At 37.2% G+C, this 576,716-nt stretch overlaps 1 protein-coding gene and 1 non-coding gene across 5 annotated transcripts; one reads left to right on the forward strand and one right to left on the reverse strand.

Moving 5' to 3' along the window:
• Nucleotides 1-19,635: 19,635 nt before the first annotated feature.
• PRKD1 (protein kinase D1) lies at nucleotides 19,636-385,305 on the reverse strand. Of its 4 annotated transcripts, XM_077938769.1 has the most exons (20): nucleotides 384,685-385,305; nucleotides 256,375-256,519; nucleotides 178,479-178,617; nucleotides 108,636-108,767; nucleotides 106,255-106,415; nucleotides 99,130-99,153; nucleotides 80,911-81,121; nucleotides 80,706-80,783; nucleotides 78,153-78,357; nucleotides 76,289-76,412; nucleotides 74,737-74,814; nucleotides 72,282-72,561; nucleotides 70,582-70,634; nucleotides 68,019-68,091; nucleotides 65,702-65,808; nucleotides 43,039-43,200; nucleotides 42,397-42,495; nucleotides 40,859-41,126; nucleotides 21,442-21,527; nucleotides 19,636-20,612 (listed from the first exon to the last, which is right to left on the reverse strand). In XM_077938769.1, the coding sequence occupies exons 3-20, from the start codon at nucleotides 178,591-178,593 to the stop codon at nucleotides 20,394-20,396; spliced, it is 2,475 nt and encodes an 824-aa protein (XP_077794895.1). In that variant the 5' UTR covers nucleotides 178,594-178,617; nucleotides 256,375-256,519; nucleotides 384,685-385,305; the 3' UTR covers nucleotides 19,636-20,393. The 4 variants fall into 4 exon arrangements, with proteins under 4 accessions (XP_077794895.1, XP_014998959.1, XP_077794896.1 ...); XM_015143473.3 differs by lacking the exon at nucleotides 256,375-256,519; XM_077938770.1 differs by lacking the exon at nucleotides 99,130-99,153.
• Nucleotides 264,459-264,561, forward strand: LOC114679803 (U6 spliceosomal RNA). Its single transcript, XR_003731903.1, has one exon. It is a non-coding gene; the product is annotated as a U6 spliceosomal RNA (small nuclear RNA).
• Nucleotides 385,306-576,716: the final 191,411 nt, after the last annotated feature.

Raw genomic sequence — 576,716 nt, forward strand, 5'->3', positions numbered from 1 at the left:
AGCACTTTGGGAGGGCGAGGTGGGTGGATCATTTGAGGTCAGGAGTTTGAGACCTTCTTGCATCTGCTGCTTTTTGTCTTCAACTCACCTATTCTTCATATTTTAGGGTGGCATATTCCACCCAGGCAGGGACCTTTCTGGGCCTCAGTATTTCACACCTGCTGCAGAAGCTGTTAGGCCCTTCACATGCAACTAGAAGGCCTTACTCTCCAAGTCTAAATTTGAAGGAGAAGAAATGATGAGTATAAACACCAGCTTTGAGGCACATTCAGAATGAACTCTTGTGATCCTTCTCCAGATCTTTGTCTCTTACAAATAAACACAGTCTTACTTAAAATTCCCTGCACACTTTTGAGAAACGTTAAGAATAGTTGAAGAAAGAAAACCATGTCAAGGATCTTGTGTTCTAATTAATTTTGCCATTGGATCTCTTAAAATTAGAAGGCAGGCCCTGTGCTTTGGTGTAGCATGAGTCAAATTGGTTGTGGTGAAAAATCACTTTTAAAAAAGTGTCTAGTTCATTGCATAGTTATACTTTTGGAAAGCATACTAAAATGAATTGCTATAAGAATAAAAAAAAAGGACAATAAAATAGAATTCCGATTTTTTTATTATTATACTCAACAGCATAAAATTACTAAATTATTTTAAATATTCCTAAGCATTTACTTTCCATTTTTGTACTTATTTTGTAGTGCCCAATGACCAGCCCTACTCCATAGATTTCACTTTGTATAACACTACTTTAGTGTCTTGATTAGAAAGTTAATTTTATGAATACGTGAAAGCTACTGATTGTTTTTAAGTAAGATTTTTTTTTTTTTTTTTGAGCTGGGAATGATTCCTGCAGAAATCTCTCTTTATGACCTTCTCTATTTAACATTAGAGGTTTAAAATCTGGGGGTTGGGAGGAGGAGAATTGTGTGAATAAATTCAGCTGATACGACACACATTTTTAAAGTATTAACGGGGCTTTCTAATTGTTTTGATTCCCAGAGTATTTCCTTGGCCCATCTCAGAAGTAGTAATATCACCTCATTGTCAACTAATCCTTATTTCTCCCTGCACTTAGGGTAATATAAGTTAACCCAGTAACAGTAACAATTAGGCTCAAATTTTTTTCCAGAAGTGTGCAACATCATGTATGCTGAAACAAAACCAAACAAAATAGAGAACCTAGAACATGTGTAGTGACTAACACTTTGGACTCTGGAGGCAAAGTACCTGGATTCAAATTCTGACCCCATTAGCAATTAGCTATGTGATATTGGGTAATTTACTTAATATCTTTGTACCAGAATTCACTTATCTGTAAAGTGGAAATACATAGAATGTCTACCAAACTCTCACAGAATTATGACAAAGGTTAAATGAAATGCTTGAGTTTTTGGCACCTAAGCTACCTAAGTATTACATATTATTATTATTGTTTGGACATTTATATTAGGCTCTAGACTAAAGCATACTTTCAAGATTGGTTCGATGACTAGGACTCAAGAAATCTAAACTTTGGTTTCTGGTTACTGTCAAAATGGGGTAAACACATTCCACCCTGTCTCTTCTCCCAAATTCAACTAAAAGCCCTCAACATACTGCATAGGGCAGCTATCTGAGGATACTGAAGATTAAATGGTAGCAGGCCTAATGGATAAAGAAACCAGAACTTGAATCATCACCAAATCAGCAATGAATTGCCCATTCTAATTCTCTAGCATCTTCTGGAAATGAACTCAAAGACAGCCTAAAATGTGGGAGTGCCCATTGAATGTCAGCAGGAAAACCTCTAAGAGAAACTCTATTTCTTGACTAAGGAGCAGAGATGAGGCCCACTGCGGTGAGAGAGAGTGGGGAAAACTCGTGTTGTCATTTTTCCTCCTTTACTGTTGTTTCTCACCCGAGCCACCAAGGCAATCCTGAAACAGCTGTGACAGCAGTGGCAGTGACAGTCAGGCAGTCACTAACAACTCTGAATGAGGGAACCCTTTTCTTTGGCCAGAAGAACTGTGGTCCCAAAAGTATGAAAGGTGACCCATTGTTTCTTTTTCTCTAGGTATCCTGCTGGTTGATCCTGGAGAAATTCAGAGTCATAGTAATTATGAAGCTGAGCAGAAAATCTTAAACTCTGGCTTTCTAGCCAGAAGATCACAAAAGGGATTTCTGAAAAACAGAATGTATGAGGAAGATCACAGAGAGGAGAGAGCTCAAGAAAGTAACTCCGGAAAGTTGTATATAAACTTTTGGCCTCGGTCTCAGGTTATAATACCTAGATCTGACTCTATTCAGCTTATTAAAGCCTTTGAGAACTAGATTATGGGGTAAACTACCTGGGTCCTAAACTGACACTGGGTGATGCACACAAAAGACAGATCCAAATAGCACTGCAAAGATTTTAAAAACTGAACCAATTTCAGAATTATAGCCCACAGAAGGCAACTAGAAATTTGCAGCCTGAATTTAACAGGATCAATTAAAGACCACTAAAGTTAAGAAACAAATAAAACAATCAATATTCTCCGTAACATTTAAATAAGACAAGAAATATAATATTTGAAATATTCAGGATAAAAATCCAAAAGTTACTCAACATACAGAGAAAAAAGGAAATAATAACATCACAAAAGAAAAATGACAAAGAACAGATGTCAATCCTGAGTGGCACAGATATGGGAATAAAGCAGCTATTTTAACTGCACTCTGAGATAATGCCAAATACTCTTGAAACAAAATGGAAACATAGAATTTCAGCAGAATGATAGAAAACATAAAAATGGAATCAAAAGTAAACGTGAGAACTGAAAAATGACAATAAATAAAAACTCACCTGATGGATTCAAGAACAGAATGGGGGTTGCCAGGTGAAATGGCTCACACCTATAATCCCAGCACTTTGGGAGGCCGAGGTGGGCGAATCATGAGGTCAGGGGATTGAGACCATCCTGGCCAACATAGTGAAACCCCATCTCTACTAAAAATATAAAAATTAGCTAGGCATGGTGGCATGTACCTGTAGTTTCAGCTACTGGGGAGGCTGAGGCAGGAGAATCACTTGAACCCGGGAGGCAGAGGTTGCAGTGAGCCGAAATCACACCATTGGACTCTAGCCTGGGCAACAGAGTGAGACTCCATCTCAAACACACACACACACACACACACACACAGCGAAAAAACAAAAAACAGAATAGGACAGAGGAATTAGTCAGGAAACTTGAATATAGGTCAATAGAAAAAAAAAAGATTAAAAATAACAACAACAACAACAAAGACTGAGGAATATGTGGGACAATAGCAAAGGCTGAAGTTTGTGTTATTAGTATCCCAGAAAGATAATAGAAGGACTATGTTTCAGAGAAACATGGTAATTATAGTAGACAAATCCCTCCCTTAAACTCTTAAAATGTGTATGATGATTGAAAGCAATTATTATAATAATATAATGTGGTTTTCAATATATGTACATATAATGCCTATTAAAACCACCACCACATAAAGAAAGAAGAGTAAAGGGAACTAATAGGTAGTAGAGTTTCTATATTCCACCTGAATGGTAAGATATTCAAGTTTTACATGGACCATGAAAAGTTAAGTATGTATTTGATAATCCTTAGATCAACCACTAACCAAACAATACAATTATAAAAGTAAAATACTCAATAGACAAACTAAAATAGAATACTAAAAAATATTCTAATAATTCAATAGAAGGCAGAAAAGGGAAATAAGGGAATAAAAAACTGAGAGAAATAAAATTTTAAAAATGACACCATGGTAAACCAACATCTAAAAGTATTAATAATTATATTAAATTTAAATAATCTGAATATAAGAACTAAAAATATATATAGCAGATAGAAGAAAAAACGCAAGACCTACCTATTTACAAGAAATTCATTTTATATAATTATTTATGTGGGTTTAAAATAAAAGAATGGAAAAAATATACTATGCAAACACTAACCACAAGAATTTAGAAAAACTGAACAACAACATCAATCAAGTAGATTTAGTTGACATTTGTGGAGTGATCCACCCAACAAAAATAAAGATACTTTTCAAGTACACATGAAACATTCTCAAGGTCAGTCATATTCTTGGTCATAAATAAATACTAACAAATTCAAGAGAATTAAAATCATACAAAGTATATTGCCTAATCATAATGGAATTACAATAGAAATCAATAACAGAAAGATACAGAAAAGTCTTCAAATACTTGGAAAGTAAAGAATACACTTCTAGGCTGGGCGTGGTGGCTCACGCCTGTAATCCCAGCACTTTGGGAGGCCGAGGCGGGCGGATCACAAGGTCAGGAGATCCAGACCACGGTGAAACCCCGTCTCTACTAAAAATACAAAAAATTAGCCGGGCGCGGTTGTGGGCGCCTGTAGTCCCAGCTACTCGGGAGGCTGAGGCAGGAGAATGGCGTGAACCCGAGAGGCGGAGCTTGCAGTGAGCCGAGATCGCGCCACTGCACTCCAGCCTGGGCGACAGAGCGAGACTCTGTCTCAAAAAAAAAAAAAAAAAAAAAAAAAAAAAAAAAAAAAAAAAAAAGAATACACTTCTAAAAAATTCATGGGTCAAAAAGAAAGACTAAAGAACAGTTAGAAAATGTTTTGAACATAAAAAAATTAAAATACAACATACCAAAATTTGAGACACACAGCTAAAGCAGTGCTTAGAGGGAAATTTATAGCATTAAAATGCTATATTAAAAGTAAAAGTCTCAAACCAAAAGTGTAAGTTGTGGCATAAGAACTTAGAAAAAGAATATCAGATAATCTTGAAACAAGAAAAATAAAGGAAATAATAAAGCTCGACCAAGAAAATTTAAAACAAGCTGGGCCAGGTGATTCACACCTGTAATCCCAGCACTTTGGGAAACTGAGGTGTGCGGATCACCTGAGGTCAGAAGTTGGAGACCAGTCTAGCTAACACAGTGAAACCCCGTCTCTACTAAAAACACAAAAATGAGCCAGGCATGGTGGCACGCGTGTGTAATCCCAGATATTCAGTAGGCTGAGGCAGGAGAATCACTTGAAGCTGGAGGCAGAGGTTACAGCAAGCCGAGATAGGCCACTGCACTCCAGACTGGTGACAGAGTGAGACTCCATCTCATAAAAAAGAAAAAAAAATCAAAAATCAATTAAATTAAATGTAAACTTTGGTTTTTTGAAAAGATCAATGAAATTATGAAATTGATAAACCTCTAGAATAACAAAAAAAAAAAAACAAAGAGAAGACACGTTGGCAAAAACAGGAGTGAAAAACAGAAAATCATTGCAGACTCCTCATATTAAAAGCATAACAAGGAAAAAATACAGATAAATTTGTGTGCGTGAATTTAATAACAGATGAAATTGGTCAAGAAATATATAAAAATGAAAAGAAAGAAAGTCAACTATACATGCACATGACTGTCTGTGTAGCATATTCTAAGGAATATACAAAAAGCTCCAAGAACTTATAAGTGCAAAATAGTTGAACAGGCACCTCACAAAATGAGGCATACTGATGAAAAATAAACACATGAAAGATATTGAGTGTTATTCGCCAACATGGAAATGCAAGTGAAAGTCACTGTGACATACCACTACATACTGATTAGAAGAGTTAATAATTTTTAAGTGGCAATACCAAATGCTAGTGAGAATGCAGAAAAACTGGGACTTTCATAAATTGCTGATGGGAACTCCAAATGATGTCGACATTCTGAAAAACAGCTTGTTAGTTTCTCTTAAAGTTCACATGCAACTTACCATACAATAACCCAGCAATCCTACTCATGAGTATTTAACCTAGAGAAATTATACTTATTGCCACACAAAAATTTGTATACAAATATATATAGCAGCTGTATTAATGATCAATCCAAACTGGAAATAACCTCAATGTCTTCGAACAGATTAATGGATAAACAAACTGGATACATCCATACAAGGGAATACTTCTCGGCAATAAAATAAATATACTATTGATTAACAAACAACACAGGTAGATCTGAACGGCATTATGCTGAGAGAAAGAAGCAAACCTCCAAAGGTTACATACTCTGTGAATCCATTTATATGGGATTCTGAAAAAAACAACATATAGGGATGTAGCGCAGTTCAGTGTTTTTCAGAAGTAAATGTGGGAATATATTTGATAATTAAGGAGTAGTACAAAGATCTTTGGAGTGATAGGACTGTTCTGTATCCTGAATATGGTGGCAATTATTCTAATCTAAATGTGTTAAAATTCATAGAAATGTATACCAAAAGGGGTCAATTTACTGAAAATTTTAAAATAATGATAAATAAATATGAATATTGTATATGTTCATAATTTAATGTTCAACAATGAAAGCAAACTGTGGCAATTTCATTTATCAATTTCTCTTGTTCAGAGATATAAGAAATTATGTTTTATTGCGGTACTCATAAGATTAATGAGATAACGTTCGTGAAATGTTTTGAGCTCCTTAAAAGGAAGTTGCCATACAAATATAAAGTGTTGTATTCATTACCCAGGCACTAGTTTTTTATTTTGCTTGTATGCTGAAGCCTATGATCATCTTCATTTTTCAAGTTATTTTTAATGAATTGTAACAATAAAATGTGGTAGCCAAGATATACAATGAAACTCATGTGTTAATGAGGCTAAAACTTTGTAATTAGAATTTGAAATATCAGTCTGTCCAAAGATAATTGGCTCTAATGATTATTTCTCTATGTACACAAGCTACAATTTTTTGAAGCCCAAATGTGGCTTATTCTTCACAGTTTTGCCTACAGAGCATACTTCAAGCTGGTATCTCCTCTGAGATGTCCTTAGCTTATCTGGGTTTCTGAATGAGGGAATCAAGTAAAAAGAAATGAAAGTCTGATAATAAAAGAGTACACTGCCTTCAAAATAAAGTAATAAAAATGCAGTCAGTTTAATTTGGACTCTACTTCTATTACTATTTTTAAATCATTTAATCTATTTATGAACATAAGCACAACTTAAAGATATTATTTAAATTCATGGACTCCAAACCAAAATTGTATAACCTTTTTGTTAATTACAAAATTTAAAAAAATCCACAATTCCTCTTGTCAAAGATCTCCGGTACTTATTCTGGACTAAGTATGAATGGTTCTTTCTGATATTTGAGGCTATCTATTTGATATCTATCTCTGCTTAACCTGGACAATGTTATTTCCTGAGTCTACCTTTATAGGAACGCAACATTTCATTAGGACCTTTCCCCCACGCATGTTAGGTTCATTATTCCTTCTGTATTTTAGTTCAAGTGATGCTCCTGCTTCTTTGCCTCCATCCAGAGGAGCAAAAACTCCTGCAAAAAATCTAGTTTGTTAGAGATTTTATATGAGACCTACATATATGGGTCACACTCAGGTATTTGTCTCTAGCAATCCCTGTCTCTGGGAAGCTAGTGGAATCCAGTAGTCAACTAATACTAGATATTATCTACCTTCAGGTGTGGAGACAAAATTATGAGGAGAAAATAAAAATAATCCATTCGAAGTTCCTTCATAATTGAGATCACTCAGTATTTGAAATTGAAATAAAGCTCAACCTCAGTTCTCTGAGCAAGCTAAGCTCAGTATCTCTAAAAGAAAAGACTCAGGCCAAGCATGGTGGCTCACGCCTGTAATCCCAGCACTTTGGGAGGCCAAGGTGGGTGGACGACTTGAGCTCAGGAGTCTGAGATCAGCCTGGGCAGCACAGCAAAACCTGTATCTACAAAAAATACAAAAATTAGCTAGGTGAGGTGGTGTGCCCTGGTGGTCCCAGCTACTCGGGGGCTGAGGTGGGAAAAAAAATATTGGGGGTGGGGACAGAGTCTTACCCTGTCGCACAGGCCTGGAGTTAGTGGTGTGATAATAGCCCACTGCAACCTCAAACTCCTGACTGAGGGATCCTCCCTGTCAGATTCCTGAATGGCTGGGGTCTACAGGTACACACCCCTGCACTTGGCAACTTTTATTTTTTACTATTTTTTGTAGAGACAGGGTTTTGCTTTGTTGTCCAGGCTTGTCTCAAACTCCTGGGCTCAAAGTGATTTCTGCTTCAGCTTCTCAAAGTGCTGGAATTACAGATGTAAGCCACCATCCCCACCCAATACATTCTTTAAAACCACATAAGACATGAAGATTCTTCCATTCTCAGAAAAAAAATCTTAATTCAATATCTTACTATTTCACTTAAGGTACAGAAATAAATTTACAAAAAATGTTCACACTTTACATCAGGGAGTAGCTCGTAGTCCATATTCACTAAAAGAAACTCTATTCTCAGAAGTTCCTAAACACATTCTATGATACAAAAGAGGTCTACATAAGGATATGAATTTCCTTTTTCAAAACAGCATTTGTCTTAGAGAATTAGAAAACATAAAGAAAATTGAAAATATTATTCAGCAATCCCACTTCTGGGTATATATCCAGAGGAATTGAGAAAGGTGTTGAAAAGATATCTGCACTCCCATGTTCATTTCAGCATTATTCACAAAAGCCAAGATATGAGAGTAACATTAGTATTCATCAACAGGTTAATGGACAAATAAAATGCAGTATATATACATGATGAGACACTACACACCCCAAGAAAAGAAAATTCTGTCATTTATGACAAAATGGATAGACCTGGAGGACATTATAAAAGTGAAATGAGTCAGACACAGGAAGGCAAATATTGTATGATCTCACTTATATGTGAAATCTAAAAAACTCAATGTCGTAGAAACTGAGTAGAAAGGTGGTTACCAGAGACTGAGGTAGCAAGTAGAGGGATGGGGAAAGTGGAGATGTTGATGAAAGTTTACAAAGTTTCAGTCAGACTAGAGGAGTATGTTTTAGTGATCTGTTGCATTGCATGGTGACCACAGTTAATTATAATTTGTCGTATATTTCAAAATTGCTAAAAGAATACATTTTTAAAATCCTTACCACCATAAAGAAAGATAAGTTGGTGAGTTGATGAGTGTGTTAATTAGCCTGATTTAATCTTTCTACCATGTACACATAGATAAAAACATCACATTGTTTTCCATAAGTATACATAATTATTGTCAGTTAAAAATAGATAAATTTATATTAAAAGAGTTGATAAAATGTATGCATTATTGATATACTGTTATTGAATTGCAGTTATTGTCATTGCAGTTCTACTCCTGAGTAGAATAAGGCTCAGTGAGTTTAAAGTAGTTTGTCTAATTTCATACAAGTCTCGAAGTTAAGACTTGGACCCATCCAAATTAAATCATGGCTTTCATAAAAATTTATAAATTAAAACATATGTTAGAAGATATCTTGTTTAGATTCTTGTCTTGATATCAAAATGAGAAATGAACTCAATGAGGTGAAAATTATATCAAAGCCCTGACATTCATTTCTATGGTCCAGAAATCCATGGGATCCCTGGAGATTTTATGGACATAGTTCCACATTTTCAGGTATCTTTACAGTAGCACCCCACTCCTGGTACCAATTTACTGTATTAGTCTGTTATCATACTGCTAATAAAGACTTACCCAAGACTGGGTAATTTATTAAGTAAAGAGGTTTAATTGACTCACAGTTGCACATGGTTGGGGAGGCCTCACAATTATGGCAGAAGGTGAAGGAGGATCAAAGTCATGTTTTACATGGTGGTAGGCAAGAAAGCATGTGCAGAGGGGAACTCCCCTTTACAAAACCATTAGATCTCATAAGACTTATTCACTATCACGAATACAGCACGGGAAAGACCTACCCCCATAATTTGATTACCTCCCACTGGGTCCCTCCCATGACATGTGGGAATTACAGGAACTACAACTTATGTTTTAAAGGGAAGCAGAGCATAAAAGTTCAGAAAATTTGCAGATGGAGATTCAAGATAAGTTTTGGGTGGGGATATAGCCAAACCATATCATTTCACCCTGACCCCTCCGAAATCTCATGTTCTTAGATTTCAAAACCAATCATGCCTTCCCAACAGCCTCCCAAAGTCTTAACTCATTTCAACATTAACTCAAAAGCCCACAGTCTGAAATCTCATCTAAAACAAGGTAAGTTCTTTGCATCTCTGATCCTGTAAAATCAAAAGCAAGTTAGTTATGTCCTATATACAATGGGGTTATAGGCGTTGGGTAAATACAACCATTCCAAATGAGAGAAATTGGCCAAAATGAAGGGACTATAGGACCCATGCAAGTCCAATATCCAGTGGAGCAGACAAACCTTAAAGCTCCGAAATGATCTCTTTTGATTCCATGTCTTATGTCCAGGTCACACTGATGCAAAAGCTGGGTTCCCATGGTCTTGGACATCTCTGCCTCTGTGCTTTGCATGGTACAGTGCCCCCTGCCCTGACCCCCCTCTTCTGGCTGCTTTCATGGGCTGGTGCTCTCTGCAGTTTTTCTGGCACACAGTGCAAACTGTCAGTGAATCTACCATTACGGGGTCTGGAGGACAGTGGCCTTCCTCTCACAGCTCCACTAGGCAATACCCTAGTGGGGTCTGTGTGGAGGCTCTGAACCCACATTTCTCTTCTGCACTGCCCTAGCAGAGGTTCTCCATGAAGCCTCCACCCCTGTAGCAAACTTCTGCCTGGACATACAGGCATTTCCATACATCCTGTGAAATCTAGGCAGAGGTTCCCAAACCTCAGTTCTTGACTTCTGTGCACCCACAGGCTCAACACCATATGGATTCTGCCAGGACTTGGAGCTTGTACCCTCTGAAGCCACAGCTCAAACTGTACCTTGGTTCCTTTTAGCCATAGCTGGAGCAGCTGGGATGCAGGGCACCAAGTCCTCAGGCTGCACAGAGCAGGGGGCCCTGGCCCTGGGCGACAAAACCATTTTTTCCTTCTAGGTCTCTAAGCCTGCGATCCTAGAACTGCCAACAAGGTCTCTGACATGGCCTGGAGACATTTTCTCCCTTGTCTTGGTGATTAATATTTGGCTCCTCACTACTTATGCAAATTTCTACAGCCAGCTTGAATTTCTCCTCACAAAAATGCCTTTGTCTTTTCTATCACATTGTCAGGCTGCAAATTTTTTGAACTTTTATGCTCTGTTTCCCTTTTAAACATAAGTTCCAATCTCAAACCATATCTTTGTGAATACGCAAAACGGAATGCTTTTAACAGCACCAAAGTCACCTCTTGAATGCTTTGCTGCTTAGAAATTTATTCTGCCAGATACCCTAAATCATTGCTCTGAGGTAAAATTTCTGCAGATCTCTAGGATAGGAGCAAAATGCTACCAGTCTCTTTGCTAAAATGCAGCAAGAGTCATGTTTATTCCAGTTCCCAACAAGTTTCTCATCTCAATCTGAGATGGTCAGCATTTGGTCTAAGCCATTCAACAAGTCTCTAGGAAGTTTCAAACTTTTCCCCATTTTTCTGTCTTCTGAGCCCTCAAAACTGTTTAAATCTCTGCCTGCTGCCCAGTTCCAAACTTGCTTCCACATTTTTGGGCATCTTTACAGCAGCACCCCACTCCAAGTACCAATTTATTGTATTAGTCTGTTCTCATGCTGGGAATAAAGACATAGCTGAGGCTGGGTAATTCATAAAGAAAAGAGGTTTAATTGGCTCACAGTTCCATATGGCTGGGGAGTCCTCACAATTATGGCAGAAGGTAAAGGAGGAACAAATTTACATCTTACATGGCAGCAGGCAAGAGAGCATGTGCAGGGGATCTCCCCTTATAAAACCATCAGATCTCGTGAAACTTATTCAGTATCAGGGAACAGTACAGGAAAGACCTGCTGCCATGATTCATTTACCTCCTACTAGGTCCCTTCCACAACCCATGGGAATTATGGGAGCTAAAATTCAAGATGAGATTTGGTTGGGGTCACAGCGAAGCCATATCAGTACTTTATTAGTTTTTGGACCTCACGGTTTTTGTAACACGAAGACATTTTCATTTATCTTGTAGATAACTGTGAGCAAAGTCTTTGAAAATTTCAAAATATGTGAGTACAATGATGAAAGCAATTTGGAGGAAAATAAATCTGGCAGTGGAGTGTAGAGTGCATTAGAGGAAGAAGAGCCTGAAAGGTTACACTTAGAAGTCTGTAGTACAATTGATTTGAGGCTAAAATAACAAATGTGATTTCAGATCTGTTGAATTTAAAATCAGGGTGGGATCTTCAGATAAAAAAAAGTTCTATCAATTTGTAGAGATGAAATTGGATTGTACTTTTGGGAGTGAGGTAATAGCTGAGTTCATGGAAATAAATCATTTCAGAGGAAAAAATATTGAAAGACAAAATAAGAAAACATTAGGAACCACATACAGAGGTAGGTGTGAGGAGTAGATTAGTGTTTGCTGAACTGCAATATATGCCAGCATTTTGGCTAAGAAATTTAAATATGTGTCTACTTGCTATCCCAATTGCACTGTAAATTATGTATCATCATAGTCCTACTCCTGAGAAGAATAATGCTCAGAGACTTTACAGTACTTTGCCTAAGTTCACACAAGTCTTGGAGTTAGGATTTGGATCCATACCTGTCAAACTTCAAAGTTCATGCCCTTTTCATTACCTCATCAAAACAGATGGAGGCAGGACATCAGAGAAGGAAGCCCATAGGGAATACGGGAAGTAACCACATCAGTATTTTCATCTACTACATTGCCAGCACATAAAAAGTGGTTGAAAATATTTGTTGAATGGCTAAATAATAATAAACTATCACTTACTGAAGCTGTTATCAATGCCATGGGACAAATATTCACTGTTTTAGATTCATTATTCCATTTAATCTCTTAAACACCCTGAACAAGACATGACAGTACAGTGTTCTCATTATCACCCAGAATTCAAGCCAAGTTTTATCTGTCTACATATTTGGGTTTTTAACCTCTACACTATATTGAGAAAATTGATCAATATTAAGTTAAAGGCCACTGATCATTCTTATGAGAAGAGATTATTGGTGACAAAAATTAGAATTTTAAGTCTGTAGAACAAATTTATGACAGGAGTGTGACACAAATTTATCTATGGAACAAACCGTCACATGTATCCCCAAATCTAAAGTAAAAGTTAAACAAAAATAGGATTTTATTTTATAGGCTATACACACAGAAAACAAAGAGAAAAAATGGGACAAATTTGGAAGAGAAAGACAATATAGAAAATGTTTGCTAGAAGGATAAAGAAGATCCATGCTGACATATGTATATATGTGCATGTGTGTCTGTGTGTGGGGGAGTGTGTTTGACTGAGCTTATAGAAAATCAAACAATAATTTGTTGTTAGAAACCAAACACACCAAGAACAATTGGTGACTGTGGTGGTGGAGTCTGTTTCAATGGAGGTAAGAAAGCATAAGGAGAAGAGTCAGTTAGAAGGGTTACTCAAATTAAACAAACAAACAAAACCAAAAACAGTTTTTTCACTGAATGTGCAAGAAAAGTTTAGAGTGAGTTGAAATAGAAACAACTCAAAACAGGAAGACAAAAAAAAAAAAAAAAGAAAAAGAAAAAAGGAGCTCACAATGCTGAGGAAATTATGCAGAATAGTTATCCCTGGTGCTACATTTTTGTATATGGAAAAACAATTCGGCAGGTCCTCGTCGAATGGCATGCTGCCGTTAGATGAGATTAGCTCTTAGGGTTTAAAGGTTTATGTGAGCTATATCTACACCCACTCATAGATAGAGAATGCTTTTACCCACTCGGGTACAGGGAGTCATAATGTTCAGACACTCAGAGCCCAAAAGAGGAAGAAATGGATTAAATGTAGTTTTTAAATTAGATGGTTTACTTTCAAGCGAATTAACATTTAATGACCTGATAGTTTAGTAGCTCATCATGAGAAATCTGAAAACAAGAAAAAACTTGGAATTCTCTGAATATTTCTAACTCATTTTGTATTTTTATTTCTAATAGATTATATAATTTTTGTTTAATGTCTTATGAACACTCTTAAATTAGTTTAATATTATAGTCTCTGGGGACTTCTAGAATAGTACCATGAAACCCTCAGCAAATCCTTTCCCAAAGGGCAATGACATAACTGGAAAAATTGTTGAAACAACAATTTTAGGACTTTAGAAATTGGCCAAGAGCAGACGCCAAATTTCTAAGCATTTATTCGAGAAAACTACTAAAACTAAACAAGAATAATGGGAATCTACGGCCTTTTAGCTTGCTCTCATTCTCCTCTATTATCTGCACTCTGAAAAGGTAGTTCTACTAGGGTGAGGCAGGCTGGGAAAAACAAGGAACCTTGCTAATGGAGGCGGCTGACAATAGCAATGTCGGTTGCAAACAATCATGGAAGGACAACGTTGCAACTCTCTGTAAGTTGGAATACTGATTCATGGAAGGACAATGTTGTAGCTCTCTTTAAGTTGGAATACTGATTCATGGAAGGCCAATGTTGCAACTCTCTTAGTTTAGAATACTGATTGGGGCAATGAAAATACTAGCAGAACAATCAGAAATTTAATAGGAAGATACAGATAAAGTTTCTACATATCCCTGGTGGCTGAAAGGCTACACGTATTTACAAGGCTCCATACACACTCAGAAGAGACTGAAGAAAGCCTTAGGCATCTACTCTTCCCTGGCTGAATGTAAGGCCTTGCACACACAGAAAGTAAAAGGAGCTGGGGGAAACTTATTAACTGTTTGAATTTAACTCACACTTAGATACACCAGAAAAGTGCAGAACTTTATTGGTTCAAGGCACTTAAACACGATGTCTGAATTATTATTGTTTGATCACTAAGCTATTCTGTTATAGACATGGCTCCTAGGCAGCCAGATTTAAAAATAAAAACAACAACAACAACAAAAAATTAAAAAAACAAAACACCCACTAGAGACATCAGCAGCTGCCAAGTATGGGGAAGATAGATTCTAGAATTAATTTTGGAAAGTTACTAAACAAACAAATAGCAACAGCAACAGCTACTGTGGAGGCGGGGGGTGGGGGGGATGGATCACAATACAGAGTTGCTATGATACATTATGTAAAATATCCAGTTTTCAACAAGACATGAAGAAGCAAGAGCAACGTGTGAATGCATACATCACACTTTGGGGATTTCAATGGAAATTGTCTCCGCTGAGGTGGAAAAGAGAGGGAGAAGACTCAAATGTTGGAGCTAATAGACAGACTTCAGAGCAGCTATTAAAAATATGCTTTAAAGACTTGGGAGAACACATTTAAAGAATTAAAGGAAAGTATAATAACAGTGACTCAGTCAATATAAAATATTTCTAAAAAAAGATAAGTGTATTTCATAATAAAATAGAACCAAAGAAAGAAAAAGTTACCAGAGGTGCTTAACAGCAGATTTGTTCTGGTAGAAGGAAGAATCAATGAAGCTGAAGATACATCAATATAGATTATCCAATCTGAAGAACAGAAGGAAAAAGAATGAAGAAAAATGAATGGAGCCTCAGAAACCTTTGCCACTCACCAAAGCATTCCAATTTATATGTGATGGGAGTCCCAGACAGAGAAGATAAAAAGGGAGAGAAAAGTCTTTGAAGAAATAACAGCCTAATTTTTCTCAAGTTGGATGGAAAGCTATTTATCTACACATTCAAGAATTGCAACAAACCCAAGTAGGCTAATTGCAAAAAAAAAAAAAAAAAAAAAAAAGAAACAAACAAACCAAAACACCTGGACTAGACACATCATAGTTAAACTGTTGCAAGACAGAGAGAAAATATTGAAAGCAGTGAGAGAAAAGCAATTCATCACATGTGAGGAAACCACAATAAGATTAAAGGTGATCTTTTATGAGAGATAATAGAGGTTAAAAGGTGGCAGGATGACATATTTAAAATACCGAGGGGAAAAACATCTGTCAATGAATAATTTTATGCCCAGCAAAATTTTACTTCAAAAACAGAGGTGAAATAAAAACATTGCCAGTTATACAAAGACTGGGCATTTGTTGTTAGCAGACCTGCCTCAAAGAAATGCTAAAGAAAGATATTCAGGAAGAATAGAAATGACGCTCAATAGATAATACCTTTAATCTACATGAAAAAATAAAGAACAATGGAAAAGGTAAGTAAATGTAAAGGAAAAAATATTTTTCTCCTTTCTTCTCTTAACTGATTTAAAGAATAATTGCATAAAACAATATTACAAAGTGGTTTCAACACATACAACTGTAGTATCTATGACAATAACATCACAAAGAAGAGTGGTGGGAATGGAGCTATACCGGAGCAAAGTTTGTATATGTCACTGGAATTAAGTTAGCATTAATGTGAAGTAGTGATAAGTAAATATGCATATTATAATCCCTAGAGGAATCATCAAGAAAATAACTAAAACAAATCATAAAAATTCAACAAAGGAATTAAAATGTTACACTAAAAATATGTATCTAGCACAAAAGAGGCAGTTAAAGAGGAGCAGGGGAACAGAAAAGACAGGAGACATAAGGCAAATAAATGGCAAAAGGATTAATAGGCATTAATTATGCCTATTAATAATCAGGGATAATTAATTATTAATTAATTATTAAGGGAGGGGGCAGAGAGAACAATGCTTCAGGCAATGTGGAAAGATCAGAGATGAAAGAGTGTGCTACCTTTTGGCAATTAAAGGCAGCAGACCCTTCTCCATGGGCCTTAATGTGTCTTCTGATCAACTAGTATTTGGTGCCTTAAGATGGGCCTAACCAAAGGGTATGCAAAATTTACTTACTTTATGAAGGTCATCAAACTGAATATTGATTGGATAATGAATGAAGAGAGCAGGGGACAGATGGCTTTCTTATTTTAATCACTGTACTTATTATATACATTCAATGAAACAGCTGACCATATATTTCTCAAAAGTGTCTCCATCAGAGTGGGTACTCACTAAACTCAATGATTATTTCTTCCTTAGGGATAATGGACATATAAAAAGCATCACTGATAAAAACATTTCTCTCAGGGCTGTCCCCTTGCTCAGGCCAAAAGCAAGAACCGTGGTAGTTTGCTCTAATGGTTCTGGATACATAGAGACTAGCAATTTTCATAGCAACTTGGGTGAGCTGACAATACTGTTGTTTGAGGAAATATTACCTCTGTGACAATAATAGAGAACACATCTTTCCTCAAATCAGTTTGTCACTTCTTTTACTTTTGTCATAATGATAAAAGATACCTTTTCTGCACCAAAAATGCTAATCTGCATCTTGTATTAAATATAAGCTACTCACCTGTCCATGTTATTTATTATAACATACCACGGATGTGAAGTGGGCAAACTTATTGCTGGTATTTAGTACAAAAGTGGTTGCTGATTTACTACAATTGGAGTCCTTGCAACTTCACTAATATTACTGGTGGTGGAAAGCAGCATGACTGTTAGTGGCCCACTTTTTCCCTTGACATTGGCAGTTCTTTTCTCATTCCTTTGCTTGATGACACTGCAGTATAGGTGGTGTCAGCATCATTGCCACACAGAGATTCTTTTTACATAGCTACTCTGAATGCAGCAGGAAAGGCCTGTTCACTACAAACTGCTGAAATAGTTTGTAAGGGTGCCCCCCAAAAGGCTAAAACCATGGTCTTGCCATAACATGTTCTACTGTTACCAACTTAATCCTTGAAAGTATTTCTTCTCTTGGTTTCTGTAATATTACTCCATTTCATTCTACCTCTGAAAATTCCTTTTCAATTCTCTTATTCTGACTGATCCTTCCATATCAATACTTCTCAGGTTTGTGCCCTAAGACCACTTTCCTATCATTATATTTATTTTCCCCCAGGGATGAGTCATTCCCATTAACATGTTGTGGGCTGTTGACCTTCAAATCCCTATCTTCAATTCCAGATTTCTTAAACCCCAGACTCATATCTAACTACTTTTAGAACATTTCAAACTTGGGTGTCCTATAGGAACTTCATATACAAATGTTAAAATGAGAACTCACTCCTTCTAAATCTCTAACTTCTGATTAATAGTTCCTTTCAGCTTAAACAATGCTGGTTTCCTGAGATTTACACAGAATAAATCCCAAACACCCAGAATAACACACAAGAGCCTCCAGATCAAGCTCATCACCCATTTCTACTGGATGGACTTCTTCAGTTCTTCCTTACCTTTATTCTTCTGTTATAAAGAGGTAGTTTTGTCTTTGTAACAGTCCTCTTTGGACCCTCATTTCTTCATTCATTCAGCCAGGTATATTCCTATAATTTTTTCTAGTTCTGCTCAAACACATCATTCTGTTGCTTTCTTCCTCCATTATTAACTGTTCTCCATGATGCCTTATACCTTTACATCTCATTTTCTAAAAGCACCAACAATTTGTTTATTCAGGTCTATCTAAAAAATTTATTTTGTGCAGGGACCATGTCTTATTCACATTTCAAAATCTTAGAATCTAGCAAAGAGTTGTGTAGAACAGATGCAAAATAATTTTTTGCTGCATGGATAATTGACTTCTGTGTGGTTTTATAATGTACAGTAATATTTTGTTACTCTTGCCAATCATCAAGGATTCTAGGATATTTTATACTATATGGATAATATTATCATAGTTTCTTTTCCTATAATCTTTTTAGAATCCCATACCAAGCAAGAAAAGTTATTGATTTCATTTTATATTGCAGCTGATGAAACATAGGCATATAAACTATATAAATTATAATTCAAACAATAAGCCTCTAATTTATATTATGCCCATTTGAAGAGGGAAGAAATTTATATGCTTCCACTCCTTTTCCATTTTCCTGAAATTGCTTAGAAAAGGTGTCATAGAAAAGGTGTCAGTTATATTCCTAGGTTGGCAAGACAGTTATTGTCTTACTGATTAACATTCTATTCTTTCAAGTTGATGGTACATGTATGTATGCTTGTGTATGCGTGAGCACACGCACACACACACACCCTACCCCTGGAGAAAAGCAGATAAAGGAACTTTTAAATTTTTATACTTGTTAAAGTTCAATAAAAATACAAAACAGAGACTAATCACTGGAAAGATAATCTATTGTCCCCTCATTCCTCCAAGTGGAAAGAGTACAGTCTTAACATACTTATCTAATATATTCGAGTGTTTCACAACTCTTGTAACATTCTTCCAAACATTAATTACAGTTTTTTTTTTCTGTTACATAGTATGCTATTCCCATCCTGCTACTAAGGAAAACAACCCACATTATTCACATTATATACCTAAAATCTGTTAGGTCCAATTAGTCTTCTCCAGGCTATAGAACTTCACTTGAGATGTCTTTCTGTTTAGGGATTACTTTCTAGTCTTTACATGCTTTTTTGGTTCACCTTAGAACCATCTTTAGATAATATGAAAAGAAATCAGATCTGATATTCTAATAAATCTCTAGCTTATATTGACTAAATCAGGAAGCTACATTAAGATGCTATTTGCAATATTCCAACTACTCAGAGTCATCCTACCTATCCCTCCAAGCACTCGGTTTGGCTTTGGTCACTTTTCGCTTTGAAAGCTTTCCTTTCTATTAGAAATTAAACCACATGCAAGACAGGAAAGCTTCACTCCCCTTTGAAACATACGTTTACTGCTTCAGAGTACATAAAACTACATTCTAGACTATGAGTTTTTTTCCTGCTGTTTGAGCAGACACTTCTGCTCCTAGTTGGCCTGAAAACCCTAGTGTGAACTATGAATGAAAATAATTCAATCAGGTGGACACATATCTTGACAAGAATATTTTTTATTATTGAAAAATACACAAAGGTGAAAGGTTGCTGAGCAGCTGATTTTCCATAGTACAACAGAGTATTATAAGAAAGAGGGAAATGTATCTGTTATATATGGCAGTTTACATTTCTAAGGCATTTAGGCTTAAGAGCACTAAGTCTTGCACACCAAGGTGCATTGTCTTGAGTTTAAATATACTGAGGCACACGAGGCAGGCAAAGAATTCAAAACTATACATTAAAAACTTGTTCATGCATTTGTGTCTTAGGATTTTATTCCCTACCCTCCTCATTCATTTTTTTTCCACATGAGTTTTGGAGTTGTTCATAGAACACTGGAAATAATCGACTCTTCAAGAGTTTGTTTACAATGACAACACCAATGGGACAAACCTAACAGAACTACTTCACAGATACGTTCTGTCTCTTACCAAAATGAGGCTCCAGTAAGAAAAACACTGATTTGCAAAGGCACAGTGGAGACAGGTTTAATGCATTAAATATAACATGAATCATTCACAATAACAAGTTTCGTGTTTCAGGGAACTTTTGTTAATACAACACAGTTGGTCACACAAAATACAAATGCTTCTGTTGATTTGTCTTGGCAACTCAGATACATCAACAGTGCTAACAGTTTAACAGCTTTGTTCTCATCTGACAGAAAATAATGGCAGTTCTGCAAGGCAAATGTTAAACCTGACCGTATGTATTTATTAGTTCCACAGTGTTTTGACAGATTATAGAAGATGGAACTCAGAGGAAGCTGACACGCTCACCGAGGGCTTTCATTTCTGTTTCTTCAGTCTCAGGACTGTCACTGTGGCTAGCACTTGGATTGATCAGGTGTGTGGGGTACTGCAGCCCCTGCTCGCCTGCGTACTGCTCCCACCTCAGGTCATCGCTTTCATGGGTGATATAGCGCTCCCCGATTTTGCATTCCAGCTCTCGCAAATCTAACCAGGTCTGATAGTCCTGAAGAGGAAATTCCAAAATATTACCATAGAGATCATTATGACTCAACATGCTGTGTCATATGATGTCAGTTTCTGCAATCTATGAGTTACCCTTTTCTTTCCACTGTAACAGCGCTGAATCTTTCATCACGCATCCTCAAGCGACAGCGTCGGCACCAAAGCCATCCTATTTGCCTAACCTTTGCAAATACATACTGTTTATAGGATACCATGGATCAAAGAGTGGGCAATTAATGTTTGTAGTCAAGCAACCAGGAATGTCGGTATTCCTTTGAAATGTAATGCCTACAAATAATCCTTCAGTATTTCAGAGTATTAGTTTTCTAAACTTTAAATTCAATGTGAAAATAATAAATATTTACGTGAACAGAAGCACATGCATATACTTCGTATTTGCCATGCATTTGTTCCATACATAATAACCTAGCATTTAAAAATATAGCTTCTAAATGAGTACAGTGCATGACCAGATGGGCATCTATGTGTACATTTATCAGGATTACACATACAGATGCTTTTGAAATCTGGTCGTCTGAGGTCTGTTATGATCCTTGGTTTATTTATTTATATTTGGTTTTGCCTTTTGGTTTTGGGTTGTGTATGTGTATGTGTGCATGTATCTCCTCTATCAAATTATCCTGGTAGAGAAAAATGTTTAGAAACACTAAACTGTTATTAAATCCTATGAAGTTGCATGCATTTGAGCAAATAAATTGATATTAGAATAATCACACCTTAAAAATTATTGCAAAAGATTTCTAAATATCAAAATCCTATAAATATTTAGAAGCTCATTCAACTAAGAAAACTCAATGATTGTTGTTTACCTGTAGCCAAGGGTGGCTCAAGGTCTTATCCACACTGTAGCGCTTTCTCATTTTTACTTGCAGCAAATTGTTGATAAGATCAATGGCTGAAAAAAATTATCAGTAAAAATAGATGACAAATCTGTAACATATGCCTAATTCATTTATAGTTTATTTCACATCTGCTATTTCACACAGTTAAATGCAGCATAGTGACAAGGCACTAGAATAACAAAAAAAAATCCTCTTAAGAACACTAAAACCTTGGCCTTGGCTTTCATTTATTTTGGATACTAAAAAAAAAAAAAAAAAAAAAAAAAAAAAAAAAGAAGTTAGAAGTAATTATGGAACAGTATGATATGAATTTCAATTGGTCTACTAACACTTTATTTCAGAAATTTTGTTTATATATACATCATTTAAACACGTCTTACAATATGGGCAGGATAAAACTAATATTCAAGATAAAGCATTTACTAATTTTGTGATAAAACATGCTGAATGTTTGAATACACACAGTGGTTCACACAGTATTGAATTAATGACAGACATCTGAACATCATATTTGTATGGAAAAAATACATCATAACACGGGTAATATGGATCATATCTCATGATAAACTTGGAGCCTGAAAATCAACAACCCAAGAAGAAAACACTTTAATTGCTTTCACTTTGCTTTTGCTTTAAAAAATAACCAATCTATTGTAACTGTATCAGCCTTCATAGACTTTCTAGAGGAAGACAGGAAAGAAGTCTATTTAACAAGAAATGTTCTCTGAGGGGTTAGAACCACAGTCCCTCCGGCCTAGTACTCTACTTGTGATTGGGGGTGTCTGTGAGTGTAATTTACGAAGAAAAAGTAATACTCATAATTATCTAGTCTGAAAATCATCCTAGTTACCCACAGTATCACGCAATGGAGTTCTCACTCTCCTTTTCTGGACATTACATTTTCAGTATATGTCATTAATAGTTCATTATTTACTGAAGTCATTCCCTTACACTTCTCATTCTTGTAATAACTTCCATGTTTCTTTTTTTGAATTTTAGTATTTTCTTCCCAAAAAGAGCTTAGTGAAATCTGCCAACCTAATGGAAGCATTTGTATTTCAAAGAGTTAATTTTCGCCCTTAACCTACCCTAGGCATTATGTCTGAAAGATGGCTCTTCCTACCAAAAATCTTAATCAAACAGGCAGCTGATAAACAAAAATGAAAATTAACTCCTCATCTTCCCCAATCACCAAGTCTTGAATAGGCAGCTTTGAATCCACTTTTCGGTGTGCATCAACCTGTATGGACCTGAAGATACAGACTGTCACATGAGACGAGAGGGACAAAGAATGCTTCCTTCAATCAGAATCCTTCCCAGTGTCAGGAAAAGAAAAGTGACTTCTACAGTCTTTTGGTAATTGAGAATCATATCTCTATGGTGCTACTACTCCAAGTATTTGCTTGCCCCGAAGGGCTGTAGAGTCAAATACCAAACAATTATTTGGAGAAACGAAATGCAACAACATACATTTAACTGTTGCCTATGCAACTAGGATACATGAGGAAATACAGTACTTAGTACATTTTCATATTCCAAGCATGTGTTCTCAGAGAGCTTTTGAACGCATAGTTCTCTCTGTGAACTGCGTATAGGGCATGTGCTTTAAAATATCCATTCACATGATTTACTCACTGGTGAGTAAAGTGCACCTTCCATTCTTGCTGCTGTGAAACCACACGGCAAAAATGGAGGCCAAGGAGTGAAGGGAGAGCTTATGTGCTATTGCAAGCATGCTGCAGCATTACACTGCCCCAGACACTGCAGGGAATACATTCATGATGTTAATTCACTCATTCTGTTCTGAATTCTATAATTAGAAAGGCAGGAGTACAGTAACTCAACAAAAGGTCTGGTTTGTGCCCAAACGGGCCCCAACAGCGAACCACACTGCATAATGGGGAGGGAAGTACTATCAGAGGGGAAACGAGAAGTGTCTGAAGGGAATGGAATAAGTGAAAATGAAAAAATTGTTCTGCTGAATGAAGCATACAATCATTAGTCTGACTACGCCACAGTACCCAACCCAAGTGACCTCAATAAGCACAACAAGGCAATGACAAGTACCTCCAAGAGAAAATGGTTAAGGATATAAGGAGAGAATTAGAGGAGATACGTGTGTGTACAAATAAATGTGTATGTGTGTATACATTATTTTGTGGCTTTTGGAAGCACACAACAGAAATAATGAACTATTAAATGTTAGCACCTGTAGCTAAATGTTGGGACCATGGTGTTAGTGAGAAAATAGGTCCATCATTTGTAGATGAGAATTCTGTTCTACTTGTTACTTTTCTGGAACTCTTAAAACATCCTTTTTATTAATCAAGTTGTATACAATCCAGCATTAACTATACCATCCAAAATGCATTTTGCTAAACATTTTTGAACACAGTCTAGAGGTTTTTTTTCCTTCCAATATTCTCTTTACTGGCCATGTCTACATTGCTACAATATTCATGTAATAAAATTGTCTCACATGTGAGACAAAATTGTCTCACATTATGTATGTATAAATCATTCATTTAACTCTTCATTCACCAAATCTTCCTTAATTCTTGTTGGCAATTATTTATGAAATAAAAAGTTAATGATCAAGCCCTGGCCCTGAAAAGCTCACAATCTAGTTACAAAGGCACGTGCATGCCCCTCCCCAGACCACAGATTATATCATGACACAACACACCATTTTGAATATCTGACCTTTAATTAATATCCTACTCAAAGCAAAACAAAAAAAAAGTGTTTTTATAACCTACTGTCATTAGTCCTATTTATGTTTTAGATGCAATGGAGAACTTTATTCTATATGACAATTCTTTACATCTTTGGAGATGGTGACTCATTCCCCTTCATCTCACCTCTATAGTTCCTTCAGATCTTTAGCCTCCTTAGTCCTCCTGTAACCTCGATTTTAATATTCACTAGCTTTACTCAATGTCCCTGTTAAAATTCAGTAATCATCACTGACCAACATTTTCCTCATTAATGGCCAATTTGATTTATACACAAATATATTATTCATATAGCTTAGGATTCAAGGGTTTTCATTCTTTTAAAAAAAATTACATTCATATTCTTATTTAGTCCGTATAACAACCCCCTGAAAGTAGTTATAATTTTAATCTCCATTTTATATAAAAGGAAAACCTGAAGCTTCAAAAGGCCATGTGACTTGGTTAAAGTCAGACAGCTCCTTGGCAATAGAGCTGAATTTGAAACCCGGGGGGAATGGACTTCAAAGCCTGTGCTCTTAAACACTACGGCAGACTGCAGCCATATTATACCATTAACGCATCATTGTAAGTGGATAACAATCTCAAAACTTAACTAATTTTTTTTGTTTTTACAGTCATGATAAATTCTTAGTTATGTTTCCACCATACTTTTATGTGCTTGAATGCAAGGATGTGTGTATATGTGTATGTGCATCTCTGAGACCATAGCTCTGAATGTGATGACACCCTTGTATCGTTAATTCTCCTAGCTTTCTGTCACGTCCACACCGAGTAAGCCCATCTGCTATGTATTAATATAATTATTAAAACTTTTTTCAGGATAAGGCTTAAACATAGGGCTTTCTGACTCTATCACAAAAACGCATTACCAACTGCCAGGCCTATTAATTATTCTCTGAGCAAGCCTTAAAAGCAGGCAATGCTTCCTCCTAGAAGTATTCCTATGTAGTTCATATTTACCATCTTCTCCAAAGGCTATTTCAGGCAATTTTTTTTCCCAAATGCTTTATCATTGAGACACATCGGTTCTTGGTAAGACTCATTCTACCAATCTGGTAATCCTACTTAAAAAAAAGTGCAGTCATTCTGGAATAATACATTTTAAGTAAATTAACACTGACAAATACTGACTTTCAGTCATTTCTTTCTAAGGGCCAAGATTTGCTTTCTAAATATTTGCAAATCATCTATTTAATCATTCATTAATTCTAGAATTTTGTCAAGGATAAATACTAAGCTTCTTGTTGAATAATTTCAGAATCCATTCTTTCCCCCTTTTAGAAATTCTACTTGTCTTAAATACCTTGGTATCTCTCTCATTTTGTCTATGATTTATTAAACATTACCATGGCTCTAAGAGCACATCTGTTAGTTTCTTCAATATGCAGTGTGTCCAGCTCTGAACGTTTACCCATCTCATAGCTGCTACTGAGTGCATTTTTGTGATACTTTCATTTCCCATAGGTGCCAGCTCCCAGCAGAGACTGTCATGTGTAATTTATCAAGGATAAAGACACTAAGACAAGGGAAAGGGGAAGCCAGTAGTAAAGGAGCAGTCAGTCTAGTAAAGCTGGAGAAGTCACAGCAGTCCCAGAAGAGAGCCAACAATGAGGGGAAAAAAGCCCAATGGGGGTCTGGAGTCCAGTTCCAAAACTAAAATCAAAATTCAGAATTTAGATCTAGAGTGAATGTAGTAGGACATGCCTTTGGAACTGCAGGAGAGTAGGGGAGAGGGACAATGGGAGTGACAGATACAAAACTGGGCCATTCTATCAATTCCTCTCAAAAACAAAGTAAAGGAGAAAGGGAACACGGTGTGGCTACGGGAGAGAGGGAAGTAAGGAGTGGAGCAGAATGAAATGTCATAATCTGGCACAGCTGCAGATTAGGATGCTGGTGCCCAAGTGGGGAAGGGTAGCGAAATGCTGAAACTCCAGTTACCTGTATCTCCACAAGGAGCTGGGTCCGTCAGGAATCTGGAGCCCTATGCAAAAGAGACACTTGGGGAAGAATGTCTCAGAAATTCTTGGTACCCTGTACCTCCTTCTATAAAAACAGCAACAGGACTATATCCAAATACCTAGGTTTCTTGGGGTAAGATGTACTGCAACACAGTGCGGTCTTTTGGTGGTTTCAGGCAATAAACAGATGACGTTTAAATAGCAGAGATGGAACAAGGGCCAAAGCAGTAGGGGAAATGAGAATCCTTTATTCTCTTGGGTTCCCTGTATCTTCTTCCCCTACTATTTTCTCAGTTTGAATACCCCCAACCTCCCACCACTTTGTTCCTGAAGGACACAGGAGTAAAACAGGCAGTGGCTAGTTCATCATTCTTTTTGCAGTAAACATGACACCAACCTTTTTGAAGAGCAGTATAATTATTTTCTGATTATAACTGCTCATTTATTCTGGGGGGTGAGTCTTTCCAACATTATTCTGAGAATTTTACTATCTTTATTCATGCTTAAGCTCAATCCTCTCCTTCCATCTTTTTAATACCTTGTCTTATCTAAAGTTTCTTAAATAGCCACATCCGGGCATGTGGGAAGTCCTTTTTTTTACTCTTCTTATGGAAAAATTTTAAACAATTGTATGGTGTAAATTTCCATTTAAAAATTTTCTCCTCATGAGCAGAGTTTTGTGCTTTATAAAATGTCTCTAGCCATAGATTCACAATAATGTTCCCTACAAATTATAAAAAAAAAAGATACCTATTTTTTGAAATCTAATGTTTCTTTTGTGCTACAATAAATTTTTGGCTAACACAGTTACTCTCCTTCTAACTTCCTGTACAGCATTTTTTCTCCTTGCCCTATCAGTTTAGAGACAAAAATGTCAGGAAAGCAAAGAGAAAATTTTATCAAACATTCTCTTTTAGCAGAATGGGACTTTCAGCAGATATTAGGATAGCTGAAGTCTGTGTAGCCTATTTGCTAGGTGCACAAGGATACCTAAACAAAGACAAAATCAAATGGTATATGCAGGTGCAGAGGGCTTTATGTTTTAAGATGAAAAGCAGCATTCCATCAGAATATGATATAGATTCCATTTTTTTCTAACAATAACAACAAAATACAGAATTATATTTGAAGTTGCACAAACTATATTGCAGTCATTCTCCATTTCAAGGCAAATACCAGTGTGTGGACACAACAGGTTCTGTGTATGCAGAAGGTAGATTTGCAGGTGTCATTGTTGTGGCTAAACTGAAAGGCATCCAAAGCTTGCAGAAAACTCTACAAAAAAACTGTAACTGGACATGCTTAAATTCTTAATAGGTTCCCCAGGTCACACCTTTCAATCATGTTCCATTTCCCATTTTATTTTCTTTTATTATTTCAATACATGCCTATCTCCCCACACTCTCATCATTAGATTTTAGCTCCTTTAAGGTCACACAGATTGGGTACTCATTTTTTGCACATAAGTTTTACAAATATTTTAAGTAAAATATATTTAAACTACAATGCATTAGAAAAATGCTTGCTAGGTAGCATTTGGTAGACTGAATATATTAATTAGAAATTTAAATAGCCATTTTCTTAGCTCTAAATTTCAATACCCATATTGTATGCATATGGTTTGTATATTTTGGCTAAAAATATTTCTGGATGGTAGGGCATCAAAACTCCACAAAATACAACAGATCATAAGATCAGTGACTTCTTTTGGAAAATCAGAATGATGCTTAGAGTAACTGCCATGCAGATTATGTTTATTTTACAATGTGTATTTTTCAGGCAGGAAATCACCTGTGAAACCGCAAGGCTGATCTCTTTTGTCAAGACACAATACATTTTTCCCTGACTTCTCTCCATCCCAAATTATTCAGGTATCTTTTCAAAATAGAAACCAGATGAGAACAATCATTCTGGTGATAGAGCCATTGCCAATCAACCTTCAAGCTCTTTGCCTTTAGGCAAGTGTTTTCTTTTTCCCTTTCAATTCTGCCTCACTGCCTGTCACAGTGTAGTGCTTAGTACTTCTCTCCCTTTGGCTTGCTTCATGCTGATGGGAAGTTGTGTGTTTATTTTAAAAATCGTTTTGCAACCCTTCACATTCCAGCTCTCAACTCAGCATGCTGTTGCTCAGCAACACTAACTGGGACGCTCCTCTCAGGGACTGAAACCAGAGGCTGCCGGCAGCAAACAAGGCCACTGGAAATCATCATCTCACTCGCTCCGGAGTCAATTACTGGAATCCAATGAAGTGCAAGACCTTTAGAGACTCGAGTAGGCATCCTTCCTTTTTCAGTTCTTTCCTCTGTAGAAAGTTATTCTATCAATGGTTACTCCTTTGCTTTTCATCCAATTTCATTTCCTCCTGAAAACTGGGGATATGATCTTGGAAATCATAAATTGTTTAAACACAACCATACAGCAACCTCCAAACTGAAGCCCAATTGATTCAAACTTTAAAGAAGAAATCAAAATATATTTATATTATTCCGATCGTGTTCATATTGGACTTTGTTTCATTTTAATGAACTATGCATATGGTTTGCATAATTTGGCTAAAAATATTTCTGGATGGTAGGGCATTACAACCTTACAAAATATAACAGATCATAAGATCAGTGACTTCTTTTAGAAAATCGTAATGACGCTGACAGTAACTGCCATGCAGATTATGTTTATTTTACAATGTTTGTTTTAATGGACTGCACACTAAAATCCTTTGGGAAGTTTTATTTTTAAATACTGATACTCAAACCAAAGGTCAAGTGAAAATCTTTAGGAGAGGATATTGATATTTGTATCAGTATTTGTAGAAGTGCCTCAGGTGTGTGCAGCTAGAGTTGAGCATGACTGTGCTAAGTAGTGTTTCTCTGACTTTTACATACATATGAAAAATAGTTAAGAGATCTTAAACTGAAGATTCTGATTTGGTAGTTCTGAGGTGGGGTCTGATAGTCTGTATTTTAATGGCTACTAGGCAATCCGATATTGCTGGACTTTAGACCACATTTTGAGTAGCAAGGAACTAGAGATATGAGAATATTGATAGTGGTTAAAAACTGGCTTAATATTGCCCAAAGGGCCCCTGAATAGATGGACATAAATATACAGAAAGCTATCTAATCACAGAGGTATCTGTCCTCAGCTCCATCTTGTTCAGTATCTGGAATGAAGAGATAGAAGGGTTTAAGCATAATTTCTGCTCAGAAGTTGCCAACACGAAGAGCAAACAAGTTGGATTACACAAATAATTTCCCAATAACTACAGACTGGAGCAATGGGCCATGCTAGTAAATAACTTAAAGGAGACAATTGAAACTATGTCCTCTATTTAGGTCCTTCTCTCTCAGGCTCCTCAAAAGGACTAAGTACAGAATTGGAAAATCTGGCTTATCAAGAATATATGTAAGAATGAATTCTGGGTTCTAAATCCACAGTAAACCCAGTATGAGTTTATTTATTATACCCAAATCAAATGTTATTTTATGTTGTGCTAACAGAAATGTGTACTTTGTAATGAGGGAAGTAGTAGTTTCACTTTACTCTCTCTGTTTCGCTCTTGTTGCCCAGGCTGGAGTGCAATGGCATCTTGGCTCACCGCAATCTCTGCCTCCAAGGTTCAAGCAATTCCCCTGCCTCAGCCTCCTGAGTAGCTGGGATTACAGGCAACACACCTGGCTAATTTTGTATTTTTAGTAGAGATGGGGTTTCTCCATGTTGATCAGGCTGGTCTTGAACTCCCGACCTCAGGCGATCCGCCCACCCCGTCCTCCCAAAGTGTTATTAGAGGCGTGAGCCACCATGCCTGGCCCACTTTACTCTTAATTAGACTCATCGACCCTTAAGTCAGATCAGTCCTGAGGTTTGACTATAAGAGAACGTAGATAAAGCAGAGAGTGCTTCTGCTACAGTGAACAGGAGGGTGAATATAAAAAACTAAGTTGTGCAGGAGAAGAGAAGGCTAGGGGAGACATGATGACTGCTTTCAAACCTCTGAGATGAATCTTTATTTGGAAAGGGTTTGGGTTTGTTCTATCAGTGTGTATAAATACATGAACATTTTGTTCATTGTTTTGGGGTCAGATTAAAAAGACACTGGGCTGCTCATGAAATTGTGTATTTTCCATCACTAGAACAATTTAATAATATTCTAGATAACTACTCAGTGGGTTGGCACTTGGGAGCAGTATAGGGGTTAGATAAGATTTTATTTTGAAGCATTATTCTTTGTTGTTATGGAAGAATGCAAACTTACAGAATATTTAACCTTTGTTGGTCCTCTATTCAGACATCTCCACACATACTCAGGTGTCATATATTTCAACTAAACTATGATGTACATTCAGAAGTGAAACTTTAACTTTGTAACTGAAATATACAGGAAGTATTTCTATTTTGAATGGCAAATAAGCAGCCAATTTTGAGCATTTACAATGCCAATGTGCTTGCTAAAACCTCTGAGCAGTTTCTCTCTATAAATATCATTTGTTAGAGAAAATCTCATTAACTGTATATTACTTGCTATCAAAATAAATGATTCTTTTCCTAATGGGACATGCTTTGCAGATATTACCTTATTTGGATTTTGAAATATGTATACATAGGTATATATGTAAAAAAATCACTCTACTGGTAGATATTTTTCAAAGCATTGTATGCCTTTGGCTCATAATTGTAAAGTTCCTACTAATTGTATAAAATTAATATTCTTTTATTAAAATTAAACATAATTAATTCCAGAATCTTGAGATTGTTTAGAATGTTAAACCCCATTGGAGGTTCTGACCTCCACAAGTCACTTTATCTTATCAATTCTGATTAAATTTCCTGGCAACTAGTCAGCATTTTTAAGCAGTTCACTGGCTAGTCTCCTCGCCTCTCCTCCATGCCGTTATGTCTGACAGTGTGTTAATATGTTGACAAATCAATCTATTCATAAATATTCAGCAGGCTCGCTGGATCTGCAAGGCTCATAAACTGTTACAAACACAGTTTAATTATTAAAATGACAATTGTCTTTCTTTTGTTTCTCGTACCATTGGATTTCTGGGTCTCATCTACCCGAGCCTTATTTTCAATGGGGTTATTTTTTTGTTTTGAACAATATGTTGTGAAAGAGGGACCTACAGCTGGTTCCTTTTCATGGCAAAGTGCTACTTCCAACTTAAGTGTTTAGCGTTCTGGAACACTGTTGGATTTTGAAAACATACCATGTGGTAATGGTGCTAGGCTTTTATTTAGCTTTGCTTTGTGTTTGTACTGGCTGTATTTTTCAATCTCCAATTTCTAGAGAAAAACACACTTGTGACCAATTTTATTTGAATTTACCAAGTTGAATGGCAAAAATATTTTAAATAAAATTAAGATGCCTTGATAAATTTAGTGGTATATTATGATAGCCATTCTATGCCTTGAGATACCATGTATTCTATATTCTATAGTTGAGGATTGAGACTAATTGGAAGAATAAATTATAGCTGTGCTTATCAGGAAAAAGAAGCATAAATACTACCATGGAGGTTGCCAGAGCACACCAGTGGAAGGAACTTGCGTCGCTGTTTGCATCATCACAATCTGATAATTCTGCCTTTAGTGCACTAAAGGCACTAAAGGCAGAATTATCACATTATGATGCACTAAAGGCATTTCCTATGCCTTTGCATTAAACCTAAAGTGTGTGTGTGTGTGTGTCACCAAATGTCAAGGCTTCCTGTCTGGTCTCAATTCCTGAGAATACCGACTAACCATGTGACTCTGAAGCTGAGCAGAAACAACTCAGCAGGTGACTCGGGAATAGGTGCTTCTTCAGACTTCACCTGAGAACACAGAAAATGATCTTTTGTCTGCAGGGGTCAGGGGCTCATTGTGAGACAATTTCCGAGGCTGCCTCTGTGTTGATTACTGCCTGCTTGCCTCTCTAATGGCATATAAAGGAATATCATAACTCAGAAGGAAAAAAATTGCAACTTCTCTGGGAATCTTCATGGTCCATTACTAACCTTCCTCAAATTTACTGTGTATCTCTAATTGAACACATCAATTCAATTTGATAATGGAAATGTACTATGACTCTAACAAATGCTTTCCAATCCATCACTACAGGTCTGTCATCATTTTCCTAGTGAAATGACTTGCACTGAAGCAAATTATATCTCACTTGACCAACTTTACAATTCATATCGCTTGGTTATCTGTGTCATTTCTTTTCCTCTAAGAATAAACTCTGTGGAAAACAACAGCTATATAATCAAGTCAGCTGTAGGGAAAAATCATTTACGATGTGGTTAAAATTCTGAGCAAATAAAGGAATGTAGGAAGACAGAATTCATTTGACCTTCACACTTGACTATTCTTCTTTGTGTGGACATGATAGTTGAGTGACTGAAGATTGCATCTTTCTTCAACTGCTCAGTCACACTGCAGCGATTACAGAAAAAGAACTGTAATCCTACAGCTCCTGAGTGAATATTTACATATAAATTATTATACATTATTTATTTCAAATTTTAGACACCTTTTAGACTATGCATGGAAGAATTAGAATTCTACAAAAGGTTGTACTCTATTTACTCCATTTATCTTTCACACCATGACCTTTTATTAGTTTTTTAATGAAAGTTATTGTATGCACCTGATAAAGGATCTAAATCAGTAAGACATGTACAAAAGCAAAAACAAAAACAAAAACAAAAAACTCTTATATCTCATCATTGGACCTGCTTTCTAGAGACTACCTATTTTAAATATTTAAAATTCTTCTTCTAATTAGCTCCATACCTCTAAATAATAAATGCAGTATCTTCTATACTTGTTTCATTGACCCTAAACTAGTGCTGCTCAAAGTGATCTAGGAATCAGTGCTGGTCTGAATTGTTTGTAATCAATCAATGATGAGATAAGTATATAAAGTGAGACTATGTCTTTGGAAATTTTTATAGCTATTTAACATTGCTGTCACATTTTAAATACATTTTACAAAGTACTGGTCCATATGTTTAGAAATTGAAATAAAACTGGTCTTTATCACAGATAGTTTGAGAAGAACCACTTTGAAAAAGTGTGATTTCTTTCCATCACAGATGAATAATTTCATTCCAGTTTTTCCTATCTTATTGTTTTCCTCTTTCTCCCAAATAATTTAGATATGTTAAATTATAGTAGTGGCCACCTTTGTAACTTAGAATCGTGCCTGGCACACAGTATGGAGGATATTAGATAATCTATGTGATAGTTACTAAAAACTTTAAGCTTTGGCCGGGCGCGGTGGCTCAAGCCTGTAATCCCAGCACTTTGGGAGGCCGAGACGGGCGGATCACGAGGTCAGGAGATCGAGACCATCCTGGCTAACACGGTGAAACCCCGTCTCTACTACAAAATACAAAAAAACTAGCCGGGCGAGGTGGCGGGTGCCTGTAGTCCCAGCTACTCGGGAGGCTGAGGCAGGAGAATGGCATAAACCTGGGAGACAGAGCTTGCAGTGAGCTGAGATCCGGCCACTGTACTCCAGCCTGGGTGACAGAGCGAGACTCTGTCTCAAAAAAAAAAAAAAAATAATAATAATAATAAAAAATAAAAACTTTAAGCTTTGATGGTTAAATTTTATGTTAAATGATACACATAAACACACATAACACCACTCATTTACTTTGGCAGAATCCCATCATGAACTCGGTGGATGTGAGAGCTCTTACGGCTCTCTTCACTTCTTTGTTCTCCTTATTCCTGGTGTTGTAGAAGTTTCATTATTCATATTCTTTTGCATAATTATAGTTAACTCAGACATGCTTGGTTTACAGGTCACATAAAACTTAAAATAAATAAGCAATATGTAGAGTAAGTTATATATAACTATTAACTGATAAATTCTAGGTTATAACCCTTACCTCCTATAGCCTGTAACCCCAAATCTTTAAACCTATACCCAAAGGAGAATTTAAGTATTAAAGAGATTCTCTTTTCCTACATTCCTTTATTCCACTTATTTATTTACTTTTTGAGACCGAGTCTGGCTCTGTTGCCCAAGCTGGAGTGCAGAGGCACTTGCACCCTCTACCTCCTGGGTTCAAGTGATTCTCCTGCCTCAGCCTATCAAGTAGCTGGGACTACAGGTGCGCGCCACCACGCCTGCCTAATTTCTGTTATTTTCAGTAGAGATGGGGTTTTCATGTTGGCCAGGCTGGTCTTGAACTCCTGTCCTCAGGTGATCTGCCTGCCTTGGTCTCCCAAAGTGCTGGGATTACAGGCATGAGCTACCATGTCCAGCCCCTACAATCCTTTAATTGCTTAAAATCGTGACACATATGTTAGTTGCATCTTTATTGTACACGACTTTGTTATAAAACTTTTTGTACTTCCCTGGAGTTTATAGTTGTTTCTTCTTTATTCCTGACAAAAGATACTTGTGCTTTTTTCTGTATTCTTACTATTTTTGTGGCAATCTGTACTAGAATATATTTGACATTTTGAACAAGTTACATGTCCTGATATTATATATCTGATAAAGATGATATAGATACAAAAATATTTTAGAAATGACAGAAATTTATAAATGATTTTATAAATTTTATAATGTATCTAACTTTGAATATCAGAAACTTAATTCAAAATTGTTTTAGAGTTCTAGGTTATTTCAGGGGATCTGGGCTCTAGAGCAGCAGTTTTGAAAGGGTAGTCCATGGACCATGGACTTCTTATGCTGTCAGTACAGAACAGCAGTTTAAGGGGGTAGAGCCTGGGAACTTCCATTTTTAACTAGCTCCTCTAATTAATTGCTGGCATGCTAAAGTTAAAAAAAATGTCTGCTATAGATCTATAGCTAGGCCATGACAGGTTGTTTAAAATAAGGCATTATCAAAGAGGCTCTTTGGCAAAATTATTAGAAATCTCCTGCCTTACAAATATTCTTGTTTTGAGTAATAGCTCGTTTTTCCATTTTGAATTTTTAAGCTCCACACCCCTGCGACCTACTTCTTAAGTCATAGACTGAGTCTTGCTTGCAATTTTCTGAGGTTTTTAGCACTGTCTGGGATTTACCCTTATGACATACCAGACACTACACACATGAGGGATATCTTGATCTATTTCTTGTTCTTGTTTTTAAAAATATGATGAAAGGAGGGGCATGCTGGTAAACGATAAGGTGCAATTCTCCTTAGTTGTACCTGGTCATCTAAAAATATGTTAAAGTGATACTGAGCTGCCCTTTCCACAGATAAAGTAAATTTAAAGCGAATGTTTAAAAATAGGTACACAAGTTCTTTCAAGGAACCGAGAAAGGTAACAAAATGAATGTGTTGACCACTAAGCCTAACCCAGTATGAGATAAAGTTGGAGATGAGGCAAGGCCACGTCTAATTACTGATGGGTAGTGAGGGATATACTGGATGATAACGAATGACCACTGACACGGCCATAATGATGAAATGAAATATGGTAGAATATACAACATTGCCTTAGGATAGACTGAAATGTTCCCACACTCTTTCACCATGATGAGCTAGACTCTCCTTTTGTGCAACTGTTTGTAAACATATAATTCATGCTGGAATGTTTCATTTGTATGCATGCATTTTTATATAGTTATATATGCATAACTATATATATGATGTATGTATGTATTTTGTTATATATTGTTTATAATGTATTTATTTTATAATAATTTATATTACTTAACTATAGTAAGTTATACATAAATGCATTCAGTTATATATCTATACACAATTGTAGTTTTATATATATGAATGCTTACATTTATAAAAAACTAAATACATACATACAGATAGACAGAAGAAAAGATTGTAAAGTGACTGGGACATGGAAAATGATCAATATTTAAACTAATATAGACATGCCAATCACTGTGCTAAGCAGTTTCCAGCACAATCTCATTTAATACTTACAATAACCCAGTAAGGTAGGAATTAGCATCACCATATCAGAAAAGAAAACTGAGACCTAAGAGAACAAGTAATGTGGATGAGATCACCAAGATACTAAATGGTACAGCTCACAACTCAGTTCTTTATCACAGTGTGATCCTATTTCCCAGTACTTTTAGAAATTATTAAAATTCGTGTTACTACTCTAGCTCTATGCCTGTGAAAGCATTTTAAAAATTTAATGTGACAGCATGGCTAAATCCATTAGAAAGATAATCAAGAGGATGCCAATATCCTGCATAAGAGCATCTGCATTGGAGCCAGCAGACAGGATTTGTACCCTGGCCCAACCCAGACAAGCTACTTAACCCTCTATGCCTGCATTACCTAATCTTCAAAATGCAAACAATAATAAAACAATCCTCTGAGTAAATACTCAAAGGCTGGGGTGATTAAACAAATTCACATATGTAGTGTTTAGAATAGTGCCTGGCTACAGGGCAAATGCTGTAAAAGTGTGAGCTAGTCATATTTTTTCTTTCATCATTTAATTAATTTCACTATCTCCATTTTACTGGAAGCACGATTTGGTAAGTTTTCTTCAAATTTTCTCTCATTTTTCAAGTCATACCTTATTTTGCACCCAAAACATCTATTTTTATAAAGGACATCTGTTAATGCTTTTGTGATTGTTTTTAGCCTAGCATCTTTTCCCTGCAGGAACTTCCTTCCTCCACCTGGAGGTTGTCATCATCATCCATATGGCCAATCAGAGCCAGGCTCCTGGGGCTGCTGAATGATTGTTCCCTGGGTATTAAGGGAGTTAACCATAGCCAATCAGTGCCCCTTCCAGAGACCCTACAGCTATGGAGAGATGATCCCTCTTCCACTCTGATTCATGGACAATAAGCAGCACATAAGCTTGGAGCTGCTAGGGTATCATTGCTTTAAGAAGTCATCTTAAAGTAAAGCAGAGGTGAGAGATGGCGAAACAGTAACACTTGAGCTTTAAGATCTAGCTGAATCAGAGGTTTACCTTTTGGACTTCCCAGTTGCATGAGCCAATAAAGTATCTTATTTGCCTAAGTTAGAGACAGGTTTCTGTTATGTAAACACAAGAGTCCTGTTAATTCATTGATAAAGTATTATCAGGCATATATCCAGAATGCCAGTACTCAGCTTATTAAATCATCTTAGCAGGAATAATTAATGAGCAAAATATTCTGTAGCTTCCTAAATATCAAGCCATAAGAAATTAGCACCCTTTTGGTATACAACAATGTATAGTGTAAAGAATGGAGACAAATTATAAATGATTTCCAGTCTAAGCCCTTGATTCCAAGGTCATGAAACCTCTCTGGGTTCTCTCTAATGCAGATACTAAAGCAAATCACTTATCAGAGGATTGCTGTGAGGATCAAGCAGTGCAAGGACTACTCAAGCACCCCAATATATAGGTATCATATTGTATCAAGTCAACATCTAAAATAACAGAAAAAATTCATAATAAAGAAATTTGTAATTCTGACACATCTATGCAAGTTATTAAGATCTTAGCTTACAACATTTTCTTTTGCTTTTTCATACCAGGAAAAAAAAAATACATTACAACTAGTAATATGTCCAAAGAACACTAAGGAATCCTGCACATCGTTTCTAAAATGATACAATCAATTTTTGGTTACCAGCCAGGGCAAGTGCTTAGTGTTCTGCTGTCTTCCTTCTGATGCAAATTCTTGGCTCACGCCACGCCTGCCTTTATAGATGCCTTTCATAACCTTTATCTTATTCAGTCTTTGTTAAAACCGCATTATGTAGGCGGGAATCATTTCCCATTTTACAGATGAGGAACTGAAGCCCAAAGAAGGTAAGTGATGACTACTCAGAATGGCAGACAGGACTCTCTATCTCAAACTACTCGACTGTTGACATTTTATTTTTGGCAAAATCATGGAGGTGCTTGGGTTTTTATTTCCCCGGATCTGGATTCTTAGTGTTTCTGGTGTGGTTTAAAGTATCCTGAGACTAAAAATTAATCTAATATCAGTTGTGACCACCTTGTGCCAGATACTATTAATAGTTTTGCTGGTGTGTTTGTCAGGTCCTACATGCTTAAAATTAAAATTATTTGGTCTCAACTCCATTATAACTTCTAATGATGGAATTATTTGTTCTCAATACGATAATGGGATAGAACCTGGGCCAATAACTACTTTTGTGACACCTTAACTGATATTATGATGTAATTTAACTAACTTTTCTCTATATTCAAGCATGAGTTCTATGCATACATCAGCAGCTAGATAACTTTTTTTGCCATCCAGAGCTTTAGTTCGCAAACAGTATAATGCCTGTGCCTCAAAGGCAAGAGTGAGCCATAAGGAGGTACTGAGTCATTTGGAAAAGTGAGGGTTCTATCTCCCATATGAGCTGGTCTCCATATCACTTCATCTGAGTGGTAGGAAATTTTTAGTGCTTAGACATTTCCATAGCCAAGTAAAATGTGTACTTCCTAGTCAAATATAAATGCCTTTTGAATTATCCTGTATAATTCCCTCTCGCTAAAATGCTATGTCTCTTTCTTTCTATTCTTCACTGACTGGCCTAAATTCTATCTCCTCTGAAAGTGGAGTCCTAACTGGTAAAGTCCACAGTGATTCTCCTTCCCCTGAACTTGGAGGCTCTGATTTTCCACCTAGGTAACAATTCAAGGAAATAAATTATTATTTTATCCAACATCACATAACTCGTCTCCCCAACTAACATTCAAGTTCTGTGAAGCACATCTGATGTTCTGTCCTCTACTTTCGTATTACCTACTGCGTACGTGTATTGTGGTTTCCCAACAAGTGTTTCCCGAGCCTTTGATATCTAGTCCTCTGGTGTCTATTACTAGTGATAGTTAAAAGTTCATAATCTGTAACTGTTCATTTCTGGCCTGATAGGTTTTGTCTTAATAGGCTATAGCTATATAGCAAGTCAAATTTTCACAAAAGCAGAGAGAGGGGCATCATTTGTTCCACTACTCCAAGAAAAAGGGTTTAAAAACGTGAAGGTTATTTCCCCAACGCCCAGTTCCTGTAGAACAGGAAAGTGTCTGATTGGCTTCAGTGGTATTCCAGATTTGCGTTCTGATAACAGGATCAACTTATTTTGCTGGATCTCTGAATGAGCAGTATCAGGCATAATGGTGAGCTCTATTTAGATGTAATGTTTCCTAACAAGGGTCACAAGGTTATTTGATAATTCTGTCTCCTGAGAAAGAAACATAATTACACTTTACTTTTCATCTTTGTTGAATTGTGAAAAATGTTTAATTATTCCTTTGGCAAACATGGTAGTTCTTTTGTAGGCCGCAGTTTCCTTTAAGATATATCCATCTACCTATGATTTACAACTAATTAGAGGATGTTAAAGGTTGTTGCTAATGGTAACTTACAGCTCTGATAATGGATAGCTCTTGGCATTTAATATCAATAGCAGTCTAAGAACTTAATTTCTCCTAGGCAGTTTATACATTCTTTTCTCATTTCTATACCAACATATGCAGTAACAGACATCACATAAGAGATGTTTACAAATGTACTAGCCTTTTTACATGGTGAACGTCCGAACAAATAGAATGAACCTAGAATGAGATATTGCCGGTAAACTAGAAAAGAAGTAGGGCTACTAGTGAAAGGAAGTATGTTCAGACTACCTGGGTATGAATTGTGCCCCTGCTACTTACTAGCTTTGTATTTTGACCAGTGGTGTCACTTCTCTCTCTCTCTTTTTTTTTTTTTTCTTTTTGAGACAGAGTCTTACTCTGTTGCCCAGGCTGGAGTGCAGTGGTACAATCTCGGCTCATTGCAACCTCCGCCTCCCGGGTTCAAGTGATTCTCTTGCCTCAGCCTCCTGAGTAGCTGGGACTACAGGTGTGTGCCACCATGCCCAGCTAATTTTTGTATTTTTAGTAGAGACAGGGTTTCACCATATTGGCCAGGCTGGTCTCGAACCTCTGACCTCATGATCCACACTTGAAATATAGCCACCATAGTAACACCTATTTTATGGAATTTTTATGAGAATTAAATACACTCCAACGTATGTTAACGGAGGAACTCGTTTCCGAAGTACTGAATGAGTCACTTTTTCTGCCCTGTCAGCCCCTGCAATTTCTTTTAAACAATCTTTTTTCCTTTAAGAGGAAGGAAGTGATTATTAAGAATATAACTCTAAACAATGCAATATTGCCAAGGTAATCTATTCTAAAGAAATCATCAGAGATATATATAGGAATGATACATCAGGATGTTCTAATACTAAACATAAAGAAATAACCTAAAAATTCCAGGGGAATGGCCAGGTAAAATATTACACATATTTTAATGCCACAGAGAGAAAATCAGTAGACAAAGAACTTGGTATACTAATATATGTAATATGATCATTAAAATATCAATATCATAACATTCCTGTGTTGACAATAGTTGAAAAGTTTTTAACACAGAACTAGGCACATATAAGTAAGCCTTTACTAATGATTCATTATTACCATTATATTAAGGTATAAATATTTATAAGTTCTAATGAAATGAGCCAAAATACATTCTCTCTGGTTGTTCACTTATTTCTTAATATATATAACCCAATTTCTGTTATATGTACTTGTCCCACCCAAATTAATTCGTGTCTTTGTGTTTCCATTCTGGTGGGCACTTTACAATGAGCATTTATCAAGTTAACAATTTACAATTAAATTAATTTAAATTAATAACATAAATACATAAGGATTAGATCATTATCATTTTTGAATGGAAGATATTACCTTCATGAGAGATTTCCTTCCAGGGATTTGGTGGATACATGAAAGCTGCATTCTGAATTTGATCGTGTATGTCTTCATCTTCATTAAATGGGAATGTGCCACTTAGGCTTACATAGATGATGACCCCAACAGACCACATGTCGAGAGAGCGATTGTAGCCCTTGTTCCTAAGGACCTCAGGAGCCAGGTAAGCTGGGGTACCCACCACTGACCTCCGGAAAGACTTCTCTCCAATGATCCGGGCAAAACCAAAATCACAGAGTTTCACCTGTTGATAAAAGGATTTGCAGAAATACTCTGTTCGCAATTGTGTGTGTATCTTAGTTCATGTTCACCAGATACAACCATAATATTTTAAATACTTCACCTTTACATGAAATGATATGGATTTCTTAAAGTAATAGCTATTTTCTATTTTAGGTATTTGAAGACAGTGGTTTATGTAGTGATACAAAAGTATGTTTTCATTCATAAAAATATCATCTAAACAGTCTCCCTTGGCAGGGCGCAGTGGCTCATGCCTGTAATCCTAACACTTTGGGAGGCTAAGGCAGGAGGATTGCTTGAGGACAGGAGTTCAAGGTCAGTCTAGGCAACATAGAGAGACCCCCATCTCTACAAAAAATTTAAAAATTAGCCTGGCATAGTGGTGTGTGGCTATAGTCCCAGCTATTCGGGAGGCTGAGGTGGGAGGATTGATTGAGCCTGCAAGGCAGAGGTTGCCATGAGCTGAGACTGCACCACTGCACTCCAGCCAGGGGCAACAGAGTGCTCTGTCTGAAAATAAATAAATAAATAAATAAATAAAATAAATAAAAATAAAAATAAATGAAAAAAACAAAACAAAACAAAAAACAGTCTTCCTTCTCCAAAACCCGAGAGACAAATATGAAGAAGGTAAGTGTACTCAGAAGTGGGTAATATTGTATACAAGGCATGAAAGCATTATGCAAATCAGGGAAGTGATGACCTTCACTCAAGGGCTTATTATGAGTAGAAGATGAAGGATAAGTACAAAGATGTGTCATGTCATCCACAATAATCCTCAAAATTAGCTCTGCACGGGCACATATATAGGCAGGACCGGAAGGTGTTAGGGAAGCAAGGCAGGACAGTCATCTCAGTCAGGTCACTTTGGATCTATAATTCCCTGCAGAGAGCTGGTTTCCCACTCTCTAAGTTGAGGAAAGGAAAAAAGTTTTGCCCTTGTCCTTGAGAACAACAGTGAGGTTTAATACCTTGCCCATTAGTGAGCTGGTAACATCTCTGGGACTCTCAGGTGTTGTCACTCAGGCCACTTCTAGAAAAGCCAAAAGGCATAATGAGAAGGAACTTTTGTGTATAATTAGGCTGGCTTCACCAAAAACCACAAGGCCATAGTCCCAAAGGTATAAGAAGGTAACAAATGGATAAAAATGAATAGAAAACACTTGCAACAAATAAAGGTTTTAAGGGAAAAATGGAACGTGACAAGATGCCACATGGAAGCCAGCGATGCTGTCAACTGGCTTTTTGCTGAGAGAGGCTTTTATACTTGCCTGAGGAAAAGGATCAGCTGATGCTAGCAACACATTTTCTGGTTTGAGGTCACAGTGAACGATATTTTTAAAATGAAGGTGCCGCAAAGCCACGAGTATCTATAAAGAAGAAAAATCACCAAAATAATTTCATTCCAGTTTATTAATTTCAAAATGTCTGCTACCAGTTAAAAGGCCAAGAAAAAAACTGACAATGAACATTCAAATTTCTTTATGTTAAAGACACTGAAATGAGCTAGATTAACATAGGTTTCTAAATAAATTTCAATGAAAAAATTATCCTATGATGGTATTCATACAGCAGCCAAGACAGATGTAGATAAAAGACCTATATCTAACAGGGACACCCATTCTTAAATATTCTCAAAGAATCAAAACTAAACCAATGTACATTTTAAATTTTCATGAGAAGTGTGAATACATGGACCTGCAAACATGTTACTAATTTGGTATACTGTAGAGTCTGATTAATATAGATATAAATCACATAATACCATAAAGCCACTACAACCTTTTCTAGTGTCGTTTAGACTGGAAGTAGGGACTAAACAACAAAGGCTAGAAAGCTGTGGTTAAACAGTGATCACACTTGATATTAAATATTGTATTTTTTCTGTCTCTAGTCTCTAATTTATTTCTTACCTGAGTAATTAAAAACTTCGTTATGTGCTCTGGCAACCTGCCCTTTTCACTTGACAAGATCATTTCCAGCATGTCTCCATGGAGTTTTTCCATAACAACAAACACTCTTTCAGGCGTCTCAAACATACACTCCAAATTTACAACACCAGGGTGATGAAGGTTCTATTAAAGATAAATAAAGCACTTGAAGAAAATGAGTTTTTTGATACTGTTTGGCAAGCTCGTTGATTATACAAAACTGTTCAAGCTTAGAGCTATAGAGAAACCCACACTTAAGATTTTTAACACCTCTACATTCCACATGTGCTGCCTTATATTTTTGAAATTCTAATGTCTCCAAAAAATACATCTTTACTTTCCATGCATAGTGAAATTATTTCCATGTGAAAAAATCCAAGTTCTAGCACAGTGAATTGCTAATTAGGTTTTAATTAGAATACCATATTGAGAAATCTATAATTTCTTAAGATCATCCCCAATATTAAACATACTGTCCTAACTAAGCTTACTAGGCTATTTCTATACAACTGGTAGAAATCTAATGTAGTAAAGATGAAATTTATACATGTAGTGCATCGGGCCATGCACTGATGAAGTACCTTAGTCAAAACCTTTTAGAAATGCTTTGCTACTGGTACTGGAGGCTGCAGTTTTTGACAGAAGCTTTTATACTAAGTGAAGATCATAAAAACAGCCAAAAAAAAAAATTGAGCCTATGCTTTGTCTATGATACCATCCTACCTGCTTGGCTTTCAAGCATGAAACAAATATAGCTAATCCTTGAGAAACACAAATTTGAACTGCATGGGTCCACTTATATGTGGATATTTTTCAATAACCACAGTTGGCCTTCGGTATCTGTGGGTTCTGCATCCACAACCAAGTGAGGATTGAAAATACAGTGTTCACAGGATCCAAAACCCTGCGGATAAGGAAGACCAACTTTTCCCACAGGGAAGTTCTGCAGAGCCAAATGTGGGATGTCAGTATGCATGGATTTTGATATCTGGGGCGGGGGTTCTGGAACAAATCCCATGCCAATACCAAGGGACTACTGTATTTCCACAATAAAGTAATGATTAGTAATGGTAAGCAGCATTTTGCTTGACACATTAATTGCCACATGTGTCAAGTAAAATTACTCTTAGTATTAGATGATCCCTTGTAATAATGCTTAAATCTGAATGCTCTTCTGGGTCATCGACAAATGCCTTTGATCATTTGACCTTTATCTTTTTTCTCCGCACAACAACAAATCCTAACATCACAAAAATAATTATATATTCCACTTCTATCCCAATGAGCAAGAGAAGAAAAAAATCATCGTGAACAAAAACTACCTAAACAAAAAAAGCAGGAACTAACTTAAATGTGCTAACAGCTGAAGAGAGAAAAAAATTAAATGCTTCTTTATTTTAGAAAAAAAATCTCAGTGAGTGATAAAATTGTACGTAAAATGAAATTTAAAACCTGAAATGGCTCACTGTTCAGAAACCTCACAGATGGATGCTGGGTGGTGAGCAGCAGAAGGGGCTGTGGGTGAGTCTACATTGTTGTAGTTGTCCTCTCGCTACCACTTGCAAGGAAAGCCTGGCATCAACTGGATATAGAACCAGGCTATGGCTAGCAGGAGATCTGATGATGGTAAGTTGTTTCTTAGAGAGTCCTTTTTCTACTTTGCCCATTTTGATCCCTGCCTCAGGCATCCGACGGGTCTCTTTGATTCTGATGCCTTGGGGTCAAATCATACAGCATAATAGAGCCATGGAATTGCAAGTTTATTATGAATGTGATCTGAGCAGATGCCTATACATCTACTTAATAGCCTTTAACCTCTAAAGGGCTAGAGTCATTGTTCTTTAAATCGTTGCACTGTTAACTGGTCAAATCTGGCAACTTCGGATAGACCTCACCTCCTGAGTTGCTCTCTCCTGGTCAGAGCTGAAGCACATGGAGAGAGCTGGGGTTCACAAAGCTCGTATTATCAACCCTCTTACTTTACTTTTCCTGACTACTTGCAAATAAGAGCAGATATCCAGATGGCTTTGAATATTATGGGAGGGCCAGTTGCTAAGGAGGAGACTAATATGACCATATACACTTGTTTGATAGGCACTATGGAACATGTGATAACATTGCTCATACTTGAACTTGTGCCCCAGGCTGTCTCATTTCCTTTTCTTTATATGCCTTTCCCTGTTAGAGAAGCCACACTAACTGCACAGACCACTGGCCTTTGAATTGTCAACGGTCTCAGCTGTCCTCTTTTAATCAATAATCATAGCATGAGCTTTAAGGATTACATGAGTTCTGCTAGAGTTCTGATTCTCCTAGGACAAGTCCACTATGAGATGTCCAAAGTACACGTTCCTCTTTGAGCATCTTCTTCATTCTTTTATTTTTCTATTTAATATAACTGTAAACACTTAAGCAGTGTTCTGGGGAGTCTGGCTTCCTTAAATGGCTAAGGTTTGCCATATGGGTGGGAAGCAGAAGCAATGAATAGGAAAGGAGCAGAGCAACAGAAGTAGACAGGAAGGGTAGGTGTACTCTGTGTGTGTGCAGAGGAAAAACTAGTAAGATGAACAAGAGATAAAGGTTAAGGGAGAGTGACCTCGGGGGCCCAGGGAGGGCAGGGAGCACAGGAGAGGTGTTGGAGCTGCACAGCCTGCTGCTTCTGCTGATCTTAGGTTCTGAAAGCTGGAGAAGAGGGGAGAGTCGTAATGACTGGGGAGCCCTCCTAATTAAATTATCGGAATGATGTGATTCCTTATGTTCCTCTACCTGTATTCCTCTTTTTTTCTTTGTTTTAAATGGAGTTTCACTCTTACTGCCCAGGTTGGAGTGCAATGGCAAATCTCGGCTCACCACAACTTCTGCCTGCCAGGTTCAAGCGACTCTCCTGCCTCAGCCTCCCGGGTAGCTGGGATTATAGGCATGTGCCACTGCGTCTGGCTAATTTTATATTTTTCGTAGAGATGGGGTTTCTCTATGTTGCTCAGGATGGTGTCTGACTCCTGACTTGAGGTGATCCACCCACCTTGGCCTCCCAAAGTGCTGGGATTACAGGCATGAGCCACTGCACCTGGCCAGTACATGAGTTCTTAGAGACTAAAATCCTTCACTCAATTTATTCCTTTTTCCTACTCTACGACATGACCGGAGGTGCCCCTGTACAGAGGGTAGAACTTTAATACCTGTTGATTTCCAGAATTGGGTATTTACAGAATGTTCTAAGTCAAAAGTAAGGGACAGATTAATGACAGTGTTTATTCACTGTCAACTATTTTGTGCTATGTTCACTGTCAGCTCCGAAGGGCTCTACAAATGTTCTCTAATAGCATCTTGATGTAAAGGATAAAGGAACATTTTGTTATTTCCCAATAATGGGCTTTGAATGTGGTTAGATATATAGATTTTTAAAAATACATATTCAATGAAACCTCAGACTCAAGGCCAAGTATACACAACTGATAAAAAGAAGTCTTAGAAAACTTTAAATTCATTTCACTTGGTCCTTGCTCTTTTATGAGCATATTTATACTTTACAGTTTTCCCAAAGTACATATTGAATGACAGCTGAAAAATCTTCCCAGTAGCAAAGTGATTTTGCTTTATCTGAAGAGTTGATATACAACAAGTTTATTTTAACATTTATTGTATATGGTTGAGACAAGGTCATCATAGATACTTGCTTATGAACTCTATTTTTTCTTGCATTGAAACAAATGACCAAACTTGCTTTTATATTTGATAGTAACAAAAGAAAATAAAACAGAATACATAGATCATGACTTATTTAGTCAAACTTCTTATACTGCACTGATAAGAATATGTCATTAGCCTACAGAATACATTTGAAGACTGGAAATAAGAAAAAAGTTTTAGCTATTATTTCTCTATTTTCATGCGTAATTTTTTTTTAATACCTTAAGTACAACTTTAAGATAAGTTCAACCAAGGTGGTCCATGTGACTTTTCATGAACAGTTTTAATTTTTCATATAAATTATGAAATAGCCTTTAAACCATTTCCTCCTAATGTCCAAAGTAACAGAATTATTAATAATTTTAAAATGGCAAGAAGACTGCAACATCAACTATGGCATAGTAGTGTGCAAAGAGATTTTTGCCCAACTTCTCAGGCTTTCCACAGAAATGCAGATAAATTTCATGGCAGAGCAAGCTACTACAGGACTCTCTGGCCATCTGTTTGTTGCATTTAAGTAATTTAATTTTCAGGAAATGAAACATTTGGCCAAGTACAGGAAAAAATAGTGTCCATTCACACATAACAGATTGATGACATATCCACGGGGTGAATATAAGTTGTTTCGAAGCCTGGGAGGAAATATCATTTGTAGATAAAGACAAAAACTCTCCTGACCCAAGTTGCCTAGAAAATGTGTATATAATCAATGGAAATTAGTCACTGGAAGCAAAGACTTTTATAAAAGTAATATCTCAAGAAAATAAAGAATTGACTAATTCTACTTTTTTTGTGTATATCTAATTCTCATTTATATTTTTTGATTTGTATTAAAGGATATTCTTTAATATTGATATCTAAGTACTAATATTTTTTAAGCCTAACATTGTTGCTTTATTGTAAATCTAGAGTTTATAATTTATTCCATATATGTAGTTTCCACCTTCTATCTTTAGGATTATTCTACTCAAACATATGAGAGGTAGGATAGACGAGAATTAGATTCAACCTATCTTTTCAACAGGTCTTTAGGAGCAGTGCAGTCTTAATATGGGGACTTCTGACTAATTTTCTGTCAAAGAACAAACTGACTTAGTTCATAATGAGATAGAAAAACTAAATAAAAATGTGATGAGCCTAGGATCTAAATTCTAAATGGCATGCAAATCAGAAGGAAGAATATTCCATTACACAATGGAATGGGTGGGGGCATGAGGTACAGTACTGAAGCAGTGGCCTTGTTGACTCTCATTCCTGCCAGTTTGCCAGGGTCAAGAGAAGAGCATACCTTCTTATCCATTTTCTAATTACAGTCTCTTATAATTTATGCTTCATGTCATGGTCTTAGAAATCACAATACTTTAATACCTTATTAAAGGGAAATAGACTATACTTACCTGATAGAGACTAAAAAGTCATCTTGCAGAGAACAGACAATTATAAAAGTACTTGTTAAAGATGATACCCACATTGATATAGTAAGATCTCCTAAATTCCACAGTCTTATATTCAATTGTCTTTTGGGTATGTTCATTTAAATGAACGAGGTCCAACAATGAAATCAGTGTCTCTCCACCCAAACTTAGTCTTCTAGTATTTCTTCAGTTGGTGAATGGTGAATCGCCTAGGTCAGCAACCTTGAGCTCATCCTAAATGCTCACTTCTCTTTCATTTCCAACAACCCACTGGTCTCTAAAACTAATAGAGCCCACTTCCTTCATCTCTCACACTGACGCCTTACCTTCATCCTCACCACTGCTGCCTGGTTTGAGCCCTCATCTCTTTTATAGGGATCCGCTATAGCATCCCAACTGATCTTGCCTTAGGTCTTGTTCTCCAACCCATTCTTCAAAAGCTGCCACTGTGATCTTCCCAAAGGTGATTCTGATGTTACCATCTTGCTTCAAGCCCACAAGTGAATCACCACCAACTTCTGGATAAGGTGCCTAACCTTAGTGAGGCATATGAAACACTTCAATGTCAGCTCCTTTTTCTCTTTCTGCTGAAGTATTTCTCCAGCTTCTTCTCTTCTTCACCCAAATATCCACCCTTTTTGTTGCCACCCTAAAACCATTTTTATACCAAGCCACACTCTCTCCTTTCTATGTTTTCATACATACTACCCTTCAGCCTGAACACGAACATTTGTCTGGTGTGAATATTCAGCTGTCAGGTAGCTTTCATTGACTCTCCCAGTCTGTCTCGGATGTCTCTCTACTCTCACTCTTTGCTATAATCCCCTTTCGTAACACTTATCCTATCATATTTGATTATTGGTGGACCTATTTGTCTTACTTACAAGACTACAAGCTCCATAAGGGCTATAATTTATCATTTTGTATTCCCAGTCAGTGTAAGTCTAGTGGACTGGTACATACTAAATATTCAACACAAGTTTGTTAAATTTGATTGAAAGATGAAGAGTCTCTCCTTCTCCTTACTTTTCATTAAGTGAATAATATTCTTTAAGATTTCCACAGCTTTTAGATATGCTAGTACATGTTTGACATACTTAGTGACAGTACATTTTGCATCAAATATGATATATGGTGACAGCCTCTCTTCAGAAAAAAATACAGTACATGGCTTTTTAGTTGAGTTCTCTGAAATCTGTTAGTAGGAAATTTCAGGATTCTGAGGACAAATATGCTCATAAGTAATGATTTTTTTTTGGAGACAGATTCTCACTCTTGCTCAGGCTGGAGTGCAGTGGCACAGTCTCACTTCACCACAGCCTCCCCCTCCTGGGTTCAAGTGATTATCCTGCTTCAGTCTCCTGAGTAGCTGGGATTACAGGTGCCTGCCACCACGTGTGGTTAATTTTTGTATTTTTGGTGGAGATGGGGTTTCACCACGTTAGTTAGGCTGGTCATGAACTCCTGACCTCAAGTGATCTGCTGGCCTCGGCCTCCCAAAGTGCTGGGATTACAGGCATGAGCCACCCTGCACCTGGCCAGTAATGACTTTTTTGATAAATACTAATAATATGGATGTGACTCTGAGAGATGCCACCACTGATGAGTTGCAACGATTTCCCTAGGACCAAGGATATGATAAAGACAGTCTCTTTCACTTTCTAGGTACAACCCCCTCAAAATCTACCAGTTTTGATCAGTGTTTTTTAAGATTTCAACATCTTTGATAGGAAGAAACATGATTTTCCTACTACCTAGGAGACTGGTATTTGTTTAATATCTGCTCTTAATAAGGAGATACTTTAGATTCAGATCATTCTCAAAAGCCACCAGGAAACAGTTATCAACAAGAGATAAGCAAAGTAGTAGCACAGTCAGGATATTCCCTTCCCTCCATGCCAACCCTCCTTTACATTGTGAAAACATTACTATGATTCCATCATTGTCCTGAGAATGAGAATAAAGAACTGAAAATGGGCTATTCAGATGATAATGGTCACTGTACCTCTTTTACTTCTTACTTAGAAAAGGTCTTTCAACTCCTCTTATTTTTTTATTTAACCCAGAACAGGTATGACTACAAGTAAAAGCCTGGAGACCTGGAGCTTAGTTTCAGGAGCAAGTTCTCTGAAGACAGATGGCCTGAGTTTGAATTCCAGCTCTGCCTCTTCCCAGCTTCTGCCTTCAGGTGAGTTATCTAAACTCTGAGGTGCTTCCAATTCTTATATAAAATAGGATGATAATAATGTGTCAACTCATAACATAGTCAGGTCTTATTAGTTAATGTAACAAAATACTTGGAATTGTGCCTGGCACATAGTAAGGGTTAGTTATTATTACTGGGTAAATATTATGGCATTTAAAAATGATTTGGGCCCAATGTCCCTCTTTAGCTTGATAACTGAGAGTTTACAGTAAGCCACAGAGAAGAAAACTTCCTTTAGCCTTTCACCCAACAGAGGCTGTATCAGATTAAGTATAAACTGCCACAGACTCGCACCTTCTAGTTAGTCAATCCCTGTCTTTCCCCTTACTGTGTGTGTGTTTTATTAAACAACAAATTTATTAGCTCACAGTTCTGTAGGTCAGAAGTTTGGTGAGCTCAGCTGTTTTGACTGGTCTGGGTTTCATAGACAGAAATCAAGTTGTTGGCAAGCTGCTCTCTTATCTGGAGGCTCTGAGGGGGAGAACCACTTCCAAGCTCACTCAGGTTGTTGACAGAGTCCAGTTATTTGGGCTGCAGGGGTGAGGTCCCTGTTTCCTTGCTGGCTGTGAGCCAAGTGTCTGTCTCAGCTCCTTGAAGCTGCCTGAATTCCTCATGATGTTGCTCCCCACATCTAACCAGCTACTGTGCGTGGAGTCCTTCACACACTTCGAATCTTTGTGACTACTGCGTCTCTTCTGCCTCCAGTGGGAGAAGGTGCTCTGCTTTTACGGGCTCATGTGATTAGATTGATCACACCTGAATAATCCAAATGACTCTTCCTATTATAAGGTCTGCAACTTTAATTATACCTGTAAAGCTCCTTTTGCCACCTCAGGTAACATATTTATTGGTGCCAGAGATTAAGGTGCAGACATCTTTGGCGGTGCGGGGGTGGGTGGGAGAGCATTCTGCCTACCACACCATACAAAGTCTCCACGATTTGGTCTGCCTAACACATTCCTCAATTCTAGGGCAGGAGTCTTTGTCCTTTGGAACTGAGGGAAAGAGTTCACAAACAACTGTAATAAGATTTATTTATTAGTTATATTATTTATAAATGAACACGTTCAAATACATTCAAAAGTAAAGTGAACACTATAAAGACATCCATGTATCTGCCAATCTGGATGCATCCATTTTGCCAATCTGGATGCATCTACTTTTTCACACCTTGCTTTTTTTCTTTTGATGTATCTTCAGATGGAAGACAGTATCTTTATTTGTGAAGACATAAAAGGCTTCATATTTTATTGGAAATTGTAATCATTTCAAATAATACAAATTAAAGAACAAAAGGATACCAGTAAAACAAAAAGAATACTCATACTTAATCCTCATTTAGTGAAAGAAAAATAAACTTTCAGGTATTAAAATCTTGCCCAACTTACATATTACCATTATAGTTCATTAATATTTTATACTAACATAAAAATCTTTTATTTTATTCTTATGCAGTTATGTAAGGGAAAGATGAATGAAAGGGAATGGGAAAAGTAGGCTGCTTTTTCTCAGATAATTAAAAATATGAAGCCCAAATTATACATTTTTCTCAAGGATGGTTACTTTTCTCCCTTTTTTCTTGTTGCTAACCCTAAGGTATTTTCAGGATACTATGTAACTTACTTATGAAGACGTTTTACTATAATAACATAATTATTTCCCATCATGGGGTACTTTGCTGTGTTTTCAGAGCTCACTAATGGCAGAGGTGCTTCTACTCTGAGGTCAATTAAGGGAAAGGCTGTGTGTTGTACCACATGGAAGTTCTCCTGGTCTAAAGTGAGAACAGAGGTCATTTGGTTATTGCCTATGAACACGTCCCCGTTTCATCTTTGGCTGGCAAAAAGTTTACAATTAAAACAGGATTATTCTTCATTAATCATCTTTTCGGGGGTAGCATGGTTTTGAGAAATTTCATCTACAGTATTTTAGAAATTCACATTGATATTAACTTAGAACAAATTATGTTAATACGCACTGTCAGAGGAATAAATGCACACGACATGACTTCAACAAGACCAAATAGAACAATCTACCCTCTTGTGAACAGGTGTCACTGGTTGACTGTTATATCAATGAGGTCATGATCAAATTTAACTCACTGGACTCTGAGAATTCAGAAATTCTCACATCACTCCTATTGAGAACAGTTTGCTCAAACCATCCATTGGAACTAGAGTATAATTCTACTTTTGTTGTGCCACTAACTAGCAGAGATTTATCCTGGTTTAATATAGTTCAAAATTTTGTAGAAAAAATAGTAAGTTGAAGCATCTCCATTAACTGTTAATGACAACATATATATTGTGCCCTCGTATCTAGAAAGGGAGTCAACTTTGAGGTGGCTAGCTTATAATGCACAAAGTATGATTACAATGTTTTCATCCTAAATTAGTTGTAGTATTGTGCATTCTGTTAAGTAAAATTGGCCCCAAGTGCTGGGGAGAGGTGAGGACCAATTCAATGTTTGCACAGCAAAATAAATCACTTGAGGACTAATCTGTGTGTGTGTGTGTGCATATATATACACATATATATATATTGTAAAATTTTTTGAGGCAGAGTCTTGCTCTGTCAGCCAGGCTAGAGTTTAGTGTTGTGATCTCCACTCACTGCAACCTCCGCCTCCTAGACTCAAGGAATTCTCCCACTTTAGCCTCCCAAGTAGCTGGGACTACAAGCGAGCACCGCCACACCCAGGTTTTTTGTTTTTTTTTTTTGTATTTTTAGTAGAGACAGTGTTTCACTATGTTACCCAGGCTGGTCTCCAACTCCTGGCCTCAAGTGATCCATCTGCCTCAGCCTCCCAAAGTGCTGAAATTATAGGCATAAGCCACTATGCCCGGCCAACATCCATGTATATTCAAAAACCTATCCACACACCTCACAGTCATTCTTCATTTCATACATTCTAGAAATGATTCAATCTAGATTTAGATCCAGGATTGCTGCAGACACATGATAAATATAATGAGTCCTCTCTTTTCCCTATAAAAGGAGAAGTAGCTAAATGTAGAGGGGTGAGAGGAGTATGCAGAAAGCAACACTTATAAATACTCTTTCATCATCTTTCATTTTTTCTAGCCTTTTTTGACTTTTCCACATAGAAATAGTATAAAAATATTTGACATTTTCTACCCATCACCAGGCATCCTTCAGAAAAGATGAATGGAAAATTTTAAAAACAAAACCAATCAAGAAAATGAGAAAAAAGCCACAGACTGGGAGAAAATATTCGAAAAAGACACAAATGTCTTTGTGATATAGAACTATTATCTAAAATATACAAAGAACTACTAAAACACAACAAGAAAACAAACAGCCAGATTAAAAAATGGGCCAAAAACCTTAACAGACCCCCCTCACCAAAGAAGCTATACAGATGGAAAATAAGTACATGAAAAGTTGCTCAGTACCAGATGTCATCAGGGAAATGCAAAATAAAATACCAGTAAGATACTATTATACACCTATTAGAATTGCCAAAATCTGGAACTCCAACAAGGCCCAATGCTGGCAAGGATGTGGAGTAACAAGAACTTTAATTCATTGCTGGTGGGAATATAAAATGGTACAGCAACTTTGGGAGACAATTTAGTAGTTTCCTACAAAACCAAACATATACTTAATATACTATCATACTTCTGGGTATTTACCCAAAGAAGTTTAAAACTTACATTCACACAGAAACCTGCAGAGATAATTGCCAAAACCTGGAAGCAACCAAGATGTCTTTCAGTAGGTGAATGAACAAACTGTGGTACATCCAGGGAATATTATTCAGTGCTAAAAGGAACTGAACTCTCGAACCATGAAAAAATATGGGGGAAACTCAAATGTATATTACTAAGTGAAAGAAAGCAACCTGAAAAGGCCACATACTATGTGATTACAGCTATGTGACATTCTGGAAAGACAAAAAGAGAAAACTATGCTGACAATAGAAAGATCAGTGGCTGACAGGGGTTGGGCTAAAGGATGGTTGAATATGTGAAGCACAGACGACTTTTAAGGCAAGGAAAATACTCTGTACGATACTATATGATGGATATATGTAATTATACATTTGTCCAAACCCATGGAAAGTTCAACATCAAGAGTAAACCATGATGTAAACTATGGACTTTAGGTAATTATGATTTGTTAAGGTGGGTTCATCCACTGTAACAAATGTACCACTGTGGTGGGGGAGATTCATAGGGGGTAAGGTATACATGTGTGGGGGCAAGGTGTATATGGGAAATCACTGTATCTTCCTCTTAATTTTGCTGTGACATTAAAATTGCTCTAAAAAATAAAGTCTTTTAAAAATATCACTTTAAATAAAAGAAACAATAAAACCCCAGTGAAATCTAGATGCTCTAAGCCCATCATCTGGACTCATACACTGAGGAATCATTGGCATTAATGCCTGTAGATGCTTGAATTCGATACTGTAATTTTCGGGGTGGGGGGAGTGAGAACTCAAGAAAGATTCACATAGCAAGGATCTTGTATGCATGCATCCCAGTTCCCACCTTCTAACTCCCAACCAAGGTCAAAAGAGTGTAATGTTGGAAAATCAGCAAAAAAAAAAAAAAAAAAAAAAAGGCCACAAAAGCAGAAAATTAATGACTAATTCATTTCTAAAAATTTGGTGTTAATAAACATTCCATTCTTCAAGTATGACCCCCTTCCCTTCATATCATTATTGGGTTTGTGTTTAGGAGACACAGAATATTAAAAGTGTGAATTATTACCAAAAAATAAAAACCACTGGAATCTACATGAAGCTGTTTAATTGTTTACAAAAATTGAAAAATGGAGCAAATATTTGGATTTTTCTTCTACTTGGCATGAAATGTCTGGAAATGAAGACACCTATGGAAAACTTTTTATTTCCTGTTAATCTACCTGGCTGGAAACAGTAACACAAAAATCCAATCTAGGCTTGGCATTAGATTTTAAGTGTAATTTTTGACAAATCCTATTACTGTAGTATAGCTTCTACATTTAGATGTCAGCACACCAAAAAGCATAACATTCCATGATGTGTTAAATAATGTGTGCAGACACATAATCCTTCAGATGTATTATATACCAGATAATGGTAACTAAAGTGAGCATGTAGGGTCTACTGGACAAGGTTAGATGACAGAATAGTATGTGCAAAAAGTCAAATGGTAATACCTTACATCTATATAAGCTTCTGTGGCAAAATGAGTTTAACTAACATATTCTTAAAGTTAAACAAGTTTCCAATTATGGGATTTCTCAGAATTGTTAATAAGTAAAAGGCTATGTTTACTTCTAAGACACGAGTCTTAGAACATTTTCCATACACAACATATACAACATTTTCCAAATTTTCTTGATGAAAAAATGTGCTTTCGCCCCTTCTATGAAGGAGCTCAAAAGACTAGTGTTCTTTGAAAGATATACTGGGAAATAATGATTTTTGAAATGTTTTATATAGGATTTAATTTAGTCCCCAAAAACTCCTATGAAGGAAATAGACCAAGTCAGCATGATTTCCAATGCACAGTTAAGGAAACCAAGTTTGAGAGAGATTTACTAAAAAACGGAAAATTTTTACTTGAAACCTAGCCTTTTGACACTTAACTTTTCACTATGACTTAACTTCTAACAGAATATCTATCTGGAAAATTTTCTAAATTAATTTTCTTTTTCTTATAATAGATAGTTGTTTTTCTCTATTTTAGACATATATATATATATATATATATATATATATATATATATATATATATATAAAACCTATACACTTTATTTTTGGAACATGCAAAAGACTGTAAGATTTCCTTAGAGCTCCAAAACATGTCTTGCCTATAGAAACAGTTTCATAAAAATCCTTCATGTAATAAAATGCAAGGAATGAAATATTTGAAGAAATATAGTACAAATTAGATGAAACAACAGAAATATAAACCAACATCTCAATACACACTGAAAGAGAAAGCATCCACATTTTGCACATTTTCCTCTAGAGAAATAATTGATTTCTTTGTGATTTAAAAAGAAGTCTCTAGTTTCCAAAAATTTTCATTTTCCCGTGCAGACTTAGCAAGATTATTCTCTGGTTTTCTGTCATAATTATCTCCTCTCTACTTACTCCTGATCATCCAGAAGATATTTAATCTTGTTCCATGAAGACAAGTTACTATGTTTTTTAGACAAAAAAAAGAATGATGGTAAGAAATGCTCTATTCTTTTATTGCCATGCCCTGCAAATCTGTATCCCCTGGTTCCCTCAGCTGTGGCTACATATTTCATTCAACAAATATTTCCTGAGTGCCTACCAGGGGCCAGCATTATGCTAAGGCATGTTCAGCTCCATCCCACTTAAAATTTTTTCTTGCCTTTAAACTTTCTTCTCTGTAATACATAAACCCAAAACACTGATCTGATCATAACAATTTCTTTTTGAAAACTTTTCAATAATTCATCATTGCCCAGGCATAATAAAATCCAACTGACTTGGTAACATATCAAAGGTTCTCCACGAACTCACACTAAGCCCATTTCCTCGTCTCATTGCAGGCTTTGTCCCACTAAAGCAGTCTCCAAACTAAGGAAGGCATACTCTGGGAGAGAAAAAGGAGTTTTTACGAGATATGTGAGCACAGAGATGGTTTTAAGAAAATCTGTTTTGTTTACGTTTGTATCCCTACTATGTGGAACACGCTGGCCATTCAATAATTATACTTTGAATGAACACATGCATGAATGAATCCTAACAGTCCACACATACTCTTCTAATACAGATCTGTCTAAGAATATCCTGTGGTCTGAAAATTTTCCATCCCGAAGTTTGCTTTCATGATGATTTTTCTCCAGTTTTCTAAAAGGAAGGCATGGATGTCATATATTCCAAATATTACTAGGGTGCTTTGCCATGGGGAGAAAAATACTTTCTTCCATGGGGAGAACAATAATGGGAAAATTTGAAATACTGTGTTGGTATGAAGTAAATGACCCTAATGAATTAGAAATCAATTCTTTTGCAACTTAGTTTCTAATTCAGGCTTTCAACAATAGTAAAGAAGGATTTAATGGATTTATAAACAGAGGGAGGATTAAAATGAACTTCTGAAGATAAATATAAATCACTGAGGTTTTTCTTTTTTTTACAACTCAGCTCCTATATTTTAAAAAAAGGAATAAAATTATTTCTGAACCCTGTCTCATTTGAGTAACAAGTAATGTTCACTCACCAATTTATGAACTAAATTTAAATCAATTTCATTAAATAATGCATTTCCAGTGATATTTTAATTTTTATGTTATACAAGCATAAAGATTTATAGAATATTTATCTTGCTGAATAATATCTATATAGTTATATAAGTAATAAGTGACAAGAGTTATGATAATAAATTAATCATGGAGAATATTTTAAACATTTAAATGTTGCCGTCAAGAAATTTAAAAATACGCACATGTACTTTTGTTTTTGAGACACAGTCTCTCTTTGTCGCCCAGGCTGGAGTGCAGTGGCATGATCTTGACTCACTGCAATCTCCGCCTCCAAGGTTCTCCTGCCTCAGCCTCCTGAGTAGATGGGACTACAGGCATGTGGCAACACGCCCAGTTACTTTTTTTTTTTTGTATTTTTAGTAGAGACAGGGTTTGCCATGTTGCCCAGGCTGGTCTTGAGCTCCTGAGCTCAGGCAATCTGCCCGCCTCAGCCTCCCAAAGTGCTTGGATTACAGGCCGGAGCCACCGTACCCAGCCGATATACACAAAATTTTATTGCAAAGAATTATGAAAAGTAGGGCAAGAAAAGACTTTAAAGTATAAAAACTCATTAAATTGAAATATAATTCTGTGGAGAAAGTGGAATAGGTTCAAGGAAAACAAGGAATGTTGCAAAATGTACTGTTGTTAAAGAAAAGCCTATTCACGTATTTTAAAAAATAGTTGATAAAGGGTATCAAACGTCTATAATATTTATATTATAATGGGTACATTTAAAGGAGTGATATGACAGCTTTATTGTGAAATACCAATATTTTCCATCCACTAGAAAATTAAAACAATTTTTGACAAAATAGTTCTAGATGCCAACTTAAAAATACACAAGGAGGTACAAAGTTTTCAGAATTCTTTTTGAGAGCACGTGAAGAAAAATGTTTGAAGATCACTCTTATAAAATAATCCAAAGTTTTCCGCTCAGCTTTTCAAAACTGTTTATGTTGCTGAGGTGGTTGCTTGGCCCTAACGACCCTTTCCACCGTTTCTCTGCCTATGAAAACCGCATGAATCTTTCCAGGTTTTGCCAATGCCAGGCTTCTCTTCAAAGCTCTCCCTGAATCTGTGGTAATCCATGACTTCTTCCCCTGTGCTTCCACAGCGATTCTGACTTCTAACTACTTGTATCTGACTGCCCAGAGTATCAACATTTTAAAGGGTTTTATTAATGTTTATATGGCCCGAAGGCCCAGCAAATCACTTTGTATAAAGGAATGAAAGGCTTCACAGGTACTGTCGAATGACTTAATATTTTCATTAATTGAAGGAAGAGTTCTTGCCTTCTTGAGAAATTGGAAGAATGATAGAAAAATACACAAAGGGAGAGAATATCTTGTGGGGAAAAACATTAGGGTCACATGTTTGGCTTTAGGCTGATTGGGTTCGGGTGGGGGCAGCACAGCAAAGTGGAGATGTCCTAAGGATGGAAAGTGAGACTGAAGTGCCTGTGGAAGACTGGACTCAAGAGCTGTATTAAGGAATGGCCTAAGAGATGACAGATGACTCTCTCAGAATGGATGACCTCGCTCTGGGAATGAGCTTCGAATGTGCGTAAATCCTTTAGATGAATGGAGGGAGAAGTTTAGGAAGATAGAGGAGTTAGCAAGGAAGGAAAAGTTGGTTCTGGTAAGTACAGGGATGAAGTGAGAAGAGAGATTTAAAAAGGAAGGAATGAGCCTTAGAAATCAAGGGTATGGCAAAAAAAGAAAAAAAAAAGAAGCCATGCATTGTCGTGTATTTTCTTTAAGAAAGGTGTAGAAATCAATGACAAGAGGGGAATTTATAAACAAGAAATGAAAGAAGAGCAGAGTACAAATTTGAAATGTGGCAGAGATTTGACCATAGCTATGAGAGGCAGCCTAGACAAATCAAGACCACACTTTGTTGTTATCGTTTATGGCTTTTTTCCAGGAGACAAGGTCTCACTCTGTTGCACAGGCTGGAGTGCAGTGGTGTGATCATAGCTCATGGCAGCCTTGAATTCCCAGGCTCAAGTGATCCTCCTGCCTCAGCCACCCAAGTAGCTAGGACTACAGGTGCATACTACCACACCGACTTAATTTTTTATTGAACAATACAGATTTATTGTCTTACAGTCTGGGGGTTAGAAAACAAACATGGGTCTTACTGGACTAAAATCAAAGGGTTGGCAGGGCTGTCTTGTTTTCTGGAGGTTCTAGAGGGGGATCTGTTTTCTTCCCTTGAATTTGAGTACCAAAAATGCTAATGTGAATATTTCACACCTTTTAAAAATATTTTATTTTAGGTTCATAGCGTTTGTTATATATGTGAATTGAGTGTTGTAGGGGTTTGGTATACAGATGGTTTCATTATCCAGGTAATAAGCATTAGTACTCAATAGGTAGTTTTTCAAACCTCACCCTCTTCCCATACTCCTCCCTCAAGTAGGACCTAGTATCTACTGTTCCCTTCTTTGTGTCCACATGTACTCAGTGTTTAGTTCCCACTTATACGTGAGAACATGCAGTGTTTTGTTTTCTGTTCCAGTGTTAGTTTGCCTAGGATAATAGCCTCCAGCTCTATCCATGTTGCTACAAAGACGTGATCTCCTTTTTTATGGCTGTATAGTATTCCATGGTATATGTGTACCACATGTTCTTTATCCAGTCTACCATTTTTTGCCATTTAGGTTGATTCTGTGTCTTTCCTATTGTGAGTTGTGAGTTACCTCTAGGCTGGTCTCTAACTTCTGGCCTCAACTGATCCTCCCACTTTGAGAGGGATTATAGGTGTAAGCCATTGTTCTGTTTTTAAATGAAGACAGACTTGGATGAGAAGAGAATATAAACCAGGAAAGTGGAGGTAATTTTATGAGATAAATACAGGAGAATAATTTATGAACCATAAAATTCATTTTTTCTACATTCTGTATTCTATATTCAGTACTTTTAAAATTCCAAAATGCTTTCATGTATTATCAATAGGAGCTCTAGTATTGTTCCTTGTATCAATAAATGAAAGTTACAATACAAGAAAAGGGGAAAAATATTAGTGAATCCATTAGAATTTTATGTACATGTATTTTTCTTAACCTTCATATGCACTGTGATATTCTAAAATTAGAAAATAAAAATTAGTTATGACTGAATAAGTCTGTTGATTTAAATTATAAAATACATAAAATATATCATACTAGTGTTATTTGCTTCAGATTTTAACCTTCTAACTGGCCTGGTGCGGTGTCTCATGCCTGTAATCCTAGCATTTGGGGAGGCTGAGGTGGGAGGATGGCTTAAGTTCAGGAGTTCAAGGCCAGCTTGGGTAACATTGTGAGGCTCTGTCTCTACCAAAAAAAAAAAAAAAAAAAAAATTAGCCAAGCCTAGTGGGGCACACCTGTAGTTCCAGTTAATCAAGAGGCCGAGGTGGGAAGATTGCTTGAGCCTGTGTCAAGGCTGCAGTGAGCTGTGATCATGCCACTGCATTCCAGTGAGATGACAGAGCAAGACCCTTTCTCCCAAAAAACAAAAAAAGCTTTTAAATGCTCTAAGATATATTTGCATGTCCTTATGAAGGTCACTTTTCTGTGATATCCTTAATAATCATAAAACATCCTTTTATTTTTATCTTGAAATGAATAACAGAAAATTCAAAAACAATATACACGGGATGATGGAAATGTTATGAAATAAGCTTAATGTCTACAGTAATTTTTTTGTTTTGAGATGAGTCTCACTCTGTCATCCAGGCTGGGGTGTAGTGGTACAATCTCGCCTCACTGAAACCTCTGCCTCCTGGAGGGTTCAAGTTATTCTCCTACCTCAGCTTCCTGAGTAGCTGGGACTACAGGTGTGCACCACCACACCTGGCCATATTTTTGTATTTTTAGTAGAGATGGGGTTTCACCATGTTGGTCAGGCTGGTCTCAAACTCCTGACCTCAGGTGATCTGGCTGTCTCGGCCACACAGCGTGCTGGGATTACAGGCATGAGCCAGTGCACCTGGCCAATATCTACATTAATTAACACCCATTGAAACATAATAATAACAAAGTATTTACAGATAATGAAAATAGAGCTATTCCAAATGGTATGAGATATAAATGATATGCCATTAACACTTAGAGTTGCCTTAATTTCAATTATTCAAAAATATCTAATGAGTTTAGTTTTCTAATGATTAAATCAGATCTTGGAAGGCCTTCATCTAAGTTATACAGAGAAAATGAAATGGAAAAAAAAATGGAGAGCTCTACTTTTTCTCACATTCCCTATTTACACAACTTTGAAGTCTTCTACAAGCTCAGGTGCTTTTTCACAAGAACAGAAACAAATCAAAATTTGATCTGAGGACCTAGCAGAGCTGAATGAGGAGGATTTTGCCCCACTGGCATTTCAACCCACATGGTCGCCTCTGGAGAACAAGGAGGAGGAAGGGGGAGGGCAAAACTTCTTAGGCCCTACTAGGGCACCAGCTTCCACAAGCTAGAGGACCACAAAGTAGAAGACACCAAATGCTTCTGGATATTACCTATTTATATGCAGAGGATTAGAATTTTATTTCTCAAGATTAGTAAAAGAAAATCTTCCTCTCCATTCAATTGACTTCAATCATGGTACTTTTTTTTTTTTTTTTAACATATGAGAGTTAGTGAGTTGGAAGCCAACCCCCACTCCCATCCTCATTAATATTTTATCTCTTCAGGTGCAAAATGGTGAGCTCTAGTTTTAATAATAATATAAAATGACACGGTGAGGGTTTCTGCAGAGCAAACACACAAAATCCTTTCTAACTAACTAACCAGCCTTTTGCTACCTAGTTGGATACTACGAATGTCACTTTATATGATAAGATGGTGTTTCTGTACAACTTTAATTAATTAATTCAACAAAAATTTATTTAGCAGCTGATGTATGCCAGGAACAATTTCTGGCAGTGGGGATACATTATTAAACAAATCAATGGTAATTGTCCCCCCCGAAGTGTGTATTCTAGTGGTAGGGTCAAGGTTGACAGTGGTGAGAGGAACTTGCAACAAATATAATAAATATAATTCTATAGCAGGTTAGAAAGTGATAACTGCTACAGAAAACAAAACATCAGGGTAAGAGAAGTATGGAGAAGGGGGTTTGGACTGCAATTTTAAATAGGGTGTTAGAATAGTGCTCATGTATCTGTAGAGAGTGATATATGAGCAAGGACTCAAAACAGGTGAGCTTGAACTTCACTGTCTTGGGATACTGAATTACTATCTTTCCTGAGAGACTAATGTATCTGACAATGGTAAAACGGAGTTCAAAAGGGTTTCTTTCTCTCTCTCTTTCTGTCTCTCTCTCTCTCTCTCTCTCTGTCTCTCTCTCTTCTCTTCTCTCTTTCTTTCTTTCTTTCTTTCTTTCTTTCTTTCTTTCTTTCTTTCTTTCTTTCTTTCTTTCTCTTTCTTTCTTGGTTTATTTTCATTTGGGAGACATGATTAGTTTCCTATTCTTGATGGACATATTTTAAAATAATTGGCAGTTTTATAATAAAGCATGAACTACTGAACCTAGTATCTGTATATAATTAAACCAAGCCTAGACATGACCCATTGTACAGGTTATGAGATTGAAAATTCAATACATAAATTTGTTGCAAATATCCAACTCAGCATAACTAAGCATAGCTGAGTGATACAATTTAAAGACCCATGACAGCAAAGACCTGTGTGCCTTTGTCCGTGCTGTATCTCCTGGACCTAGAACAGTGCTTGGCTCATCATATGTACTCAATAAATACTAGTTTGATGAATAAGGCAAAGAATGGTTAGGGGCAGTGAGGTTAAGTATAAGTAACGGAAACTTTTGAGATTTCAGGCTATCAGAGATGTTTGACCTTTTCGTGTGCTCTAGGAGCAGAACTGGACTTTCAACCTAACTAAACTCTTTAGAAAACCTTATTATGATGAAGATTTTCCAAATGTATATTTATTGCATCTGAGTTGTCTGCATCTAATATTTTAGAGCCGTGGTCCCCAACCTTTTTGGCAACAGGGATGGGCTTAGTGGAAGACAATTTTTCCAGGGGAGCACGGTGGCAGGAGTGGGGGAGGGTGGGCATTTAATTCTCATAATGAGTGCACAACCAGAAGATCCCTTTCTTGCACACTTCACAATAGGGTTTGCACTCCTATGACAATCTAATGCTGCTGTTGATCTGACAGGAGGCGGAACTCAGACGGTAATGCTTTCTTGCCCACCACACACCTCCTGCTGTGTGGCCCAGTTCCTAACAGGCCACGTATAGTTACAGGTCCACGGCCCGGGGACTGGGGACCTCTGTTTTAGAAGAGGAATTGGGAGGTAGTTTATATTTCAGGTGTATTTTTCTCCTTCCTTCCTTCCTTCCATTTTTTTTTTTTTTCCAGGAGTCTTGCTCTGTTGCCCAGGCTGGAGTACAATGGCATAATCTTGGCTTACTGCAACCTCCACCTCCCAGGTTCAAGTGACTCTTCTACCTCAGGCTCCCAAGTAGCTGGGACTACAGGCACCTGCCACCACACCCGGCTAATTTTGTACTTTTAGTAGAGATGGGGTTTCACCATGTTGGCCAGGCTGGTCTCAAACTCCTGACCTCAGGTGATCTGCCCGCCTCGGCCTCCCAAAGTGCTAGGATTACACGTGTGAGCCACCGCGCCCGGCCGTATTTTATTTTTCTACCTCTGGAATCAGTTGCTGATACTGTGTTGACAGACTTGGGGAAAGCCAATTAAAAGGCCAAGACACAGAAAATTAGAACCCCAACATCTAGTTAGTTTTCTGCAATTGCAGTAAAATAGAGAAAGATGTAACCGTGTTAACCATGAAGCTCTCTTCTACTATCGTATAATGAAGAATAAATATCTCCTGTACACATGCTGACTCTGGATTCCTTCCCTGCAATAGTATCTTCCTTCAGGAGACCACAGTGAGGTGGACACTGGAAGTGCAAAGGCCAGGTTAGGAAAGATGTCATTTACTAGAGTTTCAGATGTCATCTGCACCTCAATGTTCCAGTTGTTTGTAACTGATTAACAGACACTAAGCCATGAATCCATTAATTAGTATGTTCACATCCATGGTTCTTTTCTTCCCCATGTAAGCATACAGCATTGTGAGTTCTCTGTGCTACATTAGTTGTCTAGAGCCACAAAAACATCATCTTTAGAAATTCCAAGTCCCAGAAAAGTCTATGTTATTTTTCTCTGTATAGCAGGCAATATTTGTGGCTGTCTCTGTGTACATGAGCTCCTTTAGGGCAGAAATCATATCTTTTTCAGCTTTTTATTATATGAAACTCAACAAATGGCAGTTAAATGAAACTACAAATGAAGAAATGAAATGTTCTGTTTTGTGGAAAAAACTGTCCATTAAAACGGGGAATTAAAAATCATGACATGCTTGCACGAGAAGTAAAAAATTATGTCAGTTATATAACAACAGGAACTTATCAATGATCTCAATTGAGTATCCTAGATAGCCACGATGACTACATTTAGCAAACAACTGCTCTATTTCCCTTTGGTCTGCAAAAAAATTTTAATGGTGACAAAAATCTTTATCGCATAATATATTTTATTATCAAATTCTGGTTTGAAAAAAGGGACTGTTATTAACGAGAGAAGTTAAGTGACATGCTCGATGTCAAATGAAAGGCTTACAGTGAGAGACAAAGAGGGCATTAATAACATCAAGATGATCTGCTTCTCAGACACATCTCACTCCCGTAACTGATATGCTGACAGTTACACACCCAATTCATATAATTATCACAGCACAAAGAAGACGTGTTTATGACAGCAAGGTCATTTGTAATATAAAATAAAATGGTCTCAGCATGTCCACTACGAGTAAATGCTGAAACATTACCCATTTAATGAATATTAATTATATACTGAAACCTAGAATTAAATACATAAAAAAGAACAACTGCTGCCTAGACTCAGGAAAGACACTATTCAGGCAAGTTCTGATACTTGATCTGCCGTTTCAATTATTTTAAAGTGTTCCCAAATATTTACGCCACAGGTTTTTAGAGAAATTTCTTCGCTTTGCAGAAGTAAAGGATGAGGGATTTTCATGCCCTTCCCCTGAATGAGAACCAAAGAAGTACCTGTAGGATTGCAACCTCGTTACGAAGCTGGCTTTCTTGTTTTGTTGGAAATCGTAATTTGTCAATGATTTTAATAGCTACATCTCTTCCTGTTTTACGATGTTTTCCTTTAAAATGAAAAAGGGGAGCATTAGTATGTTATTAAATAGGATCTATCTTAAAGAACACTAAAATTTGCAAGGACATTTAAAGAAATGATAAACATATTTCACTGAATAAATTAACATTTCTAAAGAGCACTGACTTACACATATATATAAAGATTTCATTATTCTAAATCAAATATGTGCTTTAAAATTAGCCATAATTTAGAACACAAAAGAATTGGGGTATTAAAACCTATATGTATCAACAGCCTGGTATTTTTTACACAAAAATGTATGTCTTAGAAACAGAATATTGAGCTACTTAATACAGAAAATATTTGTTTTACCAGTAAATTAACTCCCCTTTAGAAAGTATAACTTTAAAGTCCTGATAAGATAATGTATGTTATAGGGGAAAGAATTAAAGTCTTGGCTCTGCCACTTATTAGCTGTGAGCAAATCCCTCACTCTTTCTGAATTCTAGGTTCCTCATCTACAATGAGGAGAAGATTGGATGAAAGAAGGCATATAAAGTATACAAAATACCCTGGTAACTATGCACACTCAAAAAATGTTAGTTATCATAATCATCATCATCACCACATAATAGGCCCTTTATGTGTATTACACCTCATTTAACTACTGCAACAAACTTTTCAGGAATTCTACGGGGCACCCCCAAGTTCTTAACTTCTACACTACTATATTGTGGTAGGTAGCAGTGTTAACTGAATCTGAAAATAAGAAATGAAAATGAATCAGAAAACAGAAATGGAAAATGGATCTAATTACTCAAACTTTTTGGTTACATACAAACGAACTTGAAATTCCAGTCTTCCAACACTTGTAAATCTAGTGTTCACTCACCCGATATCCCACTCTCACTATTCTTTCTCTTTCCAGACTGTTTTCCTTCACTATCAAATCAGCTTGTGTTCATGTTCTCTACTTCCTTAACATCATTTCTTACTCTATGATTGACTGCAGTCTCTATTTCAACTCAGCCATTTTCCTGCAAGTACTTTTTTCAAGGCCATAACTTCTTTTGTCTCTACTCCTCCATCACTGTAGTACTTGACCTCTCTTCGAAGACTCTTCTCATCTACTTTACCCCATTTGTGTCTAATCTTAAAGTTTCAGTCTTCCATGTGGCAGCCTCCTCCTATTCCTGGTCTTCAGTGTTGGACGTCCCAAATTTTGTGGCATCTGGTGGTCTCTCTACTCTCATTTGTCACCCTTGTCTCACCCCTATATGATGTGCAGTTATGTATATTAACCATGATCTATCTACCATAATTTTTTTTGGCATGCAACTATTATACTGTAGAGCAATAATTGAACAAATTGGTCCCCTCTATTATACAGTTATGCATTAACAAATGGTACAATGGTTAGTGGCTCATGATAGGTTTCTCATCAAAGAAACCACTGGAGCATTTTATAAGACTCAACATTACATTGTAAAATAGAGTAGAACTTAATTACCTTTTAAATTAAAAAGTACAATATTATATGGTGATAAATAAAACTGAATGGAACATTGTGATTATATCAGAACACTCAACCTCACCACAAGAAATAATTTCTTACTGATAATATTAAGGAACTGAAAGTTATGAGGTCATTTTACAGGGCAAATAAAGCATTAATATTAAATATTTTTTAAAGACTTGAAAAATATTCTTTAACTGGCTGGAATCTAAAATAGCAGAAGTTAGAATAATAAACTTACCAAAGAGCTTGACAATAAGAAAATAGGTAAAGACTTGATATTTCACCTCAAAAATTAAAAAAAATTCAATCCTTCAGGAAACAAATATATTGTTAAAGACACTGGAAGGTTAAATTTTGTTTTGTCTACTAACATGAATGGACTTCTGATCAAGTATGCCAAAAGAAAATGGAATTAATTTGTTTACAAATCATAACTTCCTTGTTTTCTCAATATTTTGTCTGATATTCCAAACTTCTTCAGTACTGTGTGTAGAGTTTGTCTATATTAAGAAAAAAGGTTTTTCGGGAGTATGAAACTTTCTCTTTCAAAACAGAAATATACCAATTTTCCAAGTAGGAACTATCTCAAAAAATTTTTTTAAAGACAGAACACAGAAAGATACACAGAAATATATATACATAGGTCTTCCCTTTTATGTGTTTCCTGGAAATATGCTTTTAAAAATATAACTAGCGAAAACTTTAAGTTCATAAAAATGCTCAGTGAGATAACCTACCTCCATAAACAATTCCAAACTGTCCAGAACCCAGTACTTCATCAGGAAAAATCTGATATACTGTGCTGATGTCCTAGAGGTACAAGTCCAATGAAAAAAAAAAACATGAAGCAGAACAAAACATGAGTCCTAAAAATTAATACAATTCTATTAAATATATTATAAACATTAAATATTTTTAAAATAAATCAGAAATGCTAGAAATCTGAGATGACTGTAATATTCAAAGCACATTCTTTTTTTTTTTTTTTTTGAGATGGAGTCTCGCTCTGTTGCTCAGGCTGGAGTGCAGTGGTGCAATCTCAGCTCACTGCAACCTCCACCTCCTGGGTTCAAGAGATTCTCCTGCCTCAGCCTCCTGAGTAGCTGGGATTACAGGCACGTACCACCACGCCCAGCTAATTTTTGTATTTTTAGTAGAGACAGGGTTTCACCACGTTGGTCAGGCTAGTTTGGAGCTCCTTACCTCGTGATCTGCCTGCCTTGGCCTCCCAAAATGCTAGGATTACAGGTGTGAGCCACCATGTGTGGCCTCAAAGCACACTCTTTAATTAATGTAATAACATAATGTTATGAAAACTATTCTGATCTTAAGTGGCAGAGGTTTTCTAATGTGCTAGCACATATGTTTCATTAGAAAGAAAGATGACTAAAAACCATACAATGTGATTTACTATAAGTATTAAAAAAGATATTTGCCTGTTGAGATGGCTATTTGGAAATGTCATTAAATAATCACGGTTCCCAATCACATGTCTGTGTGAATCCTGATTCCAACCACTTCTCCCCGTATGACTAGAATGAAAAGGTTGCTCCCTTATTAGTCACTCACATGCAGATGAACCTAAAGTGACGGAAGAGGAGGCTGAATCACTGTGAGTGAGCTGGAGAAGCTGCAGAAGGATGGCAACCCATATGAAATTCTCATCTGTGAAGTAGCTAAACTCGTCCAATTTCATCACTTTGGGAGCTAACAAGTTCCAAAAGTCTAATGCTTTCTCTTTGAAATAATAACTGTTAAATAAAGCATCTTTTAAATCTATGTTTTATTGTCTGTGATTTCATGCTGACGAAATCACAAGGTAATACTTTTTTCCTTTATATATTCCTATTACATCCTATCAGATTTTCCACCTATCTTCTACCCTTATACTTGACTTTATTTTTTAAAGTCCTTCTGCACATTCTGCACATGTACCCTAGAAGTTAAAGTATAATAAAAAAAGAAGTCCTTTAATATCAAATCCTACCCTCTCCATATCCTACAAATCCTTATCTTTTTCCTTTGTTCTTCCCCCTAGAAAATAACTACAAGTTGTCTCCATCCTGTGATTCTTCAAAGTATCCAAGGATGAGTTCAAGGCTGTCTAGGGACAAGACAAGTAATATTAATACTATTCTATTATTCTGATTTCAAGCTACTTCATCTGTTAAGAGAAGTGTTCTTTAGGCTTTCTGATAACTCAATGGCCGATCCAAAATTTTCAGTAGACAACAGTGGCTGAAGAGAGTGGAACAACTCCACAGCTATCAGGAATTTCCCAAGAGGCTTATAGAATAACTTGTATTTCCTAAAATGTCCCTGGCTAAGCAAAGGCAATAGGAGTCTGCAGAAAAGAAATTTTTTTAGGAATCTATCTCATGATTGACAGCACAAGAATTTATCTAACCTTCACTATAAAGTTTACCTAGTCCTCTCTAATTCGTATTTGCCTGTTTACTTTATGTCACTTTAATGTAGGCTTCAAAGATAAAGTAAGGATGAATAGAGTTTCATGAAGTTAATTTTTTAAACAAATTTTTATAAACTATAAGCTGTAAACTGCATTCTTTTGGCCATAGGTACAGCAGGTAAAATAGAGAAAAGGGTCTGGGTCACAGGAGGAGGTAGAAGGCCTTATTACTTTTTGGCTACTTGCCTTAGGGATAAAATATAACAAATAAAGCAAACATTTGACAGACTGTAAAATATTTCATAATATGGCTGATCTACAATTTTCAAAAACTAAGCTGCAAGGATGGAGTTACGTGGCACAGGTGACTAGGGTGCTAAAATGAGAACCCATAAGATTCGATTTATGCAACTTTCTTAAAGTCTCCTTGATGTGTACAAGTGACTATAAGAACATTTGCAACTCCTTGTCATAATACAGCACTTCTAGGTAGCAACTAAGGAATGAGAACAATGGCATTTTTAAGCTACTTATGCAAAGCAAGAAATTTATCTTATTCTGCTGCTGTATTTATTTTACTGTGTAATATCAACCATTAAAATTCCAGTACCAAGAAGGGCAAATACGTGAGAAATCAGGCATCACATTATGATTGCCTAGCTGAGATAAACAGATATTTGACTCTATATTACAGAATTGATTATAAAAAAATTACTAAACAAATCTATATCATTTAATGTTTCTAAAATATCACAGAAAAATATCCAAATTCTATTTTGCTTTTCAAAATTTACTAAAAAAATTAAAATGAATTTTAAAACCTATTTTATGATGCTTTTATTTTCCAGTAATCACATTACCAAGTTTTATATTAGTAGGTACATACTTACCACATTTTCTTGAATCTGGCAATTTGATACCGAAATACTCACAGAGATATCTCCTGGAAATGCATGTAAAACAATATGCACACAAAAAGTCAGTAAGAGAGGTGATAGCAACACAAGTAAATACATGCTTACAAATCATCCTGCAAAAGTGGTTTTAAATAAATCACAGCAATTAGGGTTTTCTAAGAAAATGTCATTAGAATATTTATTTCTTTTCAAAATTACATATTCACCATACTTGGTTTTGAAAAATAACATTCTGTGAATTTAGGGTTTGGTGCCAGAAGGACTTGGATTCAAATACTGGCTTTGCTACTTCACAGCTTTGGTACAAACTCGGACAACTTAATCTCGCTCGAGAGACACTGATTTCCTTAGTTGTAAAACAGGCCAATCGTTAAAGTCTACCTGTTGGAATTGGATTAGGCATTAAAATAGAGATCTTATGTAAAGTGCTTAGCACCAAAATAGGCGTATATATTCTATTAATATGTATTTTGATTGTAGAGATAAACTAAAAAATTATGACACATCAACAGATAACACTATAATGTAAAAAACCAGAGGTTAATTCATAGGTTTCATTATAAGTAACTATTACGAAATTTAAAAATAAATGACTTTTTTATTCAAATATTTCTCTAAAATTTCTTCTTTAAAATTTATCCTCAATACTGGATCTAGGTTGCATTTTAGCAAATGTATCTCATTCAATTAATGAACAGAGATTTCTTCCTGGGATAAAATGATCAAGAATTACCAATTACCATGTACTCTGCACATCAAATTACCATATCCTGCACAGAATACTAGGTGAGGTGTCTTTAGGGAAACTTATTAATTCAGATTTGCAAATAACAAGACTTGCACTCCATGTCAAGCTAAAGTTGACTAGATTTCTTTCTCCTCTTCTTTCGTTCGTTCGTTCGTTCGTTCGTTCCTTCCTTCCTTCCTTTCTTTCCTTTCTTCTTCTTCTTCTTCCTCCTCCTCCTCTTCTTTTCTTCTTCTTCCTCTTCTTCCTCATCCTCTCCATCTCCTTCTATCTTCTTCTTCTTCTCTCACATTCCATGTCAAGCTGAAGCTGGCTAGATTTCTCCTCCTCCTCCCCCTCCCCCTCCTTCCTCTCCTCCTTTTTGCCCAGGCAGGAATGCAATGGCTTGATCTTGGCTCCCTGTAACCTGTGCTTCCTGAGCTCAAGCAGTTCTCCTGCCTCAGGCTCCAGAGTAGCTGGGACCGCAGGCGCATGCCACCATGTCTGGCTAATTTTTGTATTTTTTTGTAGAGACAGGGTTTCTTCATGTTGCCCAGGCTGGACTAGAACTCCTGGGCTCAAGTCCTCCACCTACCTTGGCCTCCCAAAGTGCTGGGGTTAGAGGTGTGAGCCACTGAGCCTGGCCAGATTGCTTCTTCTTTTACAACCAATAGCTCTAGAGGTCTGTAATTGCCTAATACATAGTGTTTATCTGAATTTGTTAAATTTTAATATAAAATACCTACAATAAAATAGGATAATTTAACAAACTAAACATCTTAGTATGTGCAGCAGCTTTTATTTAGAGACCGTACATTCTCCAATAAACTAAATCATCCCCAAGGAGTCTTTGTTCATTCTGTTCTTAGGAAGGACAGGGCACATGTTTACTAAGCAATGGGTAGGCACATGATGAGCTTTGGGCTGATTAGAAAACTGGCAGACTCACTGTGCAAGTTGGTTCCTGTACCCACGGACGAGCCCTTGGGAATGACGGGCATGAGGGCATGCTGGATGGCTATCTCCCACATCCTGGCCACATCTGCACCCACGCCACTGGTGAGGACACTGTTATTTGGTGGTGGGCTGGAAGGATTGAGCACATTTTCTCCCACATAATACACTACATTTGCCGTAGTGATTTCAAAACAATGAGGATTGGCCCCATTAGGAATTAAAGCTGAAGTTTTTGCTGGTTCCAGAGATAAAATTTCAGATAAAGGAATTTCCTGTGAAAGAAAAAAAGTGCTAAAGGTAGTTTACCAAAAGTATGTAAACTTTCAAAGAAAGTTCATGCCAAGAACATGTGAAAAATGACATCACAAATAACCACCATTTATATAAAATAGTTTTAAACTATAAAACACAGAATATTGCTAAGCCAAATTTAAAAAAATAGCTTTACTATGGGAAACCTTATTTCCTTTTTCTAGAAAATGTGACTTTTTATGCTATGTTCATGTGGCAAGAGTAAGTATGGTTAGGAATAATGAGTTTGAATCTTCACCACAATCTAAGACTTAGAAAATAAATGATAATTTTTATAACAGTGAGGTAGAATCACAACACTTTTGAAATGCATTTAGGTAGACATGGCTATTTTTAAATTTTAACCTATTCTTTAAGGCACTCAATACATGTTAATGTAATAACATAGCCAAGTGAATAGTTTAAGTGAGGACAACTAGACACTGGTTTTAAAACGGTCTTTTTTTTTTTTTTTTCTGAGACAGAATCTTGCTCTGTCACCTGAGCTGGAGTCAGTGGCGTGATCTCAGCTCCTTGCAACCTCCACCTCCCGGGTTCAAGTAGTTCTTCTGCCTCAGCCTCCCAAGTAGCTGGAATTTCAGGCGCCTGCCACTACACCTGGCTAATTTTTATATTTTTAGTAGAGATAGGGTTTCAACATGTTGGCTAGGCTGGTCTTGAACTCCTGACCTCAAGCTACCCGCCTCGGTCTCCCAATGTCCTGGGATTACAGGAGTGAGCCACTGTGCCCAGCCATTTATTTATTTATTTATTCATTTATATTTATTTTTGAGATGGAGTCTTATTCTGTTGCTCAGGCTGGAGTGCAGTGGTGCAATCCTGGCTCACTGCAAACTCCGCCTCCTGGATTCAGGTGATTCTCTTGCCTCAGCCTCCTGGGTAGCTGAGATTACAGGTGCATCCCATCACGCCTGGCTAATTTGTGTATTTCTGTAAAGATGAGGTTTCATCATGTTGGCCAGGCTGGTCTAGAACTCCTGACCTCAAGTGATCCACCTGCCTCGGCCTCCCAAAGTGCTGGGATTACAGGCATGAGCCACTGCGCCTGGCCAATAGTCATCATTTTTAAGGCAATTCATATTAAAAAAAATTAATCACTACTGTGTCTTCCAGGAAGTATGCAGGGACTAAAAATAATAACTTCTAAAACAAACTTTTAATTTTAAAATTAGTGAGGTTTCCATTTTCTGTGACAGCTGTGTAAAATGGCTATGGAGAATCAAATCAACCATTCCACAGTCTGCATTCATTTTGAAGGACCACGTATCTACCCTTTTCTCTCTTTTTTTTTTTTTTTTTTTGAGACAGAGTCTGGCTCTGTTGCCTAGGCTGGAGTGTAGTGGCGTGATCTCAACCCACTGCAAGCTCCGCCTCCCGGGTTCACGCCATTCTCCTGCTTCAGCCTCCGGAGTAGCTGGGACTACAGGCGCCCACCACCACGCCCGACTAATTTTTTGTATTTTTTAGTAGAGACGGGGTTTCACCGTGTTAGCCAGGATGGTCTCGATCTCCCAACCTTGTGATCCGCCCGCCTCAGCCTCCCAAAGTGCTGGGATTACAGGTGTGAGCCACCGCGCCCGGCATACCCTTTTCTCTATGAAGATTTTTTTTTTGGAGTTGTGTTTTTCTGGGTGATATAATATGCCATATCTGTATTACTTAATGTAGAGGGACAGAATAAAAATTGCTGCCATTTTTTTCTCTAGAGGAAAGTGCTCTTTGTGAATACTGACAAGCATGGAGAAATCATACAATGTTTCTTCCCTCCTGGCAGTGTGCTAGATGCAGTGGATATCAGGAGTTTACTTTGAGCTTATCTGCTGTGACCATTAATTTTCTAGTTAAATCACACATCTTTGCTAAAATATTCATTAATCTTTGCCTCCCTCCTTCTCCCATCATTCCATGGTACCAGAAGCACTCCTTGGGGAAATGTAAAATTCACAGATGAATCAAGGGGTCCCAACCTGAATCCCAAGAAATTTGTAGACTGTAGAAAAGAAAAAAAAAATAGCTCCTGGAGGAAGCACAAAAATAGTCACGTTTGTTGGATGTATTTCCTATTTCTTACACTCTACATTCCCAAGAAAAAGCAGTAAGAGGTATGAAACTCCAAAGAAAGAGCCCCCTCTTACCTTGTAGTACCTGCTTCCTGTGTCATTTTGAAAGAGGGTAATACATTTGCTATCCAATCTCCAATAGTGCCGTTTCCGCTGAAACACAAGTTAGATCCAAGATCCTTTTTAAAAAACTTCAAAAATATCCACCATTAATAAAACAAAAAGATTTCCCCAATGGGGACATAAGATTTGAGAGTGGAAAGTGCATGGGCTTTGGAAAAGGCAGACTCATGCTCAATTTCAGGCTCTGGAGGCTATTTAGCCACATGTCTGATAAGTATCTGGATTTATGTTACAGGGTTGTGAGTAATAAAGAAGATGAAGTATTAGCACCCAATAAGAGCCTGGCATTTAGAAAGTGCATAGTAAACAGAAAACATCATTTTTAAGCTTATTTCACTGCATGAAGGGCTAAAGGCAGATGTATAGTTTATAATAAAATAAGGTTTACTAGGAGATGCAATGTTTATTATTATTATTTTAGGACATAAGAAATGCCATGCTGATGGAAACAGGTATTCTCACTTCCATTGGCAATGGGCAAATTCTGAATGTTAGAGTAGAAGTAAAGAATATTTTGCTGGACAGTAAGTTTGACTCCATGACATCAACTTAAAGTCAGGGGAATGCATCAAACAACCAACTCTACCTTCTCTCCAGCTCACTAGAAATCTAACCACTATGATTTGGTGATCAGGTCCTTCTTCACTGTAGGTATATTTTTCAGGATTTTAGGTTGTGTGTGTATTTTTATCTTATAAAAGACCCCAAAGCTCTATTCTGCTCTTCTTCTCCACAACCAATTTCAGGCCAGTCAAATATATTAAATATATTACATCATGTCTAAAAAGAACTAGGAGGTATTCAATTGAGCCCTATAATATCAGGTAAGTCTTCTCTCTCTAACAGAGATGGTCAAAATTATAGATAGATCAATTAGATTATAGGTGTCTGCTTATCTGTAGTGATCCTTTAGGTAAGAGATGAGAAAAGCAATACAGTAAAATAAATCAGCCAATTGTCAATTTAACTTTGAAACGTGAATCAAGTTGTTCTCTCTTATGTACACACACAACTTCATTCATCAACTATTAAGAAAATCTGGAGACATGAACACTCAGGATACAGGCTTCCAATGTTCCTGAATGGGTCGGTTCTTCAGGGAAAACTCAGTTAAGGACTTAGGAAGTATAAGATAGTTATCACTGTATTATTCTCTGCCTAGAATGCAGTATTTCTTATAAAATTCTAAATTGCAGTGGAACGTTCTGAAAGCACATACTGTGGCTTCCACAAGTACTATAAAATGGCAGGTAGACATCTCAGGTAATCAAGGTCAATGAATTTGTTTGCCTGAAATTGCTTTCCACATTTTTTCCTAACTCCATTGCTTGCTCAACTACATCTGACACCCTGAGACTGTAATGCACCTTACCTAATCCTGTGTCATGCCTGTGCTGAGGTTTACTCTGAGTAATGAAGGCATCTCACAGCCCTCACAGGACATTAGCAACTCCTCTAATTAAAGCTAGCAAGGCAAGAGAACATTGTTCCCTGTGGATCTTACCAGCGTGTCCTTGCTGGTGTAGTGGACCATCCATCCTTCTTTCATGACTGTGCTGCTTTTCCTCTTCGTGTGTTTGACAGACTGCACTACTCTCATGAGTGGGATATTGTTGCTTGTTGATGGACTTGAGAAGTCAAAATATTGTAGGAGAAAAATGTTTTCAGGTACATTTTATGTATTTTCATGCATAAAACCTTATGTTAGCTAATCCAAGTGAAACTTTACAAAAATTCACATCTCAATTTTAGTAAAACATATTGTCAGGCACCATGGTTCTGAAAGTGGGTTACTCTGAAGAGTGATAGGCACTTCATTTGTACACCTTAAAAAATCCCGGCCGGGCGCAGTGGCTCACATCTGTAATCCCAGCACTTTGGGAGGCCGAGACGGGTGGATCACGAGGTCAGGAGTTCAAGACCAGCCTGGCCAAGATGGTGAAACCCCGTCTCTACTAAAAGTACAAAAACATCAGCCAGGCATGGTGGCGGGCGCCTGTAATCCCAGCTACTCCAGAGGCTGAGGCAGAGAATTGCTTGAACTTGGGAGGTGGAGGTTGCAGTGAGCCGAGATTGCGCCACTGTACTCCAGCCTGGGTGACAGAGCAAGACACCGTCTAAAAAAAAAAAACCCAAGGCTGGGTAATAAGCACCTCATCTTTTGGGTTGAAATATATGGTGTTCAGTTTTCAGGTCAACCTGAGGAAGAATACTTCTTAGTCTACTGAGGCCACACTATTCAGACTCACACATGAAAGCTTATTTGCTTATTTATTTCCTATTATAGGTACATTATCAATCATTTAGAGATTACATTATTCAACATGAATTTTTAGTTTCTCGCATAATGTCATAATAATTGGAATCTGCTAGTCTCTGTTTCTTCCTCTCTTCATCCCTCCCTCCTGGTCCCCCTCCCCACAACATGAATATATATGTTATTTCACCCACTTCTCCCACCCCCCACCATGCAAACTCTTTGGCACTAAAGAAGTGTATGTCTTCAAAAGACAGGTCATAAGACAATTATTTCCCACTATTTTAAAAATGTTCATTATGCCATTAAATGGAAAAAAATCATTTCATTGCTCTACTCTCATGAACAATTTCTGTTTGTCAATAAACATGGCATTTGTAAAATGGACACAAAAATTTCAATAGGCTTTATGATATAAATCAGAGACTAGGAAACATTTTCTGTAAAGGGCCAGGTAATAAATATTTTAGTTTTTGCAAAAGACCTAACTTTACCAATATAGTGCAAAAGCAGCCAGAGACAATATGAATGGGCACGGCTATGTTCCAATAAAACTTTACTACAAATTGGGCAGCAGTCCAGTCTGTCCTGGTGGCCACATTGTGCTGACTCCTGATATAAAAAGTGGGGATCATCCAGTAACCAAAAGCAAAAATTAGATAACAGATATAAAATTGCACATACTTCTGAAATAATATCAAGAACAGTGAAGTATACAGAGACTATGATATTTGTAACAGGGGCCAGCTAATAAAATAGATGATGTCTGCTGAGTTTGATCTTGATCTTTGTTGTTTCTACACAATGAGCTTCGAATTAATATTAACTTAGTAATAAACTTGTGGATGGCAAGCATGAGCATCTCTCACATGCAAAAGAAAATGGGTCAATGAATGAGGTGATGCTAGGAAAGGATGGAAACCACACTTCTCCCAGGGAACCCAGACCTCCTAACTTCAAAGGCTCTCACCTACAGCACACAGCTCATTCATAAGAAATTAAACATGTACTTCACATTTCTACTATAATCTATTAAAATATCAAAGAGGTTTAAAGAGAAAATACTGCTTGGGGTTCCCCCATTTGCTGAGGCTGGCAGTACTGCTCTCACCTGATGGTTCTGTTGGCATCCTCGTGGTCAGGGTCTGGATCTTGCATCTCACCACTGTCATTCTGGCATTCTGCCATTGCCATCTCTGCATCTTGGACCATTGCTTCTTCCATGTCATCCATGAGCCTACTGTTCCTTTCACTATCATTGTCATCACTCCCTTCTTCCATGACCACATCAGACTCTGCCCCAGGGCTAAGCAAATCTAGAAAATTATTTTGACCCATGAAGATAAGCCTGGAATCTTGGAATCAGGGCTTAAGAGACAGTCAGGTGATCCTAAAACAAATAAACTGGAAGCCCCAAAAAGGCAGTTCTGTGAAGAGATTATTTCTTTTTTTTTTTTTAACTTTTAAGTTTAGGGGTACATGTACAGGTTTATTACCTAGGTAAACTTGTGTCATAGGGGTTTGTTGTACAGATTATTTCATCACCCAGGTATTAAGCCTGGTACCCATTAGTTATTTTTCCTGATCCTCCCTCCTCCCACACTCCAACCTCGAAGGGCCCCAGTGTGTGTTATTCCCCACTATGTGACCATGTGTTCTCATTATTTAGCTCCCACTTATAAGTGAGAACATGTGGTATTTGCTTTTCTATTCCTAGGTTAGTTTGCTAAAGATAATGGCCTCCAGATCCATCCATGATTTTCAATTTCCTTTTTTATTTCAGTTTATAAGCATCTTAATTTATGAGAGGTTGAATATGTAATTTTATAGGTAGATGCTCGTTTTCCGTTCTTCTAAGCCTGAAAACATGAAAAGTCATGAAAAGCCTTGGAAGGAAGCCAAGGCTGGGATAGAGGTAAAATGCTAGAAGGCAAAGTGATACCAGGCCCCAGTGACTGGGAAGCTGCTCATATTTTAGAAACACAGCCCTGGTGGGAAAAAACATATTTACGTAAGAGGATGACAGAAACTTTCACATGAAAAAAGACTCAAGCCACTGATTCTTACTATTGGAGTAACTTTGAAAATCACGAATTCCAATATATTAAATTGGTCACATAGTTACAGCTTTTAAATAAGACATTTGATTTTTTTTTTTTTTTTTTTGAGACCGACTCTGGCTCTGTCGCCCAGGCTGGAGTGCAGTGGCTGGATCTCAGCTCACTGCAAGCTCCACTTCCCGGGTTTACACCATTCTCCTGCCTCAGCCTCCCGAGTAGCTGGGACTACAGGCGCCCGCCATGTCACCTGTCTAGTTTTTTGTATTTTTTTTTAGTAGAGACGGGGTTTCAACGTGTTAGCCAGGATGGTCTCGATCTCCTGACCTCGTGATCCGCCCATCTCGGCCTCCCAAAGTGCTGGGATTACAGGTGTGAGCCACCGCGCCCGGCCGACATTTGATATTTGAAGTAATATTGAACCCTGTCATTATGCAGTTGATGGTAATGGTTAAAAATTATAATCACTTACTGATGCAAAGTACTCATTTTAAAATTAAAACATAGATTAATGAGAGACTCTAGCCTGCCAAGCTTGGAAAATACACATTTTACCAGATTTTTCTGCATGTATGAGAAAATACCATTTCAAAGTAATCAACAACATCAAAAACTGTTCTGCTTCCCCTTTGTTATAGTTATCCAGTACACACTGACATTCCCCGAGCCTGAACAAAGTCAACACCACATGCCACAGAAAGTGGGACGATCGCCAAGCTTTCAATTTTGGCAGCTAATTCATGAATCTCCAAGCCAGAAACAAGTGTGACAATGTTTTCCTGGAGAGCTCTTCCTTCTTCTTCTTTTCGGTACAGTATATATTTCTTCTAGAGAAGAAAGTTCTAGAGCAAGGATACTCATTCATTCTTCTTAGTTCATCATTCATCAGCTTCTTAGTAACAAAAATACTCAACTAAAAGTATCTGTGGTCTTTTATAGCCATTTTTCTTTCCAGAGGAATTGGAAAACTGGTAGCAGACTAAAGGTACAAAGAAGACCACTATCTGCAGAAAAAGCTAACCTGGGATTCTAAGTCAAATATTTTGGTAGTGATCCATTAGCATGCTACCTAGGAAGAAAATGTAAGCTCTTTGTTTAGATATGGCATTTTTCTTAGCAGTCCTTCAAAGTTAATTTATACAGTTAGAATTTTCTTGAAGGAATAATGCCAAATATAGAAAATATATCTATTTTTTTGTTGGCTGACAAAGTTCCTTTTATTATTAAAGATGACTGAAATGAGAAGGACAGAGGAAGAGACTGAGAGCTACAACTTGTAGGCAGCCCAACAACATCCACATTTCTGGGCAAACTAGGATAAGAGTATAAGAAAATAAAGCTGTGAAATAAAGTATGGCTACCCAAGTTTTCAATACTAGCTGCTCACCATGTAAAGATCATGAAAGGGTCTTTGACTGTTATCAAAACTCCATGGATGCTTTTCTATAGTAAAATAGAACAAACACTGGCCATAATTCACTTTTGGACTGTGTCTGAAATATCTGAACCAAAACCAGAACCAAACCCAAAAACCCCAACTAAAATCATCATCACCACACTCTCTAATAGGGAAGAAGCACAGACATGACAGCTGATCTTTTACCTACCTCCATTAATAGTCACTTCGCCAAGGCAGTTGTTTGGTACTTTTGGTGCACAACGTTTATGGCAGTTGAATCTGCAATCTAATCCCAGTGATTTTCAAACAAAACAAAATGAGAATTTGTCAGAAAGAGAAGTGGTAACCAGAAAATACTTATGTCAGATGAATGAGGGTGATCAAAGTTTGACAGGTGACAAAATCATCCTTACCTTTGCACTGCAAGCCCTGCCTGAAAAGCCCCTTCAGAAGCTTCTTGCAGTACTGGCATACTGTGGGCCGGGTGTAGGAGTGGATGACAAATGTATGCGGCACTTTAACTTTAGACATCAAAATCTTGTCAAGTTGAATTGGTCGTCCAATGTATGATTGAGAATTTGACCTCTTCTCTCGACCAATAAATGACTCTGATGGTGATTTTTGCTACATTTTGGAAAACAATAAAGGAAGTAAGATGTAAGAGGCTATTTGATTTATATATTTATATATTTTAAGATCTCGGTTTACTCTTGTATTTAGTACTTTGATGTTTAATAATATGAAAGAAATAATACTATATTTCTGTTAATTAATATAATTTACTTGCTTTCTCCATTTCTATTTGAGTTACCTTGCTTGTATAATCTTAAAAAAAGAGAGAGAATTGGAGATCAGAACATTTAAACATGATTTCTAGGTCTTTCAAATATGTTTTTGCTTTAAAAAAGTGGTTCTAATACAGAAATACAAAGTTGGAGGCAAATAAACAGTGCACATATACCGTTGACATTTTCTACAGTATTACATGCACATGGTTACAAAATGCAAGCATTTAAGACAGACAGAAAATGAAAAGTAAATGCTTCCTGTTTGCCCTACATGGTACTTCATTGAAAAAATGCTGTAATCCCAGCACTTTGGGAGGCCAAGGCGGGAGGATCGTTTGGGGTCAGGAATTCAAGACCAGCCTGACTAACATGGTGAAACCCTGTCTCTACTAAAAATAAAAAAATTAGCTGAGTGTGGTGGTGCACGCCTGTAATCCCAGCTACTCAGTAGGCTGAGGCAGGAGAATTGCTTGAACCTGGGAGATGGAGGTTGCAGTGAGCCAAGATCGTGCCACTGCACTCCAGCCTGGGCAACAAGAGTGAAACTCGAAAGAAAGAAAGGAAGGAAAGAAAGAGAGAAAGAGAGAAAGAGAGAGAGAGAGAGAAAGGAAGGAAGGAAGGAAGGAAGGAAGGAAGGAAGGAAGGAAGGAAGGAGGGAAGGAAGGAAGGAACGAAGGAAGGAACGAAGGAAGGAAGGAAGGAATGAAGGAAGGAAGGAAAGGAGGGAGTGAGGTAAGGAGGGAGGGAGGGAAGGAGGGAAGGAAGGCAGGCTTACAGTTCCTTTGGTTTGCCTAAAGAAAAAAAATAAACATGATTTTAAATTTTTCCTCAGCCATACAACAAAAGATTTGTATTACCAAAAACAGAACTAATATACTATACAAGGAATATAAAAGTGGATGTTTTGGATATAATTATATCTCTGTGCTCTCTTGTCCGTCATTTTGGAATTATTTAATCAGTTCAGTATATAGATTTTAAAAAATTAAATTAACTAAAGTTAACCATGTTTTCAATTTTTTGGATAATTTGATGGTACCTCTTATATCCTGTGATCTATTTGAGAATAAATATATCCCATCAGAATAAATGTATTTTAGAATCATCAGAATAAGATAAACCGAATTGCTTTTGAACCGTTGTTATAATTATATATCTCATTTACATATCTCAGTTATTAAGTTCCTACTCTATAGCAATAACTGTGTTAGGTGCCTTAAAACATAGGCCTTATTATCTACAGTTGAGGCATCTAAGCTCATAAAGTTTAAATAGATACCTCTGGGTCAAATGCTAGTAAATAGTGCAGCCAAAATGTGAACCTACATTTGTTTGCCTCCAGAGCCCTTGTTTTATCACCACTCTCGGTTAATTTCTAATTTTAAATGATTACTGATAAGACAAGCAATAAATCACATTTACAAAAAATTTCTATCCCTTTCAATCCCTATCTGCACCAAAAGGTTAAATACTATTACCAAAAGTGAAAACTATTATTTTCACATTCACCAGCTACAGTAAACTTAAAATGAAGTTCTACACAGGAATATTAGGCCTACAGCTACATTCACAAGTATAACTCCATAAAGAAAAACTGTAAAGCATAATTATTCTGGAAAGGTTCAACTCTTGCAGAGAAGTCTAGGGAGATTATAAAAATAGCCAAAGGTTTGCCAAACCAGAATCATGAATATATTGAATAAATACCTTCAATGGAATTAAACAATAATTAAATCCACAGGGTAAGGTCCCTGTTCTAGTGTCCTCTAGTAACTGTAGCCAATGGGCCAGTTTTAAGCATAGACTAAAATGAAAATGATATTTTTCCATAGTTGAAAAGTTTTAACACTCAGAATAAAAGATAACCTGATGTCACACTTTCTTAGCAGATTTAACACGTTATCAGATTTGGAAAATCCTATGAAAAGCTGAACAAATCACTGTTCAGTTACTTTCCTTAATTTAAGATACCTAATTGAAGGCTGTGCTAACAGAGTCAGTTTGACATTTACTATACCATGGTGCAAATTCATTAGAAAAGCAAGAGGGAATCTAGTAAACTGAATATTTTCTTTTCATCCAACATAAACGCTGCCATAAACTATAAGAATTAGAATTATTTTTGAGAGGTTGTTTCATTTATTACCTTCAAGGCAAGATCATGTAAGAAATTTAAAAATATTCCAAGTTTAGGCAAAAGAAATTAGCTGTCACTCTGTAGCCCAGAGACTATACTACACACATATTGGGGCAATAATCAGGTTTACACAGCCAGCCACATGTGTCCTTGGCACAGAATATGTAATTTATAGTGTCAGAAATTAAGATTTTAATAGCATTAATAAACAGTGCCCTCATACCATTCACACCATTTTAAATTTCAAAATCAGAGAGCAATCCAACTAGACTTATCATTACCTTTTCTTATAGTCCCAAATATAAGTGATCATTTTCAATATGGCCCATATTTCTAAATGAAAAAGTAAAGCTTTAAATCTTGACACAGGGTGCATGCATAGTAACTTATCTTGTAGAAATTCATTTACTGCTGGAAGGAGACTGTTTGAGTCATTTAATTTTACTAGATAACAAACACCTTGGGAAAGGGAGCATGGAGAAGCTGTCTGAAGTTCTATTTTCATTATTCAATTCTATGTTTCTGGGAGTGTATACACACACATTTGCATGTGCTTTCCCTAACACGAGGCAAATCTAAAGTGCGAAAACAAAAAAGAAAAACTGTGTCATTATCTGATGATTTCCTGTAGGGTTTTTATCCTTCCTTCAATCAAAAATGTAAAACAAGGACTTTGTTGATATATAACAGATTATTAAAAAAACCAACTGGCTATGGAATAAGGCCATTACCCTGTAATATATATTTATCAATATTTACCTAAATGTTTAAGAACCACCCTTTCTGTAATACTGCCATCATCCCTTTAAAAATATTTCTTCTTTTATTTTTGTTTTTTGAGATGGAGTTTCGCTCTTGTTGCCCAGGCTGGAGTGCAATGGGGCAATCTTGGCTCACTGCAGCCTCTGCCTCCCAGGTTCAAATGATTCTCCTGCCTCAGCCTCCTGAGTAGCTGGGATTATAGGCATGTGTCACCACACCCAGCTAATTTTGTATTTTTAGTAGAGACGCAGTTTCTCCATGTTGGTCAGGCTGGTCTCCAACTCCCGACCTCAGGTGATCCTCCCGCCTCGGCCTCCCAAACTGCTGGGATTACAGGCATGAGCCACTGCGCCCAGCTGGCGAAAGTATTTCTAATGATGTGATCACAAACTAAGACTTAAAGATTTTCAGAATCAATGACACATTTTGTCATTAATAATTAATAACCAGTTGTTATTTTGAGCAAAAATATAAAATTCCAATTATTATGTGAAGTTTTATGTGAAGGCATGTACACCATAAAGCATAACTACAGTATGTTTTTGTTTAATATATCAAGCTACAGAGCAGGCAAAAATTCAGAAATTAATAGTTTTAAAGGAAATGATACTTTAAAAAAAATCTCATTGATCTTTGGATTTTAAGATAATTTCAACAGGAAACTAGATAGTAATTTGAATCATAATGTTGACAGAAATAACTGGAAATTTTTGCATGAAATGCATTATTATACAAAGTAAAGAGATTTCATCATATACCAAGTGTATATGTTATAAAAACTTTATTATACATAAATAAAATTCAAATTCTTCATTAACTTACTACATTTTCTTGCCTTACTTTTATATTTACTTACAATGTGCACAGTACTTTAGAGTTTTAAATAACACCTTTCTTTAAAGCTAACTACAATAAAGTGAAAATTCTTCCCTACCCATCAACACTACTGAAGGTTTTACTGGGTTTATTAGGTTAACTAAATGGTGTTTAAATTAATTTTCACTCTTAGTTCCTATTCCAATTTGACCCCATGTAGTTGGTGAACCTGAAAAATCTGCAGAATGATTTTTTTTTAGCGAGAAGAGGAGGGAAAGTTGAAATGCTTTGGAACGTCTGTTTTATTCTGCTTCATTAATATGTTCAGAGAAAAAAATGGCTCAAAACTTAAAGAGCACATTTAAAATTTCGTTTTCTATAACTATGGGAAACACATATAAGAGAATGCATTTTTAAAAATTTTATATTTTTATATTAGCCATATGTTCTATGAATTGGAGGAGTTTGGATCAACTTACAGGTGTGGAACTTTTGTAAGAATTGACATCACTGTAATATGGTATTGAGATAGATGCATATAAATGATTTGATTTGACAAATTATATATAATGACAAATATAAAGGTATTTTTTGTGTTAGAAGTGTAAGAGTTAACACATCATGCATGGGAGATAATATGAGAACATAATGATGAAAGTTGTATTTTAAAGCCAGGAATAGAGATTAAAAAAAATTACGGAGATCAATTTTTTTTTTAGTTTGTGGTTTCACAAAACATCTTTAACATTCTTTTATCAAGTGTTTCATTTTAAATTACTGCTAAAGCTGGAACTCTGTGCACTGAACACCTACTCAGAGAGACAATGTATCCTGCTCTTCTAGAGACTGAATTTGTTTTTTAACCTAGTGTGCTAAATTAATGACTCAGCAAGTTTGGAACCTTCCCAGGAAATGATTGCTTAGATGACATTGTGGAAACTCCAACTGCCAGCACGTCTTTAAACATTTAACAGGACTGAAATAATTTCCCAACAAGGTATATTCCACTTAGCAGTTCAAAATGAACTCTCTTCATGAGTTAAGCTAGAAAACACAGAAGAAAAGTTGCCTTTACTTGTGGTTTGTTTATTGTCACTTGTGTAAAAAAATCAAACATAAAATTCTCTGAGATAAAAGTCACTTGACAATAAAAAATGATTCAAATGAAAATGTGTGCATTATTAAAATATTTCTGTGTGTTAATGAAAATTCATTTCACAGCCACTCACTGTGTCTGGAGTTTGGGAGACAACCTCCCTTTAAGTTAAAGAGAAATAGAAAGAGAATACTTTAGCATACACTCGAATATCTCTTTATGGATTTGTCTGAATCGTTTGATAATAAGCTCCTATGGAAGAACAATGTTCATGACAAACAGTAAGAAGTTTCACCTGAGATAAATATATGTTTTCAAGAAGTAAATGCATAAGATTATTTCATGAGACATTTCAATAGAAATATTTAATATACAGGCTGTACTAAAAGATTTTTACAATTTAAAGTTACATAAACGGTAACACTGACATACTTGCTTTACAGGATTTCAGTTTTAAGAGAGGACACCTGGCTAAGGAATGTTTTCCACTGCAAATGTTCTGTACTTGTCTGCCTGCTCCTCGCCCCGACTTCAACATGAAAATCTGTGCAAAACTCTTCTGCTACCAAACTCCAACACTTAATAGGCTGTTCATATTAATGGGTGGTCCTCAGCATCAAGGATGCAATGGGGAATGGTTGAGACTATAATAATTTGGAGAGGACAGTGTCACTGTAAAAGGGATGGCTACAGCTCAATTAGTTCTAACAGCTGCCCTGTGAATATGTAAATCCATTGTTGATGGATTTTTTAGTTTTTCAAAAGAAGCAGGGAATGTAGGTGTGTTATAAAATAACTTGATCCAGATGTTAGCAACTGAAAAAAGAAATTTAAAAACTTTGTGCCTGTCAGTTTATCTGGGGACTAAATCTAGTTCAAATGGAGATCTTTGAGGTTATAAGAAGTGTTTTCTATCATTATCTAGTTCAGTCAGAGACCTTCATATATGCCAAACTATTTTCATAGCACTTTACATGGATTTCATTTATACCTCATGTATAAATAAACTATAAATACAATAATTTATACATTTTATACAACTATTTTCATAGCACTTTACATAGATTTCATTTATTTATACCTCATGTATAAACTATAAATACAACTATTTATACATTTTATACAACTATTTTTATAGCACTTTACATCAATTTCATTTATGTATACCTCCATGTTACACCTAAAGAAACTGAATTACTGAGAGATTAAATCATTTTCCCAAGATCACACACTTGTAAGTAGCAGAACTATGAATTCAGGTAGTTTTGCTCCAGATAACAATGATTCCTTTCTCCTTTGATACTCCCCCGCTCTCACATTCCTTGATTTTATGCTAATATAGAAAACAGCAAATATTTTCTTCCTCTCAGTCAATCAGGACGACAAAAGAGACAATAAGACAACAAGAACAATCAGATAGTAGTGTGTTTTATGTGCCAAAAATGGAATGCAGAATATCATGAACCCCTTAACCTTGACCTACAGAAGAGATTTCTAACCAGCTTGTCTGTGCTTAGATGATAGGACCTGAGTCATGTATGTTTTCCAGAACACGGTAACTAGTGGAATAAAGGGCTGCTATTCCATAAACATCACTCAGTTGGCTGCCTACTTTCCTATTCAGGTGTTATTATGCTTAAAAGATACTAGCATAACTATGCAAAAATAGACGCAAGCCAATGTTAATCTTTTATCCCAGAAGTTTCAAGATCTAGCATTTTGGACTATCATTCAAAGAACAGTGCTGAGTAACAGCTTAAGACAGTTCTCTCCTATTGCCATCGAGATGGATCTATCGAATTTAGCAAGTGTTTCCTGGGGAAAATTTTACCTGAAAGTTCAATTCAGAGGCTTCAGGACTTATAAAAATGAGGAAATAACATGCTCTGTGCCCAATTAGTTTACTAGCCAGTACAGTCCTAGGCACAGCATAACTGTTATTATTGTTGTCCTTTATATTTACTCTTTCCCTTTTTCATAGATGGTTTCCTCCTTATTCTTCAGATTTCAGTTTCCATGACCCCTTCTCTGAGAGGCCTCCACACCACCTAACTTATTGCTTACTCCCACTCCATACTCTATTACTCTCTCGCATCATCCTGTCTCCTCCAAAGTCATTAATGCGGCATGCAACTGCATTTACCTATTTGTTTACTGGATTTTTATTGCCTCCCTTCAACAGAATATAGGTTCCAGGAGGGCAGCATCTTTATTATTTTGTTCATCATTGTATCATCAATTTCTGGAATACTGTGTCACAAAGAATAAGTGCTTTTATATATATATATATATACACACACACACATACACACACATATATATATATATATCAAAGTTTGAAGGAAAGATAAACCATATTCATGGTGGAGGCGGGGGGTCATTCAGAATGGGGGTTTCCTGAAGAAAAGACATTTGCATGGACCCCAAGGTGAGTCTTGACATACCATGACTATGTTGAGTATTATTAGTAATTAAAATTTTGTTCGTGTGTGGGGTGGGGAGGAAGGAGGGATGGCTAATGGGTGCAAAAAAATAGCACAGTGAATAAAACCAAGTATTTGCTATCACAACAAGGTGACTATAGTTAAAAATAATTTAACTGTGCATTTTTAAATAATTAGAAGAGTACGATTGGATTGTCTGTAACACAAAGGACATATCGTTGAAGTGAATGGATACCCCATTTACTGCGATGTGATTATTAAACACCACATGCCTGTATGAAAATATCTCTTATAACCCAAAAATATATATACTTACTATGTACCCACAAAAATTAGATAGATAGATAGATAGATAGATAGATAGAGACATAGATAGATAGATAGATAGATAGATAGAGACATAGATAGATAGATAGATAGAGACATAGATAGATAGATAGATAGATAGATAGATAGATAGATAGATAGATAGAATCTTTCAGGACAATTCAGTCCCATCAATCTGCAAACTGTCCAGAGATTTCTTTTTTGTACTTCAAAACTGTCCATCTCACTTAGGGATGATGACCTAACCTGCTGTCAGGAAAACATCGCTGTGAACACTCAGTCTGAGGCTACTTTCTGAAGCAAAAAACAAACAAACAAACAAAACAGAAAGAAAAACCCCACACAGTCATCTGTAACAACACCTACATGAATATATGACCTCTCACACAGGAGTGGGGATTTTCCAGCACAGAGTTCTTTGACAACAGAAAAATATGAAACCCCTTGAGAAATGGAGTTCATATAGGAATGAACATGTTTCCAGGCACTATAATTCAGGCAGTAGAGAGTAGGGTGTTTGCTGAGTTTCAGGTTGTTTGGTGGTATTCTGATTATCCCTTGAGCTACCTGTCAAATATCCTAAATATATAGAATAATAAATAAAAGCTAATCAACACCTTTTCATAACAGTAAAAGGGTGGCTACTGGGCAAGTAAAAAAAATATGTGCCCACTGCTTAGCGGTGACAGATACTGTGTTATACCGTGGAGAATCCATATCTTAACATATGCAGCAACTTGTGAAAGCTTTCAAAGTAATAATATATATGATCTCTTACTAAAATACAAGGGGATCTAGATTTGCTGAGTGCTAAAGTAATCGTGGAAGTTACATTAACTTTTATATTGCCTCACTCTTCTCAAGTAAACCAAAATGAAAGGTAAAGGAACCTTGATATTTTCTTTTTCTTTTTTTTTTTTGAGACGGAGTCTCGCTCTGTCGCCCAGGCTGGGGTGCAGTGGCCGGATCTCAGCTCACTGCAAGCTCCGCCTCCCGGGTTTACGCCATTCTCCCGCCTCAGCCTCCCGAGTAGCTGGGACTACAGGCGCCCGCCACCTCGCCCGGCTAGTTTTTTGTATTTTTTTTTTTAGTAGAGACGGGGTTTCACCGTGTTAGCCAGGATAGTCTCGATCTCCTGACCTCATGATCCGCCCATCTCGGCCTCCCAAAGTGCTGGGATTACAGACTTGAGCCACCGCGCCCGGCCAGGAACCTTGATATTTTCTTAAGTGATCTACCCATTGCAGGGAAAGCACCAGAATTGTTCAAAAATTGTGGCAAATTACATGTACATTTCCAGTGAGGAAGAATATAACTGCATGTCAACTTCTACTTTGGGGCTTTAAGTGTCAGAAAGTGAAATGGAGGGTAAACAGATTATGTGGGAAAACCAAGGACAGCAATGTTAGAGGTAAGTATTCCCATAGTATTTGACATTGCCTGAAGAGACAGGGACTTGACCTGAGTTTATGATCTCACTGGAAAGCTGAATGAAATAGTCTGAAAAGAGACTGTGGCATTGATTACTGCTGCCTTGGAGACATCGAACAGCTGGGAAAGTATGCCATAAACACAGTCCTAGGCCACAAAGGCAAAGCCTCTCCCTTCAAAAATGGCCCATAAGGATAACTTTATAGTGTTGCAGGAAATAAGGGGCCAGAGAGACCAAATAGGGGTGCAGGAGAGTTTATTTAAGGTGTACACTGGCTTAGTGGACATGTGTCCTGAAAGACTGAGCACCAGACAAAGAAAGCAGTGGCCTTTTAAGCAGTTTATGGCAGGAACTACGTGATGCAGGAATGAGGCTCACAGAAGCAAGAACAAAAGCAGTTAATCATTAGGTAACATTCTTATGATTCAGCTTATACACCTTGGGAAAAACATGTCCTATAACTTATGCTCATCTATTTTTTGACCTTGCAGCTGCAAAGCAAGAAGAAAAACAGAAACTTACAGACCTTACAAAATATGTGGGAACAAGATAAGGTTAATTAATGTCTTACAGTTTTTACAGAAAGGCGTTAACATTCTTTTATAACTTTTACTTCAAGGGGGTTCACCAATGCCTTAGAGCTAAACTTTTTATTATTTTTTCTATTTCACAAGGACAATCAATTCTTTAACTTTTCTGCTTCAATCCCCCCTTTGGTGCTCTGTGTAAATGATGTTTAATAAAGAGCACCACAACTTTTTGGCTTTTTTTGAGTGGGTACATATTTTCTTTGAGGCAAGGCCCGGTACGTACTTGGTTAAGGCCATGATTTGAGTAGTAGTATGCTTTGTTACCATTGCCTCTACAGTTGACTGGATACTTTTGATTAATAGAGGCAGGAGGCAAGGGAGAACTAGACATCTTTTAACTATAATTATAAAGCTTTTTATTAGAGTCTTGAAATTATCGAAAGACAAGAATCATTCACTAAAATGTGAATCTGGGGATTACTTTTTCCAGGTTTGAACTGGGACATGAGCAAATTTAACCATTTTCCCTGGGCCTGCCTTATAGACACTGTGTTTACCATGTGCTGGCCTCACAAAGTCTTTTATAAAACTGGCTGGGGCTTTTTTTTTTTTTTTTTTTTGAGATACAGTCTCGCTCTGTCGCCCAGGCTAGAGTGCAGTGGCGCGATCTTGGCTTACTGCAAGCTCTGCCTCCCGGTTCACACCATTCTCCTGCCTCAGCCTCCCAAGTAGCTGGGATTACAGGCCCCACCACCATGCCTGGCTAATTTTTTGTATTTTTAGTAGAAATGGGGGTTTCACTCTGTTAGCCAGGATGGTCTCGATCTCCTGACCTCATGATTCTCCCACCTCGGCCTCCCAAAGTGCTGGGATTACAGGTGTGAGCCACCGAGCCCGGCCTGGATGGGGCTTTTATCTGCACCCTGAAGCACCTTTGATATTTTTTTGTACATTGATTTTTTTTTTTTTTTGCCATTTCTTAAATTTTGCAGGAGTATCTTTTGGTATCTCTGCAGCTGCTGTAGTTGGGCTGCCTTATTTGGGTCCCAGGGGCGGTCCTTTTGTTCCTTGAGAGTTATTTGTATGACTCTGGCATGGCCAGACTTGGGATGGCCTGCCTGATTTTTTGAGCCTTTTATTTTAATTTCTTGCAGTTTTGATTGTTTTTTCCCAGGTGATACTGGGGGTGTGTATTTCTTTGAGCTTGATTTTTTAGAGGCAGTTAGCCTTGGTAAAGGGGGGCAAATTGGATTGTAAGGAGGAGGGGTCTTTATTCCCTCAAGTAGTTCTTGCAAAACTGGTTTTTCCTGTGGCTTTCCTTTTGTCTCTGTGTTTGCCGGTGAAGTTTTTATTTTTGGTTTGGTTTGTGTTATAAGTTTTTGGGATTTTTTTTTTTTAATTTTGTGTTTACTGGTGAAGTTTTTACTTTATTTTTGTAGTTGCTAATGTAGTTGGTTTTTTTTGGCTTGAGCTGCAAGACTTTTGTAATAAGGTGCTAAACAGTGCTGTATTTAGCTATGAGTTAATGTAAGGAAATTTGGTTTGAATGTCTTGACTGTTTTTTGACTTTGGTTATTACCTTAAATACATGGCTCATTGTTTTTTGTTTTTATTTATAGTGCCTTTGGCTGGTCATTCGACATTAAAAGAGGGTTATTTTAATTCATACAGAGTTTTCAGCATTTGAGGGGTTAACTTGGCCTTTTAATTTCCCATAAAGCCCTTTTTCAAAGATTTTTAATATGCATTCCAATGGAGTGGGTTTTGACGATTTTCCTCCCATTTCCTCCCAGTAACAACACAGCACATTCACTTTTCCTTTCTTTTTAGACCAATCAGACCAGTTGGTCTTACACTTTGCTCAAAGCATACAGCCTCTACTAAGAGACCTGTAGCCTTCTACATGTCACTCCTCACGTTGGTTCCTTCTGGAACTGTCTTTATCACACACACTCACACACTTTCCTGTTTCCAGCTCCCTTTCCTGGTTGGGGTAGCGAGTCACTCTCGCCACCTCCAGTTTCCTAGTTGGGGTGGCGAGCCACTCTCGCCACCTCCAGTTTTCTTTTCCTAACTGACTTAGCAAGCCACTGTCGTGTCCTGTCTTGTTGGGGTGTGAGTTTCATTCAAATTAATGAGCCACTCTCGTTGTCCCCAGCCCCTCTGGGTCAGATTAGTTGTCACTCCCCTGGAGGTGATCAGGCTTCCCTTCTGTCCTTAGGGACAGGTCCTGCCTCAGGTCCCAAACCTTACCGCGGTTCAGATGTCTGTGTGCTGCTCCTGCTACCATCCAGGAATCCCCTGTACAGGCTCCATTGCACTGTTGGGAAGAGCACCAGGACATGGGAGGGCCCATCCCCTTTCGAGCTGAAGCTCTCCCGTTGGCACCAAGGTTCCCAGGTCTCCCCTGTCCCGAGGCCTCAGTCTCACAGGCAAAGGAGACGGAAATCTGCCATCTCCAGTCCCGGGTTTTGGCATCAGAAATGTTGCAGGGAATTAAGGGGCCAGAGAGACTGAACAGGGGTGGAGGAGAGTTTATTTAAGGTGTATACTGGCTTAGTGGACATGCGTCCTGAAAGACTGAGCACTAAACAAAGAAAGCAGTTGCCTTTTAAGCAGTTTTTGGCAGGAATTACGTGATGCAGGAATCAGGCTTACAGAAGCAAGAACAAAAGCAGTTAATCATTAGGTAACATTCTTGAGATTCAGCTTACACATCTTGTAACTTACGCTTATCTATTTTGTGACCTTGCAGCTGCACAGCAAGAAGGAAAAGAGAAACTTACAGACCTTACAATATATGTGGGAAAGAGATAAGGTGTCTTACACTTTCTACAGAAAGGCAGTTAATATTCTTTTCTAACTTTTACTTCAAGGGGTTCACCAATGCCTATTACAGCTAAACTTTTTATTATTTTTTCTATTTCACAAGGACAATCAATTCTTTAATTTTTCTACTTCAATAGTACATTATAGAATCCTAGCCCATAACACTCAATGTCAAACAGGTAGTGCTGTGTGTGTCTGTGCTCATGTGCTTCTGAAACAACATGGTAAGACCAAAGACTATATTTTAATGCAACTTAATTACAAAAGAGAAAGAGACAAAAGATAAGAGACTTTTTTCCTCTATCTATCCCACACCCCCCAAAAAGCTTTGGGTTTTAAAAATATAGAAAAGCACTCACTCAATGAAATTATATCACTCAAGTGATATTTTCAGTGCATGACTACACAAAAATAGATACCACTAAACACTTGGCTATTTAGAGAAAGAGGCATATTTGTTCATAATTCCCAGACATTGTCTCATCTTACATTTCACTATATTTATTATCAAAATGGCAACATCGTCACTCTTTTTGAGAAGGCAAGAAGGAATTCATCTGATTAGATTAAATCAAGTATCAGAATACTATGTCTAAGGGGTTGAGTAAAATAATGTATCTAAATATTTGTGAAAAGACACAAATATTTTAAAGGCTGAATTTTCCCTAGTTTCTAGAAGTCTAATTTATAGCACCAATTCCAATCTTCCACTCTCCTCTCTCCTTCTCATTATTATTTCTTCTATACAAATCTTTCTTTTTTTTTCCTGGGTAGGCACATTCATGAGGACATATAAACTCTGGAAGTGAACATAAGTAACCTTTTTTCATATTTTTATTTATTATTTTATTTATATATTTATTTTTGAGACAGAGTTTTGCTCTTGTTGCCCAGGCTGGAGTGCAATGGCTGTGATATCTGCTCACTGCAACCTTCACCTCCCAGGTTCAAGTGATTCTCCTGCCTCAGCCTTCCGACTAGCTGGGATTACAGGCATACACCACCATGCCCAGCTAATTTTTTGTGTTTTTAGTAGAGATGGGGTTTCACCATGTTGACCAGGCTGGTCTCGAACTCCCAACCTCAGGTGAGTCACCTGCCTTGGCCTCCCAAAGTGTTGGGATTACAGGCGTGAACCACCGTGCCTGGCCCTTTTTTTCATATTACTCAGGTAGCAGTTCAGAAGTTATGAGCAGTCAGGAATTAAGGGAGAAGAGACTTAAATCTGTCCCAGCCTAGAACATTAGATGGATGCAGATGCCCACTAAGTAAATGCCTGTGCTTCGTAACAGTGGAAGGCTCTGTTTTGTGTCTTGTCAGGGGTGCTATGGAGGTCATGGTACCTTGCCTGAGAGTTGCACAGGACCTTCAGAGTTGTTACTAAAAATCTGATAGCTTTTAAGACCTACATATTAGTAAGTGTGGGGCAATTGGTATATGATGCCAGCCCCTCCCAGCAGGGTTCATGAAGAACTCTCTAGTAGTATTCACATTTACAATCACACATCTGCAAGGTTTTGTTCAGAGCATGAACAAACTTAAGAATGGACATATATGATAAGCCAGGCTTGTGGAATGAAATCACGTAACAGTAACTCAAAGCAGGCCTCACAATCTTCTTCATTTTACTAAAGGACACTTTCCCCAGAAACTCACTACTGCACAGTCTCAGGAAGCAGGGAAGTTCTGGTTAAAAAATTTTTGGACATCTTTCCTCACTGAAAGTACATATTGCCCAGGTTTGAATTTGAAAAACTAGTTTATACAATCATCAAAGGAAAATGTGTAATATCTGGCAAATGTACTACATGGGTGTCATGGTGCATATTTAAATGGAAAAATGACTTTTTAATTCAGAGAAATCACCAGGATTCCTGGAATTCCAGAACACGAGAGGTAAGTCTCTACCTCTAAATAGACTTTCACTACATTGAAAAATATCCTGGAAAATGTTCACCTGGGCAGTAAATATCATCATAGTTAAGAAATAGCTTTTTGTCCATTATTTGCATATTTGAAAAGAAACTACTTTGACTATTATAAAATGTATCAGGATCATATCTAATTATAGATAGAAAATGCAATGCTGTATTCTCTTGTTTTCATTTTTTAAATAAATGAAAACAGTAACTAAATGAATCATTTTTGAGGGGAGATTTTCTATGAACGTATGCAGCCTAGCACTCATTTTAGTACAATCCGTGTCTTAATTACATGTGAGTCAGTAAACCTGTATGAAAATAATAGCAGTTTATGGCAAATTGTTATTTAGAAAATATGCAACCTCACATAAAATGTTAAACTGAATATTGTCCAAATTTCATAAAATTAAAGGATATAAAATGGTCAAACACAGAGAAACCTTTTAGAATGAGTGATTTATTTCCTAATAATTTCTGTAAGGTGGCCTGAATGTTAAGAATAACCAAAAAGATTAGGCTAGAAGCATTTAATCCCAAGAAAAAGAAGTTCTCATTTAATCCCAAGAAAAAGAAGTTCTCTAACTTCAAAGCTAAATTAGTAGATAACACCTTAAAGTCACTGAAAAACATTTAAGATAACTTTAGTAAAGCTATTTAATTTTTTTTTTAAGTCCGTCATGTAAAAAATGCTGTGTCGTCAATTATATCCTATGGTCACAAAAGTCATCCAATATCTTAAATTCTGCTTCATTTTCTACTTTGACTTCAGCTCTTTTACCTCAAGAAAAGATCATTCTCGTCAATCGCTTGACAAAAATATTATATTTAATCTGGCCGTGTTGATTTATTTTCAACATGTCTCCATATGGTTAAGTCTCTATATGGTAAGCAAATGAATGAAAATATGTCTTCTCCATGTTAAAAAATCAATATGGGAAAAGACATAAAAAACATACAGATCATAGATTGATGGAGGATAACAGTCACAATACATAAAGACTATAAACCAACAAGCAATTCAATGGAAAAAGGGAAAGGCAATTCACCACAGCTGAAACACAAATGGTCAATTAATGTATGAAAAGCCTTTATTCTCTCCAATAAAGATATATATAGTTAGGCACAGATTATATATATTTCAAATTAGCAGCGAGGAAAAGCCTTTTAAAATATTGACAACACCTGTTGTTGGGAAGCATCTAAGGAAATGGAAACTCTCATATACCATTTTTAGTAGAGTTAAAAATGTAAACTTTTACACTTTTGAATAACTATTTTTTTAAAAAAATAAAAGCAGTATAACCTATTTGGATTATAATAATATTATCTACTAACTCATTCAGTAAATAATTTTTATTTTTATTTTATTATTTTTTTGAGACAGTCTCACTCTATCACCCAGGCTGGAGTGCAGTGGCATAATCTCGGCTCAATGCAACCTCTGCCCTCCGGGTTCAAGCAATTCTCATGCCTCAGCTTCCTGAGTAGCCAGGATTACAGGTGTGTGACACCTGCATGGCTAATTTTTGTATGTTTTTAGGAGAGGCGGGGTTTCACCATGTTGACCACGCTGGTCTTGAACTCCTAGCCTCAAGTGATCTGCCTGCCTCGGCCTCCTAAAGTGCTAGGATTACAGGTGTGAGCCACTGTGCTTGGCCAAATAAATATTTACTCAGAATTAACTAATGCTTTTACAAATATGCAAAAAATACGTAGAGATGCTTATTTTTTGCATTATTTTCAAATTTAAAATGGAAACAGGAGGAGAGATTGGTTACATAAATCAATATATTTCATTGTAATATAATACCAGGAAGCTTATACAAAGACATATACTGTATTTACTTGTTGGTTTATGGTTTACCTATGCAAGCTCCATGAAGGCAGATAATTTATCTATTTTTGCATACTTGTGCACCTCAGGGTTACAGACATAAAAGTGTAAACTGACCAGGACATGCTGAACATGGAGCAATGGCCAGGTTTCTATAACCATTCTGCTACTTGCACAACTGTCACTAAGACATTTCTCTGAAGAAATTTTGGTCGAATTTTATGCATCAGTTTCTTCCAAGACATTTATAAAGAGAAAAGTCTGTTATCTTTTTGACAAACTAGACGTAAACAAAGTTCAAGAAAAATAGCTCATGCCGAAAACACATCTTATTTCCATCAGGAGCTAGCCTGTGAAGGCCTGGTTGCTTTTAATTTGTACGACTTGCACAGAAAATCAGACTACTCTTCAGTCCTCCTTTATGCAATCTGTTCCCAACTGCAATGTGGGAGAAAGAAGTGAAAAATGTTTCCCGTCCTTCTTTGGCTTTATGCCCAAAGGATTATCTGAAGGGAAAGATACTAATTCACATTTAAAATTATGTCTAGAAGGCATTTTAAATTACAAACCAAATTTACAAGACTATAAAAATTACACTCACCTAGCTTTCACACTGGACTTATTCTAAGTAGGACACTTTTTGAATAAGAATGATTTTCCAAAAATAGAAATTTACTATTATTGAAGCAGATGTCTTCATCCTGTAGCTTATGAATCAGAAATCCTGACTCATCAATCTTAATTAACCCAGAACATGTTCTAGTTGTGTTTTCATTAGCTTCCTTTGTTAGAGTTACCTTAACAAATCCATCTTAGAATGCATACTAATAATAATATTTAAAATTTATAGTCCCACGAGGGAAAATAACAGTATGTCAACTCTCAATTGACCAAGATACAGAAATAAAAGACACTAAACATTCACAAGTCAACTGACCAAAACAAACCATCACAAGAAGAGCACTGTTGTATGCTCTAATACTTGACCTAAATACTTCTCCTCTATGTTCATATAATTCATTGCTTAAGATAGAAAAAAGGCCAATTTTGGAGGGGGGCTTAACTAAAACCTTTTTTGAAGGAAATTTGTGTCTTTTCCATATATAATTTCTGTCTTGATTGAGAGACTGACATTTCCATTTGTATACCATTTTTAAAAAACAATAGATTGTGATAACACAAAAGGATGGAAAGATGCTTTATTGAAAAGGTAAGTTCAAGAACTGTAAATAAGCAGTTACAGCCATCTTTAGGCAATATACTGGGATGGCGTCCTCACTTTGGAGGCCTCTGTGGTACCTGGGATTAGGACATAGTTCCGATGTGCATGCGATTCATTTAACATAACGTCGTATAAGTGAGGGCTGATGTAGTCTTCTTTATTCTCAACGTGTCTGTTCAGTTTCATTAAAAAAACACCAATGTTATGAAATCAAGCAGTCACAGGGCAAAATTTGACCTGACAAACCTAATTCTATTACTCTAATGACTTCATTGGCCTTCAGCTTATTGGGACTGTGAAAAGTTAAACATAACCACAAAAGCAAGGAAAACCTGAGGGCTTTCTGTGGGTCAATGTGTTGAATTTTGAGCTAAACTTTGACCTGATTATTCTCATAAAGTCAACACAGACAATTGTCTGATGTCAGTCTAATATGCTGGTTTGAAAAAGATAGTGAAGCAAATTTCTAGTGCCAGGTAGCATTAGTACCTACCTCAAAGCCAGGACTCACAGGAGACTGAAACATGAAGTTGTAAGAGCAAAAAGCAGGCAAAGGTGCAGAATCAAAGGAGAAAAAGACAGGAAAACGTTATTGGATGAAAGTAAAGCACATTATTCAATAATGTTTCATATAGGCATGTTTTAAAAGAAAAGCAAAATGTTATACTAATCAGTCTTTATAACTACAGAGAATCTGAGTTGGAAACTACATTTAATATTTAAATGGAACTATAGACACTAAGTAAAAATTGCAAAAATAGTTTACAGTTGTGAGTTGGTAGATGTTAAAAAAAAAAAAAACAACTCTACTTGTCATGGTCTCAGTGATGAACGATGGTTCTTTCACCTTATTGAAAATAAATTACAGTCAAAATGAAGCATTTTTGACCTTTAAGTGAAAGATTAGATTTTCTTCACAATAATTCATATTCTCAATGGGAAAAGAAAGAAAAAGGTCATCAAAGTAATCAAATGATACAAAGTTGTTAGATGCTTGCAAGCAAGAATAAGCTGATGAATAATCAGTAGCAGTCAGTGGTTTCCAAACCTAGAAAGTCCAATAGCGGGTTAGAGTTTTAAGGAGAAAAGTATGTCTATGGTGTATTCTTTGTTCATTTTACAATCTTTGTTGCATATAATTATTTTCTATCTGATTCCATTCAAGGTTGAAATATAATTCAAAAGCAGTAAGGTTACTCTGAATGATTTTTTAAAAGACAAGAGGTAATATCAATGAAAAATATGACAGAGCTTAATTAAGTAGGTAACACTTAACTGGTAATTTAAATTGTGTATGTTGTTTTTCATCTCTGTTCTCTCAAGCTTTTTTGGGGCAGCTCTATCTGATAACTAGAAACCAAATCAAAACTTCAATATAGTTCACTCTTTTTCTTAACAAAAATGCATGACTGAGCTTTGAAATGTGATTTTTTTGCAGTGTTGAATAAAAAACCCCACATTGAGAAAAATCCTAGTATCTGTTTTTTTTTTTTTTTTTTTTTTTGAATCCTCAGTCCTCATTTGAAATCTGCAGCTAACCCATTTTATCAGAAACTTTGGAAAGTCATGAGCATTTAGACTGAAGTTCTACCAAGACTGATTGGTTATCCAGTATTACCTGCTACAGGCTGGGTGCGGTGGCTGACGCCTGTAATCCCGGCACTTTGGGAGGCCAAGGCAGGGGGATCACGAGGTCAGGAGGTCAAGATCATCCTGGCTAACATGGTGAAACCCCACCTCTATTTAAAAATACAAAAAATTAGCCTGGCGTGGTGGCGGGCACCTGTAGTCCCAGCTACTCAGAAGGCTGAGGCAAGAGAATGGAGTGAACCCAGCAGGTGGAGCTTGCAGTGAGCCAAGATTGTGCCACTGCACTCCAGCCTGGGTCACAGAGCGAGACTCTGTCTCGAAAAAAAATACAAAAAAAAAATACCTGCCACATTTCTGGATTGACATGAAGCATGTGCAGAGCTCAAGGGCAACAACCACTCATTTGAAAATAACCAAACATGAGTTTCAGGGAAAAATTATAACCTTGTTTGCAGGTATTCTTAGGGCACATTCACATGCAGAAATGGCAAAGTTGGCTCTTTGGGAGAGGAAATCAATTTCTTCATTTCCAAAGTAAGATATTATCCTTGCCATCTACATATCTGATATCCAAAGTGTATGTATTTTCCCCAGTTAGCAGCCCTGAATATCTTTTTTCTGGGCTGTCATCACAATTCAGCTTCATTTTTGAAGCCCATATTTGAAGATGGTCTATGCAACATGCATTCATGTACTCATCCTTCTAAGTTATTGTTTCCCAGAGTGCATGCGTTTCCCACACAATATTAATGGGTTTTATGAGAAAAGGGTTCCATGTTGGAGTGGATTTAAGAACACTAATTTCAGCACTGTCAGACTTCTTAGACCCTTAATTATGCATAATAATTCCTAGGATGCCCAATATTTAGATGGACCAAGAAGCATTTCATAATCTTATTTGACCAATATTTTTTTCAGAATATTTTATGGGGCCATTATTTTTAAGAAAAACTTTGAGAAACACAGAGACAGCTCTATCTTTTCATCTTGTTATCAAGTTAGAATCACCAGAAATGTCTATAATCACCAAAGAAAAGAGAGCAACCTGTTTCATTCCTAATTTGTTGTAAATTATACCACAGTTTTGTTTTTGTTTGGTGTTTCCCTTAAATGAAGGTCATATAATTACAGTTTTGTATCTGTGATGAAACTACTGTAGGTGACAATGTTTATTATGCAAATGAATACTAGAATGTATCCCAGGATGATGTGGCATATTACTTTTAATTTAGCACCCAAAGAATTTATTTCCAATTATTGAATAATGTAAATTTTATAGCTCCATTTTCTTTTAATTGACTGATGGGAATCTTATAACATAATGTATTAATTATTATGATATAACATTTCATTCTTTTCTCACATGACCTGTGTTGAAGAATCTCAATGACTTTATAACTTGCTATTTGGAGATCTATTGTTATTATCATTTTAAAACATTTTTACTGAGGTACAATTCATATGGAATAAAGTATACAACATTCTAGGTGTATAGCTTCATGAAGTTTTGCATGTGCATAAACCCATGTAACCTCTGCCCAGATCAAGATATATAATACTGCCAGCATCCTAGAATGCTCCCTTCTGCTCCTTCCCAGTTGACATCCTACCTTAGTTTTATTTTGAAGTATCTTGCCATAAATTGGTTTTGCTTGATTTGAACTTCATATACTGGATTCATAACTATGTACCCTTTGTCTGACTTCTTTCTTTAAATATCATTTTGTGGGATTCAACAATGTTGTAGAGTGAATCAACAGTTCATTAATTCCATGGTTGTATCATTCATACAATCCATCGTATGACTACATCACTATTGGATTCTAATTTTTAGCTATTATGCATAAAGATGTCAAAAACATCTTATAACATATCCTTCTGTCAATAACTCTCTATATTTCTCTTGGATATATACCTGGAAGTAGAACTGGTGAGTCACGCCATATGCATGTGTTCAGCTTTACAAGATAACTGCCAACAAGTTTTCCAAAGTTGTTTGGGCCAATATACAATCCCAGTAGTAGTGTATGTACATTTAGTTGCTCAGTATCTTCCCCAGTACTTGTTATTAACAGGTGCTCTTTCAATGTCAGACATTCTGATGCAGACATAGGTCATTACAGACTTAACTTTACAGTCCTTGATAACCAATGATGTTAAGCACATTTTCATGTTTAATTGTCTACCTTGTAATGTGCTGGTTAAGTATATTGCTATATTTTAAATAATGTTGTCTGTCTTCTAACCTTTTTGTAAATGTTCTTTATGTGCTCTGTATATGAGTTTTTATATGATATATTGTATTGAAAATGTCTTCTCCCACTCACTTTTCTGTTCTCTTAATGACATTTTGATTAAAATGATTTCTTAGTTTTAATGATACCCAATTTATCAATCTTTTTCCATTGTCATCAGTGATTTAAATCCTGTTTAAAAAAGGTTTTCCTACTTGAAGTTCTTGTAGATATACTTTCTGTGTTACCTCCTAGAAGCTTCCTATCTACCTACAACTGATTTCGTGTATGGTATAAGATAGGGTCAAGATTCTTCTTTGCCATGTAGATATCCAATTGGTCACAGAAATGTTTGTTGAAAAGACCATTCGTTTCTCACAGCAGTTTTTCCCTTGTCATAAATCAGTTGGTCTGTGTATGCACATACTTTCTGGACTCTATTTCATCGGTTAATTTTTCTGTCTTTGTGTAACAGCACATTGCCTTAATACTTTATACTTAACTTTATGTAATGCTACCTTGTCTTTACTGCACCTCTATAATATGTTTGGCAATTCTCTGGTTTGTTCTACATCAGGGGTGCTCAACCTCAGTACTATTGACATTTTTGGGCTGGATACTTCTTCACTGTGGGAGGCTGCCCTGTGTATTGACCTCTCTGTAAGTGATCACTCAAATCCAATATCCTTGGTTCTCTTGGGCGCCTTCAAATAGTGTTTTGTTCTTTTATGTCGTATTTTATTCGGCTTTTATCATTGTCCCTCATGGGACAGTTTATCTGATTAAAGTTTTCCTTTATACCTAGGAATAGACCTTCTAGAACAGATTATTATATTGTAATAACTTTTTACCTAAGACTAACTCTTGCCTGGTGTGGGTTCAATTGGCTTTGACTTTTCCCAAATACTACAAGAACACATGTAAATAAAATAAAAAGATGAGTAAAACATATAGAAATAATAGAATCATCTAATACTAACTTCCTCTACAATTGCCCAAAAGTCCATAAAATTGATATAATTTGATAAATAAACTTACAAATAATGATACAGTGTATTAATGTGTTCCACTTAAGGATCCGCTGAGTGTTTCTTGTTTCCTTCTAATACTGATGATAGTTTACAAAAAAAAAAAAAAAAAAATCCATGCCCACAGAACTGTTATAAATTGACCATAGTTTGGATTTTTTGAAAGATGGACTGCTTTATGGATGGCAAAATGGATAGTTTACTGCCAAAGTTGATGACAGTTGAAGTTTGTCATGTGATCTATGCTGTTATAATATTTTTTCTGTCTTAACGTTAGAGAAATCTGAGATTGAATTTCTGTGCCCAAATGGATAAACAAACAGAATTACCAATGTTGTAATCTGTATCTGAAAAAGGAATTTTATAGTCAAAATAGGTGATCATTTATGGAAAATATAACTTTCTTATATATGAGAGAAAATATACTTACTATGGCAGATTTGCAAAATGGATGGTCTAGTGGCATTAATGAGCAATGCCGTCTTCACAAGGGTCAGGCCATCATTCTTTTTGGAAATGGAAATTATTCTTTAGTGTATATAGAACCCAAAGGTTTTACTATTATTGCCATAATATCACTTCTTATTAGGCACCCACTATAACTTTTAAACTATAGTTATTGGTGTTATTGGGTTGAAAAGGGACATAGGCATGATACTCCCAGTGTGCCTTGGTCGAACAGGGTGCTTTTGTTCCCATGTGGAGTGAAGACATGAAAGGGAACAAAGGCAACATGTAAATATGTGTCCTCCTCAAGGTGGGCCAATGTTTCCTACTTTCTCTGGGATTGGATAAAAACAGAGACAACCAGGCACCCCATAAGGACACAAAGGGCTTTGCTGTGTTTAAAACATGATTCTGAGAACCAGTGTGTCAAATAGTGTCACAAACATTACTTCCAAAGGCATTTCTCATTTAAAGTTTACCTGAAGGCATTTTATACAAGGTTATGAAAGCTTATGACTCCCATCTCAGTAGCTTTAAAAAGTGCCTTGTGGCTCCAATATTTTCTCACTTAGTAAACATCTGATTTGATCATAATTTTACAAGCATTCTTGACAGACACAGTTAAAGTCTAATTTTAAAAATATGTATTTATAAAATAGATTTTAAGTATTTTACCAAAAAATTTTAATTCACCATTAAATTTCAACATTTTATGTAATGTACCAAGTAATTCAGATAATTTAGTAGTTATTTAATTTGGTTACATAAAGCAATAAAATAAGTTGGTTTAAAAACACAAAAATCTGTGTTAAATTATACTTACATAAGCTAAATTAGATTTATATAGAAACCATACATTTATATACATATATGCATAATTTACAATTTTGTTTCTTAAACTTATTTTTAAACGTCTATCTTATAAACATCATGACTCACAGCAGCTATACTTAAAAGCAAGAGTAACTGCTGTAACTTGTAAAATCACTAATTGCGAAAATTCAAACTCAAAGAACTTCTGAGCTGAGAAGATGACACAGGATTATTTTAAAACACAGACTTTGACTTAAGCACCTTTCAGTAAGATTATCATAATTTCAATTAATAGAACTTTATGGAATAACATATGGTAACGCATACACATTCTGAATAGGTACGAAGTTATAATATGTTCTTCTAGTTATTGGTGAAATTTAGTACCTGCCTTCTCCAACTAGGTTCACTTAATGATGTACTGAAAACACAAAAAACTCCTAAAAGAGAGCCCTATAAAAGAGTATAGGATTTTCCTAATTATTAATATAATTCATTTGACTTATACTCCTGGCTTACGCTGTAAAAAAAATTTGGTAATATAAAGATCACGATAGCAAAAATTTTTTTCCAAACAGGTAATTTATATAACTTCTTATACTTTTTATAGATGTCTTCAGAATTTATTACCACTCTTCACTCCAAGAGGGATCTATTCAACCTAAATGTTTTAGTATTTTCAAAATTTTTTTCGAATTGATTTTTACAATAACAGGATTATGAAGCATCATTGTAATATCCACTGGGAGATAGAAGGGGTAAATATGGGAAATTTAAATCCTCAAACTATTAGCCTATTTCAGAATGTGTTTTTATTTTAAATAATTCACATAATTACCACAATTTTTATTTTGTTTTGAATGTTTGGAAAATCCAAATTTAACTTTCTTAAAGAAGAATATTAACCATATCCATAAGATGTGTGTGCATGTGGGGGGGCGGGTGTATATATATACACCCACACACACAGTCTAAAGCTAATGGAAATATTTAAAGTGTTAAGTCCTAATTTTCTCACAGGACATATCAATCAGTTTTTGACAATAAGCCTGCATGTATGCCAATATGCCAAGCAATAAAGACATAAAGACTTTCATGGTTTCACAAGAGCAAATTTCAAGTTTCCTCTCAAAATAAATATTCAGCCATGCCACAGATTCCTCTAATAATCTTCAGAGAACATTTTGTATCTCTCTGGTTTCCAAATTTTGACAAGCGATGTTTTGCAACATTAACACATTAGTTCGTGCTGCTCTGGCCCTGTGACCACGATAAAACCTCACATATTTTACAATTTCCCTAAGCTCAGAGATAAAAGCAAACTCAAAACTGTTGGATATTTGATGAGGCACTGACCAATCTACAGCACAAGCCCCGAAGAAACACTGTCATTAACACCCTGGCTGCATTCTCCCTCCTAGGGCCCTGTCTTGGATTGACATTGCTATCACATCATCCCACAGATTTCTCATGTAAATGGGGAAATGGGTAAACAGGAGGCCTTACCAGAAGGGGCTCATCAGGGGCACTGGTAGAGAGTTCAGCAGATGATGTGCGGATGGTGCTGAGCCCAGTGAGGGAAACATTCGAGAGTCTTCTCCGCCTCACGCCACTGCAATTGTTGGGTATTTTAAATGCACATCTTTTATGGTAATTCAGACCACATCCTGGAAAGGGAAAATAAAAATTATTTTTGTTGAGCCATAAATTAAAAAGTGATTCCAATATTAGTGTAAAGTAGAATTTCAAAAAAATAGTACAGCTTCCGTTTTTCTTGAGGGTATTTGTAAATTCAAATTTTCTTTTGAATATTCTCTGATTTTTTTTCCCATTTGTTAATGGGTTTTGAATTCTGATCTTATTGCACAAGTTCAGGAACTATACTAGTTATCATTTTAAAAAAATGTTCTGTGATATAACAGAGTTAGGCTTTAAGGGATATAGAAATTAACTCAAATTAGATTATCTGAGCCACTTTTAGCTGCCACAAGTTCAAATGTGAGTGGACACATAAAGGAATATTAATCACAGCACATCACAAGTTTTAGACAACACTAATTTGAATCTGGGTCTCATAACTTGCTTGTCTACATGGCCTTGAACAAAGTTTTCACCTCAGTTTTCTCATCTCTAAAATGGAGGTAATTCTAAAACCTTGTAGAATTACTAAGAAGATATATAAAGTACCTCACATGCTGGTTTCCACATGGTAGGTGATCGATAATTGGAAACAGATTTCCCACCTAGGCAAGTGTCAGTGTCCTTTCAATATTTTTACTATTCATATTCCCCATGTAGCTGGAGGCCATTACTTAGAACACAGCAGTCCGGACAAATTTTCATAAAACTACATTTTAGGCAGAGTTTCTTCCAGTTCATTGTCTCCTAGCTTCCCTCCTCACAGAGAGAAGTTCAAAAATTGCAGATAGCTTATTTGTAGGTTGTATAATAAATGCTCAGTTATATTTGTCAAAGTTCAAAGAGCTCTATCCCTGCCCTCCCAATCCAAAGAGAATAGAGTACATTTGCACAAGTTTTAAAGATTATATCATGGTGTCCTAGTACCTTGAATTGTGCAGCTCAAAATGTTCTTTCCACATTATAATAAAACTATGTTGTTGGTGCAGAAATGCGGGTACATGTTCTAGTTCGCGACTCAACAGCTGAGTGAACTTAGATGGTTTAATTTCCCAAATCTCTGCTCATTTCAACAAATGTGTATTCAATGTCTACTATTCCAATTTCTGACTTACTTACTAGGCAAATTTTATTTTTAGTTGGCTGATAAAATATCGAGCACCATATAGGGGTGAAACATGTCCACATGATAAAGGAGAAAAGATGTGAGAATAAGGGCTCCCAGGTCAGACCAACTTTGTTCAAGACAGGAAACTTAAAGAAATGAACAGAAGACAATCCATGTACCCCTAAATGCCTGGAAGATACTTCCGAGGGAGATACTGCTACATTACTGTAGAGTGCACAACATAAGCAGATAGCTCCAGCATGCGTTATTTTTTATTTTTTACTATTTTATTAGCTTTAGGTGTACAAGTGGTTTTCAGTACATGAATGAATTATATAGTGGTAAAGTCTGGGCTTTTAGTGTAGATGTCACCCAAATAGTGTATGTTCATTGCACACAATAGGCAGTTTTTCATCCCTCAGCCACCTCTGAACCTCCTGCTTCTGATTCTCCAATGTCTATTACACCACACTCTGTGCCCCTGTGTACCCACAGCTTAGCTTCCACTTAAAAATGAGAACACACAGAAATTGGTTTTTTGTTCCCGAGTTACTTCAGTTAGGATAATGGCCTCCAGTTCTATCCAAGTTGCTGCAAAAGACATTATTTTGTTCTTTTTCATGGCTGAGTAGTACTTCATGGTGTGTGTGTGTGTGTGTGTGTGTGTGTATATATATATATTGTGAACTGTATTCACAATTGCAAAGGTATGTAATCAACCTAAGTGCCCATCAACCAATGAGTGGATACAGAGAATGTGGAGTGCATACACGCACACATACCAATGTATATACATGTTTGTATATATGTGTGTGTATGTATATATGTGTATATATACATAGATCTATGTAAATAGGTGCATATATACATAGACTTATATATATAGGTGTATATATAGATAGATCTATGTATGCACACATACAAAAAAACCATATTTTCTCAACCGAGTAGATGAAAATAAATGTATATATATGCACATATATATGTGCGTATATATATGTATATATGTACCACATTTTCTTTATCCACTCATTGGTTGATGGGCACTTAGCTTTTACATGTCTTTGCAATTGTGAATTCTGCTGCGATAAACATAGGAGAACAGCACACATTTAACTTGCATGGGAAGAAAATAACTTACCCTCACATTTAAGACCTTGACGCACCAGCCCCCACAGCATTTCTCCACAGTGATCACAGAAAGCTGGAGCTCTGTATGAATGAACAAAGAGGGCGTGGGGACGAATCTGAAAGTCTTCAAAGGTGGCAGAAGCTGTAAAAATAGTGACGTTGAAAAGTAAATTGAATAGGCACTCTGATCTGTAAATAAAAAGTATGCAAGATAATAAATATGCCAGTACAGATATAACTCTCTAGCCAAAGTTAGGGAAGATAAGATGCAACAAAGCTTGCACTTTCAGCCATTAGACATTATTCCCAGCCACAGTTTTACAGTTGGTGGCACAGCAACCATCTCTCTTCTCCTCTTCCTGCTTGATCAAGTTTCAGACCACTTTAAAAATGGCCAAAAAACTAGCAGAAAGCATGAATGAAAGTATAAGTAAACCTGATTTACAAATATCTGATGATACTTAAAAAATATGTTACTTTTTATCTTACTTAAGTGAACCAGAAAGGTATTCAAAAATATTAATGAAAAGAAAAGTTGATGAATTGAATTCAGACAGATCTGAAAAATAGTACACTTGAGTATGACCATGAAGAAGTACATTACAGGGTCCAGCTGAAAGACAGATATAAAATATGAGTGGCTTCCTTATATAGGGATAGAGCTGTTTGAACTCTTGGGCAATGTATAATAACTAAGCATTTAAATCATGACTGAGCAACAACCAAGCAGCCACTTCACCAACATGCCAAAGAGAGGGATTTAATACATACACTGGTGAATTGCAGTCCATTCTGAGAAATACACCTTAATCAACCATATTCATGTTGTAGGGAACTTTTTGGTGTTGCTTACTGTTGCTTATTCTGTATGGTACTCATGCAGGATATTAAAATCCATTTTTATTACATTTTTCCATATGATATTTTTTATTATATTATAAAAGTGGTTTGTGCTTTTTTTGTTGTCAAGAAATAGAAAGGTATAGACAGCAGAAAGATTAGCTTTTTTCTCAACATCCTAATGGAAAGTGGTGGATCTTTCCAGACCTATGTGCATGCAGTAAGCCTGAGGTTGAGGCTGCACAGTATAGCACCTGGCAGTAAGAAGACCTGGGGGAAGCCTGACCTTTACTGGAGTGACATCTCAATAAGCAGAAGCCTCAGTTTCTCATACCTAAAAAGAGACAGTCTGTCTGATGACGACTTCTCCATTCCCTTAAAATTTAAACTTCCATTAATGTAAGAACAGAACCATATGAACTTAATTTTGTAAGATTTTATTTTAAGATAATTTTGGGGAAAACTGAGGCCTTCAATATATTCCTTGTCTTCTGCTGTCCTTTCCTTTCCTCCTAAATTCAAATAAGTTTAGGAAGTTGCATATCACATTTCCCACTTCAAGATCCACAATATAATTGTCAATGCTTACTCCAAGTAGATCAGGAAAAAAACTATGGTTTGGGTACCAATCATCTACTTTGGTGGTTTGGTCAAAATGTGTCCAATTGGGAGAATGCTAAATTCTCTTTAAAATTGGTCTCTCATACTCATGTAGAAAATTTATTTTTAAAATATCAAAGAAAATAATCAAAGATAAAACTTTATGCCAATTCTTAACTTCTAGCTTCTCCCCTCAGTCCCAAAATCATCCCTCCAGACCAAACAACTATGACAATAATATGACAATGATTAGTTGAATAATTACTGTAGTATTCAAAATAAGCAACATTAGAATTTGACAATACGAATACCAAGCTGGATTCAGACATTTTTGGAATTAATGAGAAGGAATATAAATAATTAAACTAAAGATTTTCAGTGACACTCCCCCAATTTATGCCAGGTAATTTCTTTTTTATTTTTTGAAGAGGATTAACATTCATAAGCAGTTAGCACCCTTGACTTATGTTTAAATGCCATATTTCTAAAGTTCAATTTTAATATTCTCCTGTTAATTTTAGAATAATTAAATACATTTTAAAAATAAAACTACGCAGTGTGGTGAGGTTTTACATCCATTTGAAATCAAAGCACAACATCCATTCATTATGAATTTACCTGTTCTGCACCCTGGGGGAAATCAGCATTAGTTGAGAGTATGCATGCCATCTCGCCTAATCACAAAATTGCACTTCACAGATAATCACTTAGCACAGGAAAACAAAGTGAATGCTGTAATTCCATTTCATTTAAGTTTAGGAATCAAAATGGACAGATAAGAATAGGAATATTAAAGTGTCTAAAGATTCTAAGAGAGGAACAATGGGCTATCTGTTAGTCTGTCATAATCAATCAGCCAACCTAAATTAAAACCATATGACAGGGCAACAAACTAAACACAATAGGCCCCTTATACTGGTATTTGTGTCTCTCTGATTTGCTCTATTCACAGCCTATTGTTATACTCCAGTGTGCAAGAGAAGAGAAAATGACATGCTTTTCTTAGTCATTGAGCATTTGAAACAGGTAATTGAGCCAAAAACCCTAAGATAATCAGTTCTTTAATGGTTCATTATAAATTGTTGCACAAATGGAGTAAACTGTTTGGTTAGCAGTACAGAAGAAATAAGGCTTCTGAAGCAAAATAATCTCTGAAGGTCAAAATTATTTGCATAGTAAAATAAAATAATGTCAGATCTTCCAAGATTTTCAGTACTGTTTTTTAAAACTGGTAATTTTGTCAATGGGAGAAGCATAAACTCTTTCTGGCTATGACAAGTTGGGACTGATATAATGAGAGGAAATGCTTAAGCAATCTGTAAGGTAGTTATTATGCCTACCCCCATTTTACAGATGAGAAAACTGATACTCAGAAATTAAGGAGCTACACTAGGTAATACAGAATCTGAACTCAGGCAGTCCTGACACCAGAACCATATAAACTCTCTCAGCCACTATTACTCAACTTATATTTCTTTGAGTATTTAAACACTATGGATTATAAGCTGTACCTTTATTTTATGTATCACTGAAAAATATTTTTTAGAGAGTGCAATTAAATATGTATAAATCATAACCCCTTGTAACACGCATTATTATCTTATAACAATGTTGGGAAAATAAGAAGCCATGAAATAAAGTATACAAAAAATGTATCCAGTTCTCAAGATCAAAAATTCTTTTAGTATGCTTTTTGCATGAGCTCCATGTTTAGAAATCCTCCTTTCCAAACAAATTGAGGAACAGTAATTGGTTTTTCAACTTTTACAAAAGTCAATGGTAATGATACATAGGTGAGCTAACAGCCAACTGAAGCTTTGTGTCCACATGATAACATGTCACTACATTGAATTGATTAGTTTGTTCTGTTCCAAAGCAAAACACTTTGAAGTTTCCAAAAGCTGTGAAGCTTTATTGTGGGCAATTTTTATTTCTTTAGTGTCTAGAATATTGAAAATAGTTTCTGGATACCACTCCTACACAAAACCACATACTTGCCATTTTTAAGGTATTCTGTAGATTAAAAACAAAACAAAACAAAACAATATTGGCTGGGCGCAGTGGCTCACGCCTGTGATCCCAACACTTTGGGAGGCCAAGGCAGACAGATCACCTGAGGTCAGGAGTTCGAGACCAGCCTGGTCAACATGGTAAAATCCCATCTCTACTAAAAATACAAAAATTAGCTGGGCATGGTGGCATGCACCTGTAATCCCAGCTACTCAGGAGGCTGAGGCAGGAGAATCACTTGAACCTGGGAGGCAGAGGTTGCAATGAACCAAGATCGCACCGCTGCACTCCAGGCTGGACAACAGAGTGAGACTCGTCTCAAAAAACAAAAAACAAAAACAAAACAAAACAAAAAACCAATATGTGAAATGTGAGATTAATTTGAACAACGGTTGCATGAAGGGAGACTCTGATATAAAACTGGCTTGGAGAGACTGGGACCAACAGAGAAGCAGGAAAAAATGACCAACCTTGGGGGTCGGCCATATCTTCTTTAAACTTCCTTTCATTCACCCATAAACACACATCACTGGTGGAATGATCACTACTCATAGTCAGTTTATTGCATTTGTGAATATCTCAAATTATTAGAAAGTTCTTTCTATTGAGGCCCTAATATACTTCTCTAACTTTTACTTACTAATTACAGTGCTAAAAGCAAGCCTTTAAAAATAAGGCATTTTTATGCATTTAAGGGAGCTCATGTAAGTAAAGCAGTCCTAATAATTTCAAGCTAACATAGTTTATTTATGTTATGTGTTATTAATATATCTAGAATCTACTAGGTAATATAGTATATGTTGAAAATAGAAAAAGGACTAAGGAACGATATCTGTAGTTGAAAGTTGAAAGTCAAAATGAGGATGACAGTTCCATGTATATTTATAATACCAAATGCAGGGATGGAACACAAGACAAAGGGTGGCTAAGTCTGTCTAGGTCTGTCAGGGAAAGTTTCATCCAAGAGAGGAATTGTACAGAATCCTGAAGGTTGAATAGTATTTTGAAAAGCAGAGAACAGGATAAAAGAGGGAACATTTCTATCTAGTCTGATTTTAACTATAAATAACATAGGATTGTCTGTATATTTATTTACAGTTATTGTGGGTTCTTGACACTTTATCATCTTTGGTGCACTGTCAGGGTAATCAGTAAGAATGACTACAAATTGTCCATGAGGCAGGGAACTGAGAGATGACAACAGATCAATTCCACACTATTGTGACCCAGGTGTGTGACGGTGCTTGTAAAATTAAGCTTGCACATGTCCATACTCCCTCCCCTCCACGCAATACACACATACCCAAACCCCAAGGTTGGTCATTTTTTCCTGCTTCTCTATTGGTCCCAGTCTTTCCAAGCCAGTTTTATTTCAGATTCTCCCTTCATGCAACCGTTGTTCAAATTAATCTCACATTTCACATTTTTGTTATACCTGAAAACATCCTCACAACTCTCCAACAACAAGAACATTCAATAAACTCCTGTAGAGGGACTTGCAATAACATCTTTCAGATGGGTGATGAAATGAAGGGCATCTCCATTTTTGACTTAACATCTGACCAGAAAATTGTTAGTGAGGTGCAATGATGGGAATTTGGGAGGCTGTGAGTATATCATCTCAGAGATCATAGTAGTCAAGAGAAAAAAATGTATTTAGATATGTTGACTAGGCAGCTCAGAAGTTTCTGGGAAGTTATTTCCTAAGTTTGTGGTTAGAGATTAAAAAAAAATATGGCTACAAGAGAAAAAGGTCTCACAAGCCAGACTGAGAACACAATAGCAAGTTGCCCTAATTAGGAAGAAAAGGGAGTGGTAACTAGATAAATGATGTGACTGCCCAGGGAACTGTCTGATAAGCTCAGGTTCACAAAAGTAAAGTATCAACAACAGAAGGAGCAGCACAGAGTCAGACTGAATGCAAGTAAGTGGCTCCAGCCAGAGAACCACCCTAGGAAGGCCAAAAGAAGGAAAAGCTGAAGCTTTTTAAAAGCTAAAAGAGAACAGAAGGGCTTTCAGCTGTGTGTTTCATGTGGAAAGAATGAAGCAGAGATAGGCCTCAAACACAGAAATAAATAGTTTAATGAAAACAGACAAAATAGAAAAAGCTATTCGATTATATTTTCGTTTTTATCTTTTCTAGAAAAATAGATCATCGTTAAACTAAAAGAAAAAAAATAAGAAGTAACATATCAAGAAGAAAAAAAAGTCTAGGATGGATGAGAAAGGGGCTTTAAAGAAATTATTTTCAATAGGCCCAAATGAATTATAGACGAGTACTTAAAAGCTTATTTTTGACTTTAAGTATCAGGAGAACCCGCTCCCGATGTTTAACGTGGGTTTTTTTCCATTTCCTAAGTGTCTCGGCTGGGTTGAGAAATAAAGGGAACAAGCACAAGAGAGAGAAATTTAAAGTTGGATGTTGGGGGAGACATCACATGTCGGCAGGATCTGTGATGTTCCCCTAGCTGTAAAACCAGCAAGTTTTCATTAGCGATTTTCAAAAGGGGAGGGAGTGCACGAATAGGGTGTGGGTCACAGAGATCACATACTTCACAAGGTAATAAAATGTCACAAAGCAAATGGAGGCAAAGGAGATCACAGGACCACTGGATGAGGTGAAATTAAAATTGCTAATGAAGTTTTGGGCACGCATTGTCATTGATAACATCTTATCAGGAAACAGGGTTTGAGAGCAGATAACCTGTCTGACCACAATTTATTAGGTGGGAATTTTCCTCCACCTAGTAAGCCTGGGAGCACTACAGGAGACCCGGGCTTATTTCATCCCTTCAACCATAAAAGACGGGACGCCTTAAAAGGGGCCATCTATAAGCCTACCTTCAGTGCACGTTCTCTTTCTCAGGGATGTTCCTTGCTGAGAAAAAGAATTCAGTGATGTTTCTCCTATTTGCATGCGGCCAGTTCAAAGTTACTTCTCTTGTTCCCTGAACATCGCAGTTATCCTGTTCTTTTTTTAAGATGCCCAGATTTCATATTGTTCAAACACACATGCTCTACAAACAATTTGTGCAGTTGATACAATCACAGGGTCCTGAGGCAACATTCACCCTCCTCAGTTTAAGAAGATGACGGGATTAAGAGATTTAAGTAAAGACAGGCATAGGACATCACAAGGATATTCACTGGGGAAGTGATAAGTGTCCATGAAATCTTCACAATTTATGTTCAGAGATTACAGAAAAGACAGGTGTAAGAAATTATAAAAGTATTAATTTGAGGAACTAATAAATGTCCATGAAATCTTCACAATTTATGTTCTTCTGCCCCGGCTTCAGCTGGTCCCTCCGTTCGGGGTCCCTAACTTCCTGCAACATTTAAGAAAACATCTATCTCAATATCCTAACAGAATGATGTTTGCTTAATGAAATTATTCTAAAGCCCTTTTGTAAGAAGAATAGAACATATTCTAATAAGAATAGAAAAATGTAACAAAAGTAAATAAATTCTGCTCTACTTGCTATTAAAATATTCTATAAAATGTTGATATTTTAAAATATGGGTGGCTGTGAAAGACAAAAGAGAGAGATCAGTAGGCTAGAATTAGTGACCCAGAAATCTATTCTATGTATATATCTAAAATATAAGTCTTAACGGAAATCAACGTCAAAGGTGGAGATATCATTTAAAAATAATTAACAAATTGGCCAGGCGCGGTGGCTCATGCCTGTAATCCCAGCATTTTGTGAGGCTGAGGCGGGCGGATCACGAGGTCAGGAGATCGAGACCATCCTGGCTAACATGGTGAAACCCCGTCTCTACTAAAATACAAAAAATTAGCTGGGCGCGGTGGCGGGTGCCTGTAGTCCCAGTTACTCGGGATGCTGAGGCAGGAGAATGGCGTGAACCCGGGAGGCAGAGCTTGCAGTGAGCCAAGATTGTGCCACTGCACTCCAGCCTGGGTGACAGAGCGAGACTCTGTCTCAAAAAATAAAATAAAATAAAATAAAAAAATAATTAACAATTAGTAACGATTAGCAATATAGGGGAAAATACTACTTGAAACAATATTTCCTCTCTTATACTAAAATAATTACCTGCTGACCAAAAAGTTAAATGAAAATATAAAATCATAGAAAACCTAGAAGAGAACAGAGTGAAATCTTATTAAATCTCTGGTGACAAGATGACTTAGAAACAGGAGGTCATAAATCTGCAGTGATGCAAGAAATCAAATGAGAAAGACTCATTAGCATGATCATGTAGGCACTACCGGTTGACTTGCCAAGGAGTCATATAATAGTCTCTTTAATTTAGCATAGTTAGAGTAGATTTATTTATAATAATTATATATTCTAGGTTGCAGAAATCTAATTATGCTTAATAACTCCAGGTATATAGAACATAATTACTAACATTCAAGGAGAGATCCCTAGGCAGTTTTGGATTCCAGACAAGCAGGTAACAAGGCCTATGTTCTATTATGAAAATTAAGAAAGTTAACATGTATTTACTTCTCAGAAAAAAAAAGAAAATTTTTTTTTCATTTTTTAAAACCAGAAGGATGCACCGGGACAGCAGGAGTGTTTGATGGCAGGGCTAAAGCCTTGCTCAAGAAATAGCTTAGGATCTACTCATGAACCCACAGAGCTGTTACAGTTAACACGTGAACGATCCTTTAGTTCTTTTCTAGGCAACTGAGCTCTATGGCTGCTGCAAAACATCTTCTTGAGAAGCAGCAATGCCTCCTGCCAGGAAGATGTTGCTTGAATAAAACAGATACAAAATATACACAGTTATTATCTGTCCATTAAAATAAATAAATTTATTTTTAAAAGCTTTATAAAAAATAAAGTTATTTTTACAAAATGGAGCCTTATGTAGCTAAAGGACGAGAGAGCTATAAAATGGGATTATTTTATGCCATCTACCTCCATACTGAGTTGGCCAAGGATACTCTCCTCAACATACTTTTTCTCCAGCCATTTCTAAGAATGCTTCACTGTCTTTCACGTCAATCTCTCCCTCTGTTTTGCATACACACTTCTCAGGTAGCCACGTTCCACCCGACCCACACCTCAGCTCAGTGTCACCTATTCTAGGATATGCCTACCCCCACCTGCAGAAGACTGCCCTCTTCTCTGTTTCATAGCGTCCTGGACACTTCTGTCATAAAATGTATCACTGAATATTGCCACCCCTTAATTGTTTATTTGTTCACACATAGCATTACACATTGCAAGACCACAACTTCTCTAACTGCGCATGCACATATAAAAGTGATTAATTCTCATAAACATGTTGCTTCCCTGCAGTTCTAAGGCACTACATTTTATTTAAGTCTCAGTAATCAGTAAATACAGTATTTCAAGTTCAAAAGTAAAGTCCATCAGAATAATATCTTGGATCACATTTTTAAAAGTGTCTAGCATTGCCTTCCAGAGATGTTTTGGCTAGTACCTTGTTATTCTAAGTGCAATATGGTGTCAGTAGTGATAAAAAGCACGGACAGAGTGCCAGGGAAGACCTGGGCTCTGATCCTGGTCACAGCAAATGCATGACCTGGGGGAAGTTACTTCACCTCTCTGAATCTCAGTGTCCTTTTCTATAAAACAGGCTTCGTGTAATGAATCTCACTGGATTATAAGGAGGATATAAAGTAATTAGTATCATCCTTAGCATACTAGTGGGAGCTGTCACAAAGAGTTCTTAGCACAAGGATGAAGTATATGGGCTTTGTGGTCAGAAAGACCTGGGTTTGAATCCCAGTTATTATTAATAATAATTATTGGCACAATCATCATTACTAATGAAGGGGAATGCTGTTTCTAAGTCTGTTGCCAATTCAGAGCCCTTAAAAACTAAGGGCTATAAAAACTAGCATTATTTGTTCCTTCTACTACCTTATAAAGCCTATGTTTCCACTCCAGAGGAAACTGCTCTTCTATCTACTGTTCTGGTTAACATTAATTAAATGGAGCTGGGTCCATAGGGCTGTGTCTAGTTCCTTCCCTAAAATGAATCAATTAACAGTTGGGAATTGCAGTGGGGAAAGAAGGGTCACCATATCCTGATGTGACTGAAAGACAAATGCCACAGCTGGAAAGAGATTAGAGAGCATCTTAGGTCAAGAAAGACTATAAATGGTTGCCCCATGTGTCCAACATAGAGGAAAAAGAAAATTAAGTAAAAATGTCATGGAGTCAAATTCTAGCTAATGAGTACAAGCACTGCAGGCACCCTGAATAGAGGGAAAGAAAGGTCAAATCTGTTTTTCTTAGAAAGCTCCATCGTGTACAGGAGGCTTTATACCTTTAAAAGGATAATGACCTAATTTACATGAGGAACACCAGCATGCAAATTACCTTTAAACTTCTTACAAAAGGTTGGTAGACAAAGGCTAGGTACAGTATTATTCAGAAATATTCTGATAGGCAGCAGGGCTTCTCAGGACAAATAGCATCACTGTTGTCAAATACAATACATTTGCAGTTACAGACACAGGACGAGGTTCTATGTGCTTTTACTTCAAGTTGCTTTAAGTCTCACTGTACTTTTCATACAAACAGATGCTTATTTTTGATTCACGAACAACAAAACCTTTAAAAGCTGTGAAATATTCAGGGTATACCCACTCCAGAAGAAGCAACAGTTCAACAATTGCTGAATCCAATTCAGCGCTGTTGGCCAAGGAACCTGCTGTGTGCAGGAATTGTCCCAGTTATGGCTCAGGGGCACTGAAAGGAGGGAACCTTGGTAGTTAGAGACTCCCCCTATTCTTCATGAAGAACAAAGCTGACTGATTCAGTTGGTCCACTCTGGTTCATTAGAATAAAAGAAGAACTTTATGAAAAATCTGATTTTCTGCTTTTTCATCAGGTTGAGATAACAGCTTATATAAAGTAAAATTTATTCCTTTTTGTGTACATTCTTGACAAACACATACACACAACTGAGGACCAAAATTGAGATCCAGAACAATTCCCAAATTTTCTGTGCCCCTTTGTAGACAATCGCTTCCGCATCCCCATTCCTCTGACCATCACTGATTTATTTTCTGTCCCTTATCTAATGTATCATACACATGTAACCTTTTGAGTCTAGCTTCTGTCGGTATAATGCATTTGAAAGTCATCTACATCGTTGTAGGCATGCATAGTTCATTACATTTTTTTTGCTGAGTTGTATTTCATTTTGTTAAGATCCTACTGCTCATCCATTCACCAGCTGAATCCTTTCAGTGGCATCAGTTTACTCATTCACCTGGGAATTAGGGTAGAAGGTCAGCTAGGATTTGTGGAAAGCGGAGATCAAGTCAAGAGTAGTAGGCTCCAATGAGGTGGAGGTCAAAGGAGTCTCCCTATGTTGCCAGGCTGAGTGCAGTGGTGCCATCTCGGCTCACTGCAACCTCCGCCTTCCGGGTTCAAGCGATTCTCCTGTCTCAGCGTCCGGAATAGCTGGGATTACAGCCATGTGCCAAGCCCAGCTAATTTTCATATTTTTAGTAGAGACAGGGTTTCACCATGTTGGCCAGGATGGTCCCAATCTCCTGACCTCGTGATCTGCCCGCCTCGGCCTGCCAAAGTGCTGGGATTACAGGCATCAGCCACCGCGCCCGGCCAAGTTCAGTTTTTGACCTGTTAAGTACAAGGTGCAACTGAGATAACTGAGATATTCAGGTAGGGGTGGATGAAAAGTAGGCAAATAAATACATAGGGTACACAGCAAAGTTTAGATTTAGAGTAGGACATGGACTACAGAGTTAATCTGGGGGTCATCAGTGTCACAATAGTAAATAAAGCCATGTGAATTTATGAGATCCTCTAGGGCTCTCATTTTCCATATGGTAGCCGCTAGCCACATGTTGTTATTCCAATTTAAATTAATTAAAATTTAATACAATTAAAATTTCAGTTCCTCAGTCACACTGGCTACATTCAAGTTCTCAATAGCTACATGTGACCAGTGATTACTAAATTGCAGAGTGCAGAACATTTCCATGATTCCAGAAAGTTGAACTGGACGCCACTGCTCTAAAGAGAGAATTTAACAACAGCAACAAAAACTTTGGACTACGTAGCCAGCATATACGACATATTAATTTTTCTCCATTTATTTGATAAGCTCAAGTTTAATTTTTATTCTTAAATTTTATTATTTACTTACTGAAATTGGCTAACACTTATCGAGCACTTACTTTTAGTCAGATTCTGTGTTAAACATATTATTAATTTTATTTAAACCCCCAAACTCCGAAAATGAGTGCTATTATTTTCCACTTTTTATAGATGATGAAATTAAGGATTTCAGTATGGATAAATTAGGCTACAAACTAATAATAGGGAATTTCTGGAGAATAATTTAGATCAATCCAGGCCTACACATAGATCAATCCAGGCCTACACATGGATTTTCTAAGTAATCATATCAACTGCAAGTAAGTATCACTTTGTCCTTCTCCAGTATTTCCACTTCATTTCATTTTGTGGTGTTAACTCCATTTGCAAAGAACTTCCTGAAGAATGTTAAATACTAGTAAAGTATTTAACTTTAACAAACAGTCCTGTTTTGTTGTTGTTGTTGTTTGTTTGTTTTGAGACAGGATCTCCCTCTGTCACCCAGACTGGAGTGCAGCAGCGGGATCTCAGCTCACTGCAACCTCCGCCTCCCAGATTAAGTGATTCTCCTGCCTCAGCCTCCCGAATAGCTGGGATTACAGACATGTGGCACCATGCCAAGCTAATTTAGTAGAGATGGGATTTCACCATGTTGGCCAGGCTGGTCTCTAACTCCTGGCCTCAGGTGATCCACCAGCCTTGGCCTCCCAAAGTGCTGGGATTACAGGCATATGCCACCGTGCCCAGCCCAGTTCTTTTTTTCTTAACCTTGAATGGACTGTGCCTTAGATTATCTAGTTAAACATGATGCTGTTGATTTGAGTTAGTTATTCTTTATTATTTTGAAAGGGGACATTTTTATTTCTAACCAATGATTTTTCACTGTAAGTTGATGTTGAATTTATAAATAATTATAAAACTCATGCTAGATTATAAAAACTGATTCACTAGTAATGTCAAATCATCTTATTTCTATAATAACTTACTTGGATATTTTATATTATTCTTTTGTAAGCTTATTGATTCCATTTTTTTCAAACATTTTATTTAGAATTTTTGCATCCAGAAGACAAAAATAAAACATCATTAATTGCATGTAGGCTCCAAATTCAGATATCCCTGGAATTTATGTACAATTTTGCCACTAACTTGAGGAGTTAGTAGTAAATTCCTTGATGTCTCTACATCTTGGTAAAAGGCTCATTATCACATGTAGTGAATACTAAATGCTCATAAACATCAGCTATTCCATAAGTGGACAGGATCTATAGTATTCTTTCCTTTTCTTGTACAGTCTTTTCCAGCTTTTGGGTAGTAAAATTCTGCAATGTTTGAATAATTTATTGGACAAGTTTTTTAAATTGTATGCATTCTGGAACAGTTTCTGCTTGTGTTTGACAGAAATTTCACCTAAGGTTTCCTGAAACAGTGCTCTCCGGGTGAGAGGGGCAGGTGGGAACTTGGTACATCTTAAACACATTTCCAACTTCAAAGTGTTTCAAAAGTTTCCAATTCAAATTTCAAAAAGTATGTATGTGCACATTTTAGGGTAAAGAGGACATTCCAATGATTGAATTCTCACAATCTAAATTATAAAGTAGGTATGTTTCTAATAAAATATATTTCAATACTTAACTAAATTTAATTGTATCTCTGATAAAAAAGAATGCATTTTAACATATATATGCAGGTCTAAATTAATAAACTGATTATTTGCATCACAATGTAATTAGCACACATTTAACATGACAATCCTAATTTTAAAGCAGAAATATTATTAGAAATGATAAGTAAGCATTAAAATAAATATTAAAAACAGAGGACAATTTGTATACTAACTTCCAGCTTTAGGTAAGTAAAAAGTTTCAACCACTATTAAAAGCTGCCTGTTAATCAGAAGGCCACAGGGCAATCATTTTCTTGGACTCTTTTTTAGTATTTGTCCTAGACAAAAGTGATAAAGAAAAAAAGTATAAAACTCTGAAAACTAACCAAGTGCTGCATTTATTTTGTAAAAAGCTGATAAAAATGAACCTAAAAATGGAAATTTAAGATGGAAGAAAATTTAATAATAAGCAAAGAGTAGATTAAACATGTACCATATGGCAACTTTAGCCCATCTTCCTAAAGTGTGCTGTAAACATAACATTAGCATAAACGATTCTGAGCAAAAATGTTCCAAAAGGTGATTTTGCCTGTGGGTTTTTACATTTGGTAGAGCTTTGATGTCATTTTCAAAAGCCATTGTTCTCAGCACTCAAAGATTGTATCTAACCTTCAATTTTTTTGGCTCCTTCCACATTTACAGTGACATTCTCTGGATTATTTCAACACTCAGCATGATAAAACTAAACAAATACAGCATTCTCCAGCATATTTAAAACAAAGTGGAATTCATATTTTATTTAGTAGATTCATAGTCAACCTTCTAGGATTATATATTCTAGCTAAAGAGCTGTGATAAATCTAATAACAAACAAAACAGGTCAAGTAAACTATAACATAATATAAGTGAACATGGATTTGGAGATTGTCAACATCAGGAAGAGATGCAGGCAAAGAAAAGGGAGGGTATAGAGAAAGATTAGCTGTAAAAGATGAAGGAAGATACAAATCTTTTTTTTTTTTTTTCTTCTGATCTGCAGTCTCACTCTGTTATCCAGGCTGGAGAGCAGTGGTGCAATCTCAGCTCACTGCAACCTCTGCCTCCCAGGTTCCAGCAATTCTCCTGCCTCAGCCTCCCGAGTAGCTGGGAATACAGGCATGCACCACCACGCCTGGTTAATTTTTGTATGGAAGGTACAAATCTTGGCTGGAACAAGAAAAAGAATTTCTTAGGAAGAAACACAGTGGAATAAGGCGCAGAAGAAGAAAAAATGTGGGAAGTGAGGGGTACTGAAGGAATCAACATCACTGCAAAGGAAGGTTAATAAAGGTAAGCAGTGGTAAAGACTGTGGTTCAGTGATTTGGAATTCGCTGATGGACAACTTTAGCATTTCAAGTTGAGGATTTAGAATGCAATAACATAGTCGGGAGTCTTTAAAAATGTACTATCATTTATTTTAGTTAAAAGTATCACACATGTAAAAGAGCACATATAACAAGTACAATTTAAAAAATAATAACCCCAATTGTACTCTCCATACAACGAAAGTAAAGGACACACCATTATCTTTGAAGCTGACTTGTGATCCCCTCCCCAACTACGTAGATTAAATAGAGAAGTGTCAGTGTTTAGTGAGTATTATTTAAGAGGATATAATGGGAGATGCAGAAAGAATAGAGACACTTTAGAGACGAGTAGGAATCCTGGTTGGCAGGGCTCGGTGGCTCAAGCCTGTAAACCCAGCACTTTGGGAGGTCGAGACAGGCGGATCACGAGGTCAAGAGATCGAGACCATCCTGGCTAACACGGTGAAACCCCGTCTCTACTAAAAAAAAATACAAAAAACTAGCCGGGCAAGGTGGCGGGCGCCTGTAGTCCCAGCTACTCGGGAGGCTGAGAGCAGAGAGGCAGGAGAATGGCGTAAACCCAGGAGGCGGAGCTTGCAGTGAGCTGAGATCCAGCCACTTCGCTCCAGCCTGGGCTACGACTGAGCGAAACCCCGTCTCAAAAAAAAAAAAAAAAAAAAAAAAGAATCCTGGTTGCCTTAAACTAAGCAACAAGAGGAATATATAAGAAAGAAAAAAACCTACAACGCACTGTTACTAAGTACGGAAGGCAAATATGACTCCATTTGTTGTTTATCTTGCTTCTTTGTTTATTGTTGGGGTTGTTTTAGGTTGGCTGATTTTTGCATGAAAGAAACAAAATACTGGTACTACTAACAGAAATAAGAGAGGAATATTTGAAGGGAAAGCCCATGTTTTAGACCCACGGTTGAGGGAATAAGACATTTAAGTGTGAAAACTCCATTAGCAGAAGTAAATTTAAAATGAAGCCAAGATGAAGCCCAGGGGTTCAAGAAACAATTTCTAAAAACTGCCTGTTGACGAAGATGAGACAAATGAGTCTTTTGAGATATAAAAAATCAACCAAAGAGTTCAGATTTGAGGTTGGAGGGCTAAGAAAGAAGTAAATGGAGGAATCGATTGTAAGATGTGAAAACACGGGGAGGAGGAGAACCAGGAGTACTCAGTGTCACAGGTAAAGAAAGAGGAAAGCCTTTGGAAAAGGATGAATTGGGTGGACTAAGAAAACACTTCTATATTTTTTACCATCTGGTTAGTTACAGATGCTTGTAAAAGGGAGCAAAGGAGCTGAATCCAGCCTACTGCAAATGAGAAAGAAAAAGGTGAGAGAATAAGAGATGGTCTAGGGACTTCTTCCATTATTTAAAACTGTAAGAAAAGCTTGTGTTGTTTTAAGCCAGTAAGTTTCTCATCATTTGTAAAAGCAGCAAAAGAAAATTAAAATAGACAAGCACTGTTTCATTTATTTCCTCATAGCTCTGTTGAGTTCTATATTGGTATTCTGGGACAAATTTCCTGTTGCAAATAAAACAAAGTTTTCTTGTGTCTTTAAGTGGGCTTCCTGGCCCTTTCTGTCACTTCATGAAAATGAGAATATGTGGTGAGTTAAAAAGCTCAAGAAGCAAAAGGAAAAAAAAAATAGGAGAAGTTAGATTACTGGAAAATTTATTTTGCTTCTGAGTAATCACAATTTTATTACATTTATGTGTTTCCATAACTGAGATGAATAATATTGTCACATGGGATGAAGGGAAGAATGAATAAGCTGTGTGTGTCACTGTTATAAAGAATGTCTGCATGGGACCAACTCTCCCTCCCTCATGTACCAGTCAGGGCTGGCTTCAAATGGCCTTATGACCAGCATTATTCTCCAATGCATCCTGAGGAATAGGAACCAAGCAGAGGCATTTATTACGCTGAAATTATTAGGAGGGAACTTAGATATGTTAAGTAATTATACACTTAAATATCTTCAAATAAAATAAACAATAATATCACTGAGAAAGGCTTCCTTTTTTGTCATAGTTACATTGTCCTGTGTAAAAACCAAACTCACTCTCATGGATCATAGCTTTAATTCTTTCCTTTTGATTCCAATATGCAATTTATATTCCAGCATTCACATACTTAATGGTAAAAATGCTTTTAAAAGGATTAGTACAAGCCAATAATAACTAACAGTATGCTGAGAAAATGAACAGTTAAGCTTTCAAAATTGCTGAGTATAGATGGCAATTCTCAATTACACTACCAGTGACATTTTCCTTAGCAAAAATCTACGCTGCATCTAAAGATAATGAACAAATAGAAAGTGAGAACTAGAAAAATGGCCATGGATGATTGTACATAATTTGGTATCGACTGAATCATAAAGTCTGTGTGTCTGTACGTGCTAGTATTCTTGTAATTGAGAATTTAGATATGCAATTTGACTCCTGGTTTTTGTTATAATAGGTCATCCAAAAATTTAAACGCCACATCTGGGAATATCAACGTGGCTTGGTGACTATGATGCACTTACTTACTTAGCATCAGTTAAAGTGGGTATACTGAACTATAAACTTTGGTAGGAGAGAAGATACAAATTAGAAGAATTTCCTTCAACCTCTATTCCAAGGCTTTATTTAAAGCCTCCCTACTACTTAAAGTATAAATCAGGTTCAGAGTCTCATTAACATAATTTTATTCTTTTGTAACTTTCAAATATTCTGAAAAATTAGCTCATATCCTTCATGTAATTGTACCGGGCTAACCTTTCCTGAATCCCACTTTCATCAATATCCCTCCTTGCTTTATTAAATGGCTTTATGTTTCCCACTATATTATTCATTCAGAAAACATTTTTTGAACAGCAGTTACAGGAAAGACACAGTTTTAGGAAGCAGCAAGGAAACAAGAAAAATAAAATACCATTCATGTGCTCATGGCACTTAGGACCTAATAGAAGATAAAAAAATGTATAAACACAATTATAGGTAGAATGGGACAAATTCTGTAAGAATAAAGGGGCAACTTCATGCAGAACTTGGCATCTCAGCTGAGTCTTAAAGGGTAAATGTGATGCTTAAAATGCAAAGCTGGGAGGAGGCAGGCATTGTAGACAGAAAGACATGCCCAGAGTCAAAATGCAAAGGGCAGTTGAAGGAGTATCAGTTATTTAGTTTGGCTGGTTAACAGAATGCCCAAAGGATATGTGTGCAAGTGTGCCAGAGCAAAGCTGGAAGGGGAGCCAGGTCTTGTGTAGAAAGGCCTGGATGCCTGCTTAAAGAAACTATTCAGCAGACAGTGAACGGGAAAGCACTGGAGGCTTCTGAGCAGAGATGGTGTGAGATCATGGCCAGGTTACTGGAAGACTGATGTGCAGGATGGACTGCAGAGAGGAAGGATTGCAGAGAAGATGGACTATAGAAGAGCGAGGACACTAGTCAGAAAGAGTTATAGGGTTCCCATATGGGGCTGTAGCAATAGAAACAGAAAAGATAAAAATAAATGCAAGCTATAGATTTGACAACTAATATGATGAGAATTGAAAAAAGCAGTCAACACTGACAATGAGATCTTACAACTGACCAGGAACCAATTGGTACCATTAATGATGAGTGATGACCAGCAGGAGATGTGAGTTGAGCAGAAGGAATGATAGGCTCTGCTCTAGATATGTTCAGCTCCAGGGCCAGTGGGATATCCAAGTGGAAAAGTCCAGCAGATGTCTAGAAATGTAATTCAGCACAGAGGTTAGGGGAAAGAGTAAAATTGTTCTTAAAGACATGTGTGTGAAAAAAAATCACCAATACAAAGAAGAAAGAAGCCAAGTGAAGTTCTTCTGAGCCAAGTAAAGAGCCATAAAGAGGAGGCAAGAATTCAAGGGATGATAAAAGAGAAGTAATATCCAAATAGAAGGGTTTAAAAACACTATCAAATATGGAAAAGATGACTATTGGGTAAAATATGGACTGAAAAATAATACAAAATAACATTATTATGCATATCCCATGGCATGGCTACATAGTGCAAATGCAGGCACTATGTTAAACACTTTATATGTTAGATCTTATTTAATCCTGATCCCAGACCATAGCCAGGTTGATTTTTGTGTCATTGTCAATCAACAAATAAGAAGTCTAAGGCTTTTGGAATTTAAAGAATCTGTCCTAGGACATAATGTTATAAGTATGGACAGAGCAGAAATGAGCCTAGTGGTATCTGAACCCAATGGCCATTTTCTCACAATTAACAAACCCCTATGCCCAAATGTCCTAATGCCATGGGATTTCCTTAGCTAAAATGTCCCTCACACTCCTCAAAACTAGCCCTGAGAGTCTAGTTCAAGAACCATCATTTCCACAAAGTCTCCCCAGACTCTTCCAGTATTTTTTCTTTCGAATTTTTTTTTCTTTTTTCTGAGATGGAGTCTCACCCTATCGCCCAGGCTGGAGTGAAGTGGTACCATCTCGGCTCACCGCAACCTGTGCCTCCTGGTTTCAAGTGATTCTCCGGCCTCAGCCTCCCAAGTAGCTGGGATTACAGATGTGTGCCACCACACCTGGCTAATTAGAGAAGGGGTTTCACCATTTTGGCCTGGCAGAATGTTCACAGCATTCGGTCTTTGAGACATAGATGAACATTTAATTATATGTCATGTCCTATATTTTGCACCAGTAATTTAAGTCTATTGTTCTTTTCTGAACTAAATAGCTATCTCCTTCAGACATTTTTATCACCTTTCATATTTCTTCTGTATCCTACGTAGCAAATTGTCAGTGAGTGAAACAGCATGCCCAGTGAGGAAACATTTGTTATGAATCAACTCATGTCTTCAGATTCTAAATGAAATCAAAATTGCACTGAGGGTTAATCAGGCAGAAATGTCCCCAGCTATATGTGTTTACCAAGATGATTCTAAGACAACAGAAGGATAGTCTCAGTCTGCTAAAATGTGCAGGCCTGAATGGACAATGACTAGGAAGGAAAGACAGTGTTCATTGGGCAGGGCTAAGGCAGGCTGCTCCTTGCTAAAAGTTCTGAAAATATACTTGGCTTCTCCTGCAGTTACCACACCCCTGAGATTGTTAGCAAATTAAGGCATGCAATTTTTCCAGTGGACTAACAGCTTAAGCTTAGTTTAGATGGTTTTCTTGCCTTTCGTGCTTGATTTCTAAATTCCAAAAGAACCTTCTCCCCCTTTATAGAGCGTATTCTACAAAAAGCATATCTCAAACAAAGCTTTATTATTATTGTTTATAGGATGGAGTCCTTCTTTGGTGTAATGTTTGGACAAACTCTAAAATGTAATCCCTCGGATTCCCTGGCTTATATCTATTTGGCAGCATTTCTCAGGCCTCAGGGCCAATGTGGCTTCTTGCCATTTCCCATTCAAAGTGAGAAGAGTGGTCCACTTGGTAGAAGCTTGACTGCCCTCGGGGTTAGGGGCACCTTATTTGTATACAGAATATCTAACTTGATGACTGCTAGGATGCATGTCTTTCTCTTGCATTGAGTGCTTGTTTTCAGCTTGATTAAGTATACTCCACTATGTTATTCCAAATGTATCTGAGAAAGTGAATGCCAAACTAAATGCGTTTAAAAGGGTGCTTCTTTCATCATCTGCAGGGAAGCTTCATTCTGATAAAAGGGATAGAATAGCACATTGAAACATCAGAAAATCTTTGTATTAGTGAAAAAAAAAAAAGACCATTGCAAGGGAAGCTGATCTTCCACACTCTTTTAGGGTAACAGGAGTATATTATTCAATTTTGGCCTCACCTTATTTGAGATTCTTCGAACTGAACAAAAATGGGGATGGTTAAAATTCCAAATATTGAGATACACATTCTAACATATTTTCCAGTAAAGGTGATATATTTTTGGAGGCCAATAGCATTCTTTGTGGATCTTTGGTTTAATATTTTAGAAAGATGAGCAATTATAACTCAAAGAATGAGCAAAAGATGTATCTTTATCCTCATCTGTGTGTATGTGTGAACAGTCTTTTCTATGCAATACTGGACCAGCTAACTATAACTCAAGTTCAGATGTTTATGCTTAGGAAAAAAACATTTCTATTTTGGACTGTATAAGCTCTCATCAGCATTTAGTTTTAGAAATAGAAACTTTTTTAACTCAGAATTTCTAACAGTAAGACAGATTCTCATTTTGATGATGATAGCTGATTTGAGGAAAATGTTTATTTCCATTTTAAAGTCTTCAAAAACGCACATATAATATCTTTCCATAGTAACAGTATTATAAGGGGGGAAGACACGATGCCGTTTTGGATTTGGTTTGCACAATTCTTATAAAAGGCTTCCTACTTTCTTTAATAGTTTTGTGAAAATCCTTTAATAGGATACAGAGGCCCTGTCCCACTGATAGCTTGAAACCTCTCTACGCTTTCTTCTTTATTATTTGAATCATTTGGGGTTCTCTTTGTATAAATGGAGAGTGTGGTCCACAACTTGGCTGGTGATACATTTGATGTGCCCAACTCTGACTGGATGGACTTGCGAGCACCAGGATCCTCAAACAGCGCCTGAGGTGGAAGCGTCTAGGTGAATGACCACAGGCAGTGTGGTCAGTTGGGAGTGAGGGGCCTTAAGCTCTACACTCTGGCATGTTATCTAGCTACTCTTGGTAGGCAATTGACAACTGTGCTTCTTTAGCCATCATCTCCACACTCAGGGTACTCCAGATACCCACTTCTGATGGCTGCATTATATTCCCATTGTTGATGCTAAGATGTCAGCTTTCCTCCTGGAGGTTCAGCCTCAGAAACTAAACTGGGGCCAGGCCCTTGCTATTGTCTGATAGGTGTTCTACTCTAAAGAACGCAAGTTCTTAGATTCCAGGTTGAGGGCTCTGCCAGTATGCCACGTGACTCTACTAGCCCCCTACCAGGTGTATGACCTTGGATGATTAGTAGACTGCTCTATACTTCAGTTTCTCCATCTGTAAAGTGGGAGTGATAATCACATTACTTACTTAAGGAAATATTTTGAGGATTACTTGTAACATCATTGAGATAGTCCTTGGCAAACAATTAAGTACTCCAGAAGGAAATACATTATTTTCATTGCTGTTCTTGCTACTTGAGGTTAGGGTTGATGTGGATCATGGCACAGAACTTACCGCTACCTGACTGTTAACAACATACCATGACTTTTTTTGTCACAGCCTTCTTCTACCTAGCTTCTAAAGCTCAGTCTGTTTTACTTCATTCTCTATATCCTTCCCAGGTTCTGTGGCTTGCTGGCCTAAGTCCTCCTGGGGCAAAGGTCATGCTCAGGTCAGCGACCCCAACTCTGTTTTTCTTAAGGTCTGGTGTCTGGTATTGTCTGCAACATATTTCTTTTAATACCATGAACTTAAAAAAAAAAAAAAGAACAGAACAGAGAACTTGCATAGTATTTAAAAACACACTCTAATCTCTTATGATGATATATGAGGAAAAGCAAAGTGCTTGCGGTAATTCTACCAGCACTACTAAAGTCCAGCTGAAACCAGTAATCTTCAGATTTTTTATGGGAAGAGAAATTGGTTGAGATTAGGAGTGGAGAGAAGAGAAAAGCGGAAAATAATGAAATATATACTTATCTCTTCAGAGTAGCTCTATAAGCTAGGTATACCAGAGACTCAAAAAGTTTTATTAATTTCTTCAAGGTCAATAGCCTGAAGCTCAAGCTCATCTAAGACTCCAGCACAAGTCGTTGCAGAGACAGTTAAGCCCTTGAACAGTCTGGAAGGGGGGCCTGAATGTGGGCCGACCTTCTGGAAGTTGTCTTTTGTTACTACAACCGCTCTGACACGCCACTTAGAAGTCCAGAGATATCTAAATACCAGCATTCTCTTTGTTAAATGAGTATTTATGTGCCTTTGTCTTCTGATCATCTTCCCTGTTAACACAGTAACTGCTTAAGAGTCTAATGTTAAAACCAACCACACCTGGAACAACAATTTACCCACATCTAGTGCTCAATATCTGTCACTGGAATGAGTAGATGAGCACATAAACATGCCCTCATAAGCATGTCCATTTGTCTATCCATTTGCTGTCTTCCAGACCAATTCATATCCATAATCTGATTTCATCTACCTAATACTTATATTAGTTTCCTATTGATGCTACAGCAATAGGACTGTAAACTTAGTGGCTTAAAATAAAACACATTTATTATTACAGTCCAGGAAGGCAGAAGTCCAAAATGGGTCTCAGTGAGCTAAAATCAAACTGTCAGCAGGCTGCATTTCTTCTTCTATTATTTCTTAGAAATCACATGTTTTCTTACCTTACCAGCTTTTGCATTTCTTGGCTCATGGCACATTCCTCCTTGGAAGCCAAAAACATTAGGCCGATCCCTTTTCACCCTATCGTCTCTCTGATTCTCTCTCTTCTGCCTCCTGCCTCCACATTTAAGAACCCTTGTGATTACTTTGGGCCCGCTAGGATAACCTCCCTCACTTAACATCAGCTGACAGCAACTTAATTACATATACAACCTTAATTCTCTTTTTTTCATATACCCTGACAACTTCACAGGTTCCAGGAAGTAGAACATGGACATCTCTGGGGTACCACCATTCAGCCCATTGTACAACTTTACAAGGTAGGTGGGGGTGGGAGTTTCTCCTGGTATGGATTAGGAAAATGAAATGAGAACAATTGAATCCTTTACCCATGGCATAGTTATAGGCAGTGGCAAAGTCAGAACTACAAACTAGTTATAGTGATATCCAGTGTAGTAACCTAGTATTCCTACCACGATCCCTTTTATTCCTTAAACTTTAAGAAGAGAGGCATAAATTAAGTCAAGATGGATTAAAGACTTAAATTTAAAACCCGAGGCCGGGCATGACGGTTCACACCTGTAATCCCACCACTTTGGGAAGCCAAGGCAGGCCGATTGCCTGAGCTCAGGAGTTCACGACCAGCCTGGGCAACACGGTGAAACTCCGTCTCTACTAAAACATAAAAAATTAGCCGGGCGTGGTGGTGTGCCCCTGTAGTCCCAGCTACTCAAGAGCAGGAGAACTGCGTGAACCCGGGAGGCGGAGGCTGGAGTAGGCGGAGACTGTGCCACTGCACTCCAGCCTGGGCGACAGAGCGAGACTCTGTCTCAAAAAAAAAAAAAAAAAAAAAAAAAAGAAAGAAAAAGAAAAAAGTAAAACCCGAAACTATACAAACCCCAGAAGAAAATATATGCTATACCATTCAGGACATAGGCACAGGCAAAGATTTCATGATGAAAATGCCAAAAGCAATTGCAACAAAAGCCAAAAAATGACAAATAGGATCTAATCAAACTAAAGAGCTTCTGCACAACCAAAAAAACTATCATCAGAGTGAACAGACGACCTACAGAATGGGAGAAAATTTTTGCAATCTACCAATCTGACAAAGGTATAATAATATCCAGAGTCTATAAGAAACTTAAACAAATTTACAAGAAAAAAAAAACATTAATAAGTGGGCAAATGACATGAACAGACATTTCTCAAAAGAAGACATTCAGGCAGCCAATAAACATTTTTTTAAAAAAGCCTAACATTACTACTGATCATTAGAGAAATACAAATCGAAATCTCAATGAGATACCTTCTCATACCAGTCAGAATGGCAATTATTAAAAAGTCAAGAAACAACAAAAAACAAGAAACAACAAGGTTGCAGAGAAAAAGGAACACTTTTACACTATTAGTAGAAGTATAAATTAGTTCAGCCACTATAGAAGACAGTGTGGTGATTCCTCAAAGATCTAGAGTCAGAAATACCCATTTGACCCAGCAATCCCATTATGGGGTACATACCAAAGGGAATATAAATCATTCTACTATAAAGATGCATGGATGTGTATGTTCATTGCAGCACTCTTCACAATAGCAAAGACATGGAATCAACACAAATGCTCATCAACGATAGCCTGGATAAAGAAAATGTGGCACGTACATATCATGGAATACTATGCAGCCATAAAAAGGAACAAGAGCATGTCCTTTGCAGTGATGTAGATGGAGCTGGAAGCCACTATCCTCAGCAAATTAATGAACAGAAAACCAAACACCACTTGTTCTCACTCATATGTAGGAGCTAAACAGTGAGAACACATAGACACAGGTGGGGGAATAACACACACTGGGGCCTATCACCGGGTTGTAGGAGGGAGAGTATCAGGAAGAAAAACTAATGCATGTTGGGCTTTATTCCTAGGTGACAGGTTGATCTATACAGCAAACCACCATGGCACACGTTTACCTATGTAACAAACCTGCACACACTGCACATGTATCCCAGAACTTAAAAGTTGAAGGGAAAAAAAAAAAAGAAGAAGAAGAAGAAGAGAGGTCTCCCTCTCTTCTCACTTTCTAGATAAGGTCATCCACTCCCATGGTTTAATTACTCTGTGAATGTTTATACCCTCCAAGTCCACCCCTACCCCCAATATCTGCCACAAACTTTAGATTTATGTTATCAGCTATCTACCACACAGTTCGTCTGTTCATTTCACAAGAGCCTTCAATGGAATATATTCAACACCAAATTCATCAAATTCTCTAAACCTGTTTCTCTTCTATGCTTATTTTAATTTTGTCAAATTCCCACATCAAAACATGGGTGTCATCCTTACTTCTTTCCACTTTTCTGTCTCCAAATACTCAGTATCCAAAACTCCTACTTCTCAAATCGGCTTACTTTTCTCCAATTCTACTTCTGTGAATAAAGCCACCATCATCTCTTACCTAAATTTCTGCTTCAGTGTCTCTTTCCCCTGCTTCACTCTTCTTGCTTTTCCAATCTGTTCTCAACGCTAAAGCAAAACTTGAAGCAATGCTTGCATGGATAATGGTATGACCCTTTATGTAATCCTTCAATCTGTTGATCTGTTTAAACTCATCTAACTCTTCTAATCTTGGGACTCCTCTCCCCAGCACAATTTGGATTCTCCTATTTTGTGACACGTATGTGCACTCTCTAGGTTCTGGCCTTTCAGTATCTCAGAATACTCCCATTCTCACACTCTCATCTGGCTAAATCCTAGTCATCCTTCAGTTTTCAGCTTAAACTTCATTGGACTTCTCTTAACTTCTCTTTTCTCTTCCTTCTGGATAAATATCTCCCCCATGTGCTTGTCTTTACTGTGGTAATCTATGATAACTGGTGAATCATTTAGTTTTGACTTGAACAACTGCAGGGCTGTCCTGAGCACCGTTTTATCCTCAGGCTTAGCACAGGGCATGGCATCAAGTACATGGTCAATACACACTTGTAACATGAATAAATGACATGTTCAATTATATTAAGTTCCAAATTCAAATGCAGGGCGAGAAGGAGCCCAGTCATTTTTAATACAATTCTATTGGGTTCATACATCTAGTTGTCCCTAGTTTTCTGACTCCCTAAAACTCCCACCCAAACTATCTAGAACACCAGACCAGTTCCCATGGCCAGTGGTTCTATACAGCCCACTTGTGATTAACTTGTGTTTGCACATTGAAATCACCTGAGGGACTTTTAAAGTATATCCATGCTGGACCTATAGAAATTGATTATGTCTGGGGGTGGGGAAGTATAGGTATTTAAAACAGTTCCCCAAGTGATTGTAATGAGCAGTCAAAGTTAAAAACCACTAATGTGTAATTTTAAAATACTCCCATGACATTAAGGGCTTTCTGAGAGTACGTGGTCCAAAGTGACCTCAACAGCTCAAAGTCCATATTGCCTTGCAGAGGATGGCTAAAACAATTATTAGGTTGGTGCAAAATTAATTGCACCCAAAGTAACAATTGTTAGGTTGGTGCAATTATTAGGTTGGTGCAAAAGTAATTAGGTTGGTGCAAAAGTAAAACCACAATTACTTTTGCAACAACCTAATACAATAACAGCATCTCCTACTAGGGCTGGTGCTTTGAGGGGAAGAATTAGTTGGATTAGGTATATACAAAGTGTAAAAAGTGATGATCACTTAATATTTCTATAATTAAAACAAAGATTCCTGCTATTTGTCATCACCATATCACAAACTTTGAAGATATATTTAGAATGGTCTAAGCTGGAATACAAGTTATGGGAGCTAAAAAAGGAGGTTTTACCCTCCCCACCATCTATTTTAGTGAAGAGGCAGCCTTCTTCCAGGGCTTTTGAAGATGCGAACATACAATTTTAGGTCAGTGCTCCACCAGAACAAGTAACATATTCAGCTTTCATGGATGTGTACAAATTCAATATTTTACATGTGAAACTTAACCCATATTTTGAGTCCAACTTAAATATTCCTATGTGTGAGTCATTAATTTATTGAGTTACCCCCCTTATAAAAGTGGGTCATTTTAGAAACATAAAAATCTCTTTAAATGGAGTTCAGAAAAACTTCCTGTTCCTTTTTTAAAATGTAGAGGTCCTTTAGTTCAAGTGCACCTGTTGGATGATTCCATTCCTGCCATTAAATCTCCCTGTGTACACGGTTAAATACAAACTTAAATGCCCCTAGCACTTCAGTTTTTGTCAGCATTTGACCTCAGTTGTAATACTGAAAGCCAGATAACTCTATGACTTAAGCACTGGGTTTTAATGAAGGAGAAACTTTCAGAATGGTCATCCTCTTAGTTGTTTTTTAGGAAAGAATTGCTTTTATTTACAGGTGGGAGGGAAAAGAATTACAAAATTTGGTGGCCACCAGAAAGAGGAATGTAAAACTGTTTGGTAAGAGGGGGAAATCTGAATATTTTCCTTTTGTAATTAAAGTTCAGTTTAAATGTGTATTACAGGAAACATGTACCTGCTTAAAAAAAAAAGATGGCATCACCTTCCACATCTTCACTAATTCAGATTACTCTGAATGCTACTTCACAGACACTTAATTCACTCATCCTTCCCCTTTGCCCTTTCAAAAAACAAATGTCATCATGTCCTTATAGGGGGCCTGATAAATAAAAATTTTACAACTTTAGAAGTTATTTGAGATATAACTTGGCCAAATAACTGCAGTACTTTTTTATGTGTTGGCTAATATTGATTCATTTCCTCGTAACTAAACTGTAAATCACAACAAATATCCACATATAAAGAAGTGAAGTATAGGCCATATGCAATAAGGCAATTATCTTATGGCCTTGACATTTCCTAAACGATTGCTCAGTAATACAATGCATGATATATTTTAAAATCTGTTAGTTGGTAAATAATTTCGGCATTTTTTGATGCAAATGAGAAACATCTATTATTTACTTAGAAACAATTTCTAGAAAGTATCTGAACTCAACAAACAGTGCAGTTCTGGTATTCTTACTAACTGGTTAAATTCTAAAAATGTTGAAACTCATGTTGTCACAGTTTAATGTTGATATTCAGAAAATACCTCTTCTAAGTCAGAAATTTGGAACTTTCAAGTGTTTTGTGTTCTAAACGCTATCAGGTCTCAATTTTGGTGGCCAAGGATTGTTGAGAACTCTGTTAAATCTCATATTATTTGCTGCGAGCTTGGGTCAAATCAGTCCATTTATTTCCCTAGAGATGTAAAAAATGTAAATTTCCATATTATAACAAATATTAATCCCATGGAACCCAGAAATCAACGCAAAAAAATGGCAGTGTAAACTATGAAAAATAAGTTGCTACTGAGATTGTTGGAAAGTTTGAATGACTTTGTAAACTGTTACACATAAGAAAAAAGTCTTGATATAATCAATTCCAAATTTCAAGCAGGAATTCAAGTCTTCCATAGACTGTAAGCACTTTATGACATCAGTCAAAAAAAAAAAATCAACACCATGGCTAAAAATCCTGATATCATTACAATAAGGACAAGTAAATTTCAAATCCATATTATCTTGTAAGAAGAAATTACTGTCTGAGGATAAGACTTTATAGGTCATCCAATCCAACCTCTCAACATTATCACTCACAGACCATTACCCAGATGGTTTCCCACAATAGGCAATTTATTTGCTCAGAAAAGAACTTACTCCATTTTGGATAGTCTTTTCAGTAAGACTTTTCCACAGGCTAAGCCAACATATGCCTCCTACTGGTCTTACTTGTTCTTACTATAGCTATAGAAGCTAAATCTCATCCTTACCCTTTTTAATAAATCTTTCAAATATTTGAAAATATGCATCAGCCTTCATAGGAACCCTCCACCTTCTACAGTCTGAATCTCTACCTTTGACAGGAGGAGACTCTAGATCCTCCAACAGTTCTTCCTACTGTTTCTAGGTTTTTGCCAGGCAAGCATCCTCTGTAGAATATCACAATTTATTGAAATAATGTTAAAAATGTGGTGTCCAGAACTGAAAATAATACATGTTCCAACTATGCAGAATACAGTAAAATTGTTATCGCCTTTCTTCTATGCTAACAAATAACCACTTTCATTTTCTAGGTAGACATATCACACTGTTAGTTCACATAGAATATGGGTCAGCTAAACCCACTATTTATTTGTCACACACTTCAGCTTAAAAAAGTTAACTTGCCCAATTATGAGACAGAACAGACTTTGCTTAACAGCAGCTTAATATGCCACGGGTGAAATTTCTTGTGGACCATTTCTCAATGTTCTGATATTAAAGGATGAAAAGGTTGCATTCTTCTAAGCAAGAAATATTTACTGATCATCTACTATGTTCCAAAAACTGTGAAGCACTGAAGATAAGGCAGTGAAAAATAACAGATAGAGATGTTTCCTCTAGTAAAGACTGCATTCCACTGGAGGAGACAGATAATTTAAAATAGATTAATACCTAATAATGTTAGGTAGTGATAAGTATGAGGAGAAAATATAAAGCAGGAAGCAGGGCGATGGCAAGTATCAGGGATTCTTAGACAGAAAAATGTTGGAAAGGGTGGCCAGAGGACTCACTGAGAAGATGCCATTTGAGTAAGAATGAGAAAATGCAGAGTGAACCAGGTAGATGTTTGAGGCAAGAAAATTCCAGGTAAAGGGAACAGCATGCACAAAGACCCAGAAGCGGGAGCAGACTTGGTGTATTCAAGGATTAACAAAGAGACCAATGAGAGAATATAAAGCCATGTAAGTCACAGTCTTAAAAAGACTGCCGGGCCAGGTGCAGTGGCTCGCACCTGTAATCTCAGCACTTTGGGAGGCCCAGGCGGGCAGATCATCTGAGGACAGGAGTTGAAGACCAGACTGCACAGTATGGTGAAACCCCGTCTCTACTAAAAATACAAAAAAATTAGCGGGGCGTGGTGGTGGATGCCTGTAATCCCCCCTACTCAGGAAGCTGAGGCAGGATAATCGCTTCAACCCGGGAGGCGAAGGTTGCAGTGAGCTGAGATCCCGCCACTGCACTCCAGCCTGGGCAACAGGAGGAAAACTCCATCTAAAAAAAAAAAAGGACTGGCAATTGGTATATCTGTGAATGAATGAGGTGGAAAATAACTGTAGACATTTGAACAAAAGAGTGACATGATCCAGTGTATAATTTAATCTGGTCTTCTAGCTGTTGTATCAGGAGTAATGTGCTTGATGGCAAGGGCAGAGGCAGGTGAGAGTTGATGCTGACTTGGACCAGGGTAAAAGCAGCAGAGGAAGCGCGAACTGATATGTTGAATGGAAAGTAGATACAATTTGATAACAGAACAGAGGTAGAGTATGAAAAAGAGAAAGCAAAGATGACTCCAAAGTTGTAGACCAAGCAACAGAAAGCCTGAATGTGCCATTTACTGAGATGGGAAGAGCCTAAGAGCTGCAGGTCTGGAGGAAACTATAAGCAGTTTGGTTTTGGGTACGTTGCCTTTGCAAAGCTTCTTAGACATGCCAAGCGGAGATGTTGAGTTAGAGGAAGCCGGGTATGAGAGTCTGAAGCTAAGGAGAGACATTTTTAAACTGGAAAGAGTTTAGAGTTAATCTTTAGGGAAATACCAGAAAAGAGAAAGAGTGCCAGCCAATGCAAACTGGCAAGTGCTATTGCAGATTTTAAAAAGGAGAAACAAAGAGAGAAAATGACAGATCAATAAATGTAAAATGAAAATATCTGGAATGTCAGAGGTTGAGAGCATTTTACAATAAATGTAAAATGGAAATTTTTGGAATATCAGAGGTTGAGAGCATCTAGGGGAAAAAATAGTAATTAGGTGATCAGTTTGAGCCAGATAAAATCACTTTTTCTTAGGAGTGACTGAGTCTTACATTAGTCTTCTTTTGCAATTTCGAAAGATAAAGCAATAACTAGCAAATAACGCACTGCATTTTCAGCAAATCGCATGTTAGAGTGACTCAGGGTAGTCTAGTAAGTTAAAAAACAAAACAAAGCATGAGCTGAACATTACACAGATAGAACAGATGTCTATCTCCGTGAAATTATCTAGTAATAGAGTCATGAACTTAGCCTATATATGTGCATATGTACAAAGTTTTTATTTTTTATTTTTCAAATCAGTATCTTAGATGAAGAGATAAAATGCTCTTTAGTATAAAATATAAAAGATATGCAAAGCTAGAAAAGGACAGTTGTTTATAAGATATGAAAATCAAGTTTCCCAAATTTGAAATAAAATTTGGATTACAGACTAGAGCTGATTCCTATGTTTCACATTTTCTACTAGGTTCATACTTTAAAATGCCTATAAAGACTGCTAATCATTATGGGTTCCTTTTTGTGATGATGGAAATTTCTAAAGTTAGATAGTGATGACTGCATAACTTTGTGAATATATTAAAAACCACTGATTTGTAAATTTTATATGACTGAATTTTATGGTATATGAATTACATCCCAATAAAATGTTTTTTAACTATCTCTAAAACTTGGCAGGAAATAAACCAAAATAAATGAAGTAAATCACTTTCTGTTACTTCAACAATTCTGTTTGAAATATTCAGTCATCTCAATTTGTTGTTTTCTCATTTCCTAGACATGCAGTTTCTGCTAAATATTTCTGGATTGTGAGAGATATAATTTGTAATTACAAAAATGAGTGGTAACTTATACTCAGCTTCCATGGAAGGAAGATGCTGCAGTGGAGGTGACTGTACTGAACAGAGGAGTTCAAGAACCATCAGAACAGAGGCCACCTACTTCGCATAGTGGCAACCACGGGATGCCGTGCTTGAGTGCCATTTTCCTTTGGATTTTCAAGAAAACCCTGGAGTCCAGTTTTTTATGTGAAATCCCTATAATTTTTTCATGTCTTCCCTGATTGTCTAAAAAAAGAAGCTGTTTGGGCCCAAGATATCCCATCTGCAGGTCCTATCTGGCCCATGCACTGACAGTTTGTAACCACATTTCAAAACATAGTAAAAAAAAAAAAACAAAAAACCAAACACCACTACCACCACCAACAAAAACACATGTACCTATATTTAAATCCATTCCTACTCTGACAATGTAAGTTACATTCACGGTATCACAAACTAATACATATAGTTATATCTTTTGAAAACTATTCTTCTTACACCATCTTTCAAGGCAAATGAGCTCTTATACTCAGAGAGCAAATAACAGCATTAGCACAACTCCTAACGTTTCTATAGCATAAACGAATACATGTACACAAGACTAAACATTTAATTAAAAGCTAAACTTTCATCTGAATAACATTTTCTAAAATCAGTGTGGTGTGTGTGCATCATGTATGCAGATTTGCTTTTACTAACATTTTAAATTCCACAAAGTAGTTTCAGGACAGTCACTGCTTAGCAGTGTGTTAACCCACTGCAAACATCTATTTTATTAAAATTTATGTGCAAAATCACTTTTTGGGAAAGGCAATAACATTGTAATACACAATGTTGTTTCATGAATTGGACTAAGAAAATTTTAGAAGATCACACTTTAGTTCCTTTTCATTTTTTTTTTGACATGATTGTGCTTGAATTTCTCCAGCAATTTCAGCAAATGTATTTTTAACTTTAACAAACAGTAAGCTTTAATGTATTCCTGTTTGACATAATGAAATTGTATAACTCCCACGACTTTCTGCTTTTTTGATATTATATAAGAACCCTGTAATTTTATATGCCAGAGAAGACAGAGCACCTGAGAATAAATGCTATTCAAACTTGTAGAGCAATATCTGAAGATGCACTATGCATTTCTAAAGTAACCTGAGGTCAAAATTCACAAGAAAACAAGAGATGTTCAAATAAACGTTATTGAAATGTGTTTTTCTGATTACATCTTATCTTTCAAATTTTCCCAAACACTGTTGTCAGTATTCACATGGGATCTGTCAATGCACAGATGTTTACAGCACTAACCTATTGTCTCCCCACTTCAAAGAGTTGGGTATTTGAAATTAAGTTTTGGAAAAATTGAAAAATGACATTTGAAACATAAACAAATGTTTATAATCACTATTATCTGGATAATCACATATGATATACAACTTTTTAAATTGTTAAAATTAAGCAAACTATGGATGGTTCTCCAGGATGTCATTTTTTAATGAAGGGAGCAAAAGTAACAAGTATAACAGTATTATTTATAAGGAAAGCTTTTTTTTTTTTTTTACAGTTTTGAAATTTCATAAAGCAAGCTTTATCAAGCTTGACAAGGGGGAAAAGAGGTATTAAAAGTTACTTCTTAAGGAAAAATCCTAGATGGTAGATACAGATTGGCCTTCTAACTTAATTTCTGCTTTCCAGGTTGTCATGTAAGTTTAAATAGTACAGAAAACCCTAACTTTTCCAATTCCTTTTTAGCTCTCAAATAATGAAACTCTTTATTACTCTCGAAATTGGTAGAGGGCTGGCCCTCCTCTTTAGAAGAATGTCATCCAACACCTTCATCTGCTTGCATTTAAAGCCATTTGATAATGTAAGCGCCTCCCAGACACAGCTCCATGCAATGTGCGACAGAGCTGCTTGCTGATTTGTGAGTCTTGACAATTGACTTAATCATGGTCTCTTTTCCCTAAAATTAAGGACAAAATCAATAGCATCCAGGATCCTATTTAAAAATACATCACAACATTCAGCCTGCACTGACCTTATGAAGTAAAAGAAACTGTTTGGGATGAAGTAAATAATGCCTTTTCCTGTTAGATGCTAAAGTGCAAAAATAGATTCTCGTTGTTAAGTATAGCCTTTGACAAAGTGCAACCCACGGAATACAATCTGCTTACTCTTTTACACTTAATGCCATGAATACTGCCATGTCAATCACTACAGATTTCCTTCAGTCTTCCTTCTATTATATAGCATTTAATGGCAATGACATATCAAAATTTGGTTACTGATAGGCACTTATCATAGTGGATTTCTAATTTGTTGCTAATATCCTTATAAGAAGTATCTCTACATGTGAGAGTATTTCTAAAGAGTAAAAATGAATTGCTTGGTCAATGAGTTTTTGTTTTACAATTTTTGAAGAGTACTATCAAGTTGCCTAACAAATGAGCTTTACCAATTTACCTTCCAACCAACAGTTTGTGAGGCTGCATATTTCCTTGCACCCTCATCAGTACTGTATATCCAACACTGGGCTTTTAATTTTTGACTATCTGCTAGTTGAAAAATTAATTTGCATTTTGTAGATGACAGATGAGGTTGACCTTTTTTTTCAATTGCTTATTCATCTTCCATTTGTCTTCACATATTTTTAGTTCTTTTGTGAAAGGTCTGTCCAGACCTTTGCAAATTTTTCCTTTGATTATCTACTTGTTTTTATTTCTGAATGAGGCTCCATGTGTATCTTGTTAATCCTTTGCCTTTTATAGCAAAATTTTCTCCAATTTTTATGCTAAAGCTTTATATTTAAGATATTTTTAATTGTTCAGGAGTTTAAATATCTTAGTAGGTTTGAATTGGGCAATGATTTCCCTTAATATTTTAGAGTTTTGACATTTGTTTCTTAGCTTTTAACTGCTTAGAATTTATTTTCTTTTTTATATATATACTTTAAGTTCTAGGGTACCTGTGCACAACGTGCAGCTTTCTTACATATGTATACATGTGCCATGTTGGTGTGCTGCACCCATTAACTTGTCATTTACACTAGGTATATCTCCTAATGCTATCCCTCCCCACTACCTCACCACACAACAGGCCCCTGTGTGTGCTGTTCCCCTTCCTGTGTCCAAGTGTTCTGACTGTTCAATTCCCACCTATGAGTGAGAACATGTGGTGTTTGGTTTTTTGTCCTTGAGATAGTTTGCTGAGAATGGTTTCCATCTTCATCCATGTCCCTACAAAGGACATGAATTCATCCTTTTTTATGGCTGCAGAGTATTCCATGGTGTATATGTGCCACATTTTCTTTATCCAGTCTATCATTGCTGGACATTTGGGTTGGTTCCAAGTCTTTGCTATTGTGAATAGTGCTGCAATAAACATACGTGTGCATGTGTCTTTATAGCAGCATGATTTATAATCCTTTGGGTATATACCCAGTAATGGGATGGCTGGGTCAAATGGTATTTCTAGTTCTAGATCCTTGAGGAATCGCCACACTGTCTTCCATAATGGTTGAACTAGTTTACAGTCCCACCAACAGTGTAAAAGTGTTCCTGTTTCTCCACATCCTCTCCAGCACCTGTTTTTTCCTGACTTTTTAATGATTGCCATTCTAACTGGCATGAGATGGTATCTCATTGTGGTTTTGATTTGCATTTCTCTGATGGCGAGTGATGATGAGTATTTTTTCATGTGTCTGTTGACTGCATAAATGTCTTCTTTTGAGAAGTGTCTGTTCATATCCTTCACCCACTTTTTGATGGAGTTGTTTGTTTTTTCTCATAAATTTGTTTGAGTTATTTGTAGATTCTGGATATTAGCCCTTTGTCAGATGAGTAGATTGCAAAAATTTTCTCCCATTCTGTAGGTTGCCTGTTCACTCTGATGGTAGTTTCTTTTGCTGTGTAGAAGCTCTTCAGTTCAATTAGATCCCATTTGTCAATTTTGGCTGTTGTTGCCACTGCTTTTGGTGTTTTAGTCATGAAGTCCTTGCCCATGCCTATGTCCTGAATGGTATTGCCTAGGTTTTCTTCTAGGGATTTTATGGTTTTAGGTCTAACATTTAAGTCTTTAATCCATCTTGAATTAATTTTTGTATAAGGTGTAAGGAAGGGATCCAGTTTCAGCTTTCTACATATGGCTAGCCAGTTTTCCCAGCACCATTTATTAAATAGAGAATCCTTTCCCCATTTCTTGTTTTTGGCAGGTTTGTCAAAGATCAGATGGTTGTAGATGTGTGGTATTATTTCTGAGGCCTCTGTTCTGTTCCATTGGTCTGTATTTCTGTTTTGGTACCATTACCATGCTGTGTTGGTTACTGTAGCCTTGTAGTATAGTTTGAAGTCAGGTAGCGTGATGCCTCCAGCTTTGTTCTTTGGGCCTAGGATTGACTTGGCAATGCAGGCTCTTTATTGGTTCCATATGAACTTTAAAGTAGTTTTTTTCAATTCTGTGAAGAAAGTCATTGAGGGCTTGATGGAGATGGCATTAAATCTATGAATTACCTTGGGCAATATGGCTGTTTTCATGATATTGACTCTTCCTATCCATGAGCATGGAAAGTTCTTCCATTTGTTTGTGTCCTCTTTTACTTCGTTGAGCAGTGGTTTGTAGTTCTCCTGGAAGAGGTCCTTCACATCCCTTGTAAGTTGGATTCCTAGGTATTTTATTCTCTTTGAAGCAACTGTGAATGGGAGTTCACTCATGATTTGGCTCGCTGTTTGTCTGTTATTGGTGTATAGAAATGCTTGCGATTTTTGCATATTTATTTTGTATCCTGAGACTTTGCTGAAGTTGCTTATCAACTTAAGGAGATTTTGGGCTGAGACAATGGGGTTTTCTAGATACACAATCATGTCATTTGCAAACAGGGACAATTTGACTTCCTCTTTTCCTAACTGAATACCCTTTATTTCTTTCTCCTGCCTGATTGCCCTGTCCAGAACTTCCAACACTAGTTGAATAGGTGTGGTGAGAGAGGGCATCCCTGTCTTGTGCCAATTTTCAAAGGGAATGCTTCCAGTTTTTGCCCATTCAGTATGATATTGGCTGTAGATTTGTCATAAATAGCTCTTATTATTTTGAGATATGTCCCATCAATACATAATTTATTGAGAATTTTTAGCATGAAGGGCCATTAAATTTTGTCAAAGGCCTTTTCTGCATCTACTGAGATACTCATGTGGTTTTGGTTTTTGTCTTTGGTTCTGTTTATATTCTGGATTACATTTATTGATTTGCATATGTTGAACCAGCCTTGCATCTCAGGAATGAAGCCCACTTCATCATGGTGGATAAGCTTTTTGATGTGCTGCTGGATCTGGTTTGCCGGTATTTTATTGAGGATTTTTGCATCGATGTTCATCAGGGATATTGTTCTAAAATTCTCTGTTTTTGTTGTGTCTCTGCCAGGCTTTGGTATCAGGATGTCAACACCAGGCCTGCCCTACAAGAACTCCTGAAGGAAGCACTAAACATGGAAAGGAACAACCAGTACCAGCCACTGCAAAAGCCTGCCAAATTGTAAAGACCATCAATGCCAGGAAGAAACTGCATCAACTAATGAGCAAAATAACCAGTTAACATCATAATGACAGGATCAAATTCACATATAACAATATTAACCTTAAATGTAAATGGGCTACATGCTCCAATTAAAAGACACAGACTGGCAAATTGGATAAAGAGTCAAGACCCATCAGTCTGCTGCATTCAGGAGACCCATCTCATGTGCAGAGACACATATAGGCTCAAAATAAAGGGATAGAGGAAGATCTACCAAGCAAATGGAAAACAAAAAAAGGCAGGGATTGCAATCCTAGTATCTGATAAAACAGATTTTAAACCAACAAAGATCAAAAGAGACAAAAAAGGCCATTACATAATGGTAAAGGGATCAATTCAACAAGAAGAGCTAACTATCCTAAATATATATGCACCCAATACAGGAGCACCCAGATTCATAAAGCAAGTCCTTAGAGACCTACAAAGAGACTTAGACTCCCACACAATAATAATGGGAGACTTTAATACCCCATTGTCAATATTAGACAGATCAATGAGACCCAAAAGTTAACAAGGATATCCAGGAATTGAATTCAGCTCTTCACCAAGCGTACCGAATAGACATCTACAGAACTCTCCACCCCAAATCAACAGAATATACATTCTTCTCAGCATCACATTGCACTTATTCCAAAACTGACCACATGGTTGGAAGTAAAGGACTCCTCAGCAAATGTAAAAGAATGGAAATTATAACCAACTGTCTCTCAGACGACAGTGCAATCAAACTAGAACTCAGAATTAAGAAACTCACTCAAAACCTCTCAACTACATGGAAATTGAACAACCTGCTCCTGAATCACTACTGGGTACATAATGAAATGAAGGCAGAAATAAAGATGTTCTTTGAAACTGATGAGAACAAAGACACAACATACCAGAATCTCTGGGACACATTTAAAGCAGTGTGTAGAGGGAAATTTATAGCACTAAATGCCCACAAGAGAAAGCAGGAAAGATGTATAATCGACACCCTAACATCACAATTAAAAGAACTAGAGAAGCAACAGCAAACACATTCAAAAACTAGCAGAAGGCAAGAAATAACTAAGATCAGAACAGAACTGAAGGAGAAGAGACACAAAAAACCCTTCAAAAAATCAGTGGTTTTTTAAAAGATCAACAAAATTGATAGACTGCTAGTGAGACTAATATAAAGAAGAAAAGAGGGAAGAATCAAATAGACGCAATAAAAAATTATAAAGGGGATGTCATCACTGATCCCACAGAAATACAATCTACCATCAGAGAATACTATAAACACCTCTCTGCAAATAAACTAGAAAATGTAGAAGAAATGGATAAATTCATGGACACATACACCTTCCCAATACTAACCAGGAAGAAGTTCATTCTCTGCATAGACCAATAACAGGCTCTGAAATTGAGGCAATAATTAATAGCTTACCAACCAAAAAAAGTCCAGGACCAGACAGATTCACAGCTGAATTCTAACAGAGGTACAAGGAGGAGCTGGTACCATTCCTTCTGAAACTATTTCAATCAATAGAAAAAGAGGGAATCATCCCTAACTCATTTCATGAGAATTTATTTTCTAAATGGATATCCAATTGTTCCAAACTCACCTATTGTATAATACATTCTTTGTTCTATTGATTCAAAGTGACACTACATTTTTATACACAAATATATCTCTAGATGCTATAGATCTATCTTTAAGGCAAAACCACATTGTTTTAATTATACAGCTGTATAGCATATTTTGATATCTGGATGAATAAGTGCTCCTTTATCATTCTTCTTTTGGAACGTATTCTTTTTGGTATTTTAAATTTTTATTTAAAAGATTTTAAAACCAAAAGAAAGAGAAGTATAGTAAACTCCCATATCTCACACTAGGTTCAAAAATTATCAAGATTTTCCTACATTTGCTTAGCTTATCCCTTCTTTTTTTTCCTTTGATGAAGTATTTTAAAGCAAATTCCAGATATTTTGTCATTATACCCCTTCAAATTTTAGAGTGCATTTCTTTAAAAAAACAGACATTCGCATATATAGTTAAAAATGCAATAATCATATTAACTGAAACTAACAATTTCAATTATCAATATCACCTATTTCTACTCCATAAACAAATGTCCCCCAATAGTTTTAAAACTTGTTTTGATAATTGATTTGTTTGAATAAGAGCTGAACAAATTCAATACATCACATTTGGTTGTTATGTCTCTTAAATCTCTTTTGGTCTAGAGCAGTCCACCTCCTTTTTCTTTATTTTTTAAATGCTGCCGACACGTAGAAGAAGCCTAATCACTTCTGCGCCTTGTTTTTTCATTTAACTTGTTCCTATTTTTCCTGTATTTCATGTAAAAGAAAGTTACCTCTGGAGGACTAATTAAATTCAGGTTCAACTTTTTGGGCAAGAATGCTTTGTGTCTGTGTGATGGTTAATCTTATGTGCCAACTTGGCTAAACTATGCTATCCAGACATGTGGTCAAACATTATTCTAGATATTTCTGTGAAGGTATTTTTTGATAAGATTACAGTAGACTTTCAGTAAAGCAGTTTACCCTCCATAATATGGGAGAACCTCATCCAATCAGTTGAAGGCATTAACAGAGAAAAGCCTGACTGCCTCTGAAGAAGAGGGAATTCTGTCAGCAGACTGCCTTGGGACTCCAGCTGCAAGATCAATTCTTCCCTAGGTCTCTGCTACCCTATCTTAGAGATTTTGGACTTGTCAGCCTCCACAGTGACCTGTACCAATTCCTCTCGCTGTCTCTCTCTCTCCCTTCCCTTCCTCCCAAGGCATTTGTGTGTACGTGTGCACATACACACACAGACACACACACATACACCCCGTTGTGTGTGTGGGAACTCTCGGAACCCTACCTAATAGAGTTCAGAACTGTGTATTTCATTTTGCATAACATCTTGAGGCCCACAATGTCTACTTTAGTACTGACTGAAAAGTAGATTCAGGTGGTTATACTCGATCTTTTCATTTTGAACTTCCTTACCAAAATTTTATCTAAAACTGAGGCTCTTGAAGTATGATGTTCAGACTAGCAGCATCAGCATCACCTGGAAATTTGTTAGAAATGTATGTTCTTGGCCACACCCCAAACATACTGAATGAGAAACTACAGGAGTGAGGCCCAACAATCGATGTTTTCACAAGTCCTCCAGGAGATTCTGATGCACAGTACATTTGAGAACCAATGCCGTAATCATTTATCCATTGATGAACACTGCCTGGATCAATGATTTTATTAAAGGCTGCAAAATCATGACTTTCTCTTTCTCCCATTCATTCCACATTACTAGCTGAATTTTTTTTCATAACGAATATCTTTTCCTCATAAATTAGTGCTATTTGGTTATTTGCAATTCAGTTCATACATGAAAGGCTACATAAATTCTGAAATCCTTATACTTGTTTTTTTTTTTTCCCAATAATTAGTTGGTACCCTAATTATTTCTAGTGGTAGTCAATACTTTTTTTTTTCCTTTTTAACTCTTACATACTATGAACTCACAGATTTTTGTATATTCAGTATGTTTCCAGCAATTGAATTTTTTAGTCTTTTTGATGCTTAAATTGTTCCACATTTACTCAGTTGGTGATCCTTCAGTTGGTAACTATATCTTTTCAATGAGACTCAGTTTTTGATAATTTCTTTGGTACCTAGCACAACATGATCTGAGGCCATTATTCTATGTTTCTGGTCTCACACTTAAATCCTCCTGTCTTCTCAGAATCACAAGAGCCCAAAATTAAGATACTGAAGATATTCTTTCACATTTCCCCTTTCAGATCAGTTTATCAAATGAAATAAATTCCTTTGATATTTATCAGGATTGCAATAAATTAATGATTAATCTGGGAAGAACTAAAATGTTTATGTTATTGAACCTCTCTATCTAGAAATACGGAATCGTCTCCTTTGCTCTTCTTTCATTGTAATCCAAGAATGTATCACAGTTTTCCTCTAGAAGTATGGATGTTTCTAAGGTGTAATCCTAAGTATTTTATGGATTTCTCTGATGATTTATGATTTATTATGAACCTCATTCTAAACCCTCTAATTGCTTGTAGGAGCTTTTCAGTTTAATTTCTTAGGTTTAACCATCAAATTGTGTAGAAAAAATAGTTATTGGTTTTTTCCTTTCTAATGCGTATATACAATTTCTCTTTCTTATGTCATTAGCTAAGACCTCCTGTATAATATTTAGTAATGTGATATTAGGCCATTCTACTTTATTTCAGACTTTTATGAAAATAATTATTTCTCACTTCCTTGTTATATGAGGTACTTGATACAGGTTAAGAAAGTTTATCTTTATTCCTAACTTGCTACACATTTATCTCAGAAATAGATGCAAAGTTTTCCAGTACCTATTGAAATGATCATATCGTTTTCTCTTTTAATCTATTAATGTAAGAATTTTGCAATAATACATTTATAGAAACTGTACCACCCTTCACTTCTAGAACAGACTTCATTTAGATTTTCAAAGGTATTGATAAAAAGTTATGCATAGTATTATCTTTAATATTTTGTAATTCCCTTATTTTATTGTTCTCTTAAATGTTCTTTAGTGAAATGATTCATTCATTATTTCTAAATATTTTTGTACAATAATAAATGCATTTAAGGGTATCTATTTTCCTCCTAAGATCATTTTAGCAATATCCTAAAAGTGCATAATGCATAGTGCTCTCACCATTCATTTCAAATTAGCTATAATTTCATGATTTGTTTGTTCTTTTTAACCTGAAGTTTCAGAATGATATTTTAAAATGTCCAAGTTAATAAATTTTGTTTGTCCTTTGTATTTTTATTTTATTTTACTGCACTAAGGTTGAGGCACATAGCCTGGGAGGTTTCTACTTTGAGGAATTTATTATGATTTTCTTTGCCACATGGTCAAATCTGTGATTTTTTTTCCCCATAGGTTTTTGACCATTCTTTGTCTATGCCTTCCTCTCAGTTCCTCTTCAATATTTACCAATCCTCAATCCAAGAAGCTTTCCTATTTAAATCCCAGCATCTCCTATCACCTTCCATGCAAAAACGGTGGTAACATCTCTAACTATGCCTACTAGACTTTGGAATAAAGTTAATGTCTACTTTTTACTTTCTCCCTTTTCAGCCTTCAAGAAATCCACTTCAACTCTACTAAGCCCTACGCGGCACAGGGTGAGAAAGCCTCGTGCTACCTGTGAATCATTACACTCCACTGGGTTTTGGGACGGTTTCCACTGCTCTTAACTCAAATGATTGTAGTATTAGATGTTATGTGTTATGTCAGAAAATGAGACATTGAACATAACTTTATTCTTCTTTGGGAAAGAAATAACAAATTTAGAAGGGTTTTGATGATTACTATTCCATTATCAAAAAATAAGAATTTAGAAGAATATACTGGAGAGTAGAAAAGGAAGACGTAGGTGTAAAGGAAGATGATAAGATTTATGTGTATATCTTTTTACCCCCTCATGTTAGAGTCTATGTACTCAAATAAATGCATGTTAATGAATATATCTTTGGGGTGACAACTAATCAGTCATGCAAATATAAACAAGACAGAGGGAATAAACATCTCTAGGGATGCTTCAGAGCAAAGGTCCAGGCTCAAGGGATGCTCTCAAACTCTTTCCTGTGAACCAAGATTTGAATATTTGTGGCCATGGCCTTTCACATGGCCTCTCCCAAACCCCAAAACACATACAGAGTTGTTTGTATTCTGAAGTAAAAACATCAGAGTGAGCAAGCTAATGCTTTCATTGGGTGCTGGATTTGGAGTATCAAAATATTTAGGAAAACACAGATCTTATATTTGAATATCTTTATGATACGTAATACTGAATATTTCCACAACAAATGTAAACAATAGAATACGGGACAAAACCATTCGACAAAGAGTTGTTGGGCTGTGAGGAGCTGAGGCTGAGGAGGGTGTCTAGTGAAGAGACAGTCATGTTCCTTACTATATCTGACAGAGACCCAGGGGAAAGGCCTGTTTATAAAAGAAGACCCATGACTCAGAAATAAAACACATACTTATGGCATAACCATAGAAAGGACCCATCATCAGAAAAATATAAAATAAGGGCTACTCAACTCCTATGGAATGGTCTCTCATCTTTGTACTACTAGCCACTCATCCTTTATACCTGGATATCTGGATAACAGCATTTGGTATCTAGTCCAATTAATCTCTTTATCATTCTTGCCAAAGTAAAATCCTAATTTACAATACATTGCTATCCTACTTTGAATGACAAGAAATTTACTTTCTGACTGAAGAACTACACTGTAAGGAATCCTTCAAAAAGCCTTCAAAGAGGTCAGAGAATCAGACCGAAGTGCATCTGACTCCAAAGCCCTTACCACTGCACAATAATTCCGCCCACCCCCTGCCCCAGTTTCAATGTTGTTTTAATGCAAATCTCAAGAGCATTCACGTGGGAGCCTGGGTATCCCCTCAACAATAATTGGTTTTTTGTTTTGTTTTGTTTGAGACCCCAAACTTCCATTCTATATGTTCAATGACTTCATATTTATGCACATTTACTCAGGTATTTTAAATGAGTTGTTTTTTTCTCATTTTTTGTGTGTAGATGGCATAATTAAAAAGTTTAAATAAGTTGAAAGAGCAGACACGTGTATCTAGAAGGATTTGGTATATCTCTTTTATACACACATACACACACACACACACACACACACACAAATAGACTCACACAATTCGATCCATGTGATATTTGTCCTACAAAGGCTAAAGATGTAGTGTTATTCCATTAAAAATACCACTGCACAAAATGCCACTGTAGATTGCTCTGCACTGACAAGAGTGGAAAGCCTCTGCTTCACAGAAGCAAAGCATAACTGTACTTCAGGACTGCAAGGTACTGTAGCCAAATCCTTTGAATCACTCACGTCAATATGTTATCCTCTAAAGAGGATGATCTGAATAACCACAATCCCTATGTAGGTCCCAAGAAATAAATTTATTTCAGCTTCTCGACATTCTAATCCTTATATTCCACAGAACTTAAGCAATTAAAATTATGAATGACCTCCATGCTATTTTAATATAGGAAGTTCCTGCAAAAGTAATTGTGGTTTTCGCCACTGCTTTCATTTCAGAGATTAATTGAAAGTAATGGCAAAAACTGCAATTACTTTTGCACCAACCTAACCCTCCCTTTATCAAACTTTTATCCTCTTGGTGAAAAGAAAAGCCAGATTCTATTTACTTTTTTTTGTCTTTATTGAGAGATAATTCACATCCTATACAATTAACCCATTTAAAGTATATAGCTCAGTGGTTTTAAAAATATTCATAAGGTTGCTGAATCATTGCTGCTATCTAATTCCAAAATATTTCAGCACTGCAAAATGAAACCCCATCACCATTAGTCACGACACACTCTTCCCTCCCACAGCCCATAGCAACCACTAATCTACTTTCTGTTTCTATGGTTGTACTGATTCCAGACATTTCATATAAATGTCATAAAACATATAAACTGTGACTGGCTTCTTCATTTTGTCATAATGTTTTCCAGGTTCATCCATGATGTAACAAGTATCCGTACTTCATTTTTATAGTCAAATAATACTCTACTGAATGGGTATACCACATTTTCTTTAACCACTCCTTAGTTAATGAGTATCAATTTTTTCTACTTTTGGCTATAATTAATAATGTTACTATGAATATTTGTATACAAGCTTTTGTATGAACATATGTTTTCAATTCTTTGGGGTATAAACCAAGAAGTAGAATTGCTGCGAACTTCTTGAGGAACTGCCAAACTGTTTTCCAAAGCAGCTGCACCATTTTACATTCCATTAACAATTTATGAGGGTTACAATCTTTCCACATTCTTGCCAAAACTTGTTTTGTCTGTCTACTTGATTATAGTCATCCTACTGGATGTGAAATAGTATCTCACTATAGTTTTGACTTGCATTTTCCTAATGACGAATGATGCTGAGCACCTTTCCATGTGCTTATTGGTCATATGTGTATCTTATTTGGATAAATGTCTATTCAAATTCTTTGCCCATTTTATAAAATTGGTTTCCCCAGTTCTTTTTAAGCCTTTGAATTTCAATGGAAATTCAATCCATGTGTTCATTATTCTTGTTCACTGATGAGTGTTTTCCAGGAAATCTTGTTAGATGCTGTTAAAGTTATGAGTTTTAAAACCCCACGCTAACATACATTAAAAGAATGTTGTCTTTGGAGTGACAGGTAATAATGATAATGTTCTAAACTGATTATCATCCATATCAAATTTAAATTCAAATCTGACTTAAGCGCCCATGACAACAATCAGTGTGAAAGTTTAATATATTCAAAAATAATTATTTAGCAACACTTATTGCCAGATGTTGCACAAGGCACCAAGGATGATAAGAAGAAAAAATGTTAAAACATGTAAGTGGCTTATAGTATCTCATATAATCTTTACCAAAAAATCCTATGATATTATTATCACACTTACAAATTAGATAATCATGGTCCCTTCTTTCACAGAGTATCATCTACTTTAATACCAGCAAAAGTGTAATTATAAACAAAGTGAGATAAATGTTAATGAAGGGAACAACTGGCAGAAAAAGTTGCCCAAATGTGGTATTTCAGGTGAGTTTCTTAGGGAAGGATATATGTGGTGAGTCATGAAGGATGAATTGAAATTAGCCAGGCAAATCAAATGAGGATGAAAATGCATACAAATAGTACAGGTTGAAGGACTAGCAGGTGTAAAAGGGAACTGGAAGCAAGGCAAGGCATTTCTTCTAATGTATTAGAAGAGTTGAGTTTGTATATGAAACTCACTACTGGATTACTTCATGATATTAGTAACTTTTCACTGACTCCTGACTCTAGATTGTGTCTGTTGGCTTTATGAATGTTGATGTTCCATCCTGGATCATTGTTTATTCATCATCATAAGATGGCCCCTGGGATACATCTTTCAGGCTAATAGATTACTGACCCTGCCAAGACCTCTCAAAAATATCTGGCTAATGACATATCAATCTTCATTAACCAACCGCCCATCTCTTCTAACAGCAACTCCTTGACCATCAAAGGTAATTTTGTCAACCTTACATTTGGAGGCTCACCTTTTATCAAAAACACAAATGTTGCTGAATAAATGCTGTTAGTCATTCCAGGATGTTTATCATTCCTACCTAAGGAATTAACTAACACATAATGATGTCCTCATCAAGCAGATAAGATGACATTAGGAAGGACAATTTAACAAGATGACCAAATCAAGTCCCCAAATGAGGCAATGGGGAGTTGAAGGAACTGAGAAAGCACAACCTAGAAATAATAAGACTTAAGGGCACTGAATATTTAAAGGATGACATTAAAGAGTGGCATTAGGATAATTTTATATATCTTCAGAGGGAACCAATAATGAAACAGAGGATTGAAACTATTATTAGAATTTGAATCTACGAGTCTTCATTTTTGTGACTGAATAGGTATTGTTTTAAGTGCATGAGCATTTGAATTTTTTGAAAACTTAATTTCAAAATGTATTGGTAGCCATGATGTTAAATAAAAGGTTTGTCTAGATATTTTGTTCTTACTAATTAGTCTCAGTGAGGTAAAAGGATCAAGCATCTTCACAAGTTAGAATATTTGTTTAAGAAAAAAAACTTTAGGCTGGGTGCACTGGCTCACGCCTGTAATCCCAGCACTTTGGGAGTGGGTGGATCCTTTTAGCTCAGGAGTTCAAGACCAGTCTGGGTAACATGGCAAAACCTCCTCTCTACAAAACATACAAAAATTAGCCGGGCATGGTGGCTCGCATGCCAGTAGTCCCAGCTACAGAAGTGGGGAGGGTGCTGAGGTGGCAGGTTCACTTGAGACCCGGAGGTCTAGTCTACAGTGAGCAATGTTCACACCACTGCACTCTGGCCTGGGTCACAGAGCAAGACCCTGGCACAAAAACAAACAAACAAACAAAACTTTAGGTCTTTAAATAAAAATAAAGCTACAACCAGTCCCAAGATAGCAAAATTTTTAATATTTATTATAAGATATATTTTGGTGTACTTTATTCACTTTTACTATAGCATTAATATGCCAAGTTTCTTCAAGATGTACTGCATGCTTGGAAATTGTTATTAAGCAAATTCCCTTTGTTGATGGCAAATTCAGATCTAAAGAGAAGAGCTTCCTATATCTATGATTAGCACCTGTTTCAGAAGCAGATTAGTTACGGAATAAAGTTGTCCCATAAAGTTAGTTTACTCAGTAAACAGAGTATGTTTCATTATTGTTACTAGTAAAGAATTTTAAAAGACATACAATTTACTTCCCTAAGTAAAAGAGAAAAATAGAAAAATATAAAGTAATTATTTTACAGTTTTTGTCGCATTAAGAACCATACCTACTTAATCATCCCAGAATTCCAATTCATAAATTTTTAAATCCCACCATATAAAAAATAAATTCAAGGAGATTATTAACACAAATTTCAAGACAGCGAGAAGGGACAGAGTCAGGGAAGGGGCACACAAGGGTTTTTCAGGATTATAGCATTGCTCTCCTTGTTCAGTGGGACAGTTGTTGTATTAGGATTCTCCAGAGAAACAGAACCAATAAGAGAAATAGATAGATACAGATGCAGATACATAAAAAGACTTATTATAAGAAACTGGCTCAAATAATTATAGAGTCTGAGAAACCCCAAGATCCGCAGTTGGTAAGCTGGTGACCCAGGAGAGCCAATGGTATAGTTCCAGTCCAACTCTAAGTTCTAAGGCAGGAGAAGGCTGATGCAACAGCTTGGAAACAGGCAGAGAGAGCAACATTTCCCCTAGTCATTCTTTTTATTCTATTCAGGCCTTCAATTTATTGGATGATGCCCACACACATCAGGGAGGGCAATCTACTTTATTCCGTCTACCAATTTAAATGGTAATCTCATCCAGAAACACCCTCACAGACACACCCGGGATAACCTTTAACCAAACATCTGAGAACTCCACGGCCCCGTCAAGTTGACACGAAATTAGCAATCCCAGTTGGTTACACTGATAGTCACTAGCGTTCACGATTACTTCTTACACAGTGTGTGTGTGTGTGTGTGTGTTTATTCTCTGTTTAAGAAGGAAAGTTGAATTAAAAAACAGAACTATGGCAAGCAGCATTAGAATTCATGTTATCAAATGCAGTAAAAAATAATAAAGACCTAAACTTGGGTTTTGAATAAATAAATGGAGAAGAGACAAATCTTCTTGATGGAAGAATTCTATTTAATATATGCAGACACTCCACTCTCCAGAGGGTGGACCTTTTCTTCCCTGCATTGAGGGTGAGACAGATTTAGCGACAGAGTTGGGCAAAGGAAGAAAATAGAAACTGTACAGTGGAGAAACCTGACAAACACAACTTTAACCAAGTGATAAAGGTTAACATTATCAGTGATGTCATGTGGATATCATGTACCCCTACGTGACATGATAAGAAAGCTACTTCACTTCTATGGTATTCTTCCACAAAATCTGTAACCCCAGTTTAATTATGAGAAATACATCAGATAAACCCAGATTGGTGACCATTCTACAGGATACCTGGCCAGTATTACTCAAGATGGTTAAGTCCATGAAAAATGAGGAAAGTCGGGGGGCGGAGCAAGATGGCCGAATAGGAACAGCTCCAGTCTCCAACTCCCAGCGCAAGTGACACAGAAGACCGGTGATTTCTGCATTTTCAACTGAGGTACTGGGTTCATCTCACTGGGGAGTGCCGGATGATCGGTGCTGGTCAGCTGCTGCAGCCTGACCAGCGAGAGCTGAAGCAGGGCGAGGCATTGCCTCACCTGGGAAGCGCAAGGGGGAAGGGAATCCCTTTTCCTAGCCAGGGGAACTGAGACACACAACACCTGGAAAATCGGGTAACTCCCACCCCAATACTGCGCTTTAAGCAAACAGGCACACTAGGAGATCATATCCCACACCTGGCCGGGAGGGTCCCACACCCACGGGGCCTCCCTCATTGCTAGCACAGCAGTCTGTGATCTACGGGCAAGGCGGCAGCGAGGCTGGGGGAGGGGCGCCCGCCATTGCTGAGGCTTAAGTAGGTAAACAAAGCTGCTGGGAAGCTCGAACTGGGTGGAGCTCACAGCAGCTCAAGGAAACCTGCCTGTCTCTGTAGACTCCACCTCTGGGGACAGGGCAATAACAAACGCAGCCAAAACCTCTGCAGACGCAAACGACTCTGTCTGACAGCTTTGAAGAGAGCAGTGGATCTCCCAACACGGAGGTTGAGATCTGAGAAGGGACAGACTCCCTGCTCAAGTGGGTCCCTGACCCCTGAGTAGCCTAACTGGGAGAAATCCCCCACTAGGGGCAGTCTGACACCCCACACCTCACAGGGTGGAGTACACCCCTGAGAGGAAGCTTCCAAAGCAAGAATCAGACAGGTACGCTCGCTGTTCAGAAATATTCTATCTTCTGCAGCCTCTGCTGCTGATACCCAGGCAAAAAGGGTCTGGAGTGGACCTCAAGCAATCTCCAACAGACCTACAGCTGAGGGTCCTGACTGTTAGAAGGAAAACTATCAAACAGGAAGGACACCTACACCAAAACCCCATCAGTACATCACCATCATCAAAGACCAGAGGCAGATAAAACCACAAAGATGGGGAAAAAGCAGGGCAGAAAAGCTGGAAATTCAAAAAATAAGAGCGCATCTCCCCCGGCAAAGGAGCGCAGCTCATCGCCAGCAACGGATCAAAGCTGGACGGAGAATGACTTTGACGAGATGAGAGAAGAAGGCTTCAGTCCATCAAATTTCTCAGAGCTAAAGGAGGAATTACGTACCCAGCACAAAGAAACTAAAAATCTTGAAAAAAAAAGTGGAAGAATTGATGGCTAGAGTAATTAATGCAGAGAAGGTCATAAACGAAATGAAAGAGATGAAAACCATGACACGAGAAATACGTGACAAATGCACAAGCTTCAGTAACTGACTCGATCAACTGGAAGAAAGAGTATCTGCAATTGAGGATCAAATGAATGAAATGAAGTGAGAAGAGAAACCAAAAGAAAAAAGAAGAAAAAGAAATGAACAAAGCCTGCAAGAAGTATGGGATTATGTAAAAAGACTAAATCTACGTCTGATTGGGGTGCCTGAAAGTGAGGGGGAAAATGGAACCAAGTTGGAAAACACTCTTCAGGATATCATCCAGGAGAACTTCCCCAACCTAGTAGGGCAGGCCAACATTCAAATCCAGGAAATACAGAGAACGCCACAAAGATACTCCTCGAGAAGAGCAACTCCAAGACACATAATTGCCAGATTCACCAAAGTTGAAATGAAGGAAAAAATCTTAAGGGCAGCCAGAGAGAAAGGTCGGGTTACCCACAAAGGGAAGCCCATCAGACTAACAGCAGATCTCTCGGCAGAAACTCTCCAAGCCAGAAGAGAGTGGGGGCCAATATTCAACATTCTTAAAGAAAAGAATTTTAAAACCAGAATTTCATATCCAGCCAAACTAAGTTTCATAAGTGAAGGAGAAATAAAATTCTTTACAGATAAGCAAATGCTTAGAGATTTTGTCACCACTAGGCCTGCCTTACAAGAGACCCTGAAGGAAGCACTAAACATGGAAAGGAACAACCGGTACCAGCCATTGCAAAAACATGCCAAAATGTAAAGACCATCGAGGCTAGGAAGAAACTGCATCAACTAACGAGCAAAATAACCAGTTAATATCATAATGGCAGGATCAAGTTCACACATAACAATCTTAACCTTAAATGTAAATGGACTCAATGCTCCAATTAAAAGACACAGACTGGCAAACTGGATAAAGAGTCAAGACCCATCAGTCTGCTGTATTCAGGAGACCCATCTCACACGCAGAGACATACATAGGCTCAAAATAAAGGGATGGAGGAAGATTTACCAAGCAAATGGAGAACAAAAAAAAGCGGGGGTTGCAATACTAGTCTCTGATAAAACAAACTTTAAACCATCAAAGATCAAAAGAGACAAAGAAGGCCATTACATAATGGTAAAGGGATCAATTCAACAGGAAGAGCTAACTATCCTAAATATATATGCACCCAATACAGGAGCACCCAGATTCATAAAGCAAGTCCTTAGAGACTTACAAAGAGACTTAGACTCCCATACAATAATAATGGGAGACTTCAACACTCCACAGTCAACATTAGACAGATCAACGAGACAGAAAGTTAACAAGGATATCCAGGAATGGAACTCATCTCTGCAGCAAGCAGACCTAATAGACATCTATAGAACTCTCCACCCCAAATCAACAGAATATACATTCTTCTCAGCACCACATCGTACTTACTCCAAAATCGACCACGTAATTGGAAGTAAAGCACTCCTCAGCAAATGTACAAGAACAGAAATTATAACAAACTGTCTCTCAGACCACAGTGCAATGAAACTAGAACCCAGGACTAAGAAACTCAATCAAAACCGCTCAACTACATGGAAACTGAACAACCTGCTCCTGAATGACTACTGGGTACATAACCAAATGCAGGCAGAAATAAAGATGTTCTTTGAAACCAATGAGAACAAAGACACAACATACCAGAATCTCTGGGACACATTTAAAGCAGTGTGTAGAGGGAAATTTATAGCACTAAATGCCCACAAGAGAAAGCAGGAAAGATCTAAAATTGACACTCTAACATCGCAATTAAAAGAACTAGAGAAGCAAGAGCAAACACATTCGAAAGCTAGCAGAAGGCAAGAAATAACTAAGATCAGAGCAGAACTGAAGGAGATAGAGACACAAAAAACTCTCCAAAAAATCAATGAATCCAGGAGTTGGTTTTTTGAAAAGATCAACAAAATTGACAGACCACTAGCAAGACTAATAAAGAAGAAAAGAGAGAAGAATCAAATCGACACAATTAAAAATGATAAACGGGATATCACCACCGACCCCACAGAAATACAAACTACCATCAGAGAATACTATAAACACCTCTATGCAAATAAACTGGAAAATCTAGAAGAAATGGATAATTTCCTGGACACTTATACTCTTCCAAGACTAAACCAGGAAGAAGTTGAATCCCTGAATAGAACAATAGCAGGCTCTGAAATTGAGGCAATAATTAATAGCCTACCAACCAAAAAAAGTCCAGGACCAGATGGACTCACAGCTGAATTCTACCAGAGGTACAAGGAGGAGTTGATACCATTCCTTCTGAAACTATTCCAATAAATAAAAAAAGAGGGAATCCTCCCTAACTCATTTTATGAGGCCAACATCATCCTGATACCAAAGCCTGGCAGAGACACAATAAAAAAAGAGAATTTTAGACCAATATCTCTGATGAACATCGATGCAAAAATCCTCAATAAAATACTGGCAAACCGGATTCAGCAACACATCAAAAAGCTTATCCACCATGATCAAGTGGGCTTCATCCCTGGGATGCAAGGCTGGTTCAACATTCGCAAATCAATAAACATAATCCAGCATATAAACAGAACCAAAGACAAGAACCACATGATTATCTCAATTGATGCAGAAAAGGCTTTTGACAAAATTCAACAGCCCTTCATGCTAAAAACGCTCAATAAATTCGGTATTGATGGAACGTACCTCAAAATCATAAGAGCTATTTATGACAAACCCACAGCCAATATCATACTGAATGGGCAAAAACTGGAAAAATTCCCTTTGAAAACTGGCACAAGACAGGGATGCCCTCTCTCACCACTCCTATTCAACATAGTGTTGGAAGTTCTGGCTAGGGCAATTAGGCAAGAGAAAGAAATCAAGGGTATTCAGTTAGGAAAAGAAGAAGTCAAACTGTCCCTGTTTGCAGATGACATGATTGTATATTTAGAAAACCCCATTGTCTCAGCCCAAAATCTCCTTAAGCTGATAAGCAACTTCAGCAAAGTCTCAGGATACAAAATTAATGTGCAAAAATCACAAGCATTCTTATACACCAGTAACAGACAAACAGAGAGCCAAATCAGGAATGAACTTCCATTCACAATTGCTTCAAAGAGAATAAAATACCTAGGAATCCAACTTACAAGGGATGTAAAGGACCTCTTCAAGGAGAACTACAAACCACTGCTCAGTGAAATAAAAGAGGACACAAACAAATGGAAGAACATACCATACTCATGGATAGGAAGAATCAATATCGTGAAAATGGCCATACTGCCCAAGGTAATTTATAGATTCAATGCCATCCCCATCAAGCTACCAATGAGTTTCTTCACAGAATTGGAAAAAACTGCTTTAAAGTTCATATGGAACCAAAAAAGAGCCTGCATCTCCAAGACAATCCTAAGTCAAAAGAACAAAGCTGGAGGCATCACGCTACCTGACTTCAAACTATACTACAAGGCTACAGTAACCAAAACAGCATGGTACTGGTACCAAAACAGAGATATAGACCAATGGAACAGAACAGAGTCCTCAGAAATAATACCACACATCTACAGCCATCTGATCTTTGACAAACCTGAGAGAAACAAGAAATGGGGAAAGGATTCCCTATTTAATAAATGGTGCTGGGAAAATTGGCTAGCCATAAGTAGAAAGCTGAAACTGGATCCTTTCCTTACTCCTTATACGAAAATTAATTCAAGATGGATTAGAGACTTAAATGTTAGACCTAATACCATAAAAATCCTAGAGGAAAACCTAGGTAGTACCATTCAGGACATAGGCATGGGCAAAGACTTCATGTCTAAAACACCAAAAGCAACGGCAGCAAAAGCCAAAATTGACAAATGGGATCTCATTAAACTAAAGAGCTTCTGCACAGCAAAAGAAACTACCATCAGAGTGAACAGGCAACCTACAGAATGGGAGAACATTTTTGCAATCTACTCATCTGACAAAGGGCTAATATCCAGAACCTACAAAGAACTCAAACAAATTTACAAGAAAAAAACAAACAACCCCATCAAAAAGTGGGCAAAGGATATGAACAGACATTTCTCAAAAGAAGACATTCATACAGACAACAGACACATGAAAAAATGCTCATCATCACTGGCCATCAGAGAAATGCAAATCAAAACCACAATGAGATACCATCTCACACCAATTAGAATGGCGATCATTAAAAAGTCAGGAAACAACAGGTGCTGGAGAGGATGTGGAGAAATAGGAACACTTTTACACTGTTGGTGGGATTGTAAACTAGTTCAACCATTATGGAAAACTGTATGGCGATTCCTCAAGGATCTAAAACTAGATGTACCATATGACTCAGCCATCCCATTACTGGGTATATACCCAAAGGATTATAAATTATGCTGCTATAAAGACACATGCACACGTATGTTTATTGCAGCACTATTCACAATAGCAAAGACTTGGAATCAACCCAAATGTCCATCAGTGACAGATTGGATTAAGAAAATGTGGCACATATACACCATGGAATACTATGCAGCCATCAAAAAGGATGAGTTTGTGTCCTTTGTAGGGACATGGATGCAGCTGGAAACCATCATTCTTAGCAAACTATCACAAGAACAGAAAACCAAACACCGCATGTTCTCACTCATAGGTGGGAACTGAACAATGAGATCACTTGGACTCAGGAAGGGGAACATCACACACCGGGGCCTATCATGGGGAGGGGGGAGGGGGGAGGGATTGCATTGGGAGTTATACCTGATGTAAATGACGAGTTGATGGGTGCAGCACACCAACATGGCACAAGTATACATATGTAACAAACCTGCACGTTATGCACATGTACCCTACAACTTAAAGTATAATAATAATAAATAAATTAAAAAAAAAAAATGAGGAAAGTCTGAGAAACCGTCACAGACCAGACCCCCAACAGACCAGAGGAGACTGTGAAAATATAACAACAAAATGCAATGTGCTAGAGATTGAGTCCTGAACAGAAATAGGACATTAATGAAAAAGACTGGTAAGTTCAAATCATATACAAATGTTGATTCCTTAGTTTTGACAAATGTACCATGACAATGTAAGATGATAATATTAGGGGAAAATAAATCTGGGTGAGGCAAACTGTGTATATTTTGCTACTTTTCTGTAAATCTAAAATTATTCCAAAATACAAGTTTGTTAACAAAATATATTAGGTTGGCTACTGAAACCCTTGCTAGGGTCGTATCATCTATGAAGGACAATCTGATTTCAAAACTAGAAAGATGCATTTGTGCTTGTCTCCCTCGTTCTGCATGTTAAGTACTCCAGGAGACCAAGAATAGATTTCAGTCATTAGAGATGGCAAACCAAGACCTCTGCTCAGCACTAAAAGTTTTTAAAAGCAAAGAACCAACAAGAATAGAGATTTATACATGAGATAAGCCCAAGTTTGCTGTTGACCTTAAAGGACAAAATAGATGAATCTATTTGGCTCAATAGATAAACATTACACATTTGTCCTGGGTAGAAAAGGTGGCATATTGAGGCTATATAATTAAATATTTTTCATTAAAATTTTATAACAATTGTTATAACATGTTAGAAAGTCCAATGCATTCTAAAGAGTATGAGAGGCCAGGACTATGCTAATTAGTGTAAAGGAAGGGAATAATATTTTAACTTTAGAAACCTAAGAATACATGGACTTAAACTACACTGCACTATTTGGTAGTTAAGACAGCAATTGACAGTCACACAGCTATAAACTAGATCCAACACAATATACAATGCAAATACAGAAGTAAATAAGACAGTGGAATAATGTGGGGTTTTTTTTCCTTCATTAGTGGTTAGAAACCACTACATGCAATATGAAACGAGAGTCAGAGAACTTTAACTTTGGGATTTTCCAAATATATTAACTGCTTAAAACCAAATTTAAATTTTTAAAAATTGAGATCCAATTATGAAATCTTAAATTGCCAAGCAAACATATCAATCATGAACAAGTCTTTTCAGAATGACTACCTTCTATCTGGTACTGACCTAACTGTCATATGGATCTTTTAAGAACCACAGCTTACAGTCCTTGTTCTTTAGTACTGTTAATCTTGATGGAGACGTAAGGTAAATAAACGCCTATCAAGTAAATCTATTTTAGTAAGTTTGTGTCATGCTCAACCATTACTTTTCATGCCCTGACTTCATAGAAAGAAAATAACTTTTTACAGGTTGATTCTCACAAATATAAATTATGTTTTTAAGTCTGTGAAATTCACATGATGAAAGATCTCATGTGGGATCACCATTAACACATAGCCAAATGAATTCAACTTAGACCTTTAAACTTATATGAATATTGAAAAGGATTAAGCAAAGCAATTTCAAACTATCCAACTTTTGTCCCAGAACAAGTATGTCTAACTCACTGTGAAGAAAGGTGTCTTTGGAAAGTAATACCAGATCTTCATTGTTTTCTAACACCTATCATTCCCAAATAATACGATTGCAGAGAGCACAGTGAAACAAAAGGTAGTTTTTGGATTTCATTTTTCAGCACCACAAGATTAGTATGGGGGAGAAAATTCTTTTTTTTCTCTTCATCATTTTTTTCCCCTAAATAGGGGACTAACTAACTGCTTGCCTCATTGAGAATTCTCCACACAGCTCTACATGATAAGTTTTTCTCTGGATTAACAAATTATAATGATCAGAACCTCAAGAAACTTCTGAGGAAAATAAAAATAGGATAAGATGAGACCCGGGGTTAGCCAGAAATTTTTCATTTTCTAGAAACTGAAAGGCTGAAATTGCTTTATAACATGAAAAATAATTCAGAGCTGATTCAAATCCCAATTCTTGTATTAAAAGATATGTACTAAAGAAGCTATTTGGTATATTTATGTGTCAACTTTAAGCCTGAAGTCAGCACTGGTAGCAGACTGTAGATGTCTTGAATGTTAAAAAAGTGAAGGTACAAATACATTCTGGTGTAGCATTGCTCTTTTCAAATACATTTTTCTATTTTATTCCTCTATACTGGCATAATGAATAGTGCTATTGCTGTTTAAGCCTTAAAACAGCTGCATTTCTAATTTTGGCAGATTATGAGGGATTTTTATATGGGTTGCATGTTAAAAGCAAATAAATGACATGCCAACCAGCAGAATGAGAGTGCTGGGCAGATGGTGGCATGGCTGAGTTATTGAACTGAAGTGTTATGCGCCACCAATCATGGAACAAAAGGAATATCTGGCAGCTTTTCAAGTGAAGCCCAATCTTTTACCTCCAACAAAAATAATTAGTGTCCATGAAGTCTTCAGATAGCCATTTAGTAGCCATTCTCCAATTGGCTTTGTTAATGTAGGCAGCCTTCAATGACTTTTAATGATCATTGATCCTGAGGGTATGAAGTATTCTGCCTTTCCTTCCTCTCCTCTTCCAGGATCTTTTGTCGTTCGTGTGTGTGTGTGTGTGTGTGTTGGGGGGGCGGGGGGCGGTGGTGGTGGTGGTGTGTGTGTACAGAGAAAGAGAGAATTGAATATGGAAATAAAGTATTTGTTACGATTTTTCATCACTGCATAGGAAGAAATCAAAAGGCATTCCAATATGACCTCTTAGTAAAAAAGAGCATCTATCCACATAAAACCATAAAACAATCTTGATTGATATTGACCTTCATTGACCAATCCTGATTAATACATTTTTAAACCTGCATTCAGAATGCCACTAGGTACATTTATCCAAAATCTAGATGATTCGTTTGTGAATAAACATCAAGGAATTCACCAAAGAAAGATCTGGTCTTTAAGAGCAGGTTTTTATATGATTCAAGGCAGCTTATGAAGTATAAAAATAAAGTTATATGACTGTTTTTTAAATGGATATTCTAGAATTTATATACTTAACCAAATGTTGTCTTTTCTAACTTAGACAACATCCATTGTCAGTTACTGACATTTTATTATATTTTGTATGTTTCTGTAAGCCACCAAAACTTACACCATGCATTTTGGGAAAATATGAGATAAAACAGGGAAACAAAGCCATTCATAAATGGTACTAATAGGCTATATATTTTACCATAATACTGCATTGTTCTTCCTGATCTATTTCTTTTTCTCCTTTCTACTTTCCCTGTATCCTTTCTTTCTAAGATGATTTTACAAAATCCTTATGTTCTAAGGAATGTGCTCGATACTTTACATCATAGCCATGATCAATTCTCAGTTTGCAGATCAGGAAACTGTGGTACTCAAACACTAAATAATTTTCCTAATGCCACACAGCTAGTAAACACAGCAGCTACTGAAATTAAACTCAGGCAGGTTACTTCTAGACCTGTTCTTTTAATCAGTAGGGTATTCTATGTAGCACAGAATTAAATAAGATACAGATAATTTAAAACCCTGGAGAAATTGGGAATTACGCCAAATACAACAAGTTAGTATAATAAAAGAAATGCAGTATTAACTTATACCATTATTAAAAACAGTCTACAAATTAGATTTGAGAGTCCAAAACCAAAGCAAAAACAAACATTAGATGTAATAAGAGTAATATTTCTCATAAAATAGAGCTGTTTGGGGTACTAAGGTATGAGGAATTTGTGCGGTAAGGAAATCACTGGGTGATATAGTAAACAATTTCTTCCACGAGACTTCCACAATATGCTTCCACAATAAATATGGGCAAAGAATATGAACAGACACTTTTCAAAAGAAGACATTTATGCAGCCAACAAACATGAAAAAATGCTCATCATCACTGGTCATTAGAGAAATGCAAATCAAAACCACAATGAGATACCATCTCACACCGGTTAGAATGGCAATCATTAAAAAGTCAGGAAACAACAGGTGCTGGAGAGGATGTGGAGAAACAGGAATGCTCTCACACTGTTGATGGGACTGTAAATTAGTTCAACGATTGTGGAAGACGGTGTGGCAATTCCTCAAGGATCGAGAACTAGAAATACCATTTGACCCAGCAATCCCTTTATTGGGTATATACCCAAAGGATTACAAATCATTCTACTATAAAGACACATGCACACGTATGTTTATTGTGGCATTGTTCATAATAGCAAAGACTTGGAACCAACCCAAATGCCCATCAATGAGAGACTGGATAAAGAAAATGTGGCACATATACACCATGGAATACTATGCAGCCATAAAAAAGGATGAGTTCACGTCCTTTGCAGGGACATGGATGCAACTGGAAACCATCATTCTCAGCAAACTAACACAAGAACAGAAAACCAAACACCGCATGTTCTCACTCATAAGTGGGAGTTGAACAATAAGAACACACGCACACAGGGAGGGGAACATCACACCCTGGGGCCTGTTGGGGGATAGGGTGCTTGGGGAGGGATAACATTAGGAGAAATACCTAACACAGATGATGGATTGATGGGTGTGGCAATCCACCATGGCACATGTATACCTATGTAACAAACCTGCACGTTCTGCACATGTACCCCAGAACTTAAAGTATAATTTAAAAAATAAAAATAAATAATAAATAAATAAATAAATATGCTACCAAAATTTACAAGTGTGTTATTTACAACATCATTCAATATGTCACACTAAAGGTCGTTTTAGCAAAAGTATTTCTGCAGGCTGTGCATGTGTGTAAACAGCGTGATCCAGGTTTGTACCCTCTTTGGAGTGAAATTTGATTTATCTAGTTGCTCTGTCCAATAGAACTTTTTTCAGGTACTGAAAATGTTCTATATCAATATGGCAGCCATTAGTCACATGTCTCTATTGAACACTTGAAATGTGGCTATTGTGACTTAGATGTAAATAGTCACATATGGTTTAAAACTACCACACTGAACAGTGCAGACCTAGATAAATGGTTGCACTGTGTATCTCTCAGCCAATTCTCATCAGTGGAATTTCATACTTTTGTAACAAATAGGCAAAATAAAAACCCAAATATTGTTATTCTCTCGTTTAAGCCTCAAGCACAAGAAATTTGTGCTGTCCAACTCAGCAGAAAACCAAAGGTTTTTTTCAAACATTCTAACTAAAAACAAATCCTATCACCTCTTTATTGAAGTGAGCCAAAATAATCCCTCTTTGCAAGATACTGTAAGTGCCTAAAACATTTTTCATAGTATTGTCATATTCTATAACTCATACATTTCATTACATCCTATGTGTCAAGCTTTCATTTTTGACATGGATTGTGATATTTTTGAAAATAAACCCCAAATAATCCAGAATCAAATTTAGTAAATAAGCCACGTGTGTTTTAGAAGCCAATTTATATAAAGACAAAAATAACAACCTAATGCCTTACTATGTATTTTTTAGAATGATTCTTAATATCCCAAGTCCTGCTGTGCCATCGAGGCCCTAACATGGCACTTACGTAAATTACACCAGACCATTAAACTTCCAATCTAAGAAGCAAATATAAGGAATTTTTAGCCTCACAGTAACCAGAGAATAGAGATGAAAGTCCCCTTTGTGTGGTTTTCATTGCCCTCGTGTTCTTTTCCTGTTTACATGGGAGACAGTTATAATACTGTCTTCAATTAGCACAGTAATAGATGAAACGAGAAGAGAAGGAGAAACAATAATTTCTGGCTGAAAATCCACTTGCCAGATGTTGAGGAACTAGGCCTTAGGCTAATTCTGTTTGAAGAGAGGAGCTTGATATGTTCTTCCATGAAAACCACGGCATGTACTGCTGACAGAGATCTATGGAGATTTCGAATCCAGTTCTGGAGCACATGACTCAACTTTTTCTGTAGGTCTTGCTAGCTGACCCTTAGGCAGGGACAGCTGTTCTGCTAAATGGATAAAACTACAGAGCTCTAATATGGGTAGGAGGAGGGGAAGAAGGAACAGCAGGAGAGGTCAGCCAGACTTCAAGATAACAATCCTCTTTCCTTCCAGACTCTGAAATAGAAAGGCCAGGGCCCAAGGCCATCTTCAGGGCCACCTCTTAGGAGCTTTAACACAGATATGAAACACAGAGGCTCCAGAAAGGAAAAGACAATGAATAAATTGATGAAGTCAAATGAGATGAGTACGGGGGGATACATCAAAAAGGAGTAACTACTGAATATATCTCAGACAGCAAGCAAGAATATTTAGGAAGAAAAGAGCAATGGTTGGGAAAACTGATTCACTGAAGAGTGAATTTAGTACAACAGCAAATGGGGTTATTTGGTCATGGTGATGAACACAATCCAGGAGTCATAGAAATTAGGAAAACAATTGGTATTCCATGAATTAAGTATAATTTTGCTTGAGAAATACTGTGAAACAAACTGCAATGTTTAAAAACAGGATTTTTTAAAATAAACAATTTTCTAAAAGATATTTTTTGACAATATTTAGGTGATAACAAGAGTCCAGAAAAAAAGAATTAATCAGATTATAATATTAATTTTACTAATAGATCATGTCAAGAAGAACTAATGGTAGACACTAAAATTCAATTCCTATACAACAACATTAACTTTTGGATATCATATATAGGACATCAATTTAATTATTCATGTATTTGCTGGCTTGTACATTTCACTGATTTAAGGATTCCTTCTTTCACTCAATAAATAGATATTGATCGCATGTGATATACCAGATCCTAAAGATTCAAATATTAAAACAAATCACTCCTATTTCAAGAAATGTGTAGTGCAGTGGGCTGGGGGGGGGGTGTGTGTGAGAGGATTGAGTACTTTACATTTGGCAACAATCTTGTGAAATGCTTTATATTTATTCTCATGAATTCTACAGACCAACCATATATTGGAGATACTGTTAATGCTATTTTACAGGAGATGGATCAAGATTCAGGGAAATGAGGTGGACTTGCTGAACATTATATAAGAAATAAATGACAACTCCAAAGTATTGACTGAAAATCAGCTACTTATGAAATTGAAGCTATGTGGAGATATAACATAAATATGATGCATATTTCTGAATTAATATATGTGAAGCACTTGGAACAGTGCATAACAACATATTATAAATGCTATATGTCCTTATATTACCATCACTATTGTTACTATTATTTCTAAAAGAACAATATGTGGCAAGAAACATTATTTATTTAAAAGTATACAGCATGAAGAATATAATGCAGCAGAATGGAAAATGTGCATAAAATTTTCATATGAAATAAAAGGCTTCAAAAGACTTTTCACTTCGGGGTTTGTCTTATTCCCCAGTTGACCTGGACAGAATTTCCAGCACTATTGTGTCATTGCTGTTACATCTCCTCCCTGGAGAATCCACTTTATAAGGAGATAAATAACCAAGAAAACTATCAAAGGGAGGAAGAAGTGCTCCAAGCACAATATCCCTACTGAAGTCACAAGTAGGGAAAAGTGGGAGTCTATGGAAACATTCCAATCTATTTGCTGTCTGCATTCTCTTCTCTGAGAAAATGGTTTAGTGTGGCACAAAGAAATTAAAACCACGTTGATACAGTTAGGCTTTGTGTCCCCACCCGAATCTTATCTTGAATTGTAATCCCCACGTGTCGAGGGAGGGAAGTGGTTAAATTATGGAGGTCGTTTTCCCCATGCTGTTCTCATGATGGTGAGTGAATTCTCACAAGATCTGACGGTTTTAGAGACGGTAGTTTTCCCTGAGCTCTCACAGGTACGTCTGCTACTGCCATGTGAAGAAGGTCCTTGTCTCCCATTCTCCTTCTGCCACGATTGCAGGTTTCCTGAGCTCTCCCCAACCATGTGGAACTGTGAGTCAATTAAGCATCTTTTCTTTATAAATTACTCAGTCTCATGTAGTGTCTTTATAGCAGTATGAAAATGGACTAATACACAGGTTTACTTGAAAGATAAGAATGGAAAGAGAATATTAACGGTCATAAAAAGGAAATGCTGAAGACACATTTAACATAAGCCATACTTGGGAGAAAAGAGAAATGATGTATATTTTCACATTTAAAGTTTCCACTGTTACAAAACCACCTGCAAAGATAATTGCAACTGAAGTTAGATAAGAGTTGGCTCCATTCAGCCTGTGACACTAGTACAAACACAAAGAAATATAAATTGAGCATTGAAGGCCAGGTCTTATAAAACCTTAATTGCCCAAGGAGTAGCAGGGCTGAGAGGGTGTTGCCTATAATTAATTCTGCTTTCTTAAAAGCAAACAAACAAAAACTTTATCTACGTAATGTACTTTTGACGAAATAATACAGTGACTTAATAAACTCTTGGGGTTTTTATCTTCTGCCTAAATTTCAGAGAAGATAAAATATTGCTACATTGCTAACCAATGTTTTATATCTAAGAGAAATTAATATAACTGGTACAATGCTATACAAAGTCAGTAATTTGCACCTTCTATAAAAGAAAAAAGAAGTTTAATAAAATGGTGTTACCACATATTTTTTTTTCTGGTTTCTGGTTTAGGCACTGAATCTTAGTAGGAGAAAAACACGCTTATAAGGATTTCTTAAATATAGTGACCCTAAGACACTATTTCCATTTTGATCAGAATTGTGAGCTCATGATGGGATCCTGGTGATGCAGTGGCACGGTTATACTGCTTTATATTTTGTATTATAACTATAGAGAAGAAGCTTCAGGGTTTCTTAACTCATTAAAGTTTGAGTATATGAATTAAATATTTACATTTTTATGAGGAAGAGGATGATAATGGTCTATGATAAACATCATCTCAATGGTTCCTGAAGCTCACTGCTACCTTTGCTGTTACAAATATCAATGGTCCCTGAAATATAAACTCATACTGTAGTAGGAATTCTTTGAACAAGTCCTCAACTATTTCTGTTTACTTATTCAAATTCAAAGGGCTAAATGGTATTGAAATGGCATTAATAGTGACTAAACACTTAGATTCAGACTCTGGTGTTACTCCTACTATCTACAGGACATAGGCAAGTTACAATTTATATTCTATAGCTTCAAATATCTGACTTCTCTACTTTCCAGAGTCATTGTGAAGGAAACAAATTACTTATATAAACTGCTTCAAAAACCTGTCATGTTATGTAAGCAAAGATTTCATGCTTCCTAACTCCTACTTTTCTATGGCTCAAATCTTCTGTGTAGAGAGACTGGATCATCCTCTCAGACAATTTCTTCCATGGTCATAACCCAGAGGAGTATCTCTAGAGTGGCCTGCTGAACCAGGACTCACCAGATGCTCAGACAGGGAAAAAGTATTCCATGAGAAAGTGAACTTGGGCATGATTTTGGAGAATTATGCTTCATATTAGCATGCATCAAAGGTCTGAAGATTCTTGCAGCAAATAATTCCTTTAAAGTTGTTTAGTCCAACATGTCCCAAAGTTAACAGACCAGGATTCCCTTTTGTGGTATGTTTAATAAGCATACACATCACATTTAAAGGCTGCTTAGAGTGTGAGGAGAAGAAGTAATCTTAATAGTTTGCATTTGGTGTGGAGCTGCTGTGTATAGAAACTGTCTGAGGTGCTTTACAAGCAATAATTTATTTTAATTTATGTAAACACCTTACAATATAGGTGCTAGGGTTATCCCCATTTTACAGATGAGGAAACGTGGGCACAGAATGAGTACATGTCTTGGCAATGATGTAAGTAGTGAAGAATAGAAAAAGGATATGAACTCATATGTTCTGGCCCTGGAAATTATACTCTATCCTCATGTCTAATGCTTTATTTCCAGAATGAAAACCAAAATAGAATGCATGTAATATTATCACTGTATGATATTTTCATCTAGTAGAAGCTTTTTGTTTGATTAAAAAACAAACAAACAAAAAAATCCTGAAGCCCAAGCCAGGCACGGTGGCTCACACCTGTAATCCCAGCAGTTTGGGAGGCTGAGATGGGCGGATCACAAGGTCAGGAGTTCAAGACCAGCCTGGCCAATATGGTGAAACCCTGTCTCTACTAAAAATACAAAAATTAGCCAGGCATGGTGGCGTGTGCCTGTAATCCCAGCTACTCTGGAGGCTGAGGCAGGAGAATTACTTGAACCTGGGAGGCGGAGGTTGCAGTGAGCCAAGATTCCAGCCTGGGTGACAGAGCAAGACTCTGCCTCAAAAAAAAAAAAAAAAAAAAAAAAAAATCCTGAAGCTCAAAGGTTTTGCAACATGTACAAAATCACGAAGAAAATCAATGGTACTACCTTCCTGAGAAATTAGTTCTTCAGCCCCTCAGATAAGTACCTGAACCATTTGGCAAACACACTGAACAATGTATGAGGGCAAGACTTGTGGTGGGCTAAAGGAAATGCCATCACACTCTCACAATGCTGTAGCTCTCCTGAGAGTTCTATTCATGTTTTCATTTCTCCTTCATCAACTCCATCAAAAATGGTTATTATGTTTGTTTAATTTTACTTCTAAAATATGTCTTGACCTCTCTGCCTCATTTTCAGCTCTTCCGTCATGGCCCGAGAATAGGCCCACGCCTCTTCTGCCTGGACTACAGGGCCAGCTCTCTAATGAGGCTCCCTTCTCTTGATAGTGAGGACCAAATAACTAACTACATGTGAAAACAACTTTTTGCAAAAGTTAAAATACACGATAATCTACTGTAAATCTATAATGAAAGAAGCCCAAGAAAAACATCTCTTTTTTAACCTTAAATGTAAGAAAGAAAGATTCAACATTTATCTCTCAAACTTTTAAAACTGTGACTTTATTTGAAGAATTCTTGTAGTCCTCTTCTAGTCTCTATTTAATGACCTACAAGATCCATACACATACATACATAAACACACACATATACACACTGATAATTATTAGAGATCAAGCCAAAACCAACCAAACAGAGTTTGAGTCACGTAGATGTAGTCCTGTTACTAATTTGTTTGCTAAGGCTGAATTATCAGAATTTGATAGAGGCCCATCAAGAAGAAGGCTTCAAATACATTCCATAACCTTGATTTTACAGTTCAGTACCATACACTTGAACTTGACTTTGGCTTTGGTAAAAAAAAAATTTCCATGTTCAGTGTTTTCCTACTTGGTAAGAATAGTAAGAATGCTAGTCCTTTGTTTAACACACAAAGAGAATTTGCCAGGAGTGGGGATAGGTGGGGTAGGGAACTTTCATGCAGTTGTTATTTTTTTCCTCAATAACCCAATCCATTTACTCATGAGCAATCTTTTCCTGGCTTACTGCGTTTAAATGTACTAGCTCACACTAGTCATGTTTTTCAAAAAGAAAGGGAGGGAGAAAAAAATCAGCAAATTAGCCAGAAGCAGCTTGGTTAGTTTTCACTCCCAAAGCAGTTAAAAGATGATGAAAAGTCTGAGCAGAAAATGATATAAGCAAAGAAAAAAAAATCTTGATGTTGTCTGAAGAAACAAAATTAACCTTGAAATTTTTCCCATTTTTTTCTCTCATTTTTACGGCAGTCCTGTGTCAGAAAATGTTCCTGCTGGTAGATTGTTAAATATAAAAACAACCAGGTTATGTTTACATCAAACTACAGAGTAAAATTTAATTTGTGATAAGGAAAAGAAAGTTTGGATAAATAAAATTTAACAGTAAAACTACAGGGCTTCAGAAGGAAAATGTCCACAGCTTGTTTATTCCTTTACCCACTGCAGTTTTGGTGAAACTGATGCTTAACTACACCTCCATATATCCCAGGGCAATCAGCACCCTTCCTGGGACTGGGTCAGGAATGAGTATGTAATCCAAGCTCCCCTGCACCTATGGCCTGAAGTGTCCTTGCTGCTATCACTTGCCTTGCCTCAAATTATAACATGGTACAATGCTGCTCACTTGATAGGCCCTAATTTCTCTTATGTGGGCCAAAAGAATGCATAGCAAGAAGACTTGAAGTTCAGCTTATTTTTGAGGATATATCTATAAACAATATTTTACAACAAATGGATATTTTTATAAAATGTTGTATATGTAGTAACTTTATTCTCATAGCCAGTAGTTAATATGTGAACTCATACATATTTATTGAGAACTGCACATCTATGGATAACAAAAGGATGAGGTGGGGAAAATATTGCTGAACAATGGTTAGGCCAGGTGCAAGTTGGATCTGCATTTACTCAGGTAGGCTGGGAACTGTGTGTCCTATGTGGCTCAGGAAAAGAGTGGCAAAAATGGGTGGTAAAGTAATGCAGATTATTAACAGGTATTACAGGCCCTGCCCGGGTATACAAGGTCACTGAAATTTCATCAAAGTGTAGTGTAAGACATGAATAAAATAAGCCGCATGCTATGTGGAGAAAAAAGAAATAGAAAAATATAGTCAAAAATGGTAGGGAGTTAATGATTAAAATACAGTGAAAAAGACAGGGAACAGGAATGTGTACTTGGTAGAGATGGACAAGATGGACAGGCTAGAGTAGGAGAAGAGGAGTGCTACCAAGTGGAGATTTTGAAGCTGGAGCCTTGTCTTATTGGTGAAGTCAGGAATGGTACTTTGGGTGACTGATAACAAAAATAAGCAAGAAGGAATCTGAGGAATCATAAACATGAATGTTAACAAAACCAAGGATGAATGGGTACTTAAAATGGAAAGTAAGATTAGAAATCTGACACCAATTATTGCCATACTTAAGTGGAAATGAGTCTTCAAGGAAAATAAATCACTTCACTGCAAAGATGACATAAATAATTAAATGGCAATGGGAAATCAGAAGAGGGCCATATGACTCAACTCCTCGACTAAGAGTGGAGGAAAATAAGAGGCAAAGCCTCTTGGAAATGCGATATCACCTTCAGGAGAGTCAGGATGCAAGGAAGACATAAAGACTGGGAAAAAGAAAGGAACATCAGGCATTTGATCACAATAGACTCAGGGCCTAAAAAGGCTAAGGGAAAAGAGATAAGAGATATGGGTAAGAAACAGAGTTGTAATACAGGGCGGTGTAATGGTTTAAAAAAACTATTGTAAACATAAACACTTATTGAGCAAATCACAATGTTAAGCAATAGAATGGGAGAGGAGCTGGGAGAACACTGTTGCCGATGGTCATGGGAAAGCACAGGCGATCTAAACGTAATTGTGTGTGTGTGCAATTGATATACATAATTGAATAATTTAAAGGGTCAATGACATTGAGAAAACGGCACTATGTCATTCAAAAGTAGAATTAAACTGTTACAGAAGAGCTCCTTTTAAATACCAGCAAAATAGCTGGTAAGAGTAAGGGAGCCATTCTGGAATCTGGTGCTGGGAAAGCAGGTAAGGAAACGGGCTGCTCTTAAATGCCCTGTCAACAACTGTGGCCAGGAAAACAGGAGAGATGGAGCATAAAGGGTAGATGGCAGGGGAGGTGGGGCATATGCACAATGAAGTTCTCAATTTGCAAAGATGGGAGAGGAAAAGCAGAAAGCTGTTCTCATGCAGCAAGGGAATTCTAGAGGGCTATATCAGGTCAACACAAGGGAACAGCAGGTCTGGCTCATTAACGCCGGGATAATATGCAAATAGGCAGTCCTCTCCTACATAAATACACCCACACACAGGTTGCATTCAATCTGTCTGCTACTACTCTAAAGTGCTTGATAACAAAAGTAAAATGGAAAGAATAATACATTATATTTAGAAATGCAATTTTAAAAATCCTCATATATTTCTGGACATTGACATAAGGCAAAAGGATTCATAAAACATATTACATTATTTACAAAGCAGCCTAGCTATGAGTTTAATATGAATTATGGCAAGAACTGATCCAGTGCATGATTTCCCTGAATAATTAATTTAGTGTTCAGAAACAGGAAACTTAGAAAACAACATGTCTAGTCTGTAGTTTTGAGAGGTCAGGTGCAGTAAGCAAATGTCAAAAGAGCCAAAGGAAAGGAAAAAGGAAAACCCAGACAAAGCAAGTGACTTCTTAAAAAAAAATTAATAAAAAACCATCAAAGCTTTTGCTTTTTTAGTTTGTTTATTTAACAACTGGCAACCCTATAGACAATAGAAAAATAATTACTTTTATCTTGCATAAAAGTTGTTTTATAGGATCCACCTACACAATGAAATTGTGGCAATCCCAGGATCTCACACAACAGTAGGCAACCAATAAAGATAAAAAGATAACTAGACTGAATCAAAGCAAAGTGAATAAAACAAAGATAAATTGAATTATAATCAGTGCATCCAATTACTGGGCTCTGAACAAGTTGAGGAACTTGAGGAAATAAAGTTGAGGCTCTGTAATGCTACTGGACTTCCTTTATTCAAAGAGATGGTAAGCAAAGAAGTCAGGAGAGGAGAAAACAGCAAGTCAATCCAAGTTTCTCAATAATTATTATCTTTTTAACAAAAATTAACAATAAAAATGTGGACACATTATCATTGCATTGAGTATCATTGCAAGGATCTCCACTCTAGCTGTTGTTCTCTGGTGCTTTTTAAGAAAGTTAAATACATCCTTTTTTTTTTCTGTTTGGATAGGCACAGCCCTATTACTAACTGCTAAATCCTAAACAAGAAATACAAATGTGAGCAGAGGCAAATGTAGCCATTTCTCAGGGACTGAGTTAACTAGCATCACATGGCATGACCTGACCTGCTCTAACTCCTGGGCTCTGGCTTCCTCCTTGGTCTTGGCTTACCTCACAGCTACTGGACTTTTGACCTTAGTAAGTCAATGGCTTCTTAGCCCTTGTGTTACTTCTTGGCTTCCACACACTCTGTACATTTGCAGCCCTGACAGCTAATTTAGCTTCACTGTTGGTGAGTTTCTTGTTTGCTTTTGCTGCTGTCCAAATGATTCAAGGTGCTGAATGACGCCATCTGTACGTTGCCAGAAGTTGAGAGGGGGCTGGGAGGAAACGTTAAGTCAAGAGACGTGATTGGAGCAGTACTGGGTATGGACACAGCCAATTAAAGGGAAATCTTTTGTTTCCCCTTTTCATGTGGACAGAGCTCCAACATCTCCTCTTGGAGCTGAGTTTGAGATATGCTTTTTATGTTGTCTTAAAAACATATGCCCAAGAATTCTTCAAATACAACTTCTAATCTACGGATAAAGAAAAAGTATAAAAGTATACTACCTGACAAGACCACTTCAATAAGATCGCCTTCCTGGATATCACTGGCCGTTTTCACCAGCTGAAGGATGTTTTCAGAGGTAGGGTCATGACGAAAAAGCAGTATCTTATCATACATTCCATAGAAACCACATTCAGGGAACTGCAAATACAAATACCATGAGAGTGTAAATGTCAAAATCTTTTCAAATATTTTGTTTTAAATATTTCAGGGCACAAATACAAGCTAATTAGAAAAGTTCAAAGTATCTAGATCATTAAAATTTTTTTAATTAAAAAATAAATAAATGGTAGAGTTGATATTGGGAAGACTCCAAATCAGAAAGAAAGAAATCACATAGATCATGGGGGCAGGAATGGTCAAGTGGTTTTCTAATTAGAGAGCAAGAAAACAAGAGAATATGAGATAAGATTAAAATAAGTTCTGGCAGTAAAGTGGTTAAGAAATATAGGTGGGAAGAGGTGTACACCTTCACGTGATTTAGAGCAATCCAATAACATAAAAAATGGGAGTCGCTTCGTTCCAATTCTATTACACATAATAATGGCAATTTGTTTGCAAAAAACTGGGTCTGTTTTGGCATATTCAAAAATAAGAGATGACTCTATAAATCTAAACATATTCTGTATGTGAGCAGTAGCATTATCTAGGTCCTTTGATCAGGAGACCAGGGGAGGCAACCCAACTCTCCCTTCTGCTGCCCCTACTGCATTCCATTCCATTCCGTTTTCATGTAATCTGTCAATCCACAATCTCATGAGCAGTGTAAGAGAAGGTCCATCTGCACAGCATGGAGGGTTTTTGTTAAAGCAAACAACCTAGGCTAATTCATTATGTGAAAAGGGCCCTTTTCTTGTAATGACTTTTTCACACAATTATTGAAGAATGCTATTTCTGCCATAAATTGACATTTGTAATGCAGTGGGAAAAGATGCAAACTCAGGGAAAAAGAAAATTATCTTTCTTCATCCTGGAATTGATGACAGATCTGACACTTACGTCAATATAGGTGGACTTTAAGAAGCTACTGTCGGGGAGGAATGTCCAGAATCTAATACCTTCTGGAGATAAAAACAATACATTATAAACCTCTCTTTCTTTTTCTTAGTCTTAGAATTAGGGGTTAAATTCACATGAATCATTTTGTATGAACTAAAAATAAATATAATGAGAACATCTTAGGAGTCAGTGCTGATGACCAGGCTTAAAACTATTTCTGCATGTCACTTAGTAAAGTTAACTTCCCTAAAAAAACACAACAGCTGAAATGATGTCACTGCTTCCAGTGTGCTAATTAAAAGAATAAAAACTTAGTTCACCTTTTTTTTTTTTTAAGAAATATCTCCAATAATACTATTAGAGCACAAGGAAACAAAGGGAAAATAAAAATAACATCTCCACTTTAAAAAACAATGGATACCTCATGTACCATTTAAAAAATCAACTTCATTGAAGAATAAATTACATGAAATAAATTGATATAAGTGGACGAATCTATGAGTTTTGACAAATATAACTACCCATATAACCAAAATCACAATCAAGCCATGAGACATTTTCATCAACCCCAAAAGTTTTATTGCAATCTATGCAACCCACAATCTTAACCTCAGGCACAGATCTACTTTCTGTCACCCTAGTTTACCTTGTCTGGCATAGAATTTCATGTAAATGAAATCATACAATAGGTTATATGTACTCTTTTCTGGCTGGCTGTTTTTGCTTATTATAAAGTTTTTGAGATTCATACATACATTTGAGTTCTTTCTCCTTTTATTATGTATTAGTATTTCATTAAATGGATCTACCATAATTGTTTATCTGTTCACTCACAGATGGACATTGTAGTCTTTTTTTCCAGTTTGCAGCTATTACAAATAAAAATGCACTGAATATTATGTACAAGTGTTTCAGTGGGTACATGTTTCCGTTTCTTGTGGGTAAATACCCAGAAGCAGCATTATTGGGTCATATAATAAATTCATGTTTGAGCTATATGTCTAGCTTTAATAAATATAACATCACATTTTATTTATTATTGTAGCTTTATCCTAAGCCTGCAATTCAGGTAGTGAGAGCCTTCCAATGTTTTTTCCTTTTCAAAATTGTTTTGGATATACGACCGCTGAATTTCCATATACATTTTAGAAATGCTTTGTTGATTTCTACAAAAAGTTGTGAATTTATAAAAAGCCCACTCTATCATGTATTTCTTTATAGACCATGCTTTTGCTAATACATCTTTGCATAACCAAATATAACACAGATTTTCTCCTATATTTTATTCTACAAATTGCATTATTTAAAATTTTACATCTGAGTCTATGATCTACTTTGAGGTAAGTTTTGAATAGGGCAAAATATATGGATTGAGGTTCTTTTTTTTTTTTTTGCATATTCTGGAAGATTTGTAAGGACTTGGTATTATATCTTCCGTAAACATTTGGTAGAATTCTCTGCTGCAGCCATGTAAGCTTGGATTTTCCTTTGCTGAGGGCTTAAAACTTCATATTCAATATCTGTGTAGTACACTTTAGACTTCAATTTCCTCTTAAGTGACTTTTGGCAGTTTGTTTCTTTTCAGAAAACTATGCATTTCATCCAAGTTGTCAAATTTATTGGCATAAAGTTATTCATGTGATTCCCTTACTACCCTTTTAATGACTATCTAGTTTGTAGTGATATCTCTTCATTAATTTTTACATCCTTTCTTTTTTGTTTGGTCTGGCAAGAAATTTGTCAATCTTATCAATTTTTCAAAAGCTGTAATGAACCAGCTTTTGTTTCATGGAATTTCTCTCTTATTTTTCTATACTTAGTTTCATGGGTTTCTTTTCCTATCTTTATTATTTCCATTCTTTAACTTAACTTTAATTTGTTCTTTTCTTCCTAGATTCTTATAGTGGAAGCTTGTATTATTGATTTGAGACATTTGAGACTTAGTTCTAATATGACCATTTAATGCAATAAATATTTCAGCAATATTTCACAAATTTTGATAAAGCTATGTCTCATTTTCTTTCAGTTCAAAATATTTTCTATCACACCATATATAAAAATAAACTCAAAATAGATTACAGACATAAAGATAAGACCTAAAACTGTAAAATTACTAGAAGATGTGGCAACAATTCCATGACATCGGTATGGGCAATGATTTTTTTATATGACCTCAAAAGCACAAACAAAAAAAAAGCAAATATAGACAAATGTTAAGACATCAAACTAAAAACCCTCTGCACAGCAAAGGAAACAATCAACAGAGTGATGAGATCATCTGTGGAACAACCCAATGGCAAGAAAACAAATAATCCAATTAAGAAATAGGCAAAAGATCTGAATAGACATGTCTCAAAAGAAGATGTACTAATAGCCAATAGGTATATAAAAAAATAGACATTTCTCAAAAGAAGATATACAAATGGACAACAGGTATATGAAAAAATTGCTGAGCATCACCAATCAGAGAAGTGCAAATTAAAAACACAATATTACCTCAACCCTGTTAAAATGGCTACTATAAAAACAAAATGAACAGATAACAAGTATTGATGAAAATATGGAGAAAAGAGAACCCTGTACACTCTGAGGAATGTAAATAGGTACAGCTACTATAAAAACAGTATGGAGGTTCTTCAAACAACTAAACATATAACTACCATATGATCCAGCAATCTGACTTCTGGATATCCATAAGGAATATCTGGAAGAATTGAAATGAAGATCTCAAAGAGAAAACTGCATTCCCATGTTCACTGCAGCATTATTCACAATAGCCAAGATACGGAATCAACCTTAGTGTCCATCAGTGAATAAATATATAAAGAAAATGTGGTGTATTGATACAGAATGGAATACCACTCAACCTCAGAAAGAAATATTAACATTTGGGACATGATTAAACCTGGAGAATAATATGCTAAGTGAAATAAACCAGGCACATAAAAACAACTACCATATGTGGAATCTTAAAAACCTGAATGCATAAAAGCAGAGAGTAGAATAGTGGTTACCGGGACTAAACGGTGGGTGAGAAATGGTCAGTGATGTTGGTAAAAGGATATAACATTTAAGTTAGGAGGAATAAGTTCAAGATATCTATTGTATAATGAGGTGACTATAGATAATAACACTATATTGTATTTTTCTAAAGTCACTAAGAGAGTAGAAAAATGTAAGTATACTTACCACAAAAAAAGTAAGTATGTGAGGTATGTATATGTTAACTACTTTGATGTAGCCATTCCACAATGTATACACAGTTCAAAACACGATGTTGCATATGGTAAATATACATAAGTTTTGTCAACTAAAACAATTAATTAATTTTAAATATATGTAGTCTAAATTCCCTTGTGAATTTCTCTTTAACCCATGGGTTATTCAGAAGAGTGTTGTGTAATTTCCAAATACTCAAGAGATTTTTCCAGATATCTTTATGTTCTTAATTCCTCATTTAATTCTGCTAAGGTCCAAATCCTATTTTGCATAAATCTGACACTTTTACATTTCCTAAGATGTTTTATGGCCCAGGAGGTCAAACTTGGTGAATATTCTATGTGCATTTGGAAATAATGTGTATTCTGTTGTTGTTGGGTGGCAAGTTCTATAAATATCAATTAGATTAAGTTGATTGATAGTTTTTCAGATTTTCTATTTGCTTAATAATTTTCTGTTTGTTCTACAAATTAATGACAAATATTGACAAATATTGATGTCTTCACATATACTTGTAGATTTTTTTTTCTCTTTTTCCTTTCAATTCTATTATTTGCTTTAAGTATTCTGAAGTTCTGCTCTTAGGTGTATAAACATGAAACTTGGTACATTTTCTTGAATAATTTATCCGTTTCATAATATGTGGTGTCCCTCTTTATATCTGGCATTATTTATTGTCCTTCATGAACATATAACCATTTTAAACTTCTAAGAATTAATGTTTCCATGGCACTGTGTTGTCATTCTTTTAATCCCTGTGTCTTTATAAAGTTGTTGTACACAACATATATATATATATATGAGGAGACATATATATATATGTCTCCCTCATCTTTTTGTGCAGTCTGACAATCTCTACCTTTTTTTTTTTTTGAGACCAAGTCTCACTCTGTTGCCCAAGTCTCACTCTGTTGCAATGGTGCAATCTTGGCTCACAGCATCCTCCAACTCCTGGGTTCAAGTGATTCTCCTGCCTCTGCCTCCCGAGCAGCTGGGATTGCAGGCATGCACAATACGCCTGGCTAATTTTTGCATTTTTAGTAGAGATGGGGTTTCACCATGTTGGCCAGGCTGGTCTTGAACTCCTGACCTCAGGTGATCCATTCACCTTTGCCTCCCAAAGTGCTGGGATTACAGGCATGAGCCATGGCACCCAGCCAACAATCTTTACCTTTTAACTTGTTTCTATCGTTTATATTTTAATGTATATGCAATTAAGGATACTATCTTACCAATTTTTTTCTGTTTGTTACATCTGTTTTTTTTGTTGTTACTTTTTTTCCTTTTCTATATTATTTGATATTATTTGTTGGTACTTTACTTCTTTTTATCTTCTCTCCTGGTTTATTACCCAGTTGTACTTCCTTGGATAATTATCCTATTTCACATACAATACAATGACCTTAAAACTGTATATTTTCATTTCTCCTCTTCCTTCCTTTATGTTATTTTTCTGTCTTTTACATACACAAATGTTAAAAAAAAACAAAACAGAATGGTATTTTTGCTTTAAATAATTAATTACCTTTAAAATAATTCTTAAAAAAGTATCTCATTTTACTATTTCTGTCTCACTCTTTATGGATTTGTATAGATCCAGGTTTTCACATGGTATCATTTTCTTCAATCTGATGAATTTTCTTTAGTATTTCATATAAGCTGGATGGCAAACACTTTTCTCAGATTTTCTCTCTGAAAGTTTTTATCTCATCTTTTTTTGGAAAGCTATTTTTGTTGTATATAGAGTTGTATGTTAATGTTTTTAGCTCTTTAAAATATAATTCCCTTGTCTCCTGCTTTGAATTATTTCTGATGAGAAGTGTGCGTTATCTGTTCCCCTGTATGCAATGTTTTTTTCTTCCCTAATTAGTTTACAGTTTTAATCTTCATCAATGACTTTAAACAATTTGATAGTGATGTGCCTTTAAGTGTTTTTTTTTTTTTTTTTTTTTTCAGTTTATCTTGGTTGAGGTTCACTGTGCTTTAATCTATAGATTTATACATTTCATGACATTTAGAAAATTTTCACCATTGTTTTTGTCTTTAAGGGGGGTTCAGTTTGGATTATTTCTATTGCTATGCGTTCACTGATATTTTCTTTTCTTTTTTTTGAGACAGAATATCACTCTGTCACCCAGGCTGTAGTGCAGTGGCGCAATCTTGGCTCACTGCAAGCTCCGTCTCCCAGGTTCATGCCATTCTGCTGCCTCAGCTTTCCAAGTAGCTGGGACTACAGGCGCCTGCCACCACGCCCAGCTAATTTTTCGTATTTTTAGTAGAGACCGGTTTTCACTATGTTAGCCAGGATGGTCTCAATCTCCTGGCCTCATGATCTGCCCACCTTGGCCTCCCAAAGTGCTGGGACTACAGGCGTGAGCCACCATGCCCAGCCAGTTTGCTGATATTTTCTACTATAATGTCTAATCTGCCATTTAAATATATAGTGTTAGTCGGTTCTCACGCTGCTATAAAGAAATACCTGAGGCTGGTTAATTTCTAAAGAAAAGAGGTTTAATTGACTCAGTTCAGCATGGCTTGGGAGGCCTCAGGAAATTTACAATCATGGCAAAGGTGAAGGGGAAGGCAAGACACCTTCTTCACAAGGTGGCAGGAAGGAGAAGTGCTGAGTGAAGGGAAAGAACCCTTATAAAATCATCAGATCTCATAAGAACTCACTCACTATCATGAGAACAGCATGGGAGAAACTGCCCCCATGATTAAATTACCTCCACCCGGTAATCCCTTGACACGTGGGGATTATGGGGATCACAATTCAAGATGAGATTTGGGTGGGGACACAGAGCCTAATCATATATACCCAGTAAACTTATCATATAACTATGTTTTTCAGTTCTAAAAGTTGTGTTTGGTTCTTTTATATGTGTTCCATTTCTCTCCTTAGTATGTTCATGTTTTCATTTAAATCCTTGATTTATTTTTCCATCAAGTCTATCACCTTTACCGTTTCTGGTCTGTTTCCATTAACTGTTTATATTCTGGTTTTGAGTCATATTTTCCTGCTTTTGTTGTTGTTGTTGTTTTGTTGTTGTTGTTGTTTTTGAGTCGGAGTCTAGCTCTGTTGCTCAGGCTGGAGTGCAATGGCGCGATCTTGGCTCACTGCAACCACCACCTCCCAGGTTCAAGCAATTCTCCTGCCTCGGCCTCCCAAATAACTGGAATTACAGGTGCCCGCCACACGCCTGGCTAATTTTTGTATTTTTAGTAGAGAGGGGTTTCACCATACTGGCCAGGCTGGTCTCTTCAAGCTAGTCTCAAACTCCTGACCTTGTGATCCGCCCGCCTTGACCTCCCAAAGTGCTGGGATTACAGGTGTGAGCCACTGTGCCCAGCCTCCTGCTTTTTTGTATGTGTAAGTTAGATGCCAGATATTATAAATTAATATGAGCAGTTGGACTTTGTTGTCTTCTTTTAATGGATATTGATATTTGTCTTGGCAGAACATTAAGTTAATTGCAGATCAGTTTTATCCTTTCAAGGCCTATTTTTAAGCTTTGTTAGGACAGCTCTATAGCAGTCTTTGTTGTGGGGATAGTTTATTCCTAGTACTAACGACTCTTTGAATATCTCTAAATATTCTCCCAAGTGTTTAGTGAACTTTCTCCTATTTTTTTGATAGAAACTCAAATGCCTCTCAGCCCTACGAGAGCCCTAGGAAGAGGTCATTTCACAGATTACCAACAACTGCTCTTTCTCCTGCTTTAGAGTTCCACCCTATGCATACACAGATTTGTATTCAGTCAAATAATAAACCAGATCCTTACACAGATTTCTGGAGCTCTTTCTTTGTGTAAGTCCAACCTTTCCATTATTATTCCCCCAAAATCCTGTTGGCTTGGCCTCCCTGAGCTCTTATCTCTGTCATCTTTAAGCAGCGAGACAATTAGGCTCTGCTTGGGTTCTCCCTTTCTATGCTACACTCTGGTCCTGCTGCGAGGCAGGAAGCTCGGGTGTTTGCAGTACTTAATTGTTTGTTTCCCTTTTCTGAGGGATCACATTACTGCACGGTGTGTTGGCCAATGTCTAAAACAGTATTTTATAAATTCTGTATTGTTTTCCTATTTGTTTAGAGCAAGAGGGCATGTCCCAAACCAGCTACTGCTCATGCACTTTTAAAACGGAGAATAGTAATACTGTCTACTTAATATTTTGACTATTTAATTCTATGTAAGCTGCATTTTACAAGAAAAGTGAAAGAAAAAGGTAATCTCCATAATTGGTAAGAGTGCATTTTTAGGATAAGCAATAAAATGAAATAAAAATACAAAACGTATGAATTATCATATAACTCTCAGGCTCCAGTTTGAGCTACACTGGGTGGAACTTTAACAGTTATAAGGTTGTCCCTGATTAGAAAACAAATACTTATTAAAATGCAGGACTGTAATTAAGACACACATCCTCTTTCCATACCCTTTCCCAAACCTTGCGTAGCTAATTCTGATTTAAAGAGTAGAGAGAAAATTCAAGGGATTTAGTGTTTGGGCTGGGGTGTGTAAGAAGATAATAGCTGGAGAGAAAGATGAAAACAGCAAACTGAATAATTGCTCTTTATAGAGATTTCTAACTCATGTGTTAATGTGATGATTTCGAATTCATCACACAATTTGCTTGTGTGATGCAAGAGTCAGGTGGGAAAACTGAAGAGGCTTAGGAGGCAAGGGTTCTACCAGCTCAGCACCATTCCAGTGCAGTCTGGTCTCATTCACATGCCTCTTGCTTTCTTCAAGGACCACTCTATATTCCATTTCTCTCTGTTTCTGTACTGCTGACATTTGAACCTCACATGTTGTGTGGTGCTTCTTTGTAAAACGATGGTTACAATGTAATAAATAATTTGGTGTCCAAGTAAGGCTTGAATGCCTCAAATCCTAATTATTATTATGTTTCTTTCTAAGGGTGGCTGAGAAGACATTAAAAAAGATAGGTAGAATAATACCAAAATATGCTGCACATACTAAAGTTATCATTTAAACACTATATTTTTCAGTGAAGATAGTGTTATAAGTGATCATAAAGGTAACCTGCAAAATGACTAAAGTATGAATATTCTCTCTCCTATATCCATCTGTTTCATAGACATGGCTCTTTCCCTTCAAGCCATACAGAAACAGGTTGTAGAACCCTATGAAGTAGGCTACACATGTGAACGTGGAGGCCTAGTCTCTTAGGACAGTTCTCACGGTAGCAGAAGCTGAAGGTTTACATTTTTTTAGATTGTTCCTTTTATTATTGGATAAAATATGCCTATTGGTCTTTAACTGTTAAGAGAAACATCTGTTTTATTGAACATAACATTCTGCCTAAATAAAAACTATATACAATAAAACTTAGCAAAATTGTACTTTAAAATGATGTCTGGAAGGCGAAAAGTGTACTGAAACAATGCCTGACAACTGAAAAGAGAACATATTGGGGGAACACACTCAGAGAACAACATTCCCTAATTTGGTCATAATCATCTGTTTTTATGTGAAGGTGTGTGAGCTTTGAAATCTGAAAACCCTCATTAAACTAAATAGGCTTTCAGAAAGGCTCACAGGCTTGGAAACTCAGCAGGCACTTATTACAAGATCAGTTCTGTGTTTCTCAGAGGCTTTGTGGTTGTGAGTGCAAACATCTGAGACAAGTGATTTCAAGCTCTCTCCAAGTTTGAATCTAACAAAACTGGCCACTGTGAAAATATGGCCAACAATCCACGCACTGGTCCTAAGCTCTTTAATTCTACCCTATGCTGGAAACCTTTATGCTGCTGTGTGTATCATTTGGCGTTTTTGACCACAGAGCACAATTTACTGTTACATTTCACTATAAATTCATGGTTGGCCAGACAATATGCTCCAGAGTAGAGTAAATACATGTTTTAATGAGTAGCTGAAATGTGACCTGGCCAACGGGAAACCTAAGGAACAAAGGGTGCTTTTCCATAGTTGGGCCAATCACAAAAGGAAAGCAATACAAGAAACAAATTAATCCATGACTCAGTCAAGTGGAAAAAAAGGGAAAGAGAGACATGGCCCAATTAGGAAATGAAAATACTCTACCAGTTTACTTTTGTTAAAAGGTGAGAATTCAATAAAAGTCCTGAAATTAAATTATTCTGGTCAATAATGGAATACATCAGGCAGCTGAATATTGCAACCTTCTCATTAAATATGATTCTCAAGTCATTTTCCAAGAACTCTTCCTTTCCACAATAATTAGTGACATGACTGCTCCCCCTTAATGAGCAAAGAAATTTAAAAGGTACTTTCACTTTCTAATATAGCCAAAACACTCCTTAAGCGTTGTGTCCCAGGAGTAGGTAGACGATAAGGACACATTGTGTGATCAACTGTTTTAACAAGAGTGCCTACAAAATTGGGTGAAAATGTCTCTTAATTCCCTTGGTGGAGTGGTTCTAGCATTCAGCTGTAAGGGACAGTCCAAAGTTGTTCTGAAAGCGGTAGATCCTGAGGTCTACTGGATCATTTGAGAGAACCAAGATAGCAGTCATAAACTTGTATTAACTTCTGCCCAGGAAATAAAACCATCCCCTTTTTAATCACCCTTTCAATTTTTAAAAAAGTCATCTAACACCAGATCATAGAGATTTAAGTATATCAATGAAAAGACAACAAATACTTACCAAACTGGGTGGTTATCAAGTATGTAGCAATATAGCTGCAACAACAAAAATGTATGGGATGCTTTAAGCCCACCAATAGCATTACCACTAGAGTTCTACTTAGAAACCATGTTTTAAAGTATAAATGAAAGGAAGTAAAGAGAAAGTGAATAATCCAGTATTATTTGGAGACATATTTCTGAAATGTCTTCAAGTTGGGGTACAGGCTTTTATTTAGTGATTTTATATCCTCAAAAGGAGGAGCAATGAAAAAGAATTCCGCACTGTGACCACATAGCTATGTGTCTAGTTTCTGAATGTAATCTTAACAAACAGAAACCAGAAAAAAGACTTTCCTCTTCCCTCTCTTTCTCCCACCTTTTCCCTCCCTCCTCCACCTATGCCAATTCCCAACCCCCACTACCACTCCCTGCCAAAGTAGGCAGCAAATGATGTTCTATCATACAATAATCAAAAACCACCATCGAAGATAGGGCTTTGCTATCTCTCCTAGTGGCAACTTACACTTTAGACTCTTGGTTGAACTACTGAGGTTTCTGTCCAGAAAATCTGATTTGTGAAGATAAATCTGTAATACCTATTTTCATAAAATATAAAATATTATTTAAAATATTTTACCTTTTTTTATTTTTTTTTAACCCATTTTACTTTGCTATTTTCTGAGCCATGGGCACGCTGTTCAAATGCAGATAACTGAGAAAAATCACACACCTTGTAATGCTCCTTCTGTGGTTCTTTGTTTCACACCAGCACCTGCAGTCACCTAACCTACTGCTCCACAAACCCAATGCCTCCCTCCTTCCCTCCCTCCCTCCCTCCCTCTTCTCTCTCTCTCTCTCTCTCCTTCTCTTTCCCTCTTTCTCTCTTTCTTTCTTGATGTTGCCCAAAGCTGAGGTGCAGTGGTGCCGTGATGTTGGCTCAGTGCAACCTCCACTTCCCAGGTTGCAGTGAGTGATTCTTCTGCCTCAGTTTCTGGAGTAGCTGGGATTACAGGCGTGTGCCACCATGCCTGGCTAATTTTTGTATTTTTAGTAGAGACAGGGTTTCACCATGTTGGCTAGGCTGATCTTAAACTCCTTGCTTCAAGTGATCCGCCAGTCTTGGCCTCCCAAAGTGCTGGGAGTACAGACATGAGCCACCGTGCCGCCCCAATGCTTCTTTTGAAAAGGAATGCCTAACACCAGGTGTCTATCAACTTCAGAAATCTTTAGGGTCCAAATTTAGAAACACAAAAATCACTCTAGTTAGTCTTCCTCTCTTCACTGTATTGACAAAATAACTTCCTTTTCTCATTCAAGATAAGACTTTAATTTACTCCACTCTGTTTTCCTAAAGGCAGAGCTAGAATCTGACCCATACACAATCTTCTGCTTAGATCTCTTTTTCATAAGCCACTCTCCTTTCTATTAAGTTCAAAATCTGATTGTTTAAAAACTGTTTTCCTTCATAATTTTAAATATGGACCTTAACTTTACCCCCTCTATTTGCATTATAGAAAAAATAAAATAAAATAAATGGGAAAAGGTATCTAAGACAAAAAGGAATATATCTAATTAAAGAAAGGTCTGCCTGGAATCTTTTGAAACTAAAGTTTTGAATATGAAATGGCAGATTTTAGCTATGAGATTCTAAAGTTTGTTGTACTACAAGATATAGAAATACACGTATAACTTGAACTCCTTTAACCTTTGGGGAATAAAGCTAGACTGTAAATCCTCCTTCCTTGGGCATATAAATATATTGATGTTTTGTATCAAGTATTGCTAAAGAAGTATAATAAATTATAGGTTTCTCTTTCAGGCAACAGATAGCAGATGTGACTCAGTGAGATACTTAATAGTTGGCAAAAACCTTTTATTTTAATTTGAATAACATGTCATCTATTAAAAAGATAAAAGCAGGAAGATATGACTTAATAAATCATTAACTCTAATGCAGCAACTTCTGTGTATAGACTTCCTGGCGGTAGTTTAAATCATTATTTTGTTGTATATAATTTTTAAGTTTTAAAATAAACGTTCATATCAAGCAATTACAGGAGGTAATAATTAATGAGAGCCTCACTATTGTTGTGTAAAAACATATTATCTTGCATTATACCTTGACAGATTACTAGTTAGTGATAGCTATTAGAAGTCTTAGTAGACACTATGAAATTATTCACACAACAGTAATTAGGCGTGTGGATGTGCAGCTTGGAAATGAAAAAAATGTACTTCACACTTCACACTCTTTGTCTCACTCTGAATAAAACTGTCACTATAGCATAATACTTTTTATATTTCATAAAGGCTAAATGTTTATTTCTTTAACAAATTAAAAATAATGGACGCATATACTGAACAAAATGAAGGCTATGACAGCAACTAAAAAAGTTTAACCAAAAGTTAAGAATCATTAACTTTAGAGAAGAAACACTCATTTTAGAGATGAGTAAGTTGATGTCCAGAACATACTAAGGAATATGTTCAAGGTGGCAGGACTAGGTAGTGCCAGAATAACAGCTAAGAGCTAGTCTCTTGAATCTTACTCCTTGATCTTTCCTCCCAGTTCTGCTTCTCTTGCAAAGGAAATACAGAAAGAATGGCCAAATGTCCAACAAACAGTGATTCAGAACTGAAATCCCCTGAGCACTTTTCTTTGCCAGAAAATCCTGGACCCAGGCTTTTGGATTTTGAATAAAACTAAAGTAAACGATTTAATGAGCTTTGTAGCAGCTGTTCCCCACTATCTTCAATTCTACTATTTGACCCAGCAATCCCATTACTGGGTATATGCCCAGGGGACTACAAAACATTCAACCATATAAAGACACATGCACATGAATGTTCACTGCAGCACTATTCACAATAGCAAAAACATGGAATCAACCTAAATGACCATCAATGACAGACTGGATTTTTTAAAATGTGGTATATATACATCACAGAATATGATGAGTCATTAAAAAGAACGAGATCATGTCTTTTGCAGGACCATGGATGGAGCTGCAGGCCATTATCCTTAGCAAACTAACAGGAACAGAAAACCAAACACCACATCTCACTTATAAGTGGGAGCTAAATGATGAGAACTTAGGGACACAAAGAAAGGAACAACAGACATTATTGGGGCCTAATTGAGGGTGGAGGGTAGGAGGAGGTAGAGGAGCAGGAAAAAAATAACGATTAGGTACTAGGCTTAGTACCTGGGTGATAAAATTGTCTGTACAACAAACCTTCATAACACGAGTTTACCTATGTAATAAATCTGCACATGTACCCTGGAACCTAAAATAAAAATTAAAAAATGACTAAGTTCACCATGAATATTATCGTAATTCCTGTTTATAAACTTGCCTCTCAATCATATTTCTATATTTTACACGTTTATGGATACATATATGACATATGTCATGTGTATATACTTGCATATATACTTCTACTTGTTGGTATACTTATTTCTTCATTGATTGCCTCCCAGGACCACGCAGAGATTAGATGAACAAACATAGGTAAAGTAATTACTATTGACCCAGACTCATAGTAAATGCTTTATATATGTTCGTTGTTGTTATTATAAGTAGCCATGACCTTGAGAAGTTCTTCTAGGCCACTCTGTTCTAGTTAAAAACGTCACATGAGGAACGACACAGCCACATACATCAGGTACACTCAGTGGTCTGCTATTTCTGCTTGGCTTCTATGACTGCAATACAGCTCCACAGGATTTCCAGTTGGCTCTACCTAAGTCCTAAAACCTAAGGCTAAAAACAAAGGTTTTCTGAACTTCCATTTTGTTAATTTTACTAACACATATATTCATTATATCTGTATATCTTTTCATCAAAACCTATATGTAATGAAAAATTGATTTTTTAAAAAAACTCCCTTTATTTTATTAATATTATGACATTTTTACATTAATTCCATGTATTGTACCAGAATCAAACAAGGGCCATAGATTTGGATGCTGGCATTGATTCAGTGGAATTCCATTGTTCTGACTGTGCTACAAATGATCCTTTGGTTCCAAGGATAAAAATCTCATTTCCCAAAGTCAAATCCCCAAGGAGGTGGTGTATTTCTTTCTTCTTTGTACTGATAAGTGGGCAGTGCATCTGATTTAAAGGATCAAAATGAAAACAATTTCTCTCATTTACTTTGATGTTCCTTGAGATAGGAAAGAATTTCTTCTCCCCTTGTAAAATGCTATACGGCTTCTGGAAAAAAAATGTCGTAGTATGTAGGAAAGGAAGGGAGAGCCAAACACAATAAAACCACCTGCCACCCCAACATAAGTGACGTTTATTATTTTGGTCTTTCCGTTCACTCCCAAGTGGCCAGATGTCCTCAGCTGAACTGACAGCCAATAGCAGATTTTGCCCACCTACAAAGACCTTTCTATGCTTGTATTAAAAGGGAATCTGCAAAGGTTCTATGAATATGTGATGCCTGGGATCTTGATTCAGGTTAGTAGGTCATAGAGAAATGTATCATACTTCCAGCAAATCTGACTAATGGTCTGTTACTGTCTCTCTTAAAGGCAGATATAATTTACAAAGACTAAATCTAAAGAACAGTGAAAAATAGCAAGTTACACTTGACCCCATGAAAGGTTGAAATAAAAAATGAGATATTGAGGAAAAAAAAACCTATACATGTTCATGTTCTTTGCTTTAGGATACAGTAAAAAAATGAGTATCAAGGTAAAATGTTATACTGTGACTATGCATAAAATAGTTAATTCCTTTCATTTTTCATGCATATAATTGATCAATATATATCCATGCTAATATGAAATAACTTCAATTTTGTTAGAGAAACAATGGCAGCTTACCTACGTAGAGCCAGATAAATACCTTGTCACATAAGTTACTCAGTACAAGTTTGTATCTTCATTTTACTGGGTAACTGGGAACACAGTAGTAAACAATACAAAGAGCCCTTACCCACATGAAGGTCTGAGATATGCCTAAAATTCTTGAGTTTCATGGGACTGTCACAGTCAATCCCCAAAAAGCTAACATCTTGACCTTCTTCATCCTGCTCCCTTTATACTTCTGTAATCCAATTTGCTTATAATCACGAGACTATAAAGGAGTCAGAGAGAGAAATGTTTTAAGCAAGATATTTTGAGAGAAATTTCTTTGCCTTTAAAAGAGGGCAGAACAAACTTTTCTTGAGAGAAATCTAGTTTACACCCGAGATACCTGAGAAATCTAGGCTTGTGAATAGGCTGGTAACTGGAAGTTCTCAAAAATCTTTATCATATTCTAGAAGAAACCAGGAGTGAAGAAGAGGCTGGCTGCATGAGAGTGTCATTTCATCTAGATTCAGTCACTGCACTAATTCACATGCCTTTTCACTGGAAGGGAGAGAAAGGGTATATATAAAAATTAGAGCTGAAACATTTGAATTAAACATGGTATTTTATATATATATAAAACATATATATGGAGATATATATACATATACCTATATAAATATACATATATACACATATATATGTATTACATATACACATATATATGTATTACATATATATACATATATGGATATATACATATATAAATACATATATATATATGGGGAGAGAGAGAGAGAGAGAGAGAAAGCTAGTTTGAACACAGAGAACCAAGAAGAGAACCAAAAAAATTTTTGATGTCTCACTCTAAATTCGTAGGACATAAAATTCACTAGTGGAGACAAGAACATGTTAGGAAACAGAACATCTTGCCTCACAAAACTTCAAACACAACAATCAAAATTCAGATTGCAGACAAAACATTCAAGATATATTGCACTTCAGATTCCACCCCATTTATAGAAATACTCCTTACAAGAAGGATCTGAGTTCCCTGCATGCACGCTCCCTTGAGTCGACTCCAGGCAGGCTGTCTGCCCAACCTCTACTCTCAAATCTCTCTCTTTAAACTGCCAATCAATGCCTTTCACATTGCCAGCTTCTACGGGTAATTCTCAGTTCCTCACAGACATTTCAGCAGCATGTGACCCAGTGGATCACTCCTTCTTTCAAACAACACACTTTCTTCTCTTGATTCCAGAATAGTGTATTCTTTTGTCTTTCCTCCCACTTGACTGGCTATCACTTTTTAGTCACTTTTACTGAACCCTCTTCTTTCCAATCTCTAGATAGGTGCTGGAGTGTTCAGGACTCACTCTTCAGAAAGTTGACTTTCTCTATTTATCATCACGCTCTTAGAGGATCTCATCCAGTCTCCAGACTTTAAATATCGTTTATACTCGGGTGACACAAATTTCTAACTCTACCAATGAGCCTCCCCTTAAAACACGGACTCATCTATCTAACTGATACACCATCTCTGCTGAGATATATCTACAAGGTATCACATATTAACATGTTCAGAACAGAACTCTTAATTATCAGTCCCCAGTGGCCCTCTTTGCTGCTCCCCATCTCAAGAAATGTCACAACCATCCAGTTGTTCAGTTAGAAACCCTGGATTTATCTTTGAATTTTCTTTTTCTCTCTCACATATCTAATCTGTCACCAGATCTTGTTGCCTGTATATTAAAAGTACAATATACTCCAAATCCAAAGTTTGTCACCATCTCTACTACTGTCTCCCTAGTCCAAGCCATGACCTCTCCACAACCGCAATTAACTGCACAAGCCACCTGCCCCTTCTCTTGCCCCCAACAATCTACTCTACACAGAGGAATTGGAGTCATTCTTTTTTTTTTTTTTTTAAGACAGAGTTTTGCTCTTTTTGCCCAGGCTGGGGTGCAATGCCGTGATCTCAGCTCATTGTAGCCTCCACCTCCCAGGTCCAAGTGATTCTCCTGCTTCAGCCTCCTGAGTAGTTGGGATTACAGGTGCCTGCCACCACACCCAGCTGATTTTTTTTGTATTTTTAGTAGAGACGAGCTTTCACCATGTTGCCAAGCTGGTCTTGAACTCCTAGCCTCAGGTGATCCACTTGCCTTGGCCTCTCAAACTGCTGGTATTACAGGCGTAGCCACTGTGCCCAGCATGGAGTCATTCATCTAAACATGTGTCAGATCAAAGCCTTCTAATGGCTTCCCTTCACACACAGAATCATCCCAAAGTCAACCAGAGCTCATAGGCTCTCATCCAAACTATTACATCACCGCCACATCTTCTTCTACCTCTCTTCCTCCACTCTGGCCTTATTACTGTTTTTCAAATAAACAATTCTACCTCAGGGCCTTTGTGCCTGTGACTCCTCCACCACCCTAGGATTGCAATATGCTTTTCCTCTAAATCCTCATTTTGCTCAAGTGTCACCTCCTTAGAGAGGCTTTCCCTGACCATCCACAAGGAAAATAACAGTTCCTCTTACTCATTTCTGTTGTCCTGCTTCCTTTTAATCTGATAAGTCATGACTACCTATACTTGTATGATATATCTAACTTTTTAAAAAAGAATTCTGTCTCCATTAGAGTGAGGACTTTTTCCATCTAGTCACTGTTGTATCCCAAGAGACTAGAACAGTGTCTGGTACACTGTACATGCTCAGTATATATTGTTGAATCAATAAATGAATGAATAAGTCATAATGTGAGCTCTTTTATCTCACAAAGTATTAAAGGAATTAGTTAATTATTGTTATTATTTTTGAGACAGCGTCTTGCTGCATCACCCAGGCTGGAGTGCAATGGTGCAATCATAGCTCACTGCAACCTTGAACTCCTGCACTAAAGCAATCCTCCTGCCTCAGCCTCCTGAGTAGCTAGGACTGCAGGCACATGCTGCCACGCCCAACCAATTATTATTATTATTATTATTATTATTATTATTATTTTTGTAGAGACGGGGGGGGTCTCACTATGTTGCCCAGGCTGGTCTCAAACACCTGGCCTCAAGTGATCCTGCTGCCTTGGCCTCCCAAAGCACTTGGATACAGGTGTGAGCCACCTGTACCCAGTCCATTTTTTAAAACATTACCAACCCAAGCAACACTGAAAACAGACTCATGATTTATCAATGGAAGTTTTAGGCTCCCTGTATCTGGAGACATTTTAAGAAAATGGTATCTAACTATCTATAGGTTTGAAGAGATTATCTCTCTTCCTATTCCAATTCCACAATTAAAACATTTCAACGACCTGTATTTACTGGGACGGCCTGTTCCCCTTTGACTCCTAAAATAAAAGCAGTATTTATTTTTAGAAATCAGGATTTCCTTTCCTGCAGAGGTTACAGCTCAGACACATTTGAGCACTCAAATGTTTACGATGACTTTGGGAGACTACTCACACTAAAGCAGCACACTTCCCCAGTGTGGAACCTCCAGGTCTCTGAGGGCCTAATTCTCATTTTTGGTGCCACTGTGGGAATTTCCTTCTTTGCCTTATCAGAGTATCTTCATCTTACCCCTCTAGAAAACTTTAGTTAAGCAGGGAAAAACTGAATGCACTTATTCCTAATATCAATAGATAACCACACCAACTTGACTTGGTTCACCTTGCTAATTTATCTGCTATCACCTGCCACGATCCCCTCAGTCACTCTTCTCTAGAACCTTCAACCACCAAGCACCTGGCTTCATGGCCTCTGTTCTTACTGTTAGCTTGGCTTGGAACATTCTTCCACATAAAAGTCCACTGGTACACACTGTCATCTGATTCAGGTTTCTGTTTAAATATCCTTCTATTATTTATCTAATTATACACACACACACACACACACACACACACAATACTTGTAAACACATGTTCATAGCAGCACTATTCACAATAGGCAAAAGGTAGAAAGAGCCTAAATGTCCATCAGCAAATAAATGGATAAGCAAATTATGGTATATACATACAATGTAATATTATCCAGCTATAATAAGAAATAAAGTACTGATCTACACACTACAATGTGGATGAGCTTCAGAAATACTACGCCAAGTAAAATAAGCAAGATAGAAATGTCAAAAAATTTACACATATATATATAATCTCTCTACTCATCAACATGTGAGCTCATTTGGGGAGCAACTGTGTGTGCTTTGGTTCATTACTGTATCTCTAGTACCCAGGCTCAGAGCAGTCAATAAACAGTCATCAAATGAATGCTCAATACGTAGCTAGCATATTTTCATCATCCCTTCCCAATTCTGTTCATTATGAACCTACTAAAAGCAGACTATTTTGATACCAACATTAGAATATAACTACCTTTCTCAGCGATGAAATGATTCAGTTTATTGATTTGGAGAATAAGACTGGAATGCAAACAAATATTACTCAGAGCTAACAAATATTAATATATCTTATTAATTTGTAAATTGACATATTTTAAGCATCTGTGATTATATTTCACTACTTCTCTGGAATAATTTCCTAATTTTATTCTACAAGATTCTATTGGCAATATACTGTAAGTAATTTCAATGTAAGTAGCTTCAAAAGGTTACATCAAAAAATTAAAAATCCTTAGAATGTTCCTAACCCAAAGAAATGATATATGCTTGAGGTAATGTATACCCCAATTACCCAAATGTGATAATTACACACTAAATGCCTGTATCAAAACATCACATGTACCACATAAATATATAAACCTCCCATGTACCCATAACATTAAAAATTAAATTTTTTTAAATGAGGTACCCAGTAACAGTGCTAGGATGGCTCTAACAATAATAAAAACAAAAAGGGGAAAGGAACAAGTGTTAGGATGTAAAGAAATTGGACCGCCTGTACATTGCTGATAGAAGAGTAAACTACTTCCAACCATTATGAAAAACCATTTGTTGGTTTCTCAAAAAGTTAAACATATCATTACCATATGACCCAGCAATTCCACTCCTAGGTATATACTCAAAAGAACTAAAAAGAGGCACTCAAACAAATACTTGTAAATACATGTTCACAGCAGCACTATTCACAATAGGCAAAAGGTAGAAAGAGCCTAAATGTCCATCAGCAGATAAATGGATAAGCAAATTATGGTATATACATACAATGTAATATTATTCAGCTATAATAAGAAATAAAGTACTGATCTACACACTACAATGTGGATGAGCTTCGGAATCACTATGCCAACTAAAATAAGCAAGATAGAAATGTCAAAAAATTTAAAATTTTTCCATTTTTTACTTTATTTATTTATTTATTTATTTTGAGAGCCCAGTCTTGCTCCATTGTCCAGGCTGGAGTGCAGTGGCACAATCTTGGCTTACTGCAACCTCTGCCTCCTGGGCTCAAGCGATTCTCATGCCTCCACCTCCTGAGTAGCTGGGATTACAGGAGCCCACCACCACGCCAGCTAATTTTGGAATTTTTAGTAGAGATGGGATTTCATCAGGTTAGCCAGGCTGGTCTCAAACTCCTGACCTCAAGTGATCCTCCCACCTCCGCCTCCCAAAGTGCTGGGATTACAGATGTGAGCCACCACGCCCGGCCAAAAGCTTTACAGTTTTCTTAAATAAATACCCAAATGCACTTGATACTCGACATACTTTTTGTAACATGTCTGTGAGCACTGTGCGATCTCACTAAAGAATTATTATTTGCAATATTTTCCCAATAGAAAATATTCTGATTCACAGCTATAATTTATTGAATGTATGTGATATGCTACGGTTTGGGATTTCAAAATATTTGGGGAAAAAAATTTAATGTCTACAACCAACCAAAATGCATGCTAAATGAATTAAATATAAATAGCTAAATAAATAAATTAGAAAGAAATACGAATGTATTTATCTGATTGGTGAAAGTCTTTTCAAATCACATAAGCCAAGAAGCCTTCTGGTTCAAGTTGGCAGATGAAGCATACACATTAACCTTTCATCATTTCCGTGACTGAAACAACAGTAAATTACACCGTATCACCACTGAACGTGGGAGTGGAGAGAGCTATCAACGACCAAAATTTTTGACAGATATTAAGAAGATGGACATCTGATGGGATAAGATCTCACATAGGCCCTCAGCTCTTCTGGGCATATAACTATGTTAACTTGAAGCCCCTGTCTACCATTTCCCACCATGTAAGCTTCCAGGAAGCAGGGATCTTGTCTACAACATTCACTGCTGTATCCTTAGCACCTAGGACATGCCAAGCACATAATAGGTATTCAGTAAATACGTGACAATTGAATAAATATAGCCATCAATAGAAAATTAAAGAAATAAAGATGAATCATCTTAATGTACTATGCCATCTTCAAAATCCAGTGCCTATTACACATTAAGTTTTCAATTAAAATATTCTGAAGGAATGAGTAAATGAGAGAGTGGTGAAAAACGAAATCCTTAATATTGTTTCGTCATGAGATTCCAGTAAGTAAAAATAAAATTATAAAATTATATAGATTTTGGAGTTCAAATTTTATTAAAAAACAAATGTACTCATAGATAAAAGACTTGAAATAAAAAATGCTAACTGTAAGTAAAATTAAAGAAATAAAGATGAATCATCTTAATGTACTATGCCATCTTCAAAATCCAGTGCCTATTACACATTAAGTTTTCAATTAAAATATTCTGAAGGAATGAGTAAATGAGAGAGTGGTGAAAAACGAAATCCTTAATATTGTTTTGTTATGAGATTCCAGTAAGTAAAAATAAAATTATAAAATTATTTAGATTTTGGAGTTCAAATTTTATTAAAAAACAAATGCACTCATAGATAAAAGACTTGAAATCAAAAATGCTAACTGTAAGTATATGTAGGAGTGGGATTATATGTAGGAGTGGGATAATAAAGATTGTATTATCTTTTATGCTTTTCTGCATTTTTCAAACTTTCCATTACATATATGTAACCCCTCTGTAATTAAGGAGAGGGAATAAGCTTTTGCACAACAGAAGGACTTCATTCTCCCGTTATCTTAGACCTACTACACTATCGCTTCTCCCACTCTTCAGCTAGCTGGTTCATGCCATGTTATGTGCTAGTCTTTAGTCCCATTCTTCAAAAAAGCATGAAAGAAGTAGGGAAAAAAGGAGGGGTGGGAAACAGGTTGTTACAGAGACAGGCAAGGACCAGGCTATGGGTTGTGCTCCGTCTTCCAGGATAGAAGTTTTGCAGCCTATTCAGGTTGGAATACATGCCAGATATGTCTGTAGTATGTGTGTGTGTCTGTGCTGGGGACGGCACACAGGGGTCACTCTTCCAGTGACTCATTTCCTACCAACATTTTGGAGTGTTCTCTCCACCCACAGTACAGTTACCAGCACCAAAATGCAATCATGGGAAGAATATGACTGAGGCAGAGCAAGTCAGGCACATTTAACTCAACTATTTACTTAATGGGTCATTACTGATCCATGCTGGGTGTTACCTCCCTTAACCATGTGTATATAACTCATGTAAAGTCGTTGGCACAGCTTTACATCTGTAAAGTTGTTAGTACAGGGTCTAGTCACAGTAAAGTTTAATAAGTAACCATTGTTATCATAATTATTATATAAGACAAGGAGATGATATAAAAAAATCAATGACTAATAGATAAAACCTTATACCTCCAAATTCTTATTTAATCATAAATTCAGTATTTGTTTTCCTACTATGTGCAAGTTGCTTTAGAGAAAATGTAAGTTGCTGGCAGAATTAGTTGGGGATGTATGCCATACAAACATGAACACTTACATAGCAAAAATATTAGAAAATGTGTTCAAGATTGTAATTTAAAAAGTTTCACAGAACAGAATCTGATCAATGGCCAGGGGAACTATCTCCCCCTCCTTGCTCTGAGCAGAACAAGGGTCACTGCAACACAGGTCATGATTTGAGGACTCTCTCTCCCTCAGAGGCAGGATCGATATTCTATGAAATGTGAAACAAAGGACGCTTCATAAGAGGATCCATTCATTCTAGTAAAGCAAATTTGTTTAAAAAAATCAACTATGAATTTTTTTAAAATACGAAGTCTGCCAGAACTCCAAATTATATACAGTAACTCCTCATTCAATGTCATTGATAGGTTCTTGGGAACTGCAACTTTATGCAAAATAATGTATAACAAAACCAATTTTACCATAAGCGAGTTGATATCAACAAAACTTTAGTTCCTACAGCATATTTCTGGTTACAAAAACATCACCAAACTTCCAAGTAAAGACCAAAACACTTCTAATACTAAACATGGAATTAAATGTGAGCTATACATACATTTAAGAAAGATGAAGAAAAACAAGTAAGGTATGTATTCACCCAGTTTTTCCAGTTCAGGATCATGAATGGCCAGAGCCTATCCCAGCAACTCAAGGCCAAGGTAGGAACCAGCCCTGAACAGGACACCATCCTATCCCAGGATAAACACACACACACACACACACACACACACCCCCCAGACTGGGGCCATGGAGACATGCCAGTTCACCTAATGTGCACATCTTTGCGATGTGGGAGGAAACTGGAGTACCTGGAGAAAATTCACACAGACAGTGGTCCTGGCTGGGAATTGATTCCTTTTCCCCTCAACATTATAATGAAATAATGTTGAATGAAATTATGTTATTTGAGGATCCGCTGTACTTTTGGGCCAGGAGAGTAGGAAATGAAGCATAGGAGATATTTGCAAGTAATTTTTAAAAATGTATCTTCCCATTCAAAAGATGTGTTTTCCCATGACGGTGGACATTCATTGTTGCCATTTTACATCCATTCCTCTTTTGGGGACTGGCATTTCACTTTTTGGTGGACAGAATTACTCTTCCATCTGTTGTTCACTGAATGTAAAAAACTGGAACCTTGTTCTCTATGGTCAAGGGGTAATAACATGAACCAGGCTATGCAAATTAAACTCTGTTGTGTCTCTAATCCTTGACAGAAAGGCATGAGAGGGGACACTGACTCAACTTTTGATCAACTACAGAATCCTAGGGTATTTTCGAGTCCTTCTTAAAAACTGTTAGTTGACATATATCCATTAGGTATTTCCACTACTTCTTTGAAAAAGCCTGAAAACTGCTCTTCTCGTTTCCCAAAGTAGGGGAGGCCATGTGATCTGGTTCTGGCTGATGAGACACAAGGGGCAGTCTATAGCTGGCTTCTGGGGTATCTTTTACCTTCCTGATAAAAAGATGAGGCATGCACATTAAGCTCTCTCACTGCCTTAATGCCTCAGATGCCTCTGCCTTTACTCAGAGATTTATAAGGACATGATGTCTAGATGTTGGCAGCCATCTTGTGACCAAGAGGATAAAGTCAAGGGAATCAGAGATATCAAACTTACAACTGAAGATTGTGGAGCTGAAGAAGACACTCTAAAAGCTCCTACCTACTAACTCCATGTGAAATACATTAGGTATCTTTATAGTTTAACATTGTTATGTGAGCTTTCTATGACATACGGCTGAAGGCATCTATGATGGATTGAATATATACATGGCCAAAAATTATTTCTTTCCTATATCCATATTGGTTCCCTCACCCTGTAATTTGAAGTGCCCTCTCACTCTGACTTCGAGATTGGCAATGTGATTTGCTTTGGCTAATGGGATACAAGCAAATATTCAAACGGAAGTTTGAAAAGCTCCACGGATTAGGGTTTGTCTCTCTTGATGCTCTTAAAACTTGACATCACCATGTAAACAGCACATACACATGTGTACACACAAATAAATGGGGATATTTTCTTCCAGTATTCAAAGCTGTCATTTAAGTGAGCAAACAATTCACTTGTCACTTATGAACATTTGAGGTTCTGACAGAAATATTTGCTGTTTCCTTTTCATCTTACTTGTTAACATAAATAAAATTATCAACCAATAGTCATGTCCGAACTACACTCATTGATACTTGCAATCATAGGTTACCTACAGATACAAGATGTTAGAAAAAAAAATCCCTGAGATATATTTAGCTATACAGAATTTACAATAAAAGTGTTTTGCATTTTATTAATATTTGTAAATCATATGCTACATACCTCTTATATCAACAAAATTTATAAAGAAATTTTCTTTCAGAGTCAGTTGTTAAACATTTATTCCCTCAAGGGTCAGTATGCTGAGTTAGAGAAGTGATTCTTCCAGTTCTCCGTTTAAAAAAAGGATAATAAATTATTTTTCCCTGAGAGAATGCTGCTCAACTCTATAGGAAAAGAATGACATAAGCAGTGGAAGTAGGTTGCAACTTCCCTATAAACCTGCAGGAAAAGATAAAGTAATGGCTGGAGGTGAAGTCAGTAGGTGGATTTCCATATATGAGCACTTTTTATTTGTATTCCTCCTTTTGAATGGACAAGTATTTCTTATTATATCCATATATATAAATATATACACACACACATATATATACACACATATATAATTTCTGAAATGTTTGTACCAATTAGAAATAGGAATCAGATAACACTTTCTTATGCAAGCTGCATTTTTAAGAACCCATGAGGGCATCACCAACTTAATATGATGAGGTCAAAGGCCAAAAAATGATGCCAGTTGACACAGTGATTTAATTTCACTTTTCTGCTTGTGTGAAATCATCAAAGAGCAACCTATGGTACTTAAAAAAAGTAAAAAGAATATGTTTAGAAACAAACTTTTCTGATTTCCTGTTTTTTTCATAACCTTTACTTTCTATTGCTGAAATATGTGCATGACAATAAGATCAAAAAACCTAGTAGTTTTTGCACTCCTACCGCTTTCCTCCCAAAGTCATATTAGGAACAGAGTGTGGGAGGTGTGCAGGAGAGTTCTGCAGGCTGAAGAAAATCTCTTAGTAGAAAGAAATGAGGGTATTGAAAGAGAAATAACAAGACAATAGAATTTTCAAAATATAGACAGAAAGGGGGAAAATGCAAATGGAAAAAGCAAGACAATATGGTTTAAAAAATTGAGAGAACCAATAAATGTGAATGACGGTGTAGAAGGGCAAATAAGATTCAAAACAGACAAAGAGAAAGAAACAATCACAATGAAACAAATTTTACAGAGCTGGAAAGAAATTTCTGCTTGTAAAAATGATGATGGTGCTGGGACTTACTATGTCATAATGAGTGTCTACTGCCTGCAATGCTTGCCAAACCTTTACCTTAAACTTAAGTAGCTGCTCATTTTCTCCACATTTTTGATGTCCCAGTCCTTGGGTGGCTCTATATGTGAAAGTGACTCAACATCATGTACCGTAGGCTGGTTTTTCACACAGTATTCTTACATACTCTGCCTATTTGGGTCCACTTTTGACTTCTTGAATATAATTGAAACAATACATGTTTGTCATTTCTGGCCAGACAGAACTCATTTCCCTTTCTTTTGGAAATGGTGTCTATGCCTACTCTCTTGCCTTTATTTTTCTCCTTTATTTCTACATATCCTTTCTCCTCCCCAGCCCAGTGCAAGCCATCATAATGTTTCACGTGTATCTTTTGTTTGTATGAGTATGCATTTATTTTGATTTACATAAATACCAGTATGCAACACATCACTTTGTTCCTTTTTAGCTTTTGAAATGTATCCATATTGCCATAGGTACATAAGTCCATAGCCTCTACCTGCTGCATCATATACCTTGATGTCTAGAATATTCTACTTACCCACTGTTCCAATGATGTACACCTAGATCTCTACTAACTTGCTGCCCAAACAATGCTGCAATGGATAGCCTGATGCATGCCTCCTCTTGTACCTGTGTGAGAAATTTTTGGGAACATATGTATGCAAAAGGGCTGAGTTACAGTGTTCATTTATCTTAATTTAATTAAATAGTGCTAGACTGTTCTGTAGGATGATGGCAACAGTTTACACTTTTACCAACAGTGCCTAAGGCTTCCTAAATACAAAACTCTTTGCCAACATTGGCTATTACCCAACTTTTCTAACTTTTTGCAGCTTAATTGGTGAGAGATGACATGCCATAATTCCTTTAGTTTGCATTTATCTAATCACAAAATAATTTGAGATTGTGGGCATTAAAAGTTTCTTCCTCTATAAATTAGCTTTTCATATTCATTGCTTATTTTTAGATATTCCAAATAACTTTACTCATTTAATCATATGTTTATTAATGTTGTCCATGCTGTCCTTTGATGAGCAGAAATCCTATAAGTGATGTCATCAAATTCATCAATTATGTATTTTATAATTTTGCTTACAAAATTTTGTTTAAGATGGCCTTCTTCCAAGTTAATTACCAAGGTGGTCTCCTAAATGGTCTTTGATTCAATTTACAGTTTTAGCTTTCATATTTAAGTCTCCCATCTGCTAGGAATACAGCTTTGTATACTGTATTAACTAGGCATCAGTTTTATTTTTTCCATATAGTAAACCAATTTTTCCAATCATCTATTAATCAATCTATACATTCTCCATTGATTATGGTATAACTCTTTATCATATATAAAATTTTCCTGTTTATATCAGTTTATTTCTAAGTCCTTTATTCAATCTCTTCAGTCTATTTCTCTGTTCTTATACAAGTAAAACACTCTTTTAAAAAAAGTTTACTATGACTTGGTATTACATCTTAATACTTAAAGACCAAATACCTCTGCCTTTCTCTTCTTGAGGTTGATTCAGCTATTTGTGGAATTTAATTCTTTCATAAAATTTTTGAAGTTTAGTATTTTTTATCCAACTGATATTGAGATCAAGGTTAATTTAGGGAGATTGATATTTTTATGATACTAACTTATATCATCCCCAAAGCGTAGGTAGTTTCTTCTTATAAACATTATCTATTATATTTTTATTAAGGTCTTAGTATTTCACACAGACATCTTACATAAACTCAATTAATTCTTAGATACTTTATATTTTGTAGTGGTGTTTTTTCCATTAAAATTTCTAGTTGATTTTCCCTGGTATAGAAAAATATTATTGATTTACAAAAGTTGATCTTGGATCCAAGACCTTGCTTAACTCTTCATAGCTTTTAACCATTGATCTATGAATTCTGTGTCTGCTTTTTAAGACAGGTGGTCATTTCATCTGCAAATAATGAGAGCCTTATCTCTCCCATTCTGATCCTTCCATGTTTTTCTTTTTTTAAAAGTGCTTTCCTGTATCTATTACCTTTTTCTTGTTTCATAGCTTTAAAAACATGTGCTAAATTTCTCCATAAAATATAAGTATTTCTCTAGGTTTCTTGTACCTCACATTTTCTAAATTAATGATGTGGCCTTCTATTCCTTTATTCCTAAGATACATTTTTCATTAGCAGTTATCAAACCTGTGAGTCACATGCTAAGTCAACAAAGCCAAGAGACAAACCCTGGTGACACAGGGTGCTGGAAAAAAACAAACTTACCCTTGGTTGATATGGTTTTGTATCCCAAGAGAGTCTCTCAAGAGACATTTTTCAACTGGTTTCTGTCACTTGTAATCATAGGATTTCTAAAACTTTGCTCCTAACTCCGTGGCCTGAATAATGGATCTTTCCTGGCTCATGGGTCATTGCCCTCCTGCCCTCCAAAAGACTGCCCTTTTTCTGACCAGAGAGAAATTGTTAACTCTGTAGCCTTTGCCTTGATATCAGGAGAACCCATTTTCTACTTGTTCTCATACGTGCTTAGACAAGGCATTATATGCAGTAGCTCTGATCTCACTTTCAGCCCTTGACTTTCTTTGGAACCTGTGAACAACCAACTTTCTCTTTAGTTCTCTGCCCAGTCAGCCCAGGTCACAGAGTCATTGATTTGCAGGTAACATGGAGATTTATTATTATCACACAAATTTACCATTTAATTTCCATAGCTACTCCCCAATTGTGACACTCCTGTTTCACAAACCTAATGAGAAAGAAATAGGAAAAAAAATCATGTTTATATATAGTCATATCTATATCTATATCTATATCTATAAGGTTATACATATGCATTTTTCCTCTAGTAAGTTCTGGCACTCTCAATACCCCCATTGAGTTTCCAGAACATATGATATCATTTCAAAGACATATGACAGAGAAACAATGTTTAGATTTCCAAAAGTGACACAAACTGAATTTTAACTGTAACAAACTGTTGTACCAAGCTATGTTTAAAAACTTTACATTTAGAAACAATGACACATGCTGCCAAAGTCTGTTTGAAGTGTTCTTTCTCTGTACTATGCATAAAGACTTTCTATGTTCTTAAATCAAAATTTACTCAGTGATGAAGGTGTATTCAAAAATTTGAGGTATTTTGTGTGTGCATATGTGTGTGTCTAGAATTTTTAAATATGCATGCATATTTAATAGTTCGTCTCTACAATTTAACTTTTAAGAATAAATGCTATGTGTAAAAAAACACTAATAGCACAGCTAGCTCTTTGGAACGTTAAAGTAAAAAGCAAGACAAAACTCCCACCAGAAACTGCCCAGTGTCTGTCCTTGATCCCTCTTGATGGCACTAGAACCAGTGTGGACACCGGGTACTCATGTGTTTTCAGGAACAATGACAGTAGTCCCACCTGTGCTCCACAGCGGACTAGGGACTTTGCCACACAATCAGAAAGTTCAAGGTCCTACAGACAGAGCTATGTGAGCCTGCCTGGTTGCAAAGCCAAGGTGGTAGCCCCAGATTGGGGGATACAGTGTTTCAAAAATTATCTGAAAGGCTCAGGACTCCTCATATGAAAGTGCTCTTTGAGTTAGCTATTCACAACCTCATGAAAAGGGCAGAGTGGCTGGAACCTCTATGTGTCTTTTACTCTAACATCCTCTGGTAGAACAGATTATTTGTCTTTGAAGTAATTTATAAACTCTGTGTTTTTTAACTTTAGATTTATTTGTCGGTGTAATTAAAAGAGTAAATTATCATTTATTTGTAACCCAAAGTTTTCAATGATATATTTAATTGTAATATGGGTTAAATGAATCAACCATGTGTGAATTGTTCTTAATAAGTATCAGCAGCGTTAACACATCATATTGCTAGTAATGGGAGCAGCTCTACATCCTGAAGGAAAAAAAAACTGAGGTCTGTTAGCTATTATCACCAATCTCAGAGTCTAACACAGTGCCTGGCCATGTAGACAAACATCATGCTAAACCCTAAGGATTCTGGGATGAAAGGATTCTGGGATGAAAGTTATTTCCTGCTTTTGAGGAGTTTCAAGTCTAGTGAAAGAGCTGCAGAACCATGCAGCTAAATGTAAGGTGCCAAGGAAGTACAGATGCAGGGTACCTAGGCTCACCTGAAGGTTACATGGAGAAACTATCATCTCACCTGAGGTTTGAAGCATGATGTGTAGCTGAGCAAAGAGAGAAGAGGCATGTGCAAACACATAGCAATCCAGAAGACTGACTGATGGTTCAATATGCCTGGGATAAATCCTATTACAGGAAAATGGCAGGAGAGGTGGCTGGGAATAGTTCTGAGTGCCAAAACAAAGACTTTGCATTTTATTGTGGACACGAAATTTAATTCGTTTTATTGTGGACAGAAAAATTAATTGGTTTTTAAAAACTAAACCAATTAATTTTTCTGTCCACAATAAAACCAATTATTAAAAACCAATTTTTAAAAAATAAAACAGGGCCTGATCACAAATGAGGTCTTTCAAAGACTAGCTTAAAGGGAGTGAGAGTGGAGACAGGGGTGAATGGCAATAATCCAAATAGAGAGTTTTGGGGACCCTGCCAAAGTCAGAGCCAGTAGGGATAAAGGGAAGGGCAGCAGATTTGATATGGAGGGTGTAGTGTTTACCAGGAAATGACAGAGATAGGACATGAAGCTTTCAGATCTGGGGCTTCACCCACCAAATCATGTTGACATTCTCTAAAGCTGGGACTACAGGAGGAAGAGTAGACATAGGGGAAAAGATGAGGAACTGTTCTAAGGACCTATGAAATGCAGAACCCAAAATTTGTTTCCTGGGTGTGTCTCTTTCTGATTGCACTGCATGGAAGCCAGTAATTTTCTGCCAAAATTATAGTTTCCTAACGGAGTAAATAAAAATCTCTCCCTACCAAGAGAGGGAGATTAAAGCATGGAAGAGAGAGAGAGGAAAAAAGGCTACTTCAATGAGTGGATTGTGCATTGTGGAAGAAAAAGAGGGAAGTGGTAACCACAGAAGGTGGAGAGAGAATAATTAGCAGCAGCAGCAAGACTGAGCCAAACCTTAGCAACTACACAGACTTGACCGAGAGGTGGCTACAGTGAAAGTTTTCAAAAGCTTTTTGACCCAGGAAATCCCAAAAGTAAAACTTCCAGAGATGCCTGGCAGTTCAGCAGGAGGTCAGAGAACTCAGGCACCTCTTGTTAGTAAAGGCCTGTTCGTCTCCCTCTGAGCCAAGTTAGAAAGGACAGAGCAGGGCATATTTCACTCCTCTTTTCACAGATGTAGTCAGTTGGCAAATATATAGCTAGTAGAGAAGGTTAACTGAAATATCAGGACGTATTTACATCTTATTTGTAAAAGGTCAATTCTTCAATTGAGCTCTAGAGCACAAGAGAAAAACTCCACAAAGATATTATACTTAGTCTATACTTTTTCAACCATTATTTTAAAATTGGGAGGGTTCACATAATTGCTGATCCCTCTTCAAAAATTACAAGATCTGGCCACATAAAGCCCACTTCCTCCATAACATGTAAAGCCAGGGTTAGAGAAGTCCCTGTCTCCAGATAGAGAACATGCAAATTTTGGAGCCTCAGTCTATCGCACTTTAAGAATACTCTTGTCACATCAGTTATTTTCCATACTGTAAATACATTTATTTGGTATAAGCACATTCACTTCTATTAGAGAGTTTCTATACTTACAAACTCCCAATTTATAATGTTTCATATATAAGAAGAAAGCTAGGCCAGGCGCGGTGGCTCACGCCTGTAATCCCAGCACTTTGGGAGGCCGAGGCGGGTGGATCACGAGGTCGGGAGATCGAGACCATCCTGGCTAACACGGTGAAACCCCGTCTCTACTAAAAATACAAAAAATTAGCCGGGCGAGGTGGCGGGCACCTATAGTCCCAGCTACTCGGAGGCTGAGGCAGGAGAATGGCCTGAACCCGGGAGGCGGAGCTTGCAGTGAGCCGAGATAGCGCCACTGCATTCCAGCCTGGGCGACAAAGCGAGACTCCGTCTCAAAAAAAAAGAAAAGAAGAAAGCTGTGCTCCAAAGCAGTAGTGTCTAAACATTTTAGAAATAGTGACTGTTACTCACATGTGATCCTTTTGGTCTTAACCATCATCAAAGCATTCCCTAGTATAAGGAGACTGTTGTAACTTTGCTGGGTTCTGTGGTGTTGTACAATCACAGTTAACACATTATATTGAGATTAGGTGCATAGGCAGTGAGTGTGGATTAGTTGCATAGGCAGTGAGTGCTAGTAAGAAGAAGTATATTATTAGGATGCAAAAAGAAAAAAAGAAGAAGAAGAGAAAAAAATGAACAGAGAGAGTAACTGGTAATATTCCATGTGCACACCTGAAAGAGCATGTCAATCACCTGGTGTGTGGTGGAAAGCACAGCGCCCATGAAATAGATCCTAATTAATTTAAAAACAGCAATCTTTCTATCAGTGTGAAAGTCAGCTCACTCATTAAACTGGTCATATTGATAAATGTGTTAAGTATCTTCATACTTCAGATAACTTTAAACACTGTCATAACATTAACACAAAAATGTAAATGTTCCAGAAGCCACCAAAGCCCGAGTAATAACTACATCACTATCCCTCCATAGTCTAGCAGTAGTTTAGAAGTTGTGCAATTTAGTGATTATTGGATTAAGTTTGAGTGTCATTTGAGCACAATGGGAAAGCTTCTATTAAAATGTGTAACATAGTACTTTGATGCAAGAAATACGAGAGCTTACCAAGCAAATAGAAAATTTGAGAGTCACGGCACGGTGGCAGAAATTGACATTGTGTGCTATAAGTCATGGGGCTCATCTAAGTGAAAGCCTTAGCTGAAAGTGAAAATTCATTAAGTGAAAACTCTCAAAGAGAGCATTTATATGGAACATTCTGTATGTATATTCTCATTGTGACTAAGGGAGACTGCATATCAGTCACAGGCAAAATATTTTCTATTTATAAAAGTAATGTCAACTTTTTCATATTCAGAGGTTTATGGTCAAAAGTTAAAATAGTCTGGCCAGCCATACCGTTGACTATAAACACATGCAAAGGCTTTAGAAATACAGAGCTACCCAAAGTTATTAAATAAGAGGCCACTGTGTCCAGTTAATGGGTAAGAATCATTGTTTACTATTTTGGTATGCTGGTAGTTTTCAATAGCTCTTTTATTTTTCCCTTTAATACACAGCATTCCATTCAGCCAACTCTAAATTCCCTCTTTACTCATATTGGAGAAATTGTTCTGCATTCTAATTTGCACAGTCACTTCATTATGCCAATAAAAAAGACCACACACGTTTCAATCCTGCTTGTACCACTGGTTCATTAAAACAGCTTCTGGATTTCGAACTCAATTTCAGATGACACCTAAGTCTCACTATCTGGGATTTTCTCACCTTTTTTTTTTTTTTTTTTTTTTTTTGAGACCGAATCTTGCTCCACAGTGCAGGCTGGAGTGCAGTGGCACCATTTGCGCTCACTGCAACCTCCGCCTCCCAGGTACAAGCGATTCTCCTGCCTCAGCCTCCCAAGTAGCTGGGACTACAGGTTTGTGCCACCACACCCAGCTAATTTTGTATTTTTAGTAGAGATGGGGTTTCACCATGTTGGCCAGGTTGGTCTCGAACTCCCGACCTCTTGATCCACCTGCCTCAGCCTCACAAAGTGCTGGGATTACAGGCGTGAGCCACCACACCCGGCCTTTTCTCACTTTCTTAAACACACCAGTTAAAATGCATATTGATGAATTATTTCTGGATTACTACACCTAGTACCTCCATTCTACCAGGCCTTACAACACAAGTCATTCCACTTTGTTCTTCAGTTTTTCTAAACCCTTTTAAACACAGCATTTGCCTTGATAATAACAATCTTCTTGTTTATGTTTGGGTAGCTTACATTTATATAGTTACATAATAAAAGTTTATCCTAATAGAATTGCTCATCCTAGACATATCTTTGTCAGCCAAAATCTTTACCTTTTTCTTTTTTTAGAGACAGTTTCTTGCTCTGTCTCCCAGGCTGCAGTGCACTGGTGTGATCATAGTTCAGTGCAGCCTCAAACTCCTGCTGAAGCCATCTTCCCGTTTCACCCTTCCAAACAGCTAGGGCTACAAGTGCATACCGCTGCACTCAGCTGATTTTTTACTTTTAATGACCATTTTATTCCCTTATTTTAAGCAACCAGTATTAAAATCTTTCTAATATAGAAAACATGCTTCCTTGCCCCCTTAAGTATATTTTGCTAAAGACAGTTTAAATTTTGAACATTAGAGCTTGAACTGATCACAGTGAACATCAACAATTACTGGAAACAACACAGTAGAGCACTGTAAGAACAAGCAGGTTAAAAGTCCCGAGTTCAATGCTCAAATTCATAAGTAACTTGGGACTGTCTGAGTCTTGGATTGCTTATCTACAAAATGGGAATAAGAGCACATTTCTCATTTCATTGTTGAGACTGTTCGATTACTAATAGCACTCAAACAGGGTAAGAGTGTGTCATTCACCTGGAAGGCTGAGGTGTTTTCAGTATCTGCTGAGATCAATGAGACTTCCACCTCTGCTCTAGACAGATCCAAACCAGTGCATATTTAAAGTTCTCATGCCTGATGTTATTATTACTGTCTATTTTCCTGTGCTATAAGCTCATTATTATCACTGATACACTTATGTTACTCAGTGGTCTAATAAGTAAAAAAGAGAGTACAGTATACAATTTTTAGAAAAGGATCCTCCCCGTGTAAGGCAGAAAAAGTTCTTCCTTTTTACCCTTTCACAGGAGAAGTGGGTTGTCCTAACAGTGATGTTCTTTTTTTTTTTTTTAGACACAAGGTCTCACTCTGTTGCTCAGGCTGGAGTGCAGTGGCACAATCCTAGCTCACTGTCACCTCAAACTCTTGGGCTCAAGCAACCCTCCCACCTCAGCTCCCAAGTAGCTGGTATTGTGCCTCCAAGCCTAGCTATTTTTTATTTTTTGTGGAGAGGGGGTCTCACTATGTTCCCCAGGATGGTCTTGAACTTTGGGGCTCAAACAATCCTCCTGCCTTGGCCTCCTAAAGCACAAGGATTACAGGTGTGAGCCACTGCACTTGGCCCTTAACAGTGGGGTTCTTGAATGAAGATAGGGGAAGAAGAGGTACTACAAACTAATTTAAGCCAATTTGGCCAATCGTAACTCTCCAATTCTTTGGATAAACACACTAGTTTTATAGTATAATCAGGAAACTACGTGTGTAATGAAATCAAGCTCTAGACTGAACTTGGCAACAAGTTCAAACATACATTACAAAGTAGGCATAAATACTATACTACTTATTACTATAGACTCTTGAACTCCACTCTCTTTGTCTACATAGGCACTCCAGCCACCACTCCACATGAAAGAGTCACCATTCTAGAACGACCAGCTACTCTTCTAGTCAAATCAGAAGACGAGATGCTCCTTTGAGTGAACCCCTTGGAATTCTCAACTTAGAGGCTCTGCTCTGAAGGTATTAGCTATTCTACTTGCAAGATTCTTATATGTCTCTCATGCAAAGGATGAAGGCACTGTATAATTACTAACAGACAACATTCCTCTCAACATTGAAGAATTATTTCTGACATCTATTTCACTAATAAATGAATTTCATGGTCATATTTATGTGACAATATTTGAAATGTCTTAGTGACCACTTCTAGATTGCAGACTCCCACTAAGGCCCTTCCTATATAACTTACCATGCCTGTGGTGGAAAATAAACTTGTACATACACATATGTTGCTATCTATACTAAGGTATTTTATTTTATTTTTTGAGGTAGAGTCTCACTCTGTGTTGCCCAGGCTGGAGCGCAGAAGCACAATTTCAGCTTACTGCAACCTCCACCTCCTGGGTTCCAGCAATTCTAGTGCCTCAGCCTCCTAAGTAGTTGGGATTACAGGCACATGTCACCATGCCCAGATAATTTTTATATTTTTAGTTAGATGGGGTTTCACCATGTTGCCCAGGTTGATCTTGAACTCTTGGCCTCAAGCAATCCACTCATCTCGGCTTCCCAAAGGGCTGGAATTACAGGCATGAGCCACTGTGCCCAGCCTATACGAAGGTATTTAAAAAGTAAATGAGAAGCACAGGAGTTGGAGACCTGTGCTTAGCAAACATAGCAAAACCCTGCCTCTAAAAAAAAAAAAAAAAGAAAAAAGAAAAAAAAAAGTTAAAAATTATCCAGGCACACCTGCAGTCCCAGCTACTTGGAAGGCTGAGTTGGTAGAATCAGTAGAGCCCAAGAGGTTGAGGCTGCAGTGAGCTGTGATTGTGCCCCTGCATTCCAGCCTGGATGACAGGGCAATACCCTGTCTCAAAACACAAAACAAAACAAAACAAAACAAAACAAAACAAAACAAAACAAAACAAAACAGAAGGAAGGAAGGAAGGAAGGAAGGAAGGAAGGAAGGAAGGAAGGAAGGAAGGAAGGAAGGAAAGGGAGGGGACGAGAGGGGAGGGGAGAGGAGGGGAGGGAAAGGAAGAGAAGGCAAAGGAAGGGAAGGGAAGGGGAGCGGAGGGGAGGGGAGGGGAGGGAGGATGGGAGGGAAAGGTAAATACAGAAAAAAAACAGACTAGTAATAAGAAAGAAGAGAGGCCTTGTGATTGTTGTTAATGTTATGTTCCTGGTGGTAGGTGAAGGACAGAGAAAGAAAGGCAGAAGTAGCTTCAAGGGCAGCAAATGCTCCTGTAGCCTTGGGCTCTGCCCCAGGGTCTTCCACAGATGTTCAAAGTAACTGAGGATTTAGACTGTGTCTCATAGAGGCCACAAGAGAGGATACTGGACAGGAAACTGAGCACTTAACATTCCCCTTTTCGCAGTTGCAATTCTTTCTGCTCTCTCCTCCCTCTTTCCTGTGGTCTGTGAATCTACACAGAGTACAGAACTAGTTGCAGCAGCTCCTACTCTACTTAGGACATACTATCTGTTTGATTTTGGCTCATCCTGGATCCCTGGATGAGCAACCCTGGCAGCCTAAATTACCCTTCCCTTCTTCTGATTTATTGATTATAATCTGCTCTAAACTTGTAAGTTAGAATTGTCTGTATTATTTCTTTGTGTGGGTACATACATATGTGTGTGTATATATAGATTTTTTTTTTCTTTTACAATAATACTTGAATCATTCTGCAGAAGAGAATCACCTGGGGAGAATTTTAAAAGCATACGGGTCTTATCCTAGAGATATACTCAGTCAAAATCTCTGCAAGGGTCCCGAGTATTACTTTGGGGAGAATTTTGATTCTAATGTACATGCTTTGTAAAGAACCACTGAAGAACTGCCAGTTTTCAGTAATGATGAACTAAATTTTCAGATCAATCTTTCTCCACTGGAAAACAATATCTAAAAGGCATTATTTTAAAAATAAATAAAACTCTTTAAATCATTGAAGAGTTGACAAGGTAAGAGGGAAATATCAGGTCAATACTGAAGGAAATATTGGAAACAACAGAAGTTAGCTAGACTGCAAGACACCTCTCTATGATTCCATTTCTGCTGCTATAATACAATACCTAAGAGTGGGTAATTTATAAGTAATAGAAATTCATTTCTCACAGTTCTGGAGGCTGGGAAGTCCAAGACCGAGGTGTAGCAGTCTTGATGTCTGGTAAGGGCTGCTCTCTGCTTCAAAGATGGTGTCTTCTTGCTGCATCCTCATTGGCAGAAGGAACGAAAGAGGCAAAAACAAGCTAACTCCCTCTGACATGCCCATTTATAAAGGCACATAATACTATTTATGAGGGTGGAGCTCTCATGATCAATTACATCCTAAAGGCCACACCTCTTAAGAGTTTTGCATTGGGGATTAAGTTTCAATATGAACTTTAGATGGAACAAACCATTCAAATCATAGCAACTGCACTTGCCAATTCTGACAAATTTCAAAATTCCTGTGGATTTGAACTTTTACCTGGATGGCCTTACTAGTGGAAGAGGATCAAAATTAAAGTCTCAGACTGACAAAGAGTAGGGGATCTAATAGGAGATCATCCTGGTAGAAGAAAATATAGATTCTTTTTGGAGTCCCATCATAAACTCAGGTACGAGTGAAACAGAATGAATTGGCAGCCCAGATTTTACTAAAACCCCCAAAGAAACTCAAGCCTTGAACTTGGTTGCTGTTAGACTCAAAGTGTCTCCAGGTGCCTGGTAGAAGCAAATATAGATTATCTCTGTGGGAATGTACCTTCATTCTAGAACTCAACTAAATCTGAACACATATAACAGACAAAGAATGAGTATCCAGAAGATAAAAACACAGGACTAGTATCGAGAAGACAAAATCCTATACAGGATTTATATAAACACTTCACAAAAGAGGGAATCCAAATCGCAAATAAACACAAGCGAAGGTGCTTCACTTCATTAATAAACAGGGAAATACAAAATAAAACTACAATTAATGAACACACCCACCTGAACACTTAGTATCAAGCCTGAGAACAAGACATGCTGTTGAAAACTGAAAAACAGTCACTCTCCTACCCTTCCGGTACAAATATAAATGGGTAAAAACCATTTCAGAGACATTTGGCTTTTTCTTGTAAAGGTGAAGAAACACATATGCTATCGAAGTTCCACTCCTCCATATACCCTACAAAACATCACGTGTGAGGAACATCAAAAGACATACATAACAATGCTCACAGAAGCATTGTTTTTGGCTCAATCTGTAAACCACCCAAATGTCGACTAACATAACGGATAAATATTAATAGATTTCGGTATAGGCACATGGTGAAATTTCATATAGCAATGAGAATAAACAAATACAACTACAGACAACAATGTAAATAAATCATGATAGTAAATTTAAAAGCAAGTCATTAAAGCATCTACAGTATGATTCCATTTATATAAAATTCAAAAACAAGCAAGACCAAAGAATATTATTTAGGTATGTACACATAGGTGGTAACATTTTTAAAGAATAGGATAGGACTTGGGAGAGATTATAACTGAAAAGGGAAACAGGAGAGCTGGCAATATTCCTTTTCTAGACCTGGGGGTGATTGCATGGGTTTGTGTGTTATAATAATTTATTAAACTATACTTTCAGCTTTATAGACTTTCCTGGGTGTATGTTATATTTCACAGTGAAGACAATGTTAGAAGAAGAAGAAAAAGGAGGAACAGAAAGAGAGAAGAAGAGAAGAGCAAGGAGGAAGAGAAGGAGGAGAGGAGAAAGGTGAATAAGCGAGCTGCACTGAGTTAAATCCAAAGTTTCATGAGACTAGTGAGCCTTGAGACTATCTTTTTCCCTTGAGTACACAATGTCATATTGGTTCTTACTATCCAATGCCTTTCAAGAAACCGTCTCCACTTCCCCACTGTTCATCAAAGTCTTAATTTGGCTATTGTTCTGACTTTTGATTCTCCTTGACAGCTTTCTCAACCAGCAAATCCTTGCACAATACATGCTGCAAAGAGTATTCAAGGAACAGGGAAACATGATATCACAGGACGACACTTGCTTAATGCAACTTAGCTTTGTTTAATCTTACAGACAGCATTCTTACAGGTATGATAACAACGTCAACTGTCGCTTTGTTTTCATGAGTATTGCCCACTAATTTCATCAATGCTAAACAGTGCTGATAATATGCTAATCAATGCCATGGTCACATGGTTCTCAACCTCAGCAGAAGAAGCACAACCTGTAATTTATGTATGTATACTCCAACGGACCTGTATTTTGAAATATCTTTTAAAAATGTATTTGGAAAAATGTGGCTATCAAATATGATCCAATTCATAGGTTCTTCAGATTCTGAGATAACATTTTAGAATGCAAAAAATTAGATATTTTAAATGTGGAGCATTAATTCAGAATTTAAGATTATAGCTCTTTGGGGGATAGAGGAAGAAAACAAAAACTTTTGTTATAATATTTATTCAAATTGTTACATATTCTCTGGGGCACTCTGGTGTCACTCAATGCACTGGATTTAGAAATTTACTAATCAGTTCCTGTCTTAAGAGACAAATTCTACTGAAGGTTAGGAATTTGTTTCTTCTCTCAGTTGAATTGTTTTTCACTTATGACACACTCTCAAAAAAGGAATGGCTTATATTCCTTATCATGTATAAATTTTGAAAGTTTCTTGCAGTTAATCTTACTACTTCTAATTGCAGACCCCAGCCCTCACCTCCAAATCCTGATTTTCATGCCGCCAGACTCTCCTGAATCTTTCCTTCTCCTACAACAAAAAACCTGTCCAGATTGTCTGCTCCACTTGAACAATCTGTCCAGTTTCTGGAGTCCTTGTTTAATCTGTCTATTGAACTACAATTCCGAGAGTCTCCCAAAACTTGCACAGTAATGTCACCTAATTTATCTCTGATAAATATGTATCCAGCTTGAAAAATCTGAGTAATGATGACTTCAGCCGCCCATGAGGTAGGATCCATAATCTGTGTAGCTTAAATTATAAGGATCTTAATATTAATGCTTATAAATAGTATCAGTTGCCCTGTGGTTATAGCTTTTAGAGCCATGCAAAATATCTCTAATCTCTCAACTTCATGCTGGTCTCATATATATATATATATATATATAGATATATATATATAAGATATATATTATATATATATAGATATATATATTATATATATATAGATATATATATAATATATATAGATATATATATTATATATATATAGATATATATATTATATATATATATCTAAATAGAGTCCTATTTTCTTATTTTCAGGTTAAACACATTTCATTCCTTCAACTGTTGTTCAAACAACATGGTTTTAGGATCCATCACTGGATTCATTCCTCACTCCATTTTAGCCAGTGTTCTCTTCAAACTAAAGTGTTCAAACTGAATATGATATTTCATATTTAAACCACGTTCCTATTAATACGGCATGGAATAAAGACAATTTTGCCAGCAACGTCACATTGTTACCTGAAAATCAATTAACAAACACCTCAGAATCTCTCTCTCAGGCACAATTATATTTTAAAGTGACTGATTTCACTTTTAAGTGATTGATTTCAATCACAATTATATTTTGTAAATGATTGACTTTTTTAAAGTTGTTTGGCTTTACAAACCAAACAACTAACAATTGTTGCTTTTGAGTTGCTTGAAATATTTATCTTCATTGTTTCAAGCAAGAGGTAAATGGGTTAACATTTATTGAGTATCTACTGTTTATTAACACAGCAAACAAGTATGTCATTTTAAAGATAAGAATTGACAAGTATTTCTAGTATTCACCTAAGTCATTGATAAACTTCTGAATGGAGCAAGACCCAAGGATGGAATCTTGCTTGCAACATATCACTAGAAACCTCCCAGAGGAAGACACATTGACCCATTAACACTCATTGAATGTGTTAATTTCACAACTATAAGAACTAAGCTAATCATTTCAAGTTTATATTTTTCCATCTACTCTGTAGGACTATGATAAGAAATTTTGTAAAAGCCAATCCAAACTCACCAAACACATAAAGTTCCCTGCATTTCCAATCAAGTTAACTATTTAACAAGAGATGAAAAGTTAATAAAGCATGATTTGTTCTTGCATTTTGGAAGCTAATTCATCCTCTATTAATGACTGCTACATTTGTAAATGCTCATTCAGTTTCATAATATGTTTTGAAATTTTGTTACCATTTGAGATTAAATTTACCCTTCAGTAATTTATAAATTCTTCCATTATCCCTTTTGGAAAATTATCTTTAATTTCTTAGAACCTGTTCAGTTCTTTGAATCTGTAAAGATGACCACTGACGCTTCCACGATCCCCACATGTATATCTGGCCTCAAAACTGAACTACTTCATTTCCTACGAGTTCACTCACTATTTCCAAATATTTTAAGGCATAACATTCGTTAGCTCCAGAGGTTTGTTTTACCTCTGGAGTTTGAAGTTCTTACTCCCTGATTTAAAAAAAAAAAAAAAAAAAAAAAATCAAAGCAAAACAACTGAGCATTCTGCTTTCTCTTTGTCATCTACAAACACTACCAAACAGACCTCAAACATAAGCCTACCTTTCCATGGCCATGTTACTCTGAAACTGGGTTCAAAAGCCAGTTTTAAAAGATTTTCCCTTCTCTTGTATAACTATTCTTGGTTACATGCTTCTCAGGACTAGCATGATGTGCATTATCCAGGATCTGGGAGCCCAAGTCAAGTCACCTGTAATCCCTGAACTCTACATTTCCTTCTGCCCACCCTCCCACCACTCTCACATTCTGAAACAGAGCCAAATGTTAGCCTATAAGGAGGAAGCTAAAAGCATTACAGCAACTTGTACAAACACCAGGAAATGACAGAAGCATCAACAGATAAGAGTCCTGGAAAAAAGTGAAAAAGACAGACATACAGGTCAAGGGAAATGTATGTATCACCAACAGGTGAAAACCAAAGCACCATAGGCCTATCCTTCATGGGACACACTCAGTGACTCCTCCACATGTAACTCTTTTCTCTTTCTCTCTCTCTCTCTCTCTTTTAAATAAAAGAATCCATGCCAGCCAGATGCAGTGGCTCACACCTGTAATTCCAGCACTATAGGAGGCTGAGGGGGAGGATTGTTCAAGGCCAGGAATTTAAGACCAGCCTGAGCAACATAGTGAGACCCCATCTCTACAAAATATTTAAATATTAGCCAGATGTGACAGCATGCACATGTAGCCCAGGGAGACTGAGGCAAGAGGATCACTTGAGCCCAGAAACTTGAGGCTGCATGAGCTATGATTGTACCACTGCACTCCAGCCTAGGCAGAAAGCAAGACAGTCTCTTGAAAGAAAAAAAAAAATTAGAGAGAGAGACAGGGATAGACAGTCCATGCATGTCAGTAATTTTCTCCCTGTGGAAAAAGGCAGCAGTTAACTACTTTGACACCCAACCCACTGTATATTTAGGAAACTAACAAACTATATACCACATACACAGGCATATACACAAATATATTGTACAACAGTGGTATGGAATATTATAAACTTATTTATATGTATGAACATAAACATTCAGAATTCAGACAATACATTATTAAACACTGTAGATGTACATTATATAAGATAATATGCAATAAATTATGTATTATAAATCATATACATGATACCTGCTGTGATCTAAATGTCTATGTACTACCATAATTCATATGTTGAAACCTAATCCTCAATCTCCAATAGTATTAAGAAGTGGAACCTTTAGGAGGTGATTAGGTCATGAACGTGGAGCCCTCATGAATGGGATTGGTGCCCTTATAAAAGAAGTCTGAAGGAACCTGTTTGCCTCTTCTGCCACTGTGAGGACGTGGCCAGAAGGCGCTACCTATGAAGCGGAGAGCAAGCCTTCACCACACACCGAATCTGTCAACACCCTTGATTTTGGTCTCTCCAGTCTCTAGAACTGAAAGAGAATAAATCTCTGTTGTTTATAAATTACCCAGTTTAAGGTATTTTGTTATAGCCAACCGATGGGATGAATACAGATATTGGTACCAAAAAGTGGTGTTGCTATCACAAATGCCTAAAAGCGTGGAAGCAGCACTGCAAACAGGTAATGAGTAAAGGCTGGGAGAGTCTTGAAGTGAATGCTAGAAAAAGCCTACACTGCTATAAAAGGACTAGAAAAAGTGATTCTGGTGAGGGCTCAGAAGAAGAGAGCTGCAGAGAAAAACCTCAATCTTCTTAGAGATTACCTAAGAGGTCGTGATCAAAATGCTAGGCAGAAATACAGACGGTAAAGGCCATTCTGATGAAATCTGACAGAAGTGAGGAGCATGGTACTGGAAATGGAAGCAAAGGCCATCCAAGTTATGAAGAGGCAAAAAAATTGGTTGAATTGTGTCCATGTTCTGCTGTTTCTGTGTAAAGTAGAACTTATGAGAAGTGAAACAAGATATCTGGTGAAAGAAATATCCAAGGAGGTCAGGCGTTGTGGCTCACACCGGTAATCCCAGCACTTTGAGAGACCGAGGTGGGAGGATCACTTGAGTTCAGGAGTTTCAGACCACCCTGCACAACACAGTGAGACCTTGTTTCTACAAAATATAAACAACAACAAAATTAGCCAGGTGTGGTGGCACGTGTCTGTAGTCGCAGCTACTTGAGAGGCTGTGGTGGGAAGATTACTTGAGCCCAGGAGCCATGATCATGCCACTGCACTCCAGCCTGACTGATAGAGTGAGACACTGTCTCAAACAAAACAAAACAAAACAAAACAAAACTACAACAAAAAACCAGAATAGAAAATTAAAGAAAAAGAATAAGCAAAGTGTTGAAGGTACAACACAGCTCCTCTCTAAATAGTAACGTGAGAAGATAGGAACTATTCAAAGACAAAATTTATAATCAAAAGGGAAGCAGAACTTAAAGATTTGGAAAATTCTCAGTCTGGCCACATTTTAAAGAATGAAAAGGCAAGTTCAGGAGAGAACACAAAGGGTGTGGCTAAGCAACCCTTTGATAAAGAGACTGTTATGGTTCTGTGGAAGCCAGGTGCTGTTCATCAACATGATGGAAGAATGGCCCCAGCTACATTTTGGAGATCACTGGGCTGCCCCTCTCATCACAGGCCCAGAGTGCCAAGACCTGGAGAACAGAATTATGTCAAACAAGGGCTCTTGGGCACATGTGGGACTCTGGCAGTTGCCGCCTAGCACTGCCTCAAGTCTCTGCCTCCCACATTCTGGCACAGTGCTCCTCGGCCACTCCACGTTGGTTGCTCTTCCAGTTAGCACAGGTGCTAAACCTTGGTGGTGTTTGTGTGGTGCCATCTCTACCCAAGCACAGAGTGCACAAGCAGCAGGGGCATGGCTACAGCCATCTAGACTTCAAAGGCTTCCTTGGAAAGCATTGAGGCCCAGGTGGAGTCCCTGCTTCAGCAATGCCCAGTGGAGCCATGGGAGTGCAGGCACCCAGAAAACTCAGAACTGTAGATCCAACCTGCATTCATCTCCAGCCTGGGAGAGTCATGAGTATGCCACTCCAACCCATAAGGGTTGTGCTCGGCAAAGACATGGGGGCTGGAATGCCTGCAAACTTGAGAGCCTAACCCTCACCCCAGTGTGTTGCAAAGGCAGGACACGGAATCTAAGAAGATTATTCACAAGCCTTAAGATTTAATGTTTGCCCTGTTTTGTTTTGGACTTATTGTGACTTGTACTCTTTTCTTCTTTCCCATTTCTCCCTTTCGAAAGAGGAATATCTACCTCGTGCCTATTCCACCACTGTAATTTCAAAATGCATAACTTGTTTGATTTCACAGGCTCACAACTGGAGAGAAATTTGCCTCAGGGTGAATCATACAATGACTCTCAGCCATATCTGATTTAGATATTTGGATGAGACTGGACTTTTGACTTGTGAGTTAATGCTTAAACAAGGTAAGCCTTTGGGGGATATTGGGATGGAATGCATGTATTTAGCATGTGAGAAGAATATTAATTTAGGAGATGAGAGGTGGCATACTATGGTCTCAATTTTTGTGTCCCTCTAAAATTCATATATTGAAACCTAATCCCCAATACAAGAGTATTAAGAAGTGGGGCCTTTAAGATGTGATTAGTAACCCTATATATGAGGCCTCAAGAAGGCCTGTCAACCCTCCCACCAGGTGAGGATGCAGCTAGGAGACAACATCTATGAACCAGAAAGCAAGCACTCACCCAATTCCAAATCTGCTGGTGCTTTCATCTTGGACTTGTGAGCAATACATTTCTGTTGTTTATCAATCACCCAGTCGAAGGTATTTGGTTATAGCCGCCCCAATGGAATAAGGCAATACCGTATGTACTTTATATTTCATATTTCTTTATGTGTATGAGTATACATTTTTCTTCCATTATCATCTGAAATGTTCTTGATACCTACTTAATGCCAATCACATCTTTACTGACATATTACAACTGCCTCTAGGTTGCAAAGCTCTGCCTAACGTAAAATGTTTCATGACTGTACACATTAGATCAGCAATAGAAAGCATCATATTTCCCTGCCTCCAAAGACTGTAGACTTAAATTTCTCAGGCATCTTAGCTTCTTTCACCTTTCCTGCAAAAATGATGCCATTTCTCTGTTATCTCCTGTATGTCTAACCTCACAATTTCAACTCTCACACATTCCTTAGAAAGCACAACTGATAACAAGACTCTTCTTCATAAGATTTTATTCCACAGAAATCTGAGTGAATACATTCTTTATCTTCACTTTACAGTGTCTAGTTGTTTTGGCTCATTTTTTGTTTTAATAATTTAAATTTTATTGGCACTCAGTGCCTTAAGATTTCTTAGTTCTTAAATTTTCCTTTAAAATCTTAAAATGTTTGCACTGTTGAAAATATTTTAAAGGATCAGTAATAAACTAAGATACTTGTTGAGAAATCATTCTCCAATCATCATTTTAGATGACCCTTTTATACATAACTAGTTTTTTAAAAGAGTGAAAACGGCCAGGTGTGTTGACTCACGCCTGTAATCCCAGCACTTTGGGAGGCCCAGGCAAGTGGATCACTGGAGGTCAGGAGTTCAAGATCAGCCTGGCCAACATGTCAAAACCCCGTCTCTACTAAAAATACAAAAATTAGGCATGGTGGCATGTGCCTGTAATCCTAGCTACTCAGGAGGCTGAGATAGGAGAATCACTTGAACTTGGGAGGTTGCAGTGAGCTGAGATTGTGCCACTGCACTCCAGCCTTGGTGACAAAGTGAGACTCTGTCTCAGAAAAAAAAAAAAAAAAAAAGAGTTAAAAACAATGCAAAAACCATTATATTATGTAGGTAATACACATATGTCTCTATGTGATCCATGAATTACCCTCAAATTTATTTTTCTGAGGAGCTGTCTGTGCTCATCAGATCTGTTTGTTGATTCCTTTTGAAAATATAAATATATAATCTCATACAATACAATCCCATTTGATATAATATTTCTACACAAAGGAACACAGCAATTGAATCCAAGTTTTCTTTAGTTATGACCATTGCTTGTAAATGGATTTTTCCTATTTTGAGAGAATTAAATTCATAAGAGACTGCAAGCTGCACACAAGACAGTGAAATGTACCCAGGCAACCTGGGAATAGTTCCAAAGTGACTACTTCTGTACCATTTGTTAATAAAAATAAGCTATTATGACCAGTAGTGAGTGTGACACTGTGACTTCTACCCTCCAAGACCTCATTCTCCAAGTTAGATACAAACTAATAATATACATTCATAAAAGGAATAGAGCAATCAAGGGTTAAGTCTTATATGTCATAAACATTAGATTGAAGAAAGAAAAGATCAGTTGAGCTACAGTATATGGGAAATGCATCCCAGAAAAGGCGATATCTAAACGGATACTTGAAAATCCTGGGGTGTGCATAAGCTCAGTGGATAATCAACTGCAAAAACAAACACTTTATCTGCACTGAAAGAATGAATGTGCAGGGCAATGACAAAAGACAGGAAGCTAGTGTGGCACCTGCTGGAGAGAATGAGATGCACTTGACCAGGGAGGATGGGCGCTGCAGAAGTGTGAAATGGGAAAAGTTTATATTTAAGAAATAATTTTATGACGTTTTTCTTTCTTTATTATTAAAACATACCTCCTGAAAATATGTACGCCAATTGACTTCGCAGTAGTAGTAGCAAAGTAAGAGGAAGAGAGGAACAAGGAGAAAGAAGAGGAAAAGGAAGGGGAGGAAATCGGTGCAACCATTACTTGAACATTTTACTACTACTACTACTACTACTACTACTACTACTACTACTGATAATAATAATAATAATAATAATAATAACAACACTTCCTGAGGGTTCCTATGACCAGCACCCTCCTAAGCATTTCATATGCATGAATTAGGTGCCGTTTTATCATCACCATTTTGCGGGTGGAAATACTAAGGCATAGTAAAGCAATTTGCTGGAATAGAGTTATTAAGTGGTGGAACTGGAATTTAAGACACAAAGAGTTGGCCGGGCGCGGTGGCTCAAGCCTGTAATCCCAGCACTTTGGGAGGCCGAGGCGGGCGGATCACAAGGTCAGGAGATCGAGACCACAGTGAAACCCCGTCTCTACTAAAAATACAAAAAATTAGCCGGGCGCGGTGGCGGGCGCTTGTAGTCCCAGCTACTCAGGAGGCTGAGGCAGGAGAATGGCGGGAACCCGGGAGGCGGAGCTTGCAGTGAGCCGAGATCGCGCCACTGCACTCCAGCCTGGGCAACAGCGTGAGACTCCGTCTCAAAAAAAAAAAAAAAAAAAAGACACAAAGAGTTGACATCATTCTGCATTTTCTCATATCATTCAACTAAATTTCCACAGCAACTATACGTTTTATAAGTCATTATCTTCATTTAAAGAGGAGGAAACTGTGCTTTGGGGAAATGAAGTACCCTACTCATGGTCACATAATCTAGTATAAAGAGGATGACTGCTCACATTCACCTGATTCCAAAGCTTCAAAACAGTTAGAAGATATTAAGAAAGTGTGATTTGGATTCTTCCACAGGAAAGCAACATGATAATAGTGGTGCTTTATGAAGATGTCTGTGAAGGATAAATTAGGGGAAAGGTTGGAAAACCAGACTTATTTACCAAGAAGTTGTAGTTATAATGCCTAAAGAAATGAGCAATCAGGTGTAGCAGAGGTCATTTTGAGGCATCAAATGACAACAATTGGTAATAGTTTGGATAGAAGAGTTTGTATCATTGAGGGTTCTTAGTTGGAAGCAGCAGACACAAATTCTGTCTGATTTGTGGGGAAAAAAAATGAACTTACTGAAAGAGATGTGAATACTTATAGAATCTTGAAAGGACTGGAAACCAAGTTTGGAAGTTCAGCAGCTATGAACAATGTCTCAAATTGTAAGACAGAGGTCCTATCACTGCCAGTGACACACCAGTTTACACCCTCAATATTTCCAAGACAAGCCTCTGGCTGGCCATGCCATCAGTTCAGCTACCACTGCTTTTACTGGAAACTGGATGAAATTACTACAGTTGCAGCCACCAAACGCCAGAATAGTCAGGGAGGCACCTGATTCACAAGATCAAAATTTATCCGGCCTGAGCCAAGGTACAAAGAAGACTGGAAAGGCGTCTTCAGTTTCGATAATGGCTGAGGTCTCTCCTTCAACAGGCAAGGGAGTCTTTAAAATATAGGAGAACCCAAAAGAATGAGAAATGTCTACCACCAAGTTAAAGTAGAAACATTTTGAAAGTTCATTTTGTATATTCACAGATTCTACCTCACATGAACATTTCCATAACATACCATAGAACGCGCCTTTACTAAAGTAACTTGACAAGAGAAAAAAGGGCAGTCAACATATTCTCCTGAAGAGTATTTAAAAGGAGACAACTGTATCATTGTGAATTCTTTAAAAAAGGCACTGAGATATAGAATTCAATCTGTTGCCACTTCTAAAAAGTAGCGGTTTTTAAATTCTTCCTCTGTGATTAAATGATCTTTTCTCTTATCTTGTCAAGAATATCTATATTACATGTATACACAGATGTATGTCTACAATATATTCTTTATGCCCTAATATTCCTTGAATACCTAAAACCATTTGTTTTCCTAAAACAGTGTATCATAATGCTCAGTTCAGTTGAGTACTGGAATCCCACTTGTTTTGAGAAGGTTCTGAATAAAGGAAAAGAGACATTATCAGTGGTACTCTGATGTACTAGTAAACATTTTTTAGCATTTTCAATGGTTTTCTGTGTCTTAGTCAAGTGGTCTGCTTTCAAAAGCACTTGCATTAGTTAAGTTCGGGTCTAACTCACAAATGCATTGAGGGCAATTTGCTTTATCTTGAAGACTATATTAATTTGATGATTTTCCCTGAGTTTTGAGCATTACTAGCAACAAAAACCTAAAGGTCCTAAACAAACTACTGACTACAATTTTATATAAGATAAATTATAACTACGAGTCTAAACTTTGAACAATTTTTTTTCAGTTTTTATTAAAATGTTAATTCTAATGTAACAGTTAAAAATATTTCAATTGCTTTTGTTTTGTTTTTGTTTTTTTGATACAGGGTCTCCTTCTAGATGCCTAGGCTAGATGTGGTGGTGCTGTCATGGATCACTGCAGCCTCCACCTCCCAGGCTCAAGCGTTCTTCCCGCCTCAACCTCCCAAGTTGCCAGGACTACAGACACATGCCACCAGTACCATCATGCCCAGCTAATTTTTTTCTTGTTTTTTTTTTTGGTAGAGATGGGGTTTCGCCATGTTGCTCAGGCTGGTCTTGAACTCCCAGGCTCAAGTAATCCGCTGCCTTGGCCGCCCAAAGTGCTGGTATTACAGGCGTGAGCCACCGCGCCTGGCCTATATTGTTTTCTGCTGTACATATCTGATATGGAAATTTTCAGTTTTTAAAATTGATATGTAACATTGTATATATTTGTGATACAAGCATGCAATCTGTATTGATCAAATCAGGGTATTTAGGATATCTATCACCTCACACATTTATTTCTTTGTGTTAGGAACATTTCAAATGTTCTCTTCTAACTATTTTGAAATATAAAATAAATCATTGTTAATTATAGTCATCCTACTGTGCTATCAAACGCTAGAATGTATTCTTTCTCTCTAGCTGTGTGTTTGTACCCAATAACTAACCTGTCTTTATTTGCAATCCCACCCTTCCCAGACACTGGTAACCATCCTTCTATTCTCTACCTCCACTAGATCAAATTTTCTAGCTTCCACATATGAATGAGAACATGGAGTACTTGTCTTTCTGTACCTGGCTTAGTTCACTTAACATAATGACCTCCAGTTCCATCCGTATTGCCACAAATGACAAGATTTCATTTTTTATGGCTAAATAGTGTTCTGTTGTACATGCATTCCACATTTTGTTTATCTGTTCATCCATTGATGAATTCCTAAGTTGATTCTATACCTTAGCTACTGTGAATAGTGCTGATAAAAATGGGATGCGGATATCCCTTTGATGTACTGATTTCCTTTCCATTGGCTACATACCCAGTAGTGGGATTGCTGGATTATATATATATGGTGGTTCCATTTTAAGTTTCTGAGACACCTCCATATGTTTACCAAAATAGCTATACTAATTCACATTCCCATCAATAGTGTACAAGAGTTTCCTTTCCTCCACTTCCTTGCCAGCACGCTATTTTTTTCATAATAGGCATTCTAATCAGGATGAGATAATATCTCACTGTGGTTTTGATTTGCATTTTCCTGATGATTAGAGAGATGCTGAGCATTTTTTCTTCTGTCTGTTGGCCATTTGTATGTCTTCTGTTGAGAAATGTCCGTTCAGAAGCTTAGCCAACTTTTAAATGGGATTATTTGTATTTTTGCTGTTGGTTGAGTTGGTTGTATATTCTGGATATTAGTCAGCTGTTACATGAATAGTTTGCGAATATTTTCTTCCATTCTATAGGTCGTCTACTCATTCTGTTGACTGTATCCTTTGCTGTGCCTAAGCTTTTTCGTTTGTCTACTTTTGGTTTTGTTGGCTGTCCTTTTGAGATCTTAGCCATAAAATCTTTGCCTGGACCAATGTCCTGAAGCATTTTCCTTATGTTTTCTTCTAGCACTTTTATAGTTTCAGGTCTTACATTTAAGTCTTTAGTCCACTTTGAATTGACTCTCTATATGGTGAAAGACAGGGGTCTAGTTTTATTCTTCTGCATATGAATATCCAGTGTTCCAAAGCACCATTTATTGAAGAGGGCATCCTTTCCCCAGTATATGTACTTGGTACTTTTGTCACCAAGATACCATACTGTTTTGGTTGCTACACCTTTGTATTATATTTTGAAGTCAGGTAGTGTGATGCCTCCAGCTTTGTTCTTTTTGCTCAGTATTGCTTTGGGTATTCAGGGTCTTTTGTGGTTCCATATGAATTTTAGAATTGATGTTTCTACTTCTGTGAAGAATGTCATTGGTATTTTGATAGAGATTGCCTTGAATCTGTAGATTGCTTCATGTAGTATGGTCATTTTAATATTAATTATTTTAATCCATGACTGTGAGATGTTTTTCCATTTGTTTCTGTCCTTTTCAATTACTTTCAAAAGGGTTTTGTAATTTTCATTGTAAAGGACTTTCACTTTGAGATCTGAGAGACCAAAATATATGTCCCTTTGTCAACTAAGATGAATCCTAAGCTTAAAGATACAAAAGTTGCCTATGGTCTGAGGGTTCAGGGTTTGGCATTCAGGGATCAGCTGGCATGGCAACTGCCTAAATTCCTATGGCTACAAGAAAAAACACACCTTTGCTAAATTCTCTAACAACAGGCAATATCAAACAAATTATCAGATTGCTTCCTAACTCTGATTTACAACCCAGGCCACTATAACTCTGACTGAAAAGAGAACTGGCTTTACACATGCTCTTTCCTGATAAACAACCGTAGACTTCAAGGCAGCTTCAACCAGCTTATAGAGGCTGCATACAAACTGTCTTTGTGTCCTATTGTTCACCTTCTCATGTAAAGAGCCAAATTCCATCTCCTTTTACTGCTATAACCCCACTCAAAAGTGATCAAGGGATGTATGTTAAATATGTTTACCCATTACACATGCACTCAACTTCCCTCACAAATATGTACAGCTGTCCCTCCAAACCTGCTGAATAATATGTCTACTTTGTGATACAGGCCCTGTGAGGTATAAAACCCAACCTGCCTTTTCCATCTTCGAAGGGAGGTTTGTAAACCGATATTGCCAATAAAGACCTCTTTTCTACTACTTAGCCTTTCTGGTGGTCTTTTGGATGACGACCTCTTTGGTCAAATTTAGGTATTTTTTAAATTTATTTTTGTAACTATTGTAAATGGGTTTGCTTTCCTGATTTCCTTTTTTGGCTACTTTGTTACTGGTATATAAACATGCTATTGATTTTTGTATGTTCATTTTGTATCCTGCAACTTTAAGGAATTTATCGGTTCTAAGAATTTTTGATAGAATTCTAAGGTTTGTCTATATATAAGATCACGTCATCTGCAAAGATGGACAATTTGACTTCCTCCTTTCCAATCTGGATGCTCTTTATTTCTTTTTCTTGCCTGATTGTTCCGAATAAGACTTCCACTACTGTCTTGAAAAGGAGTGGTGAAAGTGGGCATCCTTATCTTGTTCCAGTTCTTAAGAGTAAAGGCTTTCAGTTTTTCCCCATTTAGTATCATGTTAGTCATATATGTTTGTCATATTTGTTCTTTATTATATTGAGGTTTGTTCCTTCTATATCTAATTTGTTCAGAGTTTTTATCATGAAGGGATGTGAAACTTTATCAAATGGTTTTTTCTGGATCTATTGAGATGATTGCATAATTTCTGTCCATTCTGTTGATGTGATGTATCACATTTATTGATTTATGTGTGTTGAACCATCCTGGAATCCCTGGGACAAATCCCACTTTGTCATGGAAGATTATCTTATTGATGTGCTGTTGGATTAATTTTGATAATATTTTGTTGGGGTTTTTTGCACATACGTTCATCAAGAATATGGCTTATAATTTTCTTTCTATGTTGTTGTTTCTTTGTCTGGTTTTGGTGTCAAGGGAATGCTGGCATTTTAGACTGGGTTAGGAAGAATTGCCTTCTCTTCAATTTTTTGGAATAGTTTGAGAAGATCTGGTGTTAGTTCTTCAAGTCTGGTATACTTCAGCAGTAAAGCCGTCAGGTATTGGGCTTTTCTTTGGCTGGAGACTGTTACTGATTCAATCTCATTTCTTGCTAATGGTCTGTTCAGGTTTCCTATTTCTTCTTGGTTCAATCTTGATAGGCTGTGTGTGTCTAGGAATTTGCCTGTTCCCTACAGATTTTCCAATTTTTTAGCATGTAGTGGTTCATAATAGTCTCCAATGATCCTTATTTCTGTGGTATCAGCGGTAATTTTCCTTTTTTGTTTCTGATTTTATTTATTTGAGTTTTCTCTTTTGTTCTCATGGTTAGTCTAACTAGTGATTTATTGCTCTTTATCTTTTCAAAAAAAACTTTTCTTTTTGTTGATTCTTTTTTTTTACTTTCTTTTTTGTTTAGTTCTGCTCTGATATTTCTTTCTTTCCTTCAACTAATTTTGGATTTGTTTTTTTTTCTTGCTTATCTAGTTCCTTGAGCTCCATCACTAGATTGTTTATTTGAAACTTTTTACTCTTTCGGTTTAGGCATTTATTGCTATAAATCTCCCTCTTGGCAGTGCTCTGGCTGTATTCCATATGCTTGGTAAGTTGTTCTTCAATTTTCATTCGTTCTGAGACGTTTTTTAATTTCCTTCTTAATTTCTTCATTGACTCAGTGGTCATATAGGAGCATGCTATTTAATTCCCATTGTATTTGTATAGGTCCAAAGTGCCTCTTGGTATTGATTTCTAGTTGTGTTCCACTGTGGTCTGAGAAGGTACTTGATATAATTTGCTCAGTGTTTTTTTTTTCTTTTTTTTCTTTTTTTGAAGCCTAATATATGGTCTTTCCTAGAGAATGTTCCATGTGCTGATGAGAAGATGTGTATTCTTCAGCTACTGGATGAAATATTATGTAAATATCTGCTAGATCCATTTGGTTTACATATAGTGCAGATTAAGTCCAATGTTACTTTGCTGATTTTCACTCTAGATGATCTTTCCAGTGCTAACAGTGAGGTGCTGAAGTCCCTAGCTAGTACTATATTGGAGTCTATCTGTTTAGCTCTAATAATATTTGCTCTATATATCTGGATACTCCAGTACTGAGTGCATTTATATTTACAACTGTTACACCCTCATGTAGAATTGATCCTTTTATCATTATATAATGGCCTTCTTTATCTCTTTTTATATATCTTTTAACTTAAAGGCTATTTGGTATAATATTATTATAGCTACTCTTGCACGCTTTTGATTTCTGTTTGTGTGAAATATTTTTTTCCATGCATTCACTTTCACTTTATGTGTGTCTACAGTTTCTCATAAGTGAAGCAAGTTTCTTGCAGGCAGTTTATAGTTAGGTCTTTTTTAAAATCCAATCAGCCCAGTCTACATCTTTTAATTGGGGAATTTAAACTGTTTACATTCAAGATTGCTATTGATAGATGAGGATATACTCCTGTCATTTTGTTAACTGTTTTCTGATTGTTTTGTATTTGCTTCATTCCTTTATTCCTCTTTCATTGTTTACCTTTACAAACTGGTGGGCTTTTTGTTGTGATAACATTTGGCTCCTTTCTCTTTCTCATTTGTATATCTGTAATACTAGTGAGTTGTATACTTTCATATGTTTTCATGTGGTAGATGTCATCCTTTTGCTTCCAGATAAAGGACTACCTTAATATTTCTTGAAGAGCTGGTCTAGTGGTGATGAATTGCCTCAGTTTTTGCTTGTTTGAAAAATAATTTATTTCTCCTATATTTTCGAAGGAGAAGTTTCATGAGTATCATGTTCTTAGCTGCCATTGTTTTTTCTTTCAATACTTTGAATATAGTATCTCATTCTCTTTAATTTGTAACGTTTCTGCTGAGAAATCCACTATTACTTTAATGGGGATTCCCTTACAGATGACTTGACACTTTTCTCTTGCTGTTTTTAGAATTCTCTCTTCATGACTTTTGGCAGATTGACTATAATGTGCCTTGGAGAAGACCTTTCTGAATTGAATCAGTTTGGAGATTTTTGACCTTCCTTATTTGAGTATCTATATCTCTTGTAAGACTTGGGAATTTTTAGCCACCATTTTGTTAAACAGGTTTTCTATGCATTTGGCCATATCTTCTCCTTCTGGAACTAAAATTTGAGTATTTGGTTTATGGTGCCCAATATGTTATGTAGGCTTTCTTTATTCTTCTTTTGTCTTTTCTTAATTCTTACTTTGTTATTTCAAAAGACCTGTCTTCCAATTCAGAAATTCATTTTTCTGCTTGATCTAGTCTATTGTTGAAGTCTCAACTATACTTTTTATTCTCCTCTTTGATTTCTTCACTTCCAGGATTTCTGTTTGGTTCTTATGATATCTAGCCTTTGCTGAACTTCTCATTCAGATCATGACCTGTTTCCTTGATCTCTTTGTATTTTTATCAGTGTATTCCTATATCTCACTGAGTTTCTTTATTTTCTTTTATTTCTTTATTTATTTATGAGACAAGATCTCACACTATCACTCAGCTGGAGTGCAGTGGCGTGATCATGGCTTACTGCAGCCTCAACCTCCTGGGCTCAAGCAATCCTCCCACATCAGCCTCCCAAGTAGCTGGGACTACAGGTGTGTGCTACTATGCCTAATTTTTAAATTTTTTGTAGAGACAGGGTCTCATATGTTGCCCAGGCTGGTCTTTAACTCCTGGGCTCTAGTGATGCTCCTGCCTCAGTCTCCCAAAGTGCTCAGATTACAGACATGAGCCACCATGCCTTATTGAGTTTCTTTGCTATCATTACTTGGAATTATCTTTTAGGCATTTCATAGATTTCCTTTTTTGGGGTGTCTGCTATGGAAGAATTATTGTGAACCTTGGGAGGTGTCATGTTTCCTTGCTTTTTCACTTTTCTGTGCCCTTACCTTGATATCTGCATATCTAGTTTAACATTCACTCCTTCCAATTTTATGGATGGCTTTTTGGGGGAAAGACTTTTTCCTATAGATATAGCCATAGTGCTGGTTGGGTTGAGTGCTTAGGCTTTGATTCTGGGTGGCTGTGTTAGTATAGTGTGTTTATAATTTCTGTGACTCTATCAGCATTAGTGGTGTCTGTGAGTTCCTCAGTGGCTTGCGCTGTCATGAGACTTTGCTGGTAGTGGGCTTGGCAGGCTGGTCTCCAGGCACATTGGTGGTACATTTGAGTGAATGCCAATGGCGGCAGGCTGGGCAGGCCAGTCTCTGGGTGCCCAGGAGGCACATGAGCACCAGTGCACATGGGCCTATCTTTACACCCCTAGACAGCATGCATATGTATCGGTGGCAGCAAGAAGGGTGGGCATATTGTCAGGCCCCTGGACAGGAAGTATAGCCAGTAGTGCCAGTGAGTAAGGTGTGTCAATTCCCAGGCACCCAAATGACATGTTGAGTGCCAGCCACGGAAGGTGGGGTGGACCTGTCTTCAGGCTCCCTGATAGTGTATGCAGACACAAGTGATAGCAAGCTGGGTGGATCAATTCCCAGGCCCTTGGATAACACATTTTCACTGTTTATTTCATAATAAAGATGCAAACTAGCTAGAAGCATTACCAAGCAAGTTGGTTTTTTTTTTTTTCTTTTTTTCTTTTTCTTTTTGAGACGGAGTCTCACTCTGTTGCCAGGCTGGAGTGCATGGCACGATCTCAGCTCACTACAACCTCCGCCTCCCGGGTTCAAGCAATTTTCCTGCCTCAGCCTCCTGAGTAGCTTGGACTACAGGCACATGCCACCACGCCCAGCTAATTTTTGCATTTTTAGTAGAGATGGGGTTTCACCATGTTGGCCAGGATGGTCTCGATCTCTTGACCTTGTGATCTGCCCGCCTCAGCCTCCCAGAGTGTTTATAGGATTACAGGTGTGAGCCACCGTGCCCGGCCTATAGTCTAATTATTACTTAGATTTCATCATTCCAGCTAAAAAAAAAGATTCATAATTTATTCAACAACATACTGATCATGTGCTATAAATACTGCTAGTTATTTAGTTTTGCTTTTTGAATAAAGAAAGAGTTGATCCCTCTTATTGATACAAGCACTAATCAATTGATTGAGTTTAACAATCCCTGGAATTAGCCAGCCCCAGAGGATTTTTAAATTTGGCTTAACCTATCTACAACATCATGATTTCCCAATGTCTATGCTAGTTTTTAATCTCATTGCTCATATTTCTGTATAGTTTTCTTCAATTTTTAAGCTTAGAATGATCTCTAAACTATACATCCTTCTAAAGAACTTGGAATCACTGTTTCACAAGGCCTTTATTGCCCATACCATAATTAGATTATGATGATATTTTATTCATTCACTCACAGAACAAACAGCATTAAGTTTTAACTATACACAAAGCCCTGTGAAGAAAAAAAAAAATAGGTCTTGCATTTTAAAGAGTAGATCTTAATCTACTAATTATGTAATTCATTACATGATTATGACAGTCATAGTGTTACAGAGGTGTACAGGATGTTATGAGACCATGTAAAATGGAAGCTCTGACACAGCTCCTCTTCAGTCTAGGTGACCTCAATGAGCCCTAGCCTCACCAGTCACTTATAGAGTCCATGGTCTCCTATTGTATTCACTCACATGTGTGGAAAACCAGGTGACCAAAACAGGGTAGGGGTAACTTTAATGAATACATACACAAAATAAATATGAACCAGTGTATAAACCAATCTTTAAGTATACACCGTGATTTCCCCATCTAAAGAGAAAACTATTGTTAGACCATTTTTTCCTTGTAGGGAAAGTGAAACTGTCTCTGATTTTCCCTCTACCTCATCATTTTATCATTTCCATGTAATAACATGCATTATAATTCCAAAGCAACATGACAGGTGCTTTCATATGTGTTACCTTGTTTAATTATTTAAACTACTTAACCAAGGTAAAGTTGACATAAAGTACACATATTTAAAGTAGACAATTTGATAAACTTTGTTATATCAGTGTAACATTGAAATTACCAGATAGTGAACATACCCTTCATCCCAAAGAAACAAATCCATCACCTCTCATATTCCTCTGTACTCTTTCCCTTAGCTCCTTCCTACCCGCCAATTCCAGACAACCACTGATCTGCTTTTCCTCACCATAGATTAAACTGCACTTTCTAGAATTTTCTAAAAATGAATATGTACTCTTTTATGTGTAATGTCTTTCACTCAGCATAATTATTTTCAGATTCACCCATGTTGTAGCACATATCAGTATTTCATTCCTTGTTATTGCCAAATAATATCCTATTGTATGGATATGCCACAATTTGTGCATCCATCTGTTGATGCACATGTCAGTTATTTTCAGTTTTAGGTTATTCCAAATAAAGCTATTTTAGACATTTATATACAATTCATGGTATAGACATACTCAGGATTAGAATCGCTGGAATATATGACAGGTATTTAACATTTTTTAAAAATTGCCAGGCTGTTTTCCAAAGTGATTGTGGTATTATATGTTCTCATGAGCAGTGTATGAAACTTCCAGTTCCTTCAGATACTCACCAACACTGGGTACAGTAAATCATTTTAATATTAGCTATTTTAAAGGTGTACTTATTGATTTCTTACTCTACAAAAATGACATATAATCCCATGTTACAGATCAACAAAACTGAAGCTCTGCCAACATTTTCCCTCCAATGCAATAAATTACTAAAAGTTCCTTCAAAGTACACAAAATCATGCTCTAATATGAAAATATGAAACTTATAAAGTCAAAATTTTTATGTTAGCTAATATATAATTGAACTTCCTTTCTATAGATTTATGTCACTGTAAAATTAGCACACAAGTTAGTTTTAATCCCAAGCACAGACTAGAACATGAAATTGCATTAAAATGAAATATCTTATGTAAGGTCAGAAGGTCCAAATTTTAATACTATAATTCTATAGATGTAGGGAGGATGAGATACTGCTTTGGTGTTATTATTCAACATTAGTTAACACTGTGAACACTTCATATATCAATTAGTCTCAAATGTTGTTACAAATATTTATAGAGAATAATTGTATTCACTATTCAAAGTTTCGAAGATCAAACCTTGGCACAATTTGTGCTTGTGAAATTTGGTGACCATTATAAATAAGTCAACAGAAGTGGGAAGGAAATAATTTTGTATCTCAGTGACAGCAGCAGTCAGGAAAATTTCTAAGAGCCAAGACATGACATTGTTGAAAAACTCAGGCAAAAAGACTAGGTTCATTTTCTATATGGAAACTTGCAACTCACAAATACCTGGACATAGCAATACTTGTGAAGAAAGCAATAACATGACGGAAACTAGACAGAAAAAATAATTCAAATTGACTTAGCAAGGTTTCAGTAAAATAACCAGTGTTAAAGTGCTGCCAATTTGAGGCCATTGCTTTAAAAAGCCAAACATTCCCCTAATGTTTGCTGGATCAAAGTGATATGATCACAAAATGCATTCAAAAGCATACACGGAAATGTCATGGCAAAATAGAGATAGCTACAAATCAGATTCTTTTTGGAAAAAACTTCACACTCTATCATGAAAAAAATGACAATCTGCAGATTATTAGAGCTGCCAAAATTGGAGAAAGTTCTTGTGGTTAAAATAAAAGCAAAATATGCATAAATATACAAGGGTAACAAAAGCCTATTTTTTGCTTGTCGGAGCACTATAATTTTATCTAAATGGTAGGTGTTTCTACAGAATAGAGAATGCAATCGCACTTAAAAAGACATCCAATTCTATACCTCATATATAGTAGTAATCTTTAAGCTGTTGACAAAAAAAAATGTCCACAGGAAAAAATAAGAAGAGAAAATTTTTTTTAAATTATCCAAACTATAATAACCAAAGAAACACTTCATCTGTTCCCTGGTCTTCCTTCAGATAAATTTGAGATACATTCTTCTTAAAGAAAACAAGAGCTACTAACAAGAATTGATTTGTTCTAAGATACTGTGTGCCCTAAATCTCACATTCTGTAAAGAATATCACAGCTATCTTTTCCATGTGTGTTCTGTGGGAAGAGGTATAAACATTATTTGGCTTGCACAATTTGGTTTCTTACATTGATATGGGAGCAATGTTCAAAATAATCATGTGCATGAACAGTGGGTATTTCTTATTCAAATAGGAAGAGATGAACACAAGTTTTTTGGTTTTTTCCTTAAAGATTTTATAAAATGAAGCTAGTCTCCAAAACTCTTCTACATAACTCTATTGAATAAACAGTGGATTTTAAAGGCTTCACAGCTGCTGTTTACCCACAGAAAAGGAAATACACAATTTGTTAATTAGAATTTTTTTCTTAAATATATACTATTATTTTTATTCCATGGACAGGTGTATCTTTGCACTAATGTTAAAATTAAGGAGAGAAAATGGAGGCAAGCTAGGGTAATACTTTTTCTGAACATGGCGATTCATGAGCTGTGTTCTGAATTTACTAAGATCCAATGTTTCCCCTAACACAAGCAGATCTTTACTGTGGCCATTTTCAATCAAGCGTATTAGCCGTGTGCAAGTCTCTGCTGGGTACGGTGATTAAGTCTGTTTCATTGCCATAGAATGCAGATGTATTATTAAGTATTTTAAGTTCAAATCTCACCTATAATTTTAGGTTACAATGCTGATTCTATAAAAGGAAGCTCAGAATTTTTAAAAGGTATTTTAGACTATTTTTGAGTTTTTATTTTATTCATACAAAACAAGGGCCATGATTTATAATGCACATTATTTAGCAGAGTATACTTTATTATATAAAATTATTATATTCTTTTTAAAGTATAAAATATGCAATAATTATTATAAATATACATGTAAATTTGTGAAGTAAACAAAGACAAATAGAAATATAAAGTACTCTTGTCCCTAAATAACATCTATAAATTATCAGGGGTTTTTTTTGGGGGGGGTTGGCAATTCCTTTCATTCCCCTTCTACATACACACTCTTTAGAAATTTACAATAATTGTGTAAATAAAATGTTGTACAGTGATTTACTTATTTATTTAAAACATAGATTTTCATCAGGCTATACTGTACATTCCTAATGGATATAAACAATTTACAAAGCATACTGAGCTTCTATCTGACTTCTTGATGGAATACATATTTGAAAGGCAAAGAGCTCACACACACAGGCTCATTCTCTCTCTCTCCCCTCTGCCCCTTCTTATCCTTCCCTTTCCTCCCCTCTTATAATCCTCCCCCACGCTCCCTATATATATGTATCAGTCTGTCTGGTGACTAAGTCTTTGCTGCTGTATTTTATTTTGAGTTGTTTTCTTGAGGAAATCTCAAAAACAGAAGCCAAAAGATAGAATCAAAGGTCTGATCACAGTTGTAACCCTCCCAATATTGATAAATTCTTCTAATTTATAATACTAGCAGCAATGTGTGAGTTCATAAACATCCCTACAGACTCACTAAAAATCAGATTTATGCTTTTTAGCGATTTAATAATTTAGTAGATGGACAGCAGTACACACCCTGGTTTTAATTTACATTTCTATAATATTACTAAGTTGAACATTTTTCCTTTCACATTTACTATTCATGTTTTCATTTATACCAGCATTTGTTTTCATTCTCTGAACATCTGTCCTTTGAATATTACTCTTAAACATTTTCATTAATTATCTAAATGACATCAGTATCAATTTTCTAGTCACTAAATGGATCAATAGTTCATCAAACTACTAAATTTATTAAGATTCTAAACATAGAGAAATCCAGAAAATGTCACATCCTAAACCCCATTTCTTTTATCTCTTTGTATATATTTGAAGTATATATTTATTTATATACACTTATTTAATTACATTCAGTATCTTTTATATACTAAATGTCATCCTGTCATTGAATCTAAAGGAGCTATAGGGAAAGTTTATCTTCCTTTGTATTCTTACCTCAATTTTGCAAGAACGTGTTTTAAATAATTCATGTTCCCATTATATGCTCACCTAATTTTCACATAATAAACACTATTAAACATTTATGAAAGCTTTAATTAAACATTGTTTTTTCTTCGACATAAGTAGTATTATTGTAACTTAGAGGATGAGTAAACATTTTGGTGACTCTAAGCTTGAAATGAATCAGTCTGAAATTGCTTTCAAATCAGAGTTCTTTTCTACCGTAAAATTGTAGCAAAACTGACCAACTAAGGAATAATGATAAATACAACAATGTGCAATATTCCCCAATTCCAGATATTAAAACAAACATGTAAGACTCAGAATGCAAAATGTTCTACAATGCTCATCATTAAAAATTTTTGGACATTTTTATGTCCAAAAATATAAGAAATAGTCTGTGGACTATGCATTTGAGTTATAAATCAACTTTTAATGTGTTTAAGCATTGCAGTTGACTGCCTATTGGCAGATAGGCAAAAGGGACAAAGTTTACAAAGGAAGGCAAGCAAAATAAACATAATTTACTAAGATCACTTTAAATGTATCAGCTGGTCATATCAGTATATGTGTCTCTTCTTTAGTTATAAATGCTATACTCTTCTTTCATCTATTGATATATAAATACCAGTGATACTCATATTTGTAACACTCTTCTAAACAAGCAAATGATTTATCTCACTAAATGACATCTCCCATTGGATTACATGGTACACTGTGTTGGCATGAATTAGTTTGTTAGGTAAATAACCTTAAATATGAAATAGCAATCAACAAGTATGCATAAAAATTATGTAAATATGCATGATGCAGTTTCCTGAATTGAGTGATTCTAGGTTCTCTATCTTATTTTTTCTATCTTAGGTTAAACTCCCTAACTCTGGAATTTGGAAATTAGTATGAATGTTTAATCATAACAATATCAAAATTTTTAAATTATCACTTTATTGACTCCTTTTTGTTTCTGGTGGAAGATCCAAAACTTGTCTATTAAAATTTTTGATGTAGAGCTAAAAATTCCTATAGTTTCTGAAATAGGAAAATTGATTGTTTTGAAGAAATGTCTGGGTTAATGACATTAAGTTGGTAGTCATCGGTCTATAAATGATATTTAATGTCATGAGACTGAATGAGATCCCCAACAATAACTGCAAATAGATAAGCAGACTAAGTGCTCACCTTTCAGGGATTCCAAAATTAAAAGGTATGAAAAATGTGGAGGAACAAGGGAGTCACAGGCCTCTAGGAAGATACATGTCTCTAATGATCTGGATAGGTCAAGTAAGATGAAGGCCAAACACTAACCCACTGATATAGTAACTTAAAGGTCACTGTTTAACCTGACCAGAGTTCTAGGGGAATGGTGAGGGCAAGAGTCTGATTTAAGTATGTTTAGGAGTTAATTAAAGGAGAATTAGAGACAACAAGGGTAGACATGTTGAGTTGCACTGCAAAGGGAAATGAAGAATGGCACAGAAGCTAGAAGGGTAAGGGAGGTTAACAGATGTGAGAGTTTTTATTGTTATTTGTTTTTTAAGACAAATGAAAATTTATAACAATTAATTCTTTATAAAGTTCCTAGATAACATAAAACCTTAATCCAATTTAAAGCTCTAATGAGGGAGGCCATTAAGAAATGATGACTAAGGCTAAATGGAAGAAAGTATTGTTGCCTAGAAAACTTTGGACCCTCCATTAGACCAGACCTATGATAAAAGGTAATTTACAGGCACTCTAACTACATATCAAAAGCAACAGCCAAGTGTTCTTTTCCCTTTTCTAAATGATAACTTGGGTAAAGGGAACTAGCCTGAGGGACTAATTCAAGAACAGTGAATATGCAAAGCCGTAACAAAAGGTCTTTTAGGAGGATATCAGTATGCCTTGTAAACAAATCGTGTGTTAAGTGATGGATTAAAATCTCTTTGGTAATAATTGATCAGATGCAATAAGTTTAAATCAATAAAACAGAGCAATAGGAATTATGTTATTATCTGTCACTGGTTCAATTTGATGTCTAAAATGTACTGTTAGGAATTGTTTAAACATCTGTTTGAAGTATCAGAATTGTACTGTTAGAGCATGTGAAACATGTAAATATCATCTGATTCTGCTCTAACCAGACCCTTACACCAAACCATCACTGAGTGACAAGGTTTTCCGGAACACCCTAAAACTTTTATAAAAGGGGGCTGATGATAACGGGTAATTAATTCAAACTACCCAAGGGGGCCACAATCAGTTGGTGCAGACCCTTCGTCCTCTTGGGCCCAGGGAACCTGGAAGCATGTGCACTGCTGCAGACACACACACCACCACAGGAGCTGCTACTGACCGTAGCTTTCCTGTCCCTCCACCCCAACCCGCCCAGGTACCATGACTTACAAGTGGTGCCCATAAAGTGGAACAGATTACAAATGTACTACCATTTATATTGTATTTCTTTTTCAAGATGAACATGATTTTGAGGTAATCAGTGGTTAATACCAACATCCTGGTGAAATACAGACACAAAATCATCCCCTATAACTTAAGCTAGACCCAACCCATATATACCAGGAATTCAATCAGCTGCAACTGTAACTACAGAACTCAATGCCATATAAATCTCACTACATATCGAAACTTCAGGCATTCCAGAAACCATCTTGAAGATGTATGTATATTTAAATATAAAGGATTGGCCTCAGAATATTTCCAAGTTGTGAAGATGTCAACAGAAATTTTAACAATTAAAATGGACAAATATCAGCTTTCCTCTTTGGGAAAATTTTATGTTTCTGCAGACATGTCTGAAATGAAAATTTGCCCCTATATTTTTTTCTTTGAGAATTGCACTTTTCTGACAGCAATATGCAGTTCCACGCAGTTCCACCCACTTCCCACTGCTTTTCAGACTCGTGTGGCAGAAGCGCCACCAAAATACACATACATATTCATAAGCTGTCTGAAGCATTAATTCCACACATGGCAATGTATACTTGCATCTGTGGTTGGAGCTTCTAATTTGCAAAAGCAAATATAATGTGTCTAAAAATCTTGATGAGTGAGCCTTTCAAATTCAAGCCCAGAACATTAAGGATCCATGTATACATAATTTCAAGCAGCAATAGGCTAAAGTCCTCTGACTACCTAATATAATTCTCTCCAAGTCAGTGTCACTGTATGAATATGATTATTGCCCATGTTAATTTCTCTAATTTACTTCTTACATCTATTTCAGGTTATAAATATTCATAATTGTAGTCCTCTGGTAGTATCCCCCCACCACTAGTCTAAACTAAATTGTACTTGCTATAATATAAATCTATTTTTTCCCATTCTAATTTATGAAATGGCTGAGAAAAATGGCTTGCAATATCTTTTCAGAATAAAAATATAACCCAACCTTTTTTATTCAGTGTACAATGAGCTATTGGAGGAAATCTTGATTCACAAAAAAATTCAATAATCTTCCACATCACTGATTCTTTTTCTTTTCTTTTAAATAATAATCTCATCAGTAGTTGAGCTGTCGTACCCCCTCTGTCCTTGAGTTCTAATTTTGCTGCAGGAGCGTAAAAGAGCTCATCTCACTTTTACTCCTCTTTCTTGGGTGGGAGTACCTCCACGATTTGGCAGCTGCTTAAGTCAAGAAAATCCCTGCTTTGCTAATTCAGAATTCTTAAGCAAAGAAATTTGCACATACTAAGTGTTGGACAAATAAAGAATTAAAGGATTGGCATCAACCTAAAAGTACTAAAATAGTATGCAAGAATCAAAGTTGTAGACTTGCTAATTTCTTGGCAAATTTCAATATGACAAAAGTCATTAAAAGGTGAAAACCTCAGTTAAACAAGTAATTGTTTTAACATGGTTAAACAAGTGATATTTTAATGAACTGACTCTGTAAATCTTGGTGAAAGAAAACAAATTGCTTCCCTACTAATATTTTGGAAAAGATAACAAATTACTTTGCTTGAATTTTGATTTTTCGTTTATTTGTGCTGATTTTATTAATCATTCCAGTGGTTCAAAACAGACACCTGAAATTGCTCAGGGATTCCTGGGGAAAGCATACTGCCATTGTTAAAGTTTTGTTATTTACAGCACAGATTTTCTTCTAAAAGGCTGCAATAGCAAGGATTAAAAATGTTTATTAAATAATCTTGCAAATGAACATAAAATCTTTAGAAGCCAAACACTGTTCTTTGGCAGCACTGCACTCTCTTACAGAGTGTCTTTGGGGGAGCTATTTAACTACAAATAGTTTTATCTTCCAGGAAGACCCAAACTACTTATGTAGATCCTATCCTCATTATTTGCCAATTCCTTATTTGCAAATTCATCTACTTGCTAAAATGTATTTATGACAGCAAAATAAATACTGCGGTGCTTTCGAGGTCATTTGCAGACATGCACAGAGTGACAAAAAAATGAGCTGCCCAATGTGCGCATTCCCAGCTTACACTGCCTTCTTGTTTCAGTTCTCATGCTCTCAACAGTGTTCTTTTCATGGTCTATTTAATGCCACATTTTTTGCATTTTGTGCTTCTTCTTGGTGATCATGCTGCTCGAAAGGAGCCCCAAGCATAGTGCTGAAGTGCCGTCTAGTGTTTCTAAGTGCAAGAAGGCTGTTATGTGTCTCACAGAGAAAATACATGTGTTAGATAAACTCACTTCAGGCATGAGTTTGACCTTGCATTGACCATGAGTAGATTAAATAAGGTGTCTCTAAAACAGAAACACATATAAATGAGATTATGTATAGATCATTCAGAAAAATGTGACAAGAGCCTCACAGGAACTAACCCACCCTGTATTTCTCCCAGGAGAAATGGTTCAGCATTTGCTAACTAAGATGATGCGACAGAACAGAACTTCCACAAACAATAAGCATCAACTGTATGTCTCCAATCAACTTGGCTGTGATATCCCATTCCAAGGAGAGCCGCCACTGGTTGCATAGAGGCATGCTTCCATTTGTTTAACACTCTGTTCCTCCATGTGTCCATTTCTATTTCATTAAAACCTGTGTTCTAGACCGTGGGGTTTTATTGGTGGGTTAACTCTGATTTGCAACAGACAAAAAAACTCTTATGGATTCACCACAATAACTTTGGGCCTAATAATGAAATTTTTGACTGAAATCTAAATTCCTAAAATCACTACTTTTTGCTTTTCAACTCTACATGCAGGAAAATATTTGACTTGCTTTACCTTATGAAACCTAAAAGTAAAATTGTGAACACCACAGACTACACATAGACATGCTAATGTCAAATTACAGGGGAAAAAAAATGTGTGTGTTTTGTTATTTGATTTTTTTGAAATGAGTGTCTTCAACAATTTTATAAATATTTCCCTGGACAGCTATAATGTGACCACCTTTAGGTTGTGACATCCCTCTATTTTTTCAGTCACCTTGAAAAACAGTCCAGTCCCTCATCCCTTTCCTTCTATCTCCACACTTGGTCCCTTCATGATAAGACCCCTGGCACCAATCCTCCCTATTTAAAATAAAATTACTATATGGCATATACATCTTAAACTTTAAAACACTTTTAATTTGAGAGTTTCAAGTAATGCAGTAAAAACGCTAGTGTAATATTTTGTCTATTTAACTGTCAGAACCTGTATCAGCCCATTAGTCAAGGGTCTCCAGAGAAAGGGGACCCGTGTGTGTGTGTGTGTGTGTAAATGTCTCATGCCATTGTAAAGACTGGAAAATCCAAAATCAAAGGGCAGGCAAGCTAGCTAGAAACTCAGGCAGGAATTGGTGCTTCAGTCTTGAGGCAAAACTTCTTTTCAGTTTGTGATCTTGAGGTCTTCAACTGATTGATGAGGCCTCCCCACATTATCAAGGCTAATGATTCTACTTACAGCTTACTGAATGTGGATGTTAACCATACCTACAAAAAACCTTCACAGCAACACACAGATAAGTGTTTAATCAACAACTGGCCTCCACAGCCTGGCTAAGTTGACACTTGTAGCTAGCCATCACAGTACCTTAAACCATAAAATTGCCTCCAATGAACATGAATAAGCAGTAGGGAAAAAGAACGACTTGAGGCAACCGCCTTGATCTTAAATCCCAGCTATTTCACTAACTGTGGTTTTAAGAAAGTCAATTTTTTCTCTCTGAACCTTAGTATGCTTATTAGAAAACAAAACACAACAAAAAACAAGTGGGGAGTATTAACACTTACCTTTTGGTGGTCTTACATGAATCACGTGAAGAGCTTAAGGCAATGAGTGGCAGTAACTATGCTATTAGGGTCTACGTCTTTTATACCTGTAATCTCAGACATTAACACATTCCTGGCAAATAGTACATGTTTCATAAATGTCTGTGAAAGGAAGAAAGGAGTGAAGGAAGGAAGAAAGGAAGGGAGAGAGGGTGGGAAAGAGGGAAGGAGAGAATGAATAAATAAATGAAGAAATGAACGTAAAGCTACATTTCTGAAAAAAAAAAAAGTGACTCTACTTGAGACAACAGAAAAACCAAACAAGAATAAGTAATAGTCCCAGCTTTTAAGAAATTTAGACCTGACTAGTAAATAAGGCCAGTTTGCCAATAACCATAATACAAATAGATTAAGAAAGGAAGAAGGGAATACATCTAATGCACAAGGCAATTTAATAATTCTTGTGTAAGTTCAGATAAAAAGCACATTCTGAGACTACAAAGGCTCAAAAACAAACACATGATGTATGAGAACAGCCATCCAAAGATTTTGGCACCATAGTAGATGGACTAGATAGATCTAAATGTGGTTTTCTAGACCTGGATTACTTTACAAGTTCATTGATACGGACAGGAAGTTGCTAAATTTAAAACAAGGTAACAAAGTGACATCTTTAGAATGATACTATCAGAATGGAAGATGTAAAGGAGAACTGTAATTCAGTCAGTTGGAGCGACAGATGAAAGATTGGAACCTGAGGAATCTTCCAGTGTTTACATCAAATTATCCAAGGAAAAGAATCTTATCAGGTGACTCAATAACATTTTCCCACAACCTGGATGGAATATCCTTCAAGATCAACCAGTTCCTTATGTTTCAATTCTGAGTCAATTGAGCAACTTCCCAGTTTCTGAATCTGCTTTGCAGACAACTTGCTGCAGAAAGGCAATATCCAAGAAAAGCACGTCACTTACTCTAAGTCAGTATACAGGCATTCCAGTCCATAAAAATAATTTTGGGGGCTTACGAGCCTGAATTTGTCTTCTGGAAACTATAGCCACTCTAGTTTTATTTAAAAAATGAAGTTTCTAGAACTTAAAATCTGACAACCAGAAACTGCATTTCAATGAGCCAGTCATGAGACAGGCCAGGTCAAAGGCCACGCATGACTAGCCTCTATATACCCCTCTCAAATGGTAGTATTTGGGTCATACCTGAGTGTTGAGGGCTGAAAGGACCCACAGGCTTAAGGAAAAGGATGAAGGATAAGAAGTATTTCAGTGGGCAGAAATTATGAGTAGACCATTCCAGATGGAGGGAAAAACATAGCTAAGGTCCAAATATTGTGAAATACAATGTACATATGGACTAGAATAAACAACCCCATTTTGATGGCACATAAGGTTCATACTTAGAAAGGTCTAGCAAGAATATTTTAAGGTAAACTATGACCATTTGGGGGGATTTTAATTGACCACATTGGGAAATGATTTTTTTGTTTACTGACAATGAGAAGTCACCAAGTTTTAATTTTTTTAGCTAGTTAACATCAAAACTGTAACTCTATATTAGCATAATCAACTTGTTAAAAACATAGTTGGAAACTCTGAAGGAGCGAATGACCCATGAATTTCAACAGTTCAAGTAGGAGGTAATAATAATCCAAGCTGGAAACACAGCTGTTCTAATAAAAACAGAGGATAAGAACTTGAGACTCTAAGAAAAGGATAATTGTTGGGATTCACTGAGCATCTCATTGTATGTGAAAGGTGAGGGATGTGGAAAGGTTATCCCATACTCCACGGCTAGTAATTAGGAGTAAAATAATGATCTTTTGTTTTTCAATTATTTATATGCTGTTCTATAACTTTTGAACATCATTTTACATTAATGGTTAGATTGACTTAATACCATTATTTAACATCTGCAACTGGATTCACTTAAAGCCAAATTCAAAATGCCTAAACCCAATCTCTTTATCTTTCTTGCTATCCTGTAACAAATAGTGAGCTGAAGATTTTCCAGATGTTTCTACCACCCATAAAAACAAATATATGTGGCCAGGCACGGTGACTCATGCCTATAATCCCAGCACTTTGGGAGGCTGAAGGGTGCGGATCACCTGAGGTCAGGAGTTTGAAACCAGCCTGGCCAACATGGTGAAACCCCATCTCTACTAAAAATACAAAAATTAGCCGGGCACGGTAGTTGGCACCTGTAATCCCAGCTACTGGGTGTCAGGCCTCTGAGCCCAAGCTAAGCCATCATATCCCCTGTGACCTGCATGTATACATCCAGATGGCCTGAAGTAACTGAAGAATCACAAAAGAAGTGAAAATGGCCTGCCTTAACTGATGACATTACCTTGTGAAATTTCTTCTCCTGGCTCATCCTGGCTCAAAAGCTCCCCCACTAAGCACCTTGTGACCCCTACCCCTGCCTGCCAGAGAACAATCCCCTTTGACTGTAATTTTCCTTTACCTACCCAAATCTTATAAAACGGCCCCACCCCTACCTCCCTTCTCTGACTCTCTTTTCAGACTCAGCCTGCCTGCACCTAGGTGATTAAAAAGCTTTATTGCTCACACAAAGCCTGTTTGGTGGTCTCTTCACACAGACATGAGTGAAATTTGGTGCCGTGACTCGGATCGGGGGACCTTCCTTGGGAGATCAACCCCCTGTCCTGCTCTTTGCTCCTTGAGAAAGATCCACCTACGATCTCTGGTCCTCAGACAAACCAGCCCAAGGAACATCTCACCAATTTTAAATCAGGCCTCTCTTTACTCTCTTCTCCAACCTTTCACTATCCCTCAGCCTCTTTCTCCTTTCAATCTTGGCGCCACCTTTCAATCTCTTCCTTCTCCTAATTTCAGTTCCTTTCCTTTTCTGGTAGAGACAAAGGAGACACGTTTTATCTGTGGACCCAAAACCCCGGCGCCGGTCACGGACTCAGGAAGACAGTCTTCCCTTGGTGTTTAATCACGCGGGGACGTCTGCTTGATAATTCACCCACGTTTTAGAGGTGTCTGACCACGCGGGGATGCCTGCCTTGGTCCTTCACCCTTAGCGGCAAGCACCGCTTTTCTGGGGGGCAAGCACCCCCCACTTCTCTCCATGTCTCTATACCCCTTTTCCACTTTCCTGGGTGGCAAGCACCTCACATCTCTTCTCAACTTTCCTGGGGGGCAAGTACCCCCACCTCTTCTCTCCATGTCTCTACCCCTTTTCCACTTTCCTGGGGGGGCAAGCACCTCCCACCCCTTTCCCACTTTTCTGGGGGGCAAGTACCCCCCACCCCTTTTCTCCATGTCTCTACCCTCTCTTTTCTCTGGACTTGCCTCCTTCACTATGGGCAAACTTCCACCCTCCATTCCTCCTTCTTCTCCCTTAGCCTGTGCTCTCAAGAAGTTAAAACCTCTTCAACCCACACCTGACCTAAAACCTAAATGCCTTATTTTCTTCTGCAATGCCACTTGGCCCCAATACAAACTCGACAGTGGTTCCAAACAGCCAGAAAACAGCACTTTTGATTCTTCCATCCTATAAGATCTAGAAAATTCTTGTCGTAAAATGGGCAAACGGTCTGAAGTGCCTGACATCTAGGCATTTTTTTACACATTAGTCCCTCCCTAGTCTCTGTTCCTAGTGCAACTCGTCCCAAATCTTGCTTCTTTCCCTCCCGCCTGTCCCTTCAGTCCCAACCCTAAGAGTCTCTGAGTCTTTTGAATCTTCCCTTTCTATGGACCCATCTGACCTCTCCCCTCCTCCCCAGGCTGCTCCTCGCCAGGCCAAGCTAGGTCCCAATTTTTCCTCAGCCTCTGCTCCCCCACCCTATAATCCTTCTATCACCTCCCCTCCTCACACCCAGTCTGGTTTACAGTTTCGTTCTGCGACTAGCCCTCCCCCACCTGCCCAACAATTTCCTCTTTAAAAGGTGACTGGAGCTAAAGACATAGTCAAGGTTAATGCCCCTTTTTCTTTATCCCACCTCTCCCAAATTAGTTAGCGTTTAGGCTGTTTGTCATCAAATATAAAAACCCAGTCCAGTTCATGGCCCTTTTGGCAGCAACCCTGAGACGCTTTACAGCCCTAGACCCTGAAAGGTCAGAAGGCCATCTTATTCTCAATATGCATTTTATTTTATTACTCAATCTGCTCCTGACATTAAATAAAGCCCCCAAAATTAAATTCCAGCCCCTAAACCTCACAACAGGACTTAATTAACCTCTCCTTCAAGGTATACAATAATACAGTAGAGGCAGTCAAGTAGCAATGTATTTCTGAGTTGCAATTCCTTGCCTCCACTGTGAGACAAACCCCAGCCACATCTCCAGCACACAAGAATTCCAAACGCCTGAACCACAGCTGCCAGGGGTTCCTCCAGAACCTCCTCCCCCAGGAGCTTGCTACAAGTGCCAGAAATCTGGCCACTGGACCAAGGAATGCCTGCAGCCCGGGATTCCTCCTAAGCCATGTCCCATCTGTGCGGGAACCCACTGGAAATCGGACTGTCCAACTCGCCCAGCAGCCACTCCCAGACCTCCTGGAACTCTGGCCCAAGGTTCCCTGAGTGACTCCTTCCCAGAGCTTCTTGGCTTAGCAGCTGAAGACTGACGCTGCCCAATTGCCTCAGAAGCCTACAGGACCACCACAGATGCTTTGGGTAACTCTTACAGTGGAGGGTAGGTTGGTCCCCTTCTTAATCAATACGGAGGCTACCCACTCCACATTACCTTCTTTTCAAGGGCCCGTTTCGCTTGCCTCCATAACTGTTGTGGGTATTGACGACCAGGCTTCTAAACCTCTTAAAACTCCCCAACTCTGGCGCCAACTTGGACAACATTCTTTTATGCACTCCTTTTTAATTATCCCCACCTGCCCAGCTCCCTTATTAGGTCAAGACATTTTAAATAAATTATCTGCTTCCCTGACTATTGCTGGGCTACAGCCACACCTCATTGCCACCTTTTCCCCCAGTTCAAAGCCTCCTTCACATCCTCCTCTTGTATCTCCCCCACCTTAAACCACAAGTATAGGACACCTCTACTCCCTCCTTGGTGACCAATCATGCACCCCTTACCATCCTATTAAAACCTAATCACCCTTACCCCACTCAACGCCAATATCCCATCCCACAGCACGCTTTAAAAAGATTAAAGACCGTTACCACTCGCCTGCTACAGCATGGGCTTCTAAACCCATAAACGCTCCTTACAACTCCCCCATTTTACCTGTCCAAAAACCGGACAAGTCTTACAAGTTGGTTCAGGATCTGCACCTTATCAACCAAATTGTTTTGCCTATCCACCCCATGGTGCTAAACTCATATACTCTCCTATCCTCAATACCTCCCTCCACAACCCATTATTCTGTTCTGGATCTCAAACATGCTTTCTTTACTATTCCTTTGCACCCTTCATCCCAGCCTCTCTTTGCTTTCACTTGGACTGACCCTGACACCCATCAGGCTCAACAAATTACCTGGGCCGTATGGCCGAAAGGCTTCACAGACAGCCTCCATTTCTTTCAAGTCTTTCCATTTCTCCATTTCAGTCAAGCCCAAATTTCTTCCTCATCTGTTTACCTATCTTGGCATAATTCTCATAAAAACACACGAGCTGTCCCTGCTGATTGTGTCCGACTAATCTCCCAAACCCCAATGCCTTCTGCAAAACAACAACTCCTTTCCTTCCTAGGCATGGTTAGTGCAGTCAGAATTCTTACACAAGAGCTGGGACTGCGCCCTGTAGCCTTTTTATCCAAACAACTTGACCTTACTGTTTTAGCCTAGTCCTCATATCTGCGTGTGGTGGCTGCTTTTGCCTTAATATTTTTAGCGGCCCTCAAAATCACAAACTATGCTCAACTCACTCTCTACAGTTCTCATAACTTCTAAAATCTATTTTCTCCCTCCCACCTGATGCATATATTTTCTGCTCCCCAGCTCCTTCAGCTATACTCACTCTGCTGAGTCTCCCACAGTTACCATTGTTCCTGGCCTGGACTTCAATCCAGCCTCCCACATTATTCCTGATACCACACCTGACCCCCATGACTCTATCTCTGTGATCCACCTGACATTCACTCCATTTCCCCATATTTCCTTCTTTCCTGTTCCTCACCCTTAACACCCTTGGTTTATCGATGGCAGTTCCACCAGGCCTAATTGCCACTCACCAAAAAAGGAAGGGTATGCTATAGTATCTTCCACATCTATCATTGAGGCTACCGCTCTGCCCCCCTCTACTACCTCTCAGCAAGCCAAACTCATTGCCCTAACTCGGGCTCTCATTATTGCAAAAGGACTACACATCAATATTTACACTGACTGTAAATACACCTTCCATATCCCGCACCAGCATGCTGTTATACAGGCTGAAAGAGGTTTCTTCATTATGCAAGGGTCCTCCATCATTAATGTCTCTTTAATAAAAACACTTCTCAAAGCCACTTTACTTCCAAAGGAAGCTGGAGTCATTCACTGCAAAGGCCATCAAAAGGCATCAGATGTCATTGCTCAGGGCAACACTTACTTACGCTGATAAAGTAGCTAAAAAAGCAGCCATCAAAAGGCATCAGATCCCACCACTCAGGACAATGCTTATGCTGATAAGGTAGCTAAAAAAGCAGCTAGCATTCCAACTTCTATCCCTCACGGCAGTTTTTCTCCTTCTCATCTACCCACTCCTACCTACTCCCCCACTAAAACTTCCCCCTATCAATCTCTTCCCACACAAGGCAAATGGTTCTTAGACCAAGGAAAATATCTCCTTCCAGTCCCACAGGCCCATTCTATTGTCATCATTTCATAACCTCTTCCATGTAGGTTACAAACCGCTAGCCCACCTCTTAGAACCTCTCATTTCCTTTCCATCCATCGTGGAAATCTGTCCTTAAGGAAATCACTTCTCAGTGTTCCATCTGTTATTCTACTACTCCTCAGGGACTGTTCAGGCCCCCCACCCTTCCCTACACATCAAGCTCAGGGATTTGCCCCTGCCCAGGACTGGCAAATTGACTTTACTCACAGGCCTCAAGTCAGGAAACTAAAACACCTCTTGGTCTGGGTAGACACTTTCACTGGATGGGTAGAGGCCTTTCCCACAGGGTCTGAAAAGGCCATAGTGGTCATTTCTTCTCTTTTGTAAGTATAATTCCTCAGTTTGGCCTTCCCACCTCTGTATAGTCTGATAACGGATCAGCCTCTATTAGTTAAATCACCCAAGCAGTTTCTCAGGCTCTTGGTATCCAGTGAACTAATGGTCTTTTTAAAACATACCTCACCAAACTCAGCTACCAACTTAAAAAGGACTGGACAATACTTTTAAGACTTTGCCTTCTCAGAATTCAGACCTGTCCTCAGAATGCTACAGGGTACAGACTATTTGAGCTCCTGTACGGATGCTCCTTTTTATTAGGCCCCAGTCTCATTCCAGACACCAGACCAACTTGGACTGCACCCCAAAAAACTTGTCATCCCTACTATCTTCTATCTAGTCATACTCCTATTCACCGTTCTCAACTACTCATAAATGCCCTGCTCTTGTTTACACTGCCCGGATTACACTGTTTTTCCAAGTCATCACAGCTGATAGATATCTCCTGGTGCTATCCCCTTAACTCTTAAAGTAAATAAATAATCTTTGCTGGCAGGGCTATGAGGAACCTCCTTAGGCACTCTCTAATTGGATGCCGTGGGTCCTCCCAATTCTTAGTCCTTTAATACCTGTTTTTCTCCTTCTCTTATTCCGTTTAGTTTTTCGATTTATAGAAAACCATATCCATGCCATCACCAATAATTTTATACGACAAATGTTTCTTCTAACAACCCCACAATATCACCCCTTACCATAAAATCTTCCTTCAGCTTAATCTCTCCCACTGTAGGTTCCCACGCCGCCCCTAATCCTGCTTGAAGCAGCCCTGAGGAACATCGCCCATTATCTCTCCGTACCACCCCCAAAAATTTTCACCGCCGCAACACTTTACTACTATTTCATTTTATTTTTCTTATTAATATAAGAAGACAGGAATGTCAGGCTTCTGAGCTCAAGCTAGGCCATCATATCCCCTGTGACCTGCAGGTATACATCCAGATGGCCTGAAGCAACTGAAGATCCACAAAAGTGAAAATGGCCTGTTCCTGCCTTAACTGATGATATTACCTTGTGAAATTCCTTCTCCTGGCTCATCCTGGCTCAAAAGCTCCCCCACTGAGCACCTTGTGACACCCTACCCCTGCCTGCCAGAGAACAACCCCCTTTGACTGTAATTTCCCTTTGACTGTAATTTTCCTTTACCTACCCAAATCTTATAAAACGGACCCACCCCTATCTCCCTTCTCTGACTCTCTTTTCGGACTCAGCCTGCCTGCACCCAGGTAATTAAAAAGCCTTATTGCTCACACAAAGCCTGTTTGGTGGTCTCTTCACAGGGATGGGGGAGAAACTGGGGAGGCTGAGGCAGCAGAATTGCTTGAACTTGGAAGGCGAAGGTTGCAGTGAGCCGAGATCATGCCATTGCACTCCAGCCTGGGCAACAAGAGCAAAACTAAAAAAAAAAAAAAAATATATATATATATATATGCAAAAGGCAAGAGAACAATCTAACAACATTGCTATACAAGATTCACAAGAGTAAACTGTTCAAAAAGCAATGTTCCGCAGCTAGTAAATCTAGCACTTTTAGTCCTTTCTTGAGAGCTGACACAGATACCAAGAATCATAACAGTTGCCTGACTTTTCTTATGTCAGGTGTCTAACCCATGAACATGTCCAATGCCTCTTCTTTCCAGAACCTGGTCTCAACAAAGCAATATTTAGAAAACAACAGGAGCATTAGACTATCAAAAAGTAATTCACCAGTAGTACAAGAAGCCCAAATATGCCTCCTTGTGCTACTTTATCCATACACAATCCGGAAAAAAAAAAAAAAAAAAAAATGCATCCTAATGTTTAAAATAGAGTTACCACAGTAACAAAGTGAACAGTTAAGAAGCAATGAACTTAATCAATGCAAGTCATTGTTAGAAAGATTATCCCTTGAGATAAACCTCTCAGTGCTAAGATTATTGCTATTTATCTGAAGTATTTTCTGAAAAGCTAAGAATAACTGACTGAGGGCTTCAGATCAATGAGGTGTTTTTGGGTTTTTTTTTCTCCTTTCAGTGAGCTAAAACTCCCAGTAGACCTAAGCTGTACTTTTAATCATGACATTAATCGATAACAATTACACCCAAGAGAATGCCATCATAGGTTTCCCAGGAAATCTCATAGGGCTTAAAGTGCTAAATTGTAGAAATAGTCAATATTATGTGTTATTAAAATAGAATTCAGGTTGGTTTCTTCCTATTTCCCTACAGCAGAATTATAGTGCTCTAGACCTAGAAATGTTGGTATAGTGTTTCTCAAATTTTAATAGGCTTAAGAATAACATGGATATCTTGTTAGACTATAGATTATCATCCAGTTGGTCTGCAGTGTGGCCTCTGATCTGCATTTCTACAACCTCCTAGGTATTGACCATGCTGCTATTAATAGTAAGCAGGGAACACCTGCAGTAGCAAGATGCACACACATTGGCTGAGGGATACTAAGAGGGATTTGACCATAACAGAGAGATTTTACTTCTAGATATTTCATCCTAAGTTGTCCTCCTTGCAAAATAACAGAGAAAAATGGCAATACTTAACTTACTTCAAAGAGCAGCATTTTCTAAATGCATTACAAAAAAAGAAAATCAATTATCTGGGATATCAATAGGTGTTGCCAGAAAAATAGAATGCTAATAGAAAGCTGAATGAATGGTCATACAACTGAGCTAAATGAAATTAAGTCATAACAATGGCTAATAGTTGTTGAGCACTTACTATGGGCCAAGAATTGTTCTAAATCCATAATGTAGAATAACTCCTTTAATCTTCACAGCATCTCTATGAGGTGGGAACTAGAGCACTGCATTTTTCAGATGTGGAAAGGTAGGCAAGAAGAGGTTTAAAAACTTGTCCAAGTTCACAGTGCTAGTGAGCTGATGGGTGGTAGAGCCAAGAACCAGGATTCAACCCTTGGCAGGCTGCCTCCAGAGCATGGGCTCTGCTCTCTAGAACATAAGCACTTTTCATTATTAACAGAAAGTGTGATTCACCACAAAGTGATGTAAGTACTTGTAAGTTGCCAATGAAGGGAAATATGCAATGAGGAGGAGAAAAGAAAACTTAAGTTATGGCAAGACAGAGCATGAGAACAAGCCAGAGAAGGGAAAAACAAGAAAGTGGAAGTAATTGTTAATGAAATAATAAATGTAGAAGAGTGTACTGTAGTAGCGGAGACATCACCCACCCAGACATAGATGCGCTAAACAGATCAATCTGCTTGGCAAATAAATGTCCAGGAGAGGAAAGCAAGGCAAGACCCGGATCTCATCAACCACTGGAGGACACAATTTATTTCCACCAAATATACTGAAAAGCTCTCAATCACAAGAGCCATGATTATTCTTATGTTAAATATGCAATTTACAGATTATCCGGGCCCATTGCTGGGTCTCTTTCTTCTTCCTACAGGATGGATTGGATATTTTGCTTCTAACTAGCAACTTTGTGAAAGTGAGTAAGGACAATTCAGTTTATTTTGATCTCATTCTGGGATTGGGCAATAAGCTTGGGAGAAGGAGATTATGCTGTGAAACTGATTAAAATACAACCTTATTAATCCTAGATTTCAATGAACCCTCTGCCTGGCATTCAGGTTGCTGGAGGAAAAAAATACACCAGGTAGATCCAATCTGAAATATGTAGTCTGAATCAGAAAACAGCCAGTGCATTATGCAGATTACATTACAGGTCAGGCAGAACGATAAATAAACAAAGTAGCTGTTTGGTTAGATGAGCACTGGAAAATGGTTCAGACTGTTCAAGCAAGTATTAAAACAAAAAGCTAACCTTGAAAACTCCTGAAGTATGCAGATTCCTGAAACATTCTACTGAAAACTTAAATGAAAGAAAAAGCTTAACTGGAGACAAAGCACTGCCTGTAAGCATCCTGAAGGCATCAGATTTGCAAATGTATTTACAGGCACCAAAACAGACATACTTTTGCAACTGAAACAAGAGAGGTCCTTTGGTCTCAAAAATTGAAATGTTACAAAAACGTGCCAGGAATACATTGAATATGTTACGGATTCAGTTCAGACCACAACAATAAAAACAATAAAACCATATTGTCGCAATATGGCAAGTCACACAAATTTTCAGGTTTCCCAATGCATATAAAAGCTATGCTTACCCTATACTGTAGTCAATTAAGTCTGCAATAGCATTATGTCTAAAAAAAAGTCCACATGCCTTAAAGAAAAAAATACTTTATTGCTAAAAAATGCTGACAATTGTCTCCAGTGATCTCTTGACAGGGGATGATTTCAGGGTGAAACTGTTCCACCTCAGATCATCAGGCTGTTATGAGAATCTAATGCCACCGATCTAACAGAAGGCCAGAAAGCAGAGCTCAGACGGTAATGCTCACTGGCCCACCACTCAACTCCTATGGTGTCTATGGTTTGAGGTTTGGGGATTCTTGATCTAAGTCTTCAGGGAGTCCTAATCTCTTTGCCAGTGGAGAATCTAGTCTCGATACTGATGGCTGCTGATTAATCAGAGTGGTGATTGCTGAAGGCTGAGGTGGCTGTGTCAATCTCCTCTTTTTTTTTTTTTCAATTGAGACAGGGTTGCACTCCATGGCTCAGGCTGGAGTGCACTGGCAATTTCTTGGCTCACTGCAACCTCTGCCGCCCAGGCTCAAGTGATCCTCCCACCTCAGCCTCCCAAGTAGCTGGGACTACCGGTGTATGCCACCATGCCTGGCTAATTTTTGTATTTTTTTGTAGAGATGGGGTTTCACCATCTCATTGTCCATGCTGGTCTCACACTTCTTGAGCTCAAGTGATCCACCCACCTCAGCCTCCCAAAGTGCTGAGATTACAGATATAAGCCACCACACCAAGCCAATTTCTTTTATTTTCTTTCTTTTTTCTTTTTATTTTTTTGAGACAGAGTCTTGCTCTATCTCCCAGGCTGGAATGCTGAGGCATGATCTCGGCTCACTGCAACCTCCACCTCCTGGGTTCAAGCACTTCTCGTGCCTTAGCCTCCCGAGTCGCTAGGATTACAGGCGTGTGCCACCAAGACTGGCTAATTTTTGTACTTCTAGTATAGACGGGATTTCACCATGTTGGTCAGGCTGGTCTCAAACTCCTGGCTTTAAGTGATTCGCCCGCCTTGGCCTCCCAAAGTGCTAGAGTTACAGGAGTGAGCCACCGTGCCTGGCCCCAGCCAATTTCTTAATGTAAGACAACAATGATGTTTGCTGTATCAATTGACTCTTCATGAAAGATTTCTCTGTAGCATGTGATGCTGTTTGATGGCATTTTACCCACAGTAGAATGTCTTTCAAAATTGGAGTCAATCCTCTCAAATCCTGCCACTGCTTTATTAATTAAGTTTATGTAAAACCCTAAATCCTTTGTTGTCATTTAAATAACGTTAACGGAATCTTCACCAGCAGTAGATTCTATCAAAAGAAATGACTCTATTTTTCATCCGTAAGAAGCTGTTAGTCATCCATTCAAGTTTAATCATTAGATTGCAGCAATTCAGTCCTACTTTCAGGCTCTACATTTTTTTTTTTTTTTTTTTTTTTTTGAGACGGGAGTTTTGCTCTTGTCGCCCATGCTGGAGTACAATAGTGTTGTCTCAGCTCACTACCACCTCTGCCTCCTGGGTTCAAGCAATTCTCCTGCCTCAGCTTCCCAAGTAGCTGGGATTACAGGCGCCTGCCATCACACTCAGCTAGTTTTTGTATTTTTTGTAGAGATGGAGTTTCACCATGTTGGCCAGGATGATCTCGAACTCCTGACCTCAGGCAATCTGCCCATCTTGGCCTCCCCAAGTGCTAGAATTACAGGCGTGAACCACCTTCAGGTTCTACTTCTAATTCTAGTTCTCTTGATAGTTTAACCACATCTGCAGTTACTTCCTCTACTGAAGTCCTGAACCCATCAAAGTCATCCATAAGTGTTGAAATCAACTTCTTCCAAACTCCTCTTAATGTTACGGTTTTAACCACCTCTGATGAATCATGAAGATTCTTAATGGCATTTAGAATGGTGATTCCTATCCAAAATGTTTTCAATTTACTTTGCCCAGATCTATCAGAGAAATCACCTTAGCAATGGCAGCTGTAGCCTTATGAAATATATTTCTTAAATAATAATAACACGTGAAAGTTGAAATTACTCCCTGATCCATGGGCTGCAGAATGGAGTTCTATTAGCAGCTATGAAAACATTTAACTCTGGTCCATTTCCACCAGAGTTCTTGGGTGACCAGGCGCATTGTCAATGAAAAACAACATTTTGAAAGGAATCTTTTTTTTCTGAATGGTAAGTCTTAACAGTGGCTTAAAATATTCAGAAACCACGCTGCAAACAGATGTGCTGTTACACAGGTTTTATTCCATTTATAGAGCACAGACAATAGATTTATCATAAATCTTAAAGGCCCTAGGATTTTCAGAATGGCCAATGAGCACTGGCCTCAGCTTAAAGTCACCAGCTGCTTAGCCCCTAACAAGGGAGTCAGCCTCTGGTTTGAGGCTTTGAAGCCAGGCATTGACTTCTCCTCTCCAGCTGTGAAAGTCCTAGATGCTTCTTCCAATAGAAGGATGTTTTGTCTTCATTGAAAAATTGTTATTTAGTGAAGCCACCTTCATCAATGATCTTAGCTAGATCTTCTGGATAACTTGCTGCTGCTTCTACATCAGCACTTGCTGCTACAACTTGCCCTTTTATGGCTTCTTTCTATAAACCTTATGAAACAAACTCTGTTAGCTTTCAGCTTTTCTTCTGTAGGTTCCTCACCTCTCTCAGCATTCACAGAATTGAAGAACATTAAGACCTTGCTCTGGATTAGGTTTTGGCTTAAGGGAATGTTGGGGCTGCTTTGATCTTCTATCCAGACCACTAAAACTTTCTCCCTATCAGCAATAAGGCTGTTTTGTTTTCTTATCATTTGTGTGTTCACTGGAGTAGCACTTTTAATTTCCTTCAATAACTTTTCCTTGGCACTCACAGTTTGGCTAAGTGTTTGGCACAAGAGGCCACACCTTACTAAGCTGAATCATTTATAGCTTTTGATTTACAATGAAAGACATGTGATTCTTCTTTTTTTTTTTTAGACAGAGTCTCTGAAAGTGCAGTGGTGCGATCTCGGCTCACTACAAGCTCTGCCTCCCGGGTTCATGCCATTCTCCTGCCTCAGCCTCCCGAGGAGCTGGGACTACAAGGCGTCCACCACCGCGTCTGGCTAATTTTTTGTATTTTTAGTAGAGACGGGGTTTCACCGCATTAGCCAGGATGGTTTTGATCTCCTCACCTCGTGATCCACTCTCCTCCACCTCCCAAAAGAGCTGGGATTACAGGTGTGAGACACCACACGTTGCTGTGATTTTTCCTTTCACTTGACACTTAGAAGCCAGTGTAGAGTTATTAATTGGCTTAATTTGAATATTGTTGTTTATCAGGGAATAGAGAGGCCTAAAGAGAGGTAGTGAGATGAGGGAACGGCCAGTGGATGAACCAGTCAGAACACACACACTTAAGTTTGCTGTCTTACATGGGCACAATTTTTGGTATATCAAAACAATTACAGCAGTAATTACAAAAATCACTCATCACAGATCACCGTAAAAATATAATAAAAGTTTGAAATATTGTGATAATTCCCAAAACATGACACAGAGACTTGAAGTGAACATGTGCTGTTGGAAAAATGGCACCAATAGACATGCTTGATGCGACGTTGCCACAAACCTTGAATTGAAAAAAAAAAAAAAAAAAAAAACACAATCTGCAAAGGACAATCAAGTGAACAGCAATATACAGATGTGTGCCTGTATGTATTCTTCGCCATCACCTCAGCACCTCTAATGTCAGGTTTTAAGGTAATGCAATCTAATTTTCTTATGCTAATAGTTCAATCTACATTTACAAACTTTTCAAATATTTTATCTAAATGTTTTCTATCAGCATGCTCCTTTTTATAAGAATCCTTCATTGTTCCAAGACACAAATCATATCCCTTTGAATTCCAGATGAAAACATTTTAGGCCTATTTAGGATTTATTTCAATAGATATGTATACACATGTAAAGCAGTTTCAATGTTATATAAAAATACACTTCATTGGTCTTATTGTGGTGACATTAACTTGGCACTCAAGAAAATGCTTCCAGGTGGCAGGCACCTGCTCTGGCTTTAAAATGCCAACCTCAAAACCTATAGTCAGGCACCAAAATGGGGAAGTGCAACAAACTACGTATTTCAGCACCTAGCAGTTTTGGCAGCTCATTTGGAACTGGTTATTGCCAGCTGGGCATTTTGCCATTTCCTTGAGGCAAAATTAAAGTGGAAGATGCAAGGGTTTTATTGTAATTTTCCACCACATATTTATATCATTATGGGTTTTGTGCTGCTCTAGTCCCCACACAGTCTCACTGAATATCTTCTTATTATGTCACTGAGATTTGAAGCAAATACAGGATGATGCAGTGAAAACAAGTGGGCACTGTGTATAGTAAATGATTGCTGAAGATAACACTATGCTTATCAGAATGGGCTACATCATTTGCAGGGCCCCTTGTTCACAAAGCAGAGGAAAAGTGCCATTAAAGGTACTAAAATATCAAGTGTTTTCCTTTCTTCCGCAGCTTCCCCTCAACCTGCCATGGTGTTATTTGCTACTTGATGTTGACATCCTTCAGGCACAGGGATATCTGCACAATAAATGCAGACCTTCCAGAGTTCTACCCCACATGCCCACCCACCGCTCACATAAACTGCCCACTGGCTAGCAGCTGAGTTCTCTCTCCTTCCAGCTGCCAGAGCAATGCTCTGTGCACCACCCAGGAGAGGTGAGCTGGGCATCTCCCTTTCCACACACATCTCTACTACGCAAGCCCACAAGCAGAAGAATGACCCCCAGGAGCACTACAGTCCCTACACGAGGATGCATTAGGTATCTAGTTCAGAAGTCAGAGGTTTGCCCCACTGAGGCACCACGGTGGCACTCCTAGAAGTTATGGTCACATCAATGCTCTGTTCTAAGACCTGTGGGGCTCTTGCTTCAGACCCTGACCCTCTCTGCCAGGGGCTGAGGACAGCAGCAATTGTTGCGCAGGATCAGGGAAGGAGGCCAGATTGGGCTTGTGATCCTCAGTGGTGGGGAAGCCAGAACTGGACAACAGCACAAATGGTCACCTGAACTAAGGCTTCAAGTCTTGGGCATGCTCCACTATCCCACCAGACTTCACTTATAAAACATAAATACAAATATAAAATCAAGGATTTCAAGACAGGAAATTCAGAGCATTACACCCCAAACAATTGTTCTCATCACTGAGTAATGAAGCCAGTCCTGATGCCTAAGAACCCAAGGCCTGTGCCCACTTCTTTAGCACATGTACTAAAATTGGACAATAGAGAGATTAGCATCGTACCTACACAAGGATGGCATACAAATTTGTTATGTGTTTCATATTTTTATTTTATATAACTAAATACACACACACACACACACACACACACACACACACACACCCCCACCCAAAACAGAACACATAAAACTTGGGAAATCTGGATTGAGTGCCCATATCAATATCTTAGCTATGAATCTAAACTAGAGTTTTGCAAAATGTCATTGAGAAAAACATGCAGAGTTACAAAGGATATCTTTGTATTATATCTTACAACTCCATATTTTAATTACCACTGCTAAAAAAAAGACCCAAGGCCTATTAAAAGGACACATACAACATACAGGAAATCAATAGCAAAACTACCTATACCTAGATATAACCAGAACACTAAATTGAATATAATTTGACTTTAATATGTAAAAGAGCAATCCTTAAAATAACTTGCTTGAATACAAAATCTGCAAACACTATGTTCACCATGTTATTCCTCCTGTCAGAAGGAAAGTGTTCAGTTATTGTAGTTCATTTTCACACTGCTATAAAGAAATACCCAGACTTGGGTAATTTACAAAGGAAAGAGCTTCTGCATGTCTAGGGAGGCCTCAGGAAACTTACAATCATGGCGGAAGGTGAAGGGGAAGCAGGCACCTTCTTCACAAGGAGGCAGGAGGAGAAGTGAGAGTGCAGGAAAAAGTTCTATGTATAAAACCATCAGGTCTTGTGAGAATTCACTCACTATCAGGAGAACAGCATGGGGGAAACTGGCTCCATGATCCAATCACTTCCCTCCCTCCATGCATGGGAATTACAATTTGAGATGAGATTTGGGTGGGGACACAGAGCCAAACCATATCAGTTATATTTTTTGTTAAAACTTACCTCATCTAGCCAGGCATGGTGGTTCACACCTGTAATCCCAGCACTTTGGGAGGCCGAGGCGGGTGGATCACCTGAGGTCAGGAGTTCTTGACTAGCCTGGCCTACATGGTGAAATCCTAGTCTCCACTAAAAATACAAAAAATTAGCCAGGCATGATGCCACATGCCTGTAATCCCAGCTACTCAGGAGGCTGAGGTAGGAGAATTGCTTGAACCCTGGAGGCGGAGGTTGCAGTGAGCTGAGATCATGCCATTGCACCCCATCCTGGGCAACAGGAGCGAAACTCTGTCTCAAACAAACAAACGAAAAAAACTTCTCTCATCTATTTAAGATAAAATGAAAATATGCATTCTAGAAACCACAAAAATACTCTGGAAACTTAAGTGTCTATGCGAAAGCATATCTTTATTTATAAAAAAAGGAGACAATTGTATGTGGAAAAGCCCAAAATCAACTTTAAAATGTTAAATTCTTGAATATAGAAAACTGATCTACATACATTTTCAACTGGAAGTACATATTTGATGCTGGTACAGTTGCTTAAATTTTATATACAAAAGACAAAACATCTTGCCCATCAGATGGTGAAACATCACAAACGTAATAGGGAAAATCTGAATTCTTCAGGCTGACTTCCCAGAGGACCTGAGCCAGACAAGAATTCTATGCTGCTCTTTAGGATTGTGTATTGCAAGTAGATGACCAAATGAGATTATTCTCACTACAGTTCTAGGGAGAGGGAGAGGGTAAGGCCAAATCTGTAGGGCCGCAGAGACAGACACTACCCAAAGAGCACCTATTTCTACTTAAACTGTTAGATGAGGTAATGGAAAAAACTTGCTTAATACCACAGGGCCTAGCACATTCGAAACACTCAACAGGTATTAGCAATTAATATCAACAATGTCAGCATGCTTGCACTCTGACCTGTTAAGGGAACACTGACTCTCAATGTAAATTACACATCCAATTACTATAGCTACCATTTCTTGCTCTGTCAGATGATGTTCATAGCCAAGATCAACCCACCTTTTGGTTCCAGCCAGGACTTTGCAGAGACCTGAACTGTATAAACAAAAAAAAAAGTTAGGGATCAAATTAGTTTTGCCAGGGCTAACTCTGTACCTCTGGGTAAACACTGAGCTGTTCATTAGCAAAATGGAATTTGAATTTCAAAGATGAATGAATATTCATTTACTTTGGGTAATTACATACTAAGGTATTCAAAATATATTTGTTGAATGAAAGACTGAATTAATGAATGGATATGTGCAGACTTCTCTCCAACCCAACTTTTTCTATTTAGCTGGTAAATAGAAAACTATTTTCTCTTTACCAGCTAAACTCCCTTGCAGCTTCATTTTAAAGTTAAAATATCAAAGTAGTAGAGAAGGAACCACAAATAAAACAGGTATTTTGCTCAGGACCACACTTGACTATATTGTCTGTCCCACTACATAATTAATCATTGCCAACCCCAGTCAAATGTGGGTATGGCAACAACACTGTGTCAGGGTTTGCCAGGTGTGGCAAATTACTGCATCTTCCTCTTTCCAAGTTTCAGCCTGGAGTCTAGCAAAAAGCACTTAAGAACCTCCCAAGGCAGGAATCCTGACTACACCAGTGTACTAAGGAACTGGGCTTTTTCCCTGCCTGGTCGGGGGAACTCAAAGTTCTGAATAGCTAACCTCTTATGCCTGCATGTGCTCCAACTGCAGTCTGCATACCTGACTTTGATGCACTTTTTCAAAGGTATATGCAAAACCCTCTCCACTCAGCTTAGGCTCAGATCCCAGGCTGGCTGCTTGCCCTGTCTCAATGATTCCCTGCTGCCTCCATTGCTGGCACCGACACAAATGCAGCTTTGTATCTACTCACTACAAAAACCTTGAATCTGTTCTCTTCTCTCATTGATTCCTTAGCACTCGAAGCTAAGCTAATTATATTTTACGCAATTTAATTAACTATTTGCAAAAATTTTAATGACTAAGCAAAATATAGAAAAGAGCCAACTTGAACTATATCACCACATAAACAGTGTAAAGGATGGTTTAATATTTAAATAAGTAGGCCGGGCGCGGTGGCTCAAGCCTGTAATCCCAGCACTTTGGGAGGCCGAGACGGGCGGATCACTAGGTCAGGAGATCGAGACCATCCTGGCTAACACGGTGAAACCCCGTCTCTACTAAAAAATACAAAAAACTAGCCGGGCGAGGTGGCGGGCGCCTGTAGTCTCAGCTACTCAGGAGGCTGAGACAGGAGAATGGCCCTAACCCGGGAGGCGGAGCTTGCAGTGAGCTGAGATCCGGCCACTGCACTCCAGCCTGGGCGACAGAGCAAGACTCCGTCTCAAAAAAAAAAAAAAAAAAAAAAAAAAATATTTAAATAAGTGCCAGTCTAAAGGAAGATGACAGAATGCACGTATTAACATAGATGAACAAACCCAAAGTGTTTTGTGTTTATTCTCATTTTCTAAATTGTGTCATTAAAATCAACTGTGGTTAATTCAGATCTATTTGAGAGGTTTCTCACTGACTTTAAAATGAAAAGCCTTCTTTAAAAAGTGCACCAAATGACCTTTTAATCATCAAGGAAAAAAAAAATTCCACAGTTGACTGCACACTACAACAGTAAAGAATTAATCTTGTTATGGCAAGACTACCATTAGAAACATCTAAATTATTTAAGATAAATTAAACATAAGATAATTCGTTATTTCTTTCTATTCCTCTAGTAAATCATAGTTAACACGAATCCTGTAGAGTCTCATGATTTATATCCTTCCAGCATATTCTCACCTTTCCATTCCAGACGATCAAAATGTCCCTAGAGGGAAATTGTTGAGAGCAACATGGAAAACATGACAGTGAGGCGGAAAATCCAGGTTTAAAATACATGCCTTTGGCACAAACTCGTGAAAAAACAAAACGAAACGTGGGAGAAATTTATTGATAGTAGTCTAACCATTATGAGATCCTGGAACAATTTACAGAACTATGCAATGGAACATTCACTGAGGATTCAGCTTAACACATCTTGTAACATCCACCCTTTCCGGATAGTGGAACATGTCTCCTTGTCTCAAGGTTCTTCCTAAGTGACTATTAAGAATGTATACACTTTAAAAGTCTAAGTAGATGCATAGTCCACGAAACACTTCCAGCTGTGCTTCTCAAATAGCACAATTCCAGCCCCATGTTTATTTTCCAGTAAACTACAGAAATCATAATGGCATTTATGTCTACCAGTTTAAATGTAGTATCTCTTCTTTACATATTAATAATACTCATTTCTTCATTAGCTTAAGACATTCTTGCTACCTTCAATATAGGTATAAGCAAAGGGAGCATTTCGATAAACAGCTTAGTCATGTCAGGCCGGGTGTGGTGGCTCACGCCTGTAATCCCAACACTTCAGGATACTGAGGTGGGCGGATCACAAAGTCAGGAGATGGAGACCATCCTGGCCAACATGGTGAAACCCTGACTCTACTAAAAATACAAAAATTAGCTGGGCATGGTGGCATGTGCCTGTAATCCCAGCTACTCGGGAGGCTGAGGCAGAAGAATCACATGAACCAGGGAGTCGGAGGTTGCAGTGAGCCGAGATCTCGCCACTGCAATCCAGTCTGGACAACAGAGCGAGACAGAGAGACTCCGTCTCAAAAAATAAATAAATAAATAAATAAATAACAGCTTAGTCATGTCAATAGCTCATTAAAACTCTTCTTAGAAGCCTTTTATCAGCAGTTCTGGGAAATCAGTCCAGAAAGAAAACCAGGCTTCCTAAGCTACCAACAATGAACAATAAAGCAAATAACTATGTGCCACACATTCAGGAATGACAACAGACACATGGTGGTAGTGAGATGATTTCACTGTTTTTAAAAATATTTTATTGTTATTTAAATCTATTGTTATTATAGTTAAGAGAAAAATTGTTACCATAAATGCAACATTTAAATAAACTGGAGAGTTATTTGCTTTTTAAGTTCTCATGATATGAAGTCCAATATGTGAACTTCGTTTAATTTTCTATTATCCTTAAGTGCTAGGTGACCTTTTTCTCTTAAAATATAGCCTCAGCCATATCATGACGAATCACCAGAAGTTTACATTTACTCTGACTTTGTACCTCTTTGGTTTTAGGGTGTCTTTAGCTTCACTGACAGTTTTATATTTCAATGGATCGTAAAAGCTGTCATCCAGGATATTGTGTCCTCGATGTTGTAAATAATCTATTTTATGTGACCCTATGATTACTAAAAAATGGTTCCCACATATTGAAATGCCCTCAAATTCCTGGAATTCTAAGAGACTATATTTTCTCTGTTGCTTCCTTCAGCAGAAAATAAATGTAAACTATGTATATTTGTAGTATTTGGGGACCTACTAGGCCCCCAAAATGATTCATTTTAAATACATTTAGATAAAGATGACATATTAAGGCCTGAAGGATTACAACTAATTTTTTCAAATATATATTTATATACTTTACTTTTTATGTTGGCTTGAGCATTTTTGGAAGGTTGAGGACATGCTTCCTTGGGTCATCTTTGAAAGTATGTTTCTTTCAAGTTTACATACCTGGTATCTGTGAAATTTTGAACGAACATAAATGTTCTTCACAAGAACTACAGTGGGCTTCTGCCAAATCAAAATGAGGGCAGGCTGTGAGTGATCAGAGGCCCACTGGCACATAAACATATGTAACCTTTTAATAATGCCTTCTCCCAACTAAGCCAAGCACAAGGATGTGTGGCAAACTGACACATTTTGACTTTTGCAAAGATTTCAAAAAACATCCAGATTTCTTCACTGAAAGGTCCCCTATCACTCTGAAGACGACCCTCTGAAAAGCTGTGAACATTGGCTTTCACTAACTCACACCACAAGGGAAAAAGGAACAGTATAATAAGATTAAGAGGAAGGAGACTTATTTTTATTTAACAAATACATATCATTTGCTATATTATAGACACTGTTTTAAGTATCTGTAAGTATTGGTTCAATAATCCTCGTGACCTCTAACTTTATGGTGACCTCTAACTTTATGGTTAGGTATCATTATGTAACCTCTATTATACAAATGACAATACAGAGGACAGGGAGATGAGGTAACCTGCCGGAGATCACTGGGCTTGTTAACTTCTAGGCCAGGATTTGAACCCAAGCAGCGAGACTCCAGAGTCATGCTCACAAGTGCCTTATCCTGCCTCTGCCAGCCACTGCTTCCCTAATTCTTCTTATAAATTCCACCCAAAAATCCAATACAGAAAGAAAAGAAAACATTGTGATTACAAAGGAAAATAAAATTGTATAGCTTTGCCATTTTTTCTTCTCAGTTAAAGGCAACTATTTTTTCATTGAAAAAAGATTTGTCTTCTAAACACAAATGACAAAAACAGCAGGGAAGGAAATGCTATTTTCAAGTTTCTAGGAGGTTATCATAAACAATGAAGACAGAAAAACAAATTAAAGTTGTAAAAAAAATGGCATTTGACAGTATTTCTTCTACCTTGCTGCCTATGACAATTTGACTGCACTGTGTTCAGTGGCTGTACAGAGCACCCTAGGGTGTGAAAATGAAAGATGACCACGCTTGGAAAGAAAAGAGAAGCATATTGTAAGCAAGTGTAAATGCACAGTAAGGTCTGAATGTTGTGGAAATAAGCCCAGGCTGCTTCTCAATTCATGAGTTTAGCTGAGATGGCAGAACAGATGACAAACAACAACAAACAGAAACACCATACCACACAATTCTCTCCAATATTGGGGATAAATATCCACAGCAGTTTATTTAATTTGATGCTAATTTTCTTTCTTGTTTAACCAGTCTAAATATTTGCTATCTATTAAATATTCATGTATTGTGTTTTAATACCTTCAGGTTTTCATTCTGTAAGGAATTAATTTTTTAAGTACCTGTAGTCAAAATAGTGCACTTTCCTCAAAATAACAACAAAAGCCTTTATTCAAAGACTTAATATCAATTAATTGATCAAAATAAGGGTCTGAAAGAGAATTCGATCTTCTTGGCATTTAACATTTCAAAACTGAAAAGAATACTTTATTTGAAAAAAAAAAAAGAAAAGAAAAGTTAACCTATGCTCCAGTACAACTATTTCGTTTGGTTTTAATATCAATGGAAACTCAGTAATAATTATTTTATTTCTCCTTGCAGTATCAGAAAGAGCCTAGTTATTTACAAAATATTGGCATATTCAATCTGTTCCTCTTAGATGTAAACCTTTTAAAAAATGATGTTTTATTTCTAGGTGAAGTTTCATAATTAGTATCAATTTACTCTAAGAAAATTAAGCAATAACTTTAATGTACTACTTATTCATATTAGATATACTAATAACCCATTAGTACTTCAAATCTAGCTACCAGTTAGTTTAAGAAAAATTAGCAAAATCTACTGACCTATTAAATCCCAAAATAAGAAATTTCCTATTAAAAAGGGGGTGGGGGTACACTGTATTCTTCAAAAAGTCAATGTCAGAAAATACAAAGAAAGGCTATGTAAATGTCTGCATTAAAGGAAAGTAAGGAGACAACAACAAAATGCACTGCCTGACCCAAGGCTGTATCCTGTACTGGAAGGAAAAATATACTCTAAAGGAAGTTATTGGCTCAATTGATAAAACTGAAATATAAATGGTAGGTTAAAGTATTTTATTAATGACAAATTTACTGATATTGATCATTGCACTGTAGTTTTATAAAACAATACCTGATCCTTAGGAAACATGTATTGATGTGGATAGGTACAAAGGGCCATGGTATATAATATCCTCAGACAGTTCAGGAATAAAAAAAAGTCTGAGACAGAAAGAGAGAGAGCACACAAATAATAAAGCAAATAGGGGCCAGGCGCAGTGGCTCACGCCTGTAATCCCAGCACTTTGGGAGGCCGAGGTAGGTGGATCACGAGGTCAGGAGCTCAAGACCATCCTGGCTAACACAGTGAAACCTGTCTCTACTAAAAATACAAAAAATTAGCCAGACGTGGTGGCGGGCACCTGTAGTCCCAGCTACTTAGAAGGCTGAGGCAGGAGAATGGTGTGAACCCAGGAGGCGGAGCTTGCAGTGAGCTGAGATCGCACCACTGCAGTCCAGTCTGGGGTGACAGAGCAAGGCTCTATCTCAAAAAATAAAATAAAATAAAATAAAATAAAATAAAATAAAATAAAATAAAATAAAATAAAATAAAATAAAATAAAATAAAGCAAATGGGGTAAAATGTTTAGCTGAATCTGGGTAAAAGCTAGAGGAATGTTCTTTGTGTTATTTTTATTGTTGGCAAATTTTCTGTAAATTTGAAATTATTTCCAGATTAGAAGTAAAAACAACAACAATGAAACACTATCGACCTGAACCAACACTATGAATTCAACTCCACGAAGAACACAAAAGCAGAGTCCCTGATGTTTGCCCTCAAGGTATTGATATTACTTTGTAGACAGTCGCAGACATTCAAGTCGGAAGAGATGTTGGTCCACAGAGAGTGCCAGTTATTTCTAATATGAAGGTCTCTCCAGAAAGATTCATCCACTATAAACTCAGCCTCCACAATGAGAAGGTGAGGCATATCCACCCTAAACACAATGGTTACGGAATCATAAGGACACCCCACATTACCCCTGGAAATAAGGTTCATTCATACCACCAATATAGAGGCAATACTTTCTGGCTACTACCTGAGTGGTCTGACTCAGCGAATATTTATTTAATGCCTACTATGTGCAGGCACCAGGCTATGTGTTAGGAAAAGATTAATAAACTTTGGCACTAGCTTTAAAGCAAATCACAGGCTAAGCAGAAAAAAGCACATATATTCTGTAATTAAAATAGAATCTATGAAATGCCGTTGTAACAAAGGTGTGTGCCAAGTGTTCTGAGAAGGCTTCAGTGAATAGATGAGACCAAACTTTTTTAGTTATTTAATAAATATTTACTCCGTGTCAGAGAAAGGAACCTTAAGGAGGAGTACGTGCTCCCCTAGTTGACAGGAAAAGAAGTGAGAAGGGAATTCCAGGGAAAATCAACTAATAACACAAGAGAATGGCAGGAAGTCAACCAAGTAAAGGTGTTTTCGTTGAATAATAAGCAGATCAGTATGGCTGGGAACACAGCATCTCCAGGGAATATGGATAATGGGGAAGATAAACCAATTAGGGCCAGATGCTGAATGGCCTTGTATAACACGCTAAGGAGCCACAAGATCATCCTGTGGAGAGAATGGTAGAATATTTTCAGCATTAAAAAGGTAAAGAAAGGGGAGGGAGAAAAGGAACAGCAGCTCACATAGTCTTCAAATGTGATCAGAGCTTGAATTGAGACAACATCGACAAGGAAAGAGGCACATATGAAGTGGAATGAGTTGTGCTCAGCAACCCACTGATTGTGTAGGATGAGATGTAATGGGGGAAGGGGGTTAAGATGATGCAGCTTTCTAGCTTAAACTCTGGGAGTCATTAACAGTGATGGAGGGAAATGGGAAAAGATGAAGTCAGTTTTGAACATGTTGAGTTTGAAATTCAAGTGTAGTATGCTTAGAGATGTTCAATAGAGACTTTATAATTACAGGAGATACACTGAACTTCAGAGTAGAAGTCAGGGTAAATATAATGAATTTTTACCTGTTCAGAATAGATTTTAGGGTAACACTGAGGATGATTAAATACACGACTGTGTTCTTGTATTCTCTAAGGTTGATTGCATAGATTGAGGAGACAGTTGAGATAGACATCTTATGATTGTCAGAAAGATATCAATCCAAAGGAAGGAAGGAGAATGAGCAGCAGTCAGAATTCTGTGGTAACTCAGAGTACACAGCTCTTGGTATGTGGGTTAGGTACTCAGTGACCACGGTTCCACTAACACTCAATTCACTAAGGTCTATTAGTGAAGTGCCGGATGCTTTGCTAGATCCTGGCTGCTATCATATTAGCCTGTTTTCTGTTCTATCTGAATGACATACTGACTTTTAAGTTTGAATAGAGACAGAGTTCAAGTTAAGTTCTCATTCTATTCACTCTCTCCTTACACACTGAATTGCAAAATTAAACAAAGGACTTTATTTTAAAAGGAAGCAAAATCAGGGACACACTGGAACTTTTATAGACATTCAGGGCTTATAAAGCAACACAAAGGAAAAAAGGTTCACAAACTAATTCTTGAACACATTCACCCCTCTTTTAAAAATTACTGATGGGCAAAATATCATAATAAACCATTGTTAAAATAATACAAATGTTCTGATTGCAACATGGCAATTCTAGGCAATTCTGGGTTAAACAATAGCATCCTCCACATGAATGCCTGCAGATGCACAGCTGAGACCATGTGTGCCTGCACACACACCCACACACACAACCTCCTCAAGCAGACAGACTTCACAGTCAGAGCAACCTTTTAAACACTTTGCCTTTATCACCCACAGAGACCACCAGTCTAGTGCAATCATCTACCCTCTCATAGAGACCGTGATACCTGTAATCAGTAGCTCAGCATAGCAACCAGGTTTTACAACTAACTCCATGAACCAATTTGTTTAATATTTAATTTTTCTTTTTAAATTTTATGATTAATGCACTGCCCAGATCTTCAATGTTTTTGGCCTCCAAGGTCACTATGGAAAGCAATCTGTTTTTCTCGTACAATCATTTGAATAAATAATGCCCAGTCATCTGACTGCAAGCATTCATTACACATGAGCTATAGAAAATAATCACTCACAGATCAAGTTTAGTAGCTTCAAAACAAATGATGCAGAATGATTTCTATAGAATTCTTGAAGTGGTTTCTTCAGAAATGATCCGAATTTCATCTTGTAGGCATTGCACAATTTTCCTTTTTCATTTAGTGAGTATTTATCTTGGGTCAATATTCACTTTATGCCTTTCTAATTCGGCAAATAAAGGCTCAGATCCAAAATGGCTTTGCCGTTTGTCTAGCATGTTAACAGAGCAATAATTATTTTAGTGCTTCAATCTGGACAGTCAAAAAGATGACCTTATTTTGAACCTCCTGTAAGAGAGACAGTACTGTTTATAAATAAAATCTCATGCTGAGAAATCCTTAGCTTCCTAAGGAAGAAAGCAATCACTGTGTTTGCAGGCAGCTAATGTTCTGCCCTTTACTTTAGGTATACAGTATCTAGATTTTCATCAACATTTTATAAAATGCAGATCTAAGTACAGAATCCTGGGTTTTGTTCATGCATATCTGGAAACTATTCTCTTTAGGGAATATCCCACAAGCAGCTAGGTTGCAAAAGGGACATTCTTTACTGATTCAACAAGCAAGGAATATCCCACAAGCAGCTAGGATGCAAAAGGGACATTCTTTACTGATTCTTTTTACAAAGAAAATACTCCCACAGTTCTAGTTCAGTCCCACGACATTCTTAAAGGGACATCTAACTAAAGAAGAGCTAGATATTTCTGTGAAGAATCAAAATGTTTTTTAAAAAAAATCTCCAAAGAAATTTTAAAGTAAAGCCAAAAGTAAATTAACAAAAGATGGATTCAAAATTGGAAACAATGCAGCCAGGTTTAAAAGTCACATTTTGAATTAAACAGGCCCCAACTCCAACATTTACAGGCTAGGTAACCTTAGACAAGTTGTTTGATTTTGCTTGGACTCCACCTGGAAATAATTGAATATACTATGTGTGAATCAACTAAGCCCAGCACTGAGTACCCACAGGCACTCACTTTCTCCTTGGCTTCCCATTTGATACTGTAAATAACAACATCGTTAGAGAATTCCATAATTTTCACATTATGTGAATGTGTGGTTTGGTTTATATTTCAGTGATTATTTGCCAGTCTGTACACAAAGAATATCACAAAATATTCCCTTTTGGTATATGTTAAATTCCCATCACAAGTGAATTCACAAGCTGTTATTTTTAATATTTGTCATTCGTAGAGTTTATGTGTTCCAAGAATAATGCAAAAGAAAAACCCATTCAAATGCAGATGTTAAAGTATGTATTTAATTAATAAATATAAACAAGCTCATAATTTTAAAATATCCTGGGTCCTGACCCCATTGAATTGATAGCTCTAAATGATAGAATCATTGAATGAATACTGTATTGCCACTTCTTTTGTGCTACAAATACAAATACAAAACACTCTTTAATGGAGCACTGTCCTCATTATATAACCGACCACTGACATAAAAGGGAAGAAGGTCAAGTCCACTTTTGAAAAGCTCTTAAGTAACACGTCAGAGGACAGAAACGTTAGGATGAGACCATTCTAAGTTGCTGATAGAAGAGGAAAGATAAAGTTTTTAATCTTTGATTCTCAATTGTAAAATTCCAAAATATCACATTCACATTACTAAACATTTTTCATTTGAATGATGAATAGCCACCTGCTGAAGTCGAAGAAATAGGAGCTCACTCCTAATTGAAGACAGCAAGATTGTGTGTATTTTCCATTGTGTATTTTGGCTCTCCAAATGTTCAATTTGAGAACTCTGGGGCTAAGCCTTAGAAACACCCCCTGTTCTCCATAAGCTGACACATTCTTCGGACACAGACTGCATGCATTCAGTATAATTAGAATACGCACAGTTGGAACGCAGTGCTTGAGGCCCTTGCATTTTTAAATCAGTCTGTGTGAATTTTAAGTGAGTTATTAGCCATGGCGAGGGTGCAGCAATTCTGTATTTGTAAGTTTCTTAAAAGGAAATAATAGGACCCAAATGTTCTAATGTTCCTTTATCGTTTCAGAGAAACAGCCTCTGTCACACTTGCTACCTTCTGCCAAAGTCTACAAGGATCAAACTTAGTGGTAGCCAACTAAGCTAAATAATGCTTGTCCAAGTTTCTAAAACAAGTATTCACAATTTTCCATTTATGAAAATTAGAGGTAAGAACTATACTTTATTATTTTGAACCACCACATGATTTAAAAAGTAAACTTAACTTTTAACTTTCCCATCCTCCTTGAAAACCCCAAACAACGCTTTTTAAGTCACAGGAGCAGGAGCAGCATAGTGCCCTCTTTCCTTACCTGATAAATGAGATCTCTCAACTGGAAGTCAATTTAGAATCAACATCATTTTCTTCTATTCAGGGCCCAGCACCAATATTCAGGCAAAAAATATTAGGCTCCCCAATTATAAACTGTGTATCAAATGATCTTTCAAAAATGGTACTTGAAAAACAAACAATTTGGCTGACATCAACAGAATATATTCATATGCAGGAAATTCACTCAGTATACTGATGAAACTATTCTATCAGATACCCTGTTAAATACATTCTTTACTGCTTAACAGTCTAGGTCAGTGATTTGGAGATAGTTATGAAATCGGCCACATGAAATCTGTAGGTATATCCTTGAGGATGTGTCTTGCTTATATATTTTTTTTTAATTAGAGAGCCTTATGATTGCAGACATTCCAGCATTTGTCAGTAACGGTGACACCATATTCTTTCACTCAACTGGACACTAACTCAGTAGATATCTGCTTGTCAGTAGACTGAAAAGCCAGATAATTATCACCTCAATAGAAGATCCTTTCAGATTAATGCTGTATTCCATGGAAGGACTGGAATATCCATGCTTCAAATTTTTATTGAGTCTAAAATTTTCCAAAGAAATTTAAGACTTTTGGTTCAAAATCTAGTGAACCGCCAGTTTTCCTTAATGTGGAATTCAAAGATATGTGGTCTTTCCTGAGTTTCAGAAGACAGATTTTCTCAGGTTACATGTGCCAGGAAATGTGGTATGTACGAAATACGAATACTGACACAGTCAAAAGGGCAAAATAATGTATAAAAGACTGTTTATTTACAACATGATAGAGGTATGCTCAGAAAGGGGTATTATGTGGCAGATATAAGGTCTGCAAAGTAATTTTGAGCTGACACTTGACAGACTATAAGACGTAGTCATTGGTCAGGTAAAGGGTCATATATTTAAATGTGTATGTGTGTGTATATGTATGCATTTGTGTGTGTGTGTTTGGAAGAAGTTACTACCATGACGCAGGAGAAATTCACTCTAGTAAAAGTAGCACACATTTCAGTGGGGTCGAAGATGTAAAGTAGATACTTGCCAGTTCATCAAAGATGATTTACAAGTTTATACCAAGGTATGAACTTAATCCACAAAGGGATCGTTATTTTAAATAATGTAAAGAGGATAGTGACATGGTTTCAACTGCACTTTAGTCCTCTTAGACAGAATTGAATTTTAAGACCTGGACTGTTTATCAACTGTAACTTTCCAAATAGGTTTGCCAATATTTTGTCAACATAGTGCTGTCTGAAAGATATTTTTTTCCTATCTAGTTGTGTTAAGCTAAATTATGAGAAAAAAATTATATTGTTCATTTCCTCCTCCTCCACAATACAGGCAGGCAAGCCCTTGCTTTCCATTGTTTTGAGGGTTTTATTTTCCCCCACTAAAACAAAAATGAACATCTATACTTGACTTTTGTTCTCTAAAACCAAGGCTTCTTGAGAGCACTATGCTAGGTCTTCAGAGACAATGGACTCATAGAGGAAAAGAAGTCATTATACAAAAAGGATACCGGCACATGCATGTTTATAGTAGCACAATTCACAGCTGCAAAAATGTGGAACCAACCTAAATGCCCATCAATCAATGAGTGGATAAAGAAACTGTGTGGTGTGTGTGTGTGTGTGTGTGTGTGTGTGTGTGTGTGTGTGTATATATACACATATATGATGGAATAGACATATATATACCTCTATACACTTACATATATACATATATGTATGTATACTTGAAAAACAAACAATTTGGCTGACATCAACAGAATATATTCATATGCAGGAAATTCACTCAGTATACTGATGAAACTATTCTATCAGATACCCTGTTAAATACATTCTTTACTGCTATATATACTGTATATGTATACATACATATACATACATATATGTATGTATATATGATGGAATACTACTCAGCCATAAAAAGAAATGAATTAGTGGCATTTGCAACAACTGGATGGGATTGGAGACTATTATTCTAAGTGAAGTAACTCAGGAATGGAAAACTGAACATTGTTATGTTCTCACTCATAAGTGGGAGCTAAGCTATGAGGATGCAAAGGCAGAAGAATGATACAATGGACTTTCAGGACTCAGGGGAAAGGGTGGAAAGGGAATGAGGGATAAAAGATTACAAATTGGGTTCAGCATATACTGCTCAGGTGATGGGTACACCAAAATCTCACAGTTCACCACTAAATAACTTACTCATGTAACCAAATATCACCTGTTCCCCCTATATCTAGCAAATAATTTTTTTTAAAAAAAGACAGGGGATTCATAACAGTCATCAAATATTCTTAAGACCCAGTATCCCATAAATAGAATTCTCATGAAATCCTAACAATGCAGTGAGGTAAATATTACTATCTACTCTTTTGCAACGGCAACAGCACGTGGGAGTTATGGTTAGATGGCACAAAGACAAAGAATTGGATGCATACTCTGGACTCTGAGTCCAGAGACCATGACCCTCCACTGGTATTCTTTCACGGGCCATGCTTCCTTATGGTCAGCCTTCTCTTCCCGTTCATCTTGCCCTGAGTACCACGCTACTCAAAGTGTGAGTCAAGGAATAACAACAGTGGTATGACTGGAAAATATGTTATACAGACAGAATCGAAGGCTCTTCCCCAGGCTTACTGAATCAAAATTCTTATTTTAAAAAGGCTCCATGGTGATTCATTTGCACATTAAAATTTGAGAAACACTACCTTAGAATACAGCCTAACCATAACAAAAGTGTTTACACTATTATAAATTCTCTGGTTTCCCATTCCAGAGTGGAATTATTAAAATATTGACAAGTAAAGCAATAGGATTATTTGGAGGCAAAAAGAGTAGAATTAAATATTTCACAGTCCAAATGGCAGTGCTATCATTTGTTTGACACTCATCTGATTACCCAGAGAGCTCTTCTTCCTCTGACACCTTCTCCTATTTTGATCTTCCTCTTCCTCCCACTGTATCTCCCTCCCTCATTTTTTTCCCACCTGCTTTTCCTTGGCCTCCTTTTGTTTTCATTCTACTTTGACACTCATCTATTCCTCCATTTATTCTCCTCTCTATGTCTTCCTCTCACCCAATTTCATCCCTATAATTCTCTTATCTAATAATAAATGTAAATCACATTTTACATATTTGTGTTTGTCCATTTGCACCGCTATAAAGGAATACCTGAGCTTGGGTAATTTATAAAGAAAATAGGTTAATTTTGGCTCATGGTTCTGCAGGCTGTATAGGAACTGTGGTGCCAGTATCTGTTTCTGGTAAGGGCCTCAGGAAGTTTACGATCATGGCGGAAGGCGAAGGAGGAACAGGCATGTCACATGGTGAGAGAGGGAGCAAGAGAGAGAAAGAGAAGGTGCCGGGTGCTTTTAAACAGCCAGATCTCCCAGAGTGAGATCTCACTCATTACTGTGAGGACAGCACCAAGCAATTCATGAGGGATTCCCTACCATGACCCAAACACCAACCACTAGGCCTACCTCTAACATAGAGGTCACATTTCAACAGGAGGGGACAGAACATCCAAACCACATCAATATTCTATTCTCCTTGACTAACACAAGGCCTTGTTAGTCCTTGGATCTTTAGAAGAAAAAGAGATTCTCTACCTCTGAATGTACACATTCATAAAGAAATTCAACAGATAAAAGAATAATATCGATCTCAAATGTTTAAAATGCATACACACATGCACTTGTAAGCTTCATCATATAAATCTTAAAGATAATCAGAGATTGGACCAACAAAACATATGCCGAATTAGATATAAACACCTTGAAACCACCTGTGGAAGATTTTGAACGGCCACAAATTTTTGACACTCCCTCAGGGAGATGTGAGGTTTATATCACTTTCCCTGAAATCTGGACAGGCTTATAATTGCTTCAACCAATAGAATGAAGTAGAAATAGTGGTATGTAAAATTTCCTAGCTAGTCCTTAAGTGACAATAGAACTTTCTCTTGGATTTTTTGTTTGAGTGTTCCCTCTTAGGAAGCTTTCTCTTAGGGGCCTCTCTCAGAAACCAGATGCCATGTTGTGAGAAGCCCAGGCCACACATCATGAACATATGTAGGCAGTCCGGTCCATGGCCCAAGCAAACCCAAATCTACAATCATCCCTGGCCACAAGCCAAACATGGGAGCGAAGAAGCCTTCGGATGCTTCCAGCCCCAACCCATACATGTCTTTCCAGCTGAGACCCCAGGCGTCGTGGAATTGAGATTAAAAAGCACCCTGTGGCTTGTCTTAATTCCTGATCTCCAAAAATCCATAAGCAAAATTTAAAAGTAAGTTGTTTTATGTCACTAAGTTTTAGGGTGATTTGTTACATAGCAATAGATACTGGAATAAGGTCCATAATTAAAAGAAATAAAATCCATTATTAGATCTTTTAGGCATTTCAATACCAGATTTTCCTCAAGTAGGATATCAAATTAACTGTCTCTTATTTAGGGAAGAGTGTCACAGTGTGCTTTTAGTTTTGACTCTTTTTAATCTTTTTGATGATGTGCTTCTTAAACCATAAGTATTTTAAATGAAATTTCTAATGCAGAGGGGAAGAAAAGGTTTCTTTTTATGTTCGTTTGTTTCTAGCTACTCTTGATATAATAAGAGACCTTCTTTTAAATAATTACCCTTAGGCAGGAAGACCATCATAACATAGTATTTCTCCACTAACACAGAAACCTCACATTAGAAAAAACTAGAATCTTGTTCAACTTCCCCACTTAAATCCTAACATTATACACACTTTGAACCAGATGTTGTCCCTAGTCACAATGTCCTACTTTTTCTTCATTTCACTAAGTTCATATTTACTGCTAAAATATTTCTTTTAAAATTTCATTTGCATATCAGGGAAAATAAACAAAACACAAAAATGAAAGCCAACTGATTCACTTATTTCCTCTACGCTGACAGATTTCATAGAAAGTGCTTTTGTAATAAAAAAAATATTAATGAAGTAGCAATGTTTTGTGCAGACATTTGCTCCTCTGTCTACTTCATTTATAAATACATTTTAATGAGGTAATAGAGACTACACAGCTCTGCAAGTGTTCCTTTTTCTAACATTTGTTCTGAATTCAAAGATTAGAAACAGCTAATCTGCTGCATTTTGGGGCCTGATTTGTGAATATAGCATTTAAAGCACATTGTTCGAGCATCTGGAAAGCTAACATCTCATAAATAGCCCATCCTCCCAAACATATGATTAGACAATAAGGGTAATCTGAAATTTGTTTAAAATCAGTAGCCATAAAGTAGATACAGTGTACTACAAATTGTCCCTCCCTCCTTCCCCACCCTCCATCCCAGAGTGTGTATTGAAATATGGCTTAATGGGCCTTCGTTTGCCAAGAAGACATTCAGAGTGGAGTGTCTTTGTACAATTAAATTATGCACATTGTCAAATCTTCTCATTTATTTAAGGAATCCATATTTTACTGAATTAATCTAAGAATTAAGTCAGGTCTACCCAGGATGTACTCTGTATTTCCTCAAATGCATATATTTATCTCTCTCTGTGTGTGTATTTAACCATAACAATCAGCAGACTTAAGAAAGGGCATGATTCAAGTAGACGAAGTCTATCTTCTAATCAATACATTAAAAAATCATATTTAGTACAATTGGGAGTCATAAATACACTTAGCTTAACAAAATATCCCATAGAAACTTGTTTTTTTTTGTTGTTGTTTTTTTTGTTTTTTTTTTTTTTTTGGCTCATCTGTTGGTTTTTGAGACAGGGTCTTCCTCTGTTGCCCAGGCTGGAGTGCAGTGGCACAATCACGGCTCCCTGCAGCCTTGACCTCCTGGGCTCAAGTGATACTCCCACTATAGTCTCCCCAGTAGCTGGGGACTACATGCAAGTGCTACCACGCCCAGCTAATTCTTTTGTAAAAACGGGATTTTGCCATATTGCCCAGACTGGTCTCAAACTGCTGGGCCAGAGGGATCTGCCTGCCTTTGCCTCCCAAAGTGTTGGGTTTATAGGCATGACCCACTGCACCCAGCAGAAACTTGTTATCTAAAAGAAGTCTATAAAGAAGAAAGTATTATTTCTGATTAATGTATCCCACAATTGATCTGATTCATGACTTTATACTTTAAAGTCATCACATCAGTAGCTAACATTTACTGAGTGATATAATACTTGCCAGGTGCAGAGTTAAGTGCTCTACGTGGGTTATTTCATAAAGGCCTCAATACAACCCTGTTAGGTAATACTATTGTCCCCATTTTACAGATCAGAAAACTGAGGCAAAGCTTATTTACAAAATAGGCCTAAGTTACACACTTACAAAAGCTTATAGAATTTTCAAGTTTGGAAGAAACATTTAAGATGAGATAATGAAACTGTCTTTTGTAAATGAGAAAACTGAAGCCAGAACAGTTTAAGGTCACAGTTAAGTTAGTAGCTGAATGAGATCTAAAGCCAGTTCTCTCACTCACAGTCCAGTAGTCATTAGAATGTTTGGGTTTTTTGTTGTTGTTTGTTTGTTTGTTTTTTGAGACACAGTCTTGCTCTGTCACCCAGGCTGGAGTGCAATGGCCCAATCTCGGTTCACTGCAACCTCCATCTCCCAGGTTCAAGCGATTCTCCTGTCTCAGCCTCCCAAGTAGCTGGGATTACAGGCATGTGTCACCACACCCAGCTAATTTTTGTACTGTGGGTAGAGATGGGGTTTCACCATGTTTTTATTTTTCTCATTCTGTTTATGAGTTTTCAACTTCTTACTCTCTTCTGTTCTCCTCGTTTACATTCATCCCTTCCTAAGTTTGCTGCGTATTCTTCTAGGCTAAGATTTCATCATTTACTGATTATTTAATAACCACTTATGGATGTCCATAACCAACATATAAAGAATTATTTTTATTTATGTACATGTTATATACCATAAGTATGTTGCTTTATTAGTCCAAAATTATGGTTGGGGGACCTGTTCATGTTAATACATGTATGTACATCCAGCTCATCCAGGTCATTATTTTTAATTTCTAGTTATATCTATCCTACTATCATACCATATTATTATTTAAGTTGTTTTTGTTTTCCTCATGAACAAACAATGCTACAGTGGATATATTTGTACAGTCTCCTTGGGCTTATTTGCAGAAGTTTCTGATTCAATGTATTTGTGTATTTCCAACTTTGCTGGATGTGGCCAAATACTATTCCAAAGCGATTGTATCAACTCACACTTTCACCCAATATAGAGATATTTCCCACCCGACCACCACCACCAAAACTTCTCTAATTCATGACATCATCAAAACTCTTAAATTTCTGTTGGTGGATATACGAAATGTTGCTCTCATCCTTATTTTATGCATTTCCCTGAGTACCATTAGCATGTTAATTTAATTGTTTAGATTCTCTTTCCTTTAAAGTAATTTATCATTCATGCATTTCTCCATTGGCAGGTTTGCATTTCTTTTATTGATTTATAAGACTTTTCTGTTTATCTGTTATATATGTTGTTTTCCTTCAGACAAAAATTGACCTTTAGCTTTTTCAATAGTATCCTTTATTATACAGAGACTTTACTTGTGGTATAAAATTGATCTACCTTTTCTTATTTAGCTCAATAAAATCAAATTTATATAACCATACATGTTTTTCATCCAAAATGCTTACAAATGGACACCCTTATTTGTAACCTCCTCAGAGAAAACTGAGAAGAGAACACAAATTAGACTAGTTCCTTTTTTGCATTGAGCAAAAGGCTCCAGAATGACTATTTCAATCTTTGAATATTATTCATTTGCTTTAAGTGGAATTATCCTTTCATTTTCTATTTTATTTAAAGTAAAAATATTGAAATATTTACAATTTTTATTAAAATAACATTATCCATCTTACCAAGGCTTCCGGTGATTTACTAGTATAAATTTTATTAATGGCCCCATTTGTGGAATTTTATTTTATTCCTTTTGTACCTAGATATCACACTTTGCATATGCATCCTTCTTTCTCTCAAGTCAGTTTTTTTTTTACATAGTAACACTTCCTATTTTTAAGCTTCCTGCGAAGTTGGAAATACAAGCTACATACACACCTGAAGAATGGTATGTAAGAAAAGTAATTATAAGAATAAGATTGATTTTTCCTACAATTTATTAACTATAAAATATTTCTTTAAAAATATATCTCAAAAGGTTAGAGCAAAAAACCATCTAACTTTTGAAAGATGGCTCTTAAAGAATGTTTATCCTGTCCCAGGTTATTCTTTGGGAAATCATGTGAATGAATAAATAGTATGTTAAGTAGCTCTACAGATCTAACAACCTACCATTAATTGTGTAACCACAGGTAAATCAATTTTATTTTCTTTCTCTATAAGATAATATAATTAGCCAAAATGATTGTCAAAATTCTATTCTTTCATAATAAACCTGTTAAAGTACACACATACAATCTATTCTTAAAAGCCAAAAGAGCACCTACAGCAGCTATGAAACTAAAATTTCATTTTAACATTCAGCCACCCAAAATGGGATAGGCAACTTCCCTCTTTTAATGTATTATATCTGCTGAAATAAAAACCATTACTAACAAACCAAAGGCACTGTGCCTCAGAGGAAATGGATTCTAATGATGTCAGACAGATATTTATTGTTTCTTCTGGAACAGGCAGAATTGAACAGCCTTTCCTTTCCCATCACGTAGGAAACATTTCAGTATAAGAATATTTATAATATAGTATTCTACTTTACAATTGACTCCATATCCATTTTCTGAGTGATCTCAAAATAACTTTACTTTGGTTGACTTATCTTCCTATACATTGAAATTGCTATTTGTTGAATTCAACCAATTTCAATTTCACATATGAAAAAGCAATCCCTTTTACTCCTCTATTTTCTATCCATCAGACCCATTACAGACTATACAGCAGTGAGCCTGAAAAAAAAAAAAAAAAAAAAAGGATGAAAAAAAAGAAAAGCTCTCAAGAGAGTAGCTATTCAAACCTCTCAAGGCAAAATATAGAGAAAAGGAAGACAGCTCACTTCCTAAAGAGCATGTCCTTCTCAATCTTCCCCTGATGGAGATCGCCTCAACAGATTTCCTACAAGAGACCTATTCTTCCTTTAAAAAGTAATTATATGAATTTAAAAATTAAATACTATGTGTTCATAAAACTTTAATTTGTTTTAAATTACATGAATTTTTAAAGTAGGGTTTCTCAGTAAAACCACTATTGAGTTTCATCAAACTGTCTCTGCTCTAGACAGAAGCTGTTAGCCATTCATTGTTTTAGTAGAAGAATGAATTCATCCAAGTTGTGATTTGGGCAAAAATATAGCTGTACCATTGATCTACTTTGTTTGTATTTTGACATACTGTGGAACTTTTTTTCTCATTTGCTTGAAACAGAGGCCTGATTTTTTAACTGACTTTTCCCCTCTAATGCGATTCTCTTTAGTTTCTTTTATATAGTGCAAACACCACACATTTCAATAAAATATTTTTTTTCATTAACCCAAGTCCTAACATATAACTAAATTCTGGGTTTAGCTAGACCTAAATTTTAGAAACAAAGTGAATTAAAAAAAGCATACTCTTAAGAATTTAATGGTTCGATGTACACTTTATAGATAATTTACTGTAATGAACATAATTAATTTTTCTCCCAATGTTTTTTTCTGTTTTACTAAATATTAGTGTTATTAATCTTGCAAGAGATGTACTAAAATGCCAGTCACAATAATAAACTACTAGCATTTATGAGGCAATTCTTACCTGTTAGGCACTATGGTATTTTAAAACAATTATCTCATTTCGTGCTTACACATCCCATAAAGTAAAAATACTATTATTCCCATTTTAGGAAGGAAGAAACTGACTCATCCATGTTAAGTAATTAGCCAAAAGTCATACGGATAAAGGTGGCGGAGCTAATACTCTCATTTAGTCAGAGAACTCTACAGTCAATGTTTTTACAGGCCATGATTACCTCTTATTACACAGCTAGAGACCTGAGTTGCACAGTGCTGAGACTTGTTTTTTTTTTCTCTAAGGGATGAACTTGTCCTTCCGTATTTGTGAGTTTACAATCTGATGAATTAAAATTAAAATACAAAGAAATATAAACAAATTAAAGAATCCTAACCAACAAGTAAATTTAATTAAAAATGTGTCATGTACTCATACTGTGAATGCTGTTCATATACTGAAAAACAAAAACATAAATTCATTTTATGGAAAGAGTGGGGCAGTTAAAGAAAACAAGATCAAAACTCTTCATTGATTTTACTTACCATCTTGGTTGTGCTGATGGACACTAATAATAATTTGCATTTCACATCTCTTTCCTTCTTTTATTGGCTTGAACAATTAAAAGCCAGGTGACAGGTTCAACTTTTGCTTTCTCATGGGGTAAAAACTTTTAAATACATAGTACACTTTACCTTCACAACCATAATACTGTAGACCTAGAGAAATCAGTTACTATTTTAAACCAACTATGACTAAAAATTTGCTGCTTCTCATTGAAAGATTCCTTTCCCCAGTTTCCACTGACCAGCCTCGTTGAAAGCTTGTTACCACTGGGCTTTCCTTTTGAACAAATTACTTTTTATTTATTATTATTATTATTTGAGACAGAGTCTTGCTCTGTCTCCCAGGCTGGAGTGCAGTGGCGTGATCTTGGCTCACCACAACCTCTGTCTCCTGGGTTTAAGCAATTCTCCTGCCTCAGCCTCCTGAGTAACTGGGATTACAGGCGCACACCACCATGCCTGGCTAATTTTTGTATTTTTACCAGAGACGGGGTTTCACCATGTTGGTCAAGCTGGTCTCGAACTCCTGACCTCATGATCCGCCCGCCTCAGCCTCCCAAAGTGCTGGGATTACAGGCATGAGCCACCACACCCAGCCTGAACAAAATACTTTTAAATCTAGGTTTAACCAATAATATATTCTTCCTCTAGTCCAGGACCCCTTTTCATAGTCCGAGTCATCATAAAACCCAATACAATGTATTAAAAGTAAAAATGTATAAGAAATAATATTTAAAAGGTATGAACTAAGTATCATGGGAGATCAGAAGGAAGAGAGGTATCCCCAGATGAGACAATCAAGGCAAGCATCACAGAGGAGGTGGCATGAGAGCATGACTAAATCGGAACAGACTAGAGAGAAGACATTTCAAACAAAAAGAGGTCTGCTTGGGAATATCAAATACAGCTAGCCAACTGCAAAACAAACATGCCTGGAAAGCAAGCTGGAGCTGATTTGAGGGGCTGAGGTCAGACTGAGGTTCTGGGATTCTATCTGGCGAACTGTGAAGAATTATTGAAGATTTTTGAACCATTAAGTCTGAAGTCACAGCAGTGAACTAGAAAAATTAATATGATAACTGGAAGTAGGATGGAGCCTGGAAAGCTTATTACAAGGTTAGGGGCTGAAAGAGTGGTCAGTGGTTTGGAGGAGTTTCAGGAACTATTTAGTCATGTTGTAGGTGGGGTGCTCCTCAAGAATGATGGTAGGTGACAGGTAAAGAGAGCTGTAAGCCAGGCATTGGCAAGCTTGGGTGCTAGAACGATGTTTTCAGAGCCCACCAGACCATGCTAATGAAGTGAGTAGTTAGTGTGAGTAGGCAGTGGGAACTACAACTGCTGAGAAATTGCATAACCACAGTCTCAGGAGCAAAGGTTCGCCAATGCCTGCTCCTCATACTCAAAGGCAGTGAGAAGAGCACTCTCCCCCAGAGAGGGTTCTGAGAGGAAGACCAGTCAAATGAGAAGATCCAAATTTCAGGAAAGGGGAGCACATGGGCATCATGAAGGTCCTATTGGGTTAGCAACGAAACCTGAATGCCTTAGGGCCAATGAAAATGCTAAGAATGAGAAGGCCACAGGTGAGTAAGCTAGACAAGGTTAGGATTAAGTGTAGCTGGAAAAAAGTAAAAGAAAGAAATGGCAGGCCACATGATTCCATGAAGTACTCATAAAACTCAATAAAATCACAGTCACAGGATGGTTACCTTTCATTCTGGCTTAGTTTCTGGTGAGTATAGTTAAAATAATTTCATGTACTTCCTTACCCAGCAAGACATCTTTATATCCATAGCTGGATTAAGACCTTAAATGGCCCTAAAAACTGTAAAAGGGGTCATGCGCCTCCACATCATAAATAATTCTGGTAAGTATACTAACTGTAAAAGAAGTGAAAGGCAACTAAGTACGCTTCTTTCTCATGAAGTGTTTTTTTAATTAAAGAATTCAAAATCAAACTATTTCCAAAACTAATAGAAAAACAAAAATGAACAAACAAACTCTACTAATTTTAGGTCTTCCTGCTTTGCTACAGCATGACATACATGATTGGTGTGCCTTAAAAATTTAACTTGGTTCATAATACATAAACCATTGTACTTTCAATCAACTATTTTCTAATAAATACTAGCCATTAGCACTATGACTGTTTCTTCAGCTTTCTTATGTGAATTTAAAGAAGCTTACTATTTAACACTATAAAAGTAAAGTAAAAACTCTTGAGTAACTAAAAACCTACTTTCAAGAAAGACAAATTAGGATGTAATAGAGTAGCATAAAAGACTTATATTAAATGAGTATTTATAATCTATGGCTTTGTCAAGTATAAATTCAATACAAGGTCCGATTTTATACCTAAAGCTTATATAAGCAAAATCAAATATAAAGTACTACCATTAATCATAGCAATATATACAGCAATAGTAATTCATGTGAGTAATCATAACTAAAACATTGATCCTCAATTCCTCAATCATCAGTAAGAGACATTAAGGTTTGCTAACTGTACGTATTGTGACATGCACAAACATATATATAAAATACTGTATACCTATATTTTAGGAAGATTTGACTGAATTTCAAGCATTGCTGTAAAAAGCTTTTTAATTAATTTGGGGTATGGTAGATTTACTCCATCAGTACGAATTTTGTAAACATTCTTGATTAGTCACTGTGGTACTACATTAGAAAATACTGTTCCTTCATTGCTGTGGGCTTTGGGGAGCTATTTGGATTTCTCAGCAAAGCAAAAAACTGCACAGCACAAAACTCCCCCTGTTTGCATTCACATACTAATTTTCATAGGAGAAGACCTCAGCATGCTTTGTGAAGTGAAATGGATTCTGAAGTTTTCCTGATTTTTATAATACCTTTAGATAGGTTTTGGGGGGATGAAATTTCTGGACCCCTAAATTTGGAAAAATGCCTGAATTCTGCCCTCCTACTTAAAGTTTAAATACATGGGCATAGGGTTAGAAATCACTTATCTTTTTTAATTAAAAAAATACAAAACAGAAAACTGTAGAGTATAATCAAGCAAACATCAACAGACCACCAACTTAATTTGTCCATTCTTAATATCATGCCATAAATGCTTCACATCTCTTGTTTATTAAGGAATTAAAAATTACAGATAGAATTGAGGTCCCCTGTATAATCCTTCCAAGAAATTGGTTAAAATACAGGGTTTTGTAAAAACAGTTTTTAGACACATAAGATGTTTCCTTAGTTAGCTTTTGGTTATTGGCTTTTAATTGCACAGTGATCAAAAAAAAGTTCTCTGTATGATAACAATACTTGGTGCTTACTGAGTTGTCTTTATGCCACATTACTCAGTCCACTTTGTAAATATTCACTGTAAAATTGAAAATGTGGTTTATTATCTAATTATTGGATACAGGGATCTATATATAAGAGGATATGTATATAAATGTAAGATATAATTCATGGAAAATGCATATTATTAAGAAATTAGGCATAAATTTCAAAAGTTTTACACCAAACTAAACTCATACTAACTTGTCATAACATGTTTGAACAGGATCTAGTTTGAGGCACTAAGAGGACTAAGTAATCAGTTTGAGAAGAGTCCCCATCAGAGCAACATGAATTCTGTAAAACTGAAGCAAAAACAAACATCAAACTTATGGAAAAGACTGGGTGGAGGAATGATGCAATCACTGATGCTTTATGAAAAACTTAGGGAAACAATGCCCAAAGGAATCAGTAGTTTACAAATGAATAACTCCTTTTAAAAGGGATGAGACAATGTTGAAGATGAAGCCCACAGTGGCAGACCATTCATAATAATAAGCAAAGAAAAAAATTCCTCTTTTTTATGTCCTAATTGAAGAAGACTGATGATTAACAGTATAAATAACATCACAGACATTTCAGGTGGTTCAACTTGCACAATTCTTACTGAAAAATTAAAGTTGACCAAATTTTCCACTTGATGGATGCCAAAACTGTTGCACCTAGATCAGCTACAGACAGTGGCAGAGCTTTCGATGGAAATTTTAAACAACTGTGATCATGATCCTGAAGCATTTCTTCAAAGCATTGTAATAGGAGATGAATCATGGTTCCACCAGTACTATCCTGAAAACAAAGCACAATCAAAGCAATCGCTACCAAGAAGTGGAAGTCGATCTGTCAAAGCAAAAGCAGATCCGCCAAAGGCAAAAGTTATGGCAATACTTTCTGGGGATGTTCAAGGTGCACAGTGCAAGGTGTCAAAGGATCTACCATTTGGGGGTCTGGAGGATGGTGGCCTTCTTCTCACAACTCCACCAGGTGGTGCCCCAGTAGGGACTCTGTCTCCACTCCACATTTCCCCTCCATACTGTGCTAGTAGATGTTCTCCATGAGGGCCCTGCCCCTGCAGCAAACTTCTGCCTGGACATCCTGGCATTTCCATACATCCTGTGAAATCTAGGTGGAGGTTTCCAAATGCCAATTCTTGACTTCTGTGCACTCCCAGGCTCCACACCACGTGGAAGCTGCCAAGGCTTAAGGCTTGCACCCTGTGAAGCCACGATCTGAGCACTATGTTGGCCACTTTCAGACACAACTGGAACAGCTGGGATGCAGGGCACCAAGTGCCTAGGCTACACACAGCATGGGGTCCCTGGGCCCAGCCCATGAAACCATTTTTTCCTCCTGGGCCTCCAGGCCTGTGATGGGCGGGCTGCCATAAAGACCTCTGACATGCTCTAGAGACATTTTCCCATTGTCTTGGGGATTAACATTAAGTTCATTACTTATGTAAATTTCTGCGGCCAGCTTGAATTTCACCTCAGAAAATGGGATTTTCTTTTCTATCACATTGTCAGGCAGCAAATTTTCAAACTTCTATACTCTGCTTCCCTTTTAAAATTAAATGCCTTTAACAGCACCCAAGTCACCTCTTGAATGCTTTGCTGCTTACAAATTTCTTCCGCCAGACACCCTAAATCATCTCTCTCAAGTTCAAAGTTCCACAAATCTCCAGGGCAGGGCAAAATGCCATCAGTCTCTTTCTTAAAACACAAGAAGAGTCACCTTTGCTCCAGTTCCCAACAACTTCCTCATCTCCATCTGAGACTACCTCAGCCTGGATTTCATTGTCTATATCATTATCAATATTTTTGTCAAAGCCATTTAACAAGTCTCCAGGGAGTTCCAAACTTTCCCACATTTCCCTGTCTTCTTCTGAGCCCTCCAAACTGTTTCAACCTCTGCCTGTTACTCAGTTCCAAAGTTGCTTCCACATTTATGGGTATCTTTTCATCAGCACCCCACTCCTGCTATCAATTTACTGTATTAGTCTGTTTTTACACTGCTGATAAAGACATACCTCAGAATGAAGATTTTACAAAAGAAACATGTTTAATGGACTTACAGTTCCACGTGGCTGGTGAAGCCTCACAATCATGGCAGAAGGCAAGGAAGAGCAAGTCACGTCTTACATGGATGGCAGCAGGCAAAGAAAAAGAGCTTGTGCAGGGAACTCCCCTTTATAAAACCATCAGATCTCATGAGATCTGATCTCACTCACTATGATGAGAATAGCATGGGAAAGACCTGATCCCATGATTCAATCACCCTCCAGGTGCCTCCCACAACACGTGGGAATTCAAGATGAGATTTGGGTGGGGACACAGCCAAACCGCATCGGGGTGGAGCTGCCCAAGACCACCGGAACCCACCTCTTACATCAGCATGACCTGGATGTGAGACATGGAGTCAAAGGAGATCATTTTGGAGCTTTAAGATTTGACTGCCCTACTGGATTTTGGACTTGCATGGGGCCTCATGGCCCCTATCTTTTGGCCAATTTCTCTCATTTAGAATGGCTGAGTTTACCCAATGCCTGTACCCACATTGTATCAAGGAAGTAACTAACTTGCTTTTGATTTTACAGGCTCATAGGCAGAAAAGACTTGCCTTGTCTCACGACAAAATGCTTGTCTCAGATGAGACTTTGTACGGTGGACTTTTGAGTTAATGATGAAATGAGTTAAGAATCTGGGGGACTGTTAGGAAGGCATGATTGGTTTTGAAATGTAAAAAGGACATGAGATTTTGGATGGGCCAGGGGCAGAATGATATGGTTTGGCTGTGTCCTCACCCAAATCTTATCTTGAGTTCTAACTCCAATAATTCCCACATGTTGTGGGAGGAACCCAGTGGGAGGTAACTGAATCATGAGGGTGGGTCTTTCCCTAATAATGTTCTCCTAATAGTGAAAAAGTCTCACGAGATCTAATGGTTTTTAAAATGGAAGTTTCCCAGGATAAGTTCTCGCTCTCTTTGCCCACTACCATCCATGTAAGATGTGACTTGCTCCTTCTTTCCTTCCACCATGATTATGAGGCCTCCCCAGCTATGTGGAACTGTAAGTCCATTAAACCTCTTTTGCTTCCCAGTCTCAGGTATGTCTTTATCAGCAGCATGAAAAGAGACTAATACAAAGGCTATACTAACTTTTTAAATGTTTTATTTCTTCAATAATAAATTAATCTTTCCTTACTGTAACTGTTTTTACTTTTCAAATTTTTTAATTTTAACTTTTAAAACTTTTTGACTCTTGTAATAACACTTACTTGAAACACAAACACATTGTGCAGCTGTACAAAAAAAATTCCTTTCTTTATATACTTATCCTATAAACTTTTTTCTATTTTAAATTATTTTTTCACTTCTAAACTTTTTTGTTAAAAACTAAGGCACACACACACATATTAGCCTAAACACACAATTAGCCTAGGCCTACACAGGGTCAAGATCATCAATATCACTGTCTTCCAGTCCCACATCTTGTCCCACTGGAATGTATTTGGGGACAATAACATGGAGATGTCATCTTCTATGGTAACAATGCTTTCTTCTGGAATACCTCCTAAAGGGCCTGCCTGAAGTTGTTTTGCAGTTAACTTGTTTTTACATCAGTGGAAGTACAATCTAAAATAATGATAAATAGTATAGCAAATACATAAATCAGTAACATACTAGTTTATTATCATTTTCAAGTATTATATACTGCAAACAATAGTATGTGCTATATTTTACACAACTGGCAGTCAATGCAGCAGGTTTGTTGACACCAACATCACCATAAACACATGAGTAATGTGCTGTGCTGTATCATTAAGATAGTTATGATGTCATTAGATGATGGGAATTATCCTCATTAGCTCCATTATAATCTTATAGGAACATCACGTAGAGGCAGTCCATTGTTGACTGAAACATCATTATGCAGTGCATGACTATATGCTAAAAACTCATCTATTCCCATTGAGAATTTGTCAGTTTCTCCTTGTTATTGTTTGCTTTGTTTAGATATTTAAAGGCCATGTTATTTGGGTATATACACCATCCAAACTGTCATACTGTTCTGGTGAAATGTTCCTTAAACATTTAATAAACTAATCCTTTTTCTGTATGCTAATCGTCCATCGATTGACCCATGTTAGCCTCCAAACTGATATGTCTATAGGATTATGAGCATACCAAGCATGGAAATAGTCTTTCCTTTGAACCTCTTTTTCTGAAAGACTCCTGGGAGTACGGACCAGGCAGAGGGATAAATGAGGGGACCGGGTATAGCAGGGAAGAAAGAATGGCTGGCAACTCAAACTTTGGAGTGAAAGGTCATCAAAAAGACAGTATCCGAAAGTGAAATGGTACACAAAAACTCAAACAAATCATCCCAACCAAGCAGCTTATAGAAAGAGCCAATCAGAGAAATAGAAGGTATTATTGATGGAATTGTTTATCCCCATAATGTGTGTGTTGAAGTCCTAACTCCTAGTACCTCAGAATGTGACTGTATTTGGAGGCAGGGCCCTTAAAGAGGCAATTAAGGTAAATAGGTAAGCCCTAATCCAATATGAATGGTGTCTTTATAATAAGAAGAGGTTGTGCCACAGAAGCACAAAAAGGAAAGACCATGTGAAGATGCAGAGAGAAGATGGCTATCCACAAACCAAAGACAGAGGTCCTCAGAAGAAACCAACCCTGCTGACATCTTGATCTTGTACTTCTAGGCTCCAGGAGCATGAGAAAATAAACTTCTATTGTTTAAGTCACACACTCTGTGGGACTTTTTTTATGGCAGCTCCAGAAAATAAACATAGAAGATAAGTGCAAGGTAGAAACTATAGGTATCAGACCCAAGGAGCTGCAGATATTCACAAAAAAACAGGATATAGAGCCTGAAAAATGTCTTCTGCAGCCTGGTAAAGTTACAGATTCTTTTACAGAGTCTCTAAAACCATAAATGGAGAGAAAATTCTGAATGGCTAGTCAAACATTTTTATGCATTCAAAACATCTTAAATGAACACAACTATTCAACATGTATTGAGCATCTATACTATGTGCCAGGTACTGTTCTATGAACTTGACTTCAGTAAGCAAAAGCAGACAAACATTCCTACCCACAGTGGAGCTTCCACTCTGGTGCGGAGTAACGGATAATGAATAGACCTAATAGTAAACAAATGAGTTATAAGGTATGTTAGAAAATGGTAAATGTTACAGAGAAAAGAGTATGGGAGATTAAGAGTAATAGGTAAAAGTTGTTTGCAACTTAAACACAGCTGCAGGACAGGCTTCAGTGAAAAGATGACATTTGAGCAGACTTGAAGGCAATTAAGCATGTCAACCTTGGATCCAGTATTGTAGAAAGAAATATACAAATATAATCTCATTTATCATCAAGATACTAATAGTGAGAAAAATAAACCTATTTTAGGATAAAGAAGCTCAAGCTTAGAAAAGCCACAGAGCTATTGTGCGGAGGGCCTGGGATAACTGTGTGAACCAAGTATTTGGCAGTAACCAAACCTGGCTCCAGATTTTCTTTAAGGGCAAGTGAGGGAAACTTGGAAGAAAATAAATAACTATAGCAGAAATGCCAGTGATATATTAGAGGCAAAATGCAAGGAACTACAGGAGACTAAAGGTGCAGCAAAGCTAGGACAACTTTCTAAGACAGAAGAGCTCTTGGAGAAGTGAGTTGCATGTGTTGTGTATAAATAGAACTTCTGGCATAAGAAATACTTAGTAAGTTAAAATGGAAGAAAAATATTCCTAGGATAGATTTTAAGAAGACTTCTACATCATAAGACAAAATAATTGTCCAAAAATAGTGAACCAATTCAACAAATTATGGTACATACACATGTTAAGTAGATATAAAAATTTAAAAAAATAATTTTAATAATATGGGAAAACAATGAGCACATACTATAAGCCAAAAATATATGAATTCAGAAAAGTACACTATAAACTGTTTAGCCTCACTCTATGTGGGTTTGTGGGTAATGTATGGACATGCATGTATATCATATATAGACATAGGTAAGAAAGAAAGCAATTTTTATCCCTGTTTAGCAGGATAACAGATGATTGATCACCTGCAAATAACAGTAGTTTAATCAATACGGAAGCTATTTTTCTTCCACATTGAAAATTCGAAGTCTGAAGGCTGGCAGAAGCTTATACCAAATTGTCAATGGCCCAGGCTCCTTCAAGTTCCTCATTCTGCCACCATGGTCCAATATGGCTGTGGAGCTTTATCCATCAGATATCCATTCTGGTCAGAAAGATGGAGGAAAAGAGAAGGAAGAAAGGCACCCCTTTGCTGTTAAGATGATTTTCCATAATGACCACACAACATTTCTGGCTACAACATAATCTCCTGTAGCACAGCAAGGAAATATAGTCTTTACATGGGTGCAGCATGCCAATCTAACTGTTATTATTGCTGTTTTTTTTCTAATTAATAAAGAAAAGGAGACTAAATTAGGAAAGCATCTAGTAGTCACTGCCAAGACTGTTTTCTATGTTCTCCAATTTTTCTACAATGCTGGATAATATTTACAATTCTAAAGATATAAATGTTTTCTTGTTTAAGGTATGTTAAGTTCTTGAGTGACACTAAAACATAACTGGTCTGTAAAAAAAAATGCTTAAAGTTAAATAAAAAAACTAAATTATTCAGAGGTTAACTAAATGTCTATTTGTTAATGAATATTAAGGAGCTATACTATCTTAGACACAAAATCTGTACATGTTGAAAGTATTTTCCACCTATAAGCACATTACCAATATGGCTATTCACAGATAGACTTATTAGGTTATAAAACATACTTCTAAAAATAGTTGCAAAATTACATTTTTTATATTGAAGTTCAACATTTGGAAAATACTTACATAAACTCTAAGCATAAGACAATAGGGTAGAAATAAACGTACAATTCCAAAAACATGAGTAAATGGAAGATGGCATATAATTTTAATAGTCTGACTTAGAAAATCTCACATTTTACATGCTAGCATATTTTGCTAAATTGATAAATCTAATCAACTGAAAAAAATCACTACCCATGTAGCATTTGTAGTGTAATCATCGTTTACAGTATAACAGAAATAATGTTTAAGAATATGTTAATGTTTATAGAATACTATAGAATAATCAGCAAAACCCTCTATCCGGTTGAGGAAAAACAAAGACTTCTGAACAACAGACTATGCATCTATTGTTATTAAATATTTGTTATGGAACAGAAATGTATTGATTCCCCTGTCAACTGAAGGCCCAATATCTTGCTTAAAATTTACAATCTACAATGGGATATTGATGAATCTATTTAATAACAGCTCAGTAGTTTATCTTACCATATTAAATATAGGCGTCAATTGTAAAGTACAACTTGATTTCAAATAATAGAACAAAAAAAGCTTAAAATTAAGAAAATATGCTATACAAATACGTTATACCTAACCAGTACTGTATTTTTCAACATCTAAGTAGTGACAGTTCCTGCTCATACTTATTCATTCAATATCAAACTAAAACCAGCATTTACTGATGTTAGGCATTCTTCTAGTCTCTGACGATACAGGTACAAACAAGAAAAATCCCTGATTTATGGAGCTTACATTTTACTGTGGGAAACAATTAACAAATATAAATACAATTTCAGGTGGTAATAAGTGTTCCAAAAAAACTGGTAAGGAAAAAGTGAAACATGAAGGGAAGGAGGGAGTATTTTGAATTTGGTCAAGGGAGGTCTTTCTGAGGGGGTGACATTTAGCTGTAGCTCTGACTGAGGGAGAGAGGATACCCTATGAATATCCAGGAGAAGGCCACTCCAGGCAGAGAGCTGAATGAGTGCAAAAGCCCTGCACCATACACACCTGAACAGCAAGGAGCAAGACTGGAAAGAGCAAGGAGGGAAGTCACAGATGGCACATAAGCAGCCAGGTGCTGGGCCATGCAGGCTCTTGTGGGCCAGGTTAAGGGTGTTTGGTTTTACTGAAAATGAGATGGAAGCCATGACGAAGGTTTATAGTAGAGCAGGGACATGATGGGCACACTTTAGAAGGATCATTCTGATTGCTGAGAAGAAAGAACCATACACAGACAAGGACAGAAGCAGAGACCAGCTAGCTGGTTGACTGCCAGGTGAGTGATAGTGGCAAGGACAAGGAAGTGATAAAAATGAGAAGAAGGAGCCAGAGTTGGGATACATTGTAAATATAGAGCTGAAAGCACTTGTTGATGAACTGGATACAGAATAAATGTGAAAGAGAGAAGTCAAGCATGACAACTGTGTTAATGTGACCTCATGATGGAGAACCCCACAGCTCCCAAGTTTAAACATGCTACACAGTTCGGGCTACAAATAGAGACCAACTGTAGGTTCAATAGCCAAATCCCTAGGAAATATAAACTGATTGGCCCAGTTTGGATCAGGTGACCCAGCAATTTCTGTAACTCCTGTACTGCAGGGGGGTTGTGTCTAATATCATGCATGAGCTTCTTCCCGGATCTTCATAGGCACAAATGTGCCAGGCAAATCCTAACTATAATCAACCCACCCCTCTTCATTCTAACCATTGTTCCAAGAGCTGTGCCAAGGACATTGCATATATTATCGCAGTAATTACGAGTTGTGGTAATGTATAAATGGAAAAAACAAGACCCATAAATGCTAAACAACTCATCACTCAGCTGGGTAAGTGGCAGAGGTGACATTTTCTGCCTCTTATGCAAACTTATCTAAGCTAATTTCACCATATACAACATGAGATTCTTTTTTAGTAGCAACCTCCAATAGTGAGAAGTAAGTGAAGAGTCTAAATTTACTTCCCTGGACATCAAAAGCAGGTAGGAAAGGAAATCTTCGAATACACTGTGATCCACTGAGTATTAATCAACAACTACAAAAGTGCAAAAACAAAAATTAAAAAAACCAAATCTTTAAACTTGTTTACAGCTTTCTATTTTTTGTAGGGACTCTGATCATATATTTCATGCAACAGACTAACAAAAGGATTCAGTTATGCTCAAACAGAGATCAAAGCAACCAGAATCCTCTGAAATATCAGCTAAGCCAGTTTAAGATTCATGCTTCCATTGCCTTTCACAAAGGCCTCACTAAATTCAGATTCCTATACTATGTTCTTGAAGGGGCAGGAAGTGTCTCTAAGATATTGCAGCCAATCCATAGATCTTGAACACCACTTTCTATGTAAAGCATACACACACACACATGCACGCATGCTCTCTCTCTCTCTCTCTCCCCCCACCAACCTTTCACTCTCTCTAGGATTGGTGGAAGATGGTGGGGCAAGAAGCACAGGAATGTGGAATGTGTCTCCCCATCTAGACAACAATTACACTGGCAGAATAGGTCTTACATAATTATCTTGGAACTCGGATGTCTATTGAAGGCTTACAACTTCCATAAGAATGCTTGGATGGTCAATGAGGTTAATTTTGGTCAAGGTCAGCTCTTCACACAGTAACAACTACTCATTTTCCACACCCAGTCCTTTTTAGAAGTCAGGCATTAAAGACTAAAACATTCAAAAGCAACTGCATATATGGGGAAAATTAGAAAATGTCTGTGCATGCTCAGGGAAAGGTACATGCTCAGAAAGGACTTGAAAAGACCTTAAGTTGACACCTCAGGTTGATCCTTGGCACACAGACAGCCTACAACAATTTTAAAAAGAATAAGAAAAAAAAAAACAGCTAACCCTGAAAAAGAGAGAGAATCTGATTTCCAGAGCTACCACATTATCAGATTCAAACGTCTGGTTCTCAACAAAAAAACACAATCCATATAAAGAAACAGAAAACTACAACCCATCCAAACGAAAATTAATTAATTAACAGAGACTGTAAAAAACACCTGGTGACAGATCTACCTAACAAAAACTTCAAAACGACTGTCTTAAAGATGCTCAAAGAACTAAAGGAAGATGTAGATAAAGTCAATAAAATAATATATGGTGAAGGATCAGTGAAACCAAAAGTTGGTTCTTTGAAAGGATAACAAGATCAACAGGATGCTGGCTAGATTAACAACAACCACAACAACAGAAGATCCAAATAAGCATAATCAGAAATGATAAAGATGTAACATTATGACTGATCCCAGAGAAATACAAAAGATCCTCAGAGACTATTATGAACACCTCTTGATATGGTTTGCATTTATGTCCCCATCAAAATCTCTCTCATGCCAAATTGTAATTCCCAGTGTTGAAGGTGGGGCCTGGTGGGAAGTGACTGGATCACGGCAGCAGATTTTCCCCTTTGGTGCTGTTCTCATGATAGAGTCCTCATGAGATCTGGTTGTTCAAAAGTGTGCGGCACCTCCCTCCTCTTTCTTTTCCTCTTGCTCTGGCCATGTGAAGACATGCGTGCCTGCTTCTCATTCACCTTCCACCATAATTGTAAGTTTCCTGAGAACTCCCCAGCCCTACTCCCTGTACAGCCTGTGGAACCATGAGCCAATTAAACCTCTTTTCTTTATAAGTTACCCAGTCTAAAGTATTTCTTTATAGCAGTACAAGAATGGACTAATACACCTCTACGCACACAAACCAGAAAATCCAGATAAATTCCTGGAAACAGACAACTTCCTAAGATTGAACCAGGAAGAAACTGAAACCCTGAACAGAACATGAGTTAAAAAACTGAATCAGTAATTAAAAAAAAAAAACAAAAACCTACCAATCAGAAAACGCCCTAAACAGATGGATTAACAGCCAAATTCTATCAGACATACAAAGAAGAGCTGATACCAATCCTACCAAAACTATTCCCCAAAATAGAGGCAAAGAACTCTACTCTCACTCATTCTATAAATCAAGCATCATTCTGATAATATGAGAAAAAAACAAAACTACAGTTCAATATCCCTGACGAACACAGATTTAAAACTCCTCAGCAATATACTAGCAAACTAAATCCAACAGTACATCAAAAACTTAATTTATCAGGATCAAGTCGACTTTATTCCTTGGATGCAAGGTTGGTACAACATATGCCATTCAATAAATGTGATTCACCACGTAAACAGAATCAAAAACAAAAACCATAAAATCATCTCAATAGATTAAGAAAAAGCTTTTGAGAGAGTGCAACATCCCTTCATGATAAAAACCCTCAAAAAATTAGGCATCAAAAAACATACCTCAAAATAGTGAGAAACATTGATGACAAACCCACAGCCAATGTCATGCTGAATGAACAAAAGCTGAAACCATTCACCTTAAGAACTGGAACATGACAAAGATGCACATTCTTACCACTCCTGTTCAACATAGTACTGGAAGTCCTAGCCAGACCAATAAGTCAAGAGAAAGAAATAAAAGGCATCAAAATGGACAAAGAAAAAGAATAAGTCAAATTATCGCTTTGCTGATGATACAATTCTATACTTAGAAAACCTTGAAGACCCCATCAAAAGGCTCCTGGAACTGATAAATGACTTGAATCAAGTTTCAGGATATAAAATCAATATACAAAAATCAGCATATCTATACAATAATAACATTCAAGCAGAGAGCCAAACCAAGAAAGCAACCCCATTCACAACAAACACACACACATACACACACACACACACACACACACACACACACACGGTACCTAGGAATACATCTAACCAAGGAGTTGAAAGATCTCTACAAGGATAATTACAAAACACTGCTGAAAGAAATCACAGATAACACAAACAAATGGAAAAACACTCAAGCTCTGGATTGGAAGAAGCAATATCATAAAAATGGCCATACTTCCCAAAGCAATCTATAGATTCAACACTATTCCTATTGCTGTTACTATTCAAAACAGCAATATCATTTTTCACAGAATTAAAAAAACTTCTTATAAAATGTATATGGAACTGAAAAAGAGCCCAAATAGCCAAAGCAATCCTAAGCAAAAAGAACAAAGCCACGAGTATCACATTACCTGACTTCAAACCAAACGATAGTACAAGGCTACAGTAACCAAAAAAAGCCTGGTACTGGTACAACGACAAACCAAAAAAAAAAAAAAAAAAAAAAAAAAATACAGGACCCAGAAATAAAGCCACACACAGCCATTTGATCTTTGACAAAGTCAACAAAAATAAGCAATGGGGAAAGGACTCCCTATTCAATAAATGGTAGTGGGATAACTGGCTAACCATATACAGAAGAATCAAATGGGACCCCAAACTAAAGATTGATTAAAGACTTAAATAAAAAACCTCAAACTATAAAAACCCTGTAAGAAAACCTAGAAAATGTCCTTCTTGACATCAGGCTTGGCAAAGAATTTATAGCTAAGACATCAAAAGCAATTGCAATGAAAACAGAAATTGACAAGTGGGACTCAGTTAAATTAAAGAGCCTCTGCACAGTAAAATAAACAATCAACATGGTAAACAACCTACAGAATGGGAGAAAATATTCACAAACTGTGCATCCTACAAAGGTCTAATATCCAGAATCTGTAAGAAACTTAAATCAACAAGCAAAAAACAAAAACAAAAACAAAAATTAAAAAGTGGGCAGAAGGCATAGACAATTCTCATGAGAAGACACAATGATATACCAACAATTTCACACCAGTCAGAATGACTATTATTACAGTCCCAAAATAACAGATGCTAACAAGTCTGCAGAGAAAAGGGAATTTTACACACTGCTGGTAGGAAAGCAAACTAGTTCAGCCATGGTGGAAAGCAGTTTGGAGACTGCTCAAAGAACTAAAAATAGAATTATCACTCAACTGAGCAATTTCATTACTGGATCTGCACCCCCCCCAAAATAAATCATTCTACCAAAAAGACACACACACTCATATGTTCATCACAGCACGATTCCTAATAGCAAAGACTTGGAATCAATGTAGGCACCCTTCAACAGCGTACTGGATAAAGAAAATATGGTACATACACATCATGGAATACTACACAGCCATAAAAAAGAACAAAACCATGTCCTTTGCAGCAATATAGGTGGAGTTGGAAGCCATTATCCTTCACAAATTAACACACAAAAAATCACATACTTCACGTTCTCACTTATAAGTGGGAGCTAAACACTGGGCACACATGAACATAAAGATAGGAACAACAGACACTGGAGACTACAAGGCAGGGAATGACAGAGAGAAACAAGGGTTTAAAAACTACCTAGTGCGTACTATGTTCACTGCTCTAGTGACAGGTTAAATCATGCCCCAAATCATGCAATATACCCATGTAACAAACCTGCATATAAATCCCTTGAATCTAAAATAAAAATTGAAAAAATAATGTGTGGATAAAATGCAAATATCAGTAAAGAGGCAGAGAACCTAAAAGAAAAAGGAAATTATGATGCTTAAAAGTATAATAAATACAATTTAAAAACACACTAGAGAAATTAGAAGGTAAACTCGAGCAGGCAGATGAATCAGCAAACTTGAAGACAGAACACTGGAAATATCTATTCTGAGGAAAGGAAAGAAAAAAGACTGAAGAAAAGTGAACAGAGCCAAAGGGACCTGTGGAACACCATCAAGTGAACTAACAAGTGCATTGTGGGAGTACCAGAAGGGGTGGGGAGAGAGAGAGAGACAGAGAAAGAGAGAGAGAGAGAGAGAGAGAGGCATAAAGAGTATTTCAAGAAATAATGGATGAAAACTTCCCAAATTTGATAAAGATGTAATTTTGTGACATCAACAACTGAAAGGACTGGGAACAAAGCTGTAAAGGGGGTATAGTTTTTGTATGTTACTGAAGTTAATCTGATATAAAATCAAATTAGATTTTGAAAAGAAAATGAAATGCAAGAAACCAAAAGGAAATTTAAATGTTTCACTTCAAAAAAGGATCAATGAAACACAAAGGCAGACTAATGCAGAAAATGAGAGAAGGCTAGAAAGCATATAAAAAACAAACAGCAAAATGACAAAGTAAGTCCCTCCTTACCAGTAATTACTATGAATGTAAGTAGACCTAACTCTCCAATCAAAAATACCAAGATTGGTAGAATGGATCAAAACATGTGATCCAACTATATTCTGTCTACATGAGACTCACTTTAGATCGAAAACACAAGTAAATTGAATGTGAAAGGATGAAAAAAGATAGTTCATTTAAATTGTAACCAAAAGAGAGCAGAAGTAGCTATATTAATATTAGACAAAATAGATTTTAAATCAAAAAAGATTATGAGACAATGAACATTATTTATTAATAAAAGGTTCAATTCAGCATTAAAATATAACAATCATAAATGTTTATACACCTAACAACAGATAATCAAAATATATGAAGCAAAAACTGACAAACATAAAGGGAGATATAGAAAGTCCTATTACTTTACTACAATAATGCACTTCTGTGCACCCTATTTTATTTCAGCCTTGGATTACAGAATATAATGACAGCTTTAAAGGCTATCTTAATTGTACCTTTAATTTGTAAACTAGGAAACTAAAGCCCACAAAATAAACTTATCAAAGCTTGTATTTCTAGACAGTGGCAGAGATGGTTACTTTATCTTTAAAATTAAACTAGGAAACCAAGGCCTGCAAAATAAACAAACTTATCAAAGCTTATACTTCTAGACAGTGGCAGAGATGAAATCATGCACGAACCATCTGCATTCCTACACTCAAGCTCTTTGCACTACATTCCAAGTAATTTACCAGTGGTGAAGTTTCCGATGCAAAGTTACACTTGTGGAAGGATTCATCTTTGATAATAGAGGATATATCATGAACTGCATGGATGCAGTTTGGCTCTGTGTCCCCACCCAAATCTCATCTTGTAGCTCCCATAATTCCTACGTGTTGTGGGAGGGACCCAGTGGGAGATGGTTGAATCATGGGCACAGGTCTTTCCCATGCTGTTCTCATGATGGTGGATGAGTCTCACAAGATCTGATGGTTTTAAAAATGCAGGTTTACCCCCACAAGCTCCCTCTGTCTGCCTGCTGCCACCCATGTAAGATGTTAACTTGCTCCTCTTTGCTTTCCACAATGATTGTGAGACCTCCCCAGCCATGTAGAACTGTAAGTCCAATAAACCTCTTTCTTTTGTAAATTGCCCAGTTTTGGGTATGTTTTTATCAGTAGCATAAGAACAGATTAATACAGTAAATTGGTACTAATACAGTAAATTGGAGTGGTGTGCTGCTGAACAGACTAATACAGTAAATTGTAGTGGGGTGCTGCTGAAAAGATAACCCAAAAATGTGGAAGCGACATTGGAACTGGGTAACAGACAGGGCTTGAAACAGTTTGGAGGGCTCAGAGACAGGAAAATGTGGGAAAGTTTGGAACTTCCTAGAGACTTGTGGAATGGCTTTGACCAAAAGCCTGATAGTGATATAGATAATGAAATCCAGGCTGAGGTGGTCTCAGATGGAGATGAGGTACTTGTAAGGAACTAGAGCAAAAGTGACTCTTGTTATGTTTTAGTAAAGAGGATGGTGGCATTCTGCCCCTGCCCGAGAGATCTGTGGAACTTTGAACTTGAGGGAGATGATATAGGGTATCTGGCAGAACAAATTTCTACGCAGCAAAGCATTCAAGAGGAGACCTGAGTGCTGTTAAAGGCACTCGGTTTTAAAAGGGAAGCAGAGCAAAAAGTTCAAAAAATTTGCCACTTGACAATGCAATAGGAAACAAAGTCCCATTTTCTAAGGAGAAATTCAAACTGGTTGCATAAATTTGCATAAGTAACGAGTAGCCAAATGTTAATCCCCAAGACAATGGGGAAAATGTCTCCAGACCATGTCAGAGGTCTTCAATGCAGCCCCTCCCATTACAGGCCCAGAGGCCTAGGAGAAAAAAAGTGGTTTCATGGGCTGGGGCCAGGGTCTCCATGCTTTGTGCAGCTGAGGGACTTAGTGCCCTGCCTCCCAGCCACTCCAGTCATGGCTGAAAGGGGCCAACAGGGAGTTCAGGCTGTGGCTTCAGAGGGTTGAAGCCCCAAGTCTTGGCAGCTTCCACATGAAGTTGAGCCTGTGAGTGCACAGAAGTAAAGAATTGGGGTTTGGGAACCTCCGCCTAGATTTCAGAGGATGTATAAAAACACCTGGATGCCCAGGCAGAAGTTTGCTGCAGGGGCAGGGCCCTCATGGATAAACTCTGCTAGGGTAGTGTGGAACAGAAATGTGGGGTTGGAGCCCTCACACACAGAGTCCCTACTGAGGCACCACCAAGTGGAGCTGTGAGAAGAAGGCCACCATCCTCCAGATCCCAGAATGGTAAATCCACTGACAGTTTGCACTGTGCACCTGGAAAAACCACAGACACTCAATGTCAGCCCATGAAAACAGCCAGGAAGGAAGCTGTACCCTGCAAAGCCACAAGGACGGAGCTGCCCAAGACCATGGGAGCCCACATCTTACATCAGCATGACCTGGATGTGAGACTTGGGGCCAAAGAAGATCATTCTGAAGCTTTAAGATTTGACTGCCCAGCTGGATTTCAGACTTGCATGGGGTCGTTAGCCCCTTTGTTTTGGCCAATTTCTCCCATGTGCAACAGCTGTATTTACCCAATGCCCCAATGCCTGTGTCCCCATTGTATCTAGGAAGTAACTAACTTGCTTTTGATTTTACAGGATTATAGGTGAAAGGAATTTGCCTTGTCTCAAATCAGACTTTGGACTGTGAACTTTGGAGTTAATGCTAAAATGAGTAAATACTTTGGGGGACTGTTGGGAAGGCATGATTGGTTTTGAAATGTGAAGACATGAGATTTGGGAGGAGCCATGGATGGAATGATATGGTTGGGCTTGGAGTCCCCATCCAACTCTCATCTTGTAGCTCCCATAATTCCCACATGTTGTGGAAGGGACCCAGTGGGAGATTGGTGAATCATGAGGGCGAGTCTTTCCCATGCTAGTCTCGTGATGGTGAGTGGGTCTCATGAGATCTGATGGTTTTAAAAATGGGAGTTTCCCTGCATGAGCTCTCTCTCTTTGCCTGCTGCCATCCATGTAAGATGTGACTTGTTCCTTCTTGCTTTCCACCATGATTGTGAGGCCTCCACAACCATGTGGAACTGTAAGTTCATTAAACCTCTTTCTTTTGTAAATTGCCCAGTCTTGGGTATGTCTTTATTAGCAGGATGAAAACAGACTAATATGTGCACACAAATCCATCATAATAGAGTCATTCTCTTCCTCCAGTTTGGCTTCATTAGAACACATGCACCTGGATGAAGGATGGCACCATACAAAGAATATTGCATCTGATACCTCACATCACAAAGGGTATAAAGGAAGTTGAATGGGCCAATTGGAAAAATGCTAGAAAATCAAAAAGTAGGTACCAGCCTATACAGTCAAAGGCAAACTCTTTTTCCAAGTCTACAAGGAGTTCTTCACTTGAGACAAGCAGATCATTCTATATTCCAAATACAGCAACTCGGGCACCACTGCCAATTCCCCAACCCCTTTGAAAAAGAAAAAAAAAAATTAATGCAGCCAATTGTTGAAATATTTGAATAACTGGTTGTATAACCACAACCAAAGGTTTGCCATGGTCCCCAAGCAGAAGAAAAAAGACACTAAAAACACAGATTTCTCACTAGGTATTTTTATGGGGGATAAAAGTAAATAATCATTGAAAGTGTCTCCATGGAGAGGGAAATACAAATAGATAAATTTTTGTTCCAGTTTTATCTGTCAGTAAAATGTGCAGCAATAAGCTCTGTTAATACCACAAGAGGAACCAATCAATGTATCATGAGCTCCATGCACTAACTGACCATTCATATGTTTATTTAAATACTCAAGAGAGAAGGAGCCCAGATACTATCACATCCAAGAAAGAGTCCAAGTACCGCGCATCCCGAAGACCTGCTGAAGTTTGGGTATCTAAAGTAGGAACAGACTCCTGAGCACATCTCTGAGGCTGGTAAGCTAACGTGAGTAAAATCACTCCACTGGAACTCCTGCTGCAAGTCTTTCTTCTCTGTAGCCTAATCCATTTGCCTTGGCATGCAGAACATCAAGAGTCACTTGGTGGTCCTGAGTTAAAACAGCTTGAGCCTAACAAGGGAACAGTTCCCCTGGAATCACCAGTCACTTATTTCTGGGATAATAGTAGGGAAAAGAAAAGAGACTTCAGGATCAAACAAACCCAACTGTGACCAAACCCAACCCCATTTACTAGCTCTGTAACCAGGGGCAAATATCTTAACCTCTCAGCACCCCTGCCTTCTTTATCTATAAATGGTCTTCTTATGCACCCTTCAGGATTGTAGTAAAGACCAAATGGTGTCATGAATATATGTGAAATATCTAGCATATTTAGGCAGTCAGAAAACATAGTAATTAATATTGTCATTGTTATTGTCATTGTTACTGGCTCCACATGCTGACAGGCAAGAATATGGGCCTTAGGAGCATGAACCCTATCCACACTACCCTCATTTGCAAACACCCAGCTTATAAAAGGCAGAAAATAAAAAATGCATGAGAGCCATCAGAGAAAAACAACAACAATTAAAAAAACAAAAACAAAAACAAAAACAGTTTTTTTTCATGGGAGGAAGAGAAAAAGGTAAAAAGCAAGGCTGCACACCTTACCTGGGCAGGAGACTGAAAGGATTTGTTGGCCTTCCTGACAGACCCAATGGCCTCCTGCCCACAGTAGGTCCTCTACAATCTCTGAGGATTTTCATATAGCTTTTTCAGGCAGCTCAAAACCCCAGCAATGAGTGATTCAAGTGTCCTCTTCAGAAAACGCAAATACCTTCGTTCAGGTTAGGGTGATGTTCATATTATGTATCATTCATACACTTAGAAGAAGTTATTCAATAAAACTGTTCCCCTCTAAGAAAATGCTAGAATGCCACAAACACTTTCTATGAGTAAAGCAGGCTGGGGGAGGAGAAAGGACTGAAAAAGGCAGCGAGAGGAAATAGGGGGAGTCTAAGGTGGTGAAAATCTGATAGAAGAATGTGAAACCAAAACTAGCTTATTTAAAAATCTCCCCAAAAGATGACTGCCAACTATACAGCAAAAGACTCCTCTCTACCTTTTCCCTCATTTTCCTTGGTTCTGTCCTCCTAAGAACCAGAGTGGAGTCTCCTATCATAGTAGCACAGTGAAATTTTTAACATGGGTTCAAGGAGATTCTGTGAGTCAGCTAGGAAACTTAACTTTAATTTTTTGTTTAACATGTTTTTGTCTGAGAAAACTAGTTCTGAGTTCATAGAACTCACTTACATGAGTCACTGAAAGCAGAAACTAAACTGTTGGTTTAAGGTCAATAATTATTTCATTAAACAAATAAATGAACAGATACATAAACAAATGAATAAAGGAAGGGGAGGGCTTCCTGGTTAAGACTCACCCCTGATCTCAGTTTGGTTTTCTTCTAAGCACCTATCACCATCTGACCTCATAATTCATCGACCATCTTCCCTACTAGAACATAAACTCTATGAGGATGCAAACTGATTTTCACCTATAATAGTGCATGGCAAATTGTACATGCTCAGTAAATATTTGTTGAATAAGTGAATAGCTGAACTGAACAGGAAATGTCTCTATAAGACCTTTGAGGTTTAACACTAAGCCTTTAAGAGTAATGCTGCAGTTCCCTCCCTCACCCAGTTCCCCATTTCTTGTTTCACACCACAAGAACATGACTACGTTCTGAGCTTGTGATCATTTCCTTTTAAATAATGCCTCATGGATCACTTTGAAACACTAGAGATCATTTGTCATGATACTAGTTACTGTCCCTACTTTTCCCCTGGAATTTGTTTTTTTCTTAATGGCAAATCTTCGAAGAGCTTCCACCTGCATCAAAAATAGAAAATTCCACATAAATATAATGGCTTTCCCTGCTTTTTTTTTTTTTTAAAGTATCTTAAACTCATTATCTTTTATCTTTGAGAAGATCTCGAAGCCAAATCACATAGAACTGAAAGATATTCTCATTTCTTTTTCCATAAGAAAAAAAAAAACTGCTATTTAGAGAAAATGCTGGGAGGGGGCACTATAACCTACTGCACTTGTAAGTGTCTCCTCTATTTGAATAACGACACAATACCTTTTCCCCCTAATTGATTACTATCTTTTTAATTACAAAAAGGTCTTTACTATTAAACCAATGGCAAAAAGCAGGTCATACTAACTGTTATAAAATAATAAAGCATTTCCCCACTTGCAAAGATTCATACATTAAATGTTTAATAATTCTCAAAATCAATTAGGCCATCAATAGTCAAAGCCCAGCTGCTTGTAAATCAATTTAAAGGTCTGACAGTAATAATTTCCTTGTATTCAGTCATCAAGCTTCCTCATGTAGATAAAAAAGTAAAATAAAATAAACTTCATTTTATAACCCTAATCTCATTATAAGAATTCGAACACAGAAAAGGAAATTTATTAACTAATTACTAATTATTATGAAGTTATATGGCTTGGTAGTAAACATGCAAAGCCTCCAAAAAGGCTTGTAATTCTTCAGTTGGAGACAATGCACAGGAAAAATACAGTTTTTTAAAATAATTAATTATAACATACTCAGTCTAAGATATTTCTTTTAAAACTATGCATAATTAAAATTATTCACATATATCTGAATGAGTAAACAGATTTTGAATTGAATCAAATATATTAAAGGGTACTTGTGGGTTTTTAGAACACTTTCTTATATAATTCAGTACGAGTCAAATTAACTCTTCATTCCTAGAGACTTAAGGGCAAAAGGTTGCAAGGTTTAAGTAGTAGTTTTGAAAAATTAACACTTTACTACTCAGAATAGATGTGAATAAACGTGCCACATTTACAATCTGCAAAACAAGTACACTTCTTTCTGCTGCGGGTACTATTCCTGAAAAAATCAAAACGATTATAAAACAAGCACCTTGTTTTTTTAGACATGACCCACTGTGTTGCAGTGAAGGCTGTGGAGGAAGAAGAGTTCTATTGTAGCAAGCAAATGGCTACACTTTTCTGAAAGAATGAAATCCAAACTAAATCACACAGTCAGTGTGTAGCTCAGAAAGGGACATGAAGATACTCTTCTTAAGGTAAGGCAAGATAGATGATCTATCTCCTGATGGTAAAAGCTGCAAGATAAGAAAGAGGTCTTGCCTGAGAACCAGCTACTCAGACTTGCTGCAACTAACCCAAGAAGCACTACATTGAGATATCACGTTAGTTCAAACTTTAGCTCATTCAGCTCAAATATCACCTGGGAAGCTGGTGCCCAGAGCTGATACAGGAAGATACTTGTTTTACAGCTATAACTTTAGAAATTAAATTTAAATTAGTGATATAATTCTAAGATTTGGATGTATTGCAGATGCCTTTTCACTTAATAAACATACCTGATGTGTATTTAAACATATACAATTTAGGAATTGCCTTTAAAATATTACCTCCTGTCCTTTTAAGTAAGTGTTTTTCCTCTCCCTTCATAGATAAGGAAACGGATACTTAAATAATTTAAATGACATTCCTAAGTGCACTGGATAAGAAGTTGGACTCAAATTTAGGTTATTTGACTCCAGGAGCAATTGACCTTCCAGTAAAACAACTTTCCCAGATCTTTATCTTCCCCAATTATGTGTTAATTCCGTAATTAGGTTAAAAATTCCACACTTACTAAAAGAATATACCAGTCCAATTTTCAAACCTAGATGAAACGGACCTCCCCTTCCATTACTTACTTTTTAATATTTGTATTAAAAATTATTTCAAAATATACTAAACACGCCAAATTAAACTCATTTGTCTGCCAGAATAAAGTACAAATGGCAAAATTTAGCTCAACAAACTATGACTAGCACCTCTTAAACTGAGTATAACTTTTAGCAAATGATAGCTTTGAGGGAAAAAGAATGGAAAGGAGAAAAAAGGGCTTTCAGTTTGATTGGTGACACTTCCCACAAACTGAGATGGTTTTAGCTTGGTAATCTCAAATACCAGATGCCCTGACTTGTACAAACTATATCCTGACACACCATCACTAGAAGATTTTATACCATATATAACCCGACCTTACCTCTTCAAGTGTTTTTAAATTGTATTTATAATTTTTTTATATTTGATTTCTGTTCATATGTAGTAGATGTATATACTCATGTGGTACATGAGATATTCTGAACAGGCATGCCATGCGTAATAATCACATCATGGAAAATGCAGTATCCATCCCCTCAAGCATTTACTCTTCCCGTTACAAACAATCCAATTATATTATTTATTGAAAATGTACAATTATTACTGACTATAGTCACCCTGTTGTGCTATCAAATACTAGGTTTTTTGGGGGTTTTTTAATTTTTGCTTTTGTTTTGTTTTTTTTGAGATGGAGTCTTGCTGTGTCACTCAGGCTGGAGTGCTGTGATGCAATCTTGGCTGACTGCAACCTCTGCCTCCCGGGTTCAAACTATTCCCCTGCCTCCACCTCCTGAGTCGCTGGGACTACAGGCGCCTGTCACCACACCCGGCTAATTTTTTTGTGGGTTTTTTTTTTTTTTTTTTTTTGTATTTTAGTAGAGATGGGACACTCTGATGGGATACTCTGGCCATACTGGCCAGGCTGGTGTCAAACTCCTGACCTCATGATCCACCCACCTCGGCCTCCCAAAGTGCTGGGATTATAGGTGTGAGCCGCCGTGCCTGGCCCAAATACTAGGCTTTATTCATTCATTCTAACTATTCTTTTGTACCCATTAACCATCCCAACCACCATCCATTCCCTCACTACCCTTCCCAGTCTCTAGTAACCCTCCTTCTACTCTCTATCCCCATGGGTTCAATTATTTTTACTTTTAGATTCCACAAACAACTGAGGACATGTGAGGTTTATCTTTCTGTGCCTGTTTTATTTCACTTAACATAATGACCACCAGTCCCACCCATGTTGTTTCAGATGACTAAATCTCTTTCTTTTTTGTGGCTGACTAGCAAGTACCACATTTTCTTTATCCATTCATCTGTTGACGGACACTAAATCTTGGCTATTGTGAACAGGGCTGCAAAAAACGTGGGAGAGCAGATATCTCTTCAATATACTGATTTCCTTTTGGGGGTTATTGTTGTACCCTCAGCAGTGGGACTGCTGTATTGTATGGTAGCTCTATTTTTAGTATTTTGAGGAACATCCAAACTGTTGTCATAATGATTGTAATAATTTACGTTGCCACCAATAGTGTACGAGGGTTGCCATTTCTCCACATCCTCACCAGCATTTATTTGCCTGACTTTTGGATAGAAGCCATTTTAAGTAGGTGAGAAGATATCTCACTGTAGATTTGCATTTCTCTGATGAACAATGATGTTCAGCACCTTTTCATATGTCTGTTTGCCATTTGCATGTCTTCAAGAAATACCTAGTCCAATCTTTCCCCATGTTTTAATCAGATTATTAGATTTTTTTCCTATAGAGTTGTTTAAGCTCCTTATATATTCTGGGTATTAATCCTTTGTCAGATGGGTCATTTGCAAATATTGTCTCCTATTCTGTGGGTTGTCTCTTCACTGTATTTTTTCCTTTGCTGTGCAGAAGCTTTTTAACTTGATGTGATCCCATTTGTCCATTTTTGCTGTGGTTGCCTGTGCTTGTGGGGTATTACTCAATAAATCTTTGTCCAGACCAACGTCCTGGAGAGTTTCCCCAAGCATTTTCTTTTGGCGGCTTCATAAAGCAAAATTAGCTTTGACTTTGATAAAGATGGCAACATTTTAATAATAATCTGAATTATTTTGCAACTCTTTATAGAGAATTTCTTACTGAATGGCTGTAGCATAGTTCAAGGTTTCCTTTCAATCATCTCACAAGTGGGAAATGCACACATATTAAGTAAAATTGGCAGAAAAGAGTCAGTTTAGGAGTCAAAAAATAAACAGCTTATTTATTTCACATTGTAGACAATGAAGTAGGTCCCTTTAGTATCCTTTCAATATCATTATCTTTGTCTTCTAATTAATAAGCTAGGTATAAATTATTATTCACCGATTAAGGAAAAAACAAGATATCAGATATAAAAGTGTTTTGAAGACACTGGAATTAAAAATGAAGTGGTTTCAACTGAATATTTCACCAACGTGAAGAAAATATACCACTCCCCTGGAGCTCGAAATGAGTCATCTTATTCTTCAGTTCTATTGTCAAATCTGGTTTTTCCTTTCTCTCCAAATCTCTCACTCTCACTTTGTTTAGAACAAACAAGCACGAATTTTAGACTTCAGGACTCGATTTGGCTTTTAGGACTAAATGTTGAATGTTAAGACAAGCCCTGAGGAGATTTATATCTCCTCTGATCACAAAGTGACTTACTATAACTGAAGAAAAACGGAGAAAAATAAATACAGATATAGTGAAACGTTAACCAAAGCACATGAGGAAAATGTGACAACTTTCTCTCCCTCTTGGTTTTCAAGCTTCCTTGGAGAATTCTACAATCTTACTCCCTTCCATGTTTGGACAATGTCCATTATATCTGGAGAACCGTGTTATTAAATACACACTTTTTCCCCAGCAAAAATCAGTAGAGCATACAGAGTTTTTCAAAGAATCTAAGGTAAAATAATATAATCTCAAAAACACCAATGAATAACGGCAGTTTTAGTGACTTCTAGGAAACAATGTAGTGGTAAAGAACAGCTAAAATAATTTTTATGGTAAACCTGAAGTTAAACAGTATGGTATCATCGTGCAGTAAAAATGCTTGTTTTTTTTAAATTCAGATGTAAGGTATCAGTTAAAGCATAAAATTTTTCTCTGAAGTAAGATAATAAAGAAAATATTTATTTTATAAATTAAATAACATAACTTAGTCATATTAATTAAAACATTTTTGTCACTACTGGACAATGACCATATGTGAATTTCACAGGTAACATATGAATATTCCAACCAATATAACATGGTCAGAAGACAACCATATAACTGTCCAGAAAGAACTGAAGAACATACATATATTAAGTTTCATTCCAACCTACAAAGAGCCTGCACTTAAAAGTCTTAAAGGTTTCCTGAATTATGGAATCTCAACTTTCCTGCCAATTAATCCAGTTCTCTCTTTTTAAATGTAGACTCTGACCTTAAACAGAAGGCATATTCTAGCTGACTTCTAAGTGTGTCCAAAGTATACCTCAGAGAGCCCAATGGTCTGTGTTCAATACCTATTCTTTCTATAGAATCTCAAAAGTGACAGCATAATGAAAAGAAAAGCTACTTTTTCTCCTAAAAATATCCCCCTTCATCATCAGTGTGTTGTCATTTTTGCATCGCAAAGAATAGACATTCTAAATGTTCCCTTCCACACAGAAAGGCTAAAGACAGAATGTGAATATGAATGAGTGTGTGTAGGTAAGTTGAGGGATAGTTTGGTACCCAAAATATTTCATTTTGAAGATGACTTTGTAAAGAAGTAATGTAGTTAAAAATCCCAAGAGCATGAGATTGAGGAGGGCAGGGAAATAAAGGACCTAGGAATGGAATAGAGTTAACAGCCCACGTGAGTAACATAGCACAAACTTACCAGGTTTATTGCTGTGAATTCTAACATAGTTTGCTGGAAGATGCTCCTGAATTGTTTATAGGTCTAATCTTTAAGCCACATGCTCAAATAATTGTATCAGGTGCTTCCCCCAAATAGCCAAATAGCTATTCTTTAATGAACAGAGAAATCAGGGAGTATCTTCCTGTCTTTAACCATTTTCGGCATTTTTCTGAGACACAAGTCACGTGTGAACAACATCTAACTAAAAAATATACACAAAACTGCTACCAATGTATATCTATATTATCAATTGGCCAGGAAAAACTTACTGGACACTAATATGCAAGATGTAAGGGACTCATGTGCCAAAGAATCACAGGAACAAACGGATTAGGAAGATAAGGTAAGCATCACCAGAGTGGGTGACTGTGTTTGTCTTATTCCCTTTGTAATTACCTCTAGTCTCCAACACAACAGAATAGGCACTGAAAAAACATCCGCTGAATAAACAGGAAAAATGGTGCAAATAAGGAAATCAAAATGGTTATAGTTTGCTGTGGTTCCAATATCCCTATAAAACTCACGTTGAAATTGAATTACTATTGTGATAGTATTAGAAGCTGGGGCCATTAAGAAGTGAAGTGATTCATCCTTGAGGGCTCTGCCCTCATGAATAGATTTATGTCTTTATTGTGTGAGTTCGTTCATTATCACAAGAGTGGGTTGTTATAAAAAGCAAGTTTGGCCCCATCTTGCTCTCTTGCCTTTGAGCTCTCTTGCATTTCCACCTTCTGTCATGGGATGATGAGGCACAAATACCCTCACCATATGTCAGTGCCACGCTCTTAGATTTCCCCGTCACCAGAACCAGAAGACAAAGTTCTGTTCATCATAAATTACTCAGTCTGTGGTATTCTGTCATAGCAGCATAAAAGGACTAAGATATGGTTGTTTTAGTTATCTGGGTCTTCCACTTACCATGTCCCTATGCTGCTTTCTGGCAGCAGCAGCAAATCCCAAATTCCACTTACCTGGCTTCTCTCCAGATTACCTATAACAACAAACCTTCTGCTAGTCCTGTATCTTACTGACTAGAACTATCCATTAACTTGCATACATCTGGGATACAATAATAATTGACAATTCAGGTTTATAAGATACCTTTTAACCTAGAAAGATTACCTTGCACTCAGTTTTCTTGAATATAATTTTTTTTAAAATCTATAATTTTGCATTATTAAAAATTAAAATGAACAAAAAGTAGGTTTTCAGCCATGTCAGATGATGATGTTTATTATAGATAAATCATTCTGAAATTTCACATAAGAGAAAGTGATACAGAAAATCAGCCATAAAAATTTAGAAGCTATACTGCTGATATTTCAGACCAAAAAAAAAAAAAAAAGTTTAACCTTGAATACCTTAACTATGCCATTTAGACATCTAACGTATCTCTCTCCATCAGCTTCTTACTGAAATAACAGGCATCACAATCATTTTATATACAAAGCAGTCAAATGGTTCATTTCTTTATTATTATTATTATACTTTAAGTTCTAGGGTACATGTGCACAACCTGCAGGTTTATTACATATGTATACATGTGCCATGTTGGTGTGCTGCACCCATTAACTCGTCATTTACATTAGGTATATCTCAGGTATATCTCCTAATGCTATCCCTCCCCACTACCCCCTCCTCAAAATAGGACCCAGTGTGTGATGTTCCCCTTCCTGTGTCCAAGTGATCTCATTGTTCAATTCCCACCTATGAGTGAGAACATGTGGTGTTTGGTTTTCTGTACTTGTAATAGTTTGCTGAGAATGATGGTTTTCAGCTGCATCCATGTCGCTACAAAGGACACAAACTCATCTTTTTTATGTGCATAGTATTCCATGGTGTATATGTGCCACATTTTCTTAAGCCAGTCTGTCACTGATGGACATTTGGGTTGATTCCAAGTCTTTGCTATTGTGAATAGTGCCACAATAAACATACAGGTGCATGTGTCTTTATAGCAGCATGATTTATAATCCTTTGGGTATATACCCAGTAATGGGATGGCTGGTTCTAGATCCTTAAGGATTCTAGTTCTAGATCCTTAAGGAATCGCCACACTGTTTTCCATAATGGCTGGACTAGTTTACAGTTCCACTAACAGTGTAAAAGTGTTCCTGTTTCTCCACATTCTCTCCAGCACCTGTTGTTTCCTGATTTTTTTAATGATTGCCATTCTAATTGGCATGAGATGGTATCTCATTGTGGTTTTGATTTGCATTTCTCTGATGGCCAGTGATGATGACCATTTTTTCGTGTGTCTGTTGGCTGTATGAATGTCTCCTTTTGAGAAGTGTCTGTTCATATCCTTTGCCCACTTTTTGATGGGGTTGTTTGTTTTTTTCTTATAAATGTGATTGAGTTCTTTGTAGGTTCTGGATATTAGCCCTTTACCAAATGAGTAGATTGCAAAAATTTTCTCCCATTCTGTAGGTTGCCTGTTCACTCTGATGGTAGTTTCTTTTGCTGTGCAGAAGCTCTTTAGTTTACTTAGATCCCATTTGTCAATTTTGGTTTTTGTTGCTGTTGCTTTTGGTGTTTTAGACATGAAGTGCTTGCCCATGCCTATGTCCTGAATGGCATTATCTAGCTTTTCTTCTAGGATTTTTATGGTTTTAGGTCTAACATTTAAGTCTTTAATCCATCTTCAATTAATTTTTGTATAAGGTGTAAGGAAGGGATCCAGTTTCAGCTTTCTACATATGGCTAGCCAGTTTTCCCAGAACCATTTACTAAATAGGGAATCCTTTCCCCATTTCTTGTTTTTGTCAGGTTTGTCAAAGATCAGATGGTTGTAGATATGTGGCTTTATTTCTGAGGGCTCTGTTCTGTTCCATTGGTCTATATCTCTGTTTTGGTACCAGTTCCATGCTGTTTTGGTTACTGTAGCCTTGTAGTGTTGTCTGAAGTCAGGTAGTGTGATGCCTCCAGCTTTGTTCTTTTGGCTTAGGATTGTCTTGGCAATGCAGGATCTTTTTTGGTTCCATATGAACTGTAAAGCAGTTTTTTCCAATTCTGTGAAGAAACTCATTGGTAGCTTAATGGGGATGGCAATGAATCTATAAATTAACTTGGGCAGTATGGCCATTTTCACAATATTGATTCTTCCTATCCATGAGCATGGTATGTTCTTCCATTTGTTTGTGTCCTCTTTTATTGCACTGAGCAGTGGTTTGTAGTTCTCCTTGAAGAGGTCCTTTACATCCCTTGTAAGTTGAATTCCTAGGTATTTTATTCTCTTTGAAGCTATTGTGAAAGGGAGTTCATTCATGATTTGGCTCTCTGTTTGTCTGTTACTGGTGTATAAGAATGCTTGTGATTTTTGCACATTGATTTTGTATCCTGAGACTTTGCTGAAGTTGCTTATCAACTTAAGGAGATTTTGGGCTGAGATGATGGGATTTTCTAAATATACAATCATGTCATCTGCAAACAGGGACAATTTGACTTCTTCTTTTCCTAACTGAATACCCTTGATTTCTTTCTCTTGCCTGATTGCCCTAGCCAGAACTTCCAACACTATGTTGAATAGGAGTGGTGAGAGAGGGCATCCCTGTCTTGTGCCAGTTTTCAAAGGGAATGCTTCCAGTTTTTGGCCATTCAGTATGATACTGGCTGTGGGTTTGTCATAAATAGCTCTTATTATTTTGAGATACGTTCCATCAAAACCGAATTTATTGAGAGTTTTTAGCATGAAGTGCTTGAATTTTGTCAAAGGCCTTTTCTGCATCTATTGAGACAATCATGTGGTCCTGTTTATATGCTGAATCACGTTTATTGATTTGCGTATGTTGAACCAGCCTTGCATCACAGGGATGAAGCCCACTTGATCATGGTGGATAAGCTTTTTGATGTGCTGCTGGATTCAGTTTGCCAGTATTTTATTGAGGATTTTTGCATCGATGTTCATCAGGGATATTGTTCTAAAATTCTCTTTTCTTGTTGTATCTCCGTCAGGCTTTGGTATCAGGATGATGTTCTCCTCGTAAAATGAGTTAGGGAGGATTCCCTCTTTTTCTATTGATAGGAATCGTTTCAGATGGAATGGTACCAACTCCTCCTTGTACCTCTGGTAGAATTCAGCTGTGAATCCATCTGGTCCCAGACTTTTTTGGGTTGGTAGGCTATTAATTGTTGCCTCAATTTCAGAGCCTGCTATTGGTCTATTCAGGGATTCAGCTTCTTCCTAGTTTAGTCTTGGGAGAGTGTAAGTGTCCAGGAAATTATCCATTTCTTCTAGGTTTTCTAATTTATTTGCGTAGAGGTGTTTATAGTATTCTCTGATGGTAGTTTGTATTTCTGTGGGGTCGGTGGTGATATCCTCTTTATCATTTTTTATTGTGTGTATTTGATTCTTCTCTCTTTTCTTCTTTATTAGTCTTGCTAGTGGTCTATCAACTTTGTTGATCTTTTCAAAAAACCAGCTTCTGGATTCATTGATTTTTTGGAGGGTTTTCTGTGTCTCTGTCTCCTTCAGTTCTGCTCTGATCTTAGTTATCTCTTGCCTTCTGCTAGCTTTTGAATGTGTTTGCTCTTGCTTCTCTGGTTCTTTTAACTATGCTGTTAGATCTTTCCTGCTTTCTCTTGTGGGTATTTAGTGCTATAAATTTCCCTCTACACACTGCTTTAAATGTGTCCCAGGGATTCTCGTATGTTGTATCTTTGGCTCTCTTTGGTTTCAAAGAACATCTTTATTTCTGCCTTCATTTCGTTATGTACTCAGTATTCACTCAGGAGCAGGTTGTTCAGTTTCCATGTAGTTGAGCGGTTTTGATTGAGTTTCTTAGTCCTGAGTTCTAGTTTGATTGCACTGTGGTCTGAGAGAAAGTTTGTTATAATTTCTGTTCTTTTACATTTGCTGAGGAGTGCTTTACTTCCAACTTTGTAGTCAATTTTGGAATAAGTGTGATGTGGTGCTGAGAAGAACGTATATTCTGTTGCTTTGGGGTGGAGAGTTCTGTAGATGTCTATTAGGACCGCTTGGTGCAGAGTTGAGTTCAATTCCTGGATATCCTAGTTAACTTTCTGTCTCGTTGATCTGTCTAATGTTGACAGTGGGGTGTTAAAGTCTCCCATTCTTATGGTATGGGAGTCCAAGTCTCTTTTTAAGTCTCTAAGGACATGCTTTATGAATCTGGGCGCTCCTGTATTGGGTGCATATATATTTAGGATAGTTAGCTCTTCCTGAAGAATTGATCCCTTTACCATTATGTAATGGCCTTCTTTGTCTCTTTTGATCTTTGATGGTTTAAAGTCTGTTTTATGAGAGACTAGGATTGCAACCCCTGCTTTTTTTTTGTTTTCCATTTGCTTGGTAGACCTTCCTCCATCCTTTTATTTTGAGCCTATGTGTGTCTCTGCATGAGAGATGGGTCTCCTGAATACAGCAAACTGATGGGTCTTGACTCTTTATCCAGTTTGCCAGTCTGTGTCTTTTAATTGGATCATTTAGTCCATTTACATTTAAGGTTAATACTGTTATGTGTGAACTTGATCCTGTCATTATGATATTAGCTGGTTATTCTGCTGGCTAGTTGATGCAGTTTCTTCCTAGCCTTGATGGACTTTACATTTTGGCATGTTTTTGCAATGACTGGTACCTTTGTTCCTTTCCATGTTTAGTGCTTCCTTCAGGATCTCTTGTAGGGCAGGCCTGGTGGTGACAAAATCTCTAAGCATTTGCTTGTCTGTAAAGGATTTTATTTCTCCTTCACTTATGAAACTAAATTTGGCTGGATATGAAATTCTGCATTGAAAATTCTTTTCTTTAAGAATGTTGAATATTCGCCCCCACTCTCTTCTGGCTTGGAGAGCTTCTGCCGAGAGATCTGCTGTTAGTCTGATGGGCTTCACTTTGTGGGTAACCCAACCTTTCTCTCTGGCTGCCCTTAACATTTTTTCTTCATTTCAACTTTGGTGAATCTGACAATTATGTGTCTTGGAGTTACTCTTTTCGAGGAGTATCTTTGTGGTGTTCTCTGCATTTCCTGAATTTGAATGTTGGCCTGCCTTACTAGGTTGGGGAAGTTCTCCTGGATGATATCCTGCAGAGTGTTTTCCAACTTGGTTCCATTTTTCCCGTCACTTTCAGGCACACCAATCAGACATAGGTTTGGTCTTTTCACATAATCCCATATTTCTTGGAGGCTTTGTTCATTTCTTTTTACTCTTTTTTCTCTACACTTCTCGCTTCATTTCATTCATTTGATCTTCAATCTCTGATACTCTTTATTCCAGTTGATGGAGTCAGTTACTGAAGCTTGTGCATTTGTCACGTAGTTCTCGTGTTATGGTTTTCATCTCTATCAGTTCTTTTAAGGACTTCTCTACATTGGTTATTCTAGTGAGCCACTCATCAAATCTTTTTTCAAGGTTTTTTAGTTTCTTTGCACTGGTTACGTAGTTCTTCCTTTCGCTCTGAGAAGTTTGATCAACTGAAGCCTTCTTCTTTCAACTCATCAAAGTCATTCCCAGTTTGGCTTTGTTCCGTTGCTGGCAATGAGCTGCGTTCCTTTGGAGGGGGAGATGCGCTCTGATTTTTTGAATTTCCAGCTTTTCTGCACTGCTTTTTCCCCATCTTTGTGGTTTTATCTGCCTTTGCTCTTTGATGATGGTGACGTACTGATGGGGTTTTGGTGTGGGTGTCCTTTTTGTTAGTTTTCCTTCTAACAGTCAGGACCCTCAGTTGCAGGTCTGTTGGAGTTTGCTTGAGGTCTACTCCAGACTCTGTTTGCCTGGGTATCAGCAGCGGAGGCTGCAGAAGATAGAATATTGCTGAACAGTGAGTGTTGCTGTCTGATTCTTGCTCTGGAAGCTTCATCTCAGGGGTGTACCCCACCGTGTGAGGTGTGAGGTGTCAGTCTGCACCTAGCGGGAGATGTCTCCCAGTTAGGCTACTCAGGGGTCAGGGACCCACTTGAGCAGGCAGTCTGTCCATTCGCAGATCTCAACCTTGATCTCAAGCTCCGTGCTGTGAGATCCACTGTTCTCTTCAAAGCTGTCAGAGAGGGACATTTACCTCTGCCAAGGTTTCTGCTGCTTTTTGTTTAGCTATGCCCCATCCCCAGAGGTGGAGTCTACAGAGGCAGGCCGGCCTCCTTGAGCTGTGGTGGGCTCCACCCTATTTGAGTTTCCCAGAGGCTTTGTTTACCTACTTAAGCCTCAGCAATGGTGGGCGCCCCTCCCCCAGCCTCGCTGCTGCCTTGCAGTTACATCTCAGACTGCTGTGCTAGCAATGAGGGAAGTTCCGTGGGCGTGGGACCCTCCAGGCCAGGTGTGAGATATAATCTCCTGGTGTGCCGTTTGCTAAGACCCTTGGTAAAGCACAGTATTAGGGTGGGAGTTACCCGATTTTCCAGGTGTTGTGTGTCTCACTTTCCTTTGGCTAGGAAAAGGAATTCCCTTCCCCCTTGCACTTCCCAGGTGAGGCAATGCCTCACCCTGCTTCAGCTCTCACTGGTTGGGCTGCACCCGTGAACGAGCATCAACTGTCCGACATGCCCCAGTGAGATGAATCCGGTACCTCAGTTGAAAATGCAGAAATCACCTGTCTTGTGTGTCGCTCACGCTGGGAGCTGGAGGCTGGAGCTGTTCCTATTCAGCCATCTTGGGCGTGCCCCAAATGGTTAATTTCTTAATTGGCTACATATTAGCATCATATACCATTTTATACTATGTGCTTGGTTTTTATTTAGCAGCTATACATGAGAAAAATTCTAACTTAATCTTCCATGATCAAATGTTTTCCCCATGTGTTTCCTAACATATTTTATTGAGACATATTACAAAGACGTATGAGAAACTATTATGAACTCAAGGTGTTTAAGTCTAGTTGGGAAAATAAGATCTGTGAGACAAAGAATAAAATACAGTGAAAGCACAGACAAAAGGAGGCACACACAGCTCTCTGCATGTTTAGGGGAAAGACAGATGACATAACAGGGGATGGGGGCAGTGCAGAAAGAGGTGATTAGAAATGACTTTCAGGATTTGAGGCTTACAGGATAGATGGGATTTAGACAGAGAAAAAGGAAAGGCATAGAGCAGATCTAAACAGGATTTACAAAGAAGAATGTAGCAGAGGTAGGAGGTTACTAAATGGCATCATTGGAGAGTCAAGTTAGAATGAGAAAAATATTGTGGCAGGTTGTGAGCACTGAATTTTGTTTTATAGACAAGTCTGGAGCACTTGAAGGCATGAATTGAGACTTATATACCAAGTGCCTAATGAAGCCTCACACATGGTGGATACTCAAATCTAACAATCCTCACTTACCCTCCATTTGACATTGGCCTCTTATAACCACAGTCTCACCCCCAAAATTGTTCTCAGAACTGCTGGACACTTACAATCTTCTAATGTCATCTGGCTACAATCTTTTATCTTTCTGGCTCTCTCAACCGCTCATTCCCACTATACCTGCTCCTCAATTGGATAGACGCTTCAATCTCATAATTTTGGCACTGTCTATAAATTCCTTCCTGACATCATTCTGTAGTGGGGGTGAGAGAAAATAATAAAGCAAATAAATATATGTTTAAAACTGTTATGTACTATAAGGAAATCAGTGTAACAAAAGAGAGTTGTAGGGAAGGCCCATTTAAATAGCGGTTGGGGAAAGAATCTTTGAGGAGTGACATTCAAATGTAACAAGATAAGACAGGAAAAAAGGGAAGAAACTTTGAAAAGAACAGGGAATAGAACATTCTAGCAAGAAGAACAGCGAAAGCTCACCGTGCAAAGGCTCAACTGCGAAAGATCGTGGCCTCATCTGTCCACAGAAAGGTGGCCAGTGTTGCTGGAACTCAATGGGCGAAAGATGAAATAAGGTTTGAGAGGGTGGTAGGGTCCACATCACACAGGACTCTGTGAGCTATGACAGACTCTGAATTTTGGTAATGGGACTTCATTGAAAAGTTCTAAGCAGGACGGTCATGTGATCAAATCTGTGTTGCTAAAAGATGGCCATGGCTGTGCCATGAAGGAGTTGTACAGAGGCAGAATGAGTCGGGCGGTATCTGCAGGAAGGTGTCTGACACTCTGCTTAGTGCAGAGCCTGGCATATTGGAAATGTCCCAAAAGTAGATGATGGAGTTAACGAATAAATGAGCCAACAACTCAGAAACCTGGGAGAGGCAGCCACAAATTAGTTTTAGAATACTTAATCTGACTGTGTTTAAAGTATAAAGAATCTATGAAGGAAACAAGGTGGGATTAGTCATAGACCCTGAATATGTGAACCACTAGAAAGCATTCTACAGTTGATTCTGCTTTCTGAAAATTAAAAGTCAGCATTTATAGGCTTTCCATATTACAAAACAGCATAACGGAATAGGGATCTTATTTATGCAAAAAGATTAAATTGCTCTGTGTAAGCTGTTCCTCGAGTTCAATAACAGTCTTTTGTTTGTTTATCTTATGTCTGGCCAAGTGTGTTTATGTGTATATTGTGAGTGTGTATGTGTGTGTGTAATGTATATCTTCAGAGATGCTGATGACTGATGGTCAATCAAGAAAAACCCACGCTGAAATTGTTAAGAGCTGGGAAGTGAGCCAGTTTGCAATCACTATAGGAACTGCTTGAGCAAAATTCCTTGCTACCACTCTGGTAATAAGCATTCTTCAAAAGATGCCACTTTGCATAGTTTAGCCCTCTCTGATGCAAAAGATGTCTCTTCTGAAATCAGTCTGAATTGTTTTAAAAAGGAGTGTCAATAAAATTAAACCCAACCTATTCACTGATTTCAAGAACAATAAAAATAAATAGTAGCCTTATGCTGTAAAGAAGTCTGTATGAAATATATGGAGGTACATACACTTGGAGAGATTTGGCACTGAATCTTACCTTCACTGCATTTTCTTCATTTAGTTTTCATAAACTTATATAATAGAGGAATAAGAGGTGAAAAATCCAATAATTCCTACTAACAATTTTTCCTCAAAAATAATGAAGAAGAGAAATAGGTTTTCTTGGAGTAAAGGGCAGCTTTTCAAAAAGATACATTTTTAAAAAGCAAAAATTGATAGATTACTTGGCATATAAATTCACATTCTTTTGCTTTGCAAATGTTTTCATGGAACAATGAAACTCTAGGCACAGTAATATCAAGTTATTATTCTAGTTCCTATGGAAACATGCATTCTACTTACTGAGGCCAATCGATATGGACACAAGTGCAAGGCAAATACACTTAGGGAGAAATCATATAATTTATGTCTCTAGTAAAATGTGCTCATAGCTATCAGAAATAATAGCAAAAAAAGAACTCGAAAGTCACTGAGGAATGTTCTCTGAAGTTATTAGCCACTAGTACCATTATGAAAATCAAAGCAAAACATAATCCTAAACTCTAGAATCCTACATTTGGAATTTGGTGTGTGCAAACAAACATCAAGCATACAAAGATGAAGGCTGAAAACAAACTGGATCAAACTATTATTTTAAAAAAGAAGAAGAGGCCGGGTGCAGTGGCTCATGGCTGTAATCCCAGCACTTTGGGAGGCCAAGGCAGGTGGATCACCTGAGATAAGGAGTTTGAGACCAGCCTGGCCAACATGGTGAAACCCCATCTCTACTAAAAATACAAAAATTAGTTGGGCATGGTGGCACATGCCTGTAATCCCAACTACTTGAGAGGCTGAGGCAGAAGAATTGCTTGAACCTGGGAGGGGGAGGTTGCAGTGACCAGAGATTGTGCCATTGTACTCCAGTCTGGGCAACAAGAGCAAAACTCCATCTCAAAAAGAAAAAAAAAAAAAAGAACGAAAGAAACATTTGCCTATGTTGAACATCACCTTGTTGAGTAAATCTCAGTAACCAAAAATGAACAGGAATCTCATAAATAAGGTCATACAGAAAAGAATACATAGTACTTTTTGTAAAGCTGTTAGTTATAAAGAATTTGAGACCACAAGAGAATTAAAGTACAAATACATTTAAAAATCAAACAGCAAATATTTGTTGCAGATTTCACTGTGTGCCAAGCACTATGCTTTGGTCTACAAGGGGAAAAAACGGAATTTTAATTTGTTTTTGACAAAAATTTTATGGTGCATTTCTGTTATGTCATTTACTAAGATAATTATCAGGGGAAATAAAATAGATAAGATGCCATGCAAGAAAAACAGAAGCTGTTTGCAATATAATTTCAGAAGCATGCAACACATGCTATTGAACTGTTGTTACAAGATAAGATGAAAAATAGCCAAATGAACAGCATGGTCATATGTGCTAAGAGTTTTCAGAAGAGAGATCATTCAGGCTTAGTTGTAGGAGAAGTTTTAACAAAGGAGGTGGAAATTGACTTGGGCTTGAATAATGGATGGAGAGAAATGGAGAAGTGAATGCCATTGACAATGGTGATAGGGCAGGAATTGCTGGACCAGTGTAGGTCTTGATAAGACCTTAAGAGTTTAATTTTAAGGAGAGCAGAAATAATAATGGAGAGATAGGCTGGGGCCAGAAAGAGAAATGTCCCTTAATGGGTAGGCATTTTTACTCTGGAGTGATGAATCTTGGAACTAGAGAGAGTAAACAATTTCAAAACGTGAATATTATGTGAATTTCACCTCAATAAAGTATGTTTGTAATGTTGGATGATGATAATAATTATTACTGTAATTGTTAACTGGAAAATACCTGAAAGAGCTAAACTTCCAACCACATAGAGATTGGATATAATGTTGGAAACTCCATATCACAAAAACTAAACATTCTCTAAATATAATAATACAGGAGAATATTTAATGACATAGAAATAGGTTCATAGTGTATTGTATAAAAAAAGAGAATCCCAAAACAGCTTACCACATCAAATCTATAATTAAATAGACTGAAGCTATGCAGTTCGAAATGTTAAAAAGGAAAAAAAAGTGTCAACTGAGTGTTAGAAAAATTAGTGATTTACATTTTCTTCTTCTATTTTTCATAAGTATCATAAGTATTCATAAGTTTCATAAGTATTTTTAAGATGATTTTTATCAGAAATGTGTTTCCATGTAAAGCACAGAATTTAATCAATATAGACTCACTGCAAATATAAAACTGATGATTCATGATATTTTTCTAGATAGAGTCAGGCATAAGGTAACAGATTTGTACATAATATGCTAGTTTTAATTAGCAACTTACAACAATTGCTAGAATTAAACTGGGCTTTAGGTAAATAGCTTACTCCAAAGCACATGCAAATTTTCAATAATTTTCTTTTTAAATTTTATTTATTGATTGAGATGCAGTCTTGCTGTGTAGACAAGGCTGAAGTGCAGTGATGCAATCTTTGCTCACTGCAACCTCCACCTCCCAGGTTCAAGTGATTCTCCTGCCTCAGCCTCCCTCCCCCTACATCCCCAAGTAGCTGGAATTACAGGTGCACACCACCATGCCCAGCTAATTTTTTTGTATTTTTAGTAGAGACGGGATTTCACCATGTTGACCAGGCTGGTTTCAAACTCCTGACCTCAAGTGATCCATCCTCCTTGGCCTCCCAAAGTCTTAGGATTACAGGCGTGAGCCACCACCCCCAGTCTTTTCTAATCTCATTGTATTTATTCTCAAGTCTGCCCAGAGTGACAGCATAAAAACTAACCTATTTCTATACCATTTTTCTGTATTAAACACCCACTCAAACAAGGAGCCCAATGTAGTCCATGTTCTTCCTCTTTTTCTTTTGGCCTACAGTATTTGTTTTTCTTTGAAAGATTGCCATGGCAGGGGGTGACTGGGGAGAGGGGGCCACCTTCTTCTCAAAAAATGAAGATCACCATCATTGCCCACTTTCTCCTTTCCTCATTCTTAATGATTCTCCTTGAATATGGTTAACTTGTGGCTCTACAATCATCAACTCCAGCTGACTTTCACTTCTCATTATTACCGAGGTGGGGCAAAATAAAAGCAATCAGGTGAAACCCTTGATTCAGATTTCCTCCATATTTCATGAAATCCATCAAACAAATGCCCAGATTATATTTCACTGTAAGATGAGCAAAAGCACACCTCTTCAGCTGCACCCCCTTTCCTCGTGCATTCATGGATGCCAAAATCAGAACCTACAGTTCAGGAGCTGCACACAGTTGCATCTTGTTTTGAGTTTTTGTTTGCAAACTGTCAGTAAGATCAGAATAAATTGCATGATATGCAGTCCAATATGTATATTCTTGAGCACATCTCAATGTATCCACCAAAAAATATTCATAGCTGCAGGTGTAGGAAAAAAAGGCAGAATTATGGCTTGATTTGCCTTGATAAGCATGGTAATTTTCTGTACACTTTTCATAAAGTGCTAATCAATTTCAGCTCAAAATAGATTGAAACACCCAACAGATTGCTGCCATAGTCCACAAAATGTTTGTCATTCGTAAGCTGTGGCAATAATGTGAATACAGAGGAGGGAAACTGCAACTGAACTACACCTTGTAAAAATTCCTTTCATTTGCTTTGTAATAACCCCTGAAGAAATGTTAAGAGTTATTTTGAAATCACATATGTTTGAAATTTCCATTTTTTCTCGCTACATCTAAGAGTATTGCTTGTCACACAGTAACATTATGTGTCTATTATATGGTTATAGATGAATTATATATAAAACTCAGTGTAATAGTGACATTTAGGACTCAGATCATGTTTACATTGTTTAATATTCCTCTAAAATATAATTATAGACTTTAACTCTATTACATACAACTTGGAATTGAACCATCACAGACTTTTACACTAAATCACCTTTTCTATCAATATGTTAAGCTATTAGAAATAGTATAATCTTTTGAAAATGCTTTGTCAATATTCTAGTCCTTCTACCATTGCTATTTCACAAACACTTAGAGGTGCGAATATTCATACTAAAGCACCTTTTCGATTGGCAGTGCTCTTGTCACATGAATCGCTCATCTGCCCAGGATGTTTTGCCAAACTTAAGTGGCAAAACTTTACTGAGGACTGTCATACTCCTACACAGGGAGCCTCTGCTCAAAACTGAGCATAGACTTTCCCTTTTGTAAGTGTGAGCAACAATTGGAAATGACATTTAGATCTGGGTATGGAATACTCTCCACGGAAAGTAGGAAATTAAATGAGAATAGATAACATTTCAAATTTTCACGCCTTCCTCTTCTAAACTACAAAAGTGATAATATAATTTTTTATGATAAGAACTACATAATTTGACTTTAGAAAAAAAGAGTACTTAAAAGTTGTGACTTTAAGCAACTTCTGTGATCACCATCTGCCAAAAAATTTATTGCCAAAATGCGAGGCAGGAGAGTGTAGTAGACACAAGCTCTGTATTCAGAAAGTCTGAGTTCTTATGTTGAATCTGCCATTTAATATATGACCTTGAACAAGTGACTTGCCCTCTCTATGTTTCAGCTTGCTCATTTATAAAAAGGGGATTGTAAGTGTAACTAATATAGGATTATCCTGAGATTAAATGAGATAATATACACAAAGATCTGAGCAAAGCAGCTTCAAGTCAATTCTCAACTAATAGCTGCCTTATCATCACCATTTATTTGAAAGAGCAGTTGTAGGCCCATGGTATGAGTATGATGATAAGTGCTCTTACCCTGCTTCATATGACTTGTCCATTGAGTGCTTGTTTCTTGCTCTGGGTCCTCTTGGGTCACATGTATTGACCTACTTGCCAAAAGAGACAATAACATGTTTGGAAATGAAGTCAGCTTTGCATGAGATGGTAAACAATTGGCCCAAGCTACCACCTACTAATCCAGTTAAAGTGATGAAAGGGGTATGTGAAAGATGTAAAACACTCTTAGAATGTTTATGTTCTTGATTCACCTGCATATATGGAAAAAAATGTCATTTTCAGTTTATTGCAGACCTAATACAGCAGCAGCTGGGTTCACTGAAAAACAGTTTCCAGGATCTTATTCTCATCATCTATTTATATCTCTGGAATTGAGGTATATAATCACCTCTGCTAAGTCATTAGATTGACAGAAACCATTGAGGAAAAAGTTTATGTGTTCTGACTTTGACAAACTGAATTTGAGGTTGTTTCAGGTGAGGAAATTCATGTTATTCATGCAATTAAAAAACAAAAGCATACAATTCAGAAAAAACATTATTAGTGTACTTAAAATATAATGACAAAAATACATTTTAAACATTCCTAAATAATTACTAGAATCAAAAGCAAAACAGCTCACTGCTATGACTCAAAAGTCACTTAAAATCTCCACACCAGGCTGGATGACTCACGCCTGTAATCTGAGCACTTTGGGAGGCCAAGGTGGGTGGATCACAAGGTCAGGAGATCAAGACCATCGTAGCCAACATGGTGAAACCCCATCTCTACTAAAAATACAAAAATTAGCCAGGCGTAGTGGTGTGCACCTGTAGTCCCAGCTACTTGGGAGGCTGAGGCAGGAGAAGTGCTTGAACCCAGGAGGCAGAGGCTGCAGTGAGCCAAGATTGCACCACTGCACTCCAGCCTGGGCAACAGAGTGAGACTTTGTCTCTAAAAAGAAAAAAAGAAAAAAAAATCTCCACACCAAATATATCACTTTTCTTTCTTGCCCTATAGAATATTTCTACCTGGTAGTTGCTACGGAACAAATCAATGTACAAAAGAAGTCAAAACAGAAACATACTCAAGAAAATTCAGGCTACTGACATATACATGTGTATTTAGAAGCTGTTATTTATCTGAGCTCAAAGAGTCATTTGTCAGTTTCCCTTTGGCACTTGATTACATTTTACATATTTGTGTTGTTCTTGAAAATGCTAAAACATCAGCACAAACAACTTCTGTGATAAACTATCACCATATTCACTTTTCCAAAGGCAAATTAAATATTATACAATGCATAGGTGAGGAGTGCAAAGCCTTAGCAAACACTGCTTTACAAGTAATTTTGATGCTGCTTATATTACTTTTATTTTTTTATTTTACTTTTTATTTTTTAAGGTGGAGTCTCACTCTGTTACCCAGGCTGGAGATGGCGAGATCTCAGCTCACTGCAACCTCTGCCTCCCAGGTTCAAGCAATTCTCCCACCTCAGTCTCCCGAGTAGCTGGGACGACAGCCACCCACCACCATACCCGGCTAATTTTTTGTATTTTTAGTAGAGATGGGGTTTCACCATATTGGCCAGGCTGGTCTTGAGCTCCTGACCTCAGATGATCCGCCTGCCTCGGCCTCCCAAAGTGCTAGAATTACAGGCATGGGCCACTGCACCCAGCTATACTACTTTTACAATTTCAGGCACTCTCTCAAGGACAAACTTTTGGAGCTTTAGCTAGATATTAGGTCAAAATCAGATTTCACAAGGGGTTACTGATACAGAAAAAAAAAAAAACGTCAAATCTTGCATAGAGCAAAAGAAAGATCACTATCTATACAAAATGCTTTGTACATAACAGATATTCAACATGCATTTGTGAACTCATTTCAATAAACAGTTTTCAGTGCAAAAGTTTTGTTATATACTAAACAAATATTTAAAGTGCCTAAATCTATAAGATGCATTTTAGCTATTTTTTAATCAGTAGTTTACACAAGTTGGGGGACACCCATCCCAGAAATGGGCAAGAAAAAATACTGCAAAAATAGATAAAATATTAGAGATTATGTTCTTATTAATATTAATCTTATTTTTTAAAAATACATAGTTGTATATAATATATAAATTATTTTAATAAAGTAGCACATATATAATTTTACACACACAAACACACACCTGCACTGGAATATGTGGCCAAATTTGTTTATGCCAATAGTGTGTGTGTTTAAAAGACTATAAACACTATATAAAATGAAAAATCCTTCATTCACAGATCAAATCTATGTTGTTATTTTACATAATATGAAGATTTATTTGTTACAGTTCTAACATTCTTCACAAATGTGACTGGCTACTATATTAATATATATTTCTATTGCTTGGTAATATACACAGTAAAAGACGCACGTATCCTGAACAATCAAGAGTTTTTCATAATCTCAGCTTTGAGTTTTAGCTGATGTTTATGGGGAGAAAAAATAACAATCTTTGCCAGAAGATACACAAGTGTCAACAGATATATGAAAAAGTGCTCAATATCACTAAGTATCAGGGAAATGCAAATCAAAGCCACAATGAGATAGCATCTTATCCCAGTTAGAATGGCTACTAAAAAGATAAAAATAATAGATGCTGGTGAGGATGAAAAGAAAAGGGAACTCTTATATACTGTGGGTGGGAATGTAAATTAGTATGACCACTACAGAAAACAGTATGGAGATTTCTCCTAAAACTAAAAGAACTATCATATGATCCAGCAATCCCACTGTTGGGTATCTATCCAAAGAAAAAGAAATCAGTATATCAAAGAAACTTTCCTTATCAAATGCCTACACTTGCAAGTTTATTGCAGCACTACTCACAACAGCAAAGATACAGAATCAACCTAAGTGTCCATCAATGGACAAAAAGATAAAGACAATGTGGTATACATATACATATATACAATGGAATACTATTCAGCCATACAGAAAGAATGAAATCTTGTCATTTGCAACAACATGGACGTAAACTGGAGGTCATTATGTTAAGTGAAATAACCCAGGCACAGAAAGACAAATTTCATATGTTCTCACTCATAAGAGTTTAAAAAAAAAATTGATCACAGGGAGATAGAAAATAGAATGACAGATATATCAGATGTGGGAAGGGTATGAGGGTGGGATGAGGAGATAAAAAGAGGGTTGGTGGTTGGGTGCAAATTTACATTAAGAAGTTCTAATATTCCATAGCAGACCAGGGTGACTATAACTAGCAACAATATATTGTACATTTCAAAGTAGCTAGAAGACGTGATCATTACACATTATAGGCATATATAAAAATTCACTTGTACTCCATAAATATGTAAAATATGCATCAATAAAAAACAAATGAAAACCAATTATGAATAAGGTAAATATATTAATTCTTTATACTTGTAAAGATTTTACCCTAAGAGATGCAACGCACTTATCTTTGGCAAATCTTTTAACTTTCCTAAGCCTTGGTATTTGTATCAATAAAATGGAGATAATAATGCCTTTCCCAGAGATAGATAAAATGGTGGGGGGTGGGGGGTGGGGAAGTACACAAAAGCCCAGATAATAGAAACTCTTACTGTTAAGGTCCAGGAATAATATGTAAAAAAATGCTTATAAAATGATGTTGATAAAAAAGAAGTAAATTAAATTGTGCCTAGGATGCAACCAACAAGTGATTCAATATCATAATATTTGCATGTGGACAAAGACTAGGAATGCATAAAAACACATTAAAACAGGTAATTTATTAGAGGCAAAACTGTGCATAGTTATTTTCCTTTTCTCATTTCTGTTATTGTTCGCATAATATTGTTTGTGCTATGCATTTTAAATGACAATTCTGACAGCCTTGACAAAAGAATTGTAAGAATTAATGATTGTGTTAAATATTATTTCCAATAAATGACATGTTAAAGATAAGCAATTTATCTATTCACTAAAGGCAAACAACAATTTAGGTTTATTTTATTTATGAACTGCTGATGTCCCTTTAAACAACATTATAAGGTTTATGGTAGCATAAGGAGATGTATTAAAAAGGCTTGTTGGTTTGTTCTGTTTTTTTTCTTTGCTTATCTGTAAAAATAATAACTAGTTATTGCTACAATCAGCTTGTTTTACTTAATATATAATTCCACATTTCCCCAGTAACACTTACTCTCATTTTCCACAACTATTTCAAGTCTTCTCCAAGCTCCTCAAACTGCCAAATCCATTCCCTCCTATCTCTCTTTTGTAGCAACAGAATTGGTCAGACTATCAGCACTTTTACATGAGTGCTGGTTCCCTGAGCCCCAATTCCAAAAGGGCAAGGTGAAGAGAACCGAAAGTTACACACCTTGACTTGTTACAAGAGAGGAACCCTATCTCAGAAAACTCAAATCTTTTATAATGGGCAGTGAGTATGCCTGCTGTTTGCTTCAGAGGGAGAAACATACTATATCTTCCAAGGCTATTCACTATTCAAACATTCTCAAAGTGATAGTCTAGAACAAAAACAGTCAGTGCCTCTGCTTGCAAAACATGCAGCAATGCGAGACCCATGGAGAATTATCTTACTATATGTGGTTCCATTTATATGTCATTTTTGGAACAGCAAAACCATGGGGATAAAGAGCAGGTCACTGCCAACCAGGGGTAAGAGTTTGCCTACAAATAGAGCAGTATGAGGGAATTCTGGAGGATGATGAAAATTTTCTGTATCCTGATTTGGGTGTATCCTGATTTTGGTGGTAGATACACAAATCTGTGCAAGTGTTAAAATACACATACCTTTACACTCCAAAAAAAAGTAAATTTTACTGCGAATTTACTTTTAATTTAAAAATCGCATGTACACCCAAAGGAAAAAATAGACAAACAGAACTTCATCAAAATTTAAATTTCTGTTCATCAAAGGCCATTATCATGACAGTGAGACAATATCTAAAATGGACTTGCAAAAAAAGCAAAAGCCAATTTCATATATAAGGTCAAGTTCTAGTATCTATTTTATAAAAACTCCAACTCTACAGAAAAAAAAACAAAACAAAAAACAACCAAATCAAAAACCAGGCAAAGGACTTGAATAGATATTTCTCCATAGAAAATACACAAATAGACAACACATGAAAAGATGTCCAACGTCATTAGTCATCAGGGAAATGGAAATTAAAACCACAAGGAAGGCCAGGCATGGTGGTTCATGCCTGTAATCCCAGTACTTTGGGAGGCTGACACAGAAGGATCATTTGAGGTCAGGAGTTCAAGACCAGCCTGGCCAACATGGTGAAACCCCGTGTCTACCAAAAACACAAAAATTAGACAGGTGTGGTGGTGCATGCCTGTAATCCCAGCTACTTGGGAGGCTGAGGCAGGAGAATTGCTCGAACCCAGGAGGCAGAGGTTGCAGTGAGCCGAGATCATGCCACCGCATTCCAGCCTGGGTCAGAGAGCAAGACACAGTCTTAAAAAACAAAACAAAACAAAACAAACAAACAAAAAAACAAAAACAGAAGTAGGTACATTGCAACAGAGAATAACAAGTGTTGACAAAAATGTGGAATAACTGCAACCCTGGTACACTGTTGGTAGGGATGTAAAATGTTGCAGCTGCTATGGGAAAAGGTTTGGCAGTTTCTCAAAGAGGTAAACATTCCTTTGCTCACTTTTAAATGGGATTGCTTTGTTTTTCTTGTAAACTTAAGTTCCTTACAGATGCTGGATATTACACCTTTGTCAGATGCGTACTATGCAAATGTTTTCTCATTCTGTAGGTTGTCTGTTTACTCGGTTAATAGTTTATTTTGCTGTGCAGAAGCTCTTAAGTTTAATTAGATCCCATTTATCAATTTTTGCTTTTGTTGTGATTGCTTCTGGCATATTTGTCATGAAATTTTTGCCAGTTTCTATGTCCAGAATGGCATTGCCTAGGTTGTCTTTCAGGGTTTTTATAGTTTTGTGTTTTACATTTAAGTCTTTAATCCATCATGAGTTGATTTTTGTATATAGTGTAAGAAAGAGGTCCAGTTTCACTCTTCTGCACATGACTAACCAGTTATCCCAGAACCATTATATTGAATGGCACTTCCTGAAAGAGGTAAAAACAGAACTACCATTCAACCCAGCAATCTCATTAGAGGGTATATTCCCAAAGGAATATAAATCATTCTATCAAAAAGACATATGCATGTGAATGTTCACTGCAGCACTACACACAATAGCAACAACATGGAATCAACCTAAATGCTCATAAATGGCTGACTGGATGAGGAACACATAGTACATTATACACCATGGATTATTATTGCAGCCATAAGAAAAACGAGATCGTGTCTTCTGTGGGAACATGGATGGAGCTGGAGGCCATTATCCTTGGCAAACTAACATAGGAACAAAAACCAAATACTGCATGTTCTCACTTATAAGTGGGAGCTAAATGATGAGAACACATGGACACAAATAGGGGAACAACAGACACTGGAGCCTACTTAAGGGTGGAAGGTGGACAGAGGGAGAGGATCAGAAAAAATAACTATTGAGTACTTGGCTTAGTACCTGGGTGATGAAATAATCTCTACCACAAACCCCTGTGACACAAGTTTGCCTGTATAACCAATCTGCACATGTACCCCTGAATCTAAAGTAAAAGTTTTTTTAAAAAAATCTGGAGTTCCAATGACAAACAAACAAACAAACAAACAAACTAACTAAACACGGAATTACCATATGGCCCAGCAATTCCACTCTTAGGTATATACTGAAAAGAACTGAAAACAGGGATTCAAACAAATACTTGTACAACAATGTTCACAGCAGCACTATTCACCACAGCCAAAAGGGAGAAACAACCAAAACGTTCATAGATGAATGTATAAACCAACTGTAGTATATACAGAGAAGGGAGTATTATTCAACCATAAAAAGGAATGAAGCTCTGATACATGCTACAACATGGATAAGCCTTGAAAACATTACACTAGGTGAAATAAATGAGATACAAAATAATGGACATTGTATGATTCCACTTATATGAAATATTTAAGATAGTCAAATTCATGGAGACAGAAAGAAGATTAGAGGTTGCCAGGGGCTGAAAGGAGGACAGGAATGGGGAATTATTACTTAACAGGTACAGAATTTCTGATTGGGGTGATGAAAAAGTTCCGGAATTAGGTAATTGTGATGATGAGAATATACTTAATTTTACTAAATTGTACATTTAAAATGATTAAAATGGTAACTTATACTATGTATCTCTCATTACAATGGAAAATTTTAATAAAATACATAAAAATTTTAACCTCCTTAAACCCAGATTCCTCCACAGTATAACTCTTGCTTTCTTATAGTATACTCTCTCTTTCTTATAGTAAAAGTTATTGAAATGGTTGTCTTTGTTCACAACCTCCACATCTGCTCTAGCTCAGTTCCCACTTTCAGCCTGCCTGGTCTCCTAGCTCTTTTCACCTGCTCTCCACCAAGGACATCACCTAGCACCTTGTGCCAAATTCTTCTTTGTTATGCTCACTGACTTCTGCCTCATTCCTAAAATACCCTGTGACATAGTTTGACTGTGTCCCCACCCAAATTTCAACTTGAATTGTATCTCCCAGAATTCCCACATGTTATGGGAGGGACCTGGGGGGGTGGTAATTGAATCCTGGAGGCTGGTCTTTCCCATGCTATTCTCTTGATAGTGAGTAAGTCTCATGAAATCTGGTGGGTTTATCAGGGGCTTCTACTTTTGCTTCTTCTTCATTTTACCTTGCTGCCACTATGTAAGAAGTACCTTTTGCCACCAGCCATGATTCTGAGGCTTCCCCAGCCATGTGGAACTGTAAGTCCAATTAAACCTCTTTTTCTTCCCAGTCTCCTGTATGTCTTTATCAGCAGCACAAAAATAGAATAATACAGTAAATTTGTACCAGGAGTGGGGCGCTGCTGAAAAGATACCTGAATACGTGGATGCAACTTTAGAACTGGGTAAGAGACAGAGATTGGAACAGTTTGGAGGGCTCAGAAGAAGACAGGAAAATGTGGGCAAGTTTGGAAATTCCTAGAGACTTTGACAAAAATGCTGATAGCGATATGAACAATAAGGTCCAGGCTGAGGTGTTCTCAGATGGAGATGAGGAACTTGTTGGGAACTGGAGCAAAGGTGACTCTTGCTATGTTTTAGCAAAGACACTGGCAGCATTTTGCCCCTGCCCTAGAGATTTGTGAAACTTTGAATTTGAGAGAGATGATTTAGGGCATCTAGCGGAAGAAATTTCTAAACAGGAAAGCATTCAAAATGTGACTTGGGTGCTGTTAAACACATTCCATTTTAAAAGGGAAACAGAGCATAAAAGTTCAGAAAATTTGCAGCCTGATGATGTGGTAGAAAAGAAAAACCCATTTTTTGAGGAGAAATTCAAGACAGCTGCAGAAATCTGCATAAGTAGCAAAGAGTCTAATGTTAATCCCCAAGAACATGAGGAAAATGTCTCCAGGCCATGTCAGAGACCTTCTTGGCAGCCCCTCCCATCACTGGCCCACAGGCCCAGGAGGAAACAGTAGTTTTGCAGGTCAGACCCAGGGTCCCCTTGCTGAGTGCAGCCTAAGGACTTGGTGCCTTGTGTCCCAGCCACTCCAGTTGTGGCTGAAAGTGGCCAACATAAAGCTCAGGCTGTGGCTTCAGAGGGTGGAAACCTCAAGCCTTGGCAGTTTCCAGATGGTGTTGAGCCTGCGGGTGCACAGAAGTCAAGAACTGAGCTTTGGGAATCTCCACCTAGATTTCAGAAGACGTATAGAAATGCCTGGATTCCCAGCAAAAGTTTGCTGCAGGGGCAGGGCCCTCATGGAGAACCTCTGCTAGGGCAGTGCAGAAGGGAAATGTGGGGTCAAAGCCCCCACAAAGAGTCCCTACTGGGGCACCACCAAGTAGAACTGTGAGAAGAGACACACAGTTTTCCAGACCCCAGAATGGTAGATACACCGACAGCTTGCACCATGAACCTGGAAAAGCCTCAGACACTCGATGTTAGCCCGTGAAAGCAGCCAGGAGAGAGGATGTACCCTGCAAAGCCACAGGGGCAGAGCTACACAAGACCATGGGAACCCACTTCTTCCACAGTGTGACCTGGATGTGAGATGAGTCAAAGGAGATCATTTTGGAGCTTTAAAATTTGACTGCCCTGCTGGATTTTGGACTTGCATGGGCCCTTGCATAGCCAATTTCTCCATTTGGAATGACTGTATTTACCCAATACCTGTACTCCTATTGTATCTAGGAAGTAACTAGCTTGCTTTTGATTTTACAGGCTCATAGCTGGAAGTGACTTGCCTTGTCTCAGATGAGACTCTGGACTGTAGGCTTTTGGTTTAATGCTGAAATGAGTTAAGACTTTAGGAGACTGTTTTGAAGGGATAACTGGTTTTGAAACATTGAGGACATGAGATTTGGAGGGGCTAGGGGTGGAATGATATGATTTGGCTGTTTCCCCACCAAAATCTCAACTTGAATTGTATCTCCCAGAATTCCCATAGGTTGTGGGAGGGACCCAGGGGGAGGTAATTGAATCCTGGGGGCCGGTCTTTCCCATGCTATTCCTGTGGTAGTGAGTAAGTCTCACAATATCTGATGGGTTTATCAGGGGCTTCCACTTTTGCTCCTTCCTCATTTTCTCTTGCTGCCACCATGTAAGAAGTGCCTTTCACCTCCCACCATGATTCTGAGGCCTCCCAGCCATGTGGAACTGTAAATACAATTAAACCTCGTTTTCTTCCCAGTCTCGGGTATATCTTTATCAGCAGCGTGAAAATGGACTAACACATCACATTTCCTTAGTTTCCTGAAATGACACTCACAGTTTTCCTCCTCCATCTCTGACCCACTCCTCCTCAGTTTTTCTTTTTTGTTTTGTTTTGTTTCTGGTTTGTTTTATTGGTGGTTTGTTTTGGTTAAGTTTGGTTGTGGGCCATTCACTAGTAATTCTTTAATTTTTTCATCAGGTTCCAGTTTGGGGACCTCTCTTGATCCCATCCCATGAATTTTCACTGGGCTTATTCTTCCTCTCTCCCAAAACTTTAATTAATATGGATGTGTTTCCCAAAACTTCTCCTTTTTTTGTCCTTATCTCACTGAACTGCTCAATTACTCACCCAAGTCATAATATCATCCTTTACCTTTCCCTCTCCACCCAAAGAAGTTATTACTTCTTCCATAAAGTGTTCCTCATACCAGAAATCCTGAACTCCCAAAACTTTCTATCTGTTCTCATGAATCACATTTTATTTACCCCTTCCATAGTTTTATAGTTTTTTAGCATAATTTTCTATTTCTGTGTTATTCTCCCATCTCCAAATGCAATTGATTGCAGACTCCTTAAGGACAAGATTTAACTTATACATCAATACATATCAGAACTCAGCTCAGTTCCTGACATAACAGTAAGCAGTCCATAAATACATGAATAATAACTGTTTCTTGATTACAAATTGATAATCATAAAAGCAAAGGATCTCTGCTAAATACATATTTGAATATGGTGATTTCAGTATATTAGCTAGCTTTCAATTAATCTACAAATAATAATTTATCATGTCCATGTTTTCCACCAAAAATAAATAAAATAGGGCAATATAGGACAAATAGTGACTTGCACTGAAACTTAACCAAAGTTTTCTAATATATTTCCAACTAATCCATTATTATGTATTATACGAGATTCTGTTAAAGGCCCATAGACCAGTCCTAGGTATTATTCTTTAGAAACAATTATGGCTAAAAATAAATAAGTCCCAGTCCAAACTACTCTAAAAATTGTGTTTTTCTCCAGTTTATTTATCTTTTATTAGTTGTGGTGAGATATATATGACATAAAATTACCATCTTAACCATTTTAAAATGTACAGTTCAGTACTATTAAGTGTATTCACAGTGCTGTGCAAAACGTTTCTATCTTGAAAAACTGAAGTTCTATATCCATTAAACAACTTCCCACTTTCCCTCTCCCCAGCCCCTGCCAACTGCCATTCTACTTTCTCTTTCTCTAAATTTGACTATACTAGACACCTCATACAAGTTAAATCAGAGAGTATTTGTTTTTTTGTGACTGGTTTCTTTACACTTAGCATAATTTCCTCATGATTCATCAATAGTCTATCATGTATATGTATTCCTTCTTTTTTAAGGTTGAATAATATTTCACTGTGTGTGTGTGTGTGTGTGTGTGTGTGCAGGTGTATATACCACATTTTGTTTAGCCATTCATCCATCAATGGAACTTGGGTTGCTTCTACCTTTTGGCTACTGTATTAGTTTGTTCTAGCACTGATATAAAGAAATACCTGACGTTGGGTAATTTATAAAGAAAAGAAGTTCTGTAGGCTGTACAAGCATGGTGCTGACATCTGCCTGGCTTCTGGGGAGGCTTCAGGGAGCTTTTACTCATGGTGGAAGGTGAGGCAAGAGTAGGCATGCCACATGGTGAAAGCAGGAGCAAGAGAGAGTGGGGAAGGGAGCCACACACTTAAAAAAACAGATCCCATGAGTATTCACTATTGCAAGAACAGCATCAAACCATGAGGCTCCGCCCCCGTGGCCCAAACACCTCCCACCAGGCCCCATGTCCGCACTGAGGATTACATTTCAATATAAGGTTTGGGTGGGGACAAATATCCAAACTATCAGCTACGAGGAACAGTATCTCCAGTTTCTTTTAATAACAGAAAATTTTTAAATGATATCACAACCCTTATAAAGAACTAAAAGTTTACAGAAAAAAGAAGTATTTTACCATGTGTATATTTATTGCATTTTTCTCTATATATTATTTTTAGAAGAAATTTTATCTTTGTGACTAACACTTTCACTAACAGACATATGTTTAACACAATCCAAACATCAAGTCTGTTCTAAAACTGAATATTCATTCACTTTAATGACAAAGTAGCTCTTTTTAGCTACATTTAGAAGGAACTTACTTTGGGAAAAGACTTGTTTACTGATTCTGAGTTATACTTGATGGACATATCACCAAATACTTTATCTCATGTATGAATGTGTAAATGACTATTAGTCTTTAGGAGATGCACCTGAGATTTGCCACCTAAATTCATAGTCCAGAGATCCCCAAGATTGGAAACAAAGACAAGTAAAAATGAATAAATCAAGAACACAATTCACAATTATGAAAACTTCTGCAATCTGTCTTTACTTGCTGCTCTCAGATGCATCATTGTCAGCATCTGACCCCGTTAGGTGGCTGATAAGAGGATTTTGAAGGCCAGCAGATTTTATTTTTAACCTCCCCATATGGTTGACCTTCTAATTTCAATGAGAGCATCATCTGCAGAGATGATCATCAAATGGCAACTCCTACCCTAAAATGTTTTGTGTAATTTGGTCAACTCAAAAGTGATGCTCAGTTAAAGAACAATATGTGCAGTGTGATCTCCTTTTTACTTAAAAGTTTGAACATAAATACATTTTCAAAGGTTTGCAAGGCTACACGCAAAAATATTGAGAGTCATTTCCTGTTATTGGGGTTAAAAGCACTTTTTTAAAACTAATGAATGCAATTTGTAATATAACTTTTACCAGTTAGGTTTTCAATCAGTTAAATTTTTAATGTAAAATATATATATAATAATATCTCAAATTGAAAACTGGGCTAAAACACGAAAAGGAAAGTTAATTGCACTTTACAAAAACATACAAATGGATACTAATGTATTAATATTTCTGTCTAATATTGGCAATAACAATAATCACTCACTAGTACAATATGTTATTACATTTCTCAACATTAAAAGGGATACAAATTATTTTTCTGCAATTTATGTTCCACAATTTTATACCCTCATGAATCCTGAAGATAAAAATAGCAAAGATGATTTTCCATGTGTAGGAACTTTACATATAAAAATGATATAAAACTATTCAGTCATTCAACAAACATCTAACAGATGCCTACTTGTCCCAAAGACAAATATATCTAAAAAGAAAGGAGATGAGGAAGTCAATCTCAACATATCATGGACTTCGATTAGGTGACAAAGACACATGCTAGGACATTATTATATATATAAGTAGTTCACAGAGAGTGGAGGAGGAAGCTGACGATGCAGAGTGGAGCAAGCAGCAAATTCTTCCCTGAGAAGTCAAGAAAGGCATCCCAGAAAGAAGTAAATTAAATCTTAAGAATGAGTAAAAATTCACCAGGGATTGAGCCCAGGGACTGCATGGTGGAACTGACAATCCTCTAGGCAAAGGGAATGACCTGGATAAAGGTACAGAGGCAAGCAAAAATTGCTAAAAATAGTATCCTTTGTAAGTTCTATTCCTTGGTCCTGAGAAAATAAAATGTATAGCTTTATTTATTTCTATGAGATGAGTTATCAATGGGGAGTGATATTCAAAAAAGCAAAGCAGTGCAATTCTTTTGACATTTACGGTGTCCTGCTTATCCAGATGAAACCTATGTTTTTAACTAAGCTGGCTCTTCATTCATGTTCCTTTATAAACTCCCATTTACTCTGTACTTAAAAGTATATGTCATATATCACTTACATTGACCACTTGCCAATATCTAAAATGGCAATTTTAGATATTTATCAAAGACTGTTTATTTAAAAAAAAAAAAAAAACTAAAACAAAAAATGCTTCATATCCTGGCAAAATCTGAATAAGAACAGCATTTACCAGGGTTAAGGGGAATTCCTCATTCTCTAAGCAGAAGAATTTAAATCAAAATACACTTTTTTCAGCTGGGTGTGGTGGTGCACACTTGTAATCCCAGCACTTCGGAAGGCTGAGGTGGGCAGATCACTTCAGGTCAGGAGTTTGAGACCAGCCTGGCCAACATGGTAAAATCCCATCTCTCCTAAAAAAAAAAAAAAAAAAAAAAAAATTAGCCAGGTGTGGTGGCATGCACCTGTAATCCCAGCTGCTCAGGAAGCTGAGGCAGGAGAATTGCTTGAACCTGGGAGGTGGAGGTTGCAGTGAGCTAAGATTGTACCACCATGCTCCAGTCTGGGTGACAGCAAGACTCTGTCTCAAATGAAATAAAAAATAAACATTTTTTTCTGTAACAATGGTTGTAATATGTTTATAGAATACCTGAGCTATAAGAAAATACTCTCTGGTGTCCATACAAAGCCCCTTGAGGCAGCAGTGATATGTGTCCAGGAGGAACTTCAGAACAGGAATAAAATGACGGAAGGAGAGAAAGAGACTTGCCCTCCACTCAGACACATTCTTGCACAAGGAAAAGCTTTCAGTAAGTACTAGCTGCTGTCAAACACTATTACTCATTAATACTGTAGAAACCAACAAAATTTCAGAGTTTACCTGGTATGTTCAACAGCTCAAACTGCTTCTGTGCCCAGGCATTTTTAATTCTTAGCAGTGGCTGCCAAAATGGGAAAGCAGTGAAACTGGAACATAAAGGATTTCTATTCTCTCCAAATGTAGATGCATCCAGATCCAGGTAGAACATGAAAAAATCTCAGATGAAAGGAGCCACTTCCCACTCTCTCGTCCTCTCTCCCCCAGACAAAGGAAACAAAACCATAGTTCTACTAAATTGGTGGCAATGCCTTTTATGACATAATGTGGATGAAGAACTTAAGTGTATTCAAATGAACAAATTTACTTTCAACAATCATATTTGGGAGAGAGAGCTTCTAGAAGCGTACTCAGCCATGCAATGAAAAAACTTATTCTATCACCATCAGCTGATATCCTTTCAGCCAATTCTCTTAATAAAATACAAGCCAAGAAATGCAAGGTAGATGGCAGGATGTCACCACACTCACTATAAAAATATACTCAATAAGATAGTCTTCAATAGATTCTATAGTTATTTTGCAACCGACCAAAAGGTAGACTGAAGAATTATTTTGTTAATTCTACTTTGTCATTTATATTTAATTTATCACAGTATTATCATCCAGCTTGGTATGTGAGCCTAAAGAGAAAACATGACTTGTAATTGTTCCTCATCCTTTGATAGTAGGTGCTGTCATTTCAACACATTATTGACATTTGACATCAAATAGTCTTCTGGAAAAGAACTTGTGCACATCTCAATAGCACATCTGGTAGCTGCAGATGGTGTGAATTAGCATAATTTTTCCAGCAATGATGCACCAAAAGTATAATGCAAAGTAAGACTTATGCCTGATGTCAACTGTTTGTTCTTGCAAATGTTAATATAAAATTTTATAGTGGTGGTTATAATGCTTACTATCAGCTCAAATTTCAGGAAGAAACCCAGAAAGCAACCTTGACTGTCCTACAGGTGATAGTGAATTAGCTTTATGGCACATCCCTGCCACTACTGCTCTCTTTTCCTCTAGCACAAAGATGGTCAAGTCTAGAGGTGTGACAGGTACACAAGAGGGAGTCAACAAAAAGCATGCCCTCTATATTGCATGAAGATTTTATCTGTATGATGTGTGTGTGTATTCAATATGTCCATAATACTGATGTAATTAGACCAATATTACTTTCAAATAAGCATTAAACAATTACCTGCAATGTGACAAACAAGAATACTATGGAAAAACTGAGCACTAATATATGGAAGGAACAGCACTAGGCTGTATGACAGATACAATGATACATAAACTTTAGGTCCTTCCCCAAAATAATTTAAAATCAAGAAGAATAAGATTTCAAGTTATGAGTATATAGTCATGCACGACATAATGATGTTTGTGTCAACCACAAACCACATACACAATGGTGGTCTTAGAAGATTTTAATACCCTATTTTAACTGTACTTTTTATATGTTTAGATACACAAATATTTACCATTGTGTTACAACTGCCTACAGCATTCAGTACAGTAATGTGCTGTACACGTATATAGCCTAGGAGCAACAGGCTATACCATATAGCCTGGGTGTGTGGTAGGCTAGACCATCTAGGTTTGCGTAAGTACACTCTATGATATTCACACAACAAAAAATGGCCTAACAATACATTTCTCAGAATGTAACCTTGTTGTTAAGAGATGCATTACTGTACAAAGGAATATGTCAAAATAGACATAAGTCTCATTTTGTAAGAGTTGAAGCAATGTATAAATGCCATATGAGGCTGGGTGCAGCGGCTCACAATTTTAATTCCAGCACTTTGGGAGGCTGAGGTAAGAGGATCACTTGAGTCCAAAAGTTTGAGACCAGCCTGGGAAACATAGGGAGAGCCTATCTCTATTTAAAAAAATAAAAATAGTTAGCCAGGTGTGCTAGCATGCGTCTATAGTCCCAGCAACTTGAAGGCTAAGGTGGGAGGATCACTTAAGCCCAGGAGTGATCCTATGATTTTGCCACTGCACTCCAGCCTGGGTGACAGAGCGGAAACCTATTTAAAAAAATAATAAAAATAAAATAAAATAAAACCTAAATAAATAAATAAATGTCATCTAAGTGGAAAATCACAGAAATGCAAGAAGGCCTATAGAAAGACACACCAACTTGTACACGGAATGACTGGAAAGGCATCATGAAGGTAAACACTGTATGCTTGAAACGTGGAACACAGGTTATATTTTAATAAAGAAATATGTTCAAGAGAAGAAAAATAATCAGACCTACATGATATAATTCAATGTTAACAGCAAATCCGAAGTGGTATTTGAGGAAAGTCTATGACATCAAAGTTGACCAACAGGGTTGACATAGGAGAATACTGGAAATAAAACTGTACATGGTGATGAAATACAGAAAGTAGAGGAGTCATGCAAAAAACAGACACACCACACAAATCAGAAATTCAGCTCCTCAGTAATGCAGAATTTATTATTACTATATCACTAAGTTACTTAGAGCTGATCTAGTTTCAAAGTCCTGAGCATTAATTCACATATACTCACCCTTATTTCTAAATTGATGTAAAAAGCAATCACAGAAAAGCCTAAGTGTTTGTATAAGGTGAAAATAACAGCAATACTGAGTAAAGCTGGGCAAAGCTAGCTCTTTACTGCATAAGCAGTTGCAGTCACCTGAACCTTTCAAGCATCTATTTTTCCTAGACCCTAAACTATGGTGTTCCTAATATGTGCAAAAAACCTGTGTTTAATGTTTGGGTTCTGTTCAGTTGGCTAAAATTAATAGCATTGGTCCTCTAGTCCTCGAGTCGTTAATACTATTTGAGACATTCAAATGAGCTATCTGATAGGTATTTGGATATAAGCATCTAAAGTTCAAGACATAAATTTGAGCTCACAAGCACACAGAGCCTTGACTTCATTCAGACTCCACTCAACTGTCACCTCTCCAAGAGGCCCACTGAAAACAACACCTGAAGATGGCCGACTAGGAAGAGCTCCAGTCTGCAGCTCCCAGTGAGACTGACACAGAAGACGGGTGATTTCTGCATTTCCAACTGAGGTACCTGGTTCATCTCATTGGGACGGGTTGGACAATGGGTGCAGCCCATGGAGGGCAAGCCAAAGCAGGGTAGGGCGTCACCTCACCTGGAAAGCAAGGGGTCAGGGGATCTCCCTTTCCTAGCCAGGGGAAGCTGTGAGTGACTGTCCATCAATAATAGACTGGATGAAGAAAATGTGGCACATATACACTATGGAATACTAAGCAGCCACAAAAAAGGATGAGTTCATGTCCTTTGCAGGGACATGGACGAAGCTGGAAACCATCATTCTCAGCAAAATATCACAAGGACAGAAAACCAAACACTGCAGATTCTCACTCATAAGTGGGAGTTGAACAAAGAGAACACATGAACACAGGGAGGGGAACATCACACATCAGGGTTGGGGGGTGGGGGGCTGGGAGAGGGATAGCATTAGGAGAAATACCTAATGTAAATGATGAGTTGAAGGGTGCAGTAAACCAACATGGCACATGTATACCTATGTAACAAACCTGGAAGTTGTGTACATGTACCCTAGAACTTAAAGTATGATAATAATAAAAAAATCACTCAAATATCCTTTCATTCATCCAACAAGAATTTATAGAGCACCTATTCTATGGCAGACACTTATCTAGGCTCTGAGGATACAAAAGGGAGTAGAAAGGAACAGTGTCTAATTTTCTAATGAAGTTCTCAAATAAGTTGTGTCATTTAATTACACATATGCATTTCTTAAATCCCTAGATTATATTATTGATACATTTTAATAATCTTTTATTTTTTTTTTTTTTTTTTTTTTTTTGAGACGGAGTCTCGCTGTGTCACCCAGGCTGGAGTGCAGTGGCACGATCTCGGCTCACTGCAAGCTCCGCCTCCCGGGTTTACGCCATTCTCCTGCCTCAGCCTCCGAGTAGCTGGGACTACAGGCGCCCGCCACCACGCCCGGCTAGTTTTTTGTATTTTTAGTAGAGACGGGGTTTCACCATGTTAGCCAGGATGGTCTCGATCTCCTGACTTCGTGATCCACCCGCCTCGGCCTCCCAAAGTACTGGGATTACAGGCTTGAGCCACCGCGCCCGGCCTTTAATAATGTTTTAATACTTTTACCAGTATTTTATCAAATGCAGTTCTCTCCAGAATAATTCTGTTCTCCTGAGAAAAAGCAAAGAACTGCTAGTTTCTGGCATGTTCAATTATTTCAAGCGTTTTATTTGTTTTCTCACGGTTGAAAACTTTTATTAATTCTCCCAACCTGTTTTAATTAAAGCAATAAATCTCTGGATGGCATCTTTGAGAGTGAGTGTCTCATCAAATAAAGAACTTTTAGACCCAATTCCTACCCATCACTTACTCATTGTATATTCTTGAGCAAGGGAATCCTCTATTCTTCATCCATAAAACAAATACTCTGGGAAGAATAACAAACGTGGCACAGTACCTGACATAAATAAATGTTATCCAAAAACAAATAAGTAGATAAATACGTAGATAGATAGATACATAGATAGACAGAACTCCTGCCTCAATATAAAGAATGAAGGTGAGTTAGGCAATAACCTTAAAAAGTTCACAGGACTGAAACAAGCTCTCTGGTCTTTCTCTCTTTTTCTCTTCAGTAAAATAATTAAAGATAATACATTGTAAGCATATTCGAAAGAAAGATAATCTTCCAATTCAGTAACCCTTCTAAGGGAAGAAAGTGCCTACCTAGTTTATGATTGGATGAAGTACAAACACAGAAACAAATTATACTAAGAAACCTGATTGCCTTTTGACACTGCATACTCTTAATAAAGAGATATAATTTTTATTGTAAGTTGATATGCTGTTAATGTTGAATGAAAGTTAATGTTAACATTAATATCGAATAAAAGTTAATGTTCCATATGATTTTGAAAATTGTATCTATCACCAAGGTCACAGTTTCTTGTGATCAGTTTTATTTGCATTTTACGCAAAATATACCTGATAATAAAAATCAAGAGAGAATCCTTACAAAAATATTCATCATGTATTTAACAAATGCCTGCTATGTACCCGGCACTGTCCTAGACACTGGGGTTTATCAAGGAAGAAATGTACCAATACACATGTCCCATCATAGGGCACACACATGGCTCACAGATGCTAGCCAGATGCACAAAGGACAGCTATGTAATAGGCAGCAAATGTAAAACAAGTGAGAAGAAAAACTCCTTTAAAGTAGCATAATTTTCACTGATGTGACAGAGGTACAACTACTCCAAAACTCAAGGGAGAGCAACAACAGTCTAGTTAGAGTAATAATCAGGAATGGAGTGGCTTTTGTTTTTTTTCAGAACCATCATGAATGGTGACAGCCTTTGTCCAATTCAGCAGCAAAAACCAAAAAACACAGGTGAAATATTTGGTTAGATACCAGTTTTCCTTCCCCCCATCCACCTCCCGCCTCATGCATGCACGCATGCACTATGTCACTATTGCAGGCCACCTTCTATGCCTCTGCCTTCTTCATCTTCATATTACAAATAAACCTTTTCCTTTGAGTCTATTTCAGCCCCTCCTCTTCTGTGAAGGCTTTCCTGATGGCTCTAACTGAATAGGACCATGCTCTCCTACGACTCTCTAAGGCAGGGTCCCTCACAATCCACCTTTACTACTGGATGGTAAACTTTGGGTTTTTTGGGTTTTTTTTAAATCTCTTTCTAGATTGTTTTGTTTGCCATATTTATGGTGAATTTCTAAACAATGCATGTATTACTCCTCTTTTATCACTCAGAAAATATACACTGCTCTAAAAGTAGGTACTTGAAACAAATTCATGGAATTCAATTCAGAAATAGAATTTACATGTAGCTAACTATTCCAAATACATATGCATATGAAATACACCAAAATAATCTAATCTAAATATTTTATTAAAACTTCTAAAAACTTTCCCTGCTCACCTCTTAAAATTTCTAAAAGAGTTTCATCCAAAGTTTAAAGACCCACTAATGCTGATGAATATGTCACACAATTCATTGCCTTGGTATTAATTGTAGTGACTCCACTTTGGCATAAATTAAGATTTACTTAGTTTCATCAAACCTTATGCCCTCCAAATATACGAAGGATTTTGTATCACATACTTCTTTGAGATTCCACACTCTCCAAATGTTTTTCCTACAAACAGTTCTTCAACATATTAATTTCCTTCATTTTCGCATCCATGTATGTACATACAACCATTCCTTCTTTCATTTACAAACACACCAACGTACTTAGTGTAACACCTTGCTTGATAAGCATGCAGTAGATACGAGGTAACTGTTAACTGCGTTTTCCTTTTTCTTTAAAGAACTCAAGTTTTCCAAATATCTTAGTCAAATGGTTGAGGAAGTTTCTCTTTGTATCAAGAACAACATTCTGTGCCTTTTTCCACTAAATGTGAAATCATTTCATGGCCACCCATACAAAAAAAAAACAGTATTACACATCATCTCTTTCAGAAGTTTGTTTTGCAGTTTCCATGTTGACAGATCTCACAATAAAGGTCTTACACAAATTACCTTCCTTTCAGTGCCAAGAATGACATAATGCTACAATGTCTGGCCTCCTATCACATATTAACTTGTGGAAAAGGTAGAGGCTCAAGGCTGAGTCATCTTTTCAGGTATACACTGGCTTCAGTGTGCCGAAATGCAGTACCTTTAGACATAGTACCTTTAGAAGTGGACCCATCAGACTGAGATGTTATACACTGTCCTGTTGGTACTTTAAAACTGATTATTATTAGAATGAATAAGAATAAATATGAATAGTCACTCATCAAAAGGGAGGTCACTAAAATTCTTGGTGGCTTCACTCACTGCTTACAAATAAGAATCTCAACATTTCCACCAAACACATCTATTTCTAAAATGTTACAGCCATCAAACTTATGTTGGAATAGAAATACCATTAAAAAATCCATCAAAGACTATTTCTTCATAAAGTTAAAAATAAATTCCATTCAGCTCTATGAATTTGAAACCCTTAGAATACCATATGCATTTCAATAACATATATATTGACTTTCTTCTGAAATGGCTTGTAATGGACCTTTCCCAGGATACAATTCAAACTTTTCTAAATGAATCAATAAGACAAAATGGACAGATTAATAAATTTTCATTTTATTAATAATACTCTGACAGAATAGTATATTTTCATTTTCTAGTAGAGATGGTAGAAAGGCAAAATTTCATTTCAGCAAAATTTTAAAGATCAGATTTCAAAATATTTAATATATATAAGAATAGTTTATTACCAACAAAACCAAATTTTCTTGTGGAAAATTTATACTTTAATAAAGACGTTAATAACCACAGTTATTCTTTCTAAAATAATTATACTAGTTTTTTTTCTAAAATAAAAAGTTATTTATAATGGAGAGAGGTTTTTTTGGTTTTCATATCTTTTTAGTGGCATGTGTCATTCTTTTGGTCTTCACTCACATATTTGGTGCCAAAGCTCTTCCTACCTTATTTCCACTTGTTAAATGTATGGAATCTTGCTCTTAAAGTCAGAAAAAATAAGTAAATCATACCAGTCACAAAAGTTATAATAAGCATATGTAACAAAAAAATATATATAAACACTTTCAACTTTAATACTAAAAGACGAGAAATACCTTGTTGACGTCATTTTCTTCAGCATGTAGTTCTTAGTGTCTTCCGTAACATCGCTAGCCTTATGAATGTCGGTTTCTTGGTTTCAGGTCAGAATACACAGACTCCCGGGCTCCAGTGCTCGTTCTAATTTTCAGTTCTAGGTGTGCTCCTAGATACGACTCTACACTAACACATTACAATCTCCTTGGCAATTACTGAAAACTGCCTGTGAGACTATATTTAATTTCTAAATGCATTCGCCAGGCAGCTAGTGAGTGCTCTGTATGTACCAACCACTGCTTCTGAGACTTAGTTTTAAAAGAAAAACCTGCATATCTTTGACCTCATGGAGCCTGGAATCTTTCAGAGAAGAGAATTACTATGCAAATATGTTGTATGAATATTTATACATAGTCACACCACCTGCTACAAAAGAAAAATTCAGTGAGAAATGGGAGTATATAACTAGGGAAGGTTTCTCTGAGGAAGTGATGTTAAAGTTGAGACATTCAAGATGAGCAAGAGTGAGCCAAGTGAAATGGATGGGAGGTGGAGGAAAAGTGGTTCAGTCAGGAATAATGAGAGTGTACACCAAGGAGGTGGGAGGAGGCCGGGAAGAATAAGGAACTGAAAGGCAACTGTCAAAGCCAGGAATGGTGAAAGAAGTGAGATGGGTAGATCAGCAAAATCATGTAGCGCCTTCCTTATAATGATTGTCCATGTCCTGAATTGTGACTTTGTTCTAGGTGCAAGGGGAAGTATACCATCCTCAATGGGAAGCCAGAAGCCAAAGGAGTTCCAGGGATGTATTCTGTATCCTCCTGGAGTACAGAGCAAAGAAAGGCAGATAATGGATGGGGACATAAATGGAGAATATTCTAGCAGATATCACTGAAATGTTTTATACTGCAGCATGATTTAAGAAGACCTACATTTGTACAAAACTCTCTGTCTGCTAAGTAAAGAACGGATGAGGATACTTGTAGTACAGCAAAATTGACAACATCTAGGACCATGGGGTTAATAGTGGAAATGGAGAGAAATAAACAGATTTTTAGATATATTTTGAAAACACAATGGACAAAACTTGGATTACATGGTGGAGAGAGGTTGGAGAGAGAGTAGTGTTGAGAATGGTTTCTCAGTTTCTGAAACAAGCCAGAGCAATACTGAATCACCCCTGAACTGTGTGCTATGTGATCAGAAGAAGCACAGAAGCAAGCTTTATTGAGCTTGAAACTTGATTTCTTCACAAAATCTTTACTAAAAGTAGTTTAAACTAAGATGTCCTATTTAATTTCTGGACATATGATGTCAAAACACGTACATTTAAGTAACAGTCTATATTTAAATTCTAAGCCCCAAAGAAAAACTGGTAACTTTGAGAACTGGATACTCTCTAGCTCAACACCACGTATAAGAACAAATGGCTGGGCGCTGTGGCTCACACCTGTAATCCCAACACTTTGTAAGGATGAGGCAGGCGGATCTCAAGGTCAGGGGTTCGAGACCAGCCTGGCCAGCATGGTGAAACCCCATCTCTACTAAAATACAAAAAATTATCTCGGCTTGGTGGCAGGCACCTGTAATCCCAGCTACTCAGGAGGCTGAGGCAGGAGAATCGCTTGAACCCAGGAGGCAGAGGTTGCAGTGAGCCGAGATCGTGCCACTGCACCCCAGCCTGGGTGACAGAGTGAGACTCCATCTCAAAAACAAACAAACAAACAAACAAACAAAACCTTCATTTATACTGTATTTAATGGATTTTTCTCCCCACCTTGACTGCTCACTTTCATAGAAGCCCCATCATCTCTCATTTAAATTCCTATAAAAAGCCCCTAACCACCCTCCCTGTTCCCACTCTCACCCGCACACTTGTTTCTACACAGCAGCCAAGAGCGATCCTTTACAAACCTGAATTAGGTCACATCACTCCTCTCAAAATCCTACACCAGTTAGAGTCTCATTTGGAGGGAAAGCTGGAGTCCTGAAGTGTCCCGCAAGGCCCTCGGGAGCAATCCAACTTTCACATCTCTTACCTCATCTCCCCACTCACTCCATACCAGCCTGGCAGCCCCGCTGCTGTCCCGCAAGCACTTTAGGACTTTTGCACTGACTGTTCTTTCTGCCTAAGGCACACTCTCCACCGACATGTCCACATGGCTGCTTTACTCAAATGTCTTTACTCAAATGAGTCTTTACTCAAATGTCACGTTCTCAAGGAAGCCAGCCCTGACCACCTTAGGTAACACTGCAACCTGCTCCCCAACTCTACCCTGCCCCATGCATGGCAGTCCCAGTTTTCCTTAATCATATTTTTTACTTTTATAGACAGCACTAATTATATTTAACTTTCTTACTCACTACACTTACTTTTCATGGTTTATCTCTATCCACTAGAATGTAGCTTCAAGAGAGCAGGGATTTTGTCTGTTTTGTTTACAGATACACCTATGTGCCTAGAATAACATCTACTTTACAATAGGAGCTCAATATATATTTGGAGAACAAATGAGTGAATAAATAAATTAAGAACTAACTATTATCCAAGTGAATCATGCCCCAAACCCTGTAAGGTAATATTCAAACAATTATCAACATTATGTAGATGAGAAAAGAAAACTAATGAAAATTTAGGTGGTTTTCCTATGTAATTAATATACGACGCCAGAGCTTAAATCCAGATTTACTCTTAACTTCAGAAAACCTGTTTTCCATTAATGTTTCCCAATTATAAGGTTTTTAAGGTTTCTACATGCATGTGTATGTGCACACACACAGGCAAACACACACACACACACACACACACACCCATCAAGACTATTAGCTTAAATGAAGGTTTATTTTTCCTTTGAACGAGTAACATTTACTTAGGTGATAGGAGAGGAAATGGACTTCAGTGGTTTTGCTCTCCCTGATAATCAGTAAATCATCAGAAAAATAAAGACAGAGGACTGATTTCTGCCTGCATCGGCAAAAAAAAAAATCTCAGATTGTGAAGCTGGGCCAACACAATTCAAAACAAATAAGATATGTGGCAACCAAGTAAACGTATGTATCAGGCTACTTACACAAAATGGGTTTAAAAGGCTGCGCTTGAAGATGTTACAATTTATTATGAGAATTAAACAGTTAAAAAAAAAAAAAGCAGGGAGAGAGTAGGAACCTCCTTGCCTTCTGTCACCATAACTGACATGCAAACGAATCTTGTCAGAGCCTTGGAAGAAAATAAACTATAATGTTTAGCAGAAGAATAGGGGGTAGGTGGGTAGAAGGGATATGGGCACAAAGTATGAGAAACAATGAGAATATTATCCAATAATGTAAGTGTATGTTCTCTAAATATTTTTCCTTTCTAAAGTAAAAAACTTCTTTCTTATATTTCTCTAATAATAAAAAATTTATAATTTTTTCATATTTTATAAAAAATGAAAATATCTATGCTCCTGCTAGCCAGATAAAACCACTTACAATTTTAGATAATAAGAGTATCTTTCTAGATTTCTATATATCTATACAAATTTTTAATTGGCTCATTTTATAAGCCTATTTTATAAGCCTATTTCATGTAAATAAAAATATATTTCCACATCCACATTTTAATCTGCACAATCTTAATTATAATAGATATAACAAATTTCATTTACCTACTTTCTTATTGTAAGATATTTGAGTTGTTTGCAATTTGTCTCCTTTTATAAACAACTATAAAATGGGTATTACCGCACAAATAATTGGATATTCCTGCACATATGATAACACATGCCAAATACAGACAATCCTAGGCATTGCACTGCAATGATCCGTTTTGTAGAACCGTGATCCAGTGGAAAAGCAAGTGTTTTGAAGCAAACAGATCTTCATCATTTACTAACTATGCAGCCCTGTTATAAAATTCTTTGTGTCATAGTTTCCTCATCTGTAGGAGAAGAAAAATTCCAACCTCACAGAATTTTTGTAAAGATAAAAGGAAAACAGGTAAAGTTGGGTACTTGGTAGGTGCCTAGATATTTTTTAAAGCTATGATATAGAGGTGCATCTATGAAAGACTGACTTACTCACTTCACAGAAACTGGTTGCTTCCATACGATCTCATAGTATTTTGAAAACTTTTCAAAAGAAAGTTATTTACTTCAATGGTACTCAATAGTTTTTGATAAAAGATAAAACTCAATACTAACGTCCAAGAAATAAGAGTTAACATTTTCTTACCTATTGTGGTACTTTCTTGAAAACAACCATGTTATACTAATATATAGCTATCTATGTTTCTTAAAATATAAAGAAAATATGTTATACATTATCCCTTTAAATTTAAAATAAGTTAAAACTTAAAAACAACATATCCTAAAAACTACAAATTATTTAATTTCACAAATTTAGAAATTTTTGAATTTATAAGTTTGAATTTATAAGTTTTGAGTTTAGAAGATTTTTTATACTCCTTTTGCTTTTGAAGTCCGTGGTATATCTAGCTTTTCAATTCCAGATTTTGCAGTTCTACATTTGTGTGTATTTTTACACATTAAGACAAGAAAATAAGAGATTCTATGTATGTTTCTGATGGTCATTAAATATAATAAGAATCTAAGCTTGAGTTAGCAAGAGTCTACAGTCTACTTTTTTTAAAGAATTTTAAAATTTTCAGTACATTTTAGCCAATATGTCTAAGAAAGCAGTCAGTAGAATGGTAAATAAGTTCTTCAGGGAAGGGCATAGTATTTTTTTTCTCTATGTACATCAACAGGTCCATAAGTGCCTGGGGAAATAAAGGTACATTACAAAGTGTTTATTGAATAAATGAATTCCAACATTATTCAAGTATTTGTGCTTTTCATTAATATTACATATCACATTGTGTCATTTTACTTAGCTATTAGACTTCTCCACTCAAAACAAAGCAAATCATCAGGTCATTTTCATTACGTCTTCAAACACCACTAGATTGATAATTCAGACCAAAATAGAAGCCACTGTTATTGCTGTTCTTGTTGGTGTTGTTTTTAATTGAGCTGGTTGAGAATTTGACTAAATTGACTTCAATCCTGTACAAATTATTACATCAGTTGTGTCCACAGATACAAACTACCTGAGCCTTTCTTTGATTTTTAAGTATGGACATTTTAAAATATTTCTTTATAAGCAAAAAGAAAGTGAGAGAAACTTTAAAAAACCATTTAATATTAAAGATTCCTATCTGGATGCTATTTTAGAACACAGAAGGCAGAGAATTTCTCTGTAGGCAAATTTTAATACTCATCCAGAAGATTGATTTATAATATCTCGATCACTGAAGTGTTCTGAAGTTTAATTGATTAATATTTATAAAATATTCCAAATGCAAATTCTCATATTTATTATGCAAATATGAAAATATTTATATCAAGATTAGCATTTGCTATTTTGAGTTCAATCCACAATTTACTAAGAATCAATACAAGCACACATCAATAGAATACAGTTTACATCAAATAAATACAGTATTTTAATTACATCACATTTAGATACATTTAGAAATAAGGTTAAACCATTTTTTCATAAGAAATTTCATGAAATCATTCATGATTCATTCTATAAATTAATTTATTGGTTTTCAAACCTTGTCAAAAAAACACATAATCTATTTTGTACAATACACCTTATACACTGGGAGGTTGTTTACATAAAGTAAGAATTTGGCCATGCACAGAGGCTCCATGGTGTCTCATCCCAGCACTTTCAGAGGCCGAAGTGCACAGATCATTTAAGGCCAGGAGTTCAAGACCAGCCTGGTCAACATGGTGAAACCCTATCTCTATTAAAAATACAAAAATTGGCCGGGCATGGGGACCCACACCTATAATCCCAGCTACTCAGCAGGCTAAAGCACGAGAATTGCTTGAACCGGGAAGGCAGAGGTTGCAGTGAGCTGAAATTGTGCCACTGTACTCCATACTGGGTGACAGAGCGAGATTCTGTCTCAAAAACTTAAATTTAAAGTAAAAATTTGCCATTTAGGATTTTGCCCATACAGACCTTAAATTATAACCTCAGCAATGTTATTAATGGATGTGTCATCCTAACTAGCATGGACTGACTGCTTAGGACATGCAAAGCACTATGATATGGTTTGGCTGTGTCCCCACTCAAATCCCATCTCGAACTGTAATCCGAATTGTAATCCCCATGTGTTGGGAGAGGGACCTGGTGGGAGGTAATTGGATCATGGGGGCAGTTTCCTCCATGCCGTTCTTGTAATAGTCAGTTCTCACGAGATCTGATGGTTTTATAAATGGCAGTTTCTCCTGAGCTTGAGCTCTCTCTCCTGTTACCTTGGGAAGAAAGTGCTTGCTTCTCCTTCACCTTCCAGTATAACTGTAAGTTTCCTGAGGCCTCCCCAGTCATGCAGAACTGTGAGTCAATTAAACCTCTTTCCTTTATAAATTACCCAGTCTTGCGAATTTATAGCAGTGTGAAAATGGACTAATATGTAAGTGTTCCATAGATGTTACTGACTCCCATAACAATCCTAAATGTCTACTACACAGATGTTTATTATCCTTCCTTTACAGAAAAGGAAACTGAGATCTGAAGTAAATTACCCAAGGTTAGTCAGAAAGCAAGTGGCAAAATCAGACTTCAAACCAGGCTCCTCTTCCTAACCATTCCCTTATAGAGTCCATAGTGAGACCAAGTGTTCATTTAAAACTCGTGGCTTTAATAATGAAAAAAGAAAAATCTTGACAACAGAGCAGTTTAAAAGGTAAAGCATATCACTAAGTCCCCAAAAGCAACTGCAACAAAAATGAAAATTGACAAATAGAACCTAATTAAACTAAAAAGCTTTTGCAGAGTAAAATAAATTACCAACAGAGTAAACAGACAGCCTACAGAATGGGAGAAAATATTTACAAACTATGCATCTGACAAAGGTCAAATATCCAGAATCGAAAAAGCAAAAAAACAAACAATCCAATTTAAAAGTGGGCAAAAAACATGAAAGACAATTATCTAAACAAGACATACAAGCAACAACAAACATAAGAAAAAATGATCCACATCACTAATCATCAGAAAAACACAAATCAAAACCACAACGAGATACCATCTCACACCAGTCAGTTGGCGGAAATAACAACTTTAAAAAGTCAAAAAATAACAAAACCTGGTGAGTCTATGGAGAAAAAGGAATGCTTATACACTGTTGGTGGGAAATGCAAACTAATTCAGCCACTGCAGAAAGCAATTTGGAGATTTCTCAAAGAACTTAAAAAACTACCATTTGACCCAGCAATCTTCCTAGTGGGTATATGCCCTAAAGAAAATAATTTATTCTATCAAAAAGACACATGCACTTATATGCTCACTGCACTGCTATTCACAATAGCAAAGACATGAAATCTACTTATTTACACCATGGAATATTACGCAGCCATAAAAAAGAATGAAATCATGCCTTTTGCAGCAACGTGGATGGAGTTAGAGGTAATTATCCTAAGCAAATTAACGTAAGAACAGAAAACCAAATACCATGTGTTCTCACCTATAAATGGGAGCTAAGCATTAAATACACATAGACATAAAGATGGGAACAATAGGCACTGGGACTACTAGACAAAGAAGAAGGGAGGGGAAAGGAGGCTGAAAAATCACCTACTGAGTACTAGGCTTACTACCTGGGTGATGGGATCATTTGTACCCTAAACCTCAGCATCACTCAATATACCCATTTAACAAACCTGCACATGTACCCCTTAATCTACAATAAAAGCTGAAATTATAAACAATAAAAATAAAAAAGATACAGCATAGTTCATTAATTCTTTGAGTCTTCAAATCTAAATTTATACTTTAATCAACTTACATTTGCATCTATATCAATAGTAATCAACAGTACAACAGCAACAGCAATAGTAGAAAATGTCAAACTTTGTCAATCAATAATATTACCTTCTTTTTATAACTTTGCTGGGCCCTTTTTCAAAAACACTCACTCAAGCCATATTTATTTTGATCCTTACAATAAACTCTGATGTTAGGAAAAACAGGAATTGCCATCGCTGTTTAACAAGATTACTAAAATGCAGAAACTCCATATCTAGAAGTTAGGAGGCTGCCAAGGATTCCAAAGCTCTTTGACTTTATACCTTCAAAGCTTAGAATAGAGTTTGACACATACAAACTCAATGTACATCTATATAGGACAATAACTTGAGTCTCCTATTTGTAAACCAATATTCTCTTGCCACATTATCATATCACTCTCACAGGGCTCAATGCATGTCTTCGAGCAAAATGCATAGGAATTATGATTTATCAATTTTCTAGCCAGGCATGGTGACATGCACCTGGAATCCCAGCTATTTGGGAGGCTGAGGCAGAACTGTTTGAACCTGAGAGGCGGAGGTTGCAGTGAGCTAAGATCGTGCCATTGCACTCCAGCCTGAGCAACAAGAGCAAAACTCCATCTCCAAAAAAAAAAAGGAATTATGATTTATCAATTTTCATGGTCAAAATCTCTGATTCAAAATACTGTACATTATTTTATTACTAGAAAAAATATGTAAAAATATATTTATCAATAATATGACTTATGAAAAGCATATAATGCCTTTTAAAAGTGAGGTCCACCTAGTAAAATGAAAGCATCAAATTAACAGTTGTTAATTGTGTAGCTGATGTTATAATTTCCTTTAGAAGGTATTTTTGAGCATGTATCATTCATTATTTTTCAGTTTTTTATTCGCCCACAGAGGAGGGAATAAACATTTCTTTCCTACATGGCTGCTCCAAGATTGAGATGTTATTCTGAAAGTACTCAGTATGGAGCCCTGCTTAATAAACATTCATTTAATCATTTTAAATAAGTCTAAGTAATTCAAAACGAAAACTGTACCCATAGATTTCTAATTGTCGCATGAACCTGGCTTTCCAATCATTTTTATATTAGCAGTTTGTTACTTAAATTCAATTTTTAAAAGTATTACTGTTTTCCTAATTACTTTTATTATCATGTATATCATAAGAAATTTAGAAAAGGAAAAAATAAAATAAAATCATCTATCTTAACCTCAAGCTAGATATAACAACTGTTAGAATTTTCATGAATTTGTTTATATTTTGTTTTAACTTAAAAGGAAAAAAGAAATATAAGGGTGAAGACAAATGAAAAGTGGGAAGAGAATTTAAAATCCATGCTATAATGCCCTATATTCCTGCTCTTAGGGCCCCAGATTTGGCTCTCAGCTTTAGGGCAGTCAACACAAGATGGAAAAATGTTAATAACACACTTCACACTATCAATAAGATTAAAAACATAGGAATGGCTCAAGAGATGAACAACTATTCTTGGGATTAAAATTTAACAGAGAATTTTCCTCCAGGTTCCTCAAAAGAAGACTGTATAACAAATACTGTATTGGGCCTTCCCTAAGACCTCAGTTTCACAGGAGCATACTGTCCAACCAGCCTAGAAATGGGCTAATGGCATCACCACAAATCATTCTGCGTTTCATTAATGCAATACCTTGGGCCCACGACCCTTTAATATAACTTGGTTCAGGACTATGTTTTTAAAAATCTGGGAGAATGGACAGAATGTATGCCCTTCAACCAATTTATTCATACATGCTCTCTCTCACAGGTAATATTGAGGAACAACCATCAGTATAATGACTGGAGTATAGTTTCTCTCTGTTGCCAGTTAAACAGAGAACCACATGCCATAACATATAAGAGAACTGTAAAAGGTAGTCTTCCAGAACCAAGCATCTAAACACATGATATCCCCCAACAGGGAGAGTATTATTCCAACATCCTGATGTTCTCCAAAAGTCATTCTGAAGACTCAAAACCCTGGATTAAAAATAAATCTTAACACTTACCTTTAAAATAATCTGAGGAGAAAGGCATAAAGGGGTGACAACTGAGGAACAAAAAATTTATTAATGAAAAAAGACTGAATATATTTAGATGTTTATTAAGGCTGGGTACTGAAGATGGTATATGAAGTCCATCATTTAAAGTGAAAACAAAGCCTAACCTTGTACAGTCTAGCTTTAATGTGCTCTTTAAGATAAACTTAAATTTATCTTAAAAATAAAGATACCAAGAAACTTACGACATACATATATATTTTATATATAACTACATGTGTTTTTACATACACATATATTTACGGATGTATTTTTTTCATATACTAACACACACACACACACACACATACACATAACTGTCTCTTTTAAACCAACTATAAACTTGGAAACATTTAGCATCATAAGAAATTTAGATTTAGAAAAGTTTATAGGTACTTATTTTTATGGTAATAATTAACAGAGTCAGCCTCTAGGCTGAAATCCCTGTAATTCCAAATAATAAAACAGATCTACCTATAAAAGAATAGTGTCTTTGTGTTCACCACAACAGTAATTGAGGCTCAATCAAAAGCATTGTCAAATGATTAAGAAAAAAGTTAAAAGGGAAGAGGAACCATTGTTTATTCAGATTTATTAAACCACTTGAAAAAGTTTAAGTTCCATAAATACAGTCTGGTAGTTATTTAAACACACAAACTTTGAGCTCGATGCCTAAACTTAAAATCCCAGCTCTGCCTCTACCTACATAATCCAGGGCAATTCTTTCTGTGCCCCAATTTCCTCACCTGCAAAATAAGGGTAATAGATGTTTACTTCTTGGGTTCTTTTAGTAATAATTGCTATTATTACTGCCATATAGCAGTAATTGTTATTATTATGTTAAATGACCTATGCGAAGTGGATTCCTATTGATCTTTATGCCAGTACCCCCCTTACTCAGCAGGTTCTGATGGAGCTTAAATAATCAGGGATATATGCTGAGTTCATACAGCTTAGCTTACAATTCTTATCCACAGATTCAAAGGCCAAGGTGAGATTAATAAAACGTGAAAGCAACTTAATATTATTCCCTGTTTAAAGAGGCAGTACAAGAATGATACCTAAATCCTAACACTCCTATTGTAAAATCAACAGTCTAAAATACTTAGATTTGAATTTTCAGTTGGAAATCAACTTGGACAAAAAGCCAGTAAGTCAATAATTTGTGGGGAACACATGGTCACTTTTTTGGATGACATTGTACTCTGAATCTGCCAAACGAATGACACTTCCTAAACTGATTTGCAGGTACACCACAGCGGGAATTACTGGACTGTGGTCTGTCAAATACATACCAATGTACTCTGGGCAAACAGTTGCATGCTACAAGCTGAAATGAGTGTAACTTCTACAGTCACCCCTGAGAAGGGCTTCTCCCAGGCCTTGGTGCTAAACCAGGGGGGATTGTTTCCATCTCTCTCACCCCAAAAATGAAAGAGAAGTCAGACATAAAACTCTTGAAGGAGAAAGGTGGAGTCACACTACATCATCAAGAGGGCTGGAACCTGGACCAATTCCTAAAATTTGACCAAGTTTCCCTGCAGGGACTCTAGTCTTCCATGTCCCTGCACTTCAATGAATGTGGGTGTCCTATGGTCTATAATCCAAAAATTAATAGGAGGAATGCTTTTTGTATATCAAGAGGCCTACTCTTAAAATGCCCAGCTAAAATATATACTTGATAACTTGAACCATTTGCCAGCAGAAAAAAAAAAAGTTTTGATTTGTGAAAATCCAAGTTGGCATAACCATCTTCTGACCAGCTTCTTCATCTATTTCTAAAACCTTGCCGGGAAAGGAAACAGACCAGCCTTGTAATAAGTATCTTAAAAGTAAGACAGCTTAAAAACAGTACTAGAAACATGGCTGAAAATCACTACTGTTCCACTCCCACGAATGATTGACATGCACCGAGGGCTGGGAGAAGCCCTCCTCAAGAGTGACTGCAGAAGTTACACTCACTTCAGGCTTACAGCACGCAACTGTTTGCTTAAAACACAGTGGTTATGTATTTAGGAAACCACAGATTCATCATTCAAGAATTGAATGTTATGTTAACGAACAACAGGGTTCCAGAAAATCAAATATAATATACACCCAGCGGGACTTATAACTCTGGAGAAAGTCAACTCATGAGTATCCCTGAGACATTTAAGAATATCTGAGAAGGCTGAAACACTGCATGAGAAAATAAATTGTAAAGAAAAAAAGATAAAAACAGCAAGGCAGAAAACTTAAAACACATGAGGTGTAAATCTGGATTGTCAAGAGCTAAAATCAATGAGAAAATTTTTAAAGTTAGAAAAAGGCTTTTAAAAATCCCAGAAAATAAGACAATAAACACACACACATAGAAATGGATATAGATATGTAATTTAATACCCACCATCTAGTATGTAGTAAGTATTGAAAGTATAAATAAAAATGATTTTTTAAAATAAGCCTGAGTTTAAGTCATTTTAAAAGCTGAAATCTAGGCTGGGTGTAGTAGGCCATGCCTGTAACCCCGGCACTTCGGGAAGCCAAGGCAGGAGGATCACTTGAGCCCAGGAGTTCAAGACCAGCCTGGGCAACACAGGGAGACTCCAGCTCTACAGAGAATTTAAAAATTAACTGGGCATGGTGGTATGCTCCAGTGGTTCCAGCTACTGGGATGCTGAGGTGGGAAGATCGCTTGAGCCCAGGTGGTCAAGGCTGCAGTGAGCCAATTGCACCCCCTGGACAGAGTGAGACCTTGTATCAATTAAAAAAAAAAAAAAAAAGGGCTAAACTCTGACTTAAGAAATTCAGAGCAGAGTAACTGAGATGTAAAATGTAAACAGTTAAAGTAACTAAGGTTATGAATTGACAGGAAATAAGGAAAAGGTAAATGTTTTTAAACTGTAATCTCACTGACTCACATCAAAACAGCCAAACAAGTGACTAAAAAGTTCTCGGCTGGAGGCCACTCTGCTGAATGTTCCCTGTCAGCCCATCTGAGTTTCTCAAATTCAATTCACAGGTGAGTGGGAAGCAGGGAAGAAAAAACAAACAATGACAAAGAGACTTCCAGCCTTACATGGGGTGATTGGGTGAGTCTGTTATTTTCTGTTGTTTTTCTCCAAAGACTTTATTGCTTCCTCTGCATCACTGTCTCTCTTACCACTATATTTTATTTGTCAGACTTTTTATTATTTGCATAATTATGTTCTTAAAATCTACAGGTAAATTAGGCTGAGATTTGACAAGTAAAATCTTGAAATGTTTTTCATAATATTTCAACTAGGTATGCACTAACAACCACAAAAGACTCTTTCTGTTCCAGACTCAATTTAATTCAACAAATATTTATTCAGGCCCTACCATAAAATGTTTTCAGAAAGGAAGGCTTTCACTATCTTTAAATCTTTGGCCTAGTTAGTGGAGAGGAATATCATGTCCTCAGAAGAGACCCAAATCTCCGGGGCTTTTGTTTGTTTTCTCCAGTAATGTCTAATATCACAAAATCCTAGCTACGTCTTGTCTCACAAAATCCTTTTAAAAATTATTTGAATAATAATGATGGATCAAAGGTAGAAAAGAGCAATTGCTAAGCAAATAGCCCAGGCATAACAAAACACTTAATTTTTATATGCACAGACCACATAATTCTGCTTCTAAGAGCATAATTAGAAAATAATGAGACAAATCATTCATTCAATCACTCAGCGCCAAACACTGTTCTGGATACCTGAGATATAACAGTGAAAAAAATAGGCCAAGATCCCTGGTCGTGTGATGTTTACACTCTCGTGTGATTGACCCAATCTTACTAAACTTACTGAATAAAGATAATCCTGAAACTTTTTGTATAAACCAAAGTTTTCTCAATCAAAACGTACTTCAGATTACCAAAGACAGCTCTACAGTATTCAATAAGCAAGCAACTGTTTCTTTTGGACTTTTGGTGAAACATGGACGTGTCAAAGATGACATTCATATTTATGTCTAAAAACATGATTTGCACTTCAGATTTCTAAAGAATACTGCAGAGTAGAACAAACTGTATAAGAATAAAATGGAATTTTTTACTTTTAAGGAATTGTTTTATGGAATTTTCTTTTTTTTTTTGAGACCGAGTCTCGCTCTGTCACCGGGGCTGGAGCGCAGTGGCCGGATCTCAGCTCACTGCAAGCTCCGCCTCCCGGGTTTACGCCATTCTCCTGCCTCAGCCTCCTGTGTAGCTGGGACTACAGGCGCCCGCCACCTCGCCCGGCTAGTTTTTTGTATTTTTTTAGTAGAGACGGGGTTTCACCGTGTTCGCCAGGATGGTCTCGATCTCCTGACCTCGTGATCCGCCCGTCTCGGCCTCCCAAAGTGCTGGGATTACAGGCTTGAGCCACCGCGCCCGGCCCTGGAATTTTCTTAAACATTTATAAAGATGTATATTTTCCAAACTGTTTTTAAAAGATCAAAGTGAAATGTGATACATATTTTTAAAAATCAAGCCAGTTCTTATTAAAGAGCAGGAAAGTTGAAAGTGTAAGGCTGTGGTTTTAAAGTTTATTTGTTCACTGTGAAACTGTTGGATATATTTCATATGTAGTCTACTCAATAATCCATTTAAGTGTTGGCTATTGAGTCTAACAGTTTATTCTGCCTCTTGTACTTACATCATCTTGATCTTTCTGTGTAAAGACAAAGCAAAAAAAAAAAAAAACCTATGCACTTGCACTTTTCAAACGGAAAAAAGCAAAGAATCATTATAATTCTGAAATAAAAGCTACAATTTAATATCAGGAATTAATTTTAGTAATATTAACAGATAATATCAAAAGAAGTTAAATATGCATATTACATCAGTAAATTTTTTTTTTTTTTTTCCAAGTAGGAGACTCACACTGTCACCCAGGCTGGAGTGCAATGGCATGATCTTGGCTCACTGCGACCTCCGCCTTCCAGGTTCAAGAGATTCTTCTGCCTCAGCCTCCGGAGAAGGTGGGATAACAGGCGCCCACCACCACGCCTGGATAATTTTTTCTATTTTTAGTAGAGATGGGGTTTCACTATGTTGGCCAGGCTGGTCTCAAACTTCTGACCCCATGATCCGCCCGCCTCAGCCTCCCAAACTGCTGGGATTACAGGTGTGAGCCACCGCAACTGGCCTACATCGACAAATTTTTTAAATGTGCTACAGCTTATGCATAAGGACATTTTAAAGAAAAACAAACAAAAAAAATAGAATTCTAAATTTCAAAGAGTAGGGTACAAGTTAAATATACTGCAATAAATCTATATACCAATTCTAGTTAGACACTAGAAAGTGGTGCCATGAGTGTTCTTTTATTTCCAGGGGAAGATACTGAGTAAGAACAATGGTCTTATGAGTTGTGACTAGATGGTTCACAAAGCCTGAGAGACTGCCAACATTCAGTCACACACTTAATATCTATAAGAATTAGCATAGCCTTATGAGAAAGAAAGATTATGAAAGTGCAGTATTTCATCAAGTTCAATAGTCTTTCATGTAGATAAAAAAGAGATTTGCCTATCTTAAGAGCTAAAGGAATTAAAAATCCAATCAAGTGATCAATCAAGGAAGGAATTTGAGACTTGTAAGGACAAAGAGGTAATACATGAATGGAATCCAGGGATATGGGATACATGATTACCCCCTTTCTTGAAGTGATAGAATCACTGATAGAAATAGGGTTCTGTGGAATTGATCTATACTTGTCACAAAAATCCAATCTTTGTCCCAGCTAAAAGCTTTAGTGTTTATGCAACTTTAATTGAGCCAAGAAGACAACTGCAAAATTATATGAGAAGGTGAGAAGGGAACTCCACAAATTGTGTGGAATCACACAATTGTTTCACAGGTGAAAAAATATCTTTCAAACATGGGAAGGTTTGAAATTAAACATAGAGAAGTTTAAGAGAATCAAAACCATAATATTAATACTTTTGTGCATACTATATACATATGATTAAGTAATTAACTTTGGCTTGTGTGTATGGTATCGGAATATTAAAAAACTTAAACTTTACAATACTTATGTTTAATTTATTAGCTGTGTAAGGACTACTTAAGAACGTATAAAGTTTATCAAGCAGATGATTGAAGTATTTAAAGGAAATCAAATATCTTAAATTTAGAAGTGCAATTTCAAATGTTTGAAAGCATTTAATAATTAAGTTCATAAAGGATACCGTAATTCTTCAAAGATTCTTAAGTGTGGTTATTCAAATCTGCTAGACTTATTAAAATTTATATTTTTAAGTTCTACTAGAAAGATTAAGAAGTAACATCTGAACCTACAAGTTTAATAACTTGAATACTAAATTCTAAAACCAATGTACATATCTGAAGTCTTTTCTTCACACAAAACTATCCCCAAGGGCACTAAACATTTTATATTTCAAAACTGACATAGAAGTATCAAATAAAAAGAGCAAATAAAAGCATATTTGAATTTGGATGAGCATATTCGCTTACAGAAAAAAAATAAGATATCCACCAAAATATTAACTATGTTTAACTCTGAGTAGTCTGATCCATTTTGGGGCTTATCTGAATTTCTCACCTTTTCTGCAATGAGTGTGGCATATTAGTTTCTTACTGTTGCTGTAACAAATTACCACAAACTTGATGACTTTACTAAACAAAAATTTATTATCTTACTGTTTTGGAGATCAGAAGTCCAAATCAGTTTCTCTAGACAAAAGTCAAAATGTGGTTCCTTCTGGAAGGAAGAAACCTTTTCTAGCCTTTTTCAGCTTCTAGCTTTTCCTACATTCCTTGGCTCATGAGCTACTCCTCAAATAACTCCAACATCTTGTTTCTGTTGTCACATCTCCTACTACATGACTCTAACTCCTCCTGCTTTCCTCTTACAGGGACCTCAGCATTCCTTGGCTCATGGCCCATTTCTTTCATCTGCAAAGTCAGCAAAAGGGTACTGAATCTCTCTCATTCTTTGAATCACTTCTGCTCTTCATATTCATCTGTCTGACCTAACTAGGAAAACTGTCCACTTTTAAGGTCTCATGTGACTGGACTGGACCCACCTGGATAACACAGTATAATCTCCCTGTTTCAAAATCCTTAACAACATCTACAAAGTTCCATTTGACCTATAAGGTAACATTCAAAGGTTCCAGGGATTAGGATGTAGACATCTTGGAGCGTCATTATTTAGCCTACCACAAATTGTAATTTTGTAATTAAAAAAAAAAAACCCAATTATTTAATTAAAGTATAAAAGTCTATGATTTTCTATGTGGAGAAAATTCTAAACAGGAATGATTAAATCAAGTTCCTATTCAAGTGGCTTTAGTCCCCTGACTTGCATTATTTTTCAGAGACAGAATATTCAACATCATGACTTCCAAACCTACAATTCTTAACATTACTTCAACAGTATATTCATCAACAGAAACCAAGTATAGAGTAATAGGTATAACTCATATATCTGCTTCACCCAGACCATGACTCTGAACATCTTAAGCAAATATGCACTACAGTCCATACATTCTTATTTTGGGACAATACAACTTCCAAAATTTTATCTCTCTTATTTGCCTACTTATTTTTTAAATAAAAAATTTTCTAAATAACCAAAGACATCTGTGTATAGTGTTCCTCCATTTTTTGCCAACCATATTTTCTCCAGTGAAAAGAACACAATAAAGTACAACTTGAAACTATGATAAACAGTGTCACCCTTCTGCATCTAAGTCCATGTATTTTGCCTTTGTCATGACTGCCAAGAGCACTTTATGCTAAAGCTTCAAAGCAGGCTTTTCTGTTTAACTAGCTGAATTAATAAAGGTAGTATGTACTTCCAGAATCAATTTAGTATGTAATACCACAATACTCAAAGTTATTTGCTGTTTGATACAAATGTACTATTATAGTATCTTGGATTGCTGACTGGTTGAAAAAGAGCACTGAAACTGCTTTATATATTACATTCAAAGTGAGATCTAAGCAATTAGCTTATGAAATGAATTCTAAATGTTAGTTGTCTTTTCATTTTTAAGTTATACAGAAACATTTGTTCAAAGTGGATAACATTATAACCTAAGTAGGGTGTTCGCTTTTGTTTTTAGCTTGAATCATTTAGAAGAGTTACCCAAAATGACATGGTTAATATACATGATTTGACGACTCTTTCTATGAAATGTAAATTTTACCTTTCTCCTTAAATGTACAGGTTTTTTGGCCAAAAGGTAATAAAATGTCTGCCTAACTCAGGTTTTTCTTTCTGTTTTTCTTTCTGGTTTGTTTTTATGAGTGAATATACAATTTAAAAGAATTCTAGGACAACAGGCATGGAACTGGGACTGTCCTGGACAACAGAGCATATGATCAGCCCATTTAATTTAGTGTATTAGAGCGACTCCCCTCCATTAGTCCATCCTCACTCTGTGTTTACCTTTGCTCCCTAACCTTCTTAAAGAATTGAAAAAAAGCAAAAATCATGTAAGATGTAGTTTTTCATTCTTCAAAAATGTACAGAAGCTACTGGATTTATGTAAATATTGTAAGATCTACATCCTAGTTGACATTCCACATTAGTAGATGAAATTAACATCTGTCACAAAGGTTGCTCTGAAGCTAATCAGTTATTTCTGAGTACTTATAATCTGGTAAAGGAAAGTTAGGCATGAGTGATTGGCCTTACTACTCAAGCAACAACTGATGCCCTGTGTCCAACTTGTTAGACATGAGTTATCTGAAGATAAAGTTTACAAGGCACAGTACTTGACTAACAGACATCTAGTAAATTCAGACCTCTAGTACAGCTGGAGATGTCTGCTGCCTTTTCATTACCAAGACACTACCAGTAAGTCATGTGCAAAAAGCCTCTATGTAAGTTGTCCATTGTACTAAAGTTCTAAAGTTCCAAACGCATCAAAGAAAAGCACCTTTCTAGACCATTAGGGAAAACTACTTTACTATATGCTGCTCAGTACTCATTCAGGGCAGGAACCCTTAGAATTGAACTGAATTACGAATGTGCTTTAGGTCAAGTCATCTCTCTCTATATATATATACACTTGTATCTACATTTTTGTACCAAGTTTGAGGAAAGTACAATTAGTCTACAAGGGAAGTAAGTGTTGGCATTAGCCCTGCACACAGACAATGTGAAGGGATGCAAGGCAATTCACAATTAAATTCAACCACTGAAGTGGAAAGAAAACTTCTACTTAGCTTGTGATTGATCATGTACAAGTGGGAGTAAGTTTACCTTCAAGTGGCTTCATTCATAACTGACAAAAAATAAGCAAGCAAACAAACTTTATTAAAAGAATAAACATACGTATTTGTGAAGAATGACCCTTAGCAAATATACAACACAAATACTACTTCTAAAAGGAAAGTAGGTCGGGCACGGTGGCTCATGCCTGTAATCCCAGCACTTTGGGAGGCCAAGGCGGGTGGATCACCTGAGGTCAGGAGTTCAAGACCAGCCTGGTCAACATAGTGAAACCCTATCTCTACGAAAAATACAAAAATTAGCCATGTGTGGTGGCACGTGCCTGTAATCCCAGCTACTCAGGAGGCTGAGGCAGGAGAATTGCTCGAACCTGGTAGCTGGAGGTTACAGTGAGCTGAGATCACATCACTGCACTCCAGTCTGGGGGACAGAGCGAGACTCCATCTCTAAATAAATAAATTCGAAAAGCAAACCCTGAAAGGCACTTTTCTTAAGGACCCTTAGTTGTTTTCTCAGAACCTGCTCAGAATCAGTATACTATTCAAGAATGATTCATTGACTTACACTGGTAGCTAAAATTCTTTACATCTACTAATTTTGAACCACAATGATCAATATATGGTCTTACCATAATGTCTTCTTCCAAAACACTTGGTGGCCACATCTTATTGGAAAGAAGGCCAATTCAATTACACAAGGTAATTAACTTCTTTGGATAAAGACAGTGGCATCTGAAAATTTCCAGGTGGGTAAGGACTGGCTATCTCCACAATTTTGTTACCAGAAAAGCAAATTCCAAACCAAATTCTGCTACACAAACAGAAATATATTTCAAAAAAAATTAACAATTAGACGTATTATAGATCATACGATTCCTCAAGGGTGAGGAGTATCTCCCAAACAGGCAGATTTAGTATCTCTAAAAGAGATATAAAAATATCTCTCGAATTTCACTAATTTCCCCAATGAGAGTCCAGTTCTAATGTTTGCTGTATTGATTATAAATACTGAAGGAGTGGGAAGTGGGGGGAATCTTGCCACCAATAAGAGAATCCTTGTAGTAGTGACCTCCGAAGTGACTAGGATTCTAGCTGGCTACTAATTGTGATGTGAATTCCAGACAAGGGAAGCCTTCTAGACTAAGGAATAATTTCAATAAATCAATAATACCACATTGTCAAAGTTTAAGCATTTTTAAGTAAATTTCAGCCAACATAATAAGAAGATTTAAATTTCTTCCCACTGTCTGATAATTCCAAACTCTTTGTACAAATCTATGGCCTTTCAAGCAAGTGAATAAAGTATTGGGAGGATCTGCTTTTTACATAGTAGCTATGTGACTTGAGGTAAATAATTTAATCTCTCCAACCTGTACTTTCCTCATCCTTAAAACAGATAAAATTACTACCACGAAGCGCTGCTGTGAAAAATCAGAAATGACAAATGAAAAGCCAAGATACAGATTGGCACACAAAGTAAATGTCAGGAAGGTTTTGTTCCTGGAGGCTCCCCTCTGCTGGCCATTGTACTGTGAGAGAAACTGCCAGTTCAAGGTCCTTTGCTACTCACGGAATTTTCCAGAAGAGGCCCTGGAACCTTGTCTATCACGACCCAAGTCTCCTGGGATAAGCTTTTCAAAATTCTTACAGACAGGTCATCATGAAGTTGTCCCTCGGAGCTCAAATGTGACACTCATAAAATTTCTAAAGAGGACTACTCCACTTGTAAAAAGTAACCTCCAAGATCTCTTTCCACTGTTATCGCTAAGTGATTTAGCGCGGCCATTTCTTCTGGCTCTAGGAACAGGAAGGTCAGAGCTTTGCTGTCTGTTCTTTTCTGCCCTCAGGTGCCATGAATCTCAGAAGCCCGCAGACTTTGCCTATTGTCACTGTTCCAGGTCTATTCACCACCACTGATTCAAAGTCATCACCAAAGATTAACTGATATCATTCCCCAACAATTTCCTGCTTTTGACAATGGTGAAAAAGCTACAGCTGTTTGGTCAAGTGGTTGTAACCTCTAGTGTTACTGTTCTGACAGTCTAACTGCACTAACCAATCTCTAAATAACTGCAACTCTTGTTGGTCACCCATGTTCTTACTTGCAGCTTTCCATATTAGAGACACAGACCAAGCCTTTCAAGGATGCTAAATACAAAGATAATACCAGCTTTGCACCACAGAACTATACAGATGTCTCAAAATGGACAGTAGACCTCACCTTTCTGTAGGCTAAGAAATAGTCTCATGTCTCATCTTAATAATCTCTTTTTCCTATGGCAAAGAAGTCACACTTAAATGTCTCCAAATTCCTCCTACTCCCTCTGCCAAACGCTGCCTTAAGTGTGTTCCTCCCTAAATTCTAACCATGATCTCCTAGCACTATGAAAAGAACATAGCCACTTTTTGCAATGATAAGAACTCCCTGGTCCAATCCAAGAGGCCCTACCAGAACACTAGCCTACCTCCATTTCTCAACAATGTGAGGAGTTAGAAGGGAGGGGGGAAATGGTCATGCTTAATTGATAAAAAGCTTAAGAAAGAGGGTCTTGAATAAACATTCGACTATTGATAAATGATCTAATTCAATCAAGTCTTTGGAACTTAATTCTAGCACCTCAACTAGAACTGAATCCCTGGTCTCTCTCTAGCTAGTCATTCACCCAAAACAAAGAAACAGTTCCATAATCATCCCGTAATTATTGTGTCATTAATACGATGGATTTAGACAACCGAGGAAAAGGCTCTGTATTTTTGGTATGTACAAAACTGACAGTTTAAAAATTTTCATTAACACTTCAACCTAACAGATTAATCTTTATTAATAATTAATGAAAAGTGCTTTTGTTTTTAAGAAAATTTGAAATTTACATCAACATAAATGTCGATGAATAAATTTCAAGCAAAAAAATTCCTATCAAAAGTCAGCTTAAGCCATTTACAGCAAGCTCATTTAATGATACATGGATTTCATATTTGAACACATTATTTTATTCGATGTAGAAATATGTTTCTGTTTGTGACATATCAAGTTAGAATTTGATTATATTCAGATTATTTTTATTCCATTGTTTATGAAAAAGAAAAGAGATACAGGCCGGGCGCGGTGGCTCAAGCTTGTAATCCCAGCACTTTAGTAGGCTGAGGCGGGTGGATCACGAGGTCAGGAGATGGAGACCACCCTGGCTAACATGGTGAAACCCTGTCTCTACTAAAAATACAAAAAACTAGCCGGGCGTGGTGGCGGGCGCCTGTAGTCCCAGCTACTCGGAGGCTGAGGCGGGAGAATGGCGTGAACCCGGGAGGCGGAGCTTGCAGTGAGCCGAGATCGCGCCACTGCACCCCAGCCTGGGCGACACAGCGAGACTCCATCTCAAAAAAAAAAAAAAAAAGAAAAGAGATACAGCTCTTTATTTAAAATGCTGAATACTCTTTTAATTTCATCTTAACCATCTATTATCTTGTGAAAATTCTGTATACTGAAACAAGCTTCAACTGTCAATATATAATACTTCATACATATACCACAGTTCTTCCAATGCCTGGTTGAAAATAAATAATGAAACATAACACAATAGGATCCTTACTTGGACTGATGAAAACTATGTGCTATGAACTGAAGAGTATGATTACAGCAATGCTACATACCTGTAGATTTTTTTTTAGTAAAAAATAGATTTTTTTAACTTTTAGTTTCAGGGGTACATGTACAGTTTTGTTATATAGGTAAACTTGTGTCATGGGAGGCTGTACAGAATATTTTGTCACCCAGGTACTAAGCCTAGTACCCCAAAATTGATTTTTTCAAAGCAGGAAATAATATATTACCTGACTGTAGATTTTAAATGTTCTCACCACACACACAAGAAAAGATAAGTCTGTGAGATGATGGACATGTTAATTAGCTTGATTTAATCACTGCACAATGCATACATATATCAAAATATTACATCATATATCATAGTATATATAATTTTTATTAGTAAATTATACCTTAATAATGCTGGGGAGGGAGAAAGAATCTTGTAGGATCACCTGCAGTGTTAAAAAGGGAACTCAATGTGAGACAGGTAATTCAGACAGTCAGAACTATGAAAATATCAAATACTAATTTACAAAAGTATAAAAACACCACTTACTTATTATGATCCCAATGACACCAAGAATATGTACCATATGTACAATTTGATTAGGAAGCTTCTGAATATCTTTTCAGATGGTGCTAACCATTAGATCTCAATGTTCAGCTGCCCACAGTAGCTAAAATACTTGCCATAATACAAGTGGTAACCCTTTAATCTAATGTTCCACTTTTCTGGCCTTTTCAATTTACCACTCGATTCTTTATTTCTAGTTTTTAACTGCCCCTTCAGTCCTCTCCTCCCCAATCTCTCTGACTGTACAAGACATTGTGTGAAATAATGTCAATACTTTCACAAAAGGCTGTATAACATGCCACTCCTATCCAGAATTGATACGGAACCAAACAAACTGAAAAATACAAATGCTCATCATTGCAGTGGATATTTACGTAACTGCAAATAAGCAATCTCTTTAATATTTTCACCCTATACTGAGCAATTGCTCAGGTTGAGAGAATCACCTAACTATAAGAACATTGAGCGTAGGAAAAAAATCAAACTAATTATCAACAACACCAGGTATCATGCACATTCATACTTTACATTCAAATTTTCATTACTCAATTAATACTTTTCAACCATTTTATAATACATGTGGGGAAAAGTGGCTGCTGACAAATAAGGAGAGAAGCATTCAGAAATTCCTGAAATTGTGCCTAAAAACAAGCAATAAATTCACTAGTTCCTCATCAATCAGTGTAGTCAGAATAGATGCCAATGAACTAGTGAAGGGTGTATATTTTTTTCCTTTTCACCAAAATAAGTTGAACAAAATTCCTGTGTGATTGCATATTTTAAAATCTAAGTTTAATGTTTGCCAACATTGCTAAGCTACTATATCAATTGTCTGGCTTAAGCCAAATAAAACCTTTCATAACTTTGGAAGAAACTTCTACACAGGAAACTGTAGATTTGGACAGGCGAAATTTGTCTGAAAATGCATTGTTTTTATACCAATTCTTAACTATTCAAATTACATGATATTCCATAACAGCCATAGTGGCCATATAATTGAAGACCCGGTATATTTAATGATCTGTTTTTCTAGGTGAGACCAGAAAAAGAAAGAAACAGAATGATGCGAATTTCTCTGCTGCCAAATAACTTCAAGTGGTGCTATCACAATTGGTTTTTAACGGTACAAAAATATTTGGTTGATAGTATTAAAAGAATTCCTGTGGGAAATATCTCATATTCTTATAGATAAAAAAATTTTTTGAATAGCTGTATGCAAAATCACCATTTTCTTTGTATCTAAATTCTATCAATAGAAAGAGGGAAATGAGGCCGGGCGCAGCGACTCACGCCTGTAATCCTAGCACTTTGGGAGGCCGAAGCAGGTGGGTCACTTGAATGCAGGAGTTCAAGACCATCCTGGCAACATGGGAAAACCCTGTCTCTACTAAAAATATAGAAAATCATCCAGGCATGGTGGCACATACCTGTAGTCTCAGCTACTTGGGAGGCTGAGGTGGGAGAATCACCTGAGCTTGGGAAGTTGAGGCTGCAGTGAGCTCAGACTGTGCCACTGTACTCCAGCCTGAGTGACTAGAGTAAGACCCTGAGGAAGGAAGGAAGGAAGGAAGGAAGGAAGGAAGGAAGGAAGGAAGGAAGGAAGGAAGGAAGGGAGGGAGGGAGGGAGGGAGGGAGGGAGGGAGGGAGGGAGGGAGGGAGGGACAGGGAGAGGGCGAGGGCGAGGGTGAGGGCTTGTCTTGTTTTGTTCCAACATATTCCAACAATAAGGAAAGATTTAAGAAATTGAAATCACATTTTCAAAATCACTCTAAAGTAATCCTGGGGAAACTAAAAGATGAGTAGTATCTTTTATTATTAAAAAAACACCCTATATTTTTACCTCTATTTCCACATTTGGGTTTAGATCTTTCACATTAAACAAGGTGATAGTGCAAGATCAGAGGTCAAAGATTAATTACCGTTATACATAAATCAAAGCAAACAAATATAAAAACAAAGCAAGGAAAGAAACTTCATGTTACCATCAACATCTATAAGACTGCATTCTACCAACTTCTAACAGTCTGAGTCCAGCCTTGCAATCTTGATCATTATACTAGTTTTTTGGCATAGTTTGAGAGCTTATTCAATGATTCCAGTCTAATACACACACATACACACACACACACAGTTTCATGTAATTATCCATTACACTCTTCCTTAAAATATTTATAAATAATTACTGATTGTGGTTTTCTAAAGGTTTTATAATGGGGCGTGGAGTTCCATGAGAGATAAGTGGTAGTTAGCGGGAATATCTAAAAAAGACTTGTGATTGGCTTAGCCAAACTGATAACTCAACTGTTTCCCAGTAAATTTGCCTTCTCATCTCAATATGACATTTCTGCATATGCATAACCAATTATGTTATATTAGCTATCATCAGATGGAACAATTTAGCAAACAACCTCTAGATGTTAGCATGACACAGAATTGCAATCCCCCCAAGTCATTTCCAAGCACCTTCCTTCTCATGTATTAAGCGATGATCTGCAAATAAGCTTTCAGTTTTGGTCTTGAGAACCAGAATTTTGAACTGTGTTCCCAAAGGCCGCACCATCATCTATTTTATTTCCTTTTTTAAAAATCAAGTGAAACACCATTGACATTGCACTTGTAATTGAAAAGGAGTTAAATCATCTTTCTGTCAAAAATAATAAAAAGCAATGAAAATATGCTTTGCTTTTATCAGCAAATGTGTCTTTCATGTAATAATAATTAGATTAGTCCTTAAGGAATGCTGACAGGTTGAGATTTGAGAAACTGTTTCAAAACATAACTACTTCTAAGATTTGCCCTGATACAGAGGGCAGGAAAAAGATGTCACCTGGGCCTTACAGCCATATTGCTTGTTAATATTATAATTTTAATTATACATTGAGATAAGATAATAAATAAAAATTTCTTTTGTTAATAAGACAGTATGCTAGTCTATAGAGCTTTAAGCTTTAGTCAATAACAGCATTTATCATGTACATATTTACCAAGCAGTATGTGTAATATGTTACACATATTGTCTTTAAACCTCAAAGTAATCTTAGATGTCACAAATATACATTCATCGACTTACAAATGTTCTGTATTCTCTAGTAAGGTCATTAACAGTTATTCATAAATAAATTAGTGAAGACTTATATACAATCATCTCACAAAAAAGGTAATAATCATTAGAAAATAAAGTTATAAATCTCCCATAAAAGCTATGATAGGAGCCTGGTCAAAATGAACAGCACAGTCATGAAGTATGGTCTTCTGGGGCAAGTTTTTAAATCTTACTAATAATATTCCAGTAACCCCCACCACCACCATACACAGTGTACTTTTACTCTTTCAGATTGATCTCAATTCTGAATCCAAAGGCCCAAATGAATTCATGCATTTATCAAATAAGCCAATCATCCAATTCTTCCCAGCCCGAGGACTACAAGGCTTAATGGTTTTAACTTCACAGTCTTACAGGATATTCTTGTGAAAACTGTCAAATAGTATATACCTATTTAAAAAAGGTTTATAAGTATGTGAATTGATAGAAAAATATAAAGCAGAATTTCTATTTGGGATTGTGAGATATGTGTTGAGCCCTCGTTTTTTGCAGTCTATAATACAAAATATAAAAAAATACTTCAGCATCTGGAGGTTATACAAGGATAATGAAGCTCTTTAAAATATAGTTAAACATAGATAATCTACTACATATATATTCCACATTTGCAATACATAAATACATATATAATATACAGTTCCAAAATATAATCCTGTGACATTCTTAAACCTGAAAAGAAATTTAAATTTTAAAAATACAGGCAGGGCACAGAGACTCATGCCTGTAATCCCAGCACTTTGGGAGGCTGAAGTGGGAGGATCACTTGAGGCCAGGAAATCAAGAACAGCCTGGGCAACATAGTAAGACATTGTCTCTATAGAAAAATTGTTAAAATTAGCCAGATGTGGTGGCACACACTTGTAGTCCCAAACGCTTGGGACGCTGTGGCAGGAGGATCACATTAGCCAGGCATCTGAGGCTGCAGTGAGCTATGATTGTGCACTGTACTTGTAGTCTGTGCCTTATCTCAAAAAATAAAATAATAAAAATAAAATTAGAGTACTATAATTATATTACTTAAGAATCACTTAATAGGCCAGGCCCAGTGGCTCATACCCAATGGGATTCCTTAAATCCCAGCACTTTGGGAGGCCAAGGTCGGAGGACCTCTTGAGCCCAGGAGTTCCAGACCAGCCTGGGCAATATGGCAAAATACCATCTCTACTAAAAATTTCAAAATTAGCCAGGCGTGGTCGCCCACACCTGTAGACCCAGCTACTCAAGGGGCTGAGGTGAGAGGATCACTTAAGCCCAGAGGGCGAGACTACACTGAGTTGTAATTGTGCTACTGCACTCCAGCCTAGGCAAGAGAGTAAGACCCTGTCTAAAAAAAAAAAGAATCACAGTAAAATGACAAAGTCTATACTTCATCATTAAATCAGAAATCAGTAGACATATAATATAGTCAATTATACAATCAGAATAAAAATATATACACCTAAGCCCCAAAGACGATCATTAGCTTAAAAGGAGTTTGTTGGTCCAGGGAAGTTGGATTGGTCAAGCACCTAATTACTTTCGGCTTTCTCAATCTATATGGAATGTGTGGAGTATCTAAAATTAGTAATAAAGAGAAAAATAACACCACAACTATTAAGAAAACAATGTATAATATAATTAAAGTGAAACAATTACAAGCAAAGTAACGCTACTTTCAAACCAAGACACTAACCTTACTTCTTTGGTGAGCTATCTACTTAAAATCTCACTGTTAAATTTCTTTGGCCAAAAGATGATTCTGAAAAGTGAAACTATATGCCAGGAGTCTTACAAATGCTATTCCTCTATTAAAGTACATTTAAGAGTAAAATATCAGTCGTCTTTCTAATAAGGTAACAGCCAAAATGAACAGTCATATTAATTGCATCAAGCATCCCTAAAGTAACACTGCTCATTTGAAAAAAAAAAAGTATGTGTGTGTGTTTGTTTGTGTGGTAGGTAGGTAGATGATGTACTATGAAACCAAACTAGCTCTTCCTCTGGAATTTTTTTCCTTGCTTTAAAACAATTCCTCCTCAGTCTATATATTCAAGGTTTCTTTGATAGTAGAAAGTAACAGTGTTTCAAAGTGAAGTCAATTATTGTTATTATTTCTTACCCTCCTGAAAACAATAATCATGTAAACTAACAGAATACATATCTTTATATACAACCAGGTTTCAATGTCACACACTTGCAAACTAAATAAATAAACATAATGTAAATGAAACCCTGGATCAATACTTCTCAAAAAGAAAGAATAACATATTACATATCCATACATTGTTACATACAAAAAGCAAGACTAGATTTTTCACCTAAACTAGAAGATGAAAGAAATAATTCTTTACTTATATGTCAGTATATACTTAGGGTACGTTATTTTAAGTAAATATTTTTTGTTGAAATGCCATCACAGTGTTTCAAGTACAATTTTGTCTGCTACATAGAGAACAACTATACTCTAAATTCTAAATAATAACAATAATAATTTAGAGGTGAGTTTCTCAGGGAAACTTACACAGCCTTGTACACCTCAGTTGCTCATCTCAAAGGAAATGTCCTATGATGTTACTGAAACTGTCAGCTAGTATTTCCAATGCTCATATGATCTATGTTAGTATTTAGGGAGCTCCTGAACAAAGTGAATGAAAAACTTCTTAACACATTTAAGACAACAGATGTGGAAGACTCAGAAAGATCAGGAGAACCTTCTGCTGTAAGTTTCATATGACTCCAGCCCACATAGTAAATTGTAAATGATTTCAAATCCTCTGCTTTCTCCTGAAACATCCACTCCCCAAACTCCTGTCATCCTTCCTCATAGCTGACATCCTCATAAAGGACTTCAAAAAAAAACTGAAATGAAAGACAAAAGAACTCCCTCCCACTTCTTTAACTCCACACTGACACTCTGCCATTCCTACTGTCACAACACACAGAGATCCCTGTATCCTGTGATGGACCTTCAGCTGTCTTAATTTTGTTTCTGCTGGGATAGCAATATATTCTGAAAGAGATGACAGATGATAGAGAAATTGAAAAAGTCCTCTGTCCAGAAACACTATCTAGTATATATTTATTTACAGTATTCTGTATATAAATAAGCCTCAAGTTCACATATATAAATCTAACCCCAACTTTTTTATAACCTTAAAAAAAAAAAAAAAATCAGTTAGATCTTTACCTTAACTATCCCAAACAGTCAAACTTTTCAAACTTCTTTGAGAGACAGAAGAAACTACCAAAACAAATACAAAAGGAAAGGATTCCCCTTATAAATCAGTCACCTATCAGGGCTGATGGTTTTCCCTTTCCAGTATTTCTCCCGGTCTCTCCCCCAAGAGTCTTGGCTCATGTTCCAACTGCTCATGACTGAACTCTGGTGCTCTTTCTGCCATAACATTTTTGGCATTCTAAAACCTCCACACAGCAAATCCATGTTTCAGATGTCCTTGGTATGATGTCGCTGTGAAAAGATTACTGAGGCTTCTCGCAATTTGAGTTTAATTCAAGGCCTTTTCATAACTGTACTTCCCTTAAAGACCCCAGCCACCACCTTCAGGCCTGCTGCATTCCATAAGTGCTTGCTGTCCCTCTCCCTCTGCTCTCATCTCACTCTCTCCATGTAACACGCCTCTTGGTAGCTTCCAAGACACCTGGAATTCACCCTCCATTTTAAAATCCCACTACCAAACCTCTTGAGCCATGGATCAGTCTCTCCATCCTGAACTCCATAAGGAAGTTGGGGGCGGGGAGGAGGGAGAATTCAAGCTGGTCAAAACAAAGTCTATCAATATTACTTTGACCCAATTTGAATATTCTCTGACACTACATCACTTGCTTTAGAATTTAGAAAAGTTAAAATTGTACAGAATTACCTTTGCTTTTTGAGAAATTTTATTGTACATTGTATATGTGGTTATGAAACATTGCTGTTTAATTAACTGGTCTGCATCCAAATGGAGAGGGTTGTATACAAGGCTTTCACAGTGCCTAGAAGAGTGCTCCTGCTTACCCACAATAGACATTCCACAATACTGATGTGGAAAAGGAGCATGATATGACTTGCATCAGCATTACACAAAATGTGTCATTTTCTTCGAAGTTGCAAACAGTTGACATTACCCGTAATATAAAAGTAAAGTTCCATAAATAAATTCCTGGCACTCATTGTTACCTTAGTCTAGAACTTTCACAACTTTCTAGATCGGTTATTTTTTTCCACCTGGGGCTTTTAACATCCCTGTGCTCAGTGCCGCAACTCACAACCCTCAAGGTTTAGCAAACTCTGTTACACATAGTTTAAAGAAAGCAATTCATGATTATTCAAGTGATAATTGGAAAGCAAAAGGAGTGCTAGCCAGTCCTCCAGGGCTGAAAAATTCAGCACCTTTAGAGACCTCTGTCTCCACCCCCTGAAACGCTGGCTGTTTACACTAAGAAGACTGGCGCCATGGTCCCCTCTCCCTCACATCTGTATCACCCCCTTCCATGCAACATCCCTCTGGATAGCTCCAGAGGCAACCTGAAAATCCAAATTGCAACTGTAAACAGTGGTGGCTGGACTGAGTCTCCTCCGGGGGTGGCCTGGCCCCAGATAACGGCCCTTCTTCCAGCCTGCCTTGAGTGGCCGCTGTCCAGAGCCCCACAGCCTCAAACTTAAGGGCACAGCCAGCCTTGGGATGTTCCTGGACATCACCCCCACCACTTCAACGTCCTACTATCAGCATCCCGGGAATGAAAAATAGGAAGGTTGCAACTTTCAGGTTTTGTCGTTGGAAAATGTGTTTCCATGTTCATACAGAGGTGGAACTAAAAGATGACAGGGCCTTGGGTAGCTGCAGTCCTGGTCAGTTTAGCTGACAGGTGAGAAATTTCTTGTCTCCAGGCCATTCCAGGGGCACTCTGGTGCAGGAAGTAGGATTCCGGCACCAGGAATGCGCTGGTCCAGGGTCCATAGGGGAAGGGGACAGAGGAGAAGAAAACTGGGAAGTCTCAAGGACAAGGAGGGGCGCGGCGAGGAAAGGGCAAGATACCTGGAAATTGTCATGAGAAGGATGGAAATGGGTGAGGAGTAGGCGGACTGGAGACAAATCGGTGAATAGAGGAAGATGGGGCGAGAGGAGGATGAGCAACAGCGAGCGCAGTGCCTCGGGCTGCGGGCGTCCAGCCGCGGCGAGGCCAGTCGCTTCCAGAGCGCCGACGAGGCTGGCGGCCGGCCGAGCCCCGGGAGCCGGAAAGTTGGCGCAGAGAGGGCCAGCTGGGCAGCGCCCCCTGCGCCGCGGGGAGGCGCCGGGCTGGCAGCGGCGCGGCGACTTACCTTCTGGTCGACGATGGAGCAAGCCATCTCGCGGACGTGCGCCAGGCTGTAGTCCCCAGACGAGTCCTGCAGCAGCAGCACTGGCTCACGGCTCAGGCCGATCTGCAGATGGAACGAGATGCCCCCGACCGGGGCCGCGACGGGAGCCAAGAAAGGCGCGGGCCCGGGCCCGGACCCTGGGACCAGTGCGGCGGCAGCTGCCGCAGCGGCTGCCGCCACGGGCAGCAGGGGGCTGGGCGGCCGCAGGACCGGAGGGGCGCTCATCGCTCAGCGGGGCGCGGGGCCGGGCAGCCGAGGGCGGGGGCCGGCGGCGCGGCAGCCGAAAAGTTTTGCAGCGGCTGAACCAGGAGCTTCTTTCTCCGAGAGCCGAGACGGAAAATAAAAACTTTCCGGAAAAGTCCCCGCGCGGGGGGAGGGCGAGGGGATGAGGATCAGGAGGGGAGTGGACTGAGGGGAGGAGATGGGGAGGAGGGAAAATGGCCGAGGCGGGAGGACTCTGCGGCCCGGAGCGCGGCCGCCGGCGCGGGGCCGCCGGCGCGGGGGAGGTGCCGCCGCCGCCGCCAAGAAGCTGCCGCCTGGCGCGCTCGGAAGGACGGGGCGGCGGGTCGGCGCGGCCAGAGCGCCGGGCGGGGGCGTGAGGGGCGGGGAAGGGGAGCTGGGGGCGGGCACTGCGGAGCCACCACCCGGCGGGCGCGGGAGTCGCAGGAGCAGTGGCCGCAGGGTGCCCGGTCGCCGCCCCCTCCGCCCGCAGTTCCCGAGGCCTGAGCCTCCGCGAGCCGGGATAGGACCGAGTGGCGGGGCTCGGAGCCGCCTCGGCAGGAGCGGCCCTTCCCTCCCTGCAGGGACTCCAGTCCTCGCGGGTCCCGCTGCCCCGACTGCGGACGGAGTGGATGGGGCGCACCTCCTCACACCCGCTTCCTGGGGTCGCGAACTTCCCGGGCCCCACGGTCCCTGCCACCTCTTCCAAATGCTCGAGGACTACGCACTTCTACAAGTGAGGTGACTTTTGAGGAATTCAAGAATGCTGATCACAGCCGTTCCCCTCGGGTCTTACCTTTGGAGGGTCAAGGGAGGATGGGTCATCCGGAAACCACTTACATCCAGGCCCCTCTGGGAGCCCTGGGGTTTGTTGCCAAAGAGGGTAGAAGCCAATCCACAGAAAGGGATTTAAACTTGTCCCTACCCTTTTTGTCGCTCTGACACGCCATTACAGCCAACCCTACCTACTCCACCCCAGCTCCTAAGGCACCGGATATACACAGTGATCTAAAGAGAGGGTCGCTTTGGAAAGAAAAGGCATTGACTGCCCAAGGGCAGGAGGAGGGTCTGACGCGGTTTCCTTTCCTTTACCTTATTCTTTGCGCCTGAAGTTTCTCCTTTGGAGCTTCAGAAACTATTTTCCTTCTCCTCTAAAGTCTGTTATATAGGAGCAGTGCTCCCACCTCAGCCCCGCCACCATGATCACAAGCACAGCCATCAGGATTGTTCACAACCTGCCCTAATTTGGATCGTTTATTTTTGTTGTTTTGGCAGGGTAGGGATTGTTTTACATTCGTTGGAGATGAATTCTAATTCTCTCCTCCCACCAGGGTGGGCTTCATGGGTGTGCGACTGTGCAGTTGTATAGGCCACAGCTCATAAGACCCGTGTTTGGTTTAATGTTCTGGAACAATAGTCTGCTGTCGCTGTTTCGTTCTTCATAATTTTTAACCAAGGAGTCTTACATTTGTATTTTGCAATGGGCCACGCAGATTATGTAGTCAGCGCTGCCTCTCTCTTCTCCACTTCCCTAGACTTTCCCCTTCCCCTGCTTAAGTACACACATACATACCTAAGCAAACATTTTGTATTTTGTATAGTTTATTTTGTTCTGATATATTTATTTATTTATTTATTTATTGTCTTCTGCCTGTGGCCTAAGATATTGCAAGGTGGCTTCCTTTAGAACGGTGTTCCCAGGGTCAGTAATGGAGCCTCAACACTGCAAGGCTGCACAACTACATTGAAGAGACTTGAATTTATTCTCTGAATTTGATGGTTTGATAAGGTCTACCTGTGTTTACATTTTCCCTGCGTGGTTACTTATGAGGTGGTCCTCTTCATCCATGATACAGGTAGGTAATTTTCCTAATGTTCTAGATTCAGCTAATCTAGGAGAACGGTGGAATTTTTCTTGATGAAATGCCTTTCTGCATTCTGTAGGAGGTTTTTTTCTTTTAAATGTCCAAAACTATACTTCCATTTTCTTTCAAATCAGAATAAAGTCAATATTCTACAGTTTTTCTATTATAAAAAAAAAAAAAAAAAAAAAAAGCTTGCTGGTCAGTTTACAAGAGACTTACAAAAAGCTAGTTTCACGTGAGATTCTAGAGAGCTGAAGACATTCATGTTTTATAGGTATCACAGCTACATGTTGAGGACTTCTCTGTTTCAGGCACTGTACTGGCACCAGTTGTACAGCTGTGAAGACAGGTGGTCCTTGCCCTAAAAAGATCACAGTGAAAAGGGGAGGGGGGATGGAGTAAAACCACAAATGATATTATTTCTAATATTCATAATTGCAATAAATTTTTTAAACCCAGTGGTGAAGACAGTGATTTGTGGGAGGAGGGGGTGAAGAAATGGGCACTGCTTTGGACTGGGAATGAGAGAAGACTTCACTGAGAAGTTTACATTTGAGCCAAAATCTGGATGATAGAAAGGGTAAACTTCAGAAGAACTGGGGGAATAACGTTGTAGGCACAGGTAACAGAGTGCAAAGACTCTAACACAGAAATGTATTTAACATTTTCAAGGCATAGGAAAAGAGGGGCAAGTGCATGAAATGAGGTGGGAGAGCTAATAGAAGCCAGGTTACCAGGAGTCTTGAAAGCCATAGTAAAGTGTTTTTATTTTAATTCTCAGTGCACTGCCAACCCTATGGAAGGTTTTAAAGCAGGGAATAATAAGATTAATTAGCATGTTTTAAAAGATTACTGTCTGGATTTTGTGTGGATTATAATAGAAAAGAGTAAAAGTGGAGACACTAGGTAGGAGACTTGCTGTTTTTCAGTCTAGAAACATGGGTTAGACTCCTATGGTTGTAGAAGAGATGCTAAGAGATGGAAAACTGCAGGCTGTATGTTAGCGGAAGTTCTTGCTGAATGAATCAGAGACATTTACAAGGAGTGACAGAACAAGGGTGTCACAAAAGACTCCCAAGTTTCTGAGCAATTTGACTGATGGTGGTACCAATAATTGAGACAGAAGATACAGAGTGAGCAAGTTCAGGGAGAAATAAGATTTCTACTTTGACCATGTTGAGTTTGATATGCTGCTATCTATTCAACTTAGAAATAACAACTAGAGCTGGATGGGTCCAGCATCCAGAAAAGAGAAGAGGGCCAGAAATACATTTAGAAATCTTCTCAGTGTGCAGAAGGCATTTCAATGTGAGATTAGATGAGAACTCTAGAGAGAAACAGCTTAAAGCACTTATCAGTTATGAGACTTAGAGGAACTTAAAAAAACTGTATGAATAACTCCTTTTTAGACTATGATTTATCAATAGTATGAAAGATTCATGTAGGGTGTTGGAAATAATTGAGAAGGAAACAGGAGAAGGAATTCTAAAGATGACCTAGAGAATTAACTTTAAGAAGGTGAAATATTACTGAATGCAAAAGAGTAAATAAAGAAAAGCAAGAAGAAAAGCAAAAAAAAAAAAAAAAATATCCACCAGACCTCCCCATCGCAAGCAGAAAATTCCCATGGAGTTGGTTATTGCAATTTCTATTGTAGGCACCTGAAATCTAACAGTTTTCCACTTGCTACTCACTTTTGCTAAATGACAAGGGAATGAATAAACAGATAATATCTATAACAAATCTGGTGTATATCTCTGGCAACTTTGAAATTGTACATAGAAAACTTGAAGGATGGGCTGGGCGCGGTGGCTCAAGCCTGTAATCCCAGCACTTTGGGAGGCCGAGACGGGCGGATCACGAGGTCAGGAGATCGTGACCATCCTGGCTAACACAGTGAAACCCCGTCTCTACTAAAAAATACAAAAAAACTAGCCGGGCAAGGTGGCGGGCGCCTGTAGTCCCAGCTACTCAGGAGGCTGAGGCAGGAGAATGGCGTAAATCCGGGAGGCGGAGCTTGCAGTGAGCCGAGATCCGGCCACTGCACTCCAGCCTGGGCGACAGAGCGAGACTCCGCCTCAAAAAAAAAAAAAAAGAAAAAAAGAAAACTTGAAGGATTTGGGAAAATCTGGTTTTAATCTCTTCTGGATGTTTTAATTTTGGAAAAGAAAAGAGGATATAGAAAGTGAATAGTAGCTTATATGAATTATATTCATGAAATGGGCTTTCATTTTTTAATCCTGGCTAACAAGACAGGAATAATGGACTACTAGCAGTGACTGGGAGCACAACTTTGGAAAGAAAGTTTCACGCCCTAATCAAGACTCCACATAAAAGTGATGTGGACCTGCAAGGGTAAGAAAGTTTCACGCCCTAGACCGGGTGCAGTGGCTCACCTGTAATCCCAGCACTTTGGGAGGCTGAGGCAGGCAGATCATGAGGTCAGGAGTTCGAGACCAGCCTGGCCAACATAGTGAAACCCCGTCTCTACTAAAAATACAAAAAATTAGCCAGGTGTGGTGGCGGGCACCTGTAATCCCAGCTACTCGGGAGGCTGAGGCAGCAGAATCGCTTGAACCCGGGAGGCAGAGGTTGCAGTGAGTCAAGATCGCGCCATTGCACTCCAGCCCAGGCAACGGTGTTAAGACTCCGTCTCAAATTTTAAAAAAAAGGAAAGAAAAGAAAAAAAAGGAGAAAGTTTCACGCCCTAATCACGACTTCACATAAAAGTGATGTGGACCTGCAAGGGTATGCAGAGGTATGTGGAGGTACTTCCAACCATTTTCAAAGATGAATGTTAATCTTGTTAGGTTGTCTTCAAAAGATAGTTGTATGTTCAAGTCATTTTGGAAATATACAATAATTCACAATAATCAGAAAGAGGGCTGAGAATAACCTTATTTGAGTGGCACTCAGCCTCACTCACTATATGCTTTGTCCAAATTAAATGGACAGCAGAGAAAGAAAAGTGAGTTAAAAAAACAAAAAAGTGTAAATCTGTGACTGAAAGGATCATATCCCCTAGTCCAAACATTTGCCAGCTTAAGAAATTGAGGATTACAGAAATTATATACCAATGTGGAAATCAGAGATTTGAAGGAGAAAGTATGGTTCCAGTATATGCTTCCTTTATATATTAATGAGCACTGGATGTTATGTGCATGAAGATAAAGATGGATAGATGGGTGACTATATGATTTAAAAATTTATTGTTGTTTACTTGCTTTAGAATGTTCAACTATAATTGTTCATCAGACCAGGTTAAATAAGGATAATGGCACAAAAGAAAAATAAGATGTCTCCAAATGGAGACATCAACCACAGACACCTACCAAAACTCTTCTGCTAAAACCTGATTTTGTGACAAAAGGCTGCCTTATCTTGCTGATGGTTTCATGGACAATAAAAGGAAAGAAGGTAAACTCGTTAACTTAATTTTTCACCACGAAGAAAAACTAATTCATTCTTTAAGAAACCAAATTTCAGCCAGACGCAGTGGCTCATGCTTATAATCCTAGCACTTTGAGAGGCCAAGGCAGATGGATCACGAGGTCAGGAGTTCGAGACCAGTCTGGCCAACATGGTGAAACCCTGACTCTAACAAAAATACAAAAAATTAGCAGGGCGTTGTGTCAGGCACCTGTAATCCCAGCTACTTGGGAGGCTGAGGCAGGAGAATCACATGAACCCGGGAGGTGGAGGTTGCAGTGAGCCAAGACCATGCCACTGCACTCCAGCCTGGGTAACAGAGCAAGACTCCATTCCCCCCACCCAAAACAAAATAAAAATAAAGAAAGAAAAGAAAGAGAAGGAAAGAAAGAAGCCAAATTTCTGTGTATGATCCTAGAGTCAGAGACCCCAAAAGGACAGGAGGCCCTTGAAGAAAAGCTTTCAACTATAAAATCACAAATGATCCAGGTGAGGAATAAATGCAGAAACCAGTGTGACTACACCTCAAGTTTTGGATGAGTATGAACAGGCCAAAAAAATGAACAAAAATAGAGATGGGAATATGAACAAGAGTAAATAGAAATTATTATAAGCTAAAAACAATCAATTAGCTTTAATAAGTCTATGTTATATATTAACGGTGCTCTTGGGAAATTTTATGTTATGTTATGGAACAAGGGCTTATGACCTGCTTCTTATGAAGGACTTAGGGTTCTCTCTAGACCCTAATGGGTACAGTTAGACATCCTGCCTCACTTTCAACCAAGCAGCTCTCCTTTCATTTGTTAATATACCAGGGTCCCACAAATGTTTGAAAATAAAAGTTCCCATTGCTAACAAACCTGAAATTCTTTAGTGTGGTGGGATGTGAATGAGCTCTGGGGAAAAGACTGATCTAATTTTGATGCTACATCTGCCACTTATTAGTGTTGTGGCTCAGAGGAGAGATGGCTGGTTTCTCACCTAACCATCTCCACTAACTGTGGCTGGAGCCACAGTCACCTCATTTGTAAAGTAAAAAATTACACTACTCAAGAGTTGTGAACATTAAATGATTTAGTGTATATAAAAGCACACAACACAGTGCCTGCCACACATTAATCACCCCAAAAATGCTAGCTATTATCAACTATATTAGTCCAAACATCATTTCTGCCAGCCACATTACTTATTATAATGTTAAAACAACAGAGAAAGCAAGCCTAACTCCATTTTGCTTGGTTTCTCTAGCAAGATAAAAGGATGTAAAAAGATGGTTAAAAGAAAACTGAAGCTCAAAATAAGTGAAAAGATGGTCACACATTGTCTAAATAGGAGATGAGCATTAAAATAATCACAAGACTGTACTGATGGATGTATTGCAAATATCTTAAAGTGTGCTTGGAGAGAAGCAAATATCTTGATTTTCAGAAAGATTTCAAAATGTAGACCAGTGAGTTTAGCATCAATAATCAGCAAAATTCTAAATCAGATTATTTAAACAAATGGTTCATGAACAATTATGAATTAAAAGTGTTCCTAAAAGCAGGCATGAGTTAACTAAAATAAATGTTGTTATATTACTTGCTATTCTAACTTCAAATTGGAGGAGAACATTACAGACATTTGTTTTTTCTGAATTTCAACCAAAATTGAACTATTTTGGTTGTCTTCACTATTGGAAGACATTTTTATCTGCTTATGTTCATCAACAGGCTGAAAGAATAAATCCAGCTACCAGTGTTTAAGTCTTTACAAGAAGGGAGAATGAAGGAAAAGTTAGTATCCCTGGAACTAATGGGCCTTGAGAAGAGGATTGAACAAATTACATCTTTATTTAAAAAATGTAAAAAAGAAGTGCTGCTGTTAATAGTTTCTTCAAACTATATTTCTCTAACTTTTAAAGGCATGAGTAAACTTTAAATTCTTTTGTCCAAAACGTTGATGATTTTAACCATATGCTTTTTATGCACATCCAAAATACCTACCTACATTTGCCTTTTTATGTTATATTATGTTTTTTGGTAAGACTTGATTTCCTAAATATCATTCCATCCTAGACAGTAAAAACTCTGCTATTCTTATAAGAACTAAAGTCTGCTGGTTCCAAGGTATCATAAAATTTGCTTAGGTTCCCTGTAGAAAACAGAATGAAATCACCACTTTTAACACTTTTTCCTTCAACTTCGGTATACCCAGAAGGCTATTGCTTAGAGTTGCCAACTCTAATTGTGCACATTGGCTTTTACTAAGTCAATCCAACATTCAAATTCAGAAACCATTACCAGCAGTACATTTATGTTTTATAAAGATGCAGTTTTTCTAATCATATTTTCAAGGCCCATTGGTTCCTGAAATACAAACTTTCCTCCATTCTCACTGGGTGAGTGTCATAGCGAGACATCTTCTAGTATGAATATCAGTATATCCCATTTGTTGATATTATTCTGTAAGCTACTTTATTCTCTTTAATACATGTCATTTTATGAGACTTTACATTTTTTATTCAGTGTGTTTTACTAAAAACAATGACTAAATTTTGAAAATTTAATGAAACAGAATAAAGGAGGTACAATTAATTCAAAGTTGCTTTTGGGTTTCTTCCTGGAAAAAATATTTTTGAGCTGAAATTTCTTGTGTGTGGTTTCTGTTGCTTGATTTGGAAAATACAAATTTTTAAGGGAAAGAATCTGGAAGATTTATTTCTTGGTGACATAACCAGGGAAAAATAGTTTTTAATAGCTTAAGAAAAAATAATTTGCTTTTCTTGGCTTAGGAAAATTTTAAATGGCATTATTTCTAAAATTCACTTATTACTATAATATGCATATTCCACTAGGATAAAAGTCTACATAATTAAAATAAGATCATTTACATGGAATTGAAATTATATTTTATTTAATCATCATCTGCATTCTCTTTACTAATTCTTATCCTCAAACATACAATCCCAAAAATTATTTATGTTGTAAGCACACTGAACTTCTTTGTCTTATATTACTTTTTAAAAATATAATTATTTAATCTCATATGTATTTGAACTAAAAAGCTCTGCTCCATACATCTATAAATAGAGTATTTACTTCATGAGTTAAAGATTTTATATCTATTTTAACTATATAAAGTCTTTCTATATTAATATAGTATTATGTATTTTTATAAATACATTTTGTTTTATTTAATCATTCAGTCATCTAGAGTATCCAGGAAAACTTAAGTCCTCATAAACTGAAAAAAGCATAACATTTTAGATTTGTTTCACAGTGTATTCAAGAAAAGGACTATGTACTTTTCTTACTCTTTTAGATGAAGAAGAACATTCTAGGGTCCCTAACCTTTGCACTTTGCTGCTCCGATTGAATGCCAAAGTTGACAAGTGTCGATAATTGGATTTGAATGCTTGTTGGTCTGTCTGTGCAACAGCAGTTCTATCAATGCTCAGAACATCTTGGTCTTCTCTCTTTATTTTTTCTTTCATACATGTTCATCTAGATTTGACCTTCCAAATTGGACTTCTAAAAAATCACTTATTTGGCCGGGTGCAATGGCTCACACCTGTAATCTCAGCACTTTGGGAGGCCAGTTCAAGACTAGCCTGGCCAAAGTGGTAAAAACCTGTCTCTGCTAAAAATACAACATTTAGCCGGGCGTGGTGGCGAGTGCCTATAATCCCAGCTACTTGGGAGGCTGAGGCAGAAGAATCATTTGAACCAGGGAAGCGGAGGGTGCAGTGGGCTGAGATCCCACCACTGTACTCTAGCCTGGGCGACAAGAGTGAAACTCCATCTAAAAAATTAAAAAATAAAAAATAAAAGTCACTTATTTAAGTAAATTCTACCTGCTATCAAGAAACAAAACAATTTAAACTGTCAGTGAGGAAAATGCATTTAACTTTTTTTCTTTTACCAAACATATTTTCTTTGCTTTAAAATAGAATTCTAAATACTATATAATTAAATAACAAAAGATTTTATGTAGTTTTCATTTATGATTTATCATCTGTGTTCTTCTCAGAAACAAGAAAACCATTTTTATGCACAGAAAATTTGTATCAAAACAACTACCACAAATATCTGTAATAATGAGCACGATTCCTGATATAACATTTAGTTCTATGCCTCCTCACAGCCAAAACAAGAGAGGAAAACAATGTGGCTTTTAATTCTCAATGTCTGATTTTTAGCAAAAATTTTAGATGCAATTATCACAGATATTCATACTGTATAAGATATAGACAAACGTTTGATTTACACTCTGGGCTTCCTAAGGACAAGACTCTTGTTTCACTGACCTTTATATCCCTTAGCACCGGAATATAGCTAATGTTTATTAATGTACTTTAAAAATGAAACTGTTCAACTACAGTTTAAAGATTCAAAACTTGCAAACTTTTGTTTTAAGATGGCAGGTTTATTTTATATCCACCCTATACAAAAGCTCAGGTCACACAAATCAGCTGTAAATCAGACAGACATATCCTTGTGAGACTAAGTTAATGAGGCTCAGATAGGTTCCATTCTTGTGATTCGTGTGACTCAGTATGCCTTGCTTGAAATAGTTAGCTCCCCTGTCCTAATCTGGGTATAGGACTTTCTTAGGGCTTTTACTCTAGCACCTATCCTATAATATTGATTTTACTTGTATCCTATTCCTGGTAGAACCATTTTGTAATTATGTCTGCATAACCCTCTTCAAGTGTCCCCAGAACAAAGTATTATATCTGGCATAGAACAGGTACTCATATTTGATAATAGTTCAATAAACATTTACTCAATAAGTCAATGACCAGAACTTAAAATGCCTCCACAAAATGGACAGCATTACTTAATGGCCTAGCTTCCAAAAAAATCAATCGCCTCGGCTGGTGTTTTTATTTGGGTAATAACATGTATTGTTCTCTTTCTGATTGTAAAGCTAATACATGTTAATTTAGAAAATATGGAAAACTCAAGTCTAAATTAAAAAGTAAAAATTATCTGTAATCTCCCAATTCAGTGTTAATACTAACCTCCTTTATTTTTTCTATGTACAGGTTATGTGTGGACTCGTATTATAAATATTGTTTTGTAATCTGATTTTTAAACTTAATATACCAAAGCATTTTTCCAAAGTCATTAAATATTCTTCCAAAACATCATTTGGGAAGGCTGCAGAGTGTTTTACAATATGGTCTGTGACTCCCTATGGTTGAATATTTACTTTTTTCTTGGTTTTTGCTAGCATACTTGGAAATTGCAAATAAGGTCACTGCTACTTGGTCAGAAAATATAATCGTAAACTGAAACAAAGATTTAGAAATTCAGTTGCAGGAAATAAATATAAATTAAGACTAGTAAATTGTGGAAAGGATTGGCTGTGCTAACAAGGATTATGTCTCAAGACTTAAAATACAGTCATTTAAAGATGCAAGAAATTGCAAAGAATTCATAATTATGAAACACATTAAGATGACATAAAATCTAGAAAATTATTTTTTTAATTATCAAGATGTTGTGTAGATTTTTAAAAATTGAATATTCTCTCCAGGCACAGTGGCTCATACCTGTAATCCCAGCACTTTGGGAGGCCAAGGTGGGTGGATCACCTGAGTTCAGGAGTTCGAGACCAGCCTGACCAATATGGTGAAACCCTGTCTCTACTAAAAATACAAAAATTAGCCAGGCGTGGTGGTACACTCCTGTACTCCCAACTACTTGGGAGTTTGAGACAGAAGAATTGCTTGAACCCCAGAGGCAGATGAATATTCAAAAAAAAATTTTTTTTGAATATTCAAACCAAATTTGACACCCCAAGAGAATATCAGTTCAGTTCTGGTGTCAGAAATCAAAACGGTGATGTATGCTATATCTAGAAAGTAAGTGATAGAATATGTATATATATATTTTTACTGTATTTTATTATGACAGAAATTAATTAACTTGATGAAATATCACTGTCAAGTGAAATTGTAAAGTGGCATTAGCTTTACTGCATTTAATTTTCCTCCCAACCGCATTTTTTTCTAGTCCTTTGTTAATTGGCTAGAAATGTAAGTGCCAATCAAATCTTTTTAATGCTAAGCACTTTAAAAACCATCAGCACATGGTTCAAAAGCAGATGGAATAAAAGGATGTTTAAAACTGATTTGTGAAGCCTAGTAAAATTGTGTTAAATGAAAACTTTTCATTTTAACAATCAAATCTATTTTTTAAACTTGCAAAGTCATAGACTTGAGTAGTGATATAATTGATAAAATAATTTAGTTGCCTAAATTAGCATAGTTTAAAAATAATTAAGCAACACAAAATTATTTGGCCTATAGCATTTGCTTGGTTCATCTTCAAATTATGCCTGTCTGATATCTAACAAACCATGTACTTAAGTAGTTAAATTGCATATCTGTGGAACACTTTAGCAGCCCACAGCTTTGCAACAATCGAGAGAAGGCTAGCTTCTTTCGAATGAATATGTCTAACATACACACTCATACCCGTGTACTGTATTAGTCAAACTAAACCTATAGGCATTATAAAATAGCCTTCTTAGCCTAATCTCAAAAATACAGAATTTAGTTGGGCAAGGTGGTTCATACCTGTAATCCCAGCACTTTAGGAAGTCAAGGTGAAAAGACTGTTCGAGGCTAGGAGTTCTAGACCAACCTGGGCAACACAGCAATATCCTGTCTCTACAAAAAAATAAAAAGTTAATTGGTGTAGTGGCATGCACCTGTAGTCTTGAACTCCTATGCTCAAGTAATCCTCCCACCTCAAACTTCCAAATAATCTTAGCTGCCATAGAAGTTCAAGATTACAGTTAGCTGTGATCATGCCACTGCTCTCTAGCATGGGCAACAGAGTGAGACCCTGCCTCTAGAAAAAAAAAAAATCAAACAAACAAAAATACAGAATTTATTTTTTTTTAATGTCACAATTGTGAATATGGATGTTATGGACTGAATTGTATCCCTACCAAAATTGATATGTTGAAACCCTAACCTCAGTACCTCAGAATGTGATTACATTTGGAGATAGGGCATTTGAAGGGGTAATGAAGTTAAAATGAAGCCATTAGGTGTGGGCTCTAATCCAGTCTGACTGGTGTCCTTATAAGAGGAATTTAGGGCACACAGAAAGATGTGCACAGAAGGAGGACCATGTGCAAAGACGAGAAGATGGCCATCTGCAGTTCAAAGAGAAAGACTCACAGAAACCGATCCTACCAGCACCTTTATCTTGGACTTCCAGCCTCCAGAATTGTGAGAAAATAAAATTTTGCTGCGTCAGCCACTGTTTTTGTCTATTTTCTGTTGTTATAACTGAATACATGAGACTAGACAATTTATAAAGAAAATAAACTTATTTCTTACACTTCTGGAGGCTAGGAAGTCCAAGATTTTGGTGTGGGAAACTAGTAAAGGCTTCCTTGCTGCATCATAACATCGCAGAGGGCATGATGTGAAGAGAGGGCAAGAGCATGTTTCAGCTCAGTTCCTGCTTCCTCATTTTATAAAACTACCAATCCCATCATGAGGACCCCCACTTTGATGATCTTATCTAATCCTAATTACCTCCCAAAGGCCCTACCTCCAATCAACACATAAATTTGAGCATTAAGTTTCCAACACATGAAATTTGGGGGACACATTCAAATGATAGCAGCCAACAGGTCTTCGGCATTTTGTTATGCCAGCCTGATATGGTTTGGATATGCGTTCCCACTCAAATCACGTGTTCAGTTGTAGTACCCAGTGTTGGAGGTGGGGCCTGGTAGGAAGTGACTGGATCATGGAGGCGATTGGATCATGGAGGTGGATCTTTCATGAATGCTTTAGCACCGTCCCCTTGGTGTTGTTTGTGATAGAGTTCTCCAAAGATCCGATTGTTTAAAAGTATGGGGCACCTCTCCCAACTCTTCCTCCTGCTCCAGCCATGGGAAGTACTGGCTTTTTCTTTGCCTTCTACCATAATTATCTGTTTCCTGAGGCCTCCCCAGAACCCGAGCAGATGCCAGCATCATGCCTGCTGTACATCCTGCAGAACCGTAAGCTCATTAAACTTCTCTTCTTTATAAATGATCCAGTCTTAGCAGTCTTAGGTATTTCTTTATAGCAGTATGAGAATGGACTAATACAGAAAATTGGTACTGAGGAGCGGGGCATTGCTATAAAGATACTTGAAAATGTGGAAGCAGCTTTGGAACTGGGTAATGGGCAGAGATTGGAAGAGTGTGGAGGAGAGCTCAGAAGAAGTCAAGAAAATGAGGGAAAGTTTGGAACTTCCTAGAGACTTGTTAAATTGTTCTGACCAAAATGCTGATAGTGATATGGACAGGGAAGTCCAGGCTGAGGAGGTCTCAGATGGAAATGAAGAACTTATTGGGAACTGGAGTAAAGGTCACTTTTGTTAGTCTTTAGCAAAGAGCTTGGTTGTATTCTGCCCCTGCCCCAGGGATCTGTGGAATTATGAACTTGAGAGTGATGATTTAGTGTTATCTAGTGGAAGAAATTTCTAAGCAACAATGCATTCAAGATGTATCTTGGCTGCTTCTAACAACTTATATGCATAAGCAAATAAATTACCTAAAACTCAAACATACTTAAAAGGGAAGCAGAACGTAAAAGCTTGGAAAATTTGCAGCCTGGTGATGTGGGGGAGGGGGGGAGCCCATTTTCAAGGGAAGAATTCAAGCAGGCTGGGGAAATTTGCGTAAGTAGAGAGGAGTCAAATGCTGATAACGAAGACAATGGAAAAAAGGCCTCTGAGGCATTTTAGAAAACTTCAAGGCCTTTCCCCCATCACAGGCCCAGAGACCTAAGAGGGAAATAGGTTTTGTGGGTCAGGTCCAGGGCCCTGCCATCCTGAACAGACTTGGGACACTGCTCACTGTGTCCTAGCCACTCCAGCTCCAGCCGTAGGTCAAAGGGGCCCAGGTAGAGCTTGGGCTGCTGCTTCAGAGGGTACACAAGCCATAAGCCTGGTGGCTTCCATGTGGTGTTAACCTGCAAATATGCAGAATGCAAGAGTTGAGGTTAGGGAGCCTTCACCTAGATTTTCAGGGGATGTATGGAAAGGCATGCATGTCCAGGCAGAAGCCTGCTGCAGGGGTGCTTCCCTCATGGAGAACTTCTAGTTGGGCAGTATCAAGGGGAAATGTGGGGTTGAGGGCCCCACACAGAGTTCTCACTGGGGCATTGCCTAGTGGAGCTGTGAGAAGAGGCCCACCATCCTGCAAAACCCAGAATGGTAGATCCACTGACACCTTGCACCATGTCCCTGGAAAAGCCCCAAGCACTCAACACCAGCCCATAAAAGCAGCTGTCGGGGCTGACCCCTGAAAAGCCACAGGAGCAGGGCTGCCCAAGGCCTTAGGAACCCACTCCTTGAACCAGTGGACTCTGGATGTGAGACATGGAGTCAAAGGAGATTATTTTGGAGCTTTAAGATTGAATGACTGTCTGATGGGTTTCAGGCTTCTGTGGGGCCTGTAGCCCCTTTCTTTTGGCTGATTTCTCCCTTTTGGAATGGGAGTATTTACCCAATACTTGTACTCCCATTGTATCTTAGGAGTAACTGACTTGTTTTTGATTTTACAGGCTCAGAGGTGGAAGGGATTAGCCTTGTCTCGGATGAGACCTTGGACTTTTGATTTAATGTTGAATTAAGAATCTGGGGATTGTTGGGAAGGCAATATTGTATTTTTCAATGTGAGAAGGACATGAAATTTGAGAGGGGCCCAGGGTGGAACGATATGGTTTGGATCTGTGTTCCCACCCAAATCTCTTGTTCTATTGTCATTCCCATTGTTGGAGGCGGAGCCTGGTGGGAGGCGGAGCATTGTTGGAGGCGGAGCCTGGTGGGAGGCGGAGCATTGTTGGAGGCGGAGCTTGGTGGGAGGCGGAGCATTGTTGGAGGCGGAGCCTGGTGGGAGGCGGAGCATTGTTGGAGGTGGAGCCTGGGGGTGGATCCGTCATGAATGGCTTAACACCATCCCCTTTGTGCTGTCTCATGATAGAATTCTTGCGAGATCTTGTTTAAAAGTGTGTGGCACCTCCCGCCTTTCTCTCTTTCTCTCCTGCTCAGGCCATAGGAGGTGCCACCTCCCCCTTCACCTTCCACCTAGACTGTAAGTTTCCCAAGGCCTCCGCAGGAGCCAAGCAGATGCTGCCTTGCTTCCTGTACAACTTGAAGAACAGTGAGCCAATTAAACCTCTTTCCTTATAAACTACCCAGTCTCAGGTATTTCTTTACAGCAGTATGAGAACAAACTAATAGACAACCCCAGCAGAGGCAGTAGCATATAATGTATTTGAGAAGAAGGAATATATATGCACACAGAGCACAAAACACACCAGTCTATGATCTTGGACCACTAAGCCTGGGATAAAATAGCCTCTTTCAGATATTTTTACCATTTCAGTTCCATGAGAAAAGTGTGTGAGGAGAATATATTACTGAAAAATGTCCAGAATTACTAAATTAATAAGGTAGTGCAACCCTGAACTTAACTCAGAAAATAGGATAATACACCCTTTTAAATCAAACCAATTTTATTGTTTTTCTTTAACAATTACATGTATGAGATCAATCTCCATTAGATGATTGTAATAAAAATGGAATAGAACTTTACTCTTGAGGAAATTAATACGTGTTAGGATTTAAAGATGCTTTAAATAAAACATAAATGGAAACAATTTTTATGTGGTATTTCATATCTTTTAGAAGGCATTCTACTGAGAATTATTTGTAGACTTTTAGAGGAAAAAGTGGTGGTCTTAGAGACTATCTTGCCCAGTGCTTCATTTTAGAGGTGAAAGAAATGAATGCCCCAAATCGTATGAGTTAGTAGAAGAGTTAGGCCCAGAAATGACTCAGCAATGCTTACAACTCTGCTCTGCATTTATCTCTGCACCCCATTAGTAAAAAAAATTTAAGCATATACCTTCTATATATGTGTTTGTATATTTATTTGTAACTTAATATATACATAATATTATATGATTGGTATAAAATGTATACAAAAGTTGAAATGTAAAAGGGCATTTACAGGGCTTCCAATTCTGGATAACATGGAATAGATGTATTTCTCTTTATTCCTCCTGCTAAGTATAGCTACAAACTCTGGACATAATAGAAATACAGGGGACTCTGAAAAGTGAAGAGAAGAAGAAAGACTGACTAGAGATCTTGACACCCATAGAATAACATAGAAGTATATTCCCTGTGTTTTCTTATTGCCTCATATATCTTAGATGAGTGCTGGACAACCCTGCAACCTGAAAACACTAACAGATGCAAACAAAGGAGTGCTAAGAAAATCCTGCTTTCTCTACTTTCTCTAGGATGGGAAGGGGCAGCCAAACAGGCAAAAACTTTGAGAGGATGACTTCAACCTAACACCATGGAAAAAACTGACCCAAAGCCCCAGAGGGAAAACTATACTTCAGACCCTCATCACCCCTCAATAAGAGAAAGCCCTCCCTGCCCCAGGCACACACATACAATACCCATCACCCTGCCCCTGGAGCAGTATCATTGAAAGACTATTAGCCAGTCTGGACTTTGAGTTCTGCCAGGTATCAACAATCTCCTATCAGTAGAGAGCACTTGGTAAACCCAGACTTCCAACCCATCCCAGCCATAATAAGACATTCCATCCCCTACTACTGAAGTGATGTCAGCAGAGGCCTAGTGAGGGGCCTGAAATTCCATACCCATCCAGCAATGAATTACACCTCCCTATTAAAATGGCAATGGAAACTGAGTGGGGAATTGGACTTCTCCTACAACCTGGTAGTAATAAGATGGTACCTGCCATACTCTTCTGGCACAGTGTCAAGGGAATCTTGCTAAAACAGAAGATGCAAATAAAACCCTAATGATCCTAAAACAATATCAAAAATGTCTAGAACACAATCAAAAGTACTGTCACATCAAGAACAAGGAAATCCTAACTTGAATGAGAAAAGATAGTTAACAGATACCACTACCTAGATGTCAAAGATGTTGATATTATCTGACAGTTATTTTAACTCAGATATTATAAAAAGACCAATAAACAATTAGAAATATGCTTGAAACAAATGAAAAAATAGACTCAAAAATAAACAGAAAGCTTTAGCAAAAAAACGCATTTTGGCGGAAAAAAAAAAAATTTCAGAACTGAAAAAAGTAATAACTGAATATCCAGTAAAAATCTCACCAAATTGACTCAACAGACTAAAAAAGACAAAAGAATCTATGGACTTGATGATAGAACAATGGAAGTCACCAGTCTGAACAAGAGAAAAACTAGACTGAAACAGACAAAAAAATGGACAGAGCTTAAGGTCTCATTGAGATGACAAAAAGGTTTGCCATTCATGATATTAGAGTCCCACAGAGAAGAAAGAGGGCATATTCAAATAATTAATAGCTAAACATTTCTATAATTTGACAAAATACATAAACCTACAAATTCAAGTAGTTGAACAAACCATAACAGGATAAACCAAAGGCATTCCATACCAAGTTACATCAGAATCAAACTTCTGAAAACTAAAGGAAAATATCTTAAAAAGAGTGAGAAAGAAATAACACCTCACCTGTAGAAGAAAAATAATTCCAATGAAAGTGAGTTTCTCATGAGAATCCATGAAGGCTAGAAGGAAGCTGCACAATATCGTTCAATGCAGAAGGAAAAAAATCTCTCAACCCAAAATTCTATATCCAGTCAAAATATCCTTTAAGAATAAAGGAAAAATCAAGACATTCTCAGTTGGAAGAAAACTAACCAGAATTTGTTCTCTAGATGACCTACCCTAAAAAAAGAGCTAAAGGAAATTATTGAAACAGAAAGAAGATAATAAAAGAAGGGAACCTGGAACATAGATAAGGAAGAAGTAACAATAGAAAAAGTAAATACACAGGAAATACAATAAACTTTCTGCTCTTGAATTTTTAAAATAATATCTGATGGTTGAAAGACAATTGTAACATTCTTGTTATGATGTGGTTCTCAATGTATGTAGAGAAAATAGTTTATGCAGTTTTGTTATCAACAGGGGAGCCAAGGGGACTTAAGGAGAGGTAAGGTTTCTATGCTTCATTCAAATGGATAAAAATTTGTTACCAGAATACTATAATAAGTTATGTATGTATAATATGAAATCTAAAGCAACCATTAAAAAACTATACAAATATACAATAAAGTATTTTACAGGTAAATTAGAATTACTTTTTAAAATGCTCAAATAGCACATAGGAAAGCAGAAAAATATAGAAAAGGAAAACAGAGGGGATTAACAGAAAAATAAAATATAAAATAGTAGACATAAGCCCTAATATGTTAATAATTACATTAAATATACATGGTCTAAATATATTAATTAAAAGACGGAGATTATCAGAGTGGATTAAAATTATTACCTAATATAGGTTAACTCTAAGAAATGCATTTCACATATAAACATATAGGAAAATTGAAAGTAAAACTAGAAAAAGAGATACCATGCAAACATTAATGAAAAGAAAAGATGAATGTTTATGTTAATATTAGGTGAATTCGACTTCAGATTGAGAAAACTTACCAGGGACAAAGGAGAACATTAAATAACTAATGAAAGGGTCAGTCCAGCAAGAAGACATAGCAATCCTAAATGTATATGTCCCAAACAGCAAAACTGCAAAATAAATGAACAAAAAGAAAAAAAAGAACCTGAAAGACACGAAAGAAGAAATAGACAAACTCACACTTACAGTTGTAGATGTCAATATCCCTCTCTTAATAATTAATAGAATAGACAGAAAATCAGCAAGTATATTAAAAAAAACCATCAGCCAACAACATCTAATTCACACTCATAGAACACAAACTTCATCCAACAACAGCAGAATAAACATTCTTTTCAAATATTCATACAGCATTTACCAAGATATATCATATCCTGGGCCATAGAACAAATGTCAACAAACATAAAAGAATTAAAGGCATACAGTGTATTCTCTGATACAATGAAATCAAACTGTAAGCCAATTATGAAACAGTAACAGGACAAGCTAAAAACACTTGGAAGCTAAACAATGCACTACTTTTTTGTTGTTGTTGTTGTTTTTGTTTTTGTTTTTTTGTGATGGAGTTTCGCTCTCGTTGTCCAGGCTGGAGTGCAATGGCACGATCCTGGCTCACTGCAACCTCCGCCTCCCAGGTTCTAGCGATTCTCCTACTTCAGCCTCCCAAGTAGCTGGGATTACAGGTGCACACCCCCACGTCCAGCTAATTTTTTGTGTTTTTAGTAGAGATGGGGTTTCACCATGTTGGCCAGATGGGTCTTGAACTTCGGACCTCAGGTGATCCAACTGCCTCAGCCTCCCAAAATGCTGGGATTACAGGCGTAAGCCACTATGCCTGGCCTAAAACAGCACACTTTTAAATAAACAGTGAGCCCAAGAGGTAGTCTTAGGGAAATAAATACATTGAACCAAATGAAAATAAAAATACAACATATAAAAATTTGTGGGATGCAGCTAAAGGAATGCTGAGAGGGAAATTTATTGCACTAAAGGCATATATTATAGAAGAGAGAAATATCAAATCAATAATCTAAGATTCCACCTCAAAAAACAAGAAGAAAATAAACCCAAAGCAAGCAGAAAGAAAGAAACAATAAAGAGTAGAAAGTAAAGTTGAATATGAAAAGTAGAGAAAATCAATGAAATAAAAATGGGCTCTTTTAAAAGTTCAATAAAATTGACAAATCTCTAGCAAGGGTGACAAAGAAAAAGAGAAAAGACACAAAATTTTGATATCAGGAATAAAGCAGGGACTATCACTACAGACTCTGAAGATGCCAAAATGATAAGAAGAGGATACCATAAATAGCTCTACACATATAAATTTGACAACTCAGATGAAAAGGAGCAATTTTTTGAAAAGCACAAATACTACAACTTACCCAATATAAATATAATATAACCCAATATAACTGAATAGCCCTGTAACTACTAAGGACATTAAATCTATAATAACGTTCTTAGACATGACACCAAAAGCATGATTCATAACAATAAATACAACCTCATCAAAATTAAAAGTGTTATTAAGGAAAATACCTTGTTAAACAAGGATGGAAAGACAAATTACAGCCTGGGAAAAAACATTGACAAACTGCATCTCTGATAAAGGACACAAATATAGAACACAATTTTCTTTTAGAAAAAAAAAAAACCTCTTAACTTTAATAATAAAGAACCAGTCCAATAAGGAAATAGGCAACCAGACACAAAAATCTATCTCATAAAACAGAATAAATAGGTGGCAAAGAAACACGTGAAAGATGTTTCAGCATCACTAACCATTAGAATATGCAAATAAAGTACACAATGAGATATCACTACACAACAATCAGAATGGCTATAACAAAAAAGTAGTGACAATATTAAATGCTAGCAAGGATGCAGAGAAACTGAATCTTTCATACACTGTTGGTGGAAATGTAAAATGCCACAATCACTCTGGAAAATATTTTGGTAGTATCTTTAAAAAACTAAATATATATTTACAATTCAATCCAGCAACCTTCTGCCTGGACACTTATCCCCCAGAAATGAAAACATACATGAATGTCCATAGCAACTTTATTTGTAATAGACCCAAATTAAAAACAGCTCGAATTTCCTTCAATAGGTGGACAGCTAAACAAATTCTGGTAAATCTGTACCATGTAATACTATTCATTAATAAAAAGCAACAAGCTGTTAATACATGCAACAAATTTCTGAGTTTGTTAATATATTTTTCAACATGAGAAACTTGGTTCCCATCACTCTAAATATTTTTACTTATTTGCTCAGTTTACTTAGTCTTTCAATATAACCAATCTCTTAGTAAGACTGACTGTGTCCTTAACTTCTATTTCTGAAAGTGCCACCAGAAGAACTTTCTTTTGCAATTCTTCTAGAGAAGTTTTGCTAGCTGCATTTGAATTATCTTAGTCTTCTTGCACCTGAGACTGTTTTAATTTTACCTTAATTCCCAAAGAGTATTTTCACTAGATATAGAATTCTAGCTTGACAGGTGAGACAGTGAGAGTCAGTGCTCCAATTCTGTATGGTTGGTGTCAGTGGAACCCAGCAAGAAGCTGAGCATAAACACCCACCACCCTCAGGATACAGCTCACCAGGGAATTGCCCTCTAAAAGAAAGGATAGTAAAAGGGTCCAGAGTCTCGTAATACAATGTCCAAAATATCCAGGAAACAATAGAAAAATCACTTCTCATACCAGGAGCCAGGAAAATCACAACATGAATGAGGAAAAACAGCCAATGGATTCTAAAATGGAGAAGAATCAGATGTCGGAATTGACAAGAATTTTAAAGCAACCATTATAAAAATGTCTCAACAAGCCATTAAAACTTTTCTTGGGATAAATGAAAAGATAGAAAATTAGAAAATAAATAAAAGTTCTGTTAAAAAAAAAAACCAACCAAATGGAGATTATAGAACTGAAAAATAAAATAACAGAAAAAACAACTAACTTTATGGCCCAATAGTAGAGTGGAAACAACCAAACATAGAATCAGTAAATTGAAGACAGATCAATAGAATTTATACAATCTGAAAAACAAAGCAAAATATACTTTCAAAACTGAACAAAGTTTCAGGCTAATGGGACAATATAAAGAGCTACTGTTTGTTTCACCAGAGTTCTAGAAGGGGAAGAGAAAAAATGAGACCAAAGAAGTATTCAAAGAAAAAATGGCTGAAAATGTCCCAAACTTTGTAAAACACATAAACCTACAGATTCAAGAAGCTTATCTCACAGAAATGAAACCCAAATAGAATAAACCTCAAAAATTTCATACCGAGATATGGTATAATTAAACTTCTGAAATGTAAAGGAAAAGAAAGTAACCAGAGGGAATCGATGATAGGGGAAAAACAAGTCAAACAACAATCGATTTTTCATCAGAAACCACAGAGGCCAGAAAGAAGCAGCACATTTTAAAATAATGAAAGAAAATAGTGGTCAATTGAGAATTCTTATCTTGTGAAAATATCATTCAGTAATGACGAGTGAATAGGGACATTCTCAGAAAAAATAAAACTAATAGAATTCATTTCCAAGGAATCTGCCCTTGAAGCGTGGGCAAAAGGAGTTCTCTAAAGAGAAAGGAAATTATAACAGAAGACTCAAAACCTCAGAAAAGAAAGAACTTCCAGAAAGAAAGAATGTGTAAAAATAAGGGTCAATATAATAGACTAGATTACTTCTCGTGGGTTTCTTAAATCATATCTTATGGTTGAGGCAAAAATCATAATACTATCTGATGTAGTACTTGATATATATAAAGGAAATACTTGAGGCAACTATATTTTAAAAGCAGGGAGGGAGGGTAAAAGGTCCTAAATGAAACTAAGCCTTCTACACATCACTTAAACTGGTAAAATGTCAATTACAATACATTATGATAACTTGTATATGCATATTGTATTACCTAGAGCAGTAACTAAGAAATTATACAAAACAATAAAAAATCTAAATAAATAGAGATGGAGTACTCTACTTTTTGTCAGAAGGGACAGCAATCTCACCTTGCAAAGGAACGCGCACACTAACATGGAGAGAACTATTACCATATTTTGCAATTTGCACAATTATCAAACAAGTTATCATTGTGGGTAACTAGAATTTAATCTGGAAAAAACATGCTTCTTATATTTATTCCACCATAGGGATGAAGGAACTGTGGTGTTTTTACATTAACTCCCGTCATTCATTAATTGAAAGCTGCTCCCAAATGGATGTTAATTCTGGCATTACTTAGGCAAATTCAGCATGCTTTGTGTTCAGGCAGAGTGGCCTCTAATGTTGAGAGAAAGCCCATAGGGAAGAGATGCAGATATTGACAAGTAGAAGTTGGATGATGATATTGTTCGGCTCTGTGCCCCCACCAAAATCTCATCTCAAATTGTAATCCTCAGGTGTTGAGGGAGGGACCTGGTGAGAGGTGATTGGTTCATGGGGGCTGTTTCCCCCATGCTGTTCTCTTGACAAGAGTTTTCACAAGATCTGATGGTTTAAAAGTGTTTGGCAGTACCCTCCCCACTCCCGCCACCCTCCTGCTACCATGTAAGACGTGCCTTGGCTTCCCCTTCACCTTCTGCCATGATTGTTAGTTTCCTGAGACCTTCCAAACCATGGAGAATTGTGAGTCAATTAAACTTCTTTTCTTTGTAAAAACTCAGTCTCAGGTAGTTCTTTATAGCAGTGTGAAAATAGACTAATACAGACGGTATACACGGAAATGGTGAAACCCAAGGGAATATAGGGAGTGGGAGTGCTGACAGCATCCGCCTTAGTAGGTTTTTGGTTTTATAAGTGATAGTGGTGGTGGTACAATTTACTGAGTTAACAAGCACAAGAAGACAAAGTTGGCAGGGAGGTATAAGAATCTGAGTATGATGAATTTACACTTTTAACACATTTGATTAGCTATATAGTTCTGAAGAAGAAAGAAGAGTATTCTTCCAGTACTGAACCTTAAGAAAATTATTTTTTAAATTAAATCTCGAGGTTTGTTTATTTATTTATTTATTTATTTATTTATTTATTTATTTTTGAGATGGAGTCTCGCTCTGTTGTCCAGGCTGGAATGCAGTGGCGCGATCTCGGCTCACTGCAAGTTCTGCCTCCTGGGTTCACACCGTTCTCCTGCCTCAGCTTCCCTAGTAGCTGGGACTACAGGCTCCCACCACCACGTCTGGCTAATTTTTTCTATTTTTAGTGGAGACGGGGGTTTCACCGTGTTAGCCAGGATGGTCTTGATCTCCTGACCTAGTGATCCACCCGCCTCGGCCTCCCAAAGTGCTGGGATTACAGGTATGAGCCACTGTGCCTGGCCCTTAAGGTTTCTTATAAAGTTTTTTGACATTAATTATTTTTTGACATTAATTATTTGACATAATAATAATGTCAAAAACTTTTTTTTTTTTTTTTTTTGAGATGGAGTCTCATTCTATTGCCCAAGTTGGAGTGCAGTGGTGCAATCTCGGCTCACTGCAACCTCTGCTTCCCAGATTCAAGCAATTTTCCTGCCTCAGCCTACCGAATAGCTGGGATTACAGATGTGCAACATCACGCCCAGCTAGTTTTTATATTTTTAGTAGAGACAGGGTTTTGCCATATTGGCCAAGCTGGTCTCAAACTCCTGACCTCAAGTGATTCTCCCACCTCGGCCTCCCAAAGTGCTGGGATTACAGGCGTGAGCCACTGCACCTGGCCTTATTATGTTCTAATGAATAAAAGGACTGCTATGTTCAGCTTTCTCCATTTATGAACAATATATACAAAATATATATATATGCATATGTGTGTGCACACACATACAGGTATAGTCTCTGTGGAATGTGTAGATTTTCCAGTCATGTTGAATTCGTTATAAATATGATCAAATAAACCATGCTCAAAAAATACATACATCCTCTATTTATATTTTAATGACGAACTGTATATCTTAAATTGGTAACTCATACAGATTAAAATTAATAATGATAAATTTGTTGATTCAATTGTCACCTAGAAGTTTTCTTCAAATATAAAGTCTGAAAGACAAGAGTGATATAATCAAATGTCAATTATGTCTGCAGACTCTGTAGTTGTAGTTTACAATATTACATCTTGAATCTAGATGTTTCTTACTAAAATTATAGTTATGGTTACCTTGCTAAAAGTATGATACCACTTATTTAAGAACCATTTCTATGTTACAAATATATGAGATAAAGGCAGGTATAATTATTTAAAAATTTTCACAAGTTTTATGAAATATTTTAAACACAGTAGCCACATGTAGTATACATTTGTCATTTTTGGCTGCACATCTTTTGAAAACCCACCTGCATTTTTGTATTTACCACAAGATAAATTCTGTTTTCTTAAGATACAATTTTAAAACTGCATTTCCCAGCTTTTCTTGTGCCCAGAATTACAGGTGGGGACCAGTTTCCAGTAGTCATTTCCACCTACATATGTCTTCAATTTGGAAGTGATCAAATAGGAAAAAGCTCTGGCAGAGCACACTTTTTTTTTCTGGTGGCTGTGGAGTTGGCAGTGTCATAGGTTGCTTCTCCCTTGGGACTGTTTTTGAAGCAATTCAGAAATTGGCAATAGACTAGGGATATTGTTCTGGTGAACTTAGCCTGTTTATTACCCTAGCACAATCAATGAGTATACATGCTACCTAGTATCTTTAATAAATATCTATTCTGCTTAATCTGGGTGGAATGAATGTGTTTCCTTGCAACTAAGGTTATTTAATAGAATAATTTGTACTAAAAGTGCAAGGAACCCTCAAGGAAATAAGTATCTGGGATTCATTATCTGGCAGGTTGGATTTGAAAGCTCTGAGAATACAATTAGTTCTAGAGAAAAGAGCACTGGCACCCATGGCATACTAAAATGAAACACTTGCTTATATTTATCATCTGTGCTCTTGGTTACCTGGAATAATGTTATTATAGAAGGCAAGGAAGTAGGAGAGCTTATGCTTAGAAAAGTACAATGGGCATGAAGAACATAAGAGCTATAGGGTGACTTGGCTACTTCTAAATGTGCTTAAGCTTTGAAAGAAAGGAAACAACACCTTTAAGTTTTAAATTCTCAGCTCAACATAATAAAAAAGCCAGGGCGATAAAATGATTACCCTAAAATTAGCTCTCCTCTCTGTATGGCTGATGAAACTGAAAATTAAATGCACAGTCTAATGCTGTGGTTTCTCAATTACATCAGTTGAATTCTAATGATACCATGACTCTTACTGAAAGTTAAGACACTTCCATGGAATTGTAATTGAAACAGATGGGAAAACCCTGAAAACTCAGAGTACTTTGAACACTCAAATTTACTAAACATCCCTTAGAAGAAGAAATAGCTTTTTCTCCAGTCTTGAATGGGTTGTTCCTGCTTCCCTGAAAACCATGTAAGCACATTGCCTGAGGCAGTTACCTCAGGAGGTAGTATAACTTTCTTCATAACTCATTCCTGACACTTTGCAATGCCTTGGACCCAAAGCTAGTGTCAGAGTTCAGAGTGCTCCAAAAAGCTAGGGCAAAATTAAACCCAGAAAGAAAAGGCTTACCCACCAAAGGAAAAGAAAAGCAGTGTTTTGACAAGTTATATTGGCAAATACCTGCAGGAATATATGTGAGAAAGCATTTTAAGGTACTAAAGCAGAACAAATGAAATATAATGCATATGGAAGCAACGTTTTAAATATGGGTCCAGAAAAAGGAAAATACGTGATTTCTAGAAACCATAAAAACAGACACAAGCAGCTTTGAAAAGTGTGCAGTATCTATTCCCTACAGGATGAAAACAAAGGTGGGAGATGCTGCCATTAATATGAGCCTCATTAGCAGCACTTAACCACATTGTGATAATCAGAGTGCTTTGACACACACTTTGCCTTGCTGATTGATTAGGGGGTCCCTGGGTCTGAAAACGTTGTGTAACCATTAAGGTCCCACTTGATCTGTATAAGTAACACAAAAAGAAATAAACAAACAAAAACAGCAGCAACAAATAAGCCTAGAAAACAGATTTCCAGGATTGTGCCTCCATGCCATGACTCCGAGTCAAGTCACAACACAGAATTTCTTGAATGAAGAGTAGGCTGGGAATTCTTGAGGAAGAACCCATAACCAACCCACTCCTGGGATAATGGTATTAATTTATTGATGAAGGCAGAGCCCTTATGACATACTTACTTCTTAAAGTAAGTAAAGGTCCTAGCTCTTAATACTGTCACAATGGCAAATAAACCTCAACATGAGTTTTTGAGGGAACATTTCAACCATAGCACCTGTAGACACCTACTTTTTCTTTCTTGGTGATTATGGAAATGTTTATATATTAACATTTCCCATGCTCTACCTTTTCTAATAATTATTATAATTTTCCATAGGTTAGAAAATACCCAGAAAAAAATGTGAATAAATCAGAGGAGAAATGGACATTACCCAGATGTCAGGCTTGAAGCTTCATAAAGTAACTGAAGAGAATTTGGAAAACAGTAAGTGTGTTATAATTATAACTGATATTTATATAATACAAGGTTGGAACATAGCATTGTTGCTATGCTTTTGTAAATTTAATATAGTAGAAGAATATATATTGATTTTGTCCACTAAAAGATGGGCTGAGAGACATCACTCATTTATGTTTGCCATCAAATACATTTTGAACAGCCACTTTGCATTTTGATATTTTACCACACTCTTATTTCTACTCAAAGTTGATTTCATTTTAAAAACTCCCATATGTCCTAGAGAGTCTAGTAGCTAGGTTGTGGAAATGTGGCTATGGTTTCATCAATCAGAAACATTCATGCAAGACAATGACTCAGAAATGACCTATGTGCAAAAAGTTTCCATATAGTAATTTTTTTATTATGTTTTTATTATTATACTTTAAGTTCTAGGGTACATGGGCACAATGTGCAGGTTTGTTACATATGTATATATGTGCCATGTAGGTGTGCTGCACCCATTAACTCGTCATTTACATTAGGTATATTTCCTAATGCTATCCCTCCCCACTACCTCTAGCCCATGACAGGCCCCAGTGTGTGATGTTCCCCACCCTGTGTCTAAGTGTTCCCATTGTTCAATTCCCACCTATGAGTGGGAACATGTGGTGTTTGGTTTTTCCATTCCTGTGTTAGTTTGCTGAGAATGATGGTTTCTAGCTTCATCCATGTCCTTACAGAGGACATGGACTCATCCATTTTTATGGCTGCGTAGCATTCCATGGTGTATATGTGCCACATTTTCTTAATCCAGTCTATATTTGATGGACATTTGTGTTGGTTCCGTGTCTTTGGTATTGTGAATAGTGCCGCAAGAAACATATGTGTGCATGTGTCTTTATAGCAGCATGATTTATAATCCTTTGGGTATATACCCAGTAATGGGATGGCTAAGTCAAATGGTATTTCTAGTTCTAGATCCTTGAGGAATTGCCACATTGCCTTCCACAATGGTTGGACTAGTTTACAGTCCCAACAACAGTGTAAAAGTGTTTCTATTTCTCCACATCCTCTCCAGCATCTGTTGTTTCCTGACTTTATAATGATCGCCAGTCTAACTTATGTGAGATGGTATCTCATTGTGGTTTTGATTTGCATTTCTCTGATGGCCAGTGATGATGAGCATTTTTTCATGCGTCTGTTGGCTGCATAAATGTCTTCTTTTGAGAAGTGTCTGTTCATATCCTTTGCCCACTTTTTGATGGAGTTGTTGGTTTTTTTCTTGTAAATTTGTTTATGTTCTTTGTAGATTCTGGATATTATTAGCCCTTTGTCACATGAGTAGATTGTAAAAATTTCCTCCCATTCTGTAGGTTGCCTGTTCACTCTGATGGTAGTTTCTTTTGCTATGCAGAAGCTCTTTAGTTTAATTAGATCCCATTTGTCAATTTTGGCTTTTGCTGTCATTGCTTTTGGTATTTTAGTCAGGAAGTCCTTGCCCATGCCTATGTCCTGAATGATATCGCCTAGGTTTTCTTCTAGGGTTTTTACAGTTTTAGGTCTAACATTTAAGTCTTTAATCCACTTGAATTAATTTTTGTATAAGGTGTAAGGAAGGATCCAGTTTCAGCTTTCTACATATGGCTAGCCAGTTTTCCCGGCACCATTTACTAAATAGGGAATCCTTTCCCCATGTCTTCTTTTTGTCAGGTTTGTCAAAGATCAGATGGTTGTAGATATGTGGCTTTATTTCTGAGGGCTCTGTTCTGTTCCACTGATCTATATCTTTGTTTTGGTACCAGTTCCATGCTGTTTTGGTCACTGTAGTCTTGTAGTATAGTTTGAAGTTATGTAGTGTGATGCCTCCAGCTTTGTTCTTTTGGCTTAGGATTGTCTTGGCAATGTGGGATCTTTTTCAGTTCCATATAAACTTCAAAGTAGTTTTTTCCAATTCTGTGAAGAAAGTCATTGATAGCTTGATGGGGATGGCATTGAATCTATAAATTACCTTGGGCAGTATGGCCATTTTCACGATATTGATTCTTCCTATCCATGAGCATGGAATATTCTTCCATTTGTTTGTGTCCTCTTTTATTTCGTCAAGCAGTGGTTTGTAGTTCTCCTTGAAGAGGTCCTTTACATCCCTTGTAAGTTGGATTCCTAGGTACTTTATTCTCTTTGTAGCAATTGTGAATGGGAGTTCACTCACGATTTGGCTCTCTGTTTATCTGTTATTGGTGTATAGGAAAGCTTGTGAGTTTTGCACATTGATTTTGTATCCTGAGACTTTGCTGAAGTTGCTTATCAGCTTAAGGAGATTTTGGGTTGAGATGATGGGGTTTCATAAATACACAATCATGTCATCTGCAAACAGGGACAATTTGACTTTCTTTTTTCCTAATTGAATACCCTTTATTTCTTTCTCCTCCCTGATTGCCCTGGACAGAACTTCCAAGACTATGTTGAATAGGAATGGTGAGAGAGGATATCCCTGTCTTGTGCCAGTTTTCAAAGGGAATGCTTCCAGTTTTTGCCCATTCAGTATGATATTGGCTATGGGTTTGTCATAAATAGCTCTTATTATTTTAAGATACGTCCCATCAATACCTAGCTTATTGAGAGTTTTTAGTATGAAGGGCTGTTGAATTTAGTCGAAGGTCTTTTCTGCATCTACTGAGATAATCATGTGGTTTTTATCTTTGATTCTGTTTATATGACGGATTACGTTTATTGATTTGCGTATGTAGAACCAGCCTTGCATCCCAGGGATGAAGCCAATTTGATCGTGGTGGATAAGGTTTTTGATGTGCCACTGGATTTGGTGTGTCAGTATTTTATTGAGGATTTTTGCATCGATGTTCATCAGGGATATTGGTCTAAAATTCTCTTTTTTTTGTTGTGTCTCTGCCCGATTTGGTATCAGGATGATGCTGATCTCATAAAATGAGTTAAGGAGGAGTCCCCCTTTTTCTGTTGATTGGAATAGTTTCATAAGGAATGGTACCAGCTCCTCTTTGTACCTCTGGTAGAATTCGGCTGTGAATCCATCTGGTCCTGGACTTTTTATGGTTGGTATGCTATTAATTATTGCCTCAATTTCAGAGCCTGTTATTGGTCTATTCGGGGATTCAACTTCTTCCTCATTTAGTCTTGGGAGGGTTTATTTGTCCAGGAATGTATCCATTTCTTCTAGATTTTCTAGTTTATTTGCATAGAGGTGTTTATTGTTTCCTCTGATGGTAGTTTGTATTTCTGTGCGATTGGTGGTGATATCCCCTTTATCATTTTTTATTGCGTCTATTTGATTCTTCTTTCTTTTCTCTTTATTAGTCTTGCTAGTGGTCTATCAAGTTTGTAGATAGTTTCTAAAAACCAGCTCCTGGATTCATTGATTTTTTGAAGGGTTTTTTTTGTGTGTGTGTCTCTATCTCCTTCAGTTCTGCTCTGATCTTAGTTATTTCTTGCCTTCTGCTAGCTTTTAAATGTGTTTGCTCTTGCTTCCCTAATTCTTTTAATTGTGATGTTAGGGTGTGGATTATACATCTTTCCTGCTTTCTCTTGTGGGCATTTAGTGCTATAAATTTCCCTCTACACACTGCTTGAAATGTGTCCCAGAGATTTTGGTACGTTATGTCTTTGTTCTCATTGGTTTCAAAGAACATCTTATTTCTGCCTTCATTTCATTATGTACCCAGTAGTCATTCAGGGGCAGGTTGCTCAGTTTCCATGTAGTTGAGTGGTTTTGAGTGAGTTTTTTAATCCTGAGTTCTAATTTGATTGCACTGCGGTTTGTTATAATTTGTGTTCTTTTACATTTGCTGAGGAGTGCTTTACTTCCAACCATGTGGTTGATTTTGGAATAATTGTGATGTGGTCCTGAGAAGAATGTATATTCTGTTGATTTGGGGTGGAGAGTTCTGTAGATGTCTATTAGGTCCACTTTGTGCAGAGCTGAGTTCAAGTCCTGGATATCCTTGTTAACTTTCTGTCTCGTTGATCTGTCTAATGTTGACAGTGGGGTGTTAAAGTCTCCCATTATTATTGTGTGTGAGTCTAAGTTTCTTTGTATGTCTCTAAGGACTTGTTTTATGAATCTGGGTGCTCCTGTATTGGGTGCATATATATTTAGGATAGTTAGTTCTTCTTGTTGAATTGATCCCTTTACCACTATGTAATGGCCTTCTTTGTCTCTTTTAATCTTTGTTGGCTTAAAGTGTGTTTTATGAGAGACTAGGATTACAACCCTTGCTTTTCTTTGTTTTCCATTTGCTTGGTAAATATTCTTCCATCCCTTTATTTTGAGCCTATGTGTGTCTCTGTACATGAGATGAGTCTCCTGGATACAGCACACTGATGGGTCTTGACTCTTTATCCAGTTTGCCACTCTGTGTCTTTTAATTGGGGCATTTAGCCCATTTACATTTAAGGTTAATATTGTTATGTGTGAATTTGATCCTGTCATTATGATGTTAGCTGGTTATTTTTCTCCTTAGTTGATGCAGTTTCTTCCTAGCATCAATGGTCTTTACAATTTGGCATGTTTTTGCAGTGACTGGTACCAGTTCTTCCTTTCCAAGTTTAGTGCTTCCTTCAGGAGCTCTTGTAAGGCAGGCCTGGTGGTGACAAAATCTCTCAGCATTTGCTTGTCTGGAAAGGATTTTATTTCTTCTTTGCTTCTAAAGTTTAGTTTGGCTGGATATGAAATTCTAGGTTGCAAATTCTTTTCTTTAACAATGTTGAATATTGGCCCCCACTCTCTTCTGGCTTGTAGGGTTTCTGCTGAGAGATCTGCTGTTAGTCTGATGGGCTTCCCTTTGTGGGTAACCTGACCTTTCTCTCTGGCTGCCCTTAACATTTTGTCCTTCATTTCAGCTTTGGTGAATCTGACGATTATGTGTCTTGGAGTTGCTCTTCTCGAGGAGTATCTTTGTGGCATTCTCTGTATTTCCTGAATTTGAATGTTGGCCTGCCTTCCTAGGTTGGGGAAGTTCTCCTGGATAATATCCTGCAGAGTGTTTTCCAACTTGATTCCATTCTCCCCATCACTTTCAGGTACACCAATCAGATGTAGATTTGGTCTTTTCACATAGTCCCATATTTCTTGGAGGCTTTGTTCATTTCTTTTTACTCTTTTTTCTCTAAACTTCTCTTCTTGCTTCATTTTATTAATTTGATCTTCAATCACTGATACCCTGTCTTCCACTTGTTCAAGTTCGCTCCTGAAGCTCGTGCATGTGTCACATAGTTCTTGTGCCATGGTTTTCAGCTCCATCAGGTCATTTAAGGTCTTCTCTACACTGTTTATTCTAGTTAGCCATTCATCTCATCTTTTTTCAAGGTTTTTAGCTTCTTTGCGATGGGTTCGAACATCCTCCTTTACCTCGGAGAAGTTTATTACCGATCATCTAAAGCCTACTTCTGTCAACTTGTCAAGGTCATTCTGCATCCAGCTTTGTTCTGTTGTTGGTGAGGAGCTGCATTCCTTTGGAAGATAACAGCGCTCTGATCTTTAGAGTTTTCAGCTTTTCTGTTCTGGTCCCCCCCCCCATCTTTGTGGTTTTATCTACCTTTGGTCTTTGATGATGGTGACATACAGATGGGATTTTGGTGTGGATGTCTTTTCTGTTTGTTAGTTTTCCTTCTAATAGTCAGGACCCTCAGCTGCAGGTCTGTTGGAGTTTGCTGGAGGTCCACTCTGGACCTGTTTGCCTGGGTATCACCAGTGGAGGATGCAGAATAGTAAATATTGCAGAACAGAAATTGTTGCTGCCTGATCCTTCCTCTGGAAGCTTCATCTCAGAGGGGCACTCCCCTGTATGAAGTGTCAGTCGGCCCCTACTGGGAGGTATCTCCCAGTTAGGCTACTCACTTGAGAAGGCAGTCTATCCATTCTCAGATCTCAAACTCCATGCTGGGAGAACCACTACTCTCTTCATAAGTTGTCAGACAGGGATGTTTAAGTCTGCAGAAGTTTCTGCTGCCTTTTGTTCAGCTATGCCCTGCCCCGAAGTGGAGTCTACAGAGGCAGGCAGGCCTCCTTGAGCTGTGATGGGCTCAACCCAGTTTGAGCTTCCTAGTCACTTTGTTTACCTACTCAAGCCTCAGCAATGGTGGACACCTCTCCCCCACCAGCCTCGCTGCTGCCTTACAGTTCGATCTCAGACTGCTGTGCTAGCAGTGAGCGAGGCTCCATGGGTGTGGAACCCTTCAAGCCAGGCGCGGGATATAATCTCCCAGTCTGCTGTTCGCTAAGACCATTGGAAGAGCACAGTATTAGAGTGGGAGTATCCCAATTTTCCAGGTACCGTCTGTCACGGCTTCCCTTGGCTAGGAAAGAGACTTCCCCTACCCCTTCTGCTTCCCAGGTGAAGTGATGCTCCGCCCTGCTTTGGCTCACACTCCATGGGCTGCACCCACTGTCCAACAAGCCCCAGTGAGATGAACCCAGTAACTTAGCTGGAAATGCAGAAATCACCCATCTTCTGCATTGCTCATGCTGGGAGCTGTAGACTGGAGCTGTTCCTATTCAGCCATCTTGGAACCGGTCCATATAGTAACTTTTTATCCTAATGCAGGCAGTGCTATCATTCTAGAGACATTGCTGATAGATTTCTCATCAGGCCAATTTTCTGATGGGTTTCTGTTCTTTGTTTCTGGAATCTTATATGATTTCTTTGCTTCTCCCTCTTTACTTCTTTTTCTGTATATTAGCCAGAGTGGATTCTCTTGTTTGCAATTAAGAATTTTTATCATATCTTATAAAATAAATATGTTTGAAGCTAGTTTTCAAGAGCATGTAGTATTGGAGCAAATAGATCTTTTAAAACATCTCTTTTGACTTTTACATAGCATTCTCTAAATTAATTTCTCTAATTGCTAATCTTATTTCAGAGAACAAAAATGAGATTTCAGAGATGTCCACAATTTTCTTACTGTAGCCTTTTTTGGAGGACAAATAAGATGAGACTACTCCCTTTCGTTCTTGGCCTTTGCTGATTTCTAAATAAATAATAGACTACAGTTTGCAAGCATCAGTAGGGTAATCACCACCACCCTTAGCCCTCTGTACTATTAGGTAAAAAGAATAGAAGCAGCAAAAACATTGCAGAAAAGGCAAACACATTAAAAATAACAATTTAGGAAAACTTTTGGAAGTTAACTTAGAGTGATCATAAACTCAGGTTATAAGATCATAGAATAAATAAAATAGAAGGAAAGGGAAGTGCTTTAGAGAATAGAGAAAGCTGACTGACCCACTCTGGTAGATTAAAGGTGGCGACAGATTCTTTGATAATTGTCTCATTGCTTAAACCAGTAAATTATGGTGGAAGTGATGCTGTGCCAGATCTGAGTCTCACCTTTAAGAGGACTCTTCCTGTCCATTCCCCTACATTTGGAGCCATGAGCTACTTTGTAAGAAGTCTGATTGACTGTGGCTATGAGGAAGCCCATAATAGTCATAATAGCCATGGGTTGAGAGAGAGGGGAAGAGAAGGAGAGATAGAGATTGTAAGCTAGTCTCTAGCTGAGCCAGCCTCAGCCATTAGAGTCATCCAAGATGACTCTAGACATTGTGAAGGGGAGAGAAGCCATCATCCTGTCTGTGCCTGTCCAAAGTTCTGATCCACAGCATCATGAGATAAAATAATAATAATGTTGTTGTTGTTTTTAGCCACCAAGTCTTGAGTAGCTTGTGCACCAATAGATAACCAGAACACTATACCATCTTCATTCATTTCTTCATTAATGTATATACACTGAATACTATTTGGTATACCAGTCTCTGGGGTTAAAGTATATTGGAATAAGTTTCTCTTAAACTGGGTTCTTTAATATTCCCATTTCCAAAGGAGAAAAAATGTTTTAAAAGCCGCAGGAGCTGATTGGAAGTTATAATAGAAAAAGGTGAATAAGGTAAGAAATTTAGAGTTGAAAGAAGAGAAAGTTAAGAGAGGAACAAATCAAGGGGTTACTTAGTGATTTGCAGGGAGTCTTTCCCCCAGAAAGTCAAGCAAGGAGGGGTGCTAGTGACAGTCAAGAGTAATAGAAAGACTGACTTTTAGTCTGAAAGACACAATAGGCACTGAACAGAGGATGATGGCGATGGTAGAATGAATCATGAGGCTCATAATCAGGAGACTTAAAGCAAAAAAAAAAAAAAAGAAAAAAAAAATCAACAACCAAACAGCAATGGGTGAAGAGTTCCCAGGAAAGGCTAATCTATAAATAAGCACTGTGATCTTTCCTGGCCTGATAAAACATCTCATTATGAATAAAAATACAAACGCAGGCCAACAATTCCAGATGTGTTAGAGAATTAAATTTTTTAAAAAATTTAGAAACCAACATACACTTACTGTGTATTTAAAATCTTCATCTGGGTTTAAGGCCACACTATAATGCAACATATTCCTTTTTTTGTTTCGTGGCAAAATGTATAAAAATAGTGGATAATGATATAAATAGCCTCACATCAGTTCATGTTGTGTTTTGCTACCGAGTGAGTGCAGTTCGGGTTTGATTCTGGCACTTTGTGAGTCATGAAAGTTTTCAGTTTTAAGAGTTTCTTGAATCTTATAAATGTGGACAAAGGATTGTTGATCTGTATTAAATTGACTGTGGCTGAAGCTATATAACATCTATAAGAAAATATACTTTCACTTGGGAAAAAATCTATTGTATCTAATTTTGGAAATAAACTGAATGTTAACTTTAATGACTGATTATTATGCTGAAACAAAATCTAAAATTATTTCTATTGAGTATTAAAATCATATATATAACAATTATTTCTAGACTTCAGCTGACTTTGAAGTGTTACTGAAAAACAACAAAAAATTTAAGGCAACAAAATAATTTAGACCATTCCAAATAGTTTACTATAATAGAAGTTGGACTCTAATACTTTTGGACTAAATGAGATAAACCAAAGAAAGGAGAGAAAGCTACAGTATAGAATATGAACTTGTATTATTGTGAAAGTGAAAATAGCAATAAATCTTATATTTGCTTACCAATTTCAACTTTTAAAAATGTTTCAAGATGGCAAGGCAGAATGATTCTCATTCTATTTCAAATTTTTGATACTCCACAAAAGTATTTGATATTCCACAAAAGTATTAAGTACAATATTTGTCAGTTTTCTCTAGAGGAACAGCATACACACAAACACACACACACACATCTCCAATAGATACATAAATAAATAGAATGAATGGTATTTATATATTATCTCACATATATGTATATGAGATTTATTAATATCCTGTGACCTTGTCAAAACTTGGCATATAAAATTAACCATCACAGTACTATACTATAGTTCTTAGTCTTATGATAGAACTGTGAGAAACACAAAGCAAATACATGTCATGGACCCTACTTCTTAACACATTGAAATAATTAGATAATATTACAGGAGTGTTATGTGCATAAATGTTAAATGAACAAAATCAAGACCCAGCCTATTAGGGTATTGGGCAGAGACAGCCTCATCTTCCCCTTTCAGATAAAGAAGTAAACTTGTACACAAAGCTACATAACACACTATTATAAAAATCAATTTCCTTCTCATCTGTCTGGGTCCCTGTTCACTCCTTTATCCTGGCGGCAAGGAAGTCTTTGAACGGTGACTCAGGAAATAAGTCAAAGGACTAATTGGAGGAATTCTTATCTCTGTCAATGTCTAAAGAAGGACATTGAGAACAAGGGATTCAGTGGGTTTAGAGTTCCCATTAGTATAATTTTTCAGACCAGAATAACCTCTGGAATGAAAGGGGAGAGGTGCAAACCTTATGATCATCTTTTAATCTTATAAAAAAATTTTAAAAGTTATGCTTCACCTGCAGTGTTTGTGGTTGCAAAATAAACTCTGATATGACAAGTATCATATTTCATTTATTCCTTCTATAAATGAAACATCATATAAAAGCTACCAGAGCAAGGTCAATGCTTCTCCTATGAAGTCCTTAGGTAGAAATCTTATCTCCTGACAAGCTTGTGGAAGATAAGTCTTCATTTGTGACTTTTAAAGTTTATTTTACAGAGAGCCCTTAGTAATAAATTACTATACTCCAAGGTCAGCTCTGTTTCTACTTTAAAAATCTTACCAAAGTCTATAAAAATCTTCTTGAGAAGACAGAATCCTGCAGCTATTTTAGAGTGTGCTACTTAGAACAAAGTTAAATAATAAAAGGAGATACAATTGTTAATACATTATCAAATTATTTAAAAGATAATCTTTCATGATTTCTACTTGCTTTTGAACTACAAATATTTTTAAAATACACATTTAAAAGAAGTTTTACTACTCTAAATGTTTTATCAGTAACTCTTATTTGGCAAATTTTCTTTTTTCATTATCTACTAGAAAAAGTATAGGATTATGTTGTGTACTTCTGTTTTATGTACAGTTGACCCCTGAACAACACAGGTTGAACTCTGTGGGAACACTTAAAAAAGGATTTTATTCCACCTCTGCCACCCCTGAGACAACAAGACCAACCCCATTGTCTTCCTCCTCCTCAGCCTATTCAATATAAGGACCATGAGGATGAAGACCTTTATGATGGTCCACTTCCACTTCTTCCACTTACTGAATAGTAAATACATTTTCTCTTCCTTATGATTTTGTTAATAACATTTTAATTTCTCTCAAACTCCTGACCTCAAGCAATTCTTCCGCCTCAGCCTCCCAAAGTGCTGGAAGGCCACCACGCCTGTCCACATTTTCTTTTCTTTAGCTCACTTTATTGTAGAAATACAGTATATAATACATATACAAAGTATGTGTTGACCATTAATGTAATTAGTATAGTTGCTGGTCAAGAGTAAGCTATTAGTAGTTATATTTTTGGGAAGTCAAAAGTTATACACAGATTTTTTTTTTTTTTTTAAGAGGGAGTCTAGCTGTGTTGCCCAGGCTGGAGTGCAGTGGCGCCATCTCGGCTCACTGCAAGCTCCGCCTCCCGGGTTCACTCATTCTCCTGCCTCAGCCTCCCGAGTAGCTGGGACTACAGGCACCTGCCACCACACCTGGCTAATTTTTTTTGTATTTTTACTGGAGATGAGGTTTCACCATGTTAGCCAGGATGAATCAATCTCCTCAATCTCCTGACCTCGTGATTTGCCCGCCTCAGCCTCCCAAAGTGCTGGGATTACAGGCATAAGCCACCGCGCCGGGCCTATACACAGATTTTTAATTTTGTGAGAAGTTGGGGGTTGGTGCTGTAACCCTCGCATTGTTCAAGGGTCATCTGTATTTAGTTTTTGAATTCTTCTCCTTGTAGTTCATTCACTCTCTACTGTCTCATTAAGTGCTTTCATTCCTTCACTTGCCAAGAAACATATGATAATTTTTGTATGTTTGTTTTTTCAGAGGTTCTTCTTGGAATCTTCCTAATGTTTCAGGCCTAATGTTTCATTCACCTCATGGTCAGTATCAATTTCTCCTCTGACAAATCATATGTGATTAAAAATACAAACATCTGTTGTGAGGTCTTTAGTTTTGTAGCAGACTTAACTGTTCTTATACTACAATGTTTTAATTATTATAACTTTACAAATATGTTTTAGTATCAGTAAAGCAAGTTCCTTTTCCTTACTCTTCTTTCATTTATATTTTTTCTTGTAATATTTGTTCATGTATTATTACAGAAGCAACATAAAAATACTTTAAAATTGTTTTAAATTCTGTTAATATACGGTTTGTTTTGTTTTGTTTTGATTTTTTTTTTTTTTTTTTTTTTTTTATGAAGAGTCTTGCTCTGTTACCCAAGCTAAAGTGCAGTGGCTCAATCTCGGCTCACTGAAACCTCCACCTCCCAGATTCAAGCGATTCTCCTCCTCAGTCTCCCAAGTAGCTAGGAGGTGCAACCATGTCCAGCTAATTTTTGTACTGTTTTTAGTAAAGATGGGTTTTCACCATGTTGGCAGGCTGGTCTCAAACTCCTAACCTTAGGTGGTTCACCCACCTCAGCCTATACTTTAGTATTTAAATTACAAACTACAACTGTAATTCACAGAAGAGGGAGGGCATATTTAATTTATTTTGGAATTCAATTAAAATTTATAGGCATAATATTTTCATGTTTGTTAAAAAGACATTGCTTTAACATATTAGAAAACACTAACTTTGAAAATAATTAAAATGAATATACTATGTATGAAAACTCATAGGTACAAAGTGAAACTTGAAGCAGTTCTATGGTATTTTTATTATTAGCTGAAAGTATTAAAATAAATTCACTACACATAATTCTTAAAATGGTAGAAAGAAAACACAACCATCTAAAGTAACCAGGACAAAAAAAGTAATAAATTCACTTATAGATATCAGTTCAAAAATCCTAAGTAAAATGCTCAATAAAAAAATGAAAATATACTTCAAAATGATCAATGAAGAAGAAAGTTGATAAGAGGAAAATCTGTTTCTTTTGTATTAATCAAAAAAGTTTAACAATCCAGAAGAAGGTTGAAATTTTTTTTCTAAACTTAAAGATAAATTAACATGATTAAGAATTTCTATTTCTAACCAAATTCTCCTCTTATATTTAATAAAGCACCCCTATCAAAGTTAAATTTAGGAATGACGTGGCCTGGAAGCACCATCTCTATTTTTCCTGGAATTCAAACTAATGCTTTGAAACAAACCAAAACAAGAAGGAAGGAAGGAAAATGAAGAGAAAGAAGGGTAGAGGAGGAGCTGGAGGAAGAGAAACTGTGGTATAAATATTGGAAAAATATATATACTTGAATTATAATAGGATTATCATCAGTGCCCTAAGGAAATAGTAGCTACTAATTAAAAAGGCATAGAATTTCTATGAAAACAAAAGCAAATTAAATGTTAGACCTAATACCATAAAAACCCTAGAAGAAAACCTAGGTAATACCATTCAGGACATAGGCATGGGCAAGGACTTCATGTCTAAAACACCAAAAGCAACAGCAAAAAAAGCCAAAATTGACAAATGGGATCTAATTAAACTAAAGAGCTTCTGCACAGCAAAAGAAACTACCATCAGAGTGAACAGGCAACCTACAGAATGGGAGAAAATTTTTGCAATCTACTCATCTGACAAAGGGCTAATATCCAGAACCTACAAAGAACTCAAACAAATTTACAAGAAAAAAACAAACAACCCATCAAAAAGTGGGCAAAGGATATGAACAGACATTTCTCAAAAGAAGACATGCATACAGCCAACAGACACATGAAAAAATGCTCGTCATCACTGGCCATCAGAGAAATGCAAATCAAAACCACAATGAGATACCATCTCACACCAGTTAGAATGGCAATCATTAAAAATTCAGGAAACAACAGGTGCTGGAGAGGATGTGGAGAAACAGGAACACTTTTACACTGTTGGTGGGACTGTAAACTAGTTCAACCATTATGGAAAACAGTGTGGCGATTCCTCAAGGATCTAGAACTAGAAGTACCATATGACCCAGCCATCCCATTACTGGGTATATACCCAAAGGATTATAAATCATGCTGCTATAAAGACACATGCACATGTATGTTCATTGTGGCACTATTCACAATAGCAAAGACTTGGAATCAACCCAAATGTCCATCAGTGACAGACTGGATTAAGAAAATGTGGCACATATACACCATGGAATACTATGCAGCCATATAAAAGGATGAGTTTGTGTCCTTCGTAGGGACATGGATGCAGCTGGAAACCATCATTCTCAGCAAACTATCGCAAGAACAGAAAACCAAACACCGCATGTTCTCACTCACAAGTGGGAACTGAACAATGAGATCACTTGGACTCAGGAAGGGGAACATCACACACCGGGGCCTATCACGGGGAGGGGGGAGGGGGGAGGGATTGCATTGGGAGTTATAGCTGATGTAAATGATGAGTTGATGGGTGCTGATGAGTTGATGGGTGCAGCACACCAACATGGCACAAGTATACATATGTAACAAACCTGCACGTTATGCACATATACCCTAGAACTTAAAGTATAATAATAAAAAAAAGAAAAATATTTAAATGAATGGCCATATATTTCCTACTCTGTGTGTGCGTGTGTGTGCGTGTGTGTGTGTGTGTGTGTGACTAAATATGGTGAACGTATCAATTGCCTCCAAATTAATTTATATGCTAAATGCAGTTCAAATAAAAATCTTGGCCAGACTCACACCTGTAATCCCAGCAGTTTGGGAGGCTGAGGCAGGTGGATCACCTGAGGTTAGGAGTTCGAGACCAGCCTGGCCAACCTGGTGAAACCTCACCTCTACTAAAAATACAAAATATTAGCAGAGTGTTGGGGTGCACACCTGTAGTCCCAGCTACTTGGGAGGCTGAGTCATGAGAATCACTTGAACCCAGGAGTTGGAGGCTGCCTGGACAGAGCGAGACTCTGTCTCAAAAAAAGAAAAAAAAAAAGAAAAGGTGGATTGTCTTTATTATATGGCATAAAATGATATATTTGTAATTTCTGAAATCAAACTTTCTAGTCATATTATTTATATCTTCTGTACCCTTATGTATAATTTGTCAAAGACTGATAGAATAGTGTGATCTCTTCTACTGCATTTTTATCAATGAATACTTGTATTCCTGAAATATTTTGCTTTATATATTTTCATACTTTCTGTACTTCATGATTCATAACATTTTCATTGTGTTGTATACTTTTTAATATTTTTTACCTCAAATTCTGCTTAATCTACAAAAACTACTTTTAAAATATTTGTATTGTTTGATATATTTTTTCTGCCTTTAAAAAAACAATTGGAATGTTAGTTCCAATAAAAGAGAGTCATATATTATATCTATAACTTGAAACCATCTGGGACCAGAGGTCAAAATATGTGCATTTTATATGTCAGGCTGTTATAGGATAAATCATATAATTGCATGCAATCAGTTTTTAAAACTCCAGATAAAAATTTTTCTTTTTATTTAAATTCTTATACATTTTTAGTCATAAACTATTTGCTTATATCTTTGGTCAGCTTGAATTTCGCAAACTTCTTTTTTTACTCCTTGTATTACTCTTTGTTAATATAATCTATTTTTTGACCTAGACAATTGCATTTAAATATGATTTTTATATTACATAGCTCCTTTTGTGCAATTCATTTTTGATGTTAGTTTTGTATTGAAACTTTGAATCATTTAGACTGATTTTATTTTTGCCTTGTTTCATCATTTGTCATTTTATTTAAGTTCCTACAAGCCCCCTATTCTTCAGCTATTAATTTTGCTTCATTTCTCAATTATTTTGGGATACTTTTTCCTTAAAAATATGATTTTTCTATTTTCAGCTTCCTTGATTATGTCAGAATGTCCTTATCCTTAATTTGACTGGGTAATATTCTTGAATGTTGTTTTTTTCTTTCTCCTGTATAAGTGAAACCTTAATGTTTAACCTCGTTGAATCAGAGGCTATGTATCTGAGGATGTTAGTAAATGTCTCCTTACTTTTGGTAATACAGACTATTTCATGACCCCTAAACGTGCTACTTTGGGAAGCCTAGGTTGTCTTTTTACTCATTGCCACATGTGGAGGTCCAGATTCAACTGCCATCCTATCTGACAGCCTTTGACACTGTGAGCAATCATAATCTCCTGGAGCATCTTACTAATGACCTTAGTGAAAGCAGTTTTCAGAAAAGTGCTAGAAGCAGAATCCAGATTGCAAAAGGACTACTAGGCAATCAATACTTGAGGAAATGAATTCAGACGATATAAACTACCAGATAGCTGGTGGTAAAGGGAATGAGAGGGGAGCAGTAGTAACTGGAGGTGGAGACTGGTTGAGGGAAGTTATTTTCTGAATGGGAAAGATGTGTGTGTGGCTGAAGGAAGCGGGAAAGAACCTTGTGGAACAGAATAGCTTGAAAATGCCCAAGAATGGGGACTAATGTGTGAGGCAGTGTTGCAGAGAGCACCAAAGAGGTCAGAATCTGTCTTAGTATGTTTGGGCCATTGCAACAGAATAGACTCAATAGCTGATCTTAGACATTCCCAGCCTATAAAACTGTGAGAAATATTTGGAGGCTGGGAAGTTCAAGATCACAATGCTGGCATTTTTGGTGCCTGGCGGGGGCCCACTTCCTGGTTCATAGATGACCATCTTCTTGAAAGGGGTGAGAAAGCTCTCCAGGGTCTCTCTTATAAGGGCACCAATCCCATTCATAAGGGGCCCTGCCCTGGAAACCTAATCACCTACCAAAGTCCCCACCTCCTAATACATCACCCTGGGGGTCAAGGTTTCAACATATGAATTTTGCAGGGAAACAAACATTCATTGTTAGCAAGGGGAGCATACAATTACCTAACACATGCTTTGAGACACTGAGGATGTATATTTTCCACAAAAGTCTGTCTTTTTGTAAATCTCTAGAGTCAATAGTCAAACCCGCCCTTCAGAATTTCTAAATTCAAAGTAAGTTCCACTCTTTTTAGTCAGTCTTTCCTGAAGGGATTTTAAAAATGCCTAAAATATTATGATGAGAATAAATAATGCCATGTTAATGTTTTCCTGCTAATTGTTGTGTAGTTTGATCATTTGAGTCTTACATCTGATTTTAGCCATGAACATCAGAGTCTTGACTCTAGGGATGATCCTGACATGTCCTATGCCACATAGTTTGGCCTCTGAATTTTAAAGATAATTAAAGAGAATTACCACTATACTGACAGAGACTAAAAAAAGCTTTTAAAATTCATAGCTGTAATGTTTCTTTGTAAAACAAAACAAAAAAAAGGAGCACAAATGAACAATTGTGCCATAGGCAATCAGTAGAACACTTTCTTTAATATTATTATTATTATTATTATTATTATTATCTGGTTTTTTTGAGATGGGGTCTCACTCTGTTGCCCAAGCTGGAGTGCAGTGGGACGATCTTGGCTCACTGCAACCTCCGCTTCTCAGGTTAAAGCGATTCTCCTGCTTCAGAACCGACCCCCGCCCCACCACCCGCCCCAAGTAGCCGGGATTACAGGCACCTGTCAGCACGCCCAGCTAATTTTTTTGTGTTTTTAGTAGAGACAGGGTTCCACCATATTGGCCAGACTGGTCTCCAACTCCTGACCTCAGGGTGATCCACCCACCTCAGCCTCCCAAAGTGCTGGTGAAAGGGGAAAGGCCCCCTTGTCCCCTTCACAGGACATGCGATGGGGGTGTGACTGGCTTCTTCAGTGCTTTGCTGCTCAGACATCTAGGGGAGCACACAGACGAGCAGGCTGTGGGGCTTCAACCCACAGCAGTGTCTAGGGGTGAATGTTTACAGCTCCTGAAGCCCCAGTGGGTGTGTGCTTTTTTTAGTTTTGCCCTCTATAGGCGGCTTGTGTTAACCAGCTCAATTAGACCCTCTACCTTGTTGCAAGGACAGAGGGCTTTCTGCATTCAGGGTTCTTGACTTGGTGAGCTGGAAGAATGGGATCACATGTGGGCTTGGAGAATGAGTGCAAAGTTTTATTGAGTGGGAGTAGCTCTCACCTGATAGGGGAGCCAGAAAGGCGATGGTTTTCCCCTGGAGTTGGGCAGCTCAACGGCCTGACTCGTCTTAGACCACTGGTGCCAAACTCCGAGTCCTTCTGCCAGTCACCGGCCTGCTGGCCTGCCCGCCTGTCGGCCTGCCGGTGCATGCTCTTCTGCAGCCTACTGTTGTGAGCAGCCACTTCTGTCTTCTTCCGCCAAGGTGCACCTCTCCACATCCAGCCACTTGTGTGTCTGTCCGCTAGGGTCTTTGGTTTTTAAGGCTCAGGATGAGGGTGTGTTGGCCCAGCGTGGTCTTGGAAAATTCAACATTTTGGGCACCAAAGCAGGAGTGCCTGTCCTCACCTAGCTCCGTGGGAGTAGAGCCCTAGCCAGGGACCCGCCTTTCTCTACCTAGCACAGCCCCCGTCCCGTATCACTGGGACTATAGGTGTGAGCCACCGCACCCAGCCGATATTTTCTTTTAATCTCAAACCCTGTTCGGTGCAAAAACATCTTTGGTCTGTGTATTTTAGGTATTTAGGTGACTTAGAATCACTTTCCTTAACTGTTGTGCATGTGCATGTGTTTATGTAGACAGATACAACTCTTCCATAATGAGGATAATAATGTAATAACAAATTTATTGAATGTATATAGGTTTTGCATCTGTTGTTTATGCATGTCAGTATTGAAAATGGAACTGCATAGACTGATGAGCCTGATATTAATTAAGTGAGAATCACACCTGGTCTTACATGCATTACCCCTCAAATGTTGGCTTAAATAGTTTATTCCATACTGCCGTACTTCCAAATTTACATATGCCAATATTTAAATAATTATGCATGTTTTAACAATTGATTAGAAAACTAAGTTGAAAGAAATTACTCAATTGGCAAAATGGCTCCGGTCTGCAGCTCCCAGCAAATGCAGAAGGCAGGTGATTTCTGCATTTCCATTAGAGGTACCCAGTTCATCTCAATAGGACTGGTTAGGCAGTGGGTGCAGCCCGCCGAGGGCAAGTAGAAGCAAAGTGGGGCATCACCTCACCGGGAAGTGTAAGGAGCCAGGGACCTCCCTCCTCCAGCCAAGGGAAGCTGTGAGGGACATGCTATCTGGCCTGGGTACTATGCTTTTCCCAGGGTTTTTGCAATTTGCGGATCAGGAGATTCCCTAGTGTGCCTACACTACCAGGGTCCTGGGTTTCAAGCACAAAACTGGGCGGCTATTTGGGCAGACACTGAGCTGCCTTTTTTTTTTTTTTTTTAACCCCGGTGGCTCCTGGAACCCCAGTGGGACAGAACTGTTCCCTCGTCTGGAAAGGGGGCTGAAGCCAGGGAGCCAAGTGATCTTGCTCAGCGAGCAGGTCCCACTCCCACGGTGCCCAGCAAGATAAGAACCACTGGCTTGAAATTCTCACTGCCAGCACCGCAGTCTGAAGTCAACCTGGGATGACAGAGCTTGGTAGGAGGAGGGGCATCCACCATTACTGAGGCTTGAGTAGGTGGTTTCCCCCTGATAGTGCTAAGGGGGCCTGGAAGTTTGGACTGGGCAGAACTCAACACAGTGTGGCAAAGTGGCTGTGGCCAGACTGCCTGTCTAGATTCCTCCTCACTGGGCAGGGCATCTCTGAAAGAAAGGCAGCAGCTCCAGTCAGGGGCTTATAGACAAAACTCCTATCTCCCTGGGACAGAGCACCTAGGGGAAGGGGTGGCTGTGGGGACAGCTTCAACAGACTTAAACATTCCTGCTTGCCAGCTCTGAAGAGAGCAGCTGATCCTGACAAGGAGTGTTCTCCAAGCATAGTGCTCAAGCTCTGCTTAGGGACAGACTGCCTCTTCAAGTGGGTCCCTGACCCCCCAAGCCTCCTGACTGGGAGAGACCTCCCAGCGGGGGCCGACAGACACCTCACACAGGAGAGCTCCAGCTGGCATCAGCCTGGTGTCCTTCTGGGACGAAGCTTCCAGAGGAAGAAGCAGGCAGCAATCTTTGTTGTTCTGCAGCCTCCGCTGGTGATACCCAAGCAAACAGGGTCTGGAGTGGACCTCTAGTAAACTGCAGCAAACCTGTAGAAGAGAGGCCCGACTGTTAGAAGGAAAACTAATAAACAGAAAGCAACAACATCAACATCAACAAAAATGACCCCTACACAAAAAGCGCATTGAAAGGTCATCAGCCCCAAAGATCAAAAGGTAGGTAAATCCACGAAGATTAGGAAAATCCAGTGCAAAAAGGCAGAAAATTCCAAAAAACAGGGTGCCTCTTCTCCTCCAAATGATCCCAACTCCTCGCCAGCAAAGGCACAAAACTGTACGGAGAATGAGATTGACAAATTGACAGAAGAAGGCTTCAGAAGGTGGGTAATGACAAACTCCTTTGAGCTAAAGAAGCATGTTCTAACCCAATGCAAGGACACTAAGAACCTTGATAAATGGTTACAGGAACCGCCAACTAGAATAACCAGTTTAGAGAACATAAATTACCCGATGGAGCTGAACAACACAGCCCAAGAACTTCGTGAAGCATACACAAGTATCAGTAGCCAAATCAATCAAGTGGAAGAAAGGGTATCAGAGATGGCAGATCAACTTATTGAAATAAGGCATGAAGACAAGATTAGAGAAAAAAGAATGAAAAGGAACAAACAAAGCCTCCAAGAAATATGGGACTGTGTGAAACGACCAAACCTGTGATTGATTGGTGTACCTGAAAGTGAATGGGAGAATGGAACCAAGTTGGAAAACACACTTCAGGATATTATCCAGAAGAACTTCCCTAACCTAGCAAGACAGGCCAACATTCAAATTCAGGAAATACAGAGAACACCACTAAGATACTCCTCAAGAAGAGCAACCCCAAGACACATAATCGTCAGATTCTCCAAGGTTGAAATGGGAAAACAATGTTAAGGGTAGCCAGAGAGAAAGGTCAGGTCACCTACAAAAGGAAGCCTATCAGACTAACAGCAGATCTCTCAGCAGAAACCCTACAAGCCAGAAGAGAGTGGGGGCCAATATTCAACATTCTTAAAGAATTTTCAGATCAGAATTTCATATCCAGCCAAACTAAGCTTCATAAGCAAAGGAGAAATAAAATCCTTTCCAGACAAGCAAATGCTGAGAGATTTTGTCACCACCAGGCCTGCCTTACAAGAGCTCCCGAAGGAAGCACTAAATATGGAAAGGAAAAACCAGTACTGGCCACTGCAAAAACACACCAAAATATAAAGATCAATGACACTATGATGAAACTGCTTCAAATAATGTGCAAAATAACCAGCTAGTATCATGATGACAGGATCCAATTCACATATGACAATGTTAACCTTAAATGTAAATGGGCTAAATGCCCCAATTAAAAGACACAGACTGGCAAATTAGATAAAGAGTCAAGACCCATTGGTATTCAGGGCACCCATCTCACATGCAAAGACACATAGACTCAAAATAAAGGGATGGAGAAATATTTACCAAGCAAATGGAAATTTAAAACAAGGCAGGGGTTGCAATCCTTGTCTCTGGTAAAACAGACTTGAAACCAACAAAGATCAAAACAGACAAAGAAGGGCATTACATAATGGTAAATGGATCAATGCAACAAGAAGAGCTAACTCTCCTAAGTATATATGCACCCAATACAGGAGCACCCAGATTCATCAAGCAGTTTTTAGAGACCTACAAAGAGTCTTAAACTCCCACACAATAGTAGTGGGAGACTTTAACACCCAACTGTCAATATCAGACGGATCAATGAGACGGAAAATTAACAAGGATATTCAGGACTTGAACTCAGCTCTGGATCAAGCGGACCTAATAGCCATCTACAGAACTCTCCCCCACAAATCAACAGAATATACATTCTTTTCAGCGCCACATAGCATTTATTCTAAAATTGACCACATAATTGGAAGTAAAACACTCCTCAGCAAATGCAAAAGAATGGAAATAATAACAAACAGCTCAGACCACAGTGCAATCAAATTAGAACTCAGGATTAAGAAACTCACTCAAAATTTCACAACTACATGGAAATTGAACAATCTGCACCTGAATGACTGCTTGGTAAATAATGAAATTAAGGCATAAATAAAAAAGTTATTTGAAACTGATGAGAACAAAGACAAAACGTACCAGAATCTCTGGGACACAGGTAAAGTAATGTTAACAGGGAAATTTATAGCACTAAATGCCCGCATCAGAAAGCTAGAAAGATCTGAAATCAACACCTGAACATCACAATGAAAAGAACTAGAGAAGCAAGAGCAAACAAATTCAAAAGCTAGCAGAAGGCAAGAAATAACTAAGATAAGAGCAGAACTGAAGGAGAGAGAGACACCAAAACCCTTCAAAAAGTTAATGAATCCAGGAGCTGATTTTTTTAAAAGATTAACAAAACAGATAGATTGCTCGCTAGGCTAATAAAGAAGAAAAGACAGAAAAAATAAATAGACACAAAAAATGACAAAAGAGATATCACCACTGATCCCACAGAAATACAAACTACCATCAGAGAGTACTATAAACACCTCTACACAAATAAACTGGAAAATCTAGAAGAAATGGATACATTCCTGGACACACACACTCTCCCAAGAGTAAACCAGGAAGAAGTCAAATCCCTCAATAAACCAATAACAAGTTCTGAAATTGAGTTAGTAATTAATAGCCTACCAACCAAAAAAAGTCCAGGACCAAACAGATTCACAAGTGAATACTACCAGAGGTATAAAGAGGAGCTGGTACCATTCTTCTGAAACTATTCCAAACAATAGAAAAAGAGGGACTCCTCCCTAAGTCATTTTATGAGACTGGCATCATCCTGATACCAAATCTGGCCGAGACACACACACAAAAAAGAAAATTTCAGGCTAATGTTCCTGATGAACATCGATATGAAAATCCTCAATAACATAGTGGCAATCCGAATCCAGCAGCACATCAAAAAGCTTATCCACCATGATCAAGTTGGCTTCATCCTTGGGATGCAAGGCTGGTTCAACATACACAAATCAATAAAGGTAATCCATCACATAAACAGAATCAATGACAAAAACCACAGGATTGTCTCAATAGATGCAGAAAAGGCCTTTGATATAATTCAATGCCCCTTCATGCCAAAAACTCTCAATAAACTAGGTATTGATGGAACATATCTCAATATAATAAGAGCTACTTATGACAAAGCCATAGCTAATATCATATTAAATGGGCAAAAGCTGGAAGCATTGCCTTTGAAACCTGGCACAAGGCAAAGATGCCCTCTTTCGCCTATCGTATTCAACACAGTATTGTGCCGAGACCAGCTCAGTCAGGAAGACCCTAACGCAGCCATGCTAGAGGAATTAAAGACACACACACAGAAATATCGAAGTGTGAAGTGGGAAAGCAGGGGTCTCACAGCCTTTAGAGCTGAAAGCCCTGAACAGAGATTTACCCACTTATTTATTAACAGCAAGCCACTCATTAGCATTGTTTCTGTAGATATTAAATTAACTAAAAGTATCCCTTATGGGAGACGAAGGGATGGGTTGAATTAAAGGAATAGGTTGGGCTAGTTAACTGCGGTAGGAGCATATCCTTAAGGCACAGATCACTCATGCTATTGTTTGTGACTTAAGAATGCCTTTAAGCAGTTTTTCGCCCTGGGCGGGCCAGGTGTTCCTTGCCCTCATTCCTGTAAACCCACAACCTTCCAGCATGGGCGTTATGGCCATTACAAATATGTCACAGTGCTGCAGAGATTTTGTTTATGGCCAGTTTTGGGGCCAGTTTATGGCCAGATTTTGGGGGGTTTGTTCCCAAGAGTATTGGAAGTTCTGGTTGGAGAATCAGGCAAGAGAAAGAAATATAGGATATCAAATAGGAAGAGAGGAAGTCAAATTGTCTCTGTTTGCAGATGACATGATTGTATATTTAGAACATATACATATTTAGAACATTTAGAAAACCCCATTGTCTCAGCCCCCAAACCCCTTAGGCTGATAAGCAACTTCAGCAAAGTCTCAGGATACAAAATCAATGTGAAAAAATCAGAAGCATTCCTATATGCCAATAACAGAGAAGCAGAGAGCCAAATTATGAGTGAACTCCCATTCACAATTGCTACAAAGAGAATAAAATACCTAGGAATACAACTTACAAGAGACGTGAAGGACCTCTTCAAGGATAACTATAAAACACTACTCAAGGAAATAAGAGAGGACACAAACAAATAAAAAAAAATTCCATTCTCATGGATAGGAAGAATCAATATTGTGAAAATGGCCATACTGCCCAAAGTAATTTACAGATTCAATGCTATTCCCATCAAGCTACCATTGACTTTCTTCACAGAATTAGAAAAAACTACTTAGATTTCATATGGAACCAAAAAAAGCCCCTAGAGCCAAGACAATCCTAAGCAAAAATAACAAAGCTGGAGGCATTACACTACCTGACTTCAAACTGTACTACAAGGCTACGGTAACCAAAACAGCATGGTACTGGTACCAAAACAGACATATAGACCAATGGAAAAGAATAGAGGCCTCAGAAATAACACCACACATCTACAACCATCTGATCTTCAACAAACCTGACAAAAACAAGCAATGGGGAAAGGATTCCCTATTTAACAATTGGTGCTGGGAAAACTGGCTACCTATATGGAGAAAACAGAAACTAGACCCCTTCCTTACACCTTATACAAAAATTAACTCAAGACAGATTGAAGACTTAAACATAAAACCTAAAACAAAAAACCCTAGAAGAAAACCTAGGCAATACCATTCAGGATATAGGCATGGGCAAAGACTTCATGACTAAAATAGCAAAAGCAATTACAACAAAAACCAAAATTGACAAATGTGATCTAATTAAACAAAATAGCTTCTACACAGCAAAAGAAACTATCATCACTGTAAACAGGCAACCTACAGAATGGGAGAAAATTTTTGCAATCTATCCATCTGACAAAGGTCTAATATCCAGAATCTACAAGGAACTGAGACAAATTTACAAGAAAAAGACAACCCCATCAAAAAGTGGGTGAAGGATATGAACAAACACTTCTTCAAAAATTACATTTATGTGGCCAACAAACATGAAAAAAAGCCCATCATCACTGATCGTTAGAGAAATGCAAATCAAAACCACAATGAGATACCATCTCATGCCAGTTAGAATGGTGATCATTAAAAAGTCAAGAAACAGCAGATGCTGGCAAGGATTTGGAGAAATGGGAATGCTTTTACACTGTTGATGGGAGTATAAATTAGTTCAACCATTGTGGAAGACAGCATGACGATTCCCCAAGGATCTAGAAACAGAAATCCCATTACTGGGTATATACTCAAAGGATTATAAATCATTCTGTTATAAAGATACATGCACCCATATATTTATTGCAGCACTATTTGCAATAGCAAAGACTTGGAACCAACCCAAATGCCCATCAATGATAGACTGGATAAAGAAAATGTGGCACATATACACCATGGAATACTATGCAGCCATAAAAAAGAATGAGTTTATGTCCTTTGCAGGGACATGGATGAAGCTAGAAACCATCATTCTCAGCAAACTAACACAGGAATGGAAAACCAAACACTGCATATCCTCACTCATAAGTCGGAGTTGAACAATGAGAACACATGAACAGAGGGAGGGGAACATCACACACTGGGCCCTGTCTAGGGGTGGAGGGCTAGTGGAGGGAGAGCATTAGGACAAATACCTAATGCATGCAGGGCTTAAAACCTAGATGACAGGTTGATAGGTGCAGCAATCTGCCATGGCACATGTACACCTATGCAACAAACCTGCACATTCTGCACATGTACCCCAGAACTTAAAGTAAAATAAAATAAAATAATGTGTATATATACATTTATATATTTATATGTATATATATAGACATAGATATAGATGAAGATATATTAAGTCACAATCAGAACCATATGTTTCAACACTGGACTATATTCTTGTTTGTCCATAACTGTGTATCTCTTATCTATTTTATGATTGCTTTCATCCATGTAGGTAGATCCCTACAACTAGACTGTAAGTTTCACAGATAGGAATCAGGCCACATAGCTGACAAATACTAATGAACACCCAGCACAACCCTTAAGGGCAGAAGTGTTAGACACTCCCCGCCAAAAGAAGAAATTACTCTTTTAACAATTGTTCTAAATACATGTTAATAGTTTAGTGCATTTGAAATAGAAGATGGAATTGAAGCCATATGATCTTAAAGGAAATCATTCTCAATTACTTTTAAAACCATAACTAGTAATGAGTTTTCAATTTAAATGGACATAAAGTTGTTAGAAGTAAATTTTCTGGGCCGGGCGCAGTGGCTCAAGCCTGTAATCTCAGCACTTTGGGAGGCCGAGACGGGCGGATCACGAGGTCAGGAGATCAAGACCATCCTGGCTAACACGGTGAAACCCCATCTCTACTAAAAAATACAAAAAAAAAAAAAAAACTAGCTGGGCGAGGTGGCTGGCGCCTGTAGTCCCAGCTACTTGGGAGACTGAGGCAGGAGAATGGCGTGAACCTAGGAGGCAGAGCTTGCAGTGAGCTGAGATCCGGCCACTGCACTCCAGCCTGGGCGACAGAGCAAGACTCCATCTCAAAAAAAAAAAAAAAAAAAAAAGAAGTAAATTTTCTGATCAAATCAGGTGGCTTTTCCATTTGTATTTAAGAGGCTAGCTGGCATCAAGCAGTCACCAAGGCAGTCCATCTGGAAACTATTTTGTATTGCTGATGCTAATATAAAAAAGATAGAAACAAAATGAGATTTGATTAATTGATTTAATATATATACTTTAATCAAGAATTGGCAGATAAAGGGATTCATTAAAAAGTATACAAAAGTTCATATTGTTCAAGTGAATACAATTAATATCTTAAAAATTTAAAAAAATATTTGGATAGGACACAATGAAATAAAGAATAATATTGCTATAGGTGTAATATTTTGTCAATAAATTCAAGAACCAAAATTATATTCCCTGTTTAATCTTAGTTTTTAGTCCCTAAATATCCCAAAAGATACCTTATGAACTAAATAGAGAGGCACAGATTACAATGGGAATGAGTTAAAATGATAGTATGTTTGTTACAAAAATTTAGCAAAATTTATGGGCTTTATCAGAAAAATAAAGGCAAAGACAATGTAAAACAAAAGCACGAATCAGATGCAGTTTTTCAACAACTAGGGCAGATTAAACAAAGTAGGTTTATTTTTATAAGCATTTTCACAGCTCAAGCAACGTAAATTTAAGGAGCTCATAGGACCTTCTTACAAAATAAAAATTCAGCCTCTAAATGACAACTACTTTTTGGAAACCTAAATAAGGAAATTAAAACCAAATAAGTTATGGGGCCAATAAATTATGGTTCAAGGAGAGGAAATTAGCCCGCGATTTTTCTGCTAGATGAAAAAATACTATATACATACATATATGTGTGTATATATACAGATATATGTTTATATAAGTAAATATACATAAATACACTTTCTTCTTCTTTTGTAGTTTATAAGACTGAATTTTTACAAAAAAAAAAAAAAGAGGAAGATTAAGATATCATCCAATGCTAGCATCATTATATATCTTGAACTCAGACAAAAGTGACAGTGACTGCATGTCTCCCTTACCTCTTGTCAAATTCTAACTTCCTGGTAATGAAATGTATGAGCTGTACCCACCTACCACTAGACTTCATGGATAGCTCTGTTGATTTGAGAAAACTTGAATTCTGAAGGGGTAGAGTTGCTGACAGATGTCACATCAGACTCTCACGTGAACACATACTATTAGTATATACTAAGGGAAAGAAAAAGGATACTCTTATGTGTTCAGTAGTGATGTGAAACTGGATGCTCTCATCTCCAAATAAAAACACGTGGCTTCCTTTTCTTTCTTTTTTTTTTTTTTTTGTTAATTGGCTAATTATATTGGTTAGTCTGTTTATGAAAATAGGAGAGTATGATTTAGGGATGCCAGGCAAACATTCCCATCTAAATTATCCTGGGTAGTCTGGAATCAGAAGAGTGGGTCTCAGCCCCAATTTTGAAGTCCGTATGACCTTCATCAGTTAGAGTATCTGATTAAGATTCAAATTTCCTATTTGTAAATAACCAATTTCCTATTTGTAAAAAACCAATCAGCTAGATAACTTCTAAGATGGTGTGTCCAAATCTAAGCTTTTCTAAATTTGCTTAATAAAGGCATTCAAATTCTCATGAAGATAGGGTCAGAGCATGGACTTTGGAAAGCTAAGAGGGTCATTTGAAGCACCTTCAATGTCCAAATCAGTAGAGATTTGTATTCTGCAACTTTATTTTTCAAGTATATATAGCAGCAAGTCAAATAATTTTTTTTAAATGACAGCTTAGCAGAGATTTTTAGCTTCCTTTAAAATGCCTCACTTCTAAAAAGACATGAATTATTATCTTCTATGTAAATTATGAAATAAGTAGAAAACCAATCCCAGATAGCCATAATCTATACACTATATCACTTAAAGGAAATAATGGGGAGAGGGAGAAGATGCTGCACACACATGTAGAGTGGTTAGAAGCTGTCTTCTGAGCACTAGTCTTTCTGTTGCATCAACTTTTTTTATCTGCCATGGTAGGCCTATCTCTCAGGGAGGATGTGAAGTTCAGGAGTGAATTAAGAGACTGTGTGTGGGGCTAGGAATGGGGCAGTCAGTGTTTAGCCTTAGTGAAGGAAAATCCATATTGTTGAGTTCATGCAAGGCCCTGTGCTCACCCTGTGGGACCTTTGTTCATAGGCCCATTCAACAAGCATTAAGAGTAGCTGGAATTAAAAATTGACTAATATCCATGGGTCAGGCGTTTTTACTTATTGATTAAAATCTTTCTCCACAGTGAATGCCCTCTGGTGACAATTGCATGGAATATATCTGTTCCAAGAAGTTCATCCACATGTCCCTCCCTATTTCCTCCTTGTTACTATTTTTTCAATGTTGTTCTTTCCATGTCCCTGACCAACTAATAACCTTATTGGCTGCTCTTATGAAGCAACATAAATCTGTACCTGCAGCCATCTCTCTTTCCCTACCAACTAGACAACTAGGTGTTCTGTTCCTTTGGAGGACTTTCCTTAATTCTGTCTTTCAGGGTCACCTCTAAGTAGAGCTATAATCACTGGTTATCTACTTTCTGGAACATGTCAGCCTGCTATACTGAGCCCTGATTGCAAGTTAAGCAAAAAGTGGGCAAAGCACTAGGAGCAGAATCCATGGGATACTGAGCCACACATTCATTCAATTTAGTAGAGCCTCAGATATGCTAAAGCTCAATCTTACATTCCATTTTTCATTTAATATTGGAGCATCACTGTACTATACAATTTAGTAATTGTAGATCATAATGTAGGTGGTTCAAATTGCATAGTCACTGGAAGTCCATTGGTGAAGTCTTAAATCTCTGCTGAAGCAAGCTAGGAGCTGATTTGCAAATGGAAAATGGTTAAATCAAGAGGATATGATCTTACTAAAAAACCCTAAGGGCTTTCCTATCAGGGGTTGCCAGGTATTCCATAGATCCTCTCTTCCTGCCACAGACTCTCTGAATACAGATGGGTCTTCTGGCTCCTAATGCCTGGGTGGCAAGGCAGTTTACACTGCAGCTGCACCTGTTAGGAAATGCTCTTGACATCACTCAAAACTGCCTTATGGATTACCAACAAATAAGTTACAGCAATATGTTCAAACTTAATATATGTGACTTCCAATATCCAGAGATCCACAAAATTGTGCCTCTTCCTTTGTGGTGGGCATTACAATGTGTGTCTCATTTTAGAAGGGGCATCACAACAAGCTCTAGACTGTATAGGTGCCTAGAAGCTTCACTGAAAGATGAAGAATATGTATATATTACTAGCCTTTTCCTCACTAAGGCATATATATATATACACATATACATATACATATGTATATATATTTGACTTGTCTTTGGAAAGTGAATGAATGTGATACCTATTCACTTTGAATGTGGAGAGATGAGATCATAGTTTATATTCTGTAATAGAATCACTTATTTGCATTTTAATGACATGCCATGGAAAGGCTGCCATTCTAACATTAGTAAAAAATGCATTAATGTAAAATGGCAACATTAGCCTGAGATTTAAGCAACAGTGAGTACGTATTCACATTATTCAAAATGTGTGAAGTGTGTGTCTGTGTGTGTGTGTGTGTGTGTGTGTGTGTGGTCCCTTTGAGATCTACTTTTACATTTTATTGCTTTTACAGCCTTAGAATTATTTGTGAGGAAAATATGTGTGCTAGAAAGTGATTTAGTGCATTGACTGGTGGCTCCCCAAAAAAGATGTGTTCCCTTCCTAGGATCTGTGAACAAGACCTTATTTGGTAAAGGGCTGTTTATACATGTGGTTAAGCTAAGCTACTTGAAATAAGATTATCCTGGATTATCCAGATGGGCCCTAAATCCAATGGCAAGTGTCCTTATCAGAGACACACAGACAAGAGGCACACAGAGAAGAGGAAAAGCTATGTGAAGACAAAGACCAAGAAAAACCTACAGCCTGTAGAAGCTGGAAAAGATGAGAAGGGATTCTTTCCTAACCTTTCACAGGGAGTGCAGTCCTGCTGACACCTTGATTTCAGACCTCTGGCCTCCAGAACTGTGAGAGAATACATTTCTGTAGTGTTAAGCTGCCAAGTTTGTGGTAATTTGTTATGGCAGCCCTGGGAAGCAGATACAGACATCCATAAACATTTAACTTCAGCACATTCTCTGATGGAAATGATGCTATGTATTTGGGACATAAAAAATGATTATGGCATAATGTCTTTTCCTAGAGGGCAAACAGACACATCTACAATTAACTCAGTGTAGCAATGCTAAGTTAGCAGTATAAGGGGAGCACAGAAGAAGTGATAACTTTTGGCAGGATTATTCAGGAAATGTCAAGTGGTCTGATGCGGTTGGAGCAAAAGCATGCATGACAGAGAGGGACAAGAGATGAGATTATGAAAGAACATAGAGGGAAGACTGAATACTCTCGATTACTGTTTTAAAGAGTTTACGACTTCATCCTGTGGGTTTGGAATAGTCAACCTTGAATGACAACTATTAGAGACAGGTAGACAGGTAGTTGCTGTCTGGAGTTTAGTGTTTAGATGGATTGTGAAGCATATCGGGCTCATTTATTCACTCATCAAAAATTTAGTGAGAATATGTTATGAGCCAGTACTATGAAAACGACTTGGAATGGCAAAGTAGACCCCGCCTTCGTTGAACATATAAATGAAAGGAGAAAAAACCATGGGCATGTGGGGAGAAGACATGTTTACAATTTGTTTACCAGCTATGCCTTAAGAAATGGGGAGCTATTGAGGGCTTGCAACTGAATAGTGACCTGAATATAACTGCACGTCATGGAAATCACTCAGTTATTGGGAAGAATGTATTGCTCTGAGAAGAGAACAGAGGCCAAGAGATCTACAAAAGACTATTGTAATAATCTGGGAAGAAATTATGAGGACTATCATTAGAGGAAAAGCAATGGGAATGGAGAAGAATTATCAGAGTAAAACTGTATTCCAGAAGCAACACTGATAGGGTCCTGTATTTAACTGGGCACAGAGAGTGAAGATGTTGCAGAAGCCTCCGATCATTTTAGCTTAGGTTAGTACCGATTGAAGACACCCCTGATTGTAAAATGCACCATTATTTTGTGTATCACTAAGATTAAACTCTGACATAATACTTTATTGCTTAGAATTTTTATGTTGAACCACCTGAAAGAGCTATTTTAGATTTATTTAGACAGAGGTTTTAGAAGTCATATTTCACTCTCGTGGAAAGGAAAATGTAAGCAAAATAAATCAGTTAAAATATTTCTAAAACAATTTTACATTCAGAATCTAATTCTTACAAGTCTTTTACACAGAATTGTCAAAATCCATATTTTTCCATATACTATTGTCCTCAGTGCCAACAAGAGTTCTCCACTATTGTTTCTGAGATTTTCTTTGAAGTTGTAAGCTTTGATGTTGGCACTTTGTTGACTTATGAGAAGGTGTCAAAAGAAAGCTTTTAGACAATGTCTAGGAGTTATATGACTTCAAGCAATTCTTAGAATTTTTCTTGACTAAAACATCAAGGAATTACCATTGTTCAGCCATATCAACTGGAATAAGTACGACATTCATGCTTGTACTAGCAATGAAAACTATATTACAACTGTGTCCTAAGCCAACAACAATTGCAAGATGTCATCAATTTAAGTCACATCCTGATTCCAGAGATGTGAAAATGAGGGGGAAAAAGTGCACTGTAGAATTGATAAAATATGGAGAATGGTGATATTAAATAACATAGGCAACACAGGGATGGCAAAGATTCAAATTAAATCATTTCATTGTCATTTAAGTGGAAACATAAATGTCCTACATTAACTCTAAGAAAATTATAAAGTATTGCGTGATAGTGGAGATTTTGAACATATGCTTCCTTAAACTATGTGCTGTAATATTTTAGTGAGATCACTTTGGTAAATTGATGAGTTAATAAAGTGTATGCCTATTTGACTGAAATGTATACTGAAGCTCCCTGTATTTCCTTTCTTAGATACTCTTCTAGGGAGTGTAATATGTACCTTCTTTGACAAATCACACTTGGGCCAGTCTGCAGGATGCGCAGAAGCACTCCTGGCTGCTCTTGTAAAGAACCGGATCTAAAGAAAAGGGCAAGCCTCAAAGGTACACTCACCAGGCTCCGCTTGACACCTAGAAGGTTTTCATTTTTAAAAAACCATTAAGCTCTGTTAGATTTGTCAGAGCCTGTACAAAAAGTACTTTTTAAAAAATGAAGGTTATTTAGGCTGGTTTCCATTACCTGCCATTTGAAGAACTTTAAGTGACAATCTAACCAGGGTTAGAGGAAACCAGACAGTGAAGAAGAAATTTAAACTGTTCTCTACTTTATATTACTTTTTAGTTAGCAAAGTTTTGCAATTAGTAGTCTCATCTTGGACTCATGTATTTCAACTACAGTTTTTCTGTTTGTTTTTCCTCATAACATTAATAGCAGTGAACGAGGAAGTAGTTATTTTTAATTTCAAGTTGACACCTTGAAAACATAGTAAAACAGACGGTTTTTCAGCAAAATTTAACTTACATGATAAGTGGGAGTGGATGTCATGTGCCCACTTTTGAGTGTTAGACAAAACTAAGTTCAAAGAAGAGCATCACGACCTCCTCAGTGTGTGAATTTGGCAAGTTACCTAACTTCGTTGAGCTTTCATGTCTTTATTTGCAAAATGGATATACCAATATTTTATTTGTTTTGATTAAATAAGATAGATAATATAAAATTCCTTGTACATAGAAGACACTTCTGTAAGTAGTAGCTACCATATCAGCATCAAATAGCGCAGCCATTAGAGGAACTCCTTGGTTTACACAGGGCATCTTTACCTTTGGGGTCTGAAGGGGCATCAGCAAGTCAGTGTAGATAAGACTTATGTGCTTTGTGGCTGGGCGTGGTGGCTTATGCCTGTAATCCCAGCACTTTGGGAGGCCAAGGTGGGCAGATCATGAGGTCAAGAGATCGAGACCATCCTGGCCAACATGGTGAAACCCCGCCTCTACTAAAAATACAAAAATTAGCTGGGCGTGGTGGTGCGCACCTGTAGTCCCAGCTACTCTGGAGGCTAAGGCAGGGGAATCACTCGAACCCGGAAGGCGGAGATTGCAGTGAGTTGAGATCGTGGCCACTGCACTCCAACGTGGCGACAGAATGACCCTCCGTCTCAAAAAAAAAAAAAAAAAATTTACGTGCTTTGTTATTTCATACATATTCATATGAACATATTTCATATGTTCAACCTACTATTATTGAACTTGTTCAATATGTCAGCTGGCTACCTGCTGTTTTGCTTTTTCCGTTACTGCTTTAAAAATGTCATAAAAATCCATCATTGCGGGGATAAGAAGCCAGTTTGGATAATAATTTTTTAGTGCTTTTCTTTCCAATGGTGTTTTATTTTTTGACTATCAAAATAAGTTGAATTGTTACTATAGCAAATTATAAAAATTATGGAGCAAATTTTTAAAAGCATAAGAAACAACAAGTGATAAACAAACTGTGAAGTACATTTCCATCTTTATTGACATCACTAGATCCTGCCTTGTGTATATTGGTGGTATGATGAAGAAATAGTGGGAAAGCAGTCCCTATGTCTGAAATATTGCCGTTTCCTGTGTGTTGAATACAACTCAGTTTAGAAAGATGGCTTAGATGCTGAGACTACGTGGAGGGACAGAGGTTCTAGAAAGAGGAGTTGAAGGTTGTCCCAAGATAATGTTTAATTATCTCATACATTGCATTGCACCTCTAATGTTTTTGGCTGAAAATGAGACATGAACACATTCAAAATGTGGTATGATTTATTATTCTTGGCAACTGTTGAGATTCTTAATCCCACCTACTAAAATTATACTGACAATTTTCAGAGTTACATGTCACTCACCGATAAAAACCAATTTGACTTTAGGTACAAACGTACTTGTCCTTCCAACAATAACTCTTTTTTTTTTTTGAGATGAGTTGTGTGCATTTTGTGGGGACAAAGAAACAATGCAAGTAATTGAAAAGTGTGATTTATGTATGTAATTTAATTTTCATTTAATGGCCAAAATTCAAAATGAGAACAAATTCACTGTTGTAGTTTGATTTTAGGTTTTTCAAACAAGGTTGTACATCAAGTGTCTTAACTCTGGTGTATATAAGTTAAACAAAGACAAAATAAAGAGAGCTTTACATTGATTAGGTCTCCCCTTTATGGAATTCAATCATTAATAGTCACTTTTAATTTTATGTTTGCCAAAGCTAGAACAAAACCAAACACAACTGATATGTATTAGAGAAATATTTAATGGTAAGAAATGACCTTGTATTTTAGAGAAAGATATAAACAGGGGTGTGTGTGTAGTGTGTATGTGTGTTGGGGGATAAGTAGGTACAAAAATTTTAATCTTTAAAAATGCATGTGTTTCAAGGAAAGGGTGGAGAAGCCAATGAGAAGCAAGTAGAAATGTGAATGCATTGGTAATGTTGGAGTTCAGAATACAATTAGATAGACATTTTTGAAGATAAATTTGCTTACTTTTTTGAATAACATGTTTACTTCCTGAAATGCAAGTTACCTTTTTTCTCCTTCAATAAAACTTGTTTATCTTGTTCTACAGCAGCCAAAGGCTCAGAGAGAAATAATTTCTCCAGAATGTTTTGTTCTGGAAAACAGGGTCATTTAAACACTTGATAACCTGCTGAAGCCTCGAACATTTGTAGCCTCTACATAGATGAAAGGATTTTCAACCTTTTGATATTTACTACCATTTCATCTTTAAAGAGAAGAACACTTGCCTAATTATATTTTTTTAAAGAAATATGGATGTTATTTAACCACTGGGTTGGAATAAATTTGGATATTTCCTTTGTGTTCTGTGAACCCCTACCCTGCTGCTGACTGAGTATAGACAAGTAGTCTAACATTTCTCAAAAGGTATTCAGCAGTACACTAGCCCTTTATACCATGTTCTTTAAAAAAAGTATTGTGTGACTTAAATGAGTTTGGGATACATTGTGAAAAATGGTCTCTTTCTCATTTCTTATTTTTAAATGCTCCAAGAAGCAGTGCTGTAATGAAACATATTTAGCTTTAACATGGCAACTCCAAAATGTCCTTGATCATTAACATAAAAAGAGAGACAGAGAGACAAGACATAGTCTGTCTTTACGTACATTCTACTTTTCTTCCTCATCATAATTTTTTTTCCTCTGCCGACGGGGCAGAAGAGAAAAGGAAAATACCAATGTCTGTTTAACAGACTGTCTTGGCGAGTGACTATAATTTCTGCTCAGGTTATTCTCCTCATCTTGTTGTAAAAGAAGTGGTGGCTTTATTAAGGGATTCACTCCCAGCAGCTCCTAGCTTTGATGGCCCATCGGAAACTCAGGTATAAGTTTTTGCTGACTGGTAGCTGGCAATATCACATTGTTTTCCTCTGAAACATGTGCTTCTCTGTGTTATGTTGTCACAGTCCCTTGCAAGGCTAAAACCCCAATGTCATCTACCCACTGAGGCCAACTCTTGAGTTTCACTCTTCCATGGGAACAGGTGACTTGGAGAAGGGGAAGTCCTGGACCATTTCACCTGGTTCTGCTGAATGCCACCTCTCAAGATGCCTTTCAGAATGGTGGTTGGCCCCCAAACCAGCTTTTCCTGAACTCAGAGCATGGACTTTTGGTATCTTTGTTTCTCTGCTGTGGCTCCCAGGCCAATTCTAGCACTGATCAACTAACAACTCCTTGCTTCATGAACAATGGAAATAATAACTCAACAGTTTGCCCAGCATTTTACAGAACTGTTTAACTGAGGAATCCCCATTTTCACCCTAAAAACGTTTTGGGAAATAGTGCATTTAGCCATATTAGGGATGATAGAATAAAATATACCAGTTATACACTTCACACCATAAACTTCTTTTCCAAGAAGTCCAAGAAATGAAACTTCTCTTTCTCCCCATGTTCTGTCACACTGTGTTTGGAAATCCTAGCATCAGTCTCATTAATCCTCTCCAGGGTTGTGTTATGTCTTTGAGAGATGCTGTGGCAATCAGGTGATATGGTAATGGGGAGAGGGACATATAGGATACTGCTAGGATGTTAATTGATTTAGTCAGCAAGGCCTTTAAGGTCTAGGCAAACGTTTCATCTTCTCTGCTACTCTTAGAACCTGGGATTCCCTTTGGGACACTGCTCAAGATCCTATTTGTCTTCAGCCGTATTCTCAGAAAGTTATTCAAAGCAACACCATTTTCTCCTCCCATCCCTCTGATTCAAGGACACTTTGTCAAGTTTCCAGGCATTTTTCTCCCTCATGTTTCTGTCCTAGATATTTAATTTATTTTTTTAAATCTTACATCCCTTCTCTGAGACTATAAAGACTATCTTTTATTTGTCTTAATAGGGGGAATGGAAAGAAGGAAAAACTGGGACAGGAAATATACCATAATAGCAGAAAAAATATTATCTTGACACATTCTTAAAAAATTGTTTTTCTGTTAATAAATTTTACTTTTCATCTAGATATCCTCCACCCCATCTCAAGAGTGTGAGACATATGTTTCTGTCCTCAAACAGATTTTTGAGGACTGTAACTCTTTAATAGCAGTGGCTGGCTGTGTGGTGATCTTTCCCCACATGTGGAATAGAGGAGCCTCATTATAGGAGAGACATTTCACCTCCTTTGTCTGTGGGTCACTATGTGTTCCCTCAGGAGGGTCACAGTCCGGCTTCATAGGAAGCTCAGCTATAGGTTCAAGTGGAATGTTCCTTGTTTGGAATAAACCCTCAGCAGGCCTCACATAATTGGTGGGTAGTTGAGGCAAGGAATTGGAGGTGAGGAGCAATAGGCAGTTATCCAACCTGACTCCACCTGTAGCTTTGTCTTCTTCATAGAGTTCAGACACCTGGTGCCAGAAAACAGATGCGACTGAGCCTGGCTCTTGGGGGGCAGTGGGACTCCACTCTCTGCTCCTGGTCTCGTTTCTTGAGACTCCCACAGCCACCTGTATCAGCAGATCAAAAGTTGCAGCAACTGACACCTCCCTGACTACTATATCCTCATACATGAAAAGATTAGCCCTGCGGTCTTTGAAAGGAGAATGTTCACCCTTAAAAAAGTCCATCTGCTCCATAATCAGGGCAAAAAGAAGAGTAATTACACTTTTCTAAATCTCAGAAATATGATGCTGTCATGTCATGCTGAGCAGAGTTCTCATGAGGAATTCTCCCCTTAGTCTTAGTGTCTCCGTTGGTGCCCACAGGCTACCACATGGGAAGCAACTTTAGTGTTTGCCCTTTTGAGGGAGCACAACTATTGCTTTTCCTTGGGCCAGGTTTGGGAGTCTGGTTCATCAGGCTTCCCACAAAGCTAGAAAAATGCCAGTCAGGACTTACAGGTGTGCTGAGAGCTCATGATATTGCAAGAGCCTGAGCCAGTATCCCTGGAATCACCCAACTTGCGCTCAATACTTTTTTTTTTTTCTTTTTTTCAATTCAGCATTGAATATAAGGCTTTAAAAATCATCTTTAAACTTTGCATTTTTATTTTCTTGGGAATCTGACAATTTAGTGATGTCAGCAAATTGATAAGGCTACACTGACCTTTCTTCCTTTTCTGTGCCCAGAGTTACAGGGCATTTTATAGAACTCTATGACCAGTCTCATCACAGTCAACTGGTATTTCTGAAATCATTAATAAATGATGAGATCTTATAAAGTGGTGGTTAACAATGTAAGCTCCAAATTGCTTGGATTTAAATCCTCAGTCTACCATATTAGAAGTGTAATCTTGTACAAGTTAATTAACTGCCACATGCTTTATTTTCTTCATCTAAAGTAGTTGTATCCACCAAAAATGTACTTATGATGAAAATGACACTGAAAATTTCAGTGACTAATAATGCATTTGTAACAACATAAAAAATCAAATACTGAGGAATAAACTTAATAACATAAAATACTTGCAGACCCATAACATTGTACTGTTAGAAAAATTGAGATAGACCATGTTCATTGATTGTATTGAAAATTGTTCTGTAGATTAAGTGCAACTCCAATCCAAGTGACATCTTATTTTGTTCTTTGTAGAAGTTGGCAAGGTAATCCTAAAATTCACATGGTAATGCAAAGAAGTAGGGATAACAAGACCATTTTTGAGAAAAAGAAAAAATAATTAGCGGACTTTGTGATGTTAGCCTAAGGACAGTCTAATAGACTACTGGAACAGAGTAGAGAATCCTGAAACAGAGCCACACATATAATGACAAAAATAAAAGCCGTGCAAAGCAGTAGGAATATGGTGGTCTATTCGATAAATTGTACTGCATCAATTAGATATTTATTTGGGAAAAATAATGAAATAATTTCTACTTTAAACCTTGCAAAAGATCAAGGGATTACAAATTGAATATGAAAAGTAAAGTAATAAAATTTCTAGAGGACACTAAAAGAGCATAGTTTCATAATAGGGAACGATTCTTAAATAGAGCACAAAAAACACTAACCATAAAAAATGATGAATAAAGTATACAACAATAAAATCAAGCACTTCTGGTCTACAAAAGATACAATTAAGAGGGATATGACAGGTCGCAAAGGGAGAAATACTTGCAACACTTGTAAGTGGTAAAGAGTTTGTGTCCAGCATATACAAGAAACTCCTACAGATCAATAAGCAAGTGACAGTACAATAAAAGGGAAAAGATCTGAACAGATATTTCACAAAAAAGACACATATAACTATATGAGAGTCTTCTTGAACCTTAGTCTTTAGAAAAATACATATTAAAACCACAATGAGATAAATCTTAGTATATATATATGTACTTTTATGCCCACCTAGTATGTATATATTGTGTATAGTTTTTTATATACTGCTGGATTCTATTTGCTAATATTATGGTAAAAATTTTTGTGGCTATATTTATGAGGGGCCTTGGTCTACTGTATTTCTCTTGTTTTGACATCATGGTAATACTAGTGTATTAGTCTGGGTTCTCCAGAGAATCAGAACCAATAGTATCTCATTCTTAAAAAAAAAAAAAATCAAAACAATTGAATTCATGGAGATAGAGAGTAGAGGAATGGTTAGTAGGTGCTTGTAAGGGTAGTGGGGGTCAAGTGACAGGTGGGGATAGTTAATGGAAAGATTAAGATCTGATATTTGATAGCACAACAGGGTGACTATAGTAAATAATAATTTAATTGTACATTTAAAAATAACTAAAAGAGTATAGTAGGATTGCTTGTAACACAAAGAATAAATGCTTGAAGGGATGAATACCCCATTTTACATGATGCGATTACTACATATTGCTTGCCTATATCAAAACACCTCATGTACCCCATACATATACACACAAAATTAAAATTAAAAATTTAAAAAAGAACCAATAGGTTCTCTCTCTATATATGCATTTTAGGAGATTTATATTTAGGAGATTTCTTTCTCTTTTATATATATACACACACACACACATATAAATATATATGTACGTAAATGTATATATTTGCATATACACACATGTATATGTACATATATATATAATTTATATATATTTATATATATATAAATGTACACATACACATATGTGTGTACATACAAATATATACATATACATACATATAGTTTCATAAAATAAGTTGGGAATATATGTGAGGATATTTATGATGGGAATTGGCTCACATAATTATGAAGGCCAAGAAGTCCCACAATATGCCATCTCCAAGCTGGAGAACAAGGAAAGCCAGTGGTGTAATTCAGTTTGAATCCAAAGGCCTGAAAACCATGAAAGCCGATGGTGCAACTTCCAGTCTGAGGCTAACGGACTGAGAACCATATATGTGAGGAGGAAATGCTGGTGTTAGTCCTGGCATCTGAGGACCAAGAACCAGGAGCTGCAATGTCCAATGGCCGAAGGAGATGAATGTCCCAGCTCAAAGACAGGAAAAAACAACAACAAAACTGCCCTTCCTTCAACTTTTTGTCCTCAATGGATTGTATCATACTCACCCAAATTGGTGAGGACAGATCTTTTTACTTAGTGTATGGGTTTAAATGCTAATCTGTACCTACAATCACAGACACACTCAGAAATAAAGTTTTGCCAGCAATCTGAGCATCCCTTAACCCAGTCAAGTTGACATATAAAATCAATCATCACAACTAGTTTCATAAAATAAATTGGGAATAGTCCCATTTTTTCATATTTTCTGGAAGAATCTTGTGTAGAATTGGTGTTAATTCCTCTCTAATTCAAGAGTTTGGCAGAATTCTCCAGTGAAATCATATGGGAATGAAGATTTCTTTTTTGGTAGTTTCAAAATTATAAACTCCATTTCATTAATAGTATAAACTAAAAATAAAATCTTAAGCCACCAATGACTGAACGGACCCCCTTTTAGCCATGGGGACCTCAGAGAAACCTTAAAACCTGAGTTCCCAGTTATGATGGGAAGGGGGGTTAGACATGCCTCATTTTACCCCCACCCTTTTGGAATATAGATACAGCTGAGCAGAATTAATGTTAAAATAGAGATCATAAGACAAAACAGATTATTTGTGACAATAAGATACCAAATTACAAAGAGGACCTAAGGCCATGTTAGGCAAGGATTAAGTCAGGCCTGCAGGCCAGACCATCAGTTTTGCTAAATAAGTCATTTTACTGTGGCTGACTCTGAGATGGCATAGTATCTTAACTTACATACTCCTTTTGGATATCTCCAAGTTTCAGACAGAGCCTTACTCTTTAACTAACTGCAAATTAAAGAATCTCTGAATCCACCTATGATTTGTAAACCCCTGCTTCAAAATATCCCACCTGTTTGGGCCAAACTGATGTATACTTTCCATGTACTAATCTATGTCTTTGTCTGTAACTCCTGCATGTCTAAAATATAGAAAACCAAATGTAATCCAACTGTCTTAGGGCCACTTACTCAAGGCTTCTTGGGTTTGTGTTTTTCCCAGGCCATGGTTACTCACATTGGCTCAGAATAAACCTCTTAAAATATTATACAGAGTTTGATTTTTCTGTTAACAATAGAGCTATGCAAATTATCTACTTCATATTATCTATCAAATAATCTGTTTGTGGTTTTCAAACAAGTAATCCACTTCACCAAGGTGTCAAATTGATGTGTGTAGAGTTGGTCACATTAATTCCTTATTATCCTCCCAGTGTCTGGGGGAGCTGTAGTGAGATCCCCTGTTTCATTCCTGATATTGATAATTTGTATCTTTTCTTTTTTTATTTCTTCAGTCTTTTTAGAGGTTTGTAATTTTCACTGATATTTTCTTTTTTTTTTAAATTTATTTATTATTATTATACTTTAAGTTGTAGGGTACATGTGCATAACGTGCAGGTTTGTTACATATGTATACTTGTGCCATGTTGGTGTGCTGCACCCATCAACTTGTCATTTACATCAGGTATAACTCCCAATGCAATCCCTCCCCCCTCCCCCCTCCCCATGATAGGCCCCGGTGTGTGATGTTCCCCTTCCTGAGTCCAAGTGATCTCACTGTTCAGTTCCCACCTATGAGTGAGAACATGCGGTGTTTGGTTTTCTGTTCTTGTGATAGTTTGCTAAGAATGATGGTTTCCAGCTGCATCCATGTCCCTACAAAGGACACAAACTCATCCTTTTTGATGGCTGCATAGTATTCCATGGTGTATATGTGCCACATTTTCTTAATCCAATCTGTCACTGATGGACATTTGGGTTGATTCCAAGTCTTTGCTATTGTGAATAGTGCTGCAATAAACATACATGTGCATGTGTCTTTATAGCAGCATAATTTATAATCCTTTGGGTATATACCCAGTAATGGGATGGCTGGGTCATATGGTACATCTAGTTCTAGATCCTTGAGGAATCGCCATACTGTTTTCCATAATGGTTGAACTAGTTTACAATCCCACCAACAGTGTAAAAGTGTTCCTATTTCTCCACATCCTCTCCAGCACCTGTTGTTTCCTGACTTTTTAATGATCGCCATTCTAACTGGTGTGAGATGGTATCTCATTGTGGTTTTGATTTGCATTTCTCTGATGGCCAGTGATGATGAGCATTTTTTCATGTGTCTGTTGGCTGTATGAATGTCTTCTTTTGAGAAATGTCTGTTCATATCCTTTGCCCACTTTTTGATGGGGTTGTTTGTTTTTTTCTTGTAAATTTGTTTGAGTTCTTTGTAGGTTCTGGATATTAGCCCTTTGTCAGATGAGTAGATTGCAAAAATTTTCTCCCATTCTGTAGGTTGCCTGTTCACTCTGATGGTAGTTTCTTTTGCTGTGCAGAAGCTCTTTAGTTTAATGAGATCCCATTTGTCAATTTTGGCTTTTGCTGCCGTTGCTTTTGGTGTTTTAGACATGAAGTCTTTGCCCATGCCTATGGCCTGAATGGTATTGCCTAGGTTTTCCTCTAGGATTTTTATGGTATTAGGTCTAACATTTAAGTCTCTAATCCATCTTGAATTAATTTTCGTATAAGGAGTAAGGAAGGGATCCAGTTTCAGCTTTCTACTTATGGCTAGCCAATTTTCCCAGCACCATTTATTAAATAGGAAATCCTTTCCCCATTTCTTGTTTCTCTCAGGTTTGTCAAAGATCAGATGGCTGTAGATGTGTGGTATTATTTCTGAGGACTCTGTTCTGTTCCATTGGTCTATATCTCTGTTTTGGTACCAGTACCATGCTGTTTTGGTTACTGTAGCCTTGTAGTATAGTTTGAAGTCAGGTAGCGTGATGCCTCCAGCTTTGTTCTTTTGACTTAGGATTGTCTTGGAGATGCGGGCTCTTTTTTGGTTCCATATGAACTTTAAAGTAGTTTTTTCCAATTCTGTGAAGAAACTCATTGGTAGCTTGATGGGGATGGCATTGAATCTATAAATTACCTTGGGCAGTATGGCCATTTTCACGATATTGATTCTTCCTATCCATGAGCATGGTATGTTCTTCCATTTGTTTGTGTCCTCTTTTATTTCACTGAGCAGTGGTTTGTAACCAGTTCTTTGTTTCAGTTCTTGTTTGACTTATCTTTCTCTTTAAATTTCATTTATTTCTGTTCTTATCTTTGCTGTTGCCATCTTTTTTGATTACTTTGGGTTTCCAGTGCTTTTCTTTTTCTTTTTTTCAATGCTTTTCTTTTTCAAAGCATTGGAATGTTCTAGATATAATGTTAGATAGATATAATGTTCTAGGTTCTTGAGGTGGGATGTCTAAAATTATTTCAACACAACTGTATGTTTAAGATTTGTCATAATAAAATGTTGGGATGAAAAAGACTCAACTCAGGCATTAAGCCCTTTGAAGTATCTTTCCTGACCGTCACTGCCATTTCTACTCTAGTATAAGATTTTCTATTTTCTCCTCTCTTAAGCTCTTGTAATGCCTTGCACATATTTTGACTACTGTATTTTAGTTATCTAATTGCATTTGCCTTTTCCATTAAACTTTAAGCTTCTCAAAGGTATAAACTATGAAAATTACCTTTGGTACAGATGCTCCTTGACTTGTGATAGGGTTACATCCTGACAAACCTATGGTAAGTTGAAAATACCATAAGTTCTAAATGCATTTAATATACCTAACCTAGTGAACATGAGAGCTTAGCCCAGTCCACCTTAAATGTGCTTAAACACTTACATTAGCCTACATTTGGGCAGAATTATCTATCTATCTCTCTATATATGTATATTCAAGGGTAATGTTTAGAAATATATTCCAAAATACAAAATGTTTCTTAACAGCCCTAAACTGGAAACAATCTAAGTGCTCATTAATGATAGAATGAATACATTATAGTAAAATGCAACAGCAATAATAAATCTCACAAACATAATGTTGATTGAAAGAAACCAAATGTGTAAAATAATATATAATGTGTGATTCAATTTATATGAATCTTAAAGTTGAGCAGAACTAACTGATGTTAGAAATCTGCATAGTGGTTATCTTTGGGAAAGAAGGAGTTTGTGATTGGTCGCAGCATAAAGGAACCTCTGGGGTTCCTAACCTGGCTGTATTTGATTTGTGATAATTCATCAGACAGAATACTATGATTTTATGTAAATACTATGTGTAATTTCTATATGTACATTATATAATTGAAAAGCTGTTTTTTATTTTTTGTTGTTGTTGTTGATCCTGAATATTCTTTTTTTTATTATTATACTTTAAGTTCTAGGGTACATGTGCACAACCTGAAGGTTTGTTACATATGTATACATATGCCATGTTGGTGTGCTGCACCAATTAACTCATCATTTACATTAGGTATATCTCCTAATGCTATCCTTCCCTTCTCCCCCAGCCCCACAACAGGCCCCGGTGTGTGATGTTCCCCTTCCTGTGTCCAAGTGTTCTCATTGTTCAATTCCCACCTATGAGTGAGAACATGCGGTGTTTGGTTTTTTGTCCTTGCAATAGTTTGCTGAGAATGATGGTTAAAAGCAGTTTTTTAAAATTGATAAAGCCTTCAAGAGAACCTGGCATTCATTGTTTATGAGGAAGGCTTCAAGACACTTCTACCAATAATTGATAGATAGACCAAATGGAAAAACATGTTGAGGATACAGAAGATTTGGACAATAAAATTAATAACTGTACTCAATAACTGGAGAAGACAAGAAATGCTTATAAAATTTAATCAGATATAATGTCTTAGCATTCTATCTATACCTTAAATCCTTTCCCTTCTCTGGGGTTCAGGCTGTTGGTTTATAAAGGCCAGATAATCACAGTTTGCTTTCTTTTTATCCTGTGACATATTCTCTAAATCAATGAACTCAAAGTAAATTGCTTGAACTGTGGAACAGAAAATGAGAACTCTGGATAGAAAACAGTTAGAAGCTAATATCTCAAAATATTTCCTAAACACTTATCTTATACCAAGCACTGTGTTAGCTTTTAGAGATACAGAGATACATGATACGGGATTCCCACCTTTGAGAAATTAACAGTCTAGTAGAGGAGACTGATATGTAAAATTATGATATCCATTGGTGTACTGGAACTGACATAAAGGCTCATGAGAACCAACTGTTAAGCATTTGGGATTTTTTTGCCAGCCAGTTGTTAAGCCATTGATATCTTTAAATCAGTTATGGTGGATGTGTTTATACCATGGAAATTGACAAATGCTACAAATCTGGGCTTCCCATCCACCTAGGGAGCTTGTTTACTAGCACACTACTGATTATATCATAAAACAACCTGATAAGTGTTTTGCAGTGCAAAATGAACCATGTGTTGTGGGAACACAGAGAATGTATCAATCAAGGAGGAGGAGACAGTTCTATTCCACTAGTAGAAACCTATCCCACTAGATAGGCTCAATTTGACTTGTCTGAAAATAAGTGAACAGAAGTTGGTCAGAATTATAAAAGTTGCTGTGATATTTCAATTAGAGGGGATTGGATATGAAAATTCTGGAGATACGAAAGAGTCATGTGTCAGGGACTGGGCTGCAGCATACGCTTGTTTAGGTTGTACAATACACAGAAGCATCATATCTAATGGATTTAATTCATATCTATTTCATTTTTCATCTTGCCTATTTTCACTATAACTGTGTTTAATCCAGAGATGGGTGATTTATATATTTATGGCAATTTTCTGGAATTTATTATAGCAAATAAATGAAACAATCTTGTTTCTATAGAGTTGGTTTTGATTGTCCTGTTTTGACTTAAAAACATAATGCAAATTCAATACAGGTCTCATTGATCTATTGTAACCTGTGTTTCTAAAAGAGGAGCTTTTTCTCACTAGTAGAGGGGCATAGCTTTACATTACAAAAAATTACCTGATGGCTTATTCTGGATAATTATAATGCTTCATTTTACAGTTAATGTTATGTAACATTACTCTACCAGAAGATTTGCTGAGTTCCCAGTTTAAATATACAAGCACTTTCACTAAGAAATGAAGCACATGTAATCTTATTCAATAACTAATATTTATTTAACAATAATAATCCTTTTGTTGTAACAAAATCCAATAGGAGTAACAACTCAATTTGTTGTTAAAAAGAAAAAAGAAAAAAAAAGAGGGGAATCTAGGGTGGATATATGACATAATTGCTGAGAGAACCATCCAATGACTTTATGTGAGTACATGAGGGTATGGAATTCATTGTGTGGGGCTTTGCAGTCTTCAGAAAATTTATACTTAATATATACCCATTTAAATACATTTTTATTAGCAACTTTATGAATGTCATCTGAACAGGTCCCAGTTGATGACTTCCACTATTTGCATAACTTATTATTGCCAAATTATTAATCGGTAATGGTTTAGGGAGACTGAAATAAACTGGCAATATTTAATTTTATCTCCAGAAATGTAGTGATGTATAAACAAGACAAATTACTTAGAGCCATAGTTCTGAATGATGGCTGTGGGATACAATCCCCCATGACCTGCCCCCTTATACTTATGCCTGTAATAAATGAGAAAATTCCCACAAAGGTGCTGCATGGGTAGGCAGCACCTGGCCAGGGAGAATAGGATTGTAAGGTACCAGTGGTCAGGGAGTGAGAATGGGGGAGGGGGGCTGAAGAACTTCCATCTTATGTGCTAGTTGCTTGAAAGTTAAGATAGAATATTTTCTATTCAGTCACTCATTTATTTCTCATTTCCTAGTTGCCTACTATAGATGAACTAAATTCTGTAGAAAATATATGAAGCACATAGTAGGGAAACGAGTAACATAGAATTGAATTAATAAGTACACAAACACTTACGTAAAAACACTCTAACCCTTACAATCACAAGGGCTCTGGAAAATGCTCCTGTGGTTAGTACACATTAAATATCCAAACACAACAAGTAAGACAAAATGATGTGAATGTATTGTCTAGAGGGCCTATATGAAACAAGGATGTTAAAATTACATTAAAAATAACTTCTGTTTTTATGTACCTTTTTAATAAAATAATCTTTTTAAAAAATTGTTATTGACAGTTTTATTTATAGTAGAACCACTTTGTTCTTCATTTTCAAAGTGAGAAACCAACCATAGGCCCAAAGATATGTATGGAATATCTAAGGTCATATAGCTTGTGACAGCAGAAATACATCTTAATTTCTTGGTGGTTGTCATACTGGCAGTGATTCCTGCGGATGTGGGCATTTTCCTTTTCATAATATAGAGTGAATTTTTCTGGGGGCCATCTATTAAAGGTGAGTAGTCAGTGAGTGGAGGAAATCTTGCCACCTGGTTGTAGGCCTAGAATAGTTTGCTGAATGAAAAGGAGAATTCCCCCAAAATTACCTGGATACCATGCCTATGCTTTTGAAGACTGTTGAATATTGTGATGGTCAGTAAAATTTTGACTGGGCTAGAACAGGTAGTACCTTTGCAAGTGATAATAGGGATAAATACAAAGATTACTTAAATGCCTAAACAACTATATCTATGTGATTTTTGTGCTCCAAATTTACCTTAAAATCTGTACAATTGAATTAAAATCTGTTGTACTATTACTGATAACATTGCTATGTGTTTACATTGTAGTTAAGTAGCCATTTATTCCACTTTTGGGGGGATATTTATTTTAATTCTTACACAGTTCTTGGAAGTAGTGTTTTGACTCATTGACACCTGGTTTCCCAAAGAATAAAATATCTGATTGGTTGTTTTGGATAGCTATAACTGCTAAGTTCTTTTAGCGAATTAAGGAATTTTCTCATGTGGTAACATTCCTGTCTTTTGGGATGTTACATACACTGCTTAAGGGCAAGAAGCATTTGGTTGTACTTTTGCATGGAAAAGCATAAAAGCATAAGAAGGACTGTGATGAATGAACAGTGTTACTGGTAGGTGGTTGAACTGAGATGAGCTTGGGACTCCAAGGAAGCCTGAGATACACTATCAATACTTACATCAATTCACACTTAAAGAGAGCCACACAAAAGCAATTTGATTTCAGATTGTTGTACCAAGAGTTGTACCAAGACTCTAGGGGCAAAAGTTTCCTGTGGGTCAGAAAAAGAAGAAAAAAAAATCCCAGGAAGTCAAAAGATTCTGACTACTGATTCTTTGTATCTAGGCAGTCAGAATTCAAAGTCAGGATTTCACAGAAAAGCAGAGTCTAGTCTGTGCAATTAACCAAGGTGGCCTACATTGGCTGTGGGCGAGCGGTACAATTCGATGAAACTTTCCTTCTCCTCTCTCCCAAAAAGGGCTCCCTCCCTTGTCCTTTGTCAGCTTTTAAGACACAACTTATCCCTCACAAAAAAAGAACATGTCCTATGATTTTTATTTATGCAAACTTCTAAAACAGGACAAAGCTAATATTTGGTGAAGAAAAAACAATGGCTGTCTCAGGGTAAGGACTGACGAAAAGTGGTGTGAGGGATCTTGCTAGAGTGATGGTAACCTTCTGTATCTTGATAGGAATTTGGTTACACAGTTGTGCACATATTTGTCAAGGCTCAGCAAGTGTTACAGTTTGTGTATTATATTGCATACACATTTTATGTTTAAAAAGCTGTTAGACACAAATATTGAACTCTGGTTAATAATATGCATGCTGAAACATTTAAGAAAAGTGTGATGAAATTTACTTTGAGGCTCATGAAAAATAACGTGATTTGACATATACATAGAGGAGGGATAGATATGAAAAAGCAAGTATAGTGAAATGTTAATGGTAGAACATTCAACATTGCTAAACTTTTACAACTTTACTATATGTCTGAATTTTTTGCAATAAAATATTTGGGGAGAAAACACTCAACTCTGGCATTAGTTCCCTCAATGTATCTTTCCTGACCTTCACCTCCATCTCTACTCTAGGATAATGTGGGTTATTTCCTTTCCTTGAGAGCCCTGTAATGCCTAGCACATAATTTCACTGTATTTTAGTTATCTGATTGCATCTGTCTCCTCTATTAAACTGTGGACTTCTTGAGGATAGGGACTATGCAATTTGTATCCGAAGCACTTGTGTAGGCACATAGTAAGAGCTCAATAAATAAAGTATTTGAATAAGTGATTATAAACGTCACATTTTTTCCTGATCACAGGGGATAGAGGGCTGGCCAGTACAAGAACAAATAAAGACAGATATCATGAACCATAGAAATCACTGATAAAGTAGGAATATAAGAAATATAATATAGCATGCAGTAATTATGGCTTGCTCCACAGAAAGATGGAAGAAGGAAGAAAAATGTTGAGGGACCTGCTGAGAAAGCAGTAGTGGATAACAATTTGGGGATATGCTATTAGATGGAATAGGAAATCGCAAAACCCACGATTTTCTCTATGGACAATGGGAAAATGTAAAAACAGTTTACAGAGGTGAAGAACATGGCCTGGGAACAAGGCACAACTATACTGAAGCCTAAAAGGCACTTCGCAGGACAGTGAGTGACATTTTTCCCCCTTCTACATTTGTCTGCAAGATTTTTCATTTGCCTGCACTGATAAGTGGAATTAGAGGTTGTATGATTTGTTTAATGATCCAGAGAAAGACCCAGTGTAACAGTCTTGTTAGAGCTTCACTGAAGCATTAAGCAAGTGCCAATGTTAAGGTCTTTTTTAGCTTCGTCTATGAGCACTGATTACTGAAACAAAGTTGAGACTGTGTGAGCAAAGCGAAATGAGGAATTGAATAATCAATCAACCAAACTCCAGGTAGCTGGTCATTCCACGCAATTTACACACACAACAACCGTACATATGATTCTTCCTCAAGAGCGTATTTTTATAATTAGCTCAATGTTCCCTGATATTCATTCTTTGAGTATCCAAATAGTGCCTACTGCTCTTCAACCTTATAGGTAGCTTTATTCATGTATCACTAGTGAAAACTACCAATCATTAGCTACAAATGAATTGCCTCATTTATACTCCCTGTTACAGTGGCACAGCTAATAATTTTCCTGTATCACTGATATTTATTTAGTAATCTACCTTATTCAAATATTCAGTAGCCTAAAACCAACTAAACAATTTGGCTTATAATTCCAAAACGTTATCAAAATTGTGAGTTGCACATCCTAAGTGATGTTTGGTGTCCAAATATTGATACAAACAACATTGCACCTGTTGTTTCACGTTTATTTACATTTGGTTTTAAATATACTTTATCAATTATTTTGACCACAGTTTCAAATAATAATTATATTTTTGGATTAATGGGGAACTCTGCATTTTAGGGTTAACCTCTTGTTTCTTTCAATTTCCGGAAACTGTTTCTTTCAGTTTCTCAGAGACTGAGATCTCAATCTCTCCGTATGATAGTGTGTATGTTAACAGAGTCAGAAGGAATGGAGCTCACCTATTTCAAACTCCTAATCAATATAAAAATCCTCCTACAGCATTTTTGTCAACAGAACTATTTCTGCCAACTTTGTTTTTCTAAGTAGCAGAAGTATATGATTCAGGGTTACTGGAATTGTGTGATAGATTCTTACCTGTAGCTGAAGAGCTGTATTCCTAGAAAGCTTTTTGAAAAATGCAGCCTTTCCTGGATGAAAGCTGAGTGACAAAATGACTCCCAGAACTCTCTTTTGTTATGGCCGTGATCAACCAGAGAGCGAAACATCTATCTTACTTATCAGGCGCTAAACAAAGCAACAATTGAAGGCTTAAGAAAAGAGGAAGCTGAACTGTTGGATTAATTATACTTTCTGCACTTGCTCATGGGGCGGTGATGGGATGGGTGAAGATGTCTTCCCTGCTTACCTAAATAGATGTGGGCTAAGATTCTATTTTAGCTGTCTATAATGTACATACTTGGAAATAACTTCCTAACCTGTGACTCCCCTTTCCCCACTATTAACTGTTTCTCACAGAAACAATGAAGCCGTGGCAGAAATCATTTCCTTCTCTGTCAATGGTTGACTGGGTGGGTCTAATCAGGAGTTTGGAACCAGGGTGAGGAGAACCTGACTCAATTTCTTTGAGAGACTAATTTTTTTTTCTTTACTTTTTTTTTTTTTTTTTTGAGACAGGGTCTCACTTTGTTGCCCAAGCTGGAGTGCAGTGGTGCACTCAGCTCACTGCCGCCTGGACAGATGGGGCTCAAGTAGTCCCCTCACCTCTGCTTCCTGAGTAGCTGGGACCACAGGCATGGACCACCATGCCCAGCTAATTTTTGCATTTTTAGTAGAGATGAGGTTTCACCATGTTCCCCAGGATGGTCTTGAACTCCTGGGCTCAAATGATCCACACACCTCGACCTCCCGAAGTGCTGGGATTACAGGCGTGAGCCACCGTGCCTGGCTGACTATTCTTAAAATATGTAGGCTCAAAGGCTGTGGTGGGCATGCTCTTCCTTTAAATGGACCAGAGAGGTAGAGACAGCTATTACACAGAGAGAAATGAGAGTAAAGCAGATGTGTGGAAATTATTAGGTTGGTGCAAACGTAAGTGCAGTTCTTGCATTACTTTTAAGGGCAAGAACTGCACTTACATTTGCAGCAACGTAATAGAAAACCAGGTGAAAAGAAAAGGGGTCTGAGTGCGAAAAAATTCTGGACAGCATCCCGTGCTCTAGTTCCTGTACCTCTCAAGGCCCTACTGCACTTCTGACCTTTGATTCTTGAAACATTGCTTTATGCTTAAGCTAACTGGCTTTTTTTTTTTTGTTACTGGCAACCCAGAGAGTCCACAGGAGATTAGTTCAACATGCAACCTAAGAATTTACTTAAATTTCTGAATCACATACCGAAGTAATAAAAAGATAAAATTTTGCTTTGGATTAACTTAAAATCTTATTGAGAAAACAAGGCTTATATTTATGACAAAACTCTGCAGACCAATGCAGCATATTCCATAATGAGTATTTTGTGACATAATTATGTGCAGTAGAAAATGGAAAAATCTATGTGGACTCTAGCAGTGAAGGAAGAGATTGGAGGAATAATCTTTTATGTTAAACTTTGAATGATGAGTAGCATTTGGTTAAAAAAAAAAAAAGTGAAGTGTGTTCTAGATTAAGAGATAAAGTAGCCAAGAATGACAGTAGTATTTGTAAGACTGTAACTAAACACTAAATTTGAGATAAAAGATGAGATTGTATTGGGAGTGTGGATTGAATTCCAAAATGAGGGATTATTTGCACTTTCTGTAATCAGGTAAAAGAGGAGTTGTAGACACTTGAGTAGTAGTATAAAGTGACCAAATCTCTGTTTAAAAAGTTGCATCTAGTTGTGGTTTGCTGTATAGTTTAGAGGCAAGTGGACTAATTTGGAAGATAGTTTATTTCTTACAGTTATTTGAGTGAGGTGAAAAATAGGACATGCGGAAGGAAAAACATAGTAACTTGAATCAGTGCTTCTCAAAATTTACTGTATGCATGAGTCATCTTCTCAAATGCAAACTTTTATTCAGTAGTTCCACACTGAGGCCTGAAAATCTGAATTTCTAACCATCTCCTAACTAATACCTATGCTGCTAGTCTGTGGATCATACTGTGAGGGACCAAGATTTGAAAATGATGAGCTAATCTGGTGTGATGAAGGATAATAAAAGAGTCAAGGATGACCCCAAGGTTTCTAGTGTGATACAGTTGACAGAAGAGAGAGAAAAAGGGAACTGGAAATATCTATTGAGTGACTACTGTTTGTTGTTTTCTTTTCTCCTGGGACTCCACCTTACAAATAAACTCATTCATTCACTTACTTAATACTTATTTCCTGAGCACTCACTAAGTGCCAGGCATTATTGTAAACCCTGTGGATTCAGTAAGGAATAAAACAATTTAATAAGAAAACTCTGCTCTTGATTTAAGGGGGAGGATAAATAAAATAATTAAAATATGTAGTATTGCAATAAACCAAGTAAATAATCTTAAGTAACGTGGATATAACTTTGGCTGAGTCTCAGTCATACCAGTCACAGTGAGCAACTTCTGCATAACAGAGATATGACAAATTTACAAGACAGTCAAAACATATGTTGAAATTAAAACTATTTTTAAATCCTTTGAAAGGATTTTACTGAGTTCATAAAATATCTCTGAAAGCTCTAGATATTTTAGATATGTTTCACTTGAACATATTTTTAATGAAAGCATGTACAAGAACGTGTAATGGAATATTTTGCAGCTTTTACAGTCATTCATCTCAGAATAAACATCTGTCTTGCTATTCAGTCGATGTATGGTCTAAGAGCTTATTTCCTATTTATAAGAGGCCTGCCTATACATTCCTCTTTGTTTCTTACCATAGATTACATAGAGGCACTTCTTTCCAAATCCACTGTAGAAATGTATTTCTGTAGTAAATTGTAGGAAACACTATGGGATTAATTATTCAAAGAAAACAAAGAAACAGATTAAGAAATTTATCCTTGTATGTATGTATCTATCTACATTTGTACTCCCACCGTCTATGAATCTGTAAAAAAAGAATAAATAAAATGTAAACGGAAGCCTATTAAACAATAATTGCTATAAAACAATAGCTTCTCATCTTCCAAAATTTATATTTAAAAATTGCTAAATGTATCTTTGTTCACTAAGCACTTTAATTAACATCTATAACATGGTGATTATATTATTCAACATTCAAATGCTTAATTTGCAATCTGGAATTGCAGGCATTCCCTGATATATTTTCATTTGTTGCATTTATATTTTTAGTAGAAGACAAAAATATGAAGATACTTATACCATAATATGATGCTAGATCTGTAAACAAAAGTTTTACTCACTTTTTCACTGCACTTGAGATTTAAAACACGGTAACAGTGTTTTTATGTGTTGAGCTGTTGGGTATTTTCATGTTATGAGAGGTTTGAAGTGCTGTACCTGCCATCTACTGGAAGTCTATGGGAGGTACATTTCCCTACTAGCAACTCAAGGCCTCCAGAGTCTAGAAAATGCTATCAGTGCTGTTGAGGAAATTGTATCACAGGCTGTGAGGTCCTTTATTGCTGCTAAAGAAAATTAAAGATAAAATTATCTCATTAATCACTGGTTAAAGTACAAAATGGACCCATTTAAATGTTGGTAGGCGAAATGTAAAGAGTGATTCACTTTTGAAATGTTATGGTTACTAGAAGGCCAGGAGCGGAAAGACTAACAAATGTCCTTCCCAGCATTCTTACTAAAGAAAGTGCTCTAGCCCTGGAAAAATATGTGTACAAATCATAACTATTGCAAGTAGCTCTTAGCATCTAGGGCAGCCAGGTTTCTGAGATCTTCTCTAGTAACTTCTGTTTAATATTTCCGGGCTCATCTGGATTGTGAGAATAAGGGTAAGTGTACATGTAGGAGAAGACAGGGTAAGCAGAGACTAGCTGAAATGTTGAAGTACTGCAAAGAATGAGACACCATAGTTAGTTCTTGAAATACATGCTTTGTGACTATATTTAATTCCTTCAACTATGCTCTGGGTTAGAATAATCAACTCCAGATGTTCATATAACCTAGACACTTACAATTCCAGTTTCCTAGACTTTTCCTATTCAAATAATGTCAGTACATTTTCTTGTCCTAAATAATTTAAATCTATCTAATAGCTCTTTTTTTCCCTGAGTTGAGGAAAACAAACAAACAAAAAAGAAAAACAAATACTAAGAGTTATTTAATTCAACTTTTATGAATGACTTGAAAAATTATGATTAGATAAACTTAAAAACATAAAACCTTTTAGCTTTTAATCATTCTGTACTTTCTGGTAGCTAGAATAAATTCTTAGAAGTAAGTTCTGGAATGACATGATCATACACATTTACAGTGTGAGGGTTTCATATAGATAAAGATTAATAGTGGCACTAAGAGGTAGAATAATTTAACTCAAGGTCATGCAATTTAGTGGCAGAGCTTAAACTATAATCCAGGTTGTTTTACTCTAGTCACTTGCTATATCTACTACCTTGTAGAAAATTGAAATATTAGTAAACTGATGATTGTCTTGAATGTAATTATAAAATATACATCGGACTTGAGATTAAAATAGGAATGCCCTTGAGTGATTGTCATGTGAGAGAAGGGAAAGTAGCTGAGGAAGTATGAAAACATTTGCCAGAGGTGTCCTTGGCATTCTTTGAAATTCAGACAAGGAGATCACTCTCCATGTCAGAGTCTCAGACTTAAATTAGGCCTCCCTTTACTTAAGCATACTGGAGAGAACACATAAAGGCCAAAGTGTCTGGGATTAGAGAGAAGTTAGTAAGACAAGTGGCAGCCAGATATTTCTAAGGCTAAGTGATGACACAGTAGAAAGTCTATGTCTAGCAATATGACAGACTAAGACCCTGAAAATCCTACTGCAAACACCTGTAAGTATGGGATAAAAATATAATCAGCATTATTTAAAACGCATAGCTAAACTCACAAAGAAGTATGTAAAATCCCCTGGGGCTAAAAGCAAGGAGAAAATGGAAAGACAGATTAGTAAATGGATGCTGACACTTTGTCAGCTTGAGTTGGGAGTTGAGAGGAGTATTAGTCAGTCTTGCTATTCAAGGGAGTTGAATGAACATGATGGCCCAAAAGACAAGGCTTTGGAACTGCTTGAGTTGGGGAGTTGGAATGGCAAACTCTCACTTCACAGACACATTCATAAAGCCAGGACACATAAAGGGCTCTGCCCTATGGGAAAGGGTAGATAGGGAGAAATCTGTCTACTAGCAAAGTGAAATGAGAACCTCGTTGAGTTGACTTGGGATCTAGACAGGAAAGAAAAGGTTACATCAAAACTTTGCAATCACAAAAAGAGCAAATTAGACCCTAGGAGCTTCAGATAATTAAAAATCAAAACACACCACAAAATGTTCAGACTTGATTACAATAAATAGAGGAAAAAATAAAAAGTCTAAGAAATTAATACTATCAAAATACACAGAATACTTTGCAGCAATTTAGAAAAACTAGACCTATATATGCTGATATGTAAAAATCTTCAAAATTTACTATTTTAAAAAGCTAAAGTATAAAAGCATCCTAGAAGGTAATTCCATTGTTGTTGGCAGTTGTTTTTTTGAGACACAGTCTGGCTCTGTTGTCCAGGCTAGAGTGCAGTGGCATGATCGGGGCTCACAGCAACCTCTGCCCCCTGGGTTCAAGCGATTCTCCCACCTCAGCCTCCTGAGTAGCTGGGATTATAGGTGCAAGCTTAATTGTTGTATTTTTAGCAGAGACGGGGTTTCACCACGTTGCCCAGGCTGGCCTTGAACTCCTGACCTCAAGTGATCAGCTCGCCTTGGCCTCCCAAAGGGCTGGGATTACAGGCATGAGCCACTGCGCCTGGCCCCAGGGTTGTTGTTTAAAAGAATTTAAAAGGCACTTGTGTGTTTGCTTTAAGGATGTTCATTTTCTTTATATCTGGTCCTAATTAGCTATGTTATTCCCTCTAATTTATATTGAACATAATAAAACATGACTGCTAGTGAAAAAAGTTGGACCAGGCAAATTAAAAAAAAAAAAAAAAGGAACAAAACATACTTGTAGAAATAAAAAATCTGGTCACTGAAATTTAAAAATGACGTGGATGAAGAAAGGATTAGTGAACAGAAAGTTAAATTTGAAAATTGAAGAAAGTTCACAGAAATATACAGAGGTCAAGAAATGAAAAAATATGAAAGATAAGAGACATAGAGGTAAAATGAGAAAGTCCTACATAAATTATAAAGAAGTTTCAGAGGAAAACGAGAATGAGGGAGAGTCTATTTATTAAAATGGTTATTTTCCAGAAGTGATAAAATACTCCTGTCCTCAGATTCAAGAAGTCCCATAATTTCCAAGTTGCCTCTAGAGCATCAAAGTCAAATAAATACTTTTTAAAGCAAGACAAGAGACAGACTACCATCGACAATTAAAAACATGCCTGATTTCTCAGTAGCAATAATTTAAAAAGGGAAAACAGTGAGTTCTCCTCCTTAGAAAGCTGAGAAAAAATTAAATTCTCATAAATGAATATTTTATGCTGATTTAATATCATTTAGGAATGGAATTTTAAAAAGACATTCTCACAAATATAAATGGGTTGCATTTACTATCAATAGATCCACACTGCAGGAATTTTTAATTAATACTCTTTATCAAGAAGGACATTGATTCAGTAAAGAAAAACTGAGATGAAAGTGAGCAAATAAAGTGATAAATAGTAGATAAAGCATTGACTACATGAATCAACAATGGTAATGATAATTAATTTGGGAAGGGGAAAACATGTAGAGACTTAAATACTCGATGAAAATAACATGCAAATTGGAGTGATAATGATTGGTATTAATAGTTCTAAGGCATTTTATTTGAGGAGAGTCTGGTAAAGTATTTTATTTAGACATTATTATGTCAAGCAGGCATGTTTAAAAAATTAAAATAGTTCCTTAAAGAATAGAAAAAGAATATACAATATCCATGCAAGTAGAGGGGATTGGGGATAAGAAAACCTCAATCAATAAAAATGGGAATAGAAGAGGAAAAAGAGAATGAAGCATATAAAAACATGTTAAGTAGAGAATAGAACAAAAGAAAGAAAGAAATACTAGTGCCCAGACCACTAAAAACTCAGGTTTCTAAGAATGAAAGTTTGGGTCACCCAAGCAGATTAAAAAAAACTCCAACCAACTGAAATGCTAAGGTTAGGACAAAGAGAACATAGAACTGGTAGTAGAAGACGGAAGTTGTAAATTTCATCTATGGTCTAATGGCCAATTGCAGAAAAAAGCACTGTGCATCTAAACATATGTTACTCCTTGCTTGTTTTAATAAACTATGTATTAATAAAAAAATTCCTTATCCTTTTATCTATTATTTTATATGAGCAATGTTGGGGGCGTTAACTTTAAATTTGTGTTGTAGCAGTGGTAGTATGCCCAGGAGTGCAACAGCAGTTTTAGATTTGTGGGTTTGATCCCAGGAACATTAACACCTTCCTTATCTTTCTGCATCATCTCTTCATTTTTGTTCCTGCAGAAAACTCTCATTATTTCTCCTCCTGCTATTTCAAGAGTTTTGTACTAAATTTCCTGAAGTAAATGACTTTTGTGTGAAATACTTGGCATGGTTTCTGTTTTCCTGGCCAGACCATAACTTAATATCCTACAGTATGTAGGAATTTAAGAGAAAAAGAAAAACAAAGCATGCATACCTTTACTTCATACTATATCATCCCCACAAAAATTCAATTGTTGTGGATCAAAGAACTAAATGCTAAAGCAAAACTTTTAACCTCGTAGAAAGAAAATGTTGGACAATATTTTCTGAACTTGAGGTAGCAGAGGAGTTCTTAAACAAAACAAAATACATTTCAAAAGGAAAGTGTTGATGAATGTTACTACATTAAGTTCAAAATTGTATTCATTAAAAGACTACACGGTATGCAAATAGAAAAGATAAACTGTAGACTGGCAGAAGAAAATGCAAATTAAAACCACAATAACATATTTTACCTCAGCCAAATGGCAAAAGTTAAAATCCGATAGTGCCAAGTGTTGGCATGAATATGAACCAATGGCAATTGACATATACTGCTTCTAAGAGTGACAAATATGAAAGTATAAGGTATAAAACCTTTAGTGAGAAATTTGGCAATATCTAATAAATTTGATAATGCACATATCTTTTAAGGATCCTACTGAGCAGGGATTTCTAATCGCTGAGTGTCAGCACACTGGGCACTGTGGTAGGTTCTACAGGTGTGTGGCAATGTTGATTCCCCCAGCCCTTGGGGAGCAGGGGCAGGAAGGGCCTCCTAGGCTAGCTATCTATGGGCAACGTTGTTCATTTATCCCAGTGTGCCATACAGATATTATAATTTTCTAAGTGTACTATAACTTGAAAGAAGCTGGAAAATACTTTTCTAAGATACCAATTTCTTGTTTGTTTTAATTGTTTCAAATATCTTTTTTTTTTTTTTTTTTTGTCATTTCTCTGTTAACACCTGTTTTGTAGGTACTCTGAGAATATCTCCAATTTTTTTCTACTTCACTTTCACAGTCCCTCTGTGAGACTTGTGGAGAATGGCTGTTGCCTCCCCATGAATGTGAAGCTAAACCCAGAGCCCTGGATGAGATAGTAAATGGTTGATAAGCTGGCCTTTCCAAAGTATTTAAAAAGCATTATATTTCTTAGTCTCTTTTCCTTCTTACCTAGTTTCAATGAAAACTCTGACAAATAATCCTTAGATCAAGGAATAAAATGTGTGGGTAACTTTAAAAGTGTACTTGCCTCCTGCCTCCACAAAATAACTGGGAAGCTCTGCGACCAGATAGCTCCAAATAAATCAGAGGAAATAATTTTTAAAAGAAAATTGGCTAATATGATCTACTGTACAATAGACAATTAAAGAAATCTGATGTCCTCTAATCTTGTAGTATTCAAGCTAGTGGCAATTTTCAGTACCTTCTTCCTCTCAAAACAAAACCCAAAACAAAAAGTACTGTTCATAGTGCCTAAATATTATTAAAGATTCTCCATTTAACTCGTAACCAGAGGTTTTCAAGGAGTTCATACATTAGCCAAATAGAAAAATAAAGCTCCATTCCTATCTCCTTCCAGAAAATAAAATTCCAGGTGTATTACTACAGAATGTGAAAAAAACCAAACATAAATTTGTGAAAATAAAACATGAAGAGAATTTTTGTGATCTTTGAATAAGTAAGACATTTTTAACTCAGATATAAAACACAGAAACCATTAAGGAATATAAATAACATACAGTTTAAAAAGAAAAGATTGAAAGATAAACAGAAAACTAGGGATAATTTTGTAACATGTGTAATAATACAATGGGTTAATAATCTTATAAAACAAAAAATAACTTTTATCAATTACTAAAAGATAAACATTCCTATGGAAAGAGGTTATAAGCAAATTACTAAAAATACATATACTTAATAAATATATGAAAAAATATTTAATGTCACTAATAATAAAAAAAGATACCTGCATTAGTAATGTTTCATTAAGTTGACAGTAACTTTGAGAAAAATTCCAGTTTGAGGGCTGAAACTTCTGACACCTGCCATGTAAAGTTATGTACTTTTTTTTAAGACAGAGGTTACTAATAAATTGTACCCTTTGATCTTAAAGCCACGTATCAGTGTCACAAGAGGAAAGACATGGCACACTCAAATAAGGACACTATAGGTGAGTTTAATAAAGAAGCTGGTTATCAAAGATATCTGCAGTTTCACGTTTATTGCAACACTATTTAAAATAGCAAAGATTTGGAAGTGTCCATCAACAGATGAATGGATAAAGAAACTATGGTAAATATACATAATAGAGTACTATTCAGTCATAGAAAAGAACGAAATCCTGTCATATGCAACAACATGGATAGAACCAGAGGACATTACGTTAAGTGAAATAAGCCAGACACAGAAAGGCAAACTGCATGTTTTCACTTCTCTGGGGGAGCTAAAAATTAAAATAATTGAACTCATTGAGATAGAGAGTTTAAGAATGGTTAACAGGCTAGGAAGGGTGGTGAGGGGTTTGTGGGGAAGTGAGGGTGATTAATTGGTACAAAAAAAATAGAAAGAATGTTTAAGAACTAATATTTGATAGCATGATAAATGATAATAGTCAATAACAATTTAATTATACATTAAAATATCTTAAAGAGTATTATTGGATTGTTTGTAACACAAAGGATAAATGCTTGAGGTGAAGGATACCCATTTACCCTGATGTGAGTAACACATTGCATGCTTATATGGAAATATCTCAATTACCCCATAAATATATATATGCCTATTATATACCCACAAAAATTAGAAATAAAAAAAAGCTGGTTACCAATGTATGAGCAGAGTTTAGGTAACCAGTAAAAGATGGTGCACACTTCCAGAGCTAAGGACAATGTGGAGCCAATACCACCCTCAGCCTGAAGACAAAAGGACCAGAGTAGTTACTAGAATCTCCAGACAGTTAGAGGAGAAGGTCACCTGATAGAACCTGTGGCTTTTAGCAGAGGAGAGCAGTCACTTTGAATGGAAACCAGCAGGGAGGTAGCTGGAGAAATAAATACCCTGTTCTCACACTACTACCACTCTCAAGGCTCCTGTGATTGCATTCCCATTGCATTAATTCACCTAGAAGCTAGAGCGTGGCCCATACAGATCATAGCCCTAGGTCACAGAGAAGGGAGGGAACGTGGGGAGTGAATCTGAAGGAGTAGATGGGAAATATCCACTGTGAACTTGGCAAACCAAAGTCTGAGATTTTCCCAGAAAAACATGAAGAACATTTGCAAATCTTTGTTTAGGACTTACTCATTTTGGTATGTATTCTTTAACTATTTTGGAAGAAGTAGGAGCCATTTTTCCTAAACAAAGCAAAAGAAAATCCAATGGGATTTCTCCATGGAAAAAGGCTTAGTGGGATTTAACCATCAAAAGATATTGTAAACCAAACTAAACAAAACAAAAACCTTAATTCATCTACTTTAGAGGGTTTCCTATATGCTGGAGGAGTACACAGTATATTCTCCTAGTCACAAAGTGAGCAATAGCTCCTGAGACCAGCACAAGTTCTTTGGCTGAATTTCACCACCTTCAGGTGTAGAGCTGAAAACAAAAAGAGAAAGACCTAAATGTTACTTGGAAATTACATTTGATTGAGAATTGCATGCATTGAATTGCACATAGTTGTATGTCTTGGAATGTTTTTTCTCATTGAGATTAAAAGAATAAAAGCACAGACTAGTCCAGATTTGATAAACAATCAGGCACAGGACTTAATTGAGAATGGGAGAAATTTTAAAAAGGCCGAATTCATATCCTAGATGAGTCTGGACCTGGTTGTCAGCTCTGTCTGCACTTCGGCAAGAAGAAATGTGGGTCTCTTTAAATGTGACCAAAGAAGCATGATTTACCTTAAATTGGTGATTGAGTCTAAGCTTGTCATTTTCTTTCCTTAAGGCATTAACGGCACTTAACAACAGCTACCAAATACCACAAATTATATAGTTATTATTTACCCTGAAACTCATAAGCAACAGGAACATGACACAACCTAAGTCCATCTGTATCTCATCCAAGATCACTAGAGATGAAACTCTGAGCGTTTGTATTACTACAGCACGTCAGGAATGATCAATACACGACTAACCACCAGCAATCAAGTCTCTGTTGCTATCTGGATAGTGAATGATTTCACTCCAGAGTCCCATTTGTAAAGATGACTTTCTAGAATCATCCCTGGCACCAACTGTCTTAGATTGGGTTTCCTAAAAGCAGAGTCAGAGACAGGGATTTATGTGCAAATGATTTAATGAGGAAGTTCTCTCAGGATAGTCCTTACATTAGTAAGGAAAGCAGAATAGGGCAGGGGATGAAGCATCTCCTGCAAACATGTAGCAGAAGTCTAGCCTCAGCCTGATCCCACTTTGGGATTTCAAACATTTTGGGTGAAAGGGCTCTTGAGTTTCTGTTGATCAGGTACATTTCTCAGGAAAATAGGGCAACTGTATGTGAGCTGTTAGCAGCCAATACTGATAACAACTGAGGGCTGGATGCTCTGGACTTCTAAAAGAGAGCTGGGCAGGGCACCAACAGCTCTACTATAGGAGGAATGAGAAACTCTTTTCTGAAGAATTAGAAAAGAGTTTGTCATGAAGATGACAATTGTCTTGTAAGGAAGAGAAAAGAATAATTAGGCTGAGAACACAGTAGCCAAGGTAGTGAGTCAACAAGTTCACTGAGTTCAAATTTGGAGAGGATTTGGATTCAGAATCAAATACTCATCTACTAGGTGTTAATTTTTATTTAGTTTCTTTTCAGTTTTTCTTTCTGGATTATTTGAGTTAATAGCCTGCCAATTTCTCCTGACGGTAATATCAGTGAATACAGCTACTTAATGAGGTATACTGGGGTTAGTTTACAACACTTATACCAATTAAAGTATTTAAATATCTCACTGGAGTAATAATAGATATCTTATAGAAAGACTGTATTTTTGGTAGGTTAAAAACCAACCATAAAAAACACTGTGTAAGACACATGCACACGTATGTTTATTGCAGCACTGTTCACATTAGCAAAGACTTGGAACCAATCGAAATGCCCATCAATGATAGACTGGATGAAGAAAATGTGGCACATATACACCATGGAATACTATGCAGCCATAGAAAAGGATGAGTTCATGTCCTTTGCAAGGGCATGGATAAAGCTGGAAACCATCATTCTCAGCAAACTAACAGGAACAGAAAACCAAACACAGCATATTCTCATTCATAAGTGGAAGCTGAACAGTGAGAATACATGGACACAGGGAGGGGAACATCACGCACTGGGGCCTGTCAGGGGATCGGGGGAATAGGGAAGGGATAGCATGTAGATGATGGGTTGATGGGTGCAGCAAATCACCATGGTATGTGTATACCTATGTAACAAATCTGCATGTTCTGCACATGTATCCCAGAACTTTAAGTATAACAATAATGAAAAAACCTGTGTAAGCAAGGTAATTTTGCTATGGGCTCCAAATTTCTGAAAGAATGTGGCATGTAAAGGTTTAAGTTTAAAATAATATAGGTAAAAAAAGTGTCAAAGTGAGTTAGAGAAAGAGAAATTTGGATAATTTTAAATCAACTCAACTTATTATTTGTAGGGTATAAGGTATGAGAAAAATACAAAATGACACGTGGCATAGTGTTCCATTTTGATATATCTATATTGAAGACTCATAATTTGAGTAAAAATGTTTTCTTTTCATATTGATATTCAGATAATCAGCATCACTCAGTGAGTCACAACCTACTAAAAATGTTCAGTCACAACCTAGTAAAAAATGTTCAGAGAAGGAAGGACTCAAGGCTAAGTATGTGAGAGTGAGTTTGGGTGAGTGTGCATATTTATATGTGTGTGTGTGTGTAGGGGGGTGAGACTTTTTGTATCTCAGTGAATTCATTTCAAAACAAAATATAAATTATTTAAATTGTAAATTGTAAATGACTGTGTATCTCTGGTATAGTGTGTAGGTAATCAAGAATTGACACCACAATAAGGCCAGCGTTTGAAATTACAAGAGGAGCAAAGATTTTCTTTAGAATCTACCAACCAGGATCTAGTGTTGTGCAGCCAGGAGTCAGGGTTATTAAGTGAAATCAAAAGCACATCAGACCTAGGAGCATCTTAACAAGCATTAGTGTTTCATTTAAAGGGAGTGTCTTGTTTCTGAAATATTCATAGCTGGAATCCACCACCACTGCTGAGATTTACATCTCCCTCTCCCCATTATGCTCACTGAATCTCTTTACTTGCTATTGTAGGAAAAATATTCAAAGATTTATAGGCAGCAAAGAGAAGGCAGCAAATTATGACATCCATTATTGGCATCTTCTCTTGTCTGTATCCCCAGGAAATGCAAATACAAATGACTTCCAATTTTCTACTACAACTGAGTTGCAAAGGGAACTGTTATATGCAGATGAGGCAACTTCTATTTGGACAGAGATAAAATGGAAGAAATTTCAGTCTACTACACTTGGCATACCATTTGCATAACTCTGAAAAAGCTGTCACAAAGGGATAATAAAAAATCATAAGACTCTTAAAGCACCACATACAATCCCTGTAGCTAGACTGCTTATTACAGAAAAGACACAGCTTTAGGTTGTATGGGCTGGTGGAAGATCCAAAAACAAAAGGGTGACTAAATATAGATGCTTCTATATTCACTGGTAAAAGTGATCCCTCTTCTCATGTTTGGCAAAAGGATTACACTAGGTTTGAAAATAACTTATAAGCTAGTATGCAGTAAAGACAGGCCCCACATCACCAATTTTTAAAAAATTCTTTTGGCATAAATTATTGCTTCTTTTGGAGGCATGACTAAGGCAATGCTTCCCATTATGTTGTAGGCTCTTTGGGGGCAAGAATCTTTGTATCCACTGATGTCCTGTACCTTCAGTGTCAAAAATAGAATTTTGAACACAACAGATCTCAAAATAGAATGTTTAATGATGAGAATTGAAGGAATCACAGTGGTAAAGTATTGCAACTTAGGCGATATGGATTCTAATCTAGTGCCTCTTTCTCAATTTCTTTATTTCTTTGGGTCTTGGCTCCCATATCTGATAAAACTAGGTAATAATACCTGTCTTATTTTATTTAGGAGTATTTAAATGAATTATCATGGCTAGTGTCCACTATAACATCTGCCAGAGTTTTGTCACTCAAGACATGGGTCTTTTTTTCCCTACATCCCTACAACTCTCCCACATGTCTCAACTTGGAAAGCATAAAGATCAGCAGTTTCTGACAATTTTAGGCCTTAGGCACATGCTCATGTCACCTGGCTCATGTCACCTGGCTCTTCACCCTCTGCCTGCGCTGATCTTTAAGCCTCTACCAGCCTCAAAACTACTTCTCAATGTTGATTAAAACTTTAGCCTTTGACTTGCAATTTTCCTCTTGCCCAAGTCATGATACTATGATAACATAAGTGTCCAGGTGAACTACATACCCAGCTGTTTTAATGATCGCCTATTCCCCTGTTGGTGAGGTTGGAGGAGGATTCTCAGTCTAGGAAATGAGGCTAGATAAACACATGACATCCCAAACTAAACAGGTGAGATGGACAGCAGTTTCCGTACCCATAGCTCAGGGGAGGAGGACACCCAGCACCCTGCCAGGCCACACGACGTTACATTTAGCAACAGAGTGAACCACTGAGGGCATTAGGAGGTAGACTTTGTAGTATCAAGAACATGAAGTGTCTTTTGGTTACCACAGGAGGATGCGATTGGCTGTTTGAATAACTGTGGGCTGGCAGGGAACTACAGCCCACTACTCAATGATAAATAAGAACTGTGCCTATTTCCCATGAGGAGGGGGTTTTGGGTGGGGGATCTTTTCTATGAGAGCAGAGTGGGCAGGAGAGCCTGTGGTGAGGTCATTTGAGGCCCTCTTGATTTTGCCATGTCAAGGTCGCACATCATAGTGACCTTCAGTTTAGGCCTCATTCCACACCAACCATTTGTCTCACACTTCAATTCCTTTACCTCCTGAACTTTAAGGGTTTTCACTTCTGTTCTTCCTTCGTAAGGATCACACTTCCAGTCTAATGCTCAGAATCATAATCTCCAATTTCATTCTTACCATCTTTCTCATCTTATCTTATTCCTTTACCCCTTGAAAAAACCCAACTCTGAATCTATTGTACTTATTCCCATGCTGAGAACTGCTAGAGAAAACTGCACAGCCGATGATATTAGGGTTCTTTTATTTGTATAGTCTTTAACTGCAAGGGGATTATTAATATGGCATAGAATCTCACAACCAGTTCTCTAATTTGCAGAGCAACGACTCCGAATGTCACTGCTGTTCACAAGGTCCTACTCAAGCTTTCCCCATTCTTACCAGAACACCTAAAATGAGAATTTTATCTACATTGCCATTCTACCTTGATCCTTAGAAGAAGGGACATCTCTCTCACTTTCCATGACCAAATGTACACTTGTGCTGTGAATCCATTCCTACCTCATCTCCTTGACGACCTCATTCAATTAATTTTCTCTTCTCTTCTTTATCCTCATCTCCCCCTCGGTTGCGCTTTTTCCTTATCATAGAAATATGCCCAAGTTTCTGAATCACCTTAGCTCAGGAGTTCGAGAACAACATGGGGAAACCCCATCTCTACAAAAAAATACAAAAATTAGCCAGGCACAGTGGCGCACACCTGTAGTCCCAGCTACTCAGAAGACTGAGGCAGGAGAATCACTGGAGCCCAGGAGGCAGAGGTTATAATGAGCCGAGAGCTTGCCATTGCAATTGCACTCCGGCCTGGGTGACAGAGCAAGATCCTGTCTCAAAAAAAAACTCCAAAAAAAAAAAACTCCAAAAAAAAAAAAGAAATACGTACAACTCTCTTCTATCTTAAAAAGTCTACCTTTGATCCTTTAACTACCACTATATCTCTTTTCTTCCCTCATAACCAAGTTGCTTTAAATAATACATTAGAATGTAAAGACCCTTCATCCCCATTCACATCCCAGTGTGATGCAGCAACATACCTGCCAACACACACCAATAAATGGGCTTTTATCAAACCTACTGAGGTTTTTTTTTTTTCAGTCTTATCCTCCTTGAGCCTCTAGAAGCTGCAGTATTCTCAACCCCTCCTCCAACTTCTGTAATACCTCTTTTCTAATTCTCTGGCAACTTATTTTCAGTCACCTCCTCCTCCATTTCTCACACTCTGCCCACCCTTAATGTTGGAGTTCCTCAAAGTTCAATCCTCAACTACGTTCCTTATTATTTTTTAAAATCCATACCTATTATTGCCAACTCTCAAAACAATGTCTCTTACCAAGAACCTTTCCCTGAGCTCCAGATCTCTAATTCCGTCTCTCTACTAATTGTTGCCACTTCCGTCTTTTGCGTGCACCCCAAACTCAGAACACACTAAACTCATCACTTTTCTCATATATGCACTTTTTACTTCACTCCTCAAATGTGCCCATAACTCATTTTATATCCTCTATGTGGGTTGTAACTTTCAGGCCTCCTCTTACAGGCTTTGTCCTCTGCATTTTTACATCGCTTCATTTTTCTACCACAGCCTAGTGTCTTATAGTAGTTTTTTTAAACCTTCCTTCAGTAAAGGATCTTTAGTAATCCAAAGGGTTTGGGATCTATGCCAGAGTCAATAGTTCCCAAACCTAATTTAACACAGATGACCTGAAGAAGACTATTTACAAATATAGATTTGTTATCTGTACCCCTATCTCCTACTCTTCCCTACCTACACACATATACATGCACATGCACACACACACACACACACACACCGAATTAGGAGGGAAGCAGAATAATCAGAATTTTTAAAGTTGCCCATATGATTATCAAGTAAACCATCCTCAGATAAACATTGGGTACTGGGGAAGCATTATAGTTGTGTTGTTGCATAGTATGTTTTGGAAAGAAAGCTCTGGCAGCACTGTGCAGAATGTACTGGAAGTTGGTTAAATGTTGTCAGCATGTTTTCTTGCATATAACATTTTAAAAGGCAATAGTTACAGCTACCACTGCATGCACAGTGGTTTCTGTCACAGTAACTCTATTTGTATTCTTATCTATCATTATCACTCATTCATCTATCTATCAATGACTGACAGCTGTGCTGACTCTGTCTACAGTGACCGAGAAACTCAGGAATATTAATTGATTTTCATAAGATCACACAGTAACTCATAACAACAGCAAAGACCAGATTTTTTGATTTTCTGCTCCTTGTCTTGCATAGTTCTCCCTGAGCCAGTTTACTATCTAGAGATAGGTTATCATCATATCTTGTTTAAATAAATCTTTCCAGTGGCTTGTGGAATTAGCCAAGACCTCATTTCCTCATTATGAAGTGTTCAGGCAATCAGATCTACTCTCCAGCCCATGCCTTCCAAATCTGAAGAAGATTCAAATCTGAGAAATGAATACATTTTATCTAAGCAGAGCCTGTCAGAACATTTTTAATAAAGACCTGGCCCAATTTCAGAGCTTTCTTTTCATTAGGGCAGGTCTGAAAGCAAAGGCCTTGAAAGTGGTTAGAAAAACATAGTGTAATCACTCTGGTACCATTATCCTGTCCCTCAGTAATCATTAGGCATCAGCTTGCCAAAGTGAAGGGCGGCAAATTACTCATTTATTGTTACCTGAGCTGTGCAGAAGATTGAAATCTGGACTACTAATGATTTTTTTCCCACCTTGTTTAGGAGACTCTGTAGAAAAGTTCACATATAGTACACATGCTGACTTGCTGGCAAAAGTGCTTTTAGACAAATATGAAAGGGAAGCAAAGCATCACCTTCCTTTAAAAGTAAAGCTGAAAAGCTCCTATCATTTCATGAAAGCAGTTCTAAGGGGGAAATACTAAGAGTCGTCAAGATCTATAACTGAAGAGGAAACTAGTTAGTTGACTGTGAGTAGATTTTTATCTGCTCTAAAGAGATCAGACATTCAGTACATGTTGAATTTAACACAAATCAAGCTTGAAGTAAATATTTACCAACAGTTTGTAGGAAAAAAATTCTTATTTAATGTTATCATCTAATGAATTATAATTTTTTTTGTCCACTGTTTTTGCAAGTTTCAAATTCAATAAAGGCTCCAAGTCTAGGTGTGGTGAAAGACAATCAAACCATTCCTAATCTTATTAAAGTTAAAAGTGTAAACACTTAACTGTGGGAACAGTAAAAGCCATTACTAAATTTGTATTGATACCTGAAATAGACATCTGAAGTGAACCTCTAAGCAATTTCTAATTCTTAAGCCCAGAATGAAATTTTATAAATCATTTAGCAGAATAAAATGATATCTCCAAAGCAGATTTGGAATATCTATATGACTATTCTAGATGGAATGAAATTTCTGAAAATATATGTTATCAGTCTAGATTAGTAGAAAGACCCTAATCTGAAGTGAAATGCAATTTTTGTATTGGATCTGATTCTAAGGTGGAAAGGTGCTGAAGATAACTGATGTAGGTAAGGAGGGAGTTCTAGATAGTTTTCAATAGGTTTGTGAAGGCAAAATGTTACATTCAAAAGTAAAGATCTTGTTTCTTCCAAGTAATGCCTCTTGCTTCTATGAGAAGTAGTACAGTGTCTGGAATGGGGACATGAGAATCAAAAAGCATTGATTTCTATTGCTGGCTTGGCCGGTGACTGCTTCTGTAGTCTGAGGCAATTTTCCTAGCCTATATGTGACTAAATCTCGGCATCTACAAAATGATGTTAGTAATCTTTTCTATTTGAGATCCAGCTAGTATTATTATTAGGACTTTTGTTCATGTTATTAATGTTTCTGAGGTCTTTAGGGATTTTCAGATTTAAAAAAATTCTATGAACCAAAACTGTTATTAATACTGTTTTTCATGTTATCCCAAAAAGGTATTGCAGAAGCTGACAAATTAACATTTGCCATATTCTTTAGAAAGGACTGGAATAAACAGTGTCAGTATTATTTAATGCGCAGGTTCACCCTTGAAGAACCTATAGAAAATCTACAAGTGATAGCTTCCTGATCCAACCTGATATTAGGCTCATCCCAGACTTTTAGTCGCTTAAAGCATTTGCCAAATGATTATGAATCTTTATCTATTTTGCCATCTAAACTCAGGGTTCCATTCTACCCACACAATCTAGAAAGGTGAAGTAATATCATGAAGTTTAATTTGTTCAAAACTTAGATCTAGTTATTTGTAAATTGTAATCCTTCCTTTTGTTTCACTGTTGATTCTTGAAATGTTCCTAATGCATTATAAGTCAATTTGCTAACAGACTGGATTTTAACATGACGGCATCCTTTGAGGTTTTGGATTTATTTTTCAGAGGCTTGCTTAATGTTTAATGCCTTATAGATGCTGGGCTCATTTTTATGGTGCCTGGCTTTGAATGGCTATTACAGTGTATATTACAGTCATAGGGCAACTTCAATTTACACTATTTTACCTACTTATACCATTTCCACGGCTCTCTATTCTAACATTATCATTAAGGTTGCTGGCCCTTTTGCTGCTGACAACATGATTAAATCCTATTACAATTACTCTTGTTATAAAATCTTCTCATGCTTCTTGGCACTGAAAGTGCACAGAGCCATGCAGGTGGTAATATAAAGAGGAGCAATGTACTCTGAACTAAAATGATAGGAGAGCTTTATCCTAGAGAAGGAAAATAGATCCCCAAAGTAAGATATTACTGTATTACTCTACTCCCTGGGGATGGATTTTCTTTTGAAGTTTATTTTATAATACTAAAGAGGGTTTTGTTCTTATTTTGTTTTTCCCTCTAGGGGAGCAGAACAGAGGGATGTGATGTGGAGGAATTCTTGACAAAGGGAGGCTTAGAAAAAGGCCTGATGATGACTAGGAAAATGACAGGCTGTTTTAAGACAAAGAGGGGGAGAATCTAGTCAATGAAATAATGTCTCAGATTTCAGATGAAATAATGGTACTTCTTACACCTGGGAATGATGAAATGTGAATTGGGATATTTTTTCTTCTAGTGGTAGATAAAGATTCAGCAGTCCTCACAACTAGAAGCAAGAACCTGTAACACAGGTGGCAGCAGAACAGAGGTGCTCACTGTATGAAACCCAGTTTGTCTTCAAAACTATTTAACTTGACCTAACTAGTATCTTGGTCTAAGCATCCACATTTCAGGCAAGCAGCCAGGCCCCTATGTGGTGTGTCTCTGAGCGGGACTGTAAGAGGCAGCGCAGAGTGCTGGTTAAAGCCTCCAGTATGGTGGCCAAACTGCCTTTGTTAACTTCTGGCCTCTGTTACTTTTTTTTGGTGCTTTTAAGTCAAATGCTCCTGCCTATGTCTTAGTTTTCTAATCTGTTTCCCCAGCCTCATAAGTTTGTTAGCAAGACTGAACTATTAATAGTTGGTATTCGTGAAACACTTAGAACAGTGTGTGGCCCACAGAACATGTCATCTTATCTTAGTGGTGTACTGTACTATTAATGTATGTGTGCCCTGGGGTTGGCATGCACATATATAAAGCTTGATGGTACTAAGGGACATTCATACCTTTATCTCCCACTCCACCTTAAAACGTGCAAGTGTGAGAAAATTTGGCAAAAGGTAAATGGAACATTTACAAACATAACCAATTCAATGTAATAAAATGATATTTCATGTAGTAATAATGGATAATAATTATTGGACATGGACTTATATTAGACTAAGTACTTTATGTACATCATTGCACTGAATCCTCACAGTAACTCTATAAGTAGGCACTATTATTATTCTGTTTACCACGGAGGGAAATAAAACACAGAGGTTAAATTCATACTGCTTATGTATGATGAACTGGGATTTGTTTATCTGACTGATATTTGTCTACTTATCTTTCTCCTTCATATATAGATATGCCTTATGTTTGTAATGCTGTGTACATTCGTGGTTTAGTCCACAGTTAACAATTCTTATTTTTGTCCATCCATATATATTTTCTCACAACCAGGACTAGAAATTTACAATAAAAATTAATTTATAGATATCTAACTCTAGATTCTATACTATTATAGCTACGTTTTATATTTGCATGTGTCTTTATTTGTATCAAGGTACATACCAAGTATCTATTTTTTTGGAGTTCAATATGCACGTCTTGTCTATCCTCCTAAATGCAAGTAAAATACCAAGATGAGAGTGGTACAGGGGTGTGATCTGTTCCAGGTATAAGTTGCAAAGAGGCGCACTGTTATGGAGAATTTAAAAGTAATAATAAAGTCCAAAAGTCAACTTTCTTTTTCTTATCACCATGCAATTCTAAATTATGTTGATGATATAGCACTGCTCCTCATCAGGGCGTTTCCTGAGTCCTCTCCCACCTCGCTCCCCTTCGATGGGTCACTGCAGATCCTTGGGGATAGGAAAGTAAAGTGTGATACACAGGAAAGGACATATTTTCAATGACAAAAATACCTATTAATCATCTCTTAGTAATGTATTTGCTTAGCATGTAGATACTTCTGACATCTGCTTTTAGGATACTTTCACTGCAGAGAGAAAAATAAAATGTTCATATAAACAAACATACAAACCCAGAAACAAAGGCACATAACAGACACAAAATCATCTTTGTTCAATCCATCCCTTAGTATCCAGAAAGGCCCAGAGGCATATATCTGCTTCATTTTGTTCCTGGTGTTTGGCAGGGGAATAGGTAGTTTTTTGGTGATGAGAGAAGAATAGAGGAAGTAGTTAAGGATAAACCCTTTCCCATTTAACTGTTCCGTTCTTTTATTCTCCCCAACGAGGTGTATGATGCATGGAAAGGAATAAGAATTCAGAACAGTGTGACTAAATCACACTTGTTAAGGTTAGAAAAGCCCTGAATAGGTCAATTTGGCTGACTTCACAGAGGGAAAAAAGCACAAGAACCTTTTCATGAGGGGCAAAAGGTGTCGTAACTCCCACCTGAGCTTACAATTACTGTTTACTCTCCTGCCTACCACCATTATTAGCATCAAACTTTATTGATAAGGCCATCCTATGGGAAAACTATAAAATATGAGGAGCGTTTCTTTAGTTTATCCTTCTTTCAGAAGACTTTTACAGCCCCCACCTTATTGCATCCTGCTGCACCCTAGCTACCACTACCATCACCATCATCTTCAACACCTTTTTCATCATACATAAGATTTTGAGGGCTTTGGCAGTACCTCATGTTCCCAATTTCTTCCACTTTCTTTCTCCCATCAACATTTTCCCCTTTGATTTCCCATCCCCTCAAACCCCTACTGTGTGAAACTGGCTGGTGATCAATCAATCAGACCAATAGATCAGATAAGCCCATTCCTCAAGATGGGTTGGCGGGTTATATTTATAAAAGCAAATCAAATGTTTTCTCTGTGCTTTCAGACTGAGAACTAAGAATATAGACCCAGAATTTTTAGTAGAGGTACCCCTAAAATAAAGTCAGGATTAAAAGATAATAAGCAGCAAGTGCTACTGTTATCCAGTTATCTCCTAGGAGTGGGACTGAATTAATTGTCAGTTTTAGAGAGTGAAAAGAAAGCAAGGCCCATCCAGGAATTTGAGATGAAGTGATTCCGCAGTGAAAAACTGGTCCTACAGATTTAAGCAGTAAATAACTGTTTAAAGGCAAAAGGGGCCAGGCGTGGTGGCTCACACCTATAATATCAGCACTTTGGAAGGCCGAGGCATGTGGATCACTTGAGCCCAGGAGTTTGAGACCAGCCTAGCAACATGGCAAAACCCCGTCTGAACAACAACAACAAACACAAAAATTAGCTGGGCATTGTGCCACACACCTCCAGACCCAGCTACTCAGGAGGCTGAGGTGGGAGGATCGCTTGAGTCTGGAGGGTGGAGGCTGCAGTGAGCCATGTTTGTGCCACTGCACTCCAGCTTGGACAACAGAGTGAGACCCTTTCTCTAAATAAATAAATAAATAAATAAAGCCAAAAAAGTGAGAATAATCCAGAAAGAAGGCTTCCTCTTAAGGGTTCTAATTAAAAGGATAGCACCTCTTCTCCGATGAATCCATTATAATTCCATAGAAAACAGTGGAAAGGATAATGATAAATGGAGAATGGTATACACCCACCCCATGTCTGACCATGTCACCTGAATGTCAGGAAAAGGCCTAATTATGTTCCTTGGATGCTATTAGAATTCAAGAGAGTCTAATTAATTACACTGCATTTCCCCTAACTGAACATATTTGATACAGTTTGGATATTTGTCCTCACCCAAATCTCATGTTGAATTGTAATCCCCAGTGTTGAAGATGGGGCGTGGTGGTGTTTGGATGATCAGGGAGGATCCCTCATGAATGGCTTGGACTATCCACTTGGTGATAAGTGAGCTCTCACTCCAAGTTCCCACAAGACTGGTTGTTTAAAAGTGTGTGGCACCTTCCCACTCCACACACTCTGTCTTGCTCCTGCTTTTGCCATATGATGCACCTGCTTCCCCTCCTAGCTTCTGCTATGATTCTTCATTTCCTGAGGCCTCCCCAGAAGCTTAGCAGATGTTGGCACCATGCTTCCTGTAGAGCCTGCAGAACCATGAGCCAATTAAGCCTATATTGTTTATAAATTACTCCATCTCAGGTATTTCTTCATAAGAATGCAAGAATGGCCTAATACAATATTTAAACACCAATCTTTTGCTGATACCTTCTAAAGTGATTTAATCTGTAGCTGGATTAAGATACATTTCTTTTGGTTTTTTTTCCCCTTCAACTTTTAAGTTCCAGGGTACATGTGCAGCATGTGCAGGTTTGTTTCATAGGTAAATGTGTGCCATGGTGGTTTGCTGCATAGATCAACCCTCACCTAGGTATTAAGCCCAGGATCCATTAGCTATTCTTCCTGATGCTCTCCCTCCCCCCACCCTACCCCCTGTCCAGGCTCCAGTGTGTGTTGTTCCCCACCATGTGCCCATGTGTTCTCATCGTTCAGCTCCCACTTATAAATAAGAATATGTGGTGTTTGGTTTTCTCTTCCTGTGTTCATTTGCTGAGGATAAAGGCTTCCAACTCCATCCATGTCTCTGCAAAGGATATGATCTTGTTCCTTTTTATGGCTGTATAGTATTCCATGGTGTATATGTACCACATTTCCTTTATCCAGTTTATCATTGATGGGCATTTGGGTTGATTCCATGTCTTTGCTTACTGTGAATAGTGCTGCAGTGAACATATGCATGCATGTATCTTTATAATAGAATGATTTATATTCCTTTGGGTGAATACCCAGTAATGGGATTGCTAGGTCAAATGGTATTTCTGCCTCTAGATCTTTGAGGAGTCTCCATACTGTTTTCCACAATGGTTGAACTAATTTACATTCCCACCAACAGTGTAAAAATGTTGCTTTTTCTCTGCAACCTCACCAGCATCTGGTGTTTCTCAGTGTTTTAATAAGCACCATTCTGACTGGTGTGAGACGGTATCTCATTGTAGTTTTGTGGTTTTGTTGTTGTTGTTGTTGTTGTTGTTGTTCTTGAGATGGAATTCCAGTCCATCTCAAAAGATCTCACAAGATCATGTCCTTTGCAGAGACATGGATGGAGCCAGAAGCCTTTATCCTCAGCAAATGAACACAGGAAGAGAAAACCAAACACCACATATTCTTACTTATAAATGGGAGCTGAATGTTGAGAACACATGGGCACATGGTGGGGAACAACACACACTGGAGCCTGGACAGGGGGTAGGGTGGGGGGAGGGAGAGCATCAGGAAGAATAGCTAATGGATGCTGGGCTTAATACCTAGGTGAGGGTTGATCTATGCAGCAAACCACCATGGCACACATTTACCTATGAAACAAACCTGCACATGCTGCATATGTACCCTGGAACTTAAAATAAAAGTTGAAGGAAAAAAACAAACAAACAAAAGAAATGTATCTTAATCCAGCTACAGATTAAATCACTTTAGAAGGTATCAGCAAAAGATTGCCGTTACTCACACTGGGGTGCAGTGGCATGATCTCAGCTCACTGCAACCTCCACCTTCTGTGTTCAAGTGATTCTCCAGCCTCAACCTCCCGAGTAACTAGCATTACAGGTGCCCACCACCATGCCTGGCTAATTTTTGTGTTTTTAGTAGAGAGGGAGTTTTGCCATGTTCACCAGGTTGATCTCAAACTCTTGACCTCAAGTGATTCGCCCACCTTGGCATTCCAAAGTGTTGGTATTGCAGGCATGAGCCACCGCGCCCAGCCCTCATTGTGGTTTTGATTTGCATTTCTCTAATGATCAGTGATGTTGAGCTTTTTTCATATGTTTGTTGGCTGCCTGAATGTTTTCTTTTGAGAAGTGTCTGTTCATATCCTTTGCCCACTTTTTACTGGGTGTTTTTTTTTTTATAAATTTGTTTAACTTCCTTGTAGACTCTAAATATTAGACCTTTGTCAGATGGATAGATTGCAAAAATTGTCTCCCATTCTGTAGGTTGTGTGTTCACTCTGATGATAGCTTCTTTTGCTGTGCAGGAGATATTTGGTTTACTTAGATCACATTTGCAATTTTTGCTTTTGTTGCAATTGCTTTTGTCATTTTCATCATGAAATCTTTGCCCATGCCTACATCCTGAATGGTATTGCCTAGATTTTCTTCTAAGTTTTTATAGTTTTGGGTTTTACATTTAAGTCTTTTATCCATTTTGAGTTAGTTTTTGTATAAGGTATAAGGAAGGGGTCCAGTTTTAATTTTCTGCATATGGCTAGCCAGTTTTCCCTGCTGTTGTTTATTTTTGCCTATTTCAACTTTCCTTTTGTTCTTGTCTTTTCTTGCCTTTCCTGTCTGCTTTTTTTTTCATTGCTATATTTGACTATAGTTTTCTTGATTACAGCACTCCACTGTAAAAAGACTACTTTGTAAGTATTTTGGAAGAGTGAAAATATAGTTTAATTCAGATCGTAAAGATTACGACTAATAGACTAAAAATTGTCAGGGAGAGGCCATTCAAGGCATTTGAACTGGGAAAGAACCGATGAACAAGTGTTGCTGAATCCTGGTGTAAGAATGGGCTGCAAGATGTTGAAATAGGTGTTCATTTTTAAAGTAAAAACTAACATAGATGATTATGGCAAAAAAAAAAAAAAAAACTCACAGAAAAACAAAAGACATTCACCTTGAATACTAGGAGACTGCCTCAAACTGGATCAGTCATGTACCCATTACATTGTTTCAGATCCCAAAAGTGTGAAAAGCAGCATCAGTAGCAAAATGTAGTAGACATAAAAAAAATGATAGAACATTGGTAATATATAAGTTTTCTGATTTTCTCAGTATTGTTTTCTCTTAGTTCATCAGAGCTATTAAGGTAAGTTGTTACGTAAGCTTTCAGGCAATAGACACATAGTACACTAGGCTTCTACTGCTTTTTGTCAAGGAGGGCTCTATTGTGCTCTTTGAACCTGAGTGTGTTTGGCATCATTTGTTTTTGCTTTATGTGCAATCTTAATATCTTGAAAAGAAAATAAGAGAAGAAAAAAGGAAAATATTTATATAGCCTTTTATATTTACCACCATTTCCAGTGTTCTTTATTTTTTCCTGCAGGTTCTACTGTTTGTTGTCATTTCCTTTCAGCGTAAAAGACTACCTTTAGCATTTCTTCTAAGGAAGATACACTAGCAATAAATTCTTCCAGACTTTGTTTACCAGATATTACTTAATGTAGCTAATATTTTGCCTTCGGTTTTGAAGTAAAATATTTGTACATAGAATTTTCATTTTTAACAGAATTATTGTGATATAATGTGCATACTGTATAATTCACCCATTTAAAGTGTACATTTCAATGACAGTATAGTTGGAGTTGTGTGGCAATTACAATTAATTTTAGAACATTTTTGTATATAGAATTCTGGGTTGAAAGTCATTTTTTATTTCTTTCAGCACTTTGATTATGCTATTCCATTATCTTCTGGCTTCTATTGTTTCTGAAGAGTCAGCCATTAGTAATATCATTTTCTAGTATTTAATGAATGATTTTTCTTTTGCTTGTTTCAAAATAATTCTGTGTTATTTGGCTTTCTGTAATTGACTCTGATGTGCCTAGGTACAGATCTCTTTGTCTTTGAACTTTTGGGGAATTTTTGAGCTTCTTGAATCTGTAATCTTTTTCATGAAGTGGGCGGGGGGTGGTTTGGTCATCACTTCTTCTTTTCTTTCTCTTTTCTTTTGGGATTCTCATGACATATATGTTAGTATGCTTGATGTTCTTCCAGGTATCTCTGAGGCTCTGCCTATTTTTCTTGAATCTTTTTCAAGATTCTGATCTTCAGAATAGGTCTTTTCTATTGATGTATCTTAATGGTCACTGATTATTTCTTCCGTCATCTGAAATCTGCTGTCAATCCCCTTCAGTAAATTTTTTATTTTGATTACTATACTTTCCAACTCTAGAATTTCCACTTATTTCTTTTTTATAGTTTATTTACTGAGATTCCCGATTTGTCATTTTCATTACATTTTCTTTTAACCATTTACATTTATACTATATGCACATAGTTTCCTTCAATCTTTGAATATATTTATAATGGCTGCTCTGAAGTCTTTATCTAATAAAACCAAAATATAAGCCTACTCAAAGTTTCTGTTTACTGCTTCCCCCCCCCCCCAAGTATTGGTCACATTTTCCTATTTCTTTACATGTCTTCTACTTTTGTTAAACACTGGATATTTTATATGATATACTGTCACAACTCTGGATTCTGTTTTATTCTGACTTTTCCAGTTCAGAGTTTTCTTCTCCCACCCCTCACACTTCTCTCTCTTTTTCTGTTTCTTTTCTTCTTTCTTCTTCTCTTTCTTTCTATAATCGATTGGACTTATTTGTAGAAGCTGTCTCCTCTGCAATGTGTCACCATGAATGTCTCTGTTAAAATTTTTAAAATTCTTATATTTTTACTTTTTAGTTTGGCTTTCTAGCACCACCTGCATAACTTAGTGGTCAGCCAGTGACTAGTCAAAGATTATGCTCAAACATTTTGAGTCCATAAAACCTACCTTCTACCACTGGATCTGTGTGTGATTTGAGGATGACATCCAAAGTTTATATAGTTTCCATATCTGCCCAGATTTTATTTTCCTGTCAGTCTTCTTGGGTGTGCACACAGTCCTTAGTTGGAGATGTATGGAGAATTTATGCAGCCCCTCTATGACTCTCTCACTTCCAGGATCTCCCTATTACATTTCTGGTTGGTCTGTAAGCCTGCCACTCATCCCAACCAGGACTGCAACCTTAGACTAGAAAAGCTGCAGGCTTGCTTCATTCATTTCTTATTGAGTTCATTGCTTTTACTGAAAACATTGCCAGACATGGGTGTTTGACTCAGGTCCAAAGCAAGTCCACCTTTTCTGGCAGCAAATCTGCTGGTTTTCTCAGCCAGTTCCCGCTCTAACTACTCTGCCAATCAAGCTGGGGTTAGAAGAAATGGAGGCAACCCCAGGCAAAAAGACCATGGCCTCCCTCTAATTTTACCTGAGATTAGAGCAACTTTTAATGAATAAATAGCTCTTTCTTTGTTGTTTGCCTTTGTTTAATTTCTAGAGCCCTGAAATGCTTCAGGCTTTTCTTTGACAATTTTGTCCAGTTTTGTAGTTGGCTTTGAGCATAGAATATGTTCAAAATATGCTCAAAACCATGAGGCTTTGGACCTCAACCATAGTCCAAAGTCCTATCTACCAATCATGCATTGCTTATTCTATGGTGGCCTCTTTTTCTACCATTTAGTTTGTGTTCTGGGAACTATTTTGACCTATAATGCCTGGCTAATGATGTGCAAGTAGTAAACTTGAAACTGTCTCAAATAAACAAAGAGAATCATGCCAAATTTGAAAATGCAAATTTTACAGTTGTCTAAGCACCTTACTAGTTGTCTAGGACCAATAAATGGTCTAGAAAGGAGGATAAAGCTTAGAAAGCAGCCAGCATGCTACTAATTGGGATTCACAACATATTTATTATGAAAGGCACCATAACATGGCAACTTATGCAGTACTTTGGCACCTCATTCAATCTCTTGGCCTTAAATATTATCTACATGTTAATGACTCCCAAATTTATGTCACAGTCCACACCTCTCTCCTATACTTCAGACTCACATATCTCACAGCCAATTTCAATATCCATGCTTGAGTGTGTAATAGACATTTCACACTCACTATGTCCAAAGCTGAAGTTATCTTGTCACCAAATCTCTCTTCTTTTAGCCCTATCTATCTTTGATGATGGCAACTCCATTCTTTTAGCACTAATGCTAAAAATTGTATAGTCTTCATTGACTTCTCTCTTCTCACACCCCACATCCAATCCACAAAGAAGGTGTGTTGTTCAAAATATTATGAAATTCCAAAGTACAAATAAAATCCAACCACTTTCTTCATCTCCACTGATATATCCCCATAAACCCACTATTATGTCTTACCTGGGCATGATAAATTCACTATCATCTCTCACCTGGATTATCACTGTAATATTCTTCTAACTGTCTGCTTCTACCTTTGTCCTCCTACATTCTATGATAGCAGCCAGAGTAAAACTGTTAAAGCTTAAGTCATATATCAAAAACTCTGTTGTGCTCAAAACCCTGCAATGGTTTCCCATTTCATGCAGAGCGTAAGCCAAGGTCTTTGCATTAGCCCATAAGGCCCTTCATGAACTTGTCCCATGATATCTTTGACCTCCTCTTACTCTATTTATTCTAGCAGTATGTCCACACCAGCCATATTGGCCTCCTGCCATTCATCAAACATGTCAGGTTTGCCATTTCCTTAGGACTCTTGCCATGTCTTTTCCTTCTGCTTCAAGTGCTTTTCCCACAGATACTTGCAGTTTTAATTCTTCATCCCCTTCAAGTCTGAGTAATAATCACCTTCTCAATGAGGCTTATTCTAACCAACACTAACATCCCTTCTAAGTATTCACTATTTTGTACTTAACATCTTATTTATATCATATAATGTATTTATTTATTATGTTTATTGTTTACGATCTCTCTCCTCTAGAATGAAAGGCTCATGAGGACAGGGATTTTTGTCTGTTCACGAATATATTTCAAGCACCAAGAACAATGCCTGACACATACCAGTAAATGAATATTTGTTGAGTGAATAAATGTTTTCTTTAGCTTTTAAGACTAGACCAATAGCTGGTCTTAAAACTAGCTAATAACTAAGTAGTAACCCCACCAGCTGAAGTATAATATAACCAGTATAACACTAAAAACTACTTTCAAAAACTGTACCTCATCATGGGTACTAACATGAGTACATAACATGTTACTCAAAGTTTCCAACAATAAATTTAGTGGTGAAAACAGTACAGTATGCTAGGGGACATGATAATGTAATGGTCTTTTAAGTGGCTGTAAGCTGAGGTGATTAATGGTCCTTCACCTTAATGTAGAAGAAAACATGGCAAAGACTCATAATGTCTCTTTCGTGGTTTACTGCTGGACCCAATTTCTCAGCCGCTCGTATCTTAGATGGGGACATGAGAGTAGTTTGGACAATGTAGTTTGAAAAGATGTGATCCACTTTCCTGGCTAATCTCTTACATTTCTCTTGTGATTTTGTTTTCTTCCCTTGTCCCTTGGTTAGATGGAGAGGATACAGTGGAGGATTCAGAGGTTGTAGAAGATGGTGGAGTCTCTGGATGGAAGGAAGCTGGGTCTCTGAATCACAAAGTGAAAGACCACTCACCAAACGCCTTATTGGACAATGACATGAATGAGAACTAAAACCTTTATAATTGTAACTCACTAATAGTTGGGGTTGATTGTTATGATAGCTAGTCTACCTAGACCAATAGAGCCAATTCCTAATAATATCATCTTGGAAGGGTAGGATGAAGCCTGATTATGCAAAGCGATGAAAATGACATATATTGAGTATCAAGGAAAATTGAAATCTTTGACAAAGTGGAATTGCCATCTCTGAAAACAGTTCTTTTAACTAAAATACACCAATGTATTAGCAATTCTTCTTTGAACTAAATAGATTGGCACTTTTTGGACCTGAGATGTGAAACTCTGCCCTAAGTTAGGATTCATCTTTCAATTCAAATAGCAGTGTCAATAGGAAAGCAAGTTGGCTGTTTGTGCTTAGCACCACCTGGCTGCAGTTACATCACTCAGCACTAAACATGCTGGCTGTGTCAGATTTGAGTACTGTCATTCTGATGAAGTGGGGAGTGTGTTGCCCTGGTAGGAAGCCTTTTAAATTGAATGACAAGGTTTTTCTTATTTGTTACATCCCCAGGCCATTGTCAAATCATATAATGCCAGCCCAGGAAAGTAATTACAGAACTGTTGTGAGGCTGTTAGCAGCTGCTTTTCATTTTTCCCCATTGTGACTGGGATGTGGTGGAGAAAAATTGGGATGACTAAGAACCACAACATAAATGCCACCCAATCTGCTGGCCAGTCACATATGGCACTTACTTTCAACCAAAGGGAAAAGAGGAGGTCGTTAGATGTAAGACTGAAATGTCGTTAGATGTAAGAGCTGAATATAATGCAGAATCTACAGCAAATTATCACAGAACAAGGTGTGAGGATAGGTGGATTCCATTTATTAAAGCGTTATGGAAATCATTAGGCCACAAAGTCTAATTTCTAAAAACAAAATTCTGTGTTGATCCCATTAAGAAATCCCTCTTCCTCCTAGTTGCTACTTTTCTTTTAGCATTTTCCTTATTTTTGTGTAAGAATTACAGTGACCTTTGGTTAATAACATGTTACTCAAAGTTTCCAACAATAAATTTAGATTCTCATAAAAAAGCAACTGCTAAGATATATGAAGGGGAAATCAACATTATTTAATGTGTTTTAATCTTACCATATTACCTTAATTTGATTCTTTGTAATAAGAACCTTATAAGTTATCCAGTACTTATTTTCAAAGTTAATTTATTTCCTAAACTCCAGTTTGTGAAGAATGGCAGACATTTGATAAGCTGATTTAAAGTAAAAACAGGTATGTATTGTTTTAAAGTTATAACTGCTTAAAGTTTAATGGAAACTTCTTAAAATCCCTAATACTACTAAATGCTGTATTTCTAATCAGGTGACAATATAATCATGATGAACCTTAAGTGATTACTCACTGTTTATTTTCTTTGAATGAAATTGTTTAACTGGAAGCTAGTAAGTTATTATGTGCACATACAATTCATTCTTGTTCTGAAAGTCATTGCTTTCCTTTCCTTGGCTACTGAGATACAATAAATACATTTGTATGTCTTTTAAAAATTGCAGCAGGCAGTTGCTTCCCTATACACTAGGCAATATCCCTTCCACTCAGAATTGGAACTCTTTTGAAAAAATAATTTATTTGCAAATGATGAAAGTGTTCAGAGGCTTGAGATCCAACAACATCCCAAATGAAAATAATTAGAATTTGTGGTAAAGATAAGAGTGAGATTTGAAACCTGTCGGTACATATCACCAAGAAGAAATAAATTATGGCTTGTCAAAAATGACAGATTTCAGCAAGGTGCTTCCTTTTCACTTTGAGTAAGACCTTTTTCCACCTAGCAATTAACTTTATTCCCATTAATATTCAGTAGCATTGACAAGGCTGACAGAGTAAAACTGGGTTTTATAAAACTAAAGACAGATTGATGGAGACTCATTACTTTGTCTAATAATTTCATCATTATATGTTGTATCTTAATAAATAAAGAACAAAGCTGTTGACTGTAGTATTGATTTGTTGTGCCAGGTAAAGGACTCAGATTTTCTGTGTATATTTTCTTTTTGTGATTCATAAACGTATTTTTGAAAATAAACAGTAATTTTGCCTAAAGGGTTGCAGAGGTGACAAAATAATACATTTACACCATACCATAATACCCTTAGTACTGGCATTGGTTCCTTTAGATATTTCTTCACAAGCTGTAAATAATAATTATTCCACACAGTTACATAAAATGAGCAACTGCACTTAAATGACCCTTTGATTATAGATTTTGAGAAAGCCTAAGAACAAGTATTTTCTTGTGGTTTGGTGGAAAAAGAGCAAAGGATTAACTAACAACCCAAAGAAACCTAAAAACCAAACATTTTGGTCTTTCTTTTTTTTATGATATAAAAAGTTAGATAACAGAGCAGGTTTCACAAAACTTTAAGACGTGTCAAAGATGATGTTGCTTGGAGACATAATATCTGCTCTGTTTTTTTGTATTTGTCATATTTCCCACACTTGATCTCAGCCAAAAGGCAGAGAAGCAATTATTTGTTATATTTCCTTAAAAAATTAAAAATGAAACATTGTACTTTTCAAGGCTTATGGAAACAGTTGTTGGGCTTTTTTATTTTTATACAGGACACTTTGGCTGAATTCAGCTTTGCTTTCTCTTCTAGAACTGTGAGAAAAGAATTCTCATTGTTGATGAGAAAGATGTGATATTTGTCTAACAAAATCAACTTGATTTTTTTTTGTTGAAGTTTCTAAGTTGTTCTTTCCCTCTGCCATGAAAAGTGACTTCTCAAAGGTGAAAGTCTGCCATTTTTTCTTAAAGAGTTCTCTTTCCATTAACATTATGTAGCTCAGCACTGTTTTTTGCCAACAGCAATAACAGTGACTTTTGGATGTATTATTTACTTTAAATTTTGCCACTTGCATTTATTTTCTGTGCTATGACAACATACTGTTCTGTGGTAGAAATGACACAATTTTAGTCTTCATCAAATTCATAGTTTCTGCAAAAGTCTTATTTTTCATAAGCAAAAATTCATGTAGTGAAAATGGAGTCATTTCATGCAGTTCCCACTTTGGCCCTGAGCACATGCACTGAGCAGCTCTCCTCTTTACTCCTTTATTTTTGTCAGTATTAAAGTCTGCAGATGGGTATGTCACACCTGAACACCCTGAGTATGCAGTGTGTAATTATAATAAAAGCTTTGGAGTAGATTTCCCTAGCCCTTGAGTGTCTTCTTTTAAGTACCTCTCTGATGTTCCACATCACCTTCGATTATTAGATCCTGTTAGCTCTGATCTCCTTCTTTTACACCAATCTGCTTTTCTGATTTGAGCTTTATTTGACTCCACTGCTCTCTCTCAAACTTCCCTTCCAATGATCGATGCTAGTGTTTTCCTTCAGTTACTGTCTTGTTTTCTTCTTGATTATTCTATTTTCAAATCCATTTACGAACTTACCCTTACTCTTCATGAATAAAGACTTCTTAGAGAGAAGAGCAGTTATTTGAAGAACTGCAGTCATTAGTCAAATGTTTAGTGAGAACTTACTATACGTAAGACATTGTAAGAAAACTCAGATACCTGATGTATCATCACTACGATTGATAACTAACACTTATATAATAATAACAATGAATCAGACATTGATCTGTGTGCTTTACAAATATTAATGCACTTGGTCCTCCCGATATGCCCTATGTTTCATTATGCAGGTTTTATCATTATAGGTAAGAAAGGCCATATGATCAGAAGATTGCTGCCATTGAAAAGACAGTTTGTTACTCACAGTTCTCAAGAGAGAATATGCCATGCCATGCCATGGAGGGCCATACAGGAAAGCACCAGGGTTAGTCAAGAGGCAAACAGAGTGGGAGAAAAATGTGGGCAAGAGACTTTATTGTGGTTCCATTGGGAAGAAATAAGTGAGGCAGGGTAAGCAGGCTTAGTATTGGCTAGTTCAAATGCTTTCAACAGGCTCTTGGGTGCAGTAGCTGTCTGGAGTTGCCTGATACCTGGTCCTGGTGTGATTGGGGCAGGGGAATATGGGCCCAGAGTGAAGAACTTGATAGAGGAGGTGGGAAAAAGTGTGGGCTTTGGACTGGTTAGTTTGCACATGACGGTTGTGCTCAGAGGCAAGGAAATTGGCTAGCTCTAGAAGAAGAAGTCTCCCCAGGGTCAGTAAGATCCCAGTTATCCAAATATCAGAAAAATAAGGCATGCTTAATATATCTTAGAGACAGACAGCTAGTAGGGGTTTGAATCCAGGTTCAGAGGTAATAGGTCTGGCTCCAGAGTTCACATTCTTAGTTCTATGTCATGTTGATTCACTAAGCAACATGGATTTTTATAGGGGAAGTAAAAAATATGCAACATATACGTGATATTATTGTGCTGTAAGAAAGGTAAAAGGGGGCTTCAGAATTAAGAGGTGGGAGACATCAATTAGATTGAAACTCAGGCAAAAATTCAGGAAAGAAGCCATAATTGAGTGTGCATTTAAAGGATGACAGAGATTCCCACAAAAAGGCAGAAATCATTCCAGGCAAAGGGAATTGCTTAAACAAAGTTGTAAAGACTTGAAATCAGTGAATGTGATTAAGCTGCTGCATACCACCCATATAGCATAATGGCATATGCAAAGCTCGAAGGAAATGATATTGAGAAAGTTATTTAAAATCAGATTTAAGAAAGTCATGAATAAAAAGCTAAGGAATTTGAGCTTATGTATATTACAGATCTTTGAGCAGTGCACTTCAGGGGTTAACCTTGATTTAGTGGAAGAAGAATTGGAAAGAGAAGAAGCAGAAGGTGAAAGCATCATTAGTACGTTATGGAACTAACTCAAGTTATTGAAATAGCTCAAATGAAACTTAAGAATAATATCAAGGAGTATTAAGAGCTTGATTCCAAAACCATTGTAGAGATAGAATTAGAAGTATTCTATGTTGAAGCTCTGTCATATAAAGTAATGACTAAAGGAATTGGTAACTTTACTATGCAGAAGAGAAAATAAAGGGATAGACTCTCTTGGGTGCTGAGCTAGGCCAAACCTCAGAGGCTGCTCTGGGCTCCAAGGTGGGAGAGAATAAAAACATGGGCGGAGCTCATGAATGCTGGTACTCCATCAGTTCAGTTCAAAAGCTGATAAGTAGTGAAAAGAAGCCTCAGCTCTACTATAGTTCAGCATGGCACTGTTATTGGAATAAAAAAAGAGTAATTTATAATAAAATAATATGTATTTCAATATGTAAATGCTCAGACAAAGCTATCCCAGGAGAACTGATGATACAGACGGAGCTTTCACCTATTTCATCTGGATTTAAGAGAGTTAAGTTCAGAATCTCTTCAATACAAGAAATTCAGGAAGATGAAAGAGTAGATATCTAGGTCGTCACTAAATAAAAATAAGTCCTAACAGACTAGAATTATTTGTCTATAAGAAAAAAAAATCTTAATTGAAATAAGGATAACATGCCAAGACAAATTACAGACTTTGGAAACAGAGAAAAAGAAGTATGATATTAGCGCAAACGAGTTGGGCCTTATTTATAAGTGCAGTGTCAAAATTATTCCCAATATTATGATGGGATAGTGACAAAGTATCTCTGAAAACATATCTCCTGCCTTAAAATTCCTCCACATGTTGAGGCTCACAATCAGTCTCTGGCACTTAGAAAGACCCAGGAGACTCTATCCTTTGATAATCTATAGGGGAGGTAGGTTGTATTATAAAAAGAAGTAGTAATACAAGAAACCACAGGAACATTGTGACAGAGACAGAATCTGTGCCAACACTGGGAAAAAAGGCAACCCTCAAAATAAATAATTTCCTTATATTACTTATATAATCTAGATTTCTCATCATCGTCATTCATAAAAACTTTAAAATATATGTAATGGCAAGAATATAAAATAGAAAAATAAATCTTTATTAATAAAATTCAATTAAATCCCAGCATCTTGTATATTTCCACTAATTTTATAATATTACTTCTAAGCCATAAGAGTCTTAGGTTCCCTTTATTATCTGTCTGTATGTGGCAGCAATATGTGCCAACTAGCACTGGTATGTTATATTGGTGACTCAATTATAATGAGGGGCATTGTTTCGCTGAGGTGATTTTCTGAAATGGTGAACAAGTCTCAGAAAACATAGTGCAAAGTTCCTTTGATTTAAACAGTATTGCATTCCTGACATTTTAAATTTATAACTATGAAGAAATACATTTTGTTGTGATTGGTAAAATTATTTTCTAGACTCTCAAATAATTGTAACTTTTTTCCCCCTACATGAATGTTGATGGAATATTTGAAAATCATGCAGCATAATTATCTATTGGGTAAAACTGTCACATGCATCACAGGACACCTAGCATCTCTGTCCAGCTCCACTTCCTAAATAACAGCATCATCCTGCAATTTGTATGAAAAATAAAAATGATCACATATTTTAAAAATTATTTGTGTAAAAAAACTACTGCTTTAAGTAATGGTGCTCAATACAAGGGAGATCCCTGCTATATGACATGATCAGGATTATGCTAAAATCTTTTAGTAGAGAAATGATAGAAAGATTTCCAGTATTGGGTGACTAGTTGGACTAGTTCAAAGTTGAAAAATCAAATGCCTACAGGCATAAAGCAGGTATAACAAATGTGTGAACTGGGCCAAGAGGAAGACAATAGAGAGTTGTGTGGTCTGTGACCAGTTGTCCGAGTACCACTTGTTGAAAGATTATTTTTTCCTCATTGAATTGCTTTAGCACCTTGTCAAAAATCAATTGACAGTAAATGTGAGGGATTATTTCTGAACTCTCAGTTCTATTCCATTTACCTATGTCATCTTTACACCAGTACTACACTGTCTCAATTACTGCAGCTATGTACTAAGTTTTGAAATCAATTAATGTGAACCTTACACCTTTTTTCCTTTATTAAGATTATTTTGGTTATTCTGGGTAACTCGAATTTCTACATAAATTTCAGGATCAGCTTGTTCATTTCTACAAAGAAGCCAGCTGAATTTTGATAGGGATTGCATTGAGTTTGTAGATTAATTTCAGGGGCATTGCTATCTTAACAATATTGTCTTCTGATCCATGAACATAGGATGCCTTTCTATTTGTTTAGGTCTTCTTAAATTTCTCTCAACATTGTTTTATAGTTTTCAAGTTGTATGTCTTATAATTATTTTGTTAAATTTATTCATAGTATTTTATTTTTTTCCATCTGGTTGCCTTTTATTTCATGTTCTTGCCAGTTGCCCTGGCTGGGTCCACTTAGCTTTTAAAACTTGTATGTCTTACAACCCATTTCTCTTACTCATTATTTATTACACTGGTTCAATGAAACAAATCACCTCGCTTTCTCTTTCGGCAACTCTCCATCTCCTAAAATCTTTTGGATCTTTTGTAACTTATTCTTGAACAAAAACATCCCTAATTAACACTATACCACTATTCCAGAGCTTATTTCTATAATCTCCACCACTCTGACACATCCATAATTATAGTGTAAATTGCCATTTATCCTGTTACTGTTTATTATCTGGGACAGATATTCTCATAATGTCTCCTATTAAATTTTAAGCTCTTTTGAGTAGGGTCAAAGTTGAAAAATGAAATGCTTACAGGCAAATGTAGTATGTTTTCTACTTTGTTTTCTATTTCAAGCTCTTAAAAAAAATCCTAACAGAGTCACAAAAGTCTGGCTCAAAGGTGTGTTCCATTTGCTTTGCTTTTTTAACTGAAAAGCAGGTCAATGAGATGAGAAGAGCACTACCTTGTCTTGAGTCCTGGCTTTGCCACTTAAATGCTACATAATATTGAGTAATTAATTTACATCCGAGTCTCAGTTTTTCCATCTGTAAAGTAAGAATAACAATGTCTAACTTGATCATTATAATAAAGATTAAAAATTGGCAAGTAAAACATATAGCCTATGGCAGGCTTTGATAAATGACATTGTGATGGTTAATACTGAGTGTGAACTTGATTGGATTGAAGGATGCAAAGTATTGTTCCTGGGTGTGTCTGTGAGGGTGTTGCCAAAGGAGATTAACATTTGAGTCAATGGACTGGAAGAGGCAGACCCACCCTCAATCTGGATGGGCACAATCTAATTGTCAAAGATGTTTGAACCAGAGCAACTCCATCTTGAATAAGACCTGGGTAAAATAAGGCTGAGATCTATTGGGCTGCATTCCCAGATGCTTAAGACATTCTAAGTCACAGGATGAGATAAGAGGTGAGCACAAAACACAGGTCATAAAGACCTTGCTGGTAAAACAGCTTGCAATAAAGAAGCCGGCCAAAACTCACCAAAACCAAAATGGTCACGAGAGTGATCTCTGGTGGTCCTCACTGCTACACTACCACCAGTGCCATGACAGTTTACAAATGCCATGGCAGCATCAGGGAGTTACCCTATGTGGTCTAAAAAGGGGAAGCATGAATGATCCACCCCTTGTTTAGCATATCTACAAGAAATAACCATAAAAACAGGCAACCAGCAGCCCTCAAAACTGCTCCGTCTATGGAGTAGCCATTCTTTTATTCCTTACTTTCCTAAAAAACTTGTTTTCACTTTACCCTATGGACTCACCCTGTATTCTTTCTTGCATGAGATCCAAGAACCCTCTCTTGGGGTCTGAATTGGAACCCCTTTCCTGTAACATCTTTCTGGCAACCACGGAAGGGACGATATTAAGGAAACCCTCTACCCTAGGCTAACTTTGAGTAAGTGGTGAGGTCTGGTAACATCTTTCTGGTGAACCCTGAAGGGAAGATACTGAGGCGATCCCCCAACCCAAAGAAAATATACTGCAGCACTGATTGCACAACTTTGGGTACGTGGGGTACATATACCTGGGTAAAGGATGGGATTGGATTAGAGGCTCAACTTAGGGGAGTTAGAGTATCTCCAGACAGTGTGGGTTAGAGGCCCTTCTTAATAAAAGGCAAGAATGCTTGATCAACCTTGGGTTAGAGGCCCAATTTAGGAGGGTTAGAGACCCTTCTAAGATTTAGGGGGTTAGAAGCCCCTCTCAGTAAAGTCCTTCTCGGCAAAGTCCCTTTTGGCTAAGAACGGGTTTGGTGCTATAGGATATTAATTGCTATTCTCTTTGTTGTTGTTGTTGTTCGCTTCTTTTCCATACGTTATTGCGGTTCAGGTGGTGTTTGGTTATGTAAGTTCTTCAATGGTGATTTGAGATTTTGGTGCACCCATCACCCAAGCAGTATACACTGTACCCTCTTTGTAGTCTTTTATCCCTTGCCCCCTTCCCACCCTTTTCTCGAAGTCCCCAAAGTCCATTGTCTCATTTTTATGCCTTTGCATACTCATAGCTTAGCTCCAACATATCAGTAAGAACATAAGGATGCTTGGTTTTCCATTCCTGAGTTACTTCACTTAGAATAATAGTCTCCAATATCATCCAGGTCACTGTGAATGCCGTTAATTCATTCCTTTTATGGCTGAGTAGTATTCCATCATATATGTACACCACAGTTTCTTTATCCACTCATTGATTGATGGGCATTTGAGTTGGATCCATGGTCTTGCAATTGTGAATTGTGCTGCTATAAACATGCTTATGCAAGTATCATTTTGGTATAATGACTTCTTTTCCTCTGGGTAGATACCTAGCAGCGGGATTGCTGTGGGTTGTCTGTTTACTGTCCTGACTGTTCCTCTACCAAAACCAAAAAAGGACATAACCAAAAAAGAAAACTACAAACCAATATCCCTGATGAACATAGATGCCAAAATTTTTAACCAAATACTAGCTAACTGAATTCAACAACATATCAAAAAGATAATTCACCATGATCAAGTAGGTTTCATGCCAGGGATGCAAGGATGGTTTACCATATGCAAGTCAATAAATGTGCTACACCACATAAACATAATTAAAAACAAAAATCACATGATTATCTCAATAGATGCAGAAAAAGCATTAGACAAAATCCAGCATTCCTTTATGATTAAAACTGACAGCAAAATCAGCATACAAGGGACATACCTCAATGTAATAAAGCCACCTATGACAAACCCACTGAATGGGGAAAAATTGAAAGCATTTCCTCTGAGAACTGGAACAAGACAAGGATGCCCACTCTCACCACTCCTCTTCAACATAGTACTGGAAGTCTTAGCCAGAGCAATCAGACAAGAGAAAGAAATAAAAGGCATCTAAATCAGTAAAGAGGAAGTCAAACTCACTGTCTGCTGATGACATGATCGTTTACCTCAAAAACCCTCAAGACTCCTCCAGAAAGCTCCTAGAACTGATAAAAGAATTCAGCAAAGTTTCTGGATACAAGATTAATGTACAAAAACCAGTAGCTGTTGTATATGCCAACAGCGACCAAGTGGAGAATCAAATCAAGACCTCAACCCCTTTTACAATAGCTGCAAAAATAAAATAAAATAATAAAATACTTAGGAATATACCTAATCAAGGAGGTGAAAGACCTCTATAAGGAAAACTACAAAACACTGCTGAAAGAAATCATAGGCAACACAAACAAATGGAAACACATCTTATGCTCATGGATGGGTAGAATCAATATTGTGAAAATGACCATACTGCCAAAAGCAATCTACAAATTCAACACAGTTCCCATCAAAATACCACTATCATTCTTTATAGAATTGGAAAAACAATTCTAAACTTCATATGGAACACCCCCACCCCAAAACAAAAGCCCTCATAGCCAAAGCAAGACTGAGCAAAAAGAACAAATTTGGAGGCATCACACTACCTGATTTCAAACTACACTATAAGACCATAGTCACCAAAACAGCATGGTACTGGTATATAAATAGGCACATAGACCAATGGAACAAAATAGAGAACCCAGAAATAAACCCAAATACTTACAGTCAACTGATCTTCAACAAAGCAAACACAAACATAAGTGAGGAAAGGACACCCTTTTCAACAAATAGTGCTGGGATAATTGGCTAGCTACATGCAGGAGAATGAAACTGGATCCTCATCTCTCATCTTATATAAAAATCAACTCAAGATAGATTAAGGACTTAAATCTAAGATCTGAAACTATAAAAATTTTAGAAGATAACATTGGAAAAACCCTTCTAGACATTGGCTTAGGCCAAGATTTCATGACCAAGATCCCAAAAGCATATGCAATAAAAACAAAGATAAATAGCTGGGACTTAGTTAAATCATTATTCTCTTTGAACTAATCTGCCTTGCACTCTTTGCTGACAGCTGTAGGTGACAGAATTGGCATGAACAGGATTACAGGACATAGGAAGCTTTTTCCTCACCAAAAAGGGGAAACCTGAATGCTGATGGGACTGCTGGAAAAGATCCCTTCACTATCGACAAGTAGCCACCTGCACTTTTTAGTGTCCCTGCAATGGGTGAGTCTTTCTCTGGCCTCTGTGAGCACCTCACCTTCCCCACCCTGCCTCAGGCAATGTTTTCCTCTCCCTGTCTGTGTGCAAATTGGTTGAATGGTAAAAATCACTGTTTATCCCCTCTGCAAAGTTTTAATTAATTGGAAAAAGGATTTGTAAAACTAGTCTTAAGCTACAGCAAATCTGTTGTACTTTGTGCTATTGTATTAGTCTGTTTTCACACTGCTGATAAAGACATACTTGAGACTGGGAAGAAAAATCTGTTTAGTTGGACTTACAGTTCCACATGGCTGGGGAAGCCTCAGAATCATGGCAGGAGGCGAAAGGTATTTCTTACATCATGTCAGCAAGAGAAAATGAGGAAGAAGCAAAAGCAGAAACCCGTGATAAACCCATCAGATCTCGAGACTTATTCACTATCATAAGAATAGCATGAGAAAGACCAGCCCCCATGATTAAATTATCTCCCCCTGGATCCCTCCCACAACACGTGGGAATTCTGGGAGATACAATTCAAGTTCATATTTGAATGGGGATACAGCCAAACCATACTATTCCACCCCTGCCCCCTCCAATCTTATGTCCTCACATTTCAAAACCAATCATGCTTTCCCAACAGGCCCCCAAAGTCTTAACTCATTTCAGCAGTAACCCAAAAGTCCCTTCTACCTATGAGCCTGTAAAATAAAAAACAAGCTACTTACTTCCTAGACCCCATGGGGGTACAGGTATTGGGTAAATACAGCCATTTCAAATGGGAGAAATTGGCCAAAATAAGGGAGTTACAGGGACCTTGCAAGTCTGAAATCCAGCAGGACAGCCAGATTTTAAAGCTCCAAAATGATCTCCTTTGACCCCAGGTCTTATATCCAGGTCAAGCTGATGCAAGAGGTGGGTTCCCATGGTGTTGGGCAGCTTTGACCATGTGACTTTACAGGGTACGGCCTCCCTCTTGGCTGCTTTCACAGACTGGCATTGAGTGTCTGTGGCTTTTCCAGGTGCACAGTGCAAGTTGTTGGCGTATCTACATTTCTGGGGTCTGGAGGATGGTGGCCCTCTTCTCACAGCTCCTCTAGGCAGTGCCCTAGTAGGAACTCTGTGTGGGGGCTCCAACCCTACATTTCCCTTCCGCACTCCCCTCTCCATGAGGGCCCTGCCCCTGCAGCAAACTTTTGCCTGGGCAACCAGGCATTTCCATACATCTGAAATCTTCTGAAATCTGAGGTTTCCAAACCTCAATTCTTGACTTTTGTTCACCCACAGGCTCAACGACATGTGGAAACTGCCAAGGCTTGGGACTTCCACCTGGAGTGGCTGGGACATAGGGCACCAAGTCCCTAGGCTGCACATAGCACAAGGACCCTGGGGCCAGCCCACAAAACAACTTTTTCCTCCTGGGTCTTTGGCCTGCGATGGGAGAGGCTGCCGGGAAAGTCTCATAATACCTAGTGGGCCTCTTTGGATTTTGGAGGCAACACATTCCTCATTTGGGTGTGTTACTCCGGCCCATTTATTGAGTGACTGGGAAGTCTTGAGTGGGGTCCAGAACAAGAGAAGGCTCTGCAACAGGTCCAGGCTGCTGGCCAAGCTGCTCTGCCCCTTGGGTCATATGACCCAGCAGATCCAATGGAGCTTGAAGTGTCAGAGGTAGATAGGGATGCTGTTTGGAGCCTTGGTAGGCCTTCATAGGTGAATCACAGTGGAGGCCTCTAGGATTTTGGAGCAAGGCCCCACCATCTTCTGTAGATAACTACTCTCCTATTAAGTGATGGCTCCTGGCCTGTTACTGGGCTTTGGTAGTAATTGAACGTTTGACTACGGGTCACCAAGTCACCACACGACCTAAACTGCCTATCATGAACTGCGTGCCTTCTGACCTATCTAGCCATGAAGTGGGGCATGCACAGCAGCATTCCAGCATCAAATGGAAGTGGTATATATGTGATCAGGCTCAAGTAGGTCCTGAAGGCACAATTAAGTTACATGAGGAAGTGGCTCAAACACCCATGTTCCCCACTCCTGCTCCCCTGCCTTCTTTCCCCCAGCCTGCACCAATGGCCTCATGGGGAGTTCCCTATGATCAGTTGACAGAGGAAGAGAATACTAGGGCCTGGTTCACAGATAGTTCTGAACAATATGCAGGCAACACCTGAAAGTGGACAGCTGCGGCACTACAGCCCCTTTGTAGGACATCCCTGAAGGTCACTGGTGAAGAGAAATCTTCCCAGTGGGCAGAACTCATACAGTGCACCTGGTTGTATACTTTGCTTGGAAGGAGAAATAGCCAGATGTGTGATTATATAGTGATTCATGGGCTGTATTCACTGGTTTGGCTGGAAGGTCAGGGACTTGGAAGAAGCATGATTGGAAAATTGGTGGCAAAGAAATTTGGGGAAGAGGTATGTAGATGAACCTCTTTGTGTGGTCAAAAACTGAAGATATTTGTATTTCATGTGAGTGCTCATGAACAAATGACCTCAGCAGAGGAGAATTTTAATAATCGAGTGGATAGGGTATCTTGTTCCGTGGACAGCACTCAGCCTCTTTCCCCAGCTACCCCTGTCATCACCTAATGGGCCCATGAACAAAGTGGCCATGGTAGTAGGAATGGGAGGTTACGCATGGGCTCAGCAACATGGACTTTCACTCACTAAGGCTGACCTGGCTATGGCCATGGCTGAGTGCCCAATTTGCCAGCAGCACCAGAGACCAACAACTGAGTCCTTAACATGGCACAATTCCTTGGGGTGTTCAGCCAGCCACTTGGTGGAAGGTTGATTATACTGGACCTCTTGCATCTTGGAAAGGGCGGCTGTTTGTCCTCACCAGAATAAACACTTATTCCAGATATGGGTTTGCATATCTTGCATGCAATGCTTCTGCCTAGACTGCCATCTGTGAACTCATAGAATGCCTTATCCACTGTCATGGTATTCCACACAGCATCGCCTCTGACCAAGGTACTCACTTTATGGCTAAATAAATGCAGCAGTGGGCTCATGCTCATGGAATTCACTGGTCTTATCTCTTCCCCATCAACCTGAAGCAGCTGGATTGATAGAATGGTGGAATGGCCTTTTGAAGTCACAATTACAATGCCAACTAGGTGACAATACTTTGCAGGGCTGGGACAAAGTTCTCCAGAAGGCTGTGTGTGCTCTGAATCAATGTCCAATGTATGGTACTGTTTCTTGAACAGGATTCACAGGTCCAGGAATCAAGGGGTCGAAGTGGAAGTGGCACCACTCACCATCTCCTGTAGTGACCCACAGGCAAATTTTTTGCTTCCTGTTCCTGTGACATTAGGTTCTGTTGGCCTAGAGGTCTTAGCTCCAGAGAGAAGAATGCTACCATCAGGAGACACAACAATAATTCCATTAAACTGGAAGTAAGATTGCCACCTGGACACTGGCCTCCTCCTACCTCTATATCAACAGGCTAAGATGGGAGCTACAGTATTGGCTGGAGTGATTGACCCAGAATATCAAAATGACATCAGTCTACTTCTCCATAATGGAGGTAAGAAAGAGTATGCACGGAATTCAGGAGATCCTTTAGGGCATCTCTTAGTATTACCATGCCCTGTGATTAAGGTCAATGGGAAATTACAACAGCCTAATCCAGGCAGGAGTACAAGTGGCCCAGACCCTTCAGGAAAGAAGGTTTGGGTCACTCCACCAGGTAAAAAAACGTGACCTGCTGAGGTGCTTGGTGAAGGCAAAGGGAATACAGAATGGGTGGTAGAAGAAGGTAGTCATCAATACCAGCTACAACCACGTGAACAGTTGCAGAAACGAGGACTGTAATTGTCATGAATATTTCCTACTTATTTTGTTAAGAATATGTTTGTGCAGGTATACACTTGTACTAGGAAAATAGCTTCATTTTATTTCCTTTTTCCTTTATCATATGACATAAGATTTATTGACTTCATATCAGCATTTAAGTGTTGTTAACTTTATGAAATAGCATTTAGGTTAAGGATTAGTGTGCTTCTAGTTGTACAAAGGATAGCCGTATTATATTAGGCATAATTATGACCTTATTATTGTCTTCACTTGAAGATTATATATGATTTCAGGAGCTGTATATGGGTTCAAATTGACAAGGGGTGGACTTGTGATGGTTAATATTGTCAACTTGATTGGATTGAAGGATGCAAAGTATTGTTCCTGGGCATATCTGTGAGGGTTTTGCCAAAGGAGATTAACAGTTGAGTCAGTGGACTGGGAGAAACAGACTAACCCTCAATCGGGTGGGCACCATCTAATCAGCTGCCAGCACAGCTAGAATAAAGCAGGCAGAAGTTGGAAGGACTTTACTTGCTAAGTCTTCAGACCTTCATTTTTCTCCCATGCCAGATGCTTCCTGCCCTTGAACATCAGATTTCAAGTTCTTCAGCTTTTGGACTCTTTGGACTTACACCAGTGGTTTTCCAGGGTCCCTTGGGCCTTTGGCCACAGAATGAAGGCTGTACTGTCAGCTTCTCTACTTTTGAGGTTTTGGGACAAGGACTGATCCACCACTGGCTTCCTTGCTCTTCAACTTGCAGACAGCTTATCGTGGGACTTTACCTTGTGATCGTATGAGTCAATTCTCCTAATAAACTCCCCTTTTTATATACACATATCCTATTAGTTTTGTCCCTTTAGAGAATCCTGACTAATGCAGGCATTAACATTTACTCTTTATAAAAGCAATGTGACAATTAATAAAAACCTAAGCTTAGAGTTTTTCTTTTAGAAATAAACAAAGAAAATAGGAAAATTGAAATTTTAAATAGTTATAAAAGTTATCTAGGATTCTGATTATTTTATTTCCATGTCATATCTAAGGCTTCTCCATCAGTGCCATGTTCTCCTTGGAACCCTTCATCATTTATTTCAGGAGGAATATAGAGCATGAAGCAGAAAGTATGACACCTCCCCCCATCTTCTTGCTTATTTTGTACGACTTCTGGCATCTTACATTGCAAAACAGACAGAAAAACAACATCAAGAGAAAATGTATTGAAAGTAAATATTTAATGTCAAATACAACAAAGTTTAAAGGGCTCTACTCCAATCATTGATTCATTTGAAATGAAGTGGGAAACTTTGGAAGCTATATTTATTGTTACTAGTTTTTTATTCTGTACTAATTAGCCAGAGAAAAATAATGCAAAATGTTGTATGTTGCTTGATTTTTTCTCTTTCACAAATAACTGAAATAATTCTTTGTAAATGTTTTTTAAAATATTTTTTAAATTTTTTTAAATTTTAAAAATAAAAATAAAAAATATTTTTAAAACAACAATTAATATTAATAAAAGTCTAATTAGAGAAAATATTAAGTAAAAAGCAGTATTTCCTCTTCTTGAGCTTTATTAAAGCAGAGATTCCTTAACTATAACCATCTTTGTCAAGGAAATATTTATTTTAAATAAATATATTACATCCTAAATAGAGCAAGGCAACAGATGTATCCGAGTGAATTAAAAAGTGGCACATTCTTGGGCTTCCCCCTGGCAGTTATATTTTTGGCTTTGCCCTCTGTGAGTGATGGAATAATTTCTAGTCTTTACAGGGATTTTTTTTAAAGCCACAAAAGTCAGAAAGGTTATTTCACACGTACTGAGGAAATTATGTGTATCATCATAGAGTCTAGCCAGGAAACAGAAACCACCTGAGTAGTTAAAGAGACTTTAATGGAGAAAACTGATTCCCTGGGTGATGAAAGTGCTGAGAAACCAAACAGAGGACAGTGGGCCAATGCAAAGATTCATAACAGCAAGAAGCCACCCTGACCCATGACTGAAGGGATAAAGAGTGAACGCAGTGTTACTGGCACTAGTGGAAGCTGGAACCATAGCTGGTTTGCCTGCCAAGAGCTGGATTCATAAAGCTGTTGGAAGGCAGGGGAAGAAAAGAGATACCCTGGCTTATTCCACCCCACCACCTCCCCCATAATCTATTTGAAGCCACTGAGCATGGGAAACACAGCCGCAGAGGTTGGTGTCCCTTGATGCAGAGAAGGGGGAAGGCAGGGAAAGGATGAGAGGGCAAACAGGTCCAGAATGTTCTTACCATGGAATTGCCTACTAAAGTAGAAAAGATGTGAGGGAGTCAGGGAGGGGCTGGTGTTGAAGAAAGGCAACATGGAATGAATCTGGCCATCTATGTTTTGGTAGAGGACATGAAATGGACCTGTTTGTTTTGTTTACTCTTTTGTAAGAGAACAATCAACATATTTTGGACTGAGATGAGCTATTCTGCTTCTTGATTTTGTATTACATACTAGATTTATCAATGCTACTATCAGCTTACTTTTTTAGTTAGACACCTGGGGGCAGGGACCATAATCTGCATCTGTTTTACCATAAACTTTTAGTATCACAGTATGATGTCATGATATTCTAGTGCTGTGTAGACACATAACGTAAAAACACACATTTTTAATTAACAGAGACATGATAGGATATAAAACGTGATGGCTACGGGAATCAGTGATGCAAATTCTGCAACATAAGTAGCAATCTAATGTTCTGTGAGAGCGTAAAATTCCAACCAATTCATCAAGACACTCTTAATACAATAACGACTTTTATGGCTTGATGGGAGACCTATTACAATGAGGTCAGATTCTGCTTCCCAAACTATTTTGGTTAAGAGGCCACATGTTAGCCACTGATGGATTTGCTGAAGCCAACAGAAAGAAGTTGAACAGGAGAGAGGAGAGCGTCTGACTAAAGTAGATGAGGAATAAGGCTAGAAAAGGGATCTTTAGGGCCTCTGGGAAACACCAGCTAGTTCCTGTTCACTGAAGTTCAGGAATGAACTGTGCAAAACCATTAAGGGTATATTATTACCCTTCATCTGATCTTGACAAGAGAATTTTTGGTGATAAAAAAAGAAAAAAGACAGACTGATTAAGCTGCATCTGGGTTAACTTTCCTAAATAGCAAGTTGGCAGACAGCCTGGAAACAATGTAAATTCTGCTTCATTAAAATTGCAATCACGGTTGATTTTTTTTTTTCTACCTAGCTGGCTATTGGGAAATAAAATGTCAATGGTTGCATGGTTTATGTAAAAGATAACACATAGAAACCCTGCACAAAAATTCCTATAGATGGGACTGGAGGCAACCATGTAAACTGTGTAGAAGAATGGGTGGCTGAGAGGAACAGCGACAAGTGCTGGCCCCCTCCAGAGGCCCCATATACTCATGAAATGATGTTCAAAAAAGGTCAAGAAAAGAGGTTTGTTAATAAGCTTTTTTTTTTTCTTTTGGAAAGGAAAATAAGAGCTGATTTGTATATTAAATAAACATAGTACAGCTTTCATTGACCAAAAATTGGCACATAAGAGTTTTTTTGTATAAACATTTTTTTCTCCCATGACGAAACTCAAAACTCAAGGGAGCACTTTGCAAGAAAAATGACAATGTAATATTTTCTCTATCAATTTTGAATAAAAGCCAAAGAAATAATGTCACAACGTGTGTCTACGGCATCAAATGTATATTGATTAACTCTTTCTAGAAAAAGCCTAAAGGCAAAAAAAAAAAAAAAAAAGTCAAAATTGACTGTGTTTTAAGTCAATGTATCCAGTAATATTCGGGGATCAAGTCAAGATAGGAAAATTGGGAAGATGAGTTCATGAGAGAAAGGTAAAATGCGTTTATTTTGTATATGCAAATAAAAATGTCTAATACATAGTTAGAAAGGTAGGATTGGCTCGTTCTTTTTCATGGTATTTCAGAGGGAAGCACCACTTCAGAGTGAACATGAATGTTTCCCTCTCAGTCACTAGCTGCTAGAAACGCACTGAAATGGACAATGAACACAAATATCATACCTTTTATGAGAAGCATATGGCCATAGAAGTTGCTGCTAATGCTGACTGAAGAGTGAAAAGCTTATGTCATCTGAATCAGTGATGGGAACTGCAAACAAAGTTTTCCCATGAAGCACAATGTCTTGCCCCATGGCTGTGTTTGCTGCTACTAAGTAAGGAGTGTTCCTATCACATGCCAAGGAGAACTGGAGAAAGTACAAATCTGTTCGAGGTTGCATTGTGGATGTCAATTTGAGTGCTCTTAATTTGGTTACTGTAAAAAAAAAAAAAAAAAAGTCGGGGGAGAGAAGGATATTTTTGGACCAACTGATAATACTATGCCTCATCACCTAGGGCCCAAAAGTGCTAGCAGAATCTACTAAGTTTTCAAATATCTCTAAAAAGATGATACCTACTATATACTGTGAGAAAGTCCCTAAACAAAGAAGTTAAGGAACTCAGGACCAGACTGCCCAAGATTCAGCATCCTGTTATTCCATGAGTCCTGCACACAAAACATCCACATATTGCTCTGAAGCCACAGCTCGCTAAGAAAAATAAGTAAGAGACTGCAGAATATGCTAAACTTTTGACCAAGAGAACGAGAAACCAAAGAGAAATGCCAGGAACAGGTCCCCGAGAAGCAGAGGCTGTTCTCTCTGAGAGCTTCTACCCTGACCTTGAATCCAGTAAAAAATAAGATTTTCTAAGAGTAGCAAATAAGTAAGATCAGATTATTTTTAAAATGAAAAATACAAAAAGTTTGGGTAAAAGTCAGTAGTAAAAACATAGGTTTTTTTTTGTTGTTGTTGTTTTTCCAAACACAAATACCATAACTAAGGGTAAAGGATAAAGAATGGGAAAAGAGGTTAATGGCACATATAACAAACAGAGGATTATTTTTCAGTAAGCTTCTACAAGTTAATAAGAAAAAGACAAAGACTGTGATACAGGAACTTCACGGTGGTAGAAATAAAAATGACCAATAACCCCATGAAAAGATGTTCAGTCCCCTAGCAGCCAAGGGTATGGATATTGAAAGCATTTAATACTTTTCAAGTTAGCAAAACAAAAATTTAATTTGATATCGTATAATATCGTATAGATATTGTTTGAGTAGCATTTCTTGGGGAATACTCAGGGGGCAGGAGCAGTAGCAGGTGCTGTGGGGCACTACACAGCAGCCTAGTAGAGCTTAACTCTCAGGTCTGGAAAAAGACTCAGATCTTTGGGCCATGCTTTTATGTTGCAAGATTAGGGAAACATCAACTTCATCCCAGGATGGGGGACAGGTGGGCATAGTAAAAGCCAGGATTCAACAGCAATGTGATATGGAGAACCATTGTTAGAGCTTTAATCTGCTAGTTTGGTGTTCTTCTTTGGGAAGAATGTCAGCCCCTTTCTTGGGAATTAGGTAGGAGAGACATAAGCTTCACGCTTACAGCTGTACATTGTGGTAAGTTAGCAAAGAATTCACCCCATCCACCTTCATGGCTGCGGAAGGACTGGCGCCTCAGCTGTTATGATGGGGTGAGCAAGTGGGGACCAAGCTTTGAGACTGACAGGTATTGATTGCCCTAAACAAAGACTGTATAGCCAATTTCCATGGGGCCTTGCAGAAGTCCAGGTCTCTCTTCGGAAAGCCAGAATATATGGGAATAGTCTTGGACAAGTTAATCCTTACTTCTCACAAGGGTTAGCAAGAGTACAGGGGACACAGTAGTCCCATACAACACAAACAGGGGTTTTAGATTTTACAGCTGTTTTGAGAGTGAAGAGAACTACTCCCTAGTCTCAGACAATATCCCAAGGTGATTGCAAGACTCCAAACAGGAATAACTACAATTTCCCTACTCTCCAGAGATCTCCAGAGGTCAAGTATGATTTTGAAAAGCTGTAGAGTTACATTGGCCTGAATGGACTGCGTGGCTTGCACAATGGGCATTTCAGTAATAACCAGTGGAGACGGATAACCAATGTTCACAGCATCACCAGAATACCTTCCAACTTGTTTATCACATTAGATCCCTGGTGCAACCTTGGAGTGAAAGAGATTCAAGAACAACAGATAATGTTGCCCAGTAGCCCAATGGGAAGGGAAACTGAGCTGATTCTGAAAAAAATAAGGAATTGCTATATTTCTTATACAGAAAAATACAAGTTAAATTCCAAGAAAATGTTATTTTACTTTATATTTTGACACATTATGTCCCATTCTGGAGGAATGAATATAATTTTATAAGTTCTTCTATGATTTGCTAATGTGTCATGCTGGCCATGAGCATTCAAAGTGAAACCAACCAGGTTTCAAACTACTCTACAATTGAGTGCCTGAGATACGATTTTTAATCTTTTAAGACTTCATTTCTACAAGTATAAAACAGAGAGTATCTATTAGCTGTCATTAATCATTACAATTAATGAGACAATGTTTATAAAGCTTTTGGCACAGTGGTCCTAATCAGGGGGACTTTAAGAGTACTTTAAGGGCAATATCCCTATTATAGAAGACTGAGAAAACAGAAGAAGGGGGAAAAGAACACCAAAAACCTGATTACTTCAGCATAGTGCAATCTTTCGGATAATTTACTTTTCCAGTGAAATTTTTACTTTTGGGGATTGTTTTGTTGTAGTTGTGCCAGTTTCATGAGGGCAGAGACTATGAACCTCAGCACTTAACGCAGTCAATGAAAAAAAATATTGCATGAATGAGTCAGTCAATACATTGGAGGTAATCTGTGGGATTTTTTAAAATTTTTTCGTTTTATAATAAAATGCTAAAAATTCTCAAATAGACACAAATGTTCTTTAAAAAATATTTTTGATGTATTTTTCAACAAATTAAGATTTTCATTTTTAAGTTGTCTACACTATTACTTCAAAATATCCCAAAAGTGTGATTAGGCAGCCTCAAATATGTGAATATTATTTCTCACTCATTTGAAAGCACTCCATCTTCAAGTATTTCATTATTATTCCTAATATGTATAAATAAAGATAAGTTTTACATGAATTTTACTGAGAATCAAATTGTTTTCCATATATGTAAAGTCAATTTCTCCTTTCTGTCTCTTAAAAAAATAATACGGCCATATACATGTGGAATTGCTAGCCTACTTAAGATTTTTCAAACCCGTGCTTTTTCTCCAAGAATTTTCTAATAGTCTCTCAAATCCCAACAAAATTATTGCTTTAGCAAGAGGGAAATCATTGCTTTCAACTACGTTTTTGTACTTTCCTAGGTAGAGTTTATTTCCTTCTTGTTATTAGTAAGAGAATGTCTCAAAAGCAGCTCATGTCACTTATCTCCTGTCTCAGTATTTGCTTGCAATTTCTGTGATATGGACAAGAGAATGCTGACTAATTTAAAAACATATAAACTGAATCTAGGGGAATTAGGGCGATCTCTAGAAGACATGCTGGACCTCTGATGGGAATATCTGCAGCTGCTGACCCATCTCTTGCCACTCTTTTTCTTCTCCTTTCACACATACCCTGACTAAATCTTTCCACAGCAACTAGTCGGGCTTTCTTCTCCTTCCTCTGGATTAATAATTACTTTGCACCCCAGTGATATTCATTTTTCTCCACATTCTTAAAGTAAGTCTCAATAATAACATAGACAAAATTGACATGCCTAAGTATCATTGATTCATAAATTAGTCCCTTTCCTTCTTCACTTATTAATATGTCTGGGTATTTTGCCTGCAATTAGCTGCTGCAATGAAAGATTATTGGGGTAAGAAAATACAAATTAAATTGTGGTTTTAGTTTTCATCTTTGAATCTTGATTGAATAAAAACCCAAAGTTTTATATACTTAGAGAAAGCACTCTTAGCATTTCCTTTTGCAGAAAATATCCGAGTAATATTTGAAATTAGTGTATATAACGGGCTAATTTCAGAAATATTGGAAAACAAAAAGTATATAAAGAGACAGTTTTATCTCTCTCAGTAGAAACTGTTTCTTTATAATAAACAACTTGAAAAAATTTAAAAAACTAAAAATTAATGAACTAATCTTTTGAATCTTCTTCATTTAAGACATGGAATTAAGCAAACTTCCTTCAATAGTCCTTCAACCCTATTGCCCTTCATCATCTTTATTAATATCATTTGAATATCTAGTTTCATTTAATATTAACATATTATTTTGAACATTTAGTACTTTTTCTTAAAAATCACTTTGACACTTGTGTTGTGGATTATAATTACAATAATTTTTTGTATCACTGCCTGTTTCACTGAATGAATACAATGCTATTCAAAAGTCATGTTGACACCAGGCTGCTTCATTCTTCAATTCTTAATTCTGATTCCTTTCTCAGTTTTTATATATTTCTTTTATAGGTAACTTTTTTCAGGAATATTATTTGAATTAATAGACTTTCAAATACTTTTTAAAATTGATATTTATGATTGTATTTATTTATGGGGTAGAGTGTGATGTTTCAACACATGTATACACTGTATAATAACCAAATCAGGGTATTTAGCATATCCATCAACTCATACATTTATCATTTCTTTGTGTTGAGAACATTCAAAATCCACTCTTTTAGTTATTCTGAAATATATAATATTGTTAACCATAGTCACCCTATTGTGCAATATAAAACATCAGAACTTATTTCTCCCATCTAACTGTAACTTTGCTCCAGAAATTATTCCTCTCCTCTAACTGCAACTTGTCTCCATTGGCCAATCATTCTCTATTCCCCTAACTCTGGTAACTACTATTCTACTCTGCACTTCTGAGAACACCTTGTTTAGATTCCACATGTAAGATCATGTAGTATTTGTCTTTCTGTGTCTGGCTTATTTCCCTTAACATAATGTCCTTCAAGTACAACCACATCACCACAAATTCCAAGATTTTACTCTTTTTATAGCCAAATAGCACTCCATTATATATAGATACCCACATTTTCTTTATCCATTAATAGACACCTAGGTTGATTCTATATTTTGGCAATTGTGAATAGTTTTGCAATAAACATGGAGTGCAAATATCTCTTCAATATACTATTTCCTTTGAACATATATCCAATAATGCAGTTGTTGGATTATATGGTAATTCTATTTTTAATTTTTTGAGAAACTGCCATACTGTTTTCTATAATGGCAGTACTAATTTACATTCACATCAAGAGAGTATGTGTTCCTTTTATTCTGTATCCATACCAGCATTTGTTATATTTTGTCTTTTCAATAACAGCTCTTCTAATTAATTGAAGTGATATCTCACTGTGGTTTTGAATTGCATTTCCATGATGGTTAGTGATATTGAGCATTTTTTCATAAACCTATTGATGATTTGTATATCTTCTTTTGAGAAATGTGTATTTGAGCTTTTTGCTCATTTTAAAATCAGATTTTCTTTTTTTGGGTTGCTTGAGTTCCTTATATATTCTGAATATTAGTCCCTTGTTGTGTAAATAGTATTTGACACATTATGTAGGTTGTCATATATGGCTTTTATTGTTTTGACATATGTCCCTTCTATACCTAGTTTGTTGAAGTTTTTTAATGAAGTGATGTTGAATTTTATCAAGCGCTTTTTCTGGATCAATTGGAATGATCATATGATTCCTGTCCTTGATTCTGTTAATGTGTTGTCACATGTATTGATTTGCATGTGTTGAGCCAAACTTGCATCTCTGGAATTAATCCCTCTTGGTCATGGTGAATGATCTTTTTACTATGCTGTTGAACTTAGTCTACAAATATTTTGTTGAAGATTTCTGTGTCAATTGTTCATCAGTGGTATTGACCTGCAGTTTTCTTTTTTTGTTGTGTCCTTGTCTAGCTTTGGTATCAGGGTAATGCTGGCCATGTAGAATGAGTTAGGAAGAATTCTCTCAGCTTTGATTTCTTGGAATAGTGGGGAAAGAATTGGTATTAGTCCTTTTTTAAATGCTTGGTAGAATTCAGCAGGGAAGCCATTCAGCCCTTGTCTTTTCTTTGATGGGTGACTTTTTATTGTTGATCCAATCTCATTAGTGGTTATTGATCTGCTTAGGTTTTCTATATCTTCATGATTCAATTTTGGTAAGTTCTATGTTTCCAGGAATTTATCCATTTCTTCAAGTTTCTCCTATTTGTTGGCAAGTAGGTGTTCATAATAGTCTCTTATGATTCTTTTATTTCTGTGGGGACAATTTGTAGTATCTTTGTTTTTTGTCTCTGATTTTATTTATTTGGATCTTTTCTTTTTTTTTCTTAGTCCAGCTAGAGGTTTGCCAATTTTGTTTAGTATATTTTTTCATTTTGTTTTATTTTTTTTTTGTATTTTTAAAGTCTATTCCATTTACTTGTGTTCTGATTTTTATTATTTCTTTCCTTCTACTAATTTGGGGTTCTTCCTAGTTCCTTGAGGTGCAATGTTAAGTTGTTTATTTGAGATCTTTCTTCTGTTTTATGTAGTTGTTTATTACTATAAACTTCCCTCTTAGAACTTCTTTTGCTGTACCTCATAGGTTTTGGTATATTGTGTTTTAGTTTTCATTTGTGCTAAGAAATTTTTAAATTCCCCTTTTGATTTTTTTCATTGACCCATTGGTGGTTCAGGAGCATGTTGTTTAATTTCCATGTATTTTTAGCCTCCAATATTCCTTCTGTTACTGATTTCTGGTTTTATACTATTGTGTTCAGAAAAGATACTTGGTATGGTTTCAATCTTTACATTTGTTTTAAGACTTATTTTGGGAACTAAAATATGGTGTATCCAGGAGAATGTCCGATGTGAAATTGAAAAGAATGAGTATTCTGTAGCTGTTGGATAGAATGCTCTGTATGTCTGTTAGGTACATTCGATCTAGGGTGCAGTTTAAAACCACTGTTTCTGTGTTGAGTTTCTAACTGAATGATCTGTCCATTGCTGAAAGTGAGATGTTAATATTCCCTCCTATTATTGTATTGAAGTCTATCTCTCCTTTTAGATCTATTATCCTATTTGCTTTATATATTTAGGTGCTCCAATGTTGGAAGCATATATTTACAATTGTTATATCCTCTTGATTGATCCCTTTATCATTAAATTATTAAGTTATAATGATATTATTTGTCTCTTTAGTTTTTGACATAAAGTCTATTTTATTCAACATAGCCACTCTTGCTCTCTTTTGGTTTTCATTTACATGGAATATCTTTTTACACCCCTTCCCTTTCTGTCTGTGTCCTTACAGGTGTCCTATAAGTAAGACTCTTGTAGGCAGCATATAGCTGTGTCTTGTTTTTTATTGTTTGCTTTTATCAATTTAGCTACTCTATGTTTCTTAACTAGAGAATGTAACGCATTTATATTTATATATAGTGATTGATAGGTAAGAATTCACTACTGTCATTTTGTTAATTATTTTCTAGTTGCTTCTAGATCCTTTCTTCATGTTTTATTCTTTTACTATCTTCCTTTATGGTTAAATGAATTTCTCTAGTAGAATTTTTGATTCTTTGGATTTTATTTTTAATGAATCTATTATAAGATTTGCTTTGTAGCTACCATGAGGTGTCTGCTGCATTTGATCTCTTGGTGGTATGAACTGAATATCTGTGTCCCCTTAAAATGCTAAAATCCTAACCCACAAGGTGATGATATTAGGAGGTAGGGGACTTTGGGAGTTGATTAGGTCATGAGGGAAGAGTCCTTATAAATAGGATTAGTGTCCTTTTAAAAGAGGAGCGAGAGAGCTCCTAGCCTTTTCTACCATGAGATAACAGTGAAAAGGTGATCATCTATGAACCAGAAAGCCAACTCTTACCAGACACTGACTCTGTTGACGTCTTGATCTTGAACTTCCCACTCTCCAGAACTGTGGGAAATAAATTTCTATTGTTTATAAAACAACCAATCTAGGGTAGTTTGTTTTAGCAGTCCAAATGGTCAAGGTATTTGGCAAATAAATAGATTGTATCATCTTTTTAATTAATATTTTCAGGAAGCCCTATCCTGTAATCTAGGCAATAGTGCCAGTATAGACAGTTCAGTCACATATGTTAGGCCCCAGAGTAGATTCCAGAAGGCCCAATTATTCAGTTAGTATGTCTATACTAAATAACTTACTTAAGTTCTGCTCTCTTCTTTGCAAGCACAATCATGGACAAAGACATATGAAAATAATCTTTTAAATACAGGTGAAGCAATAACATCACTGAAAAGTTTATTTTTGCCCAATCACTTGAGTAAATTTCCAGGAGGAGATAAGCATGATTATGATGCCATCTTGGATTCATAAATTGCTGTTTTTACAAAGAACTCAAAGATAATTAATAGTGCAGATGACATAAAGATTGAAATAAAATCAGCTCATGTGAGGTGCTATCATTGTAAATTATGTTGAAATTGCAAGTTCTAATCTTTTAGACAACAACGCTAAAGTTTTCCTTTTGTACAACCTAAATAATTACTATATCTTAAAACACTTTGTTACTTTATCCATTTTGTTAGAACTCCTGTGAGAGTATTATTATATGTTCTCATAAGAAAATGTAAGAGAAAATAAAAAGAAAGGAAGAATGTAGATCAAAGTCTATCTAAAAAGAGGGACTGAGAGGGTAATGTTTTCCTAGCATAAGGTTCCAATGCTCAAGTAAAGCTGGTATTTGAAGCCAACCAAGAAAACAGTCAGAAAATGATGTAGTTTGAACACCTCTTTTCTTCCCTAGAGGTGTAAAAGGATGCCATGTGGGATCCTTTCACTTTGGAGGGATTCCAGAGAAATATTTCACCAAGGTTTCATAACAGATAGGGGGCCAAATGCATCCTGGATAATATTCTTGTGGTGTGTGAAGATGGTGTTAAAGAGCCAGAAAAGTCATTTTCAGGTTTCTTAAGCCAGATAAGGAAAAAAAACACACACACACACACACACACACACACACACACACACACACACCCATCGAACCTGACAGGATTCCAGATGAGTTTTAATATTTTAGAATATCCAACCTGTACCTGCACCATTCCAGTTTCTCACAGAGATGAGGCTGTGTTGGTGTTAGCCTTTCGTGGCCCGTGAGAAACAATATCAGCCAGAAATATAACTGAGAGGGGCCTGGAAATGCATAGGTTGAGCTTTTGGCACCAAAATGGTATATTAGAACTCATGAGAAACTTTTGTAGGATTTTTAAGATGTGTAAGGTAAAGATTTTAGAAAAGTTCCCACTGAGAAATAGAGGGCACCTAACAAAGGTTTATTAGTATTGGCCACCACTATATTCTTCTATTGCAGCCCTTAGGGAGTTGTTTAAAATGAAGGGGAAAATAAACTGAGGGAGGAAAAGGAGCAAATCCTTTGGAAAGCACAAAAGCCTCCAAACAGTTCCAATCTTAGAGTGTTATGATGTTAAAAAATGAGACACATTACCAGGAGATGAAAGTTCAAAGAGGACTCAGCTTTGTGTTGGATAAACAGGAACATATGCCCAGCCTCAGAAATATTTCAAATGTGTTGTGAAACTTCACTCAGTTAGGAGAGAAATGTTAGAGTTCAACTGTGAAAAATTCAGTTGCATATTTGAAAAAAGCAGGTGCTGGGAAAGACCACAAACTTTCTAAGCATGTCAGCACCATACACCACAATAGCAAACAGAATGAAAATGTTATTAAGGCTTAAAAAGGTTTTCTAAGCAATGGATCAAATGAGTCTAAGTGGCATTTACTTATCATTGTGTAAATGTATTCCTCTAAGAAAAAAATAAAAGGTAAAAGAAGGAAATTGAGACACTGGAAATATTTAATTGTCGATTTTTATGGGAAATTTACAAAATCAAGGGAAATTTGGGTAGAAGTCACCACATATCAGGAATATGTGAGGGAGGTTAATTAGTTCATCAGAACAGCCCTATTCAATAAATGTTGTTGATTTATGAGTTGTGATGGTCTAGGAGAGTATGCATAGCTGATCAGAAATCTTTTCTTAATCTTGTTACTAAAGGAATTTTTAATATATTTATGCCATGCTTCTTCTAAGTGGCTTATATTTCTATTTCTTTTATGTCCACTCTACTGTCCACTCATTTAGTGAGTACAGTATTCCGTGAATAGTGAAAGGGAGTCAATAAATTTCGATTGATTACCTAAGCAAAAACTCGGTACCTAAAACAAAGGGAATGTCAAGCAGTTCCAACCCTGTTGGAGAGCAGGTCTGGCTCTGATTCAAATGCATGGGCCGTTTCACCAACTTCCTCAAGTTGCAGCGCTCTCCTCCTCTATCCCAGCCACACAAGGGCATTCCATTTCTAGGGCCACTCCACAAATACTTACCCTGATGACTTCCCCTAGCCCCCAACCCTCAACTATAATATCTTAAACCTGGGCCTTTACTTTTAAACCTCACAATTTACAAGTTGTCTTGGAGAATATCCACATAGAAGCTGATGAGGATTATCATGATCTGAGTACTGCTGATTAGAATTATTAATCGTGCCTTGTCCCTTATCTGGAAGCCATGAAGTGCTTTCTTCTAATCTGGAAAGTTAATCCATGTTACTATGTCACTGGAATAAGGGGTTAACCTCCCAAATTAATATTTGCATTTCGTTGTGAAAGAACCTAGACACAAGAAAAAGTAGGCTAATAGGTTAGCAGTTAAGGGAAGCATTTCAGAATGAAGTCACTCTTCTTTTGAAACCCACATTGTTTACTCAACAATTCCTTCTCCCCATTGCAGACTTCCTGAAAACTCTGACTGTCATTAAATATTTTGGAGGAAACATTTAAAAATACAGTAAAGGCCAGGTGTGGTGGCTCACGCCTGTAATCCCATCACTCTGGGAGGCCGAGGCAGGTGGATCACCTGAGGTCAAGAATTTGAGACCAGTCTGACCAACATGGAGAAACTCCATCCCTACTAAAAATATAAAATTAGCCGGGCGTGGTGGTGCATGCCTGTAATCGCAGCTACTCGGGAGGCTAAGGCAGGAGAATTGCTTGGACCTAGGAGGCGGAGATTGCAGTGAGCCAAGATCGCGCCATTGCACTCCAGCCTGGGGAAGAAGAGGGAAACTCCCTCTCAAAAACAAACAAACAAACAAACAAACGAACAAACAAACAAACTTAAAAATGCAAGTACACCCCCAACACATACACATCCCATCATCATTCATGTACTGCTCACTTCCCAGAATTAACGAATGCTAACAGTTTGTCACTTTGGTTCAATTTTTATTTTTATTTTTCGAAATGGTGTCTCACTCTGTCGCCCAGGCTGGAGTGCAATGGCGCCATCTCTGTCCACTGCAACCTCTGCCTCCCACGCTCAAGTGATTCTCCAGACTCAGCCTTCTGAGTAGCTGGGACTATAGGTGCATGCCACCACTCCAGGCTAATTTTCATATTTTCTGTAGAGACACAGTATCACCATGTCACCCAGCCTGGTCTGAAACTCCTGGACTCCACTAATCCACTTGACTCGGCCTCCCAAAGTGTTGGGATTACAGGCATGAGCCATGGTGCCTGGCCCTACTTTCTTTCTCAAAAGAGCATTTCAGATAAATTTGAAACAACATTTTTTACTCCTTCTCATCCTTTCTCCCTCTCACCTTCACTCTCCAGAGATAATCATTATTTGATTTGCATCTTTCTAGGTCATTAAATACATGCATCTATTTAGAAATAATATATGGTATTGCTTTGTGTGTTCTTTTAATTTTTCCTAAGCACACTCATGTTGTACACATTCTTCAACTTGCTTTTTTCACTCAACATTGTATACTAGATTGTCCTATAAATAAACATGTAACTAGTTTGTTCACTTTAACTGCTATGTCAAATTTTTTATGACTGATGACACCATAGTTTATCTCTTAATTCCTCTATTAGATATTTCCAAATTTTCACAACTTTATACAATACTATATGAATACCCTACACACATCTTTGCACATGTGCCAGAACTCTCTTAGGGTGCTTATACTTCCAAGTGGAACTGCTGGGTTATAGGGTCTGAGTACTTTCATTCTTACTATACAGTATCAATTGTTTCTCTAAAAGGAATTACATGAATTTACATTCCCAGCAGCAATGTCTGATAGTTCCTCCTTTGTTATACACTCACCAACACTTTATATTATCAGTCTTGTATCATTGTTGAACCTACATAAAAAGGAAGAAACTGAGGGACCAAAAGGACCCCTAGCTTGATCAAAGCTACATATGTAACACATAGCAGAGCCAGGATTTATACCTTCCACAATCCACACTCTACAACACTTCACTGTACTAGCTCCCAATAATTTCTTTCTTGTAAGTAAATTGAAAAATGAATGTAAACACTTAGCCTATTACCTACTGCAGACAAATTCTAAAAATGTTATTTTTATTTCCCATAAAGACTATTCTAAACTTTTCAACTTTACTCCAACCTTGAATATGCTCACACAGATGAACTTGTATCACTATGCTCCAGTATCTTCTGTAGGACAGTAGAACTATAGAATCTATGGATTGTCTATTCAATTTCATGTAATGAAAATCTCATTACCTACAGGACTCCAACTTTGTCTTCACCTTCTGCTACTCCTCCTCATCCTCCTTATCCTCATCCTTCAAAACTCTCTTAGGAAACCTCACATGACCGAAACTTTGCAAACCCTGAAATTGATGCACTTTTAAATTTCTTCTTCTGACCTACATGTAAAGTACTCAATATAATGCCTGGAATATAGCATGTGTCCAATAAACGCCAATTTTTCTTATTTGGATTCTTTGGTCTCAGTGTGCCACAAGATAATCATTTCTACTTGGCAGGCTGACTTGAATTTCTACTGCAGCATGAGTGGAATGTGGGTGTAAGACACAATGAGATATTAAAAGAAAAAAAATTCACCTTGTTTTCTTCCAATAGAGAAAGGATTTCACCTTCTTTCCCAAGGTAACTCCTCTATTTGTGTCCATTATCTTATTCACTTTTGCCTCTTCCAAGACCTTTCCCCCTCTTTCAAGTCTTCAATCTTTCATCCTCTTTTATTCTCTATAGTTTTATTTTACTAACTTTAAGTTACCAACAATTGTAAAGAATAAAAACAAGTCATCAAACCAGGATAGAATATGTTATCCCTCAGACAGTGACACAGATTTTCATCATATATCACAGTTGAGCCTTCATGAAAAGGGAAAACAAAACTTTGCACTTACAGTTTGATTTCTCACATACACAGGACTACTGATGTTGCTTTTGCACACAATTTTGTCCTCTATGTTATCAAAAATGTTGGTGACACACTATTTCTTAAGAGTGCTCCTCTATTGTTTCCAAGACTTTCCTTCAAATGTTTCACCCACCCTCTAAGCTTTGACATGCATGTGTTGACAGTGACTAAAAGTCATGACTGCTGCCTAACTTAATAGCAATGGTAAAATGCATCCTGATTTCAGAAATATTAAAATGTGGACAAAAATATACCACAGAAACAATAAAATGAGGTAGACCCTTCTCCTCAGCTCGTAAACATGATGAAGTCACCCCATAAAGTTAATGAGAAAATTGAATATTGGAGGTAGAAACACAGTGAGGAAGAGCAGATGTGACCAAAAACTTCTCTATCTCTTTGAACCAATAATGTGCTTGTTAATTAGTAGCATTTATTTTAGATGCATTTCTTGAAGATTCTGGTCCAATATATTTACTTTGTTCATTGTGTTCAACATTATTTGCCTTCCACCATGACTGTGAGGCCTCCCCTGACACGTGGAACTGTGAGTCCATTAAACCTCTTTTTGTTTATAAATTACCCAGTTTCAGGTATGTCTTTATTAACAGTGTGAAAATGGACCAATACAGTAAATTGGTACCAGTAGATTGGGTGCTGCTCTAAAGATACCTGGATATATGGAAATGACTTTGGAACTGGGTAACAGGCAGAGGTTGGAAGTTTGAGGGCTCAGAAGAATACAAGAAAATGTGGAAAAGTTTGGAACTGCCTAGAGACTTGTTGAATGGCTTTGGCCAAAATGCTGATAATAATATGGACAATGAAATGCAGACTGAGGTGGTCTCAGATGGAGATGAGGAACTTGTTGGGAACTGGAGTAGAGGTAACTCTTCCTAGGTTTCAGCAACGAAACTAGTGGCATTTTGCCCCTGGCATAGAGATTTGTGGAACTTTGAACTTGAGGGAGATGATATAAGGTATCTAGTGGAAGAAATTTCTAAGCAGAAAGGCATTCAAGAAGTGACTTGGGTGCTGTCCAAAGCAATCAGTTTCAAAAAGGAAACACAGCATAAAAGTTCAGAAAATTTGCAGCCTGATGATGCGATAGAAAAGAAAAATCCATTTTCTGAGGAGAAATTCAAGCCAGCTGCAGAAATTTGCATAAGTACTGAGGAGTAAAATGTTAATTGCCAAGACAATGGGAAAAATGTCTCCAGGGCATGTCAGCAACCTTCTCAGTAGCCCCTCCCATAACAGGCCCAGAGGCCTAGGAGAAAAAAATGGTTTCATAGGCTGGGCCCAGGGTCCCCTACTGTGTGCAACCTAGGGACTTGGTGCCCTACGTCCCAGCTGCACCAGCCATGGCTAAAAGGAGCCAAGGTACAGCTTGAGTTGCAGCTTCAGAGGGTGCAAGCCCCAAGCTCTGGCAGCTTCCATGTGTGTTGAGCCTGCAGGTGCACAGAAGTCAAGAACTGAAGTTTGGGAACCTCTGTGTAGATTTCAGAGGATGTATGGAAATGCCTGGATGTTCAGTCAAAAGTTTGCTGCAAGGGCAGGGCCCTCATGGAGAACTTCTGCTAGTCGAATGTGGAAGGGAAATGTGGGGTTGAAGCCCCCATACAGAGTTCCCACTAAGGCACTGCCTAGTGGAGCTATGAGAAGGGGGCCATCATCCTCCAGACCCCAGAATGGTAGATCCACCAACAGCTTGCACGATGCACCTGCAAAAGCCACAGACACTCAACACCAGCCCATGAAAGCAGCCAGGAGGGGACCTATGCCCTGCAAAGCCACAGGGAAGGAGCTGCTCAAGACCATGGGAACCTACTTCTTGCATCAGCATGACCTGGATATGAGACATGGAGTCAAAGGAGATCACTTTGGAGTTTTAAGATATGACTGCCCTGCTGGATTTTGGTCTGCATGAGGCCTTTAGCCCCTTTGTTTTGGCCAATTTCTCCTATTTGGAATGGCTGTATTTACCCAATGCCTTTATCCCCATTGTATCTAGAAAGTAACTAACTTGCTTTTAATTTTATAGGCTCTTAGGTGGAAGGGACTTGTATTATCTCAGATGAGACTGTGGACTTTTGAGTTAATGCTGAAATGAATTAAGACTTTGGGGGACTGTTGGGAAGGCATGATTGGTTTTGAAATGTGAGGACATGAGAGTTGAGAGGGGTCGGGGGGAGAATAATAGGGTTTGGCTGTGTCCCCACCCAAATATCATTTTTTATTGTAGTTTCCATAATTACCACATGTTGTGGGAGGGACCCAGGGGGAGATAATGGAGTCATGGGGGCAGTTTCTTCCATATTATTTTTGTTGTAGTGAATAAGTCTCACAAGATCTGATGGTTTTATCAGAGGAAACCCCTTTCACTTGGCTCTCATGCTCTTGTCTGCTGCCATGTAAGATATGCCTTTTGCCTTGTACCATGATTGTGAGGCCTCCCCAGCCACGTGGAACTGTGAGTCCATTAAACTTCTTTTTGTTTATAAATTACCCAGTCTTGGGTATGTCTTTATCAGCAGCATGAAAACGTACTGATACATGCCTTAACCTAGCCATTCAAAATATAAACATTTATCCTAATACCTCTATGAAAAAGCTAGAAAACCTAGAAGAAATAGATACATTCCTGGAAACACACAACCTTCCAAGATTGAACCAGGAAGAAACTGAATCCCTGAACACACCAACAAGTACTAAAATTGAAGCAGTAATAAAAAGCCTACCAATCAGAAAAAGCCCAGGACAAGATAGATTCACAAACGAATTCTACCAGATGTATAAGGAAGAGCTGGTACCATTCCTACTAAAACTGTTCCAAAAAATTAAAGAGGGGTCTCCTTCCTAACTCATTCTGTGAGGTCAGCATCATCCCAGACCTAGCAGAGACACATACACACAAATAAAAGAAAACTTCAGGCCAATATACTTAATGATTATAGATGAAAAAATACTAGCAGATCAGATCCAGCAACACATCAAAAAGGTAATTTACCATGATCAAGTAGGCTTTATCTCTGGGATGCAAGGTTGATTCAGCATACACAAATTAATAAATGTGATTAATCACATAAACAGAACTGAAAAGAAACCACATGATCATCTTTCAGATGCAGGAAAGGCTTTTGATAAAATTTAATATCCCTTTATGTTAAAACCCCTCAACAAATGAGACATTGAAGTAACATACCTCAAAGCAGTAGGAGCTATCTATGAAGAACCCACAGCCAACATCATACTGAATGGGCAAAAGCTAGAAGCATTCCCCTTGAAAACTGGAACTAGACAAGGATGCCTTCTCTCACCACTCTCATTCAACATAGTACTGAAGGTCCTAGCCAGAGCAATCAGGCAAGAGAAAGAAATGAAAGAGGAAGTCAAACCATCACTGTTTGCAGATTATATGATTCCATACCTAGAAAACCCTACAGTCTCTGCGCACAAGCTCCGTGATCGATAAACAACTTCAGCAAAGTTTCGGGATAGAAAATCAATATACAAAACCCAGCAGCTTTCCTATACATCAGCAACATCCAAGGTGAGAACCAAATGAAGAACACAATCCCACTTAAAAGAGCCTCAAGAAGAATAAAATACCTAGGAATACAGCTAACCAAGGAGGTAAAAGACTTCTACAACAAGAATTACAAAACACTGCTAAAAGAAATCAGTGATGACACAAACAAATGGAAGAACATTCCATGCTCATGGATAGGAAGAATCACTACTGTTTAAATGTCCATACTGCCCAAACCAATTTACAGACTCAATGTAATTCCTATCAAACTACCAATGATGTTCTTCAGAGATTTAGAAAAAACAATTTTAAAATTCATAAGAAACTAAAAAAGAGCCCAAATAGCCAAGGCACTTCTAAGCAAAAAGAACACTTCTAAGCTGTGGTATCACATAACCCTACTTCAAACTACACTACAAGGCTATAGTAACCAAAACAGCATGATGCTGGCACAAAAAGAGACACATAGACTATGAAACAGAAAAGACAGCACAGAAATTATGCCTCACACCTACAACTATCTGGTCTTCAACAAAATCAGCAAAAACAAGCAATGAATGAGGAAAGAACTCCTTATTCCATAAATAGCGCTGGAATAACTGGCTAGCCATATGTAGAAGATTGAAACTGGGCCCCTTTCTTATACCATCTACAAAAATCAACCCAAAAATGTATAAAGACTTAAATGTAAAACCTCAAACTATAAAAACCCTGGAAGATAACCTAAGAAATACCATTCTGGACATAAGGCCTGACAAAGATTTCATGATGAAGATGCCAAAAGCAATTGTAACAAAACCAAAAATTGACAAATGGAACTGAATTAAACTACAGAGCTTCTGCACAGCAAAAGAAACTATCAACAGAGTAAACAGACAATGTACAGAATGGGAGAAAATATTTGCAAACTATGCATCTGACAAAGGTCTAATATCCAAAATCTACAAGGAACATAAGGAAATTTACAAGCAATAAACAAACAACCTTGCCTGTTAAAAAGTGGGCAGAGGAAATAAATGACACTTTTCAAAAGACATGCAGGCAGCCAACAAGCATATGAAAAAATGTTCCACCACACTAATCATTAGAGAAATGCACATCAAAACCACAATGAGGTACCATCTCACACCAGTCAGAATGGATGACTACTATTAAAAAGTCAAGAAATAACAGATGTTGGCATGGTTGTCGAGAAAAGGAAATGTTTATACACTATCGGTGGGAATGTAAATTAGTTCAGCCATTGTGGAAAGCAGTTTGGAGATCACTCAAAGAACTTAAACAGAACTACCATTTGACCCAGCAATCTCATTACCCGGTATATGCCCAAAGGAATATAAATTGTTCTACCATAAAGACACATGCATGTGCATATTTATACAGCACTATTCACAATTGCAAAGACATGGAATCAAACTAAATGTCCATCAATGGTAGATTGGATTTAAAAAATGTGGTACATACATACCATGGAATACTATGCAGCTGTAAAAGAGAAATGAGATGTTCTTTGAACCAACATAGACGGAACTGAAGGCTGTTATTTCAAGCAAACAAATGTCGGAGGAGAAAACCAAATATTGCATATTCTCACTTATAGGTGGGAGCTAAACTTTAAGTACACATGGACACAAAGAAGAGAACAAGAGACACTGGGGTCTACTTGAGAGTGGAGGGTGGGAGGAGTGTTTGAGGACTGAAAAACTACCTATTGGGTACTATGCTTATTACCTGGGTGACAAAATAATCTGTACACCAAACCCTGTGCCACACAATTTACCTATATAACACACCTGCAAATGTTCCCTGAACCTAAAAGTTAAAAAAAAAAAAAAGTTATCCTAAGGTAGCAATTAGAAAAGTACTCAAAGCTATAGACAGAAAGATGCTTGGTAGAGTCATTTAGAGTAGTGAAACATCAAAACAGTCTAAATGTTCAACTGTAGCATAACAAATTATGGTATATCCATTTTTTAAAAAATTATTTTTATTTGAGACAGGGTCTCACTCTGCCACCCAGGCTGGAGTGCAATGGCATGATCATGGCTTACTACAGACTCAAACTCCCTGGACTTGGGTGATCCTCCCACGTCAGCCTCCTGAGTAGTTGGGATCACAGGCACACACCACCATGCCCAACTAAGTCTTGTGCTTTTGTAGAGACTGTTTTACCATGTTGCCCAGGCTGGTCACAAACTAACTCCTGGGCTCAAGTGATCCACCTGCCTTGACCTTCCAAAGTGCTGGGATTACAGGCATGAGCCACCACACATGGCCTAAAAAATTATTTAGCCAATAAAAATTATGAGTTAGATCTCAATTTACTGACATGATGTGGCAGAGAGTAATGCCTAGTAGTGTTTCACTTGCACCTTTCATTTCTTGTCTCTCTTGCAGTTAGGTGAAGCTATGTAACTCATTCTAGCCAAAGAAATGTGGAAGTAAAGTGTGCCACTTCCAGACAGAAGTAATTAAAAGCCCTTGTAAGATTTCCAATTTCTCCCCTTAGAAATGGAGGAAATAGGGCATTCCAAACACTGCAGCTACACGATGATGGAGTTTCCATCAGCTCAGGTCCCTGAGCAGGAATGCATGGCACAGAGCCCTCCGTTAACCTGTTTGGGATAGGTAGCATGAAAAAGAAAGAAACTTGTGTGGTATTCAACCACTTAGAGTTTGAAATTTTCACACTGCAGCATAAATTGGCCAAGCCTTGCTAATCTAATACACATTCTAAAAGATTTATGACACATTAAATAAAACGAGTGTCAATGATAAAATATACAAAAAGGTAACAGTTTGTTTTTATACAATAGAATGACAATATTTTGTTTCTTCTCATTTAAAAAATGAGTTCGTTAATTTTTTTAACTTTAAGAATTAATTTTTTTCTAAAGTTGTAAAAAACCTTATGCAGCCATAAAAAAGGATGAGTTTGTGTCCTTTGTAGGGACATGGATGCAGCTGGAAACCATCATTCTCAGCAAACTATCACAAGAACAGAAAACCAAACACCACACGTTCTCACTCATAGGTGGGAACTGAACAATGAGATCACTTGGACTCAGGAAGGGGAACATCACACACCGGGGCCTATTATGGGGAGGGGGAACGGGGGAGGGATTGCATTGGGAGTTATACCTGATATAAATGACGAGTTGATGGGTGCTGACAAGTTGATGGGTGCAGCACACCAACATGGCACAAGTATACATATGTAACAAACCTGCACGTTATGCACATGCACCCTAGAACTTAAAGTATAATTAAAAAAAAAAAACTTTAGAACAAAATTATATACCATGCTCAACAAACCTCGCTTCATTAATGGATAGATAGAAAACACCAAAACACACTAAATTTCACCAGCTTTTTTTACAAGCTATTCGTTTTTAGAAATATGGAATCCAGGGAGGGACAAAGAGAGAAGATTGCTCAGTCCCTGTCTGTGTGTTGGGGGGTGGCACGCGGATGCTCACATGTTCCAGCCCTGAAGCAAGTGAAAGAAGATTCTTTGGGCAGTAGGAAAGTTGTGGTATTGTACAATGTGGGATGGAAAATTAAGAACAAATGTTCTCTGTATGGAAAATGCCTTGGGAGTAAATAATGAAACTGGAGAGGAAGAGCAGAAGCCAGCTTCATCCAAGAAGCCACAGAGGTAGCTGCCTGAGTAGAGAATGTCATTTACATAAATGTTTTGTGGCCCGGATGAAATTCTGAAAGTTTGTGTTTTCCGGTGTGCCCAAGACCCTGAACCCTTCTCCTCAAGCTCTGCTCAACCTCTCTTCCTTCTCTACTTTGTCTCTATGCCTGTTTTTTTACCTTCTCTCTTCCTTTTTTTTTTTTTTTTTTAATGTTCTGCTTATTTTGCTCTCAGGAACCATCATGGCCTCAGGATATTTTCCATTACTCAGAAACCGTTCCATTACTATGAAAGCAGGCAGGACGGCAACAGAATATGCACGGCCTTTCAGATGAAAGTAAATTTGAAAAATTTCCTTCCATTCCCTCATGTTAAGACTGAAGGCTGTAGAGAAGGATGGAAAACGTGAGTGTTACTGATTTAGTGAAGGTTATTGCCTTAAAGGCAGAAGATTGTTTTCCCTGATATTGGTTAGCCTGGTGGAGCTGATGTTAGGGCTAGATGCTTTTCTTTGTTGCTGCACACAGATTAGCTTATCGGTTTACCTGTTTTTCATTCACTAAGGCAAATCCCTAAGCAAGGAGCTCCCTCGTTCTCTGACACGACATTGATGTAAGCTTTATTAAAAGATACTGTTCTTAAAAGCAGAAAGAACTGAATGGGGGGTTGATTTTGTGCCACAGTGATAATGAGGATCAGCTAAGGAGGTCTGTTACTGGCAGAACTGGTGTGTGCTTTAAGACACACAGGGGTGCCAAGAAACAATACAAAGTGTGAGAACAAGCAGACTGAGTCACGATCCATTGCAGATTCTAAATTGTACACTTCTGTCTCTATATATAGCTCATCAAAAGTGTCATTTCTGCTGTCATGAGAACTTTTTAGATTGCCATCACCATAAGTATAGCAACAACAGTAGCATTTCTTTATATTAACTGTATCTGAATCCCACAGCAAGATGTAGTTTCTCCTGACACATTTAACTTGGGGAATATTAGGCTGGGAGAATCTCTGGGGGAAACAGGGTACTGCTTCTTAAATCTATGAAAAGAGGAGTCATTCCGGTTGACATAGACTATAGAGTGTTGTACTTTTTTGGATCTGGCTGTCAGAAATCTCCAAGTATGGTGTGAAAGATGTATAATATTCTTTCAGCAAGGCTATTTTTTTACAAGCAGTATTATGTGGGTTTGAAACCAGAATGAGAGTGCTCTTGTTAATAATTATTCCGCATGCTGATTGTGCAGCTGAGGTGCTGGGGCAAGGGGGTGCGACATTTTCAAATGTATGGGGGAAAAAAGCATTTTATACGGTCATATGTATTTCTGTTGTTATTTCGGCCTTTTAAACAAAAGGACATCTTTGCTTCATTTTGGGCAAAAGCTCTCATTTATGCAGACACATTATAAAATAAAATCTTCCTTTGTTTTATAAGTCAAAAAAATTCTGGGGAATGCCTTGGGGGATACTTTAATGAATGATATCTTTTAATTATTTATTTCCCAATGTGCATTTTCAAAAAATATCTCAGATAAAAATAAATCTAGATGTCATCAAAAACATAGAAGTGTTCTGACTACAGAACTCTTATGATGATCTCACATAGAGAAAATGCACTTTAAACAAGTATTAAACACACACACTCACTGTACAGAAGTAGAATGAAAAAGAAGCTAGAGTTTTTCTCCTCAAAAAACAGTATCTTTTTTTAAAAAAAAACTCTTAAGTACTAGTTTTTTTCTTTTTTGCTTAAAAAAAATACACACAGCAGGCTGGGCGTGGTGGCTCACACCTGTAATCCCAGCACTTTGGGAGGCTGAGGCAGGTGGATCACGTGGTGAGGAGTTCAAGACCAGCCTGACCAACATGGCGAAACCCCATCTCTACTAAAAATACAAAAATTAGCCAGGCACCATAGCAGGTGCCTATAATCCTAGCTACTTGAGAGGCTGAGGCAGGAGAATCGCTTAAACGCAGGTGGTGGATGTTGCAGTGAGCCAAGATCGCACCACTGCAGTCCAGCCTGCGTAAGAGAGTAAAACTCTGTCTCAAAAAAAGAAAAAAACAAAAACAAAAACAGCAAAATTCACTATTTGAAGTGTTTAGTTCTGTAATTTTGACAAATGAATACAGTTGTGTCACTACCACTACAACCAAGATACAGAACAGATCCTCAAAGCGTTTCCCCCAGTCCTTTTGTAGCTGAGCTGCCCCCAGTCCAAACTCTGGAAACCATTTGTTTTTTGCCTTCATTGTTTTGCATTTTCCAGAATGTCATATAATTGAATCATACAGTATGTGGTCTTTTGGGTCTGGCATTTTTCACTAAACAAATTGCATTTGAGATTCATCCATATCGTTAAATGAATTTACAGTGTATTCCTTTTTATTGTCAAATAGAATCCCATTGCATAGGTGTACCATAATTTGTTTATTCATGAACAAGTTGAAGGGTTGTTTCCAGTTTTTGCTAATTATAAAGTTACTAAAAATATTTGTGTACAGGTTTTTGTTTAAACATAAGCATTTATCTCTTGGGTAAATACCTAGTAGCGGGATTATTGATTCACATGGTGAGTATATATTTAACTTTAAAAGAAATGTAACCTGTCTTCCTCAGTGACTGTATCATATTGTATTCCCACCAGAAGTGTATGTACAAGAGTTCCATTTGCTCAGAATGCTTGTTCACACTTAGTATTGTCAGGTTTTTAAAAATTTTATTCATTCTAATAATTGGTCTGTAGTGACATTTCCTTATGGTTTTAATTTGTATTTCCTTAATGACTAACAATGTTGAACATCATTTCATGTTGCTGTTATCCATGTATTTTCTCAGTTGATTTATTTGTACAATTTTTTGCCCATTTAAAAAAATGAATCTTTTGTTTTCTTACTGAATTTTGAGAGTTCTTTGTATGTTCTAGATAAAAGCCTATTGTTAAATATGTGTTTTGCAAATATTTTTGTGAAGTCAGTTCCTTTACACCTTCTTAGCAGCGTCTTTTACAAACCAGGTCTTCATTTTGATGAAATCCAATTGATCACCTTTTTTTAGTGCTTTTGGTGTCATATCTAAAAGACCTGCTTGGCTCTAAATCACAGAATTTTTTTTACTTTTTTGTTCTAGGAATTTGATAATTTTAGACCTTACATTTAAGTCTCTGATCTATTTTGAGTTAATTTTTATATAATGTATAAAGTACGTGTCAAAGTTCATTTTTTAATATTGATATCCAATTCTCTTAACATCGTTTAGTGAAAATTCTCTACTTTCTCCATGAAATTGTCTTTGTACCTTTGCTAAAAATCAGTTGGTCAAATGTGTGTCTACTCTTGACTCTCAATTCTGTTCTGTTGATATTCATGTCTGCCCTTTCACCAATACAACACTGCTTTGGTTACAATAGTCTTATAGTAAGTCTTAAATCAGCTTAGCTGAGTCTTCCAAACTGTTCTTCTTCAAAATTGTTTTGGCTATTCTAGTTCCTTTGACTTTCCATGTGAAATGTAGAATCAAATCGTTAATTTCTACAAAAAAAAAAAAATACTGCTGGAACTTAGACTGGGATTGCGTTAAATCTATGCAACATAATTTTTAGAACATAAAGAAACTTCTGCAAAGCACAACTAAAAATCCTAAGAAGCATCCTAAAATCAATTCATATGAGCTAACAGTCCTGTCTGTGAACTTGGCATTTGATAGTAGTTAGGTAACATCTCTCTTTTAAAGTGGCGCCCATTAGATAAAGCACTGGAGAAAATATTGAGATTACGAAACCTATTTATTGGCCCAATACACTCTGTTGGCGGGTCTTATAAATCACAACTTAGTTTTCAGGTGGGTAAATCAGCTGAACAGGCCTTCAAAGTCAACATAATTAGGTATAAAAAGATAGCTCATCCTAATAGAATACTGTGCTTAGTTGTGTCAAAATAGCAAACTTCAAACTGGAAACATGATTCTTTCTGCCCAGGAGGATTGTGTGGTATCACACAGAGAACCACTGTTTCCCGCAGTGTCCTGTCTGTTGGTCCTATTTAAACAATGACAACACAGCTGCGTAAGAACACAGGCTCTAACTTAAAGTATGATAAAGAGGGATGTAAAAGAGTATTCACATTATATTGGAATAATTCCTAATTCAAAGGGAGTTTATGAAAGGGAGCCTGAAATTTATGTCCATGGAGCCCTAAGATCACTATTGTGTTAATATCATAGAAAGAATATCACCCTTTTCAGTGTTTCATCTACACCCTGTTTGTTTCTTCCCTTCAGTGGAATTGTTTGATGCACTGCCAGTTTTCTTGGTTTCCTGGTGATTTCCATTGCTGAAGTTGTAAAAATCTTTTAATTACACCAAACTTAGTACTCAACCATTATTGACACGGTGCTGGCTTGTGTCTTGAGAAATTTTCAAACAAAGTCTGTGGATAAAAGTATAGCAGCATGTTTTGCACATTGAAGGAGAGAAAAATAAAAGAAAATCAGCTTTTTTTTTTCTTCTTGTCACATGCTTTCTGGCATCATTTTAAATATATTTATAATACTGCTGTCATTAATATTATGCTCACTTGGTTGAAATTATTTTGTTTCTCCCTTTGGAAATAGAGCTGCTCAAGACTGATAAATAATAACACATTATATAAGTACTGTGGATTATTTAACATTCTGATTAATGAGATATTTTCTACCCCAAAATGACAATCTTTAAAGCTTTGCAGATGTAAGCTTGTCAATCTCAGATTGTGAATAGTGTTTACGTTTGAAAGATGAATCTGATACATTGGTAAAGTGGTTAATTTTGCTCTCAAACCTTTTTCATGAAATCTCTAGTGAAGTAATGAGGATAAAAAGTTCTCATTAAAAACTGACCTTGTCTATATGGCATTGAGCCAAACCAGGCCACACAAGCCCTTATAAGTTCAAAGATTTTTGAGAATATAGATTCAGATTCCGTTAAGGTCATTTTCACTTTGGGTTTACTAATCAGACCCGTTAACAGGCATGGCAAAAACTATAAAAGCGGTGAGGGTACAAATGAGTGAACTAAGGAGATGGAGACAGAACACGACTCCCTCTCCCTGTAACCTCTCATGTTCTGACATTCCACAAGGAACTCACCCAGTCATGACAGCTGGAATGTCAGGCTCTCTTCTTCTTAGTACTTCTTTCAGTTGAAGGGTGAGAGGGGTATCAGCACTCAAGGCTTCACTGCATTAGCACATGGAGAAATTCGTGCTGTGCCGTTACCTACTCCCCACATCATCAGCGTTTCTCATCAGGGCACTAGGCTGGGCCATGACCTCGCACAGGTGTTCTTCCCCCAAATGTGCTGCAGCTCTACCTGGTCCTCATTAGGCTATCTGCCTTCTCTTTGTCATGCATCCTTCCACTGGCAGAGATTTTGCTAAGCTTTGCTACTGCTTTAAAAGAAAGATATGTCCACAACAAAGAATATTTGAACACCCAGATTCCTCAGGCTTTGTGGCTAATCTTTAACTAATCGAAGAGGCAAGGAAGTTCTCAGGAAGCTAACTCAGATGAAGACATAAGAAGAGCAATTGGGTAATCATAGAATAAACTAAAGCCTGATTGCTACTAGATTTTTTTTTTTTTTTTTTTGCAGGGAAAGTTTTTTTCAAAAATGTTTCATGCAACCCCAGAATCATCAAACATATGTGATATAAAAAAGCATCAAAAGGAAAAGAGACTAAAAACTGGTTTTACAACAAAATGGTTCCAACGACTTTTCCAAGCTCTAAAGATTTCTATGTCCTTGCATTCTCAGCCCTTCAGTCACTTTAGAGCTATAAAAAGAAGTAGAATAAATGTCCTGACAGCATAGTTTATTCAATCAAATAGAGCAGATTAAAATCCAGTTTATCCACGTAAATAAGTATTCTTTACAGTGTTAGGAGCCTCCTTGTTCTCTCAATGAGTAAGCAGGATCTCTCCTCACTGTGAGGGAGTTGCCTTCTAAACACGTGTTTGAAGTTGTCAAACATCTTGATGATTACAGTCTTCTTCACAATAATGTAACACTATGATATCAACCGTGAGCATTTAAAGGGGGAGATGAAGACTGAGGACAGAAGGAAAGTGCTATTGCTGTTAGGAAGAAATTTAGAGAATGCATGAAAAAAGGAGAATGCTCAATATGAGTAGGACATGGGAGAGTTCAAAACCAGGAAAGATGAGAAAAGGGGCAGCAATAAGAAAAAGATTCAAAAGACCAACCCTGCAAAGGTGTCCATGGAACCTTTCCAGATGGTGCTTCATGGAACCTAAAAAGAAAAACCAGGAGTACAGACAATTACCACTGTTCCCAACTGCCATGGAAATAACTACAAAATATAAGCTAATATGCCAGTACTAGGACTGGAAATAAGGAAAAATGACACATGCTAGATACTTGAGAATTTCTATTGTATTGAAAGTGATATGAAGGGCCAATTTTTGAATTTCCACACCATGAGGTAACTGGAAAGTAGGTACAGGAGACCCTGAAAAAAAGAGCCACTAACAGTCTATACCTAAGAGGAAGGAGGGCAAGGTGTGGGACAGACAGCCACAGCAAATCGAAAATATGTGTGGATGAGCTTTCGTCTGGAGCAGATGGCCCCAATGAACAAAGTTGGCAGAGTGGGCCTCCTCTAAAAGACATGGAAAAGATACTGTAAGTCAAAAGGAGACCATCTGGAGGAAGCAGAGGAAATGCCTTCCCTAAAATAGATTTTCTGCAAGAAGAAAAGCTCATTTTATAAAATGTCTAATCTGGGTTCTCAAAAATATATGTCAAATATCAAAAGAAAGAAATTAAGAAAAGTCAAATTCTATGAAGGTAAAAAATGAAAATTTTCAACTAAAACCTGAGGAGGAGCAATGAACAGCAGACTAGATATTGCAGAAAATTCACTTTAGTGAAAAAAAAAAGAAAAGTTTCAGAATTTTTCCACAGGTGACAGATAAAACAATGAAAATGATTTCTAGAAAAGATGAGTTCTATGGAAGAAAAATTATAATCATCTAATCTGTGTATAATAAATAATGGAATAATAGAAATCACAGATAAGAAACAAATAGGATAGAAAAAAATATCTTTTAAATTTAAATTAATAAAGCCCAACTCTACAGAGCAGAAAAGGTCCCTCAAAATCACCAACTCAAGAATAGAAAAATATTTTCAAAATTTTATTAGAACTTCTGGCAGAGCAAAATGGCCAACTAGCAGCTTACATCATTCATCCCCTCTGTAGGAACACCAAATTTTAGTAATTACACACAAAAATCCACCATCGCAAAACCAAAAATCAGGTGAGCAATCATAGTACCTGGTTTTAACTTCATATCACGGAAGGAGTCATTGAAGAAGGCAGGAAAGACAATCTTGAAGTGCCGATGCCACCCCTCCCCCATATCCCATGCAGCATGGAGAATCTGTGCACTTAGGAGGAAAAGAGTGCAGCAATTATGAGGCTTTGCATTGAACCCAGTGCTGCCTTGTCACAGCAGAAAGCAGAATCCATCTGTACTCAGCTAATGTTCACCAACGAGGGAGCATTTGGACTGGGCCTAGTCAGCAGGAAATCGTCCATCCCAGTGGTCAGAGATTGAGTTTCAGCAAGCCTTGCTACTGTGGGCTAGAGTGCTCTGGAGCCCTAAGTGAACTTGAAGGGCAGTCGAGACCACAAGAACTTCGATTTCTAGGAAAGTCCTAGTGCTGAGCTGGGCTTAGAGCCAGTGGACTCGGGCACATGAGACCTACTGAGATACTAGCCAGGTTGACTTGCATCACCCATGGTACACTGCTGGCAGCAGCAGCATGGGGCAGAGATCTCTTTGCACTTGAGAGAGGGAGAGCACAGCGACTGGGGGATTTTTACATTGAAGTCAGTGCAGCCGTGTCACAGCGGAGACCTGGCAATATTCATCACCTGCTGACTAAAGAGCACCTGGGGTCCGAATAACTACCAGCAACACCCAAGTAATACACTGTGGGCCTTGGGCTCTGAGACATGATGGCTTCAGGTGTGACCCAGCACATTCACAGCTGTGGTGACTACGGTGAAAGACTCCTTCTGCTTGAGAAAAGTAGAGGGAAAAGTAAACAGGACTCTATTTTGCACCTTAGGTACTAGCTCAGCCACAATGGGGTACAACACCAAGCAGGCTCTTGAGGTCTCCAAGTCCAGGCCTAGGATCTTGTCAGCATATCCAGACCTGCTCTGGGCCAGAGAGGAACCCACTGCCCTGAAGGGTGAGTCCCAGGCCTGGCAGCATTCACCACAGCTGTCAGAAGAGTCTTTGGGCCTTAAGTGAACATCAGCAGTGCCTGGCAGAACCCTCTGTGGGTTGTTGTTGGTGGTGGCTACAGGGAGAAGATCCTCTGCCTGTGGAAAGGGGAGGGAAGAAAGGGAAGGACTTTGTCTTGTGGTTTGAATGCCAGCTTAGCCACAGTAGAACAGCACACCAGGTAAATTTCTAAGGTTTTTTGCTTCAATCTGTGGCTCCCAGATTGCATCTCTGGACCCATCCAGGTCCTGGGGGAACTCACTGCCTTGAAGAGGGGGAAACAAATCTGGCTGACTTTGTCAGTTGCTGATTGTAGAGCCTTAGGGCTTTGAGTGAATGTAGATGGTAGCCAGATAGTAGTAACAGTGGGCCTTGGGTGAGACCCAGTGCTGTGCTGACTTCAGCTCTTAACCAGTGAAGTGCAGTTAGTGGTGGCCACAGGCGTTCTTGTTTCATACTACTCCCAGTTCTAGGAAGCTCAGTAGATATAGAGAGAGACTTTTTGGGAGAAAGTAAGGAAAAGAACAAGATTCTGTGCCTGGTAACCCAGAGAATTCTTCCAGATTTTATCCAAGACCACCAAGGAAGTACCTCTACGAGTCAGCAAGAGCTACAGCATAATTGGATTTGGAGCCAAAGTCCCTTCAAATACTAGAAAGCCTCCTCAAAAACGATGTGCACAAAAAAAGCCCAGACTCTGAAGACCACAATACATGCTTAACTCTTCAATTCTCAGATACCGAGAAACATACACAATCAACAATGCCATCTAGGAAAACATGATCTCACCAAATTAACTAAATAAATAAGGTATGAGGGACCAATCCTGGAGAAACAGAGATATGTGACCTTTTTGACAGAGAATTCAAAATAGCTGTGTTGAGGAAACTCCAAGAAATTCAAGATAACACAAAAAAGGAATTCAGAATTCTATCAGATAAATTTAATGAAGAGATTGAAATTATTAAAAATAATCAAGCAGAAGTTCTTGACTTGAAAAATGCAATTGACATATTGAGGAATGCATTGAAGTCTCTTAATAGCAGAATTGATCAAGCAGGAGGAATAATTAGTGAACCTGAACACAGGCTATTTGAAAATACACCATCAGAGGAGACAAAAGAAAAAGAAAATAAAAAAGAATGAAGCTTGCCTACGAGATCTAGAAAATATCCTCAAAAGGGAAAATCTAAGAGTTATTGGTCTTGAGAACTAGGTAGAGAAAGATATGATTAGAAAGTTTATCAAAAGGAAAATATTAGAGAACTCCCCAAACCTAAAGAAATATCAAGTACAAGAAGGTTATAGATTAACCAAGCAGATTTAACCCAAAGAAGACATCGAGGCATTTAATAATCAAACTCTCAAAGGCCAAAGGTAAAAAAACAATCCTAAAAGCAAGATAAAAGAAACAAATCACATACAGTGGAGCTCTGATATATCTGGCAGCAGATTTTTCAGTGGAAACCTTAGAGGCCAGGAGAGTGTGGCATGACATATTTAACATGCTGAAGGGGAAAAAACTCACCCTTAAGCAGTATATTCAGCAAAATATCTTTTAAGCGTGAAGGAGAAATAAAAACCTGCCCAAAGAAAAGCTGAGGAATTGTACCAATAGATGAAAGAAAGGGCATTAATAAGCAGTAAGAAATCATCCGAAGGTGCAAAACTCACTGGTAATAGCACACAGAAAACACAGAATATAATAACACAGTAACTGTGGTGTGTAAAATACTCTTATGTCAAAAGGCTAAATAGTACACCAATCAAAAATAATATCTACAACGACTTTCCAGACATAGACAATAAAATAAGACATAAAGATTAACAACAAAATTTAAAAAGCAGGTGGGATGATGTTAAAGAGTAGAGTTTTTATTAGTTTTCTTTTTGCTTTATTTGTTTGTGAAATCAGTGTTGTCATCAATCTAAAATAATGGCTTATAAGATAGTATTTGCAAGACTTATGATAATCTCAAATTGAAATATATACAACGGATACACAAAATATAAAAAGGAAGACATTAAGTCATATCTCCAGAGAAACATCGCCTCCACTAAAAGGAAAACAAGAAGAGAAGACCACAAATAACCAGAAAACAAATAACAAAATAGCTGGACTAAGTCCTGACTTATCAATAATAACATTAAATGTAAATGGACTAAACTCTCCCATCAAAAGACATAGAATGGCTGAATGAATAAAAAAGCAAGACCCAGTGATCTGTGGCTACAAGAAGCACACTTCACCTATAAATATATACATAGAATGAAAATAAAGGGATGGAAAAATATATTCTATGCCAAAGGAAACCAAAAAAGAGCAGGAGTACCTATACTTGTATTAGACAAAATTGGTTTCAAGCCAAAACCTATAAGCAGAGACCAAAAGCTCATTATATAATGATAAAGGGGTCAGTTCACCAAGAGAATATAACAATTATAAATACAAAAATATGCATATCCTCCAGTGCTCCCAACACTGGGGCACCCAGATGTATAAAGCAAACATTAGAGCTAAAGAGAGAGATAGACCTTAATACATTAATAGCTGGAGACTTCAATACCCCACTTTCAGTATTGGACAGATCTTCCAAACAGAATATCAGTAAAGAAACATCAGAGTTAATCTGTACCATAGACCAAATGGACCTAATAGATATTTACAGAACATTTCATCCACAGTCTCCAAAATACACATTCTTCACCTCAGCACATAGATAATTCTCAAGGATAGACCATATTTTATGTCACAAACAAGTCTTTTTTATTTTATTTTATTTTATTTTTTATTAATATACTCTAAGTTCTAGGGTACATGTGCATAACATGCAGGTTTGTTACATATGTATACTTGTGCCATGTTGGTGTGCTGCACCCATCAACTCGTCAGCACCCATCAACTCTTCATTTACGTCAGGTATAACTCCCAATGCAATCCCTCCCCCCTCCCCCCCATAATAGGCCCCTGTGTGTGATGTTCCCCTTCCTGCGTCCAAGTGATCTCATTGTTCAGTTCCCACCTATGAATGAGAACATGCGGTGTTTGGTTTTCTGTTCTTTTGATAGTTTGCTTAGAATGATGGTTACCAGCTGCATCCATGTCCCTACAAAGGACACAAACTCATCCTTTTTTATGGCTGCATAGTATTCCATGGTGTATATGAACTTTAAAAAACTTGAAATAATTTCAAGCATCTTCTCTGACCACAATGGAATAAAACTACAAATCAATAACAAGAGGACATTTGGAAACAATACAAACACATGAAAAGTAAACAATTGCTCCTGAATGACCAGTGGGTAAATGAAGAACTTAAGAGGAAAATTAACAAATTTGTTGCAACAAATGATAATGGAAACACAAGATATCAAAACCTATGGGATACACGGAAAGCAGTTCTATTAGTTCATGCTTGCAGTGCTATAAAGAAATACCTGAAACTGGGGAATTTTTGAAAAAGAAGTCAAATTGGCTCACAGTTTTCCAGGCTGTACAGGAAGCACAGCTGGGTAGGCCTCAGGAAACTTACAATCATGAAAGAAGCAAAGGGGAAGCAGGCATGTCTTATATGATCAAAGCAAGAGGAAGAGAAAGTGTGGGGGAGGTACCACACACTTTTAAACAATCAGATCTCATGATAACTCACTAATGATTACAAGAACAGCACCAAAGGGTAAATCTGCCACCACGATATAATCACCTCCCAGCAGGACCCACCTCCAACATTGGGGATTACAATTTGATATAAGATTTGGGTGGGAACATAGATCCAAACCATATCATTTTGCCCCGGCCTCTCCCAAATCTCATGTTATTCTCACATTTCAAAATACAACAATGCCAACAGTCCCCAAAAGTCTTAACTCACTCCAGCATTAACTCAAAAGTCTAAAGCCCAAAGTCTCACCTAAAACAAGAAGAGAAGGTCACAAAACAACCAGAAAACAAATAACAAAATAGCTGGAGTAAGTCCTTTCTGTCTATGAGCTTGTAAAATAAAAAACAAGTTAATTGCCTCCAAGACACAATGGAGTTTTAGGCATTGGGTGAGTACTCCCTTTCAAAAAGGGAGACACCATAAAAAAAAAAAAAAAAAAAAAAAAAAAAAAAAGGCTAAAGACCCCATGCAAGTTAGAAACCCAGCAAGGCAATCATTAAATCTTAAAGCTCTAAAATAATCTCCTTTGACTCCATGTGTCACATCCAGGCCACACTCATGCAAGGGGTGGCCTCACAAGGCCTTGGACAGCTCCACTTCCATGGCTCTGCAGAGCTCAGTCCCCACAGCTGCTCTCAAGGGCTGGCATTATGCTCCTGTGGCTTTTCCAGGTACATAGTCCAAGCTCTTGGTGGATCTCCCATTCTGGGGTCTGGAGGACAGTAGACCACTTTTCTCAGCTCCACTAGGCAGTGCCCCAGTGCAGACTCTGGGGACTCTAACCTCACATTTTCTCTCCCTGCTGTCCTAGTAGAGGCTCTCCATGAGGGTTCCACTACTGCACCAGCTTCTGCCTGTACATCCTGGGTTTTCCATACATCTTCTGAAATCTAGGTGGAGTCTCTTAAGCCTCAACTATTGCACTCTGCACCCCTGTAGGCTTAACACCATGTGGAAGCTGCCAAGGCTTATGGCTTGCTCCTTTTGAAGCAGCGGTCTGAATGCCTCTGCCCATTTGAGCTATGGCAGTAGTAGGAGCAGCCCAGATGCAGGGAGCAGTGTCATGAGGCTGCACAGGGCAGCAGGGCCCTGGGCCTGGCCCACAAAACCATTCTTCCCTCCTAGGCGTCTGGACCTGCAATAAGAGGGGCTGCACGAAGGTCTCTGAAATGCCTTCAGGGCCTTTTTCCCATTGTCTTGGCTATTTGTACTTCCCTTCCTTTTAGTTATGGAAATTTCTGCAACTGATTTGAATTCCTCCCCAGAAAATGGGCTTTTCCTTTATACTAGATGGCTGGGCTGCAAATTTTCCATTTATGCTCTGCTTCCCTTCTAAATATAGTTCCTGTTTTAGGTCATTTCTTTCTTTTTTTTCTAAATTATACTTTAAGTTCTAGGGTACATGTGCACAACCTGCAGGTTTGTTACATACATATACATGTGCCGTGTTGGTGTGCTGTGCCCATTAACTTGTCATTTACATTAGGTATATCTCCTAATGCTACCCCTCCCCCCACCCCGTGACAGGTGTGTGATGTTTCCCTTCCTGTGTCCAAGTGTTCTCATTGTTCAATTCCCACCTATGAGTGAGAACATGTGGTGTTTGGTTTTTTTGTCCTTGTGATAGTTTGCTGAGAATGATGGTTTCCAGCTTCATCCATGTCCCTACAAAGGACATGAACTCATCCTTTTTTATGGCTGCATAGTATTCCATGGTGTGTATGTGCCACATTTTCTTAACCCAGTCTATCATTGATGGACATCTGGGTTGGTTCCAAGTCTTTGCTATTGTGAATAGTGCCACAATAAACATATGTATGCATGTGTCTTTATAGCAGCATGATTTATAATCCTTTGGGTATATACCCAGTAATGGGATGGCTGGGTCAAATGGTATTTCTAGTTCTAGATCCTTGAGGAATTGCCACACTGTTTTCCACAATGGTTGAACTAGTTTACAGTCCCACCAAAAGTGTAAAAGCATTCCTATTTATCTAAATCCTCTCCAGCATCTGTTGTTTCCTGACTTTTTAATGATCGCCATTCTAACTAGTGTGAGATGCTATCTCATTGTGGTTTTGATTTGCATTTCTCTGACGGCCAGTGATGATGAGCATTTTTTCATGTTTCTGTTGGCTGCATAAATGTCTTCTTTTGAGAAGTGTCTGTTCATATCCTTCACCCACTTTTTGATGGGGTTGTTTGTTTTTTTCTTGTAAATTTGTTTGATTTATTTGTAGATTCTGGATATTAACCCTTTGTCAGATGAGAAGATTGCAAAAATTTTCTCCCATTCTGTAGGTTGTCTGTTCACTCTGATGGTAGTTTCTTTTGCCATGCAGAAGCTCTTTAGTTTAAGTAGATCCCATTTGTCAATTTTGGCTTTTGTTGCCATTGCTGTTGGTGTTTTAGACATGATGTCCTTGCCCATGCCTATGTCCTGAATGGCATTGCCTAGGTTTTCTTCTAGGATTTTTATGGTTTTAGGTCTAACATTTAAGTCTTTAATCCATCTTGAATTAATTTTTGTATAAGGTGTAAGGAAGGGATCCAGTTTCAGCTTTCTAAATATGGCTAGCCAGTTTTCCCAGCACCATTTATTAAATAGGGAATCCTTTCCCCATTTCTTGTTTTTGTCAGGCTTATCAAAGATCAGATGGTTGCAGATGTGTGGTATTATTTCTGAGGCCTCTGTTCTGCTCCATTTGTCTATATCTCTATCTTGGTGCCAGTACCATGCTGTTTTGGTTACTGTAGCCTTTCTTTGCTCACTCAGTCATTTCTTTACTCACTCATATGACATAGGATTTTAGAAGTGGCCAGGCCAAATCTTGAAGAATTTGCTGCTTAGAAGTTTCTTCCACCAGATATCCTAAATAAACCCAAGTGCAAAGTTCCACAGATCCCTGGAGTAGAGGCACAACGCCACCAGTCTCTTTGCCAAAGCATAGAAAGAGTGACCCTCAGTCCAGTTTCTAATAAGTTCCTCATTTCCATGTGAGACCTCCTCAGCCTATACTTCACTGTCCATTTCACTATCAGCATCTTGATCACGACCATTCAAAAAGTAAGAAGTTCCAAACTTTCCCTCATCTTTCTGTTGACTTCTGAGACCTCCAAACTGTTCCATTCTCTGCCTATTCCCCAGGGTCCAAAGTCACATCCACATTTTCAGGTATCTTTATAGCAATGCCCCACTCCCAGTACCAATTTTCTGTATTAGTCCATTCTTGCACTGCTATAAGGAAATACCTGTGACTGGGTAATTTACAGAGAAAAGAGGTTTAGTTGGCTCACAGTTCTGGAGACTGGGGAGGTCTCAGGAAACTTACAATAATGGCAGAAGGTAAAGGGGAAGCAGGCAAGTCTTACATGGACAGAGCAGGAGGAAGAGAGTGGGGGAGGTGCCACACACTTTTAAACAAGCAGATCTTATGATAACTGATTCATGATCACAAGAAACATACCAAAGGGGAAATTCATCCTCATGATCCAATCACCTCCCACCAGGACCCATCTCTAACATTTGGGATTACAATTTGACATGAGATTTGGGCAGGGAAACAAACCCAAACCATATCAGCAGTACTAAAAGGGAAATTTATAGCTATAAGTGCCTACATCCAAAAAGCAGCCAAACTTCTAATAAAAAAACTAGTGATGCATCTTAAGGAACTATAAAAGAAAGAACAAACCAAATGCAAAATTACTAGAAGAGGAAAGATAAAGATCAGAGCAGAAATACATGAATTTGAAATGAAGAAAACAATACAAAAGAGTCGAGAAAATGAAAAGTTGGCATTTTGTAGAGATAAAGAAAATTGACAAATCTTTAACCAGACTAAGAAAAAAAGAGAGAAGCCCCAAATAAATAAAATCGAAGATGAAAAAGGAAACATTACAACTGATACTACAGAAATTCAAAGGATCATTAGAAGCCACTATGACCACTATATGCCAACAAATTGGAAAATCTAGAGAAAATGAACAAATTTGCAGACACATGCAACCTAGCAAGATTGACCATGAAGCAATCCAAAATCTGAACAGAGTTACCAAGATTGATCATGAAGCAATCCAAAATCTGAACAGATTGATAACAAGTAATGAGATTGAAACCATAATAAAAAGTCTCCCAGTAAAGAAAAGCCCAAGACCTGATGGCTTCATTGCTGAATTCTAATAAACATTTAAAGAACTAATACCAATCCTACTCAAACTATTCAAAAAAATAGAGGAGGAGGCAATACTTCCAAGTTCATTCTATGAGGCCAGTATTACCCTGATATCAAAATCAAAGATACATTAAAAAAATTACAGGCCAATATCTCTGATTTGATATTGATGCAAAAATCATCAACAAAATATGAGCAAACTGAATTCAGCAAGGCATTAAAAAGATCATTCATTATGACCAAGCGGAATTTATCTCCAGGATGCAAAGATGGTTCAACATATACAAATCAATCAATGTGATGCATCATATCAACAGAATAAAGGACAAAAACCATATGATCATTTCAATTGATGCTGAAAAAACATTTGATAACATTTAACACCCCCTCATGATAAAAATCTTCAGAAAACTGGTATAGAAGGAACATACCTCGAGATAATAAAAGCCATATATAACAGACCCATAGCTAGTATCATACTGAAGGGAAAAAACTAAAAGGCTTTCCTCTGATATCGGGAGCATGACAAGGATGCCCACTTTCACCACTGTTAGTCAACATAGTACTGGAAGTCCTAGCTAGAGCAATTGAACAAGAGAAAGAAGTAAATGGGATCCCAGTTGAAAAGGAAGAAGTAAAATTATCCTTGTTTGCAGATGATATAAGACTCCACCAAACAACTTTTAGAATTAATAAATTTAGTAAAGTTGCAGGATACAAGATTAACATACAACAAACAGTAGCATTTCTGTATGTTAACAGTGAACAATCTGAAAAAGAAACATAAAAAGCAATTCCATTTACAATAAAGCCACAAATAAAATATCTAGGAATTAGCCAAAGATATAAAAGATTTCTACAATGAGAACTATAAACACTGATAAAAGGAAGAGGACACACACAAAAAATGGAAAGATATTCCAAGTTCATGGATAGGGAGAATCAATATTGTTAAAATGTTCCACTACTCAAAGCAATCTACTGATTCAATGCAATTCCTATGAAAATACCAATGATGTTTTCCACAGAAGTAGAAAAAAATCCTAAAATTTATATGGAACCAAAACACACACACACACACACACACACACACACACACACACAGACACACATACAGAATAGTCAAAGCTATTCTAGGCAAAAACAGCAAAACTAGAAGAATCACATGATCTGACTTCAAGTTATATTGCAGAGCTACAGTAACCAAAACTGCATGGTACTGGCATAAATACAGACACATAGACTGTGGAACAGAGAACCTAAAAACAAATTCATATGCCTACAGTGAACTCATTTTTCACAAAGCTTCCAAGAACATATGTATTAGTCCATTTTCATGCTGCTTATAAAGACAAACCTGAGACTGGGTAATATATTAAGAAAAAGAGGTTTAATGGACTCACAGTTCCACGTCACTTGGAAGCACTCAAAATCATGATGGAAGGCAAAAGGCATGTCTTACATGGCAGCAGACAAGAGAGAAAATGAGAGATCATTAGATCTTGTGAGACTTATTCACTACCATGAGAACAGTACGGGGGAAACTACCCCCATGATTGAATTATTTCCCCCTGGGTCCCACCCACAACACATGGGAATTATGGGAGCTACAATTCAAAATGAGACTTAGGTAGGGACACAGCCACACCATATCACATACTTGACACCTATTTTCTGAGTGATATGGTTTGGCTGTGTACCCACCCAAATCTCATCTTGGGTTGTAGCTCCCGTAATTCCCATGTGTCATGGAAGGGACCCAGTGGGAGGTAATTGAATCATGGGTATGAGTCTTTCCCATGCAGTTCTCATGATAGTGAATAAGTTTCATGAGATCTGATCATTTTATAAAGAAGAGTTCCCCTGCACACTCTCCCTTGCCTGCTGTCATGTGATATGTGACTCTGCTCCTCATTTGTCTTCCACCAGGATTGTAAGGCCTCCCCAACCATGTGGAACTCTGAGCCAGTAAAACCTCTTTCCTTTATAAATTACCCAGTCTTGAGTATGTCTTTATTTAGCAGCATGAAAATAGACCAGTACAGTAAAATGGTACCAGTAGAGTGGGGTACTGCTGTAAACACACCTGAAAATGTGGAAGTGACTTTGAAACTGGGTAACAGACAGACATTGGAACAGTTTGGAGAGCTCAGAAGAAGACAGGAAAATGTGAGAAAGCTTGGAGCTTCTTAGAGACTTGTTGAATGGCTTTGACAAACGTGGTGATAGTGATATGGACAATGAAGGCCACGCTAATGTGGTCACAGATGGAGATGAGGAACTTGTTGGGAACTGGAGCAATGGTGACTCTTGTTATGCTTTAGCAAAGAGTCTGGCACCATTTTGTTTATGCCCTAGAGATCTGTGCAACTTGAACCTTGAGAGAGATGATTTAGGGTATCTGGTGGAGGAAATTTCTAAGCAGCAAAGCATTCAATAGGTGATTTGGGTGCTGTTAAAAGCATTCACTTCTAAATATTCACAATGATATGGTTTGGAATTAGAACTTATGTTTAAAAGGGAAGCAGAGCATAAAATTTCAAAAAATTTGCAGCCTGATGATGCAGGAGAAAAGAAAAACCCATTGTCTGAGGAGAAATTCAGGCCTGCTGCAGAAATTTAAATAATGAGGAGCCAAGTGTTAATCACCAACAATGGGGAAAATGTCTCCAAGACATGTCCAAGACCATTGTGGCAGTCCCTCCCAGGCCCAGAGGCCTAGGAGGAGAAAATGGTTTCCTGCACCAGATCCAGGACCCCTCTGTTGTATGTAGCCTTGGGACTTGGCTCCTGTATCACAGCCACTCTAGCCATGGCTAAAAGGGGCCAAGGTACAGCTTGGGCTGTGGCTTTAGAGGGTGCAAGCCCCAAACCTTGGCAGCTTCCACATGGTGTTGATTCTGCTGGTACACAGAAGTTAAGAATTGAGGTTTGGGAACCTCCACCTAGATTTCAGAGGATGTATGGAAATGACTGGATGTCCAAGCAGAAGTTTGCTGCAGGGGTGGAGCCCTCATGGAGAAACTCTGCTTGGGCAGTGTGGAAGGGAAATGTGGAGTTGAAGCCCCCACACAGAGTGCCCACTGGGGCACTGTCTAGGGGAGCTGTGAGAAAAGGGCCACTGTTCTCCAGACACCAGAATGGTAGATGGACTGACAACTTGCGCTGTGCCCCTAGGAAAGCTGCAGACACTCAACACCAGCCAGTGAAAGCAGCTGGGAAGGGGGGGCTGTACCCTGCAAAGCCACAGGGGCAGAGCTGCACAAGACCATGGGAGGCCACATTTTGCATCGGTGTGACCTGGATGTGAGAGATGGAGTCAAAGGAGATCATTTTGTAACTTTAAGGTTTAATGACTGTCCTATTGGATTTCAGACTTGCATGGGGCCTGTAGTCCCCTTGTTTTGACCAATTTCTCCCATTTGAAATGACTGTGTTTACCCAATGCCTATATTCCCATTGTATCTAAGAAGTAGCTAACTTGCTTTTGATTTTACAGGCTCATAGGTGAAAGGGAATTGTCTTGTCTCAGATGAGACTTTGGACTGTGGACTTTTGAGTTAATTCTGAAATGATTTAAGACTTTAGAAGGCAGGATTGGTTTTGAAATGTGAAGATGTGAGATTTGGGAGAGGTTGGGGTGGAATGATATGGTGTGGCTGTGTCCCCACCCAAATCTCATCTTGAATTGTAACCCCCGTAATTGCCATGTGTCATGTGAGGGACCCCAGTAGGAGGTAATTAAATCATGGGGGTGGGTCTTTCCCATGCTGTTTTCATGATAGTGAATAAGTCTCATGAGATCTGATGGTTTTATAAAGGGGAGTTCCCCTGCACACTCTCTCTTGCCAACTGCCATATAAGATGTGACTTTGCTCCTCATTTGCCTTCTGCCAGGATTGTGAGGCCTCCCAGTCATGTAGAACTGTGAGTCAATTAAACTTCTTTCCTTTATAAATACCCAATCTTGGGTATGACTTTACTGAGACATACCCAAGTATGCAGCAGTCTGCATGAGAACAGACTACTAATATACTGAGTAATATGCCATAAGCACATGCACTCAAAGCAAAAATGGACAAATGGGATCACACCAAGTTAAAAAGTTTCTTCACAATGCAGGAAACAATCAACAAAAGGAGAGACAATTCACAACACAGAAGAAAATATATGCAAATTACCCATCTAACAAGGGATTAATAACCAGAATATAAAAGGAGCTCAAACATGTCTATAGAAAAAATATAATAATCCAATAAAAAATGGGCAAAAGATTTGAATAGTTATTTCTCAAAGAAGGCATACAGATGGCAAACAAGCATATGAAAAGGCGGTCAACATCTTTGATCACTAGAGAAATATAAGTCAAATCTACAATGAGATATCATCTCACACCAGCTAAAATGGCTTTTATCCAACACAGTCAATAACAAATGCTGGCAAGGATGTGGAGAAAAGGGAATTCTCGCACACTTTTGTATGAAGATTGAAATCAAAACAACTGAACCCATGGAGATAGAGAGCAGAAAGATAGTGGGAATGAAAATTAGTACAACCACTATGGAGAACAGTTTGGAGGTTCCTCAAAAAACTAAAAATAAAGCTACCACATGATCCAGCAATCCCACTGCTGGGTACATACGCAAAAGAAAGGAAATCAGTGTATCAAAGAGATATCTGCACTCCCCTGTTTGCTGCAGCACTGTTCACATAGCCAAGATTTGAAAGCAACCTAAGTGTCCATCAACAAATGAATGGATAAAGAAAATGTGGTACATATATACAACGGAGTACTACGCCACCATAAAAAAGGGATAAGATTCTGTCATTTGCATAAAGATAGATGGAAATGGAGATCATTATGCTAATGAAATAAGTTAGGCACAGAAAAACAAACTTGGCATGTTTTTCCTTACCTGTGGGTGCTAAAAATCAAAACAATTGAATCCATGAAGATAGAGAGTAGAAGTATGGTTACTAGAGTCTGGGAAGGGTAGTGCTGGGGTGGGAAAGAATTGGGGATAGTTAGTGGGTACAAAAAATCTACAATCAGAAAGAAGAAATAAGACCTAGTATTTGATAGCGTAGCAGAATTAGTCAATAATAATTTAATTGTACATTTAAAAATAACTAAGAGAGTATAATTGGATTGTATGCTACATAAATGATACATGCTTGAGGGGATGGATATCCCATTTTCCATGATGTGATCATTTCTTACTGTATGCTTGTATCAAAGTATCCTATGTAAATTTATATGTGTGTGTATATATATATATATATATACACACACACACACACACACAAACACATACTCCTACTGTGTATCCATAAAAATTTAAAATATTAAGACTACCTATATTCATCTACAATGTTATTATCCTCAAAGGTGATATACAGTTTACCCTTGAAAAACAGGAATTTGAAGGATTACCGTTCTGGCTACATTACAAGATGGCCGAATAGGAACAGCTCTGGTCTGCAGCTCCCAGTGTGATTGACGCAGAAGATGGGTAATTTCTGCATTTCCAACTGAGCCTCCACTGGTGATACCCAGGCAAACAGGGTCTAGAGTGGACCTCCAGCAAACTCTAATGGACCTGCAGCTGAGGGACCTGATTGTTAGAAGGAAAACTAACAAACAGAAAGGAATAGCGTCGACATCAACAAAAAGGACATCTACACCAAAACCCCATCTGTAGGACACCAACAACAAAGACCAAAGGTAAAACCACAAAGATGGGGAGAAACCAGAGTAGAAAAGCTGAAAATTCTAAAAATCAGAGTGCCTCTTCTCCTCCAAAGGATCATGCTCGTCAGCAATGGATCAAAGCTGGATGGAGAATGACTTTGACAAGTTGACAGAAGTAGGCTTCAGAAGGTCGGTAACAACAAACTTCTCCAAACTAAAGGAGTATGTTTGAACCCATCACAAGGAAGCTAAAAAGCTCGAAGAAAGATTAGATGAATGACTAACTATAATAAACAGTGTAGGGAAGACCTTAAATGACCTGATGGATCTGAAAACCACAGCATGAGAACTTTGTGATGCATGCACAAGCTTCAGTAGCTGATCCTATCAAGTGGAAGAAAGGGTATCAGTGACTGAAGATCAAATTAATGAAATAAAGTGAGAATACAAGATTAGAGAAAAGGGAGTAAAAATAAACAAACAAAAACTCCAAGAAATATGGGACTATGTGAAAAGACCAAATACAAACATTTGATTGGTGTACCTGAAAGTGATGGGGAGAATGGAACCAAGTTGGAAAATACTCTTCAGGATATTATCCAGGAGAACTTCCCCAACCTAGCAAGGCAGGCCAACGTTCAAATTCAGGAAATACAGAGAACACCACAAAGATACTCCTCAAGAAGAGCAACCCCAAGACACAAAATTGTCAGATTCACCAACGTTGAAATGAAGGAAAAAATGTTAAGGGCAGCCAGAGAGAAAGGTCGGGTTACCCACAAAGGGAAGCCCATCAGACTAACAGCAGATCCCTCGGCAGAAATCTTAGAAGCCAGAAGAGGGTGGGGGCCAATATTCAACACTCTTAAAGAAAAGAATTTTCAGCCCAGAATTTCATATCCAGCCAAAATAAGCTTCATAAGTGAAACAGAAATAAAATCCTCTACAGACAAGCAAATGCTGAGAGATTCTGTCACCACTAGGCCTCCCTTACAAGAGCTCCTGAAGGAAGCACTAAAGTCAGAAAGAAACAGCCGGTACCAGCCACTGCAAAAACATGCCAAGTTGTAAAGACCATTGATGCTATGAAGAAACTGCATGAATTGACAGGCAAAATAACCAGCTAACATCATAATGACAGGATCAGATTCACACATAACAATATTAGCCTTAAATGTAAATGGGTTAAATGCCCCAATTAAAAGACACAGACTGGTAAATTGGATAAAGAGTCAAGACCCATCAGTTTGCTGTATTCAGGAGACCCATCTCACGTGCAAAGATGCACATATGCTCAAAATAAAGGGATGGAGGAAGATCTACCAAGCAAATGGAAAGCAAAAAAAAAAAAAAAAAAAAAAAAAAAGCAGGGGTTGCAATCCTAGTCTCTGATAAAACAGACTTTAAACCAACAAAGATCAAAAGAGACAAAGAAGGCCATTACATAATGGTAAAGGGATCAATTCAACAAGAAGAGCTAACTATCCTAAATATATATGCACCCAATACAGGAGCACCCAGATTCATAAAGCAAGTCCTTAGAGACCTACGAAGAGACTTAGACTCCCACACAATAATAATGGGAGACTTTAACACCCTACTGTCAATATTAGACAGATCAATGAGACAAAAGGTAAAAAAGGATATCGAGGACTTGAACTCAGCTCTGCACCAAGCAGACCTAATAGACATCTATGGAACTCTTGACTCCAAATCAACAGAATATACATTCTTCTTAGGACCACATGGCACTTATTCTAAAATTGACCACATAATTGAAAGTAAAGCACTCCTCAGCAAATGTGAAAGAACAACAAGCTGTCTCTCAGACCACAGTGCAATCAAACTAGAACTCAAGATTAAGAAACTCACTCAAAACCCCACAACTACATGGAAACTGAACAACCTGCTCCTGAATGACTACTGGATAAATAACAAAATGAAGGCAGAAATAAAGATGTTCATTGAAACTAATGAGAACAAAGACAATGTACCAGAATCTCTCGGACACATTTAAAGCAGTGTGTAGAGGGAAGTTTATAGCACTAAATGTCCACAAGAGAAAGCAGGAAAGATCTAAAACTGATATAACATCACAATTAAAAGAACTAGAGAAGCAAGAGCAAGCAAATTCAAAACTAGCAGAAGGCAAGAAATAACTAAGATCAGAGCAGAACTGAAGGAGATAGAGACACAAAAAACCCTATACCTGATGTAAATGACGAGTTGATGGGTGCTGACGAGTTGATGGGTGCAGCACACCAACATGGCACAAGTATACATATGTAACAAACCTGCACGTTATGCACATGTACCCTAGAACTTAAAGTATAATAATAATAATAAATAATTTTAAAAAAATCAATGAATCCAGGAGCTGGTTTTTTGAAAAGATCAACAATATTGATAGCAAGACTAATAAAGAAGAAAAGAGAGAAGAATCAAATAGACACAATAAAAAAAGATAAAGGGGATATCACCATCGATCCCACAGAAATACAAACTACCATCAGAGAATACTATAAACACCTCTACAGAAGAAATGAATAAATTACTGGACACATACACCCACCCAAGACTAAACCAGGAAGATGTTGAATCTCTGAATAGACCAATAACAGGCTCTGAAATTGATGCAATAATTAATAGCCTACCAACCAAAAATGTCCAGATCAAGAAGGATTCACAGTTGAATTCTACCAGAGGTACAAAGAGGAGCTGGTACCATTCCTTCTGAAACTATTCCAATTAACAGAAAAAGAGGGAATCCTCCCTAACTCATTTTATGAGGCCAACATCATCCTGATACCAAAGCCTGGCAAAGTCACAACAAAAAAAAGAGAATTTTAGACCAATATCCCTGATGAACATTGATGTGAAAATCCTCAATAATATACTGGCAAACCAAATCCAGCAGCACATCTCAAAGCTTATCCACCACAATCAAGTCAGCTTCATCCCTGGGATGCCAGGCTAGTTCAACATACACAAATCAATAAATGTAATGCATCACAGAAACAGAACCAATGCAAAACCACATGATTATCTCAACAGATGCAGAAAAGGCCTTTGACAAAATTCAACAGTGCTTCCTGCTAAAAACTCCCAATAAACTAGGTATTGATGGAACGTATCTCAAAATAATAAGACCTATTTATGACAAACCCACACCCAATATCATACTGAATGGGCAAAAACTGGAAGCATTCCCTTTGAAAACCGGCAAAAGACAAGGATGCCCTCTCTCACCACTTCTATTCAACATAGTGTTGGAAGGTCTGGCCTGGGCAATCAGGCAAGAGAAATAAATGAAGGGTATTCAATTAGGAAAACAGAAAGTCAAATTGTCCCTGTTTGCAGATGACATGATTGTATATTTAGAAAACCCCATCATCTCAGCCCAAAATCTCCTGAAGCTGATAAGCAACTTCAGCAAAGTCCCAGGATACAAAATCAATGTGCGAAAATCACAGGCATTCCTATACACCAATAACAGACAAATAGAGAGCCAAATCATGAGAGAACTCCCATTCACAATTGCTACAAAGAGAATAAAATACCTAGGAATCCAACTTACAAGGGATGTGAAGGACCTCTTCAAGGAGAACTACAAACCACTGCTCAACAAAATAAAAGAGGACGCAAACAAATGGAAGAACATTCCATGCTCATGGATAGGAAGAATCAATATTGTGAAAAAGGCCATACTGCCCAAGGTAGTGTATAGATTTAATGCCATCCCCATCAAGCTACCAATGACTTTCTTCAAAGAATCGGAAAAACTACTTTAAAGTTCATATGAAACCAGAAAAGAGCCCACATTGCCAAGACAATCATAAGCAAAAAGAACAAAGCTGGAGGCATCACACTACCTGACTTCAAACTATACTACAAGGCTACAGTAACCAAAACAACATGGTAGTGGTACCAAAACAGAGATGTAGACCAATGGAACAGAACAGAGCCCTCAGAAATAACACCACACCTACAACCATCTGGTCATTGACAAACCTGACAAAAACAAGAAATGGGGAAAGGATTCCCTATTTGATATATGGTGCTGGGAAAACTGGCTAGCCATATGTAGAAAGCTGAAACTGGATCCCTTCCTTACACCTTACACAAAAATTAATTCAAGATGGATTAAAGACTTAAATGTTAGACCTAAAACCATAAAAACCCTAGAAGAAAACCTAGGCAATACCATTCAGGACATAGGCATGGGCAAGGACTTCATGACTAAAACACCAAAAGCCATGGCAACAAAAGCCAAAATTGACAAATGGGATCTGCTTAAACCAAAGAGCTTCTGCATGGCAAAAGAAACTACCATCAGAATGAATAGGCAACCTACAGAATGAGAGAAAATTTTTGCATCTACCCATCTGACAAAGGGCTAATATCCAGAATCTACAAATAACTCAAACAAATTTACAAGAAAAAAAAAATCCCATCAAAAACTGGGCAAAGGATATGAACAGATACTTCTCAAAAGAAGACATCTATGCAGCCAACAGACACACGAAAAAATGCTCATCATCACTGGTCGTCAGAGAAATGAAAATCAAAACCACAATGAGATACCATCTCACACCAGTTAGAATGGTGATCATTAAAAAGTCAGGAAACAACAGATGCCGGAGGATGTGGAGAAATAGGAAATTTTTATACTATTGGTGGGAGTGTAAATTAGTCCAATCATTGTGGAAGACAGTGTGGCGATCCCTCAAGGATCTAGAACTAGATATACCATTTGAGCCTGAAATCCCATTACTGGGTATATACCCGAAGGATTATAAACCATGCTGCTATAAAGACAAATTTTTGCTATTCACAATAGCAAAGACTTGGAACCAACCCAAATATCCATTAATGATATACTGGATTAAGAAAATGTGGCACATGTACATCATAGAATACTATGCAGCCATAAAAAAGATGAGTTTATATTATTTCCAGGGACGTGGATGAAGCTGGAAACCACTATTCTCAGCAAACTATCACAAGGACAGAAAACCAAACACCACATGTTCTCATGCATAGGTGGGAATCAAACAATGACATCACTTGGACACAGGGCAGGGAACATCACACACCAGGGCTTGTCGGTGGGTAGGGGGCTGGGGGAGGGATAGCATTAGGAGAAATACCTAATGTAAATGATGAGTTTATAAGGGCAGCAAACCAACATGGCACATGTATACCTAGGTATCAAACCTACACGTTGTGCACATGTACCCTATAACTTAAAGTATAATAAAAAAAAACAAAAATAAATAAATATAATAATAATTAAAAAAAGAAAAACAGGAATTTGAACTGCATGGGTCCACTTATATCAGATTTTCTTCTGCTTCAGCCACAGTTGATACAGCAAGACCAAGCCCTCCTCTTCCTTCTCTGTCTCAGACTATTCAATGTGAAGATGATGAGGGTGAAGACCTTTATGATGATCCACTTCCACTTAATGAATAGTAAATATATTTTCTCTTATGATTTTCTTAATAACATTTTCTGTTCTCTGGATTACTTTATTGTAAGAGTGCAGTATACAATACGTAATACAAAATATGTTAATCGACTATGTTATCAGTAAGGCTTCCGATTATCAGCAGGGCAGTAGTAGTTAAGTTTTGGGGGAGTCAAAAGTTATCAACAGCTTTTCAACTGTGTGTGGAGGCTTTCAGTGCCCCTCACCACTACATTGTTCAAGGGTCCACTGAAATTTGATAACTACTTGAAAACTTTTTAGGGCCGGATACTACTTGAAAACCTTTCTTCTAGTAGCCTTAACTAGTTAAGACCATTTTAAACGGCTTTTTAAGAACTACACTTCTATCTGACTCTAAAGAAGATCCACATTTAGTTCAGGTGCCAAATAAAATCTACCTGAGACCAAAGGATTTGCAAGATACCAAAACTAAAACCAAACCTAATTAAGCAAACTAAAAATATTAGGCTACTTTAGTTTACATGCAAAAAACCAGAGGCCTTATCTAACTCTGCTAGCAAAGAAATTGAGAAATTAAATCTACGCTTGAAAATACTGAGTTGACTTAGATAAGGCAGCTAAAATGGAAGGAAAGACAAGTCTTAACAAAATATTCAATTCAGAATTGGGAGTTAGTGTTCCCAGTGACCTTGTATTGTGGAAAAGCATATAAGTGTCAAAGTTTCTTAGACAATGTGACCACAATAGTAGCTTAGACCGCCTATCTCTTTATGCTTGTGCCATCAAGCTCTGCCAATATATGGGATATTTAGAAGAAACTCAACTTGCATAAGTAGATTCAGCAAAGTGCAAGTGGAATCTTGACTTCTTAATGAACTTGACTGGTAAACACAAATGTATGTAGAAATCTTCTATGAGCCCTTCACAAATATTAGCACCCTGTGCCTGGAATTCACACGTATTTCACCACTGGGCTGCTCTTGCTCTTTCTGCCTTTCTCAGACTGTCTTTCTTCTCATGGCTTCTTTCATTCATCCAGATTTACAACCTGTTCTAAATGAGTCTGTTTGGCTTTGACTTGAACCTCAATTCCAGGTCACAGCTTGCCCATTTTCTCATGGACAAGAATCTCTAATACAGATAGCAGACACAATGACCCCTGAATCTCGCCCGAAGCTCTGTAGGAATTCTCTCCCCTCCTATCAGGAAAGAAAAATCATTCCTATAGCTCAACTTCCATGAGGTCAATGGAAATTACAATTTTAAAAGTGATTTATAGATCAATAAATATTTATCATTATTTCAGTTTCTCCACGGAGGTACATAAAGAAAAACTTCCTAATGAGTTTGAAATATAAAGCAGCTGCTAACTTTGATATGGAACTTATTAGCTGATAGAGAATTACCAAAAGAATACAATTTCCCTGAAAGCTGGTAATGAATATATATATGTCTCAGAATTGTCCTTTAATTTCTGGCTACATAGCAAAAATAAAACTTTTATTTGATTTTATTTGGCTCTGTGAAAGTGCATTCTCTTTCATGAAACCACAAATTCAAGAGTGGGAGCTACCACTAGTGATGCAAATTTGGAATCAGTATTGATATATATTGATTAAAAATATCCCACAGGTGTTGAAATGAAACTTATTAAGTAGCACTACTGTCATTGATTTGCTGAAAAATGATCAATGACTATTAATATGCTTTTAATGGTATACTTTTATATGTAAATTGATTAAAACTTTAAAATTAATTTTAAATGACTTTCAAACTAGAGATTTTACTATAGAATAGGCTATACCTTGTATTTTTATAAATTTCAATATTCATATAACATGAATACCTACAATGTCTGATTGAAAGGCCCGTTACTGAAAAATCTTAATGCAATGGCCTAGAAGACAAACTGTCTGTACAAGGAAAAAGAAAGAATTACTATGAACATTAGATTGTAACAACTTGTACATAGTTCTGTTTATGTGACCATTTCTCATTGATAAATATAGATGAACACATAGAGACAGAACCTATAGACTCACTGCCCTGCACATCACAAATGGCCTTCACTACAGAAATATATTCAGCAAGTTACTCCAAGACCAGAAGCAAATAATCTATGGAGAAAATAAAAACATACGCTGTTGCAATAAATTTTTTGCATCTGAATATATTTCATGCATAACATGTGTTTTTCTCTCTAATTCCTTAAATGGCTTGGAACCTGGATATGCTACTATTAGGATCAATAGACCACTATATTCTACTATTTTCTTTCTGTATTCTGCAAATAACTAGACCTGAGGAAACTACACAGGTATGATAAAGAACAATTAGAGATTCAAAAACGAATGTATACAATTCGAATTAGTAATTAAACTGGGAGAGGTACATTGCTAACACTGGGAAAATCTAAAGCGTATATACCTGTGAGAACAATTAACATTTTTCTTATATTTGAAAGCATGATATAGGGAGATAGGGTTAAAATGAACTTCAACTTTAGTTGTAATTTTTCAGAAATTGAAGACTTAAGGTTGCCATTGCTTTTGTGTTTAATTTACCTACTGTCATGCCCTTAAGTCCTTCACCAAATATATAGGCAGAAAGAAAAAACAACCATACAAATCAACAAAATGTTTTAATCGAATAAGGAAAATGTAGCATTCATGAAGATGTAAGGGTTGAGGGAGAGGGTGGCATGAATATGCTGACTTCCACATTATTTCATGACCCCATGAATTCTTCTCAGGGGTAAAGCAAATGTTTTCACTATCAGAAATGCAGTAAATACCAACATGTTAGCAGATGATATTACTTACACACTCTTGAAGCATAAGTCTTGTTTCTATTTTGTTCTACAGTATAAAAAGAGAAAGTCTGTCAGGAAAGAAACTAAAAATGAAGAAAATATGAGTCTTTAACTGAAAAGCCTACCAGTATCAGGCCCCAACATTCATCATATTTAAAATTCCAATTATAAATCCCTCAATTAGAACCTATCTTTTTAGCATACTTTTTAGATAATTTTTGTCTTACTTTTTAGTTTGAGTGGACTATGATCAGCTATCTCTAAGGCCAATTCTAATATCCTGTTAATTGTTTTTTTAAAGTGCATGCTTCTCTTGTCTTCCTGAGCCACATTTTCTACAGTGATCTGGCTTTAAGGGAAGGCAGTACATGAGAGGACACCCTTTGGTCTTGTCTTCCCTGGACTCCTCAGGACACCAGATTCCAGGATGGATTTGTAGTCCATTCCTGGTACTGTGTGCCCCTTTCCTCAGGTGTTAGGCTCTTGGTTTTCCTGGCTTTGCCCTTAATTTCAGATAAATCATCGTTGTTAAATAGATGTTTCTGGACATTCTAAGTTTTGGATTCTGTACAAGACGGTAGCCAAATAAATAATTTGTACATTGTTTGATTTCAGGTATTTCTGTGGTTGGATAGTTTGGAAATTTAAGAATGTCATTTGAGCAATATTTTGAAATTGAAACGAGAAAAGGACTTCAAAGCACCAATGTAAGTATTCTACTTTTCTAAGAAAATGGTTTGTAATTTAGGATTTGCTCTTAAGTGTAGATGAGAATTGCTAGCTTACCTGAACCAGCTGCTACCACTTCGTTTTATGCTCATAATAATGAAGTGAGAATTTTAGCAAGTGAAAACTGTTGTTTAAAACCTAAGAACTGAAAGCATCTGTCCAACAGTGTATTCAGGGCCAAACCTAATGGTTTACAAAACAGATGATGAGTGTGTACATGTTATGAATTACTGCCGTATGATGCCTTCCTAGGTTTTGTATACAAAGTGGGGAAAGTTTTCATTCTACTGTGTGACTCATCAATACAACAGATGAGATGTTTGATAGAAACATTGCTGTCATTTCTAATGAATTCATAAGCTATTGTTCAATTCTCTTTTATGCTACAAGCCCAGCTGAGAGCCCAAGAGTTTGTGTTTAATCAGACACAGTACATGTCTATCTTTCACTAAACATCAGGATGATGACCAATATAATTTTTCAGAAAAACTAATTTCTTAAGTTTGTCAAGTATGATTTAAGGAGACCCAGTTTAACTCCTTAGAAGAGCCAATTTTTATATAAACTTTTTTACACTTTCTATTCATTATTCAGTATAGTTTGATTTCCCTTTGAGTATAATCAAAGAATAGGTTTAATGCAGTCCCCAAACTGACAAGAAGCTATCATTGATAGCATGAGTGAAAGCAGAAAGATTGGTTATAGAAAGAAAACATAAGTGGTGTTTGAATTGAACTTTGAGGCTGAAAGAGAAAGAATTTAGAGAACAAGTGCCAGTATTAATACCTTCCAAGGAAGGCAGCTTTAATTTGCATTTAGGTACCAGTCAGGGATGAGAATTGCTAGCTTGTCTGAAGCAGCAGATATAATCATATTTTATACCAAGGGTGACACAAAATATCAGGTTTTTCTCCTAATTGATTGAAAGTGCAGTCATGTCTCTTTATGATCTTCTTTCTTTTTTTCTCTCTCTATGGATTTTCTTCTCATTAGGATCTAACTGAAGAACTTTGTTTTTCAGGGTCAAGCCACTGAACTGACTGTGCACACATTCTTGGCTTAGTTAGCTGCAAAGTACCTAGAGGTTGCAGTTAGTAACAAATTCAGCTTCTGCAGAATCATGCAAAGGGGAGTGTCTCTTACTTTCATTATTTTTTTTTTTTTCTTTGGAAAAAAATGGCTTCATTATCTGGGAACAGAAAATAAACTTTGAAGTCAATCTTCTTTGGTGGTTTAATGTCTAACAAGATTATAGAGAATCTTGTTTTAAAAATATGGTCCAACAGCAGGAATTTGAAAGCACATTCAATTTCCATTCCTTTTTTAAAAAAATTCCTTTGTTTTTTCCCATTGATTTCTCTATTGAAAAAGGAAGACAAAAGGGGACAGAATTCATTTAGGATGAATCTATGTATCTTATCTATCTAGATCTTACATATGGCATTTTCTTTAGCTAGTTGCTTTAATGATTTAGATTTCTGATTTAGAACAATTCATATTTTATAGATACTTGATTAAAAATACAAAAAATATAAATACATACTACAATAGACGACATAATAAGTGAAACTTGCAGAATGGGATAACCTTGTGTGTTTAAATTTCTTATAACCAAAAATATTTCTGATGTTAACACTTGTAAATTATGGTTATTGGTTTCTGGAATCAATGTGATAACCTAAGACTACATGGAATCTACCTGTCTCCAAATTTCTCAATGAGGTAGCTCAAACAATGCCTAGAGCCACATGCTAAATATGGTCTCTTCCACCACAGATAATTATAGAGGGATCCTATCAATGGGTTGAGCCAGATGAGAATTTACTCCTATCTACTAAAGTACCACTGCCCCACTTCTATCCAGCAGGTTTGATAAAAAGTCTACCTGCAACCATGGATCTGTCTACAGCACCCATAAGAAAACCATCCGGTAAACCCTCAGCCCGTGTTTTAGGGCAAGCAGCTTCTGTCTGGTACAATCATTGAAGAAACTGGTAAAGAAAAAAGAGAAAAAACAAATGCATAAGTTAAACTCCACATTATGGGGATTAAAACTAGAGAAAAATGGGGCGTGTAAGTTTGTACTAATAAATGCAAAATTCAAAAAACTTTTCTAAAATATAGATTCAACTTGTAAAAAGTAAGTGCTATAAGAACCACAAGTAAATATGGGAGAACATTTTTATGTCTCAGGGCGGTAAATGTCTTTATGAGCATAACTCTAAATTCAGAAGCAGTAACAGAAAAGATTTACAATAAACTACTTTTAAAAAGCAAAAGCTTCTCCATGTGAAAACATACAAAAGTCAAGAACAAGCAAACAGCAAACTGGTGAATTCTTTTTGTAGCACACATAAGACTCAAAATGTTAATTTCCTTGTTATATGAACTGTCCTTATTAATCAACAAGAAAAATATTAACAACCCAGTATAACAATGGGCAAATTACATATACAGAGAACTCACAAATAAATGACCAATAAACAAATGGAAAGATGTTCCAGATTGTTAAAAATCAATGAATAATAATAATAAAAAAACAACTATGAGTGATCAGTGCTTCCCCAGGCAGATTGAGAAAGAATTAAACTATAAATAGTATCAAATATTGGAGAGGATATGGGGAAACAAGCACGCTTATACCCAGGACACATTAGTATAAATTGGCCCACCTCTTCTGGTGAGCAACTATGTAATGATTCAAATATTTAAGTAGGCACACTTTGACTTAAAACCACAAATTCTAGAAATTTATTATAAAGAAATAATCAACAAGTTAAAAGGATATTTACTGTAGCATTGTTTATAATAGTAAAAATTAGAAACATCTTAATTATCCCTTGATAGGGTTTGCTTATATATATATACACACACACACACACATACACACACTCAATATATATATAGAGTATATACATATATATAGTATATACATATATATGTACACAATTTGTAAAAATTGAATTTGAGTTATAGAGATGGATAACGATAAAGGACCAATCCAGATTGCTGCCTATTTTTTGTTAATTAAGTTCAGTTGAACTCGTGCCACACCTATTCATTGACTCATTGGGTATGGCTGCTTTTGTGCTCAAAGGTAGAAATGAGTACTTATGATGGGGACACAAAGTCTGTAATATATATCTGGCTCTTCACAGAAAGTTCCCAACTCCTCTTCTACTGATACAGTTTACATTGTTACGACATAGCAAAAACAAAAACAAACTATTTTTAAACAAATATATATATGATATCTCATTTTATTGTACTTTGCTTCATTGTGCATCACAGACATTGTGTTTTTTACAAATTGAAAGTTTGTGGCAATTCTGCATTAAGGCTATAGGTGCTACTCAATTCATGTGTCTGTGTCACATTTTGGTAATTGTTGCAATATTTCAAACTTTTTGAATATTATTATATGTGTTATGGTGATTTGTCATCAGTGACCTTTTATGTTGTTATTGTAAAATGAATTTAATAAATGCTGTGTGTGTTCTGACTGCTCCACCAATCGTTCCCCGACTTTCTCCCTCTCCTCGGGCCTCCCCATTCCCTGAGACACAGTATTAAAATTAGGCCAATTTAATAACCCTACAATGGCCTGTAGGCCTTCCAGTGGAAAGACGAGTTGCACATCTCTTACTTTAAATCAAAACCTGAAATCAGTTAAGCTTAGTGAGGGAGGCATGTTGAAAGCCAAGATAGGCTGAAAGCCAGGCTTCTTGCTCCAAACAGTTATCCAAGATGTAAATGCACAGAAAAAAAATTCCTGAAGGAAATGAAAAGTGCTACTCCAGTGAACAGATATATGATAACGAAGCAAAACAGCCTTATTGCTGATAGGGAGAAAGTTTTCGTGGTCTAGATAGAAGATCAAACCAGCCACAACATCCCCTTAAGCCAAAGCCTAATCCAGAGCAAGGCCCCAGCTCTCTTTAATTCTATGAAGACTGGGAGAAGTGAGAAAGCTGCAGAAGAAAAGTTGAAAGCTAGCAGAGGTTGGCTCATGAGGTTTAAGGAAAGATGCCGTCTCTATAACATAAAAGTGGAAGGTGAAGCAGTTAAGGGCTAATGCAGAAGCTGCAGCAAGTTAGCCAGAAGATCTAGCTACTATCATTGATGAAGGTGGTTCACTAAACAACAGATTTTCAATGTAGATTTTAAAAACCTTCTATTGGAAGAAGATGCCATCTAGAACTTTTATAGCTAGAGAGAAGTCAATAGCTGGCTTCAAAGCTTCAAAGGACACTCTGAGTCTCTTGTTTGAGGCTAATGCAGCTGGTGACTTTAAGGTGAAGCCAATGCTCATTGACTATTCTGAAAAACTGAGGGCCCTTAAGAATTACGTGAAATCAATTCAGCCTGAGCTCTATAAATGGAATAACAAGGTCTGAGTGACATCACATCTCTTTACAGAATGTTTTACTGAATAGCTTAAGCCCACTGTTGAGACCTACTGCTCAGAAGAAAAGGTTCCTTTCAAAATATTACTGCTCAGTGAAAATGCACCTGGTCGTGGAAGAGCTCTGATAGAGATATACAAAAAGATTAATGTTGTTTCCATGCCTACTAACACAACATGTATTCTGCAGTCAAGGAATTATTTCAACTTTCAAGTCTTACTTAAGAAATACATTTCTGTAATCCTAGCACTTTGGGAGGCCAAGGCGGGTGGATCACGAGGTCAGTAAATCGAGACCATCCTGGCTAACAAGGTGAAACCCCGTCTCTATTAAAAAATATGAAAAATTATAGCTGGGCGTGGTGGCGGACGTCTGTAGTCCCAGCTACTCGGGAGGCTGAGGCAGTAGAATGGCGTGAACCCGGGAGGCGGAGCTTGCAGTGAACCAAGATCGCGCCACTGCACTCCAGCCTGGACGACAGAGCGAGACTCCATCTCAAAAAAAAAAAAAAAAAAAAAAAAAAAAAAAAAAAAAAGAAAGAAAGAAAAAGAAAAAGAGAAAAGAAATACATTTCATAAGGCTATAGCTGCCATAGACAGTGATTCCTCTGATGGATCTGGGCAAATACAACTAAAAACCTTCTGGAAAGGATTCACCATTCCAGATGCCACCAAAACCATTCAGGATTCATAGGAGAAGGTCAAAATATCAACATTAACATGAGTTTGAAAGTTGATTCCAAGCCTTGTGGATGACCTGAAGGGGTTGGAGACTTCAATGGAGGAAGTAACTGCAGATGTAGTGGAAACAGAAAGAGAACTAGAATTAGAAGTAGAGCCTGAAGATGGAACTGAATTGCTGCAATCTCAAAATAACACTTGAATGAATGAGGAGTTGCTTCTTGTGGATGAGCAAAGGAAGTAGCTTCTTAAGATGGAATCTACTCTTGGGAAAGATGTTATGTACAATGTTGAAATGACATCAAAGAATTTAGAATATTCTATTAACTTAGTTGATAAAGCAGCATCAGGGTTTGAGAGGATTTACTCAACTCTTGAAAGAAGTTCTACTGTGGGTAAAATGCTATCAAATAGCATTTCATACAACAGAAAAATCTTTTTTTTTCTTTTTTTCTTCTTTTGGAGACAGAGTCTCCCTCTGTCACCCAGGCTGGAGTGCAGTGGCGTGGTCTTGGCTCACTGCAACCTCCAGCTCCTGGGTTCAAGCAATTCTCCTGCCTCAGCCTCCCAAGTAGCTGAGGTTACAGGGGCATGCCGTCACACCTGGCTAATTTTTTTTTTTTTTTTTTTGTATTTTAGTAGAGACAGAGTTTCACTGTGCTGCCCAGGCTGGTCTCGAACTCCTGAGCTCAGGCAATCCACCTGCCTGGGCCTCCCAAAGTGCTAGGATTACAGGCATGCGCCACCACGCCTGGCCAAAAACTCTTTCATGAAAGGATGAGTCAATCAATGAAGCAAATTTAATCCTTTAAAAAAATGCCACAGCCATCCCACCCTTCAGCAACCACCACCAGGATCAGACAGCAACCAGTCAATGCTGAGGCAAGACCGTCTACCAGCAAGATTATGACTCACCAAGGGCTCAGATGATTATCATTTATTTTTTAGCAATAAAGTGTTTTTCAATTAAAGCATGTACATTATTTTTTAGACATAATGCTATTACAAACTTAGTTGACTGCCATATAGTATAAACATAACTTTTACATGCAATGGGAAACACAAAACATATGTTATTCACTTTATTGTAATATTTGCTTTATTGCAGTGGTCTGGAACCCAACCCCCAACATCTTGAAGGTATGCCTGTTTACAAATATTCTAGAGATCTTTAATAAAAGCATCATAAGTGAACTTACCTGAATCTGTCTTGGATGTTTAAATACTCTGAAATACGTTTGGGTCACTGATCTGAACATACATTTTCAATACAGATATCACCATATGAATGCAAACATATACTGCAGTGCAGAGATAGGTTTGGTATATACGTATACTGCAGTGCAGAGATGCGTATTTGGTATACATGATAAAGCGGAATCTAAACTCAATTAATAAGTGAGAAGATTTTATTTTGTTGCATTTCCTCTATAGAAAGGTTTTATATACTTTGCTTCTTTCTCTTAAAATTTAAATGGAAGAAAATAAAAAAAATTTGGATTAATACATTAAGAACATGTTGTTAAATATGTATGCCAGAATGTATAATACAACATCTAATCTGAAAATGGACATACTCTTCTAGTTAATTTTCTATTCAAGCTGTTCTATTAAAATAATTATTCTTTCTTAAGTATAGTAAAATCTTAAAATGAAATTCATAGACATGTTGATATGTATGACTGAATCATCACCTAATTGAATGCAATAACTTTTTATTATAATTGACAAGATTGGAAGTACTGCAATTTTATTATAACACATTTTTATTATAATCCTTTCTGTTGTAGCCAAAACAGTTTCAGAATGGTCGAGTTCAGAAGTAAAAAAAGAAAAATTAATGCAACATCACATTTTTAATCATTCAAGAGCACCTTATTTAGTCACATACAGCCAGTCCCCTCTTGCATATTTTCCCACTTTAGGGTTTTAGAAGGAAAAAGCTGACATTTTTCTCCACAAAGTTTCTTTCCCAGTAGGCTATCACTAATGTCAACAAAAGCAGCAGGAGTTCCTCTGAAGATTTGGAAAGAGCAGTTGAATAGGCAAGAATGACCCCTGTTTGCTTTGAGTAAAATGAAGTGTTTACCTTTATATCCAACAGTTCCAGAGAATTTCCTGGAGGAAAATTATGCTTTAAATCAGTACTCTTCAAATGCTGTCCCTTAGGACACTAGAGTCCTTCAAGCATTTATCTATGAGTTTTATATCAAATTCTGATGCACTGGAGAACACCAAACCCCTTTGTTTGGGCCCCTCCTTCATTTTTGTGCGGACTTTAAAATAAAACTCCTCCTTCCCCCCACCAACCCTGCACATACTTGAGTATTAGAAATATGTCATCACTTGGGAGAATTATATTTCTGCATTGCTTTTTAAAATTTAAATCCAGATTGACGTATGTTGATTTCTATAAAATTTAGGGAGTGCTCATTGGTCACAAAGACACTACGCATGCTAACTAGAAGTTTTCTGCATGCACCTGTCCATTCTTTATAGTTTTCCTGCATTCTTCTGGGTATCATCTTTCTTGTTGACTGTTAGAAGTTGTTAAAGCAGTGACCAAGTGTTATACTGAGGCCTTAAGTTGTTTATAGGTCTCTGTCAGAGCTCTGAGCTCCAAACAAGATGCTCAGGTGAGCAACAGTCATTTGAGCAGTAACAAATTCATCACATACTACATTGTCATATTGGTAGCTTGGTACGGATTAGGAATTCTGAGCACCTTCAGTCATACATTTATATTCAGAATAGGAACGTCAATCACTTGTAATGATTTAACTATGAATAAAAAATTCTCTTCTTGTTTCAAGTTCCTAGATTAGTTTAATTGAAGAGCAAACAGAGGGGACAAGGTAAGCAGCTAAAAATTACCATTTTCAAATACTTATTTGTATGAAATAGAATTTTCTCAATATTGTTCAATCTTCCCAAAATCTTTCCTGATCTATTCCCCTCCTGGCCCCCACCTTTTCCTAACCCTATTTTTCTGAATTCTGAACATATTTTCACTATGATAAAAGGAATGTGGCCTTTGGAATGACATCAACCTGTCTAATCCCCACTACCTGGCCTTAAGACTTTTGGTTAATTATTTATCTATCTTTTCAGAACCTCAGTTTCCCTAACAGCAAACCAATGCAGGTGTGAAAACTGAATGAGATTATTATATAAGTAGTGTAGCACAAAAAATGTTATCTTTTTCTTTTATGAAATATATAAAATTTCCTATACTTTGGGAGAATCTTTTCTTCTGCCCTGTTAAATTATAAGCTCCTTGATAACAAAGAATATTCAACCATGTACCAGTTTTCCAAAAGTAGGCACCCAATGTTATTTATTGAAATAAAATATAATAAATGGATTATGGTAGTAAAGGTCAATGTGATTGCTTATTTAATTAATTAATTTACTTACTTTTGAGACAGAGTCTCTGTTGTCTAGGCTGGAGTGCAGTGGCTGGATCAATGCTTGCTGCAGCCTCAACCTCCAGGGCTCAAGCAATCCTCTCACTTCAGCCTCCCAAGTATCTGAAACTACAGACGCATGCCACCATGTTCCACTTTTTTTTTTTTTTTCCCCCGTAGAGATGAGCTTTCACCATATTGCCCAGGCTGATCTCGAATTCCTGAGTTCAAGCAATCCTCCAGCTTCCACCTCACAAAGTGGTGGGATTATAGATGTAAGCCACCACACCGAGCATGGTAGTTTAATAGGTAGGTTTCTTGCAATAATAAAGTAACCTTCATAGTCTGCATTATAGTTTTCTTCCCAAAAATTGGAAATGAAACAACTTGGACTTCTCACACTTCATAACACATATGGGGAAGGGTGATAAATAATAATAGACTATAACTCTTAGGGAAAATATTCAATTTTTACATATCAGCAATTCTCATTTCATAGGAATAATAATCATGATTTGCCATAAAGTATTGACTGGGTACAGTGGCTCATGCCTGTAATCCCAGAGCTTTCTAAAAGCTGAGGCAGGAGGATTGCTTGAGGCCAAGAATTGAGATCAGCCTGGGCAACATAATGAGACCTCATCTCTATGAAAAAAAAAATGTTTTTAATTAGCTGGGCAAGGTAGGAAAATCATTTGAGCCCAGGAATTTGAGGCTGCAGTAAGCTATGATTGTGCTGCTGCATTCCAGTCTGGGAGACAGAGCAAGACATTGTTTCAGAAAAAAAAAAAAAGAAAATAAATTTTACAAGACAGTAAGTGCTTGGAAGAACTACAACAAAAACCACACTTATCTGAGAACCAGTCAGTATTCTCAATAGCATTGTGTATTAAAATATAAATAAAAGTAGTATTTTATTTTCTCTCAAACTAGAAAACCATTGCAGGATTGTGAGAATTCCTGATGGATTAAAACTTGTGTATGAATAAAAAACAGAAGTAAACTTAGTGTCTAATATTTCTTTGTTCATTGTACTATTTTCCCAATATAGCAAGTTTAAAATTTTTGAAGCATATTAAAAAAGGCAAAAAAGTAACACTTATGCTAGGTACCTCAACTACAGTTACATATATTATTTAACTCAGTTTTTAAAAAAGGAGAATGAGGAAATAGATTATTTTAAGGTCTTACAGTTTATTTCAAACTCAGAGCAGACATAAAACACAGGTCATAGAATGTGAAACACCTAGTTTCCTGACTGTTCAAAGTTAAGTTGGGAAACTTCTACAGCAGAGAGACATTGCTCAATAGGCTACGCTCATCCCTGTGCTTGTGAGAGACATAAAATGTCGCTAAGAATCAAGACATGATAATACTAGTGCCTTTTAGGAAAAGTTGTGTTTACTGAAGCCTGTAATGCAGGAGAAAATAAACGGCACTTAAAACATCCCCCTGCCCTCCAGAAGTTTATATGTTAAAGAACAACTGCATAAGAAGGTTTCTATTAAATTATTTTTTATCAACAATCATTTCATGTTCTTTTAACTAAACTAATCATAATCATTTGGGGAAGTATTCATGGGAAAGAGCATTAAAAAAATGAAAAATAAATGATTCTGATACATGGGTTCCCTTTGTACTGAACAGCTGAACAGGAGTGGATTGGAAGCCAACTGAAAATAGGACAAGAAGGTGTTAGGTTCTGGATGGTGCTAGAAATTCATGTAGAGCAGCTCTAAACAGAGTGGTGGAGCCCAGGGTACCTGCCCCACTTCAAGTGTTCTTAGCTTCTTCCTCATTTTAAAAGTTTAAAACACCTTAGGTCATATATGAAATGTGGCTGGTTTTGCGCAATATAAGGTCATGTGCTCATGTACCATAATACATTAGAAGTTGAAATTCAAGATAAAATAAATAAATAAAGGAGTGATGGTTGGTCATGAAGAATATGGGTAAAATAGTGACTTTAAAAAAAATACAACTAACATCATGGCCATCAGCATTTCACAGTTTTTGAGCACAAATGATTCACTTAAATCCAACATACAAAATTGTAAAAACTGGAGAGATATGTATATGTATAAATACATTTATATATTTTATATTATATATATTTTATTACATATGTGTATATGTGTGTATATATACATGTATGTGGATATACATATAATTCTCATCATACAAACACACACACACACAGATACCTACACACCTATGTACCTGGAATCTTTCACCATTCTAGTTGTATTGGTAAAGATGGACATAGGTTAGAGAAAAGAGGAAAGAAAGAGAATTGAAACATACTGTAAATAAATAGTCTTGTTTATAGCAATTCCTTAACATTTGTTTTACAACAGTTGTTTTCATGTTCAGCCCACACCAGCTGTTCCCCAAACATAAGAGTTTTCAAAACTAATATGCTTTGCACCAACAATTCTCCATAAAATGTTTAATTCATTGTAATCTTTGTCTTATTACTGCTCTTGTTCTAACTACATCCAGCCCATCCCAAATCTCAATAGATTTTTTTGGGAAGTAGACATTTGTGGAATGGAAAAAATGGTTTGCATATTTCAAAACTATAAGGTTGCTGATAAACAAGATTCATTTAAAAAGTATGTATGTATGAGGACTGTGTTTGGCCTTTAAATGCCATTGTGAACGGTTGAGCTAGATGCATTATTAATAAATGTCATCTTTTCAAGTGAGTTCAGTATTAATATTGATATAGACTTTCCTCCTGTTCTTAATTTTGCATCTCAATAAAGATATGAATGTTGGCAAGCACTGTTATTGACAATTGATAAAATTATGCAAACACAATGTTTTTGTAGCTTTTGAGTAAATACTGCATGCTAATGAATTTCAAAGTGTTTTATGTGTTCCTGTAGGAGCTGAATTTGTGTAGGTGGACTGCACCATAGATGTGCTTTTCTAAGCCTATTACATTTATCTCAGCAGAGCTGTTGTTTGCCTCCTAATAAGCAATTTGATAATTTTATCATGAGCTCTGAGGCCCTCCAAAGATCATTTATATAATGACATCTTGTGGAAGCAAGCCTCTCTAGAACTTTCTGAAGGTAATAATTATTTCATATATTTGTTCTGTAGCCACAGTGTTGTTTTCAAAAAGCTTCATGCTAATTTTCAGTCTATACTTGATGCCACAGGATTGTTCTTCAGTTGTAATAAAATAGTTTGGGCTATTTTATTACATGCATGCATTTTGAATTAGGTTTTTAAGATATCCAACTCTCAAAGGAAAACATTTACCTAGCTAATGATTCTTTTATATTCCTGTCCTTAAAGTTTAGGAGATAATTCAAGGAACTAGTATATCAATGCACAGAACAAAATCCAAATATAGGGGAAGTAGAAAAAAGTTAAAGAGTGGCTTATAAATACCCAATTGAGGTCTTTCTATATGTACACATGAAATCTAGAATGGTTTCTTTTTTTTTTTTTTTTGAGGCGGAGTCTCGCTCTGTCGCCCAGGCTGGAGTGCAGTGGCGCGATCTCGGCTCACTGCAAGCTCCGCCTCCCGGGTTCCCGCCATTCTCCTGCCTCAGCCTCCCGAATAGCTGGGACTACAGGCGCCGCCACCACGCCCGGCTAATTTTTTTGTATTTTTAGTGGAGACGGGGTTTCATTGTGTTAGCCAGGATGGTCTCGATCTCCTGACCTCGTGATCCGCCCGTCTCGGCCTCCCAAAGTGCTGGGATTACAGGCTTGAGCCACCGCGCCCGGCCTAGAATGGTTTCTTGTCTTAAAGAAATGCATCAATCTATATTACTTGAATGTTCACCAAATTTAAGAATTATGCCCTAGCGAGGGATATTCTGAAGAAAAAAAATCTAAAAGAAGAAAAAGGAAACTTTGAATACATTCATGGCATTAATTAGCTTAGTAGTAGTATTAATTAGTTTACTCTTAAAAACAGTAATCTTACTCTGGTAAGTTT

Source organism: Macaca mulatta, chromosome 7 (assembly GCF_049350105.2).
Source record: "Macaca mulatta isolate MMU2019108-1 chromosome 7, T2T-MMU8v2.0, whole genome shotgun sequence".
Taxonomy (NCBI): domain Eukaryota; kingdom Metazoa; phylum Chordata; class Mammalia; order Primates; family Cercopithecidae; genus Macaca; species Macaca mulatta.

Bases quoted from the DNA above. Each gene is read 5' to 3' on its own strand.
- PRKD1 (XM_015143473.3), bottom strand. From the start codon at position 384,948: ATGAGCGCCCCTCCGGTCCTGCGGCCGCCCAGCCCCCTGCTGCCCGTG. The intron at 21,528-40,858 runs GTAATATCTTCC...AATTTTTTTCAG, and splicing joins GAAGGAAATCTCTCATGAAG to CCATTGATCTTATCAACAAT. The intron at 20,613-21,441 runs GTAAACAACAAT...TTTCCTCTTCAG, and splicing joins TGAGCCACCCTTGGCTACAG to GACTATCAGACCTGGTTAGA.